Below are 576,716 nucleotides of genomic sequence, written 5' to 3'. Positions count from 1 at the left end.
ATACAGGGGCCATGTTTCATTTGCAGCATGTCGACAGCCAAGATTGGCCTCAGTCAATTCTATTTTTGAAGAGACTCTGAAACAAATTTTAACACAGAGTGAATTTTTGAGTATTCCAACAGCAGGGGAAAAGCACTGAGGTGTATGAGGTGAGCAGAGAGACTTATTTTATTTGCCTGGCTTTCCCCTCAAAATATTACTGAAATAAACACTCGTGTGAGATTGCTTTATTAAAGAGTGCTGTCCTTAGAAAGTGGGAGTGAGAAGAAAGAGGAGAGGGGCAGGGATGAGCATATTCAATGCTATGCTTCCTAGTTGCTCAATCTTGTATCAAGCATGACCAGAGGTGACTTTATTATCAAACCAATAAAGTTTAACTTTAATGCAAACTTCCAAAGAGTTTGTAAAACATTTGTCCTAAAACATTTTTGTAATTCTCTCAAAGAAAATCACCTACTACCTGTATGAATGCTGATTCCACAAATTTGAATCCACTCTGAACACCACTGATTTTTTGATCTTATGAACCATCTTCTGAGAGGCCGTATGAATAACTGCTTCTCAGTACAGTCCACTTAGGAGGAATAAAAGGATGGAATATATCCACTGTTGGAGAGATAATACAATTCTCCCAACAAAAGACCCCAGTGTACCAAATAGAAGAGAGAGGGAATACTAGTATTAAGTTGGCATTTAACATGCATGTAAGGTAGCCTGAGAACTACAGAGTAAGGCCTCATCTCATACATTTTCAGCAGAGCAGGGGGAAGCAGGATGAATTCCTTTCTTTCTTCAAATAGAGAACACCTTACAGTAGTATCTTGCTATCTGCTGAGAGACCCTCAGCTCATTCTAGGGGTACTTTTAAGAAATGTCTACATATTATTTGTCCCATAACCTTGGATAAATTGCTACATTGTAAAAACTTGAGATTCAGCTTTACCTTTAGAAGGACTAACCTAAATTCCAATGGCTCAACTACGGATTAAGACTCACCATATTAAATGTGATGTTACTGTTGCATTTTTATACGGTGTGTAGGAAAAGAAACAAAACACTCTCAAACAGTATAAGCATAAAAAGATTTATTATGGGATAAAAGTCACTTAAAATCTGATAGAAAGGTGTAGACACAGATTTCAGGCTGAATGTCAGGGAATGATTTTCTGAACCACATTACAAACTGGTTCCCTAAAAGAAGTTGCTGTCAGAAATTAGTAAACACTGTAATTAAACAATTCAATGAAAACTAAATCAAAACTTCCATCTTTATCTAACTACGTATCATGTTTGCCTAGAAGCCAGTAGGCCATCTTGTGCAGAAGACTACAAGATTCTTTTAGTCTAGATACCTCCCACTTAGGTCACTGATAGCCATTATTTGCTTTCTCTCTGTCCAAGGCTGTAAAAAACTTAAAAAAAAATTATTATTATTATTATTTTATTATGCTTTAAGTTTTAGGGTACATGTGCACAATGTGCAGGTTAGTTACATATGTATACATGTGCCATGTTGGTGTGCTGCACCCATTAACTCGTCATTTAACATTAGGTGTATCTCCTAATGCTATCCCTCCCCCCTCCTCCCACCCCACAACAGGCCCCGGTGTGTGATGTTCCCCTTCTTGTGTCCATGTGTTCTCATTGTGCAATTCCCACCTATGAGTGAGAACACGCGGTGTTTGGTTTTTTGTCCTTGCGATAGTTTGCTGAGAATGATGGTCTCCAGCTTCATCCATGTCCCCACAAAGGACACGAACTCATCATTTTTTATGGCTGCGTAGTATTCCATGGTGTATATGTGCCACATTTTCTTAATCCAATCTATCATTGTTGGACATTTGGCTTGATTCCAATTCTTTGCTATTGTGAATAGTGCCACAATGAACATACGTGTGCATGTGTCTTTATAGCAGCATAATTTATAATCCTTTGAGTATATACCCAGTAATGGGATTGCTGGGTCAAATGTTATTTCTAGTTCTAGATCCCTGAGGCATCACCACACTGACTTCCACAATGGTTAAACTAGTTTACAGCCCCACCAACAGTGTAAAAGTGTTCCTCTTTCTCCACATCCTCTCCAGCACCTGTTGTTTCCTGACTTTTTAATGATGGCCATTCTAACTGGTGTGAGATGGTATCTCCTTGTGGTTTTGATTTGCATTTCTCTGATGGCCAGTGATGATGAGCATTTTTTCATGTGTCTTTTGGCTGCATAAATGTCTTCTTTTCAGAAGTGTCTGTTCATATCCTTTGCCCACTTTTTGATGGGGCTATCTGTTTTTTTTCTTGTAGATTTGTTTGAGTTCATTGTAGATACTGGATATTAGCCCTTTGTCAGATGAGTAGATTGCAAAAATTTTCTCCCATTCTGTAGGTTGCCTGTTCACTCTGATGGTAATAAACTTTTTTTTTTTTTTTTTTTTTTCGTGGAGTCTTGCCTTGTCACCCAGGCTGGAGTGCAATAGTGCGATCTCGGCTCACTGCAACCTCCGCCTTTCAGTTTCAAGTGATTCTCCTACCTCAGCTTCCTGAGTAGCTGGGATTACAGGTGCCTGCCACCACGCCTGGCTAATTTTTTGTATCTTTAGTAGAGACCGGGTTTCACCATGTTGGCCAGGCTGGTCTCAAACTCCTGACCTTGTGATCCGCCCGCCTTGGCATCCCAAAGTGCTGGGATTACAGGCGTGAGCCACTGTGCCTGGCCAACTTTTTTTTTTTTTTTTTTAGAGACTGGGCCTCTCACTCTGTAGCTCAGGCTACAATGCAGTGGTACCATAATTGCTCACTTCAGCCTCCAACTCCTGGGCTCAAGCAATCCTTTTGCCTCAGCCTCCTGAGTGGCTGGCACTACAGGTGGACACCACCACATCCAGCTAATTAAAAACTTTTTTTGTGTGTGTAGAGATGAGGTTTCACCATGTTTCTTGGGCTGGTTTTGGGATTCTAGCCTCAGGTGATCCTCCTGCCTTAGCCTCCCAAAGTGCTGGGATAACTGGTATAAGCCACTATGCTTAGCCCATAATAAAGTTGTTCTAGTCTTAGAATCTTTGTAATTTATATTCTCTTATGATGGTAACTCTACCTTCAGATTTTTTTTGTTTGTTTGTTTGGTTTTTTTTGAGACAGGGTCTTGCTCTCTTGCCCAGGCTGGAGTGCAGTGGTGTGATCCTGACTCACTGCAATCTCCACTTCCCGTATTCAAACGATTCTCCCACCTCAGCCTATTGAGTAGTTGGGATTATAGGTGTGGACCACCATGCCCAGCTAATTTATATTTTTAGTAGAGATGAGTTTTCATCATGTTTGCCAGGCTGGTGTCAAACTCCTGGCCTCAATGATCTGCCCACCTTGGCCTGCCAAAGTGCTAAGATTACAGGTGAGCACTCTACCCGGCCTGGATTTTTTTTTCTTTGCTTTGTTCATTGCATTATTCATATCAAAGTGGAAGTATCTCTAATAATTCTGTTTTTACTACACTACTAAGATAGCGTCCTCCTAGTTACCTTTCCATCTAACTTGCGTTAGGTTTCTTGATAGCATTTATCACATAAACACTGTCTTATTTATTTGTTGTCACGCTTACTGCCTTGTTTTTTTTCAGCCCCTGATTGTGTCAAACACTTTATGGCCAAGTCCATTTCTGCTTCTTATCTCTGTCACTTATCTCTGGAAATTTGATCACTTTGTAGCACAATATAGACACTTACTATCTGTTAATGAAGACACAATGTATTAAAAGGCTGGGTGTGGTGGCTCATGCCTGTAATCCCAGCACTTTGAGAGGCTGAGATGGCAGGATTGCTTGAACCCAGGAGTTTGAAACCAGCCTGGGTAACACAGGGAGTTTCCATCTCTACAAAAATTTTAAAAATTAGCTGCGCGTGTGGTGTGTGCCTGTAGTCTCAGCTACTTGGGAGGCTGAGGTGGGAGGATTGTTTGAGCCTAGGAGACTGAGGCTGAAGCGAGCAGTGATGCCACCCCACTGCAGACTGGGTGACAGAGCGAGAACCCATCTCATAAGAAAAAAGTGAAAGAAAAAGAAAGAGTCGTCCTCAGAGCTCTATAACTGATTATAAACCACCCTAAAAAAGGATCAAAGTAAAACAGTGATTGTGGATGACAAAAGTATTAGAACAGCCATGGTTAAAGACACAATTGACGAGGAAATTTGGTTCTATCTATGGCACATAACAATTTAATATAATAATCGTAATTAGTTCTGATAACATATTCTAAGACATATCAGAATCACAAGAATCTTGTACAATTTTGGAACACATACTAATAACACATTTATATAAATACAAACCAAAGAAGGTTACACAACATTTCATATTTGATAATGATGATTTTATTATATGAAGTAAGCCAAATATGTCTCTTTGGATTTCAGGAGATGTAATGTCAAAAAAATTAGTGAGACCAAAATCCTGAATTTAGATTTAGATTTTGGAAAGTTTGTCAAACATCAAAGGTTGAAAACACAATATCACAAAATAGCATCACAGATCATTGTGAAATAAGTCATTCATTTAGTCAAAGTGGTAACTCAAATATTTTAAAAACAAAAAGGCAAAAACTTTTACTCTTTGAGACTTACTTTCCCAAACAATAAAACCTAATAAAGACAGGATGAAGTCAATTAAATTTTACAGACAAATCTATTACATTTTAATCATCTTGAGCATAAGATATAATTTTTGTAAACCTTCTCGTAACCTTTCATAATTTTTAAGTAAGGAATGTGTTAATGCTCCAATAAAACATTGTTAATCTGAAACAGGGACCCACATGCTTGTCTTGCATCAGTGTTCCTTTGACATTAATGTTTAATTTATAGGCTGGCCACGGTGGTGGCTCATGCCTATAAACTCAGCACTTTGGAAGGCCTAGGCAGGCGGATATCTTGAGCTCAGGAGTTTGAGACCAGCTTGGACAACAGGGAGAAACCTTGTCTCTATAAAAATACAAAAATTAGCCAGGCATGGTGGCGCACCCCCGTAGTCCCTGCTACTTGGGAGGCTGAGGTGCCAGGAGTCTTGCCAGGCAGAGGTTGCAGTGAGCCAGGATAATGCCACTGCACTCCAGCCCAGATGACACAGCTGGACTGTCTCAAAACAACAACAAACGCAACTGTTTAATTTATAGAGAAACTCTGAACTAATTTTATCTCTTAAAATGGATCTTTACAAGCTCACACACCCACTTCTTCTGCAGTAGTCCCTGGGACTAGAGGGGTTGAATAGTTTTAATTTCTGGACCCATGTCTCATGACTGCAGCTTATTCTGATTGTTCATCTTCTCCTAGGTCTGAAGATGAGGCTTCAATTGCTGTCAATGTTTAAGATTTAGCCAGAGTTGGTGACTTTTTTAGATCCAGGAGTCAAACCTGTGTGACTTAGTAGCACAAGGAGTTTAAAAGAAATACAGAAAGTTACATGGATACAATAACCTTAATTTTTACAAATCTTCCCAAAGAAGAAGTGTGGTGGGGAGGTTGGGGAGAAGAGGTTGAGGGAGGAAGCAGGTCACAATCGAATTCTTGGCTGTTCCAGGATAGCTGGCACAAGTATGGGGGCCACACAAGAAATAGAAAGTGAGAGGACAGGGCCCAGAATATACTGAGCTCAGGGCTTGCAGCATCTGGGGCCTCAAGGCCTCTTCTGCAGAACCCCAGGCCTCTGGCACATGAGGAAGAAAGTGCTGCGCTATCACTTGTGTCCAGGAAAACCAGGAACTCTTGGACTCAGGAGCCACCAGCTTTTGCAGTTTTATACTCTTCCGGCCCTGCGTGTTGCACATAGGTTAGGAACCTGGCTGGTGACATTACAAATTGCATATGAAAACGGAATTAATGACATTAACATCAAATTCTATCATCTCATGTGATAGCTATCCAGAGTCAAATAGTTTGTCTAAGGGGATGAAAAGAAAAATTAGTACCGGGCCTATGAAGAGAAAGCTGTTCTGGGGGACCTTGGTTTATAGATAGTTTATCATTTCCCCAAGTCAGATTGCTACTCCTGAGCAGAGACTGGAATTCTGTTCTGCCAGGAGAAAAACGCTTATGGGCGACTATCTATAAATGAACATTTGGGATGTTAGCAAGAGAATGCAAGAGCGGGTGCCCAGTTCTCTCTCTCTCTCTCTCTGTAAAACACACATAAAATTTACCATCTTAACCATTAAGTGTATAGTTCATAATGCTTTGCAACCATTGTCATCATCCATCTCCACAACTCTTTGTGTCTTCTAAAAGTGAAACTCTGTATCCTTTAAAGAATAACTCCCCACTTTCCTCTCCCCCATCCCTGGCAACCACCATTCTACATTGTGTCTATGATGTTGACTACCCTACGTACCCCATGTAAGTGGAATCATACAGTATTTGTCTTTTTGTGACTGGCTTATTTCATTTAGCATAATGTCCCTTAGGTTCCTCTGTGATGTAGCATGTTAGCATTTCCTTCTTTTTAAAGGCTGACTGTCTATGTGTACCATGTCTTACTTATCCTTTCATATGTGATAATGCTGCTATGAACTTGGGTGTACAAATATCTTCCTGAGACTCTGCTTTTAATTATTTTGAGTATATGTCCAGAAGTGAAATTGCTGGGTCATATGCTAATTCTATTTTTAATTTGTTGAGGAACTTTCTGTTTTCTACATTGGCTGTACCAATTTACATGCTTACAACAGTGCATACACAGGGGTTCCAAACTCCTTATATCCTTGCCAACTCTTGTTATCTTTTTTTTTTTTTTTTTAATAGTAGCCATCCTAGTGGATGTGCAGTGGTACCCGTATCTCATTGTAGTTTTGATTTGCATTTCCCTAAGAATTAGTGATGCTGGACATTTTTTTTTCATGTGCTTATTGGCCATTTGTATGTCTTCTTTGGAGAAATGTCTATTTAAGTCCTCTGCCCATTTTTGAAATGGGCTGTTTGTTTTTTGATGATGAGTTTTAGAAAGTGTTAATTTATTCTGGATAGCAATCCTTCATCAGACATATGTTTAAAAATATTTTTTCCCATTGTAGAATTGTATTCAAACTCTATCAGTGGTTATTGGCAAGCAGTCTATTATCAGTGCATTCAGGGCTATTCATTCTTTCTCTACTCCTTCACCACACCCCATTGATCAGTTATTGTTTCAGAAACCAGAAAGTAAGAGGCAAGGGGAAAACTACACAAGGGAATTTCTGGCAATTTTTCATCTTTAATGATTTTTCTCTTTCCCCTCCACCATTTTTTTTCTTAACATGTATTCCATTAGGGTCTTAGGCCTGCCAAAAGAACATTTATGTCTCTCTCTCTCTCTCTCTCTCTCTTAAGATGGAGTCTTGCTCTGTCACCAGGCTGGAGTACAGTGACACCATCTCGGCTCACTGCAACCTCTGCCTCCATGGCTCAAGGGATTCTCCTGCCTTAGCCTCCGGAGTAGCTGGGATTACAGGTGCACACCACCACGCCAAGCTAATTTTGTATTTTTATATGGTCTCGATCTCTTGACCTCGTGATCCACTCACCTTGGCCTCCCAAAGTGCTGGGATTACAGGCATGAGCCACGGTGCCTGGCCGAACATTTCTCTCTTAAATGTATTTTTCTGACACCCCTCTTCCTGTCTGTTGTCCTGTCTCCCAGACCTTAGAATGAGATCTTAGGTAAGGAGGTCTTACTAACTAACTGCACTGTTATTGCTCATTTTTTTTTTTTGCTTTTGAAAACTAGGTCAGACAAAGTTCAAGCTGTTTAGAGAGAAGTACCACAGTTTCTCTCACCCCTACTTCACAAGTTCATAACAATTATGAGCCCACAAGTTGGTGACAACTATGAGAAAAACGATAAAACCAGAAAATCAGTCTATTTAAATAAAAACACATCAGTGCCTACAACATGCAACAAACTCATCAGTCCCTCAAGTGGTCCCTGTTTCATAAGCAAACACGAACTGGAGGTATCAGAATTGAGGAGGAAATAGCAGAAGTATCATCCCGTGATTAAACATGTGAACACTAGCAATGCTCTTACAATTTACTATGAAATGACTGATGATTATTTTCTGGATATGATACAGCCTCAGAACAGTGAGGGAGGCACAGAGAATGTTGGTGACAGGAAAAGATGGAAAGAGTGAGGTGGATATCTTAGTTAATAAAGAGGTGGGGTGAAAGGGGTTTAGAAAGTAGCTTCCAGAGAAGAAAGTCTGAGCTTTCATGCACTACAGAACTAATTCTGTGGAAAACATAGCCCCCAGAATTGCTGGAAAGGAGTAATTAGAATAAAATCCTAGTTAATATTTATTATTTTAAATGGTGCTAGACTATGCTTAAGGAAGGATACCCACTAACCTCACTGATATAATGAGTACTGCAATTATATCTGGTTTTACTAACAATGGGAATGAAACACAAGGATTAAACTAACTTCTGAAAGTCAAAGAGGTGAGAAATTTGAACCACAGCAGGATCATGCCAGAATCCTAACATTTAAACCACCAGCCTACAACAGGCTAGGTATCTGATTTACCATGTCTGATTTCACCTTTGTCCCAGAACTCACTCCTATTCCAAGACTGGGATCCGCAGACCACAGAGGCACCTGTGACTTCCTTAGACTTCCAGGAGACACTGGATAGGAGGCTTAACCTTGTGTGTGGTTTTTTTGGAGTGGGAGGGAGGAGGTGGGAAAGGGAGGAGGGTTTCAGAAAACACTGGTGGTGATGACAGAACAATCTGGAGATGCTAGTAGAGACCCTTAACACACTCTAATAGAAAATGTCTTAGGCCTGCCAAAAGAACATTTTTCCCTTAAATGTATTTTTCTGACATCTTTCTTTCTGTCTGTTGTCCTATCTCCCAACCTTAGAATGAGATCTTAGGGAAGGAGGTCTTGCTAATTAACTGCCCTCTTATTGCTCATCTTTTTGGTTTTGAAAAGTAGGTCAGACAAGGCTGGGCGCCATGGCTAACACCTGTAATCCCAGCACTTTGGGAGGCTGAGGCAGGTGGATCACCTGAGGTCAGGAGTTCGAGACAAGCCTGACCAACATGGAGAAACCCTGTGTCTACTAAAACATACAAAATTAGGCAGGCGTGGTGGTGCATGCCTGTAATCCCAGCTACTCGGGAGGCTGAGGCAGGAGAATCTCTTGAACTGGGGAGGTGGAGGTTGCAGTGAGCCGAGATCGCGCCATTGCATTCCAGCCTGGGCGACAAAGAAACACTGAAAAAAAAAAAAAAAAAAAAGGAAGAAAGAAAAAGAAAACTAGGTCAGACAAAATTCGAGCTCTTTAGAGAGCAGAACCACAGTTTCTCTCACCCCTAGTATACAAATTGTGACAACTATGAGCCCACCCTGATTAAAGGAAAAGGTAAAATTTGACAAGTCTGGAGAAACATAGATAGCACTGGTTACTGCACAGAATCAGTAAATATGCTGACTCTAACTTCAAGCACTGTTTTGCACTATAAGTAGAACTAACTCTAGAGAGGTTCAGTTTCTCTAGAGGATGATATGGGACACTCAGCAATGATAACTTTACTTTAGCAATGATAACTAGGAACTTATGCTGCAGTGTAGGCTCTCTTTAAGTTGACTTACCTGGACATTTTCATAAGGAATCTCAAATTAGACTTTTAAAAGCGTCCAGATGCTAGGAAACCAAACCAGAATTTTGCTATCATACTTTGCCGGCAATACCCAGAGATTTGGGTGAATTCTCCTTTTGTTAAGATTCTCCAAATATCCTGATATTCCTGGTCCTGTCAGGAAGTGACAATTCTTACTCACCTGTAAGGAGAGGAACGTTTTAAACCAGGACAGTTTTTCATGTCTGAGTGTGTTTCTGTTCCTAAAAACCATGAAGGAAATAAAACAGTGATATTACATTCAACATGGTAACTCTAAATCCTTGTTCTACCAGTAGAAATATAATATCTCTAGGGATTAAGCCCGGTCTCCAGAATTTACCCAAGACCATAGAAAAATAACATCCAGATGTTTTTAAAAAGCACCCACAGGATGAGCTGAGGGTCTCTCAGTATACAGGAAACTGTCACAAAGTGTGCCTTCTTTTCTTTTGAAGCAGTAAAAGAAGTTCTCATAATTCCCGAGGCTTTGCTCAAAACACGTGAGATATGGCCCAGCTTTATAGTTGTTGTCATGCTACCATACATGCATGTAAATCTGTCAAGGCTAAGTCAATATCAGTGTTCTCTCTCTCTATTGGGTACTCAGGGGCCTTTTCATTGTCAGGATTGTTTTATTTCTCCCACAGTGGATATATTCTTGTCCTTTCTTTCCTTCTAAACGGATTATTCTTAGAAGCAGTCATAGACAGGGCTTCCCAGAAGATGGTTCCATGTGATCAAGCAAACAGTTGTGTTCAGGGTGGGTTCAGTTCGTATAACCTCATGTTCATACAAGTAGTAGAGGATTCTCTTTTTAAAAAAGATGGTCGAGTGCGGTGGCTCACGCCTGTAATCCCAGCACTTTGGGAGGCCAAGGCGGGTGGATCACCTGCGGTCAGGAGTTCAAAACCAGCCTGACCAATGTGGCAAAACTCTGTCTCTACTAAAAATACAAAAATTAGCAGGGCATGGTGGTAGGCACCTGTAATCCCAGCTACTGGGAGGCTGAGGCACAAGAATCACTTGAATCTGGGAGGTGGAGGTTGCAGTGAGCCGAGATCACGCCACTGCACTCCAGCCTGGGTGACAGAGTGAGACTCCAACTCAAAAGAAAAAAAAAAAGAATAAAAATTTACAGTACAAAATTACGGACCCGTTCAAAGGACTCCTAAAAGCTAAGCTTCCTTACCTGCATGGTAAATTTGCCTGTGGCCCTGCATGATACCCCACATGGGCCAATGAGGTAGCACAGCATTGAACTGCACCTTACTCCTTCCTGTTCCACTTCCCTCTCTTAAATTCAACTTTCTTAAAAACAAACAAACAAACAAACAAAAAACTACTGTTGAATTAAAAAGTCTCACATAAGTTTTCACTTTAGCTAATGCTTCCTGGGGAAGCCAGACCAATAAAATACGCTGCTCTGCTTACCTTATATGCTTCGACTTTTTTCCTCTGCTGTCTGAATCCCCAATAATTCAATCTGTATTGAAAAGATAATGAGGGTGCCTACAAACGTGGAATGATTCAGATTAATATTGACCTTTGAACAGCCTGAATGAGACCTCTTGCCAGAAATTAAAAAGTCTGCTTGAGTAGGGCAGAAAAATACATTAAAAGGCCTTTTTAAGTATCAAGCAAGTATGAATATTTGTAAGCCCATTTTGTTTATTACTCTTGTCAATTTCCCATTTTTGGTCAGCCAGTGTGTCTCATGATCACAGATGTTAAAAATTATGAATAATGTATTAGCATACTGAATCCAGCAATATATATATTTTAAAAATACATCATGATCTAGTGGGATTTACTCCAGGAACTCGCATTTGAAAATCAATCAACATTATTCACCGCATTAACAGTAAAAAGAAATAAAACTGCATGATAATATCAGTAGATGTAGAAAACCTTTTTAAAAGTTAACCTCTCTTCATTATTAAAACAAAAAATGTCTTAACAAATTAGAAAAAGTGGATTCCCTTATTTATTTAAAAGTGTATCTATAAGAGATGTATGCTTAATATTCCACTTCGAAAGAAATAAAAATGTTTTACCCCAAAATATATTTCTTTGACATATTTTGAGATGGCTGTCAGAGGCAGCAAAAGAAGTAGCCCTGCAATGCCATCATGCATTGATATATACAGGCCTTCACTTTTCCAGATGTAGGAAGGATTAATGAGAGTCTGACACCTTTAAAGGTCTTAAGGAAACAGTTCTCTGAGGGATGCTATCTGTGAGTTTTCATGTACAAAACAAGACTACCATTGCTAGCAGACCTCATCTTCTCTCCCTCCTATAACCAGTTCTGCCATGATCCACTTCTTTCTGTAACCTCAACATGGTATAAAAGCTCCTGCACCTCACTGGGGGGTTGGGCAATCATACATTTTGTATGTGTTTTCCCCTGTTAATCTTCTGTTTTTGCGAGTCGATTTTACAACACTTTCAGAGTGCTAAGAGAAAGATTTCCCTTGGCCCCTAGAAATTTGGTGTTGTAAGCAGGAACCCAAAGGTTGGCTCTTTTGGAAGCCCACAGTTAAGGAAAACCAGGAGCTAATCAGCCAGCGTAAGTATAAGAATTTCTTACCAGTCGGATTCCAGGCCCCTCTCTGTGGAATTTGGTCAAGTAGACAGTAAATATCACTCTTTGTTCATTTTTCCTGTCCAAAATCTTGACTGATGGGAGAAAAGGATTTGTGTGACCAGTGCTGGTGTATTGACTCTGGTGTACTTTCTGGTACTTTGTGCTAAGAATCATATTGTTTCATCCATTTCCTCCTAGAGTAGGCTTTTCTTTGTCTTTCTCTTTCCGTGTTGTTCTGTCATAAAGAGGTGTACAGGTTGAGGTTTTTCTCTCATCTCGTTTTGTTTTGTTTGAGATGGAGTCTTGCTCTGTTGCCCAGCCTGGAGCGCAGTGGTGCCATCTTGGCTCACTGCAACCTCCGTCTCCTGGGTTTAAGCAATTCTCTCACCTCAGCCTCTCAAGTAGCTGAGATTACAGCTGCGTGCCACCACGCCTGGCTCATTTTGGTATTTTTAGTAGAAACGGGGTTTCACCATGTTGGCCAGGCTGGTCTCAAACTCCTGACCTCAAGTGATCTGCCCACCTCAGCCTCTCAAAGTGCTGGGATTACAGGCGTGAGTGTTTTGTTTTGTTTTTTAAGAGACAGCATCTTACTCTGTCACCCAGGCTGGAATGCAGTGTTGCAATCAGAGTTCACTGTAACTTCAAACTCCTGGGCTCAAGCCATCCTCCTGCTTTAGCCTCCCCAGTAGCTAAGACTACAGGCACATGCCATCATGCCCAGCTAATCTTTTAAAAATATTTTTATAGAGATGGGTCTCCCTACATGCCCAGGCTGCTCATGAACTCCTGGCCTCTCAAAGCACTAGGATTACAGGTGTGAGCCACCATGCCTGGCCTGAAATAATCAATATGCCAGAGGTATATTGATATATTGGCATATTGGGGTGTTGTATTCTGGTGTCTTACAGTCGCATTTTGAAGGAGTGTGTCCAGAATAATCAACTCAGAATTTAGGTTGGTATCTTGAACTGGAGTGTTAGGGAGAAGGGACGCAGTAAAATTACACGTACCCCTATATTAGAAGACGGGCCTTAAATTTACACTAAAAGTTGATTTAACAGTGAATGGTAAAATTACATTTACCTATTCAGCCACAGGCAGAGCTGTACAAACTCATAGTTCCCTAAGTGAGGGTGTGCATCTACAAAATGGAAATGAGAAGCAAGCCCAGTACAAAGCATGTGCTTGCCGCAGTTTTCAGTTGAGAATGAAATCAGATAAAGCACAAAATACAGTTGGCACAGTGTCTGTCACAAATAATGATTTTTGTGCCATGAACCACTCAATATGTGAGGAGAAGTAAAAGATGAGGCAAGAAGATGAAAATATTTATGATAAATTGTACCTTATAAAAAACCAGAGGAGTGAGGAACATGATTTTGCCACTTGCCCAACCATTTCAATGTATTGAACTACATTGTGAAAAAACAAATATGATCATATAGAAGCCAGGAGTTCAAGTCCAGACTGGCCAAAATGGCAAGACCCCCTCTCTACTAAAAATACAAAAAAAATGCTGGGCATTCTGGCTGGCATCCCAGCTACTTGGGAGGCTGAGGCTGTTGCGGGAAGTCAGGGACCCCAAAAGGAGGGACCGGCTGAAGCCATGGCAGAAGAACGTGGATTGTGAAGACTTCATGGATATTTATTAGTTCCCCAAATTAATACTTTTATAATTTCTTATGCCTATCTTTACTGCAATCTCTAAACATAAATTGTGAAGATTTCAAGACACTTATCACTTCCCCAATCAATACCCTTGTGATTTCCTATGCCTGTCTTTAATCTCTTAATCCTGTCATCTTGTAAACGGAGGAGGACGTATGTTGCCTCAGGACCCTGTGATAATTGCGTTAACTGCACAAATTGTAGAGCATGTGTGTTTAAACAATATGAAATCTGGGCACCTTGAAAAAAGAACAGGATAACAGCAATGTTTAGGAAACAAGAGAGATCCTCCCACCTCAGCCTCCCTGGTAGCTGGGACTACAGGTACCCGCGACCGCATCCGGCTAATTTTTTAAATTTTTTGTAGTGACAGGAACGCTCCCGGTAGGGTCTGTAGGTCTCTTGTGAGGATTTCATGGGGATGTGTAGATTTTTGGGGAAATGTGAAAGCCTAGGGCAAAGGGATGTTTTTCTTCTGGGCAGAGGCAGTTCCATATTTCCTATGGGGAAGGAGATTTTAGCTCCACTTTGACTGAAAAGTAGGAAAAAGAGAGAATTCAAGCGCTTGAAAATTCGCCTGCTTTGCATTTCCCGAAAGACAGAGAAAACTTCAGCGATCCATTTCACAGATCAAGGGTGTAGAAAAGTGGAGAGCAGTGTGAGATGTTCATTGGGCTTGGAGAGGGAGCGGACTTCTGCCAACATTCCCACCTCCTGTGCTGGAGTCTTGCCGTCCATTTTTCTCTCCTGCTCTCTTTCATCTACTATCCCCAAATATCAAGGATATCAGACAGTTAATCATCAGAATAAACGAGTAGTTCCCACAGAGTTACAACCCGCAGAAGAGGTACCGGACCGAGAGAGTGGGGGGGTCAGGCCTGAAGTCGAGGTCAAAAAACGCTGTGCCTTTCATTATCCTCAGAAACCTAGACCGACTTTCCAGTTTGGAAGGGAAGAGTTTTCCGCCCCTCCTGTAGGATCCTGAGAGCTCTGGACGGGGAGGAGACTCTGGGACCGAGGGGTGGCCTGGGAGAGCCCCGCCACGGAGGTTGGAAGGGTGTTTCCTGCGTAGGAAGCTGTTGGCAATCAGAATGGTTTTTACTCTGTTCCTGCAACTAGCCCCATCCGCTTGATTCTGGGCCCCTAAACTGCCTCCTCTTCTCGTGCACTTTGCACTGAGTTGAATGCGGGAACGATACAGACTTCCCTCCCAGCACGGTGGCTCATGCCTGTGATTCTAGCACTTTGGGAGGCCCAGGCGGACGGACTGCTTGAGGTCAGGAGTTCGAGAACAGCCTAGGCAAAAAAAGAGACCCTACAAAAACTACAAAAAATTAGTTGGGTGTGATGTCGTGCACCTGTGGTCGCAGCTGCTCCACAGGCTGAGGCGGGAGGATAGCTGGAGCCCAAGAAGGCGAGGCTACACTGAAGAGTGATCACGCCACTGCACCAGCCTGGGCAACAGAGCAAGATACTGTTAAAAAAAAAAAGAAAGAAAGAAAGAAAAAGAAAAGAAAGAAAGACAAAAAGAAAAAAAGGAGAGAGAGAGAGAGAGAGAGAGAAAGGAAAGAAGAAAGAAAAAGAAAGAAAGAAAGAAAGAAAAAAGAAAAAAGCAGAAATAAAAATACAACAGACTTCCCCAAGCCCGAAAAACGGCCTTGGGAATCGAGAGCGGGTAGAGGCCGCAGCATTTTGGTAGCACGGAGCGCACCATGGGTCCACCGCTGCACGGCTCCTTTCCCGGCGCCAGAGGTTTCTTTCTTTTTTTGAGACGGAGCTCACTCTGTCTCCCAGGCTGGAGTGCAGTGGCGCGATCTTCGCTCACTGCAGCCTCTGCCTCCTGAGTTCAATCGATTCTTCTGCCTCAGCCTCCGGAGTAGCTGGGATTACAGGTGCCTGCCACCACGCCCGGCTAATCTTTTGTATTTTAGTAGAGATGGGGTTTCACCTTGTTGGCCAGGCTAGTCTCCTGACCTCAAGTGATGCGCCCACCTCGGCCTCCCAAACTGCAAGGATTACAGGCGTGAGCCGCCGCCGTCGGCCGTGGCGCCGGCGGTTTCTCACTGCCATTGCTACTCCTTTGTCAGCGACAGCGGATGCTCTCTGGCGGCAACATTCTTTGCACCAAAAGTTGTTTTTTGCAACAGCACAGGCTTTTGCTGCGGGCAAGTGCTCGCCGGATCCCAGCGCCGCTGGTTCCCTCCCCGACAACTTGTGAGTGTCCCCCCACTCCCACAATCTAATCGGTTTAGGGAGCCAGAGGTTTCCCGGCGGCACTCTCGCCTGTAGCATCCGGCGAAGCCGGGGAATCCGCTGGAGGCACGGCTGGTTTCACTGAGTCCGGCGTTTCTCGGTACCCGCACTGCTCTGCGCTCTGTGCTGGCCCAGGCGGGTCTCAACACCGCTAGGCGCTGGGTAAAGACATTTGTCTGTTGTGGGTAGGATAGCCGTTATGGGAGGACTAAAAGTTTCTAGTAGAGCCCAACTGGCGGTTTCTTGATCATATAACCACTAGTTCCGCGGAGCTGGATGAACTTCAGTGGCAGTGCATGTTTCTCCGTGGCATCCCCACAGCTGCCGTCCAAACTGCGGTGTTTCGCTGGCACCACTGCCACGTGGGTCACGTTCTTCAGTGGCTGCGCGGTTCCCTGCACCGAAGTCGCCTGTTTCTGATCCGCGCTTTCTCCCGGATGGCCGATAAGACGGTTTTCTGCTAGTTGTGCTACACGGTTTCCTGGTCTCCGTGCGCCGCTTTCTCCATCTGAGACCCTCTAGTGCCGGTGTCACGGTCGCAGCACCGGGGTTTCCATTGGCTGTTTTGCCAGTGGCGCGGAGTCGGCGGTTTTTCTGTCACAGCACTTGTCGTACGGAGTTTCTCGGTGGCCGAACCTCTCTTTTTTCTCAGAGTCGATGGTTTCTTGGTGACGGCGCCATTGGCTGCGTCAAAACGAATGTTGTCCTTGACAACCCCGCCGGCTGACGTCACTCGCAGGCTCCCAGCACCGCCATTTCGCCAGCCGAGATCTCTTGGTAGCGGCACAGCTCGTTGGTCTGGGCTCTCGTTTTCTCAGTGGCCGCAGCACCCAGGTTGCAGATGTGAGGGATTCGGAGTCGCAGCTGCCCCAGTTGCGCCGAGCCTGGAGTTATCGGGCGGTGGCGGCGCTGGGCTGGGGTAGCCAGCCGCTCCTCAGGGCCAGTGGCAGGGGAGCTGCCGGGGCGCCGTCCCTTCCCAGCGCCGCCGCACGGACACCGGCTCGGCCTCCAGAACCCAGTCCGGTGGCTGCGCTGCTGGGGCTTCTGTGACAGGACCCCATGGTTTCGGGCGTCGTTGGCTTCTTGGTCCTACCAAGTTTCTATTTCGCGGTGCCTGCGATTTCTACCCCTTGTTCAAGTCGTGGAATAGTCACAATGTGATTTCTCAGCACAAGCAAGTTCCGACTTAGGACAAACACCGGTCTGGCCCTGGCTGCGATTTCTAGGTGGTAGGAAGTTACTGTTTCATCGTAACGAGGCTGAGTCACCCTGTGACTCATATCTCAGCAATTCCAGGTTTCCTGTAGCCTCGGAATTCTAATCCTAACAACCCCGGGTTAGCCCTGCCTCAACTTTCTTAGTCATTCAAAGTTTCCTACTAGTAAGCTCTGCTTTAGCTGCGCAGGAGACGTTTAAGTCCTGTAGAAATCTGGGTACCAGCGAATGCGATTTTTTTTTTTTTTTTTTTTTTTTGGCTTAGCGATGACCGGTTTAGCAGGGCCTGGGAGCTCTTATACTAAGTTTGGTTTCACAATAGCGGGTCCCGCCTTAGCTAGGCCGGTGTTTTTTAAACTCCCCTGGAAGTCAGGAAATGCAGGCAAACGCGATTTTTCAGTTTTGCCAAGCCGCGTTTGACGAGAGAGCAAGTCCCGCCGAAAGCGACTTTTTTTTTCTACCACTTTATAGTCTAAGCTAAACAGTTTTAACCATGACTGTTATTTATTTATTTATTTAATTTGGTAGGAAATTTAGACTTAGGTGTAACATGTACCGGTTTAGATCGGATAGGGATATCCTAATCATAGGATTGCATTACAAACATTTGTAATTTCTTCTTTGTAGGAATGGTTCTCAGTAATTTTTACTTATTTTTTAATTGTCTTTTTGTGTCTTGCTCTGAGAACGACATTACCGATGTGCTTGCCTTTCATTTCTATTTGCATTTTAGGCTTCTATTATTTTAAAATTGTATTTAAATGTTATGTATTTTTTTCTACTGATTTTAAATGTCTCAGCTTCGTGCTCCTTGACTTGCATGCTCAGGACGCGGGGAGCCCATCTCGGTCTCAGCCTTGCTGCTGCCAGGTCCCGGGTTCTGTCTGGCGACTCCGCTTCTTATGCGGAGCAGCCGGTTTTGCGTCAGCACTTTTGCCAGTAGCGCCCACTGGGCGTTTTCTCAGTTGGTGCACAATTCTTAGCGCCCAACAGGACGTTTCATGTTCTCGGGGCTCGTAAATTCTCTGTGCTGTCTCTTTCTGGGTCCTAGCAACGCTAACATCTCGTAGGAACTTCCTGAACCCCTTTTTACGGTGCAGACCGGTGACTGCACCCAGCCGCTGTGCTCTCTAGTAATTCCATAGTACCGTTAGCCGGGGCTTTTTCTCTCACAACACATTACAACGGGTTAAAACACATTAAACGACTTAAAACACAATAAGATGCCACAACACATTTTTCTATCACAACACATTTAAACACAGTCAGTTCATTTCTCCAGACAGGACTCCTATCTAAGAGCCTGCAGTTTCTTTCTAGCAGCACCATTTATGGCACCTAAATGGACATTTGTTTGGCAACACCAGGGCAATCCGCTGGGTGTCTGCTCTTGCTGAGTCCCAGCGCCGCCAGATTATTGTTAGCGAGGTCCTTAGTAGTGCCGAGCCCTAGCGGACAGTTTCCTGGTGGCAGCAATGCTCATTTCCCGGACACAGATGGTTCTTGGCCTCTGAAGCGCTCTGTAGGGCGCGTTCTGTAGGGCTCCTTCTCTGTACGGTTCCTGCGTTCTGTAGGGCTACTTCTCTGTACGGTTTGCTTAGTGTCAGTTTCATTTCCGTTTCTTTTCTGGCTGTTTTTCCGTCGGAATTACGGTTTGTTTTGGTTCTATGTACTTTCTAAAATTTTATCGTTTTTCATTTGTGTACTAATTTTGGTGCATTTATTATTATTGAGTTTCATATTTGGCTTGCCCCCGCCCACGAGCTCCGGAGACATAAATACCCAGGCTGATGGTAGTGCTGAAGTGTATTATAGTAAGGTTAAGTTCCTTGCGATTGATAACTGTACTGTGCTACTGTGTAAGTTTATGTGAGACAATATCCCTGTTCTTAGGAAATGCACACTAAATATTAAAGTTTACTGGCCATCAGTTGTATAATGTTTTTACAATTAAAAAAAATTTTTGCTCTGTCGCCCAGGCGGGTGCAGTGGTGTGATCTGGGCTCACTGCAACCTCTGCCTCCTGAGTTCAAGCAATTCTTCTACCTCAGCCTCCCAAGTAGTTGGGATTACGGGTGCATGCCACCAAACCCGGCTAATTTTTGTATTTTTGGTAGAGATGGAGTTTCACTATGTTGATTATGCTGGTCTCGAACTCCTGACCTCTGGTGATCCACTCGCCTCGGCCTCCCAAAGTGCTGGGATTACAGGTGTGAGCCACTGTGGTGGCCCCAAATTCTTTAAAGAGAGGAGAGGAGGGAATATGGATAAAAGGTATGCTGCAGCCGGGTGCGGTGGCTTGCGCCTGTAATCCCAGCACTTTGGGAGGCAGAGGCGGGAGGATCACTTGAGGTTGGGAGTTCGAGACCGGCCTGGCCAGCATGGTGAAACCCCATCTCTACTAAAAATACAAAACTTAGCCGGGCATGGTGGCTCATGCCTGCAGTCACAACTACTCAGGAAGCTGAGGTAGGAGAATCGCTTGAACCCGGGAGGTGGTGGTTGCAGTGAGCCAAGATTGCACCATTGCACTCCAGCGAGACTCTGTCTCAAAAAGGAAAAAAAAAAAAAAAAAAAAAAAAAAAAAAAAAAAAAAAAAGATGCTGGATTTCTGTGGTTCCTTCTTGCATTGTTTCTTGTACATTTTAAATTATTTTAAATAAAAGGTTAAAAATGTAACATAAGGACTATATATTCATTATCTACAATTTTCACATCCCAGTGAATCCTATATAATGAATCTTTCATTCCACAATTTCATTTTCCTATTCCCACAAACGTCAACCTCTCTTCAGCATTTTGTATAGCAAATGTATTTCTTCAGCTTCCATGACATGTCACTGTCCTTTTCTTTTGCTTCAGCAGACACTCAATCTGTTTGCTGTGGCACATCAACTTTCTTTGTCCAAACTCTGAAATGCCCCAGGATGAAATATTTTGCTTTGCTAAATATTTTGGAGTAATTTTATACTTGCCAGTGGAATCTGTATTATCAACGTTGGTGCATAAAATGAATGCACAAAAAGGGGTAGTTGAGAAGTGTTTAATAAAGTAACTGACTACTTACAATGAGCATTTGTGGACAGGTAAAAGGAAACAAACAAGAGGTAGGGAGCACTCCAGACCTTGCACCAGAAGAAAGAATTACCATTCCTAGCTAAGTAGCGGCAAGAGAATGAGTGGTGTTAGAGAAAGCAAGCGAGTGCTGGAAGGGCCACTCCACAGTATTTTTGGCCTTTTTTTTTCCCCCTTTTATTTTTCTGAGACCGGGTCTCACTCTGTCACCCAGGCTGGAGTGCAGTGGTACAACTATAGATTATTGCAGCCTCTGCCATCTCAGCTCATGCAGTCCTCCTTCCTCAGCCTCCCAAGTAGCTGTGGCTACAGGTACATGTCACCATGCCTGGCTTATTTATTTATTTATTTATTTATTTATTTATTGAGATGGAGTTTTGCTCTTGTCACCCAGGAAATGGTGTGATCTTGGCTCACTGCAACCTCTGCCTCCCGGGTTCAAGTGATTCTCCTGCCTCAGTCTCTCGAGTAGGTGGGATTACAGGTGTCCACCACCACGCCCTGCTAATTTTTGTATTTTTTAGTAGAGACAGGGTTTCACCATGTTGGCCAGGCTGGTCTCCAACTCCTGACCTCAGGTGATCCACCCGCCTTGGCCTCCCAAAGTGCTGGGATTACAGGTGTGAGCCTCCGCGCCCAGTCTAATGTTTTTATTCTTTGTGGAGACAGGATCTAACTCTATTACCCAAGTTGGTTTTGAACTCCCGGCCTCAAGGGATCCTCCTGCCTTGGCCTCCCAAAGTGCTGTGATTGCAAGCATGAGCCACCATAGCCGGCCTATTTTTGACTTTACGTAAAATAATTCAATACCCTGAGCTCCAGGGGGAAAAAAACAAGGTAATAAATTACTACTCCATATCTCTGAACAGCTGGTGTCTTTCAGTGCCTAAACTCAAACAGAAGCCTGGGGGCAAAAGTAGCTCTCCAGTGCAGTCCATAACGGTTACTTCTTGCAACATAGAGCTGGCTGAAGACTGGTAAACAGATCTAGTGAGTGAAACTGATGTTAGCTAGCAGTGTCTTTATATTGATCAATGTATTCATGATGATAACTTTTTTTTTTTTTTTTTTGAGAAAAGTCTTGCTCTGTCGCCCAGGTTGGCATGCAGTGGCCTGATCTTGGCTCACTGCAACCTCCACCTCCTGGGTTTAAGTGATTCTTGTGATTCAGCCTCCTGAGTAGCTGGGATTAGAGGCGTGGACCACCACACCTGGCTAATTTTTTGTATTTTTAGTAGAGATGGGGTTTCGCTAGGTTGGCCAGGCTGGTCTTGAACTCCGGGCCTCAAGTGATTCACTCACCTTGGCCACCCAAAGTACTGGGATTACAGGAGTGAGCCACCCCACCTGGCCCACAATGGTAACTTTTTAAAATGATCTAAAACCAACTCTATACTCTTAAATTCAACAAATTAGATAGAATGGATCAACCCTGCAAGATCCACAGTCATCATTAATGGTATTGAATTCATGGTCCAAAAATCTTCCAAAAAAACAAACCTAGAGTTTCTTACAATTTCACTAATTTTTACCAAATATTTAAAGAATAAATAAGTTGAATTCTACACGATTTATTCTAGTAAATAAAAGAATATGGAATACTTCCCAGTTTATTTTATGAGATCAGCACTTTGCTGACACACACAGTACGCTAAGAGAAAACTACTTACCAACATTGCACCTAAGCATAGATGCAGAAATCCTCACCAAAATACTAAGAACTAGCAGTCAGAAATATATGTTAAAGAACAATACCATGCCTTGGGCCAGGCGCAGTGGCTCACGCCTGTAATCCCAGCACTTTGGGAGGCCAAGGCGGGCGGATCACGAGGTTAGGAGATCGAGACCGTCTTGGCTAACACAGTGAAACCCTATCTCTACTAAAAAAAATACAAAAAGTTAGTCGGGCGTGGTGGCAGGTGCCTGTAGTCCCAGCTACTTGGGAGGCTGAGGCAGGAGAATGGTGTCAACCCGGAAGGCAGAGCTTGCAGTGAGCCTAGACAGCACCACTGCACTCCAGCCTGGGCGACAGAGCGAGACTCCGTCTCAAAAAAAAAAAAGAACCATACCGTGTCCAAGTAAGATTATTCCAGATGGAGGACTGGTTTAATGCTTGAAAGTCAAACAATGTAATTCGCTTATTGATAGCCTAGATGAGAAACACCATATAATCCTATCAAACGATGCACAAAAAGCACTTAAAATCTATACCATTTATGATTTAAAACTTAAAAACCAACTCTCAGCATCATGGGACTAGAGGGAATTTCCTCGACCAAAAAAGAATCTACAAAAACCTATAGCAAACATTGTATGTAATAATGACAGACTCAACGCTTTTCCCATGGAATCAGGAACAAGGCACAAATATCCACTCTCACCATTTCTATTCAACAACCTACTGGAATTGTTTTCCAGTGCAATAAGGTGAGAAAATGTGTTAAAAAGCATAAAAATTGGAAGCGAAACAATGAAAATATCCATACTTGCAGAATACGAGTCTATGTAGAAAATCTTAAGGAGTCTAAAAGAAAAGTTCCAGCACTCATGAGTGAGTTTAGCAAGCTCTTAAGATATAACAGTGCAAACCTTCAGAAGGAAAAAGTTCCAGGGACTTGGAACAAGAGAATTTCCTGCACTAAGTTCTCAGGCCTGCTGCCTGTTAACCCCATTTCCTGTAGGCCCAGCCTGTGAGTCACCTGCCATGCACAACCCCTGGCTGATCCTTCCCTCCAGTCTCTGGACAAGACACACTACTTCTGACCTGCCATCAGCAAACCTAGGCGACCCAGAGTCGCGTGTCAGTCCTGGCACCAGCAACCAGCCGCCCGGCTCCTATCCCCCGTCCTTACCAAACATCATCAGCAGGAACGCAGGTAACAGGAATTTAACATTTGTGTCCTATTTTATTTTATTTTATATTTTTGAGACGGAGTTTTGCTCTTGTTGCCCAGGCTGGAGTGCAATGACATCATCTCGACTCACTGCAACCTCTGCCTCAGGGTTCAAGCGATTCTCCTGCCTCAGCCTCCCGAGTAGTTGGGATTACAGGCATGCGTCGCCATGCCCGGCTTATTTTGTATTTTCAGTAGAGACGGGGTTTCACCATGTTGGTCAGGCTGTTCTCGAACTTCTGACCTCAAGTGATCCACCCGATTGGGCCTCCCAAATTGCTGGGATTACCGGCGTGAACCACCGCGCCTGGCCACATTTGTGTACAATTTTATTGAGAAGGGGGAAGAAAAAGGCACAAACTGATCTGAAGGCAAAACTTCTTCCATCGCGTTTGAGAGAACTCAGGTGTTACTGTAACATCATCAATGGAAGGATCTCAGCGAAAATCTCAGGGCTCAGGACTCCAAAGGCGGCGGTGGACACCTTAGGGCGTCTGCCCTCAAGCGCATGCAATCTGCAGCCAGCAGTCTTGGAACTTCGGTCGGTGGCTTCGGCGGGACAGTAGTAGGCTGACACTCTGAAAGGTCTCCTCCGGCGGACGTCTCCGGCTCCAGTCGTCTGTCCACGAAGCAAGGGGCGAGTTGAGAGGGATGCTGCGGGGGCAGGCGTCCGTTGGGACCCTCTGCAGCCTCCAGCTCTCTGGAGGCCGCCTGCGGCTACTCCTATCTGCCGGCGCCGGATTCAGAGCGGGCGACTTTGCGCCCCGCCTCAAAGTGCGCTGCGGTCTCGGAAAGAGATCTTTTCGCCTGCAGTTTCAGCAAAGAAGCACTCAGGGAGCGGAAAGTAGGTCGCAGTGGAACCCAGGAGGCCGTCCTAAGAGAGCTCGCAGTGGTAAGGACAGGAAGGGAGCATTCAGGACACCGAATTTACTGAGCTCAGGGCTGGAGGCGTCTGACCTCGCCGCCTCCTTTGTGGAATCCCGGGCCTGCCAAACTCCGAGGGGAGACAGCAACTTCATCGCGTCCTTCTTTCACCAGCTGACACCGGGTAATTGGGACTCAGAAGTCAACATCTTTCGCGTTTTTATACTCTTCTGGTCTCATGAGCGGTCCAAATTAGATTACAGGGAGGTGGGTGGGAACCTTAATCTTAGGAGCAAATTACATCAAGACATGGAATTAATGAGATTTACGTAAAGTCCTATCATCGGGGATGAAGTTATCTAGTTAAATACTTTGCTTTAGAAATTGAAAAGAAAAAGTACTAACTTCTTGTGCAAGGAAAGCTGTTTTGGGGGACCCTGGTTAGAACGTTCATTATTGCCTCCAAATGCATTGCTAGTACTGGAGCAGACCGCATTCCTTTCTGCCACAGAGCAATGCTTGTCAGATGCCTAAAGATGGGGCTGTTACTGAGGAGGAGGCCAGGGTAGTTGCCCATTTTTAAATCAAAAGATCATTTTTTGTGGTATTTCATTATATTATTATTCTGTGATATGTTGACCTTTTTACATTTTAATTTTAGATTCAGGGGGACGTGTGTAGGTTTGTAACAAAAATGTATTGCGTGATGCTGAGGCTTCTATTGACCACATCACCCAGAGGGAATATAGTCCCCAGTAAGAAGTTTTTCAGCCTCTACCTCCTTATGTCCCTCCTTCCCTCCTTTTGGAGTCCCCAGTTGTCTATTCTCATCTTTATGTCCCCGTACACCACGTTTAGCTCCCACTTATAAGTGAGACAAACATGCAATATTTGCTTCTGCATTAATTTGCTTAGGATAATTGTATCCTTACAGAATAGTTTGAAGTTGAAGTTGGGTAATGTGAAGCCTCGGCTGTTTTTTTGTTTTTTTTTGTTTTTTTTTTACCGGGTTTTTCTCTGTAGATCAGGTGGGAATGCAGTGGCATGCTCTTGACAGCCTGGACCTGCAGGCTCCCCTCTCAGCCTCCAGAGTAGCTCCAAAGTAGCTGGGAAAACGAGTGTGTGCCCCCATGCCTGGCTAATTTCTTTTTGTAGTTTTTCTAAAGATGGGGTTTCTCCCTGTTTCCAGGCTGGTCGTTGCCCAATTTTTGTTTTCTTTTGTTTTTTTTGAGACGGAATCTCACTCTGTCTCCCAGGCTGAAGTGCAGCGGTGCGATCTCCACTCACTGCAACCTACACCTCCCGGGTTCAAGTGATTCTCCTGCCTCAGCCTCCCGAATAGCTGGGACTACAGGCACGTGCCACCACACCTGGCTAATTTTTTTTTGTATTTTTTTTTAGTAGAGACAGGGTTTCACTGTGTTAGCCAAGATGGTCTTAGTCTCCTGACCTCGTGATCTGCCTGCCTCGGCCTCCCAAAGTGCTGGATTACAGGTGTGAGGCACCGCGCCCGGCCCCCAATTCTTAATGTGGTCTTTCACTCTCCCAGTTTTGTCATCTACTGTTGAATTGCTAAATTTAAAGTATTGCAGAATTTGGGTGTATGTGTGCAATGACATACAAGGGAGCAGACTAGGCACACAATGGCCTGGGCTAAGGGTTGGTAGCCTCTGGAGTCCTAGCGCCTGGTCTGTTGAATCCCAGGCCTGCTGCACCCCAGGAGGAAAGTGCTGCTTCGTTGCATCCATCTCACAACTAGTGACAGAGTATCTGGAACTCAGAAATCGCCAGTATTTGTGTTTTTATAGTCTTCTGCTCCCTTGGGTGGTTCTAGCCAGATAACAAGAAACTGGGTGTGATTTTAGTCTTAGGAGCAAATTTCCTCAGAAAATGGAATTAATGATATTAACATAAAATCCTATCATCTGGGATGAAATTATCTAGATTAGTGACAGATTGGTTTAGCAGATGAAAGGAAAAAGTGGCTGTGCACAGTGGCGCATAATCCCAGCACTTTGGGAGGTGGAAGCAAGTGGATCACCTGAGGTCAGGAGTTGGAGACCAGCCTGGCCAACAAGGTGAAACCCCGTCTCTACTAAAAATACAAAATTAGCTGGGTGTGGTGGTACATGCCTGTAATCCCAGCTACTTGGAAGCCTGAGGCAGGAGAATCACTTGAACCTGGGAGGCACAGGTTGCGGTGAGCCGAGATCACGCCATTGCACTCCAGCCTGGGCAACAAGAGGGAAACTCTGTCTCAAAAATAAAGGAAAAAGTACAACTATGTCTGTGGAGGAAAAGCTGTTTTTGTGGTGCCTGGCTTTCTTATAGAAAGTTCATTATTGCCAAAATCACATTGCTTGTCTTAAGAGCAGAAACTGAAACCTTGTCTACCAGCAGAGAAAAGCTTGGGGGGAATGTGCAAGGGATGATTTGGGATGTTATTGAGGAGCAGGGTAAGGATAGTTGCCCATTGTTAGTGTGGTCTTTCACTCTCCCAGTTTTGTCTTCTACTGAATTGTTATATTAAGAAGATTTCAGTCAGGTGCAGTGGCTCATACCTGTAATCTCAACACTTTGTGAGGCCAACACAGGCAGATCACTTGAGCCCAGGAGTTGGAGACCAGCCCGGACAACATGGCGAAAGCCTGTCTCTACAAAAAATGCAAAAATTATTCAGGTGTGGTGGCCTGTGCCTGTAGTCCCAGCTACTCAAAAGACTGAGGCAGGAAGACTGAGGCAGGAGAATTACCTGAGCCCAGAAAGTTGAGGCTGCAGTGAGCCGAGATTGAGCCACTGTACTCCAGCCTGAGCAATGGAGTGAGACCCTGTCTCAAAAAAAAAACAAAAAAGATTTCAGCATTTCTGTGTACAATAGTAAGAAGCTAAAGGCTCAGGCCCCAGTGGCTGACTAAGTTACAGACAGGTTATATGCCATTCTAGATGAGTGACCCTCAACATGTTATCCAACCCTGTAGCCTTTATTAACCACCTCTGAAACGGAAGCCAAATGTGCTCTCATTTTACAAAGTAAATACCAGGAATAATTTTCATAACAAAAGTTAAAGTTTAGACAGTATCTGGTTGAAAGTAATTTGCTCAGTTTTTAACAATATTATCATTGCGGATTTTATCATGGAACGAAAGATAACGTTAATCAGAACAAATGTAAAATGGATCATTCTTTGTTGTGTTCTTTCTGTGGATTATTTTTCTCCTTCTCATATCCATTGCGAAATAGGAATTCCTTTGAGTCAAACATGCTATTTACAAAGCATCAATGGATATGATTATATAATTACTTAATCAAATATTATTGTTTACTATTATAAAATCTGATTGATCCCAACATTTAGTAAGCATGTTTTAATACCCTACCATGTTCCAGGTGCTGTAAAGGGAGCCACAAATACAAAGATGAGACGCTAGCTGCAGCTTTCACAGCTCTAACTGATGAGTGAGTAAAGAGGCTGTCAAGAGGCCATTCAGAACACAGCTAACTCAGTGTTTATTGCAGGAGCTGATTTGAAGACCAGAAAGATAAGGTCTGAATGTGATGCTTCCCTTCAAAGCCATGTTTTTTTTTTTTTTTTACTTGAAGTGAGGAAAATATACAACTATGGAAAACTAGAGGAAAAAATAATGAAACAGAATAAGAATGACAGAATAGATATAGAAGGCAGAAGATTGAAAGTTCTTGTTAGGTGAAAGGTTTATGGACTCTAGGTGTCTGGAGAGTGGATCTTGAGAGCAGGAGCAACCCCTACCTGCCAGTAATTACTGGAAAAGCACCAGTGGTGATCCCAGAAAACTAGCTTTATCATTTCTTTGAGCATGTAGCTTGGATACGTCTCTCTAGGAGTGAACAGTGAACGGAAACTTGCATTGTAGAGAGTCGGCAGTGCTCTGGATGGGTATAACACACATAGGAGTGACAGTTCCCAAGGGGATCCATGTTACCCAGGCAAAGACCTGCTGTGCAGCCATTAATGCAGACATGCCTCTCCCTCCAAACTGTGCAAAGGAATGTACTAGTTCTTTTCAGCTACCCTAAACAAAAACTGCTAAGGCCGGTGATGCTTTATTAAGGAATCTTGATTTACACATACTAGAATTATACTATTATACTTAAATCTAAGTTCTAGTTGCCTCCAGTAACTGTGAAAGAGACCTTTAATTAACTAACACATTTCCCATTTGCCCCGAGAATACTCACTGGCAGCGCTTGCGGCTATATTTTTTACTCTTAGGTAAACTGAGAGGTTACAGTCTTAATGTTACCCTGAAATGCTTTTCAGAGAATTACATCAAAATACGACTGATGCAGTTGGGACAGCTTGGTTGAACAGAAAGCCGAAAACGGATATCAAATGATCTGAAAAAAAAAAAAAAATCCGCCCAGGTGCAGTGGCAAACACCTGTAATCCCAGTACTTTGGGAGGCTGAGGCAGATGGATCACCTGAGCTCAGGAGTTTGAGACCAACCTGGCCAACGTGGTGAAACCCCATCTCTCATAAAAATGCAAAAATTAGCTGGGTGTGGTGGTGTGCACCTGTAATCCCAGTTTCTCAGGAGGCTGAGGCACGAGAATTGCTTGAACTCAGAAGTCAGAGGTTGCAGTGAGCTGAGATGGCACCATTGCACTCCAGCATGGGTGACAAGAGCAAAACTCCTCTAAAAAAAAAAAAAAAAAAAAAAAAGTAAAGAAAAAAAAGGAATCCATGAATGGTCTCGGTAAATGCTGTACCTGCATGCGCCACCTGCCAGTATTCTCAGGGCAAAGAAGAAATGGGTTAAAGAATTGCCTATAGTATTCTGCTTTTACACTTTATTTTCTGTTATATCCTGGAAGATTAGTGTGTCATAACCTAGAGGATAAAGAGGTCAGCTTATATAGGGGTCAACTAATCTGATATACATAGGGAGAAAATGTAGAACACACCCTCAAGCATCATCAGTTACAGCTTCCTTAAAAATGCCTTGGCTATATCTTTGGCCAACCTCATAATTTATAGAGTCAATATCATGTATGTGGGCGTTGTATCATCAGTAATTAAACAATTCAGTCAAAACTAAATCAAAACTTCTGTCTTAATCTAATCATGTATTATGTTTGCCTGGAGGCCAGCAGGCCATCTTGGGCAGAAGACTAGAAGATTGTTTTAGTCTAGATACCTCCCACTTGGGTCACTGAAAGCGACTATTTCTTTTTTAAATCTCTGTTCATGGCTGTAATAATTTTTTTTTAAATTTAGATGCAAGGTCTCACTCTATAGCTTAGACTAGAATGCAGTGGTACCATCATAGCTCACTTCAGCCTCGAAATCCTGGGCTCAAGCAATCCTCTTGCTTCAGCCTCCTGAGTGGCTGGGACTACAGGCAGAAACCACCACATGCAGCTAATTAAAAGCTTTTTTTTTTTTTCTCTCCTAGAGATGGTGTTTCACTTTGTTGCCTGGGCTGGTTTTGGGATTCTCGCTGCAAGTGATCTACCTGACTCAGCCTCCTAAAGTGCTGGGATTACAGATGTCAGCCACCATGTCCAGTGCATAATAAAGTTGTTCTAGTCTTAGAATCTTGTCTCATGATGGTAACTCCTCCTTCAATTTTTTTTTTTTTTTTTTGAGACAGGGTCTTGCTGTGTTTCCCAAGCCGGAGTGCAGTGGCCCAATCTCAGCTCACTACAACCTCTGCCTCCTGGGTTTATTTGATTCTCCCACCTTAGCCTCCCAAGTAGCTGGGATTACAGGGGTGTGCCACCACTCAGGGCTAATGTTTTTTGTATTTTTAGTAGAGACGGGATTTCACCACTTTAGCTACTGTGGGATCTGGCCACCAGTCCACAATGCAACGGGGCTCTTTCTTTGTTCCCAGGTGGATTGGCAGGTCGAGAAATAATAGACACACACAAAATAGTGAAAGCTTGGTCCAGGGGGGTCACCGCCTCTGGTCCTGCGATGCTGCCATTGCACTGGATATACCAGCATTTATTATTAAGTTTAGTGAGGGCAGGGGTAGGTTAGTGAGGGATTTAGGGTCATTTGATTATGAGGCGAGATGTTCATGTGGGGATGAAGTAATTCTTTAACATAACTTCGGTATGCAGAAGTACAGTATACAGAGATAAGAATTTACAGTATAGTGTGTGCATCACTAATTTCTAACGGAGCCTTAAAACAGAAACACAGTCTTTCCATAACCTATGATTAGCAAGATTTTTTTTTATTATACTTTAAGTTTTAGGGTACATGTGCACAACGTGCAGGTTAGTTACATATGTATACGTGTGCCATGTTGGTGTGCTGCACCCATCAACTCGTCATTTAACATTAGGTATATCTCCCAATGCTATCCCTCCCCCCTTCCACCACCCCACAACAGGCCCCAGTGTGTGATGTTCCCCTTGCTGTGTCCATGTGTTCTCACTGTTCAATTCCCACCTCTGACTGAGAACATGTGGTATCTGGTTTTTTGTCCTTGCGATAGTTTGCTGAGAATGATGGTTTCCAGCTTTATCCATGTCCCTACAAAGGACATGAACTCATCATTTTTTATGGCTGCGTAGTATTCCATGGTGTATATGTGCCACATTTTCTTTTCTTTTTTTTTTTTTAAAGGTAATGAATCAGACAGAATTTATTAGAAATATTTACAGAAAACATAGCAAAAATAGAATAAACTGGCTGCTTTGTGAACTCCTACCCACACAGTAAGGAGATGACTGTTCAGTTTTCTGGTTCAGACCTGAGTAGAGAGTGCTACATTTTCTTAATCTAGTCTATCATTGTTGGACATTTGGCTTGATTCCAAGTCTTTGCTATTGTAAATAGTGCCACAATGAACATACGTGTGCATATGTCTTTATAGCAGCATAATTTATAATCCTTTGGGTATATACCCAGTAATGGGATGGCTGGGTCAAATGTTATTTCTAGTTCAAGATCCCTGAGGAATCACTGCACTGACTTCCACAATGGTTGAACTAGTTTACAGCCCCACCAACAGTGTAAAAGTGTTCCTCTTTCTCCACATCCTCTCCAGCACCTGTTGTTTCCTGACTTTTTAATGATGGCCATTCTAACTGGTGTGAGATGGTATCTCACTGTGGTTTTGATTTGCATTTCTCTGATGGCCAGTGATGATGAGCATTTTTTCATGTGTCTTTTGGCTGCAAATATGTCTTCTTTGGAGAAGTGTCTGTTCATATCTTTTGCCCACTTTTTGATGGGCCTATTTGTTTCTTTTCTTGTAGATTTGTTTGAGTTCCTTGTAGATACTGGATATTAGCCCTTTGTCAGATGAGTAGATTGCAAAAATTTTCTTCCATTCTGTAGGTTGCCTGTTCACTCTGAGGGTAGTTTCTTTTGCTGTGCAGAAGCTCCGTAGTTTAATTAGATCCCATTTGTCAATTTTGGATTTTGTTGCCATTGCTTTTGGTGTTTTGGACATGAAGTCCTTGCCCATGCCTATGTCCTGAATGGTATTGCCTGGGCTTTCTTCTAAGGCTTTTATGGTTTCAGGTCTAACATTTAAGTCTTTAATCCATCTTGAATTAATTTTTGTATAAGGTGTAAGAAAGGGATCCAGTTTCAGCTTTCTACATATGGCTAGCCAGTTTCCCCAGCACCATTTATTAAATAGGGAATCCTTTCCCCATTTCTTGTTTTTGTCAGGTTTGTCAAAGATCAGATGGTTGTAGATATGTGGCATTATTTCTGAGGGCTCTTTTCTGTTCCATTGCTCTATATCTCTGTTTTGGTACCAGTACCATGCTGTTTTGGTTACTGTAGCCTTGCAGTATAGTTTGAAGTCAGGTAGCGTGATCCCTCCAGCTTTGTTACTTTGGCTTAGGATTGACTTGGCAATGTGGGGTCTTTTTTGGTTCCATATGAACTTTAAAGTAGTTTTTTCCAATTCTGTGAAGAAAGTCGTTGGTAGCTTGATGGAGATGGCATTGAATCTATAAATTACCTTGGGCAGTATGGCCATTTTCACGATATTGATTCTTCCTACCCATGAGCATGGAATGTTCTTCCATTTGTTTGTATCCTCTTTTATTTCATTGAGCAGTGGTTTTAGTTCTCCTTGAAGAGGTCCTTCACATCCCTTGTAAGTTGGATTCCTAAGTATTTCATTCTCTTTGAAGCAATTGTGAATGAGAGTTCACTCATGATTTGGCTCTCTGTTTGTCTGTTATTTGTGTATAAGAATGCTTGTGATTTCTGCACATTGATTTTGTATCCTGAGACTTTGCTGAAGTTGCTTATCAGCTTAAGGAGATTTTGGGCTGAGAAAATGCGGTTTTCTAGATATACAGTCATGTCATCTGCCAACAGGGACAATTTGACTTCCTCTTTTCCTAACTGAATACCCTTTATTTCCTTCTCCTGCCTGATTGCCCTGGCCAGAACTTCCAACACTGTGTTGAATAGGAGTGGTGAGAGAGGGCGTCCCTGTCTCGTGCCAGTTTTCGAAGGGAATGCTTCCAGTTTTTTCCCATTCAGTATGATATTGGCTGTGGGTTTGTCACAGATAGCTCTTATTATTCTGAGATACATCCCATCAATACCTAATTTATTGATAATTTTTAGCATGAAGGGTTGTTGAATTTTGTCAAAGGCCTTTTCTGCATCTACTGAGATAATCATATGGTTTTTGTCGTTGGTTCTGTTTGTATGCTGGATTACGTTTATTGATTTTGATATGTTGAAACAGCCTTGCATTCCAGGGATGAAGCCCACTGGTGGGTAAGCTGCTTGATGTGCTGCTGGATTCAGTTTGCCGTATTTTATTGAGGATTTTTGCATCAATGTTCATCAGGGATATTGGTCTAAAATTCTCTTTTTTGGTTGTGTCTCTGCCAGGCTTTGGTATCAGGATGATGCTGGCCTCATAAAACGAGTTAGGGAGGATTCCCTCTTTTTCTATTGATTGGAATAGTTTCAGAAGGAATAGGACCAGCTCCTCCTTGTACCTCTGGTAGAATTCGGCTGTGAATCCATCTGGTCCTGGACTTTTTTTGGTTGGTAAGCAATTAATTATTTCCTCAATTTCAGAGCCTGTTATTGGTCTATTCAGAGATTCAAATTCTTCCTGGTTTAGTCTTGGGAGGGTGTATGTGTTGAGGAATTTATCCATTTCTTCTAGATTTTCTAGTTTATTTGCGTAGAGGTGTTTATAGTATTCTCTGATGGTCATTTGTATTTCTGTGGGATCAGTGGTGATATCCCCTTTCTCATTTTTTATTGCATCTATTTGATTCTTCTCTCTTTTCTTCTTTATTAGTCTTGCTAGTGGTCTATCAATTTTGTGGATCTTTTCAAAAAACCAGCTCCTGGATCCATTGATTTTTTTGAAGGGTTTTTGTATCTCTATTTCCTTCAGTTCTGCTCTGATCTTAGTTATTTCTTGCCTTCTGCTAGCTTTTGAATATGTTTGGTCTTGCTTCTCTAGTTCTTTTAATTGTGATGTTAGGGTGTCAATTTTAGATCTTTCCTGCTTTCTCTTGTGGGCATTTAGTGCTATAAATTTCCCAGAGATTCTGGTATGTTGTGTCTTTCTTCTCATTGGTTTCAAAGCACATCTTCATTTCTGCCTTCATTTCATTATGTACCCAGTAGTCATTCAGGAGCAGGTTGTTCAGTTTCCATGTAGTTGAGTGGTTTTGAGTGAGTTTCTTAATCCTGAGTTCTAGTTTGATTGCACTGTGGTCTGAGAGACGGTTTGTTATAATTTCTGTTCTTTTACATTTGCTGAGGAGTGCTTTACTTCCAACTAAGTGGTCAATTTTGGAATAAGTGTGGTGTGGTGCTGAGAAGAATGTATATTCTATTGATTTGGGGTGGAGAGTTCTGTAGATGTCTATTAGGTCCACTTGGTGCAGAGCTGAGTTCAATTCCTGGATATCCTTGTTAACTTTCTGTCTCGTTGATCTGTCTAATGTTGACAGTGGGGTGTTAAAGTCTCCCATTATTATTGTGTGGGAGTCTAAGTCTCTTTCTAAGTCTCTAAGGATGTGCTTTATGAATCTGGGTGCTCCTGTATTGGGTGCATATATATTTAGGATAGTTAGCTCTTCTTGTTGCATTGATCCCTTTACCATTATGTAATGGCCTTCTTTGTCTCTTTTGATCTTTGTTGGTTTAAAGTCTGTTTTATCAGAGACTAGGATTGCAACCCCTGCCTTTTTTTGTTTTCCGTTTGCTTGGTAGATCTTCCTCCATCCCTTTATTTTGAGCCTATGTGTGTCTCTGCACGTGAGATGGGTTTCCTGAATACAGCACACTGATGGGTCTTGACTCTTTATCCAATTTACCAGTCTGTGTCTTTTAATTGGAGCATTTAGCCCATTTACATTCAAGGGCAATATTGTTATGTGTGAATTTGATCCTGTCATTATGATGTTAGCTGGTTATTTTGCTCGTTAGTTGATGCAGTTACTTCCTAGCCTCGATGGTCTTTACAATTTGGCATGTTTTTGCAGTGGCTGGTACCGTTTGTTCCTTTCCATGTTTAGCGCTTCCTTCAGGAGCTCTTTTAGGACAGGCCTGGTGGTGGCCAAATCTCTCAGCATTTGTTTGTCTGTAAAGTATTTTATTTCTCCTTCACTTGTGAAGATTATTAGTTTGGCTGGATATGAAATTCTGGGTTGAAAATTCTTTTCTTTCAGAATGTTGAATATTGACCCCCACTCTATTCTGGCTTGTAGAGTTTCTGCCAAGAGATCAGCTGTTAGTCTGATGGGCTTCCCTTTATGGGTAACCCGACCTTTCTCTCTGGCTGCCCTCAACATTTTTTCCTTCATTTCAACTTTGGTAAATCTGACAATTATGTGTCTTGGAGTTGCTCTTCTCGAGGAGTATCTTTGTGGCGTTTTCTGTATTTCCTGAATTTGAATGTTGGCCTCCCTTGCTAGATTGGGGAAGTTCTCCTGGATAATATCCTGCAGAGTGTTTTCCAACTTGGTTCCATTCTCCCTGTCACTTTCAGGTACACTAGTCAGATGTAGATTTGGCCTTTTCACATAGTCCCATATTTCTTGAAGGCTTTGTTTGTTTCTTTTTATTCTTTTTTCTCTAAACTTCTCTTCTCGCTTCATTTCATTCATTTGATCTTCCATCACTGATACCCTTTCTTCCAGTTGATCGATTCGGCTACTGATGCTTGTGCATTCATCACGTAGTTCTCGTGCCTTGGTTTTCAGCTCCATCAGGTCCTTTAAGGACTTCTCTGCATTGGTTATTCTAGTTAGCCATTCATCTAATTTTTTTCAAGGTTTTTAACTTCTTTGCCATGGGTTTGAAATTCCTCCTTTAGCTCGGAGTAGTTTGATTGTCTGAAGCCTTCTTCTCTCAACTCGTCAAAGTGATTGTCCGTCCAGCTTTGTTCCATTGCTGGTGAGGAGCTGCGTTCCTTTGGAGGAGGCGAGGTGCTCTGATTTTTAGAGTTTCCAGTTTTTCTGCTCTGTTTTTTCCCCATCTTTGTGGTTTTATCTACCTTTGGTCTTTGATGATGGTGACGTCCAGATGGGGTAATGGTGTGGATGTCCTTTCTGTTTGTTAGTTTTCCTTCTAACTGTCAGGACCCTCAGCTGCAGGGTTGTTGGAGTTTGCTGGAGGTCCACTCCAGACCCTGTTTGCCTGGGTGTCAGCAGCGGAGGCTGCAGAATAGCGGATATTGGTGAACAGCAGATGTTGCTGCCTGATCGTTCCTCTGTAAGTTTTGTCTCAGAGGAGTACCCAGCCATGTGAGGTGTCAGTCTGCCCCTACTGGGGGATGCCTCCTAGTTAGGCTACTCAGGGGTCAGGGACCCACTTGAGGAGGCAGTCTGTCTGTTCTCAGATGTCCAGCTGCATGTTGGGAAAACCACTACTCTCTTCAATGCTGTCAGACGGGGACATTTAAGTCTGCAGAGGATTCTGCTGCCTTTTGTTTGGCTGTGCCCTGCCCCCAGAGGTGGATTCTACAGAGGCGGGCAGGCCTCCTTGAGCTGCAGTGGGCTCCACCCTTTTCGAGCTTCCTGGCCACTTTGTTTACCTACTCAAGCCTCAGCAATGGCGGGCTCCCCTCCGCCAGCCTCGCTGCCATCTTGCAGTTTGATCTCACATTGCTGTGCTGGCAATGAGTGAGGGTCCGTGGGCACAGGACCCTCTGAGCCAGGTGCGGGATATAATCTCCTGGTGTACTGTTTGCTAAGACCATTGGAAAAGTGCGGTGTTAGGGTGGGAGTGACCCGATTTTCCAGGTGCCATTGGAAAAGCGCAGTATTAGGGTGGGAGTGACCCGATTTTCCAGGTGCCATCTGTCACCCCTTTCTTTGACTAGGAAAGGGAATTCCCTGACCCCTTGCGCTTCCCAGGTGAGGTGATGCCTCGCCCTGCTTCGGCTCTTGCTCGGTGCGCTGCACCCACTGTCCTGCACCCACTTTCCGACAGTCCCCAGTGAGATGAACCCCGTACCTCAGTTGGAAATGCAGAAGTCACCCATCTTCTGCATTGCTCACGCTGGGAGCTGTAGACTGGAGCTGTTCCTATTTGGCCATCTTGGCTCCACCCTCTGAATTAGCAAGATGTTAATCAGCAGTAACAGTTGCAGCAAAAGCTGGTTACAAACAATCAATAGAAACAGGACGTGAAGCTAGACAACCAGTTAGACCAGAAATTCTCAGAAGGGAGTATGCCTTAACCTAAAGAGGCCTAGAAGAGCCATGGCAAGATGAGGGCGTTTACAGCCCTATCTTATCCATATGAAGAGGCGCCCCTCATAAGTCCATTTATAGGCTCTCCACAAGGTCACATTCCATTCCCAGAACTATGAACATCTGCTTTTCTGGGATAGGAATCTTGGTGAAGTGAAACCTCCCTGACTGCACGTCCCTTCATAGGCTCTCTGCAGGGGGAAGCACATCACACGCTGTTGGCTCATTCTGGCAGTTCAACCTGGCATTGTCTTTACACAATCCTGCATGCAATTTTGTATTTACAATAATCAGGAGCATTTCATCTTTTATTCCGTAGCAATAGTTTCAGGGGGTCTCCCTACAGTTGGCGAGGCTGGCCTCAAGTGATCCTACCGTATCTGCCTCCCAACGTGCTAAGATGACAGGTGTGAGTCACTGCGTCTGGCTCAGATTTTTTTTTTCTTTATTCATTGCATTATTCATATCAAAGTGGAAGTATCTCTGATAATTCTATCCTTACTACACTACCTAATATAGCAGCCTCCTAGTTACCTTTTCAACTAACTTGCGTTAAGTTTCTTAATAGTGTTTATCATATAAACACTGTTTGTTTGTTTGTTTGTTTATTTGTTGTCATGTTTACTGTTTTTTTCAACCCATAAAGGTGTCAAACACTTTATGGCGAAGTCCATGTCTGCTTGTTGATCACTTATCTCTGGGACCTTGATCACTATGTAGCACAATATAGACACTTAGTATTTGTTAACGAAGAGACAATAAATATATTAAAAGACTGGGTATGGTGGCTCATGCCTGTAATCCCAGCACTTTGGGAGGCTGAGGTGGAGTTGAGGCCATGTTGCCAGAAGCTGTGCAACTAATGAATTAGGAGGCAGGAATCCATATTAATACGTTCCAGATACAGAGAAACTCTTGGTTTTAACAATCTGCTTCTTTGTCAGGTATTGACTCTTGATTTTAGGCTCAGAAAAAAATTTAACACTTATAACCAGTAAGTCTAGTAGAGTAAGTAAAAACAAAGACCACAGAGGAGGCTAGACAGAAAATAAAAGGCAAAAATTCCCCAGGGTAAGTCACCTAGAATTAGAAAGTGAAGAATTATGCTTGGTGCCAAAGCAGGACTCCACTAGGTCACTAGGTTCACCTACAAAAAAAGAACCATTTGCTGTTGGTCTCTGGGATTGAAAATTCCCACTTCCCCCTTCCTGTCTAGCCTCTGCTTTACATTCACTGTGTGGCTGAAAGTTTTCTTGTTTGTTTGTTTCTGGGTTTTTTTTGTTTGTTTTTTTGTTTTTTTTTTTTGGTAAAACATTGTCCACAAATGTTTCATAGATTTTAAAACCCAGAATACACTAGGCCCTGCAGGGTACTGAGGAGCCGTGTGACTACCACTCCAATGCACCTCCACACATGTTCTCTTTCCGGTTACTTTGTAGACTTTCTTCTTCCTGGTTCCATTTGCTTCTAGTAATTTAGGGCTGTATTCACTGACGGGTTCCAAGAGCTCCTGATAAACTCTTGACTAACAATTACGTGTGTGTGTCTTTCCTGTGGGAAGAAATCGGTGGTGATTTGGGACATTATGAACTTAGGATTCTGAAAGCAGAATTCTGATTTAACAGTGTAACAGAATTCATGAATGTCATGGTGCTAATTTGAATCAATAAGCAGCCTTGTGAGAGGAATATGCGTTTCCTTAAAATCTGGGGAACACCAGGAGAATCTTTCTGGACGGACTTACCTGGAAACCTCTGCTGAGCAAAGTGAAAGGGAAGATGCAATTCTCCGGGGAAGGGGGGATGCTGATGTAGAGGGTGACAGCTTATATGACATGAAGTATTCACTCACCTGGATAGATTTAGACTTGGGGTTATGTTTAAGAAAGAAGGGAGGAAAAAAGGAAGAAGATGAAGAAAGGAAGCAAGAAAAAATAAAATTTATTCTAAGATAAAATTTCTGCATTATACTAAACTATTTTTTCTGGCTGCCATTAACCAAGATAAGTAATGCTCAAGTTGAGTAAGACTGGATTTAGAATTGTCTGGGGGCTTCCAAAAGAGGCGTAAAGAAATAAGAAGGAATACAGGCCTGCAGCATCAGAGTCTGAGCTGGGGGTATAGATGTGTGTGAATTTCGATGGGCATGGTGGCCCAGCCTGTAATCCCAGGAGGTTGTGAGGCTGAGGTGGAGAACTGCTTGAGCTCAGGTGTTTGAGACCAGCCTGGGAAACATGGGGAGACTCCATCTCTATGAAACATAAAAAATATTAACCCAAGATGGCATGCACCTTGGTGCCAGCTGCTGAGGAGGCTGAGGTGAGAGGACTGTTCAAGTCCAGGAGGTCGAGACTACAGTGAGCTGTGTTTGTGGCACTGCACTCAGGCCTGGGCCACGGAGTGAGACTCTGTCTTAAGTGGGGGAAAGAAAAGATGTGTGTGAATATGGTGCTGCTTTGTATTTCAAAATAGGGAAGTGGATATTTGAATATATGGCATAAAAAGGTCGAGATGCTGGACCCCAGTGAACTCAATTGTTTTGAAGGTCCCACTTTAACAGGGCTGGACATCTGGAATGACTCTAATGTTTCTTTCTAGTGCAGCTAGAACTTTGCCTCCTTTAGAGTGAGCCTATGGAGGACTTGAATATATTCAAAGTGCATCTGAGAGGTATCTGCTTCCGGAATGAATTAGAATACCTGGATTTGAACCATAATCAGATAGCTGTTAAGGGGTTACTTAAAGAGATATGATTCTTAAGTTTACAGTATTGAATTCAGCTGCATATTATAAATATTTGTAAGTTGGATTATATTATGGAAGTACTTGGTACAAATGGCCATGCAGAGAAATAGGTAGGAATGAGACTGCATAGTCTGATATTTAAAAAATAAGTGGAACAACATTGGGAACCCCCTGTTCATATTTCAGATCTCTATTCTCTCATTAGAACCTAACTGCTATCCTCTGGTCCCTATTTTTGAAAAAAAAAAGTATTTAAAAATCTGAAAAAACATTGATGAAGATATCCCAAGAGCCAGCCTCCTGGTTCCAAGACCCCAATCAGAGGACTAAGCTTAAATCTAATAAGATGTATAGGCTTGGAGCCAATGGGGTGAGGTCATATCCATGGAAGGTCCAATTGGCCAAGGCCTCAGACTCATGAAGAACCTCAAATTTAGATGTTAGATTTTTCCTCCAATTGAGATTGTACCTACAGCCACAGAGCTTCATGGATGGGAATGAAAACGGCTGTGTCTCAATTTTTAAACTGTGATCAATTAGAGGACCTCATTGCCTATGGCACTGTGTCATCTAATAAAATGTTCGTGTTGTCTAATCTTGTAGTTAGTCCAGTGATAGTGCGTTGCATTTTTGTGTTAAGAGAAGACATTTGTTAAATGTAGCTCTAAAAACACACCTGGTTTTTGTTTTACTGTGTTTATTCTTTGTGCTCAGGCACATTTAGGCCTTTCTGTCTTCTCTGTTGAATTGTGGGCCTGGACTCCTAAAACCTCCATTTCTAAATTTGCCTTGCCAACAGGGTCGCAGTTAGTCTTTGTCAATGGTAGCCTGACTTGGTGGGACACGAGACAGTAAAAAGATGAACACTCATTCTGGTTATGGCCTGGCAGTAAGGTGACAGCGCATTAGTTTGGCTCTCACGGTGTTGGCTGCTTTGGTTTCGGTTTCTGTCTGAACTCTGACAGGCAGAGTCCTTTTTTTTCCTTTCTTTTGTTTGAGACTGAGTTTCGCTTTTGTCACCCAGGCTGGAGTGCAATGGCACGATATCGGCTCACTGCAGCCTCCGCCTCCCGGGTTCACGCGATTCTCCCGCCTCAGCCTCTCGACTAGCTGGGATTATAGGCATGCACCACCATGCCCAGCTAATTTTGTATTTTTAGTAGAAACGGGGTTTCTCCGTGTTGGTAGGCTGGTCTGGAACTCCCGACCTCAGTCAGGTGATCCACCCGCCTCAGCCTCCCAAAGTGGTGGGATTACAGGCATGAGCCACTGGGCCCGGCCGGTAGAGTCCTTGTATCCAGGAATACTTACGAAAACAATTTAAAAATGGGAACTGGGATTGGTTTTCAGACCAGGACATAAATATAACCACAGTGGATGAGGGCCCAATGATTTGCTAAACTTGTATATGGTTATTACTTCATTGTTACTGTAAAGCAAAAATAAAATTTGAAGACCCCACACAAACATCTGAATGGACCCCTTCTCTCAGCCAAGGGGATTTCAAAGTCAGCCTGAAAAAGTAGTTCCCGCCCCCCAGCCTCCCCACCGCATGGTGGCTCGCGGCTGTAATCCAAGCACTTTGGGAGTCCAAAGGGGGCGGATCACCTGAGCTGAGGAGTTCAAGACCAGCCTGACCAACATGGTAAAACCCTATCTCTACTAAAAACACAAAAATTAGCTGGGTGTGGTGGTGAGCACCTGTAATCCCAGCTACTAGGGAGGTTGAAGCAGGAGAATCGCTTGGACCCAGGAGGCAGAGGTTGCAGTGAGCCAAAATCGTGCCACTCCACTGCAGCCTGGGTGACGGAGCAAGAGTTGGTCTCAGGCTGGGTGCGGTGGCTCATGCCTGTAATCCCAGCACTTTGGGAGGCCGAGGCGGAAGGATCACGAGGTCGGGAGATCCAGACCATCCTAGCTAACACGGTGAAACCCCGTCTCTACTAAAAATACAAAAATATTAGCCAGGCGTGGTGGCAGGCGCCTGTAGTACCAGCTACTTGAGGCAGGAGAATGGCGTGAACCCGGGAGGCAGAGCTTGCAGTAAGCTGAGATCACGCCACTGCACTCCAGCCTGGGAGAGAGAGCGAGACTCTGGAAAAAAAAAAAAGAGTTGGTCTCAAAAAAAAAAAGGAGTTTCAAGCCATGATGGAAAGGGAGATCCAGACATGCCCCATAATATTCTCCTCTCTTTTGGAATTAATGATAGAACAGACTCTTTGAGTCTGATGAGAAGCATTTACTATCTAGCTCTCTGAAGACTGCTGCTACCTGGAGGGCTTCATCTGCATGGCAAAACCTTGGTCTCCACAATACCTTAAGGTAACCCAGACACACCTTTCTAGTGATAATAATTGTTAAGCCAAATTGCCAATAAGAAAATCTTTGAATCTGCCTTGGACTTGGAAGATCCTGCTTCCAGTTATACTGTGTTTCTGAACTGTACAAATGTACCTCTTTCATGTATCAATCCCATGTCTTCCTAAAATATATATAAACCAAGTTGTGCCCTGACCGCCTAAAGCAGATGTTTTCAGGATCTCCTGAGGGCTCTTTCATGGGCCGTTGGACACTCATATTTGGCTCAGAATAAATGTCTTTTACTATTTTACAGATTTGGACCCTGTGTCTGCTAGAACCTTAGAAAGCACAGCACCTGTGCTGATGCCTTTGCGTTTCAAAGTTGGCAACAGTCAATGGGAAACAGGATTCCAAATTATGCCAGGGAATACTGGGCCGGGGGCTTTCAGCAGGACCCTTACCGTTTCTGGAATTTCAAGGGCTATTACAATGGTCTCATCCAGGACACATTGGATGACTCATGAGATGCCTAACTGACATGGCTCGGGCAGAGATGTGAAAGTGAGGAAACTCAGGCAGTCATTGATTTCTTAACCCCACAGATGTTCTTCTTCTGTCTCTGGGTGAGAAAAGAAGACCAGGAAGAGCAGTGAGGGACTTCCAGGGTGGGGTATGACTGTCTCCATCACAGGTAGATAAGCTGGGTCCTATCTGTGATAGGCCATCCTGATGGATCAACAGGTTACCCGAGCTGAAAAAAGCATTCAAACACTTCCTTTGGAGTGTGAGGCAGAAACCAGGACAGCTACTGGTCCACCAGAGGACAAAAATCAATCCCATTTTACTACTTTGGCTCTTCAGTGTGGTGAGCATAGGGCAGTGAAGGTGGATAAGCAACAACATCCACCTTCAGCTATACACAGAGACAACAGAAGACTCCAGGCACGACAGAGGAGGGCAACGGCAACATGCGGGCAGCCCCAGGTGGATGTATCCCTGTGTGTGTGTGTGTGTGTGTGTGTGTGTATGTACTGTGGCAGTGGGCAGAGGAAGGGAGGGGAGGCTTGAGATCTTCCCAGCAGAGAAGTGAAAAGCACAGAACTGAGTAAAGAGGTCCCAGAAAAAAAAGATGAGCCTACAAGCCACCACAGAAGTTTCTTGCCCAAAGGAATGGTCTTTTGCCCCACTACGGGCTGTGTGTGTTGTGAAGTCCATGGAGGTATCCAGGGTGTTGGCTCCCTGGCTCCAGTAGACTCAAGGTCCCTTTGAACTAGGGAGGAAAGGGGCCTGTAAGGTCTCCCCATTTGGAATAAGCGTCAGAATAAAGCACATCCTGACAGGGCTGGGGAGCATTAAGTAAACTCTATGGCTGGGAGTGGGAATTGGGAGGTGGGGACAAAGGGCTGCTTTCTCTGTGTGCAGGCTCGAGATGCACAGGGGGTGTAAGGAGAGTCTGAGAAGGAGGGGGAGAAGGAAGAGAAGGAGGAGGAGAAGAAGGATGGTAAGTTTTCTGGGGTGGACCTGGTGCTCCAGGTAGACAGGAAGCCTGGGCTGCACAGTGTGTTTGGAGGAAGGTGGACGAAGGGGCAAGTCTGTTCCTTGGCGCGCACTTTGGCCCGGGAGGCCCTGGCTCCCTCCTTGCTCCCTGGCCGGGAAGCCTGAGAATGTCCCGCGTTGGCGTGGTTCGGGACAGCACAGGGACTCCCAATCAGACCAGCCCTTGCATTGGTCCACCCATCCCCAAAAGCTAGGCCAGAAACACACGCGATGCAGGCTTTTGCCTTGGCGTTGGATTTTATTCCGAGAACAGACTAAAGAGAATAATGTGTCCGAAGCGCTGCTCAGCCACAGCCTCTTGAGTGGCATGGGAACAGAGCAGAGGCATTACGGAAACCCAGTTCTTGGGCAGAGGATCAGGAACCCAAGGGCCTCGTTGGACATCTCCTGGCTTCTGAGCGCCCAGGGCGGCGGTCCCAGGCAGGCTGTGGTCTTCTTGGCGGACAGGCGGCCTATGCTGCACAAGGAAGTCTCCAGACTGAGCCCGGTGGCCGCCAAGTCGCAGTAGCAAGGCGACGACGCTCCGAGAGGTCCCCATCGTCAGACCTCTCTGGTTCCCGCGGCCAGTCTTCGAAGAGGGCCGATCGCTGCGCGTGTGGCGGCCGCGGAGCGCAGTGACCTGGCTCCTCCGACGAGGCTGCGGCCGCCACTCCTGCCTGAGCCTGGGGCTCCTCCTGGGTGGCAGGCGTGGACTATGCGTCCAAAGGCTGTGCAGGCCGCACCAGGGGAATCCAAAGAACGCGCTCCTGTCCCGTGGGGAAGGCCCAGTACCGCTGATCCTGGTTCTCAGAGTGGTGGCCCAGCGGTGTTGGAAGGTAACGCGCCGCCCCGCGAATTGGATCTTCTGGGTCTCCGGGTGGTTCCCACTGGGGCTCTCGCGCTGTCTCTCTGGAACCAAAAGCCCCCCTCACACGGCTTCGCCAGTGCATCGCTTCTTCCAGCGGAAGTTTACAGAGACAAGGGGATTCAGAAGATCAAGCTTGTGGGGCCCGCCGCCTTTTATGCTCCTCCTGCTTACGAGGCGGTCCAGCCCGGAGAGATCCGGGAGAACTGGGCGGTGAGCTAACTGAGAGCTAACTACATCAGAAGAGGAACCGCCCCAGTCGCCTTCAGTGTCCACGTAGGCCCCTCCTGGAGCAAGTTGTGGGAAGTGAGTCTAGTGAAGACAGATGGGATTAGCAGTGGAAAATCCAGGAGACCTCCGGACGCCTAAGGAGGGAAGCTCTTTTGGGAGACGGGGAAGTGTAGATATGCGATTTCTGACCCCAAACGTTCTAGTAGTAGTACCGGAGAGACCGAGAGCCAGCCAGGGCTGTGGGAAAGAGGTATGTCTGTATCTTTGAGCTAGAGTGTGTGCGTTTGGTGGGATGGATACTGGGCTGAAGGCAGGGTGTGGGTGTGGTGTTTGCTATGAAGGGGAATGGGAGGGAAGCTCAAAGGATTATTCGGGAGGGAGCTTGGAGGTGGTTAAGGAAAATGGCCCAGTTCTAAAGATTAATTCCCAAAGTGTTGGGATTACAGGCGTGAGCCAGGTCAGGAGTCTGAGACCAGCCTGGCTAACATGGTGAAACCCCGTCTCTATTAAAAATACAAAAAGTAGCCAGGTGTGGCGGCGCGCGTAGTCTCAGCTACTTGGGAGGCTGAGGCAGGAGAATCCCTTGAACCCGGGAGGCGGAGGTTGCAGTAAGTCGAGATCAGGCCACTGCACTTCAGCCTGGGCGACAGAGCAAGACTCCGTCCCCAAAATAAATAAATATATAAACTGAATGGTTGTATCTACCATATCCCGAGGTTCAAAAAGAGCAGTGATGCAAGACCAATGCCCAGTAATTTGTGAAAGATCAGAAAATTGTAAGTGTGAAGCAGGTTAACTGTGCACTGCTTACCAACTCCTTTGAATCAACTGAGACATAAGATATTCACAAGCAAGTTATATGAAGCAAATTTGTGCTTACAGACAGGCAGCAAGGGATAGCAAGACTACGGTTCATTGTGTGTTGGTCCCTTGTAACTCAGAAAGCTGCCTATGGTAGATGGTGTCTTAACTGCACATGCTCTTCTTGCACCACAGCTGAGGGACCCCAATAAGCAGCTCACCTTGCACGCTGGGCTAAAGGGTTGAAGGACATCTTGTGCTAGGTGGAGACAGGAATAGAGCCCAGGCTGTTTCAGCCACTTCCTCCTTCTTTTAGGATGTTGCACTCCCAGCACATTCTACAGTTATTCTTGAGGACTACAAGCAAGAAAGGGGGGGAGCTGAGTTGGTCCAAAGCCACCCAGCAAACTTTTCTGCAATCAGTTCAGTTATTGTATTGAAAAGACATATCTTAAAAGAAGACATACAGATAGCCAACATATATAAAAAAAATGCTGTTTATTACTAATCATCAGGGAAATGGAAATTAAAACCTCAATGAGAATCTTTGGATCCTCCCTCCCCACCAGGTTTTTGTTACTGTTAACAGCGCAGATATTAATATTCTTTTACATATTTCCTAGTGTATATGTATGTGCAAGAATTTTTCTTGGGAGTGTACTCTGAAATGGAATTGGTAGGTTTTGAGATATGTGACTTGCAGCTTCATAAGACAACAGAGTGTTTTTCAAAGTGATGGTACCAATACATGTTACCACTTACAATATATAAGATACTCTGAAGTTTAATATGCTCTCTAACACTTGGTATTGTCAGGTATTTTAACATTTAATCATTGAAAGGGTGAAAATAGCAGCGGCCCACAATTGTTGAACAGTCAGGCAACTTCACCCTATATGGACATTGTTGATTGCCGCATGATTCCCTCCACAGATGCCCCTTCCTGATTTATCATTTTGGTCTCTCAGATTCTGTTCATGATTACCATTGTTATGAGATAATCCTGGCACTTTAACATTCCCCCAAACTGAGAAGGAGCGAAGGCCCATTTTTGTGTATGCACCACTTAAGATAATGCAAATTGAAGGCTATTGGAAAGTTGTTTTTTTGTTTTTTTTTTTTTTTTGAGACGGAGTCTGGCTCTGTCGCCCAGGCTGGAGTGCAGTGGCACGATCTCGGCTCACTGCAAGCTCTGCCTCCCGGGTTCACGCCATTTTCCTGCCTCAGCCTCTCAGAGTAGCTGGGACTACAGGCCACCACGCCCAGCTAATGTTTTGTATTTTTTTAGTAGAGACGGGGTTTCACCATGTTAGCCAGGATGGTCTGGATCTCCTGACCTCGTGATCCGACCGCCTCAGCCTCCCAAAGTGCTGGGATTACAGGAGTGAGCCACCGTGCCCGGCCTGGAAACTTTATTTTTCGTATGCAGTTCATCCAGTTCTAGCTAAGATGTAAACATTGGAAACTCATTTGAAACTGAAGGAAAAAAATGGTTTAAAAAAGTTTTAGATATAAAACTACTATGGAAACTGCATCAGCCAAACGTTTGGTCCACAGCATTAATTGGATTACCTATCAGGGCAGATAAAGTTTAGCCATGTGGACAGGTCCCAGTTTTGTCTTGTCCTGAAATAATTTGGATCCACTCCAGCTGTCTTTTGTAAAATAATGAGTTTATGATGCCATGTCATGGCTAGAGTTTCACGGTAACATCTATTTGATCTTTGTGTGTGTGGATACATGTTTCTGTGTGTTTCTGTGCATGTTACATGTATTATGTTATATGTTATGTCCAAAATGGCACCACATTGGCTTATAAGTAAATGAGTGCTTATAAATTTAGCAAGAAAGTCCAAATGCTTTTCAAATTTGTGTGAATTTAGTAATCTTTAATAATAAGCTTGCTTTAAAATTATTCACAAAATAAAAATAGAAATGTCTTTGGAATTGTAAGCATACATTTTTGTCTGGGTTTACTAATTAGATGAGTTTTATATTTGTCTTTGCTAAATATTTGAACATGCTAGAACTTCACATGAGGGTTATAAGATCATAAACTCAACCAAAAACAGAATAACCTTTCTTTGAATTACTTTTTTGATAAATAAGACTAATTTAATATTGTTGGTTCCATAAGAACAATTAATTTTTCTGAATTATCAGAAAAAATGCCCATGTGTTTAAGATTTTTGCATAGGTGAACACCTGATATTCACAAACTATGCAAATTGTTAACAAAGAAATAACTTGGAGTGATAATTAGTGTTGTCTAATGTCTTAGTTCTAAAAACTAATCTAGATAAACTGCTACAGATGAATAAATTGAATAAATATAAATGGAATCAATGCTTGTAGTGAACTTTTAATGTAACTTAAACTATTAAAATTATTTCAGATACCATTGAATGTCTGGGTCGTTTCCAATTAAAAAAGAATTGTGATATCGGGCATTGGTCACACTTTGGAATCCATTAATGTGAAATAAAATCTATGCTATGAGTTAAGCATTAGTGGACCTCAAAGAGCTGAATAAGAATAAGGTCTGAATCTGGCAAGTAATCAAGCTACAAAAAGGGGATTGGCCCAGTGGATGCCTGTGTACTTGCCCCCATACAGGCAAGCAATGATTGTGAAACAATACCACCTGCCAGAGGGGCACTGAAGTAACCCAAATAATCCAGGGTGCTGGAGTGAGATGCTGTCTCAGAATTAATTAATTAATTGATTAATCAATGCATTGTATTCTCTGCTGCACCTTTTAAAGAAAATCTCTGTCTTCTGAAATGCCTGAAGAAAGAAATGAGTCTCAGTTGATGCAGGCCCTGAGATGGGCAGAGGTTATGAGAGCATCACATAGACTTGGTGCTATGGACTGAATTGCGTCCCCCAAAATTCATGATGATTTTGATTAATCCACAAGGTGATGGTATTTAGAGATTGAGCCTTTGGGAGACAAGTACGTTAAGATGAAGTTATGAGGTTGGGGCTTTCATAATGGGATTGGCGGCCTTCCCAGAAAAGGAAGAGATACCATGTCCTTCTTGTTCTCTCCCCTTCTCCCTCTCTCCCTTTCTCCCCCTTTCTCTCTCTTTATCTCCATCTGTGCCACGTGAGAACACAGCTGCAACATGGCCATTGGCACGACAGAGAGAGAATCCCCACCAAGAGCTGAATCTGGTGCTTTGATCTTGGACTTCCAGATCGTGGGCAAGACTCACCAGGGAGACTTCTGTAGCTGCCTGGAATTGTCTGATCTGGAGTTAATGCCCTGGAACTCTGTGGTTGTCAACTCAGAAGGCCCAAGGCTACAAATCTTCCTGTGGTCCTCTTTAATCTGCCTCCACTTTTTGTTTTTTGTTTTGTTTGGATTTTCAAGTAACAAATTTCTTTTTCCAGTTAACATAACAAGTCCATGGTACAGCATATTAAATCACAAACTACAAATCCAAGGACCTTTTGCAACCTTTACTAGGTTGCAAAACTTTGGCAAATCAATATAGTACATTTTATTACAATGAAAGCATTTTTGTTAGAGTCATATATTATTTTAGTGATAATTTTCACTCCAAATATACTTAAGTAGTAAACCAAAACACTGGTTGGTTTGTTTGTTTGTTTGTTTGCTTCGTTTTGTTTTTGAGACAGAGTCTTGCACTGTAGCCTGGGCTGAAGTGAAATGGTGTGATCTGAGCTCACTGCAACCTCCACCTCATAGGTTCAAACGATTCTCCTGCCTCAGCCTCCCAAGTAGCTGGGATTACAAGTGTCCGCCACCAAACCTGGCTAATTTTTTGTATTTTTAGTAGAGACGGGGTTTCACTACGTTGGCCAGGCTGATCTCAAACTCCTGACCTCGTGATCTGCCCTCCTTGGCCTCCCAAAGCACAGGGATTACAGGCGTGAGCCACCGCACCCGGCAAACACTGGTTTTTAATGATGGTTTAAAATAACTTGCAGAGCAAGTTATTATTATTAAACAAATTAATATGTTTGAAAGCTATACAAGTTCTCCTTTTAAATTGAATTTCCTCATGCAAGCTGTTGAAATTTACAGCAGCAGGGCAATTGTTTCTATGTAAGAGTTGGCTCTGCTTTGTTCTGGGGTTGGCCCAAAGCTAGGTGGGGTTCCAAAGTATGAAAAGCTTTAAAATTCTACCTTAAGTTGATTCAATGTCAATGCAAACTTCCAAGTACTTTTTAAAAAAATGTTAAAATTTTGCTTATACACTATTGGTGAGAGTGTAAATTACTTCAATCATTGTGGAAAACAGCATGGCAATTCCTCAAAGACCAAATAACAGAAATACCATTTGACCCAGCAATCCCATTACTGGGTAAGTACCAAAGGAATATAAATTGTTCTACCATAAAGACCATACATGCATGTGCACTATTCACAATAGCAAAGACATGGAATCAACCTAAATGTTCTTTAATGGTAGACTGGATAAAGAAAATGTGGTGTATATACACCATGGTATACTATGTAGCCATAAAAAAGAACAAGATCATGTCTTTTGCAGGAACATAGACGGAGCTGGAGGCCGTTTTTTCTTAGCAAACTAATGCAGGAATAGAAAAGCAAATACCACAGGTTCTCACTACAAGCTAGAGCTGAATGGTGAGAACACATGGACATAAAGAGGGGAACAACAGACACTGGAGCCTATTGAAGGTGGATGATGGAAGGAGGGAGAGGATTGGGAAAAATAATAATGGGCACCAGGCTTCACACCTGGGTGATAAAATAATGTGTACAACAAACTCCCATGACACAAGTTTACCAAAATAACAAACCTGCATATGTACCCTGAATTTAAAATAAACATTAAGAAGAATAATTTCTTTCAAGAAATTGTTAAATTTTTCATAAATACCGGAATCTCCAATATTAGACAGTCATTTCAAACAACACTAATTTCAGATAATCCCTTTTATTTAGACGCCATGCATCTCTTTGTTTTGATCTAAAGTCACTGTCTTATGTCAGCCTACTTTTTAAAAATTCTGCTTAAAATATATTCATAGTTTTAAAATAAATACATTGCCAGCTTGGAGAGATGTGGGGTACTTGTCTACACACATTCATTATCAATTCACGACAAAGGCTGCTGCAGCCACCACCGGAGTTCTTATGCCTCCTCTTGTGGAAGCCATCAGTTCTTCATTTTTTAACATGTAATTTATGTATGACCCATTCCAGTGCTTCCTGGCCTTTGTTAGCATTTGAAGATATCCTACTTGCCATCAGTCCTTCAAGGTAACTGCTGAGGCTGCCTCCTTTCAGTGATTATGGCTTATTGAGTCAAAATAGTTTTTTTTCTGGGTCCTGAGGATGTGGTTTGTATGTAAGTCTCTCACCTACTGAAACCATATTTTAAGTGAAATGTTAGTAGATTTAAGTTCCATTGTTTTCTCTATAGGATTAACTACCGAATATTCTAGCACATATGTTTTGGTTCTTGCTGTACCAATAAGAGACTTGTAGTTCCCACTCTGTGCAGAGAAGTCTGTGGCTGTGCAACTCTTCATTGGGATCTATATGTCTGTCCAACACATCAACCCACACCATGCTCTGGTTCATAGGGCTTTTGGGTATTTGTGCATCGCAACTGTTGTAACAATTTCCCACAGGTGATCAAAGACGTGCTCTGAAGTCCAGATCTTGATGGTGCAGGCAGTCCAGGAGATGTCTGGGCAGTGCAGGGGAAAATGAGGCAAAGAGGCTACACCTGCCCCACTGCACCCCCAGCATGCCAACCAGCTTCGCAGTAGACAGGCGCCATTGTCCTCATGTGAAGGACATCCCAACCCCCTCTTCCAGCCCTTATTACAATGTAAACTTTAAACTATTTAAAGGAGGGGTCCCCAACTCCCCAGACAGCATGCCTGTACTGGACCCTGGCCTGTTAGTGAGGCAGGAAAATAGGGTCTGGAGGCCGGGAACATAAGGCCCATTGACACTTCAGCTATAACAGGAAATATCCTCTCCACAGGGCATACACCCAGTAAACGACTTTGAAACGTTACTTCATCCTCTTCATTTACATAGGGCGTACCCCAAATAGAGGGTATTTAAACTCACAAAAACTCTGTAACGGGGCCTTTGAGCCCGTATGCTCAGGCCCACTACCACACTGTGGAGTGTACTTTTGTTTTCAATAAATCTCTTCATTCCATCCTTGCTTTGCTTGCGCATTTTGTTCAATTCTTTGTTCAAGACGCCAAGAACTTGGACACCCTCCACCGTTAGCATTAGGAGCCCCGTGGCACAGCAGGAGGGGAGTGGCCAGCAGCCCAGCTTTACCACCTGAGCTCCACTTCTTGTCAGATCAGCAGAGACATTAGATTCTCATAGGTGCATGAAGCCTATTGTAAACTGCACAGGCAAGGGATCTACCTTGTGCGCTCCTCCTGAGAATCTGATGCCTGATTATCTGACGTAGAACAGCTTCATCCCCAAACTATCCCTGTCTACCAGCCCCCCATCCATAGAAAAGTTGTCTTCTATAAAACCAGTCCCTTGTGCGAAAAAGGTTGCGGACTGCTGATTTAAAGAACACTGTTAATGTCTGTTCCCTGCCTTCATCTGGAGGGCCAGTCAGTTTTGAAGCAACTCCAGCAAGTGATCCACCCAGCTGTCCCCTTCCACCCTGCTAGTATCCACAGCTCCTCAAAGGCCCCCTGGAATTTAAACTAAAGCATGATCATGCCACTGCACACCAGCCTGGGCTACCCAGGAAGACTAGCGAGACCCCAGCTCAAAAAAAAAAAAAAAAAAAAAAAAGCTCTGAGCTGGGTCCCTGCCCCCTTTCTGTCTGCTTCAGGCCCATCTATACCAATCTTGATTTACCAGCTCAAAATCAATTTCACGGGGGGAGAATAGGGAAAGGATTGAATCAATGTGTACAGTTTCAATGGAAGAACCATAGCAATTTTGAGTACATTGAGTACATTGCATATTATTCATTCCATGAAGAGAGTTTTTCTAAATGAAAAATGTTTAGGACGCTCAGGAGAGGAAAAACAAATTAAAGAAAGATCTCCACAACACAGACCTCAACCCTCTTATGCGTGAAGGCACAGTTCCAGTGCAAATGTCCGCAGGGAAGGCATGAGGGTCCCCATTGGAGTGCCTCGGACTCCTTCTAGGGCAGCAGTTGAAGCAGGTCGTGCCGCAGGCCTGCAGAAAGGCTGGGGTTCCTCTCCTTTCCGGGTTCCTTCCTGATGGAATCCTAGGTTTTCAGTAGCTTCCGGAGGCAGCCTGGGCTGCAGGGGGTGCCCTGGGCGTGTGTACTTCCACCTCCACAGGCGCTGGCATCTCCAGACAGTTTCAGGGCGCTTTGGATCTCACCGTCGGTAGCATCTGCGTCTTTTTGAGGGAACTGGAGCCCGTCTGTGGTTTCAGCCATTGACTCCTCAAAATGGGAGTCTCGAGGCCGTTTTTGGCCCCTCTCCTCTCTGGGCAGGGCTGCGTGCCCGGTGGAATCGCAGTGCAGCAGCCAGCCCGCAGCAGAGCTCCCGTAGAGCTGATGGCATTGGCAGGAGTGGCGGCTCAGCGCAGGGAAGTTATCCAGTGTCCAGGCCCAGGCTTGCTCTAGGTTCAGGTCCCATGGCATGTGGGGCTCTGGCCCTGCCTGCCTCCAAGACAGCTCTTCCAAGGTTGATGGTTGGAACTCCATAGCCTCAGCCTCGAAAGGCTTGACTAGGCCCAGCCATAGCTAGTCTAGGAAAAGAGCAAATGGCTCAGTCCATCGCTGACCGTGGGCTTTTATAGCATCCTGTCTTGTACAGGAAGTCATATACGAAAATCCAGTCATGTGGGGATTAACACTTACTTACCTTGCTAATTGCTTCAGACTGTGATAAGGTTATGGTAAAAATTTTATCACTCTGGAAGGCGCTATTGAAAGTCCTTGGGTTTTTACTAGATCAAGCAGTAATAGGGTGGGGCAGGGGGTGAGAGGATGGGTCCAGTGATTGGCAGTTTCTTATTTCAATAAGAAATTGGCAGATTTTAATATTTCAATATTTCGCAATTCAGTGAGATGTTAGGTGTGCATCTCTAATAGATAAGTTTTATCAAATTAAGAGAATTCACTGTTTCTAATTTGCTAAGATGACTTTCATATTAATAACGAAGCAGGTTGATTTTTTAAAAGATTTTTTGTATCTACTGAGAAAATCATTTATTTTTTCTGATGTTAACGTGGAGATTAGAGATTGATTTTCAAATTCCAAACCAATGTTGAGCTCCCAATAAGCTCAATTAGATTATGATGCGTTTTTTAAAAGGATATTACTGTATCCAGAATTCTAACATATTGTTTATAATTTTGCCCTGTGATTGGGAGAGATATTGGCTGATGGAAAAATTGAGGAGGGAGCGCTAGCGTGATGCGTGAAATGGGCATAAAAAACTTAACTTGTTGATATTTAAAAAGGCCTTTCTATCTATGTAGCTGTCCCACTCAGTCAAAGGCTTTTCAAATATAGGGAACATGTCTCATGTGCCATTTCAAGAGTAAAGATTGGCCTGAATCATTCTATTTTTGAAGGTGCTCTGAAATAAATGTTAATACAGAGTGAATTTTTGAGGATTCCAACAGCAGGGGAAAAACAGTGAGGTACATGAGGTGAGCAGAGAGGCATATTTTAATGGCCTGGCTTCCCCCCAGAAACATCACTGAAATAAACACTCGTGTGAGATTGCTTTATTCAAGAGGGCTGTCCTTAGAAAGTGGGAGTGAGAAGAAAGAGGAGAGGGGCAGGGATGAGCATATTCAATGCTGTGCTTCCTAGTAGCCCAAGCTTGGTATCAAATATGACCAGAGGTGACTTTATTATTAAACCAATAAAGTTTAACCGTAAGGCAAACTTCCAGAGAGTTTGTAAAACATTTGACCTAAAACATTTTTCTAATTCTCTCAAAGAGAATCCCCTACTAGCTGTATGAACATTGACTCCACAAATTGGAAGCTGCTCTGAACGACAATGGTTGTTTGATCTCATGAAACCATCTTCTGAGAGGCCTTACGAATAACTGCTTCTCGGCACAGTCCACTTAGGAGGAAGAAAAGAATGGAATATATCCACTGTTGGTGAAATAACACAATTCTCACAACAAAAGACTGCTGTGTACCAAATAGAAGAGAGAGGGCACACTAGTACTGAGTTGGCATTCGCATATTTACATGCCTGTAAGGCAGCCTGACAGCTACAAAGTTAGGCCACATCTCATATATTTTCAGCAGAGCAGGGGGAAGCATGATGCATTCCTTTCTCTTTTCAAAGAAAGAGAGAACACCTTACAATAATGTCTTACTGTATTCTGAGAGACCCTCAGCTCATTCAGGAGGTACTTTTAGGAAACATGTACATATTTGTCCCATGACCTTGGATAAATTACTACATTGTATAAACTGGAGATTCAGCTTTATCTTTAGAGGGACTAATCTAAATTCCAATAGTTCAACTCTGGATTCAGCCTAACCATATTAAATGTGATGTTACTGTTGTATTTCTTTTATGGCTTTCAGGAAAAGAAACAAAACACTCTCAAATAGTATAAGCATAAAAAGATTTATTATGGTATAAAGATCATTAAAATCTAGGACAAGCGCGGTGGCTCACGCCTGTAATCCCAGCACTTTGGGAGGCCGAGGCGAGTGGATCACGAGGTCAGGAGTTCAAGATCAGCCTGACCAACACGGTGAAACCGCGTCTCTACTAAAAATACAAAAATTAGCCGGGTGTGGTGGCACGCGCCTGTCATCCCAGCTACTCAGGAAGCTGAGGCAGTAGAATTGCTTGAACCCAGGAGGCAGAGGTTGCAGTGAGCCGATATCACGCCACTGCACTCCAGCCTGGGCAACAAGAGCAAGACTCCGTCTCAAAAAAAAAAAAAAAAAAAAAAAAAAACTGATAGAGGCCAGCTGTGGTGGCTCATGCCTGTAATCCGAGCACTTTGGGAGGCCGAGGCATGGAGACTGCTTGAGGTCATGAGTTCGTGACCACCCTGGCCAACATGGTGAAACCCCGTCTCCACTTTCTTTCAATTTTTAAAAGAAAAAATTAGCTGGGTGTGGTGGCAGGCACCTGTAATCCCAGCTACTTGAGAGGCTGAGGCAGGAGGAAAGCCTGAACCTGGGAAGCAAAGGTTAAAGTGGGCCAAGATTGTGCCACTGCACTCCAGCCTGGGCAATACAGCAAGACTCTGTCTCAAAAAAAAAAAAAGAAAAAAATGAAAAAAAAATCTGATAGAAAAGTGTAGACACAGATTTTAGACTGAATGTCAGAGAATGATTTTTCTGAACCACATTGCAAATTGGCTCCCTAAAAGAAGATACTGTCAGAAATCAGGAAACACTGAATCAGACAGCTGCTGAACCACCACAGGCTTCTCCCTTCAGAAACACGCAGCAAATATTAGATGGTTGGGTCAATCCAAGTATCCGTAGGGAATAAATGTATACAGTAATTCTCATGGACTATTTTTGGAGGAAAAATGTTTCATTCATTTAAAGAACAATCTGGCAATACTCCATAAAATTAGGTTATGCATTTTCGATGAATAATTTTACTGAAGGACGATGTATATCCTAAATAAATTCTCTCATGAGAATGAGACAAACATACGAAATATTACTGATTAGGTGGCATCTGAGTGCCCCCTGTGGGACACTGGAGAGGGAAAGTCTGGCAGAGTCTCATTAGAAGCTGATATGCTGAAGTTGGAAGCAGCAAATGAAGTGTACCTATAAAAATCTTAGAAATATGCCAATAAATGAAAAACAATAAATGAAATAAGATATACACCCAATACTTTTTGGAAGAATTGAAAATATATATACATAAAATTGTGTCACATATAAGACTGATTGCTACAAAACACACAGTAGAAATAAAAATAAAATAGCTAGAAGTAAAATAGTTACTAATAAGAAGAATCTCAGTAGAAGTAGGAAAAGAGATAAAAAGGAATAACTGACAGAATGCACCTAATTACATAAAATAGGATCAAGGCCTGCACAAAACACTGTTGAAAATGTTTTTTGTTTTTTTTTTTTTTTAGTTTTATTATCTTTTTATTATTATTATTATTATACTTTAGGTTTTATGGTACATGTGTGCAATGTGCAGGTAAGTTACATATGTATACATGTGCCATGCTGGTGTGCTGCACCCACTAACTCGTCATCTAGCATTAGGTATATCTCCCAATGCTATCCCTCCCCCCTCCCCCCACCCCACAACAGTCCCCGAAGTGTGATGTTCCCCTTCCTGTGTCCATGTGTTCTCATTGTTCAATTCCCACCTATGAGTGAGAATATGTGGTGTTTGGTTTTTTGTTCTTGCAATAGTTTACTGAGAATGATGATTTGCAATTTCATCCACGTCCCTACAAAGGACATGAACTCATCATTTTTTATGGCTGCATAGTATTCCATGGTGTATATGTGCCACATTTTCTTAATCCAGTCTATCATTGTTGGACATTTGGGTTGGTTCCAAGTCTTTGCTATTGTGAATAATGCCGCAATAAACATACGTGTGCATGTGTCTTTATAGCAGCATGATTTATAGTCCTTTGGGTATATACCCAGTAATGGGATGGCTGGGTCGAATGGAATTTCTAGTTCTAGATCCCTGAGGAATCGCCACACTGACTTCCACAAGGGTTGAACTAGTTTACAGTCCCACCAACAGTGTAAAAGTGTTCCTATTTCTCCACATCCTCTCCAGCACCTGTTGTTTCCTGACTTTTTAATGATTGCCATTCTAACTGGTGTGAGATGGTATCTCATTGTGGTTTTGATTTGCATTTCTCTGATGGCCAGTGATGGTGAGCATTTTTTTCATGTGTTTTTTGGCTGCATATATGTCTTCTTTTGAGAAGTGTCTGTTCATGTCCTTCACCCACTTTTTGATGGGGTTGTTTTTTTCTTGTAAATTTGTTGGAGTTCATTGTAGATTCTGGATATTAGCCCTTTGTCAGATGAGTAGGTTGCGAAAATTTTCTCCCATTTTGTAGGTTGCCTGTTCACTCTGATGGTAGTTTCTTTTGCTGTGCAGAAGCTCTTTAGTTTAATTAGATCCCATTTGTCAATTTTGGCTTTTGTTGCCATTGCTTTTGGTGTTTTAGACATGAAGTCCTTGCCCATGCCTATGTCCTGAATGGTAATGCCTAGGTTTTCTTCTAGGGTTTTTATGGTTTTAGGTCTAACATTTAAGTCTTTAATCCATCTTGAATTAATTTTTGTAAAAGGTGTAAGGAAGGGATCCAGTTTCAGCTTTCTACATATGGCTAGCCAGTTTTCCCAGCACCATTTATTAAATAGGGAATCCTTTCCCCATTTCTTGTTTTTGTCAGGTTTGTCAAAGATCAGATAGTTGTAGATATGTGGTGTTATTTCTGACGGCTCTGTTCTGTTCCATTGCGCTATATCTCTGTTTTGGTACCAGTACCATGCTGTTTTGGTTACTGTAGCCTTGTAGTATAGTTTGAAGTCAGGTAGTGTGATGCCTCCAGCTTTGTTCTTTTGGCTTAGGATTGACTTGGTGATGCGGGCTCTTTTTTGGTTCCATATGAACTTTAAAGTAGTTTTTTCCAATTCTGTGAAGAAAGTCATTGGTAGCTTGATGGGGATGGCATTGAATCTGTAAATTACCTTGGGAGGATGGCCATTTTCACGATACTGATTCTTCCTATCCATGAGCATGGAATGTTCTTCCATTTGTTTGTATCCTCTTTTATTTCCTTGAGCAGTGGTTTGTAGTTCTCCTTGAAGAGGTCCTTCACATCCCTTGTAAGTTGGATTCCTAGGTATTTTATTCTCTCTGAAGCAATTGTGAATGGGAGTTCACTCATGATTTGGTTCTCTGTTTGTCTGTTATTGATGTATAAGAATGCTTGTGATTTTTGTACATTGATTTTGTATCCTGAGACTTTGCTGAAGTTGCTTATCAGCTTAAGGAGATTTTGGGCTGAGACAATGGAGTTTTCTAGATATACAATCATGTCATCTGCAAACAGGGACAATTTGACTTCCTCTTTTCCTAATTGAATACCCTTTATTTCCTTCTCCTGCCTGATTGCCCTGGCCAGAACTTCCAACACTATGTTGAATAGGAGTGGTGAGAGAGGGCATCCCTGTCTTGTGCCAGTTTTCAAAGGGAATGCTTCCAGTTTTTGCCCATTCAGTATGATATTGGCTGTGGGTTTGTCATAGATAGCTCTTATTATTTTGAGATACGTCCCATCAATACCTAATTTATTGAGAGTTTTTAGCATGAAGCATTGTTGAATTTTGTCAAAGGCCTTTTCTGCATCTATTGAGATAATCATGTGGTTTTTGTCTTTGGTTCTGTTTATATGCTGGATTACATTTATTGATTTGCATATATTGAACCAGCCTTGCATCCCAGGGATGAATCCCACTTGATCATGGTGGATAAGCTTTTTGATGTGCTGCTGGATTCTGTTTGCCAGTATTTTATTGAGGATTTTTGCATCAATGTTCATCAAGGATATTGGTCTAAAAGTCTCTTTTTTGGTTGTGTCTCTGCCAGGCTTTGGTATCAGGATGATGCTGGCCTCATAAAATGAGTTAGGGAGGATTCCCTCTTTTTCTGTTGATTGGAATAGTTTCAGAAAGAATGGTACCAGTTCCTCCTTGTACCTCTGGTAGAATTCGGCTGTGAACCCATCTGGTCCTGGACTTTTTTTGGTTGGTAAGCTATTGATTATTGCCACAATTTCAGCTCCTGTTATTGGTCTATTCAGAGATTCAACTTCTTCCTGGTTTAGTCTTGGGCGGGTGTATGTGTTGAGGAATTTATCCATTTCTTCTAGATTTTCTAGTTTATTTGCGTAGAGGTGTTTGTAGTATTCTCTGATGGTAGTTTGTATTTCTGTGGGATCGGTGGTGATATCCCCTTTATCTTTTTTTATTGCATCTATTTGATTCTTCTCTCTTTTATTCTTTATTAATCTTGCTAGCGGTCTATCAATTTTGTTGATCCTTTCAAAAAACCAGCTCCTGGATTCATTAAGTTTTTGAAGGGTTTTTTGTGTCTCTATTTCCTTCAGTTCTGCTCTGATTTTAGTTATTTCTTTCCTTCTGCTAGCTTTTGAATGTGTTTGCTCTTGCTTTTCTAGTTCTTTTAATTGTGATGTTAGGGTGTCAATTTTAGATTTTTCCTGCTTTCTCTTGTGGGCATTTAGTGCTATAAATTTCCCTCTACACACTGCTTTGAATGCATCCTAGAGATTCTGGTATGTTGTTTCTTGGTTCTCGTTGGTTTCAAAGAACATCTTTATTTCTGCCTTTATTTCGTTATGCACCCAGTAATCATTCAGGAGCTGGTTGTTCAGTTTCCATGTAGTTGAGCGGTTTTGAGTGAGATTCTTAATCCTGAGTTCTAGCTTGATTGCACTGTGATCTGAGAGATAGTTCGTTATAATTTCTGTTCTTTTACATTTATTGAGGAGAGCTTTACTTCCAAGTATGTGGTCAATTTTGGAATAGGTGTGGTGTGGTGCTGAACAAAATGTATATTCTGTTGATTTGGGGTGGAGAGTTCTGTAGATGTCTATTAGGTTTGCTTGGTGCAGAGCTGAGTTCAATTCCTGGGTATCCTTGTTGACTTTCTGTCTTGTTGATCTGTCTAATGTTGACAGTGGGGTGTTAAAGTCTCCCATTATTAATGTATGGGAGTCTAAGTCTCTTTGTAGGTCACTCAGGACTTGCTTTATGAATCTGGGTGCTCCTGTATTGGGTGCATATATATATTTAGGATAGTTAGCTCTTCTTGTTGAATTGATCCCTTTACCATTATGTGGTGGCCTTCTTTGTCTCTTTTGATATTTGTTGGTTTAAAGTCTGTTTTATCAGAGACTAGGATTGCAACCCCTGCCTTTTTTTGTTTTCCATTTGCTTGGTAGATCTTCCTCCATCCCTTTATTTTGAGCCTATGTGTGTCTCTGCACGTGAGATGGGTTTCCTGAATACAGCACACTGATGGGTCTTGAGTCTTTATCCAATTTGCCAGTCTGTGTCTTTTAATTGGAGCATTTAGTCCATTTACATTTAAAGTTAATATTGTTATGTGTGCATCTGATCCTGTCATTATGATGTTAGCTGGTTATTTTGCTCGTTAGTTGATGCAGTCTCTTCCTAGTCTCGATGGTCTTTACATTTTGGCATGATTTTGCAGCGGCTGGTACCGGTTGTGCCTTTCCATGTTTAGCGCGTCCTTCAGGAGGTCTTTTAGGGCAGGCCTGGTGGTGACAAAATCTCTCAGCATTTGCTTGTCTGTAAAGTATTTTATTTCTCCTTCACTTATGAAGCTTAGTTTGGCTGGATATGAAATTCTGGGTTGAAAATTCTTTTCTTTAAGAATGTTGAATATTGGCCCCCACTCTCTTCTGGCTTGTAGGGTTTCTGCCGAGAGATCTGCTGTTAGTCTGATGGGCTTCCCTTTGATGGTAACCCGACCTTTCTCTCTGGCTGCCCTTAACATTTTTTCCTTCATTTCAACTTTGGTGAATCTGACAATTATGTGTCTTGGAGTTGCTCTTCTCGAGGAGTATCTTTGTGGCGTTCTCTGTATTTCCTGAATCTGAATGTTGGCCTGCCTTGCTAGATTGGGGAAGTTCTCCTGGATAATATCCTGCAGAGTGTTTTCCAACTTGTTTCCATTCTCCCCGTCACTTTCAGGTACACCAATCAGACGTAGATTTGGTCTTTTCACATAGTCCCACATTTCTTGGAGTCTTTGCTCGTTTCTTTTTCTTCTTTTTTCTCTAAACTTCCCTTCTCACTTTATTTCATTCATTTTATCTTCCAGGGCTGATACCCTTTTTTCCATTTGATCGCATCGGCTCCTGAGGCTTCTGCATTCTTCACGTAGTTCTCGAGCCTTGGTTTTCAGCTCCATCAGCTCCTTTAAGCACTTCTCTGTATTGGTTATTCTAGTTATACATTCTTCTAAATTTTTTTCGAAGTTTTCAACTTCTTTGCCTTTGGTTTGGATATCCTCCCGTAGCTCGGAGTAATTTGATCGTCTGAAGCCTTCTTCTCTCAGCTCGTCAAAGTCATTCTCCGTCCAGCTTTGTTCCGTTGCTGGTGAGGAACTGCGTTCCTTTGGAGGAGGAGAGGTACTCTGCTTTTTAGAGTTTCCAGTTTTTCTGCTCTGTTTTTTCCGCATCTTTGTGGTTTTATCTACTTTTGGTCTTTGATGATGGTGATGTACAGATGGGTTTTTGGTGTGGATGTCCTTTCTGTTAGTTTTCCTTCTAACAGACAGGACCCTCAGCTGCAGGTCTGTTGGAGTACCTGGCCAGCCGTGTGAGGTGTCAGTCTGCCCCTGCTGGGGGGTGCCTCCCAGTTAGGCTGCTCGGGGGTCAGGGGTCAGGGACCCCTTGAGGAGGCAGTCTGCACGTTCTCAGATCTCCAGCTGTGTGCTGGGAGAACCACGGCTCTCCTCAAAGCTGTCAGACAGGGACATTTAAGTCTGCAGAGGTTACTGCTGTCTTTTTGTTTGTCTGTGCCCTGCCCCCAGAGGTGGAGCCTACAGAGGCAGGCAGGCCTCCTTGAGCTGTGGTGGGCTCCACCCATTTCAAGCTTCCCAGCTGCTTTGTTTACCTAAGCGAGCCTGGGCAATGGCGGGCGCCCCTCCCCCAGCCTCGCTGCCGACTTGCTGTTTGATCTCAGACTGCTGTGCTAGCAATCAGGGAGACTCCGTGGGCGTAGGACCCTCTGAGCCAGGTGCGGGCTACAATCTCCTGGGGCACTGTTTCCTAAGCCCGTCGGAAAAGCACAGTATTTGGGTGGGGGTGACCCGATTTTCCAGGTGCCGTCTGTCACCCCTGAAAAGGGAACTCCCTGACCCCTTGCGCTTCCCGAGTGAGGCAATGCCTCGCCCCTGCTTTGGCTGGCGCATGGTGCACTCACCCACTGACCTGCACCCACTGTCTGGCACTCCCTAGTGAGATGAACATGGTACCTCAGATGGAAATGCAGAAATCACCTGTCTTCTGCGTCGCTCACGCTGGGAGCTGTAGACCGGAGATGTTCCTATTCGGCCATCTTGGCTCCTCCTCCCACTGTTGAAAATGTTACATCAACTCAAGTTATTTTCTCCTTAGGTATAAAAATCATAGCACCTTTGAGGTCTCCCTTTCATGTAGTGAGATGAGTGTAGACAAAAAAAGAAAATGTATGGATTTAAGAAAGTCCTGGGATGCTCCTTTTCACAACCTAGCCTATTTTATTCACTACTCAATGTGATTGGCGTGCTGCAGGACCTGGATTCTGGATACAGATTCTAGCAGAATTAGCTTTCTGATCTTGGACTATGATCTAACCTCATTGTGTCTCCTATCTACAACCGCTCAATGCCTCTAAAATATGCAAGAAGAATGAGACATAGTAGGTGTAATTGTCTAGGCTGCCCTGCAATAAGGAGACACTTTCTATAGTGAATAGACAGTCAGTAACTGGATCGTGCCACCAGTGGGACATCTCCATTGCTCTCTTTCCTTGGCTGATTCAATCATAGCAACCCAGCAGCGTTTTCAGAGTATCTTTCAGAATGATACAATTTTGGCCTTAATCCTATGCAAGGCAAATTAGCGTTAATCTCCTGCTTATATGAATAGCTGGTTTCTGGCCTATATACAAGACAAAACATACTATAAAAACACACACTCAGTACTAGCCAGTGTTATTTACCTCTTTTCCTAGCTCAACTATATTGCTGGCCTTGTTGTAAGACTGAACCCATGGAGTTTTGTCCATCAACCCTGGAAGAACAGTCCTGGAGGTAGGCAGGTCCAGAGTGCATGTCACATGCCACCAGGAGATGCCAGCGCTTGCAGAGCTGAACAGACACATACTCAGGATGCCTTCATAAACTGCTCACAATCAGGGCTTGAAATACAGAGCAACCCAGGAAGGGGGAGGGGAACAAACCTTTTGTTGCTCAAGACTCACAGTGAGATAGGAGTTTGGCAGGACTAGTTTTGCAAGACAAACAGGAGGCTAGGTCCCCAAGACACAGGTCACAATACCCTCTTGATAAGACATGATTCCTTTAAAAAAAAAAAAAAGCCCAAACTAGCTAGAAGGAAGATGGCTACAAAAGCAACCTCTGGTTACCCTCTTTGCTCATTATATGCTAATTATTATGCATTGGGATGCTAAAAGACACTAACACCCGAGCAATCACTGTGACTGTTTACAAATGCCATTGCAATGCCCAAGAGTTACTCTGTATATTCTGTAAGGGGGAGAAACTCCTGGTTCCACAAGCTCCCGTCCCTTTCCCAGACAACTAAAGAAATAATCGACCCCTTGTTTAGCATATAATCCAGAAATAGCCATAAAATAGCCAGCTAGCCACCCTGCCCCCATTGCTACCCTGACTATCAGGTAGCCTCCTTTTTGTTCCTTAGTTTCCTTAGTAAACTTGCTTTCACATTACTCTGTTGGCTTGCTCTTGAATTCTTTTTGGCTCAAAGTCAAGTACCTACTTGGTCTCCCAGGCTAAACTCCAATTTTAGGGGTATCCTTGCATCAACAGCACCACTGCTTTCAGCCAATGCCCTGGAAGGAGCTCCTCACACCCCAGTAGAGACCCTCATTATGTTATTGTAAACTTCCTTGGGACTGTCCATCTAGGAGCAAGAAGTCTCTATGATGGAGATAATTCCTTTTATAGTTCTTCCTCTCCAAAGTGCCTTAAAGTTTTCTCAATTATAAAACTTTGATTTATATGTAATCTAGAATATGCTAAGGAGCTTTACTTTTAGATGAACTCAGAATTCATAGTTCTTTGTACATGACAATTGAAGCCTGTTCCTTATTCTCCACCTGTGTGGAGTCAGGACTGCTCTCTGCAGTCCAGGCGGTCCCCGGAAGCTGCTGAAAACCGACGATTCCATCAAGAAGGAACCCGAAAAGGAGAGGAACCCCTGCCTTTCTGCAGGCCTGCAATACGACCTGCTTCAACTGCTGCCCTGGAAGGAGCCCGAGGCACCTCAGTGGGGACCCTCATGCTGTCTCTGGGGACTTTCGCACTGGAACTGTGCCCTGCACGCATAAGAGCCTTGAGGTCTCTGCTGTGGAGATCATTCCATAATTTGTTCTTCCTCTCCGGAATGTCCTAAACATTTTTATTTAGAAAAACTCTCTTCATGTAGTGAATAATATGCAATGTGCTAAGGAAATTTTCTTTTAGATCTACTCAAAATTGTGATGGTTCTTCCATCGAAACTGTACACATTGATTAAAGCCTTTCCCTTATTCTCCAACTGTGGAATCAAAACTAGTATATCAAGGTTGGTATAGATGGGCCTGAAGCAGACAGAAAGGGGGCAGGGACCCAGCTCAGAGCTTTTTCTTTTTCTTTTGAGTATTATTACTATTATTTAAGATGGGGGTCTCGCTGGGTCGCCTAGGCCGGTGTGCAGTGGCGTGATCAGGCTTTAGTCTAAATTCCAGGGGCCTTTGAGGAGCTGTGGATACTAACAGGGTGGGAGGGGACAGCTGGGTGGATCATATGCTGGAGTTGCTTCGAAACTGACTGTGGCCCTCCAGATAAAGGCAGAAAACCGGCATTAGCAGTGTTCTTTAAATCAGGGGTCCCCAATCCCCCCACCACGGACCGGTTAGGAACCCGGCCCCAAAGCAGGAGGTGAGCAGTGGGCAAGCGAGCGTTACTGACTGAGCTCCGCCTAGCGTCACAGGAGTGCGAGGGTTCTCACAGGAGTGCGAACCCTACTGTGAACTGCGCATGCGCAGGACTAAGACTGGCTTTTGCTCTCCTTTTGAGAATCTATTGCGTGCCTGATTATTTGAGTTCTAACACCTTCATCCCGAAACCATCCCCACACCCCTCTCCATCCGTAGAAAAATTGTATTCCACTAAACTGGTCCCCGGTGCCAAAAACGTTGCGGATCTCTGCTTTAAATGGTTTAAATGTTACATTGTAACGAAGAGTGGAGGACCGCCTCACTTGGAGCCGACGGCACCTGCGCACAGCGGAGCTGGTTGAAGGGCCCCCGATGGGGTGGGACAGGTGTAGCCTCCTCACCTCATTTTCCCCTGCCCTTCACAGACATCTAGCAGACTGCCTGCACCATCAAGATCTGGACTGCAGAGCACGTCTTTCACCACCAGTGGGAAACTGTTACAACAGCTGCAATGCACAAATACCCAAGCCCTGAGAACCTGAGCAGGGTGTGGGTTGATGTGTTGGAAGGAAATATAGATCCCTCTGGAAAGTTGCACAGCCACACACTTCTCTGCACAGAGTGGGAACTGCAAGTCCCTTACTGTTGCAGCAAGAGCCAAAACATAGTCTTCAGGACCCAGAAAAAAAAACTATTTTGACTCAAGAAACCATAATCATTGTGAAAAGAATCAGCCTCAGCAGTTACCTTGAAGAACTGAAGACAAGTACAGTATCTTCAAATGCTAATAAAGGCTGAGAAGCACTGGAATGGGTAATACTTAAACTACATGTTAAGATTGAGAAATTGCTGGCTTCAAAAAGAGGAAGCATAAGAACTCTGATAGTAGCAGCATCATTTACAGAGAAATGATAATGAATGTTGGAAGACAACATCAAGTACCCCAGGTCTCTCCAACCTGGCAATCTCTTATTTTAAAACCGTATCTTAGGTAGATTTTTTTAAAAAATAGACTGATAGAAGACTTTGTGACATGGGATAAAAACAAAGAGGTTCAGGGTGTCTAAATAAAAGGGATCATCTAAAATAAGTGTTGTTTGAAACGATTGTCTAATTTTGAGAGTTCCAGTATTTATGTGAAAATTTAAAAATTTTTCAAAAAGTACTTGGCAGTTTGTATTGACATTGAATCATTTTAAGGTGGAATTTTAAAGCTTTTCACACCTGGGAACACTCCCCGACTTTGGTGGAACTTCAGAACAAAGCAGAGCCACCTCTTATATACACACAATTGCCCTGCTGCCATAAACTTCAACAGCTTGCATGAGGAAATTCACTTTAAAAGGAGAAATTGCTCAGTTTTAAATGATATTAATGTGTATAAAATAACTTGCTCTGCTATAAACCACCATTAAAAACAAGTGTTTTGGTTTAGTACTTGAATATTTTTGGAGTAAAAATTATCCCTAAAGTAGTATATGACTCCCAGAAAGATATGCTTTTATTATAATAAAAAGTAATATATTGATTTGTCAAAGTTTTATAACATAGTAAAGGTATTACCTTCCTTGGATTTGTACTTTATGCTTTAATATGCTGTACCATGAGCTGGCTACATTAATTGGAAAAATAAATTCATTGCTTGAGAAACAAAAGAGAAAATGAAGAGTGGAGATAGATTAACGGGGACTGAAAGACGATCCCTAGCCTTGTGCCTTCTGAGTTAACAACCACAGGGTTCCAGAGCGTCAACTCCAGATCAGACAATTCCAGGCAGCTACAGATGTCTGCCTTGGTGAGTCTTGCCCAGGATCTGGAAGTCCAAGATGAAAGCGCCAGTGATTCAGCTCCTGGTGAGGGCTGTCTTCCTGTCATGCCAGTGGCCATGTTGTAGCTGTGTTCTCACATGGCACAGAAGGAGAGAGAGAAGTAGGTAGAGGGGCAAGAGAAGAAAGGGAGAGAAGGAGACAGACCTGGTATCTCTTCCTCTTCTCATTAGGGCACTAATCCCATTATGAAACCCCAACCCTCATGACCTCATCTAAACTTAATTGTCTCCCAAAGGCCCCATCTCCAAATACCATCACTTGGAGGTTAGTTAATCAAAATTATCACAAATTTTGGGGGAACACAATTCAGTGCCGAACACCAAGTGTATGCGACACTCTTATAATCTCTGCCCATCTCAGGTCCTGCAGCAACTAAGACTCATTCCTTCTTGTGGGCATGCCAGGAGAAAGATTTATGTGTCTTCACAACTTTAGTGTAAAGATTTGGTGTAAAGGTTTCCAGCCTTTACACCAAAATCCTTGGGCAGAGATGAAAAACATGCAGTAGAGAATACACTTGGGACTTTTACACTTTCCTGTCCCCTCAAATGTTAGAAATCAAAACCCATAAACTAGATGATGGCATTAATTTAGTCTAGCTGTGATTACATCAATCTTTTCACATAGTGGCAGTTCTAAGTATCAGTACAGAGAAGCTTAGATGTTGCATCTTATTGGAATGTGGAACTAGAGCTGTGTTTGCTTTGCACTCATTATTAGACTAATTAAATGTCAATTATCCATGTCATAAAAAATAAGTAGATGGTGAAAGATGAGTTAGAGTGTTTTTGTGGTTTGGATATGGAGGGGGCTTCCCATCTGATCATCCTCATTTTCTGTTCTGAAGTCTCAAAATCTGCTTAAAAAAAAAAATAAAACCACAATCCCGATCCTCTGATAACCCATTATTCCATTAACCAATTAACCGTTAACCCATAAATGGATTAAGACATCAGACGGGCAGAGCCCTCAAGACCCAATCACCGCTTAAAGGCCCTACCTTTCAATATTGTTACATTGGGGATTAAGTTTCAACATGAGTTTCAGAAGGGACAAACATTCAAACCACAACATCCCTGAATAGCAATTAATTGTAAAGAGAAATTAATTGTTATCTTAGATGACATGATTGTGATTTCAGTTTGAAAGCTTTTAAAGGTCTAGGGGATAAAGGGACTATGAATGCAGCCCTGGCTTTGGCTCCCTCAAGGGCTGCTTCTGTGTGCAACACCCAGATTAGATTACCTGCTAAGATTTCCTCTGGGCTGGCCAATCTGAAAGCAATATGGAATTGTGTAATCCAAGGGCTCCTGAACACAAGGGAAAAGGTGTTTCATCCAATCTCACAGCAGGAGACACCAGCTTTTGTGTTTTTATACTTTTCTGGCCAAGTGCGTGGTCCTAATCAGATCATAGGAAGCATAGTGGTGACATTAATTCTAGAAGCAAATTGTAACAGAAGATGGAATTAGTGGTATTAACATAAAACCCTAACATCTTAGATGAAACTCAATCTGTGATAGGGTGGTTTAAGTGATAAAAAGAAAAGGTACTCCTTAACCTGTGGAGGGAAAGCTCTTTTGAGGAACCCTGGTTAATAGTTTATTATTGTCCCAATCCACATTGCTAGTCCTGGAGCAGAGACTGCAATCTTGTTCTCCAGGCAGAGAAAAGCTTGAGGAGAGGTGTGTCCTCAAAGACAACTTGGGATGTTAGTGAGAAGCAGGACAGTGGTAGTCACTCAATTCTTTCATTTCCTTCTTGTCTTTTATTTTCTATTTATTTTTATTGTAAAATACACAAAACAAAATTTACCATCTACCATGAATTCTGAGTCTATATAGAAGTAAAGTTACTTAGCATATTCTTGATTGCACAAAGATAGTTTTTATAATTGGGAAATCTTTAAGGTACTTTGGAGAAGAAGAACTAAATAAGGAGTGATCTCCATCATAGACTTCTTGCTCCTAGTACTTTGGAGAGAAGAACTAAACAAGGAATGATCTCCAACATAGAGACTTCTTGCTCCTGTTGCCTCTATCTAGAAGGCAGAGTCCCAAGCAAGTTTACAATAACATCATGAGGGTCCCCAATGGGGTGTGAGGAGCTCCTTCCAGAGCATTGGTTGAAAGCAGTGGTGCTGTTGATGCAAGGCTACCCCCAGAATTGGCATTCAGCCAGGGAAGCCAAGTGGATACTTTGCTTGTACCAGAAAGAATTCAAGAGCAAGCCAACAGAGTAATGTGAAAGCAAGTCTATTAAGGAAATGAAAAGAAGGCTACTCCCGTAGTCAGGGTAGCATCAGGGGACAGGGCAGCTAGCTGGCTATTTTATGGCTATTTCTTGATTATATGCTAAATGAGGGGTCGACTATTTCTTTAGTTATCTGGGAAAGAGGCAGGAGCTTGTGGACCAGGGGTTTATCTACCTTACAGAAGATACAGAGTAACTCTTGGGCATTGCCATTGCATTTATAAACAGTCATTGCTCTGGTGGTAGTCTTTTAGCATGCCAATGCATAATAATTAGCATATAATGAGCAATGAATGTAACCTGAGGTAGCTTTTATGCCATATTCCTTCTAGCTGGTTTGGGCTTTTTTAAAACAATTTTTTAATTTTTTTAAAGGAATCTGGTACGGGGTATTGTGACCTGTGTCTTGAGGACCTAGCATCCTGTTTGTCTTGAGAAACTAGTCCTGCCAAACTCCTATCTCACTGTGAGTCATGAGCAAGAAAAGTTTTTTTTCCCTTTCAGGGTTCTTCAGTGTGTCAAGCCTTGATTGTGAGCAGTTTAAGGAGATGTCCTGGGTATGTGTCTGTTCAGTTCTGCAAGCGCTGGCACCTCCTGGCTGGTTTGGGACCCACTGAACCCTGCCATTGGCAGAATCCATCTTTTATTTTTTTTCGAGAGGGAGTTTCGCTTTTGTTGCCCAGGCTGGAGGACAATGGCACGATCTCGGCTCACTGCAACCTCTGCCTCCCAGGTTCAAGTGATTTTCCTGCCTTAGCCTCTCAAGTAGCTTGGATTACAGGCATGCACCACCATGCCCGGCTAATTTTGTATTTTTAGTAGAGACGGGGCTCACCATGTTGACCAGGCTGGTCTCGAACTCCTGACCTCAGGTGACCCATTTGCCTCAGCCTTCCAAAGTGCTGGGATTACAGGCACGAGCCACCATGCCTGGCCGAATTCATCTTTTCTTAAAGCAACTGGAGCTCCTTTGTGGTTTCAGCCACTGATTTCCGGACATGTGGGTTTTGATGGCGATTGGGTCCCTCTTGAGTCTGAGAACAGCTCCGAGCCTGCTGGAAACCCAAAACAGCAGCCCACACACACCTAGTTTTACATCCTTACAGAGCAAAGGGCATTGGCAGGAGTGGTGGCTCAGCACAGCAAGTGATCTAGTGCCCAGGCACAAGTTTGTTCTTGGTCCTGTCCTGGTGGCATGTGACAAGCACTCTGGACCTGCCTACCTGCACGACTGTTCTTCCAGGGTTGGTGGACAGAACTCCATGGGTTCAGCCTTGTGATGAGGCCAGCCATGTAGCTGAAGGAGGAAAAGAGGTAAATGACTCAGGCTAGTACTGAGTGTGTGTGTGTGTGTGTGTGTGTGTGTGTGTGTGTGTGTGTGTGTTTGAGATGGAGTCCTGCTCTGTCACTCAGGCTGGAGTGCTGTGGCGTGATCTTGGCTCACTGCAACATCTGCCTCCCAGGTTCAAGCGATTCTCCTGCCTCAGCCTCCTGAGTAGCTGAGACTACAGGTGCGTGCCACCACGCCTGGCTAATTTTTGTATTTTTAGTAGAGATAGGGTTTCACCATGTTGGTCAGGCTGGTCTTGAGCTCCTGACCTCGTGATCTGCCAGCCTTGGCCTCCCAAAGTGCTGGGATTACAGGCATGAGCCACCACGCCGGCCTGAGTGTGTTTTTATAATATGCTTTTTCTTGTATATAGGCCAGAAACCAGCTATTCTAATAAGCAGGAGATTAACACTAATTTGCCTTGCAAATCAGTTCAGAGTAGGATTAAGGTGAAAATTGTATCTTTCTGGAAGATACTCTGAAAACGCTGCTGGATTGCTATGATTGAATCAGCCAAGGAAAGAGAGCAATGGCGATGTCCCACTGGTGGCACGATCCAGTTACTGACTGTCCATTCACTATAGAAAGTGTGTCCTTATTTCAGGGCAGCCTAGACAATTATACCTACTATGTCTCATTGTTCTTGCATATTTTAGAGGCATTGACTGGTTGTAGATAGGAGGTACAATGAGGTTTGACCATAGTCCAAGATCAGAAAGCTAATTCTGCTAGAATCTGAATTCAGGATCCAGGTCCTGCAGCATGCCAATCACATTGAGTAATGAATAAAATATTAGCCTAGGCTAGGTTGTGAAAAGGAGCATCCCACCCGTCTCTACTAAAAATACAAAAAAAAAAAAAAAAGCCGGGCGTGGTGGCGGGCACCTGTAGTCCCAGTTACACGGGAGGCTGAGGCAGGAGAATGGCGAGAACCCGGGAGGCGGAGCTTGCAGTGAGCCGAGATCGCGCCACAGCACTCCATCCTGGGCTACAGAGCAAGACTCTGTCTCAAAAAAAAAAAAAAAAGAAAAAAAATGGAGCATCCTAGGACTTTCGTAAAGCCATACATTTTCTTCTTTCTTTCTTCCTTCCTTCTTTTTCTTTTTTTTTCTTTCTTTTTTTTTTTTTGAGTTTCACTTTTGTTGCCCAGGCTGGAGTTCAATGGCGCCATGTTGGCTCACCGCAACCTCTGCCTCGCAGGTTCAAGCGATTCTCCTGCTTCAGCCTCCCGAGTAGCTTGGATTACAGGCATGCGCCACCACGCCCAGCTAATTTTGTATTTTTAGTAGAGATGGTCTCCATGTTGGCCAGGCTGGTCTAAAACTCCCGACCTCAGGTGATCCGCCCCCCTCGGCCTCCCAAAATGTTGGGATTACAGGCGTGAGCCACTGCGCGCCCGGCAGCCATATATTTTCTATTTGTGTCTACACTCATCTATCTATATGAAAGAGAGACCTCAAAGGTGCTATGATTTTTATACTTAAGGGGAAAATAAGTCGAATTGATTTAACATTTTTAACAGTGCTTTGTGCAGGCCCCAATCCTATTTTATGTAATTAGATGCATTTTATTACTTATTGCCTTTTATCTCCTTTCACACTTCTACTGAAATTCTTACTACTATTTTATTTCCAGCTATTTTATTTTTATTTCTATTGTGTGTTTTGTAGCAATCTGTCTTACATGTGACACATTTTTTTGTGTATATAGATTTTCAATTATTACAAAAAGTATTGGAGCGTGTATCTTATTTTGTTTATTATTTTCCATTTATTGACAAGTTTCTAAGATCTTTATAGGAACATTTAACCTGCTGCTTCCAACTTCAGCATATCAGCTTCTGATGAGCCTCTGCCACACTTTCCCTCTCCAGTGTCCCACAGGGGAGACTCAGATGCAACCTAATCACCAATATCACATATATTAGTCTCATTCTCATGAGAATTTATTTAGGATATACATCATCCTCCAGCTGAATTGTGCATTGAAAATGCATAACCTAATTTTTTGGAGTATTGCCAGATTGTTTTTTAAATAAATTAAGTATTTGTCCTCCAAAAATAGATCATGATAATTACTGTATACATTTATTCCCTATAGACACTTGGATTGATCCAGTCGTCCAATATTTGAGGCGTGTTTCTGAAGAGAGAAGGCCAGGGTGGTTCAGCTGCTGTCTGATTCAGGGTTTACTGATTTTTGACAGCATCTTGTTTTAGGGAGCCAGTTTGCAATTGGTTCAGAAAATCATTCCCTGACATTCAATCTAAAATCTATGTCTACACATTTTTATCATATTTTAAGAGAATTTTATCCCATAATAAATAGTTTTCTGCTTATACTATATGAGAGTGTTTTCTTTTCCTAAAATCCATAAAAGAAATTGACCAGTAATATCACATTTAATATGGTGAATCTTAATCCGTAGTTGAACCATTTGAATTTAGATTTGTCCATCTGAAGGTAAAGTTGAATCTCAAGTTTTTGCAATATATCAATATATCCATGGTCACAGGACAAATAATAATATGTAAATGTTTCTTAAAAGTACTTCCAGAATGAGCTGAGGGTCTCTTAGCAGATGACAAAATACTATTGTGAGGTGTTCTCTCTTTCTTTAAAGAGAGAAAGGAATTTATCCTGCTTCCCCCTGCTCTGGTGAAAATGTATGAGATGTGGCCTAACTTTGTAGTTGTCATGCTAACTTACATGCATGAAAATCTGTGAATGCCAACTCAACACTAGTGTTCCCTGCCTCTTCTGTTTGGTACACTGGGGTCTTTTGTTGTGAGAATTGTGTTATCTCCCAACAGTGGATATATTCTGTCCTTTTCTTCCTCCCAAGTGAACTGTGCTGAGAAGCAGTTATTCATAAGGCCTCTCAGAAGATGGTTTCATGAGATCAAACAACCATTAGTGTTCACAGCAGTTTCCAATTTGTGGAGTCGGTGTTCACACAAGTAGTAGGGGATTCTCTTTGAGAGAATTATAAAAATGTTTTAAGACAAATGTTTTACAAACTCTTTGGAAGTTTGCCTTACAGTTAAACTTTATTGGTTTCATAATAAAGTCACCTCTGATCATGCTTGATACCAAGCTTGGACAACTAGGAAGCACAGCATTGAATATGCTCATCCCTGCCCCTCTCCTTTGTCTTCTCACTGCCACTTCCTAAGGACAGCACTCTTGAATAAAGCAATCTCACAGGAGTGTTTATTTCAGTAATGTTTTTTGGGGGAAGCCAGCCCATTAAAACATACCTTTCTGCTCACCTTATGTACTTCACTGTTTTGCCCTGCTGTTGGAATCCTCAAAAATTCACTCTGTATTAACATTTACTTCAGAGTACCTTCAAAAATGGAATGACTCAGGCCAATCTTGACTCTCGATATGCTGCAAATGAGACACGTTCCCTACATTTAAACAGTCTTTGACTGAGTGGGACAACTACATAGAAAGAAAGTCCTTTTTAAATACCAACAAGTTTAAGTATTTATACCACCTTTTCATGCGTCATTCTAGCACCCCCTCTTCAATTTTTTGATCATCCAATATCTTTCCCAAAACACAGGGCCAAATCATAAACTATATGTTAACATTCTGAATCCAGTAATATACTTTAAAAAATGCATCATAATCTAATGGAGTTTATCAGGAACTCAACTTTGGTTTGGCATTTGAAAATCAATCTCTATTATTCTCCACATTAACAGCAGAAAAAATATATGATAATCTCAGTAGATACAAAAAATCTTGTAAAAAATTCAACCCTGCTTCATTAAGATAAAAGTCATCTTAGCAAATTAGAAATTGCAAATTCGCCTAATTTGATAAAGCATATCTATATGAGATGTACATCTAACATCTCATCAAATTGTGAAATACTGAAAACTGCCAATAACTGGACCCATTCTCTCACACCCTGACCCACCCTATTGCAGCCTGATCCAATAGAAACCCAAGGAATTTCAATAGTGCCTTCTGGAATGATAAACTTTTCACCACAACCCTATCATGGTTTAAAGCAATTAACAAGGTAATAAGTGTTAATCCCCACATGGTTGGATTCTGGTATCCGACTTACTGTACAATACAGAATGTTATAAAAACCCACAGTCAGGGATGAACTGAACCATTTGCTCTTTTCCTAGACTAGCTACTTGGCCGGACCTGGTCAAGCTTTGGGAGGCTGAGGCTATGGAGTTCCATCCATCAACCTTGGAAGAGCTGTCTTGGAGGCAGGCAGGTCCAGAGCCCCACATGCCATGGGACCTGAACCGAGAGCAAGTCTGGGCCTGGGCACTGGATAACTTCCCCGTGCTGAGCCGCCACTCCTGCCAATGCCATCGGCTCTGTGGGAGCTCTGCTGTGAGCTGGCTGCTGCACTGCGCCTCCACCGGGCACGGAGCCCTTCCCGGAGATGACAGGGGCCAAAAACGCCCTCGAGATTCCCATGTCCAGGAGTCAATGGCTGAAACCACAAACGGGCTCCAGTCCCCTCAAGAAGACGCAGATGCTACCGACGGTGAGGTCCAAAGCGGCCTGAAGCTGCCTGGAGATGCCAGCGCCTGCGGAGGTGGAAGTACACACCCCCAGGGCGCCCTCTGCAGTTCAGGCCGCCCCCGGAAGCTGCTGAAAACCTAGGGTTCCATCAGGAAGGAACCCGGAAAGGAGAGGAACCCCAGCCTTTCTGCAGGCCTGCGACACGTCCTGCTTAACTGCTGCCCTGGAAAGAGCCCAAGGCACTCCAGAGGGTGCCCTCATGGCGTCGCTGCGGACTTTTACGCTGGAACTGTGCCTTGCACGCATAAGAGCCTTGAGGCCTCTGCTGTAGAGATCATTCTTTAATTTGTTCTTCCTCTCCTGAACGTCCTAAACATTTTTAATTTAGAAAAACTCTCTTCATGGAATGAATAATATGCAATGTGCTAAGGAACTCTTCTTTTAGATCTACTTAAAATTATGATGGTTCTTTTATTGAAATTGTACACATTGTTTAAAGCCTTTTCCTTATTTTCCACCTGTGAAATCAAGACTGGTAAATCAAGATTGGTATAGATGGGCCCAAAGCTGACAGAAAGGGGACAGGGATCCAACTCAGAGCTTTTTTTCCTTCTTCTTTTTCCTTTTTTTTTCTCTTTTGAGGTGGGGGGGTCTCACTTTTTTGCCCAGGCTGGCATGCAATGGTACAATCATGCTTTAGTCTAAATCCCAGGGGGCCTTTCAGGAGCTGTGGATACTAACAAGGTGGGAGGGGACAGCTGGGTGGATCACTTGCTGGAGTTTCGAAGCTGACTGTGACCTCCCAGATGAAGGCAGGAAACAGACATTAATAACGTCTTTTAACTCGAGCTCCCCAACCTTTTTGGCACCAGGGATTGGTTGCGTGGAAGGCAATTTTTCCATGGATGGGTGGTCAGGGTTAGGGGGATGTTTTGTGATGAAACTGTTCCACCTGAGATCTTCAGGCATTAGATTCTCATGAGGAGCATGCAAAGTAGATCCCTTGTAGGTCCAGTTTTTATGATGAAACTGTTCCACCTGAGATCTTCAGGCATTAGATTCTCATGAGGAGCATGCAAGGTAGATCTCTTGTAGGTCCAGTTCACATTAAGGTTGGTGTTCCTATGAGAATCTAATGCCATAGTTGATCTGACAGGAGGCAGAGCCCAGGCAGTAATGCTTTCTTGCCTGCTGCTCACCTCCTCCTGTGTGGCCTGGTTCCTATTAGTCCACAGGCTGGTACTAGTCTGTTTCTGGGAGATTGGGACCCCTGCTTTAAATTGTTTATAAGTTACATCGTATAATAATAAGTGGTGAAGGAGGAGTTTGGGATGTCCTTCATGTGGGGTTGATGGCACACAGTGAAGCTGGCTGGGGTGCTGGGAGTCAGGTGGGGCAGGTGTAGCCTCTGTCTCATTTATCCTGCACTGCCTCGACATCTTTCAGGCTGCCTGCTCCATCATAATCTGGACTTCAGAGCTATGACTTTGACCACTCATAGGAAACTGTTACAACAATTGGAATGCACAAATGCCCAAACCCTATGAACTTGAGCATGGCTGGGGTTGGTGTACTGAATAGACATAGATCCCTCTGGAGAGTTGCACAGCCACAGACTTCTCCACCAAGAGTAGGAACTGCCTTCCATTGTGAAGTCTCTTATTGGTACAGCAAGAACCAAAATGTGTTAGAATATTCTGTAGTTAATCCTATAGAGAAAACAATGGAACTTAAATCTACTAATATTTCATTTACAAATATGGTTTTAGTAGATGAGAGATATACACAAACCACATCATCAGGACACAGGAAAAAACCATTTTGACTCAAGAAGCTGTAATCACTGAAAGGAAGCAGCCTCAGCAGATACTTTGAAAAAACCGATGGCAAGAACAGTATCTTCAAATGCTAATAAAGGCTGAGAAGCACTGGAATGGGTCATACATAAATTACATGTTAAGATTGAAGAATTGACAGCTTCCAAAAGAGGAAGCATAAGAATTCTGATGGTGGCTGCAGAATTTGTAGAGAATTGATAATGAATGTGTGCAGACAATATCAAGTACCTCGGGTCTCTCCAAGTTATATTTATTTTAAAAATATAACTATATTTTAAATACAATTATTAAAAAACAGGCAGATATAAGACTATGCAATTTTAGATAAGAGAAATAGTTGCAAGACATCTAAATAAAAGGGATATTCTGAAATTCGTGTTGTTTGCAATGACTAATTTTGAACATTCTAGTATTTATGTGAAAATTTAACAATTTATTCGAAAGAAATTCTTTGAAAGAACTTTCAATTTCTTTGAAAGAAACTAGATGTTGGCATTAAGTCAGGGTACATGTGTGGGATCGTTGTTTAGGTGAACATGTGTCATGGGGGTTTGTCGTATGCAGTATTTCATCACTGTATTAGTTCATTTTCATACTGCTAGGAGAAATACTGGGTCATTTATAAAGAAAAAGAGGCTTAATGGACTCACAGTTCCATATGATTGGAGGGGCCTCACAATCATGGCGGAAGGGAAAGGAGGAGCAAAGGCATGTCTTACATAGCAGCATGCAACAGAGCATGTGCAGGGGAACTGCACTTTCAAAGACCATCAGATCTCATGAGACTTATTCAATATCATGAGAACAGCATGGGAAAAATGGCCCCATGGTTCTATTATTTCCCACTTGGTCCCTCCCAATACACAAGGGGATTATGGGAGCTACAATTCAAGATGAGATTTGGGTGGGGACACAGCCAAACTATATCAATCACTCAAGTATGGAGCCTATTACCCATTAGTTGTTTTTCCTACCTCTCTCTCTGTTTACCATCCACCCTCTGATAGGCCCCAGTGTCTGTTTTTCCCCTCTATATGTTCTTGTGTTCTCATCATCCAGCTCCCACTTATAAGTGGGAACAAAATTAACTTTTTTTTAAATTGTGAACTTCCTTGAAACTGTGCCCTCTGTGATGGAGATCATTCTTTATTTAGTGCTTCCTCTCCAAAGTGCCTTAAAGGTTTCACAATTATAAAAACTATCTTTATGCAATCAAGAATATGCTAAGGAGCTTTACTTTTAGGTTAACTCAGAATTCGTAGTTATTTATACATGACAACTGAAGCCTATTCCTTATTCCCAACTTGTGGAATTGATTTGGGTTGGGTGGAGTCAAGATTAGAAGTACATATGGGTGGGTAGGAGCATGAAAAGGTCTGTGATACAGGTCAGAATTGGAGGCTGAACTCCAGGGTGCCTTTGTATAGCTGTGGATATCAACAGAGTGGGAAGGGGCAGTGGACCACTGTGCTGGAGTTCTCTTGAAACTGACCATGCCCTCCCTGGTGACAGAAAAGAACAGTCATCAATAAAATCTCCTTGAATGGCATGCAGTTTACATTAACAGGGTACAGGTGGAAATTAAATTTAGGGGGATATGAGGAAGACCCCCACAGCCCTGTGCCTTTTGAATTGATAGCCATGAGGTTCCAGGGTACCAGCTTCAGGTCAGACAATTCCAGGAAGTTGTAGAATCTTGCCAGTGTGAAGTCTGCCCACCTCAAGGATCCACATTAATTGTACTTTAAGATCCAGCAAAACTGAAGGCTCATGGGTATGGTCAGTTTGCCCAGGGAGGCTATGCTCTCACAGTCTCCACCCATCTCAAGACCGGCAGCATCTGACACTCACTTCTTTCTGTAGGTGACCCAGGAGAAAGATTTATGCACCACCATAGCTTCAGCCTCTAGCCATGCACATCAAAATCTCTGGACTTAGATAAAAAGGCATACAGGAGAAACCACACTTTGGGTTTTGAAATTGTACTGTCATGCAGATGTTAGAAATCAAGACCCAGAAACTAGGGGTTGGCATTAACTTTGTGTAGCTCTGAAGACATTTTTCTTTCCTATAGTGACAGTTCTAAATTTCAGCGTAGACAAGCTTAGGTGCCACAATGTAATTCTGAAGTCTCACAATCTGCTTTTCCTCCTCTCCCTCTCCTCACTGATTGTCTAACTATAAAGAAAGCCACAGAGTTTGCCTTCAAAATAAAAACATGGAAAACAGTATGGTGTCCCCTCAAAAATTAAAAATAGAATATTACACAATCTAGCAAATCTGTTTCTGGGTATACATCCCAAATGTTTGAAAGTGGTGATTCAAAAAGGTATTTATACACCCATGTTTGTGGCAGTATTATTATTATTATTATTATTATTGAGACGGAGTCTCACTCTGTCGCCCAGGCTGGAGTGCAATGGCTCGATCTCGGCTCACTGCAAGTCCCGCCTCCAGGGTTCACACCATTCTCCTGCCTCAGCCTCCCGAGTAGCTGGGACTACAGGCGCCCGCCACCAAGTCCGGCTAATTTTTTGTATTTTTAGTAGAGACGGGGTTTCACCGTATTAGCCAGGAAGGTCTCGATCTCCTGACCTCGTGATCCTCCCGCCTCGGCCTCTCAAAGTATTGGGATTACAGGCGTGAGCCACCGCGCCCAGCTCATCTATACCAATCTTGATTTACCAGCTCAAAATCAACTCCACAGGTGGAGGATAAGGGAAAAGCTTTAATAAAAGTGTACAGTTTCAATGGAGGAACCATAGCAATTTTGAGTAGATCTAAAAGAACAGTTCCTAAGCATATTACATATCATTCATTCCATGAAGAGAGTTTTTCTAAATGAAAAATGTTTAGGACGTTCAGGAGAGGAAGAACAAATTAAAGAATGATCTCCACAGCAGAGACCTCAAGGCTCTTAGGCGTGCAGGGCGCAGTTCCAGTGCAAATGTCCACAGGGACGGCAAGAGGGTCCCCACTGGGGTGCCTCGGGCTCCTTCCAGAACAGCAGTTGAAGAGGGTCCTACTGCAGGCCTGCAGCAAGGCTGGGGTTCCTCTCCTTTCCGAGTTCCTTCCTGATGGAATCGGATTTTCAGCAGCTTCCGGGGGCGGCCTGAACTGCAGAGGGCTCCCTGGGCGCGTGTACTTCCACCTCTGCAGGCGCTGGCATCTCCCGGCTGCTTCAGGCCGCTTTGGACCCCACCGTCGGTAGCATCTGCGTCTTCTTGAGGTGACTGGAGCCCGTTTGTGGTTTCACCATTGACTCCTGGACATGGGAATCTCGAGGGCGTTTTTGGCCCCTCTTATCTCCGGGAAGGGCTCTGTGCCCCGTGCGGGTGCCGTGCAGCAGCCAGCTCGCAGCAGAGCTCCCGCAGAGCTGATGGCATTGGCAGGAGTGGCGGCTCAGCACAAGGTAGTTATCCAGTGCCCTGGCTCAGGCTTGCTCTCGGTTCAGGTCCCATGGCATGTGGGGCTCTGTCCCTGCCTGCCTCCAAGACAGCTCTTCCAAGGTTGATGGATGGAACTCCATAGCTTCAGCCTCCCAAGGCTTGACCGGCTCAGTCACACAGCTAGTCCAGGAAAAGAGCAAATGGCTCAGTTCATCCCTGATTGTGGGTTTTTGTACCATTCTGTCTTGTACAGGAAGTCGGATACCAAAATCCAATCGTGGGGATTAACACTTACTTACCTTGCTAATTGCTTCAGGCGGTAATAGGATTATGGTGAAAATTTTATCATTCTGGAAGGCACTATTGAAACTCCTTGGGTTTTTATTGGGTGAGGTGGTAAGAGCGCGGGGCAGGGGGTGAGAGAATGGGTCCAGTTATTGGGAGTTTTCCTATTTCAATAAGAAATTGTCAGTTTTCAATATTTTAATATTTTACGATTTGGTGAGATGTTATGTGTACATCTCTTATAGATATGATGTATCAAATTAGGGAATTCACTGTTTCTAATTTGCTAAGATGATGTTTACATTAATAATATACAGGGTTGAATTAAAAAAAATTTTTGGTATCTACTGAGATTATCATATATTTTTTCTGCTGTTAACGTGAGGAATAATATTGATTGATTTTCAAATGCCCAACCAATGTTGAGTTCCTGACAAACACTATTAGATTATAATACATTTTTAAAAAAGTACTGGATTCAGAATACTATGTCATTTATGATTTTGCTCTGTGATTGGGAGAGATATTGACTGATCAAAAAATTGAGGAGGAGCACTAGAGTGATGCATGAAATGGGATTATTAATACTTAAACTTGTCAATATTTAAAAGGTCTTTCCTGTGGCTGTCCTACCCAGTCAAAGACTTTTCAGATACAGGGAACGTGTCTCATTTGGAGCATTTCAAAAGGCAAGATTGGCCTAAGTCATTCTATTTTTGAAAGCACCCTGAAGCAAATTTTAACCCAGAATGAATTGTTGAGGATTCCTCCTGCAGGGTAAGAACAATGAGGCACATGAAGTAAGCAGAGAGGCATATTTAATGGCCTGGCTTCCCAAGGAAACATTACTGAAGTAGACACCCAGGTGAGATTGTTTTATTCAAAAGTGCATTTCAAGAGTGAAATGGGCTTTGCAGACGCCGCCACTGCCAGAAGCCCTGTACTATCAGACATGGTCAACCCCACCGTGTTCTTTGACCCTGACATCTCTGTCGATGGTGAGCCCCTGGGCCGCATCTCCTTTGAGCTGTTTGCAGACAAGATTCCAAAGACAGCAGAAAACTTTCGTGTTCTGAGCAGTGGAGAGAAATGATTTGGTTATAAGGGTTCCTGCTTTCACAGAATTATTCCAGGGTTTATGTGTCAGGGTGGTGACTGCACACACCATAATGGCACTGGTGGCAAGTCCATCTATGGGGAGAAATTTGATGATGAGAACTTCATCCTAAAGCATACAGGTCCTGGCATCCTGTCCATGGCAAATGCTGGACCCAACACAAATGGTTCCCAGATTTTCATCTGCACTGCCAAGACTGAGTGGTTGGATGGCAAGCATGTGGTCTTTGGCAAGGTGAAAGAAGGCAGGAATATTGTGGGGGCCATGGAGCACTTTGGATCCAGGAATGGCAAGACCAGCAAGAAGACCACCGTTTCTGACTGTGGACAATTCTAATAAGTTTGACTTGTGTTTTATCTTAACCATCAGACCATTCCTTCTGTAGCTCAGGAGAGGACCTCTCCATCCCATTTGCTTGCAGTATCCTATGATCTTTGTGCTCTCGCTGCAGTTCCCTTTGGGTTCCATGTTTTCCTTGTTCCCTTCCATGCCTAGCTGGATTGCAGAGTTGTTTATGATTATGAAATAAAAACTAAATAACAAACAAACAAAAAGGAGTGAAATGTCCAGTTCAACAACAGAAGACAAAACTGGTAAACTGAATAGAGGTGAAAAATTGAGTGACTTCTCCTTCCCAACCAGGCTTCCCCCAAAATCACCCTTTGGGTTTCCCTTCCACTCTCTTTTAATCCAAACACCACCCCCCCACTCTTACTTCCATAAATAAACATACCTCTCCCCCATAGGCCTGGGTTTAGTCTCTTCTCTAGTACTACTGTAAAAGTGAAACAGCAAAATAGCCAACAGCACTAACTCTACTTTTGTTTATGGGAACTTTACTCATTCTTGCATGCAGGCTAGGATAATTTCGGAGCACTGAAATAAAATGGTGAAACGCTGTCTCTACTAAAAATACAAAATAGTTGGGCGTGGTGGTGCACACCTGTAATCCCAGCTACTTGGGAGGCTGAGGCAGGAGAATCGCTTGAATCCAGGAGGTGGAGGTTGCAGTGAGCCAAGATCATGCCACTGTAATCCAGCCTGGGCGACAAAGCAAGACTCTGTCTCAAAAAAAAAAAGAAAAAACAAACAAAAAATACAACAACAACAACAACAACAAAACACATCCCACCATACCCACTGACCTCACTTTAAATGTATGGTCACCAGCTTCAAGTCCTCATCTTACCTTATTTGACCTCTCAGCAGCATTTGACCTAGTTGATTAACCTCCTTGACGTTTTCACTTGGTTGAAAATATGCATACCAGTTTTTTCCCACTTTTTAAAATTTGCCCTTCTCTGCTGCTTCCTCCATATAGCTGAAAATAGATTGGAAACAAATTAAATATGTGAAAATCCATAATGATACCACAAAATAACTCATTGTACACATGGAAAGTTTTTAGAACACAAAAGAATTATTGGGAAACTGGTAAATAAAAGAAAACATTAAATATTTATCCTGATTTTCTTGCACAACTATATTTCAAGATAAACAAATAGTTGATAAGAAAATTTCCCTCCTTTTATAAGAAGTCTATCTAATAAAGGAATGAGAAAATCATAATATCACCGTTTGTAATCCCCAATGAAGTAATGAATCTAGATAATGTCCTTCAATGGCTCCTGAAATCATCAGGTGATAATCTGATGGGGAACTTTATAATAAATGGATTGGGCTGACACTTTTAAAACCACTAAGTGGAGACAACCGGACAATAAAATGATACAATATGAGTCTCCGGCTCAATCTAAAAAGTATTATTGCCAAAAAAGTTCAGACTTCAATTTGATCTAGCTTCACTTGTAACTACCAGCCAAGAGAATTACACCCTGGGGATGTAATTAATCAAACCTAGAATGTCAAACTTACCACAGAATTTCTTTAACAAATACATTTTAAGGAAAAAGTGGAGGGGAGACTATTATAGATTTTTTAAAAAGAGAGAGAGAGAGAGGGAGGCCGGGTGCATTGAATGCCTGTAATCATAACACTTTGGGAGGCTGAGGCAGGAGAATTTTTCTGAGGCTAGGAGTTTGAGACCACCCTGGGCAACAGAGCAAGTCCCTGTTTCTATAAGAAATATATTAAAAAAAATTATCCAGGTGTGGTGGCATGCACTTGTAGTCTAAGCCACACAGGGGAGTGATGCAGGAGGGTTGCTGGAACCCAGGAGGGTTGCTGGAACCCAGGAGTCCAAGGCTGCAGTGAACTATGATGGCACCACTACATTCCAGTTTGAGTGACAGAGCAAGACTCTGTCTAAATATATATCTATCTGTTTACACACACATATGTACATATCTATAGATATAGATATGTGTGTGTATATATATAGAGAGAGAGACCGTTTTAGGCAGGTTCTCTAGAAAGTAGAGGCTGAAGCTAGGATTAAGATGCCAGTGGCTCATTTGGGTTGTGCACACTCAGGTCAGTTATTGGAAAGGAGGGAAGGAGGTGAGGGAAGAGAAGATGCTAAGCAGTGTGATGTAATGGGTGCCATTGTGCTGCCTCTGCCTTCACAAGCCAAGAAGTCAGCAGGTGGCTACTTGGTGCAGGGCTTCTCCAGCTGGATTGTAAGGAAAAGCCATACCTTGGACGGCTCACGGAAGAAAAAAAGAAGTCGCTTATTTGCTTGGTCCTTGTTCTTCACTGGTCATATTTTACCCTCACAGGAGCTAACTCCTGCCCTTCTGAATTGTCACATTCAGTCTCCTGACCTTTCTGGACATCAGCTCCCATACTTGGTGGGGAAATGTTCCACCCAAGACCAAAAGTAGCATTAAACCAAGAGGGAGAAAGAAAAGTTATTGAAAAGATGCATAAGTTTGCGTCTCAAAACAGTTCACCGCCTTTCCCACGCAGATCCTCTCATATACTACCTATATATCCAGCTCCCAAGTCACAATGTGGGATTCCTTTTTATCCCTTGGGAACGAAAATGTTCTCACTAGTTTCTTGTGAGGACAGGTTCAGGTCTAATTAATCACAGACTCTTCTTTAAGGCTGCTAATCATGATGTCCTAGAAGAGGAAGGCAAGACAGTAAAGCAAATATATCATTCCCAACCAACCTCTGTAGCTGGTCTCAAGGCAGTTAAATTGCTCCCCAATGGCGCCACTAGGTGGAGCCATAGGACCAGGTGGGAGTCCTTATCTTCTCAGTAAGGGTGGTGGATGCATAGCCAGAGGAAAACACGGGTTATGAGATAATTTGTACAGTAAAGCCTCAGAAAATATTTTCTTTCTTTCTTTATTTTTTTTTGTTTTGTTAAAGTGTTACGTGTATGTGGGACAGGAGTAGGGGGTGCGGGAGGATGGGCTGCCCATTTTTGACTCGTCTTGAAACAGTTTTCTTTCCCCTTGAATTTTAGTTTATCTAGTTCTCTTTGATTCTACAGGTCTCCAAATCCCCTAAAAATATGATAGTTTTAAATTTCCAGCTTTTCCCATACTTATAGTGAAACATTGGCCTACAGGACTTACTTCATTTTGCTTAGGAGAGTTCTCATATTAACTTGTCGGGCACAGTGGCTTACACCTACAATACCAGCATGTTGGGAGGCTGAGGGGGGGCAGATTGCTTGAGGCCAGGAGTTCAAGACCAGCCTGGCCAACAGGGCGAAATCCCCTCTCTACGTCGTGGTGCACACCTGTAATCCCAGCTACTCGGGAGGCGAGCCAGAGGTTGCAGTGAGCCAGGATTGCACCAATACACTACAGCCTGGGCAACAGAGTAAGGCTCTGTCTCAAAAAAAAAAAAAAAAAAAAGAGTTCTTATATTAACTTGTAACGTAGTCATATTTTCTTATTAAAACCATTACCCTGGACTGTATCATTCTTCAACTTTCCCATTTCTCCTGTATTTCATAACCATTATTATTACTATTATTTTTTGCAGAGTTGTCTATATTTGCCGTCTTCTTTTTTGCTTTCCCAGTCACATTTCTACCCATTGCAGTCCGGCTTATGCCCCCACAATTCCTCAAAAGTTTGTCTTCTTCAAATCACCAACATCTCTTCCTAATCACTACATCTAATGCATACTTTCAATCATTATCTCACCTGACTTCTCAACGGCACTGAAATTACTGCACACTCTTTCCTTCCTGAAAGTTCTTCTTTCCTCTGCATCTGTGATGTCACATTCTTCTGCTTTTCTTTCTATCCCACTTGCTATTCCTTGTCATTTGCTAGTCTCAGTTTCTGGGTCGAGTTCTTATATTCCAGCATTCTTCAGGATAATATCTTCAGTTCTTTTTATCCCTCACTGTTTGCAGGGTAACATATCATTTTTTTCCAGTAATTTTTTTGTTTGTTTTTACCCCATACATTTACTGCCATTTAATCTAGGACAGTACTATACAAAAGAACTTTGGAGGTAATAGAATTGTGGACTTAATGAGAATGGCAATCCCATAGGAGTCTTTCAAGGCGTTTCTGTCAGACTGCACCCAAGTAGTGTTTCAATCCACTGTTTATATACAGGTGGTGGCAGCTCAGTATGTGCTCAGAAGTTACATCAAATGTGCTCAGAATTATATTACATGTGCTCAGAAGTTACAAGCAAACAAAATCTCATCAAAGTTTGGATGTGAGGGTGCATCTGGTTATAGATTACAGAGGCATAATCATTAATCCCATTGTACATTATCTTTTTTACAGAAAAAGGCAAGGACCAGAATCATTGAACTTATCTTTTCTAAAAAATGCACTGATTCAGGCAAGAGATGTGGGAACCTGTGCTCTCCCCTTCTTACTGTTTTCAAGGCATTCTTTTGGAGGGCTGTGCTCAGTCACCAAGTCAGGGGCTCTGTGAAATTCTGCTGGCAAGGGATTATGTGAAATTCTGCTGGCAAGAAGAATGAGCAAACACAGCTTCTTACATTTACTATTTTGTCTCACAGAAACATTCTGTACTTGCATTGTGCAATACAGTAGTCCTTTACCACCAGGATAGTGAGCACTTGAAATATGATACTGTGACTAGGAATTAAATGTTTAATGTTGATAAATTTACATTTAAATAGCCACATATGGCTAGTGGCTACTGTATCACACAGCCACACAGCCCACATTTAGACCTGGAGGTATTCATTGTTTTATGGAAAGATATTATATTAGAAAAATCAGAAAAAATGCTTTGTGACATTTCATGTGGGAAATCAGGACACTGAGGAAGTCATAACCAGAAGGAAGATCTGGGCTAGATATTACAGAAGAGGCTGGAGTTCCTGCAGGGAGAGGCAGGAGCATGACAAGGAAGAGAGGTCATCCAGGCTGGGGTGAGACATCTGACTTAGTGTCAGGAGCCATGTCAGTGCCTCATAAAATCTAATCTCCATTCAGGTGAGCGCCACACCCTGTCTGTGCAAAGACACTATAACAACTGTCCTTTCTCTTGTGATTCTATTGACAGCAGCCAGCAACTCATCCGTGTGTATCCAGCAGCAGACACACCATTCTGTGCCCTCATAATTTGATACGTAACAATCTGACTTACCTTCATGTGGACAACATGAAACAGCATATGAAATGAATGCCAAAACTAAGCATCACTACTTAAAATATTTATGCAAATTTAAAATTTTAAACACAGATTTAATTTGTTTTTATTTATTGTCTGTGTTGACCTTTTTTTTTTCCCTCTCTCTGGTATGTTGCTGATTTTCCTGTGTTCTTTTCTTCACTTTGTTAAATCCTAGGATAAACTCAGACTGGGATATGCATGGTTCCTTTCTCACATTCCTTTTGCTACAGAGCTGTTCTGATGCTGGTCACCTGACTGTCTCTTCTACTTCTTGTTATTATCTGAAAATGGTATTTAAAAGCTTGGCTTTCAGCAACTATTCAGACAGGTTTAAACAACAGTCACTAGCAATCCCCAGGTGACATTTCAGTAATGGCTTCATATAGTCTGAAAATCAGAGAGAAGGTCAGTTTCTTTAAGGAGACTTGCTATCTGGAAGTTCACCTCTCTCTGGGATATACTTTCCAAGACCCTGCCTTTAACTGTCAGCCATCTTTCAGTCACCCATGCTCAGTTCACTCATTCACTTAGCAAATATTTATTGAACTCATACTAAGTGCTTGGCTTAGTTCTAGATGCTGGGCATATAGAATTTAGCAATGAACAATCTCCTTGTTTTCATGTAGGAGAGAGGAGAAAGAACAATAAACAAATACATATGTAATATACTGTTAGGAAAAGTACGAAGAAATGTAACAACATGTTAATAGGCTGGAGAGTAAGGAGATGGAGAGGGTGGTTATTTAAGATGAAGGAGTCATGGGAGGTCTCTCTGGGAAGGTGACAAGAGAGCGGACATTGGAAAGGTGGGAGAGTATGAGCCATATGAATGTCTAGGGAGAAGGGCATTTTGGACAGAGTGACAATCCAGCACAGAATGAGCTTGATCTGCTGTAGGAAAAGGAAAAAGGTCAATTTGGTTAAACTGGCAGAAGTGAGCCAGAAAATAAAAAGAGGTGAAACTGGAGAAATAGGCAAAAGCCAGTTATTTTAGACCTTATAGGACATGGTAAGGAGTTTGGGTTTCATTCAAAGTATTATGGGAAGCCGGTTATGGTGGCTCACTCTTGTAAACACAAAACTTTGGGAGGTCAAGGCAGGAGGACTGCTTGGACCTAGGAGTTGGAGGACAGCCTGGGCAATGCAGTGAGACTGCCATCTCTATGAAAAATAAAAAATTAGCCTGGCTTGATGTTGCACACTTGTAGTCCCAGCTACTCAGGTTGCTGAGGCAGGAGGACTGCTTGAGCCAGGAAGTTGAGTCTGCAGTAAGCTGTGATTATTCTACTGTACTCCATCCTGTGTGACAGAGCAAGACCCTATCTCAAAAACCAAAGCCAAAACAGCAACCAAAATCCAAAGTGTTATGTAGGACATTGAGGCAGGGGTGAGGCATTATCTGATTTACGTTTTAGGCAGATCATTCTAGTTGCTATCTGGAAACCTGACCACTTAAGAGTATAAAAGGAATCAGGGAGTCCAGGTGCAAGCCTACTGCAGGGATTTAGGTGAGCAACGATGGTTTCTCTGGTATAGATAGTAGCAGTAAAAGTGGTAAACAGTGGTGAAGTTTGAAATACATTTTGAAGGTGGAATAAATGGAAGTTTCTGATGAGTTGGATGTGTGGTGTAAAGAAAAGAGTAAAAATATCTCTTATGTCTTGAGTCTGAAAAACTAGGTGAATATTGGGGCCATTTATTGAAACAAGGAAGGGTGGAGAGGCTGACTAGGGTTCACCAAACATAGATGTCAAGTAGGCAGCTGGAGATTTAAGCCAATGTAAAGATGTAGGTTTGAGATTCAATATCTAGATGTATTTAAAGCCATGGAACTGAGTGAGACCACCCAAGGAGAGGGGAGTAGATAGACAAGAGTGTTGAAGACTGAGGTAAAATGTTGGAAGAAGGTGAAGGAGTCATCAATAGAGGTAGAATGGAGATGTCCAGTGAGATCTGAAGAATTTTCAAGGGAAAGGGGGTGATAACGTGCTACAATGATGGTTAATTTACCTATAACAGGTAAATTAAGATGGAGATCACTGGTGTCTGGACAAGGCCAAGTTCACGGGAGTGAGAGGGGTGAACACTCAATCAGTGTGTGCTGAAACCACAATGAGAGCCAAGGAAGTGAAGACAGTAAGAATAGACAACTCTATTTAGAGGTTTTTCTCTAAAGGGTTGCTAAGAAACAAAGCAGTAGTTGGAGGTGAATTAAGGGAGTCTAAGGAGGGATCTTTACTTGCTTATGAGAGATATTACAGAAATATTGTATGGTTCCCTTTTGAGAGCTGAGTTTTAAGGGCAAAGATACAGAACTTGGAGGGCAGAGCTTGCTCTCTGCTCCCTGCAGAAACACTCCAAGAGACTTTTGCCTGAGAACTTAGCTTGCATAGAAGGAATGGAGTCCAGCAGCTGGGGTCAGCATAGCCAACATTATTGGGCATTTTGGGATGATCTTCAGATCTGCATTTTGTCCTGAAGTTTCACATGAAGTTCTAATTGGGTAGCCCAATCATGTAGCCTTTGGTAAACCCACATGTGCTATTTTCCCCTGGTAACTGGTGAAAGTGAATGTAAATAGTGAGTTAGTATGGTTTGAGGACTATGGAGTGTAATAGGCCAGTGTGGTTGTGTTCTAGGTGAGAGTGCAAGACCAAAGGGCAAATCCACGTGCCCCCTTCTCAAGATGCGGATAACAAGGGAGAACCTATTGATGCTACTCTTTTTTTGTCTGCTGTTACCTTTTATTCCTTGTTTTTGAGAAGTTCTCAGGCTCTCTTCAACACCATCCCACCAGGAAAGTAAGTTAACATGAACTGACCTACCCTGATGTAAACAAAAAGAGTCAAACTCTGTAAAATATTTGAGGAGATTTATTTTGATTGAAATATGAGTGACCAATGGCCTGTGACACAGCCCTCAGGAGATACTGAGGACATGTGCCCAAGGTGGTCAAAGCACAGCCTAGTTGTATATATTTTGGGAAACATGAGACATCAATCAACCACATTTAAGATGTAAATTAGTTTGGTCCAGAAAGGCAGGACAACCTGAAGCAGGGGACCGTGAGGGGGAGAGGGGTTTCAGGTTATAGGTAGATTTAAAGTTTTTCTGATTGGCAATTGATTGAAATAGTTATTATCAATAAAAAGAAATGTCTGGGTTATGATAAAGTGTTGTGGAGACCAAAGTTTTATCTTGCAGATGAAGCCTCCAGGTAGCAGGCTTCGGAGATAACAGATTATAAATGTTTCTCATCATACTTAAGATCTGTGTTGATATTAAACCCTGGCTGGGTTTTCCTGAATTCCAAAAGGGAAGAGGGTATGATGAGCCATGTCCGACCCCACTTCCCACCATGGCCTAAATCAGCTTTTCAGGTTAACTTTGGAGTGCCCTGGCCTAGAGGAGGGGTCCATTCAGATGGTTGGTGGTGGGGCGGCAGGGGGTGGGGCTTAGATTTTTAATTTTGATGTACAGGTTTTATACTTCTTCTCTTCTTTTCCCATTTTAAAACAGGTGGCTGAAATTTACCTCATGAATAAAAACTGGGAAATTGTCACATCAAAAATTGTAAATGTAGGGAGAGGTGGAGTAAAGTGTAGAGTTTTTTAATGCTATCAAAGTCAAGTTATCAGCTTATCACCATTATAAGATTTTTTTGTAAGCCTCATGGTGCTCATGGTAACCACAAAGCCAAAACCTATAGTAAGTAAAAAAGGATTTTTTTAAAAAGAAATCAAAACATATAAGCATAACACTGGAGGAAATTTCTTAATCACAAAGAAAGGCCAACAAGAGAAGAAAAAAACAAAGGTTCTACAAAACAACCAGAAAACTATTTAAAAAATGGCAATAGCAAATCCTTATCTATCAATAATTATCTTGAGTTTAAAAGAATTAAATTCTTCCATCAAAAGTCATAGAGTGGCTGAATGAATAAAAAAAAGACCCAGTCATATCCTGCCTACAAGAGACTCACTTCATCTGTAAGAATACAACACACAGACTGAAAGTGATATAAATGGAAACCAAGAGAAAGCAGGAATAGCTATACTTAGAACAGGTAAAATAAATTTTAAGTCAAAAAGTGTAAAATGAAACAAAGAAGGTCATTATGTAATGATAAGAGGTTAATTTAGCCAAAGGACATAACAAATGTAAATATATACATGCCCACACAAAAGCACCTAAATATATACAGCAAATAGTAATAGATCTGAAGGAAGAGACAGACTATAACACAATAATAGTAAGAGATTGCTATACTTAACTTTTAGCAATGGACAGATCATCCATATAGAAAAATCAATAAGGAAACACTAGCCTTAGATCATACCTTAGACCAAATGGACCTAACAGACATATACAGGACATTCCTTACAATAGCCGCAGAATACACATTCTTCTTAAGCACAAAAGGAACATTCTCCAGGATAGATAATATATAATCATATATATGCCACAAAATATATCTTAACAAATTTAAGAAGATTGAAATCATATCAAATATCTTTTTTAACAGAACGATATAAAACTAGAAATCAAGAGAAATTTTGGAAAACTCACAAACACATAGAAATATTCAATAAATGATCCAGTCTGTAATCCAGAACTACTGGGTCAAAGCTTCCAACTGTGAGGACTAAGAAGTTTTGTTTTAAAAATTTCTGATATGGCAAGTTCACTAATACGAAATCTAGCTAGAACTAGTGATAACGTTTGGTAGATTTTACCCCAAATTATTCTTTGTGAATAATTTTATTTATTCATTTTATATACAATTATGGGATAATATTGTATATTGTATTTGTATTCAGACAGAACCCCAAGTCCAATTAGCTTAAGCAAATAGAGAGTTTATTGGCTTATGACTGAGAAGTCTAAAGCTGGTTCTGACTTTAATAACTACTCAATCTAGGGTGTCTGATATCTTCACCATCTTTATTTGGGAGTTAAGGCCTTTCTTTTCCTTAACCAAGTTCTAGGAAGAAAAGGTCCAGGACTTGTTTTCATTAGCCTGTCTTTCATGATGTACCAAGGAAATGAGTTACCTTAATTTAATATAATTAACTTTTTTGACCTATGTGGGTTGGAGTCAAAGCACCACTTGAAACATGTGAGATGTTTTTCCCATAGGAAAGGGAAGTTCTATTAGCAGAAGAAGGAGGGGAAAGACATGTGCTGATCAGAAGAAAACAACAGATGTGATTAACACGCACTACATAGTTCTGCTTCCTGCTGTTTTCACTTAATGTTGTATACTCATCACTTTTTCATATCCTCAAAAATTCTTTGAAAATCTGATATTTTATTACCACACAATATTCTCCCTTATATGGACAGTCTATTGGTTATCAATTGCTGCAAAATAAATTACCCTCAACAGCGTAAAACAACAAAAAATTCATTATATCCTATAGTTTCTCAGTGTCAGGAATACCAGAGTGGCTTAGCTGGGTAGTTTTGGTCACGTTCTGTCATGAGTTTGCAGTCAAGCTGTCAGCTAGAGGGAAGATGTTGGTCAAAGGGCACACAATTTTGGTTATATAAGATAAATAAGTCCTAGAGACCTACTGTACAGCATACCACCTGTAGTTAAAGATAATGTATTGAACACCCAACTTTCTAAGAGCATAGATCCTAAGTGCTCTTATCACAAAATAAAATATAAAATAAAAGAGGCTCCTGCTTTTTGTCTTTCCACATTCTGCCCCAGGCCATCTCCCAGGCCCTGGGAACATCTTTGGCTTGTGCAAGAGCAGCTCAGAAGTGCCAGCGGTTAAAGCCCTTGAGACCAACCCTTGGGAGAACGGGGTTGGAGTACTTGCTCCGCCTTCCATCTTTAAGGTGAACCATTCAGAGAAAGTCTGTACACCACTCAGAAGTCTCAGCAGAATTGAATGTCCATTGCTGATGGCAGGGACCTCAGTAATGCATCCTTACATTAGCTCTCCCTGCTTCCTCATGTCCCTCTCCAAGCTCCCTTGATCTGGTTCCCTAGTAGATCTTTTTAAATAAACTGCTTGCTCCTAGTCCTTGTCTCAGGGTTTGAGTTCAAGGAAATACAAAACAAATCACCCTTTAAAAATGTTTTTAAAAATTACATGGCATCAATATTTCAAACAGTTATGTAGCAACCATCTTGTTGAACTAAACTCAAAGTTCCAGAAAAGGGAACAAGGATTCTTTACTGTCATACTAAGCAAATGTAATGGTGTGTACATACCCTGTCTTACTGTGTTTTTGAATTAGTTAAAAGCCATCTCCATGTTTCCTTTAGTAAACACATTGTAGCCAATTGCACAATAGATGCTAACAGAAAACATTACTTTTCAGATATGGAATGTTCTAAGCTATATATTTCAAAGATTTTAAGAGATTTTCCTTCAAGAAAATGAGAGCAATTAAAATCCTCCGTATTTGGCATCCTCTTTCCTGGGATGACGAAGACCTTCAGCTCTTGGCAGGTCAAGCCATTAAGGAAATCTGTGTGGCCATTTGAACAGGAAGGATTATACACTGACTACAGTTATCACTGGTCCAGAGGTAGAACATGCCAAAACTACTATTCAGGATAATTTTGAACTTGCTAATATGTCAATTTCAGTAAACAGAGTAACAAAGGACAGCCTGAAGTTTCCTGGGCTGGTGATGTGTGAGCCCCCATGATTCTGTGCAAATCCAATTGCTAGAGAAGTGGCTTCAAATCAACTCTAAATTACTTTGGGCATATGGGAGGAGGGGAAGGAAGATGGCTACTCCATTAGTCCTCTTTATCCTCAATTTTTATAAATTGTGTGTATACTTTATGCAGTTGAAATTTACACTACAAATTCTGAATAGATCAACATGCTATCATTGTTTACCATCACTATAAAATGGTGGAAGAGTAAGTCCATTTATTCATGCAGAGATGAAACAGTTTTAAATTTATATTTTAACCTCATTAAAATTCTCAACTTACAAAAATAACTACTAGCCAATCTATTAGCCCAGCTGTCTGTTAAAACACTTGTTTGGGAACTTAACTGAAAACACAATTCTCAAGGAAATTGGTAGAATTATAACTATAAGCTTACAGTGACTCAATATATATTTAAAAGGTTAAGGTAAAACATATAAGAAAATGCTAATATGTAAACACTGCAAGTATTTTAGTGAAGTAGAAAATACTTCTATCATATAAAGAACCAGTCTAATTTATGCTTAGATTTTTCACATATTGAATTTTGTGGTCAATGACAAATTACTTTTGTTTCTAAAATGAACGACGTAATTTTAGCTAAAAGCATAGAAACTTGGGGATCTAGCAAGCATTTGCAGCATCATAGTGAGCGAATGAAGATATGCTTTTTAGAAAACACTATCTTAAAGAAACTTCTCAGACTTTTATTGCTACTTTCAAGGGCACCTTGAGTATCTGAAGACTCTAGATTAAGATCCACTGGTTTGGCTTGCAGATTCTTTCTCTTGGAAATCTGCCTAGGTCATATGGTGCAAATCAAGGCTAGGGCCCTGGTAACCTAAAATGATCACCCTCCCAATACCTGACTATCATAAAGATCACAAAACAGCCTCAGAGATGAGTTCATAGCAAAGTCCACTCTAGAGGCAATTCTCTTACAAGTGGATCCTGCAGGGCGATATGTTTGATTAGCATTTATAGACTGACGTTTCCCTTTGTGAGGTCAGAGTTGGACTGTCTGCTGCTCCTGCCTGTGCTGAGGCCTTATCATAAGCTTGGCAGTAGATCACCAGGAAGCTTTACTTTAAGTTCCAAGACAGAGAATTTTAGATTTTCTGCTTTCCAGACTACCCACCATCCCCATGGAAATGGAAATCCACCCCAAATCCCACCTAAACACACACACACACACACACACGCACACACACACACACACATGCATGAGCAGAAAATAGACTTATTGATACAGTTTCCTGAGCACAGGCCTACAAAATGCTTTTTCGTTTTTGACATCTAATGATTTAAGATGTGGTTTATACCTAGAGAAGAGCTAAATACCAGGACAAACATTCTCTTCTTTTTCCTAGTCTTTTCTTCTTTCTCATTGAAAAAGCTAAATGCTGAATTCACAATTTTTATAGTGAAGCCAACTTATCTTTTTTAGATCCTAACACTCAGACTTTTAAGTAGCTGGCTTTAGTTCTCAAAATAAAATTGGTAACTTTTTTCTCCTAACTCACCTTTTTAAAAAACACCCCAAAGGGAGTTCTTTTTGCATTTTGGGCAATTCACCTTAGGATTATAATAATTCAAAAAATGTGTGAATATGTATCTTGATCAACAGAATAGCATCTGGAATTCCAGCATGCAACCTGTCAGTGTAGCGGAGACATCTGGTTTCTGTGTAACCACAGTGTTTGTTTAGTTTTCTTAACTCTATGGTGGACAAAAGGTCTGCTGCTATAATTTGATACTGTATGTAGTGAAAAATTTTCAGGGTTAGCTTTCTTCCTCGTCCCTTCCTTTTTTTGTCTCTATTTTATTTTTTTTAAGTTTAGAGTCATGGTATGAGGATTTCTAGGGATATTACTGATATGACTGCCCCAGCAAGAACACTCCCATCACAGAGATTCTGCTTTCATCCCAAGGACAACTCTGATGCCTTTCACTTTCTGTGCTCTTCCTACTGGCCTTGAGTCCTCAATGGTTAGAAGGTCACTTGCTTTGAAGAGAACTTGACAAAACAGCCAAGAGGGACTCAAAGGTTTGAGCTCTCTGTTTCCCTCTGGTCTTTGTCCCAGCCCCCTCCATATGCTCTTGAGTTTAGCAGGCCTCTGAATTACCAAAGACACAACGCTAACCAATCTCCACTTTCTCCTCCTCAGAAGGGTCTTCTTTCTCAAGCCTTCTGGACACGTTAGCCCTTTGCAGCAATCTGAAGTTCAGTGACTGATCACAGCTTGCTTAATGACAATATTAAGCAACATTGAGCACCTGTGGTGTTGGAGGCACACACTAACTATGTTGCATGCTATCTCTTTTCATCCTCAAGGCAACTGATGTAGAGTATTATTTTAATTGGTGAACCTTGAAGCTGAGGTTCTGTAAAGTTCGGTTGCTTGCCCAAGATCATTCAGCTATTAAAGCCTGGATTTGAGCCCAGGCATGTTCAATTTCAGTCTTGAAAGTTAGTTCACTATAGGATACTGCAAGAACGATCACTTTACCCAGGGACTGTAGTATAAGTACCCACATGCAGCATAATAAAGTAGAATAAAATTCTGTGTTCAGGTCTGGACTGTGCCATCGCTTAGGTGTGTAATGGGGGCAAGTCTCCTAAACTTTTAGAATACCAGTGACTGCTTTACAAGGTGAAGGTCAGTCACATCTAAGGCCCCTCACCACACCAAGGTCCTGGTATTTCCTGATTCTAGACAAAGGGAAGAAGGAGGAATTAAACCTGGGTTAGGGAAAGATTAAATCATGGAGAGAAGGGAGATCAGGATTTCCTGTAAACTTGGAGGTTTAGCCTGGACACTGCATATGTAGATGAATATATGTCTGAAGCAGAGTGTGGACAAGTCTGACTACATTGCCTAGGATAATTGCCTTTTTGACTTTAGTTGGTGGAGTGAGAGCTGCCTCTTTTTTCTGTAGTTGAGCCCCTGTTCTGAGCTCTTGTTACAAATGTCTCCAAAGCACTCATTCCCCATTTCCTTCTTCTTCTATCCTCTAATGCACCTGGCCTTTACCTGAGGTCCCTACAGGCTCTGTACCCCTCAAATGGGAGGCACAGATGCCTAGGGTGTAGGTTGGGGAGGAAGGAGGGTATGGCGCTCTGGACTTCACCCAGATGGATTCTTCTAGCCATCGAGAGCCAGCTCCTTCCATTATTTGGAGTTTCATAAACATGTGCTGAAGGAGTCCTCTTTTCTCACTTTTCCCAGCACTCCTGGCCTTGTCACCTGAACTTCCCCGGGACAGTGCAGGCAGCTTACCTGCCTCTAAGCCTTTCTGCACGCATGTAAACAACTCGCCTCAGTAAAACTTTTTCCTAAAGATGGTGTCACATGCTTATGGGTTGCTCTCTGAATGCTCAGATAATAAAAACTATCATTTGTTGAAGGTCTGTTAAAGTCTCAGACATTTTAGTAGCAGCCTTAGACAAGTTATCTAACTTTTTTTTTTATTCCTCACCACCCTCTTAGTCAGCTCTCATTATCCCATTTGCTTATAAGGAAATTGTTGCTCAGAGAGTTTAAATGAGCTTCACAAAGTTATTCAGCTAATAACAAGCAGAGTAAATGCAGTTTTCCTGCTTGAAATAAAAGCATTGCCCTTCCAAGACTATTTATCATGAACTTGCTTTCTTAGCTGAAAATGAAAGCACATGCGTTGATCAGATTCAGTGCACGTATGGTGTCCCCTAACAGAACACTTGAAGTCATGATCATCCTGGATGAACTGGGAGACACATTTACTGAACCACTATTTCACAATGGCCTCTTTTCTTATCTCATTCATGATCCCTATATGTAGTAGGTCTCAGCTCGCTGCTAGAAAGGAAGCAATACGACATTATGACAAATGGCGTCATACTGACCAGGCTGCTTTATCTGACTGTCTGGTTTTGTGTTTGTTGTGCTTTCTTTTCCTCTGTGGTGTAAACAGTAAAAGACCTCAAATTATGGAAGGCTTCAAGAATTTTCCTGTTCTCCTTATCATTGTTTTTATGTTAAATTTGAGCACATGAGATTGCTAATTGGACAAACACTCTTTTCTTTTCCTTTTTCTTGAGCAAAGCACAAAAGTTCTGATTTTCCTATTTGCCTTACCTCATAGGTTGAAAGCCTACTTTTTGCTAATGTAATGCCATGTAATTGTCTGTTTATTTATTTCTCCCTTTCAATAATAGGTTTTTTAAAGGAAAGTTACCAACCCCAAAAGAACTTGTAATTGGTGGGGCTTCAGGCTGGGAAAGTTTTAGGATTCCTCTGAAGTCGCACAACAAGTGGGCATCCATGTGCTTTACGAGTGAGTAGTCTTCCAATTACCTTCTGTATTACAGAGGAGACAGGTGGCTCAGGCCTCCACAGGAATGACTTTGAAGCTTGCTAGTCTGGTCACCAAGGTTACTTTCCCTGAACTGACTCCTGGTTTTGACCCCTCTGCAGACTGAGTCCTCTGCTTAATCAATTTCCTGTTTTCAGCTTGGGATCAAGCTCTAACCCCAGGGCTCTTCTTCCTCCTTCTTCTCTGTGGCCCCAGAAAGAGGAAGCCTGACTCCTCAGAGGAAACAGAAACTGTCCAAGTCCAAGGGCATAGGTAGTTGGCTCAGCTCTCCTCACTGGGGACACTCACTGAATCTTGAATGTTTGGGAATCTGGGGGCAGAGGAAAGAGTATGGGAGGAAATAAATCCATCAGACCAAAGGGTCTGGTAAAAGAGGGCATGGCATCATACTTAGGGCTGGAAAACCTGTGTTCCAGACCCAGTGAAGGAGGAGAAGGGAATGACATCTGTCCTGACATACTGGTCTATGAGAGTACCCTCAGGTCTAACGAGGAATTTTATATGAATTTTCCACCAAGTTAACTTCAGATTTGTTGATTGTCCAAAGCATGAAGCTCTCAAATTTTCCAAGTCATTTCTCCTATTTATTTATTTATGGACACCTTTTAACACAGGTGGGAAGAAGGGATGTGAACACATCACAGCCCCATGCCCAGGCATATGTACTTCCAATATACCACTGCTACTTAACTCAGATCAGTACAAGTGACCTATGTGAGCTTGGACAAGTGTCTGAAACTGAGTTTTCTCCTATGTAAGTATGGGAGAAAATACCTGCTTTGTCTTCCTTATAAGGTTGTTGTGAGGATTAAATTGGTTAATATATTTTCTTTTTTTTCAAGTTATTTATCAAGGGATTGAATTTTGCTCATTGTTCTGCAGCCTTTGGGGTCTCTCAGTGAATAAGATAGACAAAGACCCTGCCATCAAGGCCATTTATATTCCAAAGTGCATCAGTATTTTTCATTTTTTAAAGAATGAGGTGACCCTTTGTTCAGTTGTAATCTTACCTAGAAATCCAACGTGTAAAATAAATAAAAAGGAAATGAGAGTAGGGGCTAAAGTTCTGCTTGCTTATCCTAGCCCCAGCTTCCTGGTGGACTTTGGAAGCACAGTTTGGCAACTACAAGACATTTCTTCACACATGCAAGAGACAAAATTTAAGAACTTGATGACTCCAAAATTTGCAAATACTCTGCATAGTAGATGCTGTGGGTGCCCACTCAGAACCCCTTTGCTGGCTGGAGCCGTCACTGCACCCCCTCCCTCATCCTATGGCCCTCAGTGTTGGCCACTAGCAAGTCATAACTATCCCTTTATCCAGAGCTTTGTCCATAGCTTTTGGGAACCTCCTTGTCCAGAGAAGCCATGGGCCACCTCCCTCCCTTGCCTCAAGGTGGAACAATGCTGTGGAGTCCTTCATGCCTCAGGGCTCTCTGTGGGCTGACTTCAGCTGGACTTCAGCTGAGCACACACACCTTTGCCTGGCATCTCGCCCCACTTTTGCTGCTTCTCTCACTCCATGCAGGTTTCCCCTGAGAACACTCCCTCAGCAAATCCATAACACACCACCCATCTCAGACTACGCTTCTAGGGAATACAACCTAAGACACGCACATCTTATAATTTGTTCCATATGCTCATATATGACATGAAAATAAAGAAGCACAAGGCTGTTGGAAAATCCAAGGGAAAACTGTAAATTGGGGCATGTTACCAATTTCCAGGATGCTGTTCTAATCATCCACACTTACTGTTAAATTCCAACACCAAGATTCCCCAGCATTTGTTAATATTCTATAAACTGTAAAGTGCCAGGCAAATGCAAACCCAGTTTTTGTAGCCATGAGAAACAGGATCAGAAATAGAGTAACTGCCTTTGGGCACTGATTGCTCTTCCTCTCCTTTCACTAAAGTTCAAGTAACTTGATGGGCAAATGTACTCATTTCAGGATGCTCTCTGAGCTGCCCTGACCTGAGTGTGCAGTGACATAGAGACTATATCACTTTATCCTACCATAAAGGGACAGAGTGAAATCCTGATAGGATTGAACAATAGATGAATTGCAAAATATTAGAAAGATTTACCGTTTAAAAAAAATATGTCCAGCTACTTGAAATTGTGTGGATACAGTTATAGTTTAGTTCCATGAAACAAGACAGAAATTATAAAACATAATAATTTAACCTTTCATAACTTATGTATTTTGAAATAATTTCAATGAAGACAGCATCTGGGTGGGATTATTATCTGAAGTAAATATTATTTGTATTGCAGCAGGAAACGTGGTGGTGCCCTTTGCTTTCTCAACCCTTGAGGCTGGGGAAGATCATGAGTGTAAGCAGGGGTGTGTTTGAGTGTAATAGTTAGCTGAGGCTGGAAATCCCTCTTGATAGCATCTTCTTGAGATATCTTGGAGGAACAGTGTGAAAGTGTGTATGAGTGAATATATGTGAATGTGTATATGTGTTTATGTGTGTGAGTGTATGTATTGTAAGAGGGGATATATGTGTGAATATGTGTACGTGTGTGTGTGTGTGTGTAAAAATGGGAATTACCAGAATCCAGGACTGACTGTAGAGTCTTCTAGCCTCAAGGAGTTTCTCTAATACTGCAGGGTGAGTGACTAATATTGTTTGCTTGGCGAAGAGTAACCATCTGGGATGGGGTTAGGGGACTCATGGATGCCTTATCCTACAAGCTATCACAAGCTAGCAAATTGCAGAGCTGGGATTCAAGGTGAAGTCTGCTTTTCAAGAGTCATGCTCCTGAAAAGACTTTGACAGCTTTCATCTCTGAGTTGTCACTTAGGTGTTTTCCTGAATTATATCATGTTGAAAAAAATTCTATGCATTGTCATAAATCTTTACCAGCATCCTCATTGATTAGGGTCCTATCATAAAACACATGAAAGAGCATTTGTCTAAAGGGGTGAATGAACAGAGTTGAATGGAGAGTATCTATAAAAGCAGGGCGTGATGAAAGGACATTGACAAAGGATGAAGAGGCACACAGAGAGAAGGGGTCTTTATACCCTAGGCTTGAGGGGAAAGGAAAGATATGATTCCCAGGGAGGTTGAGTGAGAGCTTCAGGTGAAGGAGAGGCTGCTTGCTGATCATTGTGGCCTTCAGCAGGGGAGTGTGGCCACTGCCAAACCAAAGTCTGGCAGAAAGTGGCTCTGATCTCTCCTTCCTCAGTCCCTTCAATCTCCTGCTGGTACTTTCCATTGGCAAAATCAAATCAGAAGCTGAAGAAAAGGACACCCTCATGATGCGGAGCAGGGTGCAAAAGGGTGGAGAAGGGTGGAGAGCAGATTTGGAGGGCAAACAGAGAACATCTGTCCCAGCCATGCTGGGCTCTCTGTAGGCTGCTGCAAGCATGAGATAAGTGAGGCACAGTCCCTTTCTGGCTTTCTGGAAGAGCACAGTTAGTAACTGGGAAAGTGAGGTAAGGACTAGAGCTCTGCTTATAATAATCACCCAGATAGTTACTGTCTTTTATGATGAAGAGCAAATGACAGTTTAAAAACAGTCTAGAAATTGAAATCTTTATACATAATATACATTTTATGCAACAGTAGCCTCTGCACCAAAACCCTAGCATTGATAGGCAATACCATTCTTGTCTCTTTCTCTGACAGGCTCTTGTAAGGGAAATGAAGACTCTGACCTTTATGCTATTCAGCAATGTGGTCTCTTCATAGATATAAACCATTTCACTGACAGCGTTAAAAGGTGTTTATATTAATGTAGCAGTGAGGAAGAGGCATCCTTCCACACTCCATGCCCAACCCATGTGCCACACCAAATTAGTGTCCTGTTGTCTCAGAAGGGGGAAAACAATTGGCAACTCTACAAAACATGGTTAACCATGAAATGCGATAGTACCCAACATCAGCTGTTTAAATATGAAACCTGAGTCACAGCTCTATTTGTTTGGCCACAGAGTAAACATCACGTATGTGTGTGTATTTGTGTGTGTGATTTTTTTTTTTTTTTTTTTCCTGAGATGGAGTCTCGCTCTGTTGCCCAGGCTGGAGTAAAGTGGTGTGATCTCTGCTCACTGCAACCTCTGCCTCCCAGGTTCATGCCATTCTCCTGCCTCAGCCTCCCAAGTAGTTGGGACTACAGGTGCGTGCCACCATGCCAGGCTAATTTTTTGTATTTTTAGTAGAGATGGGGTTTCACCGTGTTAGCCAGGATGGTCTCGATCTCCTAACCTCGTGATCCGCCTGCCTCGGCCTCCCAAAGTGCTGGGATTACAGGTGTGAGCCACTGTGCCCGGCCTGTGTGTGTAATTTTAAACACTGAAAACAAAGATAAATGATGAGGGCTCCATGGATCCACTCCTGCATTAGATTATCCCTTTCTCATCTCAGTAAGTCCCTATTGTGATGGGAGTAGATGCGGAGTGGGTGCACAACCTAAGTTGGGGATGGTAGGGCTCTCATCACCTTAGTGTCCATAGCCCCTGTTCTGTAGAGGCTGGTGACCTCAGAGTGCAGGTCCCAGGAAATCTAGGGGTTTGTCTGACTTGCTGGTTCTCTGACTCTCTGTGAGATTGGCTGCCCAGTGAAAGTGGGTAAGGAATTTCATCTTTAATTCTGCAGCTCAATCTCAACTTAAAACTCTACTTGGAGAGCTCCCTCTCCCTCTCCCTCTCCCTCTCCCTCTCCCTCTCCCTCTCCCTCTCCCCTTTCTTCGGTCTCCCTCTCCTTCTTTTTTCGGTCTCCCTCTGTTGCCGAAGCTGAACTGTACTGCCGTGATCTCGGCTCACTGCAACCTCCCTGCCTCAGGCTCCTGTGACTCTCCTGCCTCGGCCTGCCGAGTGCCTGGGATTGCAGGCGCGCGCCACCACACCTGAATGGTTTTTGTATTTTTGGTGGAGATGGGGTTTTGCCGTGTTGACTGGGCTGGTCTCCAGCTCCTGGCCTCCAGTGATCTGCCTGCCTCAGCCTCCCGAGGTGCTGGGATTGCAGATGGAGTCTCGCTCACTCAATGCTCAATGATGCTCAGGCTGGAGTGCAGTGGCATGATCTCGGTTCGCTACAACCTCCACCTACCAGCCTCCTGCCTTGGCCTCTTAAAGTGCTAAGATTACAGCCTCTGCCCCGCCGCCACCCCGTCTAGGAAGTGAGGAGCGTCTCTGCCTGGCTGCCCATCGTCTGGGAGGTGAGGAGCCCCTCTGCCCAGCTGCCCCATCTGGGAAGTGAGGAGCGCCTCTGCCTGGCCGCCATCCCGTATAGGAAGTGAGGAACGTCTCTGCCCGGCCCCCCATCGTCTGGGATGTGAGAAGTGCCTCTGCCCGGCTGCCCCATCTGGGAAGTGAGGAGCGCCTCTGCCCATTCGCCCAACGTCTGGGAAGTGAGGAGCGCCTCTGCCCAGCCGCCCCGTCTGGGAGGTGAGGAGCGCCTCTGCCCAGCTGCCACCCCATCTGGACGGTGAGGAACGTCTCTGCCCGGCCGCCCCATCTGGGAAATGAGAAGCGCCTCTGCCCGGTGGCCCCGTCTGGGAAGTGAGGAGCGCCTCTGCCCGGCTGCCCTGTCTGGGAGGTGTACCCAACAGGTCTGAAGAGACAGCGACCTTCGGGAGCGGGCCACGAGGATGATGGTGGTTTTGTTGAAAAGAAGCGGGGGAAGTGTGGGGAAAGGAAGGAGAGATCAGACTGTTGCTTTGTCTGTGTAGAAAGAGGTGGGCACAGGAGACTCCATTTTGTTCTGACTAGGAGAAATTCTTCTGCCTTGGGATGCTGTTGATCTATGGCCTTTCCCCCAGCCCCGTGCTCTCTGAAACATGTGCTGTGTCAACTCAGGGTTAAATGGATTAAGGGTGGTGCAAGATGTGCTTTGTTAAACAGATGCTTGAAGGCAGCATGCTCATTAAGAGTCATCACCACTCCCTAATCTCAAGTACCCAGGGACACAAACACTGCAGAAGGCCGCAGGGACCTCTGCCTAGGAAAACCAGAGACCTTTGTTCATGTGTTTATCTGCTGACCTTCTCTCCACTATTATCCTATGACCCTGCCATATCCCCCTCTCCGAGAAACACCCAAGAATGATCAATAAATACTTCATAAAAAAAAAAAAACTCTACTTGGAGAATGATGAAGAATTTAAATAATTTCTTACTAAGATAGAAGTGTGAAAGGAATTGTTTTGGCCAGAAAAGATCTATTGATTTTTTAAAAATCAACCAAAGGCAAGAAATATGTGGATGAAACATCTTGCAGAGACTGTAGGAGCCCATGATTCTGACTTGATTTTTCTAAGAATTTGAAACTAAATTATTTCATTGTAGAAGAAAGAAAATAGTTTATTGACTGTCTATGAGAATCAGTCTTTCAAGGTAAAGGGTTTGTCTAAAGAAGGAGCCAAAGCTTGTTTTGGCAGTATTGCTCAGATGTGGGAGTCTCTGGGAAAGTGGGTAGGTGTTAAGGAATCTCCCTTTGCAAAGCAAAACTGGACAGACATGGCATTTACAAGCTCCTCCAAAGCAGGCAAGTAAGAGGAGATAGCAGAAGGTGACAGATAGGAGGCAGGACTAGCTTGCAGCTCCTGCTCAGATAGACAGGGCAGCATGTGGAGATTCACATCATGAACTTTTCCTCCAGGAACTACTACAGAAACATACCAGGAATGCCGAGAGAATCTAAAGAACTGGATCACTGCTGCAGGCTTCCTGAGACACTGAAAAACTATGAGTAGGCTTGCTTTCTCAGCAGGGAAGCTCATGGTCTGGGGCAAATTCTGAGCCCTTGGCATTGGCTGCCTGGAAATAAACTCGATGCTACTGGGGAAGCACAGTGGGAATGAGAGCAGCCTTTAGGACTGTCGGCTGCATGGGAGCAGGGTGAGGCCTCTGATGCTGGTCTTCTCCCACTTCCCTGGCAACCTGTATGACTCCGCAGAGGCAGCCATAATTCCCTGAGAATCTAACTCCATTGGCCTGGGAACCACACCCCCATCCCCCACAACAGCCACAGCAAGCCCTGCCCAAGGAAAGTCTGAGCTCAGACAAGACTATCCCTGCCCTTACCTGATGGTCTTTCTCTACCTACCCTGGCAGCGGAAGACAAAGGTCATAATCTCTTGGGAGTTCTATAGCCCTGCCCACCACCAGAGAAGCCTGAATACAAACAGGTGGCCCTAGGGCAAGTCTGCATCCTCCCTGTATTACCATAGCTGATGTGCTCTTGAAAGCACCACCTCCTGGCTGGAGGCCAACCAACACAAAACCAGTACACTGAACAAAAATACAACCTAGGACCCTCACAGAGTCCACTTCACTCCCCTGCTACCTGCACTGGAACAGGTGCTGCTATCCATGGCTGAAAGATCTGAAGACAGATCACATCACAGGACTCTTTGCAGACACTCCCCAGTACCAGCCGGGAGCTTGGTAGCTCCACTGGGTGGCTAGACCCAGAAGAGGAAAAACAATCACTACAGCTTGGCTCTCAGGAACCCCCATTCCTAGGGGAAGAGGGAGAACACCACATCAAGGGAGCACCCTGTGGGACAAAAGAATCTGAACAGCAGCCCTTGAGTCCTGGATCTTCCCTCTGACATAGTCTTCCCAAATGAGAAGGAACCAGAAAAACAACTCTCGTAATATGAAAAAACAAGGTTCTTTAACACCCCCAAAAGATCACAGCAGCTCACGAGCAATGGGTCTAAATCAAGACAAAATTTGAATTGCCAGAAAAAGAATTCAGAAGGTTGATTATTAAGCTAATCAAGGAGGCACCAGAGAAAGGTGAAATCCAACCTAAAGAAATAAAAAAAAAACATGATACAGGACATGAAAGGAAAGATCTTTGGTGAAGTAGACAGCATAAATAAGAAACAATTACAACTTCCGGAAATCAAGGACACATTTAGACAAATGCAAATGCACTGGAAAGTCTCAGCTGTGGAATCAGACAAGCAGATGAAAGAACTTCAGAGCTTGAAGACAAAGCTTTCAAATTAACCCGACCAGTCAAAGACAAAGAAAACAGAATGAAAAGAAGAAAGAAGCCTCCAAGACTTGGGACTATGTTAAAAATCCAAACCTAAGAATAATTGGTGTTCCTGAGAAAGAAGAGAAATCTAAAAGTTTGGAAAACATATCTGATGGAATAATCAAGGAAAACATCCCCAGCCTTGCTAGAGATCTAGACATCTAAATAGAAGAAGCTCAAAGAACACCTGGGAAATTCATCACAAGAAGATCATCACCTAGTCACATAGTCATCAGGTTATCTAACGTCAATATGAAGGTAGGAACCTTAAGAGCTGTGAAGCAAAAGCATCAGGTAACCTACGAAGGAAAGCCTATCAGATTAACAACAGATTTCTCAGCAGAAATCCTACAAGCTAGAAGGGATTGGGGTCCCCATTGTTAGCCCCCTTGAACAAAACAATTATCAGCCAAGAATTTTGTAACTAGTGAAACTAATCTTCATAAATGAGGGAAAGATACAGTCTTTTCCAGACAAACAAATGCTGACAGAATTTGCCACCAGCAAGCAAACACTACAAGAACTGCTAAAAGGAGCTCTAAATCCTGAAACAAATCCTCAAAATACACCAAAACATAACCTCCTTAAAGCATAAATCTCACAGGATCTACATAACAATAATACAATGGAAAAAAAAAAACAACCCAAAAACAAAAAACAAGGTATTCAGGCAACAAATAGCATGATGAATAGAATAGTACCTGACATCTCAATATTAATATTGAATATAAATGGCCTAACTACACCACTTAAAAAATACAGAATGGCAGAATGGACAAGAAATAACCAAGCAAGTTTCTGCTGTCTTCAGGAGATTCACCTAACACATAAGGACTCATGTAAACAAGGTAAAGAGGTAGAAAAAGATACCCCATGCAAATGGACACCAAAGGGGAGCAGGAGTAGCTATTCTTGTGTGTGTGTTTTTTTATACTTTAAGTTCTAGGGTACATGTGCACGAAGTGCAGGTTTGTTACATATGTATACATGTGCCATGTTGGTGTGCTGCACCCATTAACTTGTCATTTAGATTAGGTATTTCTCTGAATGTTATTCCTCCCCCCTCCCCAATCTCCATGACAGGTCCTGGCGTGTGATGTCCCCAACCTGTGTCCAAGTGTTCTCATTTTTCAATTTCCACCAATGAGTGAGAACATGTGGTGTTTGGTTTTCTGTCCTTGTGAGAGTTTGCTTAGAATGATGGTTTCCAGCTTCATCCATTTCCCTACAAAGGACATGAACTCATCATGTTTTATGGCTGCACAGTATTCCATAGTGTATATGTGACACATTTTCTTAATCCAGTCTATTATTGAATGACATTTGGGTTGGTTCCAAGACTTTACTGTTGTGAATAGTGCCACAATAAACAAATGTGTGCATGTGTCTTTATAGCAGCAAGAGTTATAATCTTTGGGTGTATATCCAGTAATGGGATGGCTGGGTCAAATGGTATTTCTAGTTCTAGATCCTTGAGGAATCACCACATTGTCTTCTACAATGGTTGAACTAGTTTACAGTCCCATCAATAGTGTAAAAGCATTCCTATTTCTCCACATCTTCTCCAGCACCTGTTGCTTCCTGACTTTTTAATGATCGCCATTCTAACTGGTGTGAGATGGTATCTCATTGCGGTTTTGATTTGCATTTCTCTGATAACCAGTGATGATGAGCATTTTTTCATGTGTCTGTTGGCTGCATAAATGTCTTCTTCTGAGAAGTGTCTGTTCATATCCTTTGCCCACTTTTTAATGGGGTTGTTTGATTTTTTCTTGTAAGCTTGTTTAAGTTCTTTGTAGATTCTGGATATTAGCCCTTTGTCAGATGGGTAGATTGCAAAAATTTTCTCACATTCTGTAGGTTGCCTGTGCACTCTGATGATAGTTTCTTTTGCTGTGCAGAAGTTCTTTAGTTTAATTAGATCCCATTTGTCAATTTTGGCTTTTGTTGCCATTGCTTTTTGTGTTTTAGTCATGAAGTCCTTGCTCATGCCTATGTCCTGAAGAATTGCTTAGGTTTTCCTCTAGGGTTTTTACGGTTTTAGGTCTAACATGTGAGTATTTAATCCATCTTGAATTAATTTTTGTATAAGGTGTAAGGAAGGGATCCAGTTTCAGCTTTCTACATATGGCTAGCCAGTTTTCCCAGCACCATTTATTAAATAGGGAATCCTTTCCGCATTTCTTGTTTTTGTCAGGTTTGTCAAAGATCAGATGGTTGTAGATGTGTGGTATCATTTCTGAGGGCTCTGTTCTGTTCCATTGGTCTATATCTCTGTTTTGGTACCAGCACCATGCTGTTTTGGTTAGTGTAGCCTTGTAGTATAGTTTGAAGTCAGGTAGTGTGATGCCTCCAGCTTTGTTCTTTTGGCTTATGATTGTCTTGGCAATGCAGGCTCTTTTTTGGTTCCATATGAACTTTAAAGTAGTTTTTTCCCAATTCTGTGAAGAAAGTCATTGGTAGCTTGATGGGGATGGCATTGAATCTATAAATTACCTTGGGCAGTATGGCCATTTTCATGATATTGATTCTTCCTATCCATGAGCATGGAATGTTCTTCCATTTGTTTCTGTCCTCTTTTTTCTTTGAGCAATGGTTTGTAGTTCTCCTTGAAAAGGTCTTTCACATCCTTTGTAAGTTGCATTCCTAGGTATTTTATTCTGTTTGAAGCAATTGTGAATGGGAGTTCACTCATGATTTGGCTCTCTGTTTGTTATTGGTGTATAGGAATGCTTGTGATTTTTGCACATTGATTTTGTATCCTGAGACTTTGCTGAAGTTGCTTATCAGCTTAAGGAGATTTTGGGCTGAGATGATGGGATTTTCTAAATATACAATCATGTCATCTGCAAACAGGGACAATTTGACTTCCTCTTTTCCTAATTGAATACCCTTTATTTCTTTCTCCTGCCTGATTGCCCTGGCCAGAACTTCCAACACTATGTTGAATAGGAGTGGTGAGAGAGGGTATCCCTGTCTCGTGCCAGTTTTCAAAGGGAACGCTTCCAGTTTTTGCCCATTCAGTATGACATTGGCTGTGGGTTTTTCATAGATAGCTCTTATTATTTTGAGATATGTCCCATTAATACCTAGTTTATTGAGAATTTTTAGCATGAAGCGTTGTTGAATTTTGTCAAAGGCCTTTTCTGCATCTATTGAGAATCATATGGTTTTTGTCTTTGGTTCTGTTTATATGATGGATTACATTTATTGATTTGTGTATGTAAAACCAGCCTTGCATCCCAAGGATGAAGCCAACTTGATCATGGTGGATAAGCTTTTTGATATGCTGCTGGATTTGGTTTGCCAGTATTTTATTGAGGATTTTCGCATCAATGTTCATCAGGGATACTGGTCTAAAATTCTCTTTTTTTGTTGTGTCTCTGCCAGGCTTTGATATCAGGATGATGCTGGCCTCATAAAATGAGTTATGGAGGATTCCCTCTTTTTCCATTGACTGGAATAGTTTCAGAAGGAATCGTACCAGTTCCTCCTTGTACCTCTGGTAGAATTCGGCTGTGAATCCATCTGGTCCTGGACTTTTTTTGGTTGGTAGGCTATTAATTATTGCCTCAATTTCAGAGCCTGTTATTGGTCTATTCAGGGATTCAACTTCTCCCTGGTTTAGTCTTGGGAGGGTGTATATGTCCAGGAATTTATCCATTTCTTCTAGATTTTCTAGTTTATTTGCATAGAGGTGTTTATAGTATTCTCTGAAGGTAGTTTGTATTTCTGTGGGATTGGTGGTGATATCCCCTTTATCATTTTTTATTGCATCTATGTGATTCTTCTCTCTTTTCTTCTTTATTAGTATTGCTAGTGGTCCATCAGTTTTGTTGATCTTTTCAAAAAAACCAGCTCCTGGATTCACTGATTTTTTGAAGGGTTTTTTGTGTCCCTCCTTCCTTAAGTTCTGCTCTGATCTTAGTTATTTCTCACCTTCTGCTAGCTTTTGAATGTGTTTGCTCTTGCTTCTCTAGTTCTTTTAATTGTGATGTTAGGGTGTCAATTTTAGTTCTTCCTGTTTTCTCTTGTGGGCATTTAGTGCTATAAATTTCCCTCTACACACTGCTTTTTATTTTATTTTATTATTATTATACTTTAAGTCTTAGGGTACATGTGCACAATGTGCAGGTAAGTTACATATGTATACACGTGCCATGCTGGTGTGCTGCACCCATTAACTCGTCATTTAGCATCAGGTATATCTCCCAATGCTATCCCTCCCCCCTCCCCCACCCCACAACAGTCCCCAGAGTGTGATGTTCCCCTTCCTGTGTCCATGTGTTCTCATTGTTCAATTCCCATCTTTGAGTGAGAACATGTGGTGTTTAGTTTTTTGTCCTTGCAATAGTTTACTGAGAATGACGATTTCCAATTTCATCCATGTCCCTACAAAGGACATGAACTCATCATTTTTCATGGCTGCATAGTATTTCATGGTGTATATGTGCCACATTTTCTTAATCCAGTCCATCATCATTGTTGGACATTTGGGTTGGTTCCAAGTCTTTGCTATTGTGAATAGTGCCGCAATAAACATACGTGTGCATGTGTCTTTATAGCAGCATGATTTATAGTCCTTTGGGTATATACCCAGTAATGGGATGGCTGGGTCAAATGGTATTTCTAGTTCTAGATCCCTGAGGAATCGCCACGCTGACTTCAACAATGGTTGAACTAGTTTACAGTCCCAACAACAGTGTAAAAGTGTTCCTATTTCTCCACATCCTCTCCAGCACCTGTTGTTTCCTGACTTTTTAATGATTGCCATTCTAACTGGTGTGAGATGTTATCTCATTGTGGTTTTGATTTGCATTTCTCTAATGGCCAGTGATGGTGAGCATTTTTTCATGTGTTTTTTGGCTGCATAAATGTCTTCTTTTGAGAAGTGTGTATTCATGTCCTTTGCCCACTTTTTGATGGGGTTGTTTGTTTTTTTCTTGTAAATTTGTTTGACTTCATTGTGGATTCTGGATATTAGTCCTTTGTCAGATAAGTAGGTTGCAAAAGTTTTCTTCCATTTTGTAGGTTGCCTGTTCACTCTGATGGTAGTGTCTTTTGCTGTGCAGAAGCTCTTTAGTTTAATTAGATCCCACTTGTCAATTTTGGCTTTTGTTGCCATTGCTTTTGGTGTTTTAGACATGAAGTCCTTGCCCATGCCTGTGTCCTGAATGGTATTGCCTAGGTGTTCTTCTAGGGCTTTTATGGTTTAAGGGCTTTTATGGTTTAAGTCTTTAATCCATCTTGAATTAATTTTTGTATAAGGTGTAAGAAAGGGATCCAGTTTCAGCTTTCTACATATGGCTAGCCAGTTTTCCCAGCACCATTTATTAAACAGGGAATCCTTTCCCCATTGCTTGTTTTTCTCAGGTTTGTCAAAGATCAGATAGTTGTAGATATGCGGTGTTATTTCTGAGGGCTCTGTTCTGTTCCATTGATCTATATCTCTGTTTTGGTACCAGTACCATGCTGTTTTGGTTAGTGTAGTCTTGTAGTATAGTTTGAAGTCAGGTAGTGTGATACCTCCAGCTTTGTTCTTTGGCTCAGGATTGACTTGGCGATGTGGGCTCTTTTTTGGTTCCATATGAACTTTAAAGTAGTTTTTTCCAGTTCTGTGAAGAAAGTCATTGGTAGCTTGACGGGGATGGCATTGAATCTATAAATTACCTTGGACAGCATGGCCATTTTCATGATATTGATTCTTCCTACCCATGAGCGTGAAATGTTCTTCCATTTGTTTGTATCCTCTTTTATTTCTTTGAGCAGTGGTTTGTTGTTCTCCTTGAAGAGGTCCTTCACATCCCTTGTAAGTTGGATTCCTAGGTATTTTATTCTGTTTGAAGCAATTGTGATGGGACTTCACTCATGATTTGGCTGTTTGTCTGTTATTGGTGTATAAGAATGCTTGTGATTTTTGTACATTGATTTTGTATCCTGAGACTTTGCTGAAGTTGCTTATCAGCTTAAGGAGATTTTGGGCTGAGATGATGGGGTTTTCTAAATATACTATCGTGTCATCTGCAAACAGGGACAATTTGACTCCCTCTTTTCCTAATTGAATACCCTTTATTTCTTTCTCCTGCCTAATTGCCCTAGCCAGAACTTCCAATAATTTGTTGAATAAGAGTGGTGAGAGAGGGCATCCCTGTCTTGTGCCAGTTCTCAAAGGGAACGCTTCCAGCTTTTGCCCATTCAGTATGATATTGGCTGTGGGTTTGTCATAGATAGCTCTTATTATTTTGAGATACGTCCCATCAATACCTAATTTAATGAGAGTTTTTAGCATGAAAGGTTGTTGAATTTTGTCAAAGGCCTTTTCTGCATCTATTGAGATAATCATGTGGTTTTTGTCTTTGGTTCTGTTTATATGCTGGATTACATTTATTGATTTCTGTATATTGAACCAGCCTTGCATCACAGGGATGAAGCCCTCTTGATCATGGTGGATAAGCTTTTTGATGTGCTGCTGGATTCGGTTTGCCAGTATTTTATTGAGGATTTTTGCATCAATGTTCATCAAGGATATTGGTCTAAAAGTCTCTTTTTTGGTTGTGTCTCTGCCAGGCTTTGGTATCAGGATGATGCTGGCCTCATAAAATGAGTTAGGGAGGATTCCCTCTTTTTCTGTTGATTGGAATAGTTTCAGAAAGAATGGTACCAGTTCCTCCTTGTACCTCTGGTAGAATTCGGCTGCGAAGCCATCTGGTCCTGGACTCTTTTTGGTTGGTAAGTTATTGATTATTGCCACAATTTCAGCTCCTGTTATTGGTCTATTCAGAGATTCAACTTCTTCCTGGTTTAGTCTTGTGAGGGTGTATGTGTCGAGGAATTTATCCATTTCTTGTAGATTTTCTAGTTTGTTTGCATAGAGGTGTTTGTAGTATTCTCTGATGGTAGTTTGTATTTCTGCGGGATTGGTGGTGGTATCCCCTTTATCATTTTTTGTTGCATCTATTTGACTCTTCTCTCTTTTCTTCTTTATTAGTCTTGCTAGTGGTCTATCAATTTTGTTGATCCTTTCAAAAAACCAGCTCCTGGATTCATTAATTTTTTGAAGGGTTTTTTGTGTCTCTATTTCCTTCAGTTCTGCTTTGATTTTAGTTATTTCTTGCCTTCTGCTAGCTTTTGCATGTGTTTGCTCTTGCTTTCCTAGTTCTTTTAATTGTGATGTTAGGGTGTCAATTTTGGATCTTTCCTGCTTTCTCTTGTGGGCATTTAGTGCTATAAATTTCCCTCTACACTCTGCTTTGAATGTGTCCCAGAGATTCTGGTATGTTGTGTCTTTGTTCTCATTGGTTTCAAAGAATATCTTTATTTCTGCCTTCATATCGTTATGTACCCAGTAGTCACTCAGGAGCAGGTTGTTCTGTTTCCAGGTAGTTGATCTGTTTTGAGTCAGTTTCTTAATCCTGAGTTCTGTTTGATTGCACTGTGGTCTGAGAGACAGTTTGTTATAATTTGTGTTCTTTTACATTTGCTGAGGAGAGCTTTACTTCTAACTATGTGGTCAATTTTGGAATAGGTGTAGTGTGGTGCTGAAAATAATGTATATTCTGTTGATTTGGGGTGGAGAGTTCTGTAGATATCTATTAGGTCTGCTTGGTGCAGAGCTGAGTTCAATTCCTGGGTGTCCTTGTTAACTTTTGGTCTTGTTGATCTGTCTAATGTTGACAGTTGGGTATTAAAGTCTCCCATTATTATTGTGTGGGAGTCTAAGACTCTTTGTAGGTCACTCAGGACTTGCTTTATGAATCTGGGTGCTTCTGTATTGGGTGCATATATATTTAGGATAGTTTGCTCTTCTTGTTGAATTGATCCCTTTACCATTATGTAATGGCCTTCTTTGTCTCTTTTGATCTTTGTTGGTTTAAAGTCTGTTTTATCAGAGACTAGGATTGCAACAATTGCCTTTTTTTTGTTTTCCATGTGCTTGGTAGATCTTCCTCCATCCTTTTATTTTGAGGCTATGTGTGTCTCTGCACATGATATGGGTTTCCTGAATACAGCACACTGATGGGTCTTGACTCTTTATCCAATTTGCCAGTCTGTGTCTTTTAATTAGAGCATTTAGTCCATTTACATTTAAAGTTAATATTGTTATATGTGAATGTGATCCTGCCATTATGATGTTAGCTGGTTATTTTGCTCATTAGTTGATGCAGCTTCTTTGTAGCCTCGATGGTCTTTACAATTTGCCATGATTTTGCAGTGGCTGGTACCAGTTGTTCCTTTCCATGTTTAGTGCTTCCTTCAGGAGGTCTTTTAGGGCAGGCCTGGTGGTGACAAAATCTCTCAGCATTTGCTTGTCTGTAAAGTATTTTATTTCTCCTTCACTTATGAAGCTTAGTTTGGTGGGAGATGAAATTCTGGTTTGAAAATTCTTTTCTTTAAGAATGTTGAATATTGGCCCCCACTCTCTTATGGCTTGTAGAGTTTCCGCCAAGAGATCTGCTGTTCGTCTGATGGGCTTCCCTTTGTGGGTAACCTGACCTTTCTCTCTGGCTGCCCTTAACATTTTTTCCTTCATTTCAACTTTGGTGAATCTGACAGTTATGTGTCTTGGAGTTGCTCTTCTTGAGGAGTATCTTTGTGGCATTCTCTGTATTTCCTGAATCTGAATGTTGGCCTACCTTGCTAAATTGGGGAAGTTCTGCTGGATAATATCCTGCAGAGTGTTTTCCAACTTGGTTCCGTTTTCCCTGTCACTTTCAGGTACACCAATCAGACGTAGATTTGGTCTTTTCACGTAGTCCCATATTTCTTGGAGGCTTTGTTCATTTCTTTTTATTCTTTTTTCTCTAAACTTCCCTTCTCACTTCATTTCATTCATTTCATCTTCCATCACTGATACCCTTTCTTCAAGTTGATCGCATCAGCTCCTGAGGCTTCTGCATTCTTCATGTAGTTCTCGAGCCTTGGCTTTCAGCTCCATCAGCTCCTTTAAGCACTTCTCTGTATTGGTTATTCTAGTTATACATTTGTCTAAATTTTTTTCAAAGTTTTTGACTTCTTTGCCTTTGGTTTGAAGCTCCTCCTGTGGCTCAGAGTAGTTTGATCATCTGAAGCCTTCTTCTCTCAACTCGTCAAAGTCATTCTCCATCCAACTTTGTTCTGTTGCTTGTGAGGAACTGCATTCCTCTGGAGGAGGAGAGGTGCTCTGATTTTTAGAGTTTCCAGTTTTTCTGCTCTGTTTTTTCTCCATCTTTGTGGATTTATCTACTTTTGGTCTTTGATGATGGTGATGTACAGATGGGTTTTTGGCGTGGATGTCCTTTCTCTTTGTTAGTTTTCCTTCTAACAGACAGGACCCTCAGCTGCAGGTCTGCTGGAGTTTGCTAGAGGTCCACTCCAGACCCTGTTTGCTTGGGTATGAGCAGCGGAGGCTGCAGAATGGCAGATATTGGGGAACAGCAGATGTTGCTGCCTGATCGTTCCTCTGTAAGTTTTGTCTCAGAGGAGTACCCAGCCATGTGAGGTGTCAGTCTGCCCCTACTGGGGGGTGCCACCTAGTTAGGCTACTCAGGGTTCAGGGACCCACTTGAGGAGGCAGTCTGTCTGTTCTCAGATATCCAGCTGCATGCTGGGAAAACCACTACTCTCTTCAATGCTGTCAGACAGGGACATTTAAGTCTGCAGAGGATTCTGCTGCCTTTTGTTTGGCTGTGCCCTGCCCCCAGAGGTGGAGTCTACAGAGGCAGGCAGGCCTCCTTGAGCTGTGATGGGCTCCACCCAGTTTGAGCTTCCCGGTTGCTTTGTTTACCTAAGAAAGCCTGGGCAATGGCAGGCGCCCCTCCCCCAGCCTCGCTGCCACCTTGCAGTTTGATCTCAGACTGCTGTGCTAGCAATCAATGAGACTCCGTGGGCATAGGACCCTCCGAGTCAGGTGTGGGATATAATCTCCTGGTGCGCCATTTTTTAAGCCCATCGGAAAAGCACAGTATTAGGGTGGGAGTGACCCGATTTTCCAGGTGTCTTCTGTCACCCCTTTCTTTGACTAGAAAAGGGAACTCCCTGACCCCTTTTGCTTCCCTAGTGAGGCAATGCCTCCGCCTGCCTCGGCTTACACACGGTGCACTGCACCCACTGTCCTGTGCCCACTGTCTGTCACTCCCTAGTGAGATGAACCTGGTGTCTTAGATGGAAATGCAGAAATCACCCATCTTCTGCGTCACTCACGCTGGGAGCTGTAGACCGGAGCTGTTCCTATTTGGCCATCTTGGCTGCTGAGTCCCACACACTGCTTTAAATGTGTCCCAGAGATTCTGGTATGTTGTGTCTTTGTTCTCATTGGTTTCAAAGAACATCTTTTTTTCTGCCTTCATTTTGTTATGTACCCAGTAGTCATTCAGGAGCAGGTTATTCAGTTTCCATGTAGTTGAGCGGTTTTGAGTGAGTTTCTTATTCCTGAGTTCTAGTTTGATTGCACTGTGGTCTGAGAGGCGGTTTGTTATAGTTTCTATTCTTTTACATTTGCTGACGAGTGCTTTACTTCCAACTATGTGGTCAATTTTGGAATAAGTGTGATGTGGTGCTGAGAAGAATGTATATTCTGTTGATTTAGGGTGGAAAGTTCTGTAGATGTGTATGAGGTCTGCTTGGTGCAGAGCTGAGTTCAAGTCCTGGATATCCTTGTTAACTTTCTGTCTTGTTGATCTGTCTAATGTTGACAGTGGGGTGTTAAAGTCTCCCATTATTATTGTGTGGGAGTCTAAGTCTCTTTGTAGGTCTCTAAGGACTTGCTTTATGAATCTGGATGCTCCTGTATTGGGTGCATATATATTTAGGATAGTTAGCTCTTCTTGTTGAATTGATCCCTTTACCATTAAGTAATGGCCTTCTTTGTCTCTTTTGATCTTTGTTGGTTTAAAGTCTGTTTTATCAGAGACTAGGATTGTAACCCCTGCTTTTTTTTTTTTCCATGTTCTTGGTAGATCATCCTCCATCCCTTTATTTTGAGTCTATGTGTGTCTTTGCAGGTGAGATGGGTCTCCTGAATATAGCACACTGATGGGTGTTGACTCCATCCAATTTTCCAGTCTGTCTTTTAATTGGAGCATTTAGCCCATTTACATTTAAAGTTAATATTTTTATGTGTGAATTTGATCCTTCATTATGATGTTAGCTGGTTATTTTGCTCATTAGTTGATGCAGTTTCTTCCTAGCCTCAATGGTCTTTACAATTTGGCATGTTTTTGCCGTGGTTGATACCGGTTTTTCCTAGTGCTTCCTTCAAGAAGTCTTGTAAGGCAGACCTGATGGTGACAAAATTTCTCAGCATTTGCTTGTTTGTAAAGGATTTTATTTCTCCTTCACTTATGAAGCTTAGTTTGGCTGAATATGAAATTCTGGGTTGAAAATTCTTTCTTTAAGAATGTTGAATATTGGCCCCCACTCTCTTCTGGCTTGTAGAGTTTCTGCCGAGAGATCCGCTGTTAGTCTGATGGGCTTCCCTTTGTGGATAACCCGACCTTTCTCTCTGGCTGCCCTTAATATTTTTTCCTTCATTTCAACTTTGGTGTATCTGACAATTATGTGTCTTGGAGTTGCTCTTCTCAAGGAGTATCTTTGTGGCGTTTTCTGTATTTCCTGAATTTGAATGTTGGCCTGCCTTGCTGTGTTGGGGAAGTTCTCCTGGATAATATCCTGCAGAGTGTTTTCCAACTTGGTTCCATTCTCTCTGTCACTTTCACGTACACCAATCAGATGTAGATTTGGTCTTTTTATATAGTCCCATATTTCTTGGAGGCTTTGTTCATTTCTTTTTACTTGTTTTTCTCTAAACTTCTCTTCTTGCTTCATTTTATCCATTTGACCTTCAATCACTGATACCCTTTCTTCTGCTTGATTGAATTGGCTACTGAAGCTTGTGCATGTGCCACGTAGTTCTCGTGCCATGGTTTTCAGCTCTATCAGGTCATTTAAGGTCTTCTCTATGCTGTTTCTTCTAGTTAGCCATTTGTCTAATCTTTTTTCAAGGTTTTTAGCTTCTTTGCAATGGGTCCGAATATCCTCCTTTAGCTGGGAGAAGTTTGTTATTACTGATCTTCTGAGGCCTACTTCTTTCAACTCGTCAAAATCATTCTCCATCCAGCTTTGTCCCATTGCTGGCGAGGAGCTGCATTCCTTTGGAGGAGAAGAGGTGCTCTGATTTTTGGAATTTTAAGCTTTTCTGCTCAGGTTTCTCCCATCTTTGTGGTTTTATCTACCTTTGGTCTTTGATGGTGGTGACCTAGAGATGGGGTCTTTGTGTGGATGTCCTTTATGTTTGTTAGTTTTCCTTCTAACAGTCGGGACCCTCAGCTGCAAGTCTTTTGGAGTTTGCTGGCAGTCCACTCCAGACCCTGTTTGCCTGGGTATCACCAGTGAAGGCTGTAGAACAGAAAATATTGCAGAACAGCAAATGCCGCCTGATCCTTCCTCTGGAAGCTTCATCTCAGAGGGGCACCCAGCTGTATGAGGTGTCAGTCAGCCCCTACTGGGAGGTGTCTCCCAGTTAGGTTACTTGGGGGTCAAGGACCCACTTGAGGAGGCAGTCTGTCCGTTCTCAGATCTCAAACTCCATGCTGGGAGAACCACTACTCTCTTAAAAGCTGTCAGACAGAGACTTTTAAGTCTGCAGAAGTTTCTGCTGCCTTTTGTTCAGCTATGCTCTACTCCCAGAGGTGGAGCCTACAGAGGCAGGCAGGCCTCCTTGAGCTATAGGGTGCTCCACCCAGTTTGAGCTTCCAGGCTGCTTTGTTTACCTACTCAAGCCTCAGTAATGGTGGATGCCCCTCCCCGAGCCTTGCTGCCACCTTGCAGTTTGATCTTGGACTGCTGTGCTGGCAGTGAGCAAGGCTCTGTGGGTGTGGGACCCTTCAAGCCAGGCATGGGATATAATGTCCTGGTGTGCCGTTTGCTAAGACAGTTGGAAAAGTGCAGTATTAGGGTGGGAGTGTCCCGATTTTCCAGATACTGCCCCAGTGAGATGAACCCAGTACCTCAGTTGGAAATGCAGAAATCACCCATCTTCTGCATTGCTCATGCTGGGAGCTATAGACTGGAGCTCTTCCTATTCAGCCATCTTGGAACCAGATCCCAGGAGTAGCTATTCTTATATCAGACTAAACAAACTTTAAAGCAGCAGCAGTTAAAAAAGACAAAGGGGGGCATTATATAGTGATAAAAGGACTAGTTCAACAGGATAATAATCACAATTCTAAATATATATGAACCTATCACTGGAGATCCCAAATTTATAAAACAATTACTACTCAAGCTAAGAAATGAGATAGATGGCAACATAATAATAGTGGGGGACTTTAATACTCCACTGACAGCACTAGACAGGTCATCAAGAAAGAAAGTCAACAAAAAAACAATGGACTTAAACTATACCTTAGAGCAAATGGGCTTAACAGATATTTATAGAACATTCTATCCAACAACTGCAGAATATACATTCTATTCATCAGCACATGGAACATTCTCCAAGATAGACCACATAATAGGGCACAAAACAAGTCTCAATAAATTTAAGAAAACCAAAATTGTATCAAGTACTCTCTCAGACCACAGAGGAATAAATTGGATATCAACTCCAAAAGGAACCCTCAAAACCATTCAAATAGATGGAAATTAAATAACCTGCTCCTGAATGATCATTGGGTCAACAAGGAAATCAAGATAAAAATTTAAAAAATGTTTGAACTGAACCATAATAGTGACACAACCTATAAAACCTCTGGGATACAGCAAAAGTGGTGCTAAGAGGAAAGTTCATAGCATTAAATGCCTACATCAAAAAGTCCAAAAGAGCACAAATAGACAATCTAAGGTCACACCTCACAGAACTGGAGAAACAAGAACAATCCAAACCCAAACTCAGCAGAAGAAAAGAAATAACCAAGATCAGAGCAGAACTAAATGAAATTGAAACAACAAAAACAATACAAAAGATAAATGAAACAAAAAACTGTTTCTTTGAAAGATAAATAAAATTGATAGATCATTAGCAAGATTAACAAAGAAAAGAAGAGAGAAGGTCCAAATAAGCTCAATTAGAAACAAAATGGGAGATATTAGAACTGATACCACAGAAAAACAAAATTTTACGCAAGGCTACCATGAACACCTTTACACACATAAACTAGAAAACCTAAAGGAGATGGATAAATTCCTGGAAATATACAGCCCTCCTAGATTAAAACAGGAAGACATAGAAACTCTGAGCAGACCAATAACAAGCAGTGACTTTGAAATGGTAGTAAAAAAATTGCTAACAAAAAAATCCAGGGTCAGACGGATTCACAGCTGAATTCTATCACACATTCAAAGAAGAATTGGCTCCAATCCTGTTGACACTATTCCAAAAGTTAGAGAAAGAGGGAATCCTCTCTAAATCATTCTATGAAGCCAGTTAACAACCTAATACCAAAACCAGAAAAGGACATAACAAAAAAAGAAATCTACAGACCAATATCCCTGATGAACATAGATACAAAAACACTCAACAAAATAATAGCTAACTGAATCCAACAGCATATCAAAAAGATAATTTAGCATGATTAAGTGGGTTTCATATCAGGGATGCAGGGATAGTTTAACATCCAGAAGTCAATAAATGTAATATACCACATAAACAGAATTAAAAACAAAAATCGCATGATTATCTCAATGGACATAGAAAAAAACATTCAACAAAATCCAGCATGCCTGTATGATTAAAACCTCCAGCAAAATCGGCATAGAAGGGACACACCTTAAGGAAAAAAAAGCCACCTATGACTAACCCACAGCCAACATAATACTGAATGGAGAAAACTTGAAAGCATTTCCCCTGAGAACTGGAACAAGACAAGGATGCCCACTCTCACCACTTCTATTCAACATATTACTGGAAGTCCTAGCCAGAGCAATCAGACAAGAGAAAGAAATAAAGGGCATCCAAATTGGTAAAGAGGAAGTCAAACTGTCACTGTTTGCTGATGATATGATAGTATACCTAGAAAAATCTAAAGACTCCCCAAAAACTCCTACAACTGATAAATGATTTCAGCAAAGTTTCAAGATACAAAATTAATGTACACAAATTAGTAGCTCTGCTATATGCCAACAGCAACCAAACTGAGAATCAAATCAAGAACTCAACCCATTTTATGATAGTTGCCAAAAAAAAAATTACTTAGGAATATATCTAACCAAGGACGTGAAAGACCTCTACAAGGAAAACTCAAAACACTGCTGAAGGAAATCATAGATGACACAATCAAATGGAAACACGTCCCATGCTCATGGATGAGTACAATCAATATTGTGAAAATGACCATACTGCCAAAAACAATCTACAAATTGAATGCAATTATCATCAAAATACCACCATCATTCTTCACAGAACTAGAAAAAAACAGTACTAAAATTAATATGGAACCAAAACAGAGCCTGCATAACCAAAACAAGACTAAGCAAAAGAGAGCAAATCTGGAGGTATCACATTATCAGACTTCAAACTATATTACAAGGTCATAGTCACCAAAACATCATGGTACTGGTATAAAAATAGGCACACAGACCAATGGAACAGAATAGAGAACTCAGAAGTAAACCCAAATATTACAGCCAACTGATCTTTGACTAAGCAAGCAAAAACATAAAGCGGGGAAAGGACACCCTATTCAACAAATGGTGCTGGGATAATTGGCAAGCCACGTGTAGAAGAATAAGACTGGATCCTCATCTCTCACCTTTTACAAAAATCAACTCAAGATGGATCAGAGGCTTAAATGTAGGACCTGAACCCATAAAAACTCTAGAAGATAACATCGGAAAAACCCTCCTTGACGTTGGCTTAGGCAAAGAATTCATGACCAAGAACCCAAAAGCAAATGCAACAAAACAAAGATAAATAGATTGAATTTAACTAAACTGAAAAGCTTCTGCACAGCAAAAGAAATAATTGGCAGAGTTGGCAGAGTTAACAGACAACCCACAGAGTGGGAGAAAATCTTCACAATCTACACATCCAACAAAGGACTAATATCCAGAATCTATAAGGAACTCAAACAAATCAGCAAGAAAAAAACAAACAATCCCATCAAAAAGTGGGCTAAGGACATGATTGGACAATTCTCAAAGGAAGGTATACAAATGGCCACCAAGCATATGGAAAAATGCCCAATATCACTAATTATCAGAAAACTGCAAGTCAAAACCACAATGCAATGCCACCTCCCTCCTGCAAGAATGGCCATAACAAAAAAATCCAAAAATAATAGATGTTGTCATTTATGTGGTGAAAAGGGAACACTTTTACACTGTTGGTGGAAATGTAAACTAGTAGAACCACTATGGGAAACAGTGTGGAGATTCCTTAAAGAACTAAAAGTAGATCTACCGTTTGATCCAGCAATCCCACTACTAAGTATCTACCTGAGGAAAAGAAATCATTATACGAAAAAAATACTTGCACACGCATGTTTATAGCAGCACAATTTGCAATTTCAAAAATATGGAACCAGCACAAATGACCATCAACCAACAAGTGGATAAAGAAAATATTATATATATACACCATGGAATACTACTCAACCATCAGAAGTAATGAAATCATGGCATTTGTAGCAACCTGGATGGAACTGGAGACTTATTCCAAGTGAAGTAACTCAGGAATGGAAAGCCAATCATTGAATGTTCTCACTCATATGTGGGAGCTAAGCTATGAGGACGCAAAGGCATAAGAATGATATATTGGACTTTGGGGACTTGGGGGAAAGGGCAGGAGGTGGGTGAGGGATGAAAGGCTACACGTTGGGTACAGTGCTCGGGTGATGGGTGCACCAAAATCTCGGAAATCACCCCTAGATAAGTTATTCATGTAACCAAACACCACCTGCTCCCTAAAAACCCACTGAAATTAAAAATAAATTTAAAAAAACAGACAAGTAAGACAAAAAGATCAAAAAGCTCTATGTTTTGAACACAGACTGTTCCAGCCTGACTTTGCTTTTAGAAATTGCCTTGTTTCTCTTCAACAGACCATACTTTTTAGTGTGCACAATAAACAAGTGCTCAGGCCGAGATGCAAGGGAAAGGGATCCTAAGAGTTGGCAAACAATACATGCACATGCACGTTGTTAAAAAAAGAAACAAGGAAACCGAGCCTGTACTCACGGACCCAGGAATACCAAGCAGTGACTGCGCCGAGTTCCACAGGCAGACAATGGGTCTTCTTAGCTTTCATTCCTGGCAGTTCCACTTGGGGAGAGGGATGTAGCTCCTCCTGGCAGTCAGGATGTGACAAGAATAATATGCCCCATGTTCTTGAGGAAATATTTTAAGAACGTGTCTGTAGTTTGTCTTTTGGGGTTTCTTAGCAAGTAATCAGAAAGTCAGCATGTTGATAGTTTAAGGCTTGTTGATTTTTTTTTTCATGGCTGTGTAAATGGTACAATTTTTTAAAAAAATGTGGAGGTTTAAAGTACCAGTTTTATGTAATGGAAAAGCTGGATGGAAGAAAGATGTGTGGATTAAATGCCAAAATACAGCTTCCTTGTCTTTTCTTCTACAAATTGAGTTAATTCATTTAGCTACTCAGAGTTTAAAAATAGCCAGTGGAAACTTAGCTGGGCCTGCTTGAGAGGGAGGAAGGCAGGGAGACACTGCCACTGGTCAAAGGCAGGTAGGGAAGTTTGCAGGAGGTCATAGACTACATTGGCTTTGAGTGTCTCTAAATGGAGAATGGGATGGGAGTCAAGCCCCTAAACACATATATTAAGGAAGTACATGATTTGTAGCTGTGGTGAAACAGATAATTGAATTGGGCAGAGTTTCTGGCTGCCTTGTAAGCTAGGTCCGGCCTGACCATGTGACCCTGATGAATAATACATTGGCGGAACAATGAGATCTATTGACATATCCAAGCTAGTTTTGAGTTCTGCTAAAAGCAAAATCAAACTATTTCTATTGTAGTACTGATTTACAGAAGAAATGCAAATATATTTAAAACAGGTTTTACAAAACTATTTAACATACAGACCTCTTTTAAGGGAAATAGTTCATGGATTTCCACCACTGACTTAAATTTCTTTTACTATAATGATAGTCTCTCTTTTATTTTTTTTTCTTGTACTTTTTGAGTAATGAGCCCTCAATTGAGGGCTCATTGAGATTCTTGGATCTTGAGTTTCTAGAATTTGGAAAAGTGTTAGCCATTATTGCTTCAAATATTTTTCTGCCCCCATCCCACCCTGGTTAATCTAGTAACACATGTAATTAGCTTGCTCGAAGTTGTTCCATGGCTGACTGATACTCTGTTTCTTCTTATTTTTGAGTTTTTTCTCTTTTAGGGATCATTGTCCTGCACAGTCTGGTGTCCTAGGTGTCTTATATTTTTTCCTGCTTTCCAGTTACTTCCAACAGGTGGATAAAATTGGTCCCTGTTAATTCATCCTAGCTGGAAGTGGAACCCACAAGAGCCACTTCCAAAACCTCTCTCAAAAGATTAAGGAAGCTTTCTTATTCCAAAAACCCTCTGGAAATGTCTTCTTCAGGTTCATTGACCATTTAAGGTCATGTGTTTACCCTAAATCTATAACTCTTGCAAGATGGGACTGTGATTTTTAAGCAGGCTTGAGTTACCTGTGCCACTGCTAGAGTTAGATGTAGAGTTAGCTGTTCTCTAAGTCAGCTTCTCACTTTGAGCAATAGTGACATTGTGGGCTGGATAATTCTTTGGTGTGAGAGGCTGTCCTGTGCACTGTAGTATATTTAGCAGCATTCTTGTCCTCTACTCATGAGTTGCCAGAAGTTGCCTATCCATATTGTGACAACTAAAAATGTCTCCAGACATTGCCAAACATCCTGGGTGTGGGGGCAAAATAGCTCCCAGGGGAGACCCCCTGTTCTAAGTATGTAGGCTTCATGAAGAGGTGTGAATACCAAATAAATATGGAGTTGTTACCAAGAGAAGGAGAGGCAACCACAGTATCCATTGCAATATACAAGCATCATATTTTATGGCAAAAGACATTTACAAATTATTTTGATATATATTTGGAGTAATGTATAATCTTTACGTACTAATAACAAGCAAGTTACAGATAGCTAAGAGAATCAAATTAGGTACATATACAGAGGCAAAATGTGAAGTATAAAACCCTAAACACTTAATGGTACAAAAAGTGAAAACCCTAAACACATACTATGTATGTGTACCTAAGTTGATCTAATTTGTACACCATTACATGTTTCATGTTATGATTAGGGTAGATGGTAGTGAAGAGAACACCTGATAAATTTAGGACCTAAAGAACATTTAGGGGAACTTCATCATTTCGTTATAAGCATCATCCTGTGTTTAAACAGCATACGAGCATTCTTCCAGGTATAGCTACAAGTACCTGGAAGGAATACTGGGAGAAGATAAACAGTGACCGTTTTGCCTGAGACCTTGAGAAGACTGCCCATCTGCTCTCTCTCTGATGTTAGACTCACTAGGGATAGATAAAGAATGAAATATTGGCTGTTTTCTAAAATGCAGTTGCTGAAGCCTTTAAAATTCAATGGGGTTATCATTAGGATTTACCTATTCTTTTAAAACTATTACCTTTTAATGAAACTATTACATGTAGAGCACTTAGTTTACAAAAGGATTTTCAAATCGTCATCTTGTTTAATGTGCAAAGTCCTTGTGACTTGGTTAATATTAATATTATTTTCCTTTTAGACTTGTGGAAATTGAGCATCAAAGGCTTTAAGCAACTTACCAAAGGTCACACAGAAGGTAAATGAAAGAGCTGGAGTTTGATACCAGATCTGAACCCTGTCGTTCCAAGTTGCATTTTTTCCCTCTTCAATCTACTTTTTTAGGCTGATAGACCATGATGCATTCTTTCTAAATTAAGGAGTGGGGAAATTTGCTGTTTGCAAAATTACTATCTCTGAGTCTCTAGATGCTCCAATGCAACCTTCAGGGTCAAGCACTTTGGCAGTGCCAAATAGTCTGTTTCTGACTAGTGTAGACAAGCATTTAGACAGCACATAACTAGCTTTGTGAGTGTTGCTTACACAAAACACCTGCCACCAACCCTCTCTGGCCATCAGTGTCCTGTCTCAGAGAAGCACAGCTTCTTTGTCATAGACCCTGGGCAATTTTTAAGCACAGGAAAAAGCTTTGCTACTTCAAGGCTGGTCCTAAGACTCGCAGTGTTGATATCACCTTTGTTAGAAATGAAGAATTTCAGGCCATAGCACAAGCCTACTTAATCAGAATCTGCATTAACAAGCTCCCTGTGTGATTCATATACACATTAAAGTTTGAGAAACACTGTATTAGATACAGGTGCCCTATGTGACTTCTCAAAGTTCTCTCCAGTCTAGTGGTTCTTTGACCCAATGGCAAATGATCTGGGCAATTTTGATAATTCTGATGGGGTGTGCCTAATCACATTAGTGATGTTATAGCTTTTGCTAAGGCTGTTATAGATGACATCAACACACAAGATCTGCCTTAACACACCATGAAATCATGCAAGGTATTTGTCTCTGAAGATCCCAGGGGCATGAGTGCATTAGACAGGCACAGGCTGGACATGAATACCACCCAGGAGCACGGCTCCTAGTGCCAGATGCATTACGCTTATGCTATCCACAGTGATTAAATGAGGTGGCTATAAATTGTGATGTCTTAATGAGTGATACTTTTAGATCTTCATAGATAACTTGTTTTATTCTGTAACCTCTAAGGAACGTAGATATTATCTCATAGACTGATGATAATGATGGGTCCAAAATTTGATTTTCAACTTTGTCACCTACTAGTTACTAAGTACAAAAAAATCTGATTTTTCTAGGCCTCATTTTCTGTAAATTGAAAAGATTAGACTGATAATCTAATCTAATCTTGTTGTAATCCATTAAAACAAACTCAACTGTGGCCAGACAGAGTTAGAGTGATAATCTATTTTTACAACAGCTATAAAGCATGATCACATGTACACTGTGTATCATTTTATGATAATTAACCAATTAGACCATAAAAATGGTGAACCTAAACTGACAGGGACTTGGAAAGGAATTTGAAAGATTGCTAAGAATACTCTTCCAGGATAATTTAAGTGATAACCATAAACTGAAAGATGGAGGCCACCATGACCTGCTGAGACAGCTTGTGACAAAACTGTTGTTTGAGCTTGATTCACATGCTCAAAGTTCAGAGCCTTAAAGGGACACTTCCCCTAAAGAAACAGAAAACAACATAACATTTAATTCCGCTTCTGGAGGAGGCCAGGGCCTACCTAGACAAAACTGAGCTTTGCCAGTTCAGCTTCTTTATTTAATGAAGGTTCAGCGATTATGGCATGTATTATCAAGCAAAATCTTTCTATTGAAAGCACCAGGAACTTATTCTTTCAAAACAATATTTAATTGTAGAATATATAAAAAAATACAGAAAATAATAACTAGATACCCATATCTATTGAATTAATAAATATTAACATTTTGTGATATTTCCTTTAGATTCTTCATTTTTTTCTCTATAGAAATTAACTATATCTACAGTTGAAGTCACACTCATTCTTCCATCCACCCCAAAACTATGATTTTGAAGTAGTTTGTATTATTCCCTTGAATATTTTTGACACTTTTACACGTATTTATGTATCTTAAATAATGCATACAATCATTTTGTTTTAATTTTTCAAGGATGCGATTTGTAGCAGATGCTAAATTCCCTCAAGCCACTGGATTTTAGGGAATCTGTAGGGGACAGTTGCATGAATGCTGCCAGGTCCCCTTCAAGCAATTTTCAGTGAATCTCTGCTCTTCTACATCAGGGTTTTCCCTGAAGACCTGGAAGTTCCTTGGCTGCACAGTCACAGACTACAACTGTGGAGGAGTAATACCAGGAGCAACCCTGAACTAATGAGCAGCAGAGTCAAGGGATAAATTTTCCAGGCTCTTGTTCTCTTCATGAAAAGTTATGAGGCACAGTCCATACTATTCCTTGGAGATCCCAAAGCAGGATAGTATCACAGTTGCTCAAAGACGTAACAAACACAATAAAATATCCTGTATTTGCCTTGCTTCCTTCCTTGCCTCACTCTGTTTGCCCCTTTGCTCTGCTTCCTGGGATCACTTCCCAAATAAACCACCAAGTCCATATCTCATTACTGAATTCTCTAATTAGTTCAAATACTTTGGTTACAAATCATTGAATTTTACTGCAGTGTGGTCCACAAATGTGGTATGATTGTTACTGATGCTTTCTGTCTATTGAGACTGGTTTTGTGACCTAGTACATGACTAACTGTTGCTAAATGTTTCATGTTTGTTTGAGAAGAAGGAGTATTCTCTAATTATTGAGTGCAGACTTCTATATATGTCTACAAATCAAGTTTGTTAAATTTTTTGGTTAAAATCTTCTATTAGGTTTTTGTCTTCCTGATACATTTCTGAAAGAAATGTGTAGTTGTAGATTTATCATTGTTTCCTTTTCAGTCTGTTTTGATTTTTATATTTTGAGGCTATGTTGTTAAGTGCATTATAGCTTCAGGGTGGGTATATCTTTATCTCAAATAATACATTTTCTCCTAATGTATTTTGTCTTCTACTAATATAATTTACTCAGTATTTTTTCTGTTCTAAGTTTTCTCATCCACTTTCTCTCAAACTTTCTGGTGTAGTTATGATTTAATGTGTCTCTTGTGATTGCCAATCCAGAAAAATGATGAGACAAGTCTCAATCATTTTAGCAGGTTTGTTTGCCAAAGTTAGGGATGAACGCCTGGGAGACAGGTCTATATGCCTTTCTCTGAAGAAAGAGGAAAGGCCGTGATATTCAGAAGTACACAATTTTTATGTAAGAGGAGGTAAGGAAAAATAGCTATTCATGCCTTTGGCTCAATGAATCTTCATTTTTTTTAAATATAAAATGACATGAACATATGGGGCAGAGGAAAAATGCAGGGATAACATAGACAAAATGGGGCAGGGGAACAATCAGATATGCATTTGTGTCTGGTGGACTAGGAGTGACTGCATCTATAAAGATAAGCTATCAATTTACATTGCCATGGTGGAATTTTAACAGAAACACATTAAAAGATCTTGCAGCTCACTAGGAATTTCCTTGTGGGCAAAATGTGGGGGAGGAGTGTAGCTTTTCATCTTGTAGTCATCTTATTTAGGAAACACAATGGTGAGGCAGGTTTTCGTGACCCAGTTCCTAGCTTGACTTTTCCCTTTGGCTAAATGAGTTTGGGGTCTGAAAATTTAATTTTCTTTCACATGATCAACACACAGTTGGACTTTTTTTTGTTTTGTCAATTTTATGAATTACTGTATGTTTCACTAGGAATTTTGATGAATTTATATTTATTATAATTATATTTCTATTGCTTACATTCTGTTGTGTTTCTATTTGGCAGGTATTTTTTCCTCTCTGTGTCTTTTTTTCTCCTTAATATTATAGGGGTCAGCAAACTATTTTATATAAATAAAGTTTTTATTTTTCTCAATATTATAGGGGTTGTCACCAAACTATTTTATATAAATAAAGTTTTATTGGAACATAGCCACACTCATTCAATTATATATAGCACATAGCTGCTTTCATACTGCAATGGTAGAGCTGTATAGTTGCAACAGAAATTATATGGTCTATAGTGACTAAAATATTTACTATTAGGACATTTCAGAAAAAAATTGTCAACTCCTGTTGTACTGGATTCAAGCATTTCTTGTCACTTTTCCTTTGAAATTAGAGATTGTAATTTTATTCCTATAATAGTTACCTTTACATTAAAAAAAAATTAGGATCTTTTTATCCAAAAACAGTTTGTCTTGATGGAGGGCATCTGGCTGTTTTGGGGAAACTATTCCTGACCTTGTTTTGACTAAAAAGCTGCCTGCCTGCCGTACCGGCAAAAAATCACCATGTACCTCCCGTCTCTACTAAAAATACAAAAATTAGCCAGGCATGGTGGCATGTGCCTGTAATCCCAGCTACTCAGAAGGCTGAGGCAGGAGAATTGCTTGAACCTGGGAGGTGGAGGTTGCAGTGAGCCGCGTTCGCGCCACTGCACTCCAGTCTGGGTGACAGAGCAAGACTCTGTCTCAAAAAAAAAAAGAAAAAATCACCAGGTACCAACCTGTCCAAGCTTATCCATGGATGGGACTACCGGGAAAACAGGAGTTTTGATGCTTGTCTTGCTCTGAATGTTTGCTTGTCACCTGCTTAAGGTTATCGACTGTGATTCCGGGAATCATTGTTTTACATGACCCCTCTGACTCTGTAGTTTCTCTACTGGATTAACAATGATAGCCGTAGGGGTTTTGTTTTGTTTTATTTTGTTTTGTTTTGTTATGTTTTTTCCTTACTGGAGTGACAGCCCTGTGTAAAGTTACAAAGTTACAGTCGATAAGAACTTGCAGAAAACCACAAGGCCAAGACTAGGAGTGATATGAAGTAGTGGAAGACCTCAAGGCACTAATAAAACCTTCCATGACTCAGTTACTAATCACAAGCACCTCACTGTAGCTGTACATTGAACCTTGATATCTTCAGGTCTTTGGAACTTAAGTCTCCTGAGGATTTTTTTTTTTTTAATACAAATAAAATCTGGCTTAAAAAAAAAAAAAAGAAAAAGAAACAGGCCAGGTGTAGTGTCTCATGCATATATTCCCAGCACTTTTGGAGGCCAAGGTAGGAGGATCACTTGAGGCCAGGAATTTGAGACCAGCCTATGCAACATAGCAAGACTCCATCTCTACAAAAAAATAAAAAATAAAAAGTAAAAAAGCATACCCATAAAAAGCCAAAAGTTAATGTATCTACATTTTTGTGAACAAAACAATGAACTTTAGAACTCTTTAGTTCTAATCACCTTCTCCACTTTCCATTTTTGTTTAATATTTTAGTTTCATCTCATTAAAATTCTTCTTTCTAGTAGTCATTATTATTATTGTTTTTCAATAGCCAATTTTTATTTACTCAAATATTTACCAAATTATTTGATACATACTGGTTTTTTATACCCAACTCTTTTCTTTTCATTTGAATTTCCTCTTTCTAAAGTACTTCCTTTATATAATAGTTCTTTCAAGGACCATTTGAAAATCCTTACTGCTCATTGCATGTGGCATACACATTCAGATTTATTTTATTTTATTTTATCTCACCCTTGAATGATAATTTAGCTGATATTTTTCCTCAATACTCTGGAGATATTATTATATTATTTTGGAATCTTTATTTTTTTTCTATTGAGAAGTCAGCTTTAGTCTAACAGTCACTTCGTAGGTAATCTATATTTTCATTCTACTGCTGTTAAGATTTTTTCATTATTTACGGTGTTTTACAGTTTTATTCTGATGTGTCTAGGTGTGAATTAATTTTTATTTGTTTAGCTTAGTGGTCAATGCTGCCAGGTCCCCTTCAAGCAATTTTCAGTGAATCTCTGCTCTTCTACATGAAATTCTTATATTTGAGAATTAAGAAACGAAATTCTTATATTTGAGTATTAAATTCTTTCACTGATTCTGAAAAATTCTCATCAAATATTACCTCTTCCCCAATTAATCTATTTCTTCCTTTGTAACTTTTCTAGATATATATTGTCTGATATCCTCTATCTCAATAGTTAATTTCATAGAATTCATGAACATTAATTCTATCCAATACAAACTCCCACAAATGTCTTCCTCAGTATCATGCAAATGTTTCAATATATGCACCTCTACTTATTTCTTTTCTTTTTTAAATTAAAATAAAAATTTGTAGAGACAGAGTCTCACTATGTTGCCTCAGCTGGACTGAAACGTCTAGGCTCAAGGGATTCTCCTGCCTCAGCCTCCTGAGTAGTTTGGGACTACAGGCACATACCACCTCTCTTCTTATTTCTTTACTTCAGTTTCACATAGGCATTAAGACACAGGTTTTGGTATGAAACTTATGTTTACATTTGTGTTTTATTCGTACTATATATTCCCAACCTCAGTTTTAGATTCGAACAGATGCTAAATGGAGGAAAAAAAGAGTATATACCACTTAAGGTTGTTGTGAGGACAAAATAAGATAACATACATAACAGTTGGGTGTGTGGCATAGTAAGCATTCAATATAATGGAATAATGAAAACAGTTATTATCATCTACTCAAGATAAATTTTCACACCTATGTTCACTGTCCATCTCCTCTGTGATTTTCAATATTTACTTTTTCCTCTAGTATTTTCAGCTTCTTTCCCTCTACTGGATCCTCCCTCATAGGCTATAAAAATATTCTCTTTGTCCAAAATAAAAATTTCTGTCTCTATCCTGAGGTTTCCCTTCAGTTTCCACACTTTAAAAAAAAATCTTCCTCCATGGCTCACGCCTGTAATCCCAGCATTTTGAGAGTCCGAGGCGGGTGGATCATGAGGTCAAGAGATCGAGACCATCCTGGCCAACATAGTGAAACCCCATCTCTACTAAAAATACAAAAAATTAGCTGGGCGTGACGGCACGTGCCTGTAGTCTCAGCTACTCAGGAGGCTGAGGCAGGAGAATCGCTTGAACCCAGGAGGCAGAGGCTGCAGTGCAGTGGCGCACTGCAGCCTGGTGATAAAGCGAGACTCTGTCTCAAAAAAAAAAAAAAAAAATCTCCCTTTCTCAGCCATATTCTTTTATTGTAGTAAAATAAAATAAAATTTACCATGTAACCAATTTTAAATGTACAGTTCAGTAGTATTAAACAAATTCATAATGCTGTTCATCCATCATCTCCATCCATCTCCATAACTTTTTTCATCTTGTAAAACAGAAACTCTATACCTATTAAACAGTAACTCTTCATTCCCCTTCCCACTAGCTCATAGTAACCACTATGCTACTTTCTGTCTCTGTGAATTTGACTACTCTAAGTACCTCAGGTAAGTGGAATCATGCAGTATTTGTTTTTATATGACTGGCTTATTTCATCTAGCATAATATTCTTAAGATTCATTCATGTTGTAGCATATGTCAGAATTCCTTTCTTTTTAAGCCTAATGATATTCCATTGTATGTATATACTACACTTTGCTTATCTATCCACCCACCGATGAACATTTGGGTTGGATCCATGTTTTAGCTATTGTGAATAATCCTGCTATGACCATGAGTGTACAAATATCTCACTGAGACTTTGCTTTCAATTATTTTGGGCATATACACAGAAGTGAAATTGCAAGATCATATGGTAATTCTATTTTTAACTTTTTGAGCACCAACCATACTGTTTCCTACAGGCAGCTGCAACATCTTACATTACATTTTACAGTGCACAGGGGTTCCAACTTCTCCATATCCTTGCCAACACTTGTTATTTTCTGTTTTGTTTTGTTTATGATGGCCATCCTAGTGGATGTGAGGTAGTTCAACATAAGTTTTTATTTCGCTTGGGTAAATACCTAGGAGTGGGATTGCCGGACTATATGGTACATCTATATTTAAATTTATATTAAATTGTTGAGCCATTTTTCAAAATGAATGTACCATTTTACATTCTGTCTAGTAATATGAAGAGTTTTAGTTGCTCTATACATAGCTTTGTTAGCACTAGACATCCTCCTACAAAATTTTAGCCATTCTAGTAAGAAAATGGTAGTATCTTATTGTGGTTTTAACTTTTACTTTCCTAATAACGAATGATTTTGAACTTCTTTTCATGTGCTTATATGCCATTTGTATTTGTATCTCTTCTCCAGTCACATGTTCAAATCTTTTCCCATTTAAAATTCGACTGTTTTTACTATTATTTGATTTCTTAATATTTAGATACAAGTCCTTTATCAGATATCCTTTTCTGCATTTTCTTTTGGTAGTTTGTCACTTTGTCTTTTAATTCTCTTTATAGCGATTTTTGAAGAGCAAAAATTTTTGTGGATTTCGTGTCTAAAAGTCTTTGTCTAAGCCAAGGTCACAAAGATTTTCTCCTGTGTTTTCTTCCAGAAGTGTAATAGTTTTAGATCAATGATCCATCTTGAGTTGATTTTTGTGTATGCTGTGAAATAAAGTTGAGGCTTTTTTGTTTGTTTTTGTTTTTTGCATATAGATGTCCAGTTTTTCTAGCACATAAGGATGTGTTCAATAACATTAATACAATATTCATTATACAATAGTATGATATTCATTGTACAAATAGAAGAAATAGAAGAATCAGCTGGACCCCAAAGCTGTCTTGGCTTTCTAATATGCCTCGGGTAAAAATGTTCTATTTTAACTGCTTTCAAGCACAAATGCCTAGTTAGAAAATATTAATTGGACTAGCTCTATCTCTGCTGATCTCTCTCATGCTTGAGTTTTTATGACATTGAAAAATTTATTATACAATCTAGTGCTTATTGTTTTAAATATTTTCCTGTATATTATTAATATATTTCTGCATTTCACTTTCTGTTTTCCTGTGCATTATTAATATATTTCTACATTTCATTAAATGCTCTAAGAGCATCTTGATTTGTGACTCTAATAATGGTTAGCTAAGTTCCTCTCCATTGGTTACTGATAGATTAACTGACGCCTGACTTCTGAGTAAAGCAGTTGCTGTACAAGTAACATTTACTTTCTTCTATTTATTTATTTTTTTTGAGACAGAGTCTCACTCTGTCGCCCAGGCTGGAGTGCAGTGGCGTGATCTCTGCTCACTGCAAGCTCCGCCCCCTAGGTTCACGCCATTCTCCTGCCTCAGCCTCCCGAGTAGCTGGGACTACAGGCGCCTGCCACTATGCCCGGCTAATTTTTTTTTTTTTTTTGTATATTTAGTGGAGACGGGATTTCACCCTGTTAGCTAGGATGGTCTCAATCTCCTGACCTCGTGATCCACACGCCTCAGCCTCCCAAAAAGCTGGGATTACAAGCGTGAGCCACCGCACCCGGCAACATTTACCTTCTTTGAGTTGAACACTGTCATGTGATATAGTTTTAAAAGTAAACCAGTGAGTGAAGGTTATATTCTCTTTTAGATATAACTATGACAAACAACACATCGCGCTGACTTGTGCTTGACTGAAAAGTACAAATTTTGAGCACAGCTTCCTGTTCTTTAGAAACACGTAATTTTAGTCAGCAAACATTAGCAAATTGGAGAGTTTTGAATTATTTATTTATTGCACAATCACAAATTTACAGCCTTGTGAATGTTAATATTTTCTGGGAATGAGAACAGATGAAAAGATAAAAAGCTTTAGAGATAGTCCTTAGTTACCTACAGTTTTGAAGCCTAAATTCAATTGCACAGGAAAAAAAAAAAAACCAAAAAAACAAAAAAACAAAACAAGATAAAGAACTAGAGTGGTAATTAGCCTGAAAGTCAGAAGATCAGAGTTCTTTAGTTCTGGCTCTGGTTCTAGTCAACTGTGAGATTTTGAGTAAGTCTAAAATCTTGCTGGGTCTCCAAATCCTCATATTTAAAACCAGAGGCTTGAATTTTTTTTTTTTTTTCTGTTTTTTGTTTTTTTTTTTTGAGATGGAGTTTCACTCATAGCCCAGGCTGGAGTGCAATGGGGTGATCTGGGCTTACTGCAACCTCCACCTTCAGGGCTCAAGCGATTCTCCTGGGGTGATCTGGGCTTACTGCAACCTCCACCTTCAGGGCTCAAGCGATTCTCCTGCCTCAGCCTCCAGAGTAGCCAGGATTATAGGCGCCTGCCACCACGCTTGGCTAATTTTTGTATTTTTAGTAGAGACAGGGTTTCACTATGTTGGCCAGGTTGGTCTTGAACTCCTTACCTCAGGTGATCTGCCTGCCTTGGCCTCCCAAAGTGCTGGGATTACAGGGGTAAGCCACCATGCCTGGCCTCAGAGGCTTGAATTCTGATGATTGGTAATGCCTCCTCCTGTTTTCAGATTCTACTATTTATTTAAATCAACAACAACTGTGGTAGAAAGAATATATAATGATAATGGAAAGTGGTAGCAGTAGAAAAATGAGCTGTAGAATGGAGAGGAATAAAGCAATGATTTTTTTTTTTTTTTTTTTTGGGAAGGAGAACTTCTTCCTGAATGAATGATCTTTTGATAGAGGAAGGCTTAATGCTTTAACCTGAAAGCTGGCATTTCACATAATCTGAACTGAATAGTTTTGTGATCATTTCACTGTTTAAAAAGATGTTGAAGTTCATAGATATGTCCATCTAAACATTGAGTGAGACCAAGATATAAATGGATGAGTTACATAGAACTAAGATTCTAAGATTTTTTTTTTTTTTTTTTTTTTTTAGAAATAGGGTTTCACGAAGAACAATCCATGCTCATGGACAAAAAACCAAACACTGCATGTTCTCACTCATAGGTGAGAATTGAACAATGAGAACACATGGACACAGGAAGGGGAACATCACACACTGGGGCCTGTTGTGGGGTGGGGGGAGGGAGGAAGGATAGCATTAGGAGATATACCTAATGTTAAATGACGAGTTAATGGGTGCAGCACACCAACATGGCACATGTATACATACGTAACAAACCTGCACATTGTGCACATGTACCCTAAAACTTAAAGTATAATAATAATAAAAAAGAATAAATTTTAAGTCTTTTATATTAAAAAAAAAAAGAAATAGAATTTCACTTTGTTGCCCCGACTGGTCTCAAACTCGTGGCCCTCAAGTGATCCTCCTGCCTCAGTCCTCCAAAGTGCTGGGGTTACAAATGTGAAGCACTGTGCCTGGTGTAAAACTAGAAATTCTTGCACCATTCTCAATTATTTGCCTTTTATTCTGGATCCACAGGGACTAAATCTCTATGATCTCCATGACCAAAACTTTTCAATAATTTCTGCAAGGTTATTAATTAACCAATTCAGCTAAAAGTCCAATTAGTGTGGAAGACAGTATGTTGCTAAAAATGATGGTTGTGGCTTTGTGAAGCCCATTCTGGGTGGCAAGCTCATACTCCTCTTTTTCTCTTTTTGAGGTTGACAGTGGTTGCTGTGTCCCAGCCTGTGTCATGGGTGGTCCTGGCTCACTATCAGGTGATGAGTGAATATGTTAGTGCTTTCCATTTGAAGGGTTAAAAACTCACTCTGACTGAGTAATTGAGGTTTGTAGAAAGGAGAAAATTATTGAGATTTATAGAGAGGACAGAAGTGGCTCTAAGAAACAACATTCATGGAGAACAAGGAATAAGTGGGGTGGGGTGATAGGTTTCAGGGAATAAAGAGAAACAGTATTTGGGACACAAGAATGACAGAGCTCAAAAAGCTAAGTTATCTTATTGAATTCTCACCACTGGAATTTGTTCTCTTCACTAGAGCAGTGCCATCGATGTGGCTCAACCATTCTCTTAATTTTTGCTTCTCTCCTCTGTGTCTGGTCACTTATTTCAAAATCAACTGCCTGAGGCTCTTTGTGTTTTTCAAGTCAAATTCCTGAGAGAGAATTTATTAGTCTAGCTGATATTCATTATATCTGTTTTGGGCCATGGGCAGAATGTCAACATAGCAGGCCTAAGGCTGCCATTTTTAGTAGGGTCTGCTTGCAAGTTTGGCCCTTAGCACAATAATTTCCACAGATAATTATTTGGAATAAATTCCAAATGATAAAGAAGTTTCGCTGTGCCTAGACTGTTCGTGAAAATGTGATTTATGCTGAACACCTGCTTTCCTTCTGCAAGTCTGGAATTTTGGCATGTGTTACGCAGAGAGTAGATGTGATGAGCCCCCAGTAAAAATGTTGAACGCCGTCTCTAGTGGGATTTCCTGGGCAGAAACATCGCACACAGGGTACAGCATTTTTAATTGCTGAAGGAAGTAAGTCACTCACATCATGTCTCCCTTTACAGAAGGAGAGAGCATAGGAAGCCTGTGCATGTATTTCTCTAAATTCTGTGTCTTTTTCCATTATGATCTCATTGTGTATTCTTGTTATTTCATCTGTATAATAAATCCTAGCTATGTGGTTATTTCCTGAGTCCCATGAGTCCTTCTAGCAAATCTCTGAATATGGGGATGATCTTGAAGATCCTGACACAGGCCATTTCAATTAATTAACAAGATTAATTGCATATAGCGGAGAGCAGCTAGAGTCTTACTTAAGCCAGCCACCCCAGCTTATGGAATGATCTAGAGCAGTGGCTCTCAACTCTGGCTGCAAAACAGAATCTTCTATAATGCCTTTATAAATTGAACCCCCTCCAAGATTAATTAGAATCTTGGAATTAGAATCTGCGGGTAGGTTCTGGACATGACAAGTTTTTTTTTTTTTTTTTTTTTTTTTTTTTTGAGACGGAGTCTCGCTCTGTCGCCCAGGCTGGAGTGCAGTGGCGTGATCTCAGCTCACTGCAACCTCCACCTCCCAGGTTCAAGCAATTCTCCTGCCTCAGCCTCCAGAGTAGCTGGGACTACAGGTGTGTGCCACCATGACCGGCTATTTTTTTTTGTATTTTTAGTAGCGATGGGGTTTCACCATGTTGGCCAGAATGGCCTCGATCTCCTGACCTCATGATCCGCCTGTCTCGGCCTCCCAAAGTGCTGGCATTACAGGTGTGAGCCATCACGCCTGGCCTGGACAGTTAAAAGTTTTAAAAATTCTCCAGTGATTCTTATGTGCAGCCAGAATTGGGACCAATGGTCTGCTGCAATTCTCCACAGGGTTCTAGCTGGCAGTTTTCTTTAGAAAACTGTAGGCTAGGGAGGCTTGGGAGGCATCATTATCTATCTGGCAGTACAATGTTCATTTTTCAGACAAAGAAATGAAGAACCCATGTTTTCAGGCACACTGACAAAAAATGAATGAAATTGTTTAGTTGTAGTTGTAAACAATAGTCTGGGAATTGTGTTATTTTAGGGGTCCTACTGCAGCCATCTTTATAGCATAAAGTTTATGCTGACAATGTTCCATGCTTTCAAACTCTGGTAGAAAAACCAGCAGAAAAGAACAATATTCTTTGCCCACTTTTTGATGGGGTTGTTTGTTTGGAACATCACACACCAGGGACTGTTGTGGGGTGGGGGAGTGGGGACGGATAGCATTAGGAGATATACCTAATGCTAAATGATGAGTTAATGGGTGCAGCACACCAACATGGCACATGTATACATATGTAACAAACCTGCACATTGTGCACATGTACCCTAAAACTTAAAGTATAATAATAATAAAATTAAAAAAAGTACATCTTCTTGAGTAAAAATATAAAATTACAAAAAGAACAATATTAAAATAAATACAACCAACTGCAGCAATATTTTGCCATTGACCCACCTTCTTGAACATATTGTTCCATGAAATTTATCTCTTATGAAATAAAGTCACATTTGACTCTTAGGGTTATTCAAAGATCCATGTTAAATTCTTTATTCTTATCAGACACAATCTAATTTTGTCTTTTTTGAAAAAGCTAGCTGGCAGGAAAGCCCTACTGGCTCAGCCTGTGGTATCATGTGCTCCTTTTTCAATGTAGACATATGTGGCAATTGACCATTTGGGTATGAGATGTGGATCTCTCCTCCAGTCTTCCTATCACTGGCTTCCTCACAGCCTCCCAGGCCAAAGTCCTCCGATACAGCTGCTGCAAAAAACAGCTGCCACCTTCCCAGAGCAGCCTCCATTTGGCAGAGCTACCTTCATGCCAGGTCTTGCCCATCCTGGACACCTGACAAAGATATGTTGATTTGATTTGATGTGATAATGGAAGCACTGGAAGAAAGAACTACTGTTGACAAGCAGGAGCTCACCACACTTCCTGTCTTGTGTCTTTCTATAGGGCCCAAGGCTGCTCCATAAAGTGCCACACGATAAAAGCAGGTGTTTTTTAGATGGAGACAGCCTTATCCTGCATGTACAAAAGTGATATCTTGATGCCCTGCTACGATGCAGTTTTTCCTCATGATAGCTACACGGTGTTTGTAAGCAACATTGACTATCTATCACAACACCCCTTCCCCTGCACAGATTCGACTGGCCCTTGCACAGTTGGAGGTAAACCAAGACTTAACTGAGCTGGCTTAAAGCTTCAGCCTCCAGCATTCCTTTTATTTGTTTCACCCTTTGGAGCTGGTGTCTCTCTTACACACATGGGCTGAGTGTTCTCTCAAGCTCTTTCCTTTCCCCCATGAAAACCCACTTTGAAAAAGAACTAGAAATTCATTCATCCTAAAAAATTCTGGTTGAAATTCTCTTGTGAGTTTATGCCTTTTAGGAAAGCTCAATGAACAAAACTTCAGGTGAAGGAGGTTGCTTTTTGGTGGCAGTTGTGGTGTAGGGGGCATGGAAGAGGTGGCTTCCTGGTACACTTGGTACCCTGACTGCAGTTACCTCTTATCGGCACATTCCACCCCATGGCAGCCTGCCACTGGCTCAGACCTGTGGGCTTGGCATATGGATGACCCTTAGAACTGTTACTAAAAGCACCAGAGGGGTAAACTTCAATTCTGCCCCCAACATTTTGTGGTCTCCAAAGCATTTCATTTCACAATTCCATTTTGTCTCCCTTTCCACTAGTTAACCAAGGCATCTGGCAGCTGTGATGCAGAGTCAGCAAGAACTGTTGTTTTTCCTTTACTGCTTGGCAGTGTCTCAAATTTGAGTGAGTTCTCAACCCCAACTATGCTTTTAGAAATTTTCCTAAACAAAAGGAGATTGCTAATAGAACAGAAGTCTTAAAACTGCATGAAATTCTACACCAAGAGTCTTGAAGAAAGGCTGTTCAAACAAAAACTCCATGAGACCAGGAGAGGACATTCTTATGTGTGGGTCACTTTTATACCCAGAAACAGAATGTAACAAATAACTAGTAATAGCTATATAAAACATGAAAAAAAGCAGATTGCAAAAATAACATGCAGAAAGGCCCTCTTTTGGTAAAATGCAGGACATACAAATAATACAGACTATTTATTGTTTGCTTACTAGGTGCCAGGCACTTTATTAAGTGCCTTGTATATAGCACTTTAATATAAATCATTAACAAAAACCTGAAGGGTTCATATTATCCTCATTTTACTGATGACAAAACTGAGGTGTATGGAGGTTAACAATATGCCCAAAGTCACATTGACAATATGTAAAAAATATCCATGATGTGTTAGGATATTTTGAACCATTAGTGTATGTATTTGTAAAGAAAAACCACTGGCAATAAACTGTAATATTAACTGGTTAAGGATAATGACTTTTTAATTTTTAAATTTAGATTATGTATATTTTAAAATGCATCTCCAATGAATGTCTTTTATTAACAGAAGTTTTTTTTAAGTGAGAAAATTATGTGAAACTGTTTATAGATGAGTTAAATATATTTACTGTTGGATGATAACAAGTTTGAGTGAATTTTTTGTTTTCTATTTATTCTGTTTGTGAAACTATAAAGACTGCTGAATTAGTCTGCTGGAGCTGCCATAACAATATATCACAGATTGGGTAATTTAAACAACAGCAATTTATTTTCTCACAGGTCTGAAAGCTAGAAGTTCAAGATCAAGTTGTTTGTAGGGTTGGTTTCTAATGAGGGTAGTTCAACTTGGTGTGTAGATGACCATCTTCTCTCTTTATTCACATGATCCTGTGAGCATGTTTGTGTCCTAGTCTCCTTATAAGGAAACCACTTACATTGGATAAATGCCCACTCATATAACCTCATTTTATCTTAATTACTTCTTTCAAGTCCCTATTTCCGAATACCATTACATTATGAGTATTAGGGGATAAAATATCAACATATGAATTTTAGAGGGGACACAATTCAGCCTCCATAACAATGTTCATCATTGAAATGTCTAAGTTAAATAACTCGACATTAAAAATTGATGCCAGTGATAAAAACAACATTAACAGGCACTTGAGAGGATCTATATCTTCTCTTCAAACACTTCACGTCTGAAATAAAGAATATTTTCAGAGTAAAGCTTATAAGATTTTTTCCAAACACTCCAGAAAGAGCCATGGAAAGGTCTAATGCTAATAACATAGAAGTGCACTTGTTGTATATCTGGAATTCAAAACTCCATGATAATCATCATTCTGTCATCTTTTCCAATGGTATTTTGCATTTGTGGCTTAAAAATTTCTCTCTTCCCACATTTCATGACACACATACAACATTTTAGCTAAATTTCTAGAGTCTAGCTAATAAGAAATAAATCCTCAAGAAGTTGCATCTGAAATTTTTTTTTGCTTTGTTTCTCCCTCATTTTTAGTGATAAATGGTTCATTCAAGCTTAGGAACAATGTAGTAGTATAACAGTGGTCTCATCAGAAATGGTACAATAAACCAAATGAAGAAATTATGTCCTCTGCATGCCCGTCTTTGACAGAATTAACAAGTTGTATGTACAATATTAGGGTCGGCAGAGGATGGCCTTTTTTTCCACAGAGTCCCTGATGCTGGTAGTGATTGGCCAGAAAGGAAAGTTTAAATGAGCCTTGCTTTTTCTCTTCTGTGTTTTTCCCCTACTTTTCACTAACCTGTAGAGTCTCAGATTCTAAACCTGTTTCCTGTCTGCCACCATCCTTTCACTTCTCCACTTGTTTTGTCCCCATCCTGCCTGCCTGTTGAATACTATCTATCCAACGAGTTCTCACCAAGAACTCAGTTTACCTTCTCTGGAATGCCTTCTCTGGAATGCCTTCCCTGACTGGGCCTTCAATACTTCTGCTCTTTCTAGATGTTTGTGGACTTCTATAAAATGAAACTTTTAGAAGACAGAGAACTCTTCTTGTCCTTGGGATGGTTTTATCTCACTAATGCTCAAAAAATAAGTGCTAAATGAACAAATAAATGAATGAGTTAATGGGGCCCTTACTTTTGGCACAGTTTCTGTATTAATTATCTATTACTGTCTAATAAATGATCCTATAACTTAACCACTTAAAACAATAAACATTTATTATCTTACAGTTTCTGGATCAGGAATCTGGGAGCAACTTAGCTGAAATATATCTCTCTCAAAGTCTCTCACAAGGCTGCAGTCAAAATGGCAGCCAGGGCTGCAATCTCATTTGAAGGTTCAATGGATGCAGGTTCTTGTTCCAAGCTCATTCACGTAGTTGCTGACATAATTCATTTCTTTGCTGGCTATTGCATTGAAGGCTTCCCTCAGTTCTTTGTCACATATACTTCTCCATAGGGAAGCTCACAGCCTAGCAGCTGGCTTTGCTCAGAGCCAGGGAGGAAATGGAAGAGGTAAGAAGGATGGAAATGAGAGTCTGGGAAGTGACAGCTCATTATTTTGCTATATTTTATTCCTCAGAAATGAGTCACTATGTCCACCCATCTCAAGGAAGAGTTGTGTCTGAAATTGGTGGGTTCTTGGTCTTGCTGACTTCAAGAATGAAGCTACAGACCCTCGTGGTGAGTGTTACAGTTCTTAAAGATGGTGTGTCCAGAGTTTGTTCCTTCTGATGTTCGGATGTGTTTGGAATTTCTTTCTTCTGGTGCATTCATGGTCTCGCTGGCTTCAGGAGTGAAGCTGCAAACCTTCGTGGTGAGTGTTACAGCTCTTAAGGTGGCACATCTGGAATTGTTTGTTCCTCCCGTCTGGAGTTGTTCATCCCTCCTGGCCAGAGTTGTTCATTCCTCCTGGTGGGTCCATGGTCTCACTGGCCTCAGGAGTGAAGCTGCAGACCTTCATGGTGAGTGTTACAGCTCATAAAGAAAGTGCAGACCCAAAGAGTGGTCAGCAGCAAGATTTATTGCAAACAGCAGAAGAACAAAGCTTCCACAGTGCAGAAGGGGACCCCAGTGGGTTGCCACTGTTGGTTTGGGCAGCCTGCTTTTATTCCCTTATCTGACCCCACCCACATCCTGCTGATTGGTCCATTTTACAGAGAGCTGACTGGTCCGTTTTACAGAGAGCTGATTGGTCCATTTTGACAGGGAGCTGATTGGTGCATTTACAAACCTTGAGCTAGACACAGAGTGCTGATTGGTGCATTTACAATCCTTTAGCTAGACACCAAAGTTCTCCAAGTCCCCACTAGATTAGCTAGACACAGAGCACTGATTAGTGTGTTTACAAACCTTTAGCTGGACACATAGTGCTGATTGGTTCATTAACAATCCTCTAGCTAGACATAAAAGTTCTCCAAGTCTCCACCTGACTCAGGAGCCCAGCTGGCTTTGCCTAGCGGATCCTGCACTGGGGCCACAGGCAGAGCTGCCCGCCAGTCCTGCGCTGTGCACCTGCACTCCTCATCTCTTGGGTGGTCAATGGGACTGGGTGCTGCGGAGCAGGGTCAGCGCCCAAGGGGGAGGCTCATGCCACGTGGGAGCCCACAGGGCTGGGGGGGTGCTCAGGCATGGCGGGCTGCAGGTCCTGAGCCCTGCCCCAATGGGAGGTGGCTGAGGCCTGGTGAGAATTCGAGCATGGTGCCAGCAGGCCGGCACTGCTGGTGGACCCGGCGTACTCTCTGCAGCTGCTGGCCCAGGTACTAAGCCCCTCACTGCCCAGGGTTGCTGACACTGGTGGGCCACTGGGAGTGCAGGGCCCGTGGAGCCCAAGCCCACCGGGAACTCGCGCTGGCCCATGAGTACTGCAGGCAGCCCTGGTTCCTGTCCACGCATCTCCCTCCACACCTCCCCACAAGCAGAGGGAGCCAGCTGCGGCCTCTGTCAGCCCAGAGAGGGGCTCCCATAGTGCAGTGGCAGACTGAAGGGCTCCTCAAGCGTGGCCAGAGTGGACGCTGAGGCTGAGGAGGTGCTGAGAGTGAGCGAGGGCTGCTAGCACATTGTCACCTCTCAAAGTGATTACACAAGGGCATGGATATCAGGAGGAAGGAATCATTGGGGGTATTCTTAGAACCAGCCTTCCACAGTCCCACTTTTAATCTGCTTTTTTTCTTGCTGCACTTAGTACTATGTTTTTTTCCCAGGAAGTCAGCTATAATCCCCTGGAATATGGTTCCTGGGGCCTCAACTCTGGGCTGGATATAAACCCAAAAGTTGATTGTGTAACTATTACTTTAATTTTAAAAGGTCTCAGAAAGATTCAAACATTTGCTCCTGTTGCTCTTTTATTTTCATTCCATTGATTGGGCTTCTTTTTTTTTTTTTTTAGAAAAACTTGTATTTTAGGTTCAGGATACACATACAGGTTTGTTATACAGGTAAACTTGTGTCACAGAGGTTTGTTGTGCAAATTATTTCATCACTCAGGTACTAAGCCTAGTACCCAATAGTTAATTTTTTTCTGATTCTCTTCCTCCCCCCACCCTCTGGTAGGTTCCAATGTCTGCTGTTCTCCTCTATATGTTTATGTGTGCTCTTCCACTTACAAGTGACAATATACAGTATTTTGTTTTCTGTTCCTGCATTAGTTTGCTAAGGATAATGGCCTCCAGCTCCATCCATGTTCCTGCAAAAGACAATCTTGTTCTTTTTTATGGCTACATATTATTCCATGGTGTATATGTACTACATTCTCTTTATCCAATCTGTCACTGATGGGCATTTAGGTTGATTTCATGTCTTTGCTATTGTGAATAGTGCTGCAATGAACATTCATGTTCATGTGTCTTTATGATAGAATGATTTATATTTCTTTGGGTATATACCTAGTAATAAAATGTCTGGCTCCAGTGGTAGTTCTGTTTTTAGTTCTTCGAGGAATCACTACACTTCTTTCCACAATAGTTGAATTAATTTATGCACCCACTGACAGTGTATAAGGGTTCCCTTCTCTTTGCAACCTTGCGGGCATCTGTTATTTTTTGACATTTTAATAATAGAAGTTCTGACTGGTGTGAGATGGTAACTCATTGTAGTTTTGATTTGTATTTCTCTAATGATCAATTGTAGGGAGACCCCCTGAAACTATTGCTATGGCATAAAAGATGAAATGCTCCTGATTATTGTAAATACAAAATTGCATGCAGGATTGTGTAAAGACAATGCCGGGTTGGGCTGCCAGAATGAGCCAACAGCACGTAATGTGCTTTCCCCTGCTGAGAGCCTATAAACGGACGTGCAGTCAGGGAGGTTTCACATAACCAAGATTCCTATCCCAGAAAAGCAGATGTTCATAGCTCTTGGGAATGGAATGTGATCCTTGTGGAGAGCCTATCAACAGATGCATGAGGGGTGCCTGTTCATATGGATAAGATAGGGCTATAAACGTCCTTATTTTGCCATGGCTCTTCTAGGCCTCTTTAGGGTTAAGACACACTCCCTTCTTAGAATTTCTGGTCTAACTGGTTGTCTAGTTTCACATCCTGTTTCTATTGATTGCTTGGAACCAACTTTTGCTGCAACTGTTACTGCTGATTAATATCTTGCTAATTGTAGGTTATGGAGAAACTGTTTCTGTTTTAAGGCTCTGTTAGAAATTGTTAATGCACACACTATATTGTAAATTCTTATCTCTGTATACTGTACTTCTGCATACCGATGTTATGTTCAAGAATTACTTCAGCCCCACATGACCATCTCACCTCATAATCAAGTGACCCTAAATCCCTCACTAACCTACGCCGGCCCTCACTAAACTTAATAATAAATGCTGGTATATGCAGTGCATTGGCAGCATTGCAGGACCAGAAGGCGGTGACCCCCCTGGACCCAGCTTTCACTATCTTGTGTGTGTCTTTTATTTCTTGACCTGCTGATCTGCCTGGGAACAAAGAAAGAGCCCCATTGCAGTGCAGGATGCTGGCCAGATCCCACAATAATCAATGATATTGAGCTTTTTTTGTATGCTTTTTGGCTGCATGTATGTCTTCTTTTGAAAAGTGTCTGTTCATGTCATTTGCCCACTTTTTTTGTTTGTTTTTTTTCTTGTAAATTTAAGTTCCTTACAGAGGCTAGATATTTAACCTTTGTCAGATGCAAAATTTGCAAATATTTTCTCCCATTCTGTAGGTTGTAAACACTTTGTTGATAGTTTCTTTTGCTGTGCAAAAGCTCTTAAGTTTAATTAGATCCCATTCATCAATTTTTATTTTTGTTGCAATTGCTTTTGGTGTCTTTGTCATGGAATCTTTGCCCATTTCTATTTCCAGAATGATATTGCCTAGTTCTCATCCAAGGTTTTTATAGTTTTGGGTTTTACATTTAAATATTTCATCCATCTTAAGTTGATTTTTCTATATGGTGTAAGGAAGAGGTCCAGTTTCAATCTTCTGCATATGGCCAGCCAGTTATCCCAGCACATTTATTGAATAGGTAGTCCTTTCCTCATTGCTTTTGTCAGCTTTGTTGAAGATCAGATGGTTGTAGGTGTGCAGCATTATTTCTGGGCCTCTATTCTGTTCCATTGGTCTATGTGTCTGTTTTCGTATTAGTACCATGGTGTTTTGGTTACTGTTTGGATTCTTCCATTATTATTTTGAGTGATTGCCCTGGAATTTTAGCTTTCTTTACTCTGTAGACCAAACTATAATTCTGGGTTTCTTATTGACCTATTATCCTCAAATAGGATTCCTCCCACTATGTCACTATAAAGACCATCTGGTTTGAAACTGGCTAACTCTTATTAAAGTCTCTTCAGAAACCATAATGGGAAAACTTTGATTTTGTAGAATACTACTGCATGAACTTAATTTAGGTTGAAGTAATTTTTAGGGTTAATAAAAGAAAAGCTTATTCTTGAAACATCAAATTACTGAAATATCAATTCTAGTTGTTAATTCAAAACTGACAAGAATATGCCTAATTAAGCATGTACTAGTCCATTAATATAGGTAGTTAGCAACTCTTACTCAAGGATCAGAAGTATTAGAACTGGATATTGAAGATCTGGCTCTGACACTTGCTGTGGCAATAATATATAAATGAGTGTAGGCCTTTAGGCAAAAAAAAAAAAAAAGTAAATTTGGAGGAGTATAGTTAGGCTCTCATTAGGTCTTTTTTATTTTCTCTAATATTAATAGCTAACATATATTAAACACTTAGGTAAATCTGAAAGCTTTATAAGCATTATCTAATTCTTATGTCAACCTTCTGAGGTAGTTACTACCTCCATTTTCAAGATGTAGAAATGGAGACTTAACAAGGTTAGGTCATTTTGCCAAAGGTCACATAATATGATGTGGTAGAGATGAGATTCAAACATGGATTCGGCCCCAAAATATGTGGTTTTAATAAATTTGCTATATTGCCTTCTCTAACAATACAATTTAGTAACATTCATTCAAAAATATTTTTTGAATGTCTGCTATGTGCCAGGCACTTTCTTATATATGAAGAATACAGAATAAATAAGATAGCCATGATTCCTGATTTTACTGGAAGGGACATGTAATAAACAAACACATAAATAAGAACCCAGAAAATCCAATTACAGTCTGAGCTGTGCCATGGATTGAAGTAAGATGAGGTGACAGAATAACTGGATGACAAATTTATTTATTTATTTATTTATTTATTTATTTATTTATTTATTTAAGATGGAATCTCACTCTGTTGCCCAGGCTGGAAGGCAATGGCACAATCTTGGCTCACTGCAACCTCCACCTCTTGGGTTCAAGTGATTCTCCTCCCTCAGTCTCCTGAGTAGCTGGGACTACAGGCATGTGCCACCATGCCCGGCTAAGCTTTGTATTTTTAGTAGAGACGAGGTTTCACCTTGTTGGCTAGTCTGGTTTCAAACTCCTGACCACAGGTGATCCACCCACCTCAGCCTCCCAAAGTGCTGGGATTTTAGGCGTGTGCCACCAAGCCCGGCCTGGATGACAAATTTAGTGGTGAGTAAAGGAAAGTCTCTTTGAGGAGATGACGTAAGCAGAAGTCTGCCTTACAGTACTATGCAGTGGTTAAGAGCTGGGACTTTGGAGCTACTTGCTTTTTCTCTCATTTACTAGCCATGTGACCTCAGCCATATTATTTAAACCCTGTTCCTTAGTTTCTGGCAGTGTAACTGCTTGTAGGGTTGCATGAACAAGTTAGTATGTGCATAGTGCTTAGAAAATTGGGATTCTTGGCATCTTATAAATACTATATAAATGTTAACTATTATTATAAGTAGGAATAACCATTTGAGGAGTAAAGAGAAAAAAATTTCAGACAAAGGATGCAACTGACACAAAGACCTTAGGGAAGAATTAGCTGGGTATGTTCAAAAACAGGAAAATCGATGTGGCTGAATCAAAATGTAAAGAGGAGAATAGTAAAAGATGAAGTTGGAAACACAGGCAGAGACAGGCCAGATTACTAGTACTTTGTAAAACAATATAAAGAGTTGCTCCAAGTGCAAGGAGAAGTCAGGGAATGAGATTTTGAACATTTCTCCAACTTGGCACTATTGACATTCTGAGCCAGATAATTCTTTGTTGTGGGATGCTGTCCTGTGCAGCATCCCTGGTCTCTACCCAGTGGTATTTAATTCTCTGAGTTGTAATAACCAAAAATGTGTTGAGACATTTCCAAATGTCCCTTTGGGGGCAAAATTATCTCAATTAATAACCACTGATTTTTAAAAAATCCACTTGGACTCTCATGTGAAGAATAGATTGTAGTGGAGCAAGAATGTAGAAGGAGACCAGTTCAGAGGCTACAGCAGTTTCCTCGAAGACAGAATATTAGTGTTTGCACTGGAGTAGTAGACATGAGAAGAAATAAATGTCTTTGTGATATGTTTTGGAGATAGAGTCTATAGAACTTGCTGAAAGATTGACCATGAAGTGAGACAAAAGGAGAAATCAAAGCTAACTCCTAGGTTTGAGACCTGTGCAATTGGGTGGTTATAGTACCAAGATGGGGGAACACTGGGAGAAAATCAGATTTTGAGTGACCACAAGGAAGTCATAAGTCCTGATCTAGATATGTTATCTTCGAGATGCCTCTGGACATCCATCTGGAGATGGTAAGTCAGCAGAAGTGAGGTAGTACTAGGGATATAAACTTGCTATCACTAATACATCGATGGTGTTAAGTCATAAATATGAATAAAGCCATGTAGACAGCATGTGTAGATACAGACGAGAACCCAAGACAGATCCCTGGGACAATCGAAAATACAGATGTCAAACAAAAGAAGAAGAGCTAACAAGGGAGACTCAGAAGGAACAATGAGAGAAGAGAAAATAAAACCATTCAAGTATAGTGTCTCAGAAGCCAAATGAAGACACTGGTTAAGAAAAACTAAAGAGTTTATTGAGTCAGATACTGATAAGTAATCATAAGAAGACAGAAAACTGATCATTGAAGTTAGTAACATAAAAGCCATTGGCAATTTATACAAAGGAAGATGTAGAAAGGAGTCATGAAGACAGAAACTTGAGACACTTTGCTGCAAAAGGAGTAAATGAGCTGAAGCTAGAAGGAGATGTGCTCTTAAGGAATATAAAAAAGACCAAAGACACATAGGGCAAGGTCTCCCTCCAAGCTATCATCCAGATTCTCTTCTCCAAATATGACCACAGCTTCAGTTTTTCCTATTGTCATAGCGATATGATATGAAGGAGACAGGCAGTTAGGTAGGTAGGGAGGGAAGTAGGTTGGCAGACACAAACGTATGTACATTTTTAATGGGGTTTAGAGCCTCTGGTACTTGGGTAGCTGGCACTAGGTCCATTAATGGGACTCTGTAGGCATGTAAACTCACAGCAAGGCTTCTGGGACAAATGTAGTCTGCATCTTGAGAGCTGATTCCAGGAGCTCAGATAGCAAGTCAGAAAGTGGCACTGTTACTGAAAAACCAGGAGTTTGGGCTAGGTCCTGCTGCTTGCCACACAGAAAGCCAACCACTGAGATGACGATTATTGTCTAGAAAGAAGTCTTTAACTGAGTGTTGTACCTGAGGAGATGAAAGTTCAGCCTCAAATCCATCTCCCGAACTGACTAAAACTAGGGGTTTATATAGCAAGAGAGAAATGTAACAATGTGTAAGAAAACAGTAACTACTACTTTTTTTTTGTTTTGAGAGGCCTGAGGGTCCTTTCCTGAGGAAGGAACTCAGGTAAAACAAATACAAGTTTCAAGCTTTAACAGCAGAAGGGGCTGGGCACAGTGGCTCACGCCTGTAATTCCAGCACTTTGGGAGGCCAAGGCAGGTGGATCACCTGAGGTTGGGAGTTTGAGACCAGCCTGGCCAACATGGAGAAACCCTGTCTCTACTAAAAATACAAAATTAGCCAAATGTGGTGGCACATGCCTGTAGTCACACCTACTCAGGAGGCTGAGGCAGGAGAATCACTTGAACCTGTGAGGCAGAGGTTTCGGTGAGCTGAGATTGTGCCATTGCACTCCAGCCTTGGCAACAAGAGTGAAACTCCATCTCAAAAACAAACAAACAAACAAACAAAACCCAACAACAATTGAAAAAACAGAAGAAGGGTCAATTTCTATGTTTATCCAAAAACAACTCTCTATGAGAATATTGGGCCCATTTCAGCAGTAGAGGTCAGATATACCCATGCCCTAGGCATTACCAGGATGGGGACACTGCCTGGACCCCAGGAAGACCTATTTCTCCAAAATACTGTGAGAACTTAGTATAAGCCAAGTCTAACCTGATGGCTTGAACTAAGGTCTGCACTGTGGCCTTCATTTTTGGGGATCTAGATCTCTGAGCTCACAAGATATTTATCCTGGTGCCACCCTAGTGAAATCAATGACACTGTAATTCCCATTACCTAGCACAGTGTGGCTGCTTAATCAATGCTCATTTATTTAGAAATAAATGAATAAATAAATGAAGGAATATAGCCAGTTTTGTTGCTTAGCATCTTTTACTGTCTTATATAGATTCAGCTTTCCTGGTGTCAGTATTGTACTAAGTAATATTCTTTGTGTGAGTATGGAATAGCCAATGTGCATCCTACAAGGGCTCAGGTATGCCAAAGAAATTGATTACAAGGCTGCTTCCCGGAGCTTTCTCCAGCCAAAAAAAATAAAAATAGCTGTATAGGAACATACTGCTTTCCCTTTCTATAGGCCTCCAACCGCTAGGCATAAATTTCTTTTCAAACTTTCCAGAAAACCTTACCCTTGGACTAAGATCAAGAAAAGAAACTGCAGGCTTTTCTCAGACAAAATGCAAATAAGATTTGACTGAAGTCTTATGGTTACCTGGCCCCAGGTCTGTGGGGCTGTGTCTTGGCACTGACAGTGGAAGCCCAGGAAGATGGGAGCCTGCTGAAAACTGCTTCTGACAGAAAGACAATCATGAAGCTGTTTTCCTGCAGGCTGTCATGCTAACTCACAAATTCCTTAACTTAAACATACACAAGCACAATCCTTGTAAAACTCTTGACTCTTTTCTCATATCAGTCACTTCTTACTGTTTGTAGAGACTCTAAATTGCATTACTTTAAGGAAAAAAATTGGCTTCCTTTTCTCAGGACACAAAACCAAGCATAATATACAATTGTGGTCACCAAGATGGTAAGGCATGAATTTTGAGTCTTCCTAAATATTGAATCTGGCAACAACTTTAGAGCAACACTTTAAAATTGAATCCAACCCCAAACTATTCTGACTCAGTGCATAAATGGCCCCACTAGGCTTCTTTTATAAAGACATAAAATCAGCCTAAATGCCCATCAATGATAGACTGGATAAAGAAAATGTGGTGCATATACACCATGGAATACTATACAGCCATAAAAAACAAAGAGATCATGTCCTTTGCAGGAACATGGATGGAGCTGGAGGCTGTTATTTTTAGCAAACTAACACAGCAACAGAAAACCATATACTGCATGTTCCCACTTATAAGTGGGAGCTAAATGATGAGAACACATGGACACATAGAGGGGAACAACACACACTGAGGCTTATTGGAGGGTGGAGGGTGGGAGGAAGGAGAGGATCAGGAAAAATAACTAATGGACTAGGCTTAATACATGGGTGATGAAATAGTCTGTACAACAAACCCCCATGACACAAGTTTACCTGTGTAACAAACGTGTTCTTGTACCCCTGAACTTAAAAGTTAAAAAAAAGTATCTGTACTGGGTATCTGTAAGAAGAAAGCTGATGGTTGAAAAGGCAGAAATTGGCCTTTTGAGGTTTTCTGGACTATCCATGATACACATGGCTGCTTTGCTGCCTTTCAATGCATTCCTCATCATGTACCAAAGGAATCTTAAAATACTAATCTGATCATGTTACACACAAACTCCCACAAAGTCTACATGGCCTGGCATGGTGTAGCCTCTGTACATGTTTCCTATTTCATTGCTTACCTTTGGCTCCAGCTACATAGGCTTTGCTCAGTTCCTTCAATCTGCCCTCCTCCCTCCTACCATGTCCTTGCACATGCTCTTTCATCTGCCTCCAATTCCACCTGGTTAAGTTTTACACTTCTTTATAATTGCTGCTAATTTTTACCTCCCCAGGGAAGCTTTTGCCAACTTCTATGAACTGGGTGACTTCTGTATTTTTCTATTCTTTGCTACTTAACACATACTGACATTTATTCTAGCACTGAACTATAAGCTCTATAAGGATAGCGATGTATTTTCAAGTGTTTAGAATGATGTCAGCACTTAGATATTCCAGAACTACTTGTTCAGTTAAGAAAAACACACCCTAAGGACAGTGACCAAGACACTACAAACAACATGTCTTTTGTTGCTGGGATTCCCTAGGATTTTTGCCATACATCTTTTTATATGACTTCTGGGAAACAGGAGGAAGCAAATATTATTTGGGAGAACAGATCTATTAAAAAAGGAACTTTTCACATAGCTATCAAATGCAGATAGAAAACAGGTCTCTAACTCTTTGAAATATTTTTTCCCTTGACTATGATGCAAATAAGTTTCCAGTTCTTGTTCCTGGCCAATTTCAGCTCAACTTAGTTTAGTGAAACATAATAAATGTTTTCTGAGGACCTTTTTTTGTGGCAAGTATTATGATGATAGCTGTAGAGTATACAAAACTGAGTAAAACACACTCTTGGCCCTTAGAAGTTCATAGCCTGGAAGGATAATTTAAAAAATACACAAATAGTAGAGGAATATGTCAAAACAATGCTGTGAAGGATCCAGGGAGGGAAGGATTTCCTGGACCACCCTATTCCTGCATCTTCCCAGGGTGGGGACAAAGGGGAGGGACCTGTTGTTTTTCAGAGGCCATGTAGTCCAAGTTATGCAAGTGAAGAAGTCACTACAGACAGTGCATTTTCTCTTGCAGCTTTAGGTCTATTTATAGTCCAGTTCCTGGGGTAAGAGTAGCTTACTAAAACATCATATTATTTGATGCATAATAAAGTTTGTATATATAGCTAATACTTCTATTAAAATGTATGTTGAATTAATAGCTTTTCAAAATCTACCATTTGATAATGTATCAATTCTATAGTAATCAAAAGCTAAGAAAAGGAAATAGAAGTTCATTACCTAGATATTTCCATAAAAAACAATCAGCTGTTTAATTCAGCTAGAGAATTTATTAGTTTTAAAGACTCTTGCCATAAAGTAAAACAAGCAACGTGAGAATACAACCTTTCAAATCTTTCCAAAGCAGTTTCAAAGTTCCTGAATACATATTTATTTACTGAGTAGCACCTATATGCATAGAATTCAGATAAGCATTGTGGGAAATCTTAGAAAATACAATTTTAACAACAATACAAAAACCACATAGCAGTAGAAGAGAATTGGACTTAAGATATGTGCCCAATGAGTAGTGCAAATTTTAAGTGCCATATTAAGGAGGGAGATCTCACAGAAGGGGCTTTGAAGCCATTGAGTTGAGGTTTGAAATAACAATGCCAGCTAACAATCTTTATATATATATGTGTGTGTGTGTGTGTATGTGTGTGTGTGTGTATATATACACATTTTAGAGATGGGGGTTTGCCATATTGACCCAGCCTGTTCTTGAGCTCCTGAGCTCAAGCAATCTGCCCATCTTGGGCTACCAAAGTGCTGGGATTATGGGCCTGAGCCACCATGCCCAGTCTCTAGCTAACACTCTTATAAGCACTTATTATTCAGGCATTCTGCTAGTCATTGATGTGTGTTTTCTTATTCAACCCTCACGGTCACATACACACTGTTAGGTAACAGAAACCTAACTGAAATGGGAGAGTTCCCTGACCCTCTTATGGGACTTGCAACAGGGGTGTGGCTTGTTTGCTTGACCACTGCACACTCAAACCCCTTAAGGGAGGGGGAGCACGCAGACAGGCAGGTGCAGGAGACTGGGTGAGTGCTTTTGGGCTCTGGCCCCATGGCAGCATCTAGGGGTGTGTTACAATTAACGCTCTTTTAGCAGTTGCTGTCCGTGGATGGCTAAGTGTTAAACCAGCTCAGTGGAGAGTCAGGGTGACAGCCTTTTACACCCTGTCCTCTTGGTACCCGGGTCTTTGTCTAGCATCCAGGAAGAATCAGGTCCTACAGACTTGAAGGATGGTGAATACAGAGATTTTATTGAATGATGGAGGTGGCTCTCAGCAGGATGGATGGGGAGCTGGAAAGCAGATGGAGTGAGAAGATAATCTTCCCCTGGGGTTTGGCCATCCCATGGCTGATCTCTCTGACAATTCCCAGCTGAACTCCTCTCGATGTTCAGACACTCTTTCTCCTCTCTCCTTCTCTGCCACACTGCTCTGCTGCTCTTCTGCTCATGGAGCCTGAGGTTTGGAGTTTTTATGGGTACAGGATGGGGGTGTGGCAGGCCAGGGTGGTCTTGGAAAAGGCAACATTTGGCACAAAAACAGGAATGCCTGTTCCTATTTAGGGCTACAGGTTTCCAGGCTTGAGGATGGGGCCTTTGCCAGGGAACTGCTCTCTTTTAACCAGTACTTCCCTGCCTCTTGTCCATATCATAATAACAGTGGCATAATGAAGTAAAAGCTCATCCTTCCTCACATAATAAGGTTCAGGAGTAGGCAGTCTGGGGCTGATACAAATGCATGAGAAACCATCAAGTTTCTAGCTTCCTCTAACCTACAGCTGCATCATGCTCAATGTGTGTTTTTTAGCCCCATGGTTATAAAATGACTGGTCCACTTAAGGCATCGCACTGGCATCCCTGTAGAAAGACAACAAAAGCAACAAGTGCAAATAAATGGAAATCTTTTCTAAGATTTTCTAGCAGACTTCAGGTTTCCACTCCATCCCATTGGTTAGAACGATATCACATGGACACCCAGTGGCATAACTAGTTGAGAAATGAAGGCTTTTTGTTTTTCTTTCATCTGACAACATAGCTGCCTAAAAAGCTATGGAGTTGGATATTGGTGAAGAAGGAAGGAAACTGACATCAAATAGACATTTAGCAGTGCCACCACAGATAAGTACTACTATTATTCTCATTTTGCATGAGGAAACCTAGACATTGAGAGTTAAGTAACCTGCCCAAGGTCATCTGGTTAATATGTAGAAAAGCCAGATACAAACACAGGCAATCTGATTTCCAGAGCCTGAACTTTTAACTCTGTGCTAGGATTTGAATCTGAGAGTAGAGGGAAAGGCAATTTGTGACAGGAAGATAGTGTTAACAAAGGTGCAGTGCATGTGTGCATGTGTATGTGTGCGTGTGTGTATGTGTGTACATGTGCATGCATGTACGTTGGAACCCTAGATGCTGATCATGTGTGAGAGAGGCCCTGAGGCTGGAATAAAGGAGCCATGCTGAGGAGTGGAGGGAAGTCAGGTGGGAAGGAGATTTGGATTTATACTGTCTGTCTGGGTAAGCCTTCAGGAACATGAACTGTGTAGGTCCTGAAATTGAAATAATGACAATATATATGCAAATATTGACAAGAAGACATGAGGAGATGCCAAATATGAGCAGAGCCAGAACCCACAGTGTGGTAAATCAAAAGTTGAAGCTGGAACATCCTAAGAAGCAGTAGTCAAGGTTTGGTCCAGGATGTTCTGCAGTCCAGATGTGTCCAGCAGTCAAAGATATATGAGCTGGAGGCCAGGGTCTGATGGTTTGGAGTTAGAGTTGGGGAATTAGAATCCTGGAATATTACATACCTAGGTTCTTGTTTGTTTTATGGCAGTACATCTCAGCACTTTAGGAATATTATTGGCCCATTACTTAGCACTAGTTTTTAACCCTTATAGTTAAACGCTGTAACATTTAAGAGGATAAGATGACCCTAGACTATGAGAGCACCAAAGAAACAGATGTTTTCCATGGAAACATGTTACTTTCAAATATTAGCTTTACCTTTGTTATCTCACAGGGTAAGTGGAGTGGGAACATACAAAAATAGGTAGAATTAAAGAGGAAGGAGCTGTGCAAAGTGATGAACCCTATCAGCTTTGGATTATATATTTTTCAGTGTCGTTGTTGAGGACAGAGCTTGCACCATGAGATGTCAGATTAGTGTAAGGAGACCATTACTTAGAATATGTGACGCTCAGCAAGAGAACATAGCCCCACTCTGAGTGGTGGGCTTTTTGACCTGGTAGTGTTCAAACAGAGGCTAGAAGATTGTTGAGGAGAGAGATTTCAAAATTGCTTTCTGGATAAAGTTTGACTAAAAGGATTTCAAATCTGCATTTCATAATTGTACAGTATGCCCATCTGAAATTGATCAGAATTGTAATCTCCAAAAAGCAATCTGAATCTGCAAAGCCTTTCCTATTGCTTGCAGACTCAGCAGCCCTGAGTCTGCTGCTAGTCAAGTAGTAGGAAATGTTGTGCAGAGCCTTTGTCCTCCTCACTCAAGTTTCTTCTTTGTCCAGTTGAAAAAGCCTAGCAAATGAGGTCTTTTGAAGAATAGTTATAATGACTTTTCTCCAGCAACCACGAGAATGGAATTCAACTTAAGGTGTTATGCATTTATTCAAAGGTACCAAGCCTCAGCATGCATGTGTCTAGCATTTATATACATGCATATATAAATGTGTGTGTGTATGTGTATATATATATATATTTGTATGTACATACACACTTATCCACATTTATGATGAAAAATAAATTCATGTTTATTGTTGCAGTTAAACTCTGGAGCTCTGAAACCATTGGGTTTGAATCCCAGCTCCTCTATCTTCTAGCTGTGAGTATAGATCAAGTTACTTAACATCTTTGTACCTATTTTCTCACAGGGTAATGACTATTGTGATGATTAAATGTGTTATTTATTACCTATAAAAGACTTAGAATATGACTGGAATATAGTAAACATCCAATAAATGATAGGTATTATTATTCTAGACTTTCTAGAAAATACATAAAAATACAAAGAAGAACTAAAAGTCATGTTTATTCTGAAGGGGAACCACTGTTAATTCTGAGCATATCTTCCCGGTCTTTGTTCATGTGCTTGTCTTCTGTTTACTCTCACTCAGGAGTCATGCTCCAGGGCCTAGGTTTCCAATGCACATGCATGCACACATACACATGCACATACACAGAAATATACGTGCACACATGTTTTTATGCTTCTTGTAAAGGTTAGAATATGTGCCTTAATGATTAGTATAGGGGAAAGGGGAAAACTTCCCCTTTGCCCTCCGAAGATTCGCAGAAAATCACTGACAAGATGCATATTAATAGGAGAAAAGGCATACACATTTATTAATGTGTACATGGGAGCCTTTAAAATTAAGACCCAAAGATACAGGGGAAATTGTCCATTTTTATGTTTAGGTTTAACAAAGTATGGACAGCAAGTAGAAATATGATTGGACAAAAAATATGATCTAATGTTAATAGACTGAGTGGGGAAACTCAGAAAGGTCTGTCTGTCTAGATTTTCCTTCACCTCTCTGAGCATGTATTCCTTTTTTTGGATATGGCACAGGGCCCTCTCTGGAATGGGGGTCTTATGATCTGCAATCAAACAAGATAAGTCTAGTTATCTAATTTTTTAGTGGCCAGTTTTTGTGCAGTTATAGTGGAGGGAAAGTTAGAGTAAAATTTTTAGATTTTATGGCTGGCTTTGGGTAAAGGGGTTCTAGTTTCTATGACCCACCTTGAGTAAGACAGATTCTAGTTTTTTGGCTAGCCTTGAGAGAGAATGGGATTGAGAGACAATAGGGTAGGAGAAGGTCAGAGAAAAATTTCTGTTTTGAGGCCACTTCTGCGGCCTTCATTTTGGGTATGTTTTTCTGAGTCCCAACATTAGATAATCCTGCACAAATATGTATTCAGGACTAAGTTATGCCCTAAAAGGTCATGGCTTGTTTTAATAGTTATAACTCTTAAATGATGATTGAGTCATTTTTCAAAGAGAATAAATATTTTGCCATTTTTTCATTAGTTCTCGGATCAGCAAAAGTATATATTCTAAATTTGATTGCTTTATTTAAATATTTATATTTTTCAGTTACATAAACATGGAAAACTGTAAAATAAAAATGAATGTCTTATTTACAAAATATTTGCTTCAGTTAGAAAGGGAAAATGAGTACACACATTACAGACCATTCATAGAATAAAATAATGTGCATTTTAGAAAGAATGAGGTAACTCTATACACACTGACAAAGAAGAATGTCTATGACTGGGAAAGATGTCCATGATGCTTAAATTAGAAGCATTGTGGAATAATAAATAGAGAATGACCATCTTTATACATGGTGTTTTAAAAATTTTTTTAGCTCATCAGCTATTGTTAGTGTTAGTGTATTTTATGTGTGGCTCAAGACAATTATTTCAATGTGGCCTAGGGAAGCCAAAAGATTGGACACTCCTGGTCTAGGCAGTGCTGTGGTCAGGTTTGCTGAGTATTCTGTAGGTGGAATGTAAAATCCAAGATAATGCCTGTTGAACTTGCTGGAAAGTGCACCAACCTGATACTGATCCTATCTCCAGGCTGGGTTCAATGCTCCTGTCTTTATTTCCAAGTTTCCAACAGAATCTTGTGCTTACAGTCATCCTAGAGGGGAGCAAGCTTTATACTTTGTTTTTTCTGCTTACTTGCCTGTCTACCCTATCAGATTTTGAGGTCCCTGAGAACAAGAAATACCATTTTTTGTTTTTACTTTTAAATCTCTGGAGTCCCAACATTTAGCATTGTGCCTAGCATAAGCAACCAACAAATGTTCCTTTGATTTGTTTGATTTAATGTAATTATGTATAATACTGAGTTGATGTTTGTTTGGAAATTCTGCTTTCTTGAAAATGCTGACTGGTTCCAGGTTGCCCAGCAAAGAAGACACTGTTAGGAACGGATCAATTTTTTTCTTTTTCTTTTTTTTTTCTGAGTTGGAGTTTCTCTTGGCATCCAAGCTGGAGTGCAAGGGCATGATCTCTGCTCACTGCAACCTCTGCTTCCAGTTTCAAGTGATTCTCCTGACTCAGCCTCCCTAGTAGCTGGGATTACAGGCGCCCGCCACTACGCCTGGCTAATTTTTGTATTTTTTGTAGAGACGGGGTTTCACCGTGTTGGCCAGGCTGATCTTGAACTCCTGACCTCAGGTGATCCACCCACCTTGGGCTCCCAAAGTGCTGTGATTACAGGTGTGAGCCACCACTCCCAACCCATTTTATTATTATTATTATTATTATTTTCTTTTTTAAAGACGTGGTCTTGCTCTTTCACCCAGGCTGAAGTTCAGTGGTGCAATTGATAGAGACAGGAGACAGCCAAATGCTGCCCAGGTCATTGTGTAAAAGGGGCTTGCCTAAAGATGCCTACAACCGACTGGGGGTCTCCTTGTGCACTGGGAGAATGGGGTGGAGCCACTGGGAATTCTCACCTTATGGAGTGGGGAGGAGCCCTGTCTCTTCAGCTCTTGTGTGGTGGGCTGGTATTCAATCTGTGAGGTGGAAGCCTGTTGGCAAGAACCCCCCATTTTAATTTTTTAATTTTTTTTTGGCTGAGCACTTTCTTTTAATAAATTCCACTCTCCCTGCCTTCCAATGTGTCTGCATGCCTAATTTTTTCTGGTTGTGAGACAAGAACCTAGATTTTAGCTGAGCTAAGAAGCAAAAACTCCTGCATCACAATCATAGCTCATTGCATCCTCGAACTCCTGGGTGCAAATGATCCCATCTCAACCTCCTGAGTAGCTGAGATTATAGGCATGAGACACCATGCCCTCTAAGAATAAATTCCTTTCAAACATTACAAGCTCCTCATCTTTTCCTTTTGCCACCTGAGGTTTTAGACATACACTGGCCTCAATACACATAATCCTTGGCACTTTCTTTTGAAACTGCTTTCAAAACTACTTTCTTTTAAGTTGATAACAATCAACTTGAACACTTGGATGAAATTCTTTTGGGTCAGGAGGTTCCTGCTAAGCTCACATGTAAAGAAAAGAGGACATAGTGAAACACCTGCTTTCTGGTTGCAGATAGACCAATATTGTAGCAGGATGAGCAGCAGACAAATCCTCTCAGACACCGAGTTGTAGTAGGAAGGGCTTTATTCAGCTGGGAGCAGTGGCAAGCTACTGCCTTAAAATTCAAGCTCCCCAAGTGCACAATTTCTGTCCCTTTTAAAGGCTCACAATACTAAAGATTTCACATGAAAGGGTCATGATTGATTTGATCAAGCAAGGGGTACATGACAGGAGCTGCATGCACTGGTGGTCAGAGAGAAACAGAACAGGGCAGGGAGTTTCAGAATGTTCTTCTATACAATGTCTGGAATCTATGAATAAGGTCAGTTTCTAAGTTATGAGTTGATTTTTAACTACTGGGTTTAGGCCAGGCAGGCCCAGGCCTGGTTTTGGGCCTGGTGCCGGGCTGCCTGTCTTTGATTTCACTTTCTTGTTTTTTTTTTTTTCTTAAAACAGGTACTGATTATAAGACAATATAGAACAATATGAGAGGGTCTCTCTCTTTCCTCATTTCCCCCCTTTGAGACTCTCACTTTTTATTAGTGGGAGTTCTCACTCTTATTTTTGCTACTTATGTCTTTTTGTGCAATAGGTTGATAGTGATTCATATAGTACACTTGTGCTGAAGCATTTTGGTGAACTAAGGTAGCGATGAAGCTTTTTATCATTTGAAGAATTACAAGGGAGCAGTAAGCAGGTTTTTATTACTATTATAACTCCTACTATAAGAGTTTTAAATCCTCCTATTGCTGGGAACTAATTTTTAAATATGGATCCTGGATTGAGTCCGTGCCACACTTGTATGGGTACATGTGCCAGTTTTCTTATATCTTTAACTATATTTTTAACTACTTGCCCCGATCATCTATGTGTAGACAACAATTAGTAAGGTCAAATTTTTCACAAACTTCTCTTTCAGCTGCTAGCAAGTAGTCAAGAGCTAGCCTATTTTGATAGATAGCATTTCTCATCAGAGTCTCTTGCTGGGCAAGAACAGTCAAGGCTTGACCGGTTTTATTAGTAATAATTTCTAAAACAGCTTGTAACCATATGATTTGGTTGAGCATGTAGATGGGGGTCCAATATCCCCACGAGCCATCTTGTGCCCAAGTGGTGGGTCCATAGTATTGTATGATTCTTTCAGGGGGCCATTTATCTTCTTTCCAATCACCTATGGCTATGCTTTGTTTTTTGTGGGAAGCATAGACTGGGAAGCCCAGAAGTTCACCTGCTTTTATGGGCAGTAAGAAGAAAGATGGTTTAATGGTGTCAATTACACAGCTACCTGTCCACTGATCAGGCAGCTTAGCATAAGCTCTGTGTCCACATATCCAGTATAACCTGGTGGGGGCTGTCCAGTCCCAGTGGAATTCTGGGTGGGCCCAAGAGGTCTGCAACTTTGCAAATTTACTGAATGGATCTCTTTCTGTGTAATTGGAACTCCACCATGTAACTGTTTTTGTGGTGCCATTATACAGCTTTTGCCTAAGACAACTAAGCCACCTTATAGGATGAGTGAATCCTTTTCCTTCTCTAGCTATGCAACACTGTCCAATAATTCAGACTTTTAGGACCTAAAAATTGTCAGAGTGGTTCTTTTGGGCTGGGAATTCATCAGGAACTGGGTCTGTAGGAACTAATTCTTGGGCTTCTTAAGGAAGCTCTTCTTATGGAAGCTCTTCTTATGGAAACTCTTCTTATGGAAACTCTTATTACAGTTTTTCCACAAACATAACATAAAGTGACATTTAGAGACCGGACTACATGCTCAGCTAATTGCAAAAACAAATTTCTGGTTTTTCCTGGAGTCTCTGGTACTGGCACATTTAGTTTATCACAGGAAGTCTGAAATACTCGTTCTGGAGAGTGTCTTTGAACCTCTCCTTTTATTAGGATGCTTACATTAGGATCTAGTCCTTTTCCACCAATGCCTAATGTTACATATTTTCCTTCTTTTCACTTTGGGTCTGAGGGGTTTGTGATTATCAGTTCTAAAGGGTTGCAGCTCCCACTCATGCAGGAGGGGCTGACTTTTCCATTTTGGAGCCAAACAGGATTTTTTAAATCTTTTTTCCAAGTAGCCTAAATGACACGAGACCAGTATTGACACATCTCATATAAATATGATTTTTGACAGATATACTTATTTTTTTACTGTGTAACTTTTTTTCCAATTTAGGGAACCGCATCTTATTCCATGCTGCTTACTATCAATAGCAGCACAAGCGTCAAATTTTAAGGTTACGTTTTTGGGGACCCCTTTTTCTTCTGTTCTAGCTATTACCTTACTTGTGTCACCTAGAAAAGGACCAGTCCTTAATTTTATTTTAAAAACTGTGATCATGGGAGGCTTAAAATGGGTAATAACACACATCAGGTTGGTTATTTCCTGGGCTACATACCTTGGATAGAATAGCATTATACAAACAAGTTTCTTTTAGTGTCCTGGTACACTTATAATAACCATAAAATAATAGGACTGTAGCAATCTTTTGTCCTACCTCAGTGACTTGATGTAAATACTGGGAACAGTTCTCAGTCTGAGGAAGGTCAGTTGAAGTCCTTACTGTACAAGTCCAAATTTTAAGGAAAATGAGTCCCGCGATGAGTTTCCTCATGCTTCGGCCATGCGTGGACCAGTCAGTTTCTGGGTGTGACTGGAGCAGGGCTTGTGGTCTTCTTCACAGTCACTTTGCAGGGGTTGGTGAAGCTGCTCCCATCCATGTACAGCTCCCAGTCTACTGATGTTTAAGGGTGGTCTCGGAGGTTGGGCCTACTAGAATAAACTGAGTCCAACACCTCTACATAGTTTATGTTTAACTGGGCTCTCTAATATCAGGAGTAATGTGGCAGGGTTAGGATGTTGCAAACTTCAATGGTTATGCGGGGATTTTCACAGAGCAAGCTTTGGTATCTTGTTAGTCTAGCATTCACTAGCTAATGGTGTCCTTTGGTATTTATTAAAATCACCACAACATGGCGGGGACTTTATGTTTAGGTTTTGCCTAAGAGTTAGCTTATCTGCTTCTTGTGCTAACAGGGCCTTTGCTGCCAGGGCCCTTGGACATGGGGGCCAGCCTTTGGAAACCCCGTTTAGTTGTTTTGAGAGATAGGCCACTGGCCTTGGCCAGGGCCCTACAGTCTGGGTTAAAACTCCAACTGCCATTTCTTTTCTTTCTGACACACAGAGTGTACAGAGTTTTGTCAGGTCAGGTAGCCTCAGGGCTGTGGCCGACATGAGTTTTTCTTTTTAACTCATGAAAAGCTCATTGCTGTTGGTTGTAATAGATGTAGTTTATCTAATCTACATTTTTATTGACTGTCATCTACTAAAATATTGACTTAAATCCTGTAACTATTTGATTTCAAGCTTTAAATTAATCTGGTATTCCTTGTGGGGCTCCAGTTGCATCTAAATAGATGTGAGAGTTGAAAGACCTATAAGGGGCTTCTCTTGCTTTATGATGTCTTATTATTTCTTTTTTTCCTCTGGTTGATGAAATGCCAGAGTGAAAGGGATAGCCAAATGGACTAAAGGACAAGTGCCACTCTAGTTATTCGGCAGCAAGCCCAGTAAAAGTCCACCACAATACCACCACACATCTGCTTAGGGATGAACAAGGGCAGACAGATTGATAAGCTCTTGAAAATTCTTAAGCTCACTGCATCCCTTCAGGTCTCCAAGGAATGCTAAGTCTCCTCCCTGCTGTGAGAGACAAGAAGTGAACTTAGTGTTGGGAGACAGAAGCTGGATGGCCCTAGGGGCTGACCCGAAGGGACTTCGGGATATAGCAGAGAGAGCTTGGCATGACTTATTACTCCAGGCTGCAGAATCCTGGAAAAGAGCTACATGCAGCCCACACCTGGTCGACTGAAGGACCACCTTATTGGAAGGGGGACAATCAGGGCCTCTGGCCTGCCATGTGCACAAGCATAACAATTGCTTTTGTTTAACGTGCAGATAGAATATTTGATCCATTCCAACCAGGCATTTGCATCTTGGTATGCTGTCTTAATTGCCAAAGTTTGTTTTAAGTCTTTAACTTCTATGATCCTCTAGTAAAATGAATGTTTCCTTTAGCACCAATTTTTATTAGTTTTTAGATCAAAGAAAGCTAAACACCATTTTATATTTAATAATGCTTCTTGTATGATTTCTATACCAGATGAGTTAAGTTTTACCTTTATATTAATGTGTTATTAATGTTAAACTTAATTTTAATAAAACCTTGTAGACATATTTATCCAATTTTTTATGTTTGACCATAAGGTAAGATTTTATAGACTCTTTTTAACCTTTTATAATTTTTGTTGAAGAGCAGGTTGATGCTTTAAGAAAAAACTGTTGCATTTTTACTTTAATGTCCAGTTCACAGAAAAACTGGATGATACCTTTTTAACTTTAGCTAATATGTTTACACACAGAATTTTCTTTAAAATTAACGTTTTAAAACTTGCTTAAACTGTTAAAACAATAATTTTTTTAACCTTTTAATGTAGGTAAAAATTAATTCTTATGCCTCCTTATAATTTCTTTTACCAAAGGTATATTTTACTTTTTTAATACACCTTGTACCTAAACTGTTTCTTTAATAGTACTCGGGAGGCCTTATTACTTTTAAATTATACAACATTTTTTGCATAAAAATTTTTTTATAACATTTCCTTTTAGGACTTTTGCAGACAATTTTTTAACATGTCTCAACTTTCTGACTTATTACAAACAGTTTTTTTTTTTAAACAACCAGTTAATATATGTTAGGACAAGAATTTACCTTATAACACTCTTACATAAATTCTGCCTCCCCCCCTTTTTTTTTCCTTTTTTTTTTTTTTTAAAGATAACCATTCCTTTTGTTTTTTTAAAGCAAACTTTCTTTATGTCTTTGGACTAGACAGTCTAAGGCCACAAGATTAGAAGTTACCATAATACATGTTACACTGTTAACTTTTAGCAAACTTCAATTTGTTGGAAACCTTGTAAGTTTGGGATTTCAATTATCCTTTGCTATTAATAAGACCTTGTTTAGTCTAAATTAACTTAGAATTGGTATAGATGGTCTCTTTTTCTCTCTGTTGGTCTTTCCTTGCCTCTGCCAGCCGCTTATGCTGCTGTTCTCTTAACTACTGTAGGGTGGAAGGGAGTCTAAAAGCAGCTGTAACTGTCTATGTACCGAAACTGTTCTGGGTGCCTTGGCTTACAGGTTACCTTGTGTCATACCTTTGAAACAAAGGACCTGTCCAGGCTTCCTTCTGATGGCCAACCCACCTTTAATGCTGGCCAGTCTATTTCACACAAAGTTCTAAGTTTTCCTGGTGTCACAGTAACACCATAATCTCCCTTAAATTCTTTCTTGAAATTTTTTTTTTTTAACATAGTTCCTAGTGGGGTGGGCTTATTTGTGCCTGACCCATGTTTTTTTTCCAAGACAAAATATCACGCTCACACCACACACACTCACCACAAGACAAAGAATGGGTAAAGAGGGCGCACCCACACTTTTACCGTTTAAACCAAACCAAAATCATGAAATTCAAAATCCGAGTACCAAAAAATTCAAGCCAAGTCAAAATCAAAACCAAAGTATCCAGCAATTCAAGTCAAGTCAAAACCAGAACAAAAGTGCCAATGCAGGAACGCTGTGAGTGATCAGGCCACGCTTCCCCTCAGATGGAGTGGGGCAAGTTCCAAAGACTAGTCTTACCAAGTCAAGTCAAGTCAAAACCAGAACAAAAGTGCCAATACAGGCACACCATGGGTGATCAGGCCACACTTCCACTCAGATGGAGTGGGGCAAGTTCCAAAGACTAGTCTTACCAAGTTTCAGACGCCACGACTCCAAGTGCCAGTTCCTTCCCGGTGTTCAGCCACTGTGTTAATCCTCTGCAGGGGCCTGCTACGCACTGCTCTGGCAAGGCATTCCACCGGGGCAATTTCCTACCCCGGAGCGTTCTTTGGATCGCGTCACTCAGGCTGACTGGAGTCCCCCGCAGGGACGCTCCACAGGACAGGCCTAAGCCGCCTAAGGGGTTACCTCGGCCGTCCATCAGTTACCTCGTTTCCTGGTCAGGGAACCAAGAAATGTAGCAGGACGAGCCACAGACAAAACCTTTCAGACACCGAGTTGTAGAAAGAAGGGCTTTATTCAGCTGGGAGCAGCGGCAAGCTACTGCCTTAAAATCCGAGCTCCCCGAGTGCACAATTTCTGTCCCTTTTAAAGGCTCACAATACTAAAGATTTCACATGAAAGGGTTGTGATTGATTGGAGCAAGCAAGGGGTACATGACAAGGTCTGCATGCACCAGTGGTCAGAGAGAAACAGAACAGGGCAGGGAGTTTCACAGTGTTCTTCTATACAATGTCTGGAATCTATGAATAACATCGATTTCTAAGTTATGAATTGATGTTTAACTACTGGGTTTAGGCCAGGCAGGCCCAGGCCTGGTTTTGGGCCTGGCGCGGGGCTGCCTGTCTTTGATTTCACTTCCTTGGTTTTTTTTTCTTAAAACAGGTACTGAGTATAAAACAATATAAAACAATATGAGAGGGTCTCTCTCTTTCCTCAATATGACTACTTAAATTTGTCAAGGAAATGAACCACAGGGAGGAATATCTGCTTTGTACAAAGATTTTTTTTATGATACTCTTTAAAAAAATGAGTATATATGTGTATTTTAACTGGATTCTCAGAGAGATATGGGACCCCAAAAGGCAAGTAACAACTGCTCAGGGCAAGTAAAGAGAACTTGGATTTCAAATGGTAACCTCCTAATTTGATAGGAAGTTTCTTGAAAGGAAGGATAACATCTGAGTCTCTTTGTATTTCCTGCACCTTGTACAACAGTATTCAGCATATAGCAATCAGTAGGGGATTATTTGGAAAAAAATTAATTAATGACAAAAGCAAGGCCTACTTGAAAACCATTGCTATCTAGGAATGACATCATTTGACATTGCTCCTTACCTCACCTACAGTGAGCATGCCAACTTACCAGCGTTACTAGAAAGAATTTACCCTCTTCTGAAATAGTAGGAATTAACTATTTCATTTGTACATCTTGAAATTTCCACACTCTTTCCATGTCCAACTACTACCTTTAATTTTTATTTTTATGGTATTCACATTTGTAAAGATTTTATATCTGATTCTCAAAAATTTCTGGGAATGCATAGGTCTTCCAGGAAGTACGACTTCAGTGACAATAAAAATGAGGTCTGATTTCCCTCAGATAGGAAGTCTATTTTTCTATTTCCTTAAATTAACAAGAAAAGAGCAGTGGTCCTGTGAAATCCCGTATGAATTCAAGTTATAAACATAGAACACAATCGACGTGTAGGTCTGTAACAACAGGAGACCAGAGTAACTTGTAACAGCAGGTGACTTTTCTAACAAAGGTCACACTGTGTGGGCTAAGCTAGCACCTCATCACTGCAAAAGGAAGCAAAACAAAAGGAAAAAAAAGGTTTCTCTCTCTTTTTTTTTTTTTTTAAAGCAGCAGCATAATTCGCTGGCTCAGCAAATGTTTTTCCCTATTATAGTTTGGGAAAGAACGAGACTTGGAGGCCTTGTTTACCCTTAGCCCTTCCTCCCGCCCCCGACTGTACCATTAAATCCTAGATTCTGGGGTGACTGAAAAGGATAGGGAATAAATTAGTAATTGTCAAAATGATTTCCCCTTATTATGCATGGCAGCACTTGCTACTTTCTTTTAAGTTGATAACAATCAGCTCAGGGGTTTGCTCTGCTTGCAAGGTCACTGCAAGAATGAACATTGAACTTTGGACTATACCTGAGGGGTGAGGTAAACAACAGGACTATAAATATCAGAGTGTGCTGCCCTGGCTTTGTGGAGCTGCCAGAGTAAAGCAAAGAGAAAGGAAGCAGGCCCGTTGGAAGGGGTTGTGTAAGTAGGAACTTCGTGTTTTCTGATACTTTATTCTTTTAGAGTTTGGTAAATATTTTTTGAGTCTGATAAATTGTTTTTTTCCATAGAATAGATTCAGAAAACAGGTGGGTAGAGGAAATAAAAATAATAAAAGAGAAAAAGAATAAGAGTCTGAACTTGGGTGTGGTAGGTGAAGTTCCCGTGGGCACATTTGTCAGTTCTTGATTTCTGCCCTGTCTTCTGCACAGCTGAGAGCAGAGGAAGCTGGAGAAATCCAAACCTTTTATTCTATAATCTGTTGTGATGTTACATAGGCAGTATTATATGTTCAAATTTAAATATTTTCCACTGAAAGGCAGAGTAAGAACAAACAGGGAAAAAACCCAGCCATTTGGATTTGAAGAGCAGACACTGAAATATGCTCATTCTAGTGTTGTAGAAATGTCCAGGGTTATTGTGAGCAGTTTCAGAAGAAAAAGTGGTGGAGTGGGGTACAGTAGGTTCAGTCCACAGTGCAGAAGTGGTCACCCTTAAAGAAGCTAAGACCCATGTCACCATTAGGTGGTCTGTGATTAAATGCAAGATTTTGTATTTTAAGTGGTGAATGAGAGCATTCAGGTGAATTAGGGGCTTTCAGATGCTGGCCTAAAGTTCAGAGGTGGAGGACAGAGAAAGTTTGTACATATCCTGCTTTTTAATGAGGAATTTTAAGTAAATGTAGGTCTGAATGTGGCCATGAAATTTAAGTTTTGCAATTGAAAAGTGGTGACATCAGTGAAATTTACAACTACTTTTCAATTCTTATTGGATCAGCTTCCAGGAAACCCAATTTTGTTATTTATCATTATTTTTATATAGCTGTCTGACAACTATAATTATCAAAGGTTTATTGTGTAAGAAATAATTTTAAGAAAACAAAATTGAGCAGCCTGTTGATTATAATGACAGAAGAAATCCGAAAGTGTGAACTCTAAGCTACAGCTCTCTGCCAATGGGTTATTTTTTCATCATAAACCTAAATGAGGGAAATGAGTGAAATAGTCTTTTCATTTGTATTCGCCATTCAGCTACTTGAAATATGTGCTCTGGGCTGGACGCGGTGGCTCACGCCTGTAATCCCAGCACTTTGGGAGGCCGAGGCAGGCTCATCACGAGGTCAGGAGTTTGAGACCAGCCTGGCCAACATGGTGAAACCCCGTCTCTACTAAAAATACAAAAATTAGCAGGGTGTGGTGGCGGGCGCCTGTAATTCTAGCTACTTGGGAGGCTGAGCTGGGAGAATTGCTTGAACCTGGGAGGCGAAGTTTGCAGTGAGCTGAGATTGTGCCATTGCACTCCAGCCGGGGTAACAGAGCAAGACTCCATCTCAAAAAATAAATAAATAAATAAATAAATAAATATTCGCTCTGTGGCAAAGTGAAAAAACCAAATGTGATTTTTTGTCAAGGTTCTGTAACTACTGAATTTGTGGTCTAGGAAACAGAAAACCTAGCCATTCTATTAATAAATAAAACAGCTTGAATTATTTTTGGTGTTGTTGTTGTTGTTGTTGTTTTTCTTGAGACGTAGTTTCGCTCTGTTGCCCAGGCTGGAGTGCAGTGGCGGGATCTCGGCTCACTGCAAGCTCCGCCTCCCGGGTTCACGCCGTTCTCCTGCCTCAGCCTCCCACGTAGCTGGGACTACAGGGGCCTGCCACCACGCCCGGCTAAATTTTTTTGTATTTTTAGTAGAGACAGGGTTTTCACCGTGTTAGCCAGGATGGTCTGGATCTCCTGACCTCGTGGTCTGCCCGCCTCGGCCTCCCGAAGTGCTGGGATTACAGGCGTGAGCCACCACGCCCGGGTATGTTTTCTTTGGCATCTTAGTGCATAAACAAAAATAGTTGGCGGCTATAGTTATTACAAGAAGATCTATCTAAAAACTCTCAATATATTGCAGTAGCTAAGATGTAGCTTAGGATTTGACAGAACTAGTTTTAATCCAGTCTCTCTTGTGACTGACTTTCTCTCCGTGTGATCATAGACAAGTTACCTAAACTCTTAGCCATGGTTTTTCTCAACTGCAAAAGGGGATAATGGCCACATAATTGTTTTAAAGATTAACTGACATGATATATAAAAGTGCTTAGTGCCATCTGAATATATTTATATAAAAGTTAAATAAACATTAGCTATAATAAGGATAATTGTATTATAATTGTAAATACCATTCTAGAGGAATTTTCTATAAATAGTCCAAATATATCTTTTTCTTCTTAAAATATTAGAACATTTTAAATATTAGAATAAGTAGTTGGGGTGGCCTTAAATAAGTAAGTTAATTTGTCCTCTCTCTCTACCTCTCTCTCACCTCACTCTCTCTGTCTAGTTTTTTCTCTTCCTTTAGTCAAGTTCTTATCAAGATATCTCATATATGTAGGAGTTTTGATGTGTTAAATAATGTGAAAGACAATCAGGGTTAAAAATGCTGTCTATATCTACCAGTGCATTAAAGCCCAGATCAATCTGATTTTAGCTTTTCTGTTCTCCTCTTAATTCTGGGCTCACTCTAAGTAATTTACCATTAGCTCCCCACCTCCAAAGAAAGCATCTGCTTTTAAAAATCTCAAATCAGTGCTTGAAAATGTATTGACTTCCCAGTTTTCAAATTTTGTCCTCATCTCTCCCCACAGATTCTTACATCCAAATGAGCCTGAATTACTTGTGAGGATTTTTCTTTGCTCCCCTCTGCTGAATGTGTTCCTTTTTCTTGTTGCCTGCCTACAGTTCACCTATTTTTGAACATCTCTGTTTAGAGAGCTAGCCCTAATTTTGAGGATATTTCTAGTCAGGTATTTAAAAGCATTTTAATTTCGTTGCTCAGAGGAAGCATCTTTTTACCAAAGAAAGTGCTGTCTAGTCATAGGAATTTTCTAGTCATAGGAGCTTTCCAATAAATAGGCTAATTGAGTGTGGATTTCAAAGAGTCTTAAATGGTAGAGGGGGCAGTGATGTGTGATATTTCTACTTGGTTAGATACATACAGCCAGACTTCAAGGAATAAGAGAAACAAAAGGGAGCCATACCCAAGAGATAAATATAGAATGTTTGAACTTGAAGAGCTAAGGGCCTGACATGAGCCACATTCATGTTGGTATACTGTCTTCTCTGCCATCACCTTTTTTCCTTGGTTCTCTTTTTTTGCTGGCTCTTTTCATTTCTGTGCAGAATTCTCTATTTATCCCTTTCTTCTTCTTCTTTTGTTTTTTTTTTGAGACAGAGTCTCGTTCTGTCACCCAGGCTGGAGTGCAGTGGCGTGATCTTGGCTCACTGCAAGCTCCACCTCCCGGGTTCACACCATTCTCCTGCCTCAGCCTCCTCAGTAGCTGGGACTACAGGCGTCCACCACCACGCCTGGCTAATTTTTTTTTTTTTTTTGTATAATTTTAGTAGAGACGGGGTTTCACCATGTTAGCCAGGATGGTCTCGATCTTCTGACCTCGTGATCCGCCCGCCTCGGCCTCCCAAAGTGCTGGGATTACAGGTGTGAGCCACCACGCCCGGCCTATCCCTTTCTTCTTGGAGGATAGAAAGAACAGTCAGAACTTGGTGTGTCTCAAACAAAAGTTAGGTTGTGTTTGCAGAATGTTATATGAGTCACAGACTTACTTATATAAGCCACAGTCGGAACATAACTTTCTGGAAACAGAATTCATGGGCTAGGTATTTTTAGGAAGTGGAATTATGTCTGCAGGATTTATAGAAATTCATAGTTAGGACTGTGAAGTTAACTATGAAGAAGAGTGACAGGTTTTCTCTTTTACAGGACAACCCCAGCAATGTGGAGAAGCCTGGGGCTTGCCCTGGCTCTCTGTCTCCTCCCATTGGGAGGAACAGAGAGCCAGGACCAAAGCTCCTTATGTAAGCAACCCCCAGCCTGGAGCATAAGAGATCAAGATCCAATGCTAAACTCCAATGGTTCAGTGACTGTGGTTGCTCTTCTTCAAGCCAGCTGATACCTGTGCATACTGCAGGCATCTAAGTAAGACAGTCTTTCTGAGGCTTAAAATACCTTAAGGGGAAGGCTGTTAAATACACACACGCATATAGACATAAAATAAAAGTGTAAATAATGTATTAAGTCACACTTGTAGAAAAACTATGTGTTTGCATAGAACATATTAGAAGAGAGAAACTAGAATGATATACACCAAAATGTTTACAGTGGGTTTCCTAGGGTTATGGAAATTTTTTCTTCCTTTTGTGGACCTATATTTTATAACTTCCGACTAAATATTTATTACTTGTGTAATGAAAATGTTCTAAAATGTACTTCTGCAAATAGAACAGTTACTTCAATACAAGAAGCAGAGAAGACTGTTTTGTCAGAGTAGAAAGAACACTAGGCTTGCTATCAAAGTCTTGGGTTATTTAACAAATAAATATAAAAAATATTTGTTGAGTTATTCACCAGATATTCACTGGGTGGAATTCTCCTTACAGTCATCCAATGGTATCTGTGCAGGATTGGTTCCAGGATCCACCTCATACACCAAAATCCATGGAGCTCAAATCCTTTATATAAAATGGCTTGTATAACCTATGCATATACTTTCATATGCTTTAATCATCTCTAGATTACTTATAATATCTAACACAATGTAAATGCTATGTAAGTAATTTTTATACTGTATTTAGTGAATAATGAATGACAAGAAAAAAAGTCTACATGTTCACTACTATAGATGCAGCCATCTTTTTTTTTTTCCAACCATTTTTTATCTGTGGTTGGTTGAATCCATTCTACCTATAAGATACATTTAAAATATGTACACTTCATCATGCTAATTTGAGAACTAAATGAACCAATGTTTGTGTAAGCATAAGGTTTTAATTAAGCACAAGTTTTAAGTAATTCTAAAAATGAAAGTTTTAAAATCTTTTACAACAATATAAAGAATAGGTGCAGTATGGGTTAGTTAAAAATAAGGAGAGTTTCACATAGAAAATTAAGGAAGAGGGAGAAAAACCACTAATCAAATCAAATGACATTATTCATTTTATGTGTTTCTTCCCAAATATTTTAGATTAGAAGACCTGCGAGTAAAACTGAAGAAAGAAGGATATTCTAATATTTCTTATATTGTTGTTAATCATCAAGGAATCTCTTCTCGATTAAAATACACACACCTTAAGAATAAGGTTTCAGAGCATATTCCTGTTTATCAACAAGAAGAAAACCAAACAGATGTCTGGACTCTTTTAAATGGAAGCAAAGATGACTTCCTCATATATGATAGGTTTGTACATACACACAAACACATCCCAAATTTAAAAATAACTGTTTCGTATCTATCTATTTACTTCCCATCACATATAACATCTTCTTTACTGTTAAATACAATGCCATATTTCAGTCTTCATCTCATATAATCTCTCTTTAACATTTAGAAGTAAAAATCACTCCTTATTTTTGAAATACTCTCATTTTAAAAAATTTCTATGACATTATACCCTGCTGGTTTTCCCCATATCCCTCCTCTTCTTTCTCCTCCTCCACACTTCCTCCTCTTCCACCTCCTGATTTTTCTTCCTCCCACATTCTTCCTTGATTTATTCTGTATGTGTTTGTGTTATTCAGGGCTGTGCAGGTTTCCGCCTATTCACACTCTGCACATTTTACCTGAGCAATCTCATCTATCCCTTGATTACAATTACAACACATATTAGGATGATCCCATATATACAAAGCTGAAACACAATGACTGAACTCCTGACGAGTCTACTTCCTAGACATATTCAGAAACATCTTAAATTCAATTATTCAAATCTGTATTGATTATCTTCTCCTAAAACATGCTTATACTTTCACTTTTGTGTGATTTTTATATACAACCTATTGGAGGCAGATATAGCCAACCACTAGGGCATATAATCATATAATTTTCAGACCCTGCACTCCCAGTCATCATCCACTATTTTGCAGGATGTCACAAAAACCATCATGTATGGCAGACTTGCTGCCATCTACCCCTTCACAAAACTGTGTGACAGGAATGTATTACTGACTCCTTCCATCACACTTCCCACCTCAGTCAGTAATCAAATTCTATGGGTTCTTAATCCTGAGTATAATCTCATATCCGTAATTATTATCTCAAGTTACTTCCCGGTGACCACTCCTCTAGATTTTTCCACTAATCTCTTCACTTGATTTCTTCTTGTTTTGTATTTAATAGTAAGTGATTTAAAATAATATATTTGCTTTTGATTATTGCCAAATAGTTTATAAACTCTTTATTCACACTTTTTTTTTTGAAATGACTTTTATTTTTGAAATGACTTTTTAAAAAGTAAGGCATGTAAAAGAGTTCACCATTCCAAGAGGAAAATACAGAAAATTGATTATCCCCGTAAATTGGCATTTTGGTTAAGTAAAAAGAATGACCAATTTGTATATCCTGTACAATTCTAACCTAATTCTTTTGCAAATGAATAACCATATCTTCTAATTAATTTTAATCTAAATAAAAATTTTAAGGCTACATACCTGAATTTCTGAACTGTAAAGTGAGTTAATCATTTAAGCATGATCTGCACAAATCTACTTTTGCTTCTATGAACAAATAAAACATTTATATTTTGAGGGAATCTCAATTCATGCATTATGCTATTATAAACATTCTTAGTTGGTGCTTTGTTTTCTTTGACTCTCCGGAGTCTGGTGAGCCCTACTTGGTCTTATACTAAATTTTTAAAAATTCACATTTCATTCTTTTAGGCCTTTAAACTTCTAATTTTTAGGATAACCTAAAAGTATAACCCTTTGATAGTCACATAAAGCCATATATACTAGGTAAAATGTGGGCAAGAAGAACATTTTAACCCCACCATTTCTGACAACACCACATGTTCTAATACTTTCATTGTGCTGAAATTTTCATTGCATTAGATACATTTTTAAATAAATGTATTTATTAAATAAATGTATTTATTTAAATTACATTTATTAAAAAAAGTAAAAAGTAAATTACATTTATTAAATTACATTTATTAAATAAATGTATTTATACATTTAATATATAACTGGCCAAGGCTTGGAGATTTTTTTTGTTAGGTGATGATTTCTTGTTGTGCCAAATTTGTGCTGCCTTAGCAGTTATGACAAGCTCAAGTGATTTTCAGAGCCTAATTTATAAGTTAGTGGTTTGGGCACTGGTAGAATTTATGTCAGTCACAAAATTGTATTTTACCAAGTTACAGTGATGACATTTTTGATATTATATAGTGACATATCTATAACATTTCAAAATACTAGTATTAGACTAATTGTAGTGTTGCTATGACCTGACCTGGTGTGCAGTGCCTGGGAGCTCATTTGTAGCTCTCATCCAAAGAAATTTAGTAAAGGCGTGAAAGGGTCTTAGTTATATGACCATTAAACCTATAATACCTATCCCAGACTGTATTTGAGTAGGATTGTGATACAGAAAATATTATAGTGACATTGTATTTGTCCTTTTTCTTAGATGTGGCCGTCTTGTATATCATCTTGGTTTGCCTTTTTCCTTCCTAACTTTCCCATATGTGGAAGAAGCCATTAAGATTGCTTACTGTGAAAAGAAATGTGGAAACTGCTCTCTCACGGTATTTTTCTGAATTATTTTTCTGGGGAGAAAAGAGGAAATCTTTTAAGAGTTTATCATGAAACACTAACTTATTTAGATAACTCAATGCTTTTGCAGGTGTACTAAATATAAATAACAATAATTTTTATAATTAAACACATATCCTGTCATCTAACCTCTACTTTATTTATTTATTTATTTAGTTATTACTATCACTATTATTTTTGAGACGGAGTCTCGCTCTGTCGCCCAGGCTGGAGTGCAGTGGCGCGATCTCGGCACTGCAAGCTCCGCCTCCCGCGTTCACGCCATTCTCCTGCCTCAGTCTCCCGAGTAGGTAGGACTACAGGCGCCCGCCACTACATCCGGCTAATTTTTTGTATTTTTAGTAGAGACGGGGTTTCACTGTGTTAGCCAGGATGGTCTCGATCTCCAGACCTTGTGATATGCCCGCCTCGGCCTCCCAAAGTGCTGGGATTACCGGCGTGAGCCACCGCGCCCGGCCTAACCTCTACTTTTAAAACATCTTTTGAAGATCGATGTTGCTGCCTTTATCTAGAAGGGCTTTAGAAATTAAAAATCAATGTATCGTATTTCAGTTACCACCAAATGACGTTGCATGAGCATAAGTGCTCAGAAAATTTAGTCAACACAAAAAAGCAATATTATTGTAGTATCCTGAACATGTTAGCACAAGAACATAACAATAGCAAAGCTTACCCATAGCATTACTTGGAATGGAACTGGGGCCAGAAACTACTTAATTTATTGAAGATGCAGGACTATCAGATTTTTCCTGAAGCCCTTCCACTGCCTGCCCATCTGCAGTTTGAGTTTACTTCAAAATGGAGTAAGTTTTCTACTCATTACTGGTATTTATTTCCTAACAGCCATGAAAATATTTCTTCCTTGTTATGAGAAGAACTATATTTAAATCTTTTTTAAATAAAAAAGGCACTCAAAGAATTTAATTTGTATTAACTAGACTTGTTTTCCGTCATAACAAAAAGGAAAATAATTCTAACTAATGTTCCAGTGATAGGTCAGATTGGGAAAATTTGAACTTAGGTTTAAAAACAATTCTCAATTTTATCTGTAAGTTGTATTTCCTTCAGATTTTCCCCAGCTCTAAAGAAAGCCGCCTCAAATTTTTAACAAATTTAATTAATTAATTTAGTTGTTAAGGAGTACAAGTTACTTACTCTAGTTATGTAATTTTCACATTTTAACCTTTATAATGGTCTTTTGAGTGTTATTTTACTATTTTTAAAGATGAGGAGACTGAGGTAATGGAAGAAAATACTAAGAGTAATGAAAGAAAAGTACTAACTCAACTTATACTAAGCATTTAATAAATACTAACTATAATGATTCCTCATATTTTGGGATTATTTCTGCATTTCTCATTTGTGCAAATGCTTGCTAGTTATAAATATACCCAGTTATATTGAAAAAGGCAGTTAACAGTTACCACAATATGCTTGAAATGTGTGAATCATCTGTAAATACGAATTACAGATCAGACACTATTAGTATCTGATATGCCAAATCAGATTGGAGTTTTTCTATTTCATTGTCTCCTAGATACCACTGATTATATGACATATTATCTTATGTACTATTTAGGAAAAAATGCTGCTAATTAAAGTAGGATACAGTGAGAAAACACCACCAACGGTATGGTACATTCTAATTTTAGAGATATTAAAATCTAAAGAAATATGCATCACATAATCAGTAAAATATAGTAATTCGTTTCTGAAATTAGACTACTGGCAGGGTGCGGTGGCCCACGTCTGTAATCCCAGCACTTTGGGAGGCCGAGGTGGACGAATCACGAGGTCAAGAGATCGAGACCATCCTGGCCAACATGGTGAAACCCCATCTCTACTAAAAATACAAAAATTAGCTGGGCGTGGTGGCACGTGTCTGTAATCCCAGCTGCTTGGGAGTCTGGGGCAGGAGAATCGCTTGAACCTAGGAGGTGGAGGTTGCAGTGAGTCGAGGTCGTGCCACTGCACTCCAGCCTGGCGAAAGAGTGAGACTCCGTCACTAAATAAATAAATAAATAAATGAAAGAAATTAGACTACTACCATAGGTATTTGTGTTTGTTTAAACCCTAAACACTTTGAACATTACACAGTATATTTTAAACATGTATTAAATTGTTTATAAGTTTGTAAGCAAACACTATTAGCTTTTAATGTAGAAGTAATTCAGAAATAACCAAATAAAGTACCACTTAGTTGTATGCTAAAATTTAATGGAATTTATAACCTTTTAAAACCTTCAAAACATCAAAAGCATATCACTTAGTGAGTCTTTGGGTTCTAAGTTGATTTTGTAATTTTATTTACAAATTAGCCTTAGGTTGAGATTTAATGTTACATTTCTGTATCTATAGGCTTTGAGTCTCTGATTAGTAGGTACCACAAAACAGTAAAGACTTCCAGTAAATTAAAGAACTAGGATCATGCGGAATGGATATTATGGTCAATGGGAGTCGGGCAGTAATTTGCTATTTTCAGCTGACAGCCTTATGGTAGGGAGACATTAGCAAAGCTTTGGTGAAGTTCAAAACATTTCCTGGCATAGGATGAAGTATGAAAAACTAACACATTTGAGCAGAGTTTATTAGCATTTTTGAATTATCAGAGATAAATTAATATTAGATTACAGTATCATATAGTATTAGATAAGATGCACCATTGACACAGGTACAGAAGTTTCCATATAGTTCAACTGATTTTTTATTTTTTTAAATTTTTTTTAGATAGGGTCTGACTCTGTCACCCAGGCTGGAGTGCACTGGCACTATCTGAGCTCACTGCAACCTCCACCTTGCGGGCTCAAACGATTCTCCCACCTCAGCCTCACAAGTAGCTGGGACTACAGGCATGTGACACCACACCCAGCTAATTTTTGTATATTTTGCAGAGACGGGGTCTCGCCATTTTGCCCAGGCTGGTCTCCGACTCCTGAGCCCAAGCGATCTGCCCGCCTTGGCCACCCAAAGTGCTGGGATTACAGGCATGAGCCACAATGCTCGGCCCAGATCAACTTAATTTAGGATTTGATATTAGTTTGACTTTGCTGCAATCTAAGTTCCTTTTGCGAGTTTACTTCATTTGCTTCTGCAAATATAAGTACAGTGGTTTGGCTTTCTTTTTAAGCCTTTGATAAAATGTCTAGGTGTTGAGACTAACATTAGACTCTTTCTCATTAATATAATACAAAGCCAGCTCGATTCTAATTAACTAGTTGGAATTTCACATATGTTAGCTCTACAAATAATTTTTCACGCATTATTCCTATCTCTATAAACTTGTTAATAAGTGATTTATAAATTTGTTCCAGACTCTCAAAGATGAAGACTTTTGTAAAAGTGTATCTTTGGCTACTGTGGATAAAACAGTTGAAGCTCCATCGCCCCATTACCATCACGAGCATCATCACAATCACGGACATCAGCACCTTGGCAGCAGTGAGCTTTCAGAGAATCAGCAACCAGGAGCACCAGATGCTCCTACTCATCCTGCTCCTCCAGGCCTTCATCACCACCATAAGCACAAGGGTCAACATAGGCAGGGTCACCCAGAGAACCGAGATATGCCAGGAAGTGAAGATATACAAGATTTACAAAAGAAGCTCTGTCGAAAGAGATGTATAAATCAATTACTCTGTAAATTGCCCAAAGATTCAGAGTTGGCTCCTAGGAGCTGTTGCTGCCATTGTCGACATCTGATATTTGAAAAAACAGGGTCTGCAATCACCTGACAGTGTAAAGAAAACCTCCCATCTTTATGTAGCTGACAGGGACTTCGGGCAGAGGAGAACATAACTGAATCTTGTCAGTGACGTTTGCCTCCACCTGCCTGACAAATAAGTCAGCAGCTTATACCCACAGAAGCCAGTACCAGTTGACGCTGAAAGAATCAGGCAAAAAAGTGAGAATGACCTTCAAACTAAATATTTAAAATAGGACATACTCCCAAATTTAGTCTAGACACAATTTCATTTCCAGCATTTTTATAAACTACCAAATTAGTGAACCAAAAATAGAAATTAGATTTGTGCAAACATGGAGAAATCTACTGAGTTGGCTTCCAGATTTTAAATTTCATGTCATAGAAATATTGACTCAAACCATATTTTTTATGATGGGGCAACTGAAAGGTGATTGCAGCTTTTGGTTAATATGTCTTTTTTTTTCTTTTTCCAGTGTTCTATTTGCTTTAATGAGAATAGAAACGTAAACTATGACCTAGGGGTTTCTGTTGGATAGTTAGCAATTTAGAATGGAGGAAGAACAACAAAGACATGCTTTCCATTTTTTTCTTTACTTATCTCTCAAAACAACATTACTTTGTCTTTTCAGTCTTCTACTTTTAACTAATAAAAGAAGTGGATTTTGTATTTTAAGATCCAGAAATACTTAACAAGTGAATATTTTGCTAAAAAAGCATATATAACTATTTTAAATATCCATTTATCTTTTGTATATCTAAGACTCATCCTGATTTTTACTATCACACATGAATAAAGCCTTTGTCTCTTTCTTTCTATAATGTTGTATCACACTCTTCTAAAACTTGAGTGGCTGTCTTAAAAGATATAAGGGGAAAGATAATATTGTCTGTCTCTGTATTGCTTAGTAAGTATTTCCATAGTCAATGATGGTTTAATAGGTAAACCAAACCCTATAAACCTGACCTCCTTTATGGTTAATACTATTAAGGAAGAATGCAGTACACAATTGGATACAGTATGGATTTGTCCAAATAAATTCAATAAAAACCTTAAAGCTGACTTTGTTTGTTATGTAGGCTGTATGTGTCTATTGAAAATAGAAGTGAAACTTTCAATTGCTTTTAAATAAATACCAACTAATGAATTTACTGCTAAGCTCAAAACCGTCTACGCTTAAGGTGAGAATCTTTGCCAACAGAAAGGCGTTGCTCTAAATCGCGAATGGTATTACGAAGAATTGCAATCTCCTTGTTTTTTTCTTCTTGAAAATGTTGAAGTTTCTAAACGAAACAAAAAATTTGTTATTACAATTCAGAAATAATAAAATTTAGTACAAGGAACAACAAAATAACAAGAAATGCACTTCTGCTATAAATTGGTATTTTAAAAAATACCTTATATTGTTAATAAGAATTAGATGATTTTTATAGAAACATGCTCAGAAAGTTTTCCTAAGCAACAAATACTGAGAGGAAAACTCACATACCCTTCTGTAGATACTTTGTGGCAAAACAGTAGAATCCTGATACGATTTTGATTTAGTCTGAACTCTTGCTAGTTTGGCATCAAACTGAATCAAATTGAAAAAGAAAGTTATTGAAACTCTAGACAATTAGAAACAATTGTTTCTATAATTATAATCTATGTTATCCTTTGACATGTAATCTGTAATTCAGGTGTAAATTACAATGTAGACAATAGAAAAATCTTTCTTTAAGAAATAATTTTTCAGAAAGAGCAAAGAACAGAAAAACAAGATTAACCCTGATTGCATGGTAAAATTACCTGGAGAGGTTTTTTTTTTTCTTTTTTTTTTAAAGTACCAAATGCCTGGGCACTACTTTAGAGATTCTGGTGTGCAGCTAGCATCATCTTTTTCTCAAAACATCACGTGATTCTATAGTGCAGACAGGGTATAGAATCTAGTTTAACTTAAATATAGGTAAAAATATTTTTACATTAAAATGAGTGTATTATAAAGAAAATGTAACAAACAGTCATGGGAGAAAACCTCACGTAGCTTTCTGTAGGAACTTTGAGGCCGAACAGTAGAATTTGAATACGATCTTGTCGATATAGTTTGAACCCTTGCTGGTTTGAATTAAACTGAATCAGGTTAAAAAAGTTCTCATAGGCCATTCTTACAGGCCAATTTTTTTTTGTTTTTGCACAATATTCCATTATAAAACTTTTCTCTTCAGATTTAATTAACATAGCCTCTCTGAGGACTAAGAATAAACTCTGAGATTATGCTCTGGTTTGAGGAGAGAAATGGTTAGGTACAATGAAAACAAATAACAAGGAGCTGTGTATACCAGTCAAATAATAGACCAGTGATAAGGCCCAAATGGCAAACAAAATGCAAATTCCAAACAGAGGAGGATTAGAAGTTGGTAGTAGATCTTGAAACATGGCCTATTAATTTCACTTGGCCATTCAGCCTTTCCCGTGGTTTGTGGTACACTTGGTCAGATGGCAGCAGCAGCAGCACCAGCAGCAAAGGGCATCTAAAGTCAACATCAGTCCTCTTTCTGCCCAGTGATTACTCATGGTAACTCACCAAGTACCCTGGGGATTCCAAAGTTTCAGGAATATGAGTAGTATGTGATTTTAATTAAGACTTGTGAATTCTTACAAGGTAAAATGAAAGTTGGGGTGGGGGGAAGCAACGGAAGAATGATGGAAGGGTAGATTGACAGAGTCTAGAAAAAATTTAAAGGACAAATATTTTGTCAAAGTACATTTGAGATTGTGATATCTGGTTAAATGAACTACTCAAGACTGTTTGTTTATTTATTTTGTTTTTTTCATTCTGTTGCCCAGGCTGGAGTGCAGTGGCACAATCTCGGCTCACTGCTAAGTCTGCCTCCCGGGTTCAAGTGATTCTCCTGCCTCAGCCTCCTGAGTAGCTGGGATAACAGGCGTCTGCCATCACGCCCAGTTAATTTTTGTATTTTTTTTAGTACAGGCGAGTTTCACCACGTTGGCCAGGTTGGTCTCGAACTCCTGACTTCAGGTGATCCGCTCGCCTCGGCCTGCCAAAGTGCTGGGATTATAGGTGTGAGCCACCGCACCCCGCCTACTTAAGACTTTTGAGCAAAGAGTTAGAGCCTCAGCCTTTGAGATGCCCTGTTAGAAGTCCCTTTAAAAAAAATATTGTAGGAATTTGGTTTGTTTGCCCCCAGGATATATATTCTTCCAGAAAGTTATTAGGAAGAAATTTGTCTTTTTTATGAGAAATAAAACAAATTTCTAGTTGGTTACTGGGGTTTGACAAATTTCTGCTGGGATGAGAATAAATGTGAAGCGTTAGAAACATTCTTTCCATTGTGGAATGGTAGAAATTATGAAACCTGCATAGAATTTACCATAAAATGCAGATAATCCTTGAGTTTTCAGGCAGGGAAATGTGAGTGCTAAAAATACAATAGCTAAAATAAAGTTTCACTGTATTAGTTTAATAGCCAATTAGATACACTAAAGGTAGAATTAGTAAGCTGGAGAATAGGTTAGAAGAAGATGTCTACCCTGAGACAGGGAAAAACAAGAAAATGACATATACAGAAAAGAGCATATGAGACATAGGAACTGGTAGTAAAGTCTATGAAAGGCTGTTGTCTCTCACCTAGTGTTGGGCCTAAAGTTGCTGCAGTCAGAAAGGCCTGCAGTTAAAAGGAAAAGTTGGGTGTCAAGTGGGAAATACTGAGAAGAAAAGTTCTCAGAGGAAGCAATATCCTCCCTAAAAACCAGGACCTTTTGAACAACTCAAGGGTCCACTTTCAGGTCAAGTGCTGAAAGGCAATGCAGATGACAGTTGTACGGTATGTGATTACTGCAATCATTTGGTGGAGAATGAGCATGTGTGAAGCCCTCTCACAGAATTGCTTCTAATCCTAAAATGTATCTCACTGTGATGAAAAACAATCAAAGTACAGTTTAGACTAAGGGATGTGTCCTCAAGTTTAGCAGACTCTTAAACACTTACTTCTAGTTGTAGCTTGATTATTTCATTTTGTTTTTCTTTTTCTTGACTTCTTAGCTTTGCATTTAACTCTGAAATTTCCATCTCCTTTTTCTCTATTAGTTCTTTGTGCTTTTCTTCATTTAATTCAACTGAATAAAATGAAATAAATAAAATTCATTTGTTAAAAATTTCAAAAATATTATGTTTGTATTTCTTTAGTGTTTTAAATCATTCCTAAAAGAGTAAATTTTATTAATGAAACATATTTTAGAAATGGTGTATGTATAGAATAGCTTTTCTATGTTTTTTACAAGACCCTGAATAATGTTTGAGACACAGAGGTCACTTGCCAAATATTTTTGAATGAATAAGGTAATTTAAACTATTAAACATCAAAGGCCTGGAAAATAAATGGGAGATACAGTGGTTGAAGAGGGACACAAAGCCTGAGTTTCCAGGTATGAAGGGCTAAAACTACTGGATGACTCTAGAGCTACATGAAGCCCCTGCTCTACTATTCCATATGATCAGGCCATTCTCATGTTCACATCATGTCTTTATGCTTTATCAAATTTCTTCTTCTCCCAACTTTCTTATTCCTGTTAATGACACCATGACATCTAGGATGAGAGGCTCAAGAAAATCTTTGATTTTTAACGAGAAAGGAGACAATCTACAAGCCCCACAAATGAAGGGCTTCCTAGCTTTCTGATATAGATATTTAGATAATAAATTTGTAGATCCTACTCTGTATGATTTAAACCTTTGAAATAGGTTGAAATTTACTTTTTCATTTATGATATGGTTAACTTTCTTAAATGTTCCATGAATACTTGAAAATAACACGTATTCTGCACTTATTGGGTATATCATTTATGCCAATTAGTATCAGTTGTTTATTTTGTTGCTTAAATTTTCTATATCATTACTAATTTTTCATATTTGTATGTACTTTTCTACCACTAAAAGGTGAATTAAAATCTCTCATTATGATTGTGGATTTGTCTGTCACTTACTAGTTCTGCGAATTTTATTTGATGCATATACATTTAGAATTGTTGTTTTATTTCCCTGGTAAACCAAACACTTTACATCATAAAATATCCATCTTTTGCTCTAGAACTGCTTCTTGCTTTAAAGTATACTTTGTCCAATATTAGTATAGCTATGCCAGCTTCATGTTGGCTACTATTTGCATGTTATATCCTTTTCCATCTTTTATTTTAAATCTTCCTATAGCTTTGTATTTTAGGTATATTGAAAGCAGCATAGTAGCAGATTTTTAATACTTATTCAATCTGGCAATCTTTGCCTTTTAACTGGAAACTCATTCAAATTTAACTTAATGCATTTAGTAATATATTTGGGTTTAAATCGACTAGCTTGTTATTTGTTGGCTTTTACATTTTATGTTCATTTCTCTCTCTTTTCTTATCTTCATTTAGACAGAATAACTATTTTTACTTCCTTTTCTTCCTCCTCTATTAGATTGATAATCATTAGCTTGATAAATATTCTTTTATTCTTCCTTTAGTGGTTACCTTAGAGTTTATAGCATGCATACTTGACTTATTAGAATTTAATAAAATTAGTACTTTTATCACTTTATGGACATGATACTAACCTTAAAAACATTTTAACTCCATTTATTCCCCCTTTTGTCTTTGGTGTTTTTGTACTATGTTAACTTAGCTAAATTAGAGCTATGTTTTCCAGAATTCCCTTGTCTATATGTTCTAAGGTGGAGTTAGCCATAAGAGAAATCTCCACAAGATTTGGAAGATGGAAGTACAGCAAGAACTAATTTTCTCTGATGTTTAGTATAGGATGCTGGGCAGTGTTTCAGTTCACACATGGTGTTGCTGGCCTTCTGGCTCACCAAATCGGCAGCTATTATTTTTTGAGGGTCAATGTAGAGCCCCAGGGAACGCTGCAATTTATACAAGTTGTCACTTATCAATGGATCATCTCAGTGATAAGGAAAAACATTTGGTTCCACAGCTTCTTAAGCTCCCATCAGATTTCTTTTTTAGCTGCTAGAAGTCTCAGGCCAGGTGTCCTTGAAGCTCAATGGCGTAGGGCACCATCTTTTCCTGCAGGTCGTCATGTCATTAAGGTTGAAGGAGGTATAAGAAAGATGCAAATTCCAGTTTGTTTTCAGTATTTCCATTTGACATCCAACTTTTCTTTTTACCTGCAGGCCTTTCTGATTGCAGCAACTTTAGGCCCAACACTAGATGAGAGACAACAGCCTTTCATAGACTTTCCTACCAGTTCCTATATCTCACATGCTCTTTTCTGTATATGCCATTTTCTTGCTTCTCCCTGTCTCAGAGTAGATATTTTCTTCTAACCTGTTCTCCAGCTTACTAATTCTATCTCCAGTGTATCTAATTGGCTATTAAACCCATACAGTGAAACTTTATTTTTACCTACTATGTTTTTAGCACTTACATTTCCATCTACTTCTCTAGTACAATTTTCAGTTCTCCATAAAAATTCCCCAAGTTCAGCTGAGCTTGGTGGCTCACACCTGTAATCCCAGCACTTTGGGAGGCCAAGGCAGGTGGATCACCTGAGGTCAGGAGTTCGAGACCAGCCTGACCAACATGGTGAAACCCTGTCTCTACTAAAAATACAAAAATTAGCCAGGGATGGTGACGCGTGCCTGTGGGCCCAGCTACTCAGGAGGCTGACGCAGAAGAATTGCTTGAACCTGGGAGGTGGAGGTTTCAGTGAGCCGAGATGGCAACACTGCACTCCAGCCTGGGTGACAGAGTGAGACTGTGTCTCCAAAAAAAAAAAAAAAAAAAAAAATTCCCCAAGTTCTTTATTTCTTTGATTATATTAATCAGAGTCAGTGTAAGTTATATATCTGATAATGCCATTATCTGGATCATAAATGAATTTATATTTATTTCCTTTTAAAAATGTTTATAACAGAGCTTGCTTAGGTTTTTTGTATTTTTAAAGTCAGATTTACTGCAGCATAATTCATGTATAGCAAAATCTCTTTTGAGGTGTACAGTTTGAGGAGTTTCGAGGACCATATACAAGAATCTAAACATCACCACAATCAGGTAAAATTTTTCTATCACTTCAAAAGGAGCCCTTGTGCCCCTTTATAATCTATCCTTTTGCTCAAATACTGGCAAACATTGATCTGATTTTTGTCACCATAATTTTCGTTTTCAAGAATGTTGTATAAACAGAATTATATAGTATGTGGACTTTTGTGTCTGGCTTCTTTGATTTAGCATATTGCTTCTGAAGTGATTGTATTGTTGAATGCATCAGCAGTTTGTTGCTTTTTATTGCTGAGTAATCTCCATTACATGGATGTACCATGATTTGTTTATTTATGTTAATGGATTTGCTCGATTCCAGGTTTGGGCCATGATGAATAAGGTTGTTGTAAACATTCACAAACAGGTCTTTGTGTAGACATATGCTTTCATTCCTCTTGGGTAAATACCCAGGAGTGCGAATGCTGGGTCAGATGGTGTGTTATGTGGCAGCCATGACAATGAGCCTCTCAGATCTCAGGAATCCTAACTGATCACTTGCCCCAGCTCCTGCACTCTAAAATCCATTACTGCATTTAAGCTGAGGCCATGCTTCTATGGTTGCAACTAGTCAATGACAGGGTATGGAAGGAATACTACTGTGGGCCAATTCTGGGAGATGTCTAATCCTATCTTGGTGTTTCCTTCTTTAAGGACCTGAACTAGCACAAGGAAACAGGTATGATGGGGTTCTAAGATTGGCTCACTTACCGCTTTCTGGGCAATGAAGAGGCCATCCTTAGTGGTATGTGGAGTACTGGTAGTTCCTAGTATACAATGGTGTTATAATTACTACAGATTTCACCAGAAGTAATCTGGAAAAATGTCCTGGTGGTGGGGAATGCCTTGCAAGACATTAGTTATCATTAAGACATTTGAAATATGGATGGAAATAATGCCTACAAACGCAGTAGAGTTATCTGGTTACTGCTAAATTAAATTGACATTCTACTAAAGGATACTGAGAAATTGAGGGCTGTTAGCAAAAAGTTACAGAATTAAAGAATAAATGTGAGAGTGAGAGATCTCTTTGGTAGCTTACAAACATGCTCTTACCTCTGGTAATGGAACATCAAACACAGCTAAGCAACAGAAAATCTAATAGATTTGAAGAACTCCAGAGATGTTTAAATGCTTAGCCAAAGCAGGTCTACTATGATAAAATTTGGACCCTGGTTGGAAAGACCTGAGATCCTGAAAAATAGAATGGAAACACATGGATGGATGCCTCTGAGGATGCTAGCTCTAAAGATTTCCCTAATCCCTTGGAGTCTGAAGAGGTGGCCCACTCTTTCCTAGTAAAAGCTAGCAATTCCCCTGTGGTGAAGGATGCAGAGGCTCCTCTCAGAAGCTGCCTTGATCTCCTCTTTTGGCTGTTAGGCCAATAACTAGGGTCAAGATGCACCATAACTTGGCTAGGAGATAAGGGAGAAAAGCGATTATATCTAAAAGTATCTGCAAGAATTATCTAGGTTGTACTGGGAAGAGCTATGTGAGTACCCCTGAGAACAGATTTTGAGGCTGCTGGATCAAAGAAGATAGAAAGTAAGACTAGGTAAGCAAGAATTCACTGACTCAGCATCTCTTCAGGGACAACAGATGTAATATCCTAGCAAGGGCCCTAGGAGATGGGGCAAATGCTCTGCTAGAGTGGCCTTAAACCTCTAAAGAAAGCAATGACCAAAGCTGAGTGAAGTGAAAATATCGGAGCTGTAGAAAGTAAGGAGGCTGTAGAAAGTTGGCATGCTAGTAGGAATATATTACATGAGGTAAGACAACCTACAAAAGGATTATGTTCTTCAGGAGGGCCCAGAAGACACATTATTAGCCAAGGCCACCAGAAATGTGCTGGTGAGGGGTAAAAAAGTATCACAAAAAATTCAGTGGTCAGTTTCCTTTGCAAGCCAGGGTTGACAGTAAAATAAGTTGCCATAGAGCTAGGTGCATTAATATCCATGGGGATGGCATGCCTCTCCACCACAAAGTAATAAAAGCCAGATGATAGTGCTTAACTGCCAAAAGGCAGGAGGCCACAATTACCAAATTACCAGGAAGGCTGGAGAGCAGCCAAAAGACTTGATGTGCAGATAGTTGTAGAGACAGTTAATAGATGGATAGCCAATTCTGCTTAACAGGTACTACAATTTAAAAAAATCAAAAATGGAAGAACACAAGGCTTAGGGTACATGCCTCAATTAAAAAATTATCATCCTTTTCTCAGTCTCCAGACCTGAACCAATTTTGGGATCTGGAACCCATTGGCTAAATATATGGTCAGGTCACTAGGAAGAACACTTAAATAATACTTCTAGGTATCCCTTTAGGAAGAGAGGCCAACAAGAACCACAGAAGGGTTGCTACATGAACTCATGTAGAGAAGTAACTCTGTGTAGTACAGTAGGTGGAGTGTTGTAGCCATGAAAATGCACCTATCAGATCTCCAATCTTGGAGAGCATAATTGACTCTCTGTTTTCATGACCATGTTTATGCTGAGGTCATACTTCTCAAGAGCTACTCCTAGTCAATGACTGAGCTTGATAGGGCTACGAAGGCAAGCTTATTCCTGAAAGTTGCAGAACTTATTTTATGGGCAAATTTGGCTCAACTTTGTTGAAACTTTCTTAGAAATATGTTACAATCTAACACTTTCCCTGCCCAAGATTCCTTCTTTTCTTCTCTTCTTCACAGAGGTTAAACCTGTATTGCAGACTGACAGCTTACCTAGTCTCTCCTGGTTCCCTTCCCATTTACCCTCACAAATGTTTTCCCCAGTAAACTTCTCAAATGTCTAATCCTGTCTTGGCATCTGTTTCACAGAGGACCCAAATTAACTCATTGCATTTTTAAAAAACTGCCAAACTATTTTTAAAGTGGCTGTACCATTTTATAGTCCCAGTAATAATGTTTCAGAGTTCCAGTTGCTCCATTTGGCATTATCAACATGGCATTGATAATTTTTAAGATTTTACCTGTTCTAAAAGGTGTGAGGTTTTAATCTGCATTTCCCTACCTACTAATTATGTTGAGTATCTTTTCATGGCTTATTTTTCATCTGTATGTCTCTGAACTCGAACTCCCTACCTCAGGTAATCTGCCCGCCTTGGCCTCCCAAAGTGCTGGGATTACAGGTGTGAGCCACCGTGCTTGGCTCTTCATCTGTATGTCTCTGGGATAGTAACTGTCCAAATATTTTTGCCATTTCCTTGTTGAGTTGTTTGACTTCTTCTTATTGAATTCTTAGTGTTCTTTATATATTTTTGGATATAAATCCTTTATCAAATATCCATTTGCAAGTCTATGGATTGTCTTTTCATTTTCTTAACAGTATTAAAGAACATAAATTAATAACTTTGACGAAGTCCAATTTATAACTTTTGCCTTTATTGTTGGTGCTTTTTGTTGCTTTCCAAGAAGTTGTGCCTAACTCAAGATCACAAAGATAATCTCTTATGCTTTCTTCTGGTAATTTTACAGATGTAGGTTTTACATGTAACTTATTACCCATTTTAAGTTAATTGCTGCATATGATGTGCATAAAGATAGGCTCATTAAGGAAGGTTTTCAACAACCATATAAAACCGATTAACCCTCAACATAGGCTTATGAGATCTGCTTTACTGAAGGAGGAAAATTTCATTAGTGAAATTATATTCAATATGCTTTACATATACATAAAAATTATTAATTATACTTTTAATACTAATTTTAATTTTATAAGAATACAAACTGTTTCACATTAGATAACATTAAGTGTAAATACTAGGAACCAAATTTAGAAATGTTGTATTTACATACATAAATATATAGGAAGGTACAAAACCCAAATTAAAATGCATCAAGGTGCTAGGTGCAGTGGCTCATGACTGTAATCTCAGCACTTTGGGAGGCCAAGGCAGGTGGATTACTTGAGGTTGGGAGTTCGAGACCACCCTGGCCAACTTGGCTGCCTAGGAATGTTGGATGCTAGTTCTTCTCAAAGAGATCAAAGTTACTTGTGAATGGACATGTTCTGAAAGGAAAACTGAGGGAAGAGAGCCAGGACCTGTCAGAGAGCCCACAGGAAAAAGCCAAAGTGCAGAAAACGAAGGCAGCAAGAGTCTAGCAGAGATCAACACCAAAGGAACTCAGAGCCCTGCAGAAAGGGTAAGTGAGGGTGCTTCTTGGCTTTCCTCACTCCTGCAACAATGTGCTGACTGCCAAAATACTAAGGAGGTCCTCTGCCCTTGTGACACTGGGCAATACTGTTGGTGGTCATTTAGGAACTTCCTGAGGAAAGAAAACCAGGTGGCTAGCTCATGCAGGCATGCCGGCGTATGCCTCAGGCCTGAACTGAGATGGTGGGTGCTGTACTGGCTGTGTATCTGTCGTGGGCCACTGCTGCTGCCCAAGGGTTCTCTGTCTTTGCATCAACATACCACCAAATCCCCTGCAAATATACCCCACAAGCTGCTCTGACTTTGGCAAGTACGGGGAGCCAGCAGGTCCATGGGAAGCTACAGGACCATGTAGGCGCAACTTCTTGGAAAGCAACAAAAAGCACAAACAATAAAGGCAAAAGTTATAAACTGGACTTCATCAAAGTTATTAATTTATGTTCTTTAATACTGTTAAGAAAATGAAAAGACAATCCATAGACTTGCAAATGGATATTTGATAAAGGATTTATATCCAAAAAAATATAAAGAACACTAAGAATTCAATAAAAAGAAGTCAAACAATTCAACAAGCAAATGGCAAAAATATTTGGACAGTTACTATCCCAGAGACATACAGATGAAGGACCAGGTGCGGTGGCTCATGCCTGTAATCCCAGCACTTTGGGAGGCCAAGGCAGGCAGTTTACCTGAGGTCGTGAGTTTGAGTTCAGAAGGCTAAAAAGAGGACCTCAGTCTCTTCTGGTTTGTGAGGCTTCTGTAAGAAGTCCGCTATGTTAGCCTGATTACATTTCATTTATAGGTAATTTATTTGGCTATTTTCTCTAGCTGCCTTTGAGGGGTTTTTTTTTTTGGCATTGACCTTAAATAGTCTAATGATTATATGGCAGACTTCTTACAGAAGCCTTACAAGCCAGAAGAAACTGAGGTCCTCTTTTTAGCCTTCTTAAAGAAAAAAAAATGCCATCCAAGAATTTTATATCCACCAAACAAGGAAGGAGAAATAAAGTGTTTTCCAAATAAGTAAGTGCTAAAGGAATTCATCATCACCAGACCAGACCTACAAGAAATGCTCAAAGGAGTTTTAAACATGGAAAGAAAAGGACAATACTTGCTACCATAAAAGCATGCAAAAGTACAAAGTTCACAGATCTTATAAAACAAACAACTGAGACTATAAAGCTCACTAACAACACTCTAATGGGAACAAAACGTCACATATAAATATTAATAATAAACAGCCTAAATGTTCCACTTAAAATACACAGATTGGCAAATTGGGTTAATAAAACAAGATTCAACCATCTACTGACTTCAGGAGACCCATCCTATGTGTAATGACATCATAGGTTCAAAGTAAAGGGGTGACGAAAGATCTACCATGCAAATAGAAAATGAAAAAGAACAGGGGTTGATATTCTTGTATCAATTAAAACAGACTTTAAACCAACAACAGTAAAAAAGACAAAGAAGGGTATTATATAATGATAAAGGCTTCAATTCAGCAAGATATAATTACCTCACTACTATTATATAATGATAAAGTGTTCAATTCAACAAGAAGATTTAACAAGCAGATTTAACTGTGCGCAACACTGGAACACCCAGATATATAAAACGAATATTATTAAACCTAAGAAAATAGATAGACAGCTATACAATAGTAGCGGGATTGTCAATGCCCCATTGACAGATAAAGAATTCAAAATATGGATTGCAAGGCAACTCAAAGAGATCCAAGAGAAAGTTGAAAACCAACACAGAGAAACCAGGAAAATGATTCAGGATATAAAAGAGGAGGTAGGTACATTTTAAAAAGCAAAACAAAACAAAAACTTCTGGAATTAAAAAATTCACTAAAGGAATTTTAAAATATAGTTGAGAGTTTTAGCAACAGACTAGACCAAGCAGAAGGAATAATTTAAAAGCTGGGAGACCAGTCTACTGGCTTATGGAGGCTGAAAAATAATAAAGAAACTCTGGACTTTAATTGGACTTTTGACCAAATGAACTTAATAGACATCTACAGAACATTCTACTCAACAACTGCAGAATATACATTTTTTTCTCATCTGTGCATAGAACATTGTCTAAAATTGACCATATGCTTGATTATAAAACAAGTCTCAATAATTTTTTAAATAAAATTATATCAAACGTATATGTGGACCATAATGGAATGAAATTAGAAATCCATACCAAAAGGAACAAATACATAGAAACCAAACAACTTGCTCCTGGTTGACTTTTGGGTAAAAAACAACAATAAAAAAACAGAAATAAAAACTTACTTTGAAACAAAAGAAAATGCAGTCATAACATACCAAAACCTCTAGGATACAGAAAAAGTAGTATTAGGAGAAAAGTTTATAGCACTAAATGCCTACCTAAGGAAGACAGATGTAATATTAACAACCTAATGTTGCACCTAAATGAGCCAGAAAAACAAGAACAAACCAAACTCAAAGGTAGCAGAAGAAAAGAAATAACAAAGATGAGAGGAGAACTAAATGAAAATGAGATGAAAACAAAACTCCAAAAAACCATACAAAGGATCAATGAGACAAAAACTGGGTTTTTTGAAAGGACAAACAAAAGTGATAGATCACTTGCTAGATTAACCAAGAAAAACAGAGAGAAACAGAAGTTTCCAAATAAGCACAATCAGAAATGATAAAGTTGACATTACAACTAATACCACAGAAATACAAAAGATCTTCAGTGACTACTATGAACATTTCTATGTGCACAAACTAGAAAATCTAGAGCAAATGGAAAAATTCCTGGAAACATAGAACCTCCAGAGATTGAACCAGGAAGAAACTGAAATTCTGAACAGGCCATTAATGTGTTATAAAATTGAATAAATAATAAAAAATATACCAACAACAACAACAACAAAATCCCAGGACCAGAGTATTTACAGGCCAGCCAAATTCTACCAGTTGTACAAAGAAGAGTTGGTACCAATATTACTGAAACTATTCCAAAAAACTGAGGAGGAGGGAGGCCTGTCTAACTCATGCTATGAAACCAGTATCATGCTGATACCAAAATCTGGCAAGGACCCAATAAAAAATAAAACAACAGGCCAATATCCCTGATAAACATAGATTCAAAAATTTCCAACAAAACAGAATCCAGTAACACATCAAAAAGATAATTCAACAGGATCAAATGGCCTTATTTCAGGGATGCAAGGATGGTTCAATATATGCAAGTCAATAAATGTGATTTGCTACACAAACAGAATTAAAAACAAAAAACTATATTATCATTTCAGTATATGCAGAAAAAGCATTTGGTAAAATCCAACACCCTTTATAATAAAAACCCTAAAAAATAGGCATTGAAGGAACATACCTCAAAATAACAAGAGCCATACATGACAAACCCATAGCCAACGTCATACTGAATGGGGAAAAGTTGAAAGCATGTCCCCTAAGAATTGGAGCAAAACAAGGATGTCCATTGTCACCACCCCTATTCAACATAGTACTGAAAGTCTGTAGCTAGAGCAATCAGGAAAGAGAAATAAATAGTAGCCATCCAAATTGGAAAAGGGGAAGTCCAATTATATCTGTTTGCTGATAATATGATTCTATATCTAGAAAACCCTAAAGATTCACCTAAAAGATTCTACACCTAGAAAACCCTAAAGATTCCTCCTAGACCTGACAAATGACTTTAGTAAAGTTTCAGGATACAAAATGAATGCATCAAAACCATGGCATTCTTATAAACCAACAACACTTAAGCTGAGAACCAAATCAAGAACTCAATTCCATTAACAATTACCATACACACACAAAATTACCTGGAAATACATTTAACAAAGAAGATGAAAAACCTCTACAAGGAGAACAAAACAGTTTGATAATAGAAATCATAGATGACACAAACAAATGAAAAAGCATTCCATGCTCATGGATAGGAAGAATCAATATCATCAAAATGACTATACTACCCAAAGCAATCTACATATTCAATTCCTATCAAATTAACAATGTAAGTTTTCACAGAATTAGAAAAAGCAGCTTTAAAATTTATATGGAACCAAAACACAGCCTGAATAGCCAAAGTAATTCTAAGCAAAAAGAACAAAGCTGGAGGCATCACATTACCCTACTTCAAACTATTCTACAAGGCTATAATAGCCAAAACAGCATGGTACTAGTACAAAAATGGAAACATAGATCTGTAAAACAGAATAAAGAACCCAGAAATAAAGCCACACACCTGCAACAAACTAATGTTCAAAAATTCTACAAAAATAAACAATGAGGAAAAGATTCCCTATTTATTATAACAAACAGTGCTGGGAAAACTGGTTAGCCATATGAAAAAGAATTAAACTGGACCTCCATCCCTTACCATACACAAAAATTAACTCAAGATTGATTAAAGACTTAAGTGTAAGACCTTAAACTATAAAAATCCTAAAAGAAAACATAGGAAAAACTCTTCTGGACATTGGCCTAGGCAAAGAATTTATGACTAAGACCTCAAAGGCAAATGCATCAAAAACAAAAATAGACAAATCAGATTTAAAGAGTTTCTGTACAGCAAAAGAAACAATCAACAGCATAAACAGACAACCTACAGAATGGGAGAAAATATTTGCAAGCCATATATCCACCAAAGGACTAATATCCAGAATCTACAAAAAAGTTAAACAAATCAACAAGACAAAAACAACCCCATTACAAAGTCGGCAAAGAGGACTTGAACAGACACTTCTCAAAAGAAGACATACACACAGCTGACAAGCATATGAAAAAATGTTCAACATTACTAATTATCAGATAAATGCAAGTTAAAACCACAATAAGATACCTTCTCAAACCAGTCAAAATGACTATTACTAAAAAGTCAAAAAAAAACAGATGTTGTCAGGGATGTGGAGTAAAGGGAACAATAATGCACTGTTAATGGGAATGTAAATTAGTTTCACCCCTATGGAAAACATTACAAAGATTTCTCAAATAACTAAAAATAGAATTACTATTCAACCCAGTAATCCTACTATTGGGTATCTACCCAAAGGAAAATAAATTGTTTTATCAAAAAGACACTTGTACTTGCATGTTTATCACAGTTCTATTCACAATAGCAAAGTCATGGAATTAACCTAAGTGCACATCAATGATGGATTGGATAAAGAAAATGTGGTATATATACACCATGAAATACTATGCAGCCGTAAAAGAGAATAAAACTGAGTTATTTGCCAACATGGTTGGAGCTGGAGGGCATCATTCTAAGTGAACTAACTGAGAAATGGAAAGTCAAATATTGCATGTACTCACTTATAAGTGGGAGCTAAACAACGAGTACTCATTGACATAAAGATAGAAACCATAGACACTGGGAACTGCGAAAGAAGGGAGGGTGGGAGGGGTGAGGGTTGAAAAATGATCTACCACGAGTTATGTTCACTATATAATTGATGAGTTCACTAGAAGCCCAAACACCAGCATTAAACAAGATACCTATGTAACAAACCTGCACATTATATCCCTTGAATCTATAACAAAAAAGCAAGTTTATTTTAAACTTACCTTTTTTCTGCATGTCCTGATAAAGTTTGCTTATTTCTTTCTTATATCCCTCCTCTTTGATTTTCATTTCACTTACAAGTTTGGCAATATTATTCTTATATTCCTAAAGATTAAAATATATATTAATTTTTAAAATTTAAGTATGTGTATATAACTTCTGATTCCTAGAAAGGTGAAATTTTCCATTCATATTACTTTTTAAATACTTTAAAAATTCTCCATTTATATTACTTTTTAAAAAGATACTATATGTAATATAAATGAACAACTTCACCATTCTAATAATTAAAAGTTATCATATCCACAAGGAAAAATATTTTTCATTGTTTGAATAATCAGCTTTGAGATAGACCCATTTTATTTTATTTTTTGTATGTGTAAAGTATTTATTTTTTAATTTAAATTTTTGGCCCGGCGTGGTGGCTCATGCTTGTAATCCTAGCACTTTGGGAGGCTAAGGCAGGCAGATCACGAGGTCAGGAGATCGAGACCATCCTGGCTAACACAGTGAAACCCCGTCTCTACTAAAAATACAAAAAAAATTAGCTGGGCGTGGTGGTGGGCACCTGTAGTCCCAGCTACTCGGGAGGCTGAGGCAGGAGAATGGCGTGAACCTGGGAGGCCCTGAAGCTTGCAGTGAGCCAAGATGGCACCACTGCACTCCAGCCTGGGGGACAGAGCGAGACTCTCTCTCAAAAAAAAAATTTAAATTTTTAATTTGAAAATTAAAAATTATATATATTTATGATGTACAACATGATGTTTTAATATATGTATACATTGTGGAATGCCTAACTCAAGCCAATTAACATATCTATATTATGGATATGTTAAATATATGTTAAATATGTGAGGTATATCCATATCACTTTTTTGTGGAGAGAACATTCAAAAACTACTCTCTTAGCAATTTTGAAGTATATGATACATAGTTATTGATAACAATCACCAAATTGTACAATAGCTCTCCTGATTCTATTCCTCCTTTCCAACTAAAATTTTTTATCCTTTCACCAACATCTCCCCAATTGCTGCCTCCACCACAGCCTAACCACCACCCTACTCTCTGCTTCATGAATTCCATAAGAAAGATCAATTTCTGATCCAAGGAGACAAGATAAAGATATTATAGAAACAATGTCTTTTTTTATCTTTGCTTTCTGGATACTCATCACCAGGGTTTAGAATATTAAGGATGCTCAAAATATTTAATTTTATGAATAAATGCCACTACAGAATTAAGGTATGTTCAATATAAGCCAAAACTATACATTAGAGCCAACAAAAGGCACTGTTCAATAGCTAGCAAGCTTACTATAATGGGAGTCTCTTTGAATGCAAGCTGAACTTCTGTTTCCAAAAATTATATAAATATTCCTAATTCCCAGAGCAAGATTAAGCATTACCCATGGTAAGTGTATGCTTTATGAGGAGGCATAGAGAGAAAGATGAGTTTGGGATTTGCAAAGTGCTTGACAGCTGCCTGAGATTAGCTTCTTAGGTTGTTGAAGGATGGGGTGATTTATTGTGCTAAGAACAGGGAGAGGAGCATTCAGAGTGGTGATGGAAGACAGTTATTTTACAATTGTGAAGATAAATTTTACAACTTTACCAGGGGTATGGTCCTACAAGAAGAAATTATTCAGAGGCTTAAAATGTAGGCAAGAGAAAAGGAAAGCAGGAAGAATAAAAGTTAAGTATGATAGTAATAAAAAGGCAATAATAAAGGCAAGAGGTCAATAAAAGCCTCTAATACTTAAGAGCTGGGACTCACCATTGTAGTCCCAACTCCTTGTGTGTAAATACATGTATATATGTGCACACACATATATCTTGATGTATATTTCTTGAATGAATGGGAGTGCCAATAAGAATTATTTAGGTCAGAACTGTTAACCTAGACCCAGTGAATAGGCTTTTGATCAACTTCCAAAATTTAATGTAAAATTATACACATATTTATTTGTGTGTGTGTGTGTGTGTGTGCATTTTTCTCAGTGAGGATTCATAGCTTTTAATAGATATTTCATGGTATTGAGGAGGTTAAAAAATTTAAAACAGGTCAAGACACACTGGCTTATATGCCTACAATTAAAAATTGGCATACATTCCTCCATACTATCTCAGTTCAAGAGATTTTGTCTGGATTCCTGTTTGTTCTACTTATCCTGCCAGGCAACTTGTAGGAATGGACAAAGCTATTTAACTTCTCGGCTCTGATTAAAACTGGGCAGGTGAACCCAGCGGGCAATCCCACAAATTGCCATTTTCTATGTAGCTAGATTTCTAAATGGGCAACTACAGAGCACCTTTTATAAACTACTTCTGACAACTGTGTGCACTAAGCTGTTGCTGCTCTGAGAAACCACAAGAGACAAACCTATGTACCTTTCTATTCTCCACTGATTTTTGCCACAGGAAGATGTCACCAGGAAAGTGGAATGCTTCCAGTTAATTCGGTGAGACCCAGGATTTGCATTTCAGCCTCCAGGCATGAAGACTATTCTATCTGGATTGAGCCAAGCTCTATCTCACTAGATCTTCTCTTCCATTTTAGCCCGTGCCATTCCTAAAAAATGTAATCTTTTCATTTTTCTAAAGAGGCTAATCCTCAGTAGGTTACAATTGGTTGTCTTCATATGCTTTCTGGGAACTTTAAATTCCAAGGAATAGCCTCTGGTTTCACTCTTGATATAAAAAACAATGATTCTCTCTATACAAGTTGCAAAATCCTTCTACTCTCACAAATACTGCTATTGGGTACCTCCTGAGTTTGTTCCTGGGGAGTTTTCTCCATGAATTTTAGATGTGTTCAGAGGTTTTGAATTAGCAAATCTGCATTGTCATAGTTTGCTTTGGGCAGCCCCTGAGTAAGAAATTCAGACTCTTGGGTTGTGGTTTTTCTCTTTAATTTCTTCCCCTGTGAACACTCCTATAGTATTCTCGACAAAGCAGTATCGTAGTGCTTGAAGTTTTAGAAAGGAAAGTAGGTCAAATTTTCTCCCCCGGTTCCCCACCCCAATTACAATCTGACTTTACCATCTATTTTTGAAATCTAGAGTCAATATATGAAAGGGATTAGGAAAGAATAAAGGGAAAAAGGAAAAGAAAGGGGAAGAAAGGGTAGGATTAATTTCAGAAATACTTAAAAACCATCTCAAAATTGGTGATGAAAAGCTAAATTTTCTAAGAGCATAGCCACAATGCTACTTATTACTGTACAGGATTAACCAGAAGTTCTGGGCAGGTTTCTTCAGAGGGTCCTCAGATGAGGAACCAGACTGAATTTAGAGAAGATTCTTCAAGCTGAAGGCTCCTATAGATTCAACTTGAGTTTTGAGGATCTTTTGTCTGCTAGAATTTGACATATTAGCTCTTGAGAGATGAGGAAGTTAGCATAATGAACCTCTCAAAGAGCAGAGGGAACTGACATTTATTTAGCATCTTTTATGCTTTTTAGACACTGTTCATGTGTTCTACAACTGCTGTCACTACACTGTTCCTACAGGAGATAAAGAAAAGTAGCAGAGGGTATGGTGGCTCCTGGGAGAGAAATAATTTGTGATCCACATGAAATGCTCCCTGTTTTGGAATGGTGTAATGATTACCCAAATCATAAAGAGTATGGATTCATTTACATTATGGTAAGAAAGTTCACAAGTAGTAACAAATAGAGTTTACTAGAGTAAAAACTGTATTAACATAATTGAAAAATATGTAGCAAAATAACTGCATCTCTTTTTGGTAGAAAGAAAAAGTAATGCAAGTTATTTGTTAGTACATTATATTTTGTAAAAAAAAAACTCTTAAAACTTGCTTTGAAAACAAATTGTCATTTACTAAAGATATTGGCATATATACGTATATCTCACACACACACACCCCCACAAACATTTGGCTGTGTTTATTAATTTAAAAACCTCTTTTTTTTTTCCTAATTTGAAAAGATAAATCTCCATAGGGACTTGACTGAATAGAATGATACATAAACTCACCTGTTCATGAGACTTTAGCTTCTCTTTTATAAGACCAGCACTTATTTTTAGTTGTTCATTTTCACCTGTGTAAGAATAATCAAAGAACATCATAATATATAGCACTTTTCAATTAATATGAAAATATGTTCAACATTTTAGCTTCCATTATGTATGCATTCAGCAAACATGCATCCAGCAGCTGCTACACATCAGGCACCAGGCTAGACACTGAGAATATGAAAGTGAAAAGAGTTACTGCTCTTCAAAGAAGTTACAGCCTAGTGCTGAGTCAAATGTGTTAGTAGTTATAATATGCTATGATAATTGCTCTTTAATGGCAGTATATCTGAAATACTACAGGAATCTGTAAAAAGAAAACCTAGGGCACCTTGAAGACAGGAAAGGATTTAGAGAAGAGAAGCTACTTGAGATGAGATTTAAGTGATAGGCTTTACCCCATGTTAAGAGAGAGCATTCTAAATACAGAAAATCGCGCAGAAGACCACGGGCTTGAGTGAATACAGCTTGGAAAAACTACAATTCAAGTACGGTATTGTTGAAGTGTAAAGTGTGAGCAGGAGCTGCTATATAGGATGGGACCCTATCACTAGATAGACATATTCTAGATGAACAATTTTGGATTTTGGTTTTAGAGGTTACAGGGAGTCATCAAAGAACTTTGAATAGTGCAGAAGTGAAATAATGAGAGTTACATGCTAAAACGATTATCTGGCAATGTGGATGATGAATGAGAGGGTTTTGACTCTAGAGGAATGGAGATCAGTAAGTATAGGTCAAGTAAGAGATAACAGGAACCTAAATTACGTCAGTGGCAGTATGGAAAAAAGGAAGCAATGAGGAGAATTATTATTTAGATGATAGAATTACCTAGGAATTTAGTGACCCTTCAGATAGAGGAGGCAAAAGAGAAAGGGGGAGGCTTTTCTTTTTAGGTTTCTGGTTTGGGTAACTGAAAACAATACCTTAATATCTTTAACAAATTTTAAAAACCCTGTGGTTAATTTTGATTACTAAACATCCAGGTCGGTTTAAAACTGTAATTTCCTATTTGTTTGAAAGTTTTCGAGTTCCTTATCACTGGCTAGATCAGTGGCTGTAAAGAGTCAATAGAAGTGGGAAACAAGTCTTAGTTTACTTCTTAGTTGCTCTTCCCTGTCTTTCCTCTGGGTCATCTCTTGGGGGATGGAGACAGGAAATGAGGAGAGGTAAAAAATTCCGTATTTAACTTCGAGGTTCCAGTCCTTTAGGTGGTTGTAGCAAGTATATGCAGAGTCTGGACTCACTCCAACATTTGGCGACTTTTTAGCAGATATCATTAGAATATGGAAATATGTAGCTATTTTGTTGTTAATTGTGGCATGGGCCCTAGTCACTAATTCCCGGTAAACAGGAAAAGCCTCAATAGACATCCTATTACAATTTCCCCTCTACAACCTTAACTATAAACACAACCAAGAAGTAGTTAAACAAAACAACAAATCAGTAAAGATTTTTGACATTATCTGAATAATACTTTTAGGAAGGTTTGTTTTGTGGTAAAGTTGAGAGGAGCCTTGGAAATAGAATTCGCTTATGAAACTATTGCAGAGGTATTAAATCACAGTATTAAAATTACAACCTTGACTATAAACAAAACCAAGAAGTAGTTAAACAAAACAACAAAAAATCAGTAAAGATTTTTGACATTATCTGAACAATGCGTTAGGAAGGTTTCTTTTGTAGTAGAGTAACGTTGAGAGGAGCCTTGGAAATAGAGTCCACTTATGAAACTATTGCAGAGGTATTAAATCACAGTATTAAAATTAAAACCTTGACTATAAACAAAACTAAGAAGTAGTAAAACAAAACAATGACAAATCAGTAAAGATTTTTGACATTATCTGAACAATGCTTTAGGAAGGTTTGTTCTGTGGTATAGTAACATTGAGAGGAGCCTTGGAAATAGGGTCCACATATAAAACTTGCAGAGGCATTATATCAAAGTATTAAAATTAAGTAAAAATCTAAAATCTATTAGTTTTCAAAGGTTGTGATGAGAAACCAATAGGAAAAGTGTTACATTTTTAAGGGTCATATTTAATACAAATCTTAACCTTGATGATGGCTTCAGTTTGTCAGATTGTGTCTTTCAAGAAATTAGTCCATTTCACATAGGCTATCAAATATTTGAGTTGAGCACAGAGTTGTTCAGAGTATTCCTTTACTATCTTCTTCTTCTTCTTTTTCTATATTGAGATGAAGTCTCGCTCTTGTCCCCCAGGCTGGAGTGCGATGGCACGATCTTGGCTCCCTGCAACCTCCCCCTCCTGGGTTCAAGCTATTCTCCTGCCTTGGCTCCCGAGTAGCTGGGATTACAGGCACACACCACCACGCCCGGCTAATTTTTGTATTTTTAGTAAAGATGGGGTTTAGTAAAGATGTTGGCCAGGCTGGTCTCCTTTATTATCCTCTTAATGAACATGACATTTGTAGTGATGTCCTTTCTTTCATTTCTGATATTATTAACTTGTGTAATCTCTCCTATTTCCTTAGTTCATCTGGCTAGAGACTTGTCAATTTTATTGATCTTTTCAAAAAAACAGCTTTTAGTTTCATTGCTCTCTATTGATTTCTTGTTTTCAATTTTATTAATTTCTGCTTTATTTTTATTATTTCTTTTTTTTACTTATTCTGGATTTAATTTGTTCTCCTTTTTCTTATTTCCTAAAGTGGAAGCTTAAATTAATTTTGGTTTTTTGTTGTCTTCTCATATACACATTTAACGCTATAAATATCTCTTTAAGCACTGTTTTTGCTGCATTTCACAAATTTTAATAAATTGTATTTTCATTTTTATTTAGTTCAAAATATTTTAAAATTTCTGTTGATATTTGTTTTTTGACCACTGTATTATTTAAAAGTGTTCTTTAATCCGCATATATTTTGAGATTTTTCATCTACCTTTCTGTTTTTGATGTCTACTTTAATTCCATTGTGGCCTGACAGCAGACATTGTACGATTTCTGGTCTTTCAAATTTGCTAAGGTGTGTTTTATAAACCACAATGGGATCTATCTTGGTGAGTATTCATTAAGTGTGTATTCTGCTGTTGTTGGATGAAATAGTCTATAGATGTCCATTATAGTCAATTGATTGATGGTATTGTTGATTTCAACTGTGTCCTTCTGATTTTCTGATAGAAGAATGTTGAAATCTTCAACTACAATAGTGGACTCACCTATTTCTCCTTGCAGTTCTATAAATCTTTGATGCACGTATTTTTGGTGCCTTTGCTAGATGCATATATAAAACAATTTTATGTCTTCTTGGAGAATTAACCCTTTTATCATTGTGTAATACCCCTTTTTATCCTGGATAATTTTTCATGCTCTAAAATATGCTGTTTGAAATGAATATAGCTACTACAGTGTTCTTAGTGTTAGCACGGCATATCTTTCTCCAGCTCTTAGCTTTTAATCTATATGTACCTTTATATTTAAAGTAGACTTTTCTGTAGAAAGATATAGTTGGGTAATGTTTTTTGATCCACTCTGATAATCTCTGTCTTGTAAACTGTGTATTAGGCTATCGATTTTCAAAGTGATTTTTGACAAAGTTGGATTAATATCTACCGTATTTGTTACTCTTTTCTATTCATAGACCTTGTTCTTTGATCCTATTTTTGTCTTCTATTCTTTTTCTGCCTTTTGTGGTTTTGAGTATTTCACATGATTCCATTTTCTCTTCTTTCTTAGCAAATCCATTATACTTCTATTTTTAGTTTTTTTTTTTTTTAGTGATTGTCCTAGAATTTGCAATATGCATTTACAATGAATTCAGGTCCACTTTCAAATCCATTATACTGCTTCTCAGGTAGTACAAGTACTTTATACTAAAGTATTCATAATTCCTTCCTCTCATTCCTTATGTCATTGATGTCATGCATTTCACTTATGCATAAGCTATAATTACTTAATAATACATTGTTGCTATAATTTTGAATAAATTGTTACCTGCTAGATCAATTGAGAATAAGAAAAATAAAAGTTTTTATTTTACCTTCACTTATTCCTTCTCTAATATTCTTCCTTTCTATGTAGATCCAAGTTTCTGGCCTATATCATTTTGCTTCTCTCCTCTTTCATCATTTCCTGCAAGGCTGGTATACTTGCAACAAATACTCTCAATTTTTGTCTAAGAAAGTCTTTATTTCTACTTTCTGGACAATAATTTTGCAGGATGCAGAATTATTGGTTGGTGTTTTATTCTATCTCTCTCAGCACTTTAAATATTTCACTCTACTCCTTTACTGTTTGCATGGTTCCTGAGAAGAAGCTGGGTATAATTCTTATCTTTGGTCCTCTATAGGTAAAGAATTTTCCTCACTCTTGTTTCAAAATTTTTTCTTTGTTTTTTATTTTCTACAGTTTGAATATGACATGCCTATGGGTAGTTTTTTGAGCATTTACCCTGCTTGGTGTTCACTGAGCTTCCTGGATCTGTGGTTTGGTATCTGATATTAATTAGGGGAAATTCTCAGTCATTATTGCTTCTGATGTTTCTTCTGTTCCTTTCTTTCTTTATTTTCCTTCTGATATTCCCATTAAGTATTTGTTACAGCTTTTGTAGTTATTACACTGTTTTTGGATATTTTGTTACTTTTTTCCTAGTCTTTTTTTTTTTTTTTTCTGAAATTTCAGTTTTGGAAGTTTCTACTGACATATTCTCAAGCTCAGAGAGTCTTTCCTGAAACTGAGAAATTATTTTCATTAGGCTATGTCTAGTCTACTAATGAGTCCAACAAAGGCATTCTTCATTTGTGTTACACTGTTTAGAGCCTTTAGCATATTAACTGTAGTTTTTTAAAATTTCTGGTCTAATAATTCCAATATCCCTGCCATTTCTGTGTCTGGTTTTGATGCTTTCTCTGTCTCCTCAAACTGCCTATTTTTTTTTTCTTTTAGTGTGCCTTGTAATTTTTTGTACAAAGCTCAAGACCAAGTACCAGTAAATACGCCTTTAGTGATTTGATGGTAAGGTGTTGCGGAAGGAGAAGCATTCTATAGTCCTATGATTAGGTCTCAGTCTTTCAGTAAGCCTGTGTCTTTGGACTGTGAGTTACCCACATGCTTCTCAGTCCCTCTCCCCTTTGGTGAGATGGGATGGCTAGAGTGGGCTGGAGTTGGGAAGGCTAGGGGGAGTTGAAATAGGATATTTTCCTCCCCTAAGGCAGCTTACCCTCGGCTAAAACCCCAGTAGTTTAGGCTCAGATAAAATAGCTTCTTTCAAGTCAGGCTTTGTTAAGAACAGAAGCTGTGGATTATTTCAAAATGGTTACTTTTCTTCTCCTCCGGCCAACAACATGAGGGAATTTTTCTCATAACTGTGAGATCTTAGTAGAGCTCTCACAGGTAAAACTTACAAAACTACAGGGGCTCTCCTATGGGATTGGGTCCCCTGAAATTTTTAATCTCTTAGATTTGACCACAATGAGCCTCCTGCAATTCATCAAAATTACATTTTAGGGTTTCCTAGCCTGACAAACAGGGAGGTTTCTGCTCTTGTAAGTTGTGATTCTCTGAGTCTGCCTCCCTGTCTCCAATTTTAGGTGCATCAGTTTGTCCTGCGACCTCACTTCTCTGATCAAAAGAGTCTAAGAAATGTTGATTTTTCAGTTTGCTCAATGTTTTACTTGTTGTTAGCAGGGAGTGACAACTTCCAAGATCCTTATATGTTTTACCAGAAACATGAGGTACGTTTGAAGGATTTTCGTTAAAGTTAGAATTCTATTTCCAAGTTTTATGTGCAAGTGAGAATACTTAAAAGTGACACATTTTCAGCCCTGAAGTTGCTTAATGGTGGAACCATTTCTAAAGATACAATGGTTTTTCCATAAATTAATTTTCCAAAATCAGTTAATTGGCCACTGTTGGCTGGCATTTTATCAAGTCTAATAGACTTTCACTACTTTTTAACTTAATATGCCTGATAAAGAGCTTGTATGGGGGTAGGAGAAGTGACAGCTCTGATACTTTCTTATTGTTGGCTTGTGCTTGCATTATTGTAATTATTATTGTCCTCAATATATGTTTTATTTTTTAAAACTACTTGTCCATTTTGAAAAGATTAGTTTGATTAGAACTAGCTAATTTTATCTATCAATCCTCTTATCCAGAAACATATAAACTGTACTACATGGCCATACACAGAGGGGAAAATGTAAACATGCAATTTTTCAGTTTTAGAACTCCCATTCTCCTCAGAGAAAGAAGTACCTTGTGTATCATGCGTGACATATAATTAACTTATAGATAGAAAAAGGAATATTATCCCAGTTATTAAATTTTTGTTAGATGACTGGCTTTGAATTTTCAGATAAAAATAAAGATAAATAAGAATTGCAATTTTTTCTACATCTCATTGAATTATCTTTTACATAATCCATAAGTCCCTACTGAAAAGATTCATTGATAAGACTAAAGGAAGGTAGCATTTATCTCATTGTAACTGAAAAGTCTCTTAAACCGAAAGGGCAATTGATTAATCAGCTCAATAATGTTACCAAAAAAACAGATCCTTTTAGTTTACTTTTCTTGCTATCCTCCAAAATCATCCTGCTGGCATGATTTTTAGACTAGAAACAAGAAATCTGCAACAATTTTAGGCATTATATACACTCTTATAACAACCAGAAGAACATAGTCCATCTCTTGGGAGAGAAGAAAATTATTCCAAAAGAACTCCCTTGGAGCTTGAATGCGATCAGCTTCCCCTGAGACATATGGTTAAGTGAATGAAGGGTGAATGTCTGAAAAAGAAAAACAGTTTCCTATTAAGGAGAGAAAAGAGCTATTGGAAAGGAAACCACTGGGTAGCTTAAATAAGCAGATTAATCATACTATCTTGGCAATCAATTGGATGAAAATGGTCAAATATAGATAGTTCTTACCTATTACCTTGCTCAATCAAGGCTTGTAAAAGCATTGGGAAAGTGAACTCAATAAGTCATCATTTATTTGCAAGAGACATCATACAATATTCATTTTTAAGAATGGCTATTTTATTTTTTTATTTTTTGAGACGGAGTCTCGTTCTGCAGCCAGGCTGGAGTGCAGTGGTGCGATCTCGGCTCACTGCAACCTCCAACTCCCTGGTTCAAGTGATTTTCCTGCCTTAGCCTCTCGAGTAGCTGGGATTACAGGCATGCGCCACCACACCCAGCGAATTTTTGTATTTTTTTTAGTAGAGGCGGGGTTTCACCATGTTGGCCAGGATATGGATTACAGGCGTGAGCCACAGCGCCCGGCCAAGAAAGGCTATTTTAAAACTTGTACTTGCCTTGTACTGGATCTTAAAGAGAAAGTTTTCTGTTTTCTCCCATTGATTATGATGTTAGCTGTGAGCTTTTCATCTATGGCCTTTATTGTGTTAAGGCAAGATCCTTCCATGCCTATTATCTTCTCTATCTATGCCTATTTCGTGAGAGTTTTAATCATGAGTGGATGTTGAATTTTGTCAAATGTTTTTTTCTGTATCGATTGAGGTGTTCATGTGTTTTTTTCTATTCATTATGATAATAAACAGAAAGCATATGGTGTATCACATTGATTGATCTGTGTATACAGAACCATACTTGCATCCCAGGGATAAATCCCACTTGGTTAGGATATATGATCTTTTTAATGGGCTGTTGAATTTTATTTGATAGTATTTTATTGAGGATTTTTGAGTCTGTGTTTATCAGGGATATTGGGATGTAATTTTCTTTCCTTGCAGTGTCTTTGTCTGATTTTGGTGTCAGGGTGATGCTGGCCTCATAGGATGAGTTTGGAAGTTTTCCCTTTGCTTTCATTTTTTGAAAGAGTTTAAGAAAAAGTGGTATTACTTTTTCTTTGAGTGTTTAATAGAATTCCCCATGAAACCACCTCATCCTGGGCTTTTCTTTGGTGGGAGATTTTTGATTATTTACTCAATCTCCTTATTTGTTATTGGTGTGTTCCGACTATTTCTGACTCAGTTTTGGCAGGTTGTATATTCCTAGGTATTTGACTATTTCTTCTAGGTTATCCAGTTTGGTGGCATATAGTTGCTCTTAATAGTCCCTTATTATCCTCCTCATGCCCCCTAGGATATCAGTTGTATCATCTTCTCTTTCATTTCTGCTTTTATTTATTGACATCTTTCTTTTTTTTTCAGTGTAGACAAGCATTTGTCAATTTAGTTTATTTTTTCAAAAAAAAACCAAACTCCTAGTTTTGTTAAATTTTCTGTTGTTTTTTATTTTCTATTTGATTGATTTAGCCTATAATCTTCATTATTTCTTTCCTTTGATTACCTTTGGGCTTAATTTGTTATTCTTTTTCTAGTTCCTTGAGGTGTAAAGATAGATTACTTATTGGATATATATATTTTTTCCTTTTAAATTTAGGCTTTACAGCCATAAACTTCCCCATTAAAATGTCTTTTGCTGTATCCTATAGGTTTTGGTATATTGTGTTTTCATTTGTCTCAGATACTTTTAAAATTCCTTTGGTTTATTCTTTGACTCAATGATTGTTCAGAAGTGTGTTTAGCATTTTTGCCTCTTCTTTTCAACATAGTGCTGGAAATCTTAGAGCAATTAGGAAAGAGAAAGACATAAAGGGCATCCAAATCAGAACAGAAGAAAATGATCTATATTCGCAGATGACATGACTATATACTTAGAAAACCTATTAGAACTAATAAACAGATTCAGTAAAGTTGCAGTATACAAAATCAACATATAAAAATTGATCACATTTCTATATACAAATTACAAAATATCTGGAAAGGAAATTAAGAAACAATCCTATTCACAATGGCAATAAAAATACTTAAGAATTAACCAAAGGAGGTGAGAATCTTGTACACTGAAAGTAATAAAACATTGATGAAGGAAATGAAAGAAGACACAGATAAATAGATTAGAAGAATTAATATTGTTAAAATGTCCATACTATCTAAAATGACCTGCATATTTAATGCAATCGCTATCAAAATGCCAATGACATCCTTTACAGAAGTAGACAAAACAATCTTGAAATCCATATGGAATCACAAAAGACCTCAAATAGCCCAAGCAATCTTGAGTAAAAACAACAAACCTGGAGCCATTGCACTACCTAATTTCAAAATATATTGTAGAGCTACAATAATCAGAACAGTATAGCACTGTTAAAAAAAAAACCAGACATGTAGATTATGGAACAGAATAGAGAACCCAGCTGGGTGTTGTATTTTAGTCACAAGGAAGGGAAAAGTTGTTTTGAGCCCTGGCATTGAAATAGGAGCACGAGTGCCCCTTTTTAACACTCCAAATTACAGGAATCACATATAAGATCAATATTTTATCTCACATATATAAGGTGCTTGTTTTAAAATAAAGGCAGAGGTCTAAGATGAGAAATGCTTATTTGATGTGAGTTTTATGTGGAAGGGGCCTTTAAGGCAATTTAGTCTAGTCTCTGATATAGTAGAAGAAAATCTCACAGCCATCACAGCTGAGTCAGAACAGCAGAAAATACTTGGTTGGTCTGTTTTGTGAATGGTAGGCCTGTTTGATTAACATGATTGTTACAAATAAGATAAGCTGAATGTGTTGACTTCACTTGCACAAATATAGTCTTAGTCTATGACAAAAAAATTAAATGGTAAACTATCACTGTGGTTTAAATAAAAAATTATGGTTTAACTAGTAATATCCACTCTTCAAAACTGAACACAAGGTTATTAAAGACCAAGAATACTACTGAGAATAAATAGAGTTCTAAACTTTTGAAGGTAATAACTATATGACCTATATAAAACATCCCTTTATGTCACTATCAGATAGAACATGACTGAATTGTTCTGTTCAGCATAACATTTCTTATTTCATAATCATCTAGGAAAGTATTTTTTAGTAGTAAGGAGTCCTCTTTTAGCTGATAAATTGAAACATTATCAACAATGTAAAAACTTCCTATTTTTAAAGGTGCTCAAATGCACAATGCTTTTTTAGATTTTACTTTTTTTTCTAACTTACCTTTTAAATTCTGTTGATATTCAATGGTCTGTTGTAGCCCTTTTATTATATTATGAAGAGTAGCACATTCTAAAACATAAAAGATAAATTTATTTTAAAATCCCTTGCTTTCATTTTGGAATTATTCTCTCAGTTGAAATTATTAAAATAATATAATATTTAAGCCAGGCATGGTGATGTGTGCATTGTAGTCCTATTGACTCAAGAGGCTGAGGCAGGAGGATCATTTGAACCCAAGAGTTCAAGGCTGCAGGGGGCTATGCTCACGCCATTGCATTCCAGCCTGGGTGACAGAGCAAGACCCTGTCTCTAAAAATAAAAATAATAATAATATTTAATTTGAAATTACAAGATATTAATAAAGCAGCCAAGCACCTTAAAGAAAATTATATAAAGGAAAAATATAATATTTTTTTTTTTTTGAGACAGAGTCTTGCCCTGTCATCAAGGCTGAAGTGCAGTGGCATGATGTTGGCTCACTGCAACCTCCGCCTCCCAGGCTCAAGCGATTCTCCTGCCTTAGCCTCCTGAGCAGCTGGGATCACAGGCACGCATCACCATGCCTGGCTAGTTTTTGTATATTTTTGTAGTGACGGGGTTTCACCATGTTGGCCATGTGGTCTCGAACTCCTGACCTCAAGTAATCCACCTGCCTCAGGTGATCCACCCCGCCTTGGTCTCCTAAAGTGCTGGGACTATAGGTGTGAGCCTTTACTTTTAACTCACTCATTAAGCCAAATGAATTTCAAAACTTGGTAATGACTTTCCTAAAGCACAGAATAGTATGGATCCTACCATGTGCCTAAGCAATCTCTGCCCCAAGTGGTAAGGCACACCTGCGTGTGTCTGGGGAACTGTAAGAAGTATGTCCATGCAAATTTTCCATGAAAGAACATCCTAAGGAAAGGGGGTCAAATTATATTGTTTTGGTATAAGACAATGTGTGGTACAATTGTGTGGTATAAGACAATGCTTTTCTTACTCTATCTTCCAGTCTGTCCTCTTAGTACTTAGGCTTGAGTCTTAGACCAAGAGATTAGCAATAAAAGGAGTAAAAACTCAGTAAGTAGTGTTCCAAGGCTTCAGCAACTTTGCTTCCAATGGCTGCTAACATAATAGAAGATAGAAGTTTCATTGCAAATATTAGAGCCTTGACATGTGCATCCAAGCCTTGACTATAATATTAGTAGCCACCAGCAACAGCCACGATGGACAGCAATAGTAGTGGTAATTTCTATTACTTTAGAAATCCACTTGGCTATTAGGGCTACAACAGCAGAGACTATTTTTTGTTTTGCTTACCATTGCTTCCTACTGTTTAGAACACTTGTGGTCCATAGTAGGCAATCCACAAATATTTGTTCAGTGATTATTGGGTTGATAGGTAATATCACAGTAAGCTGAAGCAGATAAGGGGTAAGTAGAGAATCTCTGGTATGAAAATAACATATATTTTGTCGACTGAATGAAAGAACCAATACTGTGAAGGGAGAATTCAAAAATTTTCACCTTTTAATTAGAGATTCTGCACTCAGTCTCATGTACTTTTTCAACTATGCTGATAGAAATGAAAGTATTTTGCAGAAGTTTAAAGCTTTATGATGCTATAAGGTTCTGCTATTGTGGCTCTTCACTCCTCCCTGCTCTCCCTACCATCCCCACCACCTATTCAAAGTTCCCCTCATCCTCCATTTTCTCTATCTTGCTATTTCCCAGTAAGAGAATAACGATTAAATTACATTTGACAGAAATTAGCTGAGAATCTGCTTCATGAGTGTCACTGTGCTAGCTGATAGAATTCAAAAATTAAAGGCATAGACAGACTCTGCCATCACTTATCTTTGTGCCTTTTAGAGTAATGAATCCAGTGATTCATAGAATGTAGTAGCTGAAGTTACTTCAGTAATCCGTAAATTGAAAACAGAACCCTGCAACTGAATGTTTCAAAAATGTGTATTTTCAAAATTTAAACACAAGGTGGCTCTCTCACCACATTTTTCTACAATGGAACCTAGATAAGAAATTCTTCACGAGAATACCATTCACTAATTTTGAATAATGGCTTTTAATTCTCTTTGCAAAATTTAATCCACACTGTTTGTTGTTTTTGTTGTTGTTGTTGTTGGACTTTACTGTGTAATTTGAAAATGCTGGCCTATTAAATTCTTCCTAAAAACCAGAGGTCAGAATATTAAGCTATTTCTTATACTATATAATTTAGTAAATCAATAATCATTTTGAGCTCAAATATGGGCTCTAAGATTAACCAAAAATATGAATATTAATATGTATTTCATACAATAGTTGCAAATATTAAAAGCAATTATACATGTAAAGAGTTTTCTGCAGTACTTGATTCTCAATACTAATATTATTACTATCTTCAACTGGCAAAAATTATTTATCTGGCTGGCATCAAATGTAGAAAATAAAATGTCCATATATCATTCTTTGTTGTTTTTGATCAAACTACCCTTCCCAGACTCTGGTAACCATCCTTCTACTCTCTATGTCCACGAGTTTAATTGTTTTGACTTTTAGATCCCATAAATGAGAACATACGATGTTTGTCTTTCTGTGCCTGGCTTATTTCACTTAACATAATGATCTCCAGTTCCATCTATGTTGTTGCAAATGGCAGGATCTCATTCTTTTTTATGGTTGAATAATACTCCATTGTGTATAAGTATCACATTTTCTTTATTTGATCATGTGTAGTTTGCCCTTCCTTCCTAAGTGAATTATTACACACTTGGCTCCTTAAGTTGTCATTCTTATGACAACTTATGCTTTTTGCTAAGTACTATCCAGCAGAAAGGACATTAGATTTAGAACAAATAAAATTGTATTTCTTAAATTTGTGGTTACATAGTAGGTGTATATATTTATGGGGTACATGAGATGTTTTGATAAAGGCACGCAATGTGAAATAAGCACATCATGGAGAATGGCGTATCTATCCCCTCAAGCATTTATCAACTGAGTTATAAACAATCCAGTTACACTCTTTAAGTTACTTTAAAATGTACAATTAAGTTATTATTGACTGTAGTCACCTTACTGTGCTAACAAATAGTAAGTCTTATTCATTCTTTCTATTTTTTTTATACTCATTAACCATCCCCACCTCCATTCCAGCCCCCAACTACCCTTCCCAGACTCTGGTAACCATCCTTCTACTCTCTATGTCCACGAGTTTAATTGTTTTGACTTTTAGATCCCATAAATGAGAACATATGATGTTTGTCTTTCTGTGCCTGGCTTATTTCACTTAACATAATGATCTCCAGTTGCATCTATGTTGTTGCAAATGGCAGGATCTCATTCTTTTTTATGGTTGAATAATACTCCATTGTGTACAAGTACCACATTTTCTTTATTCATTCATCTGTTGATGAACACTTAGGTTTCTTCCAAATCTTGGCTATTGTAATCAGTGCTGCAACAAAGAGTGCAGATCTCTCTTTGACATACTGATTTCCTTTCTTTTGTGTATATACCCAGCAGTGGAATTGCTGGGTCCTATGGTAGCTCTATTTTCAGTTTTTCAAAGAGCCTTCAGGCTGTTCTTCATAGTGATTGTACTAATTTACCTTCCCATCAACAGTGTACGAGGGTTCCCTTTTCTCCACATCCTCATCAGCATTTGTTATTGCCTTTCTTTTGGATATAAGCCATTGTAACTGGGATGAGATGAGCTTTCATTATAGTTTTGATATGCATTTCTCTGATGATCAATGATGTTGAGCACCTTTTCATATGCCTGTTTACCATTTGTATGTCTTCTTCTGAGAAATGTCTATTCAAATCTTTTGCCCATTTTTGGATTGGATTATTAGATTTTTTTCTTATAGCGGTGTTTGAGCTCCTTATACATTCTAGTTATTAATCCCTTGTCAGAGGGGTAGTTTGCAAATATTTTTTCCCATTCTGTGGGTTGTCTCTTCACTTTGTTGATTGTATCCTGTGCTGTGTAGAAGCTTTTAAGCTTGATGTGATCCCATTTGTCTGTGTTTGCTTTGGTTTCTTGTGCTTGTGGGTTATTGCTCAAGAAATCTTTGCCCAGACCAATGTCCTGGAGACTTTGCCCAGACCAATGTCCTGGAGACCTTCCCTGATGTCTTCCTGTAACAGTTTCATAGTTTGAGGTCTTAGATTTAAGTTTTTAATCCATTTTGATTTTATTTTTGTATATGGTGAGAGACAGGAATCTAGTTTCATTCTTCTGCATATGAATATCCAGTTTTCCCAGCACCAGTTATTGAAGAGACTGTCTTTTCCCCAGTGTATGTTCTTGGCATCTTTGTCAAAAATGAGCTCACTATAGATGTGTGGATTTGTTCATGGGTTCTCTATTCTATTACATTGGTCTATGTGTCTGTTTTTATGCCAGTATCATACTGTTTTGCTTACTGTAGCTCTGTAGTATAATTTGAAGTCAGGTAATATGATTCCTCCAGTTTTTTTCATTTTGCTTAGGACAGCTTTGGCTATTCTGGGTCTTTTGTGGTTCAACACAAATTTTCAGATCGTTTTTTCTGTTTCTTTGAAGAATGCCACTGGTATTTTGATAGGCATTGCATTGAATCTGTAGATTCCTTTGAGTAGTATGGGGATTTTAACAATATTGATTCTTCCAATCCAAGAACATGGAATATTTTTCCATTTTTTGGTGTCCTCTTCAATTTCTTTCATCAGTATTTTACAGTTTTCATTATAGAGATCTTTCACTTGTTGGTTAATTCCTAGGTATTCAATTTTATTTGTAGCTATTGTAAATGGGATTACTTTTTAAATTTCTATTTTAGGTTGTTCACTGTTGGCATATAAAAATGTTACAGAGTTTTGTATGTTGATTTTGTATTCTGCAACTCTACTGAAGTTGTTTATTCTAATAGTTTTCTTGTTGAGTCTTCAGGTTTTTCCAATTGTAAGTCCATACCATCTGCAAACAAGAATAATTTGACTTCTTCCTTTCCAGTTTGGATGCCCTTTATATCCTTCTCTTGTCTAATTGCTCTAGCTAGGACTTCCAGTACTATGTTGAATAACAGTGGTGACAGTGGACATTCTTGTCATGTTCCAGATCTTAGAGGAGAGGCTTTCAGTTTTTCCCCATTCAGTATGGTACTAGCTTTGGGTCTGTCATATATTGCTTTTATTATGTTGAGTTATGTTTCTTCTATCTCAGTTTTTTGAGGGTTTTTATCATGAAGGAATGTTGAATTTTATCAAATCCTTTTTCAGCATCAATTGAAATGGTCATATAATTTTTAGCCTTCATTCTGTTGATATGATGTAACACATTGGTTGATTTGCATATGTTGAACCATCCTTGCATCCAAGGGATGAATCCCACTTGGTCATGATGAAAGATCTTTCTAATGTATTGTTGAATTTGGTTTGCTAGTACTTTGAGGATTTTTACATCAGTATTCATCAGAGATATTAGCTTGTAGTTATTATTTTTTTTTATGTGTCTTTGTCTGATTTTGGTATCAGGGTAATATCAGCCTTGTAGAATGAGTGTGGAAGTATTCTCTCCTCCTCCTCTATTTTTCGGAACAGTTTGAGTAGGATTGGTATTATTTCTCCTTTAAATGTTTGAATATACAAGCAAGTCTCCTCCCTCAGCCTCCCAAGTAGCTGGGATTACAGGCGCCTGCCACCATGCCCGGCTAATTTTTGCATTTTTAGTAGTGACGGGGTTTCACCATCTTGGACAGTCTGGTCTTGAACTCCTGACCTCATGATCCACCCTCCTCGGCCTCCAAAAGTGCTGGGATTACAGGTGTGAGCCACCATGCCTGGCTGAAATTTAGTTAATAATAGTGGATCAGTTGGCACATCTGCTGTAACAAATGTACCACACTAATGCAAGATATTAATAATAGGGAAGTGGTGGGGTGAGAGAGTATATGGAAACTCTCTGTACTTTCACTCGATTTTTTTCTGTAAACCTAAAACTGCTCCAAAAAGTTTATTAGTTTTTTAGAGTCAAAAGTACAAATCTTTCTTTCATTGTTTCTATATGCTGTATCATACACTTATAAAGTCCTTCTCCATTATAAAAATAAAAACCCTACATTTCTCTTCTAGTTTTTCTGTGGTTTCATCTTTTTAACTTTTAATAAACTTTACTTTTTAGGGCTATATCTTCAAACCTTGGCTGTGATAATTTCTCAGAGTTTCCTTAGTTTTGATGACTCTGACAGTTTTGCAAATACTGATGAGGTATTTTGTAATGTCTCTGTATGAGAATTTTTCTGATATTTATCTCATGATTAGTCTAGTGTTATGGGTTTTGGGGAGAAAGACCTCAGAAGTGCCATCTTTATTGTATCTTATCAAGAGTATATACTATCAATATGATATAACAATTTATGTTGATCTTGATCATGTAGCTGAGGTAGTATTTGTCAGGCTTCTCCACTTTGTAGTTACTTTTCCCCTACCCTCACCCTTTCCATACTGTGTCTTCACTATAGTAAAGAAAGTGACTACACTGAGCCCACGATTAATGAGTGTGGAGCCATGCTCTTCCTCCTTGAGGGCAAAATATCTACAAAAGTCATTTGTAATTCTTCTGCACAGAATATGTATCTCTTCTTCCCCAATTGTTTATTTATTAAATCATTTATTTATATCAGTAAGGATTTATGGATGTTTATTTTATACTTTGGGCTAGCTCACGTTGTTCCAGCTTTGGCTCTTTCAGTTGGCTTTTGTCTCACTTTTAACAAACTCCCATCACTGTGGGGTGCTTTTTTTTGTTTGTTTTTTTCTTTTTGAGGACTTTCTTACTTTCTGCCCTTACAAGATGCTTGAGGCTTATCGTGCATATTTCCTGCCCCAGTGCTATAATCAGCCATGTCTCAAAAAACCTTGGTTCCTTTTATTAGAGAATGGTATAAGGAACCAAGATCTGGGAACCAGGTATGCTTAATGTCAGTGGGGTATTATTGCCTCTAGGCTCTCTCAGTTGGCAGGGCAAATCAATATATGTGTACAGCTTCATTTTTAACACAAATTTTTGACACATTTGACATTTATTTTGATGTAATTATAAGGTAGAAATTCAACTTAATTTTTTTCCCTATGGTTTTTATAGGCCTATATTGAGACTTCAATTGGCCATTTCTTATTGGCCTCAGAAAGTTGAGCAGTCTCAGAAAGATTATTTAACTTGTCTCATTCTATGTTTCTTCATTGGTGAGGTAGAGTAATAATACCCGTCTTACATGTCTTTCACGGCTATAATAAGGATATAAATGAGATGATAGTTTGGAAAATTCTATGTGGACTTAAAACACTTTACAAATATATGGTGTAATATTAATCACTGTTGAACTGAAAAACACTTTCATTAGAATTAGCATTCCTCAGGCAGCAAATAACTAACCTTCTTTAATTGAGACCTCCTTTGCTTGCATTACTTTTAATAGACAGTTACTCTTTTCCAACTGAATATCCAGTATATTATTCTTTCCATTGGTTTCCACCATTTTCTGTAGAAGAAATAGAATACTTATTATTAACAAATCAATGCTGCTAGTTTAATTTTTTATTAAGTATATGCAGACTAATGAAAATACAAACCACTTAATATTTGAAAGTCTAATAAAAAATACATATACAGTCATGTACTGCATAAAGACATTTTGATCAAGAACAGACTGCATATATAACAGTGGTGCCACAAGATTATAATGGAGCTGCCCTATACAAGTGTAACAATTTTATCTTTTATACCATATTTTTACTCTACCTTTTCTCAGTTTGGATATACAAATACTTACCATTATGTTATAATTGCCTCCAATATTCAGTACAGTAACATGCTGTCCAGGTTTGTAGCCTAGGAGCAGTAGGCTATACCATAAAGCCTAGGTGTGTAATAGGCTACACCATTTAGGTTTGTGTAAATATACTCTATAACATTCACACAATGACAAAATTGCCTAATAATGCATTTCTCAGAACATATCCTTGTCATTGAGCAATATATGACTATATTTTAAATAAGCCCACTTCCCAATATATTTTCAAATTAAAAAGTAACATGGTAAAATATTAAAAAAAAAAAAAAAAAAAACATGGTAAAATATTAAAACAGACTAGCAGTTATAAATGAAAAGTAAAAATATGACCTAACTTGAACCACTTTCTTTCCAACTATTCAACTCTCAGTCCCATGGTTAACAATTCCTTATATATGTTTCCAAAATATTTTATGACTGTACAGCTATAGAAAGAAATCATATTATATTCTGTTCTGTGCCTTGGCTATTCCACTTAGTACTATTATCTGGGAGATGATGTCATGTAAACCCACATAGATCTACCTCATTCTTTTTTTTTTTTTTTTTGAGATGAAGTCTCACTCTGTCGCCCAGGCTGGAGTGCAGTGGAGCAATCTTGGCTCACTGCAACCTCTGCCTCCTGGGCTCTAGCAGTTCTCCTGCTTCAGCCTCCTGAGTAGCTGGGATTATAGGGGCACGCCACCACACCCGGCTAACTTTTTGTATTTTAGTAGAGACAGGGTTTCACCATGTTGCCCAGGCTGGTCTCAAAATCCTGAGCTCAGGCAATCTACCTGCCTCGGCCTCCCAAAGTGTTGGGATTACAGGCGTGAGCTACCGCACCTGGCCTACCTCATTCTTTTTAACAGCTACATTGAGTTTCACTTTTGAATATGCTGTAATTTATTTAACCAGTCTCTTATTGAGAGAGAGAGAGAGAGGCCATATTCTACTTTTTGTAATGGTTAAACATTCTTGACCATATCTCTTGGGTATTTTTGTGAATAGTATAATAAGCCTCCATATACTCTTCAAATAGCTTCAAGAATCAACTCATGAACAGTCTTATATCATCTGTATCTCCATCCACCGCCCTAGTCTCACCACTTTTGAATTGATCTCAAAGCAACTCTCTGACACTATGTTATTTCATCTATTAATATTACCATCCATATGTATCTCCAAGAGATGACTCTTTCAAAATATGGCCACAATACCATCATCACCTCAAAAATGAACAATTATTTCTTATTTAAAGTGTTTGAGAATATGACAGATATTTCTAAATTAATTTCCAAAATCATTGCACTAACTCCTTTCCCACCAAAAATGCTTCTTATTCCTTTCTCTTTTATCTCTTATTATGTTAGGAATCACTCGGTTAAGAACACTTAACTTCACGTTTAAAAAAAGCTCATAATGTTACTTCAAAATACGCATGATCATAAAAATTCTTTCATTATGACATTTGTGTATGTGTGCTGAGGAAAAGAAGGAATAGAAAAGAATTATAAGAAAAGAAGAGAAAACAGAAGTAGATATTAGCCTCCCTCCCACTCTTGCTTCACAAAGTCACTTCCCAATTCTTTCATTTAACCACCTACATTTTTCAACAGCTATTGAAGGCAGAGGAGGGAGGATAAACCCAATATACACTTGTAGGTTTGGTCTACCATTTGTCCAGAGTTGGGGAGACAGACTTTAAATGGCTTTGCTTTTAGGCAAAAAAGAAGGAAAATGGAACAGATAGAAGAGGAAATACTAAAAAATGAGTAGTTATAAGAACAGACTGAAATATACATTTACTTCAATGTTTACTAAAACCATTCCTGAGTTTATGGACAATGTAGGCTTTCTTTTTTTTTTTTTGAGACGGAGTCTCGCTCTGTCGCCCAGACTGGAGTGCAGTGGCGTGATCTCGGCTCACTGCAAGCTGCGCCTCCCGGGTTCACGCTATTCTCCTGCGTCAGCCTCCGGAGTAGCTGGGACTATAGGAGCCCGCCACCACGCCCGGCTAATTTTTTGTATTTTTAGTAGAGACGGGGTTTCACCGTGTTAGCCAGGATGGTCTCGATATCCTGACCTCGTGATCCACCCACCTCGGCATCCCAAAGTGCTAGGATTACAAGAGTGAGCCACCGTGCCCTGCCTGGACAATGTAGGCTTTCAAGTATAGCAACTCCCTTTTATCCATGGAAGGATATGTTCGTGACCTCCAGTGGATGCTTGAAACCACAGATAGTACTGAACCCTATATATAGTATGTTTTTACCTCTACATACATAACTATGATAAAGTTTAATTTATAAATTAGGCACAGTAAGAGGTTAATAACAATAACTAATAATAAAATAGAACAATTGTAATATACTGTAGTAAAATTTACATAAATGTGGTCTCTGTCTCTGAAATTATCTTATTGTACTGTACTCACCCTTCTGATAACCGAGGTGGCTACCAAGTGACTAACAGACAAGTGGTCTATAATACAACATGGATACACTGGTCAAAAGGATGAATCACATCCTGGGCAGGACTGAGAGAGACAATGGAAGATTTCATCGTGCTACTCAGAATGGTGCAGAATTTAAAATTTATGAATTGTTTATTTTGGGAATTTCCCATTTAATAGTTTTGGACCACTGTTGACCTTAGGTGGCTGAAACTGTAGAGAGCAAAACCTCAGATAAGGGGACTACTATATGTATTTTCTGTTTGACTTTGGCAAAAGTACATAAATTATTTGTTCCCCTGTCATAGGGACATTTTGATATATTAGTACAAATGAATCCAAGCCAGATATATTTTAAACATGGAGTTTTAAAATGAGAGAGAGGAGCATAGCAAAATATATTATTATCTTGATCATTTTTTGGTATATTTTTCTTTCTTCCCAACTTCTTCCCTTGGCAAAATCTGTTCCATGTATCCCTATATAGTAGAATTGTTTTCTATCTTTACATACCTTTTCTATCTGTGAGAAGTCATTTATAAGTTTGTCAAGATTCACACTGCTAATCTTTTTCATACATCCTTCACTGCTTTGGTCCATGCTTGAAAGTAGTAAACAGTAGATAGTGTTAAATAAATAAATAAGATCTAAAGCATCACAATAGTGTTCATAGCTCAAATACTAACATTTCTATATTCAACTCATAGGGCACCTAGTTGGGCTCCATTGCACTCAGAGAATTTTTGTTATAACCAATATTAACAGTGGTCAAATGCATTGTCTTTTCCACTCCTTACCACCCACACCCCAGTTGACTTACTTATATTTGTTTCTTTACTGCATTAAAAGCTAATGCAATATTAAATCTGAGGCATGACTTTTAACTGTAAGATGTTACTTTTAACTGTAACATATTAATTTAAGATGTTAAAAATACTTGTTTAACTATCATGTCACAAATGTTTTCTGCTGTTATGCTTATTTCTTATATTTTGTTTGGTAAACTGGTAAATAAAAGATGCATGGAAATTAATGTGCTCAAAGCAATCTCTCTGCATTTCTATTGTCTTGTAATTTTGTATAAGGGATTAACCTTTGGGGATAGCCAGCTAACTGCTGAAGAATAAGAGTTTCAGTTTTAGTCCTATGAAATCAATCATCAAAAATTCTTCAGAATCCCAGAATGTAAATGCTGGCTACTTTGCAAAAGTCAATTTATCCATTCTGACTGGATGAGTTTACATCTTCAGATGTAATGTAAACAAGTATGAGACACTTGTCTTTAGATTTTTCTATAGCAAAGAAGAAAGGGAAAATACAAGTTTGAAATTCAGGGATGTTAAGTTGAGGAAAAAACATGAACCAATGTATGGTGTGTGAAAGCGGTAACTAGTCCAAAGTAAAATGTAAGTAAAATTCCTGATGTAGTTACTCAAAGCAATTTGGGGGCATATTATTGTTTAAAAGGAAGTTAACCAAAACAGATATTGCTTGACAATATGTTACTTCATCAAGATATCTCATTTTCTTCTTTTGAAATATTATTTTGCATTAGCATTATTAATGGTTTTTAAATCTCAGAGAATTTTAGCTGTATATTTTGTTTCTTGAATTATTATCTCGAATTATTATCTTATGTATGACATATGCAAGTACAACTACATATAAAATCCCTTAAATAGTTAAAACTTGATCCTTACAGCAGAAAAATATTTGTTAATAGCCTCCCATGATACAGTAAAATTCCTTTTGGAGTAAAATTAAAAATAATTGCTATTTGATAGTACTGTTATTCTTTAATAGTGCTACATGGTAATCTGAAGTAGTTAATGGAAACTCCCTCCACCCTCAACTTTTTTTTTTGGTACCTAACCTTTTAAATAAAAAAGGTTTTACTAGGGTTTTGTCTCAGAATCTGGCTCTTGAAATAAATGCATTTAAATTTGAGCTTGATTTTCTCTCAACTCCTTCCCCCAAAGAAGACCCTGTTATTTCCTTATAAAACCATCACTAATATTCCATTTGCTATCATTGCATGATATCCCTTTTGCCGTACTGGCAGAGCCAGGCAATTCATTTCTAGGTATCTTCATTGCCTGCTCTTCTGATTTCTTAGGTCAAGATCCTTTCAGTGAATATGGTCTTGCCCTGTGAAATTCGGTGTCAAGCTGGTGATTCAGTGCTTGTCAAATTCCTTAGTGAGCAGCAGAGACTGATTTGTGACCTTCAAGGCTCAGCTTCAACCGTCCCCACAGGCAAGTGAAAGTCCCATTTCCTTCTTTGTCCTCTTGCCCGCTGGCTTCAACCATCCCCACAGGAGAGTGACAGTTCCGTTTCCTTTTGGGTCCTCCTGTCTGCTGGCTTGAGTCCCGGGGCTCGTCCTCTTCCCTACCCCACACAGTTGGTCCTTCGCCACTCGCCTGCCCCACGCTCTGGTCCCTCCTCTTTCCTCCTCACCTCCCCGCAAGAATTCACTCTCAGTCCTGAAGCCTGGGTCCACTGGCTCCCTCCCCGGCATCCTAGTGTCCTTAGGGACCTAGCAGAAATAAAGGATGGGGGCCGAGGACCCGTGGATGTGAGAGAAGTGCCTGAGACAAAAACCAGTATGGACCCAGAGCACTGTAAGGAGATACGAAGAAAAGCATCTCTATGGAAAAAGCGCGAGTTTCTAATCGCTTTCTAGCGTCCTTAGCGGCCTAGCAAAAATAAAGGATGGGGGCCGAGGACCCGCGGATGTGAGAGAAGTGTCTGGAAAGAAAAGCCTGTAATGGACCCAGAGCACTGTAAGGAAATACGAAGAAAAGCATCTCTATGCAGAAAGCGGGAATTTCGAACCGTCAATAGAGTTTGGAGTGTACCTGCTGTTGCTCCCAGTTCCCCACAGTCTCCCTTGCCGCTGCCTCTGGGGCCTGGTACACTCCTGAATGTTGTCCCCTCCTCCGGAAGCCGAATCCCCCAACAATGGGCCCTCCTTTCTCTGGGCCCGCCCTGTGCGCTATGCTGGAGCTCCTACCACCAGCAGTTCTTACCAACTTGGCCCAGCTCCGCTCAGCATCTGCGGCTGCTTAGGTATTTTCGTGTGGTTTCCAGAACACGAATCAACACCGGATCAATAATTGTTTCCCCAACCAAAGAATAAATCACATTGGGTGTTCTGAATTGTGAGTCAGCTCCATTGAATAAATAATTATCCATATCTATTTTTGTAACTTATAAAATTGGCTTTTAAAATTCCAGAGCCAGTTAATAGATATGGTTTCCCATCTACAGAGTTATATCTTGGTGGCTTAATGATTAAGGGCGTGGGCTCTTGCGTGGATTCAAACCCCAACTCTTCTCTTTTTCCGTGGGTGATAGTGGGTAAGTTCTTAATTTCATGCACCTAAGCATCTTCATCTGTATAAGAGATTAATGATAATGCCTGCCTCTGCCGGGCGCTGTGGCCCACGCCTGTAATCCCAGCACTTTGGGAGGCCGAAAGGGGTGGATCACCTGAGGTCAGGAGTTGGAGACCAGCCTGGCCAACATGGTGAAACCCCGTCTCTACTAAAAATACAAAAATTAGCCGGGAGTGATAGCGGGCTCCTGTAATCTCAACTACTTGGGAGGCTGAGGCAGGAGAATTGCTGGAACCCGGGAGGGGGAGGTTGCAGTGAGCCGAGATCGCACCATTGCATTCCAGTGGCGACCCACAGCAGCAAGACTCGTCAAAATAAAAAATAAAAAATAAAAAAAAAAGAAGCCTGCCTCTTAGGACGGTTGTGATTATTAAATGAAGTGATGCATTTATAAGGTGCTTAATGGAGATCTTTGCTTAAAGTAAATGTTCAGAAATGTTAATTATTAGAATTTTTGAATGTTGTTCAGTAATAGTTTGAAAGTGAATCCACTGCCAACTTTGCCTCATCTGCTTTTTTTTTTTCTGAGTGGGAGATGGCAGGTTTATTTTTGTTAATGTGATTTTTTGATAGACTCCAAAATTTGGCAAGTGAAAAAATATGAACAGTAATATGATAACCCATACTTTACTAGTTGAAAGGTAGTATGGCATAATGGCAAGAAAATTAGGTTAAAGTGGAAAATGGAGGTTGTAGTCTTCACTCTGCTGCTCAAATAAGCTTTCCCTAACATTAGTAGCAACATATAGAAATATTGAAAATGACCTGCTGAATTCCGGGTTCTACCCAATTAGCAAATATAAAATGTTCCATATAACTCATGTCATTATAAGTTTTGAAACAAGCCCATTTTAAGACCCTAAATGCTAAAATGCTACCTTCTCCATGAGTCATTCATTGATCGTATCAATCAGTTGTGATCTACCTTTCCTTACTCTATGGAACATGCTAGTTTTCTGTGGCATTTGTTAAGACTGAATTGATGTATTACCTCTTTTGCTGTATTTATTATTGGCTTCTTGGGAGAAGAAACTCTATTTTATTTTTATATATATATATATACACACACACACACACGCATGTATGTATATATGTATGTATGTATGTATGTATGTTTTAAGCACCACCTAGGCCCATCCTTGGCAAATTTCAGGAGTCCTTTGAAAATATGTGGTGACTGGAATGTGTAAGGTGGAGAGGGAGCTCCCTAGATCCCCTGCCTCATCTGTACTTCCAAATCTTCTGGATGTTCCAATATTTGAAATACAGAAGCTTTGACTATCTAATGATTTTGGGATGTAGAGACTAAGAAAGTTGGAATATTATATATATATATATATACACACACACACACATATATGTGTATATATATATATACACACATATATATGTATATGTGTGTATTTCTCCTTAGAGCCTACCGTAGAGAAAATAAAAATGAACCAACACATCAGGAATAAATCCAAAAAGTTTAGCTTAATTTTTATAGTTTGGAATGGGTCACAAGTTTATCTTCCAGTTTACAGATGTTAGCATTTTTTTCAAAGAATTCTAGTAGGTTTAAAGTATGTCTTTCAATGAGAAACTAAATGAACTTGTCATGATTTCATCTTTAAAAAGTGAATGTGTTTCACAGTTGTATTCACAGTCTTATTCGTCAGATACCATCCAACTGAGAAACAGAATTCATCAAATATTTGCTCAGAAAATATTCATTTTTGCTTACTACTTGGATGTGGGATCATTCATACACCACATGTCAGCAACATGCAATTTACTCATGTAGCAAATTTGCACATGTACCCCTCAAGCCCAAAATAAAAGTTGGGAAAAAAGAGAATATTTATTTTCTGATTGATCAAGGATTTATTTAATATGTATTTTAAGACTGCCTGGAAAACCAAAATAGAGAAACAAATTACAATATTTTGTCATACTAACAAAGAAAGTAACACTGGAATCCATTAAAAATACCCTGATTTGGAAGAGAAACGCGTATGTACCTAGGCAGCTGAAAACAAATCAGAAGCTACCGGTTTATGCACATAAGGATCTTAAAATGAGTGATACATTGATTTTTTTAGGTTGAAAACAGCTTCACTCATTAATTCATTCTAAAATATTTAAGTACTTACAAAACATCAACTGCTGCAAGTCTAGGCACTAAGGAGAGCAAAGACAAATAAGAGACTCTCCTTTTGCCTTGGAGCTTACAGTCTCAAAGGAGAAACTAGCAGAGCATTGAAATCTAGTATATGTTATTGGCAATATTGCTCTGGCGTTGGAATCTCACTTGATTATTTTAGTTACTATCACCTGCGTATTATAACAACAAAATATTATGGTGTTGCTCCCATATCACAGAAAATGTTTATAAGTGGTTTGGCTAATCTATTGAGTCCTTTGTTCCAGCCCTATTATTTAACTCTCTCGATATTCTTACCTCTGTTTAGGCCATGTTTTTTGTCTGTTGAATCAAATTCACCAACTGCTGAAATTTCAGCTCGCTCTCATTTCCATGAATATTTATTTAAAAATGCTACATACATATTTCACCTACACAAGGTGAAATATAAATTAGAAATTGAAGAGCAGTTGAGAAATAAAACAGAAATACTCCGGCCTGTAGGTCAATAAAGTTTTTATATTTCTGCTACAAATTTGGCTTTGAATTTCCTGATGGTTGGAATAAAAAAGGATACAAGCTTAACTACTTAGTTTATTTATTTATTTTTGTAAAAGAGGAGAAAACATACAAGTTTCTCAGGAGAAACCATGTTCCCTAACTCTAACTTCTTAATTTTCACATTAAGATTCATATAGGAGGCACTGGATAATTTAATAGGCAATTTCCTCAATATTAGCCTGAGAGTAAAGGTGGAAATGAGCTTTCTAAGACACTTTTGAAGTATCTCTATGAAAAAGGCTAGATTGGATCAGAAATGGCAATCATAATGAATCATGATCTAGGCCCCTGCTTTTCAAAGTGTGGTCTCTGCACCAGTAACATGGGCATCACCTGTGGGCTTGTAAAAATGCAGAGTCTCAGACTCTATCCCATAACTACTAAACCAAAGTCTGCATTTTAACAACATTACCAGGTGATTCATGTGCATATAAATGTTTAAGAAGCATTGATCTTCTATGTACAAAGCTTTTAGAGCTTTTTATTTCTTCCTTTGCCTTTTTAAGATGATCAGTAATTACACATTTATTTATTCAAGAAATACTTGAGCACCAACTATGTCCTGAGGTCTATGAGAAAACTAGGAATAAACAAAACAGATTGGCCCCTGACCTTAGAGGACTTATAGTTTAAAAGGGAAAGAGGTAATACATTGAGTAAATTACCTACCTATACATAAAATTGTAGTAAGTGCGAAGAAACACAAGTCTATGATATCGATTTTAAAAGTGAGTGGGAGGTACTTCAGTTACAGTGATTGAGGACAGTCTCTGAGTAGATAAGATAAAAGTGACAATTGAAGGGCTAACATTTTAATGTACTCTTCAGGTCTCACTTTTATTTTATTTACTCAGAGACTGTCCTCCATCAAAATGTTAGCTGTGGGTGGCTGGGCATGATGGCTCACACCTGTAATCCCAGCACTTTGGGAGGCCGAGGTGGGTGGATCACTTGAGGTCAGGAGTTTGAGACCAGCCTGGCCAACGTGGCGAAACCCCATCTCTTCTAAAAATACAAAAAAAAAAAAAAAAAAAAATTAGCCAGGCATGGTGGCAGGCACCTTTAATTCCAGCTACTAGGGAGGCTGAGGCAGGTGCATCCCTTCAATCCCGGAGGTGGAGACTGCAGTGAGCCGAGATCACGCTACTGCACTCCACACTGGGTGACAGAGTGAGACTCTGTCTCAAAAAAAAAAAAAAAAAGTTAGCTGTGGGCAACATTTAAATGCTAGGGTTACTTTTAACCTCTACTTGATCTCTTGATGCACTATCTCCCTCCTCTGGTTTCTCTACGTAATTCCCATATTGCAGTATCTGTTTCTGGACCATATTGTCTTGGCTTCAACTGCAACTTTGGCTTCAAGTTCTGTAGATCTCTAGCTCTCAGCATTTCCTGCAGTAATTAGGTAAAATACATTCCATGCATCAGGTCTATGACCCAATGGAACACTGTTGGTTAGACTCACCCCCATCCTTTTCCAAATGGACAGAGGAATTTGAACATGATTCTAAAATAAAGTCTAAACCTTGCAGTACTTGGATTACTTTTCCTGAAACAATCCTACTTAGATATATAAATATTCCATCTTTTAATGAGCTTCATTAAGAGTAGAATCAATGTTGCTATCTGGGCAGAGTTTGTATTTTTGGATGAGGACAGGAAGTGAAGCTATTCTACTTAATTTATTGACATAAATATACTTTAGATAGTGAGTCTATGGTAAGGGTGATATTTTTGTGATAATAAGATAGTCTAACCAGCTCTCAATGGCCTTGTATTCAACAGCTACTTGGAGGTGGCTATGTGGTACTCTCAGAAGAAGTCAGACTTTTTCTCAAAATTTAGTCTTAAGTCTGTTCCAGTACATAAACAAGTGATCCATGATGGCTTCAATGTCATAATAGAGCATAAGTTTGACAATTTGGGCCTAAAATATTCCATTGCTCCCAGAGAACATCAACTTTTTCGTAACCTACCTTTTTAGTGATAACATTGTTGGTGGGGGCAGGTTAATGAGCCTTTCAACATTCCTAGCTTCAGATCCTGGCTCTGCTCCTACTAGTTGTGTGGTCCTCAGCAAGTCAATTTATCTCTCTGCCCTTCCATTTCATCTTTATAAAATGAGAACAAACCTCTGAAGATTAGGAAAAATGTGTCAAACCTGGGTTGGTTTTGAGTAGGCCAGAAATAAATATTTGTTGAATAAAAGAAAGAATGAACCAATGAACAATGCTAGTTCCTATATCAGCAAGCTTTTGTGATACAATAGACCATTCTAAAATGCAGTGCTTTGAAACAGCCATTTATTTAGCTCATGCTGTTTAAGGTCAGCAGTTTAAACTGGGATCAGGCAGGCAAGTTTTCTCATCTTGGCTGGGTTCTTAATGCACTGGTTGCTAGCTACTGGTCAGGTAAGTGGCTTAGCTAGTTTTACTCATCTTGGCCGGGCTCTCAGTCTCTGGAGACTTAGTTGGGATCACTCTTGTCACTTTGCCACTTGGTCTCTCATCCTCTAGCAGGCTCAGCCAGGCTTGTTCTTAAGGAGTTTAATCATCCTGAGAAAGAAATCACAGACATGCAAGGCCCTCTAGAGCAGTGATCCCCAACCTTTTTGGTACCAGGGACTGGTTTTGTGGAAGACAAATTTTCCACAGACTGGGATGGGGGGATTGTTTCAGAATGATCCAAACACAATACATTTATTGTGCACTTTATTTATTTTATTATTACATTGTAATACAAAATGAATAAGTATACAACTCAACATAATGTAGAATCATTATGAGCTTATTTTCCTGCAACTAGATGGTCCCATCTGGGGGTGACAGGAGACAGTGACATATCATCAGGCATTAGATTCTCATAAGGACAGTGCAACCTAGATTCCTTGCATGCACAGTTCACAATAGGGTTTGCACTCCTGTGAGAATCTAATGCCACCACTAATCTTACAGGAGGTGGAGCTCAGGCGATAATGCAAGCAATGAAGAGTGGCTGTAAATACAGATGAAGCCTCGCTTCCTCGCCTGCCGCTCACCTCCTGTGGTGTAGCCCAGTTCCTAATGGGCCACTGACCAGTCCCAGTCTGTAGTGTGGGGATTGGGAACCCCTGCTCTAGAGGCCCAGGTTCAGCAATGGCCTACAGCAACTTCCACACATTCTATTGGTAAAAGCAGGGTACAAGGCCACCCAGACTCAAGTAGCAAAGAAACAGACTCCATCTATTGATGGCAGGAGCTGCAAAGCGGGTAAATACAGGAAGGTAATCATTATAGCCACTTTGCAAAAAGTTTACCAATAATTACCCTTACATAAACCTGTCAAAATAACATAGTTCCATTATGCAGGCCTAAGTAAAGGGGGAAAAATAGTTTGTTGTATTAGTTAAGAGAGGACATCTGCCAAATGATTTTTGTGTAAGAAAAATTGAAATTTGCTCATTCATTCTAATAGTAGGTAGCAAAAGAAAATAACTTTTGAGATAATGCTTTTTAAAAATCATCTATATATAGGAGTGTACATATCTTCCTATGCAGTTGTCAATATTTGAGCAATATCAAAAAAGAAATGGAGAAACTGTAGAGGTAGGTGACTCATAAAACACAGTGAACACAATAGTGAAGACTTGGAACCAACCTAAACACCCATCAATGATAGACTGGATAAAGAAAATGTGGCACATATACACCGTGGAATACTATGCAGTCATAAAAAAGGATGAGTTCACATCCTTTGCAGGGACATGGATGAAGCTGGAAACCATCATTCTCAGCAAACTAACACAACAACAGAAAACCAAACATCCCATGTTCTCACTCATAAGTGGGAGTTGACCAATGTGAATACATGGACACAGGGAGGGGAACATCACACACTGGGGCCTGTTGGGGGGTCAGGGGGCTAAGGGAGGGATAGCATTAGGAGAAATATCTAATGTAGATGATGGTTGATGGGTGCAGCAAACCACCATGGCACATGTATAACTATGTAACAAACCTGCACATTTTTCACATGTACCCCGGAACTTAAAGTATAGTAATAAAAAAAGAAAAAGAAAACCACAGTGAACAGATCCAATTTGGATGTGCTTCACCCTCTGACTCCTACAAAAAAAGTAATTCATAGCCCTGCCATTAGTGTGTCCAGAAAAGATTATAGTAAAAACCAAAACAAAACAAGCAAAAAATGAACAAATTGAAGCTAGATATATGAATAGGCAGTATAAGACACAGCAGAGTGTCTATAAACGTTGAGGATATCATATCTTCTTGAAAAGACACTTAATCATGTGAGAAAGGATCAAGATTTTGTTTGATAAGCCCAAACCCTCAGTGAGAGGCCTACTCTTTGCCATTTTACTTGTCACTATCCAGTTAATTCTACCTCAGGCAACTGCTTTCTCACCTCTATAACCACATCTTTCTACTGTACACAGGTTGTGCCCACTAGCCTTAAGGAATCTTTCTCTCTCTCTCTCTCGGATCCATTCCTATGTTATGAAAATGAAATTGTGGCAAATAAATGCAGTGTGACTCACATAAAAGAAAGTATGAAATAGGAAACCACTACCACCAATGCTGCAGACCTTGGAAGTGTCTGTGAGTCTTCTTCATCATTCTCACAGAAGCCACCATCTGCCTCCTCGTTCTCTTCTGGTCAAGTGTTCTTCTCCAACGTGAAATGAAAGATACTTTCAAAACTGTGTTCTTATCAAGTGGTGATCTGATAATGTTCCTATGAAAAATACATCCAGAATGCTTAACAACTAAATTAAAAATCTGGGATGAATTCATTTGATATAAAATAAGTAAATTAGATTAATTTTTTAAGTGAAAATTCTTAGTTTGACTTCATAATACCTAGAAATATTTAAACACTATAGGGTTATCCTAAACAAAATAACAAAGATGAAAAGGAAATTACAAAACACAAAGCAAATGGTTGCAAAATGTCCAATCTTCCAGATTAATCTATGGATTTAGGGCTAAATCAACAAAAATTGTTTAACTAGAGTGTGTGTGTGTGTGTTTGCGTGTATGCGTGTTGCTTTTAAAACCAATGAAAACTTATTGAGGTAAATATTGTTATTTTTAGGTATTTTAAGTAACATCTCTTAGCATATAAAAATGGTTTGCTGTTTCAAATCGCCCCACCTGGTCATGTAACAGTGGTTTGTGGTTTAAGGAGTAGTGGCCTGTTTAATGCAATTAAACTGTTTAATTCTAGAGGGTTCAAGGAAGTTGAAATAATATGTTCATAAGCATTATATTTAAACCACCTATATTCACAAAACAGTATTTTGGGAAAATATGATTCTATCAAACTTCAATAACAGCAAATGTAGCATGAATTAAATAACTGAAATTAAACGAAAAAGAAATAAAGTTATTTTTAAGGGAGAAAACACAGTCAAATATCTTGTAGATGTTCAGAGTCGGCAGCTGTGAAAGCTGTCAGCCTGTATGTGACACCAGATCCTTGAGTCCTCACAATGCAATCCTCCTTCTCTGAGGACCTGAGAGTCTAGCGGATCTCCTGATCCTCTCTGGCCTCTGCCTGGGACTGTATGTGGAACTGCAATGACAAAAGGCGCCACCTGGAGAAAACTGAAACTTAAACTCTACTTCCACCAAATTTTGACTGTTGTGACCATTTTCTCTTCATGGCTCTTTGAACATCTTGTTAGTTCACAAAGCTCCAACGATCTTTCTAGAGTTTTTTTCCTCATGGCAGAGAATACTCCTTTGATAGAAGGAGTTTATTATTACCCCAGGCTTTCAGCCATCTCCCTGTAGGAGCTGTCTGCAGATGTATGTGGCCATGTTTTTATATATTTTGGGAAATTTTTTGGTTTCTCTCTTGTAAGTGGTAAATTCCCTCCTCCATTAATTTTCTGCAAAGTTGCATTACGTGTTCTTGATGCAATTCAAGCACTATCTGAAGTTTGAGCTGAGGCTTTTGAATTTCATTTTCAAGCTGTGCATTTCAGACTATAAATGTTTGCCCAGTTGGGAAACTTTTCATTTGAACTCTAAGTGCTTCTTTTATTTTCTTCACAGAAACTTTAAAAATATCTTTTGTTTTTCTTCTTCAAGCCTTATTAAAGGAAACATTTAAGTTAACACCATCAATGAGGTTTTTTTTCAAGTCGACTTTTGATTGATAAAGATTATCAATAGTGGCTTCCATATTCTGATTCTAAAGAAAGCTAGTAATCTAATCTAATTAGGGACCATAAGTGGTTTTCAGTCACTTACAACTTGTACCATTTGCATGTTAGAGTTGTTAAACATTTTTATTTGTTCCTTTGGTTCCTGCACTACTATTTTCACCTTCTGGCTTCTTGGGAAAGCAGTTTTAGGTTTTCTTAAAGATGAGCTTTTCATCCACACAACTCATTATTTTCCTCTAAAATGGACTCCATCCTTCCGAGATTCTTTCAAGAGGGGTTTTTTTTTTTTTTTTTTTGACAGTCACTTAGGATTTGAGATATTTTAATGCATCATTGAATGACAATGTCTGTTTTTGAAGGAGAGCCATCATCACCGAATGAAATGAAACTTCAGAGAGCTCTATTTTATGTTATTTGTTGAGAAGGTCTAGTGTATTCTTGATCAAAGATGTTCATATTTTTACTAACATAAGTGCTGCCAAATTCAGCGTTGTAACCTCAGAAGACATGACTCCACCGGAAGTAACTTCAGGGCTTCTTGGGCTTGAATAATCAATCTAATCTCACTGGGTTTACAATATTCTTCAACTAGGGCAGAAAATCCTTCAGTTATTTCTTTTTCCCTTTTTAAAGTATGTTGACTTTTTACTATTAGAAATGATCATAGTAGCAGAGACCAGAATCTCCCAGGCAATTGTGTATATAGTTTAAAGAGAATTAAAGATATAAATAGTAATTTATTAATTTATATCATTTATAACTTTTACCAAACAATTCATCCACTGACTTCATATGGCATTGAATGGTTCTCAATTTGTTTAGTGTCACTGTCTCCTCAGCTACATAATGTGCTTTATAAAAGCCTTATTCCCATGTCTCGAGTGATATTGCTGCAGAAAAGTGATTTCCAGTTCCATTTAAGTCATTATAGTCATCCCGACAGAGTTTATGTTAGGATTTTTAAAGAAAGAATCTAGGTCAAACAGAAAGAAATGACAGCCTGTTCCCTTGACTGAAGGCTCTGGGCAGAAAATCAGCTGCTGAGCTAGGAAGTGGTAATATAAAATGAGCACTGACAAAATACCTTATAACCAATTTTAGGCGTAGATGAGATTAAAATGTTTTATATCTGAGCCTGGATGGTAAAAAGAAGTTGACAAAGAAAATCCAATATCAAACCTTTTGCTATTGGAGGCTAACTGTGGGTAGAAGTGCTAGGCCCCAAACCCTGTGGCCAGAACTGGCCACATAATTTGTGGAGTCCTGTGCAAAATAAAAATGTGAGACCCCCATTCAATTATTAAGAATTTCAAGATGGAACAGCAGAACATAAAATCAACCGTGGGCCCTTGCAGATGGCCTGAATATTTGTGTTCTCCTCCAAATTCATATGTTGAAACCTAATCCTCAATGTAATGGGATTAGGAGGCGGAGCATTTAGGAGGCGATTAGGTTGTGAGGGTTCTTCTTCATGAATGGGATTAGTGCTCTTATAAGGGGCTGAAAAGACCAAAGTTCTCCCCTTTGACTATGTGAGGACACAACTTTAAGGCACCATCTGAATAAGAAAGCAGACCCTCACCAGATACAGAGATACAGAATCTGCTGGCACCTTGATTTTGAACTTCCAGACTCCAGTACTGTGAGAAATAAATTTCTGTTATTTAAAAGCTACACCGTTTACAGTATTTTGTTATAGCAGCCAGAATGGACTTAGATACCCTTTCTATGTAGGGGTTCTGTGCTATCACACACCCATGAAGCTGGCCCTGCTTCTGACTCCTGCCTTCTCACCCTGACAATTTTTTACCTTTTTCTAGCTTCCCTGTTATTGGTGTGGCTTGGAAGTTTAGGGACAGGAGTTTGTATGCTGGGAATGCTTGAGATGCAGAGGAGGAAAGAGGAGCAGCGCCCCCTATTGACTGCATCAAAATTTTGTACAAACTCCTGAGAAGGCAGGCATCTCTCAGGATGTCTCTTGTGCTTTCTCACTGACATCCCCTGTTTTTATACCCATGGACCAGTGTAAACATTTCTTTAAAATGAGCTCAGAAAAATGCTGTGTGAATGGTTATTCAAAAGAATACAGATGAATTTGGTTATTTCAGAAATGTCTTTGCTGTGGTCAAGGGAGGAGGCATGGTTCTTTCTATTGGTCAGATTTGATGGGGCCAGGAAAAGTCAGGATACAAAACAGGGTTAAGTCCACTAAGTCATTCCTTAAAAATAAAATCCACAAAGTCCATCAAAATCATCGTGCCAAAGTTAAAGCTCAGAGTTGGTTGTAGGTGGTGATAAGGGTTGGTTGTAGGTGGTGATAAGGTTAGAAGTGCCCAAAAGTAAACTTTACAACAGGCTAGGACCAGAAGACAGGTTTGTGATGAGCCTTGAATATCAGGCTAAGGGATATAGACTTTACTTTTATGGCAATAAGATGGCATCAACATGTTTTAACCAAAGGTTTGGCATGAGTAGGTATGTATTTTAGAAAGAAAATTTTGGTGGGACCAGACCTTATAGAAGGGGTAGTTGTGAAAAGTCTGAACTTTTAAAAAAGGAAGAGAAAGTTTTAGGGATAGGCAGAAGCTGAATCTTGGTGACAGAATGAATATTTGGAGGCCAGGGAGATTTCATATTTTGTAACTTGGACCATCTCTAATGCTGATGTTATTATTTGATATAAGGAGTACTACAGAAAGAACAAATCATCCAATAAAATTTCTGTCTGAAGATATGAGTTTGGGAGAGGTGGGATGGTTTCCCTAATACACAGCAAGACAGTAACAAAGATGTTTATCCTTTTGACTTCCACAATTTGCAGCCACATCATTAGAGATCTAGCCTATCATAATTCTTGAAGTTTTCAAGAAAAAGTAAACAGATATTGTCCAATAAGGACATTTTGTTCTTTAAATAAGGCCAAAGGGACTAGAATATAGCTGAGATATATGATGACCAAAATGTCCTGATAAAAGTTGCAATAATGTCCGGGAGGAGCCAAGATGGCCGAATAGGAACAGCTCAGGTCTACAGCTCCCAGCGTGAGCGACGCAGAAGATGGGTGATTTCTGTATTTCCATCTGAGGTACCGGGTTCATCTCACTAGGGAGTGCCAGACAGTGGGCACAGGACAGTGGGTGCAGCGCGCCGTGCACGAGCTGAAGCAGGGCTAGGCATTGCCTCACTTGGGAAGTGCAAGGGGTCAGGGAGTTCCCTTTCCTGGTCAAGGAAAGGGGTGACAGACGGCACCTGGAAAATCGGGTCACTCCCACCCGAATACTGCGCTTTTCCGATGGGCTTAGGAAACCACCCACCAGGAGATTATATCCCGCACCTGGCTCGGAGGGTCCTACGCCCACGGAGTCTCGCTGATTGCCAGCACAGCAGTCTGAGATCAAACTGCAAGGCAGTAGCGAGGCTGGGGGAGGGGCGCCTGCCATAGCCCAGGCTCGCTTAGGTAAACAAAGCAGCCTGGAAGCTCGAACTGGGTGGAGCCCACCACAGCTCAAGGAGGCCTGCCTGCCTCTGTAGGCTCCACCTCTGGGGGCAGGGCACAGACAAACAAAAAGACAGCAGTAACCTCTGCAGACTTAAATGTCCCTGTCTGACAGCTTTGAAGAGAGCAGTGGTTCTCCCAGCATGCAGCTGGAGATCTGAGAACGGGCAGACTGCCTCCTCAAGTGGGTCCCTGACCCCTGATCCCTGAACAGCCTAACTGGGAGGCACCCCCCAGTAGGGACAGACTGACACCTCACACGGCCGGGTACTCCTCTGAGACAAAACTTCCAGAGGAACGATCAGACAGCAGCATTCGTGGTTCACGAAAATCCACTGTTCTGCAGACATCGCTGCTGATACGCAGGCAAACAGGGTCTGGAGTGGACCTCTAGCAAACTCCAACAGACCTGTAGCTGAGGGTCGTGTCTGTTAGAAGGAAAACTAACAAACAGAAAGTACATCCACACCAAAAACCCATCTGTACATCACCATCATCAAAGAGCAAAAGTAGATAAAACCACAAAGATGGGGAAAAAACAGAGCAGAAAAACTGGAAACTCTAAAAATCAGAGCGCCTCTTCTCCTCCAGAGGAACACAGTTCCTCACCAGCAATGGAACAAAGCTGGACGGAGAATGACTTTGACGAGTTGAGAGAAGAAGGCTTCAGACAATCAAACTACTTTGAGCTACAGGAGGAAATTCAAACCAAAGGCAAAGAAGTTGAAAACTTTGAAAAAAATTTAGATGAATGTATAACTAGAATAACCAATACAGAGAAGTGCTAAAAGGAGCTGATGGAGCTGAAAACCAAGGCTCGAGAACTACGTGAATAATGCAGAAGCCTCAGGAGCTGATGCGATCAACTGGAAGAAAGGGTATCAGTGATGGAATATGAAATGAATGAAATGAAGCGAGAAGGGAAGTTTAGAGAAAAAAGAATAAAAAGAAACGAGCAAAGCCTCCAAGAAATATGGGACTATGTGAAAAGACCAAATCTACGTCTGATTGGTGTACCTGAAAATGACAGGGAGAATAGAACGAAGTAGGAAAACACTGCAGGATATTATCCAGGAGAACTTCCCCAAGCTAGCAAGGCAGGCCAACATTCAGATTCAGGAAATACAGAGAACACCACGAAGATACTACTCAAGAAGAGCAACTCCAAGACACATAATTGTCAGATTCACCAAATTTGAAATGAAGGAAAAAATGTTAAGGGCAGCCAGAGAGAAAGGTCGGGTTACCCACAAAGGGAAGCCCATCAGACTAATGGTGGATCTCTCGGCAGAAACTCTACAAGCCAGAAGAGAGTGGGGGCCAATATTCAACATTCTTAAAGAAAAGAATTTTCAACCCAGAATTTCATATCCAGCCAAACTAAGCTTCATAAGTGAAGGAGAAATAAAATACTTTACAGACAAGCAAATGCTGAGAGATTTTGTCACCACCAGGCCTGCCCTAAAAGAGCTCCTGAAGGAAGCACTAAACATGGAAAGGAACAACCGGTATCAGCCGCTGCAAAATCATGCCAAAATGTAAAGACCATCGAGACTAGGAAGAGACTGCATCAACTAACGAGCAAAATAACCAGCTAACATCATAATGACAGGATCAAATTCACACATAACAATATTAACTTTAAATGTAAATGGACTAAATGCTCCAATTAAAAGACACAGACTGGCAAAGTGGATAAAGAGTCAAGACCCATCAGTGTGCTGTATTCAGGAAACCCATCTCACATGCAGAGACACACATAGGCTCAAAATAAAAGGATGGAAAAAGATCTACCAAGCAAATGGAAAACCAAAAAAGGCAGTTGTTGCTATCCTAGTCTCTGATAAAACAGACTTTAAACCAACAAAGATCAGAAGAGACAAAGAAGGCCATTACATAATGGTAAAGGGATCAATTCAACAAGAAGAACTAAGTATCCTAAATTTATATGCACCCAATACAGGAGCACCCAGATTCATAAAGCACATCCTTAGAGACTTAGAAAGAGACTTAGACTCCCACACAATAATAATGGGAGACTTTAACACCCCACTGTCAACATTAGACAGATCAACGAGACAGAAAGTTAACAAGAATACCCAGGAATTTAACTCAGCTCTGCACCAAGTGGACCTAATAGACATCTACAGAACTCTCCACCCCAAATCAACAGAATATACATTTTTTTCAGCACCACACCACACCTATTCCAAAATTGACCACATAGTTGGAAGTAAAGATCTCCTCAGCAAATGTAAAAGAACAGAATTTATAACAAACTGTCTCTCAGACCACAGTGCAATCAAACTAGAACTCAGGATTAAGAAACTTGCTCAAAAGCACTCAACTACATAGAAGCTGAACAACCTGCTCCTGAATGACTACTGGGTACATAACAAAATGAAAGCAGAAATAAAGATGTTCTTTTAAACCAATGAGAACAAAGACACAACATACCAGAATCTCTGGGACACATTCAAAGCAGTGTGTAGAGGGAAATTTATAGCACTAAATGCCCACAAGAGAAAGCAGGAAAGATCCAAGATTGACACCCTAACATCACAATTAAAAGAACTAGAAAAGCAAGAGCAAACACATTCAAAAGCTAGCAGAAGGCAAGAAATAACTAAAATCAGAGCAGAACTGAAGGAAATAGAGACAAAAAAAAAAAACCCTTCAAAAAATAAATGAATCCAGGAGCTGGTTTTTTGAAAGGATCAACAAAATTGATAGACTGCTAGCAAGACTAATAAAGAAGAAAAGAGAGAAGAATCAAATAGATGCAATAAAAAATGATAAAGGGGATATCACCACTGATCCCACAGAAATACAAGCTACTAACAGAGAATACTACAAACACCTCTACACAAATAAACTAGAAAATCTAGAAGAAATGGATAAATTCCTTGACACATACACTCTTCCAAGACTAAACCAGGAAGAAGTTGAATCTCTGAATAGACCAATAACAGGATCTGAAATTGTGGCAATAATCAATAGCTTACCAACCAAAAAGAGTCCAGGACCAGAAGGATTCACAGCTGAATTCTACCAGAGGTACAAGGAGGAGCTGGTACCATTCCTTCTGAAACTATTCCAATCAATAGAAAAAGAGGGAATCCTCCCTAACTCATTTTATGAGGCCAGCATCATCCTGATACCAAAGCCTGGCAGAGATATAACCAAGAAAGAGAAATTTAGACCAATATCCCTGATGAACATTGATGCAAAAATCCTCAGTAAAATACTGGCAAACAGAATCCAGCAGCACATCAAAAAGCTTATCCACCATGATCAAGTGGGCTTCATCCCTGGGATGCAAGGCTGGTTCAATATATGCAAATCAATAAATGTCATCCAGCATACAAACAGAACCAAAGACAAAAACCACCTGATTATCTCAATAGATGCAGAAAAGGCCTTTGACAAAATTCAACAACACTTCATGCTAAAAACTCTCAATAAATTAGGTATTGATGGGACGTATCTCAAAATAATAAGAGCTATCTATGACAAACCCACAGCCAATATCATACTGAATGGGCAAAAACTGGAAGCATTCCCTTTGAAAACTGGCACAAGACAGGGATGCCCTCTCTCACCACTCCTATTCAACATAGTGTTGGAAGTTCTGGCCAGGGCAATTAGGCAGGAGAAGGAAATAAAGGGTATTCAATTAGGAAAAGAGGAAGTCAAATTGTCCCTGTTATGCAGATGACATGATTGTATATCTAGAAAACCCCATTGTCTCAGCCCAAAATCTCCTTAAGCTGAAAAGCAACTTCAGCAAAGTCTCAGGATACAAAATCGATGTACAAAAATCACAAGCATTCTTATACACCAATAACAGACAAACAGAGAGCCAAATCATGAGTGAACTCCCATTCACAACTGCTTCAAAGAGAATAGAATACTTAGGAATCCAACTTACAAGGGACGTGAAGGACCTCTTCAAGGAGATCTACAAACCACTGCTCAATGAAATAAAAGAGGATACAAACAAATGGAAGAACATTCCATGCTCATGGATAGGAAGAATCAATATCGTGAAAATGGCCATACTGCCCAAGGTAATTTATAGATTCAATGCCATCCCCATCAAGCTACCAATGACTTTCTTCACAGAATTGGAAAAAAACTACTTTAAATTTCATATGGAACCAAAAAAGAGCCCGCATCACCAAGTCAATCCTAAGCCAAAAGAACAAAGCTGAAGGCATCACACTACCTGACTTCAAACTATACTACAAGGGTACAGTAACCAAAACAGCATGGTACTGGTACCAAAACAGAGATATAGATCAATGGAACAGAACAGAGCCCTCAGAAATAACGCCAGATATCTACAACTATCTGATCTTTGACAAACCTGAGAAAAACAAGCAATGGGGAAAAGATTCCCTATTTAACAAATGGTGCTGGGAAAACTGGCTAGCCATATGGAGAAAGCTGAAACTGGATCCCTTCCTTACACCTTATACAAAAATTAATTCAAGATGGATTAAAGACTTAAATGTTAGACCTAAAGCCATAAAAACCCTAGAAGAAAACCTAGGCAATACCATTCAGGACATAGGCATGGGCAAGGACTTCATGTCTAAAACACAAAAAGCAATGGCAACAAAAGCCAAAATTGACAAATGGGATCTAATTAAACTAAAGAGCTTCTGCACAGCAAAAGAAACTACCCTCAGAGTGAACAGGCAACCTACAGAATGGGAGAAAATTTTTGCAATCTACTCATCTGACAAAGGGCTAATATCCAGAATCTACAATGAACTCCAACAAATTTACAAGAAAAAATCAAACAACCCCATCAAAAGTGGGCAAAGGATATGAACAGACACTTCTCAAAAGAAGACATTTATGCAGCCAAAAGACACATGAAAAAATGCTCATCATCACTGGCCATCAATGAGATACCATCTCACACCAGTTAGAATGGCAATCATTAAAAAGTCAGGAAACAACAGGTGCTGGAGAGGATGTGGACAAATAGGAACACTTTTACACTCTTGGTGGGACTGTAAACTAGTTCAACCATTGTTGAAGTCAGTGTGGCGATTCCTCAGGGATCTAGAACTAGAAATACCATTTGACCCAAACATCCCATTACTGGGTATATACCCAAAGGACTATAAATCATGCTGCTATAAAGACACATGCACACGTATGTTTATTGCAGCACTATTCACAATAGCAAAGACTTGGAACCAACCCAAATGTCCAACAATGATAGACTGGATTAAGAAAATGTGGCACATATATACCATGGAATACTATGCAGCCATAAAAAAGGATGAGTTCATGGCCTTTGTAGGGACACGGATGAAGCTGGAAACCATCATTCTGAGCAAACTATCGCAAAGACAAAAAACCAAACACTGCATGTTCTCACTCATAGGTGGGAATTGAACACTGAGAACACTTGGACACAGGGTGGGGAACATCACACACCAGGGCCTGTCGTGGGGTTAGGGGAGAGGGGAGGGATAGCATTAGGAGATGTACCTAATGTAAATGATGAGTTAATGGGTGCAGCACACCAGCATGGCACATGTATACATATGTAACTAACCTGCACATGGTGCACATGTACCCTAAATCTTAAAGTATAATAATAATAATAATAATAATAATAATAATAATAATAATAAAAGAAAATCCCCCCCCCCAAAAAAGTTGCAATAATGTAAGGTATTATACTGTACATAATATGATATACAGAACTGTACCTAGAATTGCCCATTTCCTCAATTTTGGTAAAAACAAGTTTTAGTTTTTATTTTTTCATTTTTTATTTTTATTTTGTTATACTTTAAGTTCTAGGGTGCATGTGCACAACCTGCCAGTTTGTTACATATGTATACATGTGCCATGTTGGTGTGCTGCACCCATTAACTCGTCATTTACATTAGGTATATCTCATAATGCTATCCCTCCCCCCTCCCCTAACCCCACGACAGGCCCTGGTGTGTGATGTTCCCCACCCTGTGTCCAAGTGTTCTCAGTGTTCAATTCCCACCTATGAGTGAGAACATGCGGTGTTTGGTTTTTTGTCTTTGCAATAGTTTGCTCACAATGATGGTTTCCAGCTTCATCCATGTCCCTACAAAGGACATGAACTCATCCTTTTTTATGGCTGCATAGTATTCCATGGTATATATGTGCCACATTTTCTTAATCCAGTCTATCATTGATGGGTTGGCTCCAAGTCTTTGCTATTGTGAATAGTGCTGCAATAAACATACGTGTGCATGTGTCTTTATAGCAGCATGATTTATAGTCCTTTGGGTATATACCCAGTAATGGGATGTTTGGGTCAAATGGTATTTCTAGTTCTAGATCCCTGAGTAATCACGACACTGACTTCCACAAGGGTTGAACTAGTTTACAGTCCCACCAAGAGTGTAAAAGTGTTCCTATTTGTCCACACCCTTTCCAGGACTTGTTGTTTCCTGACTTTTTAATGATCGCTATTCTAACTGGTGTGAGATGGTATCTCATTGTGGTTTTGATTTGCATTTCTCTGATGGCCAGTGATGATGAGCCTTTTTTCATGTGTCTGTTGGCTGCATAAATGTCTTCTTTTGAGAAGTGTCTGTTCATATCCTTTGCCCAGTTTTTGATGGGGTTGTTTGATTTTTTCTTGTAAATTTGTTGGAGTTCTTTGTAGATTCTGGATATTAGCCCTTTGTCAGATGGGTAGATTGCAAAAATTTTCTTCCATTCTGTAGGTTGCCTGTTCACTCTGAGGGTAGTTTCTTTTGCTGTGCAGAAGCTCTTTAGTTTAATTAGATCCCATTTGTCAATTTTGGCTTTTGTTGCCATTGCTTTTTGTGTTTTAGACATGAAGTCCTTGCCCATGCCTATGTCCTGAATGGTATTGCCTAGGTTTTCTTCTAGGGTTTTTATGGTTTTAGGTCTAACATTTAAGTCTTTAATCCATCTTGAATTAATTTTTGTATAAGGTGTAAGGAAGGGATCCAGTTTTAGCTTTCTCCATATGGCTAGCCAGTTTTCCTAGCACCATTTATTAAATAGGGAATCGTTTCCCCGTTGCTTGTTTTTCTCAGGTTTGTCAAAGATCAGATGGTTGTAGATGTGTGGTATTATTTCTGAGGCGTCTCTTCTGTTCCATTGGTCTGTATCTCTGTTTTGGTACCAGTACCATGCTGTTTTGGTTACTGTACCCTTGTAGTATAGTTTGAAGTCAGGTAGCATGATGCCTCCAGCTTAAAACAAGTTTTATTGAATTCTAGTGTAATTGCATATTGCTTAGAGTGGCAATGAGATTTGCTTTACAGAGCATTTGTGATAGCTTTGATACCTTGCAAGTTTGTAATATAAAATTAAGTAGTAATGAGAATGTATTCTTTTTTCAAGATGAAACTGGGAAGAAAATTACCAGGATTTGGCACCTCAAAAAATCCTTCCTAATGGTAGAGATTTTTCTTTTCCCTCTTCATCTCCCAAAGGGAGTTGCCTGGGCTTGCAATTCTGAACCTGTACACTGATACCACACTCAAATTCCTGATATAAGTTTAAAATTATTCTAAGAAGTTTTTAAAACAAAGTGTTAAAAATTTCAAAGCTGTAAAAAGCTTTTGGTTAAGATAGCTGAAAAATTTTATGATGTGATATTCTTGTAATATCTTTTTCAAATGTTTGTGGTTGTAGAAAGAATGCAATTTAATTTGTAAGATTAGTGAAAAATGAGTTTTATTATTTGTACAGTTTCAAATGTGTAAGGATGTCTATGGATTGTCACAATGCCTGCTGGCTTTACTAGAATTAGTATCTGGAAACCAGAGGTGCTAAACATTCTATAATGCAGGAGACAGACTTATATCTGAAATCCTGGCAATTTTAGGTTTCTTTGAAATGTGAAAATTTTACCAGAGTATGTGTAGCTGTATTGTATATGTGTAACTCTCTTTTATTTTTCAGATGGTGGTACACACAGGTGCTCTCAGTTTTCAGGATTTCTTTATATCACTCTTCTGTAGTCTCCAGGTGTTCTAGTTGCTATTGCTGCAAATCAAACTACCCCAAACTTAGTGATGTTTACAATAACCTTTTTAATATAGCACACATATTCAGATCAGAAATTTGGATAGGGCTAGTTAAGCAATTATTCTGCTCTTTGTAGCATCAACTGGAGTCATTTAGTGGCACTCAGCCAGTGGATGGCCTGGTGTGAAGGGCCAACTACGGTGTTACTGATCCTCTGGTTTCTTGGCAGAGATGTGTGGAAGGCTGGAGTTAGCCAGGTCTGTTTTTCAGGTGCCTACACAAGGCCTCTTAGGCATGGTGTTTACAGTGTTTTCAGCATTCTTACATAGTGAATGAATTCCTCCAAAGAGAGTACACCATGAGAGCCAGAAGGAAGGTGCATTACTATTTATGATTTAGCTTTCAAAATCATATGTGTGACTTCTACTCTTTGTCACAGCAGTCACAAGCTCACCAGACTCAAAGGGAGAAAGCGTAGATTCTGCCTCTTAAAGGGAAAAGTGCCTAAATATTTCTATCTATTTTTTAAAAACTACAACTGTGGAATTCATTCATTTAATATTAACTGAACACCTAATATGTTAAACACTCTGCTAGGCTTTGAGATGGTGAACATGGTAGATAAAATGTATGCCCTCAGATTAGGTGGAAGAAAGACAGGAAAACACATAATGGCACAAAAAAGACATAATAAAATTGTGATAAATGCTATGAAGAGCCAATCTGGTTTGGGAGCCAAGATAATCTCCCTGAAAAAAAGGATGTTTCAGCACAGACTGAAGAATGGGCAGGACATAGCCAAGCTGAGGAAAGAAGAAGCAGACATTCAGAATGAGGAAAGATGATCTGGGAAGGTACTGTTGGGAAAATGTTACAAAATGTTTACGGGAGAGAGAAAGGGTTTTAAGAGTGAGACAGAAGAGGGGGCCCAGGTCAGGAGCTCATGGTATTTGACAGTAGGAGAAGATGGATGTTCCAGCTCCAGAAGAGAGAGAGAGAGAAAAAAAGTTGCTCTTCCTCACTCTTTTTTTCTTTTTTTTTTTTTTGTTCTATTTGGGTGGGCTTTCAAGTGATTGGATGATGTCACCATATTGGTGAGGACATATTTTCTTTACTCAGTCTACTGATTTAAATGCTAATCTCTTCTGGAGACAGTTTCACAGACACACTCAGAAATAATGTTTTACCAGCTATCTGGGTATCCCTTAGCTCAATTAAGTTGACATATACAATTAACCAACACAGCCAGTATCATTCAAATATATATGATATTAATTTATATACTACTGTGCTTTACATTTACATAAAGAGTATTATGATAGATCTTGTTTTCTTTCATTCTTCTTTTTTTTTTTGTTTTTTCTTTTTTTTAACCATTAAAGGATCTATGCCTGAGGTAGTTGTAAAAAGCATGATCTCTCAAGACTGGAATTCTTGCATTCAAAACCTGGCTCTGTGACTTTTTAGCCATGTTATTATGAACAAATTATTACACTTCTCAACATCTGTTTCTTCATTTAGATACACTATAATGGAGATAACATAGGACTGAATGAAAATAATGCAGGTTAAAAAAAAGCTTGACAAATAATAAGTGTTCAGTAAATATTAGTTTTATTATTGTCATTTCCTAGAAGTGCATTCAATGTTTGCTGCTATTGCTATCATCATCAGCTAGTTCATCATTTCTGACCACTGAATTGGACTGTCATATGCATCCACCCCATTCTGTTCATCCAGTTCCCTAATGTTGGACAACACATAGACGCTGTATTAGTCAGTTCGAGCTGCCTTAACAGGATACTACACACTGAGTGGCTTAAACAACATGAATTTATTTTCTCACACTTCTGGAGGCTAGATGTTTAAGACCAAGGTTGCAGTAGGGGTGGTTTCCACTGAGGCCTCTCTGGCTTATAGAGGTCTCATTGGAAACCTGAGACCTCTACAAGCCAGAGAGGGGAGAGAGACAGACACAGAGAGAGAGAGACAGAGCGAGCGAGAGAGAGAGATCTTTGGTGTCTCTTCCTCTTCTTATAAGGACACTTGTCCTATTGGATGAGACTCCACTCGTATGACCTAATTTAGCCTTATCCTCCTTAAGGCACTATCTCCAAATATAGTCATATTGGAGGTTGAAGCTTCAACATATTAATTTTGAGGGGAAAGCAATTCAGTCCATAATAAACTCCAATTCCCTTCAATTTTCCTGGAGCACACGCAAACAAGAAGTATGGCAAGTCACAGAGTATCTGCTTACTCAGTTCTATTAAATACTGCTAAGTTGCTCTCCAGAATGGCTGTTGCAAATATATTGCCCCCTAATTGAGGTAGGTGTATGAAGGCCTGGACATCTTAAGACAATTCAGGACAATTCAGGGTAATTCTGAAGGCCAGTCCAGATCCAAAACCACCTTGTGGGGTCAGTCAAGGCTTTCTTGAGTCTTCTCCTGACTTCTCCTTCTGCCCAATCCTGCTTCCGTCCCTTCCTGCCACAGATGTTGATCCTAAGGACATTCCCCAATAAATATTCTACGTGATAAACTCTGCTCAGAGTGTGCTCTATGTTATTTTTAGACTTTAAAATGCAACCAATTTTATGTAATTAAATTATATTAACTTATTTGAATATTCAATCTTAATAAATGGACACAATACACTCATGGGGAGGCTACCTTATTCCACTGAGCTATTGAAATGCTTGTTTTTAGGAAAATATATTCTGTTTTTAATTTTCTTCTGCTTTTTATATTTTTGAAAAATTAGTTACATCTTCCCTGTAGATTTATAAAAAGAAATAAAATAGTAATAAGCTAAAAAGTTCATTTTCTGACTCTAGTACTATATTTATTACAATTGAAATTTATTATTTGTAATGAGTCATCTACAAGTCAATAAATTATATTTCTGATACTAATCTAAAAGGAAATAGTCCATTATTTTAAATTCAGTATGAATGCTAGTCAGAGACTAGTAGCATAATAAAACTCAGTACTATTAAATAAGTCACCTTTCATTTAAGCCCATCTGAGCACCATTCAGAAATATATCTATTGGGATATAAGTTTTTGCCCCTGTGTGTGTGAGATTTTAGACAATCAACTTCTGGGGTTTTATAGCTGTTATAAGACTATAACACCTGGGGTTATATAGGTGTTATAAGGTGTTATGTAGGTGTTATAAGACTTGTATTTTGCCAGCATTATGAGATCAATAAAATTGATATAAATTCCAAATTATAAAATTAGCTACAAGACGCAAACATTTACCATTCTTTTCTCCTTTTAACTGCTGATGTCATTTATTTTTACTATTTTGCCTGTGTGCCTGGTTTGAAATATTTACAAGATAGTGTTGTTCCTAACTTTTCTCTGGTTGTGTCTAGAATTCTCCTGTGATTATATCCCTTCTATTTTCTGTTTTATTCTTTCTCTTCTGCTGTCCAGTGTGTTGAGAGGATATGAATCACTATAAATGTTCTCCATAGAAATATTTTGAGTTGCATTGTATGAAGTGTCAGTGACAGCTCTGGAATAATATTTATCTTCATTTTTCTAAATGTACTTAATTTATTACTCTCACTATGTGCCTTGAATATATCTTAGGCCTTCAAAGTGGTTTCCTATTCTAGGGCACACATAGCGGTTGTTTGTCCCGCCCTTCTTCTCTGGCAACGGCTTCCTCTTTCCATGGACAAGGCTGGGTAACAGCAATTACTTTAAACAGTGTGATTTTGCCCAGTCTCACTGTCGCAGCTAATTGGACCAGAGTGCGTAATTAACCCAAGATGGGTCAGTCAGCATCCCTGTTCGGAGACTACAAAAAAGAAAAAGTGATTATGTTTCAGACAGCTTGACAGGTAACTTCAGAAGGGTTGGTGCTTGGGAGCTGTGGTGAGTGGAGCATCCTCCATGTGCTGTACACATGCCACATGTATCATCATGTAATGTCATATACATGCAGAAAGAAATGGAAGAGTGAAAAAGATTGATAGAAGCAAAAATAAATTCTGTGTAGCTATAAGTCTTTGATTCTATTACCTTCTTGAGGCCTAGCCATCTCTCTGACTTTGAATTGTGTATAGGGCACTGTACTATAGCATTTTCTGCTTCTGTTATTTGAAATTAAAAGTGACCTACTTAATGTATTAGTTCTTTTGCTTGTTACAGTAATGAAATATACGCCTTTAGGAAATCAACATCAGAATATATAAATGAATTGACCAGAAGAAATCATAAGCATGGTGAAGAATTTTAATTTACTTCTCTCAGGTTGTGAGAGATCAAGTGAGTAAATATCAAGCATTTAGATTTGAATGAGGCTGTTAGTAATCTTTAGTAGTTATATTTTTAACTTTGTACCTAAAAATAAATGATACCACCCACCTCCCCCCAACCCTTTTTTTGAGACAGGGTCTCACTCGTCACCTGGGCTGGAGTGCAGTGGTGCGATCTTAGCTCACTGCAACCTCCACCTCCCAGGCTCAAGTGATCCTTCCACCTCAGCCTCCTAGGTGCACCACTGTGAGTGGCTAATTTGTGTATTTTTAGTACAGACCAAGTCTCACAGTGTTGTGCAGGCTGGTCTCAAACTCCTGGCCTCAAGTGATCCACCCACCTTGGCCTCCCAAAGTGCTGGGATTACAGACATGAGCCACTTGCCTGGTCTGATTCACATTTTTTTAAACATCCAAATACCATTTATGTAATTTGATCATGTGTTAGTATGCAAAGTAAATTTCAGTAAGTTCTAAAAATTTGGTGCTCTTATCGATTTTCTTTGCTCATGATGTCATACATTTAGATGCCAATAATGAAAATTTAACTTAAAATATCTCCAGTTACTTGGAACTTTAAGAAAAACAGTATAAACAATTATTCAACCAAATAGGAATTCAAAAGTGAGATTATAGGTTATACATGCATTATTGAAAAGTAGAACACTATATATAAAAACACTGCATGTAGGACCACAGCCCATAGGCAAGCAAAGACTCTTGTTATTTTATTTTTAAACAAAAATGATTGAAAATAAGTCAACCAAGTATTCAGCTCAGGAAACATTTAAATCAAGAAGCTTGAAAAAGAGAAACAATATGAAGAGGAGGAGATAAATAGCAGCAAAAACAAATAATTTGATTAGCCAACAACAACAAAATTAGAATTTTTATTAAAGCCTAAAATGGAATTTCAAAATGAGCAGTAAAATAAACAAATGTCTGACAAGTTCAACTAAGAAAAAAGAGAAAGAACAAAATGCCTGTAGAGTAAGTGAGAAAATGTACATAACTGCAGCTACATTTGATAACACTTATGATGAATTTGGAAATTTAGAGGGAAGGAATGACTTTTAGAAAAGTATAAAAAGTAACATTGACTCAAGAGGCAGTTGTAAATTTTACAGATTCAACAAAGTACAAGAAATCGAAAACTTTGTTAGCTATCTGTTCCCATAAATGTATTAGGTCAAGGTCTATCACAACTTTAAAGAAGTCCTTTGTTACTTAAATTATTCCAGAGAATAAAGTCAAATTTCTCTATTTTTATTTAAAAGCATTATTTTAGTGGCAGACTAATTAAGATATAGCCCGTTCTGCTTAGAAAGGAACATGATGAAGATATATATTTTCTTTAGTTTGTTCTTCCATTTTTAATCAGAAGAAAGATTTAACATCTCATACAATGTTATAATGCCTATATGCAGACTTATACTTTTAAATGATACAAATTAAAAAAATTCAATTAACATAGGTTGGTAGTTCTTTTTGAAATTAATAATTCACTTAGAGATTACATATTTTTCTGTGCACATTCACATTTGATTATTGTTATTGATGGGACATTCACAACTTTTTCAGTTTCAGTCTGAATAAGTTGAATAGTTTAATGTAGAAAATGTAGAGTTTAAATGAAGAAAGAATACAGAGCTTGTAGTAAGGAGACATGAAGTCTAGTATCAGATATTCTAATTAGTGGAATGGCTCTAGGAAGTTAAGTTCTTTGCCTCAACCCTGAAATGGGTATAATAACTCTTTCTTTTTTTTTTTTTTTTTTTTTTTGAGACGGAGTCTCACTCGGTTGCCCAGGCTGGAGTGCAGTGGCGCAATCTTGGCTCACTGCAACCTCTGCCTCCCAGGTTCAAGCGATTCTCCTGCCTCAGCCTCCCGAGTAGCTGGGACTACAGGTGCATGCCACCACGCCTGGCTAATTTTTTGTATTTTTAGTAGAGAAGGAGTTTCACCACGTTAGCCAGGATGGTCTCGATCTCCTGAACTCATGATCTGCCCGCCTCAGCCTCCCAAAGTGCTGGCATTACAGGCATGAGCCACTGTGCCTGGCCAGTATAGTAACCCTTTTACCTAATTTATGTGTAAGTAGAAAATAAGCTTTATATGAACACACTTGGATAAAGTTAGTAAACAAATACAAGTTAATAGTCATGTGTAAGGTATTATATTCATTTTGCCTTAATATTTGTTTATCATTTTAATAGTTTAATCAAAATAAAGACCACATATTTTTAGGATTATAAAACTCAGTAGTCACATAAGATGAATTAAAATATTAAAGCTAGTAACTGAAAAAAATTCTTATTCTATGTTGCCTTTTAATTACAATAAGAAATTAGAGTTGTAAAAACACAGGTAAAATATCATGAAAATATTCCTATTTACTGTACTTTGGAAGTTCGTGCCCAGAGCAATGAATTCTCTGGCATCGATTACTGCTTCAGGTACTCAGAGATTCAAATTGTTCACACACTCTGTCAAACAGATCTGTCTGAGATGTGTCCATCATTCCATAGGCCAGATTAATTTTGTTATTCTTCTTGTCAGTGATTGCATCTAACTTCTCAAATATGTGTTCTTCAAAGATGAGATGACAAGTAGAGCACTCAAATCCTGTCATGTCCACCCAAACCATAAAAATTTAGATTATTTTTCATACCACATTTAGCTGAAAGTCACCAACTTTTCCTTTGATTTTGTCACTATGTTGATTTTGTAAGAGTTATAATTTCTTCTGAAATGCTCCTTGCCAGACTAAATAGTGATGCAGAATATTTGGTAGGTGAATAACTTACTGTGTAAATTAAACTATACAAATTAACGTTATTTTTAACTAAAGAATTTAACTTTTGAAAGTTAATCAGGAAAGAAATACATTTCATTATGTACTCCAATCAGCTAAAATTGAGCAGACATATCTTGATCAATACCTTTTGGCTGCACCACCAAACAACAACAACAACAACAACTGGCTGGATTCCATTTTCTAAACTGGTGGTCCAGTATCAGTAGCTCAACCTTGGTGAGTGGGCACTCCTTTCCACATGTTGACCCTAGTAATCATTTGCTCTTCCAACATAAATCCCATCTGTAAATATCCAAACGGTCAATTCAGAATGTAATAAACTTAAAAGAAGCTGGGCATAGATGTCTGCTTAGTATCCAAAGGAAATAAGAAAAATGAAGGAAAAAAAAGAAAGTCTAGAATAAAAAAGAAACTTCTTCACTGAGGAAAAAGATTCTCATAGGTAATTTGGTTTGATGTCAACCCAACCTACTTTCTCTGAAAATGTTCTTTCTTATCACAGGGGCTGGTCTCAGCATTCTTCTTTGTGATATGTGACTCTCCCCTCTCTACATCAACACAGTTGATTGGATGAACATGGAAATTTCATCCAAACTGAGCTAAATCAATTCTCCTCCCTGAATATTTGAAAGAGGTATTTATTTGGGCATCATCAATTATTCTTTTAGAGCAACTGAAAATGAAAGCTGATATCAACTGGGAGGCAGTATAGAGGCTGCTTTCTTTCTTCCAATTGCACTGAAAAGAAAAATTCAAGTTCTCAGTGGAGAGGGACTGGGGATAGGGAAGTGGGTGTATGGGGGAGAGAGAGGGAGAGAGAGAGAGAGAGAGAGAGAGAGTCTAAAATCAATAAAGCCAAACAATAGAGTGAAATTTCTTCCAGCATTTTGGCAACTTTCTAATCTCTCATTTCAATTCATCATGAGGTTCCTGATTCCTCTTTTTGAATTTTTGTGAGACACTACCATAACTTTATAGATACATTCTCCTTTTTTCTTAAGCCAATTTTTGGTTTCTGTTACTTTAAACCAAGAGTTTTATCTACGACAAAGGACCAATGAGGTTAACCAAGAGAGAAGGAAGTAAAACACATATAGAGAGATCAAATAATAATTCATGTAGCCAAGAGTCCAAAAAACCAGTCCCAGGACAAATGTGTGTTAAGAGTCACATCTCCATGTTTTATATCACTTTGCATTATTCTTTAGCCTGGATGGGCTGAATGAGAACATAAGAGATGCAGATTTTGGAGGTCCAGAGATCTGGAATATGTCAAACTATCCCTTCCAAAGTGTAATACTTGCACATTAAACTGTGAGCACTAAAATACTTGATGGTATTTGGATTTTAGAGACAATATACATTACATTTGAATATGCTGCTCTAAAATATTTATTAGTAACCTATAAGACTGCTGGATTTAAGTGAGCCTAGAGTAAGAAAATATACTCTAGCAAGTCTAGGATACAATACAAGCTGCTCCGTCCATTGGGAGCACAGACACACTATGTCCATTGGGAGTATGACCCAGCAAAATCAACAACACTCGACATTTCTGTGGTAATTAGTGCTTCTGTAAGGAGTTTCTGGATAGCCCCAATAAGGGAATCACACTGTAGACCCCTAGAGTTTTGGAGCAAACCATGTTCTCTTCAGCAGACAACTAGTCTTTTAGAAATAGTTCTGGTTTGATATTGGACACTGGCAGAATCTGAATGCCTAACCATGGGACAGCAAGTGACCATACAATTAAGTTGCCACTCATGATCTATATGTTAATTAGCTCATCATTTTATAAGGGTGAGAATGTGCAGCAACAATCCATCAACACATGGAAAGAGATTATGTTCTAAGAAATATGGAATACAAAAGGAATCTGCATGAACAGATAGTTCTGACTCCTACAATAGCTTCTCTTTCTACATTGCTTCCTGTTCCTGAGTCTGCATTCATGGCCTCATGGGCAGTTTCTCACAATCAACTGACTTAGAAGGGAAAAATTCAGTCTGGTACAAATGGTTTTGCCTAACATGCTGGCACCAGCTACATTTATAATCAAATCAGGGGCATCCTAGAAAGACGAAGATGAAGAAAAATCCTTCCAATGGGCAGTAAGGTGAGTAGCACATTTGGTTGCCCACTTATTTTCACTTCCTACCACTCTTTTCTCAAGTGCCCCAGACAGATTATTTCCCACTTTGTACACAGCATATAGTGCTAATACTGACTTGTCACTATATCACAAGGATTTGACCTTGCCTTAGGTGTAATCTTGAAGGCAGAGCCTATGTTGTACCCACATTCTCTTCATCTAGAAGATCCTTGGTGCACAGTAGGTGCTTGGTAACTATTCTTCAAACCTCTTTATGGTATTAGCTCCTAGATGAATATGTGTGAACATGCTTGTCATTGGGATCAGGGAGGAATGACAGGAAGAATTATGGTTTAGTAACAAGGCTGGTTTTGGAGACAGAGGGAAAATCCTGCTTCTGCTTCTTACCAGAACGCTTTATACATCAAGAAACCTTCTGAAATTCAACTCAATGTCTATTTTTCAATGATGAAGGAGGATAACACTTATCTAGTACTGTATCACCAATTATCTGGGATTAGATTTGAGGGATGAGACAAACCCACCTTTGTGGAAGTGGGATAAGGTTTTTCTAAGGAAGTGAAATGATCACATTTTGATGGTTTGGAGAAGGAGGGGTTCTAGAGAGAAAGGTGAGCCTGGGGATGGGAAGTGGGGAAGGCAGGGATTTGGGGTGTGTCTATGAGAGGAATCCCTATTAAGGGTTGACTTTTTCATGGTTGTTTACATGGTCCTGTGGGTAAAAATGATATTTCCCAGTCATATTTTAATTCTCTCTAGTTATTCACAGCCCGTCCGCACAGCCTTGTTTGGAGGTGTTTGGGTGAATAAAGAGAACAAGGAGTATCGAGGAGTTTGGCTGACCTGGATGCACTGTATCACTGGTTTAGAGAAATCTGTAGTCCGGTTCTGCTCAGTGGCCAGCAGCACACTTGGAGCCAAGGGGAGAGCATGCAATGATGTCTCCACGGCATTGTGGAAGACTCAGAAGCAGACATTTGGTAATCTCTGTTTATCCCACATACGAATCTAGATAGTTGTCTTGAAGGCATGGAAAGATGATGCTTGTGTTATATAAAAATTAGCAATACTGAATATGAACTGCCTGCCTGGAGTGCTCAGCAATCAGCTGCCTTTTGTTGTCATTATGTGCATCCAATCTGGACACAATTATTATTCGAAGGTAGGATAGCACTAAATGTAGAGCACAAGCTCTAAAGCCAGAGTGCTTATGTTTGCATTCTGGCTCTAATATTGATTAATTTTGTGACTTTGGTCAAGTTAATTAAGTGATCTATAACTCAGTTTCCACATCAGTAAACTGGGGAAAATAGGATTTACCTCATGAGATTGTCGTGAGGATAAATAAGTTCATTAATGTAAAGTGCTTAGAAGAGTGTCTGGCATATGGTAAGTGCTTGATAAATTCTAGCTAAAAATGCTACCTAGCCATTATAAAAAATGTCAGCATTAGATGAAATTGTAAGGTTGTGTAGACTCAGTGGTTTCCTGGAGCTGGTCTGTACAGTTATGAGAGCTGACTGTGCCATCTTTTCCCAACTTCATGCGGAGTGATGAGATAATAGCTTAAAATCACCATATTTGTGTATTCACACCATTGAAATTGGCAAATGTTACAAATCTAGATTCCCCCCGACTCCAGAACTGGTTGTTAGACATTTACTAGCTGGTTATGCTTATCAGAGAAGAATCTTTTGTCTTTGGTAGGTGATTCTTTGAGTTCTACCAAAGGAGTCAAAGAATTATTATTACCAAAGATTATTCAAAGATTAGTTATTATCTTTGAATAATAACTATATTCAATATATATTGAATATATATTCACTATCTATTGAATAATATATTCAATATATATTCAATATATTCACTATATATTGAATAATAATAATTCAAAGATTAGTTATTATCTTTGAATAATAATTATTACAAAACAATTAACTTTGCATTTTCTTCAGACTGTGAATAGGATCCAAAGCTTTTCCCCCATCCAGTAATGTTATATAGGTTGCATTGTTTTGGGAACTCTGGACTAGTCAACATGGGTTTTCATCCTGACTTCATCACTCACTAGTTTATTAACTTTGGGGAAATCTCTTAGTTTTTATGAGCCTTTTTTTCCCAATAAAATGTTAAGAATAATATCTGACAAGCCTACAACACAGATTTCTTAAGTTTAAATGAAATAATACCTTTGAAAGTACTTTATAAAGTCCTTATATGCAAGTTATTTTTTTATCATATGGTACCATTAAAGGAAAGGTAACAATAAAAATCTTTCTACTTTGAATTTTTGAATACAGTACCATTGTCAAAGCCAAAGTGAGTACAATTTCTTCACAAATTATTTTATCCTTATAGAAAAAGCTGGTAACATCTCTTAATGCCCACAGAACAATTGTGTAAAGATTCTTTTCTAACAAGAGATCAACAAAATTGATTTCTATATATTCCTACAAAGACTGCTTCCTGGGACTACTGTGAAAAAATCTATCATATTCCAAGTTTGTTTTTTTTTTAACTTAGCAGGCAGCATTAGGAGTGAGTTATTTTTGTTCAGCTAATAACAGATAAATATTATTCTGCAGTTTCACAGCAACATATGCTCCTTCTTATGAGAAGTGATATAAGCATTTCTTGGTGTTATAAGCTCAGATTTCATAGAAAAATAGGTGTCCTAAATGAGAATCAGAATTTGCTAATATTGGTACATTCCATATGTCAATCATTCTTTGGACTGAAAAAGGGAAATAGTTAAAATCTGTTTCAGCAAGTATATAAAAAGTCACTGTCATAGAGAAGATAATGAATGCTCTAAGACGTCCAGACTTTCAGAAAAATGTCATATCTGAGTTGAGTTGAGAAGAATCTGTGTTTATTTTAATCATGCAGCTCCTTTGCATTCAATTTTTAGGAAGTTTTATTGAGAGTAACAATTTAATGACATCATATAAAAGGTTTTGTTCAAATTCACATTCATCTGAAATTTAATATAACTTTATTTTGTGCCAGGTGTGTTACTCTCCTTACACAGTTTTTCCTAAGTGTTAATAATATAATACTGGGTATTCTTTAACTATTTCTCATTATTAATTAGGAAATAATGTGTTAAATTTAAATGGATTTCTTTAAACTCTAGAAGCTTTAAAATGTCAAAATGCACTATGACTCTCCCAGATGGGAGTGTAGTATGAGATGCTTTCCAAATTTATTTGACCACAAAATTATCCATTCAAGGGCATTTGGGAGCTAGATATTCCCCAGTGTACATACTGGCAAATCTATACTAGCTGTTTGTTAGGTGAGCTACCAAAGTAATGTGATAAACACCATTAAACATGGTTCAGAAGAAAAGATCACTGATTGGATCGTGGGAATCAGAGGAGAGTTCATGCAGGAGGCATTAGAGCTGGGCCATGAAGGATGAGGGGAATCTTGACAGGGAGGGTTGGTAAGTGGGAGCTTTTCAGTTGAAGGAGGAGGCGTGACCAAGAACATAGAGATGGGAAAGCACAAACTTTGTTCAAGAAATGGCAAGTGTCTTTTGCTACATATGCAACGGGATCTTCTTAGGCTCAACGAGACATTTCCCAGATTCATCATACTTGGTTCCAGTCTACTCAGAGGGATGTAGGACAGAAGGGATACAGTATCAGGCTTTCTGCTTTAGAGTCACAGTAATGATAACAGTGCATGAAGCAATCTAAACAGCTGTTTATATAGCTATCCAGAAGCTCTTTTCCTTCCTCTCCTCCTACAACTGACAGCTCAGATTCAGGGAAGGTATTGGGCAGGTAAAGGAGTCGCCCAGGCTTAGAAGCTCTATGCCTCACTGGAGCCAGTTACTCTTGTTACATCTCCAGAAACATAGCTTCCAGAGTTTCTATAGGGGAAATGCTTAATTACAAGAGTCACTACACTCAAGTCCAAAGTATAACTTATCTCCAGGTGGTTATAGTTTCTCCCTATCCAGATGTCATTTATCAGTCAGGGATCATTTAAACTATGAGCAATGTTTCCTGTGTAACATAGCTGACATCATATGCTCATTAGATTTCCACAGCAACAGAGTTTGAATGTTAACCAAACGTCAAATTCTTCTTCAGAAGCTGTGCCCTTTACATCTAGGTCTTAAATTCTAAACTCTCAAAGGCGACTGGGGCAAATTATGTGGGATCTTGGATTCCAAACTAGAAAGTTTAGATTTAAGTAACTTCAGTTTTCCTGGTCACTATTTCTTACCCTAAAATGAGCACATAACAAGACATATTTTGGTATAAAAATATGTAAATATGTAAATATTATAGCACTTGAATAAAGTGTTAGTAGAAACTTTGAGAAATTGAAATGCTGAAAGATGTGTGTAGCCATTTTCAACACACCATTAATCTTCTGAAATAGAATTGTGTTATTTCAATCCATGGAAACAGGCAGGCTTTCTTTTCCCTGTACTCCTCATACCTTAAAGCATCTATATGAAGAAGCCCTGAGGCTTCACTCCATAGTTCTTTCAGGTAATGGCTGCTCACAGGGCAGAAGGCAGCAGGTGAAGACATTTTTTTTTTTAACATAACACTTGAGTATTATAAAAAGTTGTGGCACTTTGCATTCGACTTGCTGAAGCAATACCTCACTGTTTAGTAGGTTTATCATTGTCCTCACCAGATTCCTACATCTCAGAATCCAGTGCCTGCTCAGAAGCTTAGGGTTCAGCAGCTACCTCACCTGCATCCTGCCTCCTGCTGCAGGAATCTAAACTTCATGGCTCTCTCAGGCTCCTACACAACCCACCTAATCAGCCTTCCTCCCAAGCCTGACTTATTAGCTGATTCCCATGATAACAAGCAGCTAGTCCAATAAACTGACTTAGGCCAATGGGTGAATGGCAGAGGAAGAGTTGCTTTCCTTCCTTCCAGACAACATACTCAAGCTGGAAATGTAAAGATAATGCTCACATATCACTCTCCCTCATTTCACACCCATGTCATTTATTTTCCATGATGCATCAAATACACGGCTCTGTGAACTTTTGCCCATGGGGAGTCACAGCCTAAGGGGAGGGCCAAGCCAGTGGGATATTTCTGAGTTGGGCTTTTGTCTCCTCAAAAAATACGGGAAGGGGGATATGTTTCCCTCCCTATATCCCAGCACATAAAAATCTCCATACCCAATGCTGATGTATTTGTTCCAGTGGTGCTAAGCTCTCCTTACAATGATAATTCACAGTATACAGAGTGGTTTAGATCATTTTTATGTTGGTGTTTGATAACAGAAGCACACTATCAGGAATCCAAGAAAATAAATTTATTAAACTTTGAAGGAAAAAAATCCACAGACATAAAGAGAGTTAAATATAAACTGCCAGACACAACTAGTCATACTAGTGAATAATGGCTTGTGTGGCCACCAAAGTACCAAAATGACATTCTGAGACTGATTGAGGTATTTAGCTATTTTTGGCTATAGAGATGTTGTCAGGCTGTTGTGAAATAGTAAGATAGTCTTCCAAACACACAGCTTTGAATTGAATTAGGTTCTACACTGATGATACTTTATATGAAACTAAATTATGTAGCTCTTGGAGAAAACCATAGCAGCAAAGTAGAAGAAATTCTATTAAACATCTATTACAAATAACATGTTGAACTTTAAACACTCAATTCTAGCTTTTCATAGTCCTTCCTGCAAGAAAGAGAATTTAAAATTATCAGCCATTAAGCTTGCTTCCTAAAAAAGGTCTGCGATAAATGGGAAATACTATTTAAGTTAAAGCTAACTTCAAAGTTTTAAGCTTTTTTTAAAAATGAGAAGTATCCTTCACTGAGATGAGATTCTTCTTTTTCATAAACCTTTTCAGGAGATATCCCAGTGCTCTTAAGAATTATGTTTAGGGCCGGGTGCGGTGGCTCACGCCTGTAATCCCAGCACTTTGGGAGGCCGAGTCGGGTGGATCACGAGGTCAGGAGATCGAGACCATCCTGGCCAAAAAGGTTGAAACCCCGTCTCTGCTAAAATACAAAAAAATTAGCCTGGCGTGGTGGTGCGTGCCTGTAGTTCCGGCTACTCAGGAAGCTGAGGCAGGGGAATCACTTGAACCTGTGAGAGGTGGAGATTGCAGTGAGCCAAGATCGTGCCACTGCACTCTAGCCGGGCGACAGAGCGAGACTCTGTCTCAACAACAACAACAAAAATGAATGATGTTTAGGATATTAAGGGATTGCAAAATGATTTCTAAATTACTGAGGTCGCTTCTTTTTCTTCTGAATGCTTGCTTTGAGGCCAATCCACTCAGAGAGGAAGTAAAAAATGATGAAACTTCTTCTTTTGCTATTTTAAATAAATCCTATAAAAGATTTAGTGAGAAAGAAAGTTTCTTTTAGCTGTTTAAATAATTTTCAGTTATCTGTGGGGACTGAAAACCTTGTTTCTTCTGTCTACGTTCTGTTCATTACCATGAAAAATGAGTATGTGTCTGGTTATAGGCTGTGAAACAAAAACCTATTTCTTGAACTCTTTGTTTCATTACCCAGTTAATTTCATTCGATTTGCTTCAACTTACAAAATGCTTCTTGTACTTTATTCCCTTCCTGGATAATTATGTAGCAAAACCAAGTTGGGTGAGAACAGATTCCACTGCAGAGGCTATAGATCTTATCTCTCACCATCTGCACGCACTAAAAAACTCACTCCGCGTGCAACTGCAGCACTTAAGCATCTTGGTCCGTATCAACCAGCTATGATTTCTACTTCTCTTAGCATGTATTTCTTTTGGCATCAACCAAGATTTGGTGAAAAAAGGTTTTCTTTTTTTTTTGCTTTTATTTCTTTTGGTGCCCGGTAAGTTGATCTGTGCAAACACTTTAAAGTTTTCTGAATTAACAAATATTTGTTTAAAAATTCAGATAAAACAATTATGTTCCAGTAATGCAGATTACTACAATCATTTTAGAATTGTTGAAGGAGTCTGGGGAGGTATAAAAGGGCTTCGTAAAAAACTAGTTTGTTTTTCTTTAGGTGCATTGGCTAAAACATTAAACCAGCTTTAGACTGTAGTTGCTACACTCCTTAGAGGGGTCATACCAACTGCAGTACACAGTGTGTAGTGTAATATAAAATAGCCATGCTTGAAGTCTAAATTATTAAAAATATCTTTATCAATTTTATGTCAAAATAAATGTTTTACATATCCAAACTATTTTTGTCTTCTTGCTTATAGTTTAAATTTCTCACCTCTAGTTTTAATTTAGTTTTTTAAATAAAAAAGTTTTTTATTTAAGAAACAACAAAAAATTAGCCTGTGCTATGGTTTACATTCAATTTTCCTGAACTGCAAAAGCCACCTGATTTTTTCACTTTTTCAAAAAGCGTGATTTACCATACATTAAAAACATAGCCATTCAATGCTTAGTATCAAAAATTAACACCCACAATAATAAGACAATCACTGCTACTAAACAGTCTGACACAATTCTTTAAAATATTTACATTGCACAATAGGAATATCTATCTGATTAAGCATTCTTCTTTTTTTTTTAACATCATATTTCAACATTTTGGGAAAAGGCATTTTAGAATCCATATCCCACCCTGTCACTCCCCCAAAAAAGGTTTAAACATTATTTTGGTTTAAACGTTATTGCCCCAGCCAATTCTTTGCTATTAAATACGTAGCTCTTGGGAAACCAAAGAAAGGCTAAGGCATGATTTTGTTCAGTTGGTCTGTGCTCACATAGCCACACGATGAGAGAAACTCTTTGTCAGGCAAGGGCAAGGCAGTCGCATTGAGTATGAGGCCCTGTGGGGACTGTACTATATGAATGGAGGTATAGTCTGGGACAGGCATCTCAGAACCTGGAACATGTTCTGCTGTCCCAGGCCTCCCAGCAGCAGTGGTAAGGCTTTCTGTGGTGATGTAAATGTCCTCTTGGTTAAAGCTTGGCTGTATGTGTGATTCAACCTTGACGTGAGGAGCCACAGGGATGCACTTTTTGGCATCTGCCTCACAGAAGTAGGCATTGTCCATAAGGAAGTTTTCTTGGCAGAGTGAGACCATTTCCGGGTGCATGTCACACTGGGACATCCCTGCCTTATTCTTTTGGCCCGGGGAAAGGACCACACTACCTGCTGGTGTAATGTCGCTCACCTGGGCATAAAAGTCGTTGTTTGCCAGTGAACTTGGATTGCTTAGCTGAATATGGGCAGCTTGGTGAGTTGACTCAGCTCCTTCAGTAGGAAGTGGTTGTGGTTTGTTTTTCTCTGCTTGGATAACACTGGGCTGCTGAGTAGCAGGGCAAGCATCATGATAAGGTGAGTTATTTTGATTCTTCTGGTCAAGGCATAACAGATCTGCTTCCCCTTTTAACCTCTGTGGCTGAGCAACCTCTGAGGTACCCTCATGTATGTCATTGGCATTGAAATCAGTCTCCAGAATGTCAGGTTCACAACAGCTGGTACGTCCAGAGTCACCATCCTTCACCCCTAGGTTACTATGTGATTTCTCATGGTCACTGCTTAGAAGTCTGTCTGTGTCTGATCCCTCAGTCTTTTCATCTGGCTCATCAATATCTAGCTCAATAAATTCAACCCAAGAGTCATCACTGTGGAATTCGGGTTTATAGCTATCATGAATGGCTAAGATTGTGTTCACCTCCTCTAATTTTCCTTCCTAGAAAATAGAAAGAAAATGAAGATCTATGAAAAGAAACTCATAATAATTAAATGAATTAGCAAATAATGTTCAGAGATTAATTATGGTTACAATAAGAACAACAGTAACAAAACATATAACAAAACATAAATTAGTGTGTAACTTTTTAAATACATATGACATTTTCTTATTTTTAAGAGATAGAATATTTAAAAAAAAATTTCTCCAGGAGATGAGATACAAGAAAATTGAATGTGATATATATAACTTACAGAAAACCTTCAACATATATGACAGGAGTCTTCAGGTGTTAATTAGTACTAGCTACAATTTAGATAAAATTATTAGTTACCTTGAAGAGATCTGGATCGATTCCTTTAATCTTTGGAACTGGAACTGGGGGCAGAATCAGCATTTTAATCCTTGAAAACATATAAAATTTTGGTTTTGACATCTTAAAAGCTACATATTCTCAATTATAGCAAAAGACAGAAATAAAATATTGGCAATACTATTACTTTTTCCAAATATTCTGGTACTTTATATAATTGGAGTATGAGAAACAGAAGAAAATATTAGACAGTAAATGAGAAAGAAAAACTGTAGAAGGAAAAAGAAGAACAACAACTAAAAAACCCAAAAAGCCTCATCTGAGGTCTATTAAAAGAAAATGTGGTTTTCCCACAATCCTTTTTTTCTTAATGCTTTTTATTTTCAGCTAGATTTGGTATTTGAAAGAAAGAAATTTAATTTCCTCTGAAGCTGATTTCCATTTCAGCTATAAGGCAATTCTAGTGTACATCTCATCAGTAATTTGTACAGGAAAGAAAGAAAAAAGAGTCAATCCACATGGAGCCAAGATTACTTGCACCCTTGAAAAAGAGTAGACTTGGGTAGGTTAGCCATATAGTTCATATTAATTACGAAATTATCTAAGATGATCTTATTAACTAGGGTTTTACTACAGGATTCATTTCAGATAGGACAGACTAAATTTGAACTATCTCTAACTAATCAGTATGGGTTTATATATACAATTCTAGGATGCATTTACATTTTCTGTTCCAAATCTTTAAATTATTTTTTGGTCATAAAAATGAATAAATCATGTATCTATTTTGTACAATTAATAGTGTAATTGGAGTTTATGGTGTTTTTAATTTTTCTTTAAACTTTTTGAGACAGGGTCTTACTTTATTGCCCACACTGGAGTGCAGTGGTGCAATCATAATTCACTGCAGCCTCAAACTCCTGGGCCAAGCGATATTCTTGCCTCAGCCTCCTAAGTAGCTAGGACTACAGGATGTGCTAATTTTTGTTGTTTCATTTTTTGTAATGGAGTCTTGCTCCAGTCATTGCCCGAGCTGTTTGGAACTCCTGGCCTCAGAGCAATCCTCCCGCCCCATCTTCCCAAAGTGCTGGATTTATATGCTATAAGCCATTGTATCTGGCCTGGAGTTTATTTTTTAAAATCAAATTATAGCACTGGAAAAAGGCTCAGAGATTATTGCAAATAATTCATTTAATTTTTTAAAAAACTCCTGACTATTCATTTAGAGATGACACTGTCATGAAGAGGTAGTAACCGGATTTTTGGACATCAGTTGCTCTTCCACTCAGTGTGAATGGTCAGTCTAGTCCATCCCATAAGGAATACATTTTCTCAGTATTTCCACTTGCTTTTTTACCTAATCCAAGGAATAAGCAAAATTCCATTTTATAAATTGCATTAAGTAGCCTGTGCTACTCAGTGGGGCAAATGTTAAAGCAAATTGTTACTGATGAATTACAGATATAGAAATAAGCAACACAAGTTATTAATAATAACTACTATCATTTTTTAGTGCTTCTGATACATCAGATACTGTGGGATATACTTTGCACTAAACTATGGGTCACTAAATTAAGGTCTGTGGGCCAAATCTGGCCGGTCACCTGTTTGTGTAGATAAAGTTTTATGAGAACACAAGCATCTTCATTCATTTCCATATGGTTTATGGCCACTTTCATGCCACAGTGGCAGAGTTGAGTAGCTGTGATAGAGACTGTATGGCTTGAAAAGCCTAAAAATGGACTCTGACTCTATGAAATAAGTTTGTGACCCCTGCACTAAACATTTCATTTAATCCTTATGACTCCCAGGGAGGCAGATGATATATCTGTGCAAAAACTTGGAAAATTAAGGAACATGTTTAAATCACGCACTCATAGTTGGCACAGTTGGGGCTCAAACTCAGAGAACCTGACTCCAAACCAAAACCCAGGTTCTTTGTGTCATGCTGCTGTTTCGCTGTTTTTTTTTTTTTTTGATTCTGCATCTCAAAATCAATATTTCAAATTCCCAAAAACATAAAAAGATGGAACATAACTCTAATTACAGGAAGCAAAGCTTTCCAAATGGCTGATGTTTGACTTTGTGACGTGTGCTTTTCCTTTTTGAATAGGATGATGCATTCAGGCATGTGCTAGTGGTTTTCTAGGGGTTGTAGTGACCTTATGCCACAGTGGCAGACCGTAAATCTAAGGGGCCCAAGCAGGTCATGCAGATGACTAAAGCAAGCAGTTGCAAAGTCATTAGGAGGAATGAGGATGGTGGCAAATTAAAGAACGTGAGCCAATCCCAAATAGGACAGCTGGTTGTCTGCTGCAGCATATGCTGCCTTGTTCAGTTTCACTACATCTTTCATTTTTTAAAAGATAATCCCCAAATCTGGATTTTTGTGTGAAAATTCTCTATTTTACAAACACTTTGTAGGAAAATCTTCACTCTGAAATCAAAACTAATTAAAATAAAATAACAAAATATGAATCTGTAGGCTGAATTTGGCTACTGGTTTGGAAGTTCTATTTTAGGCTTATTCAGTTATTTCTTTCAATTGGTAACAGCTCAAAGGCTGGGAGGGTTGCGTGGTAGGAACCAGTATAATAATAGCCTGACTTGAAACTATGTTTCTGATTTTGTATCAGATACAAATAAAATTATAAATTTTGCTAGAGTTGACTCAATTAACTGGATTAAAGCAGGGTGAAGTGGGTTGGATAATGAATTGTGGACTCAGAAAATTTCAAAGGCATGTAGGACCTGACGCCACTTTACAGCCCTACAGTTCTAGGAAAAATCTCATTCTTTGCAGTATCAATTTAATTGTTGAAACTACATGTTCTGTCCATACTTTGCTGACAAATATTTGCTACTATTTCCCACTTTCAGTAGAACATGCACATTTAGACAATGATAGGGGTTTTTAATGGGCAAATGAAAAAAAAAGTTAATTCTTTCCTACAGAAAATTCAATTTAGTGCAGGAAATTTAGGAGAACAATGAAGATTTCAAATCAATTGTAGAATTTGGTGATTTTGACTAAACATTATAGTTAAGAATTTCATTATTTATAAAAAGCACTGTATTAAAAGTAATATGTTTTTTTGGAAATCCTACTTTTTGAGAGGATAATTTTTTCTTCCTAATATTGTTAAGTAATATAACTAAACAACATAACAAATTGACTTGGCCTTCACAATGGCTAGAAATTCACAGCTAATACTAAGAGCTAATTACTTTACATACCTCGTGAGTTTATCTACTGAAGTTATGTTTAAATTTTCCCACCAAATATATAGATTAATAAACTGAAATTAATCAACAGAATAATTTGGCTCTTTTGTTGTTGGCATTACTTAAATACACAAATTAAAATTCTAAAAATATATTTATTTATTTTTCTGAAACAACAGAAAATTGTGTTGTGATTTATAATAGCTGCTTTTTTGGAAAACAGGAATGTTGCCAGAAAGTTAGGTGCAAAATGGAATTCAGAATGAATTTTACTTTCCAATTGGTTTATATTATAAAATTGGACATGAAGCTCTACTGAAAATAACCCTTTCTGCATTCAGTTAGACCTTTAGCATGCTTGACACTCTAGAAATCTAGCATCCCAATAATTCTTCTTCCTAATAAAATTCTATTTTGAAGTTTACAAGTGCTATACTACCTTACAAAACAAATTAAAATCTTTTAAAATACGTTAACATAGATCTCATTTTGATTTATCGATGCCTCTTGGCTTCAGCTGGAGAACCTATTTTCAATTCTAGGTAAGGGGACCAACTGTCTTGGTTACCTGGAACTGAGTGAGGGATTTCCTGGCACACAGGACATGCATTGCTAAAAACCAGGAGAGTTCTAGGCAACCTGGGAGTGTTAGTCACCTTAATTCTAGGAGAAGCAGCAAGATTAACCACTGGGACTTTAAAAATACCTTAAATGGAGCTAGGCGCGGTAGCTCACGCCTGTAATCCCAGCGCTTTGGGAGGCTGAGGCAGGCGGATCACCTGAGGTCAGGAGTTCGAGACCAGTCTGACCAACATGGTGAAACTGTATCTAAAAATACAAAATTAGCTGGGCTTGGTGGCGCATGCCTGTAATCCCAGCTACTCTGGAGGCTGAGGCAGGAGAATCGCTTGAACCTGGGAGGCTGAGGTTGCAGTGAGCTGAGATTGCGCTACTGCACTCTCCAGACTCCAGCCTGGGTGACAGAGCAAGACTCTGTCTCAAAACAAAACAAAACAAACAAACAAAAAAACTTTAAATGTAAGACACCGGCAATCAGTACCAATCATTTTTCCCATATTTTGTTAAAAAAAATTTCCTGTAATGTGTAGTGAGTTTCTATCACGAAGAAAAACAAAATAATATAAATAATATATAGTATAGCTCAAGGAAAATTTAAAGATTATACAACCCATACCCTCATATTAACCACAAGAATATGGAGGCCTAGAGAGATTAAGGGACTCAAACAAGGTCAAACAGCAATGGCAAAATTATAACTGGAACTCAAGACCTTTGAATCCAAGAGAAAGTGGAATGGAACCTCTTTACACTTTTAAAGACTTTTAGCTGTGTTTATAAATGCGGGTGAAACATAAAATCATAAATATCCAAATAATTTAAATTTAACCCGAATTTACTTGAAATCACCATCATATGAAGTCTAAAAAAAGTTTTATTAGACTTAATTATCTACCTGGGTAGTTTGCCACTTAAATTTGTCCATATATTGAGATCAGGAGTTCAAGACCAGCCTGGCCAATGTGGCAAAACCCTGTTTCTACTAAAAAAACACAAAAATTAGCCGGGCGTGGTGGTGAGTGCCTGTAATCCCAGCTACTCGGGAGGCTGAGGCAGGAGAATCACTTGAACCTGGGGGGAGGCGGTTGCAGTGAGCCAAGATTGCGCCATTGCACTCCAGCCTGGGCAACAGAGTGAGACTCCATCTCAAGGAAAAAAAAATTGTCTGTATATAAGGACTGTATCAGACTCAGCCAAAGGCTCAGTGATACTTTGAAGTCCTGGAATGAATGGGTCAACTTGTTGAGGACTTGAGGGAAAGAGCTAGCTCTTGGATAAAGAGGTACATATCACAAGGTATGCATAGTCACCAGCCTAAGCCTCTTAATGTCCTGTACAAGTCTCCAGATAGAATCTAAACCTCTAAGTTGTCTATGATAAATACAACAAATTGAGTTTTATATGAATGGTAAATATATAACTGGAGATAAATGTTTACTGGGTTAACTAAAATTTCCACTCATAATTTGACAAAGAAAATATCAAATAACAAATAGAAACACATATGGAAATCTAAACAACTGGCAAAAAATACCAAAGAATACTACTTCACACCTACCTTTGCTGTTTAGAAAATAAGAATACAAATAGCATCACCGTTAGTCCAAATATTCCAAAGATAATAATTAAGAGCCATGGAAAGTAGAAATCTGAAACACACAAGAATATTTCACTCTCAGAATTACGAATAGTTGAAGCACAGTTTACATTTCCCTTTCCCTTTTCACAAAAAATTCATAATTTGTGTTCATCTAATAAAGTCAGTGATTTCTCTTGATAACCACTGAAACAGAATGCAATGACTTAGTTTTCTTCTGTTTTATGAACATCTCTGTCCACTTTTCAAATCTCCTCACATTAAAAAAAAAAACTATAAAATAAAGAAACAGCATATAGTTCAAAATCAATGTGTGTTTTATGAAAACAAAAAATCTGCTTTAAGCATACTATGTGTCCAGGGGGTATCATAAAGGTTTCAGCTCCAGGAAAAAAGTGTTGCTTGTTAACACACTACCTAAATAATGCCCACTCGGTTTCTTTTCTATTTTTTTTTAAGTGTGGTGATTTTCTTAGCCTCCAGATTGAAGATTTATCAAAAAGATGAAGGCAGAGTTTTTATTGATAAATCATGACAGAAACTTCTTAGACACAAATAACATACATTTTACAGCTATAAATATACATATTTATATCAATAAATTAAATTATTAAAATATAATAAATACATCTCATGTATATTATATACATAAAAATTGACAGAAAGATCACTACTGAGGCTCCCATCTTCAGGTTTTAGTACACTTTGTATGAGACTTGGGGGGAACCTGTTTGTAGAACTTCTATTTCATTCCTTAAGAATGAGTACCTGCCAGCTACTTTGCAGTTGGTAGCCAGTATTCTTACCACAGAGGCAGAGGCTAACCACTTTTTCATAAAAATGACAGATGAAATTTACCTTAACATTGCCATTTAAAATGTAGGCCTTTATGCTGAAATAGTCTTTTCTTATTTAAAAAGTTATTAAAATCCCCTAGGGAGATATTATAAGCATTTTAAAGAATTGGTGGGGGAGAAAAAATCATTTTTTGTCTTGTAGTGTCTATAATTTCATATCAGTGACATATTCAGGAAAATAACATAAAGTTAGAGCTTCTTTTTTTGTTAGTAACAGAAGGAAAAGACAGTTAAAAAAATATATGTTAAGTGAATTAAATGCCACTACACTAAGCTTAAGGGTGTATAGCTATCATACTTTTAAGACCAGAATTGCATAATATCAAATAGTTTGGAAACAAGAATTCAGTTAACTAGAGTTTAGAGAAAATGGTGCCATAGAAATTTTCATCCTAGTGCTATTTAGTATCATGAGATTCTACCCGTATAGTAAATGCAGAAATATAAATTTATTTTCTATGTAGCTTGTGGTTGTTTCGTTAACAAACATACAGCCCTGTAAACTTCTGTTTTCAATGAAGATGGAATAGAGCCAATTCCCATTTGAGAATAATAATACTCTATACTTTCTGCTCATTATTAATCAGTTTTCTTTATTTCTGTATCTAAAAGTTTTAATTCTTTTATTCTAAATTCATAGGTCGCATTTTTAAAAACTTTAATCATTGTTGTGATTCTCCTACATAGGGTTTTCAAATGTTCCACGTCTCCTTTAAGTATGACTGCCACACTACTTATTAGGCATTCCTGTAGGTAAAAGCCACACCTCCACTTTCTAAAACCGTATGTACCTGCTGTTGACTACCTATGCTGACTCAGTATTGGGTTTCCTCTTAGATGCCACATATCTATCCATTCATATAGATACATGGTTTCTTCCCTGATTATAAGTTCAAAACAAACTTACTATAGAAAATTTTAGAAATATAAAAATATATAAAGAAAAGAATCATCTGAATTCTACCATCCGGAGATTGCCACCAAATTCCTGTCTCTAAACTTCCACCTGCCCCCCCGGACTTTTCCTGAATGAAAAATTTGGAAACTAAATCTTCCTTCTGCTTTTGCAATGAACAATATCTGTTACAGATAGTGAGCTCAAGGTCTCTCACCCTGATAACTGATGCTAATATATTTTGATTTGGACAACACACTACCAGTGCAGGGGTGAATCAACTGGTATATTGACAAAAGCCAGGTTAGCTACTATTTGAATCTTTTATTTCTTTTACCTTCTTCACATGTAAATTGGCTCATCTGAGGAAGTGTTACATAGAGCACCTCACTGAACTCGCCATAATTTCCAGAGTTTCGTTGTTTGGATCTCACACGCACTTCATATTCCTTATCCACTTTCAATGAGTACACTGGAACTGATGTTGACAATATAGGGTCCATCTTTCAAGACAAAATATAAACGCATATTGGCTAAAGAGTCAACAACTCAATGCAATGAACACTATAGGTATTCTCCCATTTTTATTCAGAATGGATTTTTATAAAGTAGGTCATATTTTAAAATGCATTGTGAGCATTTGCTATTTAAAGGAAGATTGATGTAAATAATCATTTTGTAAATGGATAATAGTTCACAAATTTAGTTTGGTATAAACCCAAAGATATGAGAGACTTGCTTAAAGAAATGCAGCTGTAACTGTGCATTAGTCTTCCAGATAGTTAATAAGATTAAAGCATATTAGAATTACTCTGAATGGCAGAACTATATGCCTACATATCTGGGATATTATACTTTTGTATGAAGGGAGACATAAGAACAGAAAAACAAACATGTTTTCACACCAAAATAAATTGTAGCCATAGCGAGTTGTATATCAGTGTTTGATGGAAATTCTGGGTAGTCGTTCACATAATCACAGAATTGGAAAAGTCCTAGAAAAATCATAATTGCCTTTATTGAACTTCCAAATACTTTGATTAAAAGGAACTACGTACATAATCTGCTTGTTCTGGAAGGCTTAAAGCCACCACAAAATAGTTTGCTATTTAAAATCTGCAAAGAAAAGTCACAGGAGTTCTTTGGTAAGAAACATATTCCTTTACCTTCTCGGGGAGGGGTTAGAATGAGACAGACTTTTAACACATATTGCCATCAAAGAGGTATACTCAACTAGTGATGGTATTTTCCTCCAAGTCAAATACTCAAAGCAGGTATTCAATGTGCTTTTCATACATTTTTTTTGGTAGAACACCTTGTTCCTGTTTATAGAAAACTTTAAACACTCGCTTTTTCGACAGCATGGATTTTCACATAAATAAAATTCTCATAATTTGTTTTATTAAGTCAGCAGCTGGGCCTTGAGCTTCTAAAACAAGTTTTTCTTTTACCTCAATTAGTTCCTACTCACAAAGTATCTTTTTTTGCCTCATGTGTATATGACAGGGTTTGTTTGTATTTTTTAGAGAAGCCTCTGAATATATGGGATATTTGCATGCCTAAAATGCTTTCTTTAAGGCAGGATACTGAATACTGAACTTACTTTATTATTTTTTCTTAAGTTTTTTTTAAAAGCCTGTGTTTTCATCCTCAAAGCCCTTATTTCTCTGTTATTGTCACCAATACAATTTCTTTAAAGATTTCACTAATAGAATCAAAAAAGGGCCCTCAGTGATTCAAGTTGTGGTCCTCTCTTCATATTCCCTCAACCCTCCACACCAGCCACACCAAACTCAGATTTCGAGTGGCTCCTACTTACGTGGCTCCTATCATACCTAACCCTGTCATCTGCCTGTGTGGGGAACTGTTTCTCATCCAAGTCTAAGTGCAAGTATTGAAGAGAGCTGGTATTCTAAGTCTTTGCTGGTACTTTTCCCAACTCTACTCTGCCAGATAATATACTTCTTCTATTATTAATTATATTTCATTGTGCAAATTTAGTTATACACAGCTTTCTATGTTACATTGTAAATTCCCCAAGATCACTCATTATTTTTCATTTCCAATGCCCAGTACAATATCAGGTATACAGTGGGTGCTCAAGATATGGCACAGATATCATGAATAATTCCATGCTATCCATTAAGCCTTTAAAAAACTGTAAGTTTTTGGTTTACTAGATAAATAGCTGTAAACGACTACATGGTCATGCAAAATGTATTTACTAAAAAGGGCGGCTGGGCACAGTGGCTCATGCCTATAATCCCAGCACTTTGGGAGGCCGAGGCTGGCGGATCACCTGAGGTCAGGAGTTCGAGACCAGTCTGGCCAACATGATGAAACCCCATCTCTACTAAAAATACAAAAATTAGCTGTATTAGCTGGTGTGGTGGCTTGCGCCTGTAATCCCAGCTACTCAGGAGTCTGAGGCATGAGAATCACTTGAACTCTGGAGGTGGAGGTTGCAGTGAGCCGAGATTGGGCCACTGTACTCTAGCCTGGGGACAGAGCAAGATCCTGCGGGGGAGGGGGGGGGGAAGCACACTGCTAAGCAAATTCATATTGCCAAATGGTAACATGAATTCCTGATGCAAGCAACACACACTAGGTTTTCCCTCTTTACTTATAAACCTGTTTTCTGCTTATGATGCCTGTGCTTCATAACAAATTATATTGTTTGTTTCTTCAAGAGATAAATAAATTATTATAGATAAGCCCCTGGTCTTTGTCCAAGACCTTTGTAAATTACCAAACTTATAAATATCATGAAAAAAAGGAATAAAGAAAAAGTTAACTGACTCCTTTGGTCTACCTAATGAGATTTAGCAGAGGTGCCACGAAAAGTGCAACAAAGCCATGTTGGGATACAGCCCTGAACAGTTGATTAACAAAGTTACATGCTCACAAGTACCTGGCACAGGGTAGGAGTTTCAAAGTGGTGGCTCAGTGAGATGTAACTATATGCCATGGCTTTTAGGGATGAAATGATGGTAACTGAATTGATGAATGCTAACATGCTGATTTATATCTTTGTTTTTTTCTAGGTTGTTTAATTTTTTATTTCAGGACTCTTTTACACTCTTAAAAATTTGAGAATCCTAAAGAGTTTGGTTTAGTTAGGTTATACCTATCACTATTTACCGTATTAGAAATTGAAACGAAAACATTTTAAAATCCTAATTTTTGAAATGAAAATAATAAATTGATTTTGTTAAAATAATGTATTTTCATAAAAATTATTGTACTTTCCCAAACAACAAAAAATAGAGTGAGAAGAGTGACACTGTTTTACATTTTTGCAAATTTATTTAATGTCAGACTTAAAGGAAGATGACTGTATTTTTATAACTGCTTCTGAATTAAATCTATTAGAATGTGCTATTTTGGTTGAAGTAAATGAATAAACCTGGCCTCACACAGATAAATAATGAGGAAAACGAGGAATATTTTAATAAACTTTTCACATAATTGTGAACATTTCTGTTTAACAATAGACTAAAACTCAAATGATAGTTTCTTACAGGTTAGTGGAAATATGAAACCTGAAACTCTACCAATGAACTTTTTGTACTTTGTCATATTAAAATTAACCATTCCTCACCAACAGACCTATCTTATAAGAACTGCTAAAGGGAGTTCTTTAGCTGAAAGAAAAGGAGGCTAATAAGTAACATAAAAACATGAAAGTATAAAACTCACTAGTAAAAGTAAGTACACAGTCCAATTTAAAGTAGTCTAATATTTTCATGGTAATATGCAAATCACTTTTATTTTAGAATGAAGGTTAAAAGATAAAATTATTAAAAATAATACTAGGTACAATAATTTGTTAAGAAATATGCAATATGAAAAGATGTAAGTGTGACATCGAAAATTTAAAATGTGTGTGTGTGGGGGGTATGTGGAGTAAAAGTGTAGAGTTTTTTATGCAAGAAAGTTAAATTGTTATCAGGTTAAAATAGCCTATTATAGCCACACACACACACAGAAACCTAGGAATACATTTAACAAAGGAGGTGAAATATCTTTATAAGTAGAACTATAAAACACTGATGAAAGAAAATGACAGATAATGCAAATGGAAAAACATTCCATGCTTATGGATTAGAAGAATCAATATTGTTAAGATGACCATACTGCCCAAGCCAATCTACACATTCAATGCAATACCTGTCAAATTATCAATGTAATTTTTCACAGAATTAGAAAAAACAATTGTAAAATTCATATGGAAGCAAAAAACAGCCCAAATAGTAAAAGCAATCCTAACTAAAAAGAATAAACTCAGGGGCATCACATTACCTGACTTCAAATTATACTACAAGGCTACAGGAACCTAAACAGTATGGTACTGGTTAAAAAAGAAGACACATAGATCAATGGAACAGAATAGAGAACCCCAAAATAAAGCCTCATACCTACAACCAACTAATATTTGACAAAGTTGACAAAAAACAGGAAATGAGGAAAACACTGTTTAATAAATGGTGCTGGGTAACTGGCCAGTTATATGCAGAAGATTGAAACGGGACCCCTTCCTTTCAACATGTACAACTATCAACTCAAGATGGATTAAAGGTTTAAATGCAAAACCCCAAACTATAAAAACCCTAGAAGAAAACCTAGGAAATACCATTCTGGACATAGGCCTTAGCAAAGGTTTCATGACAAATATGCCAAAAACAATTGCAACAAAAACAAAAATTGACAAATGGGATCTAATTAAACTAAAGAGCTTCTGCACAGCAAAAGAAACAATGGAAAAAACAGACAATCTATAGAATGGCTGAAAATACTTGCAAACTATACATCTGACAAAGGTCTAATATCCAGAATCTATAAGGAACTTTAAATCAACAAGCCAAAAACAAACAGTCCCATTAAAAAATGGACAAAAGTCATAAACAGACACTTTTCAAAGAACACAAACATAGGCCAACAAGTGTATGATAAAATGCTCAACATTACTAATACTTAGAGAAAGGCATATCAAAACCATAATGAGATACTACATCACAGCAGTCAGAATGGCTATTATCAAAAAGTCAAAAAATAACAGATGCTGGTGAGGTTGCAGAGAAAAGGGAACACTTATACCCTGCTGGTAATAATGCAAATTAGTTCAGCCATTGTGGCAAGCAGTTTAGCAACTTCTCAAAGAACTTAAAACAGAATTGTCATTTGACCCAGCAATCTTGTTATTGGGTATATACCCAAAGGAATATAAACCATTTTACCATAAAGACACATGCATGCGTATGTTCATCATAGCACTATTCACAATAGCAAAGACACGGAATAAAGAAAATGGTAGACTGGATAAAGGAAATGTGGTATATGTACACCATGGAATACTACTCAGGCATAAAAAAGAACAAGATCATGTCCTCTGTAGTCACATGGATGGAGCTGGAGGCCATTATGCTAAGCACACTAATGCATGAACAGAAAAACAAATACCACATATTCTCACTTATTGGTAGGAGCTAAACATTGAGAACACATGGACATGAAGAAGGAAACCATAGATACCAGGGCCTACTGGAGGGTAGAGGGTTGAAAGAAGGCAAAGATCAAAAAACTACCTTCTGGGTACTATGCTTATTACCTGGGTGATGAAATAATCTGTATGGTAAACCCCTGTGACATGCAATTTACCTATATAACAAACCTGCACATGTACCTCTGAATCTAAAATAATAGTTAAAAAATAAAAAATGAAAACAAAAATATCTTGAGACAAAAATGGAAACAACATACCAAACCTTAAGGAATGCAGTAAAAGTTGTTCTAAGAGCAATGGAAGTTCATAGCAATAAATGCCTCCATCAGAAAACAAAGAAAGATCTCAAATTAATAACCTAACATTTTACCTGAAGAAACCAGAAAAAGAATAAACTAAGCATAAAGTTCATAGAAGGAAGGAAATAATAAAGATCAGAACAGAAATAAATGAAATAGAGAATAGAAAATATTGAGATGGTTCCATAGTTTTGTTCTTGGTTCTAGTAATGTGATGTATTATGTTTATGTATTTGTGTGTGATGAACCATCCTTGCATCCCTGGGATAAATCCTACTTGATCATGGAGAATGATCCTTTTAATGTGCTTTTGAGTTAGCACATTAAAACAGTAGAAAAGATTAATGAAACAAGTTTTTTTGAAAAGAGAAACAAAATCAACCAACCTTTAGCTAGACTAAGTAATAAAAAAAGAGAGAAGGCTCAAATTAAAAACAAAATCAGAAATGAAGGAGGAGACATTGCAATCAATACCGTAGATATACAAATGTTCATAAGAGACCATTCTGAAAAATTATATGCATGAGAAATGAATAAATTCCTACACACAACAACCTACTAAGACTTTCTTGAAGAAATAGAAAATCTAATAAACCAATAATAAGTAAGGAGATTGAATCAGTAATAAAAAGTCTGTCATCAAAGAGAAGCCCAGGACCTGACAGCTTCACTGGAAGCTTCACTGGAACACCAATCCTTCTTAAACTTTTCCAAAAAGTGGGAGAAAAGGGGATACCTTGAAACTATTTCTTGATGCTAGCATTACCCTAATACCCAAACCATGAAAGGACACTACAAGAAAATAAAATTATGGGCTAATATCTCTGATAGATACAGATGTAAAAATCTTAAACAAAATACTAGGAAACTAACTCAAAAGCACACTAAAAGGAACATTCTCCATGATCAAGTCGGATTTATCCCAGGGATGCAAGGATGGTTAATCACACACAAATACATAAACATAATACATCACATTACTAGAACTGAGAAGAAAACCATGGAACCATCTCAATAGATACAGAAGAAGCACTTGTCAAAATTCAATATCCTTTCATGATAAAAACCCTTAACAATTAGATATAGAAGGAATGTATTTCAACACAATAAAGGCCATATATAACAAACTCACATCATAATAAACAGTGAAATGTGGAAAGCTTTTCTTCTAAGATGAGGAACAAGACAAAGATGCCTACTCTTGCCACTTTTATTCAATGTAACTCCTCTACTCTATTCTACTCGATTCAAAATCCTAGTCAGAGCAATTAAGCAAGAGAGAGAAATAAAAGGCATCCAAAATTGAAAAGGAAAAAGTTAAATTGTCCTTGCTTACAGATGACATGATTTTATATATAGAAAACCCTAAAGACTTCAACAAAAAATTGCTAGAACAGATAAATTCAGTAAAGCTGCAGGATACAAAGTCAACATACAAAAATCAGTAACATTTCTATACACTAATAAGGAACAATCTGAGAAAGAAATAAAAAAATCCCTTTCACAATATCTATAAAAATAAAAATAAAATAAAAGACCTAGAAATAAATTTAAACAAGGAGGTGAAAGATCTGTACACTGAAAACTGTAAAACATGAAGACAACACAAATAAATGAACAGATAGCCCATGTTCATGGATTAGAAGAATTAATATTGTTCGAATGTCCCTAATACCTAAAGCAATCTACAGATTCAATGCAATCCTTATCAAAATCCCAATGTCATTTTTCACAGAAATAGAAAAAGCAATTCTAAAATTTGTATGCAACCACAATAGACTATGAATAGCCAAAGCAATCTTGAACAAGAAGAACAAGGATGAAATAATCACTCTACCAACCTCAAAACATAATACAAAGCTATAGTAATCAAAACAGCATGGTACTGGCATAAAAATGACATAAACCAATGTAAAAGAATAAAGCGTTCAGAAATAAATCCACACATTTACAGTAAATTGATTTATCACAAAGGTGCTAAGAATACACAGTAAGGGAAGGACTCTGTCTTTAAATGTTGTTGGGAAAATTGGACATCCATATGCAGAAGAATGAAATTATATCCTTATTTTACCTCATATACAAAAATAAACTCAAAATTGATTAAAGACTTAAATGTAAAACCTGAAACTGTACAACTACTGGAAGAAAATATGTCAAGCTCCATGACTTGGTTTGGGCAATGATTTTTTGGATATGACTCCATTGGGTACAGGCAACAAAAGTGGAAATAGATAAATGCGATTACATGAAACTAAAAAGCTTCTGCACTGCCAAGGAAAAAATCAACAGAGTAAAGAGACACTCTGTGGAATGGGAGACAATATTTGCATACATCTGGTAAGAGGTTAATACCTGAAATATATAAGGAGCTAAAACAATTCAATAGCAAGAAAATAAATAACCCAACTAAAAAATGGGCAAAGGACGTGAACATGAATTTTTAAAAAGAAGATATAGAAATGGCCAACAGGTATATGAAAAATGCTTGACATCTTTAATCATCAGGGAAATGTAAATTTAAACCACAATGAGCTATCAGCTCACAGAAGGCATAGAGTGCACAAAGATGTTAGGATGGCTATTTTCAAAAAAAGAAGAGATAACAAGTGTTGGTGAGAATGTGGACAAAAGGGAACCCTTGCACACTATTGGTGGGCGTGTAAATTAGTATACCCTCTATGGAAAATAATATGAAGCTTCCTCAAAATATTAAAAATAGAACTACCATGTGATCCATTATATTATTCCACTACTAAGTATATATCCAAGGAAAATGAAATCAGTATGTTGAAGAAATATCTGGGCTCCCATATTCATTACTTATAACAGCCAAGAAATAGAATCAACCTATGTTCCATTAATGGATAAGTGGATAAAGAAAATGTGGTATGTATATACAATAGAATGCTATTAGCCTAAAAAAAGAAGGATATCCTGTCACTTGTGATGATGTGGATGGACCTGGAGGATACTATATTAAGAAAAATGATCCAGAGACAGAAAAACAAATACCACATTATTTCACTTACATGCAGAATCTAAAAAAGTTGAACTCAGAAGTAGAGAGTTGGAATGGTGGTTATCAGGGGTTGTGGTCAGGGTGCAGAGTTAAGGAGATATTGATGAAAGAATTAAAATTTTCAGTTAGTAGGAATGAGTTTAAGAAATCTATTGTGCAAAATGGTGACTACAGTTAATGCTTACGTATTGTATTTTGAAAATCTCTGAGTAGATTTTAAGTGTTCTCAACACACACAAAAAATGGTATGTGTGGTAATGCATACCTTACTTAGTGTGATAGAACCATTCTACAATGTATCCATATTTCAAAAAAATATGTTGTACATGATATATATACAAAAAATTTTTTGATCATTAAAAAAATTCACCATTCTATCTAGTTCTTTGAATGGATCATTTCCCCACGCATGATTTGATTACATCATGTATTAGTCATTTGGAAAATATTGGTTCACTGAGTTGTAGATTTTTCTAAATGTTCATACATTTTATTACACAATACAATTAAAAAGTCACTTTCATTAATATCACCATCAATCTCTTCAAGAAAAGTCTTCAAATATTAAAACACTATCAAGCTCACGGTGGGAGACACAAATTTTCCAAAAAGGCAAAATGAATTGCTTTGAAAAGTCAAATTTTTTCCATTGCAAAAAATACTGTCAGTTGTTTTTCTTGAAGCGACAAGCTCGCCTCATTCTTTTTTGAGAAATGTTTGCCAATTCAAATATGAATAACCATCTGCCAGTTTATCAGTTTCTCTTCCAAGTAAAAATGGTGCTCCAAGCAATAAAAGCAACTAGTTCAGCTGGCAACTCAGTCATTTAAGCGCTTTTCTTCAAGACAAATACAATACCTCAGTATGTAGCAGACATGCTTAAGGTGTAATTCCCATACGTCACACAGAATATTAATAAGCTATGTACTCAAAGGTCGAGGTTTAGTAAAATTAACAATTTTAACAGCTTCATCAAGAACTTCATACGTGAAACTGGCTTTTTCCTCCTTCACCGGGAGTGCATAACTATTAGTAAAATTTGATCCTACTGCCTTGCTTCGTGCTAAGGTGCCAGCAGTGTTTCCAGCATTGCTTTTGTGCCATTAAGTTAAAAAATAATATTTTAGTGCATTGTGAAAATAGTACTGAACTGTCTGAAAGGGTCTCAGGGACCCTCAGGGGTCTGTGGTTCCCACTTTGAGAACCGCCACTTCAGCTATTTAGCACAGTGCCTTCTGCATAGTAGTTATTTCAGTACCTGTTGTTAAATAATGTTTGATTGTAGCTTGGATTTAGACAGTGTTGTTTGACTTAGCATCCAACCAGGCATTTTATTTGTACCAAGTTACAGAACAGATATCTAAATTAAAATGATTCAGAAAATAGAGCCTCAAAGCCCAGTATTGTAACTACTCAAAGTTCCTCCAAACTTAACTTTCCTCTAATGAAAAAATTGGCATCTTTTTCAGTGGCTCACTGAATGCCCTGGTGTTTCAAAATTCTGGGAGTGATCTGTGCCAGGCTGCTGGGCATCACCTGATGAGTGGCCAGAAACTGCTTGGCTTGGCTGTGGCTGTGGCTGTGGTTAGACAGATTTAGAATTAGTTATATTGGGAGCAGCATGATACTCCTGTTTTTCCTCTTGTTATGTGCCATGGGAAATTTATCAAAATGCTGAGTTCCATATGCTTGATAAGGAAGAGAGGGATTCAGAGGTCAACCGGTACCATGTTCTCTAATTGCCTACATAAGAATCTCAGTTTGATTCTTCTCTGAGGTATGTAACAAAACATCCTTCTGAAACCTCTAAGAGACAAATTCCCTCCTTCTGTTTTCCTGTAGACACGCATGAATTTGTTTTAATGGGAGTCTTTTGAGTAGCAGCAACTGAAATCATGGGAAAATATTTGGCCGTAGTCACTGTTGACTTTATCACAAACTTTCCCATTTTTATGCACATCCCCAAAGACAGCTAAGTGGCCAGTCTATAATTTTACTCTAATGTTAAACTGGACAGCAAGAATGAATGGAGAAATAGTTTTCCTTTCCTTCCACAGGCCTCCATATATACATAAGCATCTCCTGTCTTACAGAATTTCAAGATAATATTTTACCGATTAAATAATGTTTTCTCAAATAAGAAATTATGGAGCATACAGCATGAACATGTGGTATTAGGTCAAAGGAAAGTCTAATGATAAATGAGAGAGAGTATGATGAAATAGAAAGAAAAGTAAAAGTATAAGGTATAGCAACATCTTACCATTTTCCATTTAGTTTCATTTACTTCTTTGTATTGAAGTTCATACTCCAGAACCATCCATCCTTTCTGAATATCTGCATTGGGTGGTGCTTCCCATCTCACTTGGATATCTGCATGAATCCCAGTTAAACTGACGTTCAGTAAAGTCCAGTTGAGGGCAATGGGTGGATCTGGTTGCACTGTGCAATTCAACAGAGCATTAGTACACAGACAGACACAATTTAATATTAATGGAAGGCATTCTTCTCAGAAGACCAAATTACTTTCTACATTTTTGATCATTCATGCTCTTATTTCTTCCAGTATTTTTCTTATTATAACTTTCACTTTATAAGAGAGTAACTTTTTTTTCTTAACTCAAGGATGACTTGTTCTTAACTTTTAAATAAGCCCTTACAAAAATTCCTTTTGGAGTAAAAAATCTGATCACTGTTTTCAAGATCTGCCATGTTTTATATTTCTTTTTGCTCTGATATCATAAATGCATTGGGATTTTGGCAAAGGAATTCATTTTCACTTGAAACTGAAAAAACAGAGAGTCAGAAAGACTTACAGAATTTAGACATGGGGCTGCTTCGGAACTAGGGGTAGAGAAATCTTTTTTCTTGCAGCTATGTATGGCCTGGGGGTAGAGACCTCATTTACCTCATTTCTCTGTTGTTCCCTGAAAGACTCATCTTTGCCTCACTAATCCATATTCCGTCAGCTGTACTTTCAAGATATAACAGAATCCAGCCATATCTCACCGCCTGCACCACTAAAACCCGGTCCTAGCCATTATCCTTTTTTACTCTTCTTCAATCTTCTCATACAATCTTCCTGCACACTCTGCTACTGCTCCCTAGCTTTGTGGTCTTCCTAGCCACATGTGATGTTTTCTTCTGACATAAGAAGGAAGAAGGCATTATGCTAGTCTCATAAATGGTGACGATTCAGTGTTTTCTGTCTTTTTCTTAACTGTCACATGAACAACTTGAAACATTGTTTTCCTCAGGTTCTATTGATATACTCTACAGTCCCGGGAAAATTTGTTGCATTCTGCTTAGTAGGACCTCAAAGACCACAATTTCTCAGAGGCTGATGAAGAAAAATATGGATTCCAAAGCTAGGAACTATGTCTAAATTTATATTCTAGATAGTTCCTGGTAAATTATTGCTGGTTGGATCTCATTACTGAAGGTTTTGAAAATCACTTGCAGACACAGAGTAAAATTTACTTTCTTTTTCTGCCATATACATAGAAGGCCACCTAGCATGTTGCAAAGTGTGCATCCCTAGGGTTGACTGGAGATAACTTTACAGATGTACACAGTGAGGAGCTCTTACTGGCTGTCAAATCTGGTGGCCAAAGAGGGACGCTCTTGTGTGCATCCACAGTGAAAATAGGCCTTATGGTGGAGGAGCATACTGTTGCCCTCTGTGGGGTCGACACCACCTTTTGAAAAACAGGGAGAGTCAAAATTTGATGAATCATGACTACATTTTGAAAATTAAATTGGAAGGATATGCAAAATGGCCAAACTACATATGCCAATATAATGGCAATAATTCCTCACCCTTCTGGATTTGTTGGAGATTCAGGAATCCTGATAATCAAAGCTTAACCGTTTAAGGTGATCAAACTATAAAATTGTTTTTAATGGAAGATTTTCTATAACTTATTACTTATGCTGCATTTGAAAAATAGAGGATATGAGACAAGGTCCTTTTGGAAAAGGCTTGGTACCACCATTACAGGCATAATAATGAGTTCCTGTGAGATACCATTACACGCATAATAATGACCTCTCCTTTACCTCTATACATAAATCTACATGCTATATTGACAACTCCTGTGAGATATTTTAAAAATATCTGAAACTTAATATATCCCCAAACAAACCCTTGCTCTTCCTCTCCAAAACCTGCTCTCCTTTCCTCTTTTCCATCTCTGTTAATGAGGACTCAATTCCTCTAGTTGCTCAGGATAAAAACAATGAACTTGTCCTTAGCTCATCTGTTCCTCACTAATCCACATTCTGTCAGCTGTACTTTCAAGATATAACAGAATCCAACCATGTCTCACCGCCTGCGCCACTATAACCTGGTCCTAGCCATTATCCTTTTTCTTTCTTCTTGCTTCATTCGTCTTCCCACTGTACTCCTTTGGTCTTTGTCCCCCTCCAGTCTATTCTCCATGCAATCCTCAAGCAAACTGACACAGTGGTTATCCTAACACTTAAGTTAGATCACATCACTCATCATCTAAAACCCTCCAAAGGCTTCCTACTTCACTCCAAGTGAGAGCCAAAGTCTTTGGCAATGGTTGGGTAGATTTGACTGTCTTGTCTGTGAGATTTGGTCTCATACCAGTCTCCTCGCTCACTCTGTGCCCACTCCACCGCCTGCCTGCTGTTCACTGAGTGAGGAAAAGCATGCTCCTACTTTGAGATCTTTCCTCTGGCTGTGCCCCCTTGCTGAAATGCCCTTCCCTGAGACACACACATAATTATCCTCTCCAATCCTTCTTTATTCAAATGCCACTGACTCAGGGATGCCAATCCTGAAAACTCAACACTGCAACCTCTCCAACACTCCTATTCTCCTTTCCTATATTTCTCCATAGCATTGTCGCTTTCCACCCTCACTGGGATTAAATCCCACCAGAGAAGACAGTTTCTATCCCTAGCATGGAGAACACTGACTGGCCTGAGAGAAGAACATAATAAATATTTGCTGAATGAATTGAATGAATGACAAATGTCTAACTAATATAGTACTTCAAATCCAAAGAACAGCCCTGTGAGGTAGTGCCATGCATACATATTTTACGAGGAAGCTGAGGCTTATGATGATTGACAACCCTAGTAGATCTTGAGATCTACTAGGGTTACCTTAGTTCTTTGTTCTCTTTCACTCTCAGCACCTTGCCCCACAACTATTGTGCTAGTTGTAGCTACCTGTCATAATCTTTTACCTTGATCATCTCAGTCTTTTAACCTCTTCTACCTCTAGTCCGTCCCACTCCAATCTACGTTTCACATTGCAACAAGATTAATTTCTCTGAGGCATTAATAATGAGACAAGTGGTACTGCAAAGCCTCAAGAGTAAGAGCATGGAGGCTGGAAGTTCAAATCCCAGCTCTACCTACTAGCTGTTTGACTTGAACTAGTCCTTTAACTGCTCTGTGCCTTGGTTTCATTATCTGTAAAGTGCGATTGCAAAAGATGGTTTTTATACCTGACACATGGTGAGTCTTTTGTGACTGTTAGCTATTACTATCCTCAAGTAATTTCCCTATTTAAACATCCTCAAAGGTACCTCATGACAGTTAAAGTCCAAATTCCTTTTTGGGGCACAAACAACTACTGGTGATTTCTCCAGCTGACTAGGAGGGCTTCCTAACTGCTCCTGAGTCCCTGAACATGTGCTATTTGTTACTGTTGGAACTTAGTAGTTACTGAAAGGCAAGTCCACTGTGGTACCTGACGATACTCACTCATGCTTTTGACCACTGTGGGTCACCACTTTTTTAAAAATAGGGAGAGTCCAATTCCAGTTCAGAGGTAACTAAACTGTCACCATCTCTGTGCAGCCCTTCCTCATCCCTCAGGCCTGTCAGCCATTCACGCCTTTGGCCACCACCTTTGCAGCTCTGCATTCCATGTATTTCCAGGCTAACACCTATCACACTGCACTGCAATTATTTGTGAACATGCCTGACTTCCCTATTCGACTGTATTGTACTTATTCTATAACCACCATCACCAAAACAGTGCCTGACACATGACAGGCACATGTCAGTCAGGTAAATGAGTAGGACTGGCTATTGGCAGAGAACAGGGCTAGAACATGGGTTTTAACCCAGTGTTCTTGCTACTATCCCATTCTGCTATCCCATTTCATTTCAGCTCAACAGTTATACCCACTGATGTTAGGACACATACTAAATTGTCTTTGCAAAGCAATTGGGTTATCTTTACTGCTTGATACAGTCCTCTTAATCTTCTCCCTTAAAGTCAGCCTATTAGATTTTATTTGTTTCTATCTGTAATTTCTAGCCACATACTCCTATGTCTTCCAGTCAGCTTATGCCTAGAAAACCACATAAAAAGAACAACACATTTGGGAGAAGCAACAAGGAATTCCTATAAGCAACAAATGAGCTTTTGTGGATAGATTTTGAGGCACCAATTTCAGCTACTCAAAGTCCTTCTTTGATTCTTTCTATTTTGCTATTTATACTATTAAGGTATAAACATGGCTATTCTAATTACAGTTGTTTGTTTTATTTGTTTTGTTTCCACCTTGTGTCCATATGATGGGCAAAGGATCCTCTGTTTGGATCTTTCGCTTAGTTCACTGAGCTGATTGTCTCCAGTATTTGTTCTGAGATCTAACAAACATGTCTTTAAAGTGACTGTGGCTGTTTTGTAAATGTAAAATTCCAGAATGATTAGGCTTTGTGATAAAGAAAATCTAGGCTTTGATTATAGCAATGGTAGAGGTCAAAGGCCAACATATTTCAGTGAATCTGAATATAAGCATCCTATCAAATAATTAGGAAGTAAGAAATCCTAAGAATATATTAAGTTCACCCTTTTCAGTGGAACATAAGAACACAACACAGCTTCAAAGATATCCTAAAGGAAAAGACTCCACAAGGTTCCTATTCTTTTCTTCACAACATTAACTGCCAGGCTGCTTTATGTTAAAGTCAGCTTAAGTTCTCCCTGCCCTTTTCCTCTTGTTCACCAGCTGATTCCATCTCCTGTAAAACAGATCTCCATGTATCTATAGAACACTTTCAGGCTAAAATAAGACTCAAATTCCCATCCTACTTGATTATACTTGGACCTTTTCCCATTTATTTAGTCTAAAACTATGTCAAATGAAACAAAAACCTGTGATTTACCTATTTCGTCAACAGAGAAACACTTTTCATCCACTGTACCACCATTGCTAGTTAGCTTGATACAATAAGGTATCCAGATGGAGGTAAATGATGAATTAAAGTAACAGCTGTTTTCCCCAGCAGAAACATAATCAGGGCATTCTTTCCATTCTTGAGTCCATTCTTGAGTGTTCCTAAAATGGAGAGTTAAAAAAAGATTAATTGTTCCAAAAATCATGTTGTAGCTTAAGTCCAAGTAAGGTGCTTGATAGTCTGATTCAATAAATTGGACCACAAATATTTTGTGAAGAGGTATTTTAGCAACACCATTTCTGAGACATATCACATCGGTGGACAATATCATCAGTGTCTGAAGACCGCTGCGAGGCCGTTTGGTACTTCTGCCTACGGTAAAAGCTTCCGTTTGTTGAATGCATATGCTATGCCTGCTCATAAATTGATTCTTATGGTAGGTACTTTATTATGCCCGTTCTATAGATGAAAGTTCTGAGACTTAGGGACATTTTAAAAATGTTCATTAAAACAGTACAGAGAATCACCCCCAAACTAGAGATTACCAGAGAACAGTGAGGGTTTAGACCTGGCTGTTTCGCCAGCCTATGGTGAAAGAAACTGAGGAGACAAGTTGATGTGTGCTCCAGGCAGAGTGATGCATTATATCCAGCACCAACGCTGTGCAGATATAAAGATAAGTAAGATGTGGTCCCCTAATTTCAGGCTAAAATAAGACTCAAATTCCCATCTGAGTAGTTTTTTGGGCCTCTTATATTCATTCTATTGATATTTAATGAGAATTGGTTATGTCTAAAACATAATGACAGACACTATGGGGGATTCATAGATGTCTAAGGAATTCCTTCTGCCTCAGATGGAAAGAGTAAAAAACGGTATTACAAAGCAATGTGGGTAAGTGCTCATTAGTAGTGCTCTTTAGGGTCCTTAAAAGTTCAGAAGAGGGAATGATTGCTCTGGCTCTTCATGGAAGGCTTCAAGGTGGAGGTATGTTTTTAGCATTCTTGAAGGATGGGTAAAAGTTTAATAGATGGCAATACGGCAAGGAAGGGAAGAAACAGAGAGGTCAAAGGGATTGAGGTAAGGAAGTATGGGCATGAGTGTGGTAAGGGAAGTAAAAGGCAATGGAATGACAGGAAAATTTTCTTAAATTAGAATTGCTACTTGGGTGAGGTAGTTCATCATCTCCCTGTTATTCACTAGCCTATTAATTGAGAAGACAATATATAAGTCAAAGGGACATAAAACCACGTAATCTGTGGTTGTGGAAGATGAGGTAGGAATGGCCCTGTGCAGCCAGAGGCGCCTGTGACTCACAGGCCAGACTGTGGAGCTTTGGAACCATCCCTCTGTGGGATGGGTGCTGGGCAGCAGGGGACGATGAGGACAATGCAGGCTGTAGGGAAGGCAGGGCCTGGAAGGAAAGGATGCAAAGCTGGGAGAAGACGCCTATTTCCTTCTTATAGCTGTTTCTCAGACTGGTCTGCTTGGCACTAGGAGAAAACTTGTGTAGTATCAGAGGGTCCTTGAGACAGCTGCTCCTCAGCTGTTGGAAGGAAATTGGGATTTAAATGGCAGAGACTCCAGGGTCTGAGACAGTGAATTGCTGCTTTGGTTGAGACTCTTAAAAGTTGCATATGCTGGCTGGGTATGGTGGTTCATGCCTGTAATCCCAGCACTTTGGGAGGCTGAGGCAGGCGGATCATGAGGTTAGGAGCTTGAGACCAGCCTGGCTAACATGGTAAAACCACGCCTGTACTAAAAATACAAAAATTAGCGGGGCGTGATGGCATGCTTCTGTAATCCCAGCTATTCAGTAGGTAGGCTGAGGCAGGAGAATTGTTTGAACCCAGGAGGCAAAGTTTGCAGTAAGCCAAGATCGCACCACTGCACTCCAGCCTGGGCGACAAAGCAAGACTCCATCTCAAAACAACAACAACAACAACAAAAAAGTTGCATATGCTTGAATGAGAGATTCATTTCTGATGCAAAAAGTATATGGGCAAAAGGCAGAAGAAAAGATAAGGTGTGTTTGTGTGTGTGTGTGTGTGTAAGTATGTGTGTATGTAAAGTCAGAAGAAAAATGTTAAAAAAAATTAGGAATAGGTGAGTGGTTCATTGAACTGTAGTATGCTTAATTTGATATTTACTTTCAAACTAAGTAAGAGTGCATTAAAGAGAGTAGTTGTAAGAAGATTGCCCAGAAAATGAGGCTTTCACGTAATAGAAGGGATGTCAAATGTACTTAGCATAAGTGATAGTATAAAAGTTAGAAAACTCAAAGTATTAAGATGTTCCAAAGATGTAGTTAGTGCTTAACAGGTCTGGATTTCTAAAAGATTAGCTCTTTCATGACTCACAGAATTTCTCAACAGTACATGTCAGTACCTTGGTCCCCATGAGGACTGTTTAAAAAACCCTGTTTAGATTATCCCAAATCCATGAACTCCACAGGACAAACAAAGCATTTATTTTAAGCATGATGGATCAGAAACAGCTAGTTCAAAACACTACTTTCAACCTCTTTCTTCATGAACCAATGTTGAATTTCATTTTAAATAAATATTTATAACTTATATTTTAAACTATTAAATGTAGACAAGAACCCAAATTAGCTCATAAAACAGATACTGTGTCACTTGCCTTCTCTGGGTTGAAAGTCTCTACAGATGACCAAAATCAATGTATGGAAGCTTCCCTCTGCTCTTACTCCCAAAAATTAAGTGCTTTAGGTTTGCTCCCAGACTATCTTGTGAAATGGAAGGGGTGAGAACCATAGAAAGAGACTATCATTAAAAATAAGAATAAAGAGTAGAAGAAATGTTTTTCATCTAAAGACAACCAACTGGAAAAAAATAATAAAAATAAAATATCATTTATGTTTTTAAGGGCAGCTGTTTTCATGACAGAAAGCGCAAATGTTTTTGGCTTTAAATTTAATACTTTTGTTTAAGAAAAATGAAAGTAATAATGCCCTTTCTCCCTACTGATTTTCCACACAACCTTGTATAGAAAATGAAATTTCTTTTAAGACCAGGGTAATTTTTGAAGTGGGGTTGAATGGGTATGGAAGACGTGGGGGATATAGCCTTAAGGACTGAGTGTTCACATGCCCACTTCCTTTAAAAACACAGCATTTACATGCAAGGAGCTGAGAGCAGAGCAGCTCGCACATGCTTCCCAGAGCCTGTTTTTACCATGCCTGTAATGTGCATTCATTCTGAGTCCCCTGCAAGCTCAGAGGCTGAATTTGGCACTATCACCATCACAGGATGGCAGACACTGTTTTGAATCAGCTGCTCTAACATGTGGAGGCTGCCTCTTCTGCCAGCTACCTGGCAAGGAGCAGAGCCAGGCAAAACACACAACTGCCTGTAGGGCTGTGCCTGAACTGTCCTGTTGACAGCCTGACATGTTCACATTCCGTTGTGCTTTAGATACTCAGGCCAGGCCAGCAAACTGAAACAACTGCACCGCCCACTGACTCTGGCTTTGGATAAAATCATCTCACAGTTTTATTTATGTGTCAGGGATGCGAAGCATGTTTCTATAGTTTCAGGAGTTGCCTGGCAACTGAGTTCTAAGAAACAGTGACAAGAGTCAGAAAGTGCATTTGTATTGTCTTCTTTGTGAAGTGGGCAATGAGAAATCAAATATATCCGTACACTAATCAGTCCAGTCCAGTCCTGATACTCCTAATCCCTCAGTTTTACCCTTCTTGGATAAACTGGGCTGTGGGCTCACAGTAGTTTGGCTAAGATATTCAGAATAGTTATATTTTATAGAAAAAACACAAATATCTAATTTTGTAAGTTTGGGTTGGCACTTAATCATGAAGCTGTACTTACCCTCCTGGGATTCCAAACACTACCAGGGCAAAATCTAAGACATCTTTCTGAATATGTCTGAAAGTTTTCTTTTACCCAGTCACACTTTCAGCAGCGTCCTTGGTAGTGTAGATCCTGGATTTGAACCAGGGATGCTGAAATGACTGGAGCGTGCATAAGACGCCTGTGGACAGAGTTATGTGACCCTGATTGATGAGGGCAAGGGATATATATTTATCAAGCCTTCATTCCTTTGGATTTCTCTTTTTGCTCGTCAAATTTGGTAAATATTGAGGTAGCAAAGAAGATTATTTTCATAAAGTGGGCCCAGCTTAAGAGGTTATTCTGCTACTTTTCTTTACAGTTTGGCTAATTGTGCCTGTATAAATAACTTAATGATTCCACACATTTCAAAAGTGTCATCAAACATACTAACTTCATGTCTGAATGTATTTATAGAAATCAACTCTGTTTCCTGGCCCCAACCTCTCTGTGGTGTCAGCCTTAAGGAAAAATATAATATACTTGGTGCCCAAACATTTCATCTTCACTTCACTTCATCCAGGAGACCTCTCTTACATTGAAAGGTGGGGAAGGTCCGCTTGGTTGCTAACTCCAAGTATTTTTTTATCTGCAAATTAAGCAGCAGCTCTGCATTAAAATGCTCTTATACCAATAATTACAATAATTATAACAATTCATTGGTATAAATGATCTTATACCATTTATAGTCATTTTATAGTCCAGAAACTGGATTTTTATATCATAATTATTTTAAAATTGTCACTATACTACCGATAATAAGAATACCAGCTACCATTTAGTGAGTACTTACTATGTGTCAAGTACTCTGCCAAGTATTTTTCATGGGTTATCTCATACGATCCTCACAAGAAGCCATGAGGTGAGTCCGTTATCTCCTTTCTGCAAATGAGGAGGCTGAGTTGTACGCAAACTGGCTAATTTCCCCAGTATTCCTTGGTGAGAAAGTGCAGAACTACACTGAAGTGCAGGTTTGTTAGCCCTGAGCTCATACCCTTAACTGCTGGCTGCATCTTCCTTCCCTATTCCAGCTCTTGGGTTGGATAGACAATGTCATCCTCTGACTAACGACACCTTGAGCCAAGGATAAAGGGTCCTCACTAACCCTGCATCTTGGCTTAGGCCTTCTCTGGGTGTTGGGTGGAAAAGAGGAGATAATGAAGTGTTTAAGCCTAAAATGTAAAAAAGGGAAAAATAAAGAGTGAGAGTAAACAAAAAGGAAAATAATGCCAGGTGAAGGGGAAGAAATAAACAACTTGGGTGGTACCTATATTGAGAGGTCTTTGTTTCACGCTTCCTCTGTTATTTTAGAGTGTCACTGGTAAAAATGAAAAAGTACTACAGTCTTTTACTGAATATATTTAAGAGAAGGAGTGTATTATCTGGTTAGAAACCAAGCTACATCTTTTAAAACATACATCTTTTCAAAAACACCTATAGCTTTCCACCACAAATAAAGTAAAATTCAAAGCCTTGCCCTTGCCTATGAGGTTTGGCATAGTCAGTCCCTAAGTAACTCTCTGATCCCTTCCCATATCACTCTCCTCACTTTCAATTTTGTGCCTTCAGTGCTGGCCTTTTTCATCCCTCAAATATGCCAAGACTGCCTCAGGGACTTTGTATTTGCAATTTCCTCTGCCTGGATAGCCTTTCCCCCAGATATTCACATGGCCTGTCCCATTTCACTTATGTCTCTGGTCTAGGACACCACAATAGAGAGGCCTCCTAGGCCCACACATTTCAATATCATTCAAGCCTCGTATACACACTCTCATCCACATGCACATGCCCACGTATATCCATACATGCTCTCACTCACACTTTGACACACTCTCACACATTCTCATGCACATACACAAACTCCCACACACTGCTGACATACTGCTTTCTGGCTTTATTTTTCTTAATAACCTATATTATTAGCTGACATTTTATTCAATTTTTATTGCCTGTCTCCCTGCATTGGAAGGAAATCTCCATGAGACCAGGGATTTTGTCTTTTGTAACCATTGCTATATCTCCAGGGCCTAAAATAGTACTTAGCACATAGGATGGGCTTGATTAATATTTTTTTCAATAAATGAGTGAATGAATATTCATTGATTGCATAAATCACAACAAATCACTTCCATTCCCACACTACATATGACTCAGTGTACTTTAGTAGGTACATCCATGGAGAGGAAAATCAGAAAGGCATGATGGCGGCACCTTCTGGTATAGAACAGCTGTATGGGTCCTAGGTTCTTTGAACCATGATAAACTGCATCTGTCCAGTGGCATGAAAAAGTCTCTCGCTCAGGTGAACGGCACTTGGTGAATTTAGGCTCCTTAGAAGAATCTGCAGAATAAAAAGAAAAGGCAAGGCATGAAATCAGGTGGGTCATATGTGATCCTAATGAGACACGTATTTAAAGTGTGTGAAGAAACTACTGGGATGAAGCCAGAGTATTCCGTGTCTAGGAGGTAATGCCGATGTCTTCCAGAAAAGCATTTTTCCTGGGTCATAGTTTTAGAGCCTGTTGCTTGCCATTGTCAGCCTTTGATTCTAGACACAAACCATTTTTCCTTTTATTTCAAGCATTTCGTAGGACCTGTTTAAGAAACCAGAGCTAGAGATTAGGAATTGGATATAGGTAGTTCATCTGGAAGGTGACTTCCGGATCTAGCAGTCAGGGAATGGGGAGGGTGGGAAGGAAAAGGAGAATAACTAATATGTGTGTGTTACTGAGCTGGTTATCACAGTGGCTAATGGGGCCCAATCCCACTGAGGCTCCTCTGAGAAGCTGTGTAGAATATGCACCACCATTGTTGTGTAGAAAGATGAGAGGCTAGGACATTTATCTACCACTCCCAGTACTCACTGGTTGAAGGGTGCCTCAGAGATGTTCACCCCCATGCACTTCTAGGCTGTACCTGCACATGAGCTGAGGGTCTTTGCCGAGGCAGGCACTTGAGTGTGCCCGGCAGGTTGCATAGTGGCAAATGGACACCATAGATGGTTGTGATGACAGGTGGATGTGGGCGATGTAGTGTGGGAACCACAGCATGCACTACAGGGCCTTTTATCTTTTCATTGATTTTTGATAAAAGGCACTTATGTTTGCATTCTTTTAAAAGATTCAGCCAGTAAACTCATTAAATAGATGCCCAGTCTAAACAACTTATACATACACGTGTTAATTCTAATTTGAGAAGTAAGTGCAGAATGCCCCTTTATGTGTTAGGATTTTAGACAAAATTCCTCTGCATCTACAAAATCTGCTGCTATAGATGTGCAACAGACAGGTATGAAGCAAAACACATTTTTATATATGAATTCTCAGTGTTCTGATGTCCATGGCCATTTTGGAGATTTCTTTTCAAATTTCTCTTCTTTTTCTTATCTTTTTCTCCTTATATGATTAGCCTTCAATCAGATTGTAAACTTAATCTAAAACTCTCATTCCTGGGTTATCAGGGAGGCTCTCAATCTTAAAGTAGCTTTGTCAATACTTTGAAAGATCACTTAAAAATAAATAATATGAAGCAAATGCATAAAAACTCATGGTTCCAAATTCCAGGTTACATACCTGATGTTATGAACCAAAAACACGCTTCTTTTTTCCTCTGGCAACAAACTCATAAGGGATGGGATGTTATTAAACCTTCCAAACAAATCCATCATTCAAATTCATTCAACAAACATTATTAAATGCAAATTTTGTACCAGGCTGTGTTCTAGGAATAGAGAAATGAACTAGTTGATAAAAGTTGGTCCTTGTCTAGTTTCCATTCTAGCAAAGGCAGGGATGTGGGGATCCTATGTAGAAAAATAAGCTGGGTCAGGTAGCGTGATGCCTTCAGCTTTGTTCTTTTTGCTTAGGATTGTCTTGGCTATGCAGGCTCATTTTTGGGTCCATATGAAATCTAAAATAGTTTTTTTCCAATTCTGTGAAGAAAGTCAATGGTAGTTTGATGGGGATAGCATTGAATCTATAAATTACTTGGGGCAATATGGCCATTTTCATGATATTGACTCTTCCTATCCATGAGGATGTTTTTCCATTTGTTTGTGTCCTCTCTTATTTCCTTGAGCAGTGGTTTGTAGTTCTCCTTGAAGAGGTCCTTCACATCCTTTGTTAGCTGGATTCCTAGGTATTTTATTCTCTTTGTAGCAATTGTGAATGAGAGTTTGCTTGTGATTTGGCTCTCTGTTTGTCTGTTATTGGTGTATAGAAATGCTAGTGATTTTTGCACATTGATTTTGTATCCTGAGACTTTGCTGGAGTTGCTTATCAGCTTAAGGAGATTTTGGGCTGAGACGATGGGGTTTTCTAAATATACAGTCATGTCATCTGCAAACAGAGACAATTGGATTTCCTCTTTTCCTAACTGAATACCCTTTATTTATTTCTCTTGCCTGACTGCCCTGGCCAGAGTTTTGAATAATATGTTGAAAAGGAATGGTGAGAGAGGACATCCTTGTCTTGTGCTGGTTTTCAAAGGGAATGCTTCCAGTTTTTGCCCATTCATTGTGATATTGGTTGTGGGTTTGTCATAAATAGCTCTTATTATTTTGAGATACATTCCATCAATACCTAGTTAATTGAGAGTTTTTAGCATGAAAGGGTGTTGAATTTTGTCGAAGGCCTTTTCTGCATCTATTGAGATAATCATGTGGTTTTGTCATTGGTTCTGTTTCTGTGATGGATTACGTTTATTGATTTGTGTATGTTGAACCAGCCTTGCATTCCAGGGATGAAGCCGACTTGATCGGGGTGGATAAGCTTTTTGATGTGCTGCTGGATTAGGTTTGCCAGTATTTTATTGAGGATTTTTGCATCGATGTTCATCAGGGATACTGGCCTAAAATTTTCTTTTTTTATTGTGTCTCTGACTTCAAACTATATTACAAGGCTACAGTAACAAAGACAGCATGGTACTGGTACCAAATAAGATATATAGACCAATGGAACAGAACAGAGCCCTCAGAAATAACACCACACATCCACAACCATCTGATCTTTGACAAATTTGACAAAAACAAGCAATGGGGAAAGGATTCCCTGTTTAATAAATGGTGTTGGGAAAACTGGCTAGCCACATGCAGAAAGCTGAAACTGGATCCCTTCCTTTCATCTTATACAAAAATTAACTCAAGATGGATTAAAGACTTAAATGTAAGACCTAAAACCATAAAAACCCTAGAAGAAAACCTAGGCAATACCATTCAGGAAATAGGCATGAGCAAAGACTTCATGACTAAGACACCAAAAGCAATGGCAACAAAAGCCAGAATTGACAAATGGGATCTAATTAAACTAAAGAGCTTCTGCACAGCAAAAGAAACTACCAGCAGAGTGAACAGGCAACCTACAGAATGGGGGTACATTTTTGCAATCTATTCATCTGACAAAGGGCTAATATCCAGAATCTACAAAGAACTTCAATAAATTTACAAGAAAAAAAAACCCAAGAAAAAGTGGGCAAAGGATATGAACAGACATTTCTCAAAGGAAGACATTTATGCAGCCAACAGACACACGAAAAAATGCTCATCATCACTGGTCATCAGAGAAATGCAAATCAAAACCGCAATGAGATACCATTTCACACCAGTTAGAATGGCAATCATTAAAAAGTCAGGAAACAACAGATGCTGGAGAGGATGTAGAAAAATAGGAACACTTTTACACTGTTGGTGGGAGTGTAAATTAGTTCAACCATTGTGGAAGACAGTGTGGCGATTCCTCAAGGATCTAGAACTAGAAATACCGTTTGACCCAGCAATCCCATTACTGGGTATATACCCAAAGGATTATAAATCATTCTACTATAAAGACACATGCACACGTATGTTTATTGCAGCACTGTTCACAATAGCAAAGACTTGGAACCAACCCAAATGCCCATCAATAATAGACTGGTTAAAGAAAATGTTGCATATATACACCATGGAATACTACTCAGCCATAAAAAAGGATGAGTTCATGTTCTTTGCAGGGACATGGATGAAGCTGGAAACCATCATTCTCAGCAAACTAACACAAGAACAGAAAACCAAACACTGCATGTTCTCACTTATAAGTGGGAGTTGAACAATGAGAACACATGTACACAGGGAGGGGAACTTTACACACTGGGGCCTGTTAGGGGCTGTGGGGCTGGGGGAGTGATAACATTAGGAGAAATACCTAATGTAGATGACGGGTTGGTGGGAGCAGCAAACCACCATGGCACATGTATACCTATGTAACAAACCTGAATGTTCTGTACATGTACCCCAGAACTTAAAGTATAATAATAATAATAATAATAATAAAAAAGAAAAATAAGCAGGGTAAGAAGAAAGGAACCGCATTCTTGTTTGAGAACAACTGTTGCCCTCAATAGTACAAACAAGTGAATCTTCAGAAAATCCTGAGTTGCAGATATGTCTTTAGCCCTAGGAGCACGTGTTGGGGATAGCAGGAGTGTTTTTGTAATCAAATTCCATGGCCATATTGTTGTAAGAAATACTCATTTTCCTGTATGAATGGAGAAATTTGCAAGAGTTTTAGGGCAAGGATGGGATGTGCCTTGGTACTGAGGGCAGATGGGCAGCTCTCTCTATGTGGTCAGTGTTTACCAACCCCTCTCAGAACACTGAGGTGTAGGAGCCCACATTATCTGTTGCAAATGACTACAGTGAAAAAGATGTGTATTTTGTTAGGCAAGCACCTCTCATACAGTAAAGTACTGAAAAAATTCCTTTTTACTATTAGTTGAAGCACTGAAAACAAACACTATTTTAGTTCCTTCTACAAAGTCAGTAATTATTAAAACTAAATATTTAAAGCACAACTGTTTTAATGCCGGTATATCTGAGGAGACTATTTCATATTCTAACTGTTCATTTGCATAGAAATAAGAAAAGGAAATGCACTAGATTAGAAATTGAGAGATGTGTACTCTAGTTCTGGCTCTGAAACTATTTAACGTTGACCTTCCCAAGCCATTTGGTCTTGATTTCCTTAGTAGGATGCCTGAAATAGATGAGATACAAAGTACTTTACAATTTTACAGCTTCACTTTTACAATTAAGAGGCATGTATAATTATGAACAATAATGTACACAACAAAAACATAATTTTGGCATTTGAGTTGAAACAATAATAGAACACCAAATACAAATGTCAATCAGGTTCCTATATTCTCTGTAAAATATGCCTGTTACATAATAGCAAGAATAATAAACTCAACTTCAAAACCTGAAACAGAAAGAAATAAAAAACTTTGTCAGCTGAAACAAAAAAAAACAACTTAAAAAGAAAAAATAACTAATTTGAAACACATTTTGCTTACTTAAACTTAGTATTCTTAGATTTATTATTTCCTTTTTAACTCCAGATGCATAGAAAGTCCTTATTATATTCTTGTTGTAAATAAGAAATAGGAAATTTATGGGTATGGTGCTAATGTGATGAAGTGTGTGTCTGCACATGGGACTCTGATACAGATGTAGTGCAGCAGAGCTGTTTTGTTCTTGTCTTTTTAAATGTCTTTCTTTCCCTTCCTTTCTTCCCTTCCACCTTCCTCTTTTCTTTATTTTACCCTGCACCTCCCTTCTCTCTTTCCTGCTTTTTAAAATTTTATGGCTGGGTATGCGCTGTTAAGTGCTGTGGCAGACAGCCCCTAAAGTGGCCTCCAGTGATTCCTGTCTTCTCTCATTCACAGCCTTATGTATTTCCTTCCCTTGAGTAACTTGCTTCTAATCAAAAGAATATGGCAGCGTGGAGTGGATATCAGTTCTATGATTAGGTTACAAAAGATTGAGACTTCTTTTTGAGTAGCAGACTCACCCTTTTGCTGGTTTTGATGAAGTAAGTTGCTGTGTGGTGAGAACCATGCAGCAAAGAACTAAGCATGGCCTCTGGCCAACACTCAGCAAGAAGCAGAGGCCCTCAGTATAAAAACCCTTGAGGAACTGGCCGGGCGTGGTGGCTCATGCCTGTAATCCCAGCACTTTGGGAGGCCGAGGCAGGTGGATCATGAGGTCATGAGATCAAGACCAGCCTGACCAACATGGTAAAACCCCGTCTCTACTAAAAATAGAAAAATTAGCTGGGTGTGGTGGCACGCGCCTGTAATCCCAGCTACTCGGGAGGCTGAGGCAGAAGAATTGCTTGAACCTGGGAAGTGGAGGTTGCAGTGAGCCGAGATCGCACCACTGCACTCCAGTCTGGTGATGGAGCGAGACTCTGTCTCAAAAAAAAAAAAAAAAAAAAAAAAATGCTTGAGGAACTGAATCCTGCCAACAACCATATAAGTAAGCATGGGAGCCAATCTTTCCCTATCCAGCCTTCAGATGAGACCATAGCCCTGGCTGACACTTTGATTGCAGTCTTATAAGATAGCTTGAAGCACAGGACACAGCTGGTGGGTTAATTTGGAAAAAGCGTGAGAGGTATATTAACTTTACTAAATATTTGAATGCTATTAATACAGAGTAAATGAATCTAATAGAACAGAACTTAAAAGTAGTGCTCAAGAATGACACAAGCCACTTTTCTTAGCAAATGGAATGTATCACAGTGAGTGTGAGAAAGTGGGTAACTCCTCTTTTGGGGGCAAGAAGAACTATATTGTGGCTGGCCGTTTAGTTTCTCCTTAATCACATCCTGTCCCATCTAGTACTATTGTGCCACTGTGGCTGAAGACACTCAGCATTCCTAAAGTCCAACTCCTTAGTGTCATCTTAAGGCTTTCTAAATCTGAGAGGAACTGCCATAATCTTAAAATGAACACCTTTCTCACTATGTCTAAAAATCCTATTAGAATCTTACTTTTACTACGAAGACAACAAATGACTACTATAGACTCTTAGGCCTTCTCTGATTAGCCAGGAACAGAAAATCATTTCTGAACTAGTAATATTTCTTGTTTTCTTATGATTTTTAAAGATTAAATCTAAAAATAGTATAGTTCAACATCCATTTATAGCACCTCTGAAAGGAATGTTGCAATGAACAAGAGAGCCTAACTTTGTCCCTAAGTGAATTATCACTAAGAACAATGAGTTAAGTTGGAACACACATGCAGTGTTTGGTTTTCTGCTCTGGTGATCCTTTGCTGAGAATGATGGTTTCCAGCTTCATCCATGTCCCTGCAAAGGACGTGCACTCATCTTTTTTTATGGCTGCATAGTATTCCATGGTGTATATGTGCCACATTTTCTTTATCCAGTCTATCATTGATGGACATTTGGGTTGGTTCCAAGTCTTTGCTATTGTGAATAGTGCCGCAGTAAACATACGTGTGCATATGTCTTTTGTTTTGAGACGGAGTCTTGCCCTTTTGCCCAGGCTGGACTGCAGTGGTGCTATCTCGGCTCACTGCAAGCTCCGCCTCACGGGTTCATGCCATTCTCCTGCCTCAGCCTCCCGAGTAGCTGGGACTATGGGCACCCGCCACTGTGCCCACCTAACTTTTTGTATTTTTAGTAGAGACGGGGTTTCACCATGTTAGCCAGGATGGTCTCGATCTCCTGACCTTGTGATCCACCTGCCTCTGCCTCCCAAAAGTGCTGGGATTACAGGCGTGAGCCACTGCGCCCAGCTGCATGTGTCTTTATAGTAGCATGATTTATAATCCTTTGGGTATATACCTAGTAATGGGATTGCTGGGTCAAATGGTATTTCTAGTTCTAGATCCTTGAGGAATCGCCACACTGTCTTCCACAATGGTTGAACTAATTTACACTCCCACCAACAGTGTAAAAGTGTTCCTATTTTTCCACATCCTCTCCAGCCTCTGTTGTTTCCTGACTTTTTAATGATTGCCATTCTAACTGGTGTGAAATGGTATCTCATTGCGATTTTGATTTGCATTTCTCTGATGACCAGTGATGATGAGCATTTTTTCATGTGTCTGTTGGCTGCATAAATGTCTTCTTTTGAGAAGTGTCTGTTCATATCCTCTGCCCACTTTTTAATGGGGTTTTTTTTTTTCTTGTAAATTTATTGAAGTTCTTTGTAGATTCTGGATATTAGCCCTTTGTCAGACGGGTGGATTGCAAAAATTTTCTCCCATTCTGTAGGTTGCCTGTTCACTCTGCTGGTAGTTTCTTTTGCTGTGGAGAAGCTCTTTAGTTTAATTAGATCCCATTTGCCAATTTTGGCTTTTGTTGCCATTGCTTTTGGTGTTTTAGTCATGAAGTCTTTGCCCATGCCTATTTCTTGAATGGTATTGCCTAGGTTTTCTTCTAGGGTTTTTAATGGTTTTAGGCCTAACATTTAAGTCTTTAATCCTTCTTGAATTAATTTTTAATGGGTGCAGCAAACCAACATGGCACATGTATGCCTATGTAACAAATCTGCACGTTGTGCACATGCACCCCAGAACAGAGTATAATAAAAATAATAATAATAATAATAGAAAGACATTAAGCATTCAATGAAAAAATCATGTTTGGGGCTGGGAGCTGTGGCTCACACCTGTAATTCCAGCACTTTGGGAGGCTGAGGCGGGAGGATTACCTGAGGCCAGGAGTTCGAGGCTAGCCTGTCCAACATAGTGAAACTCTGTCTCTACTAAAAATACAAAAATTAACCAGGTCTGGTGGGGCATACCTGTAATCCCAGCTACTCAGAGAGGCTGAGGCACGAGAATCGCTTGAACCTGGGAGTCGGAAGTTGCAGTGAGCTGAGATCGCGTCACTGCACCCCAGCCTGGGTGACAGAGTGAGACTCTGTCTCAAAAAAAAGTGTTTTGTAATGTTTATAATTAATTTATCTTACTTAATAAAATTTCATGGAGTTAAAAAAGAAAGAAAAAAAAAAGAAAAGCACATTGGATCAAATGACTTTTGGCTCGTTACGGTGGGTATGGGTTCTGCTAAGCAATCTGCATATGCAGTCAAACAAGGGTCAGTTTTAGAAGAGAAGAATGGTTACAGCATGCTCAGTCACCCTGATCTGGATAAAGAATGGCTATTATTGAACATAAGCCAAAGTGAGGAAATACTTATTGTCAGCTGAAATCAATTTCATATGTTCTGAGGACTGCATAAGCACGTTGGCCAGGCCAACTGTGGTGAAACTGTAATGTTCCTTTCACAAATAACAAACAAGAGATGGTGATTGCAGTAGAGCTAGTCTACTTCTTGGACTATGACTGCATAGGCTTTGGGTAAAATCTTTGGGTGACTGGCCTAAATGTATCCGTTATTTAAAAACACCTTTGTATTTAGCCTTTATATTTGGTTAAGGCAATGTTACAGAATGAGACATGCATGATCTTCAAAGATTTGATAAGCAAAGAAGATGTGAATATGTAATTCTTCCATGAGTGAAAGAAGTTACTGCATTCAACATCATTATTTTTCCAAGTCCCCCTCTTAAGCAGGAACAGAATAACAATATGACAGCAACTACGGCTTCTTTGGGATCTCTGACACTTTATATGTAATATAAAAAGTGTTTATTCTCAAAACTAGAATGAGGTAGGTACTATTATTCTCACTACTGAATAGATGACACTGAGGCATAGAGAAGTAAAATAACTGGCCCAAAGTCACTTGGTTATTAAGTGGCACCGCCATGATTCCAACTCAACAGCTGTGCTTCAGAATTTGTATTCTTTTTTTTTTGAGATGCAGTCTCGCTCTGTCGCCAGGCTGGAATGCAGTGCCATGATCTCGGCTCACTGCAACCTCCGCCTCCTGGGTTCAAGTGATTCTCCTGCCTCAGCCTCCCGAGTAGCTGGGACTACAGGTGTGTGCCACCGTGCCCAGCTAATTTTTATATTTTTAGTAGAGACGATGTTTCACCATGTTGGCCGGGATGGTCTCAATCTCTTGACCTCAGGATCCACCCACCTCGGCCTCCCAAAGTGCTGGAATTACAGGTGTGAGCCACCATGCCCAGCCCAAAATTTGTATTCTTAACCACTGCACTGGTGGCTTTCAAAATTTTTGAAAGTCACTTTCAGGAAAATTATTTAAATATATATGTAAATTTTAAGTATAAATTTAAGTATAGTAAAATATATTTAAAATATTAATAATATATAGTAGTATGTTATTAATTAATATATTAAATGTATTATACTAATATATTTAATATATTAATACATTCTTATAATATATTAATTAGTATATAATATATTATAAGAATATATTAATATAATTATATTAATATATGCTAATATTAGTATAATATATTACTAATTAATATATTGTTTACATATTGTCAATATAAATTAATATAAGTTAATATAAATTAATATGTTATTAATTCATATTAATTATATTATTAATATAAATATATATTTACATGTTTAAACTTTAGATATATAAACATATTTTAAATGTTTTAAAATGTTCTCACATGCTTATTTATATGATAGATATACACACGCACATGTAAAATAAAATGTCTCAAAATTACTGCCTGCAATGAATTCTGATTTCAGTTTATAAATGATGCTGCTTGCAACCCTATAAATTGATTTACTAATACAGGTCACTACTTTCAGTTTGAGAAACATTGTGCATGAAGCTAATCTTGCCTCGACGAAAGTTGAAAATTAATAAGATTGTTGGTCTATAATTCCCTCAAAGAAAGGCAAGAATGTTTCCTTTGTCTGGCATAGATTATGAGATGCTCAACAGAACTGTATTTTCTAGCTAACTGAACGTTACTCCTGAAATTATTTTTCCTAAGATGTATTTTAAGATTCTCTGAATCATTAATGAAACCTGTTAAACATCATTTAACGTTTTTTATGACTGCATGGGGATCAGGGATTATCCTACTGAATTATGGTGTACCTATGTGTAGGGCTTCTGGGAGAGACTGGCCTTTTACCCCTACACTAAGTAGATTCACCACTGTGATGGTGATATTCATTCTCTCACTGCAGCTTAGTATGATTCACACATAATTCATTTCTGGGAATGACATTATTTATTAAAAACAGTAATTCTTTATCTTGAGAGTTGCCATGACAATTGATAGAAGCTACCAGGAAATTACTTTTGATAATACTGGGTAGAGGCTGAGAGTGCTGATTTTGGTGCCAAACTCCTGAGTTCAAATCCTACCTCTAACACATACAATCTGTAATCTTGGGCAAATTACTTAACTTCTTCAGTTTCCTCACCTGTAAAATGGGGATAATAATGGTATGTCACAGGGTTATTGTAAAGATTAAGTGAGCTAATCTACGTAAAGTTCTTAGCAAGGTGCCTGGTATAGAGTAAGCATTATGTAAATGCTCATTGTTATTATTTCCATCCTCACAATCAGTTGTGATTGTCAGCTTATGATTTGTTAACTGTTGTTACCTAGGAAGAGCAAATGACAAACATTGCTAATTTGGAATTTCATCCTGTAACTATAAGTTCATTAGTACTAGTTGAAACATGTAATTATAAGTATATTGGTACTAGATGAAACATCCAGAGTATAGTTGTCCAATCTTTTGGCTTTCCTGGGCCACACTGGAAGAAGAGAATTGTCTTGAGCAACACAAAAAATATACTAACACTAACGATAGCTGATGAGCAAATTGCAAAAAAATTTCATAATGTTTTAAGAAGGTTTACGAGTTTGTCTTGGGCTGCATTCAAAGCTGTACTGAACTACTTGCAGCCTGTTGGTTGCGGGTTGAGAGTTTCAAGCTTGAAGTAGGTGGTGATACTGTGGCAGCTATTTCCCTCACTGTTCAGAGGTGATTTTCTGTGGTTGTATTCTAGACAGTCATAGCTATCGAAGCCTGAGTTCTAGATAACTAGGAGATGTTGCTATATTATTACATATTGGTGTTAAAATTAAAAAAAAAATCCAAGCAGAGCCTTTGTCTATGTTTTCCTGAGAAAAACAATGAAAAGAGAATGCTGCAATTCTGTGATGACACTTGTAAGGGGAGAGAATGACCAGACTCACGCAGATACTGTGTGGCTGGCTCTCAAAGGATTTGTGGATTCAGGATGCTACTTGATACTTTTCCCTCGTGACCTGGGCACTCTGAAGTCATAGCAAAAAGCTTTATTGATATATTGGCAATACTCTTTTTCAGAAAAAATATATTATAAAGGAAGAGTGCTGAATTGGAGTTTGGGGATTTTTGAGTTCTCTCACTGATAGCCTATCCAACTCTTCCACCATTCTGAGCCAAAGCTACCCTGAACAGAATGGGCTGAGTAGTTGAATTGTATTTTTTTTTAAATTTTACTTTTTTCTTTATTTTATTTTAAAGAAAATTCAACCTAAATTTTTGCTGGGTGCTTCCTTGGGACTGGATTCTATGCTGAGAAGTACTGAGCTTACTGAGTTTTACACAGTTCCTGGCCCCCAGCAGGCTTATGTAAACACTTTAGGTTGAGAGGAAGGAACTCCTTACCCAGCTAGCTGGAGTCCTCCTCTTGAATCTCTGCTTTGGGACCAAGCAGCCTTCTCCAAAGTACTCTTGTCATATCCCAAGTGCTATTTTGTTTGAAGAGCTTCAGGAATTCAGTAATTCCTCCAATTAAAAGTACCTTAAGCCCCCTTTTAATAAAGGTCCTGTCCTGAGTGGATGCTGCTAGTATATCAAAATATGTTAAAAGATATCTGTAATTTTTTTTGGCTTCTCTTTATTGTTAAAAGTAACTGAACTTCTCTATAAATAATGCAGTGTCAAAGAGGCCATCTGAAAAAGACTGGTAGACTTTTTTTTTTTAACCTTTGGTGTTATCAAGTGGTTATGAAACTACAAACACTGCATTCCAAAAATAGTATAGGCTACTGGCAGGAAGGCTTTAAATAATGATGGCAACCAACAAAAAATTTAATAAAATATTTTCTTTTGGACAATACTGAACATAAGAAATTCACATTTATACTTGATTTTCCTCATGATTCTCTGTAGAATTAAGAAGGTACAGCTCGTTGTGAAGTCTTCTATTTAAGCACTTACTAGCTTAGAGTTGAGAATAAAAATTAACAAGTTCTCACCTGAACTATTAATTTCTTCCTTTTTGTTTTTTTTTTTATATGGAGTCTCACTGTCACCAAGTTGGAGTGCAGTGGTGCGATCTTGGCTCACTGCAACCTCCACCTCCCAGGTTCAAGCGATTCTCCTGCCTCAGCCTCCTGAGTAGCTGGGACTATAGGCATGTGCCACCATGCCCAGCTAATTTTTGTATTTTTAGTAGAGACTGGGTTTCACCATTTTGGCCAGGAGGGTCTCGATCTCCAGACCTCATGATCTGCCCGCCTTGGCCTCCCAAAGTGCTGGGATTACAGGCGTGAGCCACCATACCCAGCCAATTTCTTCCTTTTTCATAATTTTAAATTAAACTCTAGTAAACTTTAAATAATGAATTCCTGGTATATTTAAAAAAATTGTAGGATTGACCCAAATAAAGGCACAGTCTACATTTCCAGTTACTATAAGATGAATCTCAAGTCAACTGAGCTCTGTAGTGTCTGGAAAAAGTATTTATTTATAATACTGTGGTTTGGCAGGTGAAGTTAAGTGGTAACAGCCTATATAGATAGCTCATTTGTATAGCAGTGTCAGGAGATAATTGCACATATACTACTATTGGCATTTACCATTTAAATCTTCACCAAACTTACTTTTGGTTGTTTTATTTTCATGGAACACTTTCTTCATAAAATGTATTGTATGTACTTCCCTTAATGCTGGTAGTTGAATACAATTTATCCTAGTTTTCAACACTCAATCTTCCTTCTCCTCTTTCCTTTTGCTTTCACAAGATTTACTTGGTGCAGTTAGTTTATTGCCTTTCAAATTATTTCATTTAATCATCTTAGAAAAAGTGATCATATACTCCTCTGTCTTATTTAAAATTTTCTCTCTTCTTCTTGATGTCTAGCTCTGTATCCATTAATTCTTTTAAAAGCATAGTGACTTGTAATGAGGCCTCTAAGATAGAAAGGTGAGGACACTATTCTGTCAGTGATCTTTTCTCTGGATAGAGAGGGGGATATGCCAAGGCAGATACAGCAACAAGATTCTAATAATGTTGCCTTTTGGAAGATTGAAACAGGAACATGACCTCAAAGACCTATAACTTACTACCCTGAAGAAGAACTGACTTAGGAAATAGAATTGCTATGATTTCACTGTTTTAAAAAGTGTATTCTGCATAAGCAGTGTTTTGAGATGTCAAAGACAATTATACTGAATGACTATGCAAAAACAATTAGCACTAAATTCAGTCAAGTTTATTTTCTGGTTGGTTAGAGTAAAGGGCATCTTAGATAATTAAATTAAATAATTAAATAATTAAAATCGAAAGCAAGAGGATATGAAGTAATAGAAACCCTCACACACTTCTGTTCGGACTGTAAAATGGTATAGCTACTGGGGAAAGCAATTTGGGAATTCCTCAAAATGTTAAATACAGAGTTACCATATGACCCTGCAATTCTGCTCCTAGGTATATGCCCAGAGAAGCAAACACATATGATCACAAAAAAACACGTGCAAGAATGCTCATAACAGCATTATTTAAAATAACAGAAAAGTAGAAACAACCCAAAGGTCCATCAACTGATGAGTGGATGAACAAGATGTGGTATAATCCTATAATAAGGTATTGTCTTAAAAAGGACTAAAATGCTGATACATGCTACAACACGAATGAACCTTGAAAACATGTTGCTATGTGATAGAAGTCAGACATAAAAGGCCACATATTATAGTATTTGATTTACATGAAATGTTAAGAATAGTCAAATACAGAGAGACAGAAAAGTATATTAGTGGTTGCCAGGAAATGAGGTGAATGGGAAACTGGGAGTGACTACTAATGGGTACAGGGTTCCATGATGAAGTAATGAAAATGTTCTAGAGTTAGATAGTAGTGATTGTTGCACAACATTGTGAATATACCAAAAACCACTTTGAGATTAAAAAGGTGGATTTTATGGTATTTGGGTTTTATCTCAATGAAAAAATCTATCTAAAACATACAAAGCAAAAAATCATGCTTAACACTAAAATTGACTAAATATAATTTTAGTTTTCTTTTTAGTCTCTATTGGACAGTCACTTTTTCAATTTAAAAATCACAGCTCATTAATTTTGGCCTGTCACAGTCACAAAACCAGGAATTTGTAACTCACTGTAAAAAAGACACTACTGGATCCTTGGCAATATGAAAATATTATAAATGAAACTTAGCTGAAGCACTTGTAAATGGGGTTGTCAGGTTCTCTTTAATGAGACCATCAAAATTCCTGAAACTTAGTAGCTGGCAGAAGGTCTACAGACAGAAATAATTATTTAAAATAATTATTGAATGTTAGAGTCACCTGGAAAATTAAAAAACACACTGATGACTAGTTTCCATCCTTTTACAAATTGTAATTTCAACTTTTATTTTAGATTCAGGGAATACATGTGCAGGTTTGTTACCTGGGTATATCACATGATGCTGAGGTTTGGGGTATGATTGATCCCATCACCCAGGGAATGAGCATAGTACCTAATAGTTTTTTAGTCCTCTCTCTGCTCCCTACCTCCCTACTCTGTTAGTCCCCAGTTTCTATTGTTGCCACGTTTAAATCCATGTTTACCCAATGTTTAGCTCCCACTTATAAGTAAAAACATGCGTATTTGGTTTTCTGTTCCTGTATTACCTCACTTAGTATAATGGCCTCCAGCTGCATCCATGTTGCTGCAAAGGACACAATTTCATTCTTTTTTATTGCTGTGTAGTATCCCATGGTGGACATGTACCACATTTTTTAATCCAATCCACCTTTGTTGGGCACCTAGGTTGATTCCATGTCTTTGCTATTGTGAACAGTGTTGTAATGAACATGTGAGTGTATGTGTCTTTTGGGTAGAACAATATCCAAAAGAAACAATGTACTTTCTTTTGGATATATACCCAGTGGGATTGTTGGGTTGAATGGTAACTCTGTTTCAAGTTCTTTGAGAAATCTCCAAACTGCTTTTCACAGTGGCTGAACTGATTTACATTCCCAGCAACCGTGTATAAGCATTCACTTTTTTTTTCTGCAGCCTTGCCATCATCTGTTGTTTTTGACTTTTTGATAATAGCTATTCTGACTGGTGTGGTATAGCATATTATTGTAGTTTTGATTTGCATTTCTCTGATGATTAGTGATGTGAGACATTTTCTCATGTTTGTTAGCTGTTTATATGTCTTCTTTTGAGACCCGTCTGTTCATGCTGTTTGCCCATTTTTAAATGGGGTTGTTTTTTGTTTGCTCAATTGTTTAAGTTCCTAACAGATGCCAGATATTAGATCTTGGTTAGAAGCACAGTTTGTGAAGATTTTCACCCATTCTGTAGGCTGTTTACTCTGTTGTTAGTTTCTTTTTCTTAAACTAAGAGCTTCTACACAGAAAAACTTGTCAGTTTTTGTTTTTGTTGAAATTGCTTTTGAGAACTCAGTCATAAATTCTTTTCCAAGGCTGATGTCCAGAATGGTGTTTCCTAGGTTTTCTTATAGGATTCTTATAGTTTGAGATATTACATTTGAATATTACATTCTTATAGTTTGTATATAGCTTGAGATATAATATATATCTTATAGTTTGTATATCATTTGAGATATAATATTTGAATATTACATTCTTATAGTTTGAGATATTACATTTGAATAATTAATCCGTCCTGAGTTAATTTTTGTATATGGTGAAAGGTAAGGGTCCAGTTTCATTCTTCTACTTATGGCTAGTCAGTATCACTTACTGACTAGCCATTTACTGACATTTACTTTTATCCCAGTACCATTTACCGACTAGATAGTCCTTTCCCCATTGCTAATTTTGTTATCTTTGTTGAAGATCAAATGGCCGTACTTGTGCAGCAGTATCAGATCTTTCATCTCCTTGGTTAGATGTATCCCTATTTGTATTTTATTTCTTTTGTGGCTACTGTAAATGGGATTACATTCTTGGTTTGGCTCTCAATGTGAACACTATTGGTGTACAGAAATGCTACTGATTTTTGCACATTGATTTTGTATCCAGAAACTTTACTGAAGTTGTTTATCAGTTCCAAGAGTTTTTTGGTGAAGCCTTTAGGTTTTTCTAGGCATAGAATTACATAGTCAGTAAAGAGAGGTAGTTTGATCTCTTCTTTTCCTATTTTGATGTCTTTTATTTCTTTCTTTTACCTGATTGCTCTGGCTAGCACTTCAAGTACTGTCATGAATACAACAGGTGAGAAAGGGCATCCTTTTCTTGTCCTCAAGGGGAATGCTTCCAGTTTTTGCCCATTTATTATTATGTTGTTGTGGGTTTGTCACAGATGGCTCTTACTATTTGGAGGAATATTCCTTCAATGCCTAGTTTCTTAAGGTTTTTTTTTTTTTAACATGATGGGATGTTGGATTTTATCAAAAGCTTTTACCACACCTATTGAAATCATGTGGTTTTTGTTTACAATTCTGTTTATGTGGTGAGTCAGATTTATTGATTTTTGTATGTTGAACCAACCTTGAATCCCAGGAATGAAGCCTACTTGATATAGTTTGAATATTTGTACCTGTTCAAATCTCATGTTGACATATAATGCCCAATGTTGGAGGTGGGTCTTGGTGGGAGGTGTTTGAATCATGGGGGTGGGCCCCTTATGGATTGGTGCTGTCCTTGCAATAGTGAGTGAGTACTTGTGAGATCTGATTGTTTAAGTGTGTGGCACCTCCCTCACACTCTCTCTTACTCCTGCTTCCCCTGTATGATGTGCGTGTTCCTGCTTCACCTTCTGCCATGAATGAAAATTTCATGAGGCCTCCCCAGAAGCTGGCCAGGTGCTGGCACCATGCTTGTACAGCCTGTAGAACCACGAACAAATTAAGCCTTTTTTCTTTATAAATTACTCAGTCTTGGGTATTTTTTTAATTGCATGCTAGAACACCCTATCACACTAGTTTATCATGGCAAATTAACTTTTTGATGTGCTGCTGTATTCAGTTTGCTAGTATTTTGTTGAGGATTTTTGTGTCTATGTTCATCAGAGATGTTGGCCTGTAGTTTGTTTTTTCATTGTGTCTTTGCCAGGTTTTAAATCAGGGTGATACTTGCTTCTTTTAAGAAATGTCTATTTAAGTTTGTTGCCTATATTTTAGTAGGGTAATTGGCTTTCTTGTTATTGAGTAGTTTGATTTCCTTGTACCTTTTGGAATATTAACCTCTTATCTAATACATGATTTGGAAATATTTTCTCCTGTAGGTTGTCTCTTCACTCTATTTGTTGTTTCATCTGCTGTGCAGAAGTTTTTTAGTCTGATGCAATGCCATTTGTCTATTTTTGCTTTTGTTGTCTGTGCTTTTGAGGTCATATCCATGAAACTTCTGCCCAGACTAATATCATGGAGCTTTTCCCCTATATTTTCTGCATTAGTTTTATAGTTTCAGGGCTTATGTTTAAGTCTTTAATCCATTTTGAGTTGATTCTTGTGCAAGGGATGAGATAAGGGTCTAATTTCATTCTTCAGCATGTGGATATCCAGTTTTCTCAGCACCATTTATTGAAGACACTGCCTTTCCCCATTGTATGTTCTTGATACCTTTGCTGAAAGTCAATTGATCATAGATGTGTGGGTTTATTTCTGGGCTCACTATTCTGTTTCATTAGTTGATAGGTCTGTTTTTATGCCAGTAGCATGCTATTTTGAATATTATAGCTTTGTAATATATTTTGAAATCTGATAATGTGATGCTTCCAGCATTGTTCTTTTTGGTCAAGATTGCTTTGGCTATTCAGGGTCTTTTGTGGTTCCATATGAATTTTATGATTTTTTTCTACTTCTATAAATAATGACATTGGAATTTTGATAGGATTGCATTGAATCTATAGATTGCTTTGGGTAGTATAGATCTCTTAACAATATTAATTCTTCCAATCCATGAACATTTATCTTTTCATTTATTTTTATCATCTTCAATTTCTTTCACCAACATTTCACAGTTTTCAGTAAACAGATATTTCCCTTCCTTGGTTAAATTTACTCCTAAGTATTTTATTTTTTTGATGCTTTTAAAAATGGGATTGTTTTCTAAATTTCTTTTTCATACAGTGTGTTGTTAGTTGGGCATTTAATTTTTAAAAGTTCCCCAGTGATTTTAATGTGTAGCATTTGATGGTTAATTTGGGAACCACTGACTTATATCATTTTTTCCCCTCGGAGCTTAGGAGACACTCTGCTTGCTACCACTAGAGCCTTGTGTCTGGTTCTCACATGTCAAGTTTTTAGCCAGGAATGGTAGGAAAAAGTAAATGTGGGGCATTCCAATCCAAGCCTGAAAGTATAGCAATGCTTTGCCAACATTAAGTTTCTGTCACTGAAATATCTGAAGCTAATGAAGTCTAAGGGGAGCCTTCTATTGCCTGAAGAAAGCAACTGACAAATGAAACTTTGTTTTCTATCTTGTAATTTTGTCGAGGCCATTTATTCTCATTGATGATAATATACTCTTGCACGTAATTTCATTTTTGAAGCTTGAAATTTCAAATGCAACAAAATAGGGTCTTTTGTGATGAGCGCATTAAAGCTTTTTAATTTTAGGGTTTAGAGGTGCCGTTAATATTCATTCATTCTTCATTTATTCAACAGTCATTGAACACCTGTTGATGTGCAGGCTTTAGCTTAACAACTCTGCTTGCTAAAACAGTATATTCAGTCCAAGGATCATAGCACACTGAACAGAATATTTTATGTAAAGGGGCTGGGCCAGTTTCCTGAGAAAGAGAATCATCTCAGTCACCATTTCTTAATGATTTTTGCTCTACGTACATTCTCTTGCTTGGTGGAATTACTACCACTACATACTAAAATTCCTAAATCTATGTTCAGATTTTAAAAATGTTTCATATACAAATAGTTCCTGACTCATGATGGTTTGACTTAGGATTTTTCAACTTTATGATGAGTTTATCAGGGTATTAAATGCATTTTCAAGTTTTGACATTTCTAACATGATTTTTTAAAATTTACAACAGGCTTATTGGGATGTAACCTCATAAGCTGAGGAGCATTGGCATGCAATATACCTCTCTTTTTATAAAGAGAATGATCAAGATGATAAATACAAAGACAAATGTGGTCTACAAGCACATGGCCTCCAAAATGCAGGAACAGAGAACATTTTTATATTAATATTTATATATGCACATATTGCTCAGAACATAGCTTGTCATTCTCTTCTGTGCATGCTTTTAATTTTTATTTTTTTCAGGTATATCTTAGTGCGGTAAGACAGCTGTGTCACATTTCCATTCTTCTAAACTAAGGGTTCTCAACCACGAATGAGTTTCCCAGGAGACATTTTGCAATGACTGGAGACATTTTTGGTTCTCAAGAATGGGGTAAAGGGTGATGCTGGCATCTAGTGGGTTGAGGCCAGGGATGCTGTGAAACATATTACAATGCACAGGATGACAGCCACAGCAAAGAGTGATCTAGTCCAAAATGTCAATAGTGCCCTATTCCAAACAAATAATTAAAATCACTAAATTACAAAATAATTCTTCAAAATTTAAATATGTACCCAGAGTGAAATAAAAATTGAAAGCCTCAATATCTCCTACCTCCCTTGCCTGTCTGAACTTTCTTTTTCTGTCCAACAAAGAAAAACATCTTGCATTTTTAAGTCCTTTTGATATTTTTTGAGATGATCACATCAGCTATTCCCTGTTTCAATTAATCAACAAGTGGCATTTGTGTGTAAGGCACTCTTTAGGTGCAGTGAGAATTATAAAAGTGACATGATATGTGGATCTACCTTGAAGAGCTGTAATCCAGTAGAGGAAATAACTCATGTACATAAGCAGATAGAGAAGTAGCTAATGAAAAAAGGCAGTTAAAGATAATAATTGCTTCAGAATATCACAGAAAGTAGTGATTAATGAGAACTGGGAGCCTGAGGGAGAGAAAAAGGTTTCAGGGAGGAGTAAGAATAGGGTCATCAACTCAACCCAGTATGCCAGAAATGGAAACACACTGAGGACGATCACCAACCACATACCACAAGAGAAACATCTGTACACAAATGTGGGTTTATTTCCACCCACACCTACTGGATCAGAATCTGCATTTTAACAAATCCCAAGCTATCTGTATGCGCATTAAAACTTAAGATGCATTTACTTGGGCACCTGACTGCTAGCTAAGGCCTCCTTCTAATTGGACCAGTGGATTTCAACTCTGGCTGCACATTATAATCACTTGGGGATCTTTAACAAAATACCTTCCACAGGTTTAATTTAATTAGATTGGGGTGATGCCTGGACATTGGTATTTTTCAAAATGCCCCGGGTGATTCTAATGTGCAGCCAACATTGGGGACCACTTATTAGAACAATGAGCTTCTATGTTATATTAGTACAAAGAATTCCTTAAAGGAAAATATTGAAAGGCCCATCAAATACTGAGTTCTGTGAAAAACAAACCAAATAAGGATTAGTGAGGTGAAGCAGAATGCATTGAATCCCCAGGGGCATCTGAGCCAACCTCCATATAAGAGGATGTTGACTGTCTGGGTTAGCTCTCAGAGGATGACAGTGAGGGAGACAACAAAAACCACTCTTGTGGGTGATCTTCCTGGGGTCTCCCAGGGAGGTTCGACCTTAAATTCCACTTGTGGGTAGCAGAAACATGCTCACGGCTGTGTTACAGGGGTTCTAAAATTGCAATTTCAAATATATATATAGTGGTTGGGTGTGCAACTGCCTTAATTGTGGTAGTCATGCAAGTTAGTGTTAGATTATTTGATGTAGATTCTGGGAGCAGAGCCAACTCCAAGCTCTAGAATGGCTCTGTGTCAGTTCAAACAATAGAATAGCCATGGTTGCCTTTGTGGGAAACTTACGACTTTTCACCAGAGCACATTATTAATACCAACCCTGGCACCATTCTCCTGTGGCAAGTTTCCTTATTCCTCACAGTTATTGATTCATGTGCTTTTTCTGGGCTCTTTGTTGGAAAGATCTGTGATTTAGAGAGACACAACTTTCATGTGAACAAGCATCACCTGATCGTGTTAAAATGCAGATTCAGTAGGTGTGAACTGAAATAATGCACTTTTGATGATAAGTTCACAGATGCTGTTGATTCTGCTCTGGGGACCACATTCTGAGCAATAAGAGCTTAGATCTGTGCTGTCCAATATGGTAGCCATGAGTCTTTCATAGCTATTGAGCACTTGAAATGTGGCTAGTGTGACTGAGAATTGAATTTTAAATTTTATTCCATTTTAATTAATTTAAACTCAAATTTAAAAATAAAAAGAGTGAAAAATATCTTTTTCCTAAATTCAACATTAATAGTTTTGAGAGGGCTATATTTCACTTTAATTGCTGAAAATTTCACATCCCAGTTGAGATGTGCTGGAAAGTTAAAATGCACTCTCAGATTCTGAAGATTTATTAGGAAAAAATAATGTAAGAGATAGATCATTAATAATGAATGCTTTTATTAGCTTCACTACATGTCAAAGTGATAATAGTTTGGATATATTGGGATAAATAACCTACATTGTTAAAATTAATTTCACCCTCTTACTTTTTAAATGTAACTACTAAAAAATTTAAAATAGCATATGTAGCTTGCATTATATTTCAAAGTGATATTTAAGATAGTAGAACTTATTTAAAAGGAAAAACATATAAATAGGAAGAATTCATAAAATATATTGCATTAGGCTTAAAAATAGAAGACCTGAAAACTGTTGCTGAATTGGCAAATTGTATGTCATGGTGATATGGTTTGGCTGTGTCCCCATACAAATCACATCTTGAATTGTACCTCCCATAATCCCCATGTGTCTTGGGAGGGAGCTGGTGGGAGGTAATTGAATCATGGGGGCAGGTTTTTCTTGTGCTGTTCTCATGACAGTGAATAAGTCTCATGAGATCTGATGGTTTTATAAAGGTCAGTTCCCCTGCACATGCTTTCTTCTCTGCCGCCATGTGAGACATGCTTTTGCTCCTCATTCACCTTCTACCATCATTGTGAGGCCTCACCAGCCATGTGGAACTGTGAGTCCATTAAACCTCTTTTTCTTTACAAATTACCCAGTCTTGGGTATGTCCTCTTGGCAGTGTGAGGATGGAGTAATACACATGGCATAGTGCTAACATCCATTTTGATGAATCCTTTCCCTTTTGTCTACCTTCCTGAGAAGCTCAGAGTTTTCATCGAGTTCATAGATACTCAAGGGTCCCTCAGCAGGAAACTTGACCTAATCTTCTTGTGCAGAGTTTCTAATATTTGAAAACTTTCCTACCTTATTTCCTTTAAAACACACCCATCCTGCTTTCTAATCTGAGAGCCTTAGTAGGTAGGGTTAGTATGCAGCAGTAGAAAGAGCACAGTCTTTGAAGCTAGCTGGATTTCAGTTTGAATCCCAGCTGTGCAACTTGCTAGTAATGTTACATAAGTTCTTGAAGCTCCAGTTTTCCCCTGTGTAAAATAAGAGCAAAATACCTGTCTTATACAGTTGCTGAAAAATAAATCAGATTATTATAGAGTACTTGGCACATGGTTAGTCTTCAATAAACAACCACCACCATTATTACACTACTCTAGTGGGTTAATAGATCCCCAAGCCTTCGTTTGTTGACCTCCAAGAAAATGTCTGAAACTTAGAAAGCCTTATATATTGCAATGCCTTAGCCTAAAAATATGCCTCAAAATTAGAATCTAAAGCACAGATTAGACAACTCTCTTCATAACCTACCAAAATGGAAGCTACTTTTAATCCACATCCACTCTTAAATATAAAACAAATTTAGGCCAGAAGTAATGGACTCCCTAGGCTTTACGGTAGGGTTTCTCAACTTCCACACTATTGGTATTTTGGATCAGATCATTCGTTGTTGTGGAATGCTGTCCTGTGCGTTACAGAATGCTTATCATCATTCCTACTCTCCACCTACTAGATGCCAGTAGCACTCCCCTCTTTTCCAGTGAGAAAAGTAAAATGTCTCTAGACATTGCCAAATGTCCCCTGGGGGAAAAAATCACCCTTGATGAGAACCACTATGGTATGAGAATTATAATTCACTTTATAAAGCTCAATTGCAGATGCTCTGATTACATTTGTATTGGATAATTTTTACTGTATATAAGCAAAAATAACAATGGATAAAAGTTCTTTTTAACCATGATTGATTGAGCTCCTACTTTGTGCTAAGTTTTTGCCATTTGCTTTCTCATTCCATCTTCACAACTCTTCTGTGTAGTATGTTGTATATATTATTATAACCCTCATTTTACAGAGAAGGAAACTTAACTTCAGGAAAGTTTGATAATTTTTAGCCAAAACACAAAGGTAATAAGTAGCAAAGCTGGGATGTGAAGCCAGATTTTTCCCACTTCAAAGTTTTCTTCCCATAGGTAGCACTGACCACTGCCTCTTTCAGTTTTATTTGGATTTTCTCTTTATGGTAAGGTTGCTTTTTTTTTGGCATTAGGTTCAGAGACTTATTGGTTTCTAGGAGCTGTTAGATAGCTAGTAATAATTAGAGTCCTGTACTTGATTTGAGATAGTTTTGTACTTCCTCTTTTACCCTAATTTATATGAACAAACAGAAACGCATCTTTATTATCAGAAATATATGAATTCCCTAAGCAATAATGCCACATCCCCTCCTAAAAAAATAAGAAACTAAAGACAATTCCTGATTCTGAAAAGTTTTCAGCCTGGTTGGGAAAATAAGACTTATACATATGAAATAATCTGAAAATAAAACATTTTAGGACCACCTACTCAGAAGAATACCCAGCTACTATTAGGTGGGAGGATCACTTGAGCTCAGGAGTTTGAGGCCAGCCTGGCCAACAAGCAAGATCCCACTATAAAAGCAAGAAAAAGGAACATTTTAGGATATACTGGAGTAGCTATATAAAACTTCAAAAGGAAAGGGAAACACCAGTATGTTACTGTAGACTTATAGTACTTCATAGAGAAGTTACAATAGGAAATAGAGTGACAAAAAAGGGATAGAGATTAGGAAGTTGATTATAACAGGTATTATACTTCTAAATTCCCATTATGAGTGAAGAGAAGAGTTCAGGTGCATATTGGCAAGTATCTACTTATCCACTAGTGGACAATATCCCACTGGACAACTCTCAAGAATAAAAGAAATGAAATCATGGTCTACATTTTCCTCTCTCTCTTTCTAGCCAGGATCTCTGCTTACTTCTAACCATCACCAAAGGATAGATAGCCACTTAGAAGAACTAGAGAAGCTGTATTCATTTCTGGCATTAAAAAGGACTCTAAAAACACTACTTTGGCAGAGAAAATCATTTATATGTAGACACAGACTCTCAGAGCTAGAAGAGACCTTAACAGTCACCTGGACCTACCATTTCATTTTAGATATGAAGAAAATGATGCCTCCAAGAGAGAAATAAATTGCCCATGGTCACACTACTGGTAAGAATCCATGCTGTGTTTTGCTGTTTCCATGAAGTAAAAATCATGGTCACTAAACTGAGATGATCTCTTAATGATTACTCTTACATATTTACTTCATATCCACCAACTGCTAAGCCCATACCCAGTTTCCAAATGTTACGTTTATAGAAAATGAACGAAGGTTGATCCTGAGCCCTAGATTCTATGACACAAGAGTAAGACCACGTTCAGGGTTACAGTGATAAGACAGGTCCCTGACTAGGCATTTTGTAAACTTATAAGAAACCAGAAAAAAAGAATCATTTTGAGTACTGATATTCAACTACATAATGGGCTCAAAATTCCATGTATAATCAACATATTTTATTACACTAGATGGCAGCAAATAAGTAGCTAGATATATAGTCAGTTAATCAGGAAATGGAAAACAAAATGAAACTACAGAGTTTGGGTCTAAATTTGCTGGAATAAAGTAAATGTCCATGAGCATTAAGCTCTTGCATGCTCCCAAACATTCTTGAAGAAGGCATGATTGTATATATTTTTAAAATCAAGCTTCCTCCTTACACATAGTAGGGTGCTAAACAATGTGGTGAATTGCTGCAACTTTGAATTGTATAACTGCTCATTCCTCACCAGGTAGGGCAATACAATATATATTTTCAAGATTTTTTTTCTCTGGCCATCAGAGGCAGCATAATAACAGAGAATGGGGGATGGACAGGAGGGCAAAGATAGGCTTTAGAGGTGATGTTGCAAGATACGACATCAGGATTCACAGGGCAGAAAAGAACATTAACAAGAGCCGGCTGTGAATATTGGCAAACAGGTATTTGAAATTAAATAAAAATAGAGGCTACAGTTTACCGTCTTCAAAATGGACCATGCAAGACAATCCACTGGGTAATGAGAAGATACTAAAATGTTTATTTATATGTGTTGTTTATATAAAATAGGAAAGAAATGAAGGTTTTCTAATATTGAGCATGTAAGAGTTGCATAAAGCCTTCAGTCAGCCTGTGTCTGAGTCACATGTTGCATTTGCTATGAGAGGAATTTTGCAGGAAGAGTGGGAGTGTTACCGTTCAGAGGGGTTGTTTGTAGTATCTTTAGTTATCTCTTCATTTAACATGTTAGAACATGTTTTTTGCAGGTTCTGTGACTGATTTTGTGGATAGATTGTACTGATTTAATATTGATTTAAGTAATAATTGTATAACAAATAAGTGGGTTAAAAAGATTCATGTAAAGAAACTTCATACTGAAGGTAAAACTAATTATGCAAGCCCAAATCAACAATAAGAAAATGGCTGAGCTAATACTTTTCTTAACCCTAGAATAAGCTTTCATCAACTCTAACCAAATCTGATAAGCTGTCTTCCAAAATAGGAAATTATCCCAAAGACTATTTGAAATAAAGATCTACTCCTACTGCTATTAAGAATGAACCTTTAACTTAGTATATATTGTGCTTTTTTCAGAAATGAGACAGTGTCTCATTTCAGTAGACAGTGTCTACTAATGCCAATTTTATATTTTATATTAAACCAAATTTATATATATTTTATGTTTGACAATGAACAGAATATATTAGAACCTTGTACATATATATAACTTACAAATATGTAAACATATGTATCATGTGTTCAAAAATTACTTTACTAATGGGATGTAGACTACAAATTTTAGTGACTTATGACTGAGCATAACCCCCTCATACATGAATGAATAAAATGAGGCAAGAGGCTTAGAGTCTGCCAATGTCACCATGGAGCAGCAATGTCCAAATTCTTATTGTTCAAACACTTTCTGTTCCATTCTACTTTGCTTCCACATCTTCCTCAGGTTTATCTAATTAGGTAACATTTAGGTACACTAATCCAAGGCAGAGCCTGGGCTCCTTATCCTCTTACAACTCTCCAAGTGCCCTCATCCTGAAATAATTGCTCTGTTAGAAGCACAAAGGTGTGAAAAATATTAAAGAAGCAGCATCCGCCCATCAAAGAAAATGCAACTATATGGAAAGGAAGGGCCCAAATATTACAGCAGAAAGACACTACAGGATAAGCTAAGCACTTATTTTTATAATGAAATATTTTTGGATGAACACCCACAAAGCAATAGAATTCCTAGAAATGTATTCGCTATTTTGGACTATATAGGAGAATGAGGAATGGCTTAAAAATGAGAGGTTGACTTGGGGCTGGAGAAGAGAGTCTGGCATTCAGGGGCAGACACAAGGGGATGAGGGGATGAGAGGAAACTCTTTCAGATGAGGAGTTTCACGGCCGTGATAATTTACTTACATGTTGGCTCCCTTTTTCTTATAGAGCCTTGCCAAGTGGCTGCAATCAATAGTCTGCACAAACTAGGCTGCAATCATAGTCTGCATAAACTCTGCTAGAGTAGGTACGTGCTTTTCCTAAATGCCAGTGCTTGCAAAATGTGGTCTTGGGAGTCTGGTCCACCTGCAGCAGAACCACTGGGGTAGCTTGTTTTTAACATCAAGCCCCTGAATTCCACCTCAGGCCTACTGAGTAAAACTCTGGGACGAGCTTAGGAATCTCCATTTTTGCCCCCTAGTTGATTCATATCTTTTTGGGTCTCAACTCTCAGGCAGAATGTGCTGTCTGGTAAGCAGAAAACGAGAAAAGACAAGATCAGAGGCTCTGCTATTGGCCTAAGGTAATTAGAGGCTCACATTTGGAAGACAGTGTAATATTCATGTTATAAGATTTGGTGAGACATAAAACAACTTCTGGCTTATAAAGGAAATTAAACACCAGAACTGGATAAATTTAAGGCAAGATTACAAATCTTCATCTTGAAAAGAGGGACAACTTGTTTTGGGTCTTTTGGGACATGCATTTGCCTACATGCGGGGCAGGGCATTGGTACAGAATCAGTTACTATATGAAACTATGTTCCATAAATAGAGACATTTAATGCTCAAGAAAACCACAGAAGGCAGTTTGTATTATTCTCATTTTATAGATGGGGTAAGTAAGACTCTGAGAGGTAAAGCATCTTACCTACATTCATTCAGTTGGTAAGAGACAGTGATGGAATTTGAATGTGCATTCTGAAATTTACAACCTGTGCATTTTCACCTGCCTTGTCCTACTACCTGCCTGGTTCTAAAATTCAGGGTACCATTGGTTAAACAGATGAGGGAAAAAATAAAAGCATAGAAGAGAAAGGAAAAAAGAGTGAATAGCTAATGTATATGGCAAAAAGGAAATATGCAGTATTCACTTGGAGCATTTGATAGAACTATAATAACTCTTACAACAATGGGGAGAAAAGGAATCTTTTTAAACTTATGACTTCATACCCTTGAAGTTGTGGGTCAACAAACAGGAAATATTCATTTGATTTGGACTAGAACACAGAGTTTGTATCTTAGAGGAAATTTTATAGGATCATCAACAGCGACAAGCGGTCAGGTCAGCTGTTGAATTTCACATCTCCCATGGACAGAGAAGGCTTAATATCCCTCTAGAGCAATGGTCTAGCACTGATTCAAGAAGCAATATCTCTCAATTAGAAGCCACAGATGCCACTTCCTATATCAACCAAGATTTTCTGAGTGGTCCCTTACCATTCTGTAATTATTAATGCAACTTTATTTATGGGCTCAGACAGGTCTTAGCACAGAAATTAAGTGTGGTTTTTGTGCACTGCGCCAATACAGCTGAATTACGTTGGTTACCATGCCCATAATGCAATCTCACAAGCTCAATATGACTTTCTCTACTCTGATTTGTATTGGTGCTTTTTGATCAATGACTAGGGCCTGGATGAGCAAACCTGGGCTTTAGAACAAGATGGGGATGGCAGAAAGATCTGAAGTTTTGGGGTCAATACATCCTGAGTTTGAATCCTTGCTTATTTGATTCTAGAAAACTAATGTGTTATCTTGCAGCCTGAGATTCCTCAAATTCAGTGAAATAGGGATGACAAGAGTAACCTTACTGAATTATTATAAGATAAACTCCAAAAAGCGCCTGCTTAATAAATGTTTAACATGTCTCATTCAGGAAATTCTGCTCCTATTATTCACATACTAAAGCTCATTTTAACATATTTATGATGATAATAAGAGCCAATGTTTATTGGGCACTATGATCTGTCAGGCCCTGTTCTGACATCTTTTACTATATGGTCTTGTTCAATTCTCCTAATCACAGTATGAGATGGGGGTTGATCGTAATCCTTTTGTAAAGATGAGAAAACTTTGGCCCAGAGATGGAAAGCACCATGCCCAGGAAGTCCTACTTCAAAGCTCACACTGCTTCTCATTATTCTAGAAGAAGATTTCTACATCAGGAGGATATAAAGAGGCACTGTAGCACAGTAGTACAGAGCAAGGATGCTTGAGTCAGGATGTGTGGATTTGAATCAGGGTCCACATTCAGCTGTGTGTGCTTTCAGCAAGTCACTTCTCTTCCTTGTGCCTCAGTCTCTTTATCTGTTAAAGAGAGATAACAGTACCTAGCTCAGAGGCTTGTTACAGCACTATTAATGATTTAAATGTGTAAAGTGCTTAGAACTAAAGTGCTTAGTTTACCTGGTAAACAAACACAATATAAATACTATCTTGATAATATTTTCAAGTGGTATATCTGATAATGAATGTCTCGATACTGGAACTGCAAGCAGTCTATATTCTTGCTCCTTTCAATGACTACAAAACTTCCTTACAGTTTTGCATCAAACAGTAATTTTGCTAGTGTTTCATAAACTAAATAAAACATCTTGGTTTCTTCTTAATACAGTAACCAATTTTGGCTTTTGTGTGAATTGAACAGCACTAAAAGCCACTTCAGGTCAATGAAATCATAGGGTAAGAAAAAGAGAAGAAATAAAAGCATGGTCTTTCAAATTAAGCATCTATTTGACTTCTAGCCATACCAACAGAAAGTGTCAACTCCACCACATGAAAACTGTAATTTTAAAAATCTACACTGTAGCAGTTTTATCAGTTTTATTTTTCAAGGCCCAAATCTTGAGTTTAGGATATAAAAGTTTGAAAGTTCAGAATTCCCTATAGTTGTCTAAACTATCGGTAATACAAAATCTAGTACTTTCATTCTATCTCTTTGGTATAGGAAGTGAGATGTATGCAATATTTTACTTAATTCCTGCAGCAGATAATGTATCAGATTATACTTTTGAACATTCCTCTGGTCCCACAAATCTTGGCTTATGATGCTGAATTTGAAATCCATGGAGCAGCATATCAATAAAATAGCATCTATACCTTTCCCTTTTTGCATGATCTTAAACTAAAATGGATATAATTGAATTATGCTCCCAAATATTTTAAGATATAGCTCATTTACAGAATTTAAAATACTGTATTTTTTCTTATGAATTTTTTCTGGCTAATTTTTTTAAAGCCAAGAGTTTAACTTGAGAGTGAGGTGAATATACTATTGGATTTAGTAGAACATTAAAAAAAGTACTCATATTGGGATATAATACTGAAGGTGATAGCAGAAGTCTCACCAAATAAAATCAGTTTTCTCTTTTAATTAAAAAACCACCATCTATCTTCTGGATTAATAATGTCAGTCTGGAAAACTGTTAAAGAAACAGTTACTGGACAGATGCAATAGGGGCAATAAGTGGAAATGGAGAAGCAGAGAGAGGAGAGAATGAAAACAGGTCAGTGTGTCACTTTAAGAAGTATGTCCTCTCCCATTTCTCATTGTTCCAGTATACTATGGTACGGCTGAGAGAAGCCTGTCTCTTGGCCCATATATGCCTATTCATGTAGGGCCCCTGGACTGCTCCTTTGAAACCTCACTCACAGTGGGCTACCATGCACCAAAGCTTCTGTTTCATTCTCAACACTGCACAGGGTATTATTTATAACTTAGCTCAGCCTTGGAACCTAAAGGTTCCCCCAACCGCTTGGAATTTACAAGATGCTAGAAAGGCAATACACAGGATTAGAGATGTGGTTAGGTGGAGTCTGAAGGTAACTTAGGACCAAACAATTAAAAAAGAAGTAGAGCATTTGCCTCTCAGATGAGAACCAAGTACACCTTAGAGGAACACATGTGCAGTGTGGCTTCTTTGGCATCAAATCCTGAGTAGCTCAAGCCTTGTCAACATTCCTGAAAGTCTCCCAGAATCATCACTGGAGTCCTTAATGCCCAAGCAGAAATCTTTTTTTTTTCTAGGATGAAGACATCAGGCCAATCCCGTTACCATTATCTCTTTTCCCTATTCAACAATTCCACTATTTTTCTAGCAAAGTTCTCATAGATTTATATGGTAAGCCCAGCTTATCCTAATGAAGACCTATAAACCTTCAGACTTTAAAATCACCTTGGAGTTTATAGCTGTAGGCCGATTAAGCCTACTTCAGTGCATGGATTACAATGCTTGAAAAAGTGCTAAAGACAAATGCTGTGTTACCTACTTATTTGGGGAATCTGGTTCAGGATCCAAAAAGGGCAGCAACAATTATAACAATCATGTGTTTCATAGACAAAGACTTTCATTTGCTATATGTTATCTTTGCATTCACTCATCTAACACATTTTATTTCAACCATCAGTGTTACTTGATGTGATTACAAAGTAATAAAACTGATCATTTTGATCATTATGCCAGCAGTCATATACATATATATATGTTATCTGTAAAAGTGAGTACATTGGGAAGTTTTAAATAAATTCCAATGATGTTACTACTACTCAAACGATTTTTAAACCTCTTCTTTTGGAATTATCTTTAGAGTTAAATTAATTGATGACCTACATAAGAAAATGGGCCTTATTACCTTTTAATTCCGGCCAATCTAATTTATTGAACACAGTGAAAGTTTTTGGAGCAAATAAATTCTTTATCTAGAACTGGTTGGTACTAGCATTTTCCTGTCCTTGCTTGTAAATCCCCCAGGCAACTGCAGATGACTGGGATAGTGAATATAATGCAAGCATTTCAGTGTCATTGCTGCTTTTTGTAATATTATTCAGTAAATTTTGTGCCCTCTTATGTGACTTTGAGCAACATCACGGTCTAAGGAAAATGGAGACAAGAGCCCTCCGTAGATTGTAAGTACTTAAGATCCACAGCCATATTTTTTTTCTTTCTTGACAGTTCCCGTCACCCATGACCCTTCCCTTGGTCACTTAAGATAAATTTATCCTAATAATAGGTGCTCAATCAATATTCTCACTTCACTAGTAGGTTGAATGTTAAAACCTACCAATTTTTTCTTCCAACTGAAGTCTATATTTCTTAAAGGAAAGAGCTCTGGTTTCTCCCCTGGATGGCTGGCTCACCATTCAAATAAACAAGATTTTAAGAAAATTTTCAGTTTTCTCAACCTGTCACATTGTTTTCTAGCAGTTAAACCAAATCCTTGTTTTAGGGTTACTTTATTTTCAAAATGTTTGCAGAAATCACCCCACTCTATGCCCAGGAGAACATGTTTTTAAGATTTAATTATTTTAACTAGCTCCGATAAATCATTTCATCTCTTTCTTAGTTCTTCTGGGTGTTCTTTTGTGTGAATGATGCTGCTTATCCAGAGTAGGAAGTAAGGCCCAGGGAAGAGATGACAGTTTTCCGTATGTCTGTTGCCAAGAGCCTTTTAAAGGGGGCCAGCCATTTTGGCTTTGCTGCCTCTTAAATGTGGCTTTATGTCTAATTCTGTGTTACTTTGCAAGTATCAAGTGACTTGCATGTTATTACTTTAATAATTTTTTCTTTTAACATTTAATATTTATCTTCAGTTTATTTTTCTCAAATTCATTAAGGTATTTTGTTTAGTAACTTTAAATTAATCATTGTTATTATTATTTAAAAAGTACTGTGTATTCCACTCATAAAATTCCTAATTAGAACCTCTTTAAAAAATGTTCTGAAGAATCTCAGCTTTTGGGTTGGGTATATAGTTTTCCCTTATGTTAATGAAATATTAATGACTCACTACACTGCATATTTTTAGAGCTGAGCACAAAAAGAAAGGAAACTAACATCATACTTTGTGGGAATTTTCATATGAGCTTATAAAGTAGGTAGTATTTATACTTGTTTACAGATGAGAAGCTTGTCCAAAAATCCCACAGCTAGCAAGTATCAGCGTCGGAACTGAAGCCAAGTCTGTCTGATGCAGTCTGAATGCTCCAGTTAGGCTTCTGAGGTGGCTCCTCCTTTGAGTTCCATTTTTCAAATACTCCTTTCATTTGAGGGAAATGTTAGGAAAATCAATTGTGCCTTTTGAACTTATCAGACAGAAAAGATTATCATTACTCTTTGAGAAATAAGAAATATTGGTCAGGTTTAAGAGACAGTATCTTAGGGCTAAAGATATTGCCCGTCGTCACAGCTTATTGAGGTTGCTACAAAATAAGCGCAGTCAGAAACAACCTAAATCTGCAGGCGGTTGCTATATAAACTGCCAGTCAGGTACAGGAAACCTCCCTATTTCCAATTCTCCTCCTCCATCTTTTCATCCTCTTACTACTGCTACCATTACTACCACCACCACTACTACTACTACTACTAGTACTAGTACTTATTATTATTATATATTTAGAACAGAACAGGGAGTAGGATAAGACAAGGAAAACTGAATTCCCAGATTTCCGATATAATAAAGAAGGGGAGGGGTTTCTGTTTTGACGCTTTGTGTAGAGAGGAATAACACTCTAAGAAAAGCCACGAATAGAGATGAAGTCAGGAAGACAAATTATTTTCCATTTTATCTTCCAATACATGTATTGTACATAAACATACACACCCACTCATGACCACACACACCCACATCCATGCACTCACATGCTCTTTGTACTACTGGCCATGTCCCCTCACCCTAGAAAATAACCCAAAGGCCTGGGTACGTGACAGGGATTCCCTGCCACCCTGTTTAACTGTTTGGTGCAACCCACAATTTCCTCTCCTTTGCAAGTAAACCTCAGAACTCTAAGACTTACAGATTCCTAGAACACTTGTAAGAAACTTGCACATGGTTATCACATGTGACCCATGTGCTGGTTAGGGTGTAAATATAAAAATTCCTATTTTGGAAATAAAGGAAACAGGCTTCAAGAGGTACATGGCTTTTAAGTGGTGGAGCAGGTCCTCTAGGGCAGGGTTTTTTTTTTTTAACTTGTTTATTTATTTATTTATTTTATTATTATTATACTTTAAGTTTTAGGATACATGTGCACAATGTGCAGGTTAGTTACGTATGTATACATGTGCCATGCTGGTGTGCTGCACCCATTAACTTGTCATTTAGCATTAAGTATATCTCCTAATGCAATCCTTCCCCCCTCCCCCCACCCCACAACAGTCCCCAGAGTGTGATGTTCCCCTTCCTGTGTCCATGTGTTCTCATTGTTCAATTCCCACCTATGAGTGAGAATATGCGGTGTTTGGTTTTTTGTTCTTGCGGTAGTTTACAGAGAATAATGATTTCCAATTTCATCCATGTCCCTACAAAGGACATGAATTCATCATTTTTTATGGCTGCATAGTATTCCATGGTGTATATGTGCCACATTTTCTTAATCCAGTCTATCATTGTTGGACATTTGGGTTGGTGCCTATACTCTTTTTACTTCTTTATGTTTCTTGTTGCTGAAAATCTCTGGTCTTTAAAAAAAGTTTTTTAAAATACAGATAAACTTTACACACAGTGGAAAGCTCACATTTAAGTTTATATTTCAAAATGTGACAACTGCATGATGTCATTAACACCTCAGTCATGATATAGAATGCTGTCTTATTTAATTTATGGTAGCATAAAATCTAGAACCATTGGACCAGTCTGTTAAAGAGAAAAGAAAGCTATATTCAGAGAAACAAAATTTTCAAATAGACATTTGGTATATATATGTAAGATCCTTTTGCCAAGAGCAAAGAGTGGAAAAACCAAGCTACAGGGTTAATTTTTCTAAGCTAGATTTCCTTGTAATTTAATTCATGCTTCCTTCAAGTTGGTGAGCTTCTCTACTCTGCATTAGGCTTGCATATAAGACTACTAGAAGTAAATGAATTTAAAAGCATCACATTTTTCCTACATTGTTACTTTGGCCTTTGACCTTTTTTTTTTTTTTTTTTTTTTTTTTTTGAGACGCAGTCTCCCTCTGTCACCCGGGCTGGAGTGCAGTGGCAGGATCTGGCTCACTGCAAGCTCCGCCTCCCGGGTTCACGCCATTCTCCTGCCACAGCCTCCAGAGTAGCTGGGACTACAGGCGCCTGCCACCACGCCCAGCTAAGTTTTTTTAATTTTTATTAGAGACAGGGTTTCACTGTGTTAGCCAGGATGGTCTCGATTTCCTGACCTCGTGATCCACCCGCCTCGGTCTCCCAAAGTGCTGGGATTACAGGCGTGAGCCACAACGCCTGGCCAATTTTTATATTATTAATATCATTGTATAAAGCTCTCAGTTGCAATTGGCTAATCAATTTTATTCATATTGAAAAGGGACCCATAATTCCGCCTTAAACTTTGCACAGTACAGCTCAGTGTTTTCTACTCAGACAATTCTCAACCATAATGTTATAATTATACCATTTTCTCAGCAGCATCACCCACATACTATAATTATAGTCAAAGCTAAGGATATGTTTATGGTGTACTGAAGTGGATGGAATTGTATCATTTTAAGTGATTCACTTACCTCCTCTGTTGGTAACAGAAATGCATGGTAATGGAAGAGTCATTGTCTTAATATGCTTCTCTGAACAACAATTTCAGATCTCAAGAAGCCAAAAAAGGAAATAAGATCTCAAAATCCCAAGCCCCAATATGAGAAAGTATGCAAGTCACGATTCCCAGTCTGGTACCACAGTGATTCCCGATTTGAAAATCGAGGGTGGGCAAGGTAATGGGAGGCTAGCATGCTGGTGGTGACTATGGGGTCTCAGAGATGCCTTCATTTGGTTTGCTTGCTGCAGGATGTCACCAAGCACCTCAAGTCAGTTTGCAGAACTGAAAGTGGGACAACATTTTCTACCTAGGCTCTGAGTCTGTAGTATCATCACTTATCCAAATGCAGAGAACATCTATCCTGCAGAATCATTCATTCCCTTAAGAAATATTTTATTTGTAGTCGCTATGGTCCAGTCACCATTCTAGGTGTCAATTGTATAACAACAAACAAAACAGACATTTCTGTCTCCATGGAACTTAACTTTAGTGTATTTTAGATCTGCCTTTTGCTTATTTACCTGGGCAAATAAAAAAAAAAGCTTTTATTTTTATTATGGGTGATGTACACTAACCCATATTAGTTTGCATGCCAAAACCTCACCCAGTGAGCCACACTGAAACCCACCATTTTCTTGATATGTGAGCATGGACCCCATCCTGCAAAGAGAAGAATGGATAATGAGAGGCATGTGCTGGGGTTCAATTTGCAGGGTTCATTTGTAATCAGCTATGAGGTCAACTTCTAGTCCTATGACATTAATAGGAGCAGAGACAGACACTTCATTTTCAGTGTACCTCTCTCTTGCTTCCCCAAAGCCTCTGTTCTAAAAGGTTTAGTAAAACCTTAACATTCTTCAACTTGTTCTGTTCCATGGAACCTTAGGAGCAGGAGGAATAGCAGATAATATTGTGGAAAATCATAAAGTGTGATTTGGTAGAAGGTGAGCCATGTCTAAGCACATGCCTCCTGGTTGTATTTTAAGAATTATTTTTAAGAGTGCATTTTTGTTTTCATTTTTCTTTTCAGAGAAGGCCAAGTAATGAATCAATTTTGGTAGCACAGGCTAACAAGCAGATGCATATGGTGCAAATGAGTACTCTCCTCATTGCATTGGTTGTTCTGAGACAACCAAGAGCTGAGCCTAGGGCTCCTAGAAATCGGTCAGCGAAACTAAGGGAACTGAGTAGTCCAGTCCTTGAAATAAAATACATTTTGGTTATTATTTGGATTTCATCTTGTTTATATGAGCTTGAACCACTATACTACTTGTAATGCTGTCAGCCTCCAAGCCCCTGACCTGGGATGGTGGAGCAGAAGTAGGCAGAGAGAAAGGCAGGAAGAGTAGCATGGACATGGGTAGGGTGGCCACATTTCAAATATTCTCTCTGGGCCTGTATACACAAGCTTGAAAGCTATAGCTTTAAGAGCAAAGAATCAGAAGGCAGAAACAACAAAAGCTTGCATTTAGAAAATGGCAACTAACTGGTTCTTTCCTCTCTCTCTCTCTTTGGTTTTCAATGAAATAAAAAGCCTATGGGTTATCTTTCCTTTTTTTGTTTTTGTTTGTTCAGGAGTGATGAAAGGGGATAGAATGTAAATGTTCCATGGCCAAAGAGTCTTGGAATCTCCACTGGGACATAGCAGTGTTTGCTATTAGATGATTTCAGTTCTAAGAAATATTTGATAGCTCACATCAACAGAGCTGTGCACAAACAAACACCATCATGCCAGATAACAGCAGCAATGAGATCTTCAGCCCAGGTTGATTGATTTCAAGAATGACCTTGTAAATTCTAGCTAAGAGATTTATTTTTCCTTGCCACTGGAAAGCAAGTATTTCATTATCAACCCTTCATGACCACATATTTCAGCACAACTCATTCAATATCCAGTTAGCTAGAACTCAAATATTTTCTGGTTTTCTCACAATAATTCTCTAAACTAATCTGTTCATATAAGGACATTTCCCACATTTCAAGATAGAACTCTGGCCACTACTAATAAAGACAAAAGGAATGGTAGGATTCCATATATAATGAAATGAGATAGACATATACTTCATAATATTCTCATGGGTTCCACTGAGAATGTGAATGGTGTTTACTTGGGGATGAAATTTGAGACCATCCATTCATGAGGGATTATTCTATTTCTATTTTGGAATTTGCAAAATAAGCATAAAAATAGAAAATATGGTTTAATTAATTCCTATATGTTCATCACCAAGGTTCAACAATTATCAATATTTAGCAATCCTGTTTTGTGTACTTCCACTATCTTTTTTTTTAATCATATGCTTTCACCCATAACTATCTAGGTATGTATCTCTAAAAGCTAAAAACTTTCTCATTTAAAAAAATCATACCAACATCATATCTAACAAATTAGTAATGATTCCTGAATATTGTAGAATACTTAGTTTATGCTCAAATTTCCCATCATGTTTCAAAAGACATCTTTTGACAGTTAATTTGTTTGATTAGGATACAAACTAGACTCACACAGTGTCTCTTAAGTTTGTATAAATCCATGATTCTCCCTCTCTCTTCTTATTACATAATTTTGTTGCTGTTATTGCAGAAACCAGACAATTTCTTTCAGCTTACTGCATTCTTAAAGACTTTAAAAATGTTCCTCTATCCCTGTTATTTCCTAGAGTTAGACCTAGAGGCTTACTTTGATTCAGATCAATTCTCATGGAAAGAATCCATCATGGGTGGTGCTGTGAACTATATGTTCATCACCAATTTTCAACAATTATCAACATTTATTTGATATTTATTTTAAGTATCAGGAGACATATAATATCATGTGGTAAGACAAATGTGGGTCCAAGGTGTTGTCAGCTTGATTCACCTAGAAGAGAGCATACCTAAATATTTTATCATTCACTGATCATCTTGCTCAAATCTACTATGTCACTAGAGTTTGTAACGTAGTGATTTTTCTAATCCTACCATTTCTTTTACATTTATTAACTAGAATATGCCTACTTTTAAAAAAACAACTTTATTCCACCAACTATTCAGTTATTCTCGAATGCAATTCATGCAAAAATTCAAGGTAGTTGCTTATTTCCCTTGAGGTATTAAATTTTAAAATAGTGAGATGCCCTGGTAACCTCTAAAAGTGTTTTTTTAAAAAAATACCACTGTGAACTTCTGGATGAATCATATACTGATATCAATTTTGTAGGACCGGAATTGTGGGAATAGAAATGATTAAGTCACTTCTCCCTTTTCAGATATTCTGGGCTGTTTTCAGGGAAAAAAAAAAAGGCATAATGTATTATCTTGGCCACCTTTCCCTTCCATTCATGCTAATATTTTGCCAATTTCTCTCTACAAAAATGGCGGAAGACAAGAGTAGAGACTAGACATCTAAAAATCCATGCACATATGCAAATCCTCTAGGGAAACCACTGTGGATATTTGATGAAGGATGTGTGCTCATATCCAGGGAGAGGTCGTGTAGACATTAACACTCTAAGTGTTTAGACACTGTGGTAGACTCATGCCCACACCATTGAGCATAGTTTGGAAGTGCCATGATCACCAGCAGCGTGTATTTCTTTAGTCATTAGTGTCCACTGAGGTAGTTCATAGGTAATCCCTTGAAAAGAAGTTCCCTGGTCAACTATTTCCAGGAAATGTTGTGGTTCTTTTCTTTCTCTTGGACATTTATAATGCACACAAACAGATGAGAGCCTCTGAGAGGTTCTGCAATAAAGAAGCCTATTTAGCTTTAGCTTTGCATCTCCTAGCATTTCCTAAGTGCTGGAGAAACGGTGCATTAAATGCATTAAGTTAAGCCAACATTCTTTACAGGATAATCAGTTGTGGCATGAATTTTTCCCTTCAATACATATGTGTAATGGGTTGAACTGTATCTGCCAAAGATATGTCCAAGTCCTAAACCTTGGTACCTGTGAATATGACTTTAGTTGGAAAAAGGGTCTTTACAGATATAATTAAGGTATAATTGAGCTCCTTGTGCATTAGGATAGGCTCTGCATTCAGTGACGGGTGTCCTTATAAGAGACAGAAAGGAGACCAATCGCAGACATAGGGAAGGTCAAGTGAAGACAGAACCAGAGATTGGAATGATGTTTCTGCAAATCAAAGAACACCAAAGATTGCTGGCAGTCACCAAAATCTAGGAGAGAGGCATGGAACAGATTTTCCTCAGAGCCTCCAGAAGGAACCAATCCTGGTCATACCTTGACTTTGGACTTCTGGCCTCCAGAACTCTGACAGAATACATTTCTCTTATTAAGCCACCAAGTTTGCAGTAATTTGTTATAGCAGCTTAGGAAACAAATACGAAATGCCTGAGCTCCAGCAATGAAGTTCAATTCAGTACATTTGAGGTAGAGGTCCTGCATGTGTATTTACTGAAAATACTTATCCACAGATGATTCTCATGGGCATACCTACCTAGAACCACCACTTCAGGATAGTGGTTTCAGCCTGTCTATATTGACAACCCACTAGGATTTTAGGTTCTTGCTGTGGTCTACACTCACCAACGAAGTCCCCTGACTTGTTTCTCTCTCTCTCCCTCTTTTTTGTAGAGAAAGTAATCACAAAGAAAACATTTTTGTGTTATGCCTTGAGGGGAACATAAGAACTGGTTATTAGTTATAGGTAGTGGTGATGGTCAAGGTTGTGCAAGTAGAAGGAGGTGATTATGGGCTCAAAGAGGAGAGAAAGAAATCAACATTTGTGAAATTCATTGTACGGATCTTACTAGAAGGGCTTTCTCATTCTGCAGCCTGAACAAGGCTGGGCTTGCTTTCTTTTGGTAATTTGGGAAATCTTGGTCTTCTATGAATTCTCGCCCTTCTAATCGTCTTCTAATCCTTCCGAATTTAGTTTCTATCTTTCCATCATCTGCCTGAAAAGGCTGCTTTTTTCATCCCCAGATTCTGTTCATCTGAAAACATATGATTTCTTCTCCTAATTATTTTCTTTATAGCAGTCTGCCTCCTTGGGTATCTTTTTGGTGTACTTTTCCCTCTCAGACTTTTGGTTTTTCCAAGAGGAGCCAGGCATATCTCTTTGGTCCTGTCAATAACTAATGACTAATCAATTAAGCACCCACTCTTTAAAAACCTCAAGAAGCAGAGGTTTGCAGGGCAGGAAGGAATTGGTGTATATTCCTCTGGTTTTCTGGTTTGTCGGCTTCTCACAGTGAGGCTGACTATACTCTACAAGCTTATTTACTCATGGATTAACCAAGATTATTCAGTTAAAAACTAAATTTTTGGGAAGTTACCCAAGACAAATTTTACTTAATCCAAAATATTTGTCCCAGCTGGTCTTTCACAGAAAAAGCAGGGTAGGTGGGGTACAATGTAGAGAGAGATTGGGGGTAGGGATAGTGAGGGCAGGATGAGATAGTGTGGGAAATATTCCCTTCCCTTCCTTAGGCACCACAGAATTCCAGATCTAGTTCACCCAGCCAGCCGCAGTTCACCAGCAGCATGAATCACACAGGCTGCCCTGGGCTAGCCTGGACACCTAACCATTGGTTACTATATTATTTATTGCGGTTGTTAAAATTGATCATCAAAGCCTCCTTATTCCTGAACTTCTAAAGCAAAAATAAATTTTAAGTTAGATACTCTAGGGGCTCATACATATATACAAGAACCCCACCTATACAAATATTCTGTATTTATTGACAAATGACTCATCCAGGCAGTAAGTGTTATAAAGCTTAGAGAAAAGAGCTTTGGATTGAGTTTAGTCCAGTAAGGGGCGAAGTTGCTCTTTGAAAAAGAAGAAGTTTGTTTTAATGGCATAGCTTTTAGCTATGTGTACAGCTATGTGTACAGCCTCATCTTTTTTGTACCTAAGGAGAGTCTGTCAGGGGAAGGAGGAAGGAAAGGAAACAACATTTTACCAAGTGCCAAACAATGTGTACATTTTATCTGATCATGCCTAAGGGCAGCCCTGAGTAAAGAATTTGAAGCAATTAATTGCACTACCTTTCTGTTTGGGTGCCTGCCTTTCCTGTCTTGGTGCCATGGGACTGGCACTGGTAATTTGGAGTATTGTGAGCCTCTCAGTCCTACCTGCTTCTCCAGTTGTAAAGCGACAACCTAAGCTATCTGTTGCCCAGACTAAAGCAGAACATAAAAGCAGCGATTCTCAAACGAGGGTCTTTCAGCATATAAAATTAAGTTTTGTATTTTTTGGTAGAAATACATGGCAATTAAAAGATACACACACACACACACACACACACACACACACACACCCCCATATGATATGGAATAAGATGTTAGGTATTTTATTATATACGAAACACTGAATATTTATTTTTAAATTTATTTTTTTTTCAAATTTGGCTGTAAAGGCCTTCTCTGGGATTTGAAACATAAACTATTCAAATATAAAATATGCTACCTAGATGAAGGATTTTTCTTATCCTTCCAGAAAAATATACATGAATTTATATAGGAGATAAGTTTTGGTGAATGAGGTGAAGGGGTAAGTAGGGTCAGTGTCCCAGGCAAGTCCTACTCTTCCAGGAGTAGTAATAATAATAGCAGTAGTAGTAACAGCAGGAGCAGCAGTAAAAATAATAAAATACCTAACATCTTATTCCATATCCTCCATATCTACTTTGTGCTAGGAACTTTTCTATGTTCCTACTCGCTCCTCACAATGACCCTTTGAGATAGATGTTAGTATATCCATTTCGAGGTGGATAAATTGAAGCTTGTGGGGTATTAGCAGTATGTTAGGTCATACGTAAGAGACAACTCATGGTTCCCAGCTCCCCAAACCCCAAAGTCCTCATCACATAGCCTGTGGGACCAACTGAAACCAGTAAAAGAGTTTGCCACAACCACTGATAAGAATAAATACCTACAAGACTTTTGCAGGACTTTCTTGTTTGCTTTTCCCACATGAGATAGAAAAGTCCCAAAAGAGAAAATGCATCTACTGCTCTCAGATTTGAGAAGGCAGTTAGGTTACTTATCTGTGTTAGTATTAGTGTTGAGGAAAAGGATGCCAAACTCAAACACTATGAAATCTATGCTAACACCTCTCCCTCCACAATTCCCTTCTTCAATTGCTCTCAGGTAATTTCTGGAACTTAGTATGATATTCATCTAATAAACATTATTTAAGCTTCTACTTTTTGTAAGGCTCTGGCTAAACCAAGAGCGGAGGAGCAGAGCATATAAAGATGAGAAAGACTCAGTCCCTGCCCTCAAAGAACTTACAATCTAGAAAGGAAGATACCATGTGAACACAAGCCACTGAAGTTCAATTCAAGAGATGCATAACTTCAAAAGTTTTTGGAATTCACAGGAAGAAAAACTTCTGTCAGAGTAAGGATGGCATCAGGTGTCTCTCCATTTCTCTGAGGATAACCCTGGCAGAATTTCATGGTAGCAGGTGCACAAAATCATATGTGCTGACAACACAGAGCATAGATGGATTTGCTACAAATATTGGCTTTCAAAATAATTCAAATTTGGGGTTTTAAATTCTATTTGTTAAGGCATAGTAAGAGATAAAAAAAGAAAAAGGCTGCTTTTCCATGACAGATAAAAATAAAAAGATAACCTGCGGCAGTGAAGACATGAATGACATTTGAGAATATGTCAAGGACTCAGAAATTGTCTCTGAAAATACATCTATTATGATTCTATGAGGTTTCAGGTTTATGAGTCTTTAAAGTGCACAATTTCCTAAAGAGAGAATCTTTTGTCTTTATTCTTCAGCAAAAATTCAGTGATAGCAGACAGTTTATAAAAGATCTACAAACTACAATGTCAAGTGTGCTCTCAAACTGGAGCTGTATGGTGCATTGATCCTTCATTAAATAAATATTATGCAATAATGATGACATGTCTCAGACAGTCCAGCTGCAAATAATTGCCCTTTCCATCCATCACCAAGCATTTACAGGTGTTCAGGCTTCATTGGATGGAGTATCTTTAATAATACTGAATGATATGTCCACATTGATTAGCTGATACATTTAATCCTTACTTTACACTATTACAGTCATGAACCACACAATGATGTTTTGGTCAGTGACAAAGGTGACGTTTCCATTGCCTCTTCAAATATAACCATAATACCTCTTCAAGCCTCTTTAAACATAACCATAATAATTTTATACATCATTAGAAATAAAAAATATTTATTTTTTTACACAAGCAAATATGCTCCCTGTAACAGTTTAATGTTTATGAATGCAAGCACAAACATACAAACCATTAAATGTATATATCAATGCTGCAAATGGAAATACAGTGCAACCCACATATGTAATTTAAAATTTTCAACTGTAGTCTTGTGCTGTATAACGATGTTTTGGTCAAAGACAGACTGCATATGTGATAGTCGTCCCATAAGATTACAATACCATATTTTTATTGTACCTTTTCTATGTTTAGGTACATAAATACTTACCATTGTGTTACAATTGCTGAGAATATTCAGTACAGTAACATGCTGTATAGGTTTGTAGCCTAGGAACAATAGACTATATCATAAAGGCTGGTGTGCAGCAGACTGCACCAGCCAGGTTTGTGTAAGTACACTTCATGTTTACACAATGATGAAATTACCTAATTATGCATTTCTTAGAACCTATCCCCACTGTTAAGTGATGCATGACTGTAATTTATTTCAGAAGAGTTTACTATGAAGCAAATTTATAAAGTGAATACTGTATTGTCATTAATGCCAATTATGAAATTGAAGATAACAGGAGACTAAAAGATGGTAACTAGTACAAACTTGATTAGTTCCTTAAAGTACCATATTATACTGAGGGGAGGTATAGTATTTGGGACGCTGAGGGGGGCAGATCACGAGGTCAGGAGTTCGAGACCAGCCTGACCAAAATGGTGAAATCCCATCTCTACTAAAAATTAAAAGAATTTGCTGGGCGTGGTGGTGCATGTCTGTAATCCTAGCTACTCAGGAGGCTGAGGCAGGCAAATTGCTTGAACCTGGGAGGCGGAGGTTGCAGTGAGCCGAAATCGCACCACTGCACTCCAGCCCAGGTGACAAAGCGAGACTCCTTCTCAAACAAACAAACAAACAAACAACCATATTATAGCTGCTGGTGGGAATGTAAATTAGTTCAGCCACTGTGGAAAACAGTGTGGAGATTTCTCAAGGAAATTAAAACAGAACTACCATTCAACCTAGCAATCCCATAACTGGGTATATACCCAAAGAAAAAGAAATCATTCTACGAAAAGGACCCATGCACTCATATATTCATCACAGGACTATTCATAATAGCAAAAACATAAAATCAAACTAGATGCGCATTGATGGTGGACTGGATAAAGAAAATGTGGTACATGCATACCATGAAAAGCTATGCAGCCACAAAAAAGAACAAAATCATGTCCTTTGCAGCAACATGGATGCATGTGGAAGTCATCATCATAAGTGAATTAACGCAGGAACAGAAAACCAAATACCATATGTTCTTACTTATAAGCAGGAGCTGAACACCGGATAAACATGGGTATAAAGATGGCAACAGTAGACACAGGGGACTACTAGAGTGGGGAAGATTGGGAGCGGGGTGTGAGTTGAAAAACATCAAGTAATATGCTCAATACCTGGGTAAGGGGATTATTTGTACACCAAACCTCAGAGACATGCAATTTACCCATGTAACAAACCTGCACGTGTACCCACTAAATCTAAAATAAGAGTTGAAAAAAAAGAATTAATTGCTTTTCTGTTTAGAATGGTTTGGCATACTTTTTTTTAGAGGGCCAGAGTAAATATTTTAGGTTTGTGGACCTATGCTCTGTGTCTTAGCTACTCAACTCTGCCACTGTAGCCTCAAAGTAGCCACAATCTGAAACAAACAGTCATGGCTGTGGTCCAATAAAACTTTATTTACAAAAACAAGCATCTGGTCTGAGGGCCAGTTTATCAACCCTTGGTTTAAATATTTGTTGACCTAAAGAAAAAAAACACAGAGGTAGCTTACCTTGTACCAGATATTGTGAATTATATGCAAATAAATTTCCTATAAATCATATTATATTTTTAAAAGTCCTTTGAAAGTTGTGTAACATTTTTTTCCTAAGTAATAAGTTCTTTATTTAGCAAATGATCACCTCTTGTTATTTTTGGTTTAAATATATATTACCTTATATTGCATGTATTTGCCATGAGACACACAATTACTTGAACTACTATTTAATGGTAACTACACTTGAACGCTTTGTCAAAGCCATAAATCTTTTTGTAAGTGTCTGCTTTCTCAGTGTGTAGGTTAAGTTGTATTAAAGTCTGCTTACACCTAAATAATAAATTCAAGATATTTTCCCAGTGCATAAATGTACATTATTTAAAAAAAACTGTTCCCCACTAGGAAGAGCCAGTGTGAACAAAGGGCCTTCTGGAGTTCAGGTATCCTTTCCTGGTGAGAGGCTCCTGTACGCAGAAGCTAGGGCTCTCTGGGGAGCAGTGATTAGAGTTGGTTTTGAAGCTGTGGAACTAAGCAGCAAATCAGTGGGCTACAAGCTAGAAGAACTCAAAGGTCACAACCAACTGTTGGATGCTTTAACTTTCGAGAGTTACTAAAAAGTGTTCACCACCCCTTGGGGTCACCCAGGGTGAAAGAATGTTTGTCTTGAATTATCCCTTTAAAAAATGTGTGTTATGCTTTGGAAAAGAAACCATGCTAGAAGTCAGTATATAGAGTGTACACAGGCATACTGAAAATTTAAGTAAGATGCTTAATCATCCTTCTTAGGCTCTAAATTTTTTTTTTTTTTTTTGAGACAGAGTCTCGCTCTGTTGCCCAGGCTGGAGTGGAGTGGCAAGATCTTGGCTCACTGCAAGCTGCGCCTCCCGGGTTCACGCCATTCTCCTGCCTCAGCCTCCCAAGTAGCTGGGACTACAGGCGCCCGCCACCACGCCTGGCTAATTTTTTGTATTTTTAGTAGAGACGGGATTTCACTGTGTTAGCCATGATGGTCTCCATCTCCTAACCTCGTGATCCACCCGCCTGGGCCTCCCAAAGTGCTGGGATTACAGGCATGAGCCATGGCGTCTGGCCTAAATTTTTTTTTACTCACTTCTAAGATTAAGGCTTTTAGAGACCTATGCCCACAAACAGATTTCTAACTATTTTCTTATTGTTTGAGTTCCAAAAGAAATAGAAGACCTCAGTATATGTTTACAACCAGAAGGGACCTGCATTCCAAAGGTTTCATTAATAGTGCCTAAGCCAATGCACAGAGAGAAACAGGTTTCTTGTAAACTAAGTGGTAAATATCTACTTACCACTTATCATTGCTCAGAAAATTGCTTGAAGTTGAAGGGGGATAAAAAAGTTAAGACCAAATATTTCTTACAAAAAATTCTTATCTCCCAACAATTTTGTGTGAAAACAAAGCAGTATATAATAAAGCACTAATATGTGTAAAACTAATGGCAGTCATTATCTGAGTATTTCAGGCTGGAAAAAAGTCACTGCAAAGTCCATATAAGCAAAGACTGTTGTTTGAATTACTAATATAGTTGTATGCTTTAATTAATATTTTACTTACCTAGGGACAGATACAACTCATTGCCTTGGCAATATCTTCTTCATTCTCTCGGGCTGTTAAGAGACTTAAGCTGTTTTCTCTGTACCTCCATTTCTTCTTACATAAAGTGCATAATTTTACCTGCCTTTCTCTTATTTCAGAGAACAAGGAAGGGGGATAAATAATAACCCTAGGATGCTTGGTGTTATCTGGAGATTAGTGCTTATGTGAGTCAGGAAAGGCTGAGCTCTCGGTTGGGTACAAGAGAGCCAACATAAACACTGTTTCCTTAAAAGGGATTGCAAGAATCTATGTTTACTTACTAAATTGTTTATTGAATAGTTTATAAACAAGTAGACTGTCAATAATTTAATGTCAGCTTCCGTGTCAGAACCCAGTATCAATTCTGCTCTCTACTGCTTGTCCAAAGCTCAAGTTTTTTTTGTTTTGTTTTGTTTTTTGGTAACCAATAAAGACTGTGCATTCACTCTAAGATACCGTTCCTGCCAGGACACATTTCCCTTATGTTATACTTAATTTAGTTGCATTATCAGCTAATAAGTTCTTGATGTTGAAAATATCTGATAAAAAAGAATGAAAGCAGAGAGGCAGTGGTGGGCCGCAGGCAGGAGTAGGACTATTTATGATTCCCTTGGCAGTTGAACTGATATGTCCTGCAACGTTATCCAAGACCGACCCATGACACTAGGTCCCTGACCTGAAGGAAAGGTTCTGTGGAAGGCTTTTGGGAAAGGCATAGTATTTATACTCAGCAATAGACAAGATAAAATTCTCCTCCTCTATATCTTTATCACTCTCCTTTCATAAATGACTGCTGAATGGCGTGTAGGAAACTCCCTGGTAGCCAAAGAGTACTTAAGATAGTGGGGAGGGCTTGGCTTCTGTTTGTTTTTTGAAGTGTGTGTGTGTGTGTGTGCAAAATTCAATAACCATCCATGAAATACTCAGCATGTGTCAAGTATGTAGCAGGTACTGTAGGATATAACGATGTGTAAGATATTGTCCCTATCTTTAGAGATAGTTCAATTTATTAAGGGGGGGTGCAAAAAGCACTACATTTGGTTGAACCAAATGACACAATGATTTTAGGGTCCAATATAGAGTTGACATGGGCAATTTCATACGGTTCAATTTAATACACATTGGAATAAAATAAGAGCCATAAGAGAGTACAATAAATACCACGTAAGCTTACTATAGAGCCCGATACTATTCTAACTACTTTAAATATATCAACACTTATAATTCTCACAACAATCTTGAGGTAGGTACTATTAGCATCTTTATTTTAGAGATTGAAAAAAAAAGACACAGAGGTTATGAAATTTAGAGAAGATCATACAGGAAGTAAGCAGTAGAACTGGGTCTTAAACTAACGCTTACTCCAGAGGCTGAGTACTTAAACTGCGGTGCTACACTCTCTCTCCTTGTGAGAGAGGAAAAAAAGGCTACAATTCTAAAGCAAAAGCAGCATCCTGTTGGGGAAACTGGACAAAGCTTTGTGGATAAAGTTATATTTGAAATATGGCTCATAGGACAAAATCTATGAAGGACTGTTTCAGACTGAGAGGAAAGAAGAGGAAATTACTGGTAAAAGGGTCAATGTAAATGGATATAATGAAGCAAGAATGCAGGGAATATAAACATACGAGTACATAAGAGAAAAGGGAGATAAGGCTAGAAAAGTGTATACGATGAATGCTGTTGAATTTTCTGAATGCCAGGGAGATAAGTTTATTCATAATTTAGAAAAGGGTTTGGAGCTACTATAGATGATTGGGCAGATGAATCACTGAATCAGAGGTAGGCAGAAAGAATTAATCAAGAACAGATTATGGTGGCTTGGAATAGGGAAAAATAGGAGATAGGAAGAAAAATTAGGAAGCTAGGACAAGAGTCCAGCTAAGAATGTATATGGACCTGGACAAGAAAGATGAAGTTTACTATATTAAATTTTTGTCCTGCAAAAGTTTTTATTGAAGTTAATGTAACTCACAATTATTTGAATGTTTGTGAACTTCTAGCATTCAAGCAATTCATTTGCTTGCCTATCTAATATGATAATATTTTGGAATCCTTTCAAAACTTGCCTCTGATCTCAGCCATTAATACTCATGTTCAAATGCCTATTTTCATGAAACCTTAGACTAATTTATGCTCCAATAAGCAGTCAATAAAGCTTGCTCCAGTTGGATATTCATTTTATTTTGAGGTAAAAATGCTATCAATCACAAAATTTACACTTTTATAGGAATACAAGACAAATTCAGTGAAAAGCAATGACTTTTAAAAATAGGGGAAAAATCTCCCTCAGAAAGATGTGCAATCATCTAATTTTTTTTCTCTATATGTGTTTAAGAAAGCCTTATATATTTGGCCCAACAAATCTTCTGCCAGTAAATAATTATGACAGAGAAATAAAATTCTTGAAAAAGCACAAAGAACGTGCAACCACAGCACCCTAGTTGAGATGCCTGTCTTATTTGGGAATACTAAAAATGTTTTGCTTTTCTCTAGGAGATTGTAACTCTTCCTATTCTTCTCCCCAGAAACAAAAAGAAGTTTTCTTTGTAGTAAAATTATAGCATTACTTCTTTAAAATATAAAAACGTTATCTGGATATCTCTTTAAACTGTAAACTCCCTCAACATTCTTCTTATCCTAAGTATGTGTTTTTGCTCATATTTACCCCGGGCTGACCTTTGCATAAGTGGAGTATGCTGCTACCCACGTATGTGAACTGAAAGGTCCTTTTGGGGTTACTAACCAAAAATAGGTCTTTTTTTTTTCCCCAGAAAATGTTTCTTAAGAAACTAATCTGTGGAAGGCATGTTAGCATGTGCTCATTAACACAAAAATGCACATTCACATGGATGAAGACCTTTTGCCAGCAGAGCAAAGCCCTAAGGGCTTACTTAGCAAATAGGACAGATAATTTTTGGTGAGCAAGAGAAGAAAGAGGTTACAGCAAGAGGTGATTCTTTAGGTTGTGCATAGCATGGGTTAATTTTAGCTGATCTGGTTTGACCATATGTGTCTCTCCAGAGCTACTGAAATATGACCTCTCTCAGACCAGCATGGAGAAGGGAGGGATTGCTTGAGGCCATGAGTATCAGGTTTTGACTGAAACTTAAAGGTGGGCAGGACTGATTTATATTTACAGAATCCAGGGCGGGGTGGGAGGAAGATAGATTCGATGACATGAGCAGTGTACCAGAGGAGGGAAAATACAGTGTGCCTGGGGAATGGTAAGTAGCCTGAACTTACAAGCTGGGGTGGATGTTCAGGGTCTTGGGAAAGGTTTGAAGTTTAATGTTTAGGTAGTAGGGAAAGCACTAAAGATATTTACTTAGAACATAAGAAAATTATTGTTGGCAGGGGAAGATAGACGCAAGGAAGGAGAGATGGGGCAGGGGGTGGAAGGAAAGAGGAGGGAGATGCTGCTACATAATCACTGCACGGCACTGACTGGTAGGAAGTTGTTCAACACATTCTCCATACCTAGAGGTTATATTTCAACAAGGAACAATGTTTCGGCTTCTTGGGCCCAAGTATAAAGTAAAGGTGGCTTGGAGAGGGCAGTGGCATTTATTTTTTTATGTTTGGTCAGTTCTGGCTAGGATTTGTCCTGACAGGGTTTTTATTTCATTTTTTTTCCATAGGGTTTTGTTTTGAATGTGAGAACTTAGAAAAGTACACACAGGAAACGTGTAAATTATAATTGTATGTTCTCAGGACATTTCATGTTAAACACTAACTTTTCATGTTAAACATTAACTTTTCATGTGAAATTATCTCTTTAGGGAGAATGTGAGCTCCTTGATGTCAGGGCAGTATCTTACTCTGTCTCCCTCAGGGCACACAGCTAAAGGTTGAGTACACAGCAGACTGTTAAATATTTGTGACACGGTAACAACGTATACAGTGACAGAGTGAGGTGATGTGAGCACTTGAGTCTGTCACATCTGGATGTGAGGCTCGTGATGATAAAAGGCAATGATATGTTCAAGCATGTGCACTATGATAGGTGCCCACTGTTACAGACACTGATCTAGGTTACTTTAGCCAGTCGTTCCTGGGACAGAGAGCAGGTGACTTTTGATGAGAAAAAGCTGGAAAGATAGGGGAAGTCAGTATCTATGTGACTTCCCACATACGAATGATAATTAGCTAGTCGTCTTACGTATCATGAAGACAGGAAATCAACATATGCCAAATGACTGGTAGGAAGTTGTTCAACACATCCTCCATACCTAGAGGCTATATTTCAACAAGGCACAATGTTTACGCTTCTTAGACCCTGTGACCTAATAAAGAAAATTACTTAGAGAAATCCTACTGCCACTTTGGGGGACAGTGGAGGGCAAAGTATTATGTTTGTGTCAGGAGGATGGTTTCAATGTGAAGCATTTACCATTAGTAACACATTTTCAACTGATTACTTCTCATTTCCTTACAGAATATAAAGCACGTCACTCATCTGTTGAGTGAAAAAAGGCTTTGGAATATACTGGCTGGGAAACCCAAACAGAACCAAACAGCCACTTCTTTTACAACCTCTTTGTTAATTAGGGAGCAGCTTAACATGTCAGATGCTTCTTAAACGGGAGGGCTATAAAGGATTTGTGGTCTGGTACAACTGACAATTGAATGACAGTTGTTAAAAACAGTACCAACTCTCCTTTTTGGTCACCTCCAAGGAAATAATGTTAAAATCTCACATTGGAAATTAATTCTGCAATTTAGTCATAAAATTCAAATTATGATTTCGTGACTCCAGAATAACAACAAGAATAGCAATATCTTAACTGATTTAGGTACACTGTCTTCCCTTCCCTTATTGCATAATATGGACTCTAGCATACACTTCCACTGATGAAAAATATCCATCCCTAACATTTAACCAAACAAGTACCTACTACTATGGATCAGAATTTTTTTTAGGAGATGTAAGGGATTTAGAAGAAGCATAAAGTTTACGCTTTGCCTTAAAGTTCAATAGAATTAATTCATTCATGCAGTCCACACAATCTGGTGAGTTCTATATGCAGGGCTAACACACACACTAAAATGTCAGGAGGTAAATGCTATCATGTTGTAAAGGACAAAGTTCCGCAGAAGCAGAGAAGGCAGAATATTGTTCAAGACTAGAGAATTTGGAGAAGCTTCCCCACAGAGTTGATGTTGGGGTTCTGTCTTGTGGTTGAAAGGAGATTGTCAAAGGACCGGGGGGAATGCGTAAAGTCATTTTAAGGGTAAGAAAGAGCTTACAAGAAGGCATAATTTTGAAGCTTAAGGCAATTTGGTTGGAGAGACAAGTTTAACTTTCTACCAGTGTAAACCTTAGATAAATACTCCAAGATAATAATGAAAATAATTTTAAAAAGAATTTATAAAAAGAGGCAGTTTCCTAAATTCAATAAATAATTGTTGATCCATGATGTATCATTTCCTCTTTTTTCCTCCTTCATTAATTTGGCCTTACTTAACCTCCAAGCATAAGCAAAAATAGAAAAAAGCAGCCTTGCAGAGAAGTTGTATTCGTTTGTTTTCATTGCTATAAAAAAGTACCTGAGGCTGGGTAATTTATAAAGAAAAGTGATTTAAATGGCTTACAGTTCTGCAGGCTGTATTAGCATCTGCTTCTGGTGAAAGCCTCAGGAAGCGTATAATCATGGTGAAGCGGAGCAGGTGTCTCAGGGCGAGAGTGGGAGCAAGAGATTGAAGGGGGAGGTGCCACACACTTTTAAACAACCAGATCTCATGAGAACTCACTCATTATGGTGAGGACAGCACAAAGAGGAGGGTGCTAAACCATTCATGAGGAATCTGCCTACATGACCCAAACATCTCCTCCCAGTCTCCACTTCCAACATTGAGGATTACATGAGATTTGGAAGGGACAAACATCCAAACTATATCAGAAGTTAAAAGTAAATCCTTAAAAAATATTTTGCTTGCCTATAAAATTTCAACTCAGTCACTATTCCAGTTACTAACATCCCAAATAAAATAGAGAAAGGATAGTAGCTTAATTACACTAAAACATGGAAAATATCATTGAAGGAAGAAAAAGGACTGAAATTCTTACTTGTCTTTAGGCCTGGATTAACACTTTGCAGACTCCAGGGTGCTCTGCTAAGGATAGCTGCTGTGGCTGAAACAGAAAGAGAAGAAAACCATTAGTCATCCCTGTCAAAACAATCTGATATGACCCTGTGTAAACTAAAAATAAAATCCTCAGCTTCCCAAACCAACTGAATGGATCCCTTCTTGGCCAAGGGGACTCCAGAGAATGGTTCCTGGCCACAATGGGAAGGCAGGTCGGATATACCTCCCCTTTGGAGTTTAGGCACAAGTGACCAGCATTAATGTTAAAATAGAGATCATAAGACTGACTAAATAGACTCTTTGGGCAATAAGATACTAAATTATAAACAAGACCTTAGGCCATGCAAGGCAAGGGTTAAGTCACACCTGTAGGCCATTAATCTTGCTAAACAGGTCATTTTGTGGCTGACTCTGACATAGCATCCTTATCTTAATTTAAATATCTCTTTTTGCTAACTCTAAGCTTTGTACAAAGTTTTGTTCCTTTAACCAACTGCAGATTAAAGAATCTCTGAACCAAACTATGACCTGCAAGTCCCCACTTCAAGACATCCCGCCTTTTCAGAGTGAACCAATGTGTACCTTCCATGTACTGATTTATGTCTTTGCCTGTAATTCCTGCCTCCCTGAAACATACAGAGCCAAACTGAATCTGATGGCCTTGGGCACACTTTCTCAGGACTCCCTGAGACTGTGTATACAGGTGATATGGACAGGAGGCAGGGAAACACTGGGTAGAAGAGGGTAGTTCCTGGGCAAAGACCCCACCCTCAAGCCTGAAGACCTGCAGCCCTAAATGGGAACAGGCATTTCCGTTTTCATGTCCAAAAAGCTGCCTTTTGGCCCAAAACACCCCCTACCCTGCACTCATATAAACTCTGAACCCAAGGTTCCAGAAGCAGACCAGCAGACCAACAGACCAGCACACCAGCAAGCCAGCTGACCAGCAGACAGATGGTGAAATGATGCGGCAGAGAGAGAGAGAAGAGGAACATCTGGATGCTGAGAGGAGCTTGGCTGGGGGAGGTTGGAGAAGAGTCCAGCCACTGGGCTGCCCGACTTCAGAGGAAGTTCACCTTCCCACTGCATCCCCACTTCCCACTCCCCATCCATCTTGCTGAGAGCTGCCTCCACCACTCAATAAAACCTTGCACTCGTCCTTTGAGCCCCTGTATGATTTGTTTTTTCTAGGACACTGAGCAAGAGCTTGGGATACAGAAAGCTGTCACACTGGCCCTCTGCCCTTGCTATAAGGCAGAGGGTCCATTGAGCTGATTAACACTCAAGCTGTCTGTGGACTGCAAAGCTGAAAGAACTTTGTAACACTGGGGTTGCAGGCACCCCACCCCTAGACACTACCTCGGGGCTAAGGGGCCAAGGCACCTGCCCCAGCCTCTGCACCTGACTGTCTGTATTCTCCCCCTAGGGGTTTGAGCAGTGGGGCAACTGAACAGGTGAGCCACACCCCTGTCGCAAGCTCTGTGAGAGGGATCAGAGAACTCGCTCATTTCAATGGGGCCACAGTCAGAATAAATCTGTGACACAGTCAGAATATATTGGCTCAGAATAAATCTCTTTAAAATATTTTACAGTTTGATTTTTCTGCTAACACCTGTTATGGCATCATTTTCAAATGATAAAGTATGATTTCTCCTCTCATAATAATCCCCCTTTTAAAAATTAAAATTGCACTAACCTCTAAAAAGAACTCATAAAAATCACAGCAAATGAAAACCTGGTCTTAATTACCTTTGGTCTCAAGCCTAGGCACAGTAGGGAACAATTTTTTTAAAAAAGATTTCCTACATTATTTGAGTTTAAACTTGAATCTTATTTGTACGAATGAGGAGAAATATAAATTCTTTTTAAATGGCATGAAAAAAAGTTCAGTAAAAAAAGTTTATTTTTAGAAATAAACATGTGAATGATCCTGGAAGTAGGGAGGGAATGAAGGGAGGTGAAAAGCTCAACATGAGAGAAACAGAACTTTATGATGTGAGATGGTCTATAATTCATCCATTATAAACACAGTCATAATTTGATTGACATTAGTAGTAGGTGGCATAAAAAACAGGAAAAAATGAAAAATGATGAATGTAGTGTCACTCTACCTTGAAGTATTAGAGTGGGTTGCTTTGTAAGCATCCCAGCTAGAAAAGTATGCATCTCTTGTCTGGGCTTGGTGGTGAAAGGTGTTTCTCCAGAATTTCCCATATCTGATCACGTTACCCCTAAGTTATTCTTAGAGGGTCAGCATGGCTCAGGCCCACAGTAAACATTGAGTTTTACCTCCCAGTGAAACTACTGGTGATATTGTGAAATACATATTTGACCTTGTCTCTGTTTCTTGACACAGTTCCTAAAATCCTTCGAATCTCTGTAGTGATAAGTGTCTTTCGTATGCTAATGAGTTGACTGATGCCTGGGGGCTCCTGGAGAGCCTCAGGATGGGGCATGGTCACAGGAAAGACCAAGAGTTGATTAGAGGTTGACACACTTCAGCCCCACTCTCCAACCTCAGGAAGGGGAGAGGGACTGAAGGTTAATTTGATCACCAGTGGCCAATGTCCTAATCCGAGAGATTCTGGATAGCTGAACACATGAAGATGCTGCACTCAGAGAGGTCATGGAAACTCTGCAACTCCAACCCACATACCTTACCCTATCCATCTCTTCATCTGTGTCCTTTGTAATATCCTTTCTAATAAGCTGGTAAATGTAAGCAAGCTGTCTCAAATTATCAAACCTGAGGCGGAGGTTGTGGGAACCCCAATTTATAGCTGATTGGCTAGAAGTATAGGTAACAACCTATTACTTGCAGTAGGCATCTGAAGTGGGGGGTGGTGGTGTTGGAATGAGCCCTAAACCTGTGGTTATCTGATGCTATTTCCAGGTAGATAGGTAAATTGTCAGAATCGAATTGAATTAGAGAACACCCAGTTGGTGTCCCACTGAAGAATCTGTTGGAGAATTTGTGTGGGGAGAGATTCCCGCCGAGGACTAAGTTCCGATTTTTTATCTTGCCCAAATTCCTACCTAAGGGTTCTGGGGAGTCATGCCCTACAAACCATGGGTTCTCATCAGATGGGCTTTATTTGACCCTGTATATTGTGACTTGCTTTTCAATCTGACTCTGGCATAGCATTATGAGACAAGGAAAAAATATTAACCCCAAAGTATATTTCCTTGCCATGCCTTGAAATTGCCCTACAAAGTCTCTTATGGGAAAAACCCACATTCTGTAGAGAATCCCCTTCCCCCTTTGTTTTCCTTTCTTCCTTCCCAGATCCAGGCAGTCATCAACTAAGAGTCAGGCACAGTTTTAGGTCCAATAACAAACATACCTTAACCTGAATAGTCTTTTCCATTAATCTCAGGTCTTCAGACAAACTCAACTAATTGTCAACCAGAAAATGCTTAAATTTACCTATAGCCTGGAAGCCCCCAATTTGAATTGTCCTGTCTTTCTGAACCAAACCAATGTATTTCTTAAATGTATTTGATTGATGTCTTATGCCTCCCTAAAATATATAAAACCAAGCTGTACCCTGACCACCTTGGGCACATGTTCTCAGGACCTCCTGAGGGCTATGTCACAGGCCATGGTCACTCACATTTGGCTCAGAAAAAATCTCTTCAAACATTTTACAGAGTTTGACTCTTTTCATTGACACCACACACATTTTGGTGATCTCTGGTCACTAAAATATTCTGTGTTATGAGAGTATAGTAGGAGAAAATGAATTTTTTTTTTTACATACTCTCAGATTATTAATACTTTTGTTTCAGTCCTTAATAGAAACCCACAGTAACAATGCCAAGAAATCTATTTCTGATATAAAACAAGAAAGAGAAAGAAAATAAAGATGTACTGGACAGTGAGCTGACTCATTCCCATCTCTCTGAATGTCAGAGCCTGGTGAGTCCAATTCACCTGCCCCTGAGCCGCTTTTCAATGTACTTTTTCAGTAACTCCTCCCAGTTAGCTAACTGGGAAGCAGCCTTTCAGCTGTGAAAGTGTTTCTTTTTTATTCTCTCTCTAAATTTTATTATTATCTTCATCTATAGATCATTTAATCTCATATGCAATAAGGAATTATGACAAAAAGCAAACATTTTCCTAAAATAAATAAAGTACTACACCTTGATTTTAAAGTGGCCGGAAAGCAAAATTGCATTGTAACAATTCCTTCAAATCTACTTGCTGCTTTGATACTCTAAGTTTTTATTATTACCATTATTTTCTAGAACCATTCCCACCACCATCACAGATCTTTGCTACAAATCAGAGAACACTTTGTTTCATTACTTCTGAGCACTAAAAGAGGACCTTTGGTCAAGGTTCAGCAAGTTTGTATAACTGACAACTATGTATTACTTGAGAAAGTTTTGATAGTTCAAAGGAAGAAAAAAATTAAGTTAATCAAAATAATAACAAAGAAAGTGAAAGGAAACTTTTGTAGGTGATAGGTTTATGGCATACATGCAGTAATAATTTCATGGATGTATACTTATCTCCAAATTCATGAAGCTGTATACATTAAATATGCACAGATTTTTGTATGCCAACCATACCTCAGTAAAGTGGTTTTAAAAATATGTTAATCATGGGATATACATAAACATATGTGTTATTTTGGTCAAAATTACGTAGGAAGTTTGTCTCAATTTTCAGCTTGAATCTGAGAAAACTAATGGACGACAATTTCCAGGCCTAACATCAGCAGTAAAGTTGACAAATTTTTCCACGATGGCAGAAATGGAATGTGGGGGTCAGTTATGAGACCCTAAGGAGAGTGCAGAGCCAAAGCTCAGGCCTGGAAATGCTTGGGGAGCCCTGGCCAGCCTTGAATCTTCACAAACCAGCATTTAATTTTTTTTGCAAACAGACATCTGGTGACTTTGCCTTTATCGTGCATTTGGTGACATTTTCACAAAGCAAAAAGTCTTAGTCAGCCAACACTCCTGAAAATATGTAATGAATCGATACATAAAAGGAACAAATGGTACCCTCATGGAAAGACTACAGATTTTTGCTACTGCTGAGAGGGTGCTGGTTAAAAAGTAGAGCACACTGAACAAAACTGCGCTGGCTTAGCAAATGGAAGTGTCATTCTCAGTCATCAATTTTAATTAGCGTCAGAGCCATGTACCTAATGTCTAGAGGTGCTGAGCAGTAAGGGAAAAACAAGTAAAGGAAGACCATAAGCAGAGAATCACATCCAATAGTAACAAAGTTAATGAAACCATTACGAACTGTGGTCTTGGTTATGATCTGCAAGGACTCCATTTATTAACTATTCCCAACAAATCAATAAATAGGCACTTTTAAATGCTGGGTTATAAAATAAACTAGCTGCAGCCCCTGGCCTCAGTGAGCCCACATTTTTCTAGGCAGGGATCTATAAAGAAAGAGTAGTCAAGCATTGGAGGAACAATGGAATATCTGTTAACAAATTTGGACAAACTTCCTTGGGAAGGTGACTCCTTGAGACAGGTGCTAAATTTGGGATAAAGGGTAATGTGGAGGAAAAGAAAGGGCAGGTGGGGCCAAGGAAACAAAGGTACAGAAGGTACAAAGGTGCAGAAGACACAGCCTGGGCATGTAAAGAGCTGTGATGTGTTGGGAGTGCATGGATGGAGCTGAGGATGTGCTGAATTAGGGAAGAAGCAGGGGCACCTCAGGGAGAACGTAGCCAAAGGACTTAATTTTGGTTCTGCAAACACTGGGGAACTACTAATTTGCTATGCTCGGAGGTGGAGCGCCTCACAGTGTACTTACCAAGACTAGAACTGACTGCAATTGAACTTTCCCTACTTACACTCAACCTTGTACTCAACTTCTCAACAGAAACACGTATCTGGGCCTTGGTTTCTCTGTGTTTAAAATTGAGAGAGTAAAAGTATCCATATATATATATATATATAAGGTTTAAATCAGTTAGCACACGCAAATCATTTCATTTACAATACAATTAGTGATAAGCAAATGTTATATATGCTTATCATTGTTATTGTTTTTGTCATTGTTATTATTGCTAGTCACTACCTTGACAGCAGGGGCATGTCTTTTCCTATGGAGAGCTTGACAATGTGTTTACATTAGACTTTGTGCACTTAGGGTTTTGCTGATGTGAAGATGGGATGTTGTCATAAACCCAGCTAGACTATTTAGGCCCTCCCGGTGCAGGCTGTATGTAGGCAGTGGGTTCTGTTCTTTAAGGGTGTTTGGCAAATGTGTTGGTGGAGTAGGGGATGGAAATCTACTTATGGCAATGATTCAGCCTGAGACTAAATGCAGCCAATCCCAGTTCTCTAGTGTGTCATTAAGGGAGCAAGAGTAGGAGAATCAATGTTCTGGCAAGAATCATAATTCACTAGTTGTGTAGCAATGGCATTTAGAAACACCCCTGAATAGACAGTGCAAACACAAGTAAACATAGTACCATATACAGCAACCGTTCTATACAATTACAGGAGGTAATGCATGTAGAGGGCCTCACACAGCAGTTATTAAATATACCAAGTCTAGGGCCCTGCCCCAGATTGATAGAGTCTGAATCTCTAAGTCCCTGGTCACTCTACATTTTGGAAAGGTCCTGGCAATGTGTATGCTTACCTTGCCCTTCCACACCCCTCCCTGCCAGGTGATTCTTATGACAAGACACAAAATATATTTAGGAAACTTTTCACTATACCTTCTTGCTCTGGTCTGAATCACCATATCCTCTGCAGGGCTCTGCCTCTAGGGTTTCCCCACTATGTGCCACAATTGGTACTCATGAGGAGGCACTTGATAAAGTACATGCTGATTGATTTATCTCAATGTCACAAGCATCACAAAGTTATATCGATGAAGCCAGGTTGCTGAGGCTTTGGGCAGAAATACCCTTCAGGGATGAATTCTCAAAGAACCAGGTGAGATGTGTGATGTCCTTAGCAGCCAGGCCCTCTCCTTTTGCTCTGTGGTTGGATACTACTCAGTGGCTCCTCAGGCTGCCATCCTCTTTTTGATCATGGCTACCCCTTGGCATACTGAGTCCACCAGGCCTGAGTGCAGTGACAGTTCTAAGCTGGAATATCTTTTGTGGCTCAGTGAGTTAATTACATTCCCATCCATAGTTTCTCCTGAACCAAAGTGTATTATCTTGTACATGTTATGACTGTTGGCAGCTCTAAAGAAGCCTGTGTAATCTAAACAGGAAATCTCTGAGCCCTTCCAAGAGACAGTATTACCTCCCCACATCTCCATGAGGGAGTGTATTTCTTCTGTACTTGAACAGTAAATCATACAGCATATTGCATGAGCTAGAGAATTTAAACAAATAAAACAGGAACTGTGAAATGGTGCTGGTGGTTTCAAACACTTTTTAATGCTTTATAGTAAAATAATAGATAACAAATTTGGAAGATAAACCAGTGTCCTTTAAAAAAGCACATGTTTAAATAAATCTGCAGCAGCCACATTTTGCTGTAAGTGTATTTTGAGAATAGCAGGGCTTCAACAAGAATCAATGTGCAATGATAAAGACCTTCTTTTCTCACAGGTCTTATCTCTGGCTTAGAGGGACAAATGTGGAAGTTTCCTAACAACTTCAAGCTTCACGTATTTATTTCCTGTCTAGCAGTGTTCTGCTTGGTGAGTTTTTCATAAACATCCTCCTGACATAAGCTTGTGCATGTGCTGAGACATCCACTTGCAATTACAGACAGATACTAGAGTCTGGCTTTTCAAATGGAGTCCCTAGCATAATAAGGACAGTTAAAGGTGCAGTAGTGACATCCAGGGAACACACTGGTGGTGGTGTTTTCACAAAGAATACTGAAAGAAACAGGCAATATGAATGCTGGCTCTCAGCTGGCCTGTATCTTCCTTCTGCAAAGCTTCCCAGTAATTCCTCTAGCTTTTCCTTCCTACTGTTACAAAAGCAGTGAAACATCCTGCCCAGCTAGCCACCCCAAAAGCTGCTTTTCATTATGGAGAACAGCAGAGGTGTCAACACCAGGCCATAATCAGTAAGAGAGTTTGCTATGCCACGGGATAACAGGAGCACAGATTAATCACAGCAATGCTAAAAAGAATAAACAGAATTACATTTTGGCACTGGGCCAAGATTAATCCTAGGTAGGCCAGCCAGGAGCATATGACTGAAATTGGAAGGATATTCAAAGAGACTATTAGAAGGTTAGTTGGAGATGTAAGGGAGAATGACAGAAGTGACTATCTCTTCCCTTATAATGTTATCATAGATTTTTTAAGACTTGTGAATTCACTCATTCAAAATAGTAGTGAGGAGGTTGATTTAATTAAGTCTGGAGCTCAGCTGGTGACTCATAGGTAGTATGCTGAAGCCACCTTCTTTTCCCAATTCTGTGTTCAGTTGCATCACATTATCAACTTTAAATCAACCACAGTGGGAATATTTACACCAAAAAAAAATTAGCAAGTCCAGCAAATGAAGAATTCCTACCTTCTAATCCTGTGTGAAACCATTCACCTTTCAAGGTCAATCTGAGTGTCTTCTTTAGGAAGCACTTTTTCTTTCTCCCAGTTGGGATCCATCTCTACATTCTTTGTGCTTCCACAACACCAATTTTGTTTTTAATATCTGGACAATGGCACTTATTATTCCACGTCTGATATGTTAGTTATCTAACTGCCCAATGGATAATAAGCTTGAAGTCTGAAGGTAAGGATCATGGCTCATTCTCCTTTTGATCCATCACAGCATTAGCACAGTTCCTTAAATATAGGGAGTGCTCAATACATATTTGTAAAACTACTAAATATTTAACTTTCAAAAAATGTTGTGAGGCATTATGATTTTACTTATAATATTACTTTGAATTTACCATATATTTTGAGTTCTCTGAAGTCTCAATTTGCACAAAAGAAGATTCTAAAGTACATCATCAGATCCTATAACAAGCATCCTTTTGGAACCATGAATACTCAAATTTGAGGCAAAGTCAACATATTTTAACTAGGTTTATGACATCTAGTCCCTTGTTAGTGTTTGATAAGGGAAAAAATAATAAAAATAGGATTAATTTCTTCCACTTGCTGTCACCTGCATGAATGCATTTGTCTGGTTTTGCATGCAGCAGCATGTTTGTCTTTGGATACTGACATATGAGGTGCTCGTTGCTTGGTACTTGTTTACTAGGCTGATTCTGGTAGTAGTGACTCTTAAGTCACAGGAATTAGTTGTTTTGGCAAATTCATAGATCTTCTTGTTCAGACCAGGTGCCATTCAGCATGTCAGAGGTGTCCTAAGAAAGCATATACTTTGGCAGAGGTTTTAAGGTGTATTTTTCCCTCTATGGGCAAAGGCATCTTTCATAAACAGGTTGGTCTGGGCTCCTGCCACTCTGTCTCTCATTTCCAAGCTCACTCTTCAATTTCCATCCAACATTTCTTGAATAAATTTCATTCTCTTGGAAGTAGGTATTTCAGAGCTAGAAAAAGTAATCCTGAGTTAGAGTTGCTGTGTGTGAGTACTTACGGTGTGCCAGGCACTGTCCTAGTTGCTGGGGATTCAATGGCAAAAACAGCAGATGGAATTCTGCCTTCCTGGACCCATGTTCTAGTGTGTACAGGGATGAACACATAAGGAAATAGATGTGTATTATAATGGCAGGCAGCTGGGAAGATGTGGGGAGAGTGGCTCTTATAGATCTGAAGGTATGGTAATGAGCCACACAGATGTTTTGTGGAAGAACATTCCAGGCAATACGAAGCAAGAATATAGGCCCTGAAATGGATTGGAGGAGTAGAAGGGAGGTATGTGTGGCAGGAGTAGAGAGAGTGAGAGAAGAACAGAAGGATTTGAGGTTGTGGAGGTGCAAGAGGCCAGATGTTGCAGGGTCTTGCAGCCTGGAAATAAACTTATGAACTGTTCACCATGTCAGACTCCATGAAATAGACCCCAGTGAGCTGGAATTGCTATTGCTGTTCCCCTTATGATGTATCTTTTCCACTGCAATCCTTTACTGTCATAGTTGGGAATTGGGAGGTCTTGGGGATGGGTCCTTAAGCTATGTGGTATGTGGCTTTAATTCACTAATTAACTTTATTCCATGGTACTTGATCTGGGTTACAGGCACAGACCAGAGGGCCATTTGTTTTTTCAAGACATATTATTGAGCACCTGTTGTGTGCAAGGCACTATACTAGGCACTGGGATATGGTTGTAAACAGACTAATGCTGGCCCCAGGGTTCATTCTCTCCATTCCCTTAAATGGACCTTTGCCCCAGACCAACATGTCTGCTTGGGTCTTTGTCTACCTTATACCATTATCCTTGCTTTCTCCAGAATAGGGGGAAGATCAGAGGCAATTCCCATCTATAAAGTGGAAATAATATTTCAAAAAAATGAAATAATGTATGTGAAGTACTGAGCAGAATGCCTGGCACATAGTAAGTTAAGTGCTTCTGATTACGATTACCTGTGAATTAATGGTATTTATTATATATGTCACTCATCTGATAGTTAATTATGTCTTATGCTGTATCTTGCATTATTTGCTTTGCATACGTTTATGCTGTTGCTCCCTCAATTAGATTGTAAGTCTGTTGAAAGGAGAAACCTCATTTTATCTTTTCTAACTCTGCACATAGCAGGCTCTCAATAAATATCTGTAATATGTTTACTCTCTGACCTTTTATTCTAACAACCTCTTTTTAAATTAATTAGCAGTCTTAGCAGAAAAATGCCTACATTTTACGGATTTATCTGTCACTTTTGTATGTAGTAAAAATGAAAACTTTGATGCAGCTCCCCTCACATACTTGAATCAAACATTTTAGATTCACTTTCTAAAGGTCAATTTTGGGAAGGAATTGTTGACACTCTCTTTTGGCCAACATGGAAGTGGTTCCAGAAACTATTTTGCAGTAGAAAATGGAAGCTCTACTAGAAAGCGAGTGTAGATGGATATGACGACAGTCTACCTAGACATGTCCCTGGGCAGTAAAGTACCTACCTGATGCTTAGTTTTTTGAACTTTTCCCTTTTTTTGCTGTGCCTTCTGAAGTTCTTGGCTCTATTGAGAAGTATCCTTTATGGGTATTGAACTGTAAATCTAAACCTAACTTCAGTTAAAATTTTTAAAATGGACAATTAAATGAGAGTCAAAATGGTAATCAAATCACACAACATCGTTTAAAGTGGAAAATTATACCAGGTATGAAAAAGAAAAGTTTCATAGCTATAGGGCAGGCAATGCCTTAAAATTCTAGAATATAAATTTTGTTTCCTTGTTTGAATTCTATTTAATGTGATGACAATATGACATAAAGAAAAAAGTCAAAAGCCTCATTGATAACCCATACACGGCCACTCCACTGGCCATAGATGTCTTGCACAGTGTGTCTTTGTGTTAGCCTGAAGGGGCAACCTGCCCCATATGCTTTTTGGCAGAACAGGGACACTGTATGGCTTTAAGTATTCTCTGATCGAATGTGGGAAAAGAAGCAGTTAGCCAAGTTCTGAACACAGTATTTATTGTGCTGAGGCCAGGAGGTGAGGGGGGAAATGGGGAGGAACAGAACTCCCACACAACTTCTGCCTTGTTCTACTTTCTGGTGGATGTAAGTTAAGAAGGTTGACAAAGATACCTCTGGGTAAATGATGTAAGGAAGATCCAGGGCTTCAAATTTAGGATCTGCAGCAAATGCTGTGTGTGTGTGTGTGTGTGTGTGTGTGTGTGTGTAAAATGAACTTCCTACCAGCAGTTAGTGCCACTGAAGGGCAACCAAAATAATGTGTGACCATTTAGATTACAAATGAGTTTGGTTTGCTATTAGCCCCTTGCCCTAAATTAGAAAATCTAGTCGTCTTCTTCTTCTTTTTTTTTTTTAAGGGAATGAGCATGTACAAAAAAGGGATCTATAGAAGCCAGAAATGGTTGGGCCACCAACACCATTTCAAACAATAATCCCAACAGACATTTCTCTGTCTAAAGAACACCACCAAAAAAGAATTAAAAATCTACATGGAAAGCATACTCTATTTTTGGCTTCTTAGGGGTTGCGCTCCCAGGAATTTCCTGTCCATTCTTGGATCTTTTAAGTCCTTGTCTGAATGGCTGTCTCTACTTGCTAATTTCTCCTCTTCTGAATCTACTTTGGTTTTACTTCTAATCCTTCCATTCCACTAAACCTGTTCATATCAAATTCAATAGTCCCTTCTTATTTCTTATATTACTTAACTTCTCAGCTGCATTTGACCCAGTACATTACTGTCTTTTAAAAATATGCTCTTTGCTTAGCTTTGAGGATGCCTGATCTACTTGGTGTCCCTTCTAGCTCACCGACTGTTCTTTCTTGGTCTCCTTTACCGGCTTCTTTTCCTCTGCCCGACCCATAAATACTGTCCTGTCACAAAACTCTTCCCTCCAATATTCTAGCTTTTTTTTTTTCCCCTGCAAAGGGAATCTCATCGAGTCTCATGGCTTTAAATATCATCTACACATTGATGGTTCCAAATTTCTATCTTAGTCTGAGCCTCTCCATTGAAATTCAGACTCTACTCAGCCTCTTCAGCATCTTCAGTTGGTATCTAATAGGTATCTCAATCCTAACACAGAACTCTCGAGTAATGTCTGAAAAAACTGTTCTTCCTAAATTCTTCTCTATCTCTGAAAATTGTTTCACCATCCACTTAGGTACTTAAGCCAAACACTTCTGAGTCATCTTTGTCACTTCACTTTCTCTAACTCCTTCCAACTCATTTAACCATCAACAAGTTCTTTCAGTTCCATCTCAATCCATTCACTTCTCTCCATCTCCTTTGCTATTATTATAGCCCATGCATCCAGCACCTTTTTCCCGAACAATCAAATAGTTTCCTAACTAGTCTTCCTACTTCCACTTTTGCCTTCCTTCAGTTAACTACCAAAACAATTAACCTTTTTAAGGCATAAGTAAGATCATGCTACCTCACTGGCTAAAATTCTCTAGTGGATTCCCATGAAATCAGAATAAAGTCCAAATTCCTTATCATGGCCACCAAGATCCCCAAGTGGTAAATATGATCACAGATCATTAGTATGATATTTCCTAACAGAAAAACGTGAACCAAGTGTATGTTGTAAGCAAGCAGCATAAGAGCGTGAAAGGATACTATGACTTCTAAAAAATTCTAGAAGTCACATTAAAATGTGGACCATTTGTAATACTTATTTCCAATCATTAGAATCTGTCTAAAGCTTCCAGGAATTTCCATCGTTTTCCCTCTGTGAACATTTTCTTACAATAGATTGGCATATGTGGGTATATTTTAGAAATATTACAATTTATAGTGACGTAATTTTCTTTGATTACAACACAATTAATTCTATGTTTTTTTTTTTTTTTTTCAAATTTCTACTGCTATGATGCAGGCTTAGAAAATAACCTCCCTTGTTTCTTGAGTTTAACCATAATACGTGCTGACTATTCACAACCAGACACATACATAAAGGTAAGGGGATGATACATCCATACTGTTTGAAAATATCTCCTTTAAATCTATTTCTTGATAATGAAAAATATTGTGATGAAGAGCTAATTATACATAATCATTTGTCAATACCTTTATATCGAGCATTTCCTAAATGCCTAGCTCTTGGTTAGGTTAGTACTAAAGAAAAGTAGTTGAAGACATGATTCCTGGGCTTAGAAGTTACAATCTAGTCAGGGAGCAAAACTAACAACAGAACAGATGTCATCAGAGTCTCCTAAGAGCTAGAATGTTTAGAACTCACTGATGCCCAAGAGTGATACATTTCTGCTGAAAGTTTCTGTAATTAGTAACATGAAGAAATGAAAGTACTGGTCACTGGTAAAGCTAGAAAAAAAAATCCTTATTTTTTCTGTAGCAGTTTTTTTTTTTTTCTTTGCTGTAGAGTTTACAAAACTTTAAGGGTACATTCTTGTTAACAGTCCATGTTTAAATTTCGTCGGAAGCAGCTATGTATTTTCTGCATATCACCAGGGTGCAAGGAATGCCACATTATTGTACTTCTCCAAAATGATTGAAGTCTGACTGTGAGCCTGCCCAACTTTTACCAAGTTAGTGGGATATTCAGTTTCAGCCATCACTGTGGTTCCATTTGCTACTACTGGGTCAAGGGAGGGGCCTTGGAGATCTTACACAGGGATAAACATTTTAAAAAGCTTTCATAGTCTTTTTCTTTCTTCTCCTTGTGTCTTAACTCTCCTTAACTCCAAAGATGCTCACTTCTTTTCCACAATATGTAAACAAACCTAGGAAGAAAAATTCTGTCCTAGAGTTTCAAACTCCCTGGAGCCAACAGAGTAAAAAGATTTGGCAGGAACAAAATGCAAATTAGTACATCAATAAATACTCCCACCACATTTGAAATGTTAAATTGCTAACGTTAACCTTCCATTCTTAATAAATGACTCAGAAGTGTTGAAACAGCAGTATTTTTCTTTAGTCATTATTTCCTTGGAATTGTAACCTAGAGTGGAGCAGTAATCTGTGCTCCACGCAAAAAAAAAAAAAAAAAAAAAAAAAAAATGTCCTCTGTGGCCTATAAAGCTTGCTACTCAAAGTGATATGGTCTGTGGGCCAGCAGCATCAGCATCCCCTGGAAGCTCGTTAGAAATGCAGGATGTCAGGCCCCACCTCTGACCTTCAGAATCAGAATCTGCAAGGTCCCCAGGTGATTCATGTGTGCCTTAAAGTTTGAGAAGCACTTCTCTAGGTGGTTTTCCTCCCTTTTTCCTTTTCTACTTCTCAAACACAAGGCATAATCTTAGCATTTCTCAAGGACCCTGAAAAAAACCTAGATGAATAATGAAAGTTATGCTTTTAAAAAAGGCTTCTTTCTGTTCTCTAACATTTGGATGAAAACGGTGTCACAACATCTGAAATTAATAATAAATAGACTTCCAATGGGAAGAAACTTCACATTTTACTTCTGGAGGGAACAAAGCATAGTTACGCTCTGCTGTTAATTTTACTAAATTGTGTATGGAGGGACTTCTGAGCTGGGATTACTAAACTATAGTTTGAGAAATGAAAGGCCAGCATTTGGTTCAGGTCCTAAACACAATTTACAGACCGCTTACTACAGACAGCAAGAAAATGCCCTTTAAGCCAGGGTACAAGTAGTTTTCAACAGTCAATGGACTTGTGAAAATTCTATTTGGCCTATAAAATTTGCATTTGACTCAATCATTTAGACTTAGCAATGCCAGTTTATTCTCCAAGTAGATGACCCTTTCTCCTGATGTCCCTACCTTTAGTAGGGCAAGAATCAGGAATGTTTGCCTGTTACGAATACCCCAGTTCTTCCCTAGTCCCCATACCCAGTGGAGATTAATTAGAGAAGAAAAAAGGATTAGCTTAACATTTTGTATCATTTTGACATTTCATGGCATTTAGGTATGCCGTTCACTCATTCATTTCTTTGTTTCTACTTTTGTCTATTTTCTAATAGCTGTTCTTAAGACTCTTTTATGTCAACATAATGTCAAAGTCAAATCCCTGAAATAATTTACAGGTGATTTTTCCTGTTTTTGAAATGATGCTTTCCCAACTATGCAGCTTTCCACAGCGATGCCTGGTATAGAGGATTACCAGGGAAAATACTTAATTTGTCCCTTTCTTAAGAACATTTATCAAGTAGCTATTATGTGTACAATTAGTCATCAAACATACATTAACCAATTTAAGAGGCAAGCGTTGTGAGAAGTAGAGTATAAGACAAAGCCCAGTGGTTAAGTCGATTACAGCTTAACTGGAGAGCGCAGATAGAAACACACACTGAGAAACAACAGCAGCAAGGATAACTTGGAATTAACAAAGTATTACTAGAGGACACAAAACATTGTCTGGTGAGTCATTACAAACTAGGTCAGTGATGTGGCTGGGATTGCTGAAAGTTAGAACAGCTTAGGAAAGCTATATGGATTACAAAAGTCCTTGAAGTGGTCCCTGGAGGATGGCTAAATAGGTGTCACAGGAAGAGAAATACCAAGAAAGCACAATCAGAAATAATATTATGCATTTATGTAGACTTTGAAACATCTCTATCTGAAATAATTATAAAAACAAACTCTCCTCTGGAAGAGCAATTTGGAATGATTCCCGGCATTTTATGAGTAAGTGAGGCTTGATGTGCAGGAGTTCTACGTCCCAAATTTATGCAGATAGGAGGAGAGACTTCAGGGGCTATGCTGCATGCTTGTTAGGCTGAGAGTTTCTAACCAGGGGCCATTACAAACAACACTGTTTGTGAGGGTCAAGGCTTTGGAGTCAGATGGAAATCTCTCCAGGAAGGCGCAGTTCTCATTCTGAGAGCAAGTGCAATTGCAAAACGGAAAAGGTCCATTTTAGATAAAAGTGTTTCTCCAAATAAGCATTGAAATGAAAATTTGAGATGGTAGCCTATCAAAAATACATCATGTCCTTTTTCTTTGTTTATACTCTTTGTTTCTGAGAATACAGATAATAAGAGAAAGAAATGATAAATAATTTTATAAACTGTAAAAGTCAGTATCTATATTATTACTGATTGATCTACGAGTGAAGGGACTACCCAATTGTAATGTGATGTTGTGTCTCAACCCACATGTTAGTTTGATATATTTTTTAAAAAAAAGACCAGTTAAATTCTAGAAGCCAGTGGTAACTAACTACTGAAGAACTGTTTGAAAATATTAATTGATTTACTATTCAGCCAGATTTTCTTCCTAAAACTTAATTATGCATATAATAGTGGAATTTAATATAAATGCTAAACTTATAACATCCTATCCGAAAGTTATCCACAGCTAATTCCCTCATTAAAAATGTTTTCATCTGCTGTAGACTTGCTTCTGGTTGAAGTTCAGAACTCTGTATTACATGAACAGTAATTTTCAACTATTATGTAAAGCTTCCTTCTCCTTCTATAATTCAGACAAATGTCAGAAAGGCCAAACTTGCAGAGAGTGGAATACTGTTTATTCATTCAACAAGTATTTGTTGGATGTGGCCACATACTATTATCCTAAGTATCATGCAGATACAGAGATAAATATTATGCTGGATACAGACATAGCTCTAACCTTCCAAAATCATATAATCTGATAGGAGACAAAGACGTACATCACACATGGACCTAACATTCCACAATCTTATAGTCTGATTGGAGACAAACACATTTAGTATATAGTATGACCTTCAACACTTTCTGTGATATACAAGATGCAGATAGCACAGGGCTAAAATTGGTTGAGAGTCCAATGATGAGTCAGGAAAGATTTTGTGAAGATCATGTCAGTACCTTGAAGATGATGGAACTGGTACCTGCAGGACTTAAGTCCTTAGTAACTACATTCCCTTTATCATTCAAGTTCCAGCTGAAACGCCATTTCTTTCCTGATAGCTCTATCTAAAATAAAACCTTCCTCTAATTCTCTGTCAGGGAACCCTCTTTGTTTACTTTTGACACTGTCACATGATTTGTAAGCATGCACTGTCCATTGACCTGGGTATTTGTCTGTTCCTCTTCTACTAAATTCAAACTCTAAGAAGACAGAAACCATGTGCGTTTTGTCCCCTAACATACAGTTCTAAGCACAGGGCTTGGCCCATGAGAAAGGGGCAATAAATACATGTTGATTAATTAACCTTAGTTGAAGAGAACAGTATGAACAAAGAGATAGTGGTGGGTAAGCAAGAGTAATTTAGAAAGGAGCAAATATTTCAAATGAATTAAAATATAGGGTAAAATGCAATGGTAATTAAGGTTGGAAAAAGTGGTTGGGACTAGACTGTGGAAGACTCTAAACTTCAGGATAAGGAAATTTGGACTTAAAATTTAGATCTAATAACCACATTTTTCCAACCATATATTTAGACACATTACACTCATGAGCCAGTAGAACTATCTGTAAAAGGAATGTCTCAGCAAACCTGGGATATAAGATCACATATCTAAGGGCAAGGAGAAAACATTGAAAATTCCTTGATAGGGGAATTTATATAATAGTTGGGACACACAAAAATAAATCTAATAGTGAAGGGCCTTCATCAGTGCATTTCTTTATCTGGAGCATAAGATAGTATCTTCAAATTATTCCAGCACAACCCATCACTCCCAGAAGGTTTCAGTGGCGAATGTGGTAGCTATGAAAATGCATCTCTCAAGCCTTCTATGGCAGAGTGTAACTGGCCTATGCCCTCAGCTGCTATGCTCTGAAATCCACCCAGCCAGTGACTTTGCATGACAAGGACACCAAGGCAGGCCCATTCCTAGGGGGATGATGAGGGGATTCCTCTTTCAAGTGACTTTGGTTTGAGGACTCCCCATCAGCCTTGCCAAAACTTTCTTGGCACTGCACTGATGTCTAAGACATTCCGTCCCTTCCTACCTCTTTCCTTTCTTGCCTCCTTTTCTCTTTCCCTTTTCTCATTCCTTCTTTCCTTTTTTTTTTTCACTGGGATCAGACCTGTACTGCAGTGGTCATCTCTTCCAGCCTCCTCCAGCTCCTTCTCCATTTTCCCTCATAGGCATTTCCCCAGATAAATCTCTTGCACATCTAGTTTCCCAGTGAATCTCTTGCAGGGATGCATCTCAGAAAATCCAGGCTAACATGGCAGCCAAACCCTGCATTCCCAGAATCACAACATCTTGAGAAAAATAAATGATTTTACCTAGTCAGCCACTAGCTGGCTGCTGGAGAGACCCAAAAACATTGTCCACGAGCTTAGCAGTCACTTAATTTTGTTTCTTCTTCTTAGAGTGGAGTACATGTACTGGGTAAAGAGGCTGGCAAGCTTTGCAATAAAAAGAGAGTCTCAAGTACTTAGAGGGGTTCAGATCAGATCAGTTCATTGCCAATGGTGTGTTTGCCAAGGAGGAGCCAGCAGCTGCAAGAAGACAGCTAGTCTTGGCATCCAGGACATTTTCTCCTACCCTTCATGTTGCCCTTGAACATGTTATCCTTACATTCCTCTATACTCTTGTGATATCTGGCTGGTCTTACTCCTTTAGAAATTTCCTTTCCCTTCTATGACACATGAATAAAAAAAGAAGAGTAACTCCTATATCACACTTAGAAAATTGTGCTTCATGTCTTTCTAGAACCTTCCTGAGAGCCTTAGCTGTCAAGGCCCTTTCATGCCTCCTGATTTACTTTTTGAAGCCATGTTTACATTTTAGTGACAGTCACTAAGGCCAATTCATCCTCTAAGGTTTTTCTTAGTCACTGGACCATTATTTCACCCTCTTGAATACTGTACCATATGACAGAGGACACAGATGGTAAGGTTGTTTTTAAATTACAGAAAAGGATTTTGAGATTTCAAAGGATATCTTTTTCAAGATTAATATTGAGAAAACAAAAATTGACCCGGTTCACAATAAAGCAGAAATGAATCTTCCTAATTTCGTGTTCTCCCACTTTACTAATTTATTACCCTCTTTGAACCAGTGATCTAGAACTTGTTGTGTCTATGAAATCAATGAGGACACTTCATCCTTTATCTTTGGCCCTTCTAAGAAGTTCCTGCAGGAAGACACCACTGGTTGGCTACCCAACAGCTAGGAACCAAAGTACCCTACCATGGGCTAGATCAGGATTGGTCTAGGCCAGTTAGCAAACAGAGGAAGGAAACTGAATTTGAGTAGAAAAGCTATATGCCACCATCTGACATGAAAAATGATCATTCATACAATAGGTTGCTGGTTACTCCCCATTTGTTGCCCCACACTCATTTTCCACTCTCCTCTTCCCTGCTCTGTGCCCCAGGAAGTTGGCCATTACAGATGACATTGCCCAGAACCCTTGGTCTTCATTGGGTTCAGCCATTGGCACCTGTCCCCTCCACGCCTCTCTCTCTTTCCTGAAAAGACTGTGGTTTCCCATGATGGCACTAGTCATATTGCTCCTCTCCCACTGCTCAGTGTCACTTCTGGAACCTAGAACACTGTGCCCTTTCAGACCTTGGAGCTAGTACCCTTTTCCTAGCTCTGGGTTCTTCACCATCCTTGGTTGGTTTCCTTAATTCTATCACCCCTCTTGTATATAGACATATTATTGCATTCTTCCTGGTTACATCCTTTTTGCATATGCCATCCCTTTCTTTCCTGAACCCAGACTGAAAACTGACTTTGTCACAAATTAAGTTTTTAAAAATTATATAATATTGATTGATAGTTAAAATAAACAACTCAAGAGCTACCACAAAAAATAGAGTACAATGAGTTTCTAGACATGTAGATTTTGATGGAAACACACACAAAAAATCCCTTTGCTTTCTATATTTGGGTAGCAGAAGTGAAAACAGAATTTGGGTTTCAGCAAGTGACATAAGAAGAAAATAAAGAATATGTGGTAGCATGTCTCATTTCATCAAAATCTCACTTTCTTTACATAAAATAACTTTTCTCTGAAATTTATCTTTTTGGTTAGTTTAATTTGAGGGTTCAAAATATGAAGACTGAGGATTTTATATTTGAAATACTATACTATTAATTAGTGTCTTTCAATCTTCTTTGACAACAATCCACAAAAAGAAATATATTTTACATTTTGACCAGTGTGTATGTCAGTTATGCCTTTGTGTGTCACTAAACGACACTTATCTTTATGACAAGTGATATAATCTACTGCCCTAAAAAGTACAATGTACACTATACTTTCATTCTATGCTATTTCATTAAAAAAAAACTAGTTAGGGGTTACTAAATAAATTTCATGGCAATATGATGGTTGCTACTTGAAATGTAGAAAACACTGCTGAGCAATTAACTTTGTATTACGAAAAAATCTAAATCCATGACATAGGAATGAATTCCCCATTCTTTTTTATTTTTAAATTACCTATATAAATGTGGTCTAGTGTAGATGTTAACAAAAGTACCAACTAAAATTTGTATTGTTTTATTGTTTAAGAAGAATTTTCACATCTACTTATATAACTTAATAGCATAATAACCTGGTCAGATAGATAAGGCTCTATTTTTCATTCCTAGATGAGAAAACTGCAGCTCAAGGAGATGAAGTGATTTGCTCATGCTCACACTATCAGACAATGCAGATTTTGGTCTTTTGAATGAATTCCTAGCTCTTTTGACTGTTCTAGGTTGCCAATAGGTAGTTAGAATCAGCCTAGATCATAACTGACAAAGCAGGTAACTTCAGTTGTAAAATAATAAAGGTATTTGCTTCCTTCACTTTGCCAGGAAATCTTGAAAGTAGATTGAGGTGTTGAATGTTTTCAAACTCAGAATTCTTAAAGGAAAGTTCTGTAAGAAGTTGGTAGTAAGTTCTAACCAACATCAAACTTCTGCTATTCTCATGTTAATACATGCCCTGTGCCTCTATCTGTCATTACTTGGATATTGGAATGGCCCTCTTCTTTCGTTTTGTCTTCCCAAATCCCAGCCCCTTCCTCTATACCCAAATCAAGTTCCTTCTCTTCCATGCAGCCTTCCTGACCACTCTTGTCTACCCTGTCCCCTTTCAGTTTTCTAAATTCTACCATCATTTATATACCACCATAACATGTAGCAACTGATTATGTTGCTTTGTTATTTGCTGTCATTTTGCGTCAATTTTCTTATTCCTAATTAGACTATAAGCTCTCTCAGAATAAGGATAACAAAGCCTTTTCCCTAGCCCTTAGCACAGTTTTGAACACCTAGTTGATGTTTAAGAAATTGGTTAATTCACACCAAAAGCCCCACCCAGGCACATCACTTTGTAATCAGGAAGGAAACCCAACTCCTAGCTTTACCTTCTTAGAAGTTAAAGGGTTGGGACCACACATATAGTGCCTCAACTTTTACAGTTCCTCCCTGAGGGACTTGCTCTTTATATTATTCTGTTTTCACACTGCTAGAAAGAAACTACCTGAGACTGGGTAACTTAAAAAGGAAAGAGGTTTAATTGACTCACAGTTCCACATGGCTGGGGAGGGCTCAGGAAACTTATAATCAAGGTGGAAGGTGAAGGGGAAGCAAGGCAAATCTTACATGGTGGCAGGAGAGAGGGAAAGTGAGCAAAGGGGGAACTGCCAAACACCTTTAAAACTTCATCAGCTCTCGTGAGAGCTCACTCACTATCATGAGAATGCTTGGAAGAAACCATCCCCATGATCAATCTTTGGGTGGGGACACAGAGCCAAACCATAATCACCAATTCACCTAGCTCTGGGAGCAGATAGGCTCAGCATTTGCAAGTATCTCTGGACCACAGAGAACAAGGTGGCAATTTTAAACAGGTGTGCAAGAACTTCCTACTCCAATTCCCTCAGGCTCAGTACAGAGTGAACAGGCGATATTGCCCAGCTCCTAGTTTCTCTCTGGTAGGGGTTTTATTGCACTTTCCCAGCTGCTGCCCAAGGGTTAAAGTTCTACATAGTCTAAAACTGGGAGCCTGATTTTGATGCGGTTTGTTTGGCCCCAGAAAGCTTCATGTTGAAATTTGATCCCCAGTGTGGGAGGTGGACCTTGTGGGAGGTGTCTGGGTCATAAGAATGATCCCTCATTTATGGCTTGGTGCCCTTGTCAGGGCAGTGGGTAAGTTCTCAGTCTTAGTTTCTATGAGAGAACTGATTGTTGAAAAGAGCCTGGCACCTTCTCCTCTTTCTTTCTTGCCTCATCTCTTGCCATGTGATCTCTACATGCCAGCTCCCCTTAACCTTCTACCATGAGTGGAAGCAGCCGGAAGCCCTCACTGGAAGCAGATGCTAGCATCATGCTTCCTGTACAGCCTGCAGAACCATGAACCAAATAAACCTCTCTTCCTCATAAATTACCCAGCAACAGGTATTCCTTATAGTATTACTAAGTGAACTAAGAGCCAGTGGGGCAGGTAATTAGTAAGACCTCTGGGAGCCTGAAAGGGTATGTGGGCACTAGTGTGTGGGCACTTCCTGTGCCTTCTCCCCCAGCTCAATCCAATGATAAAATCAAGCATCTAATCTCTCCTGTCCCTGGAAGGAGTTTGTCCATATATTGAGCACCCCAACTTTTACAGCTCCCACCTAAGAGACTGGCTCTGAAATCACCTAGCTCTAGGAGCTAAGGGGGACTGGCATTTATGTGTCCCCCCAAGACCACAAGGAACAAAGAAGTGGTTTTAAATGAGCTCAAGTGCACTACCAGCAGCTAGTTCCCCAAGCTCAGTGAAGACTGAGCAAGCAAAAACACCCAGCTCTCAGTTTCTCCCTGGATGGAGTTAGACTACATACATAATATTCTGACTTTCCTAGCTGCTGTCTGTGGATTAAGCTATTAATTAGCCTGCATCACGGAGCTGATGGAGCAGGCAATTAGTAGAACTCCGGGAGTGTGAACAGGCATGAGGGCACTTCCTGCAGCTCCTCACTCCAGAAACATAACCAAGCTTCCAGCTAATTCACTTATCCAGGACAGCTAATGAGACCTGCCATTTGAGAGAGGAAAGTAAATGTTTAAAGAGAGCATTGTCTGAAATAGAGCACAAGCATTTGGCACAGATCCTCTATCTGGCTTACTGCAGAGTGAGTGGGGTATAAAGTCCAGCTCCCAGCTTATCCCTGAGGAGAGAGGAAGGTGGACCACTCATCTAGAGCCCCAATATTTCTAGCTGCTTCTTGAGGGACAGGTTTCTACCTCGGTCACTAACTTAGGACTTGGGACATTCCTACCGAGGGCCACTAAGAACAAAACTGGTGGTTTGAATAAGCACAGAAGTTTAAGAGGCACCCCAGGCCGGGCGCGGTGGCTCACATCTGTAATTCCAGCACTTTGGGAGGTCGAGGCAGACGGATCACCTGAGGTCAGGAGTTCGACACCAGCCTGACCAACATGGAGAAACCCCGTCTCTACTAAAAAAAAAACAAAATTAGCCGGGCATGTTGGTGCATGTCTGTAATCCCAGCTACTTGGGAGGCTAAGACAGGGGACAGGGGAATCGCTTGAACCCGGGAGGCGGAGGTTGGGGTGAGCTGAGATGGCGCCATTGCACTCCAGCCTGGGCAACAAGAGCGAAACTCCGTTTCAAAAAAAAAAAAAAAAAAAAGAGACACCACAAATCTCTGGTCAAGTTGATTGGTGAGGTACCTCTGCTACACAAAGCCAATCTGACAAGATTGGGAGAGATGGCTATTTTATATAATTTAAAGAAAACACTAGGTAGTCAAGGAAAATAAAGAAATAGGAAAATATGTTTCAAACAAAAGAACTAGATAAATTCTCTATAAACTGACCCTAATGAAATGGAGGTAACTGATTTCACAAACAGAGAATTAAAAATAACAGCCATAAAGATGCTCACTGAGTTTATGAGAGCAATGCATGAACAAAGTGAGATTTCAACAAAAAGATAGAAAATATTAAAAAGTACCAAACAGAAATCATAGAAATAAATAATACAGTAAGTAAACTAAAAAAAAAATAGAGGGATGTAATATTATTTTGTCCACAGTTCCTGGCTCATAACATCCTTAGCTCTTATTACAGTCTTTTATTATAATGCTGGGGTGCTTTAGACATTAGAAGCAGGCCTCAAAAAACAGAATCTGCCTATAACTTTCTCTTACCCTCTATTCACCTGTTCCTTTTTCTCCATAAGGCAGGCAACAGAAACTAAAAATACACTTCAGTCTTCCCCTGCCTCTGGCCATAAAGAAATTCTCTGACCTACTTTGTCTGATTGTAGGTCATAAGATTTTCATTTCAAAAAAGGTCCTGCTCCATTCCCTGGAGGAAAGAATGCTGCAGAGAGAGACCAGGAAGAATCTGAACAGACAGGCCTTCCTGGTTTTCCATTCAGTCTGTTAGCACTAGCTAATACTCTTTTTGTCCAATCACATTTCCAAATGATTGTCAATCATGCCTATCCAATGAGGTCTCCATAAATGGCCAAAGAGTACAGGATTTAGAGAGCTCCTAGATAGCTATACATGTGAAGGCTTACAGGAAGGTGAACAAGAACTCATCTACATGTCCGAAGGGTTGTGTACCCCAACTCCACAAGGACAGAAGCTCCTGTACTCATGACCCTTCCTGACCTTACCCTAGGCATCTCTTCTTCTGGCCGTTTATTTGTATCCCTTAAAATATCCTTTGTAATAAACTCATAAACATAAGAAAGTGTTTCCAAGTTCCATGAGCCGCTCTTGCAAATTAATTGAACCTCAGAAGGGGGTTGTGGGAACCCCAGTTTATAGCCAGTCAGTAAGAAGTACAGGCAAAATAACCTGGGGTTTGCAACTGGCATTGGAAGTTGGTTGAGGAAGACAGTCTCGGGGACTGAGCCCCCAGTCTGCAGGATCTCTCAGTAGAACTGTTGGAATTGAATTAGAGGACACCCAACTGGTATTTACTGCAGAACTGATTGCTTACTTGTTGTGTGAAGGAAACCACCCCTTCCCTAAACACACATTTTGTCACAAAAGGCTTCTTTACTGATTGCTGTTGAACCGTGAAAGCAGAGGAAAAACAGTTTGTTTGTTTGTTTTTACTCAGAAGGGATTCAAGAGAAGACTAAATCAAACAGAAGAAAAGATCAGCTAACTCAAAAACAGATTATTGATGATTATCCAGTCAGAGAAGCAAAAAGAAAAAAGAATGAAAAGAAGTAAAGATAGCTTAAGGGAATTATGGAATACCATCAAGTGAACCCATATACATATTATGGAATATACAAAAGGAGAAAAGAGAGAGAAAAAAATTCAAAGAAATAATGGTTGAAAATTTTCCAGTCTCAGGAAGAAAATAAACATCCAGATCCAGGAAGCCCAAAGGACACCAAATAAGATGAATCCAAAGAGACCCACACCAGGACACATTATAATTGTTAAAAGTTGAAGACAAAGAGAATTTTTAAAACAGCAAGAGAAAACTGACTTGCTACTTATAGTGAAATCTCTGCAGAAACCTTGCAGGCCTGAAGGGAGTTGGATGATATATTCCAAGCGCTGAAAAAAGAAAAAAACCCACAAAACCTAACAACAAAGACTGCTATACCCAGCAATCCTGTTCTTCAAAAATAAAGGCAAGATAAATAATTTCTCAGACAAACAAAAGTTGAGAGAGTTTATCTAGATTTGCCTTATAAGAAATGCCAAAGATAGCTCTTAAAATTGAAACAAAAAGAAAGCAGCAGAGTAGGGAACACATTGGTAAAAAATAATACAGAATACTGTATTACTAAAATAGTGGTAGATAAATACGTTCATTCTACTATAAAAATTAAAAGACAAGTATTAAAACAACTATAACTAAATTATGTTACTAAATACACAATATAAACAGATGTAAATTGGGATATTAATAGCATATAATAGGGGAGAAGAGGTAAAAGCAGAGAGTTCTTATAAGCAAAGGAAGCTAAGTTGCTATCAGCATAAATTGGACAGTTACAACTCTAAAATATTTTATGTAAGCCCTTTGGTGACAACAAAGAAAAAATATATAGAAGTTACACAAGAGAAGAAATCAAAACCTATCAGCATAAAAGACCAACAAAACACTGAAGAAGAGAGCAAGAGAAAACAGAATTATAAACAAATAGAAAACAGTTGACAAAATGGCAAGATTAAATCTGTCCCTATCAATAATTACTTAAATTGTAAATGGTCTAAACTCCTCAATAAAAAAGATACAGAATGGCTGAATGGGTAAAGAACGAAGATCCAACTGTGTGGTTTCCACAAGAAACTCAGTTTAGATCTGAGTACATACATACACTAAAAGGTAAGTGATGGAAAAAGATATTCCACGCAAATGGTACCTCCCCCCTCCTATTTTCATAGGGGATGTGAAAACGTAGTTCAAATGGTACAAAGTAGCAGTTATGAAGGATGAATAAGTCTAGGAATCTGATGTACAGCAGAAGGACTATCATTAATAATATTGTATTGCATATTGGAAATTTGTTAATAGAGTAGATTTCTGGAGTTCTTACCACACACATACACACAAAAGATAACTATGTAGGAGATGAGTTTGTTAATTTGTTTCACTCTAGTAATTATAAAAAACATCATGTTGTATACCTTAAATATATGCAACAAAAACTAAAACAATAATTTAAAAAATACAGTTTAGTAGATAAATTATTATAGAAAAAAGAAATTGGTTAACTGTTAATAAATGCCAGACTTATTTTTATACTCTCAGTTGGTCTCCCTCCCTCTTTCTTTTTATGTTTCTAAAATTCTCAGACCAGAGAAAGAAAGTTTTTGAATTACAAATCCTATAATAAACAACACTTGATATGCAATAAGTTTTTCATTAAATGTTTATGAGATGAATTGAAAAGGTGAATGAAAGACAAGGAAGATAAGAACCAGCACAACTAAAATAGTAGCAGGATCTTTAGTATTTGACATCAAAGGGCAATCATATTCTATATTTTTAATATAAACATAAAATTATAATAAATCATATTATAGTTTAGCAATTAATCCTGTCAAGGATTAGAGAAAGCAGAAGACTAGTAGGAAAATTCCATTTGCATTAATGCTTTAATAAGAATTTGGAAAATAACAAACCTATGATGTGTTTTGAACGGCAGTTTCTTACTTGTGACCATTGCTTCAGAACCACTTAGAAAAATATAACCATTATTGGGTCAGGGTCTCTAAAATCCCTTTGGAACCACTAAGCTTAAAACAATGGAGTGAGATTTTTTAAATACCTGGGTAACTGTCCTCATGAACAGATTAAAATGAAATAAAAAAGCAAAAAAGTTATATCAGTAATTATGTAAGCCACAATTTAAGACATCTGATTATTCACTGTGTGGTAAGCACAATAGAGTTATAGGTTTGGGAAAGAGAAAGGAGAAGACAATAAAAGAGACAGAATTCTAGTCCTCAAAAAAGCATTCTTTTCTGAGGTTACAATAAAATATAAGAGTAGATTTCACTTGCAATCCCAGCACTTTGGGAGGCTGAGGGGGGCGGATCACCTCAAGTCGGGAATTCAAGACCAGCCTGACCAATATGATGAAACCCCATCTCTATTAAGAACAGAAAAATTAGCTGGGCATGGTGGCATGAGCCTGTAATCCCAGCTACTCAGAAGGCTGAGACAGGAGAATTACTTGAACCCAGGAGGCGGAGGTTGCAGTGAGACAAGATTGTGCCATTGTACTCCAGCCTGGGCAACAAGAGCAAAACTCCATCACAAAAAAAAAAAAAAAAAAAAAAAGGAAAGAAAAAAAGAATGGAAAGAATAGATTTTCATTTCTGGACACAGAACGGTAACAGTTTGACAATCTAAAACTATGTGAAGATAAAAAGAATTTTTTTAATGACTGAATTACAAGTCAGCAAATATTGGGCTAGAGCATAGCATGACATTAAACTCCTCTCTTTAGGCTAGGACTTGCTTGATTCTGAATCCATCCAAAGAGTTTAGGCACAGCCTTGGTAGGCCAGGTGTCACACCCTAGGGGCTAAAGGCAGAGTTGATATTCATCTGTTGTCACTGGTACAGCTGCTGACTGTGATCACTCTGGTGTGCTGCCCAGATCCTGTTCAATGAAGGATTTCTTGTTTCAGATGCTGCAGGTGCTCCAGGCCAGGAGCTTTCATTTCTTACTCCTTTGAGGGATTGCCTCAGTGGCAGGAGATTGCCTCACTCAAGAGCAAGACTCTTCCCACTTTCAGTGAGTGATGCATGTCAGAGTAGAATGGCCTAGCCATCCTGGTCCCATGGGAAACAAATATAAAAGGGCATTCCAGTGCCAGAGCTCCTTATGGAGCCAGTTGAGGCTGACACTGGGTCTGCTTTGCAGCTCAACTTCTCCCTCCGCCCACTCTTACATCCTTTCTCTCTCTTTTACAGATATTGATCCTAGTGGCACCCCTTAACAAATGTGCTACATGTGAATCTCCATCTCCAGGGTCTACTTTCCTAGAAGATCACACTGTGCCATAGGTTTTTAAACACTAAAAGTACTTCCATGCTAGCTGGTGAAAAGCTATTGACCCATGCCTCCAAGTGCCTCACTCACCAAAATCCCTCCCAACCCCTTCCCTGGAACTTTCTGCACCTTTCCATGATCCCATAACTAAAAGAGTGATGTCTAGCCTAACAGAGATATGCTCCAGGACTCTGTTCTGGTACACAAGTCTGGTTCCTTGTGACGGTTCGGTGTGCATGCAATAACTGTTATTTAATCTTTTAAACATGACCTTGGTTTATTGAAGCCAAGTGAGCAGCAAAAATGGCTGAAGCACCCTTGAAGGGGACTGTGAAAAAGTAGAGAATGTTTGCCCCATCGAAAAGGGGCAGCAGCTACTTAAGTCTAGCCAATTGTTCAAAGAATGCAGGCCCAGGATTGTCCTTAACTATTGGGACAATAAAAAAAAAAAAAGCTGGACACAAAAGTTTGTTGTTGTTTCTGTTGTTAAATTCTTCAAAGTTTTAAAAATAACCAATTCATCTTCATACAAATGTGGTGTGGGCCAGGCGTGGTGGCTCACGCCTGTAATCCCAGCACTTTGGGAGGCCAAGGGGTGGGAGGTGGATCACGAGGTCAGGAGTTCAAGATCAGCCTGGCCAAGATGGTGAAACCCCGTCTCTACTAAAAATACAAAAATTAGCCAGGCGTGGTGGTGGGCACCTGTAATCCCAGCTACTCAGGAGGCTAAGGCAGCGAATTGCTTGAAACCGGGAGGCAGAGGTTGCAGTGAGCCGAGATTGTGCCACTGCACTCCAGCCTGGGTGACAGAGTGAGACTCTGTCTCAAAAAAAAAAAAAAAAAAAAATGTGGTGTAGGCCAAACAACATGCCCATGAGCTAGATTTGGCTCACAGATATCAGTTTATGACTTCTGTGATAAGATCTCTCTGGTCCACATGGCCCTAGGAGGCCAATTCCGGAAGGACATTTGGAAACTTGCTGGCTTTTAAAGTTTCTACCTAATCTGACATAGTCACTTCTTCCAGTAAGGTATTGACCAAGTTTACACTAAAGCTATTGATCTCTTAGAGAAAAGCTTCATCCACTGCTCCTAGCAAAATGGTCATGTAAAGAGCTCAATATTTCAACTTTATACTTTTTTTCTAACTACAAAATCGAGTAACCAAAAGCTTTGAAATGGTGCCAGATAATATGACTTTAAATGAAGTAGAGCTCTCCTGAGAAGCTCCAGCCTATAGATGCTTTTCATATTTTATATTCATATTTGCATCTTCCATTGACGTCTATTTTAACTTTTTCCTTCAAAAATGTTCTCAAGTAACTTGTCCTTTTTTAAAAGAATGGTTTTAAAAGCCTTTGGCTGTGTGTATTCCAAATTTGCAATCCAATTTAAAGAAATACATTTCTTGAAGAAAATAAAACAAAGAAAATTCTGGAACTAGAGGCAGAAGGAGGGTCTGGTAAATTTAAGATGCAAACATAAAGAGAGTTCCAGGGGCTCATAGCCATTTATGCACACTAAATTAACTTTAAAACTGAAAGGCAGTGGGCAGTAACTTAGGTGATAAAAGATTAATTCCCTTGGCTGAGGGTATGTTGCTTTTTCAATTTACCTTTTGGAAAGGAACAGAATAAATATGAAGACTACTGTTTTGGCAGTTAGCAAACATTCCTTTTAAGAACATGTTGGGGACAAGCCCTAAAAGACCACAGTGTTGAAATAGGAGGCAAGAGGAAAGCCTCAAGTGCTACCCAGCAGCCTGTGCACTAACTTGGGAAATTTCACCTATTATCCCCAGGTAATGGAGTGCCCAGAGGTGTTTTCCCAGTTCTTTCAAAAACACAAACCCCTGCTCGTTTTAAGTTTCTTGCTATTACTGAAAGGAAAAATTGGAAACTCCTCAGCATGGCACAAAATGCTCTCAACAACCTGGCCCTGAATCTCCCCTTCCTCCATTCTTACCTCTAATTCCTCTCTGTCTACTATCTAGGTACCCAAAAAGTCACCTGAACAATACTTACACACATTATGCTCTTTCACATTCCTACACTTTGTCTACCTTGCTTCCTCTACCAGGAATGTCCCCTCTCTCATCTTTCCCCTTCCACCTCACTGCTACCTGATCAGTCTTCTCTTGTCATCTTTAAAGACCCAACTTCTTTGGTCATCATTAAAGACACAATTCAAGTCATGCTTTCCTTTCTTCCTTTCTTTAGTATTATCTGACTCATTTCTGAGGTATAATAATTTCTGCTTCATTTCTGCATATTAACTATTTTGTACTTGAATCCCTCCAAGAAAAATCTTACCCAGATTGTCTTGAAATACTCAGTGTGCCCTCCCCAACACCCAGCAGGGGTGGAGTCCTCAGTGACTATGTCACTGAATTTCTCACTTAGTAGTGGATATGTCAGGAGAGAGCTGGCAGTCATTTCAGTGTCTCTTGACACTATCAGTCTGCTCTCAGTACCTCCCAGCCTCCTGGATACATGGAGTTGCACCATCTGGTACTTACAAATGAAGCCGATTGTCAATCGTAGATACTAGGACCTGAACATAAGCAAGCCATTCAGCACAACTCACTCTGCCTTCAGGCTGATAATTTCCCTGGCCACTGAAAGAGATTTGGGAGCAATACTGCAGGACCTAGTAAGTCTTTCCTCGACCCTGGCACTGGAACCATGGATGCCAGTCTTGGCACCTTTCAGAACAAGAGCCTAGAAGTACTTCTAGGCTGTTCTTACCTAGTGGTGTACTGGATCCACCTATGGGCACTGGTTTTTGAATTCTCAGAAATTCCATAAGCCAATTATTAACATAGTCTTAATTACAAATTAAATTATGGCAACTTAAAATTAAATTATATTAAAAACAAATGTGATAAAACACTCAAAATCTATCACTTCATGATCATTTTACTACAGTTAATAATTATCTATGTTCTTCAGTTTACTTATGTCTCTTATGCATCTGTATGGCAAAAATACTACGTTAACAGTGGGCTACTGTGCCTCTCTTCCAAACTTTTTCAATCACATTGGTAACTTAAAGTTGGTCATGTTGGGAGTATTTACACCATGGACACTAGAAAAATGCTACAAGCCAGACCTCCCCTTCAACCCACCACTGTTAAACATTTATAAGCACACCACTGAAAACAGTATTTCTCAATCAGCCTTGAGTAAACACATTCTGCACCCTGGTCATCACCCAGCCATTCCTAAACATCCTCCACTGTGTCCTGTAGTGATGTCACTGGCCAGCCTCATGGGCCTTACAGGTTGAAGTAGAACAGGTTACTAGCAGAGTGGGTTGTGATACTTATAGGATACCCTCTCAATTAGGCTTCTGAGCTGAGAGTGAAGGACTATTTTGCTCAAGACTGATCTTTTCTTGGAAGCTGGCATCCAAGAAAAGTAAACTGGCTTCCTGCCAAGTGCTATGGAAGAGTTCTAACCCAATCCTTAGGGCAATCAATTCTGTTCAACCTGAAGCATTGGACTTCAGTCTCTCAATCATACCAGGAGAGGAGCTGATACTACCTGCAACCACAAACACTGAACTGGCAAGTTTAGGCTGGCATCAAAGTTCCAACATAACATATGTTTATTGTATCCTGGCCCCTAATCACACCAGAGGAGGAGCCAATGCTGTGCCAACTAGGTAACTTAAAAATACCATAGTCTAAGGGCCCTGGTGCTCCAGGACTATTCATGTGCTGCCCTACAGTGTGAAAAGGCAGAGCAGTTGCACATTTGCTTCTGCCACTGTTTTCATGGGTTTCTTCAATGACTGCTACTCCAGCCAGCCTACTGTGAATGCTGTTTGGCTACTGCCCTTTTTTATAAAACATTCTCAAAGCAATTTATACATATTTCACTTTATTTACTTGCCTGTCTGTTTTTTTTTCCATCTCCTTTGGAGGTAGGAACCCATTTCATCCATTCAACACATTATGAAGCACCTACTCTGTGCTGTATACTGTGGTATGTTCTACACACAATGATGAAAAAGGCAGACCTGGTGAGCAGCAGCCAATAAGTAGTCATTATAGAGAATCAATTTTAATTGGAACCAGCTACAAAAAATGACTGCCATTCACAGATTCTTCTTCATACTCTCACCTGCATATGCAGATAGGCCTATTTCTATATGTAGCACCAGAACTTTCTCCTAATTGATCTCTCAGACTTCATATTTTCTCCCTTCTAATTTATTTTAGAAACTAAAGTGAGAGAGTCCTTCCTTAATTGGAAATGGTTACTCCACTTTTCAAGAGCACCTATCCCTCAGCTGCCTCTTCAATCAAATGAAAAGATATTAAGGCAATGAGGTGCAGTGCCACGTCAGCCAGATCTCCTTACTGTGCTCAGGACATCACTCACTCACTCCACAGCTGCATCTTTATTACAGCCCATCTGTCACATAAAACATCCCGCCTCTCTAGCAACCCACTTCCTTTCCTTCCTAATCTCCACTTAAGACCCATTTCATTAATGAAACCTGATACAGTTACCCTGCTTGGTCTGCACCACTCCAGGTACTCAAGCAGTCCCCTTCAATGGGATCAAGTATCTTTCTTTCTCATTTATTCATTCATCCCTATTGGCAATTAAATACACAATAAAACATATTAACAAATGCACAATAAAACATATTAAGAAAAATAAATCAGAACAAAGGAAAAATGAGATCTGAGAAATAAGATAATGCCAGGGAAAATCTTACATAGAAATAATGACATCAGACCCTGAAGAATTTATAATAAGTTGGATTGTCAGCTCTTGCCTTCCTGGTGGCCAAAGGAGATCAGAAAGCATAGTTACAAGATTTATACTGACCATATAAGAACATACCTGATTCTGAGGAGAAGTATAGTTTTCACTGCAGCATTGAGCATTTCTCCCACAGATATTATACCATTTTGCCCAAGGATCATTATAAAATGAAACAGTATGTTCTAAATCATTGTTAAACTTATGATAAAACATTTCATAGGGCTACTTCTTATAAAGTGTATATCAGCAGAGTCAGTTCTCCAAGGTGGGTAACAAAACACTAAGCAAAGCCAAGTGGTTAATAAACACATTTAGGCCTCTGTCTAAATTCATACATTTTTAGTATTATTGTAGGAAGCACTGTGAAGCCAGAATTTAGCATCATCTATTAGTATTCATGTTGGGCCTTAGATTGTAAGTTTTTAGATGTTAGGGACTGTGTCATGAATATGTATTATATTGGTGAGTTCACAAAGTCAAACTGTTATTATAATAATATTAAGCTACTATTTGTCTCTTTCACACTCATTCTTCATAAGCGTACCGTGGAGTTTTCCAGAGCCTACAAGACTTGATGATGCTCTGACAGCTAATGGGATGTGTTGTTTTAAAATTTTCTTAGTTTTAATTACTAAGACAGTAAGTATCAATAACAAAACCTCACATAAACAAAAGCTCTTTAGTGTCTTTAATAATTTGTAAGAATATATAAAGGACCCACAAGACAAAAAAAAAAAAGTCTGGGAACTGCTGTTCTGTATAGGTTACCAAGTAAGTACAGAAAAGTGATTTACAAGTGACAGTGTTTGTGTTCTAAGGACTTATTATTACTAAAGTGTTCATTCTAAAGAGAGTCCACAGTTGGCACTGCTATATTAGTGGCTAGGAAGAAAAAGTCAGCTTTAAACATAGCACTAATAATGACATTATTTTAATAATATATCCAATGTAGTCTTCACATTGTAAGAAAGATGCAAGGAAAGCATGAAGAAAAAAGCTCCAAAAAGTGATAGGAAGGTTTGGGATTATTTATGCCAAAACTGTTTTCCAAACTAAGGACTGCATCAACCTGTGTTGAAGTGACAGTGACCATGGAGAGTGGAGTTATTTAGATCTAAGAATCCATGTCACCTACAAGTATGTGTTGTCTAATATCTCAATAAATAAAACCATAAAAGAAAGTATAAGATGTGAGGGCTTTTGTACTTTTATAAACAGAAGTTGATACCAAAAGGGGTCACATTTGAAAAGTTTGGGAACTGCTGGTCTAGAAGTCAAGGAGGCTAAAGTGATAGAATACACATAGATATGAGATATTTTCATGAGTACATTGCTGACAAACTGTTGACAAAATTCATGAAGAGCCATTTAGGTAAGATATATAGAAAAATTCTCCAATGGCAGGGATTTTCAAATAGAAACAAGTCATTTGAGCACTGCAATGGATTTATTTTAATATTCTAAGGATGGCTGAGGGACAATCTTGGGTGGCAGCTAGGTGGAGGGAAGTTGAATTAGAAAAATGACCCTTCAGTCTAAGGTTGTGTTTATTGTTCTGTTCCCTTTTCATCTTTCAACTCTAAAACTCTGCTGCAGAAATCAGCATCTGATTTCCCAACCAGGAAGTTTCATCACTATTCCAGAGCTTCAAGAATAGTTATTAGCATACTCAATTCAAATGAGGAAGTTAGGTTTGGATCAAATATCTGAAATCACCATCTATTTCTACTTAAGGACATTCCCCCACAAGTGAAAAATGTGTATGATCTCTCAGGGCCTCACTCCAAATTCCAGTCCTAGGCTATACATTCCAGTGCACTGCCTTCAGATGTACCCTCAACAGCACAGGTGGGCCTCCTTAGGAGGTAGCTCTACCAAGATAAGGTCTAGGACCCAATTAGGGAAGGGAGACAGCAGTAACAGTGCCTCATACTTCTTCAGTTGCCCAGTGATCAGCACAGGGCCCTTGAATATAGGCAGGACCTATAAATGCTCACCAAATTAGGTAAATGTGTTTATTTGTACAAAAATAGTGACTTTGACATCAATATTTATATATAAGAACTTTTAAGAGACAGTTTCCTTTGGCCTAATGCCCCACATCCTAAGGAAAACATAGAAAGCAAAATAAAACAAAAACAAATCTACTCGTTAAACAAGCATTTATTAATTGCCTACTTTACACAAAGCACTTTGTTAGATGCAATATAGATTTATGAGATATAGTACCTGACACAAGGCATTTGCATCCAAGAAAATGATAAGGAAACACACAGCTGAAAATTATACTGCAATATTGGTTATAAGGTTTTTAAAAAAATCGATTATTGGAAACAAGTAATACTTGTATAATTAGCATTTTCATAGGAATGATGTCCCTGAACAGATACTTTTCAAAAGAAGTCACACACGTGGAAAATAAGCATATAAAAAATACTCACGATCACTATTCACTAGAGAAATGCAAATCAAAACCACAATGAATACCATCTCACACCAGTGAGAATGGCTATTATTAAAAACTCAAAAAAATAACAGATGCTGGCAAGGTTGCAGAAAAAAAGGAATATTTATATTGCTGGTAGGAATGTAAATTAGTTCAGCCACTATGGAAAGCAGGATGAAGATTTCTCAAATAACTTGAAACAGAACTGCTATTTTACCCAACAATCCAAGGAATATAAACTGCTCTACCATAAAGACACACACACACGTATGTTCACTGAGGCTCTATTCACAACAACAAAGACATGGGATAAACCTAAATGCCCATTGACAGTAGACTGGATAAAGAAAATGTGATACATACACACCATGGAATACTATGCAGCCATAAAAAATGAGATCATGTCCCGTGCAGCCACATGGATAGTGCTGGAAGCCATTATCCTAAGCAAACTAATACAGGAATAGAAAACTAAACACTGCATGTTCTCATTTATAAGTGGGAGCTAAACACTGAGTACACATAAACACAAATAAGGGAATAATAGACACTGGCACCCACTTGGGGGTGGAGGATGGGAGGCAAGTGAGGACACAAAAACTAACCTATTGGAAACCATGTTTATTACCTGGGTGATGAAATCATGTATGCCCCAAACTCCCATGACATCCAATTTATCTATATAATAGACCTGAACATGTACCTCTGAAACTAAAATAAAAGTTAAATTAAAAAAACATGGGAGGTGTTAGGATTAAGATGGCAGATAGGGGCAGAACTAGCTTGCAGCACCCGCTCGGCACACAGACCAGCATGTGAAGATTCACATCGTGAACTTTTGCTCCAAGAACTACCACAGCAACATACTAGGAAAGCTGAGAGAATCCACAGACCCTTTGAAGGAACTGCATTGCTGCTGCAGGCTCCCTGAAACACTGAAAAACTGTTGAGTCTGCTTGCTTTAGTGCGGACGCTGGTGGTCTGGGGCAAGTTCTCAGGCCTGGTCACTGGCTGCCTGGAAATAGCTCGGTGCTGTTAGAGGGGCACAGTGGAGTGAGACCAGCCTTTGGACTGCTGGTCCTCTATTAAAATGCACATACCCCTGAGAGAGTTAGCACATTCATAATACTTAATTAGTCATACCTCAGCATTAATTAGTTTATCTGTTTCTTTCAATGGACATCAGTTTAAGACACAAACAGATGTTGAGGTGGAAGAGAAAGGTCAAAGTCTGGAGCTCTTTTGGGAGGGGCAGGAGGGTAAGGGGGCTGCAGAGGGATTCCCTGGTAGCAAGGACAGTGGACAACAAGTGCTGAGTCTGAGGGGCATGGGAAGGATCTGGAGACAGGGGAGGTAGAACCTCACAGAGAGAACTTTGGAGGCTTTTAGATGCTGAAAACTTTGGCAACTGCATGATACTCCCTAGATAACTCATCCGCAGATTAGTGGAACAGGCGTTGATGGATTTTCCCACCCCTTCAGGATAGTGGGGAATGCCAGCTCTTCTTCCTCACCTTCCATCCCTTCCAATTGCAGCTGTAAGAACTAGTTTACTTTTAATAACAGTCAAACAGTTTAAAAACCAAAGATCCTACCCGCTTGTTTTGAAAGAGAAAATCAGACTGGAGAATGACAGAACAAGATCCATGAGAGCCAGTTGTCTCAGACAGGGTCAAAAGTTCACTTCTTGAACCTAGCCGCTGCCACTCCTTTGGTGACCAAATGTGAAAAGCGTCTGCCCCATTTCTGGGCATTATCAGTGCTGTCAGCAGCCTGCACAGCTCCTACAGACAACCCTTGACAATGTCACAGCTGTTTCCTCGCCTGCCAAAACCGCTTAAACTTGCAGGGTTCCCTGCATTCTTTTTAATCAGGGCTGGAAACTAAAGTTAACGGAAAACGATTCAGCTCAAGTGTTTTTCATTTTGATTGCAGAAGTGTACATTTGCCTAATGCAGAATGCTTCTGAACAGAGTTCCCTTTTAAAGATTGTGAGGTGGGTGGCCAACAGGGAGTTCTTTCCTGCTCAGATTTTACTGTGCTGAACTGAAAAAGAAGTTGCTAGGCTTGCATCAGGAAAATCAACTGTAGTCCCTGAAACAATTGCACAGCTGGATAAAGAAATCCAATACAGAAAGCAAGTGGTCATTTCACTTCTGTACACCTTGTTCCAGCCTCACCAGTTCTAGGCACACAACCGTGTTTCTGAGCCTGAAGATCCATTCAAAGTCACCTGTTAGAATGTCAATAAGCATGTATGAGTAACACTGCTTAATATCAAGAGGATCTCTTTTTAAGGCTGCTCTACAGTCACATTTCTCACAGCAGAGTTTAAGTGGCAAAAACTGGATAACTGGTTGTAATAGAACACTTTTTAACATCCTCCAGTTAGTGTGCAATCTTGAGTATGTGGCAAAACTGAATGATCTGTGGTTGCTTTTAAGGGGATAGTGGCTTTTGAATATTGAATGGTGTTTCCATTTTCTTGATTCACATCTCTCTCGTGCTGCCAACACAGCAGTCTTCCCCACAATAAATGCCAATAAGCAATGGAAGGAAGAAAATTAAAAAAAATCACATTGAGTAGCTGAGTAGAAAACACTAGTTTAAAAAACTTTCCCCAGCAGAAACATGTCTCCTTCCCTCCTGATTTTAATCCTTAAATCTCTAAATGGTTATATGTAAACTGTAAACTGTACTGAAATCTTTATTATTATTATTATTGTTTTGAAATACTACATTTGAAAGTAGAAGTTGTCTCTAGCTTAATACTTTGACCAACTGCTTAGTGTGTGTTCAGAACACAAAAGCATATTCGTATATGTACTTGCCCAGCTATAATTGAGAGTAAAAAGCAATTACTTCTCACTTATTCTCACCTTCTCATTTTATATGTCCCTCATTCTTTTCAGTGAAGCTAGGATGATGCCAGGCACACAACATGCTCCCAATAAGCATTTATGGAGTAATGAATGAAATACCTAGCTAACGTTGCCTTTCTCCTCTCCAACTTCCCAATGACTTACTGTAGACTCCTAGGGTCCCAGAGTCATTCACCAGTGTTTTCACTTCCATATGGCCCTCTTTGGCTGTGAATTTCTCACCGCCATCTCTGTCTACTTGAACTTAATGGTCTTTATTTCACTGGGTCTTTCCACGTAATGGTAACCCATCTGATGATTTGCTACATCAAGGTTGTAATTTTAAGATGTGTTACTTATTCCAAGCATAATAACTTGATGGAAAGAAATCACCTCCACATTAAGCATCATGCATGGAAACCTGTCAATCCTCTTATATGTTGCACAAATGACCTTTTAAATATTCACAATGCACTAAAAGAAAAAGGTCAACTTAACACTGAAAAAAATAACACAACTACCTATATATATTCCATAGACTATTTTTTCAAGGTGACACAATAATCAATAGTTCAGAGTTTTTCCACTTAAAAGATAAAGCTATAAGCTGAGGTAAATTTTGTCTGATCTCACAAAACTCTAAAATATTATAAAGACAACAAAAAAGATTATTCCACTCAGAGAAGAAAGGAAGGTAAAAGGAAACTCTTACAGAATTTTCTTCTTCTCAGGCAAAGACTAGAGACTATTGAGGGAATGTATTAATAAAACTTTAGTATAAAGCCAACAGGACAATACGGCATATTTTCAAAGCTAATGATAAGTTCAAATGTTCAACATCAGATTAGTTATGTCCTAGATACTGAAAGCATAAATGGAACAATAAATGGTTATTTCTTTGGATTTTTGGAAGACAGAAGGTAGGAGATACTGAATGTTTAACAGGTTAAAGATGGTGAATTTTTAAAACTATACCTTTGACCTGAATCCCCATCAATATTTTAGAATGGTTAGATTATTTCTATGAGCCCAGAAAGGAAACAACAGGTCACTTGGAGTCAACATGGCTTCACTAAGAACAAATCATTATAGGAAATGTACTTCCTTTCTTTTCATGAAAGGATTATTGAAATATGGTTTAGGGCAGTGTTGTTCATCTAATGTTTTTCAATTTTGGTGAAGCAGGTGATGTAGTTTCTCATAGTATGTTGTAAGTAAAATACATTACTGTGGCCTGAGTAAAGATAAATGAATTCACCAATGGTTAAACAAATGACTCAAGAAGTTAATTAGAGAATCCTGAAAAGCCTGGGGCATAGTTTTCAAGTGTAGTTGACAAAGCTATGAATTTGGTTTTGTTATAAAGGCTTTGGTAGAAAACAAAAAAGGACATTCTTATGGATTTATCAAACACATGGATGAGAGATAACTGGTAATTCAGTTACGGAGGAAAAAAAGGGCAGAATTTCTAGTCAGAAAGATCTCATTAGAGTCAACCAATGGATTAAAATGAACAAAATACAATTTACTTTGGAAAAAATATAAAGCCTGAGTTTGAATTCAAAATTCTACTGCAAAAGTATAGGGTTTTTTTTTTTTTTTTTTGAGATGGAGTTTCACTTTTGTTGCCCAGGCTGGAGTGTGGAGTGTAATGGCGCGATCTCGGCTCACAGCAACCTCTGCCTCCCGGGTTCAAGCGATTCTCCTGCTTCAGCCTCCCGAGTAGCTGGGACTATAGGGGTGTGCCACCAAGCCTGGCTAATTTTTTTGTATTTTTAGTAGAGATGGGGTTTCATTGGGTTAGCCAGGATGATCTCGATCTCCTGATCTCGTGATCTGCCTGCCTGAGACTCCTAAAGCGCTGGGATTACAGGCATGAACCACAGCTCTCAGCCAAAAGTACAGGTTACTTCTCACCACCATCCACCACTGCCTGACCTGCAGCTGGCAAATACAATCACAGAAGCCTCTTAACATCTGCAGAATCTGCATCAGTATGATCTGACTTAAGGCATAATTTTATTTTGAAAATGAGATTCAATGCAGAAAGCAAATTTTCACAATTTTAAACAATATACAATTTGACATTGAAAATCTTAGTCTCCCTGACTCAGCCCTCTCTGGCAAAGACAGATATCTGGCAAGGAGAAAAGACAAGTTCATTCACTTATCAGAAGCTTGGCCCTCAGTCAATGGGTTACCCTTACTGGGCGATTATAACTCACAGTAAAGGGGTAGACATGTGACCCAGAGTGTGGAAGAGACATGGGAAGACAAGGTGATGGTGGACAGGGAACATGGTTCAGCTCTGGGGAGGGCATATGGTCCCATTTGTCTAAACTTCTTACCTTGTTTTCACTTAGTTTGTGGTCTCCCTGTGCCAGGGAAAGAGTTTGTGGGAGGAATAAGTCAAGTCTCGGTTTCTTAAAAAAACAAAAAGCAAAAAAAAAAAACAAACCTTTCCCCAAATTCACATTCCTATACGAAAGAGAAGGGGGCAAAACCTTTGCCACTAAACAGAAAGATCAGGCAGTTATATTTGTGCAGGACTCCCAGGGAAGAAGGAGGTGGAGTTTAGACTAGCAATAAGTTCATAGCTTCCAGCCTTAGGGTGGCTTTCCCTGACCCTCTGGTCTTGGGAGTTCTGGACCAAAATTTATCCTTCCTGGCTTTAACAAGGGAAAAGCAAATCAAAACCAAAAAGAGAAAAGGGAAAAGAAAACCTCCCAAGTTACCAATCTTCTGTTTACTTTATTCCTTGTCTTTTAGCCCATCTATCCCTCTGAGATGGTTGCTTTGTTTGGAGGAAAAGAAAACTATTTCAATAAGATCCCTAAGCATTTCAGTTTCTGCAGTATCCTAGCCTTATACTGTCTTCAGAAAAGCATAATGCCTTCATGGGGCTTCTTTATTGCTTTTGCTTTGTTTTTGTTCACTTGTTTGTCCTGACTGTAGACACATGCTTTTAAATTTATTTCATATAAAAGAGATCCTGTTTAAAAATGCTTGCTGCCAAACTTACAAATGTCTTGATAAGAAAAAATAAGCCCAGCTGTAGTTAATTTTATTCAGGGAGTTTTTTTTTTTTCAGTGTGTATTACTTTTGGGTTCAGTATTAAAAATGGTGAGACTGACCTCAAATATTGAACAACTCTCAACAGCTCAATATTTTGATCCTCTATTCCCTTCCCCTTTTCATGTTATTTATAAACCATTTCTCCAACAAATTTATCTGCTATACCCAGTGCCACGTGCTCAGGCTTTTTTTAGTCCTAAATTCTGCACCTTCATTTGGCTTTGGCTGTAGTCCCAGCCCTCTGGCTCAGACATAATTCATGGCCTGGCAAGAAGGGCCTTTTGAGGTCAGTGGGGCCTTGGTGAGGGTGGGGGAAGAGCAGAGGTCTGGAAAGACACCTAAAAGCACTGAAGTCCCGTGGCTTCACTCTGCTTTTGGATTTTGACATACATTTTGCTTTCATGCAAGTCACCTGTACAAAATTGAGCAGCTAAGAGCAACAATTAATTAAATAAGACAAGTAGGTTTTGCAGATTAAACTTCTCTCCTAAAAGCATACATGATAGTCCCTTAATCTAGATCCCTAAGTCCAACTGTCCTATCTTATCATTGAGCCAATTTCCATCTTCCAGAAGAATTATCCATCCAAAGAGAATAATCCATTAAAAAGTTAAAACCCATTTATTGAGAAAAAAGCTTTTTCTTGCCATAAAGCCCATTACTGTTGGATACAGTCATGTTAGCTGAAAAGTGTACTTTACCCAAAAGTTTGGCACCCCCTGAAGTATGCACCTTTTCTTTTCTTCTAAATATTTTTAGTGACAATTGTTAAGTTGGGAGGAAGAAAAATAGGCAGGGATAGATTGGGAGGCAAGCATAGTGGGGTTAGAGAAGGAGAGGAGGAGGAGGAGGAAAGGGAAACATATATCTGAATCCCACCAAACTGAATGTCTTCTGGGTTCTCTTTCTTTAGTTTTATAACAATAATAGCTTACATATATTAAGCATTTGTGTGCCATAGTTTTGGACTTTCTTTTTGTGTATTAACTTATTTAATCCTCGCAATAATTCTCTGTGTTAGACACTATAGTTATCTCCTTTTACATATGAAGAAACTGAGGCACAGAGAAGGGAAGCAACTTCTCTGAGGTCACAAAACTAATCTAGGTAGAGCCAGGATTCAAATCTAGTCTATTCTCTTAACTGTGTTCGGCTTTATGCCTCCATGCTATCCAGCCACCTATAATAGTCGCCAGGTTAGTAATGTTAGCTTAGCTATTCTTCCCCTTCTCCATCTTACTAGCTCCTTTTTTTTTCTAAGTTTCTTATAAGCATTACCTTTGTACATGTACTGAGTATTTTATGCATCTTAAAATAAAAATATTCCTTGGAATTCTGAAACTTCAAGGGGGTTAAAATTTGGGAGATTAAGTTTTCTTTAAAAATTTTTAATTCAAAACAAGTAATCTATGACAACAATAACAAACTTTAAAAAATGTGCAGTAAAAAGTGTGTGGCTGTACTTCTTAAATCCTGCTCATCAGTGCTTAGTTGCAGAAAGAAAACACAGGAGGTTTTTTGGAACATTCCAGGTGTGGAGATTGGATAGCAGCTGGCTGCCTGGAGCTCAGCCTTTAGCTATCTAGTCAGACATACCCTACACCCTAAAACTCAAACTCACACACATAAAATAAGATATTATTTACACAGGACTATTTGTTTTATAAAAGGCTTAATCTAGGGTCCTTTTACCTGTAACAGTTTAGTGTTTGTCTATAGGCTATTTACGAACCAGAAAAACTACAAGAAAGAAAACCCAATGGAAGGAATCCTCTGAGCTGAGTATCAGAAAGGAAGGCAAAACGTCATTCATGCAAGCCAGTGGAAAACCAGATCCAACCAATAGCTACTTAATTTTAATTAACATGATTTTTATCTGACTATTCAGGGGCTTAAACTATTGCACAAATCAAGGTTCAGCTCATACAGCTGAAAGGATACCTCATCCTTGAGGAATCCTTTGGAGAAGCCTGCTCAATTGAGGCACAACTGATGTTCATAGAAGTGTATTTACCTGGCCAAGGTAACAACATTTTTAAATGGTCAGAGAACAGGGAACGGGAATCCAGATCCTAAGTATTACTCTTTCCGCACTTTTCCAGTCATGCAGAGAATAAAGGGTATGTCTGAGACTCAAAGCAAATTCTCTTACTATAGAGAGCTATATTTTCTACCAGCAAAGAGAAAGAAGGCAGTTCTGTACATGCATGTGTGTGTGTGTGTGTGTGTGTGTACATTCTAGTTAAGAAGTTGAATAATCTGTATGAGTGTTCTAACAACAATAATGATATGCAATACTAAGAAAAGAAAAATCAGCCAAATGAAATCTTAGATTGTTTATGATACTTAAGGAAAAATATATTTATAACACATCACTTACCATGATATTAACAATCAAGGATAAAACTATGAAAAACCGCTACACAAAAAGGGTTAATAATTGTGCAGAATTCTGTGGGGGAAAGACACACACACACACACACAAAACACACACACGGTTTATATCAGTGTTTGGAGTATGAGTTCTGCCCTATTGGTTAACATAGATAACTATTTAGTTTCTTCAAAGCTTGAGGGAGTATATGGCATCTGCCCTGTGAAATCTAGTCTCAACTTTGCATCAGTGCTGTGGCTTTTGCTGTCTTTTCCTCCTACCCAAACTTACTCTCATTCCTGACATGTTCCTCTGCTAAAAGGAGTAATTGGAGATTATGCAGAGACACACTGATTATTAAACATTCATTTAAAAAAAAGCTGAATGATTTTTGCTATAAATTTAGTACCATGAGCCTTAATAACATTTACCATGCAAGTTATTATTTATTACTTCATAGAAGACTAAATAATCACTAAACACCAAACAAGCACATTAAAAAAAAATACATAAGGGTTTTCTATCAGCCAGACCTGAGTTCTAGTGCTAGCTTTTCCACTTTGTGACATACTACAATCTTTTTAAACTCTCTTAACTTCAGTGTCTCCTGGACCTCAAAGAGACTTGGAGGAACGGTAGGAGAACACAGTGTCCTTTACATTGTCAATTTTCAGTTCATGTGAATTCCTTTCACCTGGTGACTGGAAGCTTCTAAACTGTAAGAATTTATATATATATATAAAACTTTGTTTTTTGCAAGATTTGGAAAATTCAAAGGTTAGGGAAGGCAGGAAAGAACCACCTTCTTTTGCAAGAAGAGGAATTTGGGTAAGTGACAAAAGAAGAAAATGAGGGACAAAGAAACAAAAATATCCCAAGGATAATCTTTTCCAGGTTGATTTTTGAAACCTTTAAAAAGCCCATGAATAAATGCCACAGTCTTTACAAAGTTCTGCTCTAAATGTAACTTGTGTGCAAATAGCGTCCAAACAGCTGGAGGCCATCCTAACGATTTCTGGCATAGCTGTGGTCTGTAGACATCATGCTGGGGACCTGCGCTGACTTGTGTGAACTGGCCAGCTCAAACTGGTCACTTTCCTGTTGTTCCCAGTTAAATATTTTGCTGCTTGTCAGCACTTCCACTAGAGGGCAGCAGGTGGAAAGATGTCAAAATAGATTAATGTCAATGCTTGCTAATAGCAATTGTCAAGGTGGAACGCGAAGTAATGGGGCTGGAAGGGCCTAGTTGACTGAATGGAAAAGGTGAGATCTTGAGTAATTAGTGGGTTTCCATTTCTAAGTGAAGACAGAAATGGGAGAGGAGAAGGAGTTTAATGTCAGTAGAAAGCTGAAGCAAGGCTTCCCAAACTGGCTTATCTTCAGACTCATGTTTGGAGCTTTCGTCAAACAAACAAGCACACCTAACACAGAAAACACTCCAGAGCATCATTCTGTTGCAAGATTCTTCAGGTGTTGCTTTTCCAGCCGGAAACCTTTGTGTTTCCTTTCTGTGGCTAGTGGCACATTTGCCCAAGTTTTGCTCGGGCCCACTGGGCTTGTTCTGCCAATGGCCTGGAAGGCTATGCTCGGGTTGCGCTACCAGCCTGGACCCCATGCCTGCCAAGGGCAAGCCAGGCGTGGAGCAATGAGGGATGCGTGAGTGGGTAAGCATGGGGTCCGGCCACTGTGTACAGCCAGGTACACCAGCTGCCATGGTGGGTCGAGCAGCTCCAGGCACCAGCATAGGCACCAGCTCCATGCAAGCCTGCGGCTGCATCTAATGTATGCAAATGGCTTCCACTGTGGGCAACTGCATCTGGACGAGGGGAATGTGGTGACGCCTGGGAGCTTGGAGATGACAGAAACTGCAGAGCCCCCAAAGAGGGTGTCACACAGGTCTGGGCTCCCCAAAGGGCTGCAGATCTTCTGTTCTTGTCACCTACAATGTGGTGGGCAGGGAAGGTATGTCTCAGCCCTGTTCGTGTTACAGCTCTTTCAGTCCTGCTATTAAGTGGGTCCTGAGTTCTTGTCCCACATCCAGGAAGAATGAGATACACAGACAACTGGAAGGTGACCAAGGTGAAGAAGTACTTTACTGAGTGACAGTACAGTTCTCAGGAGACCTGAAGTGGGTAGCTCCTATCCATAGGCAGGTCATCCCGACATCTGCCCGAGTCTGGATAAGTCCAGGGATTTTATGTGATCAGAAGGGAGGAAGTGTGTGCTTATTGGTCCATGGGTGGCTATGGGAAGGCCTGGATAAAGCACCATAAGTTCTCACTCCCAGACAAGGACTCCACTTGGAACTGATAGCTCAGCCACCAGGCTTCCGGCCATTCCTGGCTTGAAGGTGGAGCTTCACTGGGGACTGGCCTCTTTCTGCTCAGGAGCCTGTCTGCCTTCTGCCACCATCTACATGTCATCCACATCACCCAGGCTGTTCATGCCAAGGGGCGCCTGCAGGCCTGTGCTGAACCACCCCTCAGTGCCCTCTCAGTCTCCCTCCCATGCTGGTTGGTGTCCAAAGTCCACAGAGTGCCAATGTGCCAGGGGGCTGGTGTGTCAGCACTGCCCTGAGTGTGTGCACACCTGACCAGGTCATGACAGCATCCAGGCTTGGCCATGACTTTGCTTCACCCCAGAGCGGGTGCTGGGTGCAGGTGCAGGGAGAGGCCAGGGAGTGATACCGGGCACTTCCAAGCCTGCAGGAGCAGGGGATACTTCCTGGGCCCCCAAGAGCACAGGGATGCCCAGGTCTGGAGCCATAGATGGGCAGCTGCAACTGTGCCTGAAGAGCACTGGGCTTCAGACCTGCCAACTCAGAAGGGTCAGGCTTCCCACCTGGCAGCTCTATGGAGGGCACAACCCCAGCCGCACCTCTCCCACTACAGCCGGCATCTTCACAGCAGCGGCTCCAGATGGGCTGCTGCTGCCATCAATTCCAGATCTTCCACATCAGAATCTCTATGTATGAGGCTTCAGAATTTGTATTTTTCAGAAAACTCCCAGCTTGTTCTAAGGAACCGCCACAGTTGGTCTAATATAGGACCTCTGAGGTCCTTTCCAACTTTCAGAAGACCAACTTCACTAACATAATATATGCTTAATGCAACCTTCAAAATAATGGCAAACTTGTCTATTCCACTAGCAACCTGTCTTTAGAGAAAGAAAGGGCAGAGGTAACTAAGATTTCTATAGTGTGGACTGCAACTTACAGTTTTCACAATTCCATAACAGACACAATCTCTCTTAACCGTTTAATCCTCACAACAAGCTTGCAAGTAGGAAAATTCTAAAACCCCACTGACAGTTGGAAAACCAAGTTACAGTGAGGCTGCCTTAGGGTGGTGAGTCCAGAAGCCATGACTTTTGACTGGAGTTTATTCCTCTCCATCATAATGTGCAGTGCCTTTTCAATTCCGTTCTGACTCTGGACTTATAAACAATCTTTTAATCAAATAATTTAGAGGAGCTCTAAGAATGATGGCCAAGTCCAAGTTATGTGCAGAATAAGAATGGAAGCAAGCATAAGAAAGAGATTTGTGATGGCAATCAAGAGACCCATCCTCATCTTTTCTGCTGGTGCTACAGGAAGCAGAAGGAAAATACTCAGTGGTAATTTTCAAGGAAAGATGAATGAGGGTGGGTGAGGAGTCAGGGGCCACACTTCTGCCACTGGAGAGAGGAGAGTGATTTTATAAGGGTCTTGTCTGAACATAATTCATAAACTTCAAAATCTTCTTTCTGCTGAGAACCACTCTGTAGTGAGGGAATAAGCAGGTATTTCCTATTTTGTCATGTTTCAAACAGATTTTCAAATAAATTTTTTCAACTGAAACACTTGCTGTTAAATGCTAACTGATTGAGAAAAACACACCAGAGAAGGAGGTTGTGTGTCTTGGTCCTACCTCTGACAGTAACTGCTTGAAATCTTGGCTACATCATTTAATTCTCTGGGCCTCGGCTTCCTCATCAGTAAACAGTGAGGACTGGTCCTGAGGCTTCTAGCCAGAGAGATCACAAAGATATTTAGTTTAGTTTCAATTTAATTTTAATTGGTTTCTAACATTTAGAACCTAGGAGATTCATATAAAATATTAAAGATCAACTTTTGGGTATACTCAGATGAGGAACAAATGGGGCAGTTTTCCATAGCTCTTTCCGCCTTATAAAATACTAGATAATTTCTTATTTTTGTAGCCTATTGTCTGCCTCACATGCATGTCCTCCACCCGACAAACACACATATATCTCACTAAAGAAAGCAGCATGACCGTAGAGGTTTTTATCTCTTTTGTTCATTGAGGCATTTCAAGCACTGAGAATAGTACCCGGTAAATAATAGGTTCTCAATAAGTATTTGCTGTGTTAATTAACTTTAACATTAAATTATAGTTTTTTAAGTATAGTTTTTTCAAGTGAGGAAAGCTGAAGGCAACCAGATCAACCCAGATATAAGACATAAATATGTTCACTGAATCGTCGTATGGATTTTACAGTGAGCTGTCAAATATAAAGGCTACTGATATATACTTCTGCCTATATATGGTATGTTTGTTTCTCATAATCAAGTTGTGATTACAACTAATGTTGGGGGAAATTTTCACATGAAAAACTTGAATATACCAATAGATCCCCACCTGTCAACTGTTTGTTTCACTTGTAATTATTTAAAAAAAAACCAGCATGGCATGGTTATTTTAAAGGCATGTGACAGTTCAGTATGTGGAATGTTCCACATTAATGTAACCTTAAATATGGCAGATTGATTTCTCTGGTGGTAAAAAGCAGGTTTTAAGACTGATGAAATTTAATCTCACACCAATAATATCAACAGCTGGCTTTGCAGTTATCATACTCTCCTATGCTTCCTTTAATAAATGTTCATGGATGTCTCCCAGTTTACTCTACCAGCCTTTGATTCTTAGGGCTGTCAAGGGAGAAATGAAAGGAAGCATTTGTTAGAAGCACTCAAATATGACCATGCATTCATGGGGATTTGTTAACTGATGTTTGAGTTGTTGCATTTCCCATAAACAAGCATGAGTGACAGGCTTTAAGGGTGATCTTCCAAAACAAATGTGACTCATAACCATTAGCGGAGCACACGCTAACAACTCGTGTCCTAATCAACCTCTGAGTACTCCCTGGAACATGGAATTGGTCAAATTGTAGAAGAGGTTTAAAGAAGAAAATGCTGCAACATTTCATGTAAATATGGCTCCATCAAGCACGACAGCTTTTATGTGGAATTTCCTTGGTAATGAGTATTTAATGTAGAATACCCTGGAACAAGGTTGGGAAATTCTGGTAGGTTAGTGAATCTCTTTGTCAATCTCTTTGGTACCAGCAGATAATTACTTAGGCAGAATTATATCTATCTATCTATCTATCTTTCTATCTGTCTATCTATCTATCTATCTATCTATCTATCTATCTATCTATCTATCTACAGTGTCAGATTTAGAGTTTAAAACAGGTTTTCTTGATAGCCTGAATGTTTCTTTCAGAATCAACAGAACTAAAACAGACCTAATTCTTCCACTTGAAGAACACTCTGAGGAACGAATTTCTGCTTTGACCTATTATTATTCCCTAATGTCTCTGATATTTATTGCTGTACTTAGTGAAATTTGAGTTGGATTTTTTGCTTTTGTTTTTATTTTATTATTTTCGTTTGATTGTTGGCTATCATTGGAGCAGGTATGAAAAAGGGAATTAACAGCTGTCTGTGACAACTTCAATTCTTAAGTTGCTCATTTAGATTTGATACCACTTCAGTAGTATCCCTAAGAAATGACAATCATGAACCTTAACTATTTCTAGATTTAAAAACTACATGAATATATGACATTGTATAAAAGAGTATTTAGTTACAATTAGTTAATTGGTAATTCCTATTATAGAGCTTCAACTGTATGGTCCAGTTGGTTTTCTCTGATTTCATTCAAAAGGAGCCTTTCCTTTCTTGGGGTTCCCATAACTTTTTGTACATGTTACATACACACATTCATTAAGGCACATCTGACATGATCTCTCTTTTTCTTCTAACCTCTTTGTTTACCTGGCAAACCTTTGAGCCTCTTAAGGTTAATTTATTTGTGGGTCTCCATCATCTGGTTCAAAAAATCTTAGATGAGTAACAAATGAAAAGAAGAGATGTAATGTAACTATATGTATTTGTTTTACATTTTAAAAAATGTAAACAAGTTTTATCTAATTTGATCCCCACAACAATCCTGGGGACTGTCAGTTCAATATGCAACTACCAGATCTAGACTGTGGTTCTCAAGCAGGAGCCATTTTGACCCCCAGAGAACACTTAGCAATGTCTATAGTTGTTTTGATTGTTGCAACTGAGAAGGGGGGCTACTGGTGTCTAGGGGTACAAGGTCACAAATGCTGATAAATATGCTACAATGCACAGGACATGCCTCCCACCATAGAAAAATTATCTAACCTAAAATCTCAATAGTGCCAAGGTTGAGATATCCTCATTTAGCCCCTTGCTTTCTGAAAACTATTGTAATCATATGTTCTGTGAGCTCTAGTTCAAAAATATTTTTCTGATTAAGTATATCGTATAGGAAATTTACTTAATGTACTATATAAAACTACTTCTTGCATTGAATCATCTTCCTCAGAAATATACAAACAAGCTAACCACAAACAGAGGAATAGCAAGCTCATGGTTTGATTCCGAACTGTTGGACCCAGACAGGATGAATGCTTGGTTTGTCAATCGTTTTTGTATTTAGAAAAGGCTTTTGGGTGTAGCTAGCACCTGGGTACTTCCATGCATTTCAAGAAGAATGAATTCATTGTCTAAACTCTTTTACAAAATGTATAAGTTCAGCTGTTTGTTAATATTAAAGTTCCTAGGAGGACAGCTAAAGAGGACTAGGTGGATTTAAATATCAGTTGTTTAAAACAAACCCCAGAATCAAAACTAGCAAGTTCAGTCAATCATTTTCCTTTGAGAAAATGGTACATGAATGTGGGGAAGTAAGCATGAAATGATGGCTCTGCAGTCATGTACACAACTATAAAGGGGTAGCCAGAAATACCTTTCATTTCACACAACTGAACATCTATCAGCTATTTTAAAAAAAGATTTCCTAAGTAGATATAATGGAGTAACCCATTTGAATCTTTTTATAACTCAATCTGCAGCAGTAACTGTGTGTTCCAGTGAATATCAATTCAAATAATACACTAGGGCATAGACCAGGAAGAAAGGAACCTTAGGAATCATCTTGTCCACTGGTTTTCTGCCTTTTTTATATTTGCTGAATTAGTCATTCAAATATAATCTCATGTGGAAACTGTGTGTGATCAAAATAATTATATGAAGCTGTATTTGGGCATACATTTCCATGTACTTCTTGCAGAGTATCCTGGCAGGTCAGCTCTGCACACCCACGCTTTAACTCTAGTCTTGCCTAACCTAGAAATTCATTCTACTTTCAGATAATTGTAATTGGCCTAAAGTATTTTCTCAAAAAAGCAACCTAATTTTCCTTGTTCTTCCTCTCTTGATGAGAAGGTAAACAAATAGGAGATTGGTCTCTACTGAAAACCTCTTACCAGTAACTATAACAGGTATTGTACATGCTATCTCATTTAATTCTCATGGATGGGTTTCTGAGCAAGAATTAAGAAAATCACTCCCAGCATCAGAATCAACTCACCAAAGACCTACTTGCTGTATTAATCAGATTTAATTTTATTAGAAGCACAGGAACTAGAGTAGTACAATTTCATCAAACCCATCCTCTAAACACTGATTCTTACAACTATAACTATAGAACAGTGTCCCATTTTATAAAGGTTGATGCTATTATGTCTTAAACATTAGAAACATCTTCAAGATAGTTTTCTGTAGTCATTATTAAAATTATCTGCAGCTTCCAAAACTTCCTTGTGCAAACAAACCGCTTCTTTTAGGTATATATTGTTATAAATAAAATTCTACATGTCAGTTTAGTTTGCATGTTTATTCAGGCCTCAGAGTTTGCAATAATAACTCAACTTGAGGACAATAACAGTAGTTACTAAATACAATTAGCCTATTGGTAATTCCAATTATAGGAATTATATATAATAATTATATAGCGCTCCCTATAATTATAGGAATTATACATAAGTATTACCAATTACCAATTGACTAATTGTATTCAGTAACTGCTTTTCCTGTGTAGTAATCTCAATAGTTGCTTTACTTGTGTTACCTCACTGAAGCCTTTTTAAACAAGTCATTTTCCTCTGACTTAACAGATAAGAAAACTGAGGCTCAGAGAATGTAAGAAACTACCAAAGTCACTGTAGCAGATGCTGTCAGTGCTTTGGTGATGTAGATTGATCTCTTTGCCTTTATTTTATTTTACTTTACTTTACTTTACTATTTTTATTTTATTTTATTTTATTTATTTTATTTTATTTTATTTATTTTCTGAGACAGAGTGTTGCTCTGTTGACCATGCTGGAGTGCAATGGCACCACCTCAGCTCACTGCAACCTCTGCCTCCTGGGTTCAAGCAATTCTCCTGCCTCAGCCTCCCGAGTAGCTGGGACTACAGGCACCCGCCACTCCACCCAGCTAATTTTTGTATTCTTAGTAGAGATAGGGTTTCACCATGTTGGCCAGGCTGGTCTCAAACTCTTGACCTCGTGATCCACCCGCCTTGGCCTCCCAAAGTGCTGGGATTACAGGCATGAGCCACCGCGCCCAGCCCCTCTTTACCTTTTTTTTATTACATGCAGGCTTCATGTGTGGTTTCACTACCACACCCAGGACCTGTGTCTCTGTGTCGGCTGCCCTCAGGCTGCTGGAGCCAGCTTTACCTGCACTTGGACAACTGATAGTGTGTAGAAATTTGCATCCTCCTGAGGATGCAAATTTAACCTTAACCACCAACTGAGGATAATCTGGACAACTCAAAATCTGCTGAGACAGATACTTCTACCCACCCACACCACTGTTGGATACTACTTGATATTGTATCCTTGGCTGGTTTCTTTACCTTCCCGGTCTCATTTTCCTACTCTCCTATCGCTTTCTCCCTGGACCATTTTCTAATAATTCACTTTCATAGGAATCCTTGTCTCAGCATCCTAATTCTGGGGAACTCAACCTTAAAAATATCACACAATTCATAAATGGGATTCAAATGCAGTTTTGACAAAATCCAACACCACTGCTCTGAAATCCCTAATCTAAACCGTTTCTCCTGACCAAAGCAGAGAAGAAGGAAACAAGAATCACATGTGGGTGGTGTGGAGCCTGCCTCTTACTGGTCCTAAGCCCTAAGCATCTCTGAGGACCAGCTTCTCCTCCCAGCGAGCTCCTCCATAGCTCCCTTTACTCTCTGACAGGATAAGCCTCTACCTGATGAACTGCTGCCCCCAAGGAAGTGATAGTCAAGAATGGGATCAAAGTACCAGAGGAATTTGATGCACCCTTAGGCAGATCATAGTAAGCTTCTATCAACCAACTGCAGAAATAAATCAGTAATTTATATGGTATTTATTGAATGCTAACTTGGGCTCGGTGGTGGCCATACTCTCCTCATTTTAGCCTGGAATTTCAGTCTTTTCCTTTTACCCTCTGCTTTAAGGCATCAGTGGTATTCCCCAACATGAAAAGTTTCCACCTTTGAGTGAATAGCAACCCAGTTCCAAACATGTTGGAGAAATCACCCCCCAAAATCCAAAAAGAGATGGTTTTAATCTAAATACGTCTCATGTTAAAGTTCTTAATATTCTTCTATTTTGGTTATTAATATTCTTCTATTTTTTTCCCTTAAAGTGAGTTTTTTGACCTAAGAATATATATTTGTAGCAATCAAATATAGAAGTAAGACAAAATAGCCAGGTCATACTAGGGAGCACTTACACTTTTGCCTTTCACACCCATAATGGCTTTAGCATACACATCAGTTTGTCAAGCAAATGTGGCCAAGGTATGCACAGAAGTTAACTTATCTCCTTCTATTTCTCAATAAGAGCCTTCTTAGAAACTATTCAGTCTGAATGATAACTGCAGAGGAAAAGAAAGCTAGTCAACCGTGCTTATGAAGTTCAGAGCAAATACTAGAGGGTATGATGCTGGCCCAGCTAACAAAGAAAGTTGGGCACCACGATATACCAGTTTGTCAACTTAGCCAGAGCTGTATGAGTGTGGCACTTCATGTACTTTCTATATTCTACTCCTAGCAAGCCCAGCTGGCCGAACGGTGCCCTGAGACAGGGCAGGACTCTTCAATTGACTGTCTTTCTCCTGTTTCCCTATTCCTCTGCTCTTGTTTCCCTATTCCCTATTCCTTTCACCATTAGCTATTATTAAGGAAAGCATGGCTCTTCTTGCTCCAATCAGGGATGCAGTGGGTCAGTGGCATGTAGAGGAGAAGAAATTATATGTCCTAAATGTTAGCCAAACACAAAATGGTCCTCCCCCGAAAAATGACCTCTCATCTTTTGGGAGAGCCAAGGCTCTGGAAAATACAATGTGGCAAACATCATCAATTCAGTGTCCACTAAGGTGAATCTGTTAATATTTACACTTAGCACATGGTTATCCAGTAGTCAATATTATTTCTCTTTCCACAAATTTGGAAGGTTTTGCCAAAAAATTAAAAGATACACAAAGTATCATTTTTCATATTCAGAAATCAAGAAATTAAAGATTCTATTAATATAAATTGACTTTTAACCTCGAGAGTTTCATGTACTCTCATTGGAAAATTAGAAAGACTTGATATTTAAGGAATGGGGCTAAGAAAATTGACCCAGCTATCCACAGGATCCCTAGTCAGGGTCTTTTGTAATCTAAAGTTCAATGTCCAAAGGGGCAAAGAAAATTTGGAATTGAGACCTTCAGGTATCATTATGTCTGTCAATATTTGAGGAGATTTAATCAGGTAGGTGGTGTAGAGATAAAGGTGGTATCAGGGGATGGTGCTAGGTGACCAGGTCACTTAATGCAGAATGTTGGCCAGTGACTGGTGCATGGGGTTCGGAGTTCAGTCACCTGGAAAGAGGTTGACAAGACTTAGGAAGGACATCAGGCTCCCGCACATTACTGTTTAGGGCAGAATTCTGATCTTGGTGGTATCTGGAGTAGAAAGCAGGAAAATAAAATCATTCCATCCCCCGGAAAAGCCCATAAAGCCTAGTTTCTAAAGTGGCACAGCTATTTCTAGACCCCTCCCACTATAAGGGGATACTAATTCAACTCCTGCCTTGCTCAGGACTGGGGATGAGAGCATCGGTGACAATTGCAGGAGAGAACTGAGGAAATCAAAGGTCAGGATTTAGCGGCTGATTCACTTATTCATTGAACAAATACATGAAGATCCTCATCAGAATGCTGAAGGATGGGCATCCAACAAAATATCCTTCATGGATTTTAACGTCTGGTGAGTTTTAATTCCATAACATTTTATTACACAGGGCATGGAATGGTCATTTTGTTCAGTTATTTGAAACCAATTAAATTGTATTTATTTCAAGCTCAGTCCAAACTTGCCACACTCTTGAAACACAGTGTCATTATAACTTCATTTAGAAGAGGGACACACAACAAATGCCACCCTTCACCTGCCTCGTACTCCCACCTCTCTGCCAATCCTGTGTCCTGCTTGTTAGTGAAAGCTTCTATAAAAACATCCTGAAACATTTCCCCTATGGTTAAGACATGATCCACCATCTTCTAATACCTGCAATCCTTCCATGGAAATGTGATGCGTACACTGTGAAGGTTGACGCTTAAGTTAAATTGTTATATAAACAGAAACAGAGATTCCTGATAAATGTATCTGATGAAACACTGTGGCTTGTTCCTGGGAGCAAGGGACTAGAAATATGGATTTGCAGCTGAAGCTGAAGAAGTGCTCTAAGCCCCAAGGCCTCCTGGTCTGTCCAGAAGTTGCCAGACAGGGCACTAAGGAATACTGTCTTCGTAGGGTCAATTGCATCAGATTTCAAAGTGTGTTTATGTTACACATCATCACCGTCTTTATGCTGCTAACTACAGATGATGAGGAAGCTTTGCTACGGGTTTGAAGATGACACTGTTGACAGCATTATTTAACAGTCCATGTGAGTATTGCCAGAAAAGTTAAAAGGAAGCCACATTGCCTGCTGCTTGGAAAAGATGAAGGTGTACCCTTTTGTTGTGGCTGCTGGTGACTCTGCCTGATGACAAGCTAGGTGCATAGTACTGTGGATAAGCAGGTGGTTACAAGCCAAGTAGAGGCCCCAAAAAATGTCTTTATTGATGACCCTGGACTGCCTACAGTTCTATATCATATACAGTGTAAGGTTAAGGTTTAAAAGGAACCAACTCTCAGTAAGAAGCCCATTGACTTCGATGCACAGTGAGGAGAAAATCATCAATGGCAAGTTCTTCATGAGATGTTTTTCCTCAGGAAAAGGTGCTGGGGTGACTGAGGAATCCTGGACCCCTTGTTGTAGGGAATGATCTCAGGTAGAGGCTGGCTGGGCCAATAAAGGCCAACATGGACTTCTGCACAGTTGAACTTGGGTTGGTCTCTAGCCAGAGGTGGACAACCAGGTGTGTCTATGAACAGGTACTCTTTGCCATCACCAAACACCAATTGAGTCGACTTCATTCCTGTCTACCCAATAACAAGAGCCACAATTTAGGATACTAAACCAAAGTGGTGTGGAAACATTCTATTATATAACCAGGACTGGCTCTGTTCCCATAAGAGCTGGCATCTAATGTGGAAGACCAGAAATATACTCTATCACTGGCATGTGTGAATTTAACTAACATTCAGGGTTCTGAGTATTCTTGGGTGGTCCCACTCCTTCAATTTACTAATTAGCTGTGGCACAAATCTAATCACTCACACTGCCAGCTTCTTTGTAGGGGTGAGTCACTCATTTTCTGTGGGAGCCTAACCAACCTCCCAGACTCTGCCCAGCACATGGCTTTGCTGTTCTCAACTCATCCTGCATATATTTTATTGCATCCCATGGGTAAGTACATATTCTATCAATGACAAAATATCTGGGGGGTTGTCAAGGTCTTGGGATAGAATCACACATGTCCAGAGACTACAATGAGGAGGGAGTTCAGACCTTTGTCCTTGCTGTAGACCCTCACTGCATAGTAGCCTGAGCCATACCACAGCCATACTGCAGAGCTGAGCAGACAGCTGCGGGACCCAGGGTAGACACAGGCATGAGGATTTCAGAGAAATGGTACAAAAGAAGCGTAGCTTAGACACTCTGCTGTCATCCAGCCTCAGCATGTTTCCTCCCCTACAGAGTTGTTCTGTGCAAGTACCACTTTAGTGCTAATAGGCTGAACTGTGCACCAGGACTTCACTGCATTAAACGTGAGTCATTGCTGATGATCACATTAATTAAAAATGCAGAAACTTAGAAATGGATGGAAAAGAAGGCACTGATAGTTCTCCGAGTCAAAAATCCACAGGTTAATTGGACTCTGAGTACTGGTAATTCTGTCTTCTTAACATCCCTGTGTTTGTGATCCATCTATTTTTTATCATCACTGTGACACTTGGATTATCTCTCTCCTGACCTATTGTCATCAACTTCCTCCTCTAATTCATCCCTTTCGAATTCACTTTTATCCTATTACTAGTATTATTGACAAAGTAAAAATCTAACAGTATTATTACCTAGATTAAAACCCTTTAATAATCTAAGAGGATCACAATTAAATTATGTTTATTTTTCTGTTTTCTCTTCTAAAGACTGTGAGCTCCTTAAAAGCAGGAATATACATTCAAAATTCTTCCTTGGGCTGGGCACAGTGGCTCATACCTATAATGCCAACTACTCTGCAGGCTGAAGAAGGATTGTTTGAAACTAGTAGAATGGTTTAGGGCCTGCACAACATAGTGAGTTCCTATCTCTAAAACAAAAAAATGAATAAATGCATGCATACATAAATGAATGAATAAATAAATAAATACATAGAATTCCTCCTTGAATCTGTAAAATGACTTAATAAAAGCTTCTTGAAAGACTTTTTATGTGTCATTATCTACATTGGCACCATCTAGATTAACCCAGCTTGCTGTGACCTGCTGAACTCCAACATCAAATAAAGTCTGCAATATCAGGAGGACAAGCGGACAGAGGATTGCTGATGTACATGGACGCAGGCCATTGCACTAAAACACACCGTAAGATTTCTTCTTGCCTCTGGATGATGGTCAAGACAGCAGCAATCAAAAGCTCTGTGGCTTTTCTCCCCACCTTCACTGTGAATGGAAAGCCTTGAATTGTTCATTCTTGAACACATTTAACAGATGCATTCATTACTGTTTACTAACTGAAACCATGACTCTAATACTTGTATGAAATATATCTGACATGTCTTGACATCTTCTCAGGGCTTTGTGGAACTTCAACTGTGGTGGGATAGAGTTTATTTTAAAAAATAAATTGTTCTGTCCACTGTGCCATTATTTCCTGTCTGATAGCAATGAGAACAGGAGTGTCTTTCCTTTCAAGTAAGTGTTTTGTCAATGTGCATAGGTTTATGAAAAATGTTCAAAATATACAGAAAAAATTATTTTGGGGCTCTTGGTTCCCTTAGCATGTGGCATCTCATTCCTAAGTCTCTTACCTTGAATGGTACAGAATGATATAACACCTTTTGCAGAATTTGAGTGATGTCAATTATGTGCTTTGCCTGCAAGCCACACCTAACTGGCGTGCATATATATATACTATATATATATAGTGTACATATATATACACGTATATGTATATATGTACATATATAGTATATGTATTACACACATACAAATATAAATATGTTGTATGTAAATATTATATATCAATATTATATGTAGATACTATATATGTTACATATAAATATCACACATATGCATACACACACACTATTCCATCATGCAGGTAGCGCTTTTGTCTGGCCTCCAATATTGAGGACTATTACTTGCTGGATATGGCATACACTTCCTCTTTCTTTTCTTCTTGTCTAAATGCTACCGATTCTTCAAGGGCCCAGCAAGTCTTGCCTTTTCCATAATGCCTTTGCTATCTCTAGGCCTTCTATAATTTGACTCAAACCTACTGACCTAAGTTTGCTTCCAAATGGAATAATTACAAATATAGCACCTATGTACCACACACCCTGGCCAAATTAATCCTATGCCTTCCACGAAGTAAGTGCTCAAGAAATATTTGTTGAATGTTAAATGCATAAAATAGAACCATCCATTGACTAGCACAGTAAGTGAATCAATTGTTGTCCATAGACATCTCATATCTACATCTGTACACTTCTGTTTATGTTGTTGCTTTATCACATAAGTTATCCCTGTAATAGCCTTCTGTTCTTCTCAGCCTTTTAAAATCTTAAACCTGACATTCTAGTCTCTACTGAAACACTGTCAACCTCCTTCATGAAGCTGTAATTCACCACAGCTGAGGTATCCCTCCCGTCATCATCACTTCTATAAAGTGTGATTCAAGCCATTTTGATAGTTAATATACAATGCCTGATATTGTAATTCTTGGTGTACATGCCTGATTTATTAACCCATGAAAAGTTCCTTGAGGGAAGAATCAATGTATTCCTCATAGCCATAGGTGCAGGCTTTGAAAATAGGGAGCTCTTAAGAATTATCAGTACATTGAATTTGTTGAATTAACTATTCTAGTCCACCTTGATCTATTCTTTTTCAGGGCATCTTGACCATTTCTCTTCATCACACAATCTAGACCTTAAAGGTATACAGTCTCTCATTAATTTCAAGACATTCCTCATGTCCCAGCTAGACTGAACTACAAGACAGGGGCTTGCCTACTTCCACCTCAGGTTACTGAGGTCAAAGGGTATATTCAAGGGTAGACTGATTGAAATAGTAGAGACATACGACCTAATTTATAACAGGCACTCCTTGGAAGAATACTTATATCCATCAGATCTTTATGCACATTTCTCATTAGCAGCATCATTCCAGCAGCAGCAATTTTGATACAATCAGTTGATAGGTCAACCATGTGAAGTCCTTTGAAAACAAGGCATTGTGGATCATTCCTGATTTTAGAATAAAAAATTCTCCTCTAGACTATGTAACTGGCTTTGAGGAGCAGATATAGAGCTTCATATTAAGGACGAGAGCTTCATGTTAAGGATGAGAGACAGAAAACATCTATTACAACACTTTAGCTAACACAATAATGGCACTGTTCAAATTTAGTTCTCATTAAATTTCCTACAGGGCAATTAGATTTAATAAAAAAAAATCCTTTCAGGGCCAGTATATTTCTAATTGCTCATCTGCCCAAGCAAGAAAATCCCTGCTCAAGTGCTACCCTTCCCTATGCATACAGGTCTGTCATCTTCTACCAGCTCCTGGGTGACTTTTCTCCAGGTGATGCTTCCAAGATCACTTACCCATCAGTGCCACATCTTTCACTGAACAAACTGAATTCAATAGTAGTATCTTTTCTTTTTAAAAATTTCACCTATATTTTTAGTCTGCCTTATTCAATAGGAGACACAATAAAAATAAAATGATTTGGCTACAATCCAGACCTGGCAGAAAAACAAACACACGGTCCATAAATGTCATCTGAGACTGACCCATGTCATGTTATGCAGTAACTTTGGCTGAACCCATGAACCCATCAGATAAGTGGCCAGAACTAGAATACACACACACACACACACACACACACACACACACACACACAGAGGCAAGCATGCACACACATGCTGGAACGTGCTTACATATGCCTTCTTACGTAAACATCATGCCCCATCCTTAATCCTTAGATCATTTTAAGAAAGGATTCTGGAATATGCATATATTCCAAAGGAAAAAGAAATATTGGTTAGCTCAACAAGACAAAAAAAAAAAGAGACAAAAATGTTCTTCTTTCTTAAATTACTTCCTATGCGTAAGTACTGGTAGGATATGTGATTTGCGTTTAGTATAAACCATTGCATTTGCTTATATTCTGCTCTCCCTAAACAAATAAATGAATCAAACAAAACTATTAAAAAGAAAAACAAAAAGCAAACATTAAAAGCAACTAATGATGTTTTCTCTTCACTCAGGAACTCAAAGGTTTAGTAAAATGTCGAAGCAGCTGAAACAGATGATTCTTGCAGACTTTCTAGTTCTAAAATGTAATTTGAGCTCTAATCTCTCAGCTGGGGATGCATTTTTAATTTTCTTTAAAGATTTCCTATGCCATACTTTTCATTTCACAAGTTTTTTATATTCCTCAAATCTTGCCCAGTGGAGTGAAAGTCACCTTAATGAAGAAACGAGAGATTAAGCCACCATGACTTTGGAACAGCAGAGGACCTCAGCTGCAATTCTTTGGCTCAGAACCAAGGTCTAAAACCAGCCATGGGAAAAGCTGCTGAAATGGAGCCTGCAATTCTCTCCATGTTTGACTTGCATAATGTTGACATTATAACGCCAGAGAGACCAAAAAATATTTCCAACAATTATGACTCTTTTCTATAAATATTTTTAAATTGCTTTAAGAGATAAAATAACATATTTTACTCTCTCATTTTCTAAGTGACTGTGGTCACCCTCAGCAGCTCACTACTACGGATTTATTTTTGGCTAGAAGGTCAGGGAGGACATCTTAAGGCGCTAAGTCTGCTGTTAAACTGTGTTTTCCAACATAAGCTGAATGGTGAGAAGGGGAGTCAGACACTCTTAAAGCAACAACTAAATTCAGTGTCATAGCATGGGAGAAATATATTCTTTCTTTCTTCTGTAGAAGCCCAGGCAAGGAAAAACATCAAGTACTCATTAAAAAAAAAAAAAAAAAAAAGTCTCCCATCCATTAGAGAGCACAGTTTTCTTTCTGACACAAAAATTCTTCTTCCCTTTCCCTTCCATTACTCTTCCTTGTTTTAGTTAGGTCTGCTATGAAACATAGTTTAAACATATTGAGACTTCTCTACAAGGAGAGAGATATAAAAAAGGGAGGGAGAATTATAGAGATGGGGAAGGAAGCTCATAATTTCTGGGTATATCATTCAACTATTTCAGGTGTCTCTTTCCTCAGCTTAGCCAAATGGTAATCACTCAGAGAGTGAGAAGTGAAATTCATTTGAAACCTGCAATTTCTTTTCTCCAAGAATATGATTAACAAGTCTGAATTCTGAGCTCTGGAAATAGACTAGATATCCTTAGTCATAGATGAGCTGAGTGAACAGTAAGCTAATAACCCTTCAGTGTAATTTCAATATCTCTCCCAGAGCCTGAGAACAAGAGACCTGGCTTGTCTTCAACATAAATGTCCTCAGCATGATTTGTAGTATTAATTTTTGATATGAAAACATCAGATGCCGAAGTTGACTGACTACTGCATTACTCCTAAACATGCACAGAAAAGTCCTACTAGTTTCTGATTTTAAAGCTAAGTCAAGTTTCCTATTTGCTGCTATGTCAAACTTGCATCTTTTAATAAAATCATCCAAAAAACTTGGATGTAGCAAATACAGCTCAGTGTTGTTTCAAAACACTGAGGGTGGAAATGGAAAAGCAGAACTCACCCTCACTTCCAGAAAAAGCATCACTTGATCCTGCCAGTGCCAAGGTCAACAGCAGCTGCCAGAGATCCATACCTGTAGGACCTGCAATCACAAAAAGGGTAAGGTAAAGCCCAGCAATTAAAAGCAGACCATTATCATGAAATACTGTTTAAAGACTGGGTAAGACATGAATGAGCTGACGAGTCAGTTCCAGAAGGAATCCTAGTAAGTCTTTCACTGCCCCAGAGTCTCATATTGTCCTACTTTTCATGAACTCAAACAGCAGGTTGTAATAAATTCTACTTCCCGTGAGTGCTCGTCTCAGGAAATAACATGAACACTAGAGATGTTCACATCCTGGCTCAAAGCCATAGAAACACCTCACAGCAAATGACCCCCACGCACAGCTTCAGTAACAGGGCCAGTAAGGTTTGCTTTAATTTGATCTGGAAATAGAAAACCTTATCAGCAGTATCAGCAAGCATGGGGCCTTGAGCTGGACAGGCCATAAAAGGAAAAACAGAACAATCGTGGTAATAGTAACATTTCATAAATCTGTTTCTCAGTGAACAAAAGAGCTCAAACCACTCAAAACGAGTTGCTAATGAGCCATCCTAAAGAGGTTTAACTAGAAGGGAAGCAGAAAGAAGGCGGGAAGCAAAAGGAAACAAAAACTCCCTAGTAAAACTAAAAACCCACAAGGACACAGTGTGTCGTAGAGAGGTTTTATTTTCATGAGGAATACAGATCTGAAAGACCTAGGAATGAGAACACCTCAGACACCAAAAGGGATGCGTTTGTGGCTTTGCTAGACATTTAGAAGCCCAGTGTGGCCACACCTGGAGCCCTTCAGTCTAATGGAGAGAGTAGATCAACACATCTGTCAGCACAACACCTCAGGTGACCATACACCTTTACCTGGAGGAAGGAAATAAGCTTTTCTAGAAAAAATATACCAGGGTGTCCACATCCCGGATCTTTTGAGGCAAGTTTGAGCTGGTTGAAAATGAACTCAGTGTATTGCCTTTTGTAGAGCTGTTGCTGTGTCTAACAACTAATGCCAGCTACTTTAAAGCTTAGCTGCAACATTTCCATAAAATTGCACTATTTACAAGTTACTCAGACACTTATCATCATACCAGGAGCTCCACCAGGTCCTCTACTGGCTTCATTTTTATTACTGTGCAAACCTGACCTAACGGAATAGCCCTTCATGGTATCCCTAATCAGGCTGAAGTAATGAGCAAAGATGTTTGTTTTCATGGGCCTATAGATGTGGCCCTCTGGGAATGGCTGTGTAATTCTACCTAGGGATAAAATTCTTGATGTACTTTAATTTCTAGACAGCAGAGGACCTATCTTTTTTTTGTTCCATATAATTTTATATTCTTAAAAATTTTAAAAAACACATCTCTATGTAAACTAAATTATCTTCTTGTATCTGAATCCCCATGTGCAAACCCACATGCATGAGGAACTCTCCTCCATACACTGCTTCATGGAGTCGTTCATAGGATTGAGTGTAAACATGCAGATGAACACACTTTGTCAATGGTGAGATTTCAAATAAATATGAATTGTGGTTTTTACAACATCCATGTTTTTAATTTCTAACCTGGAAGGCCTTGAGCTGATGGCCTTGCATCACCCTCGTCTACTTTGCAAATGAGAACAACTGAGCATCTCTCCCTCCCAATGTCCTTTACTCCTAGGTGAACAGGCTATGTAATCAAAGCTGGAAACCTCCAGCAGAAATATATTAAAAGGCTGAAAAAATGTTATAGGCTAAAAATGCCATCCTGTTGGTAACTAAATATTTACTTTGCATTTGATTCTTTCTCTTTTCTTTTTTTGTTTCACTCTGTCGCCCAGCCTGGAGTGCAGTGGCACGATCTCAGCTCACTGCAACTTCTGCCTCCCAGGTTTAAGCGATTCTCCTGCCTCAGCCTTCCAAGTAGCTGGGACTATAGGTGTGCGCCACCATGCCCAGCTAATTTTTGTATTTTTAGTAGAGATGAGGTTTCACCATGTTGGCCAGGCTTGTCTCAAACTCCTGACCTCAAGTGACCCACCCACGTTGGCCTTCCAAAGTGCTGGGATTACAGGTATGAGCCACCATGCCCAGCCTGATTCTTTTTAAGTGGAGAAAGCACTGAAGAACTGGATGCTGTATACAGTGTTAATTTTACTTGTTATCTCCCAAGACACTTAGTGTCAGGTAAAGAAGTTTCCAGTAGCACCTGCTATTCCGATGTCAGGGTATAACAGTAAATCCCCAATTCCCACGCAGCCTTTTTTGCTTCCCGTCTGAGCAAGAGTGTGAACAGGTTTGCATTTCTCAGAAGGCTGCATCCTCTGGTTTGGAAGTCACCTCTTCAGACATCTCAAGGATACCTGGCAGATGCCACAAACAAGTGGCATTTGCTTCAGTTGAATAGAAGATGACCTTCCTCCAATCCCCAAACTTTTGAAAGCAGCTGCCTGCAAATGAACTTCACTTCTTCCAAATAAAGAACTAGGTGGGGCGTGGTGGCTCATGCCTGTAATCCCAGCACTTTGGGGGGCCAAGGCAGGCGGATCGTGAGGTCAGGAGATCGAGATCATCCTGGCCAACATGGTGAAACCCCGTCTCTACTAAAAACACAAAAACTAGCTGGGCATGGCAGCGCGTGCCTGTAATCCCAGCTACTCGGGAGGCTGAGGCAGGAGAATCGCTTGAACCAGGGAGGTGGAGGTTGGAGGTTGAAGTGAGTCGAGATCGCGCCACTGCACTCCAGCCTGGTGACAGAGCAAGACTCCATCTCCAAAAAAAAAAAAGGAACTATAACGCTTCCTTTACAACCTGAACATATGTCCATAGAAAGTGCTCTATCAAAACAAAAAACAAACAAGAATCCTTAACACAAAATTAACCAGAAATCTGTTTGCATACTCTTACAGCAGAAAAGAGTATTTAAAATTGCCATCCTCCCAAATAGGAGGAGAGTGCAGTTCACTGCCGCCTGGAACACTGCATAGGGACCCGACTCTAACTAAGTGCAGGGGCCAGGAGGAGGATAAAAAAATGTGGATGGATTCAGCAGAAGATAAGTGCTTTATTAGAATCTAAGTCCTCCCCTTCTCTTCCACTGATGTTGGCTCGATGGGAATGATTCCAAAAGTAGCCCCGTCTGCAATCCTCTGGAGAACTCTCTCTAGTGCCTTCACATGAGCCAGGCCACGAGACGTGACATTCAATTGGATTGTAAGCTGTCCACGTCATCTTTGCAGAGCCCCACATGGCAGCTTCTAGATGAGGGAATCCTTCTCTATTGGTTCTAGCTGAGACAAAATGTCCCTAGGAAAGGTCAGAGTGCTGACACATGAAGTTTGGGAACTTTAATGTTATCTAACATTACAATGTAATGATATGCTAGATGTGAGAAAAAGAAAGTCCCTCTATTCCACTCTGCCAAGCCCTTTTTGCCCAGGTACCTAAACTTATTATGTGTACCTAGTAACCCAGAGGTACAGGAGTCCACTCAAATGCTGTCATAAGAAGTTCTGTAATAATCTAAGTAGAGGCTGGCATTGTTCGGAGGAATCTACTAAATTGGACCTTAGCCCACTGGGTTTTTTAAGCTTGCAATATTTTCCTAGGGAAAATCCCTCTCTAAATTTCTTTTGATATATACACATTCTTTGGCTATAGCCTCATGGCAAGATTTTCAGCAGGAGGGATTAAAAAATGGGGTTCTATTCTTGCATAATGGAACTCACACCATTTCTACCCTCAAAGCCTGAGGCATTTTGCCTGCTCCCCATCTTTCTCAAGAAAAAGCAAGTTCAAAACCAGTGTAATGCAGCTGGCATGAATTTTAAATCTGTAGACTGCCCAGCAGAGGAGGCCTCCAAATTACATAATTAGGCCCATGTTATACTAACTTATTCTTTGGCTATAAAACAGTTCATAAACACATGAGAAAAGATGAAGGTTAGATATAATACTTTTTCCAGCATGCTATAACCAACTCCAGGCAAAGAAAACAATATGTTTCATTCTCTTTAATTTAGAATTAGCAAGTATTTGTTAAACTACTAGTTCCTGCTAACACTGAGCAAGGCACTATGGAGATTAATGCAAAAGCAATCAAAATAACGGTTCTTCAAGAATAAGGCAGTACAAACACATGAAACTGTAAAAAGAAGGGGCATACCCGAAAATAGAAGGTCAGACTAGGGAAAAATCAGCTATCAAACTGAAGGGCTTAAAATTAAAACTAAATGACAGATAAGGCTTTGGTGGATATGGAAAAGGGAGAGAAACTGTGGTGAACTTGTATGGTAAAAGCTCAGAGCAAATGTTCTGGATATGAGTATGAATTCTGAGTATGTTTTGGACAATATTCTGAGGAAGCTGGTGAATAGAGAACAAGGTTCAAATTCACGAATAAAAGGGCCTAAAATTAGATTGGTCAGGTAGGACCAGATTAAAACAGCATTCTGAACTCAGATTGATCAGAAAGTCACTAGAGGTTTGGTGCAAAAGTGGGTTTTCCTTAGGGTACAGCTGCCCTTCATGCCTTCTTAACTTAATATCACTGAGAAGTATTGATAAGATTTGGTGATGATTGGATATGAGAGATGATAGAGACATGTCTATCACAAATAACTGAGTATGTGTGGATGAGAGATAGTGCTAGTGAAAGAAAACAGGATTTGGGGATCTGAATTGGTTAGCAGGAGGAGAAGGTCATAGGACTGCTTTGGATACTTGGTGTTTTAAGGCAATTACAAGACTTTTGGAAATGTGAGAAACAGCTAGTGGGAAGTTGAAGGTAAGAGACCAAAGACTGAGAGACAAGGGAGGTCATTACTGGAGGTGAGAGAGAGCTAAATAGAGATGAGGAGTATCATGTGAATTTAACGTGAAGACTAGACTATTTGGTGACAAGTCTCCATAACACCTTTATCAAAAATTATATTAAAAGTGTATTGGCCGGGCATGGTGGCTTGCGCCTGTAATCCCAGCATTTTGGGAGGCTGAGGCAGGTGGATCACAAGGTCAAAAGATTGAGACCATCCTGGCCAACATGGTGAAACCTCATCTCTACCAAAAATACAAAAATTAGCTGGGTGTGGTGGCGGACACCTGTAGTCCCAGCTGATCGGGAGACTGAGGCAGGAGAATCGCTTGAACCCGGGAGGTGGAGGTTGCAGTGAGCCGAGATTGTGCCATTGCACTCCAGCCTGGCAACAGAGCGAGACTCTGTCTCAAAAAAGAAAAAAAAAGTTTATTAAGCCACACAGGGAATAATATGCTCATATCTGGTTTGTAATTTTGCAGAAACAAAACAAATCACCACCTAAAATAACTAACACCCTCTAATTTGTATCAAGTATTTTTTTTAAAAAAGTGATTAAAGCATACTTAGAAGCGTGATGTTAATATATTAATATATGGGAAGAGTAAATGCCAACATTGATTACTAAGAAATACTGTGAGATTGTATCTAGTTGATCTCCTTGGTGAAGCTTTTCTAATAATATAGCACAGAAAAAGGAAGAGGCTAACCCAAAAGGGCATTTAAAACTGCTGGTTTTCAATAGCACCAGGCATGCATTGAAACAGCTTGCTTTCAGAGTTCATGTTGTTACCAACTTTTTATGGTGATGATAATTTGGAAAATGGTCAGATCCGAAATGCCTTAGGTGAATTTATTTCCTTCCTATGAGTGAGGAAGAAAAAGCTCACAGATAGTTTTGATATAACTACTTTTGCTGAGATTTCTCTCCTCTTGGAGATCCAGCAGGGAATGCAGGATGGGAATTTTAAATGTGTAAGGTGTGAGGGGGGAAAAGACTTTTGGGAGAAGTATATATAGTAGGTCTCCAATTTTATTTATTTATTTGTTATATTATTTGTATTTTTACTTTTTGAAGAGACATGGGTCTCACTCTGCCACCCAGGTTGGGAGTGCAGTGGCATAATCATAGCTCACTGCAGTCTCCAACTCTTGGGCTCAAGGGATCCTCCTTCGTCAGCCTCCCAAATAGCTTCTACCATAGGCATGTGCCAACACACCTAGCTATTTTTATTTATTTATTTATTTTATAGACAAGGTCTTGGTGTGTTGCCCAGGCTGATCTCTAATTCCTGGCCTCACTTGATCCTTCCGTCTCGGCCTCCCAAAGTGCTGGGATTATAGCCATAAGCCACCACATCCAGCCTAGGTTTCCAATTTTATGAAATAAGGATATATGGTATGTACCTGAACCGACCAATTCTGTTACAATAAGTCACATGTGGCTATTGAGCACTTAAAATGTGGCTAATGCAATTGAGGAATTCAATGACAATTTAAATTTAATTTAATTACATTTAAATATATGTAAGTCTAATATATGTAAGTTTAATATATGTAAGTCTATATCAGGTTGGATATATGAACCCACTTTTTAAGCTTTACATTTTATGAAATGTAAATGCAGATCAAGTATTTATGATTAAAATTTAGCATCTAAATTTATATGTGCTATAAGTATAAAATATACAGAGAATTGAAAGCTTAGTACAAGAAGAAAAGATGCAAAATATCTTGATAATGTTTACATTGACTACATGTTGAAATCATATTTTTGACTGCTGAGTTAAATAAAATCCATTATTAAAACAAATATTTCTTATTTTTTAAATGTGATTACAGTCATGCATCACTTAATGACAGGAATACATTCTGAAAAATGCATCATTAGGCAATTCCATGGTTCTGTGAACACCACAGAGTGTATTTACATAAACCTAGATGGTATAGCCTACTACACACCTAGGATATATGGGATAGCCTATTGCTCTGGGCTACGGATCTGTGCAGCAGGTTACTACTCTGCTGAATACCATAAGCAATTTTAATACAATATTATTTATGTATCTAGACATATCTAAACATAGAAAAGATATCGTAAAAACATGATTTTGTAATTTTATGGGACCAGTCCATCATTGAAAAGTCATTACGTGGTGCATGACTGTAGTTGAAAATTTTAAATTACGTATGTGGCTTGCATTTTATTTCTACTGGTAGCATTCGTATATACATTTTATGGTTTATATGTCTGCACTTGCATTCAAAAACATTAAATGATTACTGTGGGCATATTTGCTTTCATAACAAAAATGAACAAATAAAGTAATTTTTTAAAATTTCAAATGACATATAAAATCATTATGGTTATGTTGTAAAAGGTCCTCCCAAATGCAGAATGATGGGGACAAAAAATTCACTAAAGACTTAGGTGACTTAGTTGTGATTGTATCTGTGGAAGGTTGTTTTTTTTCAAGGGTACTCAGTGTGCATTTGTTTACCTTCAGAAATACAATTATCCACATTATGTCCCGATTTGAATCATAGACAGTGCTGTACTGGTAAATGTTTAACACCTGTCTCCCTGGAATTTAAGAAAAGGGCCATGATTTGTATCATTTGCCAATTTCTGTGGTGTAAATACCTCTCTCAAGGCTGTTTTTAAGCTACCAACATTAATTCACTGACTGGATTCAAAAGCCAGAAGCTGGACCCAGCACATACTCGCTGGGGAAGGGACTGATGCTATCTAGGCTTCATGTGAGGTAACAGGTACAAAGATTAAGCAATCTACTAACATTGATAAAAAATGTAAAAGACAGTACTGTTGAGTAAACTCTGGACACTCGATTTTATTTGATGACATCTGATCCACTGGCAGCTGATCACATTTAGTTAATAATCATTGAAAGATACTTTCCCAGGTCAGGAGTCATTAGCTTCCACCACAGATGCTATCATTAATCTTCATTTACAGAGAGGGTGAGCTTGGGGTTAAGTGAATGTGCTTTGGAGTCACAGAGGGCTAGGTTCAAATCCCAGCTCTACCAAACCTCAGTTTACTCATCTCTAATGTTGATATGGTAAGATTTTCCCTTTTAAATAAAAAAATCAGGATTAGATGAGATGATTTATTTAAAGCATTTGGCATTCCCTCTGCGTGTATCCAAAAGGGTTACGTATTGCACTTACTAAAGTCTTCTTGGTAGTAGTAACAAACAGACTATTTATGTTTTATAATGTTCCTATGGGGTATATTGAGAGTAGGGACCCTCATTTATATATCATGAAGAGGACATCTAGGCAGGTGGTAAAGCAATCAGCAAATGTGCTCTTCGCCAGCCACAATATGTAAGACCCTATTCCTAAATCAAGCACTTACATCACATGAAGGTCCAGGAAAGGGAAGGACCATCATAATGTAAAGTGTATATCTCCTAGGATAAGGCAATAATACAGCCCATTTGTGCTTGGGTGTATAGGCAATTGTACATCTTATAAAGCGAGTTCCAATTGTGTAGGAAATACTTGAGGGGCTAATTCCTCCCTCGTCTACTTTAAGAAAGTTCTATGTGGTTGTTGTTAGGTTTGGATAATTTGTTTTGTGAAATCATGAATTCCTAGAACTAAAAATTAGATACAGAAATCCCAGTGACAAGACGCTTGGCTTGAAGTTAGAACTTTTCTTGGGAGAACTCAAAAAAGGCAGCTGAGTTATAAGAACCTGAGTCTCTGTCTCTTCCTTTATGGAGGAGTGAAAGAAGAAGAGGCATGTCAGTAGCCAAATGCTTGGCCATACTCCAATATTGGTATGCATAGTTATTCTACTCAGAGTGGAACTTTCTTAAAGAATGAAGCATTCTGTTTCACTAGGACCACATTGCACTTTACAATGCCTCCCCGCAACTATCCCTGTGGATGTTTGTCAACTCACTAAGCTTGATTCACTTGGTGCATTAATGGATTCACAATGCAGATGTGACTGTTACATGAAAGAGAAAATCAATTGCATGGCCGCTTATTTCAACAGTATATTCCTTCTTATATCTTACTTTACACCACTGTCCCTACCAAGTAGTTTTTTCCAAAACAAAATTTGAAAAATGAAACCTCTTATTGACTTTCTACCTTTTTTTCTCTTTCTACACATGGCTCATTCTAAAATCTGATTTTTTAAATTACTATGATAGATCATATAGATCATGGAGAATGTTCCTTAAACAAATTTAAAGATGTTGGAATTTTCTTCAGACTAAAATTTGAAAATTTTGTTTTACCTAATCTAAAAGGAGATAAATAAACTATAGGAGACAATTTCTCATACAGTGAAGTCTTCAAACAAAAACATTCATTATCTTGGTGAGATATAATCTAACAATGATTACTATAATAATTTGTAGTATAGTAAATGCTTTTTATATCTTAAAGAAGTGCATGTGTTCCTGCCTTCTTTGGAGTTAACAGAAGTGTAGGTTTTCAAAGACAGTTAGTTACTAGCATGCCCTAATAACATATGGAGCAAAAACTGGAAGAAACCCCTCTTTCCTTTTATCGAGTCCAACATGGTAAAGTTATTCTTTTAAAGCAAACAAGTTGGGAAACCAAGAGTGAGGCAATGTGATCTCCTAGGAAAGGCATTACTAGAGGAGGAGTCAGCAATCCCGTAACATGACACCAGCCCAACATTGCCCGAGCTGGTGACTCAGGTAGTCATTTAATCACTATGGGTCTCAATTCTCTCACCTGAACACCCTTCTAAAATTTTGTTATAAGCCAAATCCTGCACTGTGCAGTGTAATAATAGCTGCCTTTCATTGACGGCTATTCATGTCCCGATGTTACCAGGCTCCTTGTCTTTTCTTATAGCTGGAAGCAGTAGCTGTGTCTCACTCACAATTACATCCTAACAATTAGCCATAGGCTTGCCACAGAGTAGATGTTCACCACAACATCTACCCAACAAATAAGTATGCCAGGTACCTTCTTATTTCATTCAACCTTCAGACAGACCTTGCAAGAGAAAGGCTCATTTCACAAATGAGAAAATGGAAGTTTAGAGGAGCTCAGAGAGGTTAAGTAAATCTCCTCCCAAGCTCACACAGACAGAATATTTCTGGGTAGGGTTTCAAACTGTGTTTGATCTTTCCAAGGCCTGCCTTTACTTTCCCATGCTTCTTAAATTGTGAACTAGGCACACTAAACACACAATCAGGGTAGCAGTGAATCAGAACAAACTACAGGGAGCAAGAAAAAGACAGAGTAATATTTAGATGTGAATTATAAAGAGAGGTAGACACCATAATATTTTCAGTGCATAGGGCCTGTCAAAGACAGTGATAATTCATAAGTGCTGACATGGCAGTTTCTTCAAGGGCTGTATTACGTTGCTCAAGGGATGTAATATTTATTGCTAAGCCTTAGAACCTCCAATAGCATCTGGTCTACTTTTGGGTACATTACTCAAGAGCTATGCAGTGTGCTCTCTCCATGACATGGGGCATTATCCTGTCTCCTTTAAGCTTCTATGTAAAAATAGGAGTCTATTTGGCCAGACTGACTGGCTGCCAGATAGATGGCAAACACAGGGCAGATCAATATCATGTCTCATCTCCAGGAAGTTTACAATGTACCCCTTCACTCTTCAAGATCAAAGGAGGTGTAATAGCTTGGACTTGGACCATTCATTGTTAATAGCTTTAATAGGAAATACTCCCTAGAAAAGTGCTGTCTAACAGAAATATAATGTGAGCCACAAATACCAACCACATACATAGTTGTAAATTTTCTAGTAACTGCATTTAAAAAGTTAAAAATTGATACATTAATTTTAATAATGTATCTTATTTAACTCAATATATTCAAATATTATTTCATCATGTAATCAAGTAAGCATTAATGAGATATTTTGCACCCTTTTTCTCATACTGAATCTTTGATTCTAGTATGCCTTTTACACTCACATACATCTTAATTGAAACTAGTCCCATTTCAAGTGTTTAATAGCTACATGTGGCTAGTGGCTACTGCATTGTTCCATGAAGCTCTGGAACACAGAGAGGTAGTAGAAGTCCATGCGGCCAGCTCCCTAGCTAGTGTAGAATAGATCTGTGTTTATTACTACTCACAAGGCAGGCCAAAGCTGCTGAGAAGAGACCTTCATACAGTTATTTTGCAAGGTCTGATAATCTTTTAAAGCAGTAGAAAGAAATGGTCTTCCTACTAAAGCAAGAAGTAGGGTGTTCCAGATCATCTCAACACTCACTTTGTACATAATTACTGAGCACTGAACTCTACATACAATTAAAGCATCACTTTTTTTTTTTTTTTTGTAGGACAGAACTTCTGTCTGTCACTAGTTATGGAACTTTATGTGACTAAGTTCTCATCCTCAGCCTCAACTTCTTTATCTCCAAAATAGAATGTTTGGAACATATCAGTAGTTCTTAGCCTTGGCTGTATATTAGAGTCACTTGCAGAACTTAAAAAACAATGCTCTGGCTTTATCATAGATAAATTGGATCAGTAGGGTAGGGACTGAGTATTGATACTTGAAGATTTTTCTTGTATAATTCTAAAGCATGGCCAGGATTGAGAATCGCTGATTCAGTGCAAACCGAATGTGCTATATAACTTTTGTGACAACAGAACTTATCTGCCCCCAAAAGTTGCCCTCATCTGAGCAGAAGAGAAAAGAAATATCAATCTCCCCATTCAACCAACCAATTAATGTGCTTTTTTGCAACAGATGATGATTTATGGATCTATGTCAAGTAATTTTAATACTGAAATATGGAATTAAGATCAGAAAATATTATCCTATAAAATGGCAAATAAAAAGAATACACATGTATAGAAGAAATCAGCCAGCCACAGAAATGATCACTCAACAACAATATTTCAAAGTGTTGCTGATGAGACTGGGTAGACAGAATGCCAAAAGATCCCCCGCAAGATTACCATCCCGGGTTATTCAAACACTAATCTAGGTACTGCTGTGAAGGAATTTTGCAGATGTAATTAAGATGGCGAACCCACTGGCTTTAAAATAGGGAGATTATCTTGGATTATCTGCACAAACCGATGTAATCACCTGAGCCTGTAAAAGCAGAATGAGATATGGCAGAAGGGGAAGTCAGAGAGATTAGAAACTTAAAGAGACTTGATCTTCTGTTGCTGGAAGAGGGTACATAGAATCTTGTTGCTGGAAGAGGGCACACAGAAACCATGAGATGCAATGCAGACAGCCTCTAGGAGCAAAAATTGGCTCCCAGCTGACAGCCAGCAAGGAAATGGGGAACATGGTCCAACAACGACAAGGAACTCAGTTCATGAAAACAACTGGAATGAGCTTGGAGGCAAATTCATCCCTAGAGGCCCTAACAACACTGATTTTTGCCTTGCAAACTCTAAGCAAGAGCCCAGTTGGGCCATGGTGTGCCCAGACTTCTCACATATAGAACTGTGGGACAATAAATGGGTATTGTTTAAGCCATTAAGTTTGTGGTAATATGTTATGGAAACAATAGAAAACTACTACAGCCTTTAAGAGTCCATTATAGAGCTTGAGATTGACCATAAACATTAATCAGGAAGATAATAATCACCACTGAAACATGTCAATATTGAGAGGGAATTTTTGCAATGTCTAGCAATTTTATTCATAAGGGACTTTAGAGACAACTTAGTTCCATCAGTTAACGATAACTGATAAGGAAATGTTGAAAAACTAGTAAATAATTTACAGCTTTGTCTCCTCCAACTACCTGGGACCAAAAAAAGGTCCCAACACAGAGACAGGTGCAATAATTTCTCAAAGCTTGATGATGCTCTCCCCTAAGGTCATTCAGTTCCCTCTATTCCAACTCCACAGTTGTCAAATGACCTTCTGATTCTTGTTTTCTGGGTTCACTATCTTTCAGGAAAATGAACACAATAATCAGATGAAATGAAATTGCTTGACAGTGCCATAGAGAACAAACAAATATATTGGCATTTTGGTGTATGGGCTCATCTCTTAAGTTTGGCTAAGATAAATCAGGCCCCTAGAGTCTAATCACCTCTGGATCAACTGATGCAATTTATTTATTTAAAAATTTTTTGAACAGTAAATCAACATGAGATGATCCCAGGGAAAGTGAGAAAGGCTGGAAGGCCCTATCTCCATCAGTTTGCTAGCTTTGCTTTCCATCTCAACATCAGGTCAAACCAGGAAACTTAAAAGCAGGCAATGTGTTGGTAGGAAAGTAACAGCCAAGGTCAAAATCTACAACAGACTAGGGTAGAAGAAAAATAAGGAAAAGGAGCATGTATTTATGGAGGAAAAAATGGTGTGGAAGCGGGAAGGCCAGTCTATCTTTGTAACATGTCCTTGCAAAGCTTGGCTCAGAAGAGCTTGTTTTCAGTCCTCCTGAATTAAAAGTTCAGCTCCCAGGAGGCTTATGTTTACTGTCCTATGGGACCACCACACCATAACTCAGGAAATTATAATTCAATGACCTGGCCATGTTTCTCCTAAACCAGTTGGCTGGCCGAAGAGGTTTGAAATCAGAAGGCTGAGCCACTATTGATTCAGAGAGACTGTCCACCTACGAGGAAGCCAAAGGGACAGACACATAAACTTTATGTTACAGTCTACTTAAGTGAAATCAGTTTTCACATCTTGTAAAACAGTACCAAACCATTCATGCTCCCCTCATTGAAAAGTTATATGAATAACATTTTAACTTTTCAACCACTTGTGATCATGTTATCAGTTAAAATTTTACTCTCGAATGAGGAAGAAAACTTATAGAAAATCCCTAGGGGGCAGTTTACATGCAGCATCATCATCAAAATGCTAAAGAACCAAAGCACGTGTGCTTCAGACATAGGGAAATAATACAACTGGATGTCCACAGGTACCTAAAATAACCTCTGTCTGAAATAAAGTCAGCATTTCCTACCTGCTTCTGATTCCTACATTATGAACATGCAGATTCATTTCTTCTATTTCTTATTTTGCTTAATGAGATCAGGGTTCACCCAGTTGGTTACTCCATCCCTTCTCACATTTAACTTGTTACCATGCGGCAGGATTCTACCTCTGCATTCTCTCTGGAATGTAGTAACTTCTCCTAGAGTCTTAGTCCCCTACCTTTTCTTTTCTCCAGACTTTCAACAGCCTTCTTTGTGGTCAAGTTTCCTTTACTTTCAAGGCTACTGTCAGACAAATCAGGACTCTACCTACCATTCAAAGTCACGTTCAAATATCACCACCTCCATGAAGCCTTCCATACTCCCCACCGTGACTTAGCTGTTAACTCCTCTGTGCCTACATTGTTTTTTTTTTAACCTTTACTGTAAAATATTTCACAATATCCAAGTCACAAGATGATAAATCCCTGTGGGTGGAACAGATGAGCTCTTGGTGCCTGTGTTGCTGTTTGTAAAGTTCTAAGGGCAAGACACAGACCTACTGCATCAACTTATAATCCCCACTCTGCTCTCAATCACCAAAGCGTGGGCTGTATTTGATAAGTGAGCAGAAACGTGTTACATGTATGCATGCAGGAGGGGACCTGTCAGTGGATATAATGTCAGCCAGAGGCACTAGAGGTTCTCTTTCCACCTCAGGAACATCCAGACCACCATCTAGTTGTCGTTTCTGGATTTTTGGAAGTTAGTTCCGGTGAAAGAGAAAAGAGAGGGCTAGAAGTTGAGCCTCGGGCTTTGGGCAGCAGAACATAACCTGAGGGTGCCAGGTGTTGGTGCAAAAGAATTTCAGAAAGGTATGGAAGGTCCCAGCGACGTCAAAATTCTGCCTGGGCTCCGTCTGAACAGCTGCTATGCCAAATAAATGCTGAACACGTGCCCCTTTGTCAGGTGGCAGAACTCGGCTTCCCACAGTCCAGCTTCTCCCATCGGTGGCTACCCTCAGTCTCCTCAACATCCCTATTCAAACTCCTCTCTACTTTTCAAAGACAAACAGGCAGATAAATTCAAGAGAATAAAAAGGAAAAAACAGAGGGACTGAGATGTGTGAAGTGGTTCTGCTTCCCTTTTGCCATCAGTTCAGGACAGAACACCAATCACAATTTTTTTTCCTTAGAAAATTATTTTCCATGTTCACTAGATTAGATTCTTTAAGACACAACTGTACTTCTGGCTGACATTAACTGAAGATAAATGGGCTTTCCTATTTCTCTATAAATCAGAATGTCTAGAAGCCTAGGATTAGTAGTGATGGGGCCCAGGGGAACCTTGGGGATGCAGGATCACAATGACAGAAGCCACGGGCTGAACATGGCCCCGAGAACAGTGTTAGTCTAAAGGTTGTATTTTATAAATGGGGTAAGTTAAGCCCAGAGAGGTGAAGTAATGTGTCTAAGCCCCAGGAGCTGGTGCTAGCCAAGCTGGGAGCAGCACCAGGTCTGTCCCCAGTCCAGTGGGCTTTTTCAGTATTCCTTGTTGTCTTCAGCCTTGCCACTATTTTCAAGAAGCACTTCAAGTAGCAAGAAGACACACTTACCCCAGGCTCATACATGCTGTCATAGCGAATATCATTGATCATCAGGCAGACAATACAAACAAATCATAACAAGTGTGGGCACAAGGTGACCTGGCTCTTTGGCCTTCCCCAGCTGGCTGGTCGCTCACCCACCCTCCCTGAATGAGGGTGAGTTCCACTTTCTACTTTCTTTGAAGCAATACAAAAGCCCTGGAGTAATTAAAGAAAGATTTACTCCAAACTAGCCCCGACATCTGGACTAAACTGGGCCTAAATTTCTGAAAATAATCCTAGTTAGAATCTTGCAAAAATGTATTCTTCACACTGACACCACAGTGATTTTCTTAAACTGCCAATTTATAGCCCCTGTTTCAAACCCCCCAGTACAAATTATAAACTTTTAGAGAGGTACATCCAGCCATGTGTGATCTGATGTGGCCTCTTCCTACCTTATCTTCCACCATTTCCACAAACCTCCCCTTTCTTCTGTCCACAAAGGAATCTTCTCAGAAGGTTCCAGGCTATTCACACCTCTGGCCCGGCTGCCTCCTATCCTCTTCTCACTTAATGCATCTTTGCTACTCATTCCCCTAAACCTCAGCTCAAGGACACTTCAACTTAGAAGCACCTTAGCAACAACCCCACTCCCAAGTGAAGTCAGGTGCCTCTCCTTTCTTCTTCTATCACAGCCTTAACAAACCCTTATTACAGCACTATAAGGAATCAGTGATATTGTCATCTCTCTCCTGTGGCTCATCTTTATATTGCCCACTACCTAGCACGACCAGTTTTAAACAAATTGTTGAAGACATGAATAAAGGCCCATGGACATGGTTCTAAAAGAGGTGTTTGGAAGAGGTGGGAGAATGTCCTTCTGTTGAAAGTTCATCTGAATACTTTCCATTGAGATAGAATAAGTGGTGGTTCCCATCACATCAGGCATTATGGGATGGGTTTTAATCAGGCATGCAGTAAGAAACCCAAAGTATCGGAGTTAATCTGCAAAGAGGTATAGCAAGAAGCAGAAGGAGACAAAGCCCTATTTCTCTCTCCTTCGAAGTACTGACCATCTCTCAGACTAAAGATGCAAAATAAACATGCAATTGTGGTATCACTTCTCTTTACAATACTTTTCTTAATGTAAACTGTTGAAATGTAACACATGGAACAGAATTAAAACACTTAAGTATTTCCTGAGTGCAAATTACCATCTCTGTTGACTTTCTCAAAATGTATCTGCTCTCTAAATGCTCAGAAAACTAGTCCTTCCTTCAGAGAACAACCTTTGAAAACCAAAATTATATCTTGATGGTGACCAGACAAGGAGGAAGGCAGCCAAAGGCTTTCTTTGCCTAATAAGAATACTTTATAAACTCCAGCACAGAAAAAAAGAAGTTTCGCTTAGAGTAGAAAGGAAAAGGGCAGAGAAGTAAGGGGAAGAGAGAACAATGAGAAATTAACCCAGAAGAGGGAAGAATGAAGTGGGAGGAGAAAGGAAAACATCTGGTCAAAGCCATGTTAAAGATTTATATCTAAAAGATGCAAAAGTAAGAAAAAAAACCCCTGACTATCAGCCTTTTAATCAAACAATAAATAACAGGAAGGGAATACTAACCAATAGTCCGGCAGATATTGCTGAAATAGAGGCTGGATTTTCGCATTGTTTCCTCCAGGCTTTATATCAAGAACTTTTTAAATTTCCTTTTTCTTTCACTCATATATGCAAGCAGATCACATCACACTGATTTGGTTAAAATCTGGCAGAGAGGGAGGGGTTGGAGGTGGGATCCCACAGAAGTTTCTTGGTCACCACTTGGCATGTATTAATCTCTAAATTCTTGGTCTTTCTGCTTTGATATATAAACCTTCACAAAATCCCTCCAAAATCAGTCATTCTCAATCTCTCTCTCTCATGCACACACACACATGTCTGGTACCAGAGGAGTAAATTAAATCACATCAGACCATTGCCTCATATAATAAATCCCCTGACCTTTGCCCAGCACATCTCTGGGCTCTGCCTGCTGAACCGAAGGCCAGGCCTGGGCTGGAGTCTCATGAGGCCTATTACAATGGAGGCAGCCAAATCAGCTGAGAAGAGGGCTAAGCGTTAGAACTCAACAAAGGCTCTGATCTGGATGGGTTGAAAGCAGTGATAGGGTATCTGAATCTGGTCCTTTCCCATCTCTAAGGAGTACAAGAACAAAGGCAGAAGTGACCATCTGTTGTACTCACTGCTACCTCATTAAAGTACCCCAAATGCCCAGAAGACAGCACATTGTACATCTTGTAAATGAAGAAATTAATGAGTAAATGAATTCCAAAATTTCATTGTTCATTAGAAATCCTAGCATACTTAGTCTCATTGTAAACATTTAACCATTTGTCAGCAGTATAAAGTAGTTTACAGAAAACCCCTAGAAAACTGAAATTCCTGCATCTTAATTTAGTCCCCTCATCTCATCCCTTCAAAGTCCTAATCAACGAAGTATATTTTGGTCAATTGGGCAGAAGAGCACAGCATTTAGAAAACGTAGTTTAGGGTTTTTCTGATTACCTTCTAATAGAGGGAAATAGTTCTCTTTTAGAAAGGGCTCACAAGTCAACTAAAAGGTACAAAATACTAAACATTTAGTGAATTACATACTCGGGTGACATAAAAAAAAAAAAAAGACCAGCTTTCTAGCTCTGGAGCTTTCCCATAATTCTTGTAGCTGCTCACACAGAACAATCATGACCATTCCCATCATTGAGTGTGGAGTGAGTTGCTGTACACACAAGACTGTGTGACTCATTTTCCTGTGTGTGACCAACAGTCCTGTCCACACTATTAACACAAGAAGACTGTTCATGATTTATGACTGCTTCCAGAATTAGCTGGGCCTTTAGCTGGTTACAAGACTCCTTCTGCCTGGCTTGCTTTCCCATGTTTATATGCAATAAACCATTCTGTGACATGTAATACATACAAACCCTTTAAGATGAGAAACACTCAGAGGGGAAAATTCATTTTAATAGTTTAGTTGACAATGACTAGATTTGAGAATTTTGCTGATTGTGAATTGTGGCTAATATGTTTTGAAATCTTATTTTGAATGTGTAGAAACTACCTATCTGACAAATACCTCTAAATCACATTTTTAAAACTAAACTCAGTGGTCCCATAAACACCTGATCCCCAGAATTTGCAGTATAAATCAGAAACCTAGGAGGTATCTGGATGTCTTTTCTTCCTCCTCTGCCCCTGTTTCATCTTTTGATGTTATCTCTTCTGTATCTTTTGAGTCCATTCCATCCCCCTTTATCCTCACTACTGTTACCAGCCACCATTTCCCACTTGGATTTGAGAATGGCCTCTTAACACTCAGACAAATTCTCTCCAATCCATTTATCTCACTCTTTCTTTCAGTCTTTCTCTCACACACAGAAATATGCTTTGAAACATAATTATCATCATGGCTTCCCTCTGCATACAACATTTAAATGACTTTCCTTGCTCATGGAATTAATACCACAATCCATGACTTCGACTAACTATACTAGGTATACCCAACTTTCACTCTTCCCATTTTCAGTTAGTAATAGAACCCAGTGAAAGGCATTTCTCAGCCAACCTTGCAGCTAACTGTGGTCACATGACTATGTTCTGGCAAGCACGACCTGGATGGAAGTGGCATATGCATCCTTCAGGGCAATGAACATCCCCTACAGTTCCCCTCCTCACCCTGCTGGCTTGGGTGCTGATGGGCTGGACCACTGAACACATGGATGAGGGCTATCTAGACTTGTGGAACATGTCTGAGACTCACTATGATGTTGGATCCCAGACAATGAGGGGTTATAAAAAGACGAAGGGCCAACTAGTCAGTGGTTTTGTGACCAGCCAGCCTAGATCTTTCTAGTTCATCCTTGAAAGAGAAAGATTTTTTCACCTCATTTGTCAGGCTCAATCGAAGAGTAATGGGAAAGAGTAATCACACAATACTTGTGTGAAAACATAAGCTGAGATTTTATTCTTGATATCATAAAGAAAAGGAAATATACCTGGACACATTGCATTCTGATATGGCTTTTTCATGAGCTTTAGAAGATACTGCTCCTTATCTAAGACAGCTATAAATCCTATTAGTGTGCTGAAACCAAAAGTATTTGGAACTGTTAGAACTTATGAATAGTTTTATTTGGGGGAATTATTAAGGCCCACATAAATGCACATCTTTGTCAGATAGAAATTTTTTGGTTTAATAAAAAATAGGTGATACTCTGAGCCATGTTACCTCAAATCAAATTCCCAAACCCCAATTTATTAGGGGCCTTATTAAATTTTACAAAATAATGGTTATACTAAGAGTAGGAAAGTGAAGGACCTTGGGAAAAGGAGCCTGGACTATATCTTTGCAGATTTTTGTACCCAACCCCCAAAACAAGTTTTATACTGAGCAATGTACTCTGAGATGGTATTTGTAAGACAAACATGAAGATTTCTGCTTCAAACAGAATTTCAACCGCAGACACTTCATATTTACATCAAGTAGATGAGCTAAATCAAAAGTAGGGGTATATGATGCTTGCTTGAAAGATGATCACTTTCCACAGAGCTAATTTTGATATTTTTTTCTGATTACAAATGCATAAGACTTGCTTATGTAGAAATCTGTTAAGTACTAATATAGTATAAAATAAATTCTGGATTCCTTTTTTGTCTCTAACAAAATATCTAAAGAAAACTGAAAACATGCTCCATATAAAAAGTTGTCTCTTATTATTTTTTATTTTTTTTCCATTTAACATTAAAGACTCTCAAGTACCTGCCAATTACATTGCCACATTTTCTAGGAAATGCAGCTTTTAGCAATTCTTTGTTGATTCAAATGAAATCAACCTAGCTCAGCTAATATTAATTGATTAGATTGAGAATAAAGTCCTAATACCAAAGGCTGACCAAGAGAAAATGCTTGAAATCAGATGTTGAGTGATTCAGGCAGGTTCTATCAGTTTGGAGAAGTTGCTAGGGAGTGGACAGGAAGCTTGAGGACATCACAAAAGAATCCATAAAGGACCCGTGATGCATTGAGAGACAGACACATAAGAATGGCTGGGCATCGTAGAACAGATCTGGTATCATTACAGTAAATCACCATTATATGGAGTTATCTGGAAACGTTATCTTCCTTGTTGGCTGAAGAAACATAGTACCCCTCCAACTACCCCCAAACAAAAACAAAATAAAAAATTGTGAATATCAAATTTAATTCATATTCCATCATATGTCTTTTATAGGACATTCAGGTTGGTGCTTTTCAAACTGAGTCACAACCTACTCTTAGGTTGTAGGATCAATTTAGTGGATCAAAGCCAGCTTTGTTTATTGGCTTGTTTAAATAAATGGAATGGATTGAACAGTTTCCTTATATGGAACTTTTTGATGCATGGATGTGTCTGTTGGGTTACTTTGTATACCTAATATTTTCTTACGGTGAGTGACAGTCAAAACAAGGTTGGGTCACTGATATAGATTGCTTCTAGTTTTTCAATATTATCAGTAATGTTACAATAAACATCTCTTGGGAGATGGGGGGAAATTTAGTTTGTGATTTCCATTTATTTGCCTAATGGTTGATTCACAGAAGCAATGTTGCTACATGGAAGCGTAGAATGTTTATGAGATTTTTCATAGATATCACCCAATTGCTTTCAAACTGTCCTAATTTAGACCAAAACTAGACAAGAACAGAATTTCAGTTTCACTGTTACAATTGTCAGCAAAATGTTCTTTTCCTCCTATTGCCACTAATTTAATGGATAAAAATGATCTGCCATTGTTTTACATTTATCTGAGAATTAGCGAGGCTGAATATTATTTGGAACATTTACTGTGAATTATCTAAGTATGTCTTCTCACGTTTGCTGGATCCCCTTTTTCTTTCTGCTATTTTATGCATATCTTTTTAAGGAAGGACCTCTCACTATTCTTTAGGGATGAGGGCATAGGAGGACGTGAAAATGGGAAAGAGCATTTTAATCAGCTTGATTTTTGCCAGGCTGCCTTTAGGCTTTTAAACTTCCCTAGGTTTTGAGACCTGCTGCCTGATAAGGTATATTAACCTTAAAAATAACTTTAAAGAATAACCAGTGCCAGAATAGCTGGTCAACGTGGCACTGCAAAGTTGTACTTTGAACTTCTTCTTCTGTGCCAAACACTGCAATATTAGGTTTGTTTTTTTTTTTTTTTAAATTAAGACAGTAGTACTGAAAAATTTAAAAGAGCAGTTACGAGCCTTGGAGGGCAGATTGAGAAGCTCCAACACACATATGATGGGAATTCCAGAAAGAGAGGATTTAATTCAACTGCAAATAATCAGTTATAGAAAAGGTTATTACTGATAATTTTATAAAATCAAATAATTGATTGAGTTTGCAGATTAAAAGCCCACAGTAATTACAGAGGAAAGTATAATAAAAAGTAGATCTATCATATGGCATCAAGATACAGAAAAATCTTTAAAAGTGCTTAAAATAAGAGGCAGATTACCTGCTAGTGAACTCAAATGGACTGGCGGAAGATTTTTATTTAGTAACAACAGATGCCAGAATACAAATAAACTTTAAAAGTATTAGAGAAAAAAACATCAATTCAGAATTTGATACCCAACTAGCCTGCCACTAAAGACTCTGTGTATGTGTTAGCACACATGAAAACTAAGATACTTTACCACCAAAAGACTCTCATTAAATAATACCTAAAGGAGGGAAATGCAAATTAAAACGATAATGATATGCCACCTTTTCCTAGCCAGAATGGCCATTATAAAAAGACAAAAACAAAAAAACCCCGAAAACAAACAATAAATGTTGGTGTGGAGGTAGTGAAAAAGGATTACTTATACACTGCTGGTAGTGATGTAAATTAGTACAACCTCTATGGAAAACAATGTGGAAATTTCTCAAAGAACTAAAAGTAGATCTACCATTCAATCCAGCAATCTCACTACTGGGAGTCGACCTAAAGGAAAATAAGTCATTATATCAAAAAGATACCTGCTCATGTATGTTTATCACAGCACAGCTCACAATTGCAAAGATGTAGAAACAACTTAAATGCCCATCAAACAATGAGTGGATAAATAAAATGTGGTATATGCACACCATGGAATAGTACTCAGCCATAAAAAAGAAGGAAATAATGTATTTTGCAGCAACTTGGGTGGAGCTGGAGGCCATTATTCTAAAAGAAGTAACTCAGGAATGGAAAACCAAATATGATGAAGTTCTTGCTTATAAGTGGGAGATAAGCTATGGGTATGCAAAGGCATACAGAGTAATATAATGGACACTGGAGACTGAGGAGGGGGTAGGGGTGGCTGAGGGATAAAAAAAGGTGTATATTGGGTGCAATGTACATTACTTGGGTGATGGATGAACTGAAATCTCAGACTTCGCTACCACCATAGAATTCAACCTTGTAACCAAAAATCACTTGTACCCCAAAAATGATTGGAATAGAAATATAAATGTATAAAATTTTGAAAAATACCTAAAGGAGCTATTTTTGCAGGAAGATAAGAATCACCTTAAGTGTGTACTAAAATTATCTCCTTTTAAAAAAAGAGGAAAAGACCTTTTCTCCTATTTCAGTTACTGCCCATGAAGTTACTGACCCATTTCTCTGCTCCCCTCTAAATCAAAACTTCTTGAAGAAATTGTCTTATTCTCCTGTCTTTAATTCCTCCTTGCCCAATTTCTTAAACTTACTGAAATCAGGCTTTAATCTCCACTACATCAATGGAATAGCTTTTGCTGTAGTCACCAATGACTTCCACATTGTGGCAAATTCTTAATCATCTTATTTAACCAATGAATAACACTTGCCACAATGGATCACTCCCCCTTCTTTGACACACTATCTTAATTTTGTATCTCGAACACCCTTCTCCATTGATTCTTCCACCTCAGTAAGTACTTCATCCTGGTCAACTTCACTGTGTTCTCTTCATTTTCCCAACCACTTAGCATTGAAATATCACCAGAAATTATCCTCCTCTCCTCTTTTCTCTATAGTTATTCCCTAGATTATTTCATTTGGAATCATGACACTAATGCCACATATATGATGATGTTGTCCAAATCATAACTTCAATCCAGACCTCTTTCTTGAACTACAGGCTCATATATCCAGTTCATTATTTAATAATTTCTTTGAATGCTTTATAGGCATCTCAAACTTATAAAACCCATAACCAGACTTTCAATTTTACTTCCTAATCTACTCATTCAAGAGTGTAGGCCATTTCAGTAAATATCACCTTCATCTTTTCAGATTCTCAGGCCTTTCCTCCATTCTTTCACTGATACCCCATAACTTACACTCCATCAACTAATCCTCTCAGACATGCCTTCAAATTACATCCAGAATGCGATCACTTCTTACCATCTCCATCTTTATCTCCCTTAACCAAGGTACCAATATTTATCTGGATTATTATAACAGTTTCTTAATGGCCTACCTGCTTTTGTTTTTGAATCTCCTTATTCCCAACACCCAAATTGGTCTCATTAAAATAAGAATGTGTCCCTTTTTTTTTTTCAGGACCCTGTCATGGCATCCTATCTCACTTAGAGTAAATGACCAAGTATTTACAGTGGTCTGAAAGTCCTATCTGATTTTTTCCCAACCCCACTCTCACCCACTATCTCTGCCTCCATTTACCACTACGTTCTTCTTGCTCATCCTGCTCCAACAAACTGGCCTCTTTGATGTTCCTTGAAGATCCCAAATAGTATATGCTATTCCCTCTACCTGGGATACTTTTCTCCCAGACTTCTTTCAAGTATTCATTCAAATGTCACCAATCTGTAAGCTCTTCCCTGACAACCTAGATAAATAACAACCCTTATACTACTTAATTTTTCTCCATGGCACTTATTTTTGATATATATTTACTTGTTTACTTGTTTATCATCTCTGTTCTCTAACTAGATTGTCAACTACATGAGCTCAGAGACGATTTTGTTGACTCCTATATTTCCAGGCACATACAATAGCAGGCCAACACAAGGCATGCAATAAGAATTTATTAGGTGAATGAACTAATGGTGAGGAAAAAAGTAAAACATGGTGGGTAATTCAACTAGATATTGCTTGTAAAAAAACAACATGGAACAAATTTCCTGTGAATCAGAAGATGAAAGTGAATTCTAGACCAAAAAAAAACAAGGAAAATAGTAGAGACTGTCACAAAGGATAATTAAAATGTGCTAGATCTGCTTTATTTGAGAGAATGATAGATAATGCTTGAAATGTGGGAACACTGATATTGGTTATTGTGGGAGTGGGTAGTCTGACTGGGGGGTGCAGGAGGACATGGGCATGGGTTGAGCATGGGCAATGTAGTTTGTGGTTGTTGCAGCCTTCTGCTGCATTAAGAAACAACTGCAGGGCAGCCTGGGAGCGGGGGTGGTGGTGGAGGGAGGGGATAGGTGGGGACAGGCGCAGACTCACACTAGGGAGGACTTGGGAGGGCATAATCTACCAGAGAGCCCAGGAAAGGGGAGAGAAGCTCAGCCTGATCATAACTTTTAGAAAAGTGACAGGCTTCCCATAGGTTAGAAACAAAAGAAAGAGATGTTTTAGACTTAAGTTCTTTGAATGTTTTTTTCTCAATATGTAGAAAATGGACAATCCTTATTCCTAGATAACTACTATATTTGAAACAAGTAGGTTTATGTTCTGTGAATGTTTTGATTCTCAATAGGTAGAAAATGGACAATTCTTATTCCTAGATAATTACTATATTTGAAACAAGGTGAAATAAAACCTTTGCATTTTTAATTTCTCAAAGAAATATTTCTGAAAATCAGTAACTATAAAAAGCAAATTTACCAAAATATGCTTTAAGATGTTCCAGAAGAGAGATGAAGAGAGGAAGAGAGATACAGAGACACAGAGACAGAGAGAGAGAGAATACAGTAACACATCCCATTCAAGTAAGATTTAGATCAAGAATGTAAGGATAGTTTAATATCAGGCAGATCTATCAATATAATCTACAGCATTAATAATTTAAAAGTGGGAATCAAATGATTATTCTAATGTGCAGAAAAACCATTATTTATGGGCTAATGCTTGGATAAACTGTCTTAATAAACTAGAAATAGAGAGCAGTTTTCTTAACCTGACAAAAATAAGTCAGCCAAAAACCTATACAGTACTTAATAGCATACTTACAGTGAAATTTTGAAGCATTCTCGCTATTATTCAGTACAAGATAAAAATGCTTAGTATAAACATATAGTATTTACACAATATTTTATCTTGTTGGGAGAGAAAATTTTAAAACAACAGAAGAAAAAGAAAATCTAGCAAAGACTAAGGCATTTATGGGATCTTAATATACAACAGAGGAGGCATTACAGAACAATGAAAAAAAGAATGTTCCTCAGTAAATGGTGTTAGGATTAGACTATTAAAAAACAGATCTAGACTTCAAGAATGAACCAGGAATCCCGAGAGGACCCATAGACCCTCCGAAGAAAGTGGACTGCTCCTGCAGGATGCAGGAGGCACTCCAAATACTGTGCTAGTATCCATGGCTGAGAGACTCATAGATGGTTCACATCACAGGACTCTGTGGAGACAACCCTCAGTACCAGCTCAGAGCCAGGTAGACTTGTTGCCCGGCTAGACCCCCAAAAGTAGTACTAGTCCACTAGCAATGGATCCCAACCAAGAAAAAAATCTCTGATTTACCTGAGAAAGAATTCAGGAGATTAGTTATTAAGCTAATCAGGGAGGCACTAGAGAAAGGCGAAGCCCAAGGCAAGGAAATCTGATACAAAGAAATGATACAAGCAGGGAAAGGAGAAATATTTAAGGAAATAGGTAGCATAAAGAAAAAAAATCAAAACTTCAGGAAACATTGGACAAGCTTATAGAAATGCAAAACGCTCTGGAAAGTCTCAGCAATAAAATTGAACAAGTAGAAGAAAGAAATGCAGAACTTGAAGACAAGGTCTTTGAATTAACCCAATTCAACAAAGACAAAGACAAAAATAAGAAAATATGAACAAAGGTTCCAAGAAGTCTGGGATTATGTTAAATGACCAAACCTAAGAATAATTGGTGTTCCTGAGGAAGAAGAGAAATCTAAAAGTTTGGGAAAACATATTTGAGGGAATAATTGAGGAAAACTTCCCCAGCCTTGCTAGAGACCTAGATATCTAAATATAAGAAGCACAAAGAACACCTGGGAAATTCATCGCAAAGAAATCATCACCTAGGCACATTGTTACCAGGTTATCTAAAGTTAAGACAAAAGAAAGAATTCTAAGAGCTGTGAGGCAAAAGCACTGGGTAACCTATAAAGGAAAATCTGTTAGATTAGCAGCAGATTTCTCAGCAGAAACCCTGCAAGCTAGAAAAGATTGGGCCCCTACTTTCAGCCTCCTCAAACAAAACAATTATTAGCCCAAAATTTTGTATCCAGCAAGCTAAGCATCATATATGAAGGAAAGATACAGTCATTTTCAGACAAACAAATGCTGAGAGAATTGGCCCCTGCCAAGCCAGCACTACAAGAGCTGCTAAAAGGAGCTCTAAATCTTGAAACAAATCCTGGAAACATCAAAACAGAACCTCTTTAAAGCATAAATCACATAGGACTTATAAAACAAAAATACAAGTTAAAAACCAAAAACCAAAAACAAAAAACCAAGGTACACAGGCAGCAAATAGCATGATGAATGCAATGGTACCACACATCTCATACTGACATTGAATGTAAATGACCTAAATGCTCCACTTAAAAGATACAGCACAGCAGAATAGATAAGAACTCACCAACCAAGTATCTGCTGCCTTCAGGAGACTCACCTAACACATAAAGACTCACATAAACTTAAAGTAAAGGGGTGGAAAAAGGCATTTCATGCAAATGGACACCAAAAGCTAGCAGGCGTAGCTATTCTTGTAACAGACAAAACAAACTTTGAAGCAACAGCAGTTAAAAGAGACAAGGAGGGACATTATATAATGGTAAAAAGCCTTGTGCAACAGGAAAATATCACAATCCTAAACATATATGTGCCTAACACTGGAGGTTCCAAATTTATAAAACAATTACTAATAGACCTAAGAAATGAGAGAAACAGCAACACAATAATAGTGGGGACTTCAATATTCCACTGACAGCACTAGACAGGTCATCCAGACAGAAAGTCAACAAAGAAACAATGGATTTAAACTGTACTTGGAGCTAATGGACTTAACAAATATATACAGAACATTTCATCCAACAACTGCAGAATACACATTCTATTCAACAGTGCATGGAACTTTCTCCAAGAATAGACCATATGCTAGGCCATAAAATAAGCCTCAATAAATTTAAGAAAATTGAAATTATATCAAGTACTCTCTCAGACCACATTGAATAAACCTGGAAATCAACTCCAGAAGGAACCTTCAAAACCATGCAAATACATAGAAACCAAATAAGCTACTCCAGAATGAGTATTGGGTCAAAAATGAAGTCAAGATGGAAGTTAAAAAATTCTTTGAACTGAACAACAGTAAAGACACAACCTATCAAAACCTTTGGGATACAGCAAAGGCAGTGCTAAGAGGAAAGTTCATAGCCCTAACACCTATGTCAAAAAGACTGAAAGAACACAAAGTGACTTTCTAAGGTCAAACCTCAAGGAACTAGAGAAACAAGGACAAACCAAACCCAAACCCAGGAGAAGAAAGGAAATAACCAAGAACAGAGAAGAACGAAAAAAAATTAAAAGAAAAAACACAAATGATAAATAAAACAAAAAGCTGGTTATTTTAAAAGATAAATAAAATCGATAGACCATTAGTAAGATTAACCAAGAATAGAAGAGAGAAAATCCAAATAACCTCATTAAGAAACAAAATGGCGGATACTACAACTGACACCACTGAAATATAAAAGATCATTCAAGAGTACTATGAACACCTTTATGCACATAAACTAGAAAACCTAGAAGAGATGGATAAATTTCTGGAAAAGTACAACTCTCCTAGCTTAAATCAGGAAAAATTAGATAACCTGAACAGACCAATAGCAAGCAGTGAGATGGAAATGGTAATTAAAGGGTTACCATCAAAAAAAGGCCCAGGACCAGATGGATTCACAGCAGAATTCGACCAGACATTCAAAGAAGAATTGGTACCAATCCTTTTGGTGCTATTCCACAAGATAGAGAAAGAGGGAACCCTCCCTAATCCATTCTATGAAGCCAGCATCACCCTAGTACCAAAACCAGGAAAGGACATAACCAAAAAAGAAAACTACAGACCGATATCCTTGATAAACATAGTTGCTAAAATCTTTAACAAAATACTAGCTAACTGAATCCAACAACATAACAAAAAGATAATCCACCATGACCAAGTGGGTTCCATACCAGGGACACAGAGATGGTTTAACATATGCAAGTCAATAAATGTGATACACCACATAAACAGAATTAAAAACAAAAATCACATGATCATCTCAAAAGATGCAGAAAAAGCATTTGACAAAATCCAGCATCCCTTTAAGATTAAAACTCTCAGCAAAATTGGCATACAAGGGACATACCTCAATGTAATAAAAGCCATTTATGACAAACCCACAACCAACATAATACTGAATGGGGAAAAGTTGAAAGCATTCCCTCTGAAAACTGGAACAAGACAAGGATGCCCACTCTCACCACTCCTCTTCAACATAGTACTGGAAGTCCTAGCCAGAGCAATCAGATGAGAGGAAGAAATAAAGGGCACCCAAACTGGTAAAAAGGAAGTCAAACTGTCACTGTCTGCTGATCACATGATCATTTAACTTGAAAACCCTGAAGAATCCTCCAGAAAGTTCCCAGAACTGAAAAAAGAATTCAGCAACATGTCCAGATACAAGATTAATGTACACAAATCAGTAGCTCTTCTATACACCAGCAGCGATCAAGCAGAGAATCAAATCAAGAACTCAACCCCTTTTACAATTGCTGCCAAAAAAAAAAAAATAAAATACTTAGGAATATACCTAACAAAAGAGTTGAAAGACCTCGACAAGGAAAACTACAAAACACTGCTGAAAGAAATCGTAGATGACCAAACAAATGGAAACACATCCCATGCTCATGGATAGGTAGAATCAATATTGTGAAAACGATCACACTGCCAAAAGCAATCTACAAATTCAAAACCTTCCCCTTCAAAATACCACCATCATTCTTCACAGAATTAGAAAAAAAAATTCTAAAATTCTTATGGAACCAAAAAAGAGCCTGCATAGCCAAAGCAAGAAATAAGGAAAAAGAACAAGTCTGGAGGAATCACACTGCCTGATTTCAAACTATACTATAAGGCCATAGTCACCAAAACAGCATGGTACTGGTATGAAAATAGGCACATAGACCAATGGAACAGAATATTGAACCCAGAAATAAATCCAAATATTACAGCCAACTGATTTTAGACAAAGCAAACAAAAACATAAAGTGGGGAAAGGACACCTTTTCAACAAATGGTGCTTAGATAACTGGCTAGTCACATATAGGAGAATAAAACTGGATCTTCATCTCTTACCTTACACAAAAATCTACTCAGGATGGATTAAGGACTTAAATCTAAAACATGAAACTATAAAAATACTAGAAGATAACATTGGAAAAACTCTTCTAGACACTGGCTTAGGTAAGGATTTCATGACCAAGAATGCAAAAGCAAATGAAATAAAAACAAAAGATAAATAGTTGGGACTAAAACTAAAGAGCTTTTGGACAGCAAAAGGAACAGTCAGCAGAGTAAATGGGCAACCCGCAGAGTAGGAGAAAAATCTTCACAATCTATACGTCTGACAAAGGACTAATATCCGGAATCTACAACAAACTCAAACAAATCAATAAGAAAATAAAAAACTAAGCAATCCCATCAAAAAGTGGGCTAAGGCAGTTCTCAAAAGAAGATATACAAATGGCCAAGAAATATGTGAAAAAATGCTTAATATCACTAATGATAAGGGAAATGCAATCAAAACCACAATGCGATACCATGTTGCTCCTGCAAGAATGGCCGTAATAAAACAAATAATAATAAAACAGTAGATGTTGGCATGAATGCGGTGATCAGGGAACACTTCTACACTGCTGGTGGGAATGTAAACTAGTACAGCCACTATGGAAAAGAGTATGGAGATTACTTAAAGAACTAAAAGTAGAACTACCGTTTGACTCAGCAATCTCACTACTGGGTATCTACCCAGAGGAAATAAGTCATTATATGAAAAAGATACTTGCACACATGTTTATAGCAGCACAATTTGCAATTGAAAAATCATGGAACCAACCCAAATGCTCATCAATCAATGAGTGGATAAAGAAACTATAGTATATATACATACACATATACATATATACACATATATACATACATATACTATATTATATATGTATGGTGGAATACTACTCAACCATAGAAAGGAATGAATTAATGGCAGTGACTTGGATGAGACTGGAGACTATTATTCTAAGTGAAGTAACTCAGGAATGGAAAACCAAACATGGTATGTTCTCATTGATATGTGGGGGCTCAGCTATGAGGGTGCAAAGGCATAAGAAGGATACAATGGAATTTGGGGACTTTGGGGGAAGGGTGGGAGGGGGATGAGGGATAAAAGACAACAAATATGATGCAGTGTACACTACTCGGGTGATGGGTGCACTAGAATCTCACAAATCACCACTAAAGTAACCAAATGCCACCTGTACCCCAATAACTTATGAAAAAATAAAAATAGAATAGAATAAGATATAATATAATACAAGCATTCTCAATAATAAAAAAATTGATTTATGCTTTATACCATACATATAAAAAAATTCCAGGTGAAACAAAGGTTGACATATTTAACATAAAAGTATTGTAAGTAGATTAAAAAAATTAGAGCATATGACTATGCGAAATAAAGTCATTTCTTGAGCAATTCTCAAAATGTAGAGTAATAAAAATATTAACTATATCAAAATTAAAAATCATGTGTGTTAAAAGATGTCATGAACAAAATTAAAATGCAATCAGCAGATGGGGAGCAAACTTTTCAACCTATATATAACAGAGACAAATATTTCATTATATTTATATATGAAATATGAACATAGATATTATGACACATATTAGGATCACACATACACATATTTCTATAAATTAATAAAGAGAAGAAAAGATAATAGAAGCATCAATGAAGAGGAGAAATAGGCAATTCAGATGAGAGGAAATTTAAATGGCCCCATAAAAAGTATACCCAATGTTATAAATAATCAAAGTAATGAATATTAAAACAATGATAGAGCAATTCACATCCATCAACTGGCAAATAATTAAATCTGATAATAATCAAGTGTTGGCAATGACCTGTGAAAAAAAGTTCTCATTCATTGCTGGTAGGAGTGGAAACTGGTATGAGTACTTTGCAGAGCAATTTGGCATATCTAATAGACATGCAATTGTACATATCCTAAGACACAGCAAGTACACTGATATATATGTGAGAAGAACTCTATCACATGCACCCTGAGGGAAATGTATAACAAGAACATTTCTTTCAGCATCATTAATTTTAATTAAAAATTGTATCAATTCAAATTCTGATTAGTATGGGAATAAATAAATTGTGGTATTTTCATAAGATGGAGCAATACACGGCAATTTTAAAAAAATGAACTAGGGTTATATAATAACAAGGGTAAATTCTGAAAACAAAATATTTGGTAGTAAAAGTAGCAAATTCTAGAATGCATTCCACACTTACAGCAAAACATGTATATTTTATGTTCATGTATGTAACAAGCATGCTTCATATATGTAGTAAAAATGGCAAAGTATAAGACAGAATTATATAAATACCTATGCAAGACAGTTGTTTTCTCTGGGGTGGCAGAGAAAAGAATGAGACTGGGGAAGGTAAGACGGGGGCCTATCAAATTTTTCTGTATAATTTGTTTCTTTACAAATAACAGCTAAGAAGCAGATTTGGGGAAAATGTTTACATTTGATGAATTCATTGGAGTGACAGGTACATGAGTGTGTATTGTAGCCTCCTTTGTATGCTGAAATATATTTCATCTATCTATCTATCTATATCTATCTATCTATCTATCTATCTACATATATCAAAGACCTCCAAATCTATACCTTTGCCTAGAGTTAAACATAACAAGTCCATAAATATTACACAGAAAAATAAACAGAAATTCTGGTGACTTTCTATATGTAGGCACATATCCCTGTGACAATCCTAAGAGGGGTGGCTGAGCTAGACTGGTTAGTCAAGTGAGTTCCAATCACTGAATCCATGACTCTCAACCCCATGTTCCTTCAACCTGCCGTCATGGCTCAAGGGTTGACCCTCACAAGACTTATTGTTATATGACCAGGAAGAGCTTTCTCAATTCCAGTTTCTAGGCTCAGGAGCATTTTCTTCACAGATTCCAGAGAAAAGCCACAATGTGTCCCTTCCAAGAAGAAAAGCAAATCATATGTGATATTGTACAGGCTGGATCTTGTCACAAGTCTTCCCAGAGATCTGGGTCAGCAGAGTCTGATTAATGCCCAGAAAAAAAAAAAGCTGTTTTTCTCACTAGCCTACGAGAAACATTCTAATTCAACTGCCCAAGTACTCCAGTGAAAAACTCTAGTTTAGGGACACAATGATTAACAGATGGTTCTCAATCTCTCTCCCCTGGAAGTCACACATAAACCAAGACTTTGGTGAGCTGTACCATGGAGTCATGTTTAGTCACCATGATGTGAAACAAATAGCAATGAATGGGTTGGTTCACTGGGCCATTGTGAAATCTGCTAGCAAATAACCATTAAAACAAGAACCAAAACATATTTCATATACTACAATGTGATTCAGCTGGTTAAGAAACATCAAAATAATAATATAGTAACCATAAAAGGCAGCAAAAGGTGGAACCTCTGTATAAAACACAACAATCCAGGGTGAACTTCAAAAATCTGTGGATCGCTTGAGCCCAGGTCGAAGCTTCAGGGAGCTATGATCACACCACTGCACTCCAGCTTGTGTGATAGAGTGAGACCGAGACCCACTCTAAAAAAAAAAAATCTATGGTCTTCTGAGTTCCTAACTGCAAACCTGCCAGAAAGCCCCATTCACTGTCTCAAATCATTGTAGAGAAAATCCATAGTAGTTTTCTTTTTCTGCTACTCATAAGTGCTAACCATCGAGAATTAACTCAGAAGCCCCAGCTGAGAATTCCTTAGAAACAGAATCAGTGACTTTAAAAACTTATTTTACTTTTTGTTTTTTGTTTTTGGAGATGGACCCTCACTCTGTTGCCCAGGCTAGAGTGCAATAGTGCTATCTCAGCTCACTGCAACTTCCACTGCCTGGGATCAAGCAATTCTCCTGCCTCATCCTCCGAGTAGCTGGGATTACAGGCACATGCCACCACGCCTGGCTAATTTTTGTATTTTTAGTAGAGATGAGGTTTCACTGTATTGGCCAGGCTGGTCTTGAACTCTTGACCTCAGGTGATCCACCCACCTTGGCCTCCAAAGTGCTGGGATTACAGGCGTGAGCCACTGCGCCCAGCCAAAACTTATTTTACTTTTAAGAAATAACATATTCTAAAATAGACATCCATTTATATCTCAATGTATGCGGGAGCATTTCCCTTGTATATTTATTCTGCATGTCATACAGTAATACCCCTCACAAACCTATTCCAAAGAGATGAGCAGAGCAGTTTCAACTGCTTATCTAGAAATAGTATATTTATCTGTTCTTATTGAAAGAAGTGAAAAAACAAGAGAATAAGTGCCTTAGTTTGTGCCAACAATCTATCTCTGAATATGACACAGCTTGTGCAAAACTGGCACACCTTGAATGTTAATAAGAGGTTCAATGCTAGCAGCAATTTCCACAGCCCCAAATGAGTTGCATCAGTATTAAGAAAAAAAAAATTAAACTTGTTACTTGTATTTCCCATGAAAGGATAAAGGCCTTTTATTCTTTGAATTCTAACATAGTCCCCACTTTAGAGCAAAAAGGCAAACTAGGTAGCAGATTAGATAAGAACACCATAGTTGCCATTCTCAATTACAACCATGGCTCATCTTGCTACTTTAATCAATTGGTAACTTGAATTATTGTGTAAGACAGTGTTAGCGTTTTCTTCCATGACAACAATTTCAGAGGTAAGGGCTCCCATTCATTCATGAAAATTTGACTGAGTATTCCTCATAAGACTTGGATTTTGTCAGTTAATGCTTCTAAAATTAAACAGCTGCATGAAAATTTTTCTTCTTTCTCAGAATTTTAATTGAATTATGTTGTAGCTAGTGTTCAAAAATGATTAAACTCCCTTACCTCCTCTTGCACACACACGCACAAATGATAACTGTGTGGTGAAGGATGTGTTAATTAATTTGATCATGGTGATCATTATAAAATGTACACATATATCAAATCATCATGTCATACACCTTGAATATATACAACTTTTATTTGCCAATCATAAAAGCTGGAAAAAAATATAGATTTGCAAAGCAAAAAAAAAAAAAAAAAAAAAAAAAAAAAAAAAAAAAAAGAAGTGATTCACTTCGGATTTACTCTCTTTCATTTCCTATTCCCATTCCGGAAGAAGTTCATTCTATTTCTCTTTAGTGCTAATTTTACATTTAACTTATATCAGGTGAAGAAGATAGGGCCAGTGTAATAAATTCAGGGAAGAATGACTGAAGAGCATCCTCTAGGTAATAATGGAACTCTAAAAATTATATATCCTCTATTTTCAGGTCGGAAAAGATGACAAGAGTAAATTTACTTCATAAAATTGCCTTAGACAAATAGGACATTTCTATAGATGTGAAAAGCACTGAAACCTCAACCAAGAAGACTAAGTGACCCACCCAAGAGTTAAGCTGTGTCCGTGATAGGGGGCTTCAGTTTTACAAGGTGTGTAACATCTACTTTTCATATAGGCCATTAAACTCAGAATTGGCCAGACAGATTCACCTTTAGGACTCAGACATCTGTGTAGTTGTAGAACAATGGTATATGGTCAAAGCAACCCTGCAAATTCTAATCAGTCATATAATAATGAGATGACCATGATTTTAACAAGTAAAGAAGAATGTATGCCAAAATATAAACTTGAATACAGACATACCTTGAAGATACTGCAGTTCAGTTCCAGACCACTGCAATGAAGCAAATATCTCAATAAAGCAAGCCACACAATTTTTTGGTTTCCTACTGTATATAAAAGTTATGTTTGGCCAGGCGCGGTGGCTCACACCGGTAATACCAGCACTTTGGGAGGCTGAGGAGGGTGGATCACGAGGTCAGGAGATGAAGACCATCCTGGCTAACACGGTGAAACCCCGTTTCTACTAAAATACAAAAAATTAGCCGGGCATTGTGGTGGGCGCCTGTAGTTCCAGCTACTCGGGAGGCTGAAGCAGGAGAATGGTGTGAACCCGGGAGGCAGAGCTTGCAGTGAGCCAAGATTGCGCCACTGAACTCCAGCCTGGGCAACAGAGCAAGAATCTGTCTCAAAAAAAAAAAAAAAAAGTTGCGTGTATAATCTGTTGTAGTCTAGTAAGTGTGCAAGAGCATTATGTCTAAAAAGAGCACAATGTATATACTTTAATTTAAAAATACTTTATTGCTAAAAATGCTAATCATCATCTGAGCCTTTAGTGAGTCATAATCTTTTTGCTGGTGGAGAGTCTTGTCTCAATGTTGACACCTTCTGAGTGATCATGGTGGTGGTTGCTGAAGTCTGGGGTGGCTGTGGTAATTTCTTAAAATAAGGCAACAGTAAAGTTTGACACATTGATTGATTCTTCGTTTCATAAAAGATTTCTGTGTAGCATGTGATACTCCTTGACAGCATTTTACCCACAGAACTTCTTTTAAAATTGGAGTCAATCTTCTCAAATCTGGCTGCTGCTTTATCAACTAAGTTTATGTCATATTCTAAATCTTTTGCCATTTCAACAGTGTTCATGGCATCTTCACCAGGAGTAGATTCCATCTCAAGAAACTATTTTTTTGCTCATCCATAAGAAGTGATTCCTCATCTGTTCAAGTTTTATCATGAGATTGTAGAAATTCGGTCACATCTTCAGGCTCCACTTCTAATTAAAGTTTTCTTGCTATTTCCACTACACTTGCAGTGGCTTTCTCCACTGAAGTCTTGAATCAATTCAAAGTAATCTATGAGAATTGGAATCAACTTCTAAACTGCTGTTAAGGTTGATATTTTGACCTCCTCCTATGGATAGTAAATGTTTTTAATGGTATCTAGGATGGTAAATCCTTTTCTTAAGGTTTTTAATGTATTTTTCTTAGATCCATCAGAAGAATCACTATCTATGGCAGCTATAGCCTTACAAGATGTATTTCTTAAATAATAAGACTTAAAGGCCAAAATTACTCCTTGATCCATAGGCTGCAGAATGGACATTGTGTTAACAGGCACAAAAACAACATTAACTTCCTTGTACATCTCCATCAGAGCCCTTTGGTCACTGGCTGCATTCTCAATGAGGACTAATATTTAGAAAAAAATCTTTTTTTCTGTGCAGGAGGTCTCAACTGTGGCCTTAAAATATTCAGCAAGCCATACTGTAAACAGGTGTACTATTACACATGTATTGTGTTCCATTTATAGAGTATAGACAGAGTAGATTTAGCATAATTCTTAAGGGCCCTCTGATTTTTGAAATTGTATGATTTCAGTTCTTTTGTATTTGCTGAGGATTGTTTTGTTTCCAATTATATGTTCAATCTTAGAGTATGTGCCATGTGGTGATGAGAAGAATGTATATTCTGTTATTTTTAGGTGGAGAGTTCTGTAAAGGTCTATCAGATCCATTTAGTCCAGTGTTGAGTTCAGGTCCTAAATGTCTTTGTTAATTTTCTGCCTTGATGATCTAATACTGTCAGTGGAGTGTTGAAGTCTCCCACTATTATTGTGCGGGAGTCTATGTCTCTTTGTAGGTATCTAAGACCTTGCCTTATGAATACAGTGCTCTTGTGTTGGGTACATATATATTTAGGGTAGTTAGGTCTTCTTGTTGAATTGAACCATTTACCATTATGTAATGCCCTTCTTTGTCTTTTTTGATCTTTGTTGGTTTAAAGTCTATTTGTCTGAAATTAGGATTGCAACCCTTGCTTTTTCCTGTTTTCCATTTGTCTGGTAGATTTTCCTCCACCCCTTTATTTTGAGGTTATGTGAGATGGGTCTGTTGAAGACAGGATACCATTGGGTCTTGCTTTTTTATCCAGCTTGCCACTCTGTGCCTTTTAAGTGAGGCATTTAGCCCATTTACATTCAGGGTTAGTATTGATATGTGTGAACTTGATAGTGTCATTGTGTTGTTAGCTGGTTATTATGCTGACTTGCTTTTGTGGTTGCTTTTTAGTGTCACTGGTCTGTGTATTTAAGTGTGTTTTAGTATTAGATGGTAGCTGTCTTTCCTTTCTACATCTAGTGCTCCTTTCAAGATCTCTTATAAGGGAAGTCTGGTAGTAACAAACTCCCACAACATTTGCTTCTCTGAATCTTCTTTCTCCTTCACATAGGAAACTTAGTTCAGCTGGATATGAAATTCTTGGTTGAACATTTGTTTCTTTAAGAATGTTGAATATAGGCCCCAATCTCTTCTGGCTTGTAGGGTTTTAGCTGAGAGGTCTGTTGTTAGCCCGATGGGGTTCCTTTTGTAGGTGACCTGCCCTTGCTCTCTAGCTGACTTTAACATTCTTTCTTTTATTTTGACCTTGGAAAATCTGATGATTATGTGTCTGGGGTATGATCTTCTTGTGTAGAATCTTGCAGGGGTTCTCTGTATTTCCTGAATTTGACTTTTGGTCTCTCTAGCAAGGCTGGGGAGAACTGGCTTCAACTTAAAGTCACCAACTTCATCAACTCATAAAAAAGGATCAGCTTTCCCTTTGAAGTTTTGAAGTCTTAAAGCCCAGCATTGACTTTTCCTTTCTAACTATGAAAGTCTTAGATCTTCTATTGACGTATTCTTCCAATAGAAGGCTATTTTGTCTATACCGGAAATCTGTTAGTAACCTTCATCACTGATCTTAGCTATATCTTCTGGATAACTTTCTGCAGCTTCTAAATTAGCACCTGCTGGTTCATCTTGCACTTTTATGTTATTACACAGATGGCTTCTTAAACTTCCAACCTCTGCTAGCTTCCAACATTTCTTCTGTAGCTTTCTCTCTCAGCTTACATAAAACTGAAGAGAGTCAGGGCCTTGCTCTGGATTAGGCTTTGGCTTAAGAAAATGTCGTGGCTGGTTTGATTTTCTATCCAGACCACTCAAACTTTCTCCATATCAGCACTAAGGCTGTTTCACTTTTTTTTTTTTTTTTAATCATTTGTGTATTCACTGGAGTAGACTTCTAATTTCCTTCAAGAACTTTTCCTTTGCATTCACAACTTGGATAACTCTTTGGTGCAAGAGGCCTAGCTTTTGGCTTATATTGGCTTTCAATATGCCTTCCTCACTAAGCTTAATTGATTTAAACTGAGAGACATGTGACTCTTCCTTTCACTTGGACACTGTATTAGTTTGTTTTCACACTGCTGATAAAGACATATCTGAAACTGGAAACAAAAAGAGGTTTAATTGGACTTACAGTTCCACATGTATGGGAGCCCTCCAAATCATGGCAGGAGGCAAAAGGCTCTTCTTACATGGTGGCGGCAAGAGAAAAATGAGGAAGAAGCGAAAGTGGAAACCTCTGATGAACCCCTCAGATCTCATGAGACTTATTCACTATCATGAGAACAGCACAGGAAAGACTGGCCCCCATGATTCAATTACCTCCCCCTGGGTCTCTCTCACAACCTGTGGGAATTCTGGGAGACACAATTCAAGTTGAGATTTGGGTGGGGACACAGCCAAACCATATCATTCTGGCTCTGGTCCCTCCAAATCTCATGTCTTCACATTTTAAAACCAATAATGCCTTCTCAGCAGTCCCCCAAAGTCTTAATTCATTTCAGCATTAACCCAAAAGTCCACAGTCCAAAGTCTCACCTTAGACAAGGCAAATCTCTTCTGCCTATAAGCCGGTAAAATCAGAAGCAAGCTAGTTACTTTCTAGATACAACAGGTATTGGGTATATACAGCTGTTCCAAATGGAAGAAATTGGCCAAAACAACGGGATTACAGGGCCCATGCAAGTCTGAAATCCCGCAGGGCAGTCAAACTTTAAAGCTCAAAAATGATCTCCTTTGACTCCATGTCTCAAATCCAGGTCACGCTGATGGAAGAGGTGGGTTCCCATGGTCTTGGACAGCTCCACTCTGTGGCTTTGCAGAGTACAGCCTCCTTTCTGGATGCTTTCATGGGCTGGCATTGAGTGACTGCGGCTTTTCCAGCAGCACAGTGCAAGCTGTTGGTGGATCTACCATTCTGAGGTCTGGAGGACAGTGGCCCTCTTCTCCACTAGGGAGAAGTGGAGTGGCCCTCTTCTCCTCTAGCTCCACTAGGCAGTGCCCCAGCAGGGACTCTGTATGGGGGCTCTGACCCCACATTTCCTTTCTGCACTGCCCTAGCACAGCTTCTCCATGAGGGCCCCAACTCTGCAGCAAACTTTTGCCTGGGCATCCAGGCATTTCCATACGTCTTCTGAAATCTAGGTGGAGGTTCCCAAACCTCAGTTCTTGACTTTTGTGCACCCACAGGCTCAATACCATATGGAAGCTCCCAAGGCTTGGAGCTTCCAACCTCTGAAGCCACAGCCCGAGCTCTGTGTTGGCCCTTTTCAACCACAGCTGGAGCAGCTGGGACATAGAGCACCAAGTCCTTAGGCTGCACACAGCATGGGGACCCTGGGCCTGGCCCAGAAAACCACTTTTTCCTCCTGGGCCTCTGGTTCTGTAATGGGAGGGCTGCCATGAAGGTCTCCGACATGGCCTGGAGACGTTTTTCCCCATGGTCTTGGGGATTAACATTAGGCTCCTTGCTACTCTTGCAAATTTCTGTAGCCGGATTGAATTTCTCCTCAAAAAATGGGTTTTCCTTTTCTACTGCATCATCGTGCTGCAAATTTTCTGAACTTTTATGCTCTGTTTCCCTTTCACAATGAAATGCTTTTAATGGCACCCAAGCATTCACCTCTTGAATGCTTTGTTGTTTAGAAATTTCTTCTGCCAGATACCCTAAATCATCTCTCACGTTGAAAGTTCCACAAATCTCTAGGGCAGGGGCAAAATGCTGCCACTCTCTTTGCTAAAACATAACAAAAGTCATCTCTGCTCCAGTTCCCAACCAGTTCCTCATCTCCATCTGAAACCACCTGAGCCTGGACTTTATTGTCCATATCGTTATCAGGCTGTTGGGTCAAAGTTATTCAATAAGTCCCTAGGGAGTTCCAAACTTTCCCACATTTTCCTGTCTTCTTCTGAGCCCTCCAAACTCTTCCAACCTCTGCCAGTTACCCAGTTCCAAAGTCACTTCCACATTTTTGGGTATCTTTTCAGCAATACCCCACTCTACTGGTACCAATTTACTGTATTAGTTTGTTTTCATGCTGCTGATAAAGATGCACTGGAAACTGGGAACAAAAAGAGCTTTAATTGGACTTACAGTTCCACATGCCTTGGGAGGCCTCAGAATCATGGCTGGGGGCAAAAGGCCCTTTTTACATGGTGGTGGAAAGAGAAAAATGAGGAAGAAGCAAAAGTGGAAACCCCTGATAAACTCATCAGATCTCATGAGATAAACCCATCAGATCTAGTGAGACTTACTCACTATCATGAGAATAACATGGGAAATACCGGCTCCCATGATTCAATTACCTCCCCCTGGGTGCCTCCCATAACACATGGAAATTCTGGGATATACAATTCAAGTTGAGATTTGGTTGGGGACACAACCAAACCATATCAGACACGTAGAGGTCACTGTAGCATTATTAACTCTCCTAATTTCAATATTGTTGTGTTTCAGGGAATAGGGAAGCCAGAGGAGAGGGAGAGAGATAGGGGAAGAGCCATTCAGTGGAGCAGTCAGAACACACACAACATTTAGTGATTAAGTTCCCCACCTTATATGGGTGCAATTCATGGTGTGCCAAAACAACATAATAATAGCATCAAACGTCACTCATCACAGATCACCATAACAGATATAATAATAATAAAAAAGTTTGAAACATTGCAAGGATTACCAATATGTAACACAGAGATTCAAAATGAGCACAAGTCATTGGAAAAATGGAGCCAGAAGACTTGCTCGTTACAGGGTTGCAGCAAACCTTCAATTTGTAAAAACACAATTATCTACAAAACACAATAAAGCAAATCACAATAAAATGATGTATACCTGTATATGGCTTACTGGTATTTATCAGCTGACTACTATCAGCAACATCCTTAGATATTGTTTCTAATTCCACAGTTGAACCATCTAGAATGAATCCCACTGCAGTGAAACTCAGTTGAATTATTCCACTTAATTTGCTTTCTAAATGAAAACTACTGTTTTGAAACTCACCAGTGTGTGATTTGGTTGTAATCATATAAAAGAGTAAATTTATCTCTTTGCTCATTTTAGGAACTATTGCCACACAGTCCTCACTGGGCTTCCTGTTTTTCATCTGAAAATCTCTTTCTCATTCCTCAACCCCCAAAGGGAAATAGATCTAAGACTTCTGAAGCAAGACATCATTTTCGTCTCCTCTATTATCTTGCATAATGCCTAGAAAATTATAGGCCCTGATGCTTTTTTTCCATTCAGTATATGAGGCCTTTGTTGAACAGAAGCATAGACAACCACCTCACCACAAGGTAAGTAATCTCTAGATTTTCAGACTCTTTCTTAAAACCAGAAAAATAATCTTGGAATTCAGATTCTTTCTTAAAACCACAAAAATAATCTTGGAAGTAAGAAAAGTTGCTCAAACAGTAACCCCAAGGGAAACAAATCTTAGAAGCAGAGAACAGTGATGAGTAGATAGCAATCTCTTTTTTGGGATGAGTTGGGAGTTTGGTGTGGACTTTTTGATTTGTCATATTAAAATCAGAGGTATAAGATTTTCCTTTGTATTTAAACAAAAAGCTTATGATTTGAAGATAAACAGAATATATCAGTTTCACTGCTAGATATATGTTGATCACTGCAGCTGATATTGAGGAGAGAAAGTGGTAAATGACAGGAAGACGCACCTATTAAAACTGAATTAATCTGTATTTATATGGTCATTTTAACCTTCAAATAGAAAATGTCTTTAATCAAGAAATTTCAACAGACTGCTAAAAACAGAAAATGCCGAAGCCATTTCTTCTGGTACATACTAAAATGCATAAATTTCTTACATGATGAATGAGAAAATTTTTTTTGATATATGATTTTTTTTTCTTGTGTTGACAGAAATTTGGCAGGCAACATATACCACCCTTTATACGCAAAGTGGCTCAGTCAACAAATGGCCTTTTTTAAAATTACAAATCTGGTAATCTGTGTCCCTTTAACAGAATAATGATAGGGATGGATGTCTTCCTATGTGCAATACAAAACGATGGAACAATGGGGTGTTTATTTTGGCTCAGGGACTTTGTAGAAAGGTCCTTTCTGTTCTCCCTTCATAAAATCCTGCTTATAAATTAATTACACCCAAAAAGTTGAGCTGAGAAAAACCAACACTTTAGCTTTTCCTGTTGGCCAAAATTGTTAATTTGGGAAATGCAAATAAGCTTTGCAAAATTATTTAAAAACAGCAAAGAGAATATGTGAACATGCTAAAAACATTTCACCCTGAACTATTTCCAAAGATTGACTGCTCCATTTTTGATATAATTAACAACTTAGATAAATACATTTTATATAACTAGAACTCTCAACCCAAGTAATATCCTCTCTTCTAAAATAAGAAGTCAATGTTCTCTCTTTCTTCATAAATAAGTAATCCCAGAAAAGCAAAAAAAAATCAAAAGAAAATAAGCCAAAGTAATATGTGCCAAGTGTGGCTTCAGTGATCTGCTTTTTAAGTAGATGAGCTCTTTGGCAGATGAAAATCATTAGCAAACAAAAATGTAAAGCTTTCTAAAATGTGACAGAAATGTTTCAGAGAAGATCTGCAGCATGAGTAGCTTTACAAATCCGAAGCTAAATTCTAAATGATATCTGAAAGCCAGTGCAGCGGCCACCTGAAAGACCTAGAATAAGAAACATGGAGTAAATCCTGAAAAAGATACTGGCTTAAGCAATTATGGCTTCATAGTATATAGATCAAAGGAAGACTATATCTGAGATGCCATCCTGTAACCTGAAAAGCCTGGATATATGCATTCTTAGTGCCCATTGCTGTGTATGAGAGGAAAATTTTCACACAAAACAAACAGAAGAATTTTCGGCTGAATCCAAGGCAAAGGCACCCTCAAGAACAGCCTATGATTCTTGCAAGAGGTCTTCTTCAGGCAAGGAGCACAATAGGACTCTTGTCCTATTCCCTTGGCTTCTCATCACTTGCCATATACGCATCCAGCTGATCATTCCATAAACATTTTTGAGTGCCTATTGCACACATACACTTTCAAGAGCACTCAAGACCAGTGGTAAAGGTTTCCTACTTCATGGAACTGGCATCTAGTGAAAGAAAATTGACAATAAAAAGTTTAAAGAAAAACAGTGAAAAGGACACAATCAGGTGGAGATAAATGCTATAAAGGTAGCCCAATAGGTGATGTGATAGAGAGCAACGGAGACCAGAAGGGGTGACACATATGTAACTTCAGGTCAGAGAAATCTTTGCATTTGAGCTGAGATCTGAATGACAAAAAGAAGCCTGCTATGTCAAAATCTGAGGGTGAAGCATTCCAGGCAAGGGGACAGGGACTAGAAGGAGAGTTGAAGTGGCTGGAGCTCATTGAGCCAATTGTCCTCACTTCAATCACCTTTGATTGTGTATGCTTATACTGCTGCTGTAACATGCTCTTGAAACTTGGGGCAAAAGAAGAAAATATAGGGACAAAAAAAGTACCCATTCTTGTAAAAGCATCAAGAGGTCTTGGGGTCTTATACACACAATCATGACCCTAATAATCTTGATAGCAAGTGCCTGAGTGTCATTCCAGTTTATTTTCCAGTCCTGGGACATTTGGCCAGCTTCTCAAGGCTGAAAGCACAGAGAGAATGAATGGAAGACAGTGCAGGGTTAAGGAGTGAAGGATGCGGCTATAAAAGGAATTGCAACTAACTGCCGGTCCCCATGAGATCTCTGACCATAAAGCTATGCCATAAAGCTTTTCCTGATTGTTCAGGGAATTTACACAAGACCACAAGGTATCTTGTGGTACAATGATACCTCTCCTGCTTTCAACTCACCTGGCTCTTTATTATAGTTCCCTTTGTATAATAGGTACTTTAGGATTTGTCTTGCCACTGTTAACCTATGTGTGACTTCCTGCAGAAACTGGTCTAATTGATCTCTTCTCAGTACCTAACACAAGGCCAGGCACATCATGGATGCTCAGTAAGTGATAAATTCCCTGGGATTGCCTTTGGCTATATTGGACTAATATTCCAAATACAGGCATAGTAATTGTACTCAAATAATATAATTATTTTGTTGTGTAACAGCAAAACTTCTGTGTTATCCATCAAAGCAAAGAAATATTCACAACATTCATACCAATACCTGGTGTAAAGTAGAGACTCAGTGATACTCACTGAATACATGCATGCATGTCTTAGTAGACAAATCAGCGAACCAATTGCAGCAAAAACAATTGTACTTACGGTCATTTAACTCATTCAACAATCAGTTTTTACTACATGTGTCATACCCTGCTGAGCACTACAGTGTCAATGGTGAGGTAGGCAGACCTAGGCCCTGCTGTAAAGGAGTTTTGAGTCTAGTAGGTCAGCAGATGTGACCAAGGTCATCACACATGAAGGCTACCTAAAAGAAATGGTCAACTTTATTTAAAATGTAGACAAGGGGTCAATGCCAACATATAACCATGACATCTTTTTAGAAATCAGATCCACAGACAGAGCAAGTGGTTGAGAAAGGTAACAACTGATGGTAGCTAAAGTTACCTCTTGGTAACTTGGGATGAGTTACTGAGAGAATTTGCAGAATCTTCTCTTTGGCCATCTATAAAATTACGCCAGAGCTTTTTATGTGTGTCCTGATTGTGTGGGGTCATGTTTAAAGTTAGAAGGAAATACTGAGAGACTTAAATTTGTCTTCTGCCAGTATTCTTTACCATACCAAGATTCCTTCACTAGTTCTAAACACTTTAAATGTAGCAGCTCAGCTATTTTTCTGAGGAATAATGGGAAAAATTAGAATTTATGAGCTGAAAAACAATGCATTGCCCTTATTCTCCCATAATTCAGGAAAAACAGCTAAGTGAAATTTTGGTCAAACTTTCCAAAAAGTTTTGGGCTGAAGACAAGCATGGAAAAATTCAAGCCCAAAGGAGATATTTCCAGAAATTTAGAAGCAAGTGAAAACAGGGGGTTATAACAGTTCAGTATTTGCTGCCAGGAACAAAGTATATACGATATTATTTACTGCTGAAATCTTTTCAGAGAGACAGCATCTGGTTTCAGTGAGGTCTTGCTTTCATCCCACCCAGCAGCTGGACTAAACACTCCAGCACAGGGAGATCAACCAATTTGCCAAGGTGACACAGCGATTAGCGACTCTTTCCAGATTAGACCACAAGAGCCTCCTGGCTCCTTGAATGCCAAGAAGAAGTCACATGACTAACAGAGAGTTTAACACGTTTTTTTTTTCTACTTCAAGTGACTTCTTCAGCTTGAATTTTTATTTGTGTTTATATTTTCAGAGTCCCAAAGAGTGAGTCTTTCTCACTTTGCCACATTTCTCCAGTGGGAGGATCAGATATCAACATGGTTTCTTGTGAATGCCAAAATGCCCCGCCTTCTTCAAGGAGGATTTATTCATCTAGGCCGAGTGTGCTCATGGCAGAAGTCAGAAATGGTCATGCAATATTCCACTCATACTGAGGCAGACAGAGACAGTGATCCAAATGCTAGCTAACTCTGAACAGAGAGGTTGGGCACTCTGCTTTGGTCATTCCAAAACTGCCTCTCTGAGGCAGGGGAAAAGCTGATGAAGATGAGGTTAACTGCCAGGAGAAAGCACTATAAACTTTTACTTCTTTAGAGCTTTTTCTCTACCAGTACTATTTTTGCAGAGCCCTGGCTAGAGACAATGAGTTCCTTCATTCTTTTTGCATATGTCTTCCATACCAAAAGGAGAAAAGGAGGCTCTGTTTCCTAAGCATATATTTTCCCTATACCTCAAGAAGACCATGTTGAGTTGCAAAGGGAACAAACAAGCAACAACAGCACACACACAAACTCTTTTAATAGGAGGTTATGAAATTAATGTAATTTCCACCAATCAATCTGTTTTCCTCTGTATGAGTAGCTTCCCACACATACACAAAAGTATTAATACTATCATTAATCATTATTATGAATATATACTATATTATATAATAATATATAATATTAATTATTAGAATCATGAATTCAAAAGGCTAACTTAAGAAAAAAAGGGAAGGGGGGAGTGAAGGAAGAGGATTACAACCATTCTTTTTCGTGTCTAAACTTCAAGCTCATGGATAACAATCTAATATGAGAAGACCAGGGAACTGAGAGAACTGAGCCAGTTAGTTGTGTGAATGGACCTGGCATATTCTAAACTGGCCTAAAGAATATCCGGAAGGAAACAAGATCTCATCTGGTCCTTAGACCCCTCAATGGCAACAGACAGGGCACAGCATCAAGAGAAAACACACAAGCTTTTGTAATACAAGACAACACCCAGAAGACATGTTGTTTTAATAATGCAAAAAAAAAAAATGTCCACTATGAGTGACAGCAACCTAACTTCACTTTAAGTCTGAATGAATAATACCACTTAAGAAACTCATACAATTTCAATAGAATAAGATTTAGAAATTAATTTTAAACTTCTTGCAGATGTCAAAACACATAAATACCAAATACTTCACTTTTTGCTTCCTTTACATTACAATTTTCTTCTTCAATTGGAGCAGAAAAAAACAGGTCCTGACCATAAAAAAGTGATGACATTTCAAGCATGTGGACTGATGTTTTAGTTACATATGCATGTTATTCCCTTTTGACTTATTTTTTTTCCAAGGATCAGCCATGCTAATTTTAATACTGTACTCATCCATTCAGTATTTACCAAGTGCCTACTATGGGATAGGTACTGATTTAGGCCCAGAGGTTATAGTCATAAACAACACAGACACATCCCTGCCTTCCTGGAGCTTTCAATTCAGCACTCTTGTTTCGTTTCAAAGTTCAGTTACTGTTTTGATAAAGCTCAGTTCAGGTTTTAAAAAGGAAACCTCCATCCAAGGAAAATTCTGAAGTTATTGTTGTCTTTCCAAAATTTATTTTCTCAACCCTCCAATTAGTCCATTGGTATAAAACTCACAGTAAATGTCATTCTTAGAGGAAAGAACTTCAACGTGATAGTTATTTTTTGCTTTGAGAAGACGAGTTTTCAAATAATAAATGCTTAATGATTTAACCAGTAGGTTCAGCTGTTACATGCCAAACTAAGTGTTATAACAAACACCAGGGCAGGCAGACTGAAAAAGATGCCTCCAAATTTTAAACTTAAGTTTTTTCTCCCCCTAAAAAGCTACACTGACATCCTTAGTGAACACCGGTAAATAATTACACACTCTGGCACTCAAGTGCAAACAATCAGGTTTCAAAGTTTACCCCAACCAGCTGTCCATAAAAAATCTTTTGACAGTGCCAGTAGAGATCAACCTGACCACAGAGGACATGAGGCAACTGGCCAGGACATAAGTCACATAGGTCTACATTTCTGTTTCAGTATAATTTCCAACTGTCTTGCTGATGGGCTCCAAGGCTCTCCAAAGCCACATGAAGACGTCTATATATCTCTTCTCAGGAAAAACTGAAAATTAATTTTCTATTTGAGATTCTTCCACTTTCCTTCTTGAACTTTCTCTCCATCTCCCACTTCCTTGTCCTCTTTCCTCTATTGTCTCTTCCCTACTTTCTCTCCAGCATCAGATACTGCTTTCAGCTCTTTTCCTGTATTATCTTACTGGAGCCACACACAACCCTAAGAAGCAGCTCAGCAATCATGTCATGTTGCAAAAGGGAACCCTGAAGCCCAGGGTCACATAGCTGGGAAGTAGCCAAGCCAGGATTTCAACCAGCTCACCTGACTCCGGGGTCCACCATCACTGTGCCATATTGCCTCTAATGTGACTTTTGGCTTAAGTATTTATGATAAAGATGAACTGGTGGTTTAAGTAGGCAAGTAGCAATGACACCTAAGAAACTAATCTTAATTTCTGCTATGCTTGAGAAAAATCTAACAAATTCTCACTTCACTTAACTGCTTTAAAGGTGGAAATCAAGGTGGCTAATTAATGGGCAATTTCTTAAGGGTTTTTCTACACCAGCTTTGAGACTTTTGTCTCTTCCATGTGGAAGTACACTAAGAAAAGTCAGGAACAAATGCCAATTAGAGATTATATAAAGACTACAAAGAACAAAGGAAAAGAAAACAACAAAAATCTAACTTATTATGTTACTACATTCTCTGTGCCCCCTCTAAAAACAAACCAAATGAAGTCTTTGTTTCTATTAACATCTATTATTGTTATTCATTTCACAAATTAGGAATAGTTTTCAGTGGGCTTATTCTTAGATTTAAACTAAACAACTTGATGGAACAAATGTTAAAATACTAGCTCCTACAAGATCAACATACCTAAGGAACTAATTTTATAGGCTGTGATAAAACTGAAGAAATGGAAAGGTTGCTACTGTCCTTCTTCTACCAAGGCCTTTACACCTCTATTTTATTCTTCCTGGTTATGAAGGTTGGACCACCCACTACATTTTCTCCAGCTAAATAAACAGCTACAGCTGAGAAAAGTGCAAACTCCTTGGCTTTCTGCTTTTATATCCACCCAGTATTAATTCAAGAATGATTTCCAGCAGGTTATAGACTAAACCCAACAGAATAAAACTGGGATCTTAATTAAGGATTACCATTAAATGCATGAAATCATTAGGTTAGCCCTCAGCCTGCCTGTGTCCACCATTACTCTTCTTTCCTCTAGAACAACACCTTGGTGCCTAGAAGCCAAGACTATTTGGATGACATAGAACATAATGGCATTAATCCCATCTGTGGAAAAAGAAAATGCAGCAGCTTATAAAGCAGATTCCATTGGTAAATTGACTGTGTTTAACGACAGGAAGAGAGTATATTGGGAGATGAAAAAGGAAAAACATGTTAACAACAATTGTAAATAGTAGCTGTCTTCATGAAAGAGACACTAGCCTAAGCCAAAATAAACTACAAGGAAAAGAAAATCCTGCTGTTACCAACCAGTAAGGCAAAGCTGCTTTCTGGATTTGCAATCACTTTTCTTTAGTCATTCTTTGGTTTTCTGGAAGGGACCAGGTTTCTAGGGAACTCTGATGAGCTCTGGGGAAAAGCAGCAGCTAAGGTATATTTAGCAAACATACACTAAAAGTCTACTATGCTCAAGACACTGCATTTTGGTTAAGCCTGCATCATGCTTTATAGCCTTGTAGCCTAAGTACCCTTTGCAAATTCAGTCTGTGCTCTTGATAAAAGGTGACTGCCCTCTCCTGGCCACCTTTCATGAGACTGTTTACTTTCAGATCTTATTAATAGCTGTCACCATCACCTGTCGCCCATCACTCTTCCTCATCTGAGATGCTAAAAACTGCCAGGGAAATGCAGTGTGTGATCAGTTCTTAAAGGTACAATTATGTGTGAGACTAAACACAGGAAAATGTGCATACATAGTTCTCTTACCAATGAAATGTGGGACCTTCCACTGACCTTCACACAATCTTTTCTTTCTATCCTCCTCTCACCCTGCAATGACTACAGACCCCCACTAATGTCCCCACTGTGGCAGAATTCCAAGCACATGCCTGGGCATTACCTTATCAGAGCTCCCCATCTAGTCACTGTCTTTGCCTCCAATCTTTCTTAGGCCCTGCCCCAATTGTCCACGTCTATTTCTCAACCCCAGCAACTGGTTCTGCTGAATTACCCATTTATATTGGTTATAGGGTATCCCAATATCTCTGAATAGCTTCTTTTTTTTTTTTTTTAAGTCTAGAACCATTTATGTATATGGTCATAGATAGCTGGGAGTTTGAATAGCCCCAGATATGACTCACTTTTCAAAGGTCATAAATTATAATAGGACAGAAGAGAGACCTGGTTATCAGAGGAGCAAGGCTGGAGGTCTCAACAAGGGGTGAAGTGTGAATTTATCTTCCCAATATGGACTCCCTGGGTCTGCCAATCCAAAGAGGTGACCTTGGTCATGGAAGATTTGCAGAACAAATCTTGCCTGTGGACTTGCACCCAGAAGGCACTTGTAGGCAGTCAATGCAGAATCCAAAAATTACTTGTAAGACGCACCCAGTGAATTCAGCAAATGTTTTATTTTAGCCATTTGTCTTCAAGGTCAGTTCTGGTTAAAGAAGTTGCTCATTTTTACTAGAAGAAAAAATAAATAAATTCTGGGTGAAGCAAGCTTTGTTTTATTTTTCTTTTCCAGTAAGTAATACAATCATTTTTTCAAGGACCTTCAGGATAGAAAATATTTTTTATATTTAACCCATTAATATTTGCAGTCAACTAATCCCTAGAAATAAGAACAAAGAAGGGAAGAGAGGAAGGTAACACACATGAGCTAACATCACAGATAATCCTCAGACTTCTTTATTCGAGTTTCAACCTCACCCTGCTGAACCTTTTTTTTTTTTTTTGAGACGGAGTTTTGCTTTCGTTGCCCAGACTGGAGTGCAATGGCGCGATCTTGGCTCACCGCAACCTCTGCCTCCCAAGTTCAAGCGATTCTCCTGCCTCAGCATCCCGAGTAGCTGGGATTACAGGCATGCACCACCACGCCTGGCTAATTTTGTATTTTTGGTAGAGACAAGGTTTCTCCATGTTGGTCAGGCTGGTCTGGAACTCCTCAGGTGATCCGCCTGCCTCGGCCTCCCAAAGTGCTGGGATTACAGGTGTACAGTACCGTGCCTGGCCCCTGCTAAGCCTTTTATCAGAGCTGCTAAGAAATAACCAATGTGACATATTTAAGCTTCATCTCATCTATTTCCTCTCCATGGACCTGAGTTGGGCTGCTAATGAGCTGTGAAGTGGCAAAGATAATCGGCCTCTATGTGGGAGAGAGAAGACTAGAGCTGGATAATCCACAATGTCATTTGGGTTCTCAGCAAAAGCTGCATATTTCCTATTATAGCCCTAGGATATGATTTAAGAAGGTGAGAGGGCAGTTTTCTCCCAAATAACTGCTCCTACACAATTGAAATTTCACCAAAGAGGTAGATTTCTTTGTGTCAAAGCGTCACTTCTCCAGTAGTCTTTGATTATCTAAATTTTGCTCAATCAACTGAGATTCAGAAATGTGAAGTAGCTTGCTATTGCTAATGATACACAACCTGTCAATGGCAGAGCTGGGACTCAGATCAGAGGGGATAGTGTTTTAATCATAAACTTCTAAGAATCTCTCTAATTCAACCTTATTTCTCTGACCCCTTTAAAAAAATATCCCCCAGAGCCATAAGTTCAGGACATCAAAGTAATAACCTCAGGGTATACAAAAATGTTGCTGGAGTAAGGGGTGATGCCACCAAAGTTACACCATGAATCAGACCTGGTAGAAGGGAAATGAGACCAGAAAAAGACAGTGGATCAAAGCTTTCAATTCTAGTTAAAAAAAAAAGTTACTGAATGGTTACTTGTGCCACCATGGTAATCAATGAACAGTCTGTAACGTTAGTTTTCAATGGGCAGCCTGACAGTCAAGTGTAGGGCCCTAAAGGATTTGAAGACAGTGTAAGCATTGCTGAAAAGAAAATGCAGAAATGAATATTGATAGTTTGTTCAGACACACAAACAAGCAGGTTTTCTCTACATATATATGTCAGGCACTCATCTGAGTACTAGGGACAGGGGCATGCTCTCTGGTCACACAGCCTTATAGTTGACAGTCTGGAAAAGCCAGGGGGAGATCAGGTGAGAGAGGTAAGGAGTGAGAAGACAAATCTTGTTGTATCACCAAAAACCTTCGATAGCTGTATAGTTGGATCGATTCGAAAATCTTCATGGCATATGCACCTACTGCTCTCTCCTCTGCCTACCCTGTGCCCCACCCCCAGCCCCATGCCTAATGAGTCACCATTCCCTGAACACATCAGAAATCTGTGCTTCTTTGTGTCTTTGAATATGTGGATTCCTGGATCCCCCACCATTCTCTGCCTTGAGAACCCCTGAGTCCATTTTCCCACATTGTTTTCATCACCACCCTTGTGAAGCCTTGTCCAGCACCAGAGAGAGTTCATTACCATCTTCCTGCTCCTTTATAACATCAGCACAAACCAGCACTGTGGCCATCACTGTGGAGTATTGGAATGTCCTATTTTTTGACCATACACAGGGATTGGTAGGGGGTAAAGAGGCAATTAATTCAAATTTCCATCAAATATTAATTTTTCAGCAACCCACCAGCAGCTCAAGCGTAGGGTCTATCTGCAGTCTGTGGACTTAATTTGTAATTGTTAGCATAAGAGCTTGGATTCCTAGAATGGGGGCAGGGAGTGGTTATGATGATAGAGGGGTGCAAAAAGATGAATTCAACCCACATCACAGTATTTTTCCAGGCCAGAAATATTAAGACTTTATTGTGAAATATTAAGACTTTAAATGTCTGAATATCCCGAAGGGTAGTGTGAACAGCATGAAACTCTGATGCATCCTAAGGAAGACATAAAACCAGGTTTGATAAAAGTCATTTTCCTCTTTCACACAAACACACACACACACACCTGCAAACACATAAACAAAATCAGTAAATAAAGACAAATTATTATCTAACAAAAAAAGCCAGATGACAGCTAACAAAAACAATAAACAAACAAACAAAAAACAAAAAACAGAGGACTGTTTGTAATGGAGCTTGAGCTTCATTCATTCATTCATTCATTCAACATTTAGTAAATGCCTTGTATGTGCTGGACCTTATTCCAGACACTGAAGATATAATAGAGAAAAACAAAGGAGGAAAACAAGTTTAAAAACCCACAAGTCTTGCCTTCACGGATCTTAATACTTATGGATGTGGTTCAGCCAATACATGAGTATTATAATATATCAGATGATGATAAATACTATGGAGAAAATTAAATTATGATGTAAAGTAGAGAATGTTGTTGGGGTGGTGTTGTTCTTTTAAATCAGCTGGGTAGAGAGGTTCAAACTGTGAAAAATATTTTTAAATAAAGGTCTGAAATAGAAGAAGAAATCCGTGAGGACTTCTGGAGGGAGAGCACTCCAGGTAGGGAAAGACCAGTAGCAAAAGTCACAAGGTGGGTGCTCACCTGACACACGGGAAATAGCAAAGATGACCCAGGGAGTACAGTCTGTTTTATTACAGCATGTGTTTCTGTAACAGCAAGCAGCTCATATGCTATGGGTAAATGGTGGGATAATATTGGTATAACATGGAAACAAGATTTTTCTTAGGCAAGAGGAGCAACAATAGCAAGAACAGAATTATAACCTTAGCAGAAAAGGAAAAATCCCTGAAGTTGGCTGCTGCACAGACTGCAGTGATTTCAGCTCTCTTAAGGGAATTAAAGACAAGCGCCTGTACCCAGAGGTGTCTCCCAAGAAATACGCCCTCTCCCACCAGGCAAAGCTATCTGTTCAAGGCAGGCTGAACTTCTTCCTATGACCACTTTAGTGGTAGGCCCTCTGGCTCAGAGCTCCATTCATCTGTCTCATCTCAGCTCCCCAGCCGGCATCTCCATGCTACTGTTTTTGTGCATTTTTAATATTCCTTGAGTCAGCTCCAGTCAATCTGAGCTGCCTGCCTGCCTGTTATCTCCCAAGGTATCTATTATTGCTTTGGTTAGTGGTATCGTTTTTTATGTTGTATAAGATATGAGAGTTCTATTCCAATCGTAATTTTACCATAAGACCTGTTATTTTTCAAAGTACATCTTGCAGACCAAAAAGTTTTACAGAACACATAAATAGTGTTATAGCAGAAACATCTGCCCAAATGAAGTCACGGATTTCAGGGAACCAGATCACAAAGGGCCTTATAGGCCATCATGAAACGGGAAGGCATTAGAAGGCTTTGAGTAGATGCATGAGATGATATAATGTGCTGAAAGCAAAATAGGGGTGAAGGGAGAAAAATGAGCAAATATAAAAGCAGATAGAATAGGTAAAGGCCTTTGCAATAATCCAAGTGAATGAGGATGGTGGCTTGGACCAGGACAGTAGCAGTGGAAAATGTGATAAATGGTTACTATTTGCCAAAGAATTGGCTTTGGGAAATGAGAGAAAGAAAGGAGTCAAGGGGGACTCCTACATTTTTTAACCAAAGCAACCAAAGGATGGAATGTCACCAACTGCAATGGGGATAACTGACGGATGAGGCAGTTAGGGGGGTGATCGATTCAGTACAGATAAGATTGAGGGCTTTTAAGGCATGCAAGTGGAAATGCCAGCTAGGTAGTTGAATAGAAATGTCTAGAATTCAGAGGAGATAAATTCTCAAGTTTTTATTGTACAGACATTGTTTAAAGCCACAAGAGCAAATGTATTCAAATGCCCATCAAATACTGATTTTCCGAAAACCCACTAGCAGCTAGAGCACAGGCGAATACTTACAAGCTTGTGGCTTAATTTGTAACTGTTAGCATTAAAGCCTGGATTCCTAAAATAGGAGCAGGGAGTGCTAATAGAGGTAGACATGTAAAAAAAAAAAAAAATAGGTTTGAGGCCTCCGCTTCCTAAGTCATTCTAATAGAAGTTGTGGTGATGAGCAAAAAGAGCAGAGGGAGCTGACAAGAAGGACCTCTGGGTGTGAGGAAAATCAGGAAAGTGTAGTGTCGTGGAGACCAAGTAAAGAAGGGTGGCTGATTAAATGGGTCAAAGAACATAGGAATTGAGGATCTGGTACTAGATTTAGCAACCAGGATAGGGTGAGCCATTGCCACAGCGGCCAAGCAGTTTCCATCTGCTGTCCCACCAAAATCAATGGAGTATAGAAAACTCTCCCAATAAGTTTTGCTAAATATAGGGACAGAAAAATGTGGTAGTAGCTAAAGTAAGGCACAGGATTAACAAGTGTATGTTATTTTTTGAAATATGATTAGGGATATTTCAGTGTGTTTATATGGCAATTGCAATGATCTGGTGGAGGGAGAAAATAAATAATACAAGAAAGGAGAAAGAAAGAAAATTGCTGAGCTAATGTCCTTGAATATGCAAGAGGCAAATAAAGTGTCAAGTGGAGAGGTTCATCTTTGATAGAAGCTCTCTGTTAACAGAAGGAAGGCAAACCATATTGTCACTGAGACTGGGAGGAGTAGATGTGGTGGTGGAAGCTTGTAGATTCACTTTTGATTACTTCTGGGCTTTTTGCAGTGAAATAGGCAAAAAAGTTATCTGCACAGAGTTAGGGTATGAGAAGTAATTGTTGGAGGCTTGAGGATAGAGGAGCTGTCACATAGTTGTCTAGGAGACTAGGAAAGTGAGTGGATTCGAGAAATATGGAGGAGTTGCCAATCATTACTAATAAATGGCTCAGTGAGGTTAGGGCCCATGCATTTAAAGCGAAACAAGTCACCACAGTGTGCATTTTCCACAGTAACACTGAGCTCTCAGGTGTAGGCAGGGTATAGATGGAAAGCAGGATTAAATCTGGGTTGGAATTTTGCCAGGCAATAGTATGATGAAGCAAGAGAAGTACAAAATAATACTGAAAATGAACCATGGAGTAAAGTGTATAAGGTGTGCGGTGAGGATGTTTATTTGTTGTCAGCTGCCAAAGGAAAGTTAACCAGCACAGGCTTTAATTATTTACCAAGTAGCAAATGACCACCCATAGCTACAAATTTTATCACACAGTGTGATATCTTTTTCTTTTCCTTTAAAAATATTCATTTTCTTTTAAATTGGTGAAAAAACAGTGACATCAAACACAAACTTTTGGCTGGGTGCGGTGGCTCACACCTGTAATCCCAGCACTTTGGGAGGCTGAGCTGGGTGGATCACAAGGTCAGGAGATAAAGACCATCCTGGCCAACACAGTGAAACCCCGTCTCTACTAAAAAATACAAAAAATTAGCCAGGTGTGGTGGCGGGTGCTTGTAGTCCTAGCTACTTGGGAGGCTGAGGCAGGAGAATGGCGTGAACCCGGGAGGCGCAGCTTGCAGTGAGAAGAGATCGTGCCACTGCACTCCAGCCTGGGCGACAGAGCAAGACTCCGTCTAAAACAAACAAACAAACAAACAAACTTCCTGCTGGGAGATAGGTGCAATGTGTAATATCTCCATTTATGCTGACAGTAATCATCTCTTAGGTCTCACTATTTATAATAAACAGCATACCAATCCTGCTTTCATATGAAGCCTCCAGAATATTGCAGAGGCTGGCAAGAGTGTGGGTCAGAACATTATCATATAGCTTCAAAAATATCACAAGTCATTTTTATGCACCTGCCTCCTCCATGCTTCCTTACTACTATGATTCCGTGCCTACTTACTGTCCTTTCTGGACAGATTCTCAATGAATTTTCTCTTTATTTTATTTTCCTTGGGAAAGTCCCCCTTTGGTGAGCTATCAGACCAGTTCTCTCAGCTCCTTAACTACATATGTACCTCAGCAATGAAGCTGGGACAGGCTGAACTGACCAGCAATTCTCCTGGCTGCTGTCAGATGCTTACAAGGGTATTCGGAAGAAAGTATCAGAAAATGGATGCAAATCCAAGATCAAATGAGGTCAAGGCCCTGGATTCCTTGAATATGCCATTCTTTTTTGGCAGTGTATGAGGTCTAAAATAGCATTTCCCATCTGGACCAGTTACTCTCTGTTTGGCCCTCCTCCTATAGCATATCCATTCCAGGTCTTCCTCTGCTCTGCACTCAGGAGGCTGACTGCTGTGGGCTGACTCTCCAGGCCCAATGCTGGATAACTTCCTATTGGGTTTGAACAATGGAGATTAGAAGGTTGACAGAGAGGTCAGGGATGTCTTCCCCACATTCCTATGCTCTGGCCTAGCCTACGTCTCTCCAGAACTCTAGCTTCCGTCACAAGACCCCTCCTCCATGGCTCCAGCCCTCTCAGGACTAGAGTAACACGGTTTCCTTCTTTTGCAGCTCCAGGTCCAGAGGAGATAACAGCTTCTCATGGCAGCTAGGGTCCGAGTGACTCAGCATTCCTTGCTAGCTACTTTAATCCTACCCATACTTCTGTACATTTCCCCTTGAAGTCTCTTGAAACTTCTGAGTTAGATTGTGTGTCTTTCCAGGACCTGACTGATGTATACCATTTTGAATTCCACCATGTGTAATTTTACAATCTCTCACTTAAGTACTGAAGCTGCTAGTCCAGTGGAACACCAGAGGAAGGAAATCAAATCCCAAGCATGTGTAATGTGATCATTCATTCATTCATTTAGTCTAGGTGAATATACTAACATTCATGTCTTGTTAAAAGTAGAGATAGGATTTCTTAATTTTAAAAACTTCAGAAAGGCCCATCAGGGCACCAGCTCTGCAAATAGGTTTTTCAATAAAAGTTTCACTTCTTGAATCAAAGGATACTTACAACGACTAATGGTAACCTTCACTGAAATATTTTTCTATTAACTATGACCCTGAAACTGTAATCATTTTGACAACAAAGCTGATTTTATATCATAAACAATTATTCAACTAGTTATTAGATTATTTGGGAAGTTCTCCCAGCCTAATAAAAGCCTCTAAGATTCTGTGTCAGAGAAAGAAACATACAGGAAATGCGAAGAAATTTAATGTATTTTCATAAGTTTCCAACAGTAACAACTGACCCATTTGATAGCTAATTTGTGCTAAATGTCAATGGATTAGTAATATAATCTTATATTTACCCAAGATTAGCAGTTTGGCTATAAAGAGTGAGGTCAAAGAATACTGCTGTTAATTTTCAATGAATTTGCTTAATAATCAACTGTTTATGACCATATCCTTGTTTTCTTGTAATGACCCAGACTTTCAGGATTTTGAAAGTCTGAGAAAAATCTGCTATTAAACGTACTATGGTCAAGGTAAGATTTCTACAGGGAATATATAATTCTAGTAGGCTCTTATCTAAAAGGATATGCTTGACCAGTGTCACTAGTGATGTCAACATCAAATAAACATCAACATTAAATTGAGGCTACTATATATTTTCATGTACTGGTACATAGCCTATAAAGTCAGGCTAGAGGGACTAAAATATATTCCTGTTAAAAGTTAACAAATAGTGAATCTATCGTTCATTCTAGAGATAGATCAAATATATTTTGCTATAAAAAATGGAAAGAACTAATGAATATATGTTAGAAACTTTTTAAATTTTTTGCTCCCAAGAAGTATGGTAGGGTGAGCATTGTTAAATCAAACAAATCTAAGTTCAAGTCCTGAATTTGCTTTTGTTAGTTCATTAATCTTGGTCATGTAAATTATCCTCTCTATGCTTCAACTTTACCATCAGAAATATAGAAAAAATATTTATTTCCCTTGGAAGACATCCTCAATCATAAGAGGGTCCATCTCACTTAGAAAGGGCTTTTGGGAAAAAATTTCCACATTAAATATATTTATTAACTACATAATACTACATAATACATTCTGATTTCAGAAATATTAAACTGGATAAAATATGGCCTAGGATCTAGGAAACAAGACAAGGTTATCCGTCTCACTGAGTATGCAGCATGGAGTAAATAACAAGAACTCACCATGGCTCGTGGCTCCAGAGCAAGTCCTAAATAAATATTGATGTTTTATTGCTATTGTTAACATCACTAACAAGAAGGAGAAGCATACATCAAATACTTATTCAATACATTTTGGTTCAAAATACCATGGAATTTGGGAGATAAATTGTAGAACCTCTGTTCCTTTCACTTTATAGGTAATATGCATGAATGGTATGATAAAGTTAAGTGACTTACCAAAACTAAATAATTGTAGAATCAAGATTATAACCCAGACCTTCTAATTATTTGTCCAATAAATAATAATAATATAATAAGTGCTTACTATGAGCATGCATTATACTGGTTGCTTTGTATATAAATATTATCAAGTCATCACAGCAATCCAATGTGACAATGTAATAGGTACTATTATCCCATTTTACATAAGAGGAAGCTGAGGCCCATACAGGATAAGCAAAATCTCACAAAAGCACACTCTTGCTTCTGACTCAAACCCAGGTCTACCTCAGTGGACTCTTTCCACTGAGCTAATGTCTCCTACCTGGCTTTATACTTGTTCCTTCTTGGATTGCTTTACTGATTGAGGTCTTATCTTTCTAACAAATGTATTAATTCCACAAGCACAGATATAATGTTACCTATTTTTTTTTTGAACATGCATAGCACAGGGCTGGGCATTGTGTACATGCTCAAAAAATGTTTGCTGAGTGTTATGATAACTTTTTAAAAAAAAATTACTTGTAAAATCAAAAAAAAAAAACCATACACACTTAAGCAAGCAAAATGTGCAAAAAATTGCTCAAGTAATGACTTGGACTGGGCTCAAACAGAAATTCTCCTCAGTTTAAGAAATAGAATTCAAGAATATTCTCTACTGATCCTAAGCCAGTACTGCTTTCTCTAACAGACAACGGTTCAAAGTATGTAAAAGTAAATTATAAGACAAAAAAAAAAAAAAAAAAGAAAGAAAAAAAAAAGTCAACAGCTCCCAACATGCATGTTTAACAACCCCAAAGACAGGGCAAGCCTAAGAGGAATGTAGTTAAAATCTGACTGTCCTTGAAAACAGGGGAGCCACTTTCCACTGGTACATGTGACCTTGTTTAAGGTTAAGCATTCAAAAATCTGGAGCAATTCTTAGCCCTGGGCTAATAGGGCTAGCTGATGCCTCTCTTCTTTTCACATTTAAAGAGAAAGAAGCCCCTCTTGAGATAAGGAAGAGATACAGAATATAAGGTAAGACTCTTTTGGAAAAGTGCTATGATTGAGGTTTCAGCATTCTTGCCTTAGCTTGGAAAAGACTTCATACCTTTACTTTTATGTTATTTTGAGACGGAATCTTGCTTTGTTCCCAGGCTGGAGTGCAGTGGCGTGATCTCGGCTCACTGCAACCTCCGCCTCCTGGGTTCAAGCGATTCTCCTGCCTCAGCCTCCCGAGTAGCTGGGACTACAGGTGTGCACCACCACTCCCAGCTAATTTTTGTATTTTTAGTAGAGATGGGGTTTCATCATGTTGGCCAGGATGATCTCAATCTCCCGACCTCGTGATCCACCCACCTCGGCCTCCCAAAGTGCTGGGATTACAGGTGTGAGCCACTGTGCCTGGCCAAGACTTCATACCTTTAGAACAACATACTGCTTATACTGAAGACTGGGGTAGAAGATCATATGAGGGATGTGAAGGCAGCGTAAAGCCAGGAAAGATGGGATTTACCTACACTCAAGTCTTGCATTTCCTCCTTGACACTGTCCCCATTTCTTCCTTCCTGCCTGGCCTAGCAATCTCCCTTCTCATTAAAAATTGGGCATAAAATCAGGTGAACTGAACTAGGGCCTATAGTCAGTCAGAATGTGGTCATATCACTTCCCAACCCAAATTAATAATATTCAACCTGGGCAATGCATATAAACTATTGCTTCTTGAGTTTGATGAGCTTTGCAGGATAACTCCAAAAGAATAACATGTTCATTACAACCATGCTAAAAGAAAAGACCATGTTGCTTATTACTAGGGCTATGGGTCTGATACTTCAAAAAAAATGCAAGAAATTTGCAGACACATAATCCAATGTTACGGTTTATCCAATCAGTGCTGTGGCCACAGTTTAATGCTTTCCCAAAGCCCCCCTCTTTTCTTTTATCCCAGTCCCTTTCATTCTAAGCATATATAAGTCTGCTAAAAGTCCTAATCAGTTTCCTGTTGCAACTTTTATAACAGCCTCTGACATCTTCCCCCAGATATCCATAAGCCTCGTCCTTTTATTTCCTTCAGTTCTATTAAAAAAAAGTCATCTAATTAGAGAGGCATTCCCTGACAATCTTATATAAAATATAAATTCCTTGGTCTGATCCTGCCCCACCTAGCCCCTTACCCAATTTTGTTTTTTCCCCATGGCACTTATCTCTACCTGACATGACATGTATTTGTTTAGAGGTGGTCTCCCTTCACAAAATGTAAGAAAGGACTCTGTTTTGTTCATTGTGGAATCTCTACCACCTATAATGGTGGCACTCATAGCAGGCTCTTGATAAATATTTGTCAAATCCACCAACAGTCTTCAAAGCCATTCTTCATTCACATCATTGCTAAAAAGTGAAAGTATAGTCGATCATGGTTTAGGTAAAAATATCACATTTCTTTCAACCACTTCTCACCTTAAAATCTAGGATGAACTGCAGCCCCATGCCTTTCACCCATCCCAAACAAGTTTTGTTTTGTTTTGTCTTGTATTGTTTTTGTTTCTTTAAGTGAACTGTGTGCTTATTTTACTAGCACATTCCATATTTTGACACTATACCCATTTCTGAATGAGATCATCCTCTAAGTACAAAACAAGGTCAAAGGCATTTCCTAAAGTATTTCAATAACCTTCATAACATGCCACAGTACGAAGTTTTCCTTGTATTGCTCAGAAGGTTGAGCATAAGGAAGCGATTTGGAACATGCCAAGGGCAAAAGGAGCTCTATACCTGACCCTGGAGAGTTGTCTCAGAGACCCCGGTAATCAGAAACTAAAGTTAGCTGAGACACCACACCAGGTGGCAAGAGTACACCTTGTAATCAAAACTTGTACATACCAGTAGAACATGCTGTACCTTTATTTTAGTGATGTCCTCATCTCCTGGTTAAACACTGAACCTGATAATTTTCCTGCCTTGCTCTTTCTCCTTTAGATCAATAGCTAACCACATGGAGAAAACATAAATTATATATATGTATAAATTAATAAAAATAATTTTAATAAATATAATTATAATTTTAAATATAATTATAACTAATGAATTAATAAAAATAATAAAATATTTTAAATATATATATACTTAAAGACATTTTGAGTTTAAAATGTACAATTAGTGGTTTTCTCCAATTAGTAAAAGAAATTTGGATGCAGGGACGGCCATACTGTGCCAACAGGATGACTTTGGTCCCATTGCCTTAATTATAAACTAGGTGGAGATGACAGTTCTTCATGAGGGTACAAGAGAGAGAGTGAGAATATTTTTCTGACTAAAGAACAAATCACTTATTTAAGCCATTATTCCTTTCAAGTTCCAATCATAATTTATTTAGTAGGCATAATTTCTAAATATGATTAGGCAAATTAATGGAAATTTACCAGTCACAATTGACTGATATTACACAGTCATGTGTTACAAAGAGCAAACAAACATAAGATTCTGGATCCTAAAGCAGAAGGCACATAGAGGGTATCCTTAATTTTTTAAGCCTTCAATTTGAAAAGTATTTTTTATTTCGTCTCTGCTTTGTCTTACTTATGCCTAAAACCTTGAACATTGCCATAAAAACATAATTTTAATCATTTTACTCAGTAACAGTTACATGTTCTGCGCCTATATTGTTGAAGATCCCAGGGGCTGAATCACTGAAGTTTATCATAGCAATTTGTGCTGCAAATTCCACCTTCTGGACCTCAGTGCCTTGTCCTTTAAAACAGAAAAGTGGACATGAAGAGCTGAGGTCCCTCTCTGCTCTATGAATCCCTAACTCTCACCCGCTGAGTTTTTATATGTGAGCACCAATGGGCAAGCAAAACTCTGAAAGAAGTCTGGATGTGTACTGTAAAGGAGGGATACGAATGGGCTGGATGATGACCCGCACTTCTAGACTAGTTTAATTGCAATTAACACAGTACATGAACAAAGCTGCTGTGAGGCTTAGCAAAAACACCATTTGTCAAGCATGGTGATTATAGGATCTTTCTCTAACCATTTTGGCAGTATAGTTTGTGGAAAAGCTTATTTTCAAAATTCTTCCATCTCTAGGGCACTTTTTGCCTCTGGGAGGAAAAACACTTCTGTGTTTAAAAATCTGGCTACTTTTCTTAGTCTAGAGTAGTGCTTGTCACCAGGAATATTTTCTCCCCAGGTGACATTACACCAATGTCTACAGATATTTTTGGTTGTCATGAGTTGAGGGGAAGGAAGTCACTGGCATCTAGTGGGCAGAGACCAGAGATGCTGCTAAACATCCTAAAATGCACAGGGTAGCCCCAAGAACAAAGAATTATCTGGCCCAAAATGTCAACAGTGCACAGATTGAGATACTTTACTGTAGAGAAAGAAGCTTTAGATTGAAGGTAGCTGGGCCAAGTCCATGTTAAACAAACAAGAATAGGAGTTTAGGGGACAATCTTTGTCTTTGAGGTCTCATAGACACTCTTAATATCATTTAGGGCCTAATGACATTGATGTAACGATAAAAAAAAAAGGCTAATTTAAATGCAGGTAGAACTAAATAAACTTCCTTGGATTCTCTTTTCTGGATATGTTTTAAAGTAAGTATGACAGGTTGACCCTTCTTTATAATCATTATTGAACACTTGAATATGATTGAACCTACCAGAGCAATACTATTGGATTTAGTCTTGTTTCAACCCAAGTCCTTGCAGTCAACCACAGATTTCATTATGGTCAGTACTAAGTTAACACCCTCCTCCTAGCATAGTCTCAGTGCCAGGAACCAAATTTTTAATGCAGAACCTGATGCATCTTAGATGCAAACAACTGTGACAGTCTTTAAAGATGGAATATTAACTCTGTGGCCCAGCTTCCAGATAATGAGCCAGTGTAGAAAATGAACTCAAGCAATTGAATACTCACCACTTTAAACTTCCACACTTTTTAGTTGTTTTCATTGTAAGTTATTCTAAAATGTATCTCACACATCTTTGTCTTTTGCAACAGATGATACTAAACTTAATGTAATCATTTCTTAATGGTTTTAGGATGTCATTGTTACGGATGTCAGCTGTCAACCTGTACAAGTGTTTCATGCAGGCAAACAAAATCAGTGGTTCAAGCAGAGTGTTTACTTCATTTGTTCTTGTGGCCTTAGTAGGTCAGCTAGTAAGTAATGCTTACTATTTTGAGTTCTCTGTCTTCACAGTGACCAAAGAGGCATAAGCATTTCCCCAAGAAGCAGAAAATAATCATGAAGGTCTGACATGCACTCCCCCATCCATTTCATATGCTGTGAATTCTCTAAGTGTGAAAAAATCAGATTTTCACATGATTTTGGTATTATATAACATAAAGTGCTATGTGCCACCCTCTGTAGAGCTGTTTGTCCCACATTATTGATTTTATCCTCATAATAACCCTGTTAAGCAGCTACAAGTATTTATCTTCATTTTACAGATAGAGGAGGCTGAGGCCAAGAAATACTGAGTCATTTGCCTGAAGGGCAGAACCCAGATTTAAACCCAGGTGATCTGACCCCAGAGCTTTGTTTTAACCACAGCTGCAGAAGCTGCAAAATAATAACCTATGGGCTGAGTATGGCCCATAGATATGTTTTGTTTTGCTCATGTAACACTGATAACTTCTGGGCCCACTGTCTACAGTTGGGCAGCTTGTGTCTGGCACAAAGTCTCAGCTAAGGGGGAGAGTAAGGGCTGAAATTCAGCCCACACTCGACTGGCACAGCTACAGGGCTGCCATGAAGGAAGGGCTGCTGTTTCCTGATTTGGACAAAGGGTCCAAATGAGCTACTGTCATGCCTGGTTGTCAACACTAACAAACTGAGTTATTCACGCAAAATTCCAAACCTCTGGTTTTTACGGGAGCGGAGGGGAGGGGAAGGGAGGGTGGAGATTAGAACCAGCATTCCTCTGTGGCAATAATTTCTCTAGAAGGGACATGTGCTTGCCTGTGTGCTTGCCTGTGTGCAACTGGCGTGTTTCACACATTTACGTGATCTTCCAAGACACCACAGGCTTTCCAAGTTTGTGACCTCTATATGTACTACGTTACACTTATGGCATTTCATTTTAAAATCTTCTCCTTTCCCCTTCTCAAAAAAAGATTCAGTCATGGTGCTTCAGCTAAGCACCGTAATTGAACTAAGTTTCAGCCCCTATTGCAGAGCAACAGAAAACATGTCCAGCCCTCCTGAGCTTGATTCCGTAAGTGACCAAGAAAGGGGGATTCAGTTTTCTTTTGCAGGCTGAAATTCTTGTTTTCTACTCTTGCGGCTCTATGCCTGGAGGGAAACAACAACAACAACAACAACAACAACAACAACTTTGCCATGGGTAGCCAGGTATGGACAAAGACATAGGCATCTGATAGCTGTTCCCCTTCTAGCACTTCCTTATCAACATGAAAACTGTACACATGAGTGTTCACATTTTGGAAACCATCACTGTTCCCTTCTTATATCACAACAGGCACCACCCAGGCCTGGAGCTTGTGGACGATCAATGAAGAGCCACAGGGAACGGTGACTGGAAGACAAAAGCTAGTGCTGACTAAACAGTAGTCAACTTGTGGTTCAACTTGTCAATTCCCTACCCAGCTAGAGTTCCAGTATATGCTACATTTTTCTCTGCCAAGCTGATGCAATCCAGTAGTCCCAAGTGCCCTCTTCATGCCCTTATCAAAGGGATTGCTGCCCTGATCTACAGAGACACCTGCTGCCTCGACATAGCTAGGAGACTTAGAGCATCAACACTCTTCCCCACGTTTGGCTAAGTATTTGTAGCAGTTGCCACTCTTCACTGGCACATGCTTTGGTTTGCTATGGAAGCCAAAAGGAAATCATTCCATCTGTTACCTGTCTGTCTCATACCCAGGAGATTAGAGAACAACAATAATCTTTATTCTATCAAGTTCATCTTAAATGAAGGCAAGAGAGGCCTGTACGAGTTTAGACCAGAGATTGTCAATCTTCTCAGGTACCAGAATGACCTCCTGAAACAGAGACTATAAGTTGCCTATTAATAATGATTATCTCCTGCTCTGTACCTATAGAGCACATTTTTATGGAGGTGGCAAGGTGCCCAGCTTAACACAAACAAATTTCTATATTTTCCAGGTTCCCTTGCAGAGATAATTCTATGATGCACACTAATGAGATACAAGCTGAAGTCACCAAGTAGGACATCTAGGAAAGAGAACAAACTTGGTTGGCTTGTCCATTTGCCTTTTGCCTTTTACTCTGCACCTTCTTTTTAACTAGAAACATGATGCTTGGATCTCCTTCAACCATTTTGTGAGCATGAGGAAAAAGCTAGAAGAAGCTCATGACATTTGCTTATGAGACTATAATGCTTATAGCCTGGGGACTTTGCAATTTACTTAATTTCTCTGAGTCTCAGTTTTCCAAAGTATATTACTTCCCTTGTAGGGTTTTTATGGGGAGTTAAATGAGATAATGTGGGTAGAATTCCCTCATAATTACTAATATAAAGTAGTCAATCCAGTCAACAAATAAATCATCCCTTTCTCCCTTTTACCCTTCCAATCAGATCTCCAGACTCAAGGGGGAATTAAGCCAGACTTATTTGCTGCTAGCTAGCACTTTCAAAGCAGGCTTCTGTCTAAAGTGCTTTTTGACTTGGTGTCAACTGGCACAGACCTGAACTGAGTAAACAAGGCTCTATGCATATGAAAGAGATTCCCTTTAAGCTGAGCAGCAGGAACCCAAGGTAAGTAGCACAGTTGGGCCATGCCAGGCTGAGGCACAGAGAAGGTGTGGCCTTCACTAGAGAGAATCTAAGAATATCTGAGATAAAGTAATTATCAGGATATATCCAAATGCTCTTCTAACTCAAAATATTAACCCACTTCCAACCTCCCCCTTGGCAAAATTATGGCAAAATGGAAAAGTGAAGAGGAAAAGCAATCCATTGACTGTATGACTTCAGGGCCTGAAGATACTGACAGAAAGAGAAGGCCTGCCATTCCTTCCCCAACCTACAAGCACCCATATTATTCTGATACCTATAGAAATGCAAATCACCTGTAAACAGGTGACTCTTTTCCAGTGTTTTCCATTCTTTAAGAAAATTGTAGAATTCTACAATATCTCTTTCATAGCCAGCAATTCTTTGGCACCGTATGTATCTGATGACTTTCTCTTCTTCAAAGCAGAGATCAGGAAACTTTTTCTGTAAAGAGTTAGATAGTAAATATTCTAGGTTTTGAGGTGAAGGTACATAAGGTCTGTGTTTTAACTACTAAACAATGCCCTTGTAGTGAGAAAGGAGCCACAGATGATATGTAAATGAATGGGTATGGCAGTGTTCCACTTCAATGGCATCTCCAAAAACAGGTGGCCTGTAGTTTGGCAATCCTTGCTTAAAAAGACATTGAAACTATGCAAAAGTGAACAAGAAACACTTGGTAATAGACAGCACTCTCACCAATAATCCTTGCCATGAAACAGCCAGAGAGCTTAAAGTCAAAACCAACAGAGAGAAAGGGATGAAATGGGAAAGAGAGGCATTCATATAACATTAGAAACCATTAGAAAGAGTACTATCATGTAGCGCTTAAGACTCAAATGTTCCAGGATTAATGTAAACTGTGACAAGCAAGGAAAGTCAAAGAATGCAACCATATTTCATAAAAAGGTTAAGATAAATAAGTTTAAGTGAATAGCACACTCTGTGGGCCACAGCATGGTGGCTCCATGTGAAGGCCAAAGTAACTTAGGAATGAATGGGAAATAAGGATAAGAATTTCAGTCTTTGACTCTTTAATCAGACAAATAGGACACCAGGCAGATATGAGGTAAGGACTTGGGGCTGTAGCAGAACATAAGGCCCAAACAGATGTCCTGCAAACATGGAAGGCCCCTCACTCCTGGCCCCAAGAGCACTGAGTATTGGTGTAAGTGCTTTGCTTTCTCTTATTCACATGCAAAGTGTTCCTCTTCTGCAAATAACTTGCATGTGACCCAACAGAGTGTCTAGTTCCAGCCTTGTGAAAGATTTGTTTTGAAATTTTACCATTCTGCCCTGGGTTTTTGCAAGACAAAGAAATGAGGTAAAATTCATTAAGGTAGGAAGAAACCACACTGATTTAAATGGAGTGTGAAAAGTAAATGTCCTACACTGGGATCATGTTTCACCTAAGGGGATAAATTACAGATGAGAGTAAATGGATTTTCTGTTAGAATATACCCTACTCTGGCATGGGTACCAATTGTCTTGAAGACAGTCTGTCCTTTAACAGCTATAACAAGTATTCTGTGGGACAAGACATACCTGACACTTATAAACGTCATAGGCCAAACAATGATGCCCCAACTTTCAGAAATCAGGCTCCCACAACACAGTGCCTGGATTTTCATCCAGCATCCCAAGATCAAGCACACCTCTCTATGGATCTGCATCTTGATATAGATGCACATGCTATATCCAGCCTTAAACTTTCTTGTGTTTTATCACTAACTCTGCACCAAGATTTAAAAAAAAATAATTGATCCAATTTGCTAAACCATCTTCTAAGAGAGAACAAGTCACAGGAAATGATGAAGAAGCCTAGTACACTGAATTAGTTGACAATACTTTTGACCTTAATTTGCAGTGATTGTTCACCCAATCAAGAGGAACCAATTCTCTCTGCTTTGAAAGCCTAAGTACTATTGTGCTTATGCTGTTCCTTCCAACATAAAGTGTCTCTTCACAAACTAGAGAGGTTTCCAATTGCATCGCCTCAACTGGTCTTGACAGGAGAAGAGATGAATCACAGAAGCAGTCTGGCACCGTCTCAATTTGTAATACTTTTTACCAAGGGCTAAATACAGCCAGGCAGATGCCAGGAGTGTTCAATTTTCTTCTTCTCCTTCTTGTTAACAAAAGGAGAGGTGTTCAAAAAAGCTTAGTCCTACTTGACAGAATTAGTGGACAGAGTAGCTGTCAAAGGTGGATCTATGTATCCAAAGAAGGCATGCATAGATAAGTTTGACTTAATCTTCAGGAAAGTTTTTCATGATGGCCCAAAAGTAATCTGTAGCAAGAGATGAAATATTCAACATAATTTGTGTAATGGAGACTTGTAGAGCTAAATGCATCTGAGATTCCTGAGCTCACCTCCATTAGACCACTGCAAACTATGGCTATCATGCTTCCTTTACTGCAAATGTTTCTTCTTGAAATTGAAAAATGTGTATACAAGTTTCAAACAGCTCTCTATCCAACCCAAATGAACCTACCATCCCTTATGTCTGTGTTGGCCTGATTCTGACACCAATGCATCTTTTTTCTGATCACATGGTAATACGGTAGCCATGAAAGTCCAAACGAAAGAAAAAAGAATGGTGACTAGGGGTGGGGGTGAACTAATACAGGATGAATAACATACATAAGGAAAATGTGTAAATACATAGAGTAACCACTGTTAATAACCCACTAGGCTGGCAAGCATAGGTAACATGATTGTAATCCTGGTGAAAAAAATAGCTAATGAATAATTCATGAATCACTGAGGGGATGGAGACAAAAAGTTACATTCACTCTTCAGACCTACCATGTCACTCTCAAGGGAGTCTATTGCTTGTCCTTTTTCTGTGTGCATGTCTCCCAGTACATGCTTGATGCCTGAAACACTCTATCTTACTAGATAGACTAAGTGGCCTGAATGTGGTGTGGGCACATCTTCCTTCTAGCTATTATTTGCTGCTCTCTTTCTTGCTTACTTATAAGAAAGAACAACAAATACCTTCAAGCAATATCTACACCTTATAAATGTAATCTACCTCCATCAAAGAAAATGGGGGGGTGGGAATTGGCAATGTGTCACTTAGTTCTATACCTGTGAAATAATACAACATGGAGGCTAGCATGCTGCCTCAGTGAGACAGCAGATACTCAGAAAGAGAAACACGAAGATATGGGAGCTTCCAACACCCTTCTAAGGGGGATGCTAAATTGGAAATTTAATTCCAACTACCTACATATTTGGCCCTGATAGTCAAGTAGCTCATCAAAAAGAACTAATGCATTTTTATAGTAGCAGTGAATATCTTCATTGCATTTCACTCATCTATAGAGGGCAATATGCAGAAATAAAAATTCAACATTACAAGAAGAGTCTCTACTGAACTTTTAAATTCTGGGTAAGGATGTCATCAACCTAGCTAAGGATTAGTTTACTCTACCCAAGATGTATTCAGGAAGTACACTTTCTCTCTTATCCTCCCATACGTGCTAAGCTGGGCTTGAAGGTACACAGAGATGCCTGTGGCTGACTCATAGCAAATTCCCAGAAGCGAGAGTGCCGAGCGAATGCTTAGGATTATACCATACTTTATTTCTAGGGTTTGTTACATAGATGGTGTGTCTTCTGGATACTGCCACTATCATATATCTGTCCATGCTTGAAGGTACTGGAGAAGTTTTAAGCAGAAGAGGACGCAAGGAGACATTTTTTCCTCAACATGTTTGAATAATGAGAGTTGGTTTCTGAATATTAGGAGTTTGACTAGGACTTCATTACTTCTTAAGGTAAGTTACTAGAATCCAACAAGAAGGAAAATAGGGAGGCAAGAACTTATAACCTCTTCCTTTCCCCTGAAAATCACTTCTAATTAGCTAGGATATGGTTGCCGATAGTCCAACAGGAAGGGAAGTGTTACGCTAGCAAGAAAGCCTAAAAATCCAATCTTGGAGCTGGTGTTCCCTTTAGTTTCTGTTACTCCTTTTGAGCTTCTAAAATATTTCAGCTATAGAATGTATGGGGAGGTTTCCATGATAGGTAGAATTAAGTATATGCTAACCTATGGGACTTTTATTCTCTCAAGCATTTACAGAGCATCCATTAGAGCACATAAACTCTGCTGCAGTGAAGGATATTCCCAAGAAGCTTTAAGATTCATTTTCTTCCCTCCAAGAGCTCAATGCCAGTCTCTGAAATGACTTCCCTATGTTGATTATATAAAACTATATTAGTTGGCCTCTAGACATCTAGACCTACCTCAGCCAAAAAACTGTAATGGAGGGTTTGCAGCATGACTATAGCATAGGAAAAACAAGGAAAACTTATCTGTCCTGTTTGCATTTCACTAATGTAATTATATTGTATCTTGACAAATTAGAGCTGAATCAAATATTTCAGGCCTAAACGTGTAAAAATGTCTGTAAAACTTGTGATTGGGCATATGTATACAAAAGTTGAGCTTTTAGAAGTATTTCTTTTGCTCTAAATTTATAGGCATTAATAGGATCCTAAAATTAACTTTCTTTTCTGCTATCACTCTATACAGATCCCATTAACAAGGTATAGATAATGCATGACCCATTATGTGTTAAATTCCTGCATAAAATCACTTATTATTGGATACCATAGATCTTTTAGAAAGTCATATACACAGGTCTGAAACTGTGTAGCTCATCTATCCAAAAAAAAAAGTAATAATTTTTAGGCATAGGTTTCCTTTGTAAAAAAAACAAAATCAGAGCCTGAAACTGTTTAAATACTTAGGCAGTAGTTTTAAATAAATACTTGATAATCAAACTTTAAAAAATCTACTTTTCAAAGAGCAGTTATTTTTGATAATATGATAATACCAAATTCCTTCTCCATTCTACAGAAATCCCAGCTTTATTCTTAAGCAACAGATTTCACTTAACACAGCAAGGTCTCTAGCTCCCCACCTCCACTGACACACTTGGCAGTAAAAACTGTTTTCTGCCTACAGAATCACTGAAACCAGAAAACGCCCCAATCACTCATCCACTGCAAGGCGTAACCCTTTGGAAACACAATTTTCATTTTATCTTAAATGTACCAAATAATAGAGTTTCTATCCAATAATACGAATTTTTCCTGACAGCATAGATTTTGACTTCCCATTACACATTCCTGTTAGTGATCCAAACTATTTCTTACATTCTTTGATGTCTCCACCCTGTAAATACTTGTAGGCTTATCTACATTTTAAGTCAATTTTTGCGTATTATTTTCCAAATTCCCATTTAACTCTCAAAACCTTTACCCTGGCAACAACTTTGGGTCTTATCTTGAATTTGAATGCATATGAAATGTGTCTTTTCAGGTTGCCCCATTTGTAAAGCTTCCTCTTAAGAGTACCTTTAAGCTGTGATACCAAAATGTGCTCCCTAAAGTGATATTTAACCATTTCAAATCTATTTCTCCAAAGATGTTTTCTAAATCAGTAGTAAAAATAAAATCTGTTTTATAATCAACCTTTGCTAATGTTAGTTCAGAATCTACCACTAGTTAATTACTTTTAAAAATTACTCTTTCTTTCCCATATAATATCCTTACATAAAGTAGGACCACAGCCCCATTCAGCATCACCTCCCTAGGATTACCTCAACTACTTCTGCCTGCAGCAGAAAATTACCAGCTGCCTATAGAAAAACAGCCTTCAGTATCTTCATGAACATGCATTCACAGAAAGAACTGACAATGAAAACAGACCCCAGTCCATTCTTTACAACATACCTCAGATAAACTGCTCTATTAATCAAAATTTCTACATAAGGTAGAAATTTTGTAAGGTGAATCATAAGCAGTCCCTTCCCCATATTTTCACTTTAATTTTTATTTATACCACCCATATTTTATTTATCTCTTTCCTAATCTTCTCATTCCACAGTATTAGCCCTAATTTTTTCCCAATATTATCCACTATGTGGATTTACTGCTCTTAAAAATTCAATCAGCCTTTTGCCCGATCATTACAAGGTCACAATCTAGTAGTTTGAAAAGCAAAACTATAGGCTTCATGGTGGCAATACACACGCAGACATAAAAGTAATACTGTTATGCACTCTGCCTTCTTAAAATTGCTCACAGAAACAGAGTATAAGGAAAAGCCAGAACTGTCTGTCCATGATGTGGGCAAGAGGAGAGGTGAAAGAGAAAAGAGGCCTTGAGATTTATCTTTTATTCTAACTAGTAGTCATTCTTCCATGCATTCCTCAGTCGGCTTGCTATTCAAGGTCTCCATATCCAGGCTGATCTAAAACTTCCTAATCTTTTGCCTGGAAAACACCACTTGCATTCCTGTCTTAATTCCTTGGCCAGATCTACACCTGCTCCTGGAATGCCCTCTCCCTGTGCCTGGTTAGTGAAGGCCCACCCACAAATCTTGCCTTAGCTCCAGCCCACCCCTTGGACAGCAGACTTCCTCATCCATTCTGCCTTCCTTCTTGAGGGCCTGGGGAATTCTCTGATTGTACCTTTCATTTAGCACTTTCCATATTCTGTTTCATAGAATGTATACAATAAGGTATGCCTGTTCTAGAAACATAGAATCTATACAATAGGGTATGCCTGTTCTAGAAAAATAGCTACCTTGTAGTGGTCTAAGTATCTGTTAATATTTCTAATTCTCAATAGAACTCTGTAGCATGGTTAGTATCTACCTCTTATAGAAAAGGAAATTGAGTCTCAGAAATTTAAGTGATGGGCCCAAGGCCATACTTAGGAGAAGTAGGATTTGAATTCTGGTCTACCTGCCTCTGAAACCCATCTCTGCTTCATTATGCTACATTGCCTCTATAGTGAAAGTAAGCTCTTTACATGAGGCCTGTGTTTTACACCCACCACTTTGTTTCCTCAGCTTATATTGTATGAGTACTTAATGAATATTAATAGAAAAGTTTATATTCAAATGAGATCACATTTTCTGAGTATAACTCTACAGAGGAAGAGGGCCAAGAGGCAGAAGAAAGCAAGTTCAGGATTCAATTTTCTACAGATATGCACAAAGTGAATGATCCTCAGGCATGATAATCCAGTGTTCACTAGATATTCAACTCTGTAGAAGTCTCATGCCTAATTTAATAATATCACAGCATAAGCACCAGTGTTTACTTCTTTGGCTGTTTCTGCTCATCCAGTGAATTTGCTGGGCCTCAAATTAATCCTCAGTGGATGTTAGAAATATTATGACAACAGCTGGCACTGTCATTTGCAGTGTCCAAAATGGAACTTCCTTTTTTTCCAAGTAAAATATATGTGTTTCTCTTCAAGTGCTAGGCTTAGTTAAATATTAAAACCTTCACTTTCCCTTCAGTAGTTAAACTTTATGATAATGTAAAACACAGAAAAATGGCTTTATAACATCACACTACTCTCCATATTATAGGCTATGATATCTGTATTTTATAGTCCACAGTTATACTTCAGCAAACATACTTGTGGCTTATTTTTGAATCTGTGCAATTATAAGATGGATACTACCATATCACTTTCAGTAGGAAATGGAAGGCAATGTTTATTTCTTTTAAAAAAGGATAAATCTGCAAAATTACTTTTTTAAAGCAACAAATTCTGTCATAGGAACTTCAGTCCAGAAAGATAAAGCAGGATACTGTGGGCCGTGTTAAAGCTGAGACACTGTTTACTTGGGAAGCTACATCTATGGATCATGGGCCCCTAATGTCATGCTGATCTTTCATTTTGCATTCAAATCCCTGGGCGCAGCAAAGAGGCATATGCCAATGAAGGCCAGCCCAGCTGTCATAAATGCAGATATAATCAGGTGGATTCGATTGTACAGCATGGCACTGCCAGCATAGCTCAGATTTCTATACCAGGGTTATAATCATAGCTACAATTTTGAGATATTAGTGCAATCTCTATGCACAAAATTGTGAACGAGAATTTGGTGATCCCATTACTAAGAGTCAATGTGGTCTCTGGCAGCATACAACCTAATCCTTCTGGAAGAAATAAGGTGGAAACCACAGGGATATGAACCATTCCAGTGTTTCAGTAAGTAAATGCTAGAGCTCTGTGAACATCTAAGTAATGCAAACCTATCCACACCATTCCAGAAGCTAAGAAGTTCATTTCATGTTTTCTCTTCTAAGTTCTACTGGTTAGATGCAAATACTTGCCCAATTTTTACAGCTTTCTATGTGAGATATCTCTTATGAAAATGTTCTTGCTATATTTTCTTTTAGAATCTACTGTAATTTTTTTTTTCCTCATCTTCTTTAGAGAAAAAAGGGAGGATATTTAAATAAGATTTAGAGTTCAAAGTTAAGTAGAAACGGCAGTTTATTCAGCTGGCTATATCCAACACTGCTTTGAAATATTTATTTTGCGACTTTGCCTTTTTTAAAAAGTCTTATTTATAAAGATGAATGGCCATAACTTCTGGATTTGGAGCAAAAGAAATTTATCAAAATGCCCAAGATGAGACATCTAGACTAATAAAACTTCAATGATAATTCATATCAATACACAATGATCTCTAAAGCAACTCTCTATATGATAGAACAAAGGAAAGAAGGCAAAGTGATGAGCCTATTAATGTCACTGTATGATAATAACTTAAAAATTCTTTTGTAGTTGTTGCATTTCCAAAAATATGCTGCTCAATAAATGGCAATCAATGCATAAAACAAATTTATGTGTGTGTGGATGTTTGTGTGTTAAATAAAAAAAAGAAATGTGTTTTATTTAACACTTAGAAATTATGGAGACCAAGATGTTATAGTCACTCATCATTATGTTTCTAATAGAAAAAGTAAAGAGATTCTTCATTTCAATTTCATATTCTACTTCTGTTTACACCTAGCACACTATCATTTTATTATGGTTAGGATATGATACTGCTAAGAGAGTTGAAGAATCTATTATCAAGCTTGAAGTTACTTTTAAAAAAGAAATATGTAAGAGGTAAAAAGGTGAAAAAAAGAAGAAAAGGGGACTAGAAAAATGAGGTAAGAAGAGTGGGGAGGCAGGATAGGACAGAACGAGAACAAAATTGAAAAAGAGAGGGTAAGGCAGAGAAGATTGAAGATTGAGCAGATATGAATAGGGCAGAAAGTGAGAAGTAGAGAAACAGGATAAGAAGGCAAAGAGGACATATAGTGAAGAAAGGAAGGAATAGGAAATAAGTGGAACTCTAGATTCCACTGAGAAGTGTGGGGTGAGTTAACTGTGTGGACAGATGTGTGGATAGATTGGTGTTGGTTAGACTCGAACTCTATCATGCAGTAACTCAATGAACTTGGGCTAGTTTTTTAACCTTGGGGATGGCAACATAATCTACTTTATAGGGTTATTGTGAAGAGTAAATAAAATAATCCATGCACATGTTTGGTAGATGGTGAGCACTACCCATATGTTAGCTGTGGTGATAAAGATGGTGATGACTTCTCTGGGTCAAGTATATATGTGCTTGGCTCAATGTGGAGTCCCTAATTGAGCAATTTATAGTTTCTGCCCTCTACAAACTTACATTATAAAGAAAGATAAAATAGGTAGACAAAATAATCTCTATTACACGAAATATTTGGTAGGTCTTTCATATTAATACGTACGCTAAAGAGTTCAGAACACCAATACATCAATCAAAACCCTGCCAAGGTACAAAAAAAATTGAGATGTCACAATACGAGCAGGTATCTATAAAGCAGAAACTGAAGTGTGTAGGGCAGAAAGAGCAGATGAAATGAGAATAAGGTGTTGTATTTCAGAGAGCAAATAAGAATACAGTAATTGTGCGCACAGCAGTTAAAAGGGTGGGCTTTAGAATTGCAGAAACCTGGGTTCAAATTCCAGCTAAGCCATTTACTTACGAGTTAACTTTGAAAATGTTACCTACATCCTGGACCTCAGTTTTCCCATCTATAAAAGGGGAATGAAAATTCCTACCTTACCAAATTGTCATGTGTACTAAATTAAAAAATAAGCTCAAGACAGTGTTTTAATAAATGAAGTTCTGATTACTTTATTATGAGTTTAGTACTATAATCAGAGTTCATAAAAGTTTTACTAATAGATACTTTGTATGATGAAACCAAATAAAACCAGGCTAACTAGGCTGAAGGAAAAAGAGACAGGAGCCAGAGCATGCACACAGCAAGTAGATTGTGTGTATGCAGCTGGTGTTGGGCAGTGGGAGGCAAGAGCAAAAGCATGTTAAGAGCTGTTCTATCAAAAAACATGAGCAGCTGTCCTCAGCTCCCACTGTGACCAAGACAAGCCTGAAAGAGTTTAAGGTTAAATTTTGAGGGAGAGTTTTATGATATGCAAGTGTTAAGAGCCACTGATAAATATCATCAACAGTATAAGCTTTGTTTGGAGAGTTGGAGCATTTTTAGATATATAAGCAATAATAACCTTTATTAGTATTTTAAATACGATTCCACCTACAGGCTGATGGATGAAATATATGAATATAATCTCTCAGTAAGATCTTCCTATATCAGAAGACAAACGGTATTTTCCTCTTGGTTAAAATGTAGTTTTGGAAGGCATCTTGGAAAAAGAAAGAATAAGGAAGAACTATGGCCCACTGACTAAATAAACTGCATCTAGGAATCTAACATGGCAGGTCACCTGTGTTGATTTGTAGTGATTTCTCAATCTGGTCCATTATAATTATCTTTTTTCATTGTCTTATTTCATGATCTCTATTGATTTTAATCCTACTGATGAAACGTGGAGTGACAGCTAAGTATAATCTTTATTAGCAAATTTGGGAACTGAGGCATGGGGGAATTAAATGTAGAGCTTTTCTCTAAGTAAACCTTTTTGCCAACGCTTATGTTAAAAATAGCATAGTCAACTGACAATGTGTTATCAGACATAGAAAATACTATTAAGAATACAAGTAGGAATGAGTCACACAAGAATAAATGGGTAAGATTATGATTCATTACAAATAATCAGGATTAATGAAGTGACATGAACACAAAAGAAAAGTGTAAGTGATTATCAGAAGGACAAAGCATCCTTACATAACAAAGTCCTTAAGTAAGGAGAACATCATTGGAATGCAAAGTAGTTCACTGTGAAATGTTTCAAAGTACAGAAGTTCTCCCTACTCCTCCTCCAACTGCTTAACTACAAAATGCTGGAGTAGCTTTGCCTGAGATATGGATGATACTGCAATGCCTCACCAGGAAACAAACTCAGGTCAGTGAACAGATGTGCTGTGTTAATTCCTGGAGAAACTATCTCGTATTAGACTACAGAAATGTAAGAAGTTAACTCTTTTGTGGTATCTCATTAGTCTCTTCTACTCACATCCATTAAAAAAAGTTAAACTTGGTTTCTTTTTTTTTTTTTTTTGAGACGGAGTCTCGCTCTGTCGCCCAGGCTGGAGTGCAGTGGCGCGATCTCCGCTCACTGCAAGCTCCGCCTCCTGGGTTCACACCATTCTCCTGCCTCAGCCTCCCAAGCAGCTGGGACTACACGCGCCCGTCATGACGCCCTGCTAATTTTTTTTGTATTTTTAGTAGAGACGGGGTTTCACCGTGTTAGCCAGGATGGTCTCGATCTCCTGACCTGGTGATCCACCCGCCTCGGCCTCCCAAAGTGCTGGGATTACAGGAGTAAGCCACCGTGCCCGGCCAAACTTGGTTTCTTAATTTTGCTCCCTACAAGCCAATTCCCAAATTACAGAAACTTAGTTCCTAGCCAACTGGGTTGAATCTGAAATTGTCGACCATTCTTATAGAAAATAATTTTGCTTACAATCATTAGTTGTATCTTAAATAGTACAACTGAGAAAGGAACAGTTTTACTAGTAAAGCAATAGAGAATAAAAAGCAATTGAGAGGGTGATATAAAAGATTCAAAGAGAGCCGAGTTGAAGCAAGGTCCTGAAATAGATGAAGTGAGATGGGATAAAAGCTCATGGTGAGAGGGTTCAGCCTGAGAATAGAATGACTGAATTCTCACAGAAGGAGAGGAAGGATAAATATCCAGAGAAGACGTATTGGAGAAGACATCCTATTGCAGAGGATGGCCTAAATCAGAGGTTCTCAAAGTGTAGTCCTCAGACCAGCTGTGTTGCCAACACCTGGGAGCTTGTTAGAACGGAGCATTCATGAGCCCCACCCTGACCTACTGAATCAGAATTCCTGGGAAAAGTCCCAGGAAACTATGTTAGGAAGAGCTCTGCATGTGATTTTTATACATATTAAAGTTTGAGAACTACTGATCTAAATCTTCTCAGAGCAGGTAAACAGATCATCGGCTGAGAGCAAGGGGGTAGAGTATGGACTTCAGTAGAACAGATTTAAAACAAGTGCCAGGAGGAATATAGAATGGAGGTGAGAAATCAATGAAAGGCTAGCACTTATGTGAAGTTGGTTACATATCTTTCCAAATTAAGTCTTCTTGTGAGCTGGCTTTCTAATCTCCATGCACAGTAATAATGAATCTATGTAAAACTGCATTCTGATTTACATATGGCTGACTATGACCCTGTAATGACAGTTTGATTATAATTTAGAAACTTCTAATGTATAGAATAAGTCAAGCTAAGGAAAAAAGAAACGAAGACAAGGTTTTTCTTAAGAAGACTAGAGAAGGCAACACGCTAGAACAAAAGTCACCATATTCAGAGTGAAGTCCATAACTCTTCTAACTGGGTAGCCTTGGGCAAGTTATTGAACGTCAGAGCTCATTTTTCTCAACTGTAAAGTTGGATCTGGCATGCATTTAATCAAAGAGCAAAGAAGGGGGAAAAACAAATAAGTACATAAATAGCTACAGCACAAAACATACTATGATGAAGGCTATGATGGGGGTATTAATGCTTAGAGAGCAGTGAGGAATTAGCAATTAATTCTAAAAAAGGAAAACAAGGAAGCCTTCATAAGTGAAGATGAAATAGAGCTAGACCAGGAAGGGTGAGAGAAAATTTACCGGATGGAAGACCATAAAGGTAAAGGGTAGGAAAGGGCAAAGCAAACTTAGGGAATGGAAATAGTCCAGTGTGAATTTATAACAGCAAGACCATGGTAAGGGACAGAGTCTCATTTAGCTCCCAGATCGATTTTTCAAACAATGCTCAACAGCCTGAAAATAATGGGCAAACTTGATAGGGTAAGCAACTCAGTGCTAGGAATCGTTTTTCATTTTTCAGTATGTAGTTCATAAATACTGAACTTTCAGTAAAGACCTCTCTCAGGATTCTTCCTGCCTGCCTGTAAAGTAAAGGAATCAAAGGTATAATTTCTGAAGGAAGTGTTCATCTCTTTCATTTTTCATACTCCTGACATGGATATTATGGGTACTTCTAGAGCCACTTGGCAGAAGGACTGCCTCTTTGAAAAATATTGCTGTTCTGAGGCCAGAATTTAAATTGATTCCATAGGAAACTGCATAGGAAAGGAAGAATACACTACAATGAGCTTTTGATTAACCTTTTAAAAGTGGGTGAACTTTTTATTCTCAAAGTAAAATTCATATATTGGATCTCTATCAGAGAGCCCCTGCTAAGCACCTTTTTCCTGTCTTGGAGCATGCTTCAGTGGACCTGAGTGAGCAGAAAGCAGTTGTCCTTTTGAATTTAAAAACAGTTCTGGGCTCTCCTCAGGGCAGCATGGTCACACTGAAGACAAAAGAGCAGCAGGCTGCATATTTCTGGAAGAGAATGCAAGGAAAGCATCTTTTTCATTTTGATCTGATTTCAGATTTCCAGGACTAAGCAACAGGCTGATTATTACAATTTCATACCTCCCTCTTCTGGAAAACGCTTATTTCTGATGCATTTACTGTTTACAATGTCTGGAAATCTTCCAAACTACCAGATTTAAAGAATATCCTAGTGGTGGATATATGGATACCTGTGGTCCTACATAAAATAAAGTATGAATCATATTTTTAGTTAATGAATTAGACACCACACACATGAGTCTTGAAAGTTTAGTCCAAAGAACAGCATTTCACTGGGTTCTAACTTCACATGTAAGGAGTCACATGTCAATCCATAAAGATGCATTTTCTGGGCTTTTTAAGGATGTCCACAGTGTGAAAACTCTAAAAAGGAAACAATTTCCTCAAGGCAAAGTGTTTTATGATACACACTTATAAGCATGATCCATCCATGTGCTGGCCAGCAAGCATTATTACTTAGTGCTCGTTCTGCACAGAGCTATGTGCTGGCCAGCAAGTATTATTAAGTACCTACTTAGTGCTCTCTCTGCACAGAGACAACAGTAGGCTGGTTCTAAGCACAAGATAAAAATCTGAGTCAAATGCTAGCCCTGGAACACAGCCCAGTATGTTACAACTGTGTTTTCAAACCTTGTGAAGGTTCTTTTCTCTGACTTCACCCTAACAGAATGAGAGTGCTTGGTTTTTGAGAGTTCAGATCTGGCTAAACTGACCATACAGTTACCCTTTCTCTGGCAACCTATCTTTATGTTAATGACAATGTTATGGACATGGGCTAAGAGGTCCCTTTATAAGTTTTTCTCAACTCTTGCTACATCACTTGGATTCACTAAATGGGCATCACTTTCAGATTCGATTCCCTCCCCTAACATGTTAACTAGGTATCATTTAGGAAATGGTTGATAACATGCATGACTTCCCTATTCCTCAATAATAATTATCAACACCAATAAAATAATTATTTTGGATGTTAAGAAGAAAAACACAGTTCTTTTTTTTTTTTTAACATGTCCAAATAAAATACATCTTTAAAGTCTCATAGAATCATAAACTCACCAATGGGGCTGAAATGAACTTGTATTCACCAAGCTCAGGCTCCTTGGGCAGATTTCTCATTTGCAAGCTGATAATTACAAAGAGAGTAAGTGCCCAGCCATGGAGGCTCATACCTGTAATTTCAGCACCTTGGGAGGCCAAGGTGGGCAGACTGCTTGATCCCACATGTTAGAGACCAGCCTGGGCAACACGGCAAAACCCCGGCTCTACAAAAAATACAAAAATAAGCCAGGGGTGGTGGTACACGTCTGTAGTCCTAGCTACTCGAATCCCTTGAGCTCCAGAGGTGGAGGCTGCAGCGAGCTGAGATGGCGCCACTGCATTCCAGCCTGGATGACAAAGTGAGACCCTGTCTCAAAAAATAAATAAACAAAGAGAGAGTAAGTGTGAATGCTAGCAAGAATCACAAGTGTGTGATCTGGGGGAGGAGCCAAGATGGCCGAATAGGAACAACTCCGGTCTATGGCTCCCAGCATGAGTGACACAGAAGACAGGTGATTTCTGCATTTCCAACTGAGATACCAGGTTCATCTCACTGGGGTGTGCCAGATAGTGGGTTCAGGACAGTGGGTGCAGCGCACTGTGTGCAAGCTGAAGCAGGGCGAGGCATCGTTTCACCCAGGAAGTGCAAGGGGTCAGGGAATTCTATTTCTTAGTCAAAGAAAGGGGTGACAGACAGCACCTGGAAAATTGGGTCACTCCCACCCTAATACTGTGCTTTCCCAACAGGCTTAAAAAATGGCACACCAGGAGATTATATCCCGCACCTGGCTCAGAGGGTGCTACGCCCATGGAGTCTCGCTCATTGCTAGCACAGCAGTCTGAGATCAAACTGCAATGTGGCAGCGAGGCTGGGGGAGGGGTGCCCACGATTACCGAGACTTGATTAGGTAAACAAAGCGGCCCAGAATCTCGAACTGGGTGGAGCCCACCACAGCTTAAGGAGGCCTGCCTGCCTCTGTAGGCTCCACGTCTGGGGGCAGGGCACAGACAAACAAAAAGACAGCAGTAACCTTTGCAGACTTAAATGTCCCTCTCTGACAGCTTTGAAGAGAGTAGTGGTTCTCCCAGCACGCAGCTTGAGATCTGAGAACGGGCAGACTGCCTCCTCAAGTGGGTGCCTGACCTCCGAGTAGCCTAACTGGGAGGCACCCCCCAGTAGGGGCAGACTGACACTTCACATGGCCGGGTACTCCTCTGAGACAAAACTTCCAGAGGAACGATCGGGCAGCAGCACTTGCGGTTCACCAATATCCGCTGTTCTGCAGCCACCGCTGCTGATACCCAGGCAAACAGCATCTGGAATGGACCTCTAGCAAACTCCAACAGACCTGCAGCTGAGGGTCCTGTCTGTTAGAAGGAAAATTAATGAACAGGAAGGACATCCACACCAGAAACCCATCTGTAGGTCACCATCATCAAAGACCAAAGGTAGATAAAACCACAAAGATGGGGAGAAAACAGAGCAGAAAAACTGGAAACTCTAAAAATCAGAGTGCCTCTCCTTTTCCAAAGGAACACAGCTCCTCACCAGCAATGGAACAAAGCTGGATGGAGAATGACTTTGATGAGTTGAGAGAAGAAGGCTTCAGATGATCAAACTACCCCGAGCTACAGGGGGAAGTCGGAACCAATGGCAAAGAAGTTAAAAACTTTGAAAAAAAATTAGATGAATAGATAACTAGAATAACCAATGCAGAGAAGTCCTTAAAGGACATGATGGAGCTGAAAACCAAGGCACGAGAACTATGTGACAAATGCAGAAGGCTCAGTAGCTCATGAGATCAACTGGAAGAAAGGGTATCAGTGATGGAAGATGAAATGAATGAAATGAAGTGAGAAGTTTAGAGAAAAAAGACTAAAAAGAAATGAACAAAGCCCCCAAGAAATATGGGACTATGTGAAAAGACCAAATCTGTGTCTGATTGGTGTACCTGAAAGTGACGGGGAGAATGGAACCAAGTTGGAAAACACTCTGCAGGATATTATCCAGGAGGACTTACCCAATCTAGCAAGGCAGGCCAACATTCAGATTCAGGAAATACAGAGAATGCCACAAAGATACTCCTCGAGAAGAGCAACTCCAAGATGCATAATTGTCAGATTTACCAAAGTTGAAATGAAGGAAAAAATGTTAAGGGCAGCCAGAGAGAAAGGTCGGGTTACCCACAAAGGGAAGCCCATCAGACAAACAGCAGATCTCTCGGCAGAAACTCTACAAGCAAGAAGAGAGTGGGGGCCAATATTCAGCATCTTAAAGAAAAGAATTTTCAACCCAGAATTTCATATCCAGCCAAACTAAGCTTCATAAGTGAAGGAGAAATAAAATACTTTACAGACAAGCAAATGCTGAGAAATTTTGTCACCACCAGGCCTGCCCTAAAAGAGCTCCTGGAGGAAGCACTAAACATGGAAAGGAACAACCGGTACCAGCCACTGCCAAAACATGCCAAATTGTAAAGACCATCAAGGCTAGGAAGAAACTGCATCAACTAACGAGCAAAATAGCCAGCTAACATCATAATGACAGGATCAAATTCACACATAACAATATTAACTTTGAATGTAAATGGGCTAAATGCTCCAGTTAAAAGACACAGGCTGGCAAATTGGATAAAGAGTCAAGACCCATCAGCGTGCTGTATTCAGGAAACCCATCTCACATGCAGAGACACACATAGGCTCAAAATAAAGGGATGGAGGAAGATCTACCAAGCAAATGGAAAACAGAAAAATGCAGGGGTTGCAATCCTAGTCTCTGATAAAACAGACTTTAAACCAACAAAGATCAAAAGAGACAAAGAAGGCCATTACATAATGGTAAAGGGATCAATTCAACAAGAAGAGCTAACTATCCTAAATATATATATGCACCCAATACAGGAGCACCCAGATTCATAAAGAAAGTCCTTAGTGACCAACAAAGAGACTTAGACTCCCACATAATAATAATGGGAGACTTTAACACCCCACTGTCAACATTAGACAGATCAATGAGACAGAAAGTTAACAAGGATACCCAGGAATTGAACTCAGCTCTACACCATGAGGACCTAATAGACATCTACAGAACTCTCCACCCCGAATCAACAGAATATACATTCTTTTCAGCACCACATCACACCTATTCCAAAACTGACCACATGGTTGGAAGTAAAGCACTCCTCAGCAAATGTAAAAGAACACAAATTATAACAAACTGTCTCAGACCACAGTGCAATCAAACTAGAACTCAGGATTAAGAAACTCACTCAAAACCACTCAACTGCATGGAAACTGAACAACCTACTCCTGAATGACTACTGGGTACATAACAAAATGAAGGTGGAAATAAAGATGTTCCTTGAAACCAGCAAGAACAAAGACACAATGTACCAGAATCTCTGGGACACATTCAAAGCAGTGTGTAGAGGGAAATTTATAGCACTAAATGCCCACAAGAGAAAGCAGGAAAGATCTAAAATTGACACCCTAACATCACAATTAAAAGAACTAGAAAAGCAAGAGCAAACACATTCAAAAGCTAGCAGAAGGCAAGAAATAACTAAGATCAGAGCAAAACTGAAGGAAATAGAGACACAAAAAACCCTTCAAAAAACTAATGAATCCAGGAGCTGGTTTTTTGAAAGGATCAACAAAATTGATAGACTGCTAGCAAGACTAATAAAGAAGAAAAGAGAGAAGAATCAAATAGACGCAATAAAAAATGATAAAGGGGATATCACCACTGATCCCACAGAAATACAAACTACCATCAGAGAATACTATAAACACCCCTATGCAAATAAACTAGAAAATCTAGAAGAAATGGATAAATTCCTCGACAAATACATCCTCCCAAGACTAAACCAGGAAGAAGTTGAATCTCTGAATAGACCAATAACAGGCTCTGAAATGGAGGCAATAATCAATAGCTTACCAACCAAAAAAAGTCCAGGACCAGATGGATTCACAGCTGAATTCTACCAGAGGTACAAGGAGGAACTGGTACCATTCCTTCTGAAATTATTTCAATCAATAGAAAAAGAGGGAATCCTCCCTAACTCATTTTATGAGGCCAGCATCATCCTGATACCAAAGCCTGGTGGAGACACAACCAAAAAAGAGAATTTTAGACCAATATCCTTGATAAACATTGATGCAAAAATCCTCAATAAAATACTGGCAAACCGAATCCAGCAGCACATCAAAAAGCTTATCCACCATGATGAAGTGGGCTTCATCCCTGTGATGCAAGGCTGGTTCAACATATGCAAATCAATAATTGTAATCCAGCATATAAACAGAACCAAAGACAAAAACCACATGATTATCTCAATAGATGCAGAAAAGGCCTTTGACAAAATTCAACAACTCTTCATGCTAAAAACTCTCAATAAATTAGGTATTGATGGGACGTATCTCAAAATAATAAGAGCTATCTATGGCAAACCCACAGCCAATATCATACAGAATGGGCAAAAACTGGAAGCATTCCCTTTGAAAACTGGCACAAGAGAGGGATGCCCTCTCTCACCTCTCCTATTCAACATAGTGTTGGAAGTTCTGGCCAGGGCAATCAGGCAGGACAAGGAGATAAAGAGTATTCAATTAGGTAAAGAGGAAGTCAAACTGTCCCTGTTAAGCAGATGTTTGCAGATGACATGATTGTATATCTAGAAAACCCCATCGTCTCAGCCCAAAATCTCCTTAAGCTGATAAGCAACTTCAGCAAAGTCTCAGGACACAAAATCAATGTACAAAAATCACAAGCATTCTTATACACCAATAACAGACAAACAGAGAGCCAAATCATGAGTGAACTCCCATTCACAATTGCTTCAAAGAGAATAAAATACTTAGGAATCCAACTTACAAGGGACATGAAGGACCTCTTCAAGGAGAACTACAAACCACTGCTCAATGAAATAAAAGAGGATACAAACACATGGAGGAACACTCCATGCTCATGGGTAGGAAGAATCAATATAGTGAAAATGGCCATACTGCCCAAGGTAATTTATAGATTCAATGCCATCCCCATCAAGCTACCAATGACTTTCTTCATAGAATTGGAAAAAACTACTTTAAAGTTCATATGGAACCAAAAAAGAGCCTGCATTGCCAAGTCAATCCTAAGCCAAAAGAACAAAGCTGGAGGCATCATGCTACCTGACTTCAAACTATAATACAAGGTTACAGTAACCAAAACAGCATGGTACTGGTACCAAAACAGAGATACAGACCAATGGAACAGAACAGAGCCCTCAGAAATAATACCACACATCTACAACCATCTGATCTTTGTCAAACCTGACAAAAACAAGAAATGGGGAAAGGATTCCCTATTTAATAAATGGTGCTGGGAAAACTGGCTAGCCATATGTAGAAAGCTGAAACTGGATCCCTTTCTTACACCTTATACAAAAATTAATTCAAGATGGATTAAAGACTTAAATGTTAGACCTAAAACCATAAAAACCCTAGAAGAAAATCTAGGCATTACCATTCAGGACATAGGCATGGGCAAGGACTTCATGTCTAAAACACCAAAAGCAATGGCAACAAAAGCCAAAATTGACAAATGGGATCTAATTAAACTAAAGAGCTTCTGCACAGCAAAAGAAACTACCATCAGAGTGAACAGGCAACCTACAGAATGGGAGAAAATTTTTGCAACCTACTCATCTGACAAAGGGCTAATATGCAGAATCTACAATGAACTCCAACAAATTTACAAGAAAAAAACAACCCCAACATAAAATGGGTGAAGCATATGAACAGACACTTCTCAAAAGAAGACATTTATGCAGCCAAAACACAAGAAAAAATGCTCATCATCACTGGTCATTAGAGAAATGCAAATCAAAACCACAATGAGATACCATCTCACACCAGTTAGAATGGCAATCATTCAAAAGTCAGGAAACAACAGGTGCTGGAGAGGATGTGGAGAAATAGGAACACTTTTACACTGTTGGTGGGACTGTAAACTAGTTCAACCATTGTGGAAGTCAGTGTGGTGATTCCTCAGGGATCTAGAACTAGAAATACCATTTGACTCTGCCATCCCATTACTGGGTATATACCCAAAGGATTATAAATCATGCTGCTATAAAGACACATGCACATGTATGTTTATTGGGGCACTACTCACAATAGCAAAGACTTGGAACCAACCCAAATGTCCAACAACAATAGACTGGATTAAGAAAATGTGGCACATATACACTATGGAATACTATGCAGCCATAAAAAATGATGAGTTCATGTCCTTTGTAGAGACATGGATGAAACTGGAAACCATCATTCTCAGCAAACTATCGCAAGGACAAAAAACCAAACACTGCATGTTCTCACTCATAGGTGGGAATTGAACAATGAGAACACATGGACACAGGAAGGGGAATATCACACACTGGGGACTGTTGTGGGGTGGGGGGAGGGGGGAGGGATAGCATTAGGAGATATACCTAATGCTAAATGACGAGTTAATGGGTGCAGCACACCAACATGGCACATGTATACATATGTAACAAACCTGCACATTGTGCACATGTACCCTAAAACTTAAAGTATAATAATAATAAAATTAAAAAAAAAAAAAGAAAAAGAATCACAAGTGTGTGTGAGAAGAGATGGAGTAGAAGGCAAAAAAGAGAGAGCATCCCCTATCGGGGTTTTATTGATAGACTATTAGAGGTAGTAACACCTGAAACACCATATAAATTGCCTGAACTTCAAAAGTCTCAACTTTCCTTTGAATTTCTGTTGGCCAGTATTTCTGTGTCAGAAAGGAACTTTAGAAAAAGGCTTTATAATTACATAAAGTAGTAGAGGAAAAGGAGAATCGTTTTCGAACAATTTCTCTCTTCATTCAGGAGTTTCTCATCATGATTTTCATAATTCATCACCAATTTGCATTATTTTTAAGAATTTGCTATTTTTATAAAGAATTTAGGCCAGGTGCAGTGGCTCACTTCTGTAATCCCAGCACTTTGGAAGGCCAAGGCAGGCAGATCACGAGGTCAGGAGATGGAGATAATCCTGGCCAAAATGGTGAAACCCTGTCTCTACTAGAAAACAAAAAATTTAGCCGGGCATGGTGGTGTGTGCCTGTAATCCCAGCTACTCGGGAGGCTGAGGCAGGGTAATCACTTGAACCCGGGAGTGGAGGTTGCAGTGAGCCGAGATTGTGCCACTGCACTCCAGCCTGGTCGACAGAGCAGGGTTCCATCTCAAAAAAACAGAAACAACAACAACAACAACAACAAAAAAAAGTCGGGCGTGGTGGCTCACGCCTGTAATCCCAGCACTTTGGGAGGCTGAGGCGGGCAAATCACAAGGTCAGGAGATCAGACCATCCTGGCTAACACGGTGAAACCGTGTCTCTATTAAAAGTACAAAAAATTAGCCGGGCATGGTGGTTGGTGCCTGTAGTCCCAGCTACTGGGGAGGCTGAGGCAGGAGAATGGCGTGAGCCCCGGAGGCGGAGCTTGCAGTGAGCGGAGATCGCGCCACTGCACTCCAGCTTGGGCGACAGAGCAAGACTCCGTCTCAAAAAAAAAAAAAAAAAAAAAAAAATTTAATCTGATGTATATTTCTCAATTCATGATATCCTTTGCATGGAATTCTTCTTTAAAATGAACCCTAAAAAGGGGGGAAAAAAGCCCCATTTTCCCACTGTCAAATGCTTTTGGGATTATGGATTCCAATTTACTCTCACTCACCCCATCACAACATTTTGACTGCTGACTCTGACTTTTGGCTGATTCTGCTACACAGGCAATTTCCAAATTGTTACTCATTCCATTCCTACACCCAGTGGAAGATCCATGTTTTTAGGGCCCGAAACTTATACAATTTGGTGGGGGGTCCTTTTTAACAACAAAAAAAAATACATAATTACAAATACAAAATGCGCATGACCACTTTAATGCCACCCAACTAGAAAGGGAAGGAGAAAGGAGGGAAAGTTAAATTGGAAGAAGACAAGTCATGGCTGAAACACATTATGTTTTGCAATTTTTATTAAAAAAAATGACCATAATAACACATTAGCAGGGTTCCTTTCAGGACCTTGGAAGGGGTCTCTGCAAGTGAGGGACCCTGAGGCTTCAACTTCTATAGTTTCACAAATCTGCCTCTGTTATAAACCCAAATCTCCACTGCCTTCATTACATCCAAACCTAGAGGGAAATTCCAGCCCAAGCATAAATCCAGTGCTCTTTACCAGTTACCTTTAACCCACAGAAAGACTTAAATTTTCACAGGAGGAATAGTTAAAAATCAAGGGCAGCCCAGGCGCGGTGGCTCATGCGTGTAATCCCAGCACTTTGGGAGGCTGAGGTGGGCCTTGAGGTCAGGAGTTCCAGACCAGCCTGGCCAACACGGTGAAACCCCGTGTCTACTACAAATACAAAAATTAGCCAGGTGTGGTGGTGGGTGCCTATAATCCAAGCTACTCAGGAGGCTGAGGCAGGAGAATCACTTAAACCCAGGAGGCAGAAGTTGCAATGAGCCAAGATAGCACCATTGCACTCCAGCCTGGGCAACAGAGCAAGACTCTGTCTAAAAAAAAAAAAAAAAAAAAAAAAAAACAAGGGCAAAAAAAAAAGAAAAAAATGTTGTAGAAAATTATTAAATAGTTAAAAATCAAGGGTGAAAAAAGAAAAAATATATTGTAAACAAATATATGTTCCTAAAAATACAGGTTTTACTCTTTAGAAAACTACCCATTCCTCTTTGATTGTCTTGTATAAGCATTCTGTTCGTATAGAGTACATATTATCAAAATGTTCCTCTTCGTGTTCTTAGTGACTAAAATCCATTTCTCTCTTAAGTTCCCTGCCTTTTTGTTGTTGTTGTTGTTGTTCAAACAGTATCTTCCATCGTGGTTCCCAGGCTTAGGTCAGACAGACACGCAGATATGCTTCATTCAGAAATAACTGGCCAAAGACCTCTGCCTGATTCTGAAGGTATTTGCAAGCCTCTCATAGAGGTTGTCTTATAGAAGTCCAATCCTGACTACTCACCAGACAGCAGGTAGAGCACACTGCCATCCTAAACCAGGCACTTCTACAATCAGAAGAGGGGCCTTCGTGGAAGCAGGTTGGCAGACAGACACTTTTCTTTCTTTCCTTCTTTCTCTCTTTCTTTCTTTCTTTTCTTTCTCTCTCTCTCTCTCTTTCTCTTTCTTTCTTTCTTTCAGAGACTGAGTCTTGTTCTGTTGCCCAGGCTGGAGTGCTGTGGCAAAATCTTGGCTCACTACTACCTCTGCCTCCTGGGTTCAAGCGATTCTTCTACCTCAGCCTCCCAAGTAGCTGGGATTACAGGTGTGCACCACCACACCCTGATAATTTTTTGTGTTTTTAGTAGAGATAAGGTTTCGCCATGTTGGCCAAGCTGGTTTTGAACTCCTGACCTCAAGTGATCCACCCACCTTGGCCTCCCAAAGTGCTAGGATTACAGGCATGAACCACCACGCCTAGCCAGACAGACACTTTTCTTTTCTTTTTTTTTTTTTTGAGACAAAGTCTTGCTCTGTCACCAGGCTGGAGTGCAGTGGCACAATCTCAGCTCATTGCAACCTCTGCCTCCCTGGTTCAAGCGATTCTCCTGCCTCAGCCTCCCGAGTAGCTGGGACTACAGGTGCATGCCACCATGCCCAGCTAATTTTTGTATTTTTAGTAGAGACGAGGTTTCACCATGTTGGCCAGGATGGTCTCAATCTCTTGACCTCGTGATCCACCCGCCTCAGCCTCCCAAAGTGCTGGGATTACAGGCGTGAGCCACCGCGCCCAGCCGACAGACACTTTTCAATAGACCTTTCTAATTTGCTTATCAGCTTTTCTGAGCTTTGCCTTAAGAATAAGGCCTCACTATTAAACCACATATTGCAGTGTTCACTGCCATGAATTCACCGAGTTAGGCTGAATTCTGGTAATGTCCTGCTATATATCCAACACATGCCTAGCATACAAATTATTTCTATCTATAGAGAAAAATATTATCTTTGGGCCATTCATAACTCTCCACTTAGAAATCGGGAGGCTGAGTCAAGAGAATTGTTTGAACCTGGGAGGCAGAGGTTGCAGGGACCTGAGATCGTGCCTTTGCACTCCAAGAGTTCCAGGGCAAAGCTCTGGGTGACAGGGTGAGACTCTGTCTCAAAAAGAAAAAAAAGAAAAAAAAAGAAACTACTTAGAAATGATAAGGCCTCATTGTTAAACTACATATTCTACTGATCACTGCCATGAATTCACCCAGTTAGGGTGAATTCTGGTGATGCCCTGCTATACACCGAACACAGACCTATAATACAAATTCTTTCTATCTACAGAGAAAAATATTATCTTTAGGTTATTCATACCTCTTTCACTTAGAAGCAGTAGTTTCATTCTTAGACTCAACTGTTTTTCTGGTAAAAATCATTCTGTCATAGCAATTCACCCAATCTTAAGGCATACACTGACTTTTAACATTATTTAGAGTAACCAACCTAAGGGAGGTGACATCCAACTCATGAAATCACAGAGTAACAGAATCTTGGAACACAAGGAACCGCTGAGATGACCTGGTTGTACCTCCTATCCAGCAGAAGGAGTCTAATCCCTAGAGCTCAGGACCTTGTTCAGCTGGCCCCACCTAAACACATCTAATCACAAGAAGCTCTTTCCTTTAGAGGCCAGGCTGTTTCTTTGGAAATTGATTTTAATATTTAGAAACTCTTCCTTATATTTGCTCTCTTATAGGCCTTAGTCACCCATCCACCACTCCTCAGCTGGAAGCAGCCAAGAATAACATCTTATTCTACCAATGACAATCCTTCAAATTCTTATGGGCTATACACCATGTTCCACTTAGGCATCTAATTCTCTTTCTACTATTTGGTATAATTTCTTGCCCTGTCAGTATTCTGGCAAATGCTTCTAATGTTCTCTAATTTGTCAATATCCCTCTTAAAACATTTCATCTAGACTCGAAGCCATTAACCAAGATGTGGTCTACTATGACTAGTTGTATATATATACTTCTTTTTTGTGCAATAGCATTTATACAATCCACAAATGAGTTAACTTCTGGGGGCAACTGTGCCAAATGCTTGGTTCAAATTAAGCTCATGACCAATTACATATAAAACCAGAACATGAGAACATAAGCCAGATTCTCTAAGTAGAAGTAAAGCATACATCTCCAGAAGTAAAGCATCTTAAAATAATTATCTCCCTGTAGATGTTTAAGGGATGGAATTTTATGATAATCCCCCCCTCCACTGACCTGCTCCATAGTTTGTCAACTCAACATCAACAAGCTCATCATCAGATTTTGCAAAAGACTTCTTGTTTATCCCAGCCTAAGTGAATGTTCTTTTGCATCTTAATCACTTTCTGCACAACGTTGGTATAGTGTCCAGGCCCAAAGTAGGCATTAGTTACTTGCTGACTAAGCCATTAGATAAATGAATGACGAGTTCCCACTCTCTCCCATCCTGTCTTTAATAATGTTGGTTGTTTTTCATCAGTGTATTTCTCCCCACATCACCCTTAGGAGCTATAGTTCCCCATTAGGGTTCTGGGCAGTGATAATATTGTTGTTTCTGCCATTAAATGATTCTGTTACTTTAGAAAAACTCCTAAGCTGCCTAAGACACATGTTTCTCCATCTGAACAATACTGTCGTTTTATTTATTATTTAAACAAAGACGTATAGTACTTGTTGCAGACCAGCTACAGTTCTAGGCACTTAACAAATATAAAATCATTTAATCCTCAGGAAAACCAGACTGAGGCACAGGAAAGTTAACTAATTTGATAAAGATTATATAGCTAGCAAGTGATGAAGCTGGGATTCGAACTAGGCAGTCCAACTTTTCTATGTGTGTTAACCACTAGGCTATGCTACCTATCCACATGCTCTGAGAGCGTAATGTTTAGGTAAGTAGGAAGGTCAATGGTCACACTCCTTGCATCATAAGTGAATATCTTAGTATATCAAAAATTGCTTGATTTTCCATTAGTTCCTCAAATAGTAGCTTCTCCTTCCAGTCCTCATATTTTTTAAAGTTACTAACCAAAGGACAAATCACTCAAAACATGGCATTTTGAACATGGAGTGGATGCCTTGAGTTGATTTGGATTCCTTCTAGTCACAACTGTTGGAATTATTTACCTGAAATGTTAAGGACCATGAAAGCCAGTTGACCTATTGCCAGAATAAGAGCAAATCAAAAAAGTGCTATACCAGGCACCAGGAATCTGAGGGAAAAGGAAAACATACTTCCTCAGAAAAACATCGAAGTATAGGCTATTCCAGCTTAGTGCTGGCCCAGCTGAAGATAGGAACAGAAAGGTACTCAGATGTTTGCATGCAGTTTACCACAGTGTAAATAGTGACTTGTACTCTCACAAATAAGAAAATTTGGAGGACTTAATCCAAAATGTCCAGTATAATGAAAATTTTTTTCAAAATAATTACAGCCAGATCACAAAAGCTATAAAGGAATAAACTCCTCAAGGACGTGGAGTAATAAGGAAAAAAGGAAAAGCAGGTTGGAAGACAATGTAGTCACAGAAGCAGCTCTCCTGAGTGGCATTTTTTACTCCAAATTTAGATTCAAACTAAATTCATTAGTCCTTCAGCTGAGTAAGAAACACCTGAGCACTGCATAGAGCCCGGGGAACATTTCCGTTTAAAAACGGACCTTATGGAAAAGCAAGATCCTTACAGTGTAGAGCTAGGGGCTGCGGCAAACTAATCTGTAAGTTTAGAATTTTGCTCTGGAAAATTTACTATTGGAAGGATCTTGTGGTGATTAGTGCTAATCAACAAGAAGGCACTGATTGCTTTTTGAATGGCCAAAAGTCTAATTTCATATGAACGAAGCAAGCATTGGACACAGCAATAGAACATCTGCATAACTGTTATTGATGAAATGATACCCCAAGATTCTGGGGGAAATCTATTGGGAATACAAATATTAATTTGGATTCTCACCTTTGGCTAACAAATATTCTTCTGGTGTATTAGATGAAGGGAAGGAAAAAAAGCAGATAATAATTGCAAGGCATGCTTCTAAGCAAACAATGCAGGATATATATGTGCGTGTGTGTATACACAAATACACACCCCCATATATTTACTATATAGATAATATATTATACATTAATACACGTAATATATTATATAATGATATATAAATATATAATATATTATATATTATATATTATATAATAAATAGTATATAATATATAATGATATATATTATGACAATATATAATATATTAATATAATAACATACATAATATATTAATAATATAATATTTTATTATTGATATATAATATGTTATTTACATATTATACACACATTATTATTAATTATGTTGGTAGTATATATATTGTTTATATACACACACAAATATACACACTTACATATTTCTCCCCACTCTTACCCCATTTAGGTGAGACTTAAATTACTGTGAGACTAACTCTTGACATGCCTTTCTGAAAGACAAAAGGAATACCTGTCCCCACTCCGTGTGTCCCTAGGAACTTCACAGAAAGAAACCTTTATGCTTCTAAAAATCAGTAAACAGCTAGAAAATAAAGCAACAGCCCAGGTAAAGTCCAAGCTTGAGAAACACAGCTTATGCTTTTGTTCTGGCACCAGCACCTCCATTTACCAGTTGTCTGGGTGATATAGATGTCACAGGAATTGAGGCCAAGTGTCCTGGGACTCTGGGTCTGAGGAGTCTGCTCTCCTTTTTGCACTACCCCGGGTCTGGGAGACTGGCTGGTCCTGCTGTCAGGGGAATGAAGGTTCTGAGAAGGTGCCTGAATCCTGGTCAGAGGAAGAAGTCTTGTGAGGCACTAAGACAAGGGGCTTGGACCTGACTGGCAGAGACAAACTGTAGGAGCACAGCAAGGAGAAAGCAGGTTCTCTCCCACCACCAGGACATCTCCAGGATAGGCTGAGGCAGACAATAGACTGTCTGTCAAAGTGGAATATTCCAGAAGTGAAAATGTGAAGCCTAGATCTCATTATCTATAATTTTTAATAATTATACTATCTCTTCTATCCCAATATGCATGATCCACCACACCACTACACTTCCTCCTTTATCAACTATTTGTACATATAAAAATGTAAGAAATAATTTACTTTTCTCACTTCCCATTAGGCATTCCTAAGTTCCCTGGACCCACCTATTCCAGTGAACAGTGAGAGAATGCAGTTTGTTAGCAGTAAATAATAAAAGACAATAAGGGTCTTGCCTCAAGTTTCCAAACTGTCTCTTTCCCAGAACAAGAGAAGCTTCTTTCTAGAATAACATTACCTAGAACTATCTTTTAATTTGTCACAAAGTCATAATTAAACATAACTCCATTTTAGAGACTTTAAAAATTCATTTTGAAATTTACCTTGCCTGACATTTACAGGCAGATTTCAAAAAATTTGTTCTTCGATTTGTGGAAAGAGCTGAAGCACGCGCTCTTGGCTCGGCGGAGCCCGCTGCCATCCGTGGAGGAATGTGCGGCCGAGCAACCATCATGCCTGGGCAGTTACAGGAAGGCTTCAGCTGCGTGGTCACCAACCGATTCGACCAGTTATTTGACAACGAATCGGACCCCTTCGAGGTGCTGAAGACAGCGGAGAACAAGAAAAAAGAAGCTGGCGGGGGCGGCGTCCCTGGGGCCAAGAGCGGCAGCTCAGGCTGCGGCCCAAACCAACTCCAAGGTGGCAGGCAAATAGCTAGCTGCGCAAGGAGTCCCAGAAAGACAGCAAGAACCGGCTGCCCCCCAGCGTTGGCGTGGCTGACAGGAAAGAGAAGACGCAGCCGTCTGTGGCGCTTAAGAAAGAAGGAATAAGGGTCATTGTTCTCGTGCCAGTAGGAGCTGAGGTCCCGGTCCGCCAGCCTCCTGCTGCAGAGCCAGTGAACTCTGGTCGGGCCTCTCAGCTGTGCACGTAGGCAATACTCATCTTGGCCCTGGGAAGAAACTCAAGAAGAAGCTTTTGAAACATAAAGCTTAGATGGGGTTTGACCTCTGCTGGGCAGCTCCCAGCTATAGGCGTTCCCCTGCTGAGCAGAGAAGATGACTGCAGAATTGAGAGAAGCCATGGTCCTAAGGCCCATGCGGCCCAGTGAAGGTGAAAAAGGAGGAGGAGGAAGAAGAAAACTTCCCAGGTCAGGCATCCAGCCAACAAGTGCACTCTGAGAACATCAAAGTCTGGGCCCCAGGGGAGTTTCGTCAGAGAGGCCTTGATGGATCAGAAGAGGAAGAAAAGGTGCTGAAACCAAGAACCTTCAGTTAGTGGTTCCAAAAACAGAGATATGTGAGGAAGCTGAAAACCCCCTCATCATATTAGGAAAAATCCAGAAAGCTGATCCTTAAGGACCTGAGTTAAGAGAAGCTTGTGAAAAAGAAAACATGTTAAAGAGGCAGAGAATAAGGAGGGAAAGGAAAGATTTCAGATAAGTGATAGTGAATGACTGTCACTTACCTGAAAGCTTCAAAGAAGAGGAAGACCAGAAATGTAAGAAATCTGTGGGAAAATACAGCCTTAATTCTGACACTGTTAAAAATCCAAAAACCCAGCTTGGGCGAAAGTCTTTTACATTGTAGTGTGTGTGGGAAAGGATTTAGTCAGAGTGCAAACGTCGCTGTGCATCAGAGAATCCACACTGGGGAGAAACCTTTTGAATGTCATGAGTGTGGGAAGGCCTTCATTCAGAGTGCAAACCTTGATGTGCATCAGAGAATCCACACTGGACAGAAACCTTATGTTTGCTCAAAATGTGGGAAAGCCTTCACTCAGAGTTCAAATCTGACTGTACATCAAAAAAACCTCTCCTTAGAAAAAACCTTTAGGTGCAGTAAATGTGAGAAAGCCTTTAGTTATAGCTCACAACTTGCTCAGCACCAGAAAGTCCACATTACAGAAAAATGTTATAAATGTAATGAGTGTCAGAAAACATTTACTGGGAGCTCAAATCATACTGTCCACCAGAGGAACCACACTGGGGAGAAGCCCTCTGCCTGTAACGATTCTGGCAAAGCCTTTACCCAGATTGCAAATCTTATTGTACATCAGCGAAGCCATACTGGTGAGAAGCCATATGAGTGTAAAGAGTGTGGGAAAACCTTTAGTTGTTGTTCACACCTTATTATGTACCAGATAATTCACACTGCAGAGAAACCTTATGACTGCAGTGAATGTGGGAAAGCCTTCAGTCAGCTCTCTTGCCTTTTTGTCCACCAGAGAATTCACAGTGGAGATCTTCCTTTTGTGTGTAATAAATGTGGGAAGGCCTTCACATGTAGCTCATACCTACTTATTCATCAGAGAATCCATAATGGAGAAAAACCTTACACGTGTAATGAGTGTGGGAAGGCCTTCAGACAGAGGTTGAGCCTCACTGTGCACCAGAGAACCCACACTGGGGAGAAGCCCTGTGAATATAAGAAGTGTGGTGCAGCTTTCATTTCCAACTCACACCTCACGCGACACCACAAAACCCATCTTGTTGAATAACAAGTAAGGAAGAGGAAGACTTCCAGCATTGGTCATAACCTTCTGCCTCCCAAATGAGACACCTCTTTGCTGTTTTCTTCTTCCTTTATAAAGATGAGGCCTATGTCCTTAAAAGTTACAGTTTTCAGGAATGCAGCACAAAACACAAGATAAACATTTCAGAAGTTAATTTAAAGAAAACAGAAAGTAAGCACCTGAAGGCAAGGACTTTGTTTTAACTGTACCTTAAGTGGTCATGTTTTCTGAAATGGAATGTGGCTTTCTTAGGAATGGGTCATACAAAGTAGTGATTGTATTTGGGGAAAGGTCTTTTTTGCTTAATTTTGTTTTTAAAAACTCTGATGATTGCTTGAGCAATAGGCAGGTTAACTGCCTGGTTGAATTCTGGTTGAACCGTGTATTCTAGTGTTTCTGGTTAAGTGGTGACTAGGTAAGGAAACCACTTGGGCTAGCAATTCAACAATTCACTTATGAATGTTTATAAGCTTTCCATTTCCTAAGTAATTTTTTAAAAGCTAGTCAAAAGAAAAAACCTTAACTGTCTACTGTACCAAAAATGGATAGAAACAGGAAATGGCCTTTTTCCTTACTATCTATACCCCCTGAACCTTGATATTGCAAAGCTCTGGAGACCTCTGATGAGTCTGTTCTGACCATTCCCTAGTCTGCATGGCCAAGCCCTCAAGGATTGATGGACACCACACACCAGCTATAGTCATTTGTTAAGATTGATAACTCCTCCTCCACACAACTCAAGCTCCCAATTCCCATTGCATTCCATTTGGGTAAGATGCAACCAACAGCCCCCTTCCTGGATAGAGGAATCAAAGAATAAAGCTTGCCTAGAGGAAAAAGAAAAAACAAAAAAAGAAGAAGGAATAAGACGAGTTGGAAGAAGACCTGCTCAACAACTTCAGGATGAAGGGAAAATAACTGATAGAAGACCAGAAAGGAGACCACCTTGTGAACGAAGACTTGAAAAGCCACTTGATGAAAAGGGGAAGGAGGTGAATTTTCAGTTGATAGACAGATTATTGAACGACCTATTCGAGGTCATGGTGGTCTTGGAAGAGGTCGAGAGGTCAGTGGATGTGAAATGGGCCAAGGAGATGGATTTGATTCTCGTGGCAAACGTGAATTTGATAGGTATAGTGGAAGTGATAGATCTTTTTTTTCACATTACAGTGGCCTGAAGCATGAGGACCTGTAACGTGGAGGTAGCAGATCTCACAACTGGGGAATTGTCAAAGATGTATTAACAGAGTCCCCCAAATACATTCAGAAACAAATATAATTGCAGTCACTTGGATCAATCAAATGTGACTGAGGAAACACCTGAAGGTGAAGAACATCATCCAGCGGCAGACACTGAAAATAAGGAGAATGAAGTTGAAGAGGTAAAAGAGGAGGGTCCAAAAGAGATGACTTTGGATGAGTGGAAGGCTATTCAAAATAAGGACCTGGCAAAAGTAGAAATCTCTTCAATCCCCTTATACCCTTAACCTAACTTTCTCTTACTGGTGGGTAATAACTGAAAATAAAGATTTATTTTCATGCAAAAAAAAATCTGTTCTTCAAGATCATCACATTCAGTATAAGAAAATCAAATTCTTTCTGTCCAAATATACTGTTCTGGCTTTGTCAACTCGACAGCAGCCTCTGGGCCCAGCTATTCTACTTGTCAACTCTTGACTCAGATACTCGTTCCAAACCATGGGACCCCTCTGCTTTTCATTAAAGATTATTATAAGTAACTTAGACAAAAGGAACCGGACTTTGTCACACAGCACCAGAAATACCAGCACTTTACAGAATAATCATTCTTTATCTTTAGAATGTTCACAGAGTTGCTCAATTGACAATAGGAAACAAACTTTTTCTCAAAAGAGAATCTCTTCCTTTTTCATTTCTTCATGATTTGCCCCAAAATAAATATATTCCAGTGCACCATTTCAAACAGTTTAATTCATCCATTTGTGTTACTATGCCCCCGTTACTTCTAATCTGGAAAGAGAGTCACATTCCTTTCCTTTCTTTGTAGTGGAGAAGACAGAAGATACTCATAATGATAGACATTACTAAGTGCATCCTGTGTGTGTGCACACACAGCCATTCATAATTTAGATTATTAGTTCTGCCAGGGACTCTAGGGATGACCTAGGGTTAAGGATGGCCTAGTTAAACCCTCTTCAATCTCTTTATACCCTTAACAAAACTAAGATAACATGGCGGAGACTTCCTTGGTTCTTTTCCTTCTTCCAGTCACTCAGCACACACCTGCAGAATGGATTCATGACCCTCCTACTTTTCCTCTGCTCCACACTTGCCTGTTTCTTCTCTCTTTCCTCTTGACTTGGTCCACTCTCTTTCTGAGCTTCCTTCTTTCCCATAATCTACCACCTTCGAGAGAGCTCATTCACACAGTGCATCCATGCATTGCATGTATGTGTTTCTGATAGCATGACCCCACTGCCAATTCTCTAAAATTTCAAAAGTAAAATAAACAAACTTACAAATTTCTGCTCAGATAAAGCAAAAGGACACTTTCATTTAGAACACAAAGAGAGAAAACTAATTTTTGAGTCAGAAAGTAAGCTCCCATTCACCATTGCATCCTCCGCATTGAGAGCAGTACATGTACATCATAAATGCTCAGTAAACACATCCACTTGCAGATAGCTGAGGAGCTCTGAGTCAGCAGCAGGTAGTAGATAATGAAAGCAAACTGAATTAGAAGTCAGAAGACTGAGCATCTAGTACCAGCTCTGACTTAATCAAGTTATGTGACTCTGAGCACTTTTTTTTTTTTTTTGGTACTATCAACAAGGTAACACTAAATTATTTCTAAGGTATTTTCCGTTTGAAAATTCAATGATGATAAAACATGAATTACAGCTAAAGATTAAAAGGCCTTCAAAGAGGTTTATAGTCCAACCACTACCACTCCCTTTATTTCATATTTCCAGGAAGATGACTATTTGTCCCATTTGAAAATTTTCCAGGAAAACATTTGATTTTCCCATTGTCATCTGCATGCAAATTTTAGTACAAAAAAATGGTTCTCAGATTTAACCCAAAATCCATTTCTATGTTTATACTGCTGCTAATCAATTCAGGACTTAAATATCTAATTATAAAATTTCACAACCCTCATAATCTTGGGATGTAATTTTATTTTCAATGCAAGTATTAAAAGATATGGTCAATAAGGCATAAAAACATTTTCCCTGAAGTCATATCATTGACTAAATCATGGATCTTGTCTATTCAGCTTCTCTCTCAATATACATTTATAGCAGGACATGATTAGTTTTCACCTAAGAAAACCCTGCTTACTAAATTATATTTCATTCACCAGGACTCCTTATTTATCTCAGTAATATTTAATGGAAAGGTAAATAAAACACTATTACATAAATTCTTAGAGAGATGACAGTAATCTTATTCTAAATTAAATAAAGAAAGGTTAAGTAAATATTACAATCTTTTAGTATGAACCTTAAAATAATAAATCTACCTCCTTATTTTTTATAGCTTATTCTTGAAATATTTATCAATGTAATACTGAAACTAACTTATCATTAATTATTTTCTGGATTTTTTTTTATTTTTCAGAAGCTTAAGTTACATTGTATGCTGGTTCCCATTCAGATCTTAATATAATTACTAATTCATTTTTAACACATTCTGATTTTCCATTTCAGTAATGCATTTTAATGCATAGCTATATATCCCCATTATAAAACTATGCAATAGGAAGTGCTGACATTACAACCTTGTATTATAATTTTTGAATTTGAGGACCTCCCTAGATATACATATCCACACACATACACACACGTGCACATGCACACACACATTTTGTTTTCAAATATCTAAAACAAAGACTCACTCTTAAACCATAATAAACCAGAAACAAAAAAAGAAAATTGCTTTCAATAATGAGTAACCTTATGTTTATATAAGGTAATTATTTATATAATCTCATTATCTATTTGAAAACAGACCTGTGGTGAAAAAAGCAATAGTTCATTTACATATTATGACAAAGTGGTTTAAATCTATATTTGAATTAAGGAAATTACTCAAAGCTAAAGTTTTTGTTTTCCCCTTGCAACTCTTTTTGTGTAGAGAAGTAAATGAGGAATCTTAAACAAGTACTATTAAATTTTGCTTAGCTTCATTTTAATGAGGAATGACTTCATCATTCCTATGGCCATGCTGAAAAATTAAACTTATCTCTGACTCACAGAGAGTCTGTGTTGAGAAACATGAAAATCAATCTAATGACAGAAACAGAGCTATGACCTGTATCAGATGGACAAAAGAAAACCAACATTTCAAATAAATCCTCAACAGAGTAACTTCCACTTTCATTGTTAAATTCGGTGTCTATATGTGGGTTGGAAATGTATCTGGGGGAACATTAGATTTAATACTCATTTTTAAGACCCTACTTCTGAAACCTGTCCTGGAATAGTTTCATGATAACTTGCTTATGCAGCAGCTTTGGCCTCTGGGTACCATGTTTCTGACAGGACAGGAGACTCCATACCAGAGGGAGAACATTCACAATCTTTTTGGAATCTGTTACTTGGAGGGGTCTGCCAGAGGCAAAATCTTAAAGAAAGTGATGCTCATTCCCTGTGTTTTTCCATTCTCCTCACCTAGTCCCTACCAGTCTGACCTGCTAGCAGCTGGCTTCCCTAAAGCTAGATGTTCAGGCCTCAGTCTCGCTGGATTAAATCTTTATGCAGTGGACTTTTTCTTTTTTCATGTCCCCTTCCATAAATACCAAGAGACATTCTGTGCTGGAGGTAGAATCAAGAGCAAAACACAACTGGCTGCCAAAGTGCTGACAGACTATTGGGAGGAAGACAAACATTTATGAAACAGCCATACAGATAAACACAGAATTCTCCTGCTGGGGACTGCCACCAAGGAGACATTCATGGTGCTATGAAAACACATGATAGGGGTATACGATCCAGTTCTAGGGTTCAGGGAAGGCCTCCCCAAAGAAATGACAATCGGGCTGACAGTCATGATGTAAGGGGCTCACAATGGAAAGCAAATGCTGAGTTTGGGGACCTGAAAGAAGATCAGTGTGGCCACTGCCAAAAAGGAGGATTATGATAGGAAGCTGGAAAAAGGAAGGCAGGTGTCAGACCTTGTGACTTTTTGGGGAAATGTTAAAGATTTATTCTAAGAGCCTTGGAGAACATTGATGAATATTATGTGGATAATGAATGAAATAATGAGGTCAGAGTTCAGAAAAAAGGTCCACTGTGGTAAACAGACAGGGTTTAGGGTTGAGGAGGGCAAAGTACAGCCAGCCTGCCTCCTTCCTTCCCTCCACTATTACAAGGGGCAGCTGTGTCCTCCTTTGCTAGGACCCACATTTCACTCAGTAGAACTGCTCTTATAAATCACCTCTGTCCCTTTTTCTTCCTTATTGATGAAGAAGGAAAGTGTCCATCCTAGGAATGAAAGCATATCCCAGATATTCAGAGACAAGGAGTCTTCAATTTTTATCTGCAAAGCATGATTAATGGTGGGATGTTGGGCGGCTGAGGACTCTAAGATACCTTTGGGAATATGGGATCCTCTTTGAGCCTCTCAAATGATATTACATTAGGTCCTAGAAGACCATTTGAAGAAAACACACCAGAGCCCTAATTATGGCAACTGGGATTAACAGTGAAAGATAACTATTTCCTTACTGGCAGGCACTCAAATGAGACTTGGTATTAATATAGCCTTCATTATTAAACATTTTTTTTTCTAGATTTCCTATTAAGCTACCAACTATTAACTACTAGGAAACACTCTTTTTTGCTTTTGGGTTGATGGACGGTGTTTGCAGATTTAACATTCTGCAGATAAACATGTAAGTTTAACATACAAAATTACTGCAGTCATAGGACTATTCTAATGGGAGATGAACCCTTTCCGGAGAGGAACAAGCACCGTCAAAGTCAACCATTTGCATAAGTGAGATCCATTCCAAACTTCCTGGAAACTAACTTTAAGTGCCTACTATGGATCAGCAGTATGATAAGCAAAGTACTTAAGCAATTTCATTTAAAACTCACAGCAAAAGCATGCGGCAAGTTGAAGAAAATGTAATGTGTTAGCTAGTAAAAGTGATGGCTAGTAAAGTTAGAACCAGGATTTGAAATTTTAAGTAACTTACATATTTAGTAAATTTAAGTAACCTGCTTACATGGTATAATAATTGGCTTGGGCTACCATAACAAAATACTACAGTTTGGGTGATTTAAACAACAAAAAATTATTTCTCACAGTTTTGGAGGTTGGGAAGTCCAAGATCAAGGTGCCAGACACTTAACTTGCTGGTGAGGGCTCTCTTCTGAACTTGCAGATGGCCACTCCTCACCATGTCCTCATATAGCAAAGAGAGAGAACTTGGGTGTCTCTTCCTCTTCTTGTAAGAGCACCAACTCTATAGGATTGGAGACCTATCCTTAAGACTTCATTTAACTTTTACCAGCTCCTCACAGGCCCTAATCTCAAATTCAGCCACATTGGAGGTTAGGGCTTCAACCTGTGAATTTGGGGAGCTGGGAGACACAAACATTGAGTCCACAACACGTGGCTAAAAAATGATAAGAGCCAAGATTTGAACCATGGTGTCTAAAGCCCCAGGCTGGGTCCAATTCTCATGCATTCTCTCTCAAAGTGGAGTAGTGGTAGTTTGAATTTCAAAGGCTAGAACATCATCACTAGTGGATTAGGACCATGGGACTTATTTATCAAATCTCAAGCCCAGCTAGCAAACACACAAAAAATAGCCCTGCATCATAATATTGTTCTAGTATCATACTCATTAATCATTTTTTTTTCTTTTAACTTTTACGTTCAGGGGTACTATGCAGGTTTGTTATATAGGTAAATGGCATGTCAGAGGGGTTTGGTGTACAGATTATTTTGCCACTCAGGTAATAAGCATAGTATCTGATAGGTAGTTTTTCAATCCTCATCCTCTTCCCTCCCTCTACCCTCAAGTAGGCCCCAGTGTCTGTTGGTCTCTTCTTTGTGTCCATATGTACTCAATGTTTAGCTTCCACTTATAAATGAGAACATATGGTATTTGGTTTTCTGTTCCTGTGTTAGTCCACTTAGGATAATGGCCTCCAGCTTCATCCATGTTGCTGCAAAGGACATGATCTCATTTCTTTTTATGGCTGCATGGTATTCCATGGTATATATCTATCACATTTTCTTTATCCAGTCTACTATTGATGGACATTTAGTTTGGTTCCATGTCTTTGTTATTGTGTCTCTGTTATAGTGCCACAATGAAAATACATATGCATGTGTCTTTATGGTAAAACGATTTATATTCCTTTGGGTTTATATCCAGTAATGGGATTATTGGGTCTAATGGTAATTCTACTTTGAGTTCTTTGAGAAATTACCAAACTGCTTACCACAGTTGCTGAACTAATTTACATTCCCACCGGCAGTGTATAAGCATTCCCTTTTCAGTGTATAAGCATTCCCTTTTCTCTACAACCTCACAGGCATCTGTTTTTCATTTACTTTTTGATAATAGCCATTCTGACTTGTGAGATGGTATCTCGTTGTGGTTTTGATTTGCATTTCCATAATGATTAGTGATATTGAGCATTTTTTCTTATGCTTGTTGGCCACGTGTATGTCTTCCTTTGAAAAATGTCTGTTAATGTCCTTTGCTCACTTTTTAATTGGGTTGTTTTTTGCTTGTTGATTTGTTCAAGTTTGTTATAGATTCTGAATACCAGACTTTTGTCGGATGTATAGTTTGCAAATATTTTCTCCCATCCTGTAGGCTGTTTACTCTGTTGATAGTTCTTTTGCTGTGCAGAAGCTCTTTAGTTTAATTAGTTTCCATTTCTCAGTTTTTGTTTTTGTTGCAATTGCTTTTGACATCTTTGTCATGACATCTTTGTCATGGAATCTTTGCCAGGTCCTATGTTGAGAATGCCATTTCCTAGGTTATCTTCCAGGGTTTTTAATAGTTTTAGGTTTTACATTTAAGTTTTTAATCTATCGCAAGTTAATTTTTTATATGGTGCAAGGAGGGGTCCAGCTTCAATCTTCTGCATATGGCTAGCTAGCTTCCCAGCCCCATTTATTGAATAGAGAGTCCTTTCCCCATTTCTTGTTTTTGTAAACTTTGTCAAAGATCAGATTGTTGTAGGTGTGTGGCATTATTTCTGGGTTCTCCAATCTGTTCCATTTGTCTATGTGTCTGTTTTTGTGCCAGTGACATGCTGTTTTGGTTACTGTAGCCTTGTAGTATGATTTGAAGTCAGATAACATGATGCCTCCAGCTTTGTTCTTTCTGCCTTGGATTTCCTTGGCTATTTGAGCTTTTCTTTGGTTCAGTATGAATTTTTAAATAATTTTTGTCTACCTCTGTGGAGAATGTCATGGGTAGTTTGATATACACTGAATCTGTAATTGCTTTGGGCGGTATGGCTATTTTCACAATATTGATTCTTCCTACCCATAAGCATGGAATGTTTTTCTATTTTTTTGTGTCATCTCTGATTTCTTGGAGCAACGTTTTATAATTATTGTTGTAGAGGTCTTTCCCCTCCTTGATTAGCTGTATTCCTAGGTATTGTATTCTTTCTGTGGCTATTGAGAATGGGATTGTATTCTTGAATTGGCTCTCAGCTTGGATGTTATCATTCAATTTCCACAGTTAACCATCTCTACCTTGCTTATAGGCTCTTAATATAAGAAACAAATTGATTTTTTTTCACGATTATACTGCAAATTCCCATTCTGTGTTTTATACCAGGGAGCAAAGTTTGGTAAAAAATCTGTGACTGAAACACAGTTAACAAATAGCATTTATCCTTTAAAACGGAAGTATATACAGGCAGATAATTCATTACTAAGGTGGATGCATTCAAAAAACTAATTCATTAGTGCCAGAAAGCAGGTATTTGGTGGTGTGATATGTATAGCTTTTTGAGTTTAATGACATTTTCTTTCAAGTTAATCCTGAAGAGGCTGGAAGTAAAACCTTCTCCTTTAAGCAGAAATTTTCATTACTTGAGTTTGAACAAATAAAAGCTGAAAATTGTATTGATAAGTGACCCTTAAAAGACTTAACATTATCTTGAAGCCAACATAAAACTCCAAAATAAATTTTAAAAACATTAATATATTTATACATTTATAAAATACTATTTACTATAACTATATAAAATACTAATTATGAAAATAAAAACTCAAATTTTTAATAAATCTTTAAAGTAGTAGACATTATAGATCTCAGAGCATTTATTATTTATTTACTATCTTCATAAGGTTACTCCAAGGATTAAAAAAGATTGCTCTGAGTTTTAAAATATTGGTTTTATACGTGCAGCACAAAGGGATCTGAGTGGCTCATGCCTGTAATCCCAGGTACTTGGGAGGCAGAGACAGAAGGATTGTTTGACCCCAAGAGTTTAAGGCCAGCCTGGGCAACATAGCCAGACCCCATCTCCAAAAATATGAAAAAAAAATTAGCCAGACACAGTGGCCTGCACCTGTAGTCCCAGCTACTCAGGAGGCTGAGGCAGGAGGATCACTTGAGCTCAGGAGTTCCAGGCTGCAGTGAGTCATGATCTTGCCACTGCATTCTAGCCTGGGCAACAGAGCAAGACCCTGTATCAAAAAAAAAAAAAAAAATTTTAAAGATCTGAGAAAGTTGCTTTAAAATAAAACTTTATTTACTCCACAATATGAAAGACAAATAAGTTTCTTGGGCAGCTGAAGTCTTCAGGGGAGAAAATTACATTCCCTGGCCTTTTTGTTACTGTTGTCCTTATTGAATTTGCTGCATGAATTATATATAGCGTTAGTTACACTAAGTATGCACATATACCACACGTATATAAATTTGTATTTACATATACATGTGTATAGTTATGTTTATGCACATACCCACTCACCCAGGGACTAAGACCTGAGGAGAATATGGATGCCTCTTTTCAGTTTTTTTCTTTTAACAGCAACAATTAGTTAATAGCAAGCATACAACCACATGTAAAGCAATGAATGAAAGGCTCAACTCATAATTTAGACTGCTTAGCAGGCAAAAGCTATTGTCCCCCCACTCCCTTCCTGCACACAACAAATCTTTTACTGACAAGTGAGTATGAACTATACAAGGGGAGATTCACTGAATGTGCCAACTTATTCAAGAAGCTGAGCACACAAATAAGCAGACTTTCAGCAATGAAGAGTAGAAATGACTTCAGCAAGAGAAATTAATCCATCATGTTGTCCATCTGCACCAAAAAGAGCCTGGCAGCAGTTAGCTGGTGATAGCACGGAATGAGCTTTTGCTGGGAACAAGTGAGAGAATGAAATCAACTTTCAGCCTCAGTTTCAGAGAGACAAAAACATTCTCATTGTCCAATCAATTTAAAAACCTTTAATGGGATTAAATCTCTAAAGTGGAAAAATCTCTATGGATAGTTGTTGCTATGCAAAAGAATAAACATTTTATGTTTTGCATCACTATGAATACATCAGTACCTAAGATATACATGGGTATCTTCTAGGAAAAATGAAATATATTTTTATTTGATATTACACCTGATTCTAGAAATATCCTTATGAGTTGAGTTAGGTATTGTCCATTTCCCAACAAGGAAACTGAGGCAGAGAGGCTAGTAAGTTCATGTGGCTAGCAAGTAGTTTGCTTGGCTTACTAATGCTATTTTGAACTTTTTACTTTGCAGGGGGTAAGAATAGGCAATAAGCTAGGATAAAGTCAAGATTTTTTATGTTCATGGAATTCTGTAATCCACCATGTACAAACAACATCAACAGACAATAAAAATATAGCCAGTAAGCACCTTGAGGGACTATGAAAAAATTAATATTTAATATAGCAATGGTGTGCTTTGTCTTTGTGAAAATCAATACATATTGGAATTTACCAAAAACAGTTAACAAGATCTGGTTATACAGGTTAATGTATCTCAGTTCCCCTAATTTTGAAATAAGAGAAATCAAATAGCTGCTTTGAGCCTCTGTGTTCCTCACCTATAAACCAGGAAATAATAACATTTAGTTCATAGGATAATTGTGTGGAACAAATTTGATATTTATGCAAATCACTTGGAACACTGCTGGCACATTAAAGTGGACAATAAGTGTTATTTTTATTATTGCCATCATATATACCATATGTCATAATGTTGATAGTGTGACTTTTTAAAATTTAACAAGGCACAAAGGATTATTCAATTTGGGTAAGAGGTCCTACAAAATTCAAGTGCATATTTTGAATCTAGAAAATGTAAAATTCTAGTAATTCAAATATACCCACTTAAATCCAATGCCAGGCAGTTGCCAATAAACCACACACTCAGGCTTTTTCACCCAGGTACTTGCTCTCAGAGAGACACAGCAAGAAACCATGAAGACGAAGGCCACAGAGAAGCGAAGGGAAGAACCTGGGAGGCTTCCCACAGTAAATCACAGGAAGAAGCGAGCAAAACCTCTGTTAATCTCCTTTTTGCTCCCCAGGGAAAGCCAGTCACATCCCAACTAATGATCCAGCTCCCAAATAAGAAATAATGAAAGAGGGGAAAGCTTCATTAAAAATGCCCAGAAAATGAATTAAGTCCTCTTCCGCCTCCCTCCCTCTTAGCCCTGGGTGGGTGTCTTTTCCATAGCAGTCTGTGGAGTCCTGCTATTAATGAGATGGAGTTTCTCTTCCATTGGACCCTGGAATTTTTCCATATTCAAAGATTAAGTTCCCTTTGATTTCACAAACTAACTAGCTTACAGATAAAAGTATAGTTTGTTTACCATCTCTTTTCTGGCTGTGGAAATAAGCAATTCAAATAATTGGAGACTTTAAAGACCATCTAGTTTAGTTTTCACAAATGACAATGCCTTCAAGAGCCAGGAAGGCAACAGGAACGAATGAAATGGAGACTCGTTTACTTTGTTTAATTTTTACCACTCAGAAACATAAGCCCAACTGTTGCCTAATATTTCCATTTTTCAAGAGAAGCTGGAAACCTTTTTTTTTCTATGTTGGTAACAAATTTAAAAGGCATTTAAGCACTGTACCCATGCCTGGAGAAAACTAACCTATAGATTTATAATTAGAACTTCTGACATAGTCCTATGATTTTTAGTCCTACCTTAAAACAGAAATATATCACCTGAGAGCTTTAAAAATACCTCTGCCTTCCTCCCCGCCCAGTGAAATTTCTAATTTTAATTTTTATTTATTTATTTATTTTGAGATGGAGTCTCGCTCTGTCACCAGGCTGCAGTGCAGTGGCTTGATCTCGGCTCACTGCAACCTCTGCCTCCCAGGTTCAAGCGATTCTCCTGCCTCAGCCTCCTGAGTAGCTGGGACTACAGGCGTGCACCACCATGCCCAGCTAATTTTTGTATTTTTAGTAGAGATGGGGTTTCACCATCTTGGCCAGGATGCTCTCCATCTCTTGACCTCGTGATCCGCCCGTATCTGCCTCCCAAAATGCTGGGATTACAGGCGTAAGCCACTGTGCCTGGCCCAAAATTTCTAATTTAATTGGTCAAGAGTAAGATAATTCTAATATACAACCAAAGTTGAAGACCTAATCTGGTCTAACCTATTCTATAGATGAGGAAACTGCAGCTCAGAGATTAAAGCAACCTATAGCCAGCAGGAGAAAAAGAACACAGATCTAAGTCTTCTGACTTCTTATCCCAACATGTTGATGACAAAATTCTAGTGTCAGTGCTACTCCTTTACCAATAAACCGGAGTTTGGGCTTCAATATATATAGTTTGTAAAATATTTCTCCAGCAGAAGTGTCAGTATTTTATGCTGGAGTCTTTTATTCCTAAATCTAGTGACCATCATGCAACATTTACAAGAGAATGTAATCTCCATGAAGGCAAAGGACTTGCCACTCCTGCATCAGTGTATACTTTTAGCACCTCAGTAAATACTTGGTTAATGAATCACTTTATAAGCTTTTCATATAAACTGGGAATTACTTCCATATAAATTGGGAATAAATTTCCATGAAAGTTCAAAAATCTACTTTATAGAGAGGAATGTCAGTGAATAGAACCAAGTCAGAAGAAACAAAAGATGGTATCTCAGCTATCTAAAGAGAAGGATTGGGGACAGAAGAAAGATGGCGGATAGCAATCAGGGCTAACATACATCTCCTGCTTGGATGGACAGAACAGTGTGTGGAGACTCAGACTGTGAACTTTTTTCCAAGAACCACCACAGGATCATATCAGGAAAATGGAAAGAATTCACAGATCCTTTGAAAGAAGTGACATGCTACTGCAAACTCTGTGAGAGAGGCAAAAAGCAATGAGTTCCCAAAGTGTGAATGGGGGAAAACCTGCCTCCAAACACACATCCTCACTGGGGAATCTGAAAATCCAGATCATGAGAGAAGGATTTAACCTTACATAGAGCTGGAACAGAATTTAGGGAGCCACGTGAAATACAAAAGTAGAAGCAGCAGCAGGAAGAGTCTTGTAGGCACTCCCAGTCTCCAGCTCAAACCCAGGGAAGCCATCCCTGACTGCGTCTCACAGGGGCCCTCAGGGGAGGCAGCCAGCAGAATTAGGGAGGGGGCACAAGGTGAAAGAAGCTTCCAAATGAATTTTGTGATAATTTTGAGTGGGCATGAACCCGCGTGAACAGAATCTGGTGGGTGAATGGGAACTGCAGCAGATATGAGCACAGGAACCTTGTGGGCAGACAGGGAGGGTTGTGGCCTGAAAGCCTTGCTTGCTTTCTCAGTGGGGAAGCGTATGGCCTGGAGTAAGACTGAGTTCCACAAGCAGCATGCGTGGATCTAAACTTGGTGCTGTTAACACAGCATTGCAGGAGTGAGATTGGGTTCACCAACTGTGTGGGAGCTGGGTGAAGCCTTTCACTACTGGCTATTCTCCACTTCCCTGGTGAACTATTCTGTGCCACAGAGGCAGCCATAATCCCCTCTGGAACATAACCCCATCAGCCTGAAAACCATCCTCCCCATCCTACATAGTGGCTGTGGCAAGCCTAGCCCAAGAAGAGTCTCAGCTCAGACCCGCCTAATCCTGCCCCCACTTGATGGTATTTTTCTATCTGCCTTGGCAGCCAAACACAAAAGACACCACCTCCTGGCTGGAGGCCAGCCAACTCAGGCCATACTCATGACAATAATATTGCTCCCAGGAAGGAGAAAACAACAGCTAATATCACTGCCTGCAACATCCTGGCTAACCAGAGGTCCTTAGTCTGTCCACGTGACAACTTCAATAGTAGCATAACTAGCATTTGAGAAAGCCAGCACACTACACCTATCTACAGTCAGGGATTCTCACAGAGTCTACATCCCTATCCTGCCACCTCCACCAGAGCAGGTGCTGGTATCCATGGCTAGGAGACCTGAAGACTGATCAGATCACCGGTCTCTTTGCAGACATTCACCAGCACCAGCCCAGAGCCTGGTAACTCCATTGGGTGGCTAGACCCAGAAGAACAATAACAGTCACTGCAATCTGGCTCTCAGGAAGCCCATCCCTAGGGGAAAGAAGAGAGCACCACATCAAGGAATCACTATGTGAGACAAAATAATCTGAATAGTAGGAGTTTCAGACCTTTCTGCTAGTGGGTAGTTTCTCACAGCAGAGATCCAATTGCAGTGCCAGGTGCAATAGGGAAAGTCTGCACCTATGCCCCAACAGGCAGGCAGCCTCTGTGACCATGAAGGGCCTTGGAAAAGGAGTCCTTGTTCTCCCTGGCACTCCACTGCAGACACAGCTGGGGCTTCTCCAACAGGAACGCAGCATGGATACACCTGTATACAGCCTTTCTGGAACACTCCAGGGTGAGTATAGCCCACAAGAGGGAGCACACCCCAGATTCAGGCCTGCATGAGAGGCAGAGTCACAATTCCTCCCTACTTGGAACAACAACATTCCTATAGATGAAAAGAGGTGCCTGTCTGATCTGAATAGCTGAAATGCTAGGACAGGAGTGAGGCTGTGAGGTGAATAGCTTTCTTTCTGACCTGGCAGGGGAGCTGAGGTAGCTCCCACTCTTCACCTTGAAAAAATTTCAGCACGCCTAATTGAGAGCTCCTCCAGCCACCCTCATCAAGGCTGTGACCTCGGCTCACCATTGGGTATTACATCTACCCACTTGCCTTAGCCACAACTGGTGCCTGCCCGGGGATACCTCCGCAATTGTCCTGAAGGCTGAATCATCAACTCAGTAAATAAAAGACCAGTAAATAAACTGTATACCATGAGACAAGGACATAAACGTCAAGGGATCCCCACCATTCCAGCTTCACAGGAGACAGTGAATTCACCCATACACCAAGAATGTAACTACTAAAATCAGCATTGGGGAAAACCAGTGCATGAAGATTCTATAACTAAGGATCTCATACAGAGTCTTCACCCCTACAAGCACCAAAACTCAAATTAGGCTAAAATAAACAGTAGAGTCTGATCCTTAAGAAAGAAAAAATAAGAAATTAAAAAAAAACAAAACACAGTCCACAAGAACAATTTTAAGTAATAGTCTACCCAAATGAGAAGGAACCAGAAAAGTAATTCTGGTAATATCACAAAACAGAGTTCTATAAGACCCCCAAAGATTACTGTAGTTCCACAACAATGGATGCGAACCAGGAAGAAATCTCTGAATTTCCAGACAAAGAATTCAGAAGGTCAATTATTAAGCTACTCAAGGAGTTACCAGAAAAAGGCAAAAAACAGTTTAAATAAATTTAAAAACTAATACAGAATATGAATGAAATTTTTTCCAGAGAAATAGATATCATAAAGAAAAATATTCACAACTTCTGGAAATGAAAGATACACTTAGGGAAATACAAAATTCAGTGGAAAGTTTCAGCAACAAACTAGAAGAAGAAGAAGAAAGAACTTCAGAACTCAAAGATAAGACTTTTGAATTAACCCAATCAGACAAAGAAAAAAGAATTTTTAAAAATGAACAAAGCTTCCACGAAATTTGGGACTATATTAAACGGTCAAACCTAAGAATAAATGGTGTTCCTGAGGAAGAAGCGAAATCTAAAAGTTAGGAAAACTTATTTAAGGGAATAATTAAGGAAAACTTCCCTGGCCTTGCTGGAGACCTAGATATCCAAATACAGGAAGCTCAAAGAACTCCTGGGAAATTCATTGCAAAGATAATCACCTAGGCACTCAGTCATCAGTATATTTAAAGTCAAGACAAAGGAAAAAATCAAGAGCTGTGAGACAAAAGCATCAGGTAACCTATAAAGAAAAACCTATCAGATTAACAGCAGATTTCTCAAGAGAAACCTTGCCAACCAGAAGGGAGCGGGGTCCCATCTTTAGCCTCCTTAAACAAAATAACTGTCAGTCAAAAATTTTGCATCCAGCAAAACTAAGCTTCAGAAATGAAGGAAAGATAAAGTCTTTTTCAGACTAACAAATGTTGAGGGAATTTGCCACTGCCAAATCAGCACTACAAGAACTGCTTAAAGGAGTTCTAAATCTTGAAACAAAACCTTGAAACATACCCAAACAGAACCTTCTTAAAGCATACATCTCACAGGGCCTATAAAGCAATAACATAATTTTAAAAAGTATCTAGGCAACAGCTAACATAATGAATAGAACAGTACCTTATATGTCAATACTAACATTGAAAGCAAATGGCCTAAATGCTCCATTTAAAAGATACAGAATGACAGAATGGAGAGAAATCCAACAACCAAGTATCTGCTGTTGTCAAGAGACCCACGTAACACATAAGGACTCACATAAACTTAAGGTAAAGAGGTGGAAAAAGATATTCCACACAAATGGAAACTAAAAGTGAGCAGGAGTAGCTTTTTTTTTTTTTTTTTTTTTTTTTTTTGATGGAGTCTTGCTCTGTTGCCCAAGCTGGAGTCAGTGGTGCGATGTTGGCTCACTATGACCTCCACTTCCTGGGTTCAAGCAACTCTCCTGCCACAGCCTCTTGAGTAGCTGGGACTACAGGCACACACCACCACACCTGGCTAATTTTTTTGTATTTTTAGTAGAACTCCTGACCTTGTGATCCGCCCATCTTGGCCTCCCAAAGTGCTGGGATTACACATGTGAGCCACTGTGCCCAGTTTAGGAGTAACTATTCTTATATCAGACAAAACAGACTTTAAAGCAATAACAGTGGGGAAAAAAAAAGACAAAGAGGGACATTATATAATGATAAAAGGATTAGTCCAACAGGAAAATATCACAATCATAAATATATATGCATCTAACACTGGAGCTCCCAAATTAATAAAACAATTACTACTAGACCTAAGAAACAAGATAGACAGTAACATAATAATAGTGTGGGATTTCAGTACTCCATTGACAGCACTAGACATGTCATCAAGATAGAAAGTCAACAAAGAAACAATGGACTTAAACTATGCCCTGGAACAAATTGACTTAACAGGTACTTACAGAACAGTCTACCTAAAAATGTAGAACATACATTCTTTTAACCAGCACATGGAACATTCTCCAAGACAGACCATATGATAGGCCACTAAACGAATCTCAATAAATTTAAGAAAATCAAAATCATATTAAGTATCCTCTCAGATAACTGCGGAATAAAAATGAAAATTAACTCCAAAAGAAACCTTCAAAACTATACAAATACATGGAAATTAAATAATCTGCTCCTAAATGATCTTTGGGTCAACAATGAAATCAAGATGAAAATTAAAAATTCTTTCAAAATGATAATGGTGACAAAACTTATCAAAACCTATGGGATACAACAAAAGTGATGCTAAGAGGAAATTTCATAGTTTTAAATGCCTAAATCAAAAAGTCTGAAAGAGCACAAATAGGCAATCTAAGGTCACACCTCAAGGAACTATGGAAACAAGAAAGAAAAAAACAAACCCAGACCCAGCAGAAGAAAAGATATAACCAAATAAGAGAAGAACTAAATGAAACTGAAACAACAACAACAACAAAAATGCAAAAGATAAGTGAAACAAAAAGCTGGTTCTTTGAAAATATAAACAAAATTGATTGAAAAACCATTAGTGAAATTAACCAAGAAGAGAGAAGATCCGAATAAGCTCAATAAGAAATGAAACAAGAGATATTGAAACCGATATCACAGAAATACAAAAGATCATTCAAGGCTATTATAAACACTTATATGCACACAAACTAGAAAATCTAGAGGAGATAGACAAATTCCTACAAATATACAACCCTCCTACATTAAATCAGGAAGAAACAGGAACTCTGAACAGACCAGTAACAAGTAGTGAGACTGAAACAGTAATAAAAAAGAAAAAGTGCCGATAAAAAAATCCAAGAGCAGATGGATTCACAGCTGAATTCTATCTGACATTTAAAGAAGAATTGGATACTGAAACTATTCAAGAAGATAGAAAAAGAGGAAATGCTCAGTAAATCATTCTATGAAGCCAGTATCACCCTAATACCTAAACCAGGAAAGGACATAACAAAAAACTAAAAGTACAAATATCCCTAATGAACATACATGCAAAAATCCTCAACAAAATAGTAGCTAACTGAATCCAGCAGCATTTCAAAAAAGATAATACATCATGATCAAGTGGGTTTCATACCAGGGATGTAGTGGTTTCATACCAGGGATGTAGGTTTACCATACCCAAGTCAACAAATGTGATATACCATATAAACAGAATTAAAAACAAAAATCATATGATCATCTGACTAGATACAGAAAAAGCATTTGACAAAATCCAGCATACTTTTATGACAAAAACCCTCAACAAAATTGGCATAGAAGGGACATACCTCAAAGTAATAAAAACCATCTAGGACAAACCCACAGCCAACATTATACTGAATAGGGAAAAGTTGAAAGCATTCCGCCTGAGAACTGGAACAAGACAAGGATGCCCACTTTCACCACTTCTATTCAACGTAGTTCTAGAAGTCCTAGCCAGAGTGATCAGACAAGAGAAAGAAATAAAGGCATCCAAATCAGAAAAGAGGAAGTCAAACTGTCACTGTTCACCAATGACATGATTGTATACCTAGAAAATCCTAAAGACTCCTCCAAAAAGCTCCTAGATCTGATAAATGAATTCAGTAAAGTTTCAGGATCAAAAATCAATGTACACAAATCAGTAGCATTGCTATACACCAACAATGACCAAGCTGAGAGTCAAATCAAGAACTCAATTCCTTTTACAACAGCTGCAAAACACTTAGGAATATACTTAACGAAGGAGTTGAAAGATCTCTACAAGGAAAACTACAAAGTATTGCTGAAAGAAATAATAGATGACACAAACAAATGGAAACACATCCCACACTTGTGGCTGGGTAGAATCAATATTGTGAAAATGAACATACTGCCAAAAGCAATCTACAAATTTAATGCAATTCCCATCAAAATACCATCACCATTCTTCACAGAACTAGAAAAAAAATCATAAAATTTATATGGAACCAAAAAAGAGCCCACATAGCCAAAACAAGACTAAGCAAAAAGAACAAATCTGGAGGCATCACACTAATTGATTTCAAACTATACTATAAGGCCATATTCACCAAAACAGCATGGTACTGGTATAAAAATAGTCACATAAGCCAATGGAACAGAATAGAGAACCCAGAAATCAAGGCAAATACTTACAGCCAACTGATCTTCGACAAAGCAAACAAAAACATGAAGTGGGGAAAGGACACCCTAGTCAACAACTGGTGCTGGGATAATTGGCAAGCCCCATCTAGAAGAATGAAACTGGATCCTCATCCCTCACCTTATATAAAAATCAATTCAGGATGGACCAAAGATGTAAATCTAGAACGTGAAATCATTAAAATTCTAGAAGATAACATCAAAAAAACTCTTCTCAACATTGGCTTAGGCAAAGAACTCATGAGCAAGAACCCCAAAGCAAATGCAACAAAAATAAAAATAAACAAATTAGACCTAATTAATTCAAAAGCTTCTGCACAGCAATAATAATAATAATAATAATAATAATAATAAAAGTAAACAGATAACCCACCGATTGGGAGAAAATCTTCGCAAACTATGCATCTGACAAAGGACTGATATCCAGAATCGGTAAGATATCCAGAATCTACAAGGAACTCAAACAAATTAGCAAGAAAAAAACAAAAAAAAAATCCCATCAAAAAGTGGGCAAAGGACATGAATAGACAATTCTCAAAAGAAGATATACAAATGGCCAACAAACATGGAAAAAAAATTCTTGACATCACTAATTATCAGGAAAATGCAAATTAAAACCACAATGTGATATCACCTTACACCTGCAAGAATGGCCGTTATTAAAAAATCAAAAAATAATAGATGTTGGCATGAAGGTAGTGAAAAGGGAACCCTTTTACACTACTGGTGGGAATGTAAACTAGTACAGCTGCTATGGAAAACAGTATGGAGATTTCTTAAAGAACTAAAAGTAAAAATACCATTCGATCCAGCAATCCCACTACTGGGTATCTACTCAAAGGAAAAGAAGTCATTATATGAAAAAGACACTTGGGCCAGGCATGGTGATTCATGCCTGTAATCCCAACACTTTCGGAGACTGAGGTGGGTGGATCACTGGAGGTCAGGAGTTTGAGACCAGCCGGGCCAACATGGTGAAACCTCATCTCTACTAAAGATAGAAAAAGTAGCTAGGCAAGGTGGTGGGCACCTATAATCCCAGAGGCTGAGACAGTAGAATTGCTTGAACCTGGGAGGCGGAGGTTGGACGTTGCAGTGAGCTGAGATCACGCCACCACACTCCAGCCTGGGTGGCAGGGCAAGAGAAAGTGAAAAGAAAGAAAAGAAAAGAAAGAAAGAAAAAGAAAGGAAGGAAGGAAGGAAGGAAGGAAGGAAGGAAGGAAGGAAGGAAGGAAGGAAGAAAGAAAGAAAGAAAGGAAAAGAAAGAGAGAAAGAAAGAGAGAGAGAGAGAAAGGAAGGAAGGGAGGGAGGGAGAAAAGAAGGAAAGAAGAAAAGGAAAGAAGGAAGGAAGGAAAGAGAGAGGGAGGGAGGGAGGCAGGCAGTTGCACAACTTGCACCTGCATTTGTACAGCAGCACAGTTTGCAACTGCAAAAATATGGAACAAGCCTAAATGCCTATCAACCAATGAGTGGATAAAGAAAATGTGGCATATATATACTGTGGAATACTACTCAGTCATAAAAAGGAACAGAATAATGGCATTTGCAGCAACCTGGATGGAGTTGGAAGTAACTCAGGAATGGAAAACAAAATATTGTATGTTCTCACTTGTAAGTGGGAACTAAGCTCTGAGGATGCAAAGGCATAAGAATAATCTAATAGGCTTTGGCAACTCAGGCAGAAGGGTGGGAGGGGGTGAAGGATAAAAGACTACACACTGGGTACAGTGTACACTGCTTGGGTGATGGGTGCACCACAATCTTAGAAATCACCGCTAAAGAACTTATTCATGTAACCAAAAACCATCTCTTCCCCAAAAACTATTAAAATAAAATAAAATTTAAAATAAATAAGTAAAGCGAAACTTAGATCACTGTTGACAAAGCCATAAAAAGTGAAGAAATAGCAGATTTGCTGTTCACAAGAACCCATTTCATTATGTTTAAAGCTTAATTTCCCTCGCAACAGCACAAAAAGGAAAATACAACTCTATTCGTGTCAATCTCATCACCACCACTAACTCAGTGTATTTATTTTCCCTGGAGCTGAACCCTTGCCAATACTAATAATCATAGCTTAAATATCTTGTCTGGTTTCTTGACTGCATGTGACAAAGAAGTGCTGTGTTCACTTGTCTGTCTGCACTTGAAGTATTCTCTTCACACACTATAGGGATGGCTGTTTTCAAAAATGGAATACAGTGTTGTGTTATACTGACATCTCAAAAGATTTGGTGATAAACACTAGGCTTCCTTTCATCCAACAAAGATGTTGGCAAGATCTTACTAATTATGTAAGAGTAAGACATGTTATTACTCATTTGGTTTATTATTAAAAAACACACCTCCACACTACTGTTCAATCAGTGCACTCCAAACACCTCTCTATACTTCATAGTGTAAGTTGTCTTGCTAAAATAACAAATCTGATCATGTTACTTACTGATATAAGAAATTCTGGTAGCAGCTACCTGCTGGTCCCCAGACAAAGTCCAAGATCACTGATATAAATATAAGAACCTTGCCTACTTTTCCTTTCACCTGCCCTCAAACATTCTCTGATCTAGCCACTTTAAAGTACTTACCATTTCCCTAACACATCATCCTCTGGTATATCTCCATGGTTATAGGCTATCCCGTTTAATAGAATTTTTTCATTTTTTCTCTGCCTGTTGGCCTCTTACAGAACTTTTAAGAATCAGCTCAGATGCCATATCTTCTGGGAAGTCTCTCATAACTCCTCCCGGTGTAGCGAGTCTTTGCTGCTTCCATCGTTCCTGCCTCCCATTAGCTTACATTGTGAGTGCAGTTTTATCTCTACACTGTGTGCTCCTAAAGTCCATGTCTGGTCTTCATCACATCCCTGGTCCCTGACTTATGCAGGCCTTCAATATGGAACACAGGTTTGCTGAGTTCAAATAACTGCTGCTTTTGCCCCAACCTGTATAGACAAAAGGACAAAGATGGGTTTCCTGGGCAGTTCTGCCTCCCCTGACAACTATGGCTTCTCTCTACAGTGAGCCTGTTAATATTAATAGCTGTTTTTGCTTAATGCTTTGGCTTTAACTGCCATATTATGAGTCTCCCTTGTCCAGCTACTGGACAGTTATTCCCTGGCACTTCAATATGTAAGGAACTATCACCAAGAGATAAGGACCTTAAAATACATTTTAAAAACCCAACAAAAAATTTTGCTTTCTTATCGAAGCATACTGAGCTTAACAAGTCAGAACTTCCTTATTCAGCAGAATGTATTATATATAAGTAAATATTGATTCAAATGTGTTTTTAAATCAGAAGATGGTACTGTAGGCAGTCTCTCTTGATATTTATGAGTTGTGATTTACATCAGGATAAATCAGGAATATTTTGAGAAAACTTATCACCAGAGATTGGAAGCCACAGAAAAGCACAGTCATGCCAAGTTTATAAACTTTAAAAAAGTAAAAACAATAATTCCTAGACCACTGAGCCCTTTTCCTAGCAGAAGAACATACTCAGACTATTCTTTTAGAGTATAAAGCTGGCTACAGATGATCTCAGAGTGGGATATTTTCTGATAACATCACTACTAATACTTTAGAATTTGATGGTGGCACAATTCCATCAATAAATCTGACTCGTGATTGATTCATTTTTCTATTTGGTGGACTTAAAAATATACCATAGTTCCCTCGTAATGTGCATTAGCAATAACATTGTCTTTTGAAACTTGTGTCATCAAACCAATCTTCTTCAGTCTAAAAGCATCCAGAAAATTTTGTTAAATACAGAATAAATCCATCAATTACTGATTACTGAATGACCACTGTGGGTCCACTGTCCAGCACATGGCTAGGTATTATAGAGAACACACAAAAAATTCAATGTATAGCTCTTTGATGAAATTTAAAAATGACAATGAGGCTTTGTATGTTAGGTTATTTCTGATTTGAAAAATGTGTTTTGACTTTTTCAACAAGTGTTTACAGAGGACTGCCCACCTGCAAGGTACTGGAGTGAGGCTAAAGGGGAGGCTGTAGACATAGATCCTGAATTCAGGCCACATACAGTAAGACATTGCACAAGAGACTTAGATGAGAGAAATCATGAGTCTTAATAAATGTGCCAAAGAAGTGGTAGAGGAAAGAGAAATTTGTAGCTGGAAAGGGGAAGGATCATAGATCATAGCAGATACTGTGGCATTTGATGTTGTGGCATTTGAGTTCCACCTCGAAAGACAAGAAGAATGAGAGAATGAAAAAAAACTAGAGAAAAGTCATTTTAGAGGGAATAACATGAACAAAAGTTAACAAATAGAATATGTTGAGAGCAAAGAGGTAGTTCAGTTTGAAGCTCAACAGAAAATACACATGGAAAGATAGGTTGAGGGAATATATAGGATTCTGAATACTAGGCTCAGGAATCTGAAAATCAGTCCACAGGCAATAAGATGATTTTTGAGGGCATTGTCAAAATGGCAATTATTTCAGGTAAATTTAACAATGGTGAGATGGAATTAAAAACAGATAAATAAAGGCTGCTGAAACTATTGCTTCTGCCCCAACCCAGGTATGTGAGTTGAAAACACAGTTATGAGTCTTCTGGTTAATATTTATAGCTGCCATCAAATGGAAATTTATTAACTGCTCATGGCTTCTTACTGCACAAAGCTTTGGCTTCAAACACATCATTACGAAGTCTCATGTCACTGGCACTGGACATTCTGTGTGCCTTCTATGTGTACAGGACTATTCTAAGTGTTACAAGAGAATGCCTCTGTTTATATGTACATATTTTATAAAATGCTCACCATCCTAAAGAAAACCAAACTTGTAGTATAATTTCTATATTCTACACAGACCCTCAACAAATCATGAATTGGACTGAGTATTTTTGTTATTGTTGTTTAATCCAGAGAAGATAGTGCTGTATCTTCCCAGGTGTAATGGTTAATTATATAACCATTATATATCCATTATCTATCCATTATCTATATCTATATCTATATCTATATCTATATCTATCTATATCTATATCTATATCACCTTGGCTGGCCCATGGTGCCCAGATATGTTGTCAAACATTATCCTAAATGTTTCTATGAGAGTGTTCTTAGATGATATTAAAATTTTAAATGATGTACTCTGAGTAAAGTAAACTGCCCTCCAATCAGTTGAATGCCTTAATAGAGCCAAAGACTGACCTCCCAAGCAAAGGGAAATTCTGCAGCGGACTTGGACTTGACCTGCAACATGAGCTCTTCTCTGGGTCTCCAACCTACTAGCCCACTTTGCACATTTTGAACTTGCCAGTCTCCATAATTGTGTGAGCCAATGTCTTAAAATAAATCTACACACACACACACACACACACACACCCTACTGGTTCTGTTTCTCTGGAAACCCTGACTAATACATTGGTGAAACATGCCAGTGTTTTCACAACCTGCTCCATGTCTACCTGAATCATCCTGTGATCATCTTCTCTAAAAATGCTCTTGACATTAAATTTTTGGAATGACAGACAAGGGCAACAGAGGGGATGTCAAGCGTTACTGCGCTTTCTTTAGCAATAGTTATGCCTATAAGCCCTACACATTTCATAAACACTCCACTTAGCCCAAAATGAACTATACAATGGTCTTCTATTTAACTGGAAGGAATGAAGGTAAGTTTTCCTAACTAGGAAATCTGGCAGTGATGATCCTTCTCACTGAGTTCCAAGTAATACATTAATGAATCTTCATATGTAATTTCAACAAATTTCAACTAGGCTCAAGACCATTCCAAGACAGTGTGAGCCATGATATAGGCACCAAGTCCGAGTATCCTGGCTAAGAGAAAGCCAATCAGTCCCTTTTTAGAAACTCAAGCCCCACATTCAAATCTTTGTAGCCAGACTAACACTACCTCATGCCAAGTGAGCCAAGAGTGTTGCCCCTCCAAAAAGACTGTAGTGAACAAGTACACCATGCTTCTAATCTGTTTTCATCAGTCAAATCCCAAAGCATCTGGTCCCTAGGTAATTGGTGCTTAATTACACCATCTTCCCCATAAAGACTTAACTTAACTCCCTTTGGACTTCTAATGTCAGGGAGAATGAGTCAGGGAAGAAGGCCCATGAATTTGACTTTGATTTGTGAAAAAGAAAATGTGTAATTTCAGTGTTTTCTGTTTTTTGTTTTTGTCTAACTTCTATCTGTGTTTGTGTTTTTGTTTTGATTTCACATTGCTAATATCTTTTTTCACAATAGTCTTAATAACAGTTATGTCGATATTCTGCCTTAAGGAAAGCACTGGAATCTCCTGAGAAACTGGGATGGCCCCTACACCCAGAGATACAGATTTAATTGATCTGGGGTGCAGCATCCTGGGCTGATCACTAACTGCTATACTTCTGTCTTGTTTAATCAACCACTTTGATTACAAATTTCCTCTAACCTTCAGAAAGATCTCTATACTCTCCTTCTCCTGTCTATATGTCCCTCCCTAGCAGGCTTAGATTCCTGGTTTATCACTCCAGAAGCTCCTTTGCCCATGCCAATATCCTAAACTCCTTTGCAATCTTTTCATCATACCTCTCTGATAAAATCTTAAGCCTAGATGACTCTGTTTTTCTGTGTCTGGTAAACTGCTGAGCACCTCCAAAAAGGCTCATATATTTTATAATAATTCTAACAATAGTATCACCATGAATTCATGATCATCAGCCTCAGCTGAGCCTTCAAGCAGTGACTAGCAATCCTACTAAATTTTACTAATTTACTCCCTTTCATATTCCAATTTACTCTGTCCTCCTCAAATATCTGAAATGATCCCCTTTCTTTCCTAGTATGCCAGCCCCTTTCTCTCTCCCTCTCTCAGTTGGTGACTCAACTGCTTTCTGGAGCAGATATAAGGCATCGAACAAAAACTCCTTTGACTTGGCTTCACCACATCAAACACACCTCTGCATCTGCACAGATCACCTTTGGCTTCCTTCTAGAACAGAGGATAGAGATCATTGCTCCTCTCCAAGGCCAACTAATTCCCCCTGCTGTGCTCTGGATCCAACTTCTTCTATCTTCTCAGGAATCCTACATGATTATTTATCCACCCTCTGTCTATCTTCAGGCCACCCCTGATCCTCCCCACTGGTCTTCCCCATTAGTGTTTAAATGTGCTCAAGTCTCCCATCTTTAAAAAATATTCCTCCTGGCCGGGGTCAGTGGCTCAGGCCTGTAATCCCAGCACTTTGGGAGGCTGAGGCGGGTGAATCATGAGGTCAGGAGATCGAGACCATCCTGGCTAACACAGTGAAACCCCGTCTCTACTAAAAATATACAAAATTAGCTGGGCATGGTGGCGGGCGCCTGTAGTCCCAGCTACTCAGGAGGCTGAGGCAGGAGAATGGCATGAACCCAGGAGGCGGAGCTTGCAGTGAGCCAAGATCATGCCACTGCACTCCAGCCTTGGTGACATGGCGAGACTCCGTCTCAAAAAGAAAAAAAAACCAAACAACAACAACAACAACAAAACTCCTCCTTTAGCTCTATTTCCTCCTCTAGTTAAAGCCTTATCCTTTTTGTTCCCCTTGACCACATATCTTGAGTTATCTATATTCATTGTCTCTCTTTCAAGACTTCCACCCATTTCCCATGACACTTCATTCTGGCTTCTGCCCCCATCACTACAACAAACTCATTCTCCCTAAAGTCCTTCAAAACATCAATTTCATTAATCCAAGAGGACATTTACAGGACCTTCTTACTTTACCCCTCATCAGCACCTTAAATGATTCTCTTTCCTTGGCCTCTGAGATGCCACTCTAGCATCTACCCCAGTCACAATTCACACTCTTGTCAACTTTTCCACTTGGCCTTTAAATGTTGGAGTTCTCATGGCTCAGCCTTATGCTTTCTTCTCTCACTCCATTTTCACTCTGTACATGATCTCACTTACCTCTGTGGCTTCAATAGTGTGCATAAACCATTGTCTTACAAATTTATACATTCAGGTATCTCTTCTGATCCAGGACTCAAGACTGCACTGTGTCTCCTTGAGGATGTCTTAAAAAGGCCTCCAAATCAAAATATCCCCAAACTGAACTACTGTTGCTCACTTTCCTTCAACCTTTACCTGGTCTCCCTCTAGTGTTTTCCATTCAGTTGAAGAAGCCCAGTACCTTGGAGTTTACCATGACATCCCTCACCAGTACTATCTAAGTCAGCACTAAGTACAGTCAACTTTACTTCACAAATATATTATAAATATATTAACTCCTCTCAATCTTCAGCATCATCACCCTGGTCCAAGCTACCAATACCTCTGGCCTACAACGGACTCATAATCCAGCTCCCTGAATATCTCTTTCCATCCTCCTCCATTCATGCTTCAGAATAGAGCAGGTGACCTCCTTAAAATGCAGACCTGATTATGTCACTCCCCTGCTTCAAACCCTTCAATGATTTTCTATTGCTCTTAAGATAAGTAAAAACTAAAATACAGCCTACATCATCGTGTAAGATGTAGTCCCTGCTTACTTTTCTGGCTTCTTGTTGGATCATGTTCTTTCTCCCTCTTGGAACTCTGACTACACTGACAACTGTTTTTAGTTCTCAGAAGTACTAAGTATCTTCCTGGATCCTATTTTTTCTCTACCCATTATGCTCTTTCTTTTCTCTCTTACTTAGATCTCAAATACCCCTTTTTTAAAAGCTTTCCCTAACCATCAAATCCCAGCCTGAGTCAGGTTCTCATACATGTTTATTTCACATTACTTAAACCAATTTTAAATTATACTTGGTTAATGCCTTTCTCCATCCTAGACTATGAAATCCAGCAAGGCAGAGGCTATTTCTGGGTTGCTTATTATACTATGCTAGCACCTAGTCCAGTGCTCTGCTGGGCAAAGTGTAAATGTTCAATAAATATCTGTTGAATCAATTAGTGTGTTTATGAGTTAATGAACAAATGAATTAATGAATGAGGATGAGAGTAATGATAAATTTTCACACTCAGGCTATCAATATTCATCTTTATATTCCCTTGCAGCATAATCCCAAGAATCAGGGTCAGGCATATACTATCCAGTCCAGTTCAATATAACAAATGTTTTGAGAACTCAGGGCATAAGCAGTATGGAGAAAAAACATTTAAGGGAAGGACTAGGAGGGTTTGATCTGTGTTCTACAATCTGGGCAAGGAAAATCAGCATTTCTATTTTACAGTCATTCTGAATACTAAACAAGAACTAGTTATATCCACTTCATGAATGAATTCCTTAAATCACTTAAATCACTTTGTAAATATATTAAAAAATCACTTTCACATATTTTTTAAAAGGCAAGTCAACAAGTATCTTCTGTAAGGACTTATGATGATCCAAATTCAGTACCTAGACATGTACCCAAACCAACACTAATATATCTCCTTCTACCTTCCAGTGTCCATCTTTAGATAAATTTACAGTACTATATCCCAAAGTCTTATACAAATTCTTGGGCTTAAGCACTAAAGATATTAATCAAAGTCCAAGTCATTTATTAAACTGCAAGTGGCTATAAAGCAGAGTTAATGCAATTTGTCAGGTAGAGCAAACCAAGAAATGACTTGACCTCTGAGCTTTTAGGACCCCTTTGAAAAGCTGAGTAAAATCACTAGCGAAGAGGTTAAAATTCAACTTTGCTTTATATTCCTCTTCAAATCATGGAAAGTGCAAACATGTGCCTAACAATTTAAGATTATGAGTGATAACTTACCAAACAGAATATTTCCTGAGTTTTCCCATGAGGATTTCTTAAAAGTTCAAAATGCTATCTATGTTCAATAATGCAGTTATTATTAATATCCTTCCTTTTAAAATTATGGGTTTTTTAAGCAGCTGACCTTTGACTTACCAAATCCTCAATCCTAGAGATGTCATTGTAACTATTATGTTTTTTGGACATTAATATTTTACTACTTACATTTGGCAGCATTTTTTTCTGGAAAGTTACTCCTTGCTGTATCAACATTTTAAAATTTGTGATTTAGTAAAATTAAAACAATTTCTTTTTTAAAAATGACCAGGACAGTGTTAGGCTGCATTATTTATCTATTGCTGCGTAACAAATTAATCAAACACTTGGCAGTCAAAACAACAAATATTTATTTTCTAGGAGTAGGGGCCTAGAAGCAGCTTAGCTGGGTGGCTCTGGCTGATGGTCTTTCATGAATCAAGCTGTTGGTGGAAGACTACAGTCATCTCGAGGCTCCACTGGGTGTCAAGGCTCCATCTTGAATTTTACTCTCATGGAGGCTGTGGTTCATCCCTAGGGGGTCAAGATTCCATTACTCTCATGGAGGCTGTGGTCAAGAGGCTTCAGTTTCATACTGGCTATTGGTCTGAGGGCCTCAGGTCCTCATTTGAAACTGCCTGTAGGATCCACAGTACCTTTTCATGTTAGCCTCTCCATAGAGCAGCTCAAAACATGGCAGCTGGTTTTCCCCAGATTAAATGCCCAATAGGTATAAGAGACAGAACAACCAAGACAGAAGCCACTTTGAATGACCTTTGAATGACCTAGTCGCTAAAGCCACACATCTTCACTTCCACTTTACTCCATTTAATAGAAATGAGTCACCTGAGTTCGGCCCACATTCAATGGACGGGGGGAGTTAAATTCCACTTCTTGGAGGGCGGAATATCAAAGAACCACCACATAGGCAGTGGTTAGAAGCATGGGAGTTGGACACATTTGCAATTAGGAAGATCTGGGTTTGAATACACTGTGCGACTTACCAGCTGTGGGTTCTTGAACAAATTATTTAACCTCCCTACATCATAGTTTCACCAAGTGTACAATTAGGTCGATCATGGGTTTTGTGTGGGATTAAATAATATAAAAAAGGACTTGGTATAGCCCTTGATCATAGTAAGCACTTCATTAATGTTACTTACACAGAAGTAATTGCTTAAGCAAACTAATTGAGTGTCCTTAAGTAGAGAATACATAGCCCTTTGCCCTCTAAGAGTTTATAATCTAGCAGTTACTAAAGTAAGCCTGAATTTAGAAACTGAAAAGCTAATGTGATTTTTTTTTCTCTAGAAATCAGAGGAATTTCTAAAGAGAGGCAGTCAGAAAAGTAGCTTATGCAATATAAGAAAATATATACCAGGCTTAAACATTTTTGTTTGCTTTTTTTTTTTTTTCCCCAGAAGAGAGGATGGCTCGGCACGGTGCCTCACACCTGTAATCCCAGCACTTGGAGAGGCTGAGGTGGGCTGATCACTTGAGCTCAGGAGTTCAAGATCAGCCTGGGCAACCTGGCTAAACCCTGTCTCTATTAAAAATACATATATACAAAAATTAGCTGGGCGTGGTGGCATGCACCTGTAGTCTCAGCTAATTGGGAGGCTGAGGTAGGAAGATCACTTGAGCCCAGGAGGTGGAAGTTGCAGTGAGCCAAGATTGCACCACTGCACTCAGGCCTGGGCCACAGAGCCAGACCCTTTAAAAGATAAAAATAGGCCAGGTGCGCCAGGTGCCGTGGCTCACGCCTGTAATCCCAGCACTTTGGGAGGCTAAGGCGGGCGGATCACGAGGTCAAGAGATTGAAACCATCCTGGCCAACATGATGAAACTCTGTCTCTACTAAAAATACAAAAATTAGCTGGGCATGGTGGCCTGCACCTGTAGTCCCACTTACTCGGGAGGCAGAGGCAAGAGAATCGCTTGAACTCGGGAGGCAGAGGTTGCAGTGAGCCAAGTTCGTGCCACTGCACTCCAGCCTGGCGACAGAGCAAGACTCTGTTTCAAATAAATAAATAAATAAATAAATAAATAAATAAAAATAAAAATAAGAAGAAGAGAGGCTGTTTTTTCAACTTAAATTTTCTCAGAACTGCTGTGTATAAAACATGAAAGCACACCACTTTGCAGGACTGAAGGCCCATAAGATATCCAACATGGCTGTGTTCTCTGGACATCCAATAGTCCCTGAGGCTTGGTGAAGCATAGTTTGCAAATCTTCATTCACAGATTGTGCCTGTAATTACTTCTATAAGGTATCTAAGGTCACGGTTTAAAACCATGACAACTTTATGTAGCCATATAAGCAAAGAAAATGGTTTCCTACATATGTTCTAAAAGGTAACATGTCTTCTTTAAAAATATGCAATGCTCTAAACATTTGACTCTAAAGGGACTACCTTTTGGCCAATCCCAGCTTATTCCTTCTATGAAGAAAAGCATGTTTTTACATGATTGCCTCCTCATATCTTCTTAGAAATTAGATATCATTCTGAGCCAATAATTTGTGTTTTACATAGATTGTGTTATTAGATACTAACTCTAGGCTTCCAACAACTTGTAATCAAAGCAAAAATAAACAAAAAAACCCTAAAGCCCATTCTTTTCTGAATTTAGAATTATAGGTTAGAGAAATTTCAGCCCTGGTTAACCTAGTTATTCATGTTGTTTATCTTCCCAGAGCCAAAGCTCAAATAATTTGCAAGAATTTCAACTTTTGAACATCATGCCCGCAGTTCCGAGGCAACCAAGGGTAATTTTCATCTGGGCCACTCAAAATATAACGATTGGTCAAATGTTTCACTGAATGTTCCACATCCCTCATGTAACACTTCAAAAAGCAGTAACTATGTAAAGACTGAGAAATAGAGGTCAACTATCCAAAACTCAGGCACATTATACAATAATAAAATACTTTAAATTATTACACAATATCAATGTCCTGCCCTTTGGAGATGCTTCTGTGCCTGTTATTAGCCATGTATCAAAAATTTAGTTATTATTGGATTATGGGACTTTCTGAAGAGCTTTGTGGTCAATTTATGTGGATATCTACATATTAAAAAATAACATGTTTTACAGATGTTAGGTAGGTTTTGAAAATAATCCACAAATTCCAGGCTGAAACTTATTCCATCTCACAAAGAAGTATATACCATGCATCCAGGTCTGCTGCAGTTTGACAATATAGAGTTAGAGTTTTCAAATTCTGTATACCTAGAAAAAGGACACCAAGAATAGGGGTTAAGCAAGTGGAGAAATGTGGGAGTAATTGAATACAGTATTAGGAGTGTAGGCTCTGAAGCCAGAAAAACATATGTTTTAATCTCAGCTTTGTTACTAGCTGTGAATCCCTGGGCAAGTAACTTAACTTCCCTTGGTCTCATTTCCTCAGCTAAGTTACTTAAGGCTATGTGTCTTACAGTTATCAGGAGTAAGTGTGATATGCACACACAATGCTAGGCACATTGTACAGACTCAGTTCATGTATGATTTAGGGGGTCCTGCTTTACACCAATGTTCAGGGCACACATTCAAAATCAAATTTCTTCCAAGTTATCCCACTCTTATGAGTACCTCTTAGCTTACCAATGAGGACTCAGCTACACATATGTACACTGAGTAAAATTTTGTTCTAGTTGCTGTGATAAATTTAATTAGTTTGGAGAACATACTTTGTGTCCAGCATGATATTGGATTCAACATCATTGTATTTTCTGTTATAGAACTTGCTATCTGGTTACAAAGGCCAGTTAGTTTAACACATAAGAGGGCCCAAATTAAAAAAGCATATGCACAGTATTTAAAAACCATAAAATCAAAAGCAGTGCATTCTTCTGGATTGAATCCTGGAACAGAAAAAAGGATGTGAGTGGAAGCTCTGGGGGAATTAGGATGAAGTCTGGATTTTAGTTAATAGTACTGTACTAATGTTGGTTTCTTAGTTTTGACAAATACATCATTATTATGGATGTTAACATGGGAAAGTAGGTGAGGAATATACAGGGCCTCTACAATTTTTGCAACTTTTCTGCAAACCTGAAATTAGTCCCAGATAAAAAAAACTTACTTAAATAATATATTGTGTTATCCCTTAACTTGCCAAAAGTATTCACCTCACCTAAGGAGGCTCTCTCATCGCTGGCAAGGTAGAAATCTCTCTGAAAAACTTCTCTACCCAGGAATGGCTTTTATTATTGACTTTAAAATCTAAGTTTCATAACCTGCTAATAACCATCTAGATATATCTCCATTTTTACTATATGACAATAATACAGGCACGTTGACAGAGAAGTCAAAAGAAACTCATCTCTGCCCAGCAGAACTCTTCTGAAGGAGGGAAATCTCAACCGTTCAAACAAAATAAACACTTCAGGGACTCATTAAAGCCCTAGTTTGGTTGTTTGGGGAAAGGAGGAGAAAAAAATAGCAACTGTTATCAAGAGGGTCTTTTATAATATAAGTGAAGGTTTCAAGTCTTTACTCTCAAAAAGATACTGTAGGGAATTCTTTATATCTGCAGTGCCCAATATGTGCCAGGCACTGTTTTGACTCATTCCTTGTGAAATAAGAATCATCACCTGTTTTTCTGCAGATAAAGCTCAGAGAGTTTAATTGGCTGAGAGTCACAAAGATAGTAAAGATAAGAAGGGCTGTATTCAAATCCTGTCAGACAAGCAGATTTGTGTGAATCCAAAGCCTACTCCATGCCCTTTCCAAAAAGTCAACCTATTTGTAAGCTTTGGCTATGGTTGACATATCAACAGGCATCTGCCAACCCTAATTTACAGGTGAATCTGTGTGTGTTCCCAGGGGAAAGAACTGCTGGTCAAGTACCAGTTATCTCAATTCACATTCCACCCATTCAGATAGTTAACACAGCTAACTATCATCCTTCCATAAAAATGACAGAGATAAACAACATGCTATTCCATAGTTATAGCCCATGTTAATAGGAGGGACTTTGGTGCTGCAACAAGAGCTCTTGAAAGAAAACTAAAAGAATTGAGTTATAAATCTGTCACTGAGACTGTGAAGTTTAATCCTAGAAGGAAGTTTTGTCACTCCTCAGGGTCTCCCGTTTCCTCACCTATAAATAAAGTGAAGATATGAGACTCAAATATTTCAATAGGGATCTACTGGCATTTGAGGAGGCATAATAATTTCTTATACAGGACTGCCCCTGGCATCACAGAAATTTAGCATTTCTGACTTCAGGCGCCAAAAGCCTACAACTCTTTCCAGTTCTTATAATAACTGTATTTCCCAATGTCCCTATGCACTACCTAGCAGAAAGGCAGTGGCTTGGTTGAGAGCCATTGGTAGATGATCTCAAGTTCTGTGAGGCCTTATGGCTCTATTGGGCCAGGACTGTCAGCATCAGCACATGGCTTGAGAGCAGGAGTAGAGGAGGTAATCTCAGGTCAGCTCTGCTATTGTAAAGCCCATTCAAGATCATATTCTTGAATGGAAGTCATATTGTTGGCATCCTTAATAGGCCTCTTGGAACATTGTTTAAGAAAGAAATTTTAAGATTGAATTTACATAATGTTCAGAAAAGATAAATGTGCTGAAATACCACACAGCAGCCACCACTATCCAATCAGCAATGGGCTCAGGGTGGCCACTCCAATAGCCCTACCCAAGGGATGAGCCTATATGCAGCGACCATAATAAGCAATGGGAAGAGCTTCCAATGGATAACAAATCCACAGCCTTGTACTCTCTGCCTGCTCCCTGTTACCAGTAACCCCAGTGAACTCAAGATACTATGCCTCCTGGTCCTCAGTTCCTAACCCCTTGCATGAAACCTCTCCAACCTTTCTACCTATCAAAAAAAAAAAAAAAAAAAAAAACCATATCTTAAGTCCCGGCTCAGGAGCCATGTTGCCCATGAAGGCCACTCTTCCAATCCCTCAGTCCAAACAGATTGTCCTTCTCTCTAAATCGATGTAGCATTTATAGTCTGTAATGAACTTTTCATTAAGTTGTACAGTCATCAACTGTTCCATAATCACACCATGAATGTACATTAATAGTGTTGCCTTCTAGTTTGAATGTTTGGTACTAAAGTCAAGAGTCATGTTTTATACTACACTTGTAGTCCCTAGTGTCTAGCACAGTCCTGGGAACACACTAATGGATTGATAAATACATGTTCTGTTTTTGATTTTTCACAATGATACCAAAAATACCACTAGCCTGGCCAGACTTACATCCTGTAGGCTAATTTAAAAAAAAACTTATTTATTCAACATCTTTTCCCAAGTAGTTTTCAAAGTACTTTTCAGATTATATAAATAATTCTCTCCCTATATGCACTGAGAAAAATAAATTAAAACACTAAACTTTGTAGGACAAAAGCAAAGAGAATTAATATGTCATGCTCCATAATAAGTATATTAAGATCTAGCAAAGTAGATATGTCTCCCAAGTCCTACTAAGTCCTAGATAAAATATGAAACATATATCCATCTTGCTCCAAGTACTAAAAACTTCTAAGTGTTTCCAAGGCTGTGAACAGCATACACCTTGGAAAGCAGGTCATGAAATTTGGGTGACGTCATTAATCTAAGGAGAATAATAGCAAATTTGCATTATGAACCTGATCCTATCCACATCCTTTTGCCCTCAAATTATCCACAAACTTCTTGTCAATGCTTCCATATTTCTCTCTGTTTTACTATATATTAAGGCCACCTGCAAAATATTTACTGAACACCTATTCTATGGCAAAGCAAAGCATGGTTTCACCAATGTCTCTATGGGAAATAAGGTGCTACATTGAAAGAATGAACTATGAAAGTAGTAGTTCTTGTTTATTCTTGCTTCTCTTTCTTTAATCTTTCTGATTTGCTGGGTATAAAAATGATGCCTTTCCTTTATCTATTTCATCTTGCCCAGGGATTCTGGCATCTTCTTCTACACCCAGGGGAAGAAGCCACTGCAGAGGCTCTATCTTCAGGGTCTTTACACAATTTATCATTCACATATGCTTTGTCAGATTAGTCTTCATTAGTTTGGCCAACTTAGAGGCTTTCTAGTATAACAATCACATAGCTTGAAAATGTGCAGAGAAGCAGCTGATAGGGTGAATTAGGATCATGTGCCACATACTGACGAAGAACAAAGGCTGCCTTTCTGACCAATGGCAATCAAAATTGAATGTCTGACTGAGGTTTCTCACCAGCCATCATCAAATTCAAGATGAGGATTTATAGCATCAATTATGCACCTTTTCTCTCAATAAGCACAGGGAAAGAACTATCTGTGATTCTGTTTTGTAATGATAACACTCTACTTTCATTGATATGGCAATTCAAAGTTTTAAAAGATAGATATAATGCTTAATACAATAAAGTGCATTTTTTAAAGCAAGAAAAGAATAAGGATTTTTCTTTGGATTTTATCACTTGTTTAATATACTGTATTCTAAAGGAATAGAGGAGATGCCTCTTTTAAGACTTTTCAATAGGCTACTTCAAATGTTTAATTTCATAAACAACCGAGGAAAAAATCAAGGAGTTACTACAGCAAATGTCTAGCACAGTAGGTTGTCAACCATGGATAAGTACATAAAAGTACCTGTTCAGTTTGCAAAATCTTGATGTGTTCCAGTTCCCTATCAGGGAATTCTCTACACCTGTGCTGAATCCCTGTGAAATGCGCTTCTTCCCTAGGACACAGGTTGTCCACCATGGATAAATACATAAAAGTACCTTTTCAATTAGCAAACTCTTGATGTGTTCCAATTCTCTATCAGGGAATTCTCTACACCTGTACTGAATCCCTGTGAAGTGCACTTCTTCCCTAGGATACCTTTTTACTTAGAAGCCAGCCAGCTGGAGATAGATTTATCTTTAAACAAATTCACAACCTAAGAAGTATAATTCATTGGGAATATAATAATGTTAGTCTAAAGAAAACTGGTTGAAGTCTTATCAACAACAAAAGAAGAAAGCCCTAATCAAAACAGTAAACACATCTGGAAGTCTGAAAGACTCTTTAGAAGAAGTTATCTGCTGATTTTAGAATGGAGTATTTGAAGGTAAGTTTAGATGCTGATTAAAAGTATGCAGCCCAGCAATTTCTGACAAAATCACTACCTTCTTATGAATCATTACTAAGTACAATTAGTGTCTGGCCTAAGGCTTTATTTGCCTATATTAAAAGGTAGGAAGAGCACTGAAGAAAGAAGTTGAGACTAAACAACAATGACTTTTCCATCCTTCTTTTAAGAACCTGGTACTCATCAATGAATTTTCTTTAGCACAAAGAAAAAACAACAACAAAAGAGAAAAACACTATTTCAGAAAGACTTTCTGCATCAGATAGTGATGAGTTGCATTGTTTTAGAATGAAAGCAAGAAGCATGGTTTTGATAAAATTTTTATCTATTTTACTTAATTGATTAAAAATTAATGATGAGAGAATAAAATAGGCAAACATTTTTTGATGCTTACATTTAAAAGAAGAGAAAAATTCAATAATTAAATGGACTCAAACAATAGCCCTGAAGATAATTCTAAGGGGTCATTTTGTTTACTTCTCCTTTTTGCTTGTTTTTAACATACAAGAAATATGAAGCCCAGGAAGGTTAAATAGTTGGCAAAAAATGCAAAGCCCATTAAAGGCAGAGTTTGGAGAGGACCCAAGTTTCTTGACATCTAATTTACTATTATTTCATATTATATCATTCTAACTTAGAAGTTTCTTATAGCAAAGTAAACCTTTGGTTTGAAAATTGCGTGTCCAAGTACTTGCCAATGGGTCTGTTGTAATTTTGGGGGGTGAGGACTGGGAGATGGAGACTAGGGAAACAAATTTTTGAAATGTAAAAAAAGGAACTGAATCATTGTTTATTTCTTCCCTTCATATCAGAATAGAATAAAGCAAAAAAGCAAATGTGTATGAATTGAGACCATAATGCTGGGGATAAAGTGAAGAAACACACACATACACACACACACACACACACACACACACACACACACGGGACTAGCATGGACAATTTTATCTAAGTGCACAAGACTATGATTAACCCCTTGTCTTGATCAAAGGTCTCTCAAAGGGCTTTTGGTAGGCTCAGATGTCAGTTTATATCACAGGTTGGTTTTTTCTCTCTCATCCTCCCACCCCACTGCAGCAAGAAACATAGTCATTTGTTTCACATTCAGACTTGCTGAAAAACTGACATTGTCTTCGTCATCCAACATAAATGTTTGTGTGTGTGTGTGTGTGTGTGTGCATGCAGGCAGACAATGCTGTGGCTGATTCTTAGCTTGGTGGCAAGGGGAATTCATAATTTAGGTGGAAGCCCAAGACAGATACATAAAAGAGAAATCAATCACACCAGGTAGGTGCCCAATGCACAGTTCAGGCCTCTCCTCTGGATAAGCCAGATTTGCTATCTTCTTTCAAGGCAGCTAAGACTTGGTAAGCTAAGAGTAACAGGGCCTTTGTCCAGCTCCTGTCCAGACCTACAACAGGACATGGGACCTGCTTATGGAGTGTGAACACTTTAGACTTTCCTGTGGCATTGGCAAGCCATTTACCACCTGAGAAAAAGTAGTTGGTGGACTTAGTCATGTCCTGCATGTACATCTTAAATCCCAGTTGCCCAAGGAAGTATCTTTATTTGATATAGTTTCACTTCACTTAAGGCCAGATGGCATACTCTCCGGGACTTTGGCAGAATAAGCCTTCAATAAATGCCTGATTGCTAGTACTGACTCATGTTCATGGAAGCAGACACAATGAGGCCTGTGAAAAAAATACATCATAGTCCCTACCTGTCTAGAGCATGTAGCTTCAACTTGTTTATCTTTGGAACATTCTACTTCCGGTATTTTGGAGTTGATATTCCTTGATAAGGAGAAATTAAGGCACTATTTGCACTGTTTATAGAATTTTATTTACCTGCACAGTATGTTACTTTCCATAAATTTATAGTACATTCAGGCATGAAAAAACGTTTTGAAGCTATTATAAAAATGCTTTGACTATGGATGATTAATAATCTGAAAAGAACAAGTTATCTTGTTCATAGGTATGAAATTAATCAAGAGCGTAATGAAATGGCTAAAGAATTTCATTAATATTAAACTGTCTTAATAGATATAGAACGTTCAGAACTACAAATTATAAATCTTTTGTTTAGAAAACACACATTAGGAGGGACGGTCAGTAATATGGTTTTGCTGTGTCCCCACCCCAATCTCATCTTGAATTCTAGCTCCCATAATCGCCACGTGTCATGGGAGGAACCCAGTGGGAGGTAATTGAATCAAGAGGGCAAGTTTTTCCCATGCTGTTCTTGTGATAGTGATTAAGTCTCATGAGATCTGATGGTTTTATAAAGGGCAGTTCCCCCGCACATGCTTTATTGTCTGCCACCATGTAAGAGTGCCTTATTCCTCCTTCACCTTCTGCCATGATTGAGAGGCCTCCCAGCCATGTGGAACTGTGCATCCATTAAACCTAATTTTCTTTATAAATTACCCAGTCTTCGGTATGTCTTTGTTAGCAGCATGAGAATGGGCTAACATAGTAAGTTGGTGGTGGTAGAGTTGGTGCTGCTGTAAAGATACCCAAAAATGTGGAAGCAACTTTAGAACTGGGTAACAGGCAGAGGTTTGAACAGTTTGGAGGGCTCAAAGGAAGACAGGAAAATGTGGGAAAGTTTGGAACTTTCTAGAGACTTGGAGGGCTCAGAAAACAGGAAGATGTGGGAAAGTTTGGAACTTCCTAGAGACTTGTTGAATGGATTTGACCAAAATGCTTATAGTGATATGGACAATAAAGTCCAGGCTGATGTGGTCTCAGATGAAGATGAGGAACTTGTTGGGAACTGGAGCAAAGGTGACTCTTGTTAATGCTTTAGCAAAGAGACTGGTGGCATTTTTCCCCTGCCCTAGAGATCTGTGGAACTTTAAACTTGAGAGAGATTATTTAGGGTATCTGGCAGAAGAAATTTCTAAGCAGCAAAGCATTCAAGAGGTGAAAAGAGCATAACAGTTTGGAAAATTTGCAGGCTGATGATGCCATAGAAAAGAAAAACCCATTTTCTGGGGAGAAATTCAAGACTGCTGCAGAAATTTGCATAAGTAACGAGAAGCCAAATGTTGGTCACCAAGACAATAGGGAAAATGTCTCCAGAACATGTCAGAGGTCTTTATGGCAGCCCCTCCCGTCACAGGCCCAGAGGCCTAGGAGGAAAAAATGGTTTTCTGGGCCTGCTAGGTGCAGCCTAGGGACTCGGTGCCCTGTGTCTCAGCCCCTCCAGCCATGTCTAAAAGGGGCCAAGGTACAGCTCAGGCCATAGCTGCAAAGGGCGAAAGCCCCAAGTCTTGGCAGCTTCCATGTGGTGTTGGTCCTGCAGGTGCACAGAAGACAAGAACTGAGGTTTGGGAACTTCCACCTAGATTTCAGAGGATGATGGAAATGCCTGGATGTCCAGGCAGAGTTATGCTGCAGGGGCAGAGCCCTCATAAAGAACCCTTGCTAGGGCAATGCAGAAAAGAAATGTGGGGTTGGATCCTCTACAGAGAGTCCCCACTGGGTCACTGCCTAGTAGAGCTATGAGAAGAGGGCCACCATTCCCCAGCCCCCACAATGGTAGATCCACTGACAGTTAGCACCATGTGCCTGGAAAAGCCACAGTCAATGCCAGCCATGAAAACAGCCAGGAGAGGGCCTGTACCCTGCAAAGCCACAGGGGCAGAGCTGCGCAAGGTCATGGGAGCCCACATTTTGCATTGGTGTGACCTGGATGTGAGACATGAAGTCAAACGAGTTCATTTCAGAACTTTAAGGTTTAATGACTGCCCTATTAGACTTTGGACTTGCACCTATAGCCCCTCTGTTTTGGCCAATTTCTCCCATTTGGAATGGGCATATTTACACAATGCCTGTACCTCCATTGTATCTAGAAAGTAACTAACTTGCTTTTGATTTTACAGGCTCACAGGTGGAAGGGACTTGCCTTGGTTCAGGTGAGACTTTGGACTGTGGATTTTTGAGTTAATGCTGAAATGAGTTAAGACTTTGCGGGACTGTTGGGAAGGCATGATTGGTTTTGAAATGTGAGAACATGAGATTTAGGAGGGGCTAGGAGCGGAATGATATGGTTTGGCTTTGTCTCCACCCAAATGGCATCTTCAATTGTAGTTCTCATAATTCCCACATGTGGTGGAAGGGACCCAGTAGGAGTTAATTAAATCATGGAAATGGGTTTTTCTCATGTTGTTCTCATGACAGTGAATAAGTCTAATGAGATCTGATGGTTCTATAAAGGGCAGTTCCCCTGCACATGCTTTCTTGCCTACTGTCATGTAAGACATGTCTTTGCTCCTCCTTCACCTTCCGCCATGATTGTGAGGCCTCCCCAGCCATGTGGAACTGTGAATCCATTAAACTTCTTTTTCTTTATAAATTACACAGTCTCACGTATGTCTTTATTAGCAGCATGAGAACAGACTAATACAATGAGAATGTACAATCAAGGGCATCTGGTTCAAGGCAGAGGAGGGTGGAACCCTATAGTGGATGAAAAACTGCTGCAAGAGTAGGCAAAAGGGGATTCAGCAAGGAGCATAATGTTTGTTTTCAAGTATGGTAAACACGGGGAAAAGAGACTGGATTCATTGTGGTCAGCTCCTGAAGGATAGGCAAGTGGATGGAAGAAAATGTTGATTCAGTATAAGACAGAACTTTCTAGAAATGAATCTTTCCTAGAATGGACTGACCAATGAAAACGGGAGATTTCCAACTGATTATTTCCAAGAAGAGATAGACTAGACCATTTTCACAGATAGAGGTTCATGCACCAGATAATTACCTCTATAGTAATTATCATCTTAAGTAATTCTTTTATGGGACATATTATTTATATTATCTGTTTCAGGTTGAAAAAAATTACTTTCCAGAAAGACATTCTGTACTGTCTTGTTTACACAATTGGCTGAGGGATGACTCCAGTCTTACCAAACTTCAATTCTTATCAATTGAAGATTGAAAAGGTGATTAGGTGATTTGAATGCTCATAATATTTAAATAATCACCACAGAAATTATAGGGTTCTTTTTAAAGAAGAAAAAGTATTGGCTTGTATGGACACATGTAAACACATTAAGAAATATAAGTTATTTTCATTATTGACATAGTTTTTAAAAATTGCTCTTTAAAAGCAAACCAAATTCCCATAGTTGTGCAATTTGCCAGTGGTACGACCTGAGAAGTGTAATGTTCAGGTTAGCAGATTTAAAAAACATAATCCATGCTTTTTTCACTAAGCTAAACAATCTACTGTCCCACTTTCTCACTACGTCACTCACATTTATCTTTACATTAACAATGCTCACCAGGAGATAGCCAAAGAAGGCTAGCCAAGCTGGACCAACTGCAAGATTTGTTTCCCTGCTGCAAGATTTGCTTCATGCACTTGGAAGAAGCACGCTGCAACTGTGGCTCCATTTATTATATTATGCTATAAACATTACGTCCTGAGCTAACAAGATACTCAACATGACAATCCCATAGGTTACCAAGCACTGTAAACATCTGTTTAAGCAGGTGCCAGAGATAGCATAGAGGAGGCCTCTAGTATCCATTTTAAAGTGGTTTATGATGTGGAGTCTGCTGTTTAAAAACTAATAATAAAAAACATGGGCCCAAACCCTGGCTAAAACAAATTTTTGTGAGCACAGTTATGTTCATTTTGAAAAAGGAATGCACTCATCTCGTCACTTTGTAATTGCATTTATAGACTTTCATTTCACACCTTTGCCCATTAAGTGTTGGCTTTCCATGGGCTTCAGGAGACCATCACTATAATTTCACTGTGATATATTTACTCCAATAAAAAAAAAAAAGCTAAATGTTGACACACCAACTTTCCTTAGATTAATACAAAACAAAAAGTTTATAAGGGTGGAAGAAGATGATGAGAGATGGGACAACCCCTTTAAGCTACACATGATGTCTTCCAAAGGTCTCTAGGCCAAAACACATCCTTCCAGCTCCATCCAAAGGCCCATTTGAAGGGAAGCTGTAAATAGCTGAAGACTCCTTGAAATCTAATCTGGAAACACTGAGCTTCGCTTTTCTCAAAAGGAAAAAGAGCTCCCAATCACTGAATAAATAGAACCAACAATCCTGTCTGCTGCATCAATTTTGTTTCTATCCAGCATTTTAATTTCTGGAAAGGTTTCAACATTTATCATCAGAAAAAAGATACTTCTAGGGTGATTCAGGTGGAAACTAGCCTGGAACACCAGTTGCTCAGGAAACAGAGCCTGACCTGCCACAATATCCCATGTCTGCATGAAAAGATGAGTGTCTTCCCAGGCACACACACCAGGGAGCCTGAACACCTCTGAAACCAGCCGGTCCCTGGACTGTGGACAGCAGCACCCTGAAAATTTCAAATTCATGGCTCCAACCTGTGTCTGTCTCCGAAGTTCTGTACTCACACATATTACACATCTCTTAGACCTCCCAAACGCCCTCCCATGCAGTTCTCCTGAGAACTCCCCAAACCCTCACTTTCAGTCCTCAGCCACTCAGGGCAATGCGTTTAGTTATTTTAAAACCCTTAATACTTAATCCTATGCAGAAACTACTCTGACTTCCCAACACTTTGGCCTCCCGTTACCTTTCTCTGTCCCTTCCAAGGTCTCCTGGCGGCACAAACAGGCAGGCGGCACCTCTGTGGCCTCTTCCACCCTGCACACCCTACTGGCTCAGGCGCCGACACGCCTCCCCAGGCGCACACCCGCGCGCGCACACACAGCGCACACGTACACTCATTCAGGACACACAGTCCGCGCCAGACCGAGAGCCCCCGCAGCTCGGTCTCAGCAGGCATCCCCTCGAGCTATATATAAAGCACTCGCCCCAAATAGACTTCCCCGCGCACTCGCAAGTGGGTGACCCTGCCCCGCACCCTCTGCGCCGCCAGCGCCCTCTCCCTAGACACGCGGCCACCCCATTGACCCGCAGCCTCTGGCAGTTCTGTCAAAACTTTAAACCTGATTGATTTTACAACCACTAGTGTGTCAGAGGCTGGGGGAGGTCGGCTCGCCACAATTTCCACTTACCCTAGTTCATGCGGACTGGTGGCCGTCACTCTACTGACCCCAGTTCCATCGGTGCCAATGTGCGGCTGCGGCCCGCACAAACGCGCAAAAGACCGCGCGCTCTGCGCGCTGTGTCCACGCGCACAGCTCGACCTCCCCAGTCTCCCAGTCGCGCTGCCGGGGATCCTTCCCGGCGCAGCAGCAGCAGCCTCGGCAGTTCCTGCCTCAGCCAGGCAGATGATGGCAAACAGAAACACACTAGCAAAACTTTTATGACTTTAACAAAACTGTCTCCGGAGTAAACCCCTCCACGCACCCTACTCGCGGGCCAGAGCAGACGCCAGAGTGGGATGGTTCGTCTGTCGCCCGCAACTCCCTGCCGCCCCCACCAGCTTCCAGACACACACACACATACACACACACACACACACACACACACACACACACGATTGGGTTACAACAACCCACCAGCAGAAAACAACTTCTTCGCAAGGAGGAGGGGAGCACAGCCAAGTCATCCGGAATAAAAAATTATCCGTGTAAATATATAAGACAGATCCTCCCATTTTCATAAACAGCTAGAGTCCCAGGGTTCACTCTCAGGCCCCCTGGCACAACAGGAGGAAAATAAAGCCAGACTCCCGGAGCCCCACTCCAGTACCTCCGAGCTTCGCCTCTGATCAGAGAGCGCGGGTTCGCGTCTGCGCTGGGGCCAATGGTGCCGGGGCCTCCGGCCCGCGTGGCCCCAGACCGGGGTCCCCGCCGCCGCCCGGGCTCAGCAGCAGCCGCCGCCGCCACCGCCACTGTAGCAGCCGCTGCTGCCGCCGCCGCCGCCGCCGCCGCCGCCGCTCCCTAGCCCTCCTCCTCTTCCCATGGCTGCGCCCTGCTTGGCAGCTCGCGGGCTGTCAGGCTTGGGGAGGAGAGAGGGGGCGGGGTGAAACGAGAAGGGAGGATGGGAGGGCAGGGGTGGGAAAAGGAGGCCACGGTTCACCAGGGGTCACGCCAGGCCTGGCCTGCCGTCCCCCAGATCCAGGCTGCAGAAACAAAGGGGAAGAGGACGTTCAAGGAGGCCAGTTCGAGAACTGCTGCGGAGAGGCCGAGTGCCGCCGGGGCCAAGCATTCTGAGTTGCTGGGATGAAGTCTTCCCGGCGAGGGACTGGAGTTGGTGCGTGTCACTCTCAACTGAGCTGCGCGGCTCCTCCTAGAGGAAAATATTGGTAGTTGCAATACACTTCCTTCCTCTCCGCCTGCCCGTTCCCAAATGAAAGCAGGACCTACAAGAGCGTTAAGTGCAGTCCACAGACTCAAAGAAACACTTACAAAAAGGTTAGCTATCTCCAGGAATGAGAGGAAGATCAGCAAGATACCTTGGAAAGCGTGTTTAGCCATCCAAATATTGCTTTTCCATCAGCAATCAAGTTCCAAACTCCTGCTCACTGGGGCACAGTGAAAAGATAGTTAAAACTACGAAGGGCTTTATTGTGGAGGTTAGAAGACGGAGACAGAGAGAATGAGTAATTTACCAAGGACGCTCAGCATGTTAGCCGAGAGGTATCTGCTAGAGGACAGGGATGCAGGGAGAGCAGACACAGGCCACAGCCTGAAGTTCCTGAGCCAGGGAAAGGGTTTTAACTCTGCCTCACGCTGGTCATAGCTCATCTGTCAAATGCGAGCCCTGCCTACTTCATTCACAAGAAGTTGTAAAAGTGCTGCAGAAAGTTAAAGTTGTGCATAAGCATGTCATTTTTGTACAGCATCAAACCCCGAGTCGCTATATGCTTTTCTGAGCGGAGAGTACAAAAGTCTAGCTCCAGGTTGTCTCAGATATGAAGGAGTAGCTAGTCATCCGATCTTTCCACTATTTACTGACCGTCAATTGTAATGTCACTTACTTATAAGCTTCTAACAGCTTTGGCTTACTAAAGACTTTTTTTTTTTTTTTTTTAACAGAGCTCCCAGACACAAACCCAAGTTTATACCCAGAGAGAAATGTTTAAACAACAGCTTAAAGGAACCAAGTTTCTTTTCTTTAGAATAAAATATCTATAGGGCTTTGAAGTAGTACACGGGAGCCAAGACTTGAGAAGGAACAGAGGACCAAAGACTCTGGGATAGCAGATATCACATAAGATACCCCTATTTTCAAAGGAATCAAATAAGTGAAAAACTGTTCCTTAGAATGCTTTCAGAAGCTCAGCTGTGGCTCAAATACCCCAGCTGTTCCAGACAGACACCTAGAATGAACGAAAAAGGAAAGATTCTGGAAGGGGCATGTTTTATCATGGGGTGGGATGGTTATTGATCCTGAACTGCTCTTGTTCTATCACATCTAAAAATAAGGAGGCTTTTAGTTCCCCTAAGACTCTTCCCCAAACCATTGATTTCTGGGGTTCAATACTTTGCTGGAGCAATAGTGGTGCTTGGCTGTGTCTGGAGCTTTTAAAAGGGGAGGCACCTATATAGAGAAACTTGAGAAAGTAAAAGATTAGGGCACAGTCAAGAAAAACTCCTGCTGGGTGGTCCATACATGCCAAGCTGGCTGACAGGGTAGTCCTGGCAGGAGTAGAGACCAGACAGGCCTCAAATGCTGACTCCACGCCTGTCTGAAATGACCTTCCAAGTTGGACCTTCTTCAGAGCCTGGCACTACCAACCTCTCTGTTTATATCCTCTCTGTGCCTTCTCATCCTTTGCCCTTCTTCCCTGAGCTAGAGAATCTTGATCTAGTTTAGGAGGTGCCAGACGGAGTCATAAAAGATATTCTAAATTCTATTGTTTATGCTCTGAGATGAGCTCAGGGCCATACTTAAAAAAGTAAGAATTGACTTCTTTTTTTAAAAAAAATCTGGGTTCAGCAATATCCTCCATTCTGTGTGCCATGAAACTAGACCACTCTGGCTGCTTCTCTGTCTTTGATTTTTAAAAAGTCATCATGCACAGAAAACATAGGAAAAGACACCTCGGTTAATATTATAGAACTAGACATAAACCTGCAACTGACATGAAGGGCAGTCTTTATTTTTAAGCCTCATAAATAAAGGTCCTTCAGTCTCATATATGACCAGGTATTGGTCTATAGTAGTATGTGCCTCTTTATATATTCCAAATTGTGAGGGAAAATGTAGCAGGTATTGAGTTGATTAATTTGTTATAAGTTAAGGCATGCCAGAGCACATTTACCTTCTGAAGAGTGAAACTGCATTTGCTTATGGTTTCCATTCTGCTTGGAAGATCCTACTTTGTCCACCCAGAGAAATCCTTCTTAACCTTAAAGTTCCAATCAATTGTTTACTTTCTCTCTGAAGCTCTTCCTGACTATTCCCCAGGGTGGAATTAGTTAATTCTCCCTGTAGCAGCACCTTTATAGGCCTTTATATCTTCTTTTATTAAATATTGCAGTTTTTGTTGATATGTCTGCTTTTCTCATTAATTAAGAGATTTCTGAGGAAGAAACTGTATATTCTTAATATCTGTACCTGCAATGCTAGGTTAGTGCCCAGTATTTATAGAGTTTATAGAGTGTCCAATAAATAATCAAATTGAATGAAAACTTGTATCTCTTGGATTTATATCTCCAACCCAGACCTCTCTACAGAGCTCCAGGCTAACAACTGGGTGTCTCCATTTGGATGGAGTATCTCCAAGTGGAAACTTGACATGTCCACATCTGAACACTGGTTCTTTCTCCTTAAACATACTCCAATCACAGTGGGTGACATTTCCATCTCAGTAGATGGCAACTACTTCCTGCCAGTTACCCAGGCCACAAACCTTTGAAATCATCCTTACTTCTTCTCTGCCAATCACATTCCACGTTCAAAACTCTGTCTATTTCTTGGAGAGGTCCAGAGACACCTGGTCTGAACCACCAGAATTTCTCAGATTACTGCAGTAGTCTCTCAACTCAACTGGTCTCCTTGCTTTGACAAACCCCACCCCTAACCCCCAACCAACACCAACAACAACCCAAAGTGTAAATTCAGTTGACATAGTCATTCCTTTTAAAACTAATATCATGTCATTCCTCAGCTCAAAACCCTCCAATGGTTCCCCATTCAAATCAGAATAAAATTCAAAATGGCCCATGAGACCCTACATGAGCTATGTACCTTTGCCCCACACCTCATCTCCCATGAATTTCCCCATCACTGGGTCATCCATTCTGCTCCCAGCACACCGGCCTCCCTGCTGTTTCTTAAGCAGGCCAGGCAGACTCCTAACTTGGAGCCTTTTTGCTGGCTTTTCTCTCTGATTTAAACACCCTTCCTCAAATATTCATTTGCTTCCTCCTATAGTTCCTTGAGGTCTTTACTCAGATATTGGCCAACTTATCTTGTCCAACCTATTTTACCTTATTATGGCCCACCCTCCCCACTTTTTTATACATCCCCAGTAGGGCTTAGCAAAAAATATAAACTGCCTTGAAGACAATAGAAACAATTAGAAAATAATTCTGATTGATCGCCATCTCCCCAAACCATAAAACACCACAGTATAAACTTCCTAAATCTACAGTTATCTGAGGTTAGAGCATGGCTTTGGTCACTCTGTTGTACTATAAAGTGCCAAAGCTTCTTCTCAAAACAAAACAAAAGACGCCAAAACACTTAAAGTAGCATTTTATAGCTGTTTTGTTTTATAGCATTTGTAGTTGAAGAACATAGGATTGTTAGTCTGGAGCCTTGGGGTCCTGTGTAGGTCCTCTGTGATTTTGGGTAAATTAGTTACTAATCTCACAATGACTCCATTTCTTGGCCTATAGAAGGAAGGGTTTGCTCTCTGAGATCATTCAGCTGTAAAATAAAGTATTAGATTGATATTTGTAAATCAAATTATGATATCAAACATTTGTGATAAATTCAAAATTTATTTGAATAATATTTGACCAAATGTCTGGGTACCATGCCCTAGCAAAGTTGACACATTGAGATGGTTAATTTTATGTGTCAATTTTGCTAGACTTTGAGTAAATCATATTGCCCTACATAATGTGGGTGGGCCTCAATAGATCAGTTGAAGGCATCAAGAGAAAAAAACTGACCTATCCCAAACAAGAGAAAATTCTGTCAGCAGGCAGCCTTTGGACTCAAACTGATATCAACTATTCCCTAAATCTGCAACCAATTTACCCTGTAGATATTTGACTTTTCAGTTTTCACAATTACGTGAGCAAATTTCTCAAAATAAGTCTCTGTATATATATCTCATGAATATGACATATATATATATCTCCCTAATAATACAATGTTTACTGGTAAAATTAATAAGATTCTAATAAAACATTATCCCTTTAATGAATTTTTTTAAACTAACACTGAATTCCCATTCACCATGTTCTTTCATTTATACAAATGTTGGTGAGCCTACACTATGACAGACTTTGTTCTAAAAACTTAGCATGCATCAGGGAACAAAATTTATACGACACATCTACAAAGATGCTGCCCTCATGGGGCTTGCATTCTAGTTAGGAGAGACTATGAACAATAAACATAATAAGTAAATCACTGAAGTGCTGATTAAAGACAACCATAGCAGGGTAAGAGGCTCAAGAATGTCAGGTAGCAGGTATAAGAGTGCTGAGAATTCCTTCCTTGCCCAGGACTCAGCATAGCATGGAATTGAGCATGTGATGCTTATGAGCACATTGTGAGAGCTCTTTGACTAGGGTAATCTCTTTACCTTAGTCCCCTAGTTCCATCCCACAACTGCCTTGGGTGAGGATGGCAAGGGAATCATGAAGAGAAAAAAACGACTTAGGGAAGTATTTATTGCTTTCCCCCTATATTGGAAGGTAACAGGGAAAATGCTATTTCATGATCTGGGACTTCTTAGCCAAAATTTATGAGAAGGTCCCAGAGCCAGGTGAAAGCTTAAAATTACCATTTACTGGAAAACAACCTAAGATGGCCAAATAGGAACAGCTCTCGTCTGCAGCTCCCTGTGTAATTGATGCAGAAGACAGGTGATTTCTGCATTTCCAACTGAGGTACCTGGTTCATCTCATTGGGACTGGTTGGACAGTGGGTGCAGCCCAGAGAGAATGAGCTGAAGCAGGGTGGGGCGTCGCTTCACCCGGGAAGAGCAAGGGGTTGGGGAATTTCCCTTTCTTAGCCAAGGGAAGCCGCGACAGTCTGTACCTGGAGGAATGGTACACTTCTGCCCAAATACTGTGCTTTTCCCTCAGTTTTCACAACCAGCAGACCAGGAAGTTCCCTCCTGTACCTGGCTCAGCAGGTCCCACACCCATGGAGCCATGCTCACTGCTAGTGCAGCAGTCCGACATCAAACTAGAGATGGCAGCCTGGCTGGGGGAGGGAAGTCAGCCATTGCTGAGGCTTAAGTAGGTAAAGAAAGTGGCTGGGAAGCTTGAACTGTGTGGAGCCCACTGCAGCTCAATGAGGCCTGCTTGCCTCTGTAGACTCCAACTCTGGGGGCAGGGCATAGCTGAACAAAAGGCAGCAGAAACTTCTGCAGACTTAAACGGCCCTGTCTGACAGCTCTGAAGAGAGCAGTGGTTCTCCCAGCATGGTGTTTGAGCTCTGAGAATGGACAGACTGCCTCCTCAAGTGGGTCCCTGACCTCCGTGTAGCCTAACTGGGAGACACCTCCCAGTAGGGGCCGACTGACACCTCATACAGCCAGGTGCCCCTCTGAGACAAAGCTTCCAGAGGAAGGATCAGGCAGCAATATTTGCTGTTCTGCAGCCTCTGCTGGTGATACCCAGGCAAACAGTGTCTGGAGTGGATCTCCAGCAAATTCCAACAGACCTGCAGCTGAGGGACCTGACTGGTAGAAGAATAACAAACAGAAAGGAATAGCATCAACATCAACAAAAAGCACATCCACACAAAAACCCCATCTGTAGTCACCAACATCAAAGACCAAACATAGATAAAACCACAAAGATGGGGAGAAACCAGAGCAGAAAAGCTGAAAATTCTAAAAACCAGAGTGCCTCTTCTCCTCCAAAGGATTGCAGCTCCTCGCCAGCAACAGTACAAAGCTGGAAGGAGAATAACTTTGATGAGTTGACAGAAGTAGGCTTCAGAAGGTCAGTAATAACAAACTTTTTCGAGCTAAAGGACGACGTTCGAACCCATCATGAGGAAGCTAAAAACCTTGAAAAAGGATTAGACGAATGGCTAACTAGAATAAACAGTGTAGAGAAGAGCTTAAATGACCTCCTGGCACTGAAAACCATCGCATGAGAACTACATGATGCATGCATAAGTTTCAGTAGCCAATTTGATCAAGTGGAAGAAAAGGTTTCAGTGATTGAAGATCAAATGAATGAAATGAAGTGAGTAGAGAAGTTTAGAGAAAAAAGAGTAAAAAGAAATGAACAAAGCATCCAAGAAATATGGGACTATGTGAAAAGACCAAATCTACATCTGATTGGTGTACCTGAGAGTGATGGGGAGAATGGAGCCAAATTGGAAAACACTCTTCAGGGTGCTATCCAGGAGAACTTCCCCAACCTAGCAAGGCAGGCCAACATTCAAATTCAGGAAATACAGAGAACACCACAAAGATAATCCTCAAGAAGAGCAACCCCAAGACACATAATCATCAGATTCACCAAGGTTGAAATGAAGGAAAAAATGTTAAGGGCAGCCAGAGAGAAAGGTAGGGTTACCCACAAAGGGAAGCCCATCAGACTAACAGTGGATCTCTTGGCAGAAACTCTACAAGCCAGAAGAGAGGGGGGCCAATATTCAACGTTCTTAAGGAAAAGAATTTTCAACCCAGAATCTCATATCCAGACAAACTAAGCTTCAGAAGTGAAGGAGAAATAAAATCCTTTACAGACAAGCAAAGGCTGACAGATTTACCCACCATCAGGCCTGTCTTACAAGAGCTCCTGAAGGAAGCACTAAACATGGAAAGGAACAACTGATACCAGCCACTACAAAAACATGCCAAATTGTAAAGACCATTGATGCAAAAAATGAACTGCATCAAGTAATGGGCAAAATAACCAGCTAACATGACAATGACAGGATCAAATTCACACATGACAATATTAACCTTAAATGTAAATGGGAAAAATGCCCTAATTAAAAGATACGGACTGGCAAATTAGATAAAGAGTCAAGACCCATCAGTGTGCTGCATTCAGGAGACCCATCTCACATGCAGAGACACACACAGACTCAAAATAAAGGGATGGAGGAAGATCTGCCAAGCAAATGGAAAACAAAAAAAGCAAGGGTTGCAATCCTAGTCTCTGATAAAACAGACTTTAAACAAACAAAGATCAAAAGGGACAAAGAAGGCCATTACATAATGGTAAAGGGATCAATTCAACAAGAAGAGTTAACTATCCTAAATATATATGCACCCAATACAGGAGCACCTAGATTCATAAAGCAAGTCCTTAGAGACCTACAAAGAGACTTAGACACCCACACAATAATAATGAGAGACTTTAACATCCCACGGTCAATATTAGACAGATCAACAAGACAGAAGGTTAACAAGAATGTCCAGGAATTGAACTCAGCTCTGTACCAAGCAGACCTAATAGACATCTACAGAACTCTCCACCCCAAATCAACAGAATATACATTCTTCTCAGCACCACATCACACTTAGTCCAAAATTGACTACATAGTTGGAAGTAAAGCACTTGTCAGCGAATGTAAAAGAACAAAAATCGCAACAAACTGCCTCTCAGGCCACAGAGCAATCAAATTAGAACTCAGGATTAAGAAACTCAGTCAAAACTGCACAACTACCTGGGAACTGGACAACCTGCCCCTGAATGACTACTGGGTAAATAACAAAATGAAGGCAGAAATAAAGATGTTCTTTGAAATCAATGAGAACAAAGACGCAATGTACAAGAATCTCTGGGACACATTTAAAGCAGTGTGTACAGGGAAATTTAAAGCACTGAATGCCCACAAGACAAAGCAGGAAAGATCTAAAATCAATACCCTAACATCACAATTAAAAGAACTAGAGAAGCAAGAGCAAACAAATTTAAAAGCTAGCAGAAGGCAAGAAATAACTAAGATCACACAGGATCTGTGAAGGAGATAGAGACACAAAAAACTCTTAAAAAAATCAATGAATCCAGGAGCTGGTTCTTTTGAAAAGATCAACAAAATTGATAGACTGCTAGCAAGAATAATAAAGAAGAAAAGAGAGAAGAATCAAATAGACACAATAAAAAATGATAAAGGGGACATCAACACTGATACCCACAGAAATAAACTAACATCAGAGAATACTATTAACTCCTCTATGCAAATACACTAGAAAATCTAGAAGAAATGCATAAATTCCTGTGCACATACTCCCTCCCAAGACTAAACCGGGAAGAAGTTGAATCCCTGAATAAACCAATAACAGGCTCTGAAATGGAGGCAACAATTAATAGGCCAACAACAAAAAAAGTCCAGGACCAGACAGATTCACAGCCGAATTCTACCAGAGGTACAAGGAGGAGCTGGTACCACTCCTTCTGAAACTATTCCAATCAATAGAAAAAGAGGGAATCCTCCCTAACTCATTTTATGAAGCCAGCATCATCCTGATACCAAATCTCAGCAGAGACACAACAAAAAAAGAGAATTTTAGATCAGTCTCCCTGATGAACATTGATGCAAAAATCCTCAATAAAATACTGGCAAACTGAATGCAGCAGCACATCAAAAAGCTTATCCACAAAGATCAAGTTGGCTTCATCCCTGGGATGCAAGGCTGGTTCAACATACGCAAATCAATAAACGTAATCCAGCATATGAACAGAACCAATGACAAAAACCACATGATTATCTCAATAGATGCAGAATAGGCCTTCGACAAAATTCAACAGCGCTTCATGCTAAAAACTCTCAATAAACTAGGTATTGATGAAATGTATCTCAAAATAATAAGAGCTATTTGTGACAAGCCCACAGCCAACATCATAAAGAATGGGCAAAAACTGGAAGCATTCCCTTTGAAAACTGGCACAAGACAAGGATGCCCTCTCTCACCACTCCTATTCAACATAGCGTTGGAAGTTCTGGCCAGGGCAATCAGGCAAGAGAAAGAAATAAAGGGTATTCAGTTAGGAAATGAGGAAGTCAAATTGTCCTTGTTTGCAGGTGACATGATTGTATATTTAGAAAACCCCATTGTCTCAGCCCAAAATCTCCTTAAGCTGATAAGCAACTTCAGCAAAGCCTCAGGATAAAAAATCAATGTGCAAAACTCACAGGCATTCCTACGTACCAATAACAGACAAACAGAGAGCCAAATCATGAGTGAACTCCCATTCACAATTACTGCAAAGAGAATAAAACACCTAGGAATCCAACTTACAAGGGATGTGAAGGACCTCTTCAAGGAGAACTACAAACCACTGCTCAATGAAATAAAAGAGGACACAAACAAATGGAAGAACATTCCATGCCCATGGATAGGAAGAATCAATATCGTGAAAATGGCCATACTGTCCAAGGTAATTTATAGATTCAATGCCATCCCCATCAAGCTACCAATGACTTTCTTCATAGAATTGGAAAAAAGTACTTTAAAGTTCATATGGAACCAAAAAAGAGCCCACATCGCCAAGTCAATCCTAAGCCAAAAGAACAAAGCTAGAGGCATCACATGACCTGACCCTGACTTCAAACTATACTACAAGGCTACAGTAACCAAACCAGCATGGTACTGGTACCAAAACAGGTATATAGACCAATGGAACAGAACAGAGCCCTCAGAAATAATACCACACATCTACAACCATCTGATCTTTGACACACCTGACAAAAACAAGAAATGGGGAAAGGATTCCCTATTTAATATATGGTGCTGGGAAAACTGGCTAGCCATATGTAGAAAGCGGAGACTGGATCCCTTTCTTACACCTTATACAAAAATTAATTCAAGATGGATTAAAGAGTTAAATGTTAGACCTAAAACCATAAAAACCCTAGAAGAAAACCTAGGCAATACCATTCAGGACATAGGCATGGGCAAGGACTTCATGACTAAAACACCAAAAGCAATGGCAACAAAAGCCAAAATTAGCAAATGGGATCTAATTAAACTAAAGAGTTTCTGCACAGCAAAAGAAACTACCATCAGAGTTAACAGGCAACCTACATGAATGGGAGAAATATTTTGCAATCTACCCATCTGACAAAGGGCTAATATCCAGAATCTACAAAGAACTTAAACAAACTTACAAGAAAAAATCAAACAACCCCATCAAAAAGTGGGCAAAGTATAAGAACAGACACTTTTCAAAAGAAGACATTTATGCAGCGAACGGACACATGAAAAAATGCTCATCACCACTGGTTATCAGAGAAATGCAAATCAAAACCACAATGAGATACCATCTCACACCAGTTAGAATGGCGATCATTAAAAAGTCAGGAAACAACAGATGCTGGAGAGGATATAGAGAAATAGGAACACTTTTATACTGTTGGTGGGAGTGTAAACTAGTTCAACTGTTGTGGAAGACAGTGTGGTGATTCCTCAAGGATCTAGAACTAGAAATACCATTTGACCCAGCCATCCCATTACTGAGTATATACCCAAAGGATTATAAATCATGCTGCTATGAAGACACATGCACACGTATGTTTATTGGGGCACTATTCACAATAGGAAAGACTTGGAACCAATCCAAATGTCCATCAATGATAGACTGGATTAAGAAAATGTGGCACATATACAACACGGAATACTATGCAGCCATAAAAATGGACGAGTTCATGTCCTTTGAAGGAATATGGATGAAGCTGGAAACCATTCTGAGCAAACTATAGCAATGGCAGAAAACCAAACACCACATGTTCTCACTCATAGGTGGGAATTGGACAATGAGAACACTTGGACACAGGGTGGGGAACATCACACATTGGGGCCTGTCATGGGGTGAGGGCATGGGGGAGGGATAACATTAGGAGAAATACCTAATGTAAATGACGAGTTAATAGGTGCAGCAAACCAACATGACACATGTATACCTACGTAACAAACCTGCACGTTGTGCACATGTACCTTAGAACTTAAAGTATAATAAAAAAAGCAAAAACAAATGAACAAAAATTACCATTTATTTTATGAATTTCAAAAAATAGGTATTTCAATTCAGAGTTTATAAAAACTCAAAGGAATAAATAAAACTGATCTCCTTTATGCTCTTTAGTGGATTCAGCCACAGGAAAGTTCCAGGCCAGGGATATGCCAGATTAGATACAGCCACCTGGTAGAGAGGAACAAAATAAAACAGGTCTCAAAAGAGACTCATGAATAAACATTCCCCTTTAAATAATTTAAGCGTGGAGATTTTAAAAAATTGACATTATTTTCTTTACCTTCTCACCAAATGCAGAAACCTGTTTAAAAAACCAATCTGATAGACAATCATCTATCAAAGATGATGAAACAATTAGAAACATTGAGATGATTTCTGCTTTCTGAATAATTGTACTGATGAGTAACCCACTAATTCCCTCACTGGGCAGCATGACTGCATTATTTGTTAAAAATATGTTACTACGAATTTGCTATTCTATTATTTGTACCTGATTCTATCTCTCATAGGGAAAAAATTAGAAATTTAAATTTGTTTGTTTCATGAGACACACTTACATGTCATACTGCCAGTTACCTCTTCTCCAGACCAAACACACACAGGTGTTTTCACTACTTCTCATTGACATGAGAAGTCAATGAGACTTGCTGACCCTACACCATCCTGGGCTACCTCCTTGGTGTGTGCTCCAGTTTATCAAACTCCTTCATAAATTGCTGTTCCCGGTATCAAATTCAATTCCATTGTGGTCACCACAAGATAGAGGAAGACCATAAGCTTTCAGCTAGGTGCCATAGAGTAATGGAAATGGCAGAAGCCCTGGAGTCTGTTAGATGTGGTGGGATCCCAGTTCCAAACAACCTGTGCTACTTATTCAGCCTACACTCCCAGGAAGTGAATTCAGGCACCTCAATGTGATAAAGGGATGTCTATCCCTTCTTTCATTTTCCATTTCAATCCTTTCCTACTTCCTATCTTCACATACTGTAGGATTTTTTTCTTTACCTCTATCTTCTTAATTTTTAAAAGAAGTGAAAATATAAAAGCAAAAAAAAAAAAGGATATAAATGAGAAAGTAATCTGACCAGGTATGAGAAAGTTTCTCATAACAGCTTTCCTTCATAAAAAGCACACAGATCCTTTCCAATTACTAAATAAACTCTCAATGTAACTTGCTAATCAGACTTGACTGAGGGCATCATGGATGCCCAAGAGAAATAACACTGAACCCTTTTGAGCTTGAAAAAATCCCAGCTCTGCCTACCCAATGTCTACCCAGTGAAGCTAGAAAAGGTCAAGTGAGGGTATGAACTACTGGAGAATTTCAGCTGGAAAAACTCCTTAGGTAGGGTAAGGGCTATATTGAGGAACAAGATGACTAGTAAGGTAATAGCACTTTTCTCCCAGCCACTGGCCCTCTGGAGCACTTTCTGAACCAGGTGTAAGGCTGAGATGTCTAGCCACATAAAAAACAGTGATACCTCTATAAAAGAATTTAAAAGCTAAGTAAAATAGGTTTCAGCTGTTGTAGACAAAAATAAATCAGATTATCCAAATTGTATTTGCTTCATAAAATGTGTTTACCATATTTTTTTAACACTATGCAATATTCCAAGCACAAATCGCATAAATTATGTAAGGTTTTTTTCACAGTAGTCCTGTGAAAAAGTGTGATTATCCTTTCTTTATTAGTAAGAAAGTGGCTTGGAGAAGAAAATCAACTAGACCAAGTCACACAACGAGATTGATATAGTCCAGTGAAACAAGAGCATTCTGTGAACAACTCCATACCTCTCCATGTAGCCCTGCTACCATCTTGCTCAATTTGTGTTTTCAGGCCACCACCCTACAAGCATCTGTCTTTGGCAAAAACTTTAAAATTATCTTTCAATATCTAGGAACCAGACTAATGGTAGTGGTAGCAGGGAAAGACATAAGGAAAGTCTATTGCATTTTACTACCGTCACATGTAGGCCCACTTCTAACATTTGTGGGAGCCACAGCCAGAGGACAAATGAAGCCCGCATAGTGTAAATCCATAAGTCTAAATATTAATATTTTAAAGTATTGTCAGTCTAACGAATTGTTGGCTACAATGTGTTCTATCCTCTTACCTTGAGAAATATACCTTCACAATGACCTGAAAGGACAGGTTTGAATTTAGATTTCTCAGACCTCTCAGAATTTTGCACCAGAAGGTAGTCATTCAGGGATATCTGGTCCCCAGTTTGATTCTTAGTCCCCAATCATTGCCACTTTCCCCACTCTTGGCTCCCACTGTGCTCAGCAAGGGTCTCCTATATATGTGTGTATAGGAGCATACATGTCCAAGCTCTAGCCAACCTCTCCCTCCACCACCTTGGAACTCTAGCACACTTTAGCTAGGATCTCCAAAGTCTGAGATATCACAAAGAATGGTCTGAAGAGGAACCACAGCCCATGGCCAGGCACATCTCATTCATCCAAAGTTTCCTTGTCTGGTGAATGGGGACATAGCCGGAGGAAAGACAGCTCGGGAATTCTCTAGCATGAGCCAGTGGGCGGTATTTACAGTACGATCTCCTTGAGACCCCTGTACATTTCTTTAGTGGGAACAGGGCTGGAAGTCGGCAGATATTGGTCTAAGAGCAGCTTGGAAAAGAGGTTCAGGCTGGGTTTTCAATTGAGGAGCCCGGTATAGAATTCAGTGTATTAAGAACTTATCAAATCCTTGTTTAAAAAGTTGAATTTCATTTTTTGGGCAATCTGATGCTCATTATTGAAAATAAAGCTAAAAGAAAAGTAATACAATGTGAAATATGTAAGAAACATATATGCAGAAGACAGCAACAACTTGATAGCAAAATACTACTATCTATGGGTATTTGGGTAGATTTCAATTTTTGGTTATTACAAATAGTTTTCCTATGGACATTCTGTTGTATGTCTTTTAGAGACTGTTCATCCACATTTTTCTTGAGTACATATATATATATATATGTAGCCAAACGATGTTCAAAAGTGGTTGTATGAATTTGTGCTTCTGCCAGCAGTGTATGAAAACTTTCATTGCTTACATTCTTACCAACACTTGGTATTTTTATTCAATGTCAATTGAGAATATAGACAGGTAAAACTTATTTTCAGAACAGTTTGGCACATTTATAAACTTAAATGCGTGTATCCTTTTATACAGGAATTCCACTTTCAGAAGTGTACGTTTATTATGAAGGAAGCAAATTTTAAAATGGTCCCACGTTTGTTGTCTTTTGACTTTTTAAAATGGTACATTGTTTTTATGAATATTTAATTTTTATATGGCACATTTGTCTATTTGTTCCTCATAGCTGTTTTTATATTTAACTCTGTTGTGAGATAGGACAGAGCACAACTACTCTTCATTTGAGGAAACTAAGGCTCAGAGAGTTCACCCATTAAGAATGAGAGCAGGAATTTGATCTTAGTTCTAAATGACTTCAAAGCCTGTGCTATTTTCACTTCAGCAAACCCAATCTTGAAGTGTTGAAAAGAATGTAACATTGAAAGTAACTTTGCAATCACCACCACTAACTGTTTGAATTCCTACCAGTTTGGGGACCACCCAATAGCAAACTACTCCTAGCAGCTGATGGCATCGTCTGCTTAGTGGAGTCATTTTTTCTACCTCTTAGTTTTTGGTTTATAAAATATGCATCAAAATATTGCTGAACCTTAGAATGCTTAAGCAGGTGAAACCACATTTCCGTCTTTAAAAATATATCCTGAAGGTATTAATGATTTCAGCAATTTACAATTGGGAAATGCAACACATCAAAAAGATTGATAACGCCCAGTGATGACAAGTGCATGGGGAAAGATAAACGTACATATGATTATGGAAATGTATGGTTAGTAACATTTTAAAAAGGCAATTTGGCAATATATATTAAAATTTAAATTCTGTCTACCCTTTGATCCATCAATTTCACTGCTGGGATTATCCTACAGTAACATTTACCCAAGTGCAAAGACATAGGGAAAAAGATATTTCTTCCGGTTTTAACGGTAATAGAGGAAAATTGGTGACAATTAAAATGCTCCTTAATACAGATCACTTAAATTAAAAGTTCATACAACAGAATGTTATACTACTTTTAAAAGAATGAGATTGACAAGTATTCACTAATATAGTTGGCTGTCAGTGATATGTTGTTAAAGAAAAATAGTTGCAGAAAAATAACTAAAATACGAATGAACTTTCATAAAAATGTATGGCAAAAGATCCAGTTACCCCAACAGGGTGGAAATGGGAGAAGAGGGAAGTGGAAAAAGATGAATATTCACTCTCTCTCTTTTTTCTTACACACTTTGTTGTAATGTTTGACTTTTTTCCCAATGAGTATGTAAAACTTTATAAATTCACTCTTTATATTAGTTTTATTAGATTTTTTAGTGATAAGGACAACTTTTTAATATTTTAAAAAGCAATGATTTGTATAAAGATGAAAGTAATACTTCTGGTTTAGTTTAAGAAACAGGTCATTGAGAGTATTGCAAAAAGAAAAAACTAAAAGAGGCAACTGGCTGCCTGCTTTAGACATTTTCTCCGCCTCTCCTCTGCATAAGGAAATGTGACCAAGCTGTGTAGTCCAAGAACTGTGATAAACCCTTGAAGCAATCTGAGACTGAAAGATAACTTTCATTAACACACAAAGCAAAGCATTAAAAGTCTTTTTTTCAATAGGAATTATTTACATTAAAATTTGGCATTGTTATTAATCCAACTTTCTTGGTATGTCCTAATATGGTTAAAGCAAAAATGAGTCTGAGAGAATGGTAGTTGTGTTAAAAATCCTCACAAGGCTTCTCTCAGGTTCACATAGACCCAGTTGATTCACATACTTTGGGGAAAGGAAGGATACAAAGTGGAATAAAGCCGGTCACTATTCCAACTCCCATTATAGATTAATTTCTTTCATTTCTCATAAGGGCTGGCACCTGATTTCTGTGCTTGCTTGGCAGAGAATTACCTCAGCGTAAGTCAGGGAGGAATCTTGTAACAGAATGCATTCTTTCCTGTGGAGGAGTTGTCAAAATTCTTGGCACATTCTGGGTTAAGGTTAGATTATACCATCACGGTAAAAAGTTTAGCTCAAGAGACAGCCTGTACTTTGTTGATTCATCTAGATACAGAATTTACCGAGGAAATACTAGAATTATTGCTCCCTAGCGAACTTCAAAGAAGACATAATAACGTTTCTTCTTGAATGCTCTACACTTCTCTGTGTGCAGAACAACAGAAGCACCTCAGTAAGTAACAGGAGAACTTCACAGGCTCTTATATGGGAAGTCATCATTCTCATCATATGACACAATCATATTTCCTCCTCAAAGTACTCTTTAGTTTTATGCATACATTCTCATAGCTGTAGACTACAGGAAACCTTGTATGGGTTTTCTGGAATTTTTGACTATAATAGATTACTGTTGAATGACCTACTCATCCTCCACTTATTATTAGAAGAAAAATAGTCATGAACTTCACAAGATCTTATATGGGAAGTCACCATTCCCACATAATAATAATTGTCAAGAAAGAACAAAGAATAATCTTTAAGTTTTACAAAATAAAGGAGTCACAAAGTTATTGAAATAGTGTATGAAAAGTTATATGAATAGACTATGAAAATAGTTATGGAAATGTTTATGAGATAAGAACTTTACGCAGTTGAACTGATCATTTCTCTAGTAGTATTAGTAATATGGTCAATTATTCAATGGAAAATCCATTTCAGCCTATAACTGCATGAAACTCACATGAAGGAAACCTGGACCACAAATGGCTAAGAAAGAAACCTGAGCTGTACCACAGCTGAAGCAATTATAATCTTTTAAGCCATGCCGGACCAAAGGTTTTACTAATTTATTTCATAGGAACTGGAAATTAACATCAGAGCCCTAACTATTGCCTATAATGTATTGTATATAATGCTATATATGGAAAGCTGCATATAACTGTTTTAATTGTTCTTAACTCTCTTGTCTTTCTGAGTAGCCTGATTAGAGAATCCTTGGGGGTGGTGTTTTAGGGAGGCAACTATGGTAGCTATGAAGATGCACTGCTCCCATATCCCTTCGAGAGAACTTCCTGCAAGTACTGGGGTTGGCTGACAGTCTCCAGTGGACAACAATTCAAAAATATGTTGGATTCATAATGTTTTTGCCAAGGCCACAGTTTCTTGCAGGCTGCATCCAGCCAACAACTGGCTACTAGAGCTGGGCCATTTCTGCCTGACACTGGACTCCTCTACAGATGAATCTTTGCTCTAGTGCTCCCTCTTGATCTCATTGAGATACTCTCAGAGCTTCATTATAGTCTGAGTCTCCTTGTACACAATCATCCTTTCTTCCTTCTTCCTTAGACAGATGCTAAACCTGCAGTTTGGTATGAAGGCTCCCCTGCTTCTCTCTCCTATATCCTGCACAGGTGTTTTCTCCCATAAATCCTTCAAACATTTAATTCATTTTGACATCTCTTTCTCAAAGGACTTGAAATGATACAATAAATTAAATGGATCCCAATGTGCAATAGCAGTAATAGTTCTTTAAAACTTTTAAGCCCCTTTTTGAAGAATTTTTTTTTTTTTTTTTTTGAGATGGAGTCTTGCTTTCTTGCCTGGGCTAGAGTACAGTGGTGCGATCTCAGCTCACTACAACCTCCACCTCCTGGGTTCATGCAATTCTCTTGCCTCAGCCTCTCGAGTAGCTGGGATTACAGGCATGTGCCACCATGCATGGCTAATTTTGGTATTTTTAGTAGAGATGGAGTTTCACCATGTTGACGAGGCTGGTCTTGAACTCCTGACCTCAAGTGATGCACCTACCTTGGCCTCCCAAAGTGCCGGGATTACTGGCATGAGCCACTGCGCCCAGCCTGAAGAACTTTTAAATATTGTTTAAAAACTTGCTCCAGTAACAGCCATTGCTGTCTGTATATGTTTTGGGTTATTTGTTTACAAGGAGGCTTTGAGGAAGGAGCCCCTTTTCTGAAGAATAAAACTATTTGCTGTTTAGAATGCTGTGAGAGAATCTTCAGTGCTTTGGCTTTCTCCCTGATCCAAGTACAATTTGCCTATCAGCCAAAAAGAGTTGTTTTGGTGCCAGTTGGTCATAACTCTTGGTTGGCATCTCGCTGGGTGTCCTTTGCAAAAATCTTTGATGTTCAGGTTCAGAATTCTTACATGCAGAGTTTGAACATCTAGATTGACTAAATTCAAACAAATAAGAGTACAATATAGTGTTTTTCTTATATTTTGTCTGTATTTAAAATGATAATCTATTCATTGAAGATGTTAAGTTCTGATTTTAGTATTACCAGATTCAATTAATGAAAAAGGATAAATCAAGAGGGCCAGTTTACTTCAAGTTTTTTCAGTCAGGTATATATGAATATATATCATGTTCATTTGCATTGCAAATAGGTGCATAGGATCACCCACTGTTTCATCTGCATAGAGCTCCTTCATAGTGGTTTGGTTTTGCATAGACACGTAGAGTACCTAAGTGCCTCATATTAAATATTAAACTGTCTGCAACTAATGAAACTCATGAATATAAAGAGTCTGAAGAATTTTTTCATAAAACTCCACTCAAATTTAATTGTTAAGCTATTTATAGAAGACTATTTTATTCTCTATTACAATACCACTGGGAATTTTAGCATACTAGATTTATACATTTCCTGTGTTATTATGTATTTTATATGTGCTATGACCTATTACAATGATTACCTCCACTAATTCTCATTACAACTCTATGTGTTATGCTATTTATTATCTTTGATTTAAGATATAGGAGCTGGGTTTCAGAAAAGCTGAATAACACTCAAAGGTACATAGCTATTAGTTTAGCAGAGATTTTAATGTGGACTAGACTGACCCCAAGTCTGTCTTTACATATGCTTGGTAAACTTTCCCAAATATACTATACAACGGAAGACAGAGACCATGCTATACAATAATGTAACACTGGTGATGACCTTTAACTTCCCCAGGAGAATTTCTTTACTCATAAAACAAGTTCAGTTGGCCTAGAGCCCTGACCCTCTCTAGGGTTACTTCCTGCCCCAACATTCCTTTGCTCTATAGCTAATCTGGATAAGCTCCTACCAAAACATAATTTGGAAACATAGTAATTATATGCAATGTAGGATACAAGCCTCCATGTATGCTTTTGAGTGTGCCAAGTCTTCTGAAACTTTAAGTTTCTATTTCTCTCTCTACATTAAAATAGAGCATATATGGCAAGAAAATAAAAATCTTATAAGTTTCATGACGGGATGAATGTCCTGGGCTCCTTTGGAAAGTGTATTTAAGTTTAATGCCATGAATAAATCTTAAAACAGATATTATCATCTAAAAGTAATAAATCACTAGAAATTATACATGTATTATATATATTTTATGCATATATATGCAATGGAATTTATACAAAGGTTTGAAAAAGCCAAATATCCTACAAGGTTTTAATTAGTGTTTCCTATTAAAAATTCTAATTCAAGAAATAGTTTTGGGGGTGATAGTTCTCTGATATGTGCATTTCTTCACTTGCACTCTTTCTAAAGTTTCTAGTCTGATAACTCTATCAAGTTATATCGGAGATAAAGTTCATTTGGATCTTTCAGTAGTCACTTCAAACTGTTCAAAAATCAGTGAATGCTCCAGATGGAAAGTCTCCTATGTATAGTATGATATAAATTGTTTTTCCTCTTTAAATCATTGGCATCTCAAATTTATCTTCCTCTTGAAGATATATAATTACCATATAAAATGTAGTCAATATCATGTTTATATTAGCAAATTGATGCAACATGGGCCGAGTATTATTGTATAAGCCAGGAGGCACTGGGGCACAATCATATCATTTCTTCCTCAGAGTTCTCTTTAGTTTTATGCATGCATTCGCATAATTGTAGACTACAAGAAGCCTTATATGGGTTTTCTGGAATTTTTGGCTGTAATAGGTTACTGCTGAATAATCTACTCATCCTCTACTTATTATTAAAAGAAGAATAGTCAAAGCACTAAGAGTCCTAAAAAATGCTGAGCCCACTACTTTTTAGCTTATAAAATTGCTCTTCTTCTCATGTATTCCCTCCACATCTGGTATTCCTATGTTATCATCCACTGCGAATTCAAGCCAAACCTTTTGCCTGATGGATCTGCCATTACATTTTTCATATTTATTTTAAAACCAAATCTAGCATCTTATTGAAAACATATTGAATGATCAAAATGAAATAAATCCGAAAAGCTCAGTCTGTCTTTCCTATTTTGTTCCAGTGACAGCTGGAATAGAGGCTCTTTCATGTTTTTAACGAACAGAAAAAAAAATTACTCCTTTTTTTTAATGGACGCATCAAGACAGACCTGAAAATATAATTTCCTTTTGTCTTCTGCATGAGGGGAGATGACCCAGATTTTAACTTGATAAATGTGCCTGTAAGGGAACACTGAGCTATCTCAGTTGATTTAGATGGTCTCCTTTTAATACAGTCACCAAAATGAAGCAAAGAGGTCTAGATTTTTCATCCTAGTTGAAACAAAGAATTAACAAAAGGAAATAGAAGACACAAGCTAACAAGTAGCTTTTCTTCTATCTTGCTGGAGACACACTTATCCAGCCTTTCCCTGGAGGTGCTGCACAGCTGATATGGCTCTTGTTAAACAGTAACTAATAGCAAAATGTCAAGAGTCTAAAAGGAAATTGGCTTATAGTTCTCAATAGTCAACGTGAAATATTGTAATGAAAGGCAAACATAGCAAACATGTTGTAACTCAACATCTTAAATGTTAAGTTACAGAAGAAAACTGTCAGGTTTGGGCTATGTGGGAGTAATGAGTTCAGGCATGCCCATATTTTTTCTGGGTGAATAATGCTTAGGATTTTAGCTGTTTAATTTTCTGACAAATGCTACTATACTCCTAGTGTGAGCCCACTGAGAATGGCTTACCAATTATTTTCAATAGCATATAATTTCATATAATTATTTCATGCCTCTCATCTCCCCTCAAATGTCCAACACCTTCTTGTCATCCTCACTTTCAGCTGGTGACCTTGCTTCTTAGTTCTCTAAGAAGATTGAAGAAATCAGAGAAGAACTTTCATGGACCCACTCTCCACCACCACCACAACCACCACATCTAACCCCTCCTTCCAGCATCTTTCCACATGCAATCTGTCTTCAAACTTGTTATGATAGATCAACCTTTCTATTCTTTCTAAAGTCATACACCCTTCTTGTGCACAAGATCCCAAGTCGTCTCACTCAGGACATTGCTGTCTCCCTTTACTCCTCCTATCAGTTTTTGCTCTCTTCTGCATCATTCCTGTAAGCAGGCTGACTTAACGTTTTATTTTTTATATTAAGAAGAAAAACTGTGCTTGATCTCATTTCCCCTGCCAGCTAAGTCACCCATTTGTTCTCTGCCTTTAGCAGCAAAACTCCTTGCAAGTGTTCTTTATAGTCACTGTTTCCAATTCCTCTTCTTCAACTGCTCTTAATTTTATTCCACTAAGGCATTTCCTCCAGCACTCCATTAAAACCGGCTTTGTCTACATGGTCAATGACCTACCTGTTACTAAATCCAATCTTCAGTTCTTTCGCTTGACTTATCAGCAGCATTTGAAATAATTGATTGCTCTAAACTCCTTAATACTGCTTCTTCTTTAGGCAAGGAGAGACATCTAGATGGTTCTGGAGGCTTATTTCTTCTCTTTTGGTAGTTTAGCAAGGCTGAATTAACTAATTGAAAGAACTAGCAGATACCAGCTGCTTCTAGGAGAGTCACTTCTTTAAGGAGGAAGTTTCCATGGTTACCTAGGAATCTAAGTGTTCCTACCTATTCTTACACATACTAGAGTGCTATGGGAGTGGTGTTCTTCTCCTGGAGTCCTGCCTGTGGAGATGAGAGCTTAGGGGATCATGTGTGCTCTGCTATGTCTCCATTTGTGAGATTTTTCCCAATAAAACCTATTCTGTGTGTAACATGGTGCTCACAAGTAGTACGTGCATGAGACTCCTTTATTATCAATTGTCTCCTAGAGCTTCTGCACTCAAATGTTTTTTTCTCCTACCATGATGACACTCCCTTAATGATTTTGTCCAGATCTCATAGGTTCCATCTGTAGGCTAGACCTCTCTATTGACTATGAGAGGGCATAAATGAAGCTACTGGGATGCTGAAGATGTTCTAAATCCAGATCTAGATGATGGCTAAAAGGCATGTAAGAACAAATTGAATTATAAACATTTGCTCACATTTCTCTATGTATGTCATCCTTCAATAAAAACTTACCCAAAAAGTGATGCTAGAGGTTGTTTTATTCTCAAAATGGAAATAATAATGTATACTTCATACAAGTGCTGTGATTATTAAAAGAGGCAATACCTGCAGGTATCTTGGGGTCAAAGGAACACTGATTCTAGAAAGGAGGTGATCAAATGGTAGATCATTAAATATGTATCTGATTAAAATTTTAAAAGTGTGTGTGTGCATGTGTGACTGGAACCTCTCAGTAAAAAAGATGCTGAATAGCATATCAGTTTTTATGGGTTTATGTACTTCTCCTTTAATCCCAGACTTAGTTTTTAAAACTACACATTTACTGTTTTTGCATATTACCCCGGTGCTCTAAAATTATCCTAGTCTATGTGCAGAGATTGGTAAAGACCCCTTAAACAAAAATGGAGTTAGTTGTATTAATTATTTTTGTGCTTTCACTGTTACATTACTACACCATACTCGTGTGTGTGTGTATGTGCGTGTGTGTGACAGAGAGAGAGAGAGAGGGAAAGAGAGAGAGAGGAAGAGAGTGAGAGAGAGCACATACAGACAGATCCTCATAGGCTTACATATACACAGATAACCAATAAACTACCTCTGAACAAAAGATTTCAGGCTAAGGCTAGAAAGGCATAAAATAGAAGGGATAGGGTTTCCTAATACCATGCTGATACTGTATCAGCTTTCGATTGCCTACTCCAGACATTTTCATGTGCAAGAAAAATAATACTCTATTTTGTTTAAGCTATTGTTATTATTAGTTATCATACATATATTATAAATTGTATGCCAATACACAGTCATCTTTTGGTATTTAAAAAGCATTGGTTCCAAGACCCCTTGCAAATACCAAAATCCATGTGTTACAGAATGCTTCGGGTGTCGCTTTGCCAGTCAGAAACCTCTGTGGCCAGTGGCGCCTTTGCCCTAGTTTTGCTCAGGCCTGCAGGGCCTACTCGTCCTGGCAGGCTGCATTCAGCTCGTGCTACTGGCCTGGACCCTGCACCTGCCAAGGGCAAGCCAGGCACAGAGTGGTGAAGGGTGTGTTAGAAAGTATGGGGTCTGGCCACTGCTCACAGCCAGGAATGTCAGCACGGGTGCCAGCTTTTTGTGAGGCTGTGGCTGGACGAAGCATACCACAAGCAGCTTCCACAGCTGGCACTGGGGAAAATGGTAGCACCTGGAGGGTTGGAGATGCC

At 39.0% G+C, this 576,716-nt stretch overlaps 3 protein-coding genes and 7 pseudogenes across 4 annotated transcripts; 6 read left to right on the top strand and 4 right to left on the bottom strand.

Moving 5' to 3' along the window:
- Positions 1 to 15,109: 15,109 nt before the first annotated feature.
- LOC100454528 (uncharacterized) lies at positions 15,110 to 17,212 on the bottom strand (annotated as a pseudogene).
- A 33,104-nt stretch (positions 17,213 to 50,316) lies between these two features.
- Positions 50,317 to 51,631, bottom strand: LOC129059659 (PRELI domain containing protein 3B-like; annotated as a pseudogene).
- Positions 51,632 to 63,163: 11,532 nt separating this feature from the next.
- LOC112133483 (PRELI domain containing protein 3B-like) lies at positions 63,164 to 65,987 on the top strand (annotated as a pseudogene).
- A 9,262-nt stretch (positions 65,988 to 75,249) lies between these two features.
- LOC100936465 (PRELI domain containing protein 3B-like) lies at positions 75,250 to 77,026 on the top strand (annotated as a pseudogene).
- Positions 77,027 to 81,442: 4,416 nt separating this feature from the next.
- LOC100451936 (peptidyl-prolyl cis-trans isomerase A-like) lies at positions 81,443 to 81,955 on the top strand (annotated as a pseudogene).
- Positions 81,956 to 169,122: 87,167 nt separating this feature from the next.
- On the top strand, positions 169,123 to 181,572 carry SELENOP (selenoprotein P). Its single transcript, NM_001133990.1, is given in 5 exon segments — positions 169,123 to 169,179; positions 172,966 to 173,181; positions 174,227 to 174,439; positions 176,669 to 176,786; positions 180,126 to 181,572. Coding segments are annotated over 4 exon segments (1,146 nt in total). The 5' UTR covers positions 169,123 to 169,179; positions 172,966 to 172,978; the 3' UTR covers positions 180,738 to 181,572.
- On the bottom strand, positions 181,561 to 224,489 carry CCDC152 (coiled-coil domain containing 152). 2 transcript variants are annotated; one of them, XM_002815528.6, is made up of 9 exons: positions 224,398 to 224,489; positions 222,053 to 222,141; positions 218,688 to 218,793; positions 211,286 to 211,354; positions 201,259 to 201,323; positions 197,264 to 197,366; positions 184,504 to 184,631; positions 182,005 to 182,088; positions 181,561 to 181,798 (listed from the first exon to the last, which is right to left on the bottom strand). In XM_002815528.6, exons 2-9 carry the CDS (start codon positions 222,137 to 222,139, stop codon positions 181,676 to 181,678), a joined length of 765 nt encoding a protein of 254 aa, XP_002815574.3. In that variant the 5' UTR covers positions 222,140 to 222,141; positions 224,398 to 224,489; the 3' UTR covers positions 181,561 to 181,675. The 2 variants fall into 2 exon arrangements, with proteins under 2 accessions (XP_002815574.3, XP_024103144.2); XM_024247376.3 differs by lacking the exon at positions 211,286 to 211,354 and having other exon boundaries at positions 224,398 to 224,466.
- Positions 224,490 to 259,800: 35,311 nt separating this feature from the next.
- Positions 259,801 to 575,060, bottom strand: GHR (growth hormone receptor). Its single transcript, XM_054555527.2, has 11 exons — positions 574,807 to 575,060; positions 552,828 to 553,367; positions 409,216 to 409,296; positions 346,228 to 346,293; positions 292,717 to 292,846; positions 286,625 to 286,797; positions 281,730 to 281,908; positions 270,980 to 271,145; positions 268,852 to 268,942; positions 263,511 to 263,580; positions 259,801 to 263,176 (listed from the first exon to the last, which is right to left on the bottom strand). Exons 3-11 carry the CDS (start codon positions 409,283 to 409,285, stop codon positions 262,205 to 262,207), a joined length of 1,917 nt encoding a protein of 638 aa, XP_054411502.1. The 5' UTR covers positions 409,286 to 409,296; positions 552,828 to 553,367; positions 574,807 to 575,060; the 3' UTR covers positions 259,801 to 262,204.
- Positions 506,143 to 507,690, top strand: LOC112133479 (zinc finger protein 35-like; annotated as a pseudogene).
- Positions 507,893 to 509,159, top strand: LOC129059658 (SERPINE1 mRNA-binding protein 1-like; annotated as a pseudogene).
- Positions 575,061 to 576,716: the final 1,656 nt, after the last annotated feature.

The sequence above is a fragment of the Pongo abelii genome, chromosome 4 (genome assembly GCF_028885655.2).
Source record: "Pongo abelii isolate AG06213 chromosome 4, NHGRI_mPonAbe1-v2.0_pri, whole genome shotgun sequence".
NCBI lineage: Eukaryota > Metazoa > Chordata > Mammalia > Primates > Hominidae > Pongo > Pongo abelii.
Note: the sequence above shows the minus strand (reverse complement) of the source record. Positions and strands in the feature narration are given on the sequence as shown.

What these genes read in the sequence shown, in the direction of transcription:
- GHR (XM_054555527.2), bottom strand. Translation starts at nt 409,285, where the DNA reads ATGGATCTCTGGCAGCTGCTGTTGACCTTGGCACTGGCAGGATCAAGT. An exon ending in CAGCTGTTCTATACCAGAAG is followed by an intron (nt 286,798 to 292,716) that starts GTGCCGCCATCA and finishes TCTCCATTTTAG; the next exon opens with GAACACTCAAGAATGGACTC. An exon ending in ATGAAACTAAATGGAAAATG is followed by an intron (nt 271,146 to 281,729) that starts GTAAGATGTTGC and finishes TTGTCTTGAAAG; the next exon opens with ATGGACCCTATATTGTCAAC.
- CCDC152 (XM_002815528.6), bottom strand. Translation starts at nt 222,139, where the DNA reads ATGGACCAAAGCAGTGAAGGATGTATGAAAAAGATTAGCAGTGTGAAT. An exon ending in GGAGGTCTCAATTAAAGAAG is followed by an intron (nt 211,355 to 218,687) that starts GTTAGTTATTTG and finishes TTTATGTTTTAG; the next exon opens with AATGTGCTACTCTTCATAAT. An exon ending in TCAGGACATGCAGAAAAAAG is followed by an intron (nt 184,632 to 197,263) that starts GTAAGTTTAAAA and finishes CATTTTATTCAG; the next exon opens with TTGAATTAAATGAAGAAAAG.